Genomic DNA, 576,716 nt, shown 5'->3' on the forward strand with positions numbered 1-576,716 from the left:
GTCTGTTGGACCATGTTCACTCCACCCTGACTGAAACACAAACAAAAAGCACAGAATGACAAATGTGCAAAAATACCTTGCAATAAGACATATAACAGTAGACAGCAAGTGCTGATAAAAGGTAATAACAAACACAGGGTATTTAGTCTATACGTTTTTTTGCAAAAAAATGTATACCAAGCTGCCTCACCAACGTCAAGGTAACCCGTATTGAAGCAGTCCCTATCTAATGTATTTAATACCTGAACATATGAACTGTGTCTAAATGAGCAGGATTAAGACAGGCGCTTTCTGGTATGGGCACGTGATGCAAGACAGCTCCTTATGTGCATGTCACACAAGAGAGGGGTGGGGTCTCTCAAATCATGCATAAGCATGAAAAAAACTGGATTAAAAACACACATGTGACATGCACAATGTGAACAAGTCTGTTGGACCATGTTCACTCCACCCTGACTGAAACACAAACAAAAAGCACAGAATGACAAATGTGCAAAAATACCTTGCAATAAGACATATAACAGTAGACAGCAAGTGCTGATAAAAGGTAATAACAAACACAGGGTATTTAGTCTATACGTTTTTTTGCAAAAAAATGTATACCAAGCTGCCTCACCAACGTCAAGGTAACCCTTTTAACCTTTGTGCAATCACGTGCAATCCATACTGGGCCTAACACCGTCTGAGCCTGCCTCCTGAGACATATATTTTGAATGTGTACGCTATCCATACATGTTATCTGGGGATACGGTACCCTTTCTAACCTTTGTGCAATCACGTGCAATCCATACTGGGCCTAACACCGTCTGAGCCTGCCTCCTGAGACATATATTTTGAATGTGTACGCTATCCATACATGTTATCTGGGGATACGGTACCCTTTCTAACCTTTGTGCAATCACGTGCAATCCTTACTGGGCCTAACACCATCTGAGCCAGCCTCCTGAGACATATATTTTGAATGTGTACGCTATCCATACATGTTATCCGGGGATACGGTACCCTTTCTAACCTTTGTGCAATCACGTGCAATCCATACTGGGCCTAACACCGTCTGAGCCTGCCTCCTGAGACATATATTTTGAATGTGTACGCTATCCATACATGTTATCTGGGGATACGGTACCCTTTCTAACCTTTGTGCAATCACGTGCAATCCATACTGGGCCTAACACCGTCTGAGCCTGCCTCCTGAGACATATATTTTGAATGTGTACGCTATCCATACATGTTATCTGGGTATACGGTACCCTTTCTAACCTTTGTGCAATCACGTGTAATCCATACTGGGCGTGAGAACGTCTGGCGAGCTGTTAAGCATGCTACAGCACCTGTGGTTTGCACACGTAAGTTTTTCATTTTTTCAGGAATGACGGTTAGGCCTAATTCCGGAACTGCAGTTGACCTGCACTTACTGGGAAATCATTGTTCGCGGGTAATAATTGTAATCAGTGATCCCCATCACTAACGTTGTTCAGCGGGTTATCTGCACCTGTAAGCGACAAACGCTGGCCTTTTCAGTGTAGCGCACATGCAGCCACGGACATGTAAGGGCATGACACACCAGTTATTGGCCAATCTCATGTTCCAGAGCCTCACGTGTCCCTCTAGTAAGCCGGACTCGGACCGCGGGGCATGACGGAGTCTCGTTCGTTAACGGAATTAAGCTTGCAATGTGTGCATCTGTTCTGTAGCTGGCATGGTTGAGGTTTCCCAGGTGGAGTCGAATTTAACCGTAGGCTCCACTCCTGGTGGTGCCCTTCTGGACATTCCTTTAAGGTTCAGCTTTGCAACCATACTGCCCACATAAAACAAACACTTTGCCTTCATGAACGCTGTTTGGAGGGTCATGACTCGTGGGAATAACGCCGCCCAAACAGTTAACCTGCTAGAGAGATCGTTCGTTGCTCCCAAGCATGACATCACACTCCCTAGGAAGAAGGTAATGCCACTGTGGCGACCGTACTCCTGGGGGCGACACAAGTGCACTGATGCCCAGCCACTGCTCGATGAATCTGCTGGTACATTGACCCAGACCACTACATTCCCCTCGCACGCTACACGGCCTGAATCTGACCCTGATGAAACTCAGGTTACCCTTCCCATATACAGTTCCATCTTACACGGTGACAAAGAGGAAGCTGCAGATGAAAGTGCAGGTTCGGCCCACCCGCCATCAGACACACCACCGTACTATCAGAGGCCCTGTGCCAGTGCCGTCGCCAACGAGTGTGCCCCCCCTGCTTGCTCAGGATCACAGCACTTGCAAGGTTGAAATACTGTGCAGTGAGATGGAAGATGGGGACGACGAGGAGTCCAGACTAGCACAGGGATTCCCTAGCGAGGAGACTTATTTCATTGTTTTCAATGTTGGGACAGCAATTTTTGGGGAGCACTATACTCTGGAGAATGATAGATGGGGCCCACCATACACTGGAACATTCCAAAGGTGGACATCAGACACTGGAGCAGCATTTACAGGGCCCATTATACACTAGAGCATTAGAAATGGGGCCCATTATGTTTGGAGCATTATTTGGGCCCATAAGACAGTGGAGCTTCATCCATGGGGACCAACATATACTGTAGCATTATGTGGAGCTCATCATATACTGTTTCAAACATTATATGGGACCAATGATTCTGTAAGGAGAAATAGATGGGCCTTGTCATGAGATGTAAAAAGTGAAGTATTTTTCATTGTACTATACCGCTATTTCTCTGCCGTATCGGAGCATGATGAGTTGTGGTATGTGTTAAAGGGGCGCTCTTTCGCCCAGGGCACATGAAAACCTGCAGCCAGCCCTCCCCCCACAACTTTAGCCAAATAACCCCCATTTTTCAGTGCGTAACTTGTATTATGAAGTTAATTAAGGTTGACAAGCTTAAGTAAGAAGAATTGATGCTTTTGGCATTCAAATGAGCACTGTAGGTGTGTTTCCTGTCCTCCTCTCACTGCCGACTTTTATTCCCCATTGACTTACATTGGGTTTCGTGTTTCGGGACGACCCCGACTTTTCCCTATAATCGGACGATCTTGCTCGACCCGACTTTTGGAAAAGTCGGGTTTCACGAAACGAAACTCGACCCTAAAAAACCAAAAGTCGCTCAACTCTAATAATCACGCAATTCTTGCATATTTTTTCCTATAGTTCTGAAACCCAAGTGGGAGAGGCTCACAGGCCGGTTTTCTAAATGTATAATACTATGGCCCCATTTCATCATTGTGTTTACATCAGATTTCTGGCGTAAAATACCTTGAAGTTGGGTAAAATTTTACACTAGTTTCAAACAGCTCCGCAAAAATAGACGGAGCTGGAGAGTAGCCAAGATGAGGGGCGGCTATGCCCGCGCGACAAATTGAATAAAAGAGGAGGTGTTCCTTACTCCAGAAATGTTACTCTAGTCTCATGGAGATGAATTAGGAGTGTTTTATTCCTGAATGCCCATCATTTAGACTGGTGTACAAAATGCCGGTCGTAACGAACTGGGGCTTGTGTATTATAAACTTTAATATTTTTACCTTTGCAATGGACCCTGAAAATAAGATTGTTCTCACTTTTGGGTACAATTTTTTTTCTTACTAAAATGCATGTAATTGAGGCTAAAAATCATATTTGCAATTGGATATCATTAAAAAAATTTGGGGCAAAAAATACATCATTTTTTCAATAAGATTGCATTAAATATGTTGCTCCATTTAGCTTTTATAGCCTCTTTGTTTCTCTGCACATTTAATTTTGATGTTGTCTGTGGTCATAAATCAGCTGAGAGGAACTCAGAAAAAGACAGACAAGAGTTTCCAGTTAACTCATTCTGCAGCCAGCCATAGGAAATGCAACAGAGAAAGAAACTATAGAAGGCAAATGATGCAAAATGTTTAATGAATCCCAAATAAAATAGTGCTTTTTAGCCAAAAATACATACATTTAGGAAAAACAAATCCCTAGTGGACAACCCTTTAATAACATATATTCTGAGAAAGGTTTAATAGTGAATGTCAGGAATAGTAATCTACAGTAGTTCCATAAAACGCTAATAAAAATAATAAAGATTTATTCATTGGGCCTTCAATGCCATAGCCTTCTAGTGACTGTAAAAGAAGAACCCTGAAGAGGAGGATGGCATACTGGGAAAAGTTTCTTATACTGGTTTATTTGAAGCTTATCATTAAATTTACTGCTATATTCTACAGAACTCCATAAAGTCAGAGGCATCAGCGCTTAGTCTGGCTTCAGTGACTTTAGTGTACCGTCTGATGGCTCCTGAGGGACCATGGCCTAATGTAAAGTGAAAATAAGTAGCTCTTAGTATTCCCATCTGCATCAGTCGCCATGTGTCTTGTCATTGTAAAGTTGGATTTTGTACATCTACTACATCTACTTACATGCCTTATACTGGAGCTATATTTATGGAGATTGGTTTCTATTTTAGGACCCTAAACATTGAGCTAAAGCTAAGGAGATGATAACACAAGGGCTCATTGTCCTAAAACGTAATAGAAGAGTTGGCATAAAAATATCTGACGCATTTCAAGTCTGGCTGATTTTATGCTTGGAATTTGCTTTGCTGGACTGAAAAACCTTTATCATCACTTCGAACAAAGCTGCTTGATACCTCACAAGCCTTAGCTGTGCACAATGGAGTGGATGCCTAGGAACCAGATTGAACAATATATATTGAATGGGCTGAGGTGTATCTGGAAAGGTGGAGATGATGGCATAACACTCCTTTGAAGACCCCTATTGTTTTAATCGTACGCAAAATGTATTCTATGACATGTTTCACCCTCCTGGAGGCTGTAGTTCCTGTTAAGCCAGGGGTGACAGAGTTAACTGTAGGGTCGGGTCCATAGTTGGGGAGAAGTCATAGGGACCTATATATTACTTCCTGAGAGTGAGTTGGTTGTTAATGAGCGAGAGACATGAAAAAACACTCTCAGAATATGTTTATCATCACTAGGTTTGTGTTTTTCAGCCAAGACAAGGAAAGGGAGCAAGTCTCAGCAAGAATTCTACAGTGTCGGTAGTTCCTCATAACAGGCAAGTCTTGGGCACTTAAGTACTGGAAAGACTAATGGACTCAGGGATGTTATCCAGCTTCATGGGATCAGCCATGATGGAAGGCTCTGGCACTTGAGTAAGGTGGTAGCTAGCGAGAGCTCCCCTACACTGTTTCGTCGAAGCGCAGCTAGGGGTGCAGTGGTCCAAGAGAAACACATTGACCCATGTGACCCTGTACCAATTAGTTACCCACTCTGTCCTGATGTTCATCTGTAATCTTCACAACAAGTATTGTGCCGCCGTCCATGACCACGAAGAATGTATAAGCCCCCTTTTAGAGTAATTAGCATGGGGGACACACGGGATCGCGGCAACCTATACACCATCCTTTCTCTCCCGTTTTTTGAGGCATTCATTTGAAAAGAGTACTGTTTAGTAAACTTAACTTTGTTGCTACTTTTTATCCCCCTATAATTTATCTTAGGTTAATGTGTTGGTATGGGCTGTTCCCACCCTTCCAGCAAGTAGAGCTAATGGTACTCACTTTCCGGATTCTTATTTAGCCAATCAGCTGATCGGGCAGTTTTGGACAACAGACATTTCATTGGCAGAAGGTGTTTAAGTAGAAATCAGAAGATGATATAAGCCTGAGAGTCCTGGCAGAGGTGTCAGTGCCAGCCAGTGAAGCAAATGGAAGAATATCCCACGCCCACCCTGCCTTGGATATTTTGGTAGTCACAGTGTTTTTTAGTTGGGTGGTCACCCAGCTGTGAGCTGGGCGGACATCAACTGAATTATAAGTTTGTCTCGTTTTTAGATATATGTGATTTTATTAGTTTTATGATAAGTTATTTGAGCGATTAATTATTAGGTAACCCATTAATAAACACCCCGGCCTTTATTCACCAAAAGAGAGTCTGTAGTCTTTATTGGGTTATTATTGGGTCGTATTTGTATTGGGTGTCCTGTGGTGTCCACTATCTCATGTGCCTCTGTATTGTGCAGAAGAAAAAACAAGCGTATTTCCTGCTACCCTCTGTACATAAGTTTTATTGTCATTAAGAAGGATTCTATCTTTATCACCTTGTCTGGTTTTCCCATCGTGGGTTTAAAGGGGTTTGGCGCTGCACAAACTGTGGCAGAGCTGAACCTAAAGGTGTCCAGAGCAGTAATACAACTACACACACCCAGTCACAACCCCGTTTCCATGTAGCATGTAGAGTGGAAGATGAGTACCTCTCCCACAGCTCCTGCCCCGTGCCACGTTACATATCCACAAACTTTCTTAGGCCACATGCACACATTCAGTATTTGGTCAGTATTTTTACCTCAGTATGTGTAAGGCCTGTTTCACACATCAGTTTTTGTGTTCAGTCAAAATCCGCTAAAATGGCAGATAGCGGATCCGTTCCTGAACAGACCACAACGTTTGTCACCGGACCGTTATTTTAACGGATCCGGGAAAGGAAGAATTTTAAAGGAACCGCTGCCTGGGGAAGGGGGAGAGAGAGAGAGAGAGAGAAATTTTCCAGCCGCCAGAACAGAGTTTAGGGTTAAATTTTTTTCTTTGATTTTTCAAAACACATGGCCTGCCAAGAAACAGAGAGTACAACCTGCACTATTTGCTGGCTAAAGCCACTACTAATCAGAACAAATGCAACAAAAAACATATGTGACGTTTTACCAACATTGGAGCTGATCAGGAAAACGTCGAATGAGGTCAGACATGGAATTGGAAAAGGTTAATACACTGGAAATGGCATACCAAATGCCTACTAAATGTTAGAGTTAATGAACATATCAGAAACATGAAGAAAAAATTCTTGGGTCACCCTTTATCCAAACATTTTGTGGAACATCATGCAGGCTCAGTGCACGATATGACAGACAGCGGTATAGAAATTGTCCAACAACCCTGGCGAAAAGGGAACTATATTAAATTAAAGTCCCGAGCTGAAAGCTGGACACTTTGATCCCGATGGGGTTGAATCGTGAAGTTGAACTGTTCGATTTTTACTAACCCTCAGTAGCCTAATATCAAGCAGGCTATTTAAGTCCCTCCACTACTAGCAGGACCATCCCTGAGGAAGGAAACCGGAGTATCTGAAACACATTGGAAGGAAAATCGGTCCTCTGCACACTTTGTACCAGTTAGAGTCATGCGGACATCACGTGTTCCTGACGTCACACAGGTCCTGCACTGACCGCTTGCAGCAAGAGCGCAGGACCTGATCAGCGTGACCGAACCCCCATTGACTGCTGTAGCAGGCGCTCGAAGCAGCTGTCACCGGCCGGGACAGCACTCCTACTAATCAGTCTATCTAGACTGTTACATCTTTTTCAAGTACTTCACCATTGCTCTACTAAGCCCATCACTGGGACACCATACCAGCCGCAGGAAAGGTACCTACCCCCCTTTTTTGCTTCGTATTTTCCACTCTCTCTGGAAATGACTACTACTAACACCTGTGCCATTTAGTACGGCAATTTCTGACAATGCCTGCACTAGTGCACCTTGTATGAGGATTCCCTATAACGACTGCAAATAAAGCTGTGACATTTATGGGACATTAACCGGAACTAACATCTAAATTTGGCATCTGGATGATTACTAACATTTGGACAACTTACAGTACGTCTCTTCTGTCTTTTTCCCAATTTAATGTGGGCTATAGATTGCATGTACTTGATTTATCTATGACCTGTGGTGTTGACACATTTGGCTACAGGTTTAATACAACGGCTTTGGTATTAAGATTTGTAGCAGACTTTGTATACAGCTAAGGGCACATTTTATCCCGTAAGGACAAGATCCGTAAGCGCAAATATATTTCACTATTTGATTACTTTTAAGTGACAAGTGTGTGGTTATTGTCTTATTTGCTGCTAGACCCTTGTTTATACCAGCGACACTGAATTATTATTATTTATTATTATAGCGACATTTATTCCATGGCGCTTTACATGTAAAACAGACTATTCTCTAAATGGCGAGAATTGCCCATCTAGCCAATCGCTGTCAGAGACAGATCAAGCATTTCAAAGTGTGCTGAGATGGGATCAGTTGGACTGTGTTGCATAATGGCTGCAGAATGGTATTGAAATAAGTTACGTGCCAGTTCAGACTATACTGGCCTCCATTTAACACTGTCAATGCAGCTTACGGGAACTTGTGAACCAACATAACATGGCTAAGAGACAATATTCCCTGTGACAAGTATTTGTCTCCCATTTTTAGGAAAATAAATCTTGGAAATTAACATCATGTGCAATAAACTTAGAATAGGCTCCATAGCAAAACAAGGAATAAACCCTTCATACGAGGTGACGGGTCACAGAAATCCTTCGCTATTCCTTTATTGCAAACAAATTCATTTCATGGACCATTATTGAGTTTGCAGACGTATTTCTAGCCAACGATAATGACTTGAATATTTTATCATTGAGGTGATAATGAGATTTCAGGTACACAACTGAATTTAGGCTGATGGCGCTGCATGTGGCAAGGCTCTAATTTCACTAGGAAATGGTCGGCAAAGAACTTAGATTCCCATGAAATGTTAATCATCGTCAACTTAATAGGAATTGAAAAAAGTTGTAAAATTGCTGATGTTGGTAGACAACTCTATAAATCGTATTCCATAACCAGTGTTGCAAACACATACTGTTCTGGTGCAATAAACGGGAAATTGCTAATTTTATACATCACTTTTTGAACCCTACACCTTTGTCCATCTCTATGGTCCATACAGTTAGATTATACCACCACTGGATAACTTACTGATCATGTGGTGGTCAAGTACCATAACCACTAAAGACAATAGAAAAAACAAACTTGATGCGTTACTTAATACCAGTGATTGATCTCTGCACTTGCTGAAAATTTGAACTCATTTGCCTTGTAAAATTATGCCAAAGTGGCCACTACTATGTGTTTCCCTTCCTTCTAACTTTGCCTGTTGTCAAGGGTAATCCATCTTTAGTAGCAGAGAAGCTGGGACGGATTACAGGAAATAGAGGAGAGCCTTCATCTCTCTGCTCCTGCTCTTCTGCCATGGGCTTCCAGCTTAGGGCAGGAAAGTGAGACAAGTGATCTGCCTAGCATGCTGATAAAGAGGACATCTCCTCACTCAAAACCAGTAGATGGGAAGTAAGAGCATGAGAATTGGAACAGTTTCCGCACATTTTACACCAAATACAGTTTTAACTTGTGCGCCATGACAGCAAGACCATGTTTTTGTGTAAAAGGACAGGTAAGCCTTAAGGATCCACCAATCTGAGCCTGAAAAATGCTTCCACCATATTTATATAAGCTGTTATGGTAGTGAGATATTAGATGAAGGAATATTACCCTCCATCATAACCAAGCGGCTACTACACATTTAAACAAATAATACATGGTTATCTATGGGCAACACCAATTTTTCAAAACTATATAAAAAAAATTAATTCTGAATTGCTCAGTTTACTTTTTTTGTCAGCAGGTTTTGCCATGTAGTCTGAGGGCAGCATGAGGTAGGGGCTGAGACACCAAATTCATTGATGTGTCACTTATTAGGCTGTGTACTGTTGCTTCAATACAATGAATGTTTTATGGGCAGGAGATTATCTCTCATACCCATGTGAGACCTAGTCCAACTCTGTCCCCTGCACTGATAAGCAGCTTACTGTCAATATACAATGTACACAGAAAGCTGCTAATAACGTGTATGGGTAGGGTCAGCTTTCTGAGCTCTCCTTCCTGCTACATCTAAAAACTCTGACTGTATCGCAACTGATGCACCCAGTAAACTAAGTGATACATCGCTGGAATCGGGGTCTCTTTTCCTACATTTTGCCGCTGTTAGATGAGGTAGCAAAAACCTGGTGACAGATTCCCTTTAAGTCTCATCTAGTGCCAATTCCCAGATTGTAGCAGGATACTGATATTGGCTGATATTATACCACCTATGTAAAACGGAGGTTTAGACAAAGCCGTACACGTCAGTTCCTTATAGAAAAAAAGAAGGCAACGAATATACAGAAACACAAAGAATGAAGAGGACAGGCATTTGCTGGTTTTAAAAGAGAGAGGAACAGTGAAAAATACCAAAGAGGAGAATTCTAGAGGTATCTGAAATATGTGAAGCTTAATGGCTTCTAAAGTGCATAGAAACTCATATGTCGGACACACACGGCATAGAAATGATCATTCCAGTTCTACTCTGTCCTTTTAATTACCAGGCAGGTTTCTCTACATTATTAGATTAGGTATTGGACTGTGAGCGTTCATTCACTGTGACTTTGTCCAACTTTCACTTTCACGTCGTAAATCACATTTGTGAACCCAATCCGCTTAATAACTGAGACTTTGTTTTCATGTTGCTTGAGGTGTGAGAGTTGTTTATTATCTGTCACCTCGATCCTTACAGTTCCCGAGACATACTTCTAGCTTGCCAGCCTGTCATCCCATCTCAACAGTGGGGTTGACTTATCCAAGGTCATTCAGTGCTTGGTTCGTGCCGTCTCGTCCTAAAGAAAAAAAACCTACGGTTGTACTTCACTTGAATAAGGCTTCAAAGGATTTTGTTAAAATGTAGCACTGCAAATATGTGATATAAACGGGCATGTAATGAGTAAGGCAGCCACAATTAAAGCCAAGGAGCCTCGTGATCTGCTGGAAGCATTAGAAGAATTCCTTTGTTTGGGTGGTATCCTGGTGGCACTTGGGTTTACATTTACAGGACCTTTCATCGTTCGGTTCACCATGCCGGTTTTGTCTATCCGTCTTTTTGTCTCTGAAAAAAAAAATGATATTGAAAAGAAATAAGTCACTATTCTTAATGAGACCCCCATAGTGCAAAAAAAATAATAGAAACTGATTGTAAAAAATTCAGATCAAGGGGTTAACAAATGATTTTAACAGTAAGCAAGCATGGACTGTCAAAATGGGAAATGGCTGAAAATCCAGTATAGAAGTTCATATAATGAAGATGGAGGTATACAGCTACTATAGGGAAGCTGTCATGTTAAAGGGGTACACCCATCTCCAAGATCCTATCCCAATATCAAGTAGGTGTAATAATAATATTAGCAAATACCTCCAAATAGAAATTTAGTGTAGTTCTTCTGATTCCCGATGTCTCTCTCCTTATGTGCAGACATTGCAGGACCTTAGGTATCCATGGTTATATCCACTAGCAACTAACTGTCACTATATTTGTGGTTGTAACCATGGATACCCAAGGTCCTGCAATGCCTGCTATACTACATTTCTAATTGGAGGTATTTGTTAATATTATTTTATAACACATACTACATATTGGGATAGGATTTGGAGACGGGAATAGCCCTTAAAAACGCTATTAACCTGCAGATATGGGGATAATCTGCATGTTAATAGCGCTCTAAAGCAGTGCGACTGCCGCACACTGGAAGCCTGGCCGCTGGAAATTAACTTTATTCCTCCCAGCAACCTCAGGCTTTCAGTCCTAGAGACTTTCCGGCATGATTTCAGTCACTGCTCAGTACATTATGAGTAGTGGCTATAACAACGGACATCCGGCTCTATAGTGCTTCAGCGCTGAGCCAGGTGACAGTCAGTGATGGGGACGTGGTTACAGCCGCCACTCACTACGTACTGAGCAGTGACTGAAAGTAGAGCAGTGACTCTATATATGAAAGTCCATTTCCTCCTGGTTGTCGGGCTTTCAGTGTGGCAACTGCATGGAACACTATTAACCCGAAGATTAAAGGGGTTGTTCGGTCCAAATCCATAAGCCTGCAGTTACTCTGTGTGACTGCAGACTTATGAATCCCCCCAGCCATGCACTGTATGCTGCGGGAATTCGCAGTTTTCAGACCTAGGATCGGAGGGTATGTATGAGTTGTACATACTTCCGCCCAGTGGGGAGGCCTCACTCTCCATACACTTGCACTGAGCGAGGCCTGCCCCATCTAGCGATGCGGCCGGCTAGTGGGCATGGCCAATTAGAGGGTGCGGCCTAGCTCCATATAAGTGTATGGAGAGCGAGGACGTGCCCACTGGCCAGGAGTATGTATAACTCATGCATACCCTCCAGGACTGGGTCTAAAACTGACAAATCCCAGCAGCGCACAGTGACTCCAGAGACTTAGAGTGACTGCAGACTTATTGGTTTGGAATGGACAATCCCTTTAGGCCGGGGTCACACTGGTGAGGAATACGGACAAGTGAGAGGCGTTAAAAGCACACATTACACACGGACAGATTATTCTCTATGGGTTTGCTCCCAACAGCCATACATTTCTCGGGTGTATTCTACGGTCCGTGCCAATCGCAGCATGCTGCGATTGTCAGCGTACTACGCCCGTAATACGCCAATGCAAGTCTATGGGTGTGCTAAAAATACGCATTACACACGGACCACACATGTGACTTGCGAGAAATACGCACCAGGTGTCTTTTAGAAAAGCCGGCAATTCAGTGCGCTATACAGTAAACTCACACTGACAGGTTTTATAAAGAAACGAAAGAATAGATATATACACATAGAATACATATATATATATACACACATGTCATTGTGACAAACAAATATATATATATATTTATATTTCCCAGAGTTCTTCATAGCAGAATAGCCGCTAATTAAATTGCCGGCTTCTATCAAATAATTCCCCAACCCGACATGAAATGACACATGGTTTACATTCAGTAAAGCATTTCATTTCATGTTTTTTAATATGTCCCTGACTAATAATTAGATGAGGGTTTGTGTGCAAAATTTGGGAGGTGTAGTTGTTATTTTAAGGGGTTAATTTATTGTTAAAAAATGCGTGGGCTTCCCATTGCCCTATAGTGGTGGCGAGTGGGTTAATCTAACAAAGGGTTAATGTCACCATTCGATTGTAAGGTGACATTAACCCTTTGTTAGATTAACCCATTCGCCACCGCTACAAGGCAATGGGTAGCCCACACATTTTTAAACAACAAATTAACCCCTTAAAATAACAAATACAACTCCCAAATTTTGCACACAAACCCTCATCTAATTATTAGTCAGGGACATATTAAAAAACATGAAATAAAATGCCTTACTGAATGTAAACCATGTGTCATTTCATGTCGGGTTGGGGAATTATTTGATAGAAGCCGGCAATTTAATTAGCGGCTATTCTGCTATGAAGAACTCTGTGAAATATAAATATATATATGTTTGTCACAATGACATGTGTGTATATATATATACAGTATATATATATATATATATATATGCATTCTATGTGTCTATATCTATTATTTCGTTTGTTAGAAACCCTGTCATAGGGCTCCATTATATGTCCATTTTGCAAGGCAGCGAGAAAATCTCACCATACGGATTGCATACGGATGCCATACGGATTACAAACGGATGCAGACATGCGCAAAATACGCGACCACACCTTGATTACGGATGACATACGGAGCACTGTTTAGGGGCCATTCATCCGTATTACACCTGTAAACTATGGACCGTATTTTGCGTCGGTTAGTGTGACCCCGGCCTTAAAGTAATATCTGCAGGTTAATAGCTTTTTTTTTTTTTTAAATAACAGCTTCACTTTAATCTCATGAGACTGTTCTTGCTTAAAGGGGTTGCCCAAGAGTACATGTTAAGATGAAACATTTGGATGAGGTACAATATTAGAAATCTGCAAAGCGCAGAGTAACACATTTTAGAGACCACTTTAAAGTTCAAAAACTCACAAATGTCTGCTGTGATGTGTAGGTAGTTTTAATCTTATTTTATATAGAGAAAGCTTCCATAGCCAACTCTCATCTGAGAACAGAGATTTAACCCCTTCAATCCCCAGCCTGCTTTCACCTTCCTGACCAGGCCAATTTTTTTCAATTCTGACCAGTGTCAATTTATGTGGTTATAACTCTGCAAAGCATCAACGGATCCCACTAATTCTGAGAATGTTATTTCATGGCATATTATACTTCATATTAGTGGTAAATTTAGGTAGATATCATTTGCGTATATTTATGAAAATGCAATTTTCAAACTTTATATTTTAATGCTCTTAAACCAGATTGCAATAGCAAATAAAATAGAAAATACTGTAAATAACATTTACCACATGTTTACTTCACAACAGCATCATTTTTGTATGTAGAGGTATGGTTACTCTATATTTATTCATCAGGTTACATGTACAGCTCTGGCTAAAATTAAGAGACCACTTTCAAATGTTCAGTTTGTCTGATTTCTCTCTTTATAGGTATACTAGCTGAAGAGCCCGGCGTTGCCCGGGCATAGTAACCAACTGTGGTTAGTTATAACAAATTATAATGATTATATTGCGCATAAAAACATTTCACATCATATATTCAACACTACAGATTTGCAACACAAATTAACTAAACGATTACCCAAGTATTGATAGTATTTTATTTTCAACTCATTCAAGAGCCTTTTGATAAACAACATGTGTATCTGTGTATCTAACCCTACCCTGTGTGATACTTTCTGCTGAGCTGTGTATCTAATCCTATCGTGTGTTACTGACTGCTAAGCCGTGTACCTAATCCTATCATGTGTGTTACTGACTGCTCAGCCGTGTATCTAATCCTATCCTGTGTGATACTGTGTGCAGAGCTGTGTATCTAATCCTATCCTGTGTGATACTGACTGCTGAGCCGTGTATCTAATCCTATCCTGTGTGATACTGACTTCTGAGCTGTGTATCTAATCCTATCCTGTGTGATACCGTCTGCTGAGCCGTGTATCTAACCCTATCCTGTGTGATACTGACTGCTGAGCCATGTACTTAATCCTATCATGTGTGTTACTGACTGCTGAGCCATGTATCTAATCCTATTCTGTGTGATACTGTCTGCTGAGCCGTGTATCTAATACTATTTTGTGTGATACTGTGTGTTGAGCTGTGTATCTAATCCTATCCTGTGTGATACTGACTGCTGAGCTGTGTATCTAATCCTATCCTGTGTGATACTGACTGCTGAGCCATGTACTTAATTCTATCATGTGTGTTACTGACTGCTGAGCCGTGTATCTAATCCTATTCTGTGTGATACTGTCTGCTGAGCCGTGTATCTAATACTATTCTGTGTGATACTGTGTGTTGAGCTGTGTATCTAATCCTATCCTGTGTGATACTGACTGCTGAGCTGTGTATCTAATCCTATCCTGTGTGATACTGACTGCTGAGCCGTGTATCTAATCCTATCCTGTATGATACTGACTGCTGAGCTGTGTATCTAATCCTATCCTGTGATACTGACTGCTGAGCCATATGTCTAATCCTCTCCTGTGTGATACTGACTGCTGAGCTGTGTATCTAATCCTATCCTGTGTGATACTGACTGCTGAGCCGTGTATCTAATCCTATCCTGTGTGATACTGACTGCAGAGCCATGTATCTAATCCTATTCTGTGTGATACTGTCTGCTGAGCTGTGTATCTAATCCTCTCCTGTGTGATACTGACTGCTGAGCTGTGTATCTAATCCTATCCTATGTGTTACTGACTGCTCAGCCATGTATCTAATCCTATCCTGTGTGATACTGACTGCTGAGCCGTGTATCTAATCCTATCCTGTGTGATACTGACTGCTGAGCCGTGTATCTAATCCTATTCTGTGTGATACTGTCTGCTGCACTGTGTATCTAATACTATTCTGTGGGATACTGTGTGCTGAGCTGTGTATCTAATCCTATCCTGTGTGATACTGACTGCTGAGCTGTGTATCTAATCCTATCCTGTCTGATACTGACTGCTGAGCTGTGTATCTAATCCTATCCTGTGTGATACTGACACTGAGCCATGTGTCTAATCCTCTCCTGTGTGATACTGACTGCTGAGCTGTGTATTTAATCCTATCCTGTGTGATACTGACTGCTGAGCCGTGTACCTAATCCTATCCTGTGTGATACTGGGCTCCCCCTGCAGTCTGTGTCAGAGGGTGGTCTGTGTTGGCACGGTAATAAATTGTGTTATTTCCAGCTTTACAGAAGGACGATAACACCATAGAAATGATAAGAATAGGCCAAATTGTTTGGTGAATTGGAATGCGCAGGGTTAAAATTTCACCTCACAACATAGCCTATGATGCTCTCGGGGTCCAGACATGTGACTGTGCAAAATTTTGTGGCTGTAGCTGCGACGGTGCAGATGCCAATCCCGGACATACACACATACATGCACACACATACACATTGAGCTTTATATATTAGATTTTTGAGTAAAATGTAAATTGTTCTTTTAGTCTATAAATTTCTGACAACATGTCTCTGAATGTCCAAGCAAAAAATTTTGTATTTTTTTATGACAAAGAAAAATGGTCAAAATTTAAAAAAAACAAAAACAATGATTTCAGACCTCAAATAATGCTAAGAAAACAAGTTCATAATCATTTAGAAAACAGCAATACTAATGTTTTTACTCAGGAAGAGTTCAGAAATCAATATTTTGTGGAATATCCATGATTTTTAATCACCGCTTTCATGCGTCTTGGCATGCTTTCCACCAGTCTCTCACACTGCTTTTGGGTGACCTTATGCTGCTCCTGGTACAAAAATGGAAGCAGTTCTTCTTTGTTTGATGGCTTGTGACTATCCATCTTCCTCAGAGGTTTTCAATGGGGTTCAGGTCTGGAGAATGGGCTGCCCATGACAGGGTTTTAATTTTTTCCAGAGCTGTATATATCTTTTTGTTAGGAAGTTAGAAGAGTTAAAAGTTTATCATCAATTACTCATTTTTGGAACCAAAAGAGAGCACCCAGGCAGGACAGCACGGGATCACAGCTTTTTCTTTCTGTGATGTAAAACATTTCACCGTCTGTTTTTAAACAATATTTTACCTCAAAGAAAGAATCAGCTGTGATCGGTTGTGGAGTTTATTTTTATTCCAAGATTTGTTGATTAAAATATACTATTGTTCGTGGCACAACCCCGCTAAGATCACACTGAATATAGTACTGATATTCTATACAATGTAACCAGTGTAAAGGCGGCTTTATATCCCTGAAGCTCAGTTCTGTTGGAGTTAGGTACTCAGAGATTACACTATGGTGTCCAGATGAAAAATATTGACTCCAAAGGAAAAATGGAAAGAGTTTAAAGTTTGGGATTTTGGACTCTCTTCCCTCAATGAACTCAATGCTTGCATTTTTTCTGGTACTCAAACTGAAGCCCAAAATAAGTTTATAGTATCAATGGTTAGACCTCATGAGTGGAAGGATTATAAAGAGACCTGACTTATAAAAATGGTTAGAACAGAAGAGAAGTGACACTTTTTAATAGGGAGAGTGGCATCTGTCCACTTTCATACTGACCAAAGGCGGGCGGCCAGTGACCTGCCGTTTACATCTTATTCAAAATCTTCTCCATTCTCAAGAACGGACAGGATTTTTAATTCCATAGTTTACAGTTGGCAAGGTTACCAGCCACTTCTGCGGTCTATCAGAGGTGGCTGATCTCTTAGGCAAGGAGCACCGCGTTTACAAGCTCTTTGCTATATAGCTTGCCAGATAGCTGGATCCGTCAGCCTCAGACCTGCGCTCCTCCGATGCTTCTCTGCTAGCAAAATCAGTAAGTGCGCACTTCAGCCAAGGGATAATTGGCTATACTATCACTCCTGAAGACACCATGAGACAACCTCTCTAATGGTGACAGACCTCTTACTAACCCGTATAACATATACACATATACAGTTGTGGCCAAAAGTATTGACACCCCTGCAATTCTGTCAGATAATACTCAGTTTCTTCCTGAAAATGATTGCAAATACAAATTCTTTGGTATTATTATCTTCATTTAATTTGTCTTAAATGAAAAAACACAAAAGAGAATGAAGCAAAAAGCAAAACATTGATCATTTCACACAAAACTCCAAAAATGGGCCAGACAAAAGTATTGGCACCCTCAGCCTAATACTTGGTTGCACAACCTTTAGCCAAAATAACTGCGACCAACCGCTTCCGGTAACCATCAGTGAGTTTCTTACAATGCTCTGCTGGAATTTTAGACCATTCTTCTTTGGCAAACTGCTCCAGGTCCCTGATATTAGAAGGGTGTCTTCTCCAAACTGCCATTTTTAGATCTCTCCACAGGTGTTCTATGGGATTCAGGTCTGGACTCATTGCTGGCCACCTTAGAAGTCTCCAGTGCTTTCTCTCAAACCATTTTCTAGTGCTTTTTGAAGTGTGTTTTGGGTCATTGTCCTGCTGGAAGACCCATGACCTCTGAGGGAGACCCAGCTTTCTCACACTGGGCCCTACATTATGCTGCAAAATTTGTTGGTAGTCTTCTGACTTCATAATGCCATGCACACGGTCAAGCAGTCCAGTGCCAGAGGCAGCAAAACAACCCCAAAACATCAGGGAACCTCCACCATGTTTGACTGTAGGGACTGTGTTCTTTTCTTTGAATGCCTCTTTTTTTCTCCTGCAAACTCTATGTTGATGCCTTTGCCCAAAAAGCTCTACTTTTGTCTCATCTGACCAGAGAACATTCTTCCAAAACGTTTTAGGCTTTTTCAGGTAAGTTTTGGCAAACTCCAGCCTGGCTTTTTTATGTCTCGGGGTAAGAAGTGGGGTCTTCCTGGGTCTCCTACCATACAGTCCCTTTTCATTCAGACGCCGACGGATAGTACGGGTTGACACTGTTGTACCCTCGGACTGCAGGGCAGCTTGAACTTGTTTGGGTTTTAGTCGAGGTTCTTTATCCAACATCCGCACAATCTTGCATTGAAATCTCTTGTCAATTTTTCTTTTCCGTCCACATCTAGGGAGGTTAGCCACAGTGCCATGGGTTTTAAGCTTCTTGATGACACTGCGCACGGTAGACACAGGAACATTCAGGTCTTTGGAGATGGACTTGTAGCCTTGAGATTGCTCATGCTTCCTCACAATTTGGTTTCTCAAGTCCTCAGACAGTTCTTTGGTCTTCTTTCTTTTCTCCATGCTCAATGTGGTACACACAAGGACACAGGACAGAGGTTGAGTCAACTTTAATCCATGTCAACTGGCTGCAAGTGTGATTTAGTTATTGCCAACACCTGTTAGGTGCCACTGGTAAGTTACAGGTGCTGTTAATTACACAAATTAGAGAAGCATCACATGATTTTTCGAACAGTGCCAATACTTTTGTCCACCCTGTTTTTTAAGTTTGGTGTGGAATTATATCCAATTGGCTTTAGGACAATTCTTTTTGTGTTTTTTCATTTAAGACAAATTAAATGAAGATAATAATACCAAAGAATTTATGTTTGCAATCATTTTCAGGAAGAAACTGAGTATTATCTGACAGAATTGCAGGGGTGTCAATACTTTTGGCCACAACTGTATACTTGATTTGGGTCAATAACACAAATTTGACCAAGTCATTCCCGTCGCCTACTGATCATGGGTGTTTGACCACTGATGTAATACAGGAGATTACTTAAGATTTAACTCGCACTTCATGGAAAAAAAGAGACATTTCCCTCTGGGATACTGTAGGATCCCTTCTCAGCATTTAGGACATGATAATCTGACTGTGGTTAAGATGAGCCTTTATAATGAGTGTGATTGGACAATTAACTTAAAATAACTTGGCTGAGCACAATTCCCCCTGAGCGTTAGCGTAAAGCCCTCGGTGGGAATAATAATGAAGCATTACCTCCTGCCTCTTTAGACTGTGTAGATTGTGAGAGTGTTGAATGGTCTGTTAATGCATCGCACTTAAGGTAAAAACATAATGAAATGGCATATTAGTCAAATAAGTATGTATTTATTGTAGTAATGGCTCCAAAACCCCGGAGTGATTAGGATGCACACTGCATCTTGGGGATAATATTTGCATTCTGAAATCCGGGAAGAGAAATGGAAACCTTTCAGACTGCCATTAAGGCTAATTAGGAATAAATTCCAGAGAAAGCGTCAGTGCGGTGACAGACACCAGCGTGTGCCCCTCCATCACTGTCACACTCCACAGCAGATACCTTCAGAGCCTCATCTGTTGTGCTCTCACCAGTCATCTTGGTTTCACCCCCTCCCCCAAAGAATCATCAGGATCTTTTATTATATGGACCTTAGTATTAAAAGATCTGCATCCTAGCGCTAAATTTTGCTTTTCACTTATATGGTACAATTATAAATATTTGATCCTTTTGTTATGATTTTATCGACAAGTACATCAGATCTATGCAAATACAAGGTTGACCCTTATTTTTCAGGACGTCTGCCCTTCGCCCTGACAGATATCCACTTCTGGGCCGAATCCTGACTGATGGCAGCGCATAATTGTCTAATCAGTGGTTGGAGATTATCACAATTTTTGTTTGTCCTCCTTTTTGAGGATTGCCCAAAAGTTCTCATGGGATTGAGTTTGCTGGCCACAGACCCAAAATGTCAATGTTTTTTTCACCGAGCCACTTTTGCTGTAAAAAGCGTTGTTCATCACCAAATTGGTTCTGGATCATTGGGAGAAGCTTCTCTTGGAAGATGTTTAGATCTCATTCTTTATTCATGATATTGTTTTAGGCAAAATTGTGAGTGAGCTCATGTTCCTGGATGAAAAGCAATCCATTGCAGGGCTCATGGTAGCACTCACCTTTTCTTCATTCTTCCAGATGTCCCAAACAGTCTAAAGATACTTTATTCAGGGAAAATAACTTATAAGAAGTACAGGGATTGGATTGCAGACAACTAGGGTAAAGTTATTTTATTTGATGAAACCCCCCATATTTCCAGATCACAGTTTGTATTACAAAAAATAATAACCTTGCAATTTTCATACTACCACTGCAGCTCTTCTAGACTCATACTTAATGTTCTTTCGGAAAAAACACATGTACAGTACATTAGCAGCAATAGATTGAGTCAGACCCTATTTTTTGTACTGAAACTTTCAATGAGCTTCTGCAAAGGTCATTGTGTCATCAGGGGTCGAAGAGTGAACTGTGATATCACCTATTGTGAATGGTTTATCTTGTTTTTGTAGCTGTGTAGAAAGGTGTAACCTGTCATTGATGATAATGAGAACTCTGAAAAGTCTTCTATTGTAAGAAAGTTGCAAGAATTCTATATTTTTTTTAAATACAGATTGTTATAGGAAAACAACTGACAAAATATTTTAAAATGATTTAAACAATAGGTCATTTTCTGATGAAACATTCCTTTTAAGCATAATGTAAAGTGCTGCTACAGCGCAGTACAGCGCAACCTTCACCAGGGGGTGACGGTGAGGGAAGACAGGTTGCACACACACAGAGTAGTAACACAGCGCAACAGCACAGGTGTCACAGGTAATGAAAGAGTGGTCAGACTAGTCAAAGTCAGCAACTGTCAGGAGCAGAAGTACCAAAGGAGACAGCAAGTGAGTAGTCAGGGACCAGCGAGAAGTCAGGACCTACCAGGAACGTGGTATCAGAAACGTAAGACGTAAGCTGTTGCCAGGGTACAAGTGAGAGGGTCAAAAGCCAGTTGGAAAGTGTGGTATCAGAAACAGAAAAACCAGAAGCAGAGTCCAGAGATCAAGCCGAGTCATACACAAGTTCAGGTCATCAGGGGCAGAAGGAATACTAAAGGAATACAGGTCAGAGGCACTAGCTTGGAAGCTTGCAGTATAGCTGACGCTGGACCGCAGGCTGCAGAGGACTGAAATAGCCCAGCCAGCTTCAGAACGAGGCAGAGGGGATTAACCCCCGCATGACCAGTCCAAAGAGAAGACACCAGAAAACAAACTCTGGACTGGATCATGACACATGGCACTGCTCACCCTTTTAACGTGTCCCCTCCAGAGGCTTAGCTGACTCCATACGAGCTAACCCCACCCAGGCTGAGAGTATATGGAGAGCTAATTTCTACTAAAACTTTTTGCAATCCCTTTGGGGGGAATACTATTCTTCATGCAGCTAGCAGTCACCTGTGGCACACTATTAAATCTATTCCCTTGGGTGAATACATCAGAGCCAAAAGAAATTGAAGTAATGAGGGTGATATTAATATGGAGTTGGATTTGGTAGACAAAAAATTGAGAAAGCGTAATTATCCTAACTCGGGAGGAACTTGTTTTTCCCAAAATAGGGGAAAATCAACGAAATAACAGTTTGTGTACAAGTCAGTCCTCAATATAGGGAGATTAAAAATATCATAAACCGGTTTCTGCCCATTTTATATAAGGATTCACTTTTAGCGCAGATATTGTCTTCTGGTGTGAATATAATCTCAAGAAAAGCACCGTCTATTGGTAATAAGGTTTCTCCAAGTGTCTTTTATAGTTCACAAAACAATAATAATAAATAATAATAAAAAATCCTGGTTAAATCATAGGGGCTTTTTTAAATGCGGTCACAACAAATGCAGAACTTGCAATTATGCGTCTGTTACTAAAACTTTTGACACTTATAATGGTACCATAACTCATACAATGAAACAGTACATAAATTGCAATTCTACCTTTGTTGTCTACAAAATTGCATGTACTGCATGCAACTTATTTTACATTGGCTGTACCACAAGAAAGCGAAAAATTAGAATCTCTGGGCATTTACAGGGCATAAACAGTGCAGCTTCTAATCGCAATGTGTCAGCTGCGGCAAAACACTTTATTTTTCATCATAACCACAGCACACATACCTTCTGTGTTTCTGGCATAGAAAAAAATCACTGCCGCCTTGCGTGGGGGTGACGCTAGACAGCGCCTTCTAATGCGGGAGGCTTCTTGGATTTTTAATTTAAATTCTAGGTTTCCAAGTGGATTAAACAAAAGAAATGAATTGATGTTCCATTGTGAAATATAGTTTATTCTTTTTGTTTCGTTGTTTTTTATTTTTGTATGTATTTTTGCTGAATAGGACCTTTGAAATTGTCATGTGATGTAAATGAATTCACCTATTGGTTATTCAATAGCTTAAATAGTTCATTGTTGCCATCTGCAGACGGGTTGTGATAAAGATCTTATTGATCGAAATGCGTCCCTTGTTCCCTGAGCTGCATCACACGAGCATGCCGTTTGACTAATGCTTTTAATGGAAGAATAAAAATCTACGATTTTATGGGAGCAAGAGCACTTTTGTCCTTTCTTCATGAGAGTATACACTGCCTTCCCAGCTTTAAGGGCAGCCTGCAGAGAGCACTGCAAACCACCTCTCTCCTCAGCCAACCTCTCGTAGCCTCAGTCTAACAATCAGTCACAATATCAGCTCATTGTCTACTTCTGTGATAACAAGACTTTGCCTAGTAGAGTAGCCAAACAGCTCTGCTTTAGAGAATGTTCACAGCTTCCCCACAGTCCTTCCTAAAGGGGGCTTTACACATAGCAATATCGCTAAAGCGTCACCGATTTTGTGACGCAGCACCAGCGATCCTGACCGGGTCGTATCGTGGTCGGGATCGCTGGTGCATTGCTAAATGTAAAGGGGCCTTAACTTCTAGCCCACTGGCAATCTTTCCAATGGGTGATACACTCTCGGTCTCCAAGCCACCACTACCCATCACCTTCCAGATCATTACCACCTACTAAGTGGACTGGTCTCAAGCCTACTGTACTTGTTTCATCCAGTCTGGACCACCCTCTGTTGTCACCAAACCAGTTTTCCTACTTCATTCTTCTCCTAATATCTTTTCCCAGCAGCATTGTGCTGTAGTGCACTGCATCCTACCATCCTGCTGACTGCAAGAAAAAGTATTATATATGCAGAATATGGCAAGAGCAATCTACAATTATGTGAAGTAGAAACATACACTGAGCAGCCAGTCTCTCAGATACAGTAAGTGCCCGGGCTATTCAATGAAACTCGCCAATATGAACACATCCTTCGACCAGAAACAACAATGGTGGACACAACATTCACCTCCTCTTACACACATACAGTCATGGCCAAAAGTGTTGGAATCCTTAAAATCGATTGTTATACACATGTTTATTTCCTTTGTGTGTTTTAGAACTGCAAAAAAAATGAGAAAAAAAGGTAAATTGGACAATAAACCCCAAAAATGGTTCAGACAAAATTGTTGGCATCCTCAACTTAATATTTGGTTGCACGTCCTTTGGAATAAATAGCTAAATAAAAATCCTTTGGTAATCTTCACATTTCATGATGTCTTGCACACAGTCAAGGCACCCAGAGACAGCAAATCAACCCCAAAATATCTTTGACTCCCCACCATATTTGACTCTAGGTACTATGTTCTTTTTTTTGTAGGGTTCTTTCAGTTTTCGGTAAACAGTAGCATGATGTGCTTTACCAAAAAGCTCTCTCTTGGTCTCATCTGTTGACAAAACACTTTCCCAGAAGGATTTTGGCCTACTCACATACATTTTGGCAAACTGTAGTCTAGCTTTTTTAGGTCTCTGTGTCAGCAGTGGGGTCCTCCTGAGTCTCCTGCCACAGCATTTTGTTTCATTCAAATGTCGACGAATAGTTCGAACTAATACTGATGCACCCTGAGCCTGCAGCACAGCTTGAATTTCTTTGGAACTTGATTGGGGCTGCTTATCCACCATCTGGTCTATCCTGTGTTGCAACCTTTCTTCAATTTTTCTCTCCCATCTACATCCAGGTAGATTAACTAGTTGTAAAAAAATGTGGCCACCAGTGGCTTTCTCATAGAGAACACAGGTGCGCTCAGACAAACAAGTGCCCCAATGTATGGGAGAGTGATATCTGTCAGCTGAATAATCGGTTGAAGCATTGTTTAGCCGACAGCCATCTAATGTGCATGACTGGCTTTTGTGACTTTCTGACTATTAGTGGTGTGTCCAGCTTCACTTTTCTCTAGTAATACTGCACTGTGTGAACAAGAGCTAAGCAGATACATCATGTCTATCTGCAAATTTTGTAATTCATTCAGAGCGAAGGGATTGTATTTGTTCTATAAATTCTCATACTGCAGTTTCCTTAAAGGGAATCTATCACTAAGGTTTTCTGTGCCATTTTAGAGCAGCATGATGTAAGGGCAGAGACCCTGATACCAGTGATACAACATTTACTGGGCTGCTTGCTTTAGTTTTGATAAATGTGCTGCGGATCTACCAGTTAGGCCTGTTTCACACTTCAGTTTTTTTGTGTCAGTTAAAATCCGCCAAAATGGCGGAAAGCGGATCTGTTGCTAACTGATGTGAACGGATGCCACCGGACCGTTTTTTTTGGCGGATCCGATGAATGAAGAATTTTAACCGCAGCCCGGGAAGGAGAGAGAGAGAGAGGCGAGAGAGAGAGTTTTTTTCTGTCCGCCAGAAATGATTTCAGGGTTAAATTTCTGGCTGACTTCATTCCTCCGGTCATGCGCACTATAAAATGCGGATCCTGCAGCCAAAAAAACGTTGCATGGTCCGTCCAGGCATGTCGGCGGACGCAAAAATATTGACGGATCCGCAAAAAAACGGATCCAACGGATGGCCATCCGTCAAGATCCGCCGGTAATGCAAATCAATGGGGAAAAAAACGGATCCGCCAAAAAAATGGCGGATCCGTTTTTTTTGCAAAACGGCAGATTTTGACTGATGGTCAAAAACGGAAGTGTGAAACAGGCCTTATCTGAATGCTGACTGGCTGCTTTTTGTCTATGCACAGTGTACACAGAAATCTGCCAAATCACTGGTAGGGGTGGGGTTATACAAATCTCATGTATATGGAAGACTATCTGGCAGCAGGTTTACGAGTCCTTTAGTGATAATATGCTGCTGATAAAACCATGACTTTATCCAAAATACATTAAGCAGTCCAGTAAGTGACACATTGGTGGAATCTATGTCTCTGCCCCGACATCATGATGCTCTCAGATTAACCTGATGGCAGATTTCCTTTAATTAGTAAAGGGGTTTTGGACCACCTCAAACATTAAGGTGTGTGTTCTGCTCCTACTTTTGCACCCCCATGTGGGGAAGGTGACTTGACGGACAGACTTTACTGGAAGTAGGAGGGGACGGTTTGTGCACTATAGACGGAGATTTTCAATGACAGAAGGGTAACAGCTGGGAAAGATAGAAAATTGAGTGCAGTACCTAGAATTGACCACAAGATGGCAGGAGGAGTGTAGTTCAGGACTTAATATCAGCTTAGGGCTTAAGATACTGCTTAGTCATGAGGGGGGCGGGGAGATAAGAACCCAGGAGGGAAATTCCCAGTGAGAGATAGGACAGGTTAGGGTTCCAGGTTAGGCTAGTCCCGGGAGGTGCTCAGGAGAAGACTCAGGACAGAAGACTGAGACCGGTGGAAGAGTTCGACCGGGGGACTGACAGGAAAAGACAGTCAGGGGGTGGCCCTGACACGACGGACCGCAGGACAGACGAGGCCCCGGGGGGTGCCAATTGGACGACAACCTCGGGCAGGTGAAGTGCTGGAGGTAGATTGGTCTAGGACAGCCCCAGCGAAAGATCCGCAAGGGACGTCACTTCGACAGAAGGAAAGGTGAAGGTACCCGGGCCTGGAAACAGAGAACTGTAAAGGAACTGCGGTGCATGGCTATGGTCGTCAGGAGGATGGCCAATAATCCAGGATCTGTTACAACTGAAATCTGCCTCTGTCTTGTCTTTGCATTGCCTGGTGTCTGTGTCGTCTGGACGTGGTAAGCAGTGGACCACCCCCCAATCTGGCCCCTACCACACCCACAGTTACGCTTTTGTGCTTTAAACTCTCTACAAGGCTCGGACTAGCCCACAGGAGAACCCCTGTGGCAGGAGTGGCCACCTTCTTCTTATATGAGCAGTATTTGGCACAATACACTTTGTTTACTATGTACAGACAAAAGAAGCTTTTTTTATTCAACAATCAACCCATTTTATTGCTATAGATATTTGGGAACGAGGATAAAGTCATATCTACATATAGCGATGGCTCAGTGGTTAGCATTGCAGCGTTGAGGTTCTGGGTTCAAGTCCCACCACGGACAACATCTGCAAGGAGTTTGTATGTTCTCCCCATGTTTGCGTGGGATTACTCCGGGTTCTCCGGTTTCCTCTCACATACTGATTAGGAATTTAGATTGTGAGCCCCAATGGGGACAGTGATGATGATGTCTGTAAAGTGCTGTGGAATTAATATAAGTGATTAAAATAAATAGCTGAAAAGTGGGGCCCTGGTGTTAATGTTACTGGTGGGCCTTTGGCAGCCCAGCCCGACACTGCTCTCTACTAATGTGCAGTTGTGAAAAATGTTATTAGCACTTCCTCGGAAAGCGGTGTGACAACTAATATGGTCACTGTTATAGCTGTCACAGGGAGTCTTAACAAACTTTCCAAAGTTTCTGACTAGAAGGCCTGTATGTATGTAGCTTTTTTACTGCCTTTTCATGGATTTATCATTATGAACTCACATTGCTTTTTTTTTCACAGGGACGCTCCACAATATCTGGATTGACATCAGGATACCCCACGAAGTTCCAGTTATATATCCACAGCCCAGTGATTATTAATAAGCTCAATATAATGACAGAAGGAAAAGAAAATACCAGATCTACATTATTCAGTTCCTAACTTCATAAATGATGGCGGCAGATGGACTGGGCATGTAGCAAAAAAGGGTAAGGAGGGGGGACAGATTTTCAGTATTTTAGTCTTTGAAAGTGGAAGTCCACCCACGCATCCTAAAGCAAGGGGCTTAGTAGAAATAACAGAACATATTGTGTGCTGCGCTGCCCACATGCCACACACGGAGTCTGCCACAATGTAGCTCACATCTGCCCTGGAGTGACATAATCTGTTCCAAGAATACTTTCTGCTACTCTTCTGCCAGCCAAATCTTATGTCTTGGAGCCAACAAGCATCACAGTGCGTGAAAGTCCCTGGACTACTGAAGCAAACAGTGTAGCCGGACAATGAATGGAAGGGATTACATTAACTCTTAATAAGGCAAACCTATCTGGGAAAAGTAAAACATTCATGTAAATATGAAAAGGCTTGGAAATGTCTTAGAAGGTCAGTAATAATATATCATGGTGATATCTGATGAGAGAAATGCAAATCATGTCTAGCAATGCCAGAAGAGATTATGGCCACCATGCCGAAGCATCACACAATATTCCTTTTTTTTGCTTCCTATATATATATCATCATATATATATATATATATATATATATCATCCTATGCATACTATGAGTAAAATTTCAGAGTCCTGAACATGCAAATCGCAATTTTCTAAAAATAAAAAGCCTGCCACTTGATTGATACTGTTTAAGTCAAAGGCACCATGAATCTGAGCCTGGCCGACCAATTGATGTCAGGCATGTTTTTCTCTGAAACGCTCTGCGGGGGCGGATGTTTAAAAGAAAACATTGCTTTAAGAATGGACCGAGACTGTCAGGAGAGTCCTGACTAGTCAAACACGGCCCCCTTGTTCCTATCCAGGTGTGTACATAGGGAAAGACCTGTCTATCAACTAGAGTGGTTTGGAGGACAAACCAGCATGGGCTGGCGCTAGACTAGTCAGGTCTCTCCCTACAGTCCCAGTCCGTTCTTCCAACTAGGCATTCTCTGAAATGTCTGTGCATTCCAATAAAAACATCCCTGGTTACAATCCTTCAGCCAGGCTCCTATTCATGATGTCCATGGTTTGGGCAGCATGAATCAAGTGACAGGTTCTCTTTGAAGAGTCTCATTTTTGGCCTTTTTATCTTGGAGGCAATAGCTACACCTTTACCCTCTCAGATATCAGATGTTTGTGCCATCTACTTATGTCATGTTTAGTGAAAAATTCATCTCACAGTCTATGCATCATTAACGGACAGAAAGAGGTATATCGGGCAATTATCAACTTTTAGGCTGTGTTCACACACAGCGCATTTTTCTGCGTTTTTCTCACGGATTTACCAAAAAATCCACTCAAAAAATGCTTAAAAGAAGCTTCCCATTCATTTTAATGCATTTTGCGCATATTGATGCGTTTTTTTTCCGCAAAAAAAATGCTTCGCGGTAAAAAACGCAGCATGCTCATTAATTTAGCGGAAAATTCTGCATTTCTAGCTATTTTCTATGTGTCTGGGGACGCGCGGCAAAAACGCACAAAAATCGCGGCGAAAACACACGTTTCCTGGGAAGGAGTCCGGTGTTTATGCAGAAATTTTCTGCATACGTGTGCACATAGACTTATAGTTCTAGTAAGGGTTAGGCTAGAGTCACACGATATTATAAAAAAATCATTCAGCGTTGCATCCAGATAAGTGGGATGATTTTTCTTCTCAATTGTCAGGCCAAGGTCACGCGTTCAGTATTTGGTCAGTATTTTACATCAGCATCTGTAAGCCAAATCCAGGAGTGGAACAATCAGAGGAAAAGTATAATAGAAACACGTTACCATTTATGTATTTATCGCCCACTCCCGGTTTTGGCTTACAAATACTGAGGTAAAATACTGACCAAATACTGACCGTGTGAATGTGGCCTCATCCGTGTGCAGTCCGTATACAATCTATTTTTCTACTCAGAAGCTAATAATCATTTACATGACCAATTTTAGTTTCCTATGTTACAGTACTGCAATGTATCCCTAAAAACCGGATGCTCCAGATGACATCCGATTTTTTCCTCACACCCCTAGACTTGAATGGCTGTGTCTCATCCAGTTTTCAGGGGAAAATAGTAAATGCTGCAATTTTTTTGCTCACGCAGATCTAGTCAGTGAAAAAATTGCTCATCTGCACTGTTACTTTGAATTACATTGGTCCGAGTGCACTCCGTTTTTTTAACAAACGGGACTCGGACTTAAATATGGTTGTGTGCACGATTCCTTATAACTTGGTCTTCGTTCACCCAGGGCAACAATTCAGTTACTTACTCAAGCCCTATATTTTAATATTCTAGCCAATGCAGAGTGAAATGTTGGCATTCAACCCCCAAATGGCATTCCTTACCTGCCATTCTGGCTACACCCCAGGTTTTGATAAATGGGTGTGGTAAATGGGACTGCCAGAAAACACAACACTCTACGATTTCTAGCCGGCCCATAGACGTTGAAAGGAGCGAAAGTGGCGCATGCACACCTTTGCATCATTCATGGGCCTGTTCTTGGGTTCCAGAACCAAGATCTCTAGATCACTGGGATCCAAGTAGTCGGATTCCAAGAGATCTGCAAGTGATCTACTATCGCATGTATAGATGATAAATCGATTTTTTGAGAATAACCATGTCCTTTCTGCAGACATGGGGGACGAATTCAGCCTTTCTTAATGCCAGATTTCTGGTGTCAAAAAGTTGCAAAAGGCAGAGCAATGGATATTTGTAATTTTAGGCCAGGATCATCAGTTTTCCTAAAATAAATGTGTATCAAAAGAGGTCAACCACAGTGCAGCAATTTACTATAATGCACGCCAGAAAGCTATGATGCATTGTCGTTGAATTCTATGTGAGTTTATATCTGGCATAAATTGTATTTACTGGACTGTCAAAAATGGGGTTTTTAAAGTTATGTTCAAAGATTAACATAACTTTCAGGAGGTCTTCTAGCTCTGCTCAAACACCATAGGGGGAACTTATCACAGCTAGTGTTTCATATCTCAGTCTTTGACCAAAAGCCCAGTGGAGAGTAGGTGCTGGCATCTAATGGGATTAAACTATTGTGATCTGAGCTAGCCCCAATCAGAGCAGTTAGACTGAGGGGTCAGCTGTACAGCACAGCCATCACTTGAACTGTATGTAACAGGCTCAGCTCCTGACCCAGCTCCATACATGCAGTGTACACACAGCCGTTTGGGCTTCCTGAGGGCCCCAGCACTGCCACGTATTCCCCAGGTGCTGCTTCTGGTTTATCATCAGAAAATTACTAATTGTTTGCATCAGCATTTTGTGTTACATGTATTTTTTAAATCAAATTTGGCAATGCTTTTTTCCATATTACCATCTCAACTAAAAAAAGCTAAATTAGTTATTTTACAATTTTCACACCAACCACTGGGGCCTTTTTAAACAGGTCTTTTTAGGGAGACTTTTAAGAGTCGAGATTACAATGAGAGATATCACCTCTGTTCACAGCTAACAACATAGGATCCACCAATCACAATACGCGATGCCACCATGCTCCCCCACCCTTAACACCTTAGTGTCCGCCAATACGTCTTTTTAATGACCTGCGATATAAGCGACTAGCATCCACCGACGGGTGATAATCCTGTAGCTGTCGGCTGTACACTATAGCTGACAACTTGCTTCATTAGCCAAGATGAGTGTTGGGAAAATTTGCACCCTTATTACAGAGAGGCATAACTTTAGATCAGTGGGGAACGGGAGAAAAAGAGAAACCTTTCCAGAATCAGTAGAACAGCGGCAATTGGACAAGGTACTCAGTTTAAATATAAAAATCCAATGAATGGTCTTCTTAAAAGAAGTCTAGAGCAAATATTGAATAATACATATGGAACCAAAGTTTGTCAGTAGACACAGAAGGTGAAGAGTTAAATAAAAGGGAGTTTTCTGGAATTTTGTTGCTTGATCATGCAGAGGCCAACATCTCTTTATTACGCAGTGTGTCTGTCACTGCCAACCTGTAATTGCCTTTAGTTTAGCAAATATTCAGTGCACATCATCAGCTTTCCAGACCACTGTCTACATTCAGTCAGGCAGAACAGCAGCTCTATCATAGATGACAGTTATTGACAGGGGCCTTGATTGGACTCTGCACTCTGCATATTTAGAAAGAAAATACTGATCATCAAACACCCATCTCATGATAAAACCCCTCAGATCTCAGACTCGCACCAAAGCAAAATCACTCTGCTCTGACATCATGAACATTTCTTCATTTGGCAGGAAAAAGGATCCTACACATGTTCTCCACCCGAACATGTTCCAAAAGGGCTTAAACCAAGCTGATACAGAGCTGGCTTGTCCAGAACGTCATTTATGTTAGAATATATGTAATTACATGGGTGTCTATGAAGATCTTTTCAGACTACAGATGGTAACGAAAACAAACAAATGCATCCTGGACCAAATAAAGTACAAGTGTAAGGGTGACGGACTGTTCGGCTGCATTAATTCCCCAGAAACCAACAGTTGTGCTATTTGTACAGTAACATGCAGTTTAACATGTAATGTCAACAGTGATGTGCGTCTTTTACATTGTATAAGGGTAATTTACAGCATATAAAATATAAAGTGTTATTATGTGTAGTGTAGGGTAAGCACAGGGTTAGTCCTGGGATAGTATAGTACTGTTCATATAGTTAAGTGGCTTAGCAACCGCATAGGACATAAGATTGCCCCGTCACACACAGCGATCTCGCCAGCGAGATCGCTGTGTGTGACGGGGATCAGCGACCGGCCCCCCTGCCGGCTATCACTGATCGTGCTCGATCGGCCTGGGCCATTTTTCGATCGCTTGTCTCCCGCTGGCTATCGCGCATCGCTGTATGTGGCAGTGAGAGACCAGCGATCAGCGACGCTGGCCGTTGGTTTCTAATGTAAACATCGGGTATCCAGGAGCCGCGGCTCCTGGATACCCGATGTTTGCATTAGAAACCAGCGTCCAGCGTCGCTGGTCCTGATGGCTGGAGGGGCTGCCATGTGACAGCTTGCCAGCGATCAGCCTAACGATGTCCCAGCGATCCCATCATGTCGGATCGTTGGTGGGATCGCTGGGACATCGTTATGTGTAACGGGGCCTTTAGTCTATAGGATAGGATATAGTTAATGGAGAGAACTAGCCCAGCATGTGGGAACTAGTGTTAGTGAAGAGTGGGCACTTCCTGATAGGAGAGGAGATAGGGAAATACTGTGACAAGGTCAAGTTCAGAGTGAAGTGGGCTGCTAGGGCCAGCTTGTCCCAATCGTTTAAGGCAGCGATATCCCTTGTGCACATTCTTGCAACATATGGACCCTTGGGCTTGGTCCAGGTACTAGGGAGAGTGCCTGGTCTTTTAACATCTAGAGGTCAGTAGACATGGAATCTCTTGAAGGGCAGAAGGCTGGTCCCGGGTGCACTGCTGAAATAAAAAGTAAATTACTGAGGCTGACGGAGTCAGTGGGCTTAGGGATAGTTTAGGATCATAGAATCATAGAATCATAGAATCATAGAATCGTAGAGTTGGAAGGGACCTCCTGGGCCATCTGGTCCAACCCCCTGCTCAAAGCAGGATTCGCTAAATCATCCCAGTCAGATGTCTGTCCAGCCTCTGTTTGAAGACATCAATTGAAGGAGAACTCACCACTTCTCGTGGCAGCTTGTTCCACTCATTGATCACTCTAACTGTCAAAAAGTTTTTTCTAATATCTAATCTGTGTCTCCTCCCATTCAGTTTCATCCCATTGCTTCTAGTCTTTCCTTGTGCAAATGAGAATAAAGATGATCCTTCTACAATGTGACAGCCCTTGAGATATTTGTAGACAGCTATTAAGTCTCCTCTCTGTCTTCTCTTTTGCAAACTAAACAATCCCAAATCCTGCAACCTTTCCTCATAAGACAGGGTTTGCAGACCGGTCACCATTCTGATGAACAAGTGGTAGAGCTGAAGATGTGTTGTGCTAAGATACATGAAGTGCTGTGCCCTATCCCAATTGTTACATCTTGATAAAGTTGAACTTACTAGTAAACGTTTACTTGTTGCAATCAGCTTATTGTCCTCTAAATTGGTGCAGCGGCTTCTGAGGACAGAGGACCTTAGGCTGTGTGCCCATGTTGCAGAAATGCTACGGAAATGTCCGCAGCATTTCCGCAAGTCCCTGCCGCGGCTAAAACGCATGCGGAATTCACATGCGTTTTCCCACAAAACACAAGCGTTTTTAGCTTCCAGAATGCTTGCGCTTTTCCAAGCGATTTGAAGCATTGCGTGGAAAAGTGATTGACAGGTTGGTCACACTTGTGAAGCATAGCGCTTGACAAATGTGACCAACTTTTTACTATTGATGCTGCCTATGCGGTAAGGCTTCGGGGGCCATCAGAAGGTGAGTATATTCCTATTTTTTATTTTAATTCTATTTTTTACAGGAATATGGTACCCAGGGCCTGGAGGAGAGTTTCCTCTCCTCCAGACCCTGGGTACCATCCGCACATGAAGCGCTCACTTTACGCATGGTGGGCATAGCCACATGCGTAAAGTGAGCGTTTCAATGCAATCCTATGCCTGCGGAATCGCCGCGATGCCTAGTAGACCAACATCACAAAACAATCACTGACCTCAGGGAGACCAGTCAAAGAAAACACTGCGGCAGCTGGCAAAGGCGCTCAATCAGTGAAATCCTAGGTGTAATGCTCCCTGGGAAATATAAATATGCAAATAAAGTCCATGGAGCCTCATTTACAGTAAGAGTCTCAAACACGGGACTAGCCAGATCTTCCTCAAGGGAAGGTCCCTGCTGATTTTGTAAGTTTGCCCACTTGCAAAGACATGAACAGTCTATAATTTTAGGGGTAGTATCAGGATCCTGACAGTGCCGGCGTACAGCCTCTGCACTGTAGGGACCCCTGGGGACCAGGACAGCCAGAAAGTATAGGTGCACAGGACCTGAGTGATGAAGTTTAGTAAGCCGGCACGGGACCTACGGTCATGTGACTGCAAGGGGGCGGGGCTTAGCGTCCTGCTTTCAGAGAAGACAGAAAACTCAGAGTCAGGCAAAACAGAGGTAATTCACAGTATGGACAGCGAGGTACAGGAGGGATAAACAGACGGGAGGTCAGACAAAGCCAAAGGTCATACACAAGAGGGCGACGCAGTACCAAGGGGACGAGCAGAGAGAAGTCGGGTCACAAGCAGAGAGTCATACACGAGAGGTAGCGCAGTACAAGAGGGACAGGCAGAACTCGTAACAGGGACAGAACCGGATCAAAACCAAACAAGCAAGCAAGATATCAGGCACAAGGCACACGTACGCACAAGGTCAACTAACTCAGCCGAGTGCAGGAGTATAACTGACACCGGACCTAGGTCCTGTGAGCATTAAATAGCCGCCCTCTGCCAGGGAGAGGCGGAACAATTAACCCCCAGTCAGACCAGGACGGGCCAAAGCGAAACCCCATCCTGGATCATGACAGGTAGATTACTTTTAACATTGAGAGATAGAATATCAAAAATGAAATCCAGAAAATCACATTGTATAAATTATATAAGTTTATTTGCATTTTGCAGTGAGAAATAAGTATTTGATCCATCTGGCAAACAAGAATAAATACTTGGTGGCAAAAACCTTGTTGGCAAGCACAGCAGTCAGACTTTTTTGTAGTTGATGATGAGGTTTGTGCACATGTCTACAACAAAATTTGAAAACCCTGAAAAAAACACTTTACAACTTTAAAGATAAAGAAAAGACACCGCCTGAATTTTCCCAGAAGTTACAGTACTTCAGACAAAACATCACAGTAGGAGACCAGGTTGTACAGAGACCTGTTGAGGACAAAGCAATGGGAGCCACAGAAGCACCAGAGTAGGAGTTACAGAAGGGTTTTTTAAATTCAGTTTTCACTATCCATAGTGTGGATTTGCTTTGGCAATCACTGTAGTTTTTTGAGTAATTTCTGTTGAAATTTTCTACAGAAATTCTACCCTGTGTGTCAGTACCCTGAGGCTGGATTCACACACCAGTGTTTCATGGTCTGTACTCAAACTGAGAAGCATGGAATGTCCATGTGTCTCCTGGCCCAAAATCAGTGTTCACAAGTCTATTTTTTAGCAATGCACATGCCCAGAACACTAAAGCTGCTCAAATACATGGGCAGCATGGTGGATAATAAGAATAATAATAATCTTTATTTATTTTTTATTTTTATATAGCGCTAACATACTCTGCATCGCTTTACAATTTGGACACATTATCATCGCTGTCCCCAATGGGGCTCACAATCTAGATTCCCTATTAGTATGTCTTTGGAGTGAGGGAGGAAACCCACGCAAATACAGGGAGAACATACAAACTCCTTGCAGGTGTTGTCATTGGTGGGATTTGAACCCAGGACTCCAGCGCTGCAGTGCTAACCACTGAGCCACCATGCTGCACTGCAGTGCTGGGGTCCTGGATTCAAATCCCACCAATGACAACACCTGCAAAGAGTTTGTATGTTCTCCCCGTGTTTGCGTGGGTTTCCTCCCACACTCCAAAGACATACTAGTAGGGAATCTAGATTGTGAGCCCCATTGGGGACAGTGATGATGATATCCTTAAAGTGCTGTGAAATTAATGGTGCTATATAAATGAGTAAAATAAATAGAAACAGTGGCATGTAAAAGTTTGGCCACCGCTGGTCAAAATTACTGTTTATTGTGAACTGTTAAGCAAGTTGAAAATTAAATGATCTCTAAAAGGCCCAATTGTAAAGATGACACATTTCCTTTGTATTTTAGGCAAATATATATACAATATATATTCATCTTTTACATTTAAAAAATTACAAACAGGCAAATGGGTTGATGCAAAAGTATAGGCATGCTGCATGGTTAGTACTTAGTAGCACCACCTTTTGGAAGTATCACAGCCTTAAACGCTTTTTCATAGCCAGCCAAGAGTCTTTCAATTCTTGTTTGAAGGACTGTCATCAATTCTTCCTCAAAAAATTCTTCTAGTTCTGTGAGATTCCTGGGTCACCTTGCATGCACTGCTATTTTGAGGTCCATCCACAGATTTTCAATGATGTTCAGACCAGGGGACTGTGAGGGCCATTGTAAAACCTTCAGCTTGTGCCTTTTGAGGTAATCTGTTGTCAATTTTGACGTGTACTTAGGATCATTATCCATTTGTAGAAGCCATCCTTTTTTCAACTTCAGCTTTTTTACAGATGGTGTTATGTTTTCATCAAGAAATTGTTGAAATTTCATTGAATCCATTCTTCCTTCTACCTATGAAATGTTCCCCGATGCCATTGGCTGCAACTCAACCCCAAAGCATAATTGACCTACCCCTATGCTTAATGGTTGGTGAGATGTTCTTTACCTAAATGTGCCCTTTTTTCTCCACACATACCTTAATCATAGAATCATAGAATCGTAGAGTTGGAAGGGACCGCCTGGGCCATCTGGTCCAACCCCCTGCTCAAGGCAGGATTCGCTAAATCATCCCAGTCAGATGTCTGTCCAGCCTCTGTTTGAAGAATTCCATTGAAGGAGAACTCACCACTTCTCGTGGCAGCCTGTTCCACGCAATCACTCTAACTGTCAAAAAGTTTTTTCTAATATCTAATCTGTGTCTCCTCCCATTCAGTTTCATCCCATTGCTTCTAGTCTTTCCTTGTGCAAATGAGAATAAAGTTGATCCTTCTACAATGTGACAGCCCTTGAGATATTTGTAGACAGCTATTAAGTCTCCTCTCAGTCTTCTCTTTTGCAAACTAAACATTCCCAAATCCTGCAACCTTTCCTCATAAGACAGGGTTTGCAGACCGGTCACCATTCTGGTCACTCTTTTCTGAACTTGCTCCAGTTTGTTGATGTCTTTTTCAAAACTGGACACAATATTCCAGATGAGGTCTGACCAAAGAGGAGTAGAGGGAAATAATGACTTCACGTGATCTAAACTGTATGCTTCTGTTAATACATCCTAGAATTGCATTTGCCTTTTTTGCTGCTGCATCACACTGTTGACTCATATTCAGTTTGTGATCTATTAGTATACCCAAGTCTTTTTCACATGTGCTGTTGCTTAGCCCGATTCCTCCCATTCTGTATATGCTTTTTTCATTTTTATTGCCCAGATGTAGTATTTTGCATTTTTCCCTGTTAAAAACCATTCTGTTAGCTGCTGCCCACTTCTCCAATTTATTTATATCTTTTTGAATCCTCTCTCTCTCTTCTCTAGTATTAGCTATCCCTCCTAGCTTTGTGTCATCAGCAAATTTAATCAGTTTACCCTCAATTCCTTCATCTAAATCGTTGATAAAGATGTTGAACAATACAGGGCCCAGGACAGAGCCCTGTGGTACCCCACTTGAGACATTCTTCCAACTGGATGTGCAGCCATTTACGACCACTCTTTGGGTCCGGTCACTAAGCCAGCTATGAATCCACCTAACAGTTGCCTTGTCCATTCCATACTTAGTCATTTTTTCAATAAGGATTGTATGAGATACTTTGTCAAATACTTTGCTGAAGTCAAGATATTCTATATCTACAGCATTTCCTTGATCCACCCAATCAGTGATTCCGTCATAGAAGGAAATTAAGTTAGTCTGACATGACTTATTAGTTACAAACCCATGCTGACTCTGTTTAGTCACTTCATTCTTATCCAGGTACTGACATACATGTTGTTTAATAATTTGTTCAAACATCTTTCCTGGTAAAGAAGTGAGACTCACCGGCCTATAGTTGCCTGGGTCCACCTTCTTCCCCTTTTTGAAGATAAGAACATTTGCTCTTCTCCAGTCTTCTGTGACTTCTCCTGTTCTCCAAGAATTTTCAAAGATTATGGAGAGGGGTTAAAAAATTTCTTCTGCTATCTCCTTCAGTACTCTGGGGTGTAATTTATCTGGACCTGGAGACTTGAATTCATTTAGGTTAGCTAAGTGTTTCCTCACTATCTTTCTGTTTATAGATATCCTGGATTCTTCTATTCCCTTAATAGGACAGTGAAGAACAGTTGATGTTACATTTCCTTTCTGAGAGAAAACAGATGCAAAATAGGAATTTAAAAGTTCAGCCTTCTCAACATCCTGTCTTACCATTTCATCATTTTCATCCTGTAAAAATCCTATAGCATCTTTGACTTTTCTTTTACTTTTGACATATCCCCAAAATCCTTTATTATTGCTTTTCACATCTCTTGCAAGCCTCAATTCATTGTCAGCTTTAGATAATCTGATTTGTGCCCTGCAGGTTCTGCAGACAGCATTATATTCTTCTTTAGATATGCCTCCCTCTTTCCATTTTATAAACATTTTTTTCTTCCTTTTTAGCATGTGCTTAAGTTCTGTGTTCATCCATCCAGGCTTCCTTAAATGCTTCCTATTCTTCCCTCTTTTCGGAATTGTTAACATTTGTGCTTTGAGAATTTCATTTTTCAAGATTTCCCATCCTTCCTGGACATTTTTGTCTTTAAGGATATCCAGCCATTGGATCCCTCCAATTCTCTTTCTGAATCCCTTAAAATCTGCCTTTCTGAAATCTAACCTTGACGACTGAGTTTTCACAGGTCTTCCTCCTCTAGTTATCCAAAATTCTAAAATAGCATGGTCGCTACCTCCTAGGGTCCCAGCCACTTTTACCTCCTCAACCGTTTCCTCCCTGTTTATAAGGATTAGATCCAAGGTAGCAGTTCCCCTCGTTTTCTCCCCTACCTTTTGGAAGATAAAGTTGTCAGCAAGAGAGGATAAGAATTTCCTTGACCTGTTAGTTTTGCCTGAGAGAGATTCCCAACAAATGTCTGGATAGTTGAAATCTCCCATGACAACTATGTCATATTTTTTGGAGAACTTAGCCATTTGATGCATAAAGAGTTCATCCATGTCTTCAGCTTGCACAGGCGGCCTGTAGTAAATGCCTACAATGGTGTCCTTTCCATTGTTCTGTCCTTGTATTCTTACCCAAACAGTTTCCACAGAACTCCCAGTCTCTGAAGCTTCAATCTCTGTGCAGATATACGTGTTTCTAACATACAATGCGACACCTCCTCCTCATTTATCAAGTCTGTTTCTTGCAAATAAGTTGTATCCTTCTAGTCTTGTATTCCAATCATGTGTATTGTCCCACCAAGTTTCAGTGATTCCAATGACATCATATTTCTTTTCCTGTGTTAGTAGTTCCAATTCTCCTTGTTTGTTGCTCATGCTTTGTGCATTAGTATAGAAACATTTTAGTTTGTGATTGGTTTCTCTTTCTCCAATATTTTTATTAATTAGATTCTTTTGTCTTTGTTCTTCCTTTCCACTTCTAATAGCAGAGTTCTCAATAGCATTTGTCAGGTGTATGGCTTTTTCTGGTCTTTTGCTTCCCTTCCCATGTTGTTCTAGTTTAAAGCTCTCCTTACAAGTGTAGCAAGGTGACTTCCAAATACATGCTTTCCAGTCTTCGTAAGGTGCACCCCATCTCTAGCAAGTAGTCCATCGTATAAGTAATTCACTCCGTGATCCAGAAATCCAAATCGTTGCTGACGGCACCATCGACGTAGCCAGTTGTTCACCTGCAGAATCTTATTCCACCTCCTTGTTCCATGGCCATCCACTGGGAGGATGGAAGAGAAGACCACCTGCACTCCCAGTTCTTTCACTTTCTTGCCTAAGTCTTCAAAGTCTCTGCAGATGGTTTCCACCTTTTATCATTGCGGCCAAAGAGTTCTATTTAAACCTCATTAATCCACAAGAATTGTTTCCAAAACGCATCAGGCTTGTTTAGATTTTCTTGTGCATACTTCTGATGCTGAATTTATGGTGAGGAAGCAGGAGAGGTTTTCTTCTGATGACTCTTCCATGAAGGCCATATTTATGTAGGTGTCTGAACAGTAGAACAATGTACCAAATTTCCAGAGTCTGCTAAATTTTTCTGGAGGTCTTTTACTGTCAAGTGAGGGTTCTGATTTGCCTTTATAGCAATCCTATGAGCAGCTCTCACTGAAATTTTGCTTAGTCTTCCTGACTTATTCTTGACCTCCTCTTCTCCTGTTAACCTCCATTTCTTAGTTACATTTTGAACTGAGAAAAGGGCAGCTTGAAAACACTTTGCTATCTTCTTATAGCCTTTTCCAGCATTGTGGGCCTCCACCATTATCATTTTCAGAGTACTAGGTAGCTGCTTAGAAGAACCCATGGCTGAAGTTTTTGGCATAAGGTTAGAGGAGGCTGGGTTTTATAAAGTTTGCAAATTTGTATCACCTGGAATTCCAATGATAGTGAACAAGCCATAACCCTAACAGGCTAATTAAAGTCTGAAACCTTAATCAAAGTTATCTGAGCACACAAATCTCCAAGGGTGCCCACATTTTTGCATCGGCTCATTTTCATTTTTCTAATTTTTAAAAAGAAAAAAACGACAATGTATATACTTTTTGCCTAAAATACAAAATAAATGTGTCATCTTTAACTTTAGCCTTTTTAGAGACCAATTCAACTTCAACTTGCTTAAAGCCCCAGTCTCACATAGATCGCTAGCGAGATCACTGAAGCGTCACCGATTTTCTGATGCAACAGCGATATCGCTACATGTGACACGCAGCGGCGACCGGCTCCCCGCTGGATATCGCTGATCGTGCTCGAATGTCCTGGGCCATTTTTTCGTTGTCGGTGTCCCGCTGGGCAGCATGCTTCGCTGTGTTTGACCCAGACGAGCGACCTCATTGGCGACGCAGAACTCAGGGACGCAGGCTGGAATAGCTCAGAACAGCTGCTGTGTGACAAGGTACCAACGACCGCCAAGGTCGTTATACGGATGGCCGGATCGTTGCTGCGTCGCTGAAGAGATCTGCCTGTTTAGCAGCTTACTAGCGACCATTTAGCGACGCACCAGCGATCCCTACCAGGTCGTATTGTTGTCGGGATCGCTGGTGCGTCGCTAAGTGAAACGGGACCCTAACTGTTCATAACAGTAATTTTGACCATTTTTACTGGGTCCATTACAAACGGATGACAACTACACATGTGAACACAGCCTTAGGCCTCTTTCACACTTCCGTTTTTTCTTGTCAGTTAAAATCCGCCGAAATGGCGGAAAGCGGATCCGTTTGTAACTGATGCAAACGGATGCCATCGGACCGTTTTTTTGACGGATCCGTTGAATGCAGAATTTTAAAGGAACCGCAGTCCGGGAAGGAGAGAGAGAGAGAGAGAGAGGTTTTTTTTCCACCGCCAGAAAGGATTTCAGGGTTAAATCCCCGACTGACTTCCTTTCTCCGGGCATGCGCACTGTAAAATGCGGATCCTACAGCCAAAAAAAGTTGCAGGGTCCGTCCAGGCATGTCGGCGGACGCAAACATTTTGGCGGATCCGCAAAAAAAAACGGTTCCAACGGATGGCCATCCATCAAGATCCGCCGGTAATGCAATTCTATGGGGAAAAAAACGGATCCGCCAAAAAAAATGGCGGATCCGTTTTTTTCAAAAACTGGCGGATTTTGACTGATGGTCAAAAACGGAAGTGTGAAAGAGGCTTACTGAAAGGTGTCATCATTTTTTCATTAGCGTTTTAGAAAAGCTACTATAATTGCATTGTTTTCTGAGGACCAAGCGCATCTAATTCACGTGGACTTTATGTCATTTCTTACTAGCTTGTAACTGGGACAAAGTTTCATAAGTCTGAATTTTAATTCTACTTCTCTATACTGCTAATTCTGCATAATTGGCACAGCGTGGGAGCACGGACCAGATCCAAGAAATATATGAGAGCGATTATGATTTCTCTTTTTTTTCTGAACTTGTGCTAGTCACGACACATAAGGGCAGATAACCTTTTGCATACTAAAAACTTACAGGTCTGTGCCTCGTATTAATAATCTATATGTCCAAGATGCAGTCTGTGTATCTGTGCATTCAGGTCAGAGGGAAAAGCAAAACACATTGGGCAAAAATGAATGAAATTCAAGGGTTACAGGAGCAACATAAAGCAGTCTATCATGAATTTCGCTATAATGCTACCCTTTGTCTACGTATAGTACCAATTAGAATATGAGCCGTAAAACATTTGCATATCAATCCTTTGTGATCAAATATATAGAACTTATAATTTCAGTATATGAAATGATTGTGTTAAAAAACGTATTGCTTGTGGTCTATGTAGTGGGAGCTTCTCCACTGGATAGAATGAATTGTCATTGCTATTTTGAGCATTGATTCTTTTGGCTTTTAGATTGGAAGGAAACTTCCACATTTCTGAGAACCTCCAAGTTAATGTTGATTTGGCATAGATAGAACTTAGATGCCTCTATCACTTAAACCAGGGTTCCCAAATTCCAGTCCTCAAAGCCCACCAACAGGTCATGTTTTCAGGATTTCCCTTGGCTCCATGAAGCCTTCATGTGTTCTCTATGGGGAAAGTGGAGTAAGACGCTGCCAGATTCATATGTCAATGACTTATCTGTTTGCAAAACGAAAAGACTGGTTGAATAAATCCAAACTGCAGATCCTTTTCTCCCTTGATACCACCGGTCACAGGAGGGTCTGGAGGGCCCTTATGCGCATGCCCTTTATGGCGAATCCAGCTGAAATCTGCAGGTTCAGTCAACTTGGTGAACACATTACAGTTTATTAAAGGTAGAGAATTTTTTTATTCTGATAAAAAAACGCTGTTCTCCGACCCCTGAACTCGGGCTGGCAGCTGCATTTTGACGACCATCGGCTCTTTAATTTATTCCTGCACTGCGATCATGTGCAAATGCTGTTCACTACTGAACGCTACATGCAATGAAAGATTACATACTTTGTGGGCAGAGTTAGCGAGCAATGCGTTCCCATTCCCAAAAGACAGCAGCGGCGGAGTACTGACAATGCGATATGCACCCCAATGGCCACATATGGATGAAATGGTGCGCGCAAAGTGAGTAGAAAATGTCCGCTATAGCGATTTGCTCAGGTAGGCATTTGGCAGCGTTCTCACAGTGAGGGTGTGTGCACACACTGCGGATTCTGCTGCGGTTCCGCAACGGATTTGGCCGCTGCGGGTCCGCAGCAGTTTCTGCTGTGGTGTACAGTACCATTATTCCCTATGGGAATACAAAACCGCAGTGTAGATGATGTGGATCTTTCCGCGCGGTTTTTCTGCGGTTTTGAAACATGTCAATTCTTTCTGCGGAATCCGCAGCGGTTTGCCATCTCCTCCATTGTGGAGATGAAAAACCGCAGGGCAAAACCGCAGAGCAATCCGCAGGTAAAACCGCAGGTCTTTTGACCTGCAGATTTACCTGCGGATTTTACAAAATCTGCGCAGCCAAAACCGCACCCCAATCCGCAGCGTGTGCACGTAGCCTAAATCATTTCTAGCAAAACAGAAAAATGGCCTTTCAGCATAAGGCAAAACAAAATAGTCCATAAAGTGGTACAGGGCTCATGACTTCACAATATCATCAATCTAACCAGAATTAGGAGATCTCTCCAACTCTCACAGAGACCAGGTTGCAGAGATGTTTCCACCTCTACATATAGACAGTTATGAGCAGGTCAGCTGCCCTTTTAAGCCAGCTGCACCTGGTGGATTGCAGGATGGGAATGACCAGTCATTCCAGACACCTTTACCCTTTGCTACTCCACCAAGTAATATCTTTCAGCACTCAGAACTGGAGCCTTTTGCAGGTGTCACATTACTGAGGCCAGGTACCTTGGTGACACATCACTCCATCTCTGACTTTTTAGCAGACAGCATCTTTCTACATCACCTTTAATAGGGAACAGGAAGTGAAATCATTTCAGTCCATGCTCAACAGAGGAGCTTAGAGTGGAGGCTTGGAATGCACAGTGTGTTCCACAATCAGGAACCAAATGGCTGATATATTTACCTACAGTGGCCACCAGAGGCTATTCAGAAATAACTGGCCCTAAACGTATAAGGCATTGGGGTATATAAAAAAAATAGATGTCAGATGGAACTAGCAAAGCAAACTCGTTTGTTTATACCACTAGGGTTCTTGGACTACATCTAGAAAATCCACCTGGTCTCTTGCTGGATAATTTTCTTATCCCAGTCCCCATGTCTCACTGACGGAAGCCCAACCTCAATGACACAAAACAAGATAGAACCAATATCACTCCCATATTTTGAATAAACATGGCGTACTAGAGGGGTATCTTTCCTATGTCGGATGTCATCAAAATGTTCAGATATACAGACCCGGAGCTGTCGTTTTGCCTTACCCATGTAATCTAAAGTCAGTGAAATATTTTACCTCACAAAATGAATCCTCTGTGATCCCCTGTAGTAATGTCAGTATTATCTTTTGCTTCCTCCCCTGCCCAGGAGATGTAGTATGCTCCATACACGGTCAGACACAGGCAATTTTTAAAATGAACCCTTTTAATGTGACCTGCTTCCTCTGCCTGTAGACACTTCACACATCTGCCGCCGGGATCAGCTGAATGATTCACAGCGCCTGCGTGCAATTCACGCAGGTGCAGTGCGATGGTATTCCACTGGTGGTACCGTGCAAGAGGCTGCATGAGTGTATGAGTGTGAAAGTGTGAGTGTATGAGTGTGAATTGCATGAATGTGTGTGTGTGAGTGTGTGTGTGGTGCGTACCGCGCATAGAGTGTGTGAGTGTGTGTGGTGGGACGGTTTTCCGCTGGTGGTACCGCGCAATAGGTTGGTACCAGCAGCAGTTTTCATATTGAGACACGCATCACTTGGGTGTCCCAATAGGGCGGTCAGTGAACTTCCTCTGCTTGGAATTCTGGGATACGGTGACATCTGGACAAAACAGGAAATGAAAACATCACAAGGCAATTATATAAATACTAGAGGTGTGCCCGATGCTATCGCATCGGAGGGGAAGTGTGTGTGAGTACATGTGTGTGTGTGAGTACGTGTGTTTGTGTGACTACGTGTGTGTGTACGTGTGTGTGTATGAGTATGTGTGTGTCTACTTGTGTGTACGTGTGTGTGTACACGTGTGTGTGTATGTGTACATGTGTGGAGTACATGTGTGTTTGTGTACGTGTGTGTGAGTACATGTGTATGTGAGTACGTGTGTGTGTACGTGTGTGTGTGTGAGTATGTGTGTGTACGTGTGTGTACTTGTGTACATGTGTGTATACACATGTGTGTGTACGTGTGTGTGTGTGTGTGAGTACATGTGTGTGTGTGAGTACATGTGTGTGTGTCCCTTAGCTGCCTGCCCACCCACCTCCGTGCAGTCACAGCCAACAGGAAAGAGGGTGGTTTGCGGCCTGTGCTGGAGATGTGAGTATGTGTGTATATGTGAGTACGTGTGTGTGTATATGTGAGTACGTGTGTGTATGAGTACGTGTGTGTGAGTGTGCATACATGTGTGTGTTTACGTTCATGTGTGTGTGATACCCTCCTCATTACACCCCCTCATTGGCAGCGGTGGGTCCAGTGGGGGTGGTCCGGCGGCGTGGCCAGCAGTGGGATGCAGCGGTGGGTGGGGGGTCCTGGCGGCGGTGGCAGGCAGCCGGCAGGAAAGATCGTGGCTTGTGGCCTGTGCTGGAGACGGGGTGCGGCGCCACCAGAGGGCGCCCGCACCCCATCTCCTGCACAGGCCGCAAGTTGCGGTCTTTCCTGCCGGCTGTGACTGCACTAAGGTGGGTGGGCAGGCAGCCGCGGCGGGTCTGGCGGTGGTCGGTCCAGAAGCGGCGGCGGGTCCAGCAGCGGCGACGGCGGGTCCAGCAGCGGTAATGGCGGGTCCGGCGACGGGGGGGGGGGTCCAGCGGCGGCGGGTTCCGGCAGTGTCCCGCTGGTGGTTCTATGGAAGGGCCTGGTACCACCAGCGGGTGCCATATTGGAATACCCATCACTAGGGTATTCCAATATGGTGGTCAGCGTACTTCCAGTGCGGCACGGTGGATTGTGGGATTCGGGGACATCCAGATGGAAGTGGATGATGGACAATGTAAGGCAATTATATATATAGATAGAATGTATGTTACTATGTAATGCTGTAAGCTGATAATGGCAAATAACTGACTGATTTTTGCCTTGATCTGTAGACTAATCAGGGTTTCGATTAGTGGAATGCAGAGAGTTGTTTGGCAAGAAGAACTTTCCAATGAACAGTGCCAGACAACAAAGTGAAAAATACAATACGGCGCATCAACTCATCAGCTATGAATTGGCTTTCGTCATACTCATTCACGTCACCAATATGATGTAACGGTTGGCAGAAAATAGTCCAAATCAGCCTTTCCAGGTGCCCAACTTTTGTAGTGTGTGACCATTCTCAGAGCCATGAACACAGTGAAATTCCCCTTAAAGATAACAATAAAGAAAAGAAATGTAAATTTAATAGCATTTGCTATTAGTGCAATTATCTACTTAAGTAGTGGCGAAGTGCTAATTTCATGCTCATTATCAGTTATCGTGCTAACTGCTCAGCTGCCACAGTTCTCTCCTTCTGTGTAAGTACATTCACGAAGTGCTGGTGGTGAGGGGGACATAGGTAATCGTTATGGATCTGTGAGGAGCTCAGAAAGCCACATCACTCTCTGCTATGTAGGTGGACATGTTGATTGGCAGCTTCCGTGCTTGGTTTACCAAAATGAATTATTGACTTTTTCTCCAGCGTTGAGAAACTAACAAACTTATAGGTGAAAAATATTTCTCAATGGATATTTCTGAACAGAGAGTAAAGACGTTGGACTGAATGCATACCTCAAAACCAAAGATCATGGGTTAGATGTAGATAAGGATACTGTATGTTTACTCTTTGACTTGTTCTGTACACGTTTTCTAATACTGACTACTACCGTTTCATTGGTTCAAGGGTAACTACAACGATAAGTAGTCATTTAATGGTCGCGTCTACAGTATGCAATTTGATTTTATTTGATAAATTGGCAATAGGCAAATCATTTTATTTTAACATTATGCTATTTTGCCCCCGATAAATCAATCCTAAGTGCCAGGCAATAGATGTTCCCACCTTTTGCTTTATTTACTGTTCACTGCCTAGTATAATTTCTCTGCAGTAGCAGGTAAGACAAAATGGTTTACAGGAAGTGGGCATTATGTGAACTTTCATATCGATCAGTCAAGACAAGACATTTGCTAATGGCAGGGGCAATTAATTCTGGGAAGTGAAAAAAAAACATAGTTCAAGCACCAATAGTGCTGACAGAATGCTAATAAAAGGAACTACCTACTCAAGTGGATGACAATTTACAAAGGATGAGAATCAGGACATTTCCTGGACAAATTAGACTAGATTGTGCACCAAAGCAATTTTACGTGATACAGAGGATGGAGACAGCAATACTGTACTTTATTACTGGTTTATGTTAAAGTTGAATTCATTATTATTATTATTTATATAGCACCATTGATTTCATGGTGCTGTACATGAGAAGGGGTTACATACAAATTACAGATATCACTTACAGTAAACACGATAACAATCACAGACTGATGCAGAGGGGAGAGGACCCTGCCCTTTCGTTCTTACATTCTACATTAAGGTGGGAAAGGAGACAGTAGGTTGGGGGGTTGCAGCAGCTCCGGCACTGGTGGAGGTGGTAGCTCCGGTAGTGGTGAAGAGGCAGCGGGGTCATTGCAAGCTGTAAGCTTTCCTGAAGAGGTGGGTTTTCAGGTTTCGTCTGAAGGATCCGAATGTGGTTGATAGTCGGACGTGTTGGGGCAAAGAATTCCAGAGGATGGGGGATATTCGGGAGAAGTCTTGGAGGCGGTTGGTTGAGGAGCGAATAAGTGTGGAGGAGAGAAAGAGGTCTTGGGAGGACCGGAGATTACGTGATGGAAGATATCGGGAGATTTGTTTAGAGACATATGGAGTAGACAGGTTATCAATGGCCTTGTAGGTCAGTATTAGTAATTTCAACTGGGTACGCTGAGGGAATGGGAGCCAGTGAAGAGATTTGCAGAGAGGAGAAGTGGGGGAGTAGCGATCTGAGTGTCATCAGCATAAAGGTGGTACTGGAATCCATGAGACTTTATGAGTTGTCTCAGGCCAAGTATATAGATTGAAAAGAGTAGGGGTCCTAGAACAGAGCCTTGGGGGACTCCAACAGAGAGAGGGTGGGATGAGGAGGTAGTGTGGGAGTGGGAGACACTGAATGTGTGGCTGAAAAGGTATGAGGAGATCCAGGATAGGGCGAGGTCTTTGATGCCAAAGGAGGAGAGGATCTGTAGTAGGAGGCAGTGGTCAACTGTGTCGAACGCAGAGGACAGGTCTAGAAGGAGGAGTATAGAGTATTGTCCGTTAGCTTTGGTTGTAAGTAGGTTTTTAGTAATTTTGGTCAGGGCCATCTCAGTGGAGTGATTGGGGTGGAAACCAGATTGTAGATTGTCAAAGAGCAAGTTAGATGAGAAGTGGAAGGAAAGTTCAGTGTGGACGTGCTGCTCTATTTAAAGTTATTATTACTTACTTCCTCATACATTGTGCTGTTCCATCTAAGGCTATGATTGCATGCTTATATGTGTTATGTTACCTTTCTTTGTATTCAGTTTTGCATTTGGTCTGCTACCACCTGCTGTCCATTTCTGTATAACAGACGGCAGCTAATTAATTCTAGTACATGCCTCCCACTTCCAGGTCAGTGACTCCTTCTCTTCCTGCCGGTGGCCATGACTAGTTTCTTTTTCACCCGGGAGAGACACCTTTACCAGGCTGTGGAAGGCATCAGTTTTTTGACCACACACACACACAATTTTCTAAATTTGCTGAATCATCTTGCTGCATACCTTGCTGCACACATCTTGCTGTACCACCTGGGTTGTTACACCTGCATTTCTGGAGAAGTACTGCATTACCAATCATACGCTGGATGTCCAGATTTCCAATAAACAAGTCTGGACTTCACAATATCTGGTGTGTATCATCTCTCCGGACGCATGAACAGCAAAACAGCAACAATGATCCTGTCTGCTCTGCATCGAGGAAACGGAAGGTAGGAATCTCTCCCAACTGCACTCAACTACACCTCCATTCGCCTCATGTGGGGACAGAACAGTCAAAAAACTGCCTTGAAGCCCGGCAAAAATCACCCTTAGATCCTAACCCGCCTGCCCACTCACATACTGCAGCCCTGCTCTGCTAAGAAACTCTGCAGCGTCACCCCAGACCGCATTGTGCATAGAGACTGTCTGTGTATTATACAACATTGCTGCAGATTGTCGGACTGCAAAACCCCACAATTCTCTAAAAACGCATTGGGGATCTCGTCAGGACGTCTTAACTAAGCTGCACTGCGATTTCCAGCCCCCAATTCAAAAGTTCAGTTTCTTCAAGAGACAGTGCACCTTAAATCAAAATGGCCGAAAACGACCCTGCACAGTCTCCCACTGCTGAAACAGAGCAAATACTACTCGATACTGTCCATTATGAAGAGGGGGAAACAGAGCCAGCTTCAGAAACAGACCAAGACTCACGACCAAGACGCTCTGTCAAACCAACCATAAAGGTCATCGAAAACTATCACAGTACAAAGGATGAGTTTAATGACAACCTGGACGACCTATGGGAACGAGTCACCTCATGTCAAGCATCCAACGCCACAAAAATGATGCACGAGTCTACAGGACACAATAAAACGGCTAGACACGGCCCATGGAAGATACAAGAGACTGTCCGCAAGGTAAGTTGCCTTCCTAAAAGACTCTAACATTGAGAAGCCTCATCAGAATTAAGCAAAGTGGATTCCACAGAAAGAGAAAGGGACGCCGCTGTGCAAGACGCCAAAGATAAAGCAGAGCTCCGTATCACTTTCTGCAAGAAGCTGGATCTCACAGGTCAGGCTCATCCAGACACTCTGCTCGGTCATACAAATCATCTTGCTCAAGAACTTCAGCCCTCAGCGACAGAATCCTAGAGGCCCATTTAAACGCAGAGCGATCCAAACTAAGACGCTCCTACACAGACAAGAAAGTGGAAGCAGAGGCAGAAAGCAAGAAAGCAGAGGCAGAAGCCAAGAAAGCGAAAGCAGAAGCAGTGGCAGAAAGCAAGAAAGCAGAGGCAGAGGCAGAAGCCAAGAAAGCAGAAGCCGAGGCAGAAATCAAGAAAGCAGAGGTAGAGGCAAAAGCCAAGAAAGCAAAGGCAGAGGCCCAAGCAAAGATCCTTCAAACAGAAGCAGAGGCTCGGGCAAAGATTCTTCAAACAGAAATGGAGGAAAAAAAATCGCATTAGCTGAAGTAAAAATACTTGAGCAAGCTGTTGTGAGTTGATTTTTCCATTCACCATTGAGGTGTGATGAACTCCCTCCTCTAGTGAAGGAAGGTAGTGAGACTGATTACCAAACACCTGGGCAGCTAGATGATGACTGGGTGGCTGGAATTGAGGACTGGATATAAGGCTGCCGACGCCCTTCTTCCTGGCTGGTGATTTTCCTGCTGGATTCTTGGAGACCAGTCTGATTCCTGCATCTCAAAGCTAAGTTTTTCTGCTCTGCTTTGTACTCTTCAGTTTTGTTTTTGTTTTGCCTTGTTTTTTGGGAGTTCTGCCATCCCCGGCCGGGGGTGAGCTGAATTCCATTTTTGTCTCTGATCTGTTGATATTTTGCTCTGTCTTCAGAATATACCTGAGTGCTGATATAGTCTTTTGAAGCCTAGCGACTTCAGGGCCTGTTTTTCCTATCAGTCGGTTGGCTCATTTTGATAGGGCTTTTGCGGATGGCAGACAGCAGCTTTCCTATCCTGTCCTGTGTAGTTAGCTTGGGCCCCATCATTTGCTCAACCTATCTTTCTATCTGTGTTAGTGTTTTCATCTTGCTTCACCGTCATTATATGGTGGGGGCTGCCTATTGCTTTGGGGTCTGCTCTGGGGCAGTTTAGTTTTTCCCCTTTCTGTCTTTAGGCTATATAGTTCTCCGGCTGTGATCGAGGGGTCTAGGGCACCGTAGGAACCCCCCACGGCTACTGCTAGTTGTTGTGGATAGGTTCAGGGGTCTGCAATCCGATAGCTGCCAACCTCTCTGTTTTTTCTGGACTTAGCTGGTATTTTGTTTTTTCCTCCTTCGGTGACTCATCATAACAGCAAGCATTGAATCAAACCCTCGACCCGATTTGCCTACCACCACTGGAAGAAGAGGACCCAGCCGTCCGTATCAGTGATTACGTGCAAAAACAGATATCTGCAGCACACACCTTCTCCAGTGACGTTCAACCCAACAATGTGGAAACGTCCAAGTCAGCCCAACTTACGGTGCCAGTGTTACCCACAGCATCTGCAGAGACCCAAGACCAATGCCATAATGTGTCCCCTAAGGAGCAGCAATCACCACAAGACGACCACAAGACGCATTCCAGTCCATCTCCACAGTTCAAGCCGCAGTCATCGAAATCTCCAGAGGTTAAACCACAGCTTAACCCTGCAGCAACATAATTCTACCCGGGAACGATTCACCCTTCCACGCCACACAGCTTATACGCCCGAGGGGAAAGACAGGCTAACACGGTAACAAGGAGTGAAGGAGCGGACATGTCTGAGTTTGCCAGTTTTATGGTGAGCAAAGATCTAATCAGCTCTAGCGTCTCAAAGTTTGACGACTGTGCAGAGAACTACAGAGCCTGGATAGTGACCTTCAAGGCCACCATTGCTGATCTTAACCTGCAGAACAGGAGCTCGACCTCATGGTAAAATGGTTGGGTCCTGACTCCACAAACCGTATCAAGAGTCTTCGGACCGTCTACGTGGAGCAAGCTGAAGCAGGTCTCGCTGCTGCCTGGCTGAGACTCGAAAGAATCTATGGCAGCGCTGAAGCCATAGAAAAGTCCCTATTTAAGAGACTGCAGAACGTTCCAAGGATCAACCTGAAGGAAGCCCACAATCTTCTGGACTTAAGCGATCTGCTTATGGAACTGGAACTCGCAAAAGGAGACCCTCGTCTGTCTGGATTATGCTACCTGGACACTGCCCATGGGGTGAACCCAATCGTCTCAAAGCTGCCGCATAGTCTGCAAGAGAAGTGGGCAGTATGTGTTTCCAGGTACAAAAGATCACATGATCTATCTAAAGAGATCAAGTTAGCCAAACACGAGTATGCAAAGATTCTGGAGGAAAGGTTCTCATCAAAAGATACTAGATCTGCATGGAGAGGATTAAGAGAGGTCACCAATTATAAAAGCCACCCCACTATAGTGAACCCCAGCAGAAGTCTGGCAGCGGAGTTAAATGAATTCTACTGCAGATTTGAGGCAAGCTCTACACACAGTGGCTATTCATCTCTAAGCTCCTCAGTCTGTTCATATAAAGACCATTCATTGTGCAACACCCAAGTAGTGATCTCCGAGGCAGAGGTGATACGCATCCTGAAGGGACTTAAGGTCAAAAAGGCACCTGACCCTGATGGTGTATCTCCAATGTGTCTGAAAGTATGTGCTACCCAGCTTGCCCCTATACTGACAAATATATACAATGTGTCACTGAAAGAGTGCGTTGTACCTCAGTGTTGGAAAAGTTCCACAATTATCCCTGTCCCCAAGAAAGTGGGATCCTCTGAGTTGAACGACTATAGACCAGTAGCACTCACATCTGTAGCTATGAAAATCTTCGAAAGAATTATGATGTCCCACCTGATAAAATTCACGCAGAAGCTATGGGACCCGCTTCAGTTTGCCTATAAGGAGAATCGTTCGGCAAACGACACTGTCAATCTGGCACTGCAGTACATTTTGGATCATACAGATGAACTGCACTCATATGTCCGGATTCTTTTCATGGACTTTAGCTCAGCGTTCAATACCATTGATCCGAATTTACTTCATAAGAAAATGGTAGCTCTTGGAGTCCCTCTCAACTTATGCTTGTGGATTTATAACTTCCTGACAGCCAGGATACAGAGTGTAAAAGTTGGACCATTCACTTCGGACACCTTGGTCACAAACATCGGGGCACCTCAGGGGTGTGTTTTGTCCCCGTTACTGTTTTCTCTCTATACGAATGATTGCATCTCTTCAGCAGACTCAGTAAAAATCTTGAAATTTGCCAATGATATGACACTGATTGGTCTCATCAGGGGAAATGCTGAAGACTTGTATTGGAGTGAGGTGAAAAGAATTTGTGACTGGTGTAAAGCCAATAATCTTGTACTCAACACTAAAAAAACTGCTGAGATGGCTGTGGATTTTAGGAAAGATCAACATGAGATACTTCCAATCTACATCTATGACGAAGTGGTTCTTAGGGTCACAGAGACCAAATTCCTTGGTGTTATCATCTCTCATCTTAAATGGGGGAAAAACGTGGATGCTGTTATAAGAAAAGCACAACAGAGGATGTTCTTCCGGCGTCAGCTGAAAAGATATGGTTTGTCTAAGAATCTGCTGATCTTATTCTTTAATGCTGTCATCAGATCTGTGATTTGTTCCTCTCTGATAGTCTGGTATGGGGGAGCCACTGCGCATGACAAACTCCGCTTACAAAGGACTTTCAGAACAGCAGAGAGAATTATAGGTTCCCCCCTGCCTAAAATCCAGGATCTTTATGATAAGAGTATTCGATCCCACGCATTGAAAATTTCATCCGATCCCTCTCACCCGGGACACTCCTCATTCCAACTACTCCCTTCAGGACGTCGCTTCAGAGTCCCCAAATGCAGCACCAACCGCCATATGAACAGCTTCTATCCACTCTCTGTTCAACAATTAAATCGTCATGTGTAGACTATATACTGTATATGTCTTGTTAGATGTTACTTGTTGTATCTGTTGTTATATATTATGTTGCCTCTTTGCCACAAAGAATTCCTTGTATATATGTAATATGTACTTGGCGATAATAATACATTTTGATTGATTGATGATGTCACCTTTCCTCCGTTCGATCAGTTCTGCAAATGTTGACGAACAGGCCCAAATAAGGTACGACCCTAGCCTAGACTTCCTGGAGTCTAGCACTACGGCTCCAGCAACACCGTCATCAAGGTATGAAAGTGTGGCGCCCCCAGGAGTATGGTCGCCACAGTGGCATTGCCTTCCTCCAGGGAGAGTGATGTCAGGCTTGGAAGCAATGAAGGGTATCTCTAGCAGTTAAACATAACATGCAACACAGTTCCCACTCTGGGCCAGCAGAGGGAGCTCTGAACCAGAATTGAGGGAGGAGTGATCTCAGAGGGCCAGGAAAGGAAAAGGAGTTAGTGTGAGGAGGCCGAAGTGTGTAGACGTGGAGAGAGAAGCTGGGGGACTGAGCAGAGTTGAGAGCTCGTTCCCAGCTGGAGCGCATGATCTGGAGCCTGGTCTCCATGGTTGTATGGATACTAATGATCCTGCAACAGAAACCAGAGGAATAGGAAGCTGTAAATGCTCTATTCCCACCTAAGACTCGGAGGCACAACAGCAACGGGTGAGCAAAGAGAAGAGATAGAAGGCTACAGCTGTCTGCCATACGAGGTAGATCTGAGAGGGAACAAGAAGGAGGAACTTCAGTGTAACACAGTACTGGATGTACCTCAAGTAAGCGCTAGGAAGGAGACTACACAACCTATCTGCACAGAGAGATTCCTGAGTTGCTTCCAGGCTAATCAGCTCCTGTGCCATCTGTAATCTGGACCCTGGACTGCACTTACAAAGTAAAGGTAAAGAAACTACATTCCGCTGTGTCCTTGCCTTCTTTCTGCAACTTCTCCAGCCCTGCTACATCTCTGTGCCAGACACTGCACCCTCTTCCTCAACACCGATCTACACTGCCCTGGGACTACAGCCCTGCCTGTGGAGGGCTACACCATCATTGCTGCACCACACCATCTGTCCCAGAGGATCTGTCTGCAGTGTCTGCTTAACATCTTCATTGCCGAATACCACAGGTGGTGTCACGAATCACTCATAAACTTTATTCCACCACTCTACCCCTTTTTCATGGGCGCCCAGGGCCACGGACCGGGTCACTGCTGCTGTGACATTCCCCTCTGAGAGACCGGCCCGGTACCGAGTACCCCATAGCCCTGGGAGGGTGACCCATTGTGGCGTCACAAACAGGATTTACGGAGCCCAGTGTCCCCGGGTCCTGTGTGCCAGAGACTGTGTTGTGTGCTATAGACTGTTTGTGAAAGTGCCGCCATTATCCCGCTGCTTGGCACCCGCGGGAGCCCAAAGAGGCGGGCCGTTGTGGGCGGAGCCAGCCGAAGAGCGCAAAGAAGTGAAGTGCCGCGCAGGAAGAGGCCAGCGCGCGAGAGGTGGGAGGAGCAGAGGCTTGCAGCCCCGATCATCCAGCCGGCAAAGCTGCCGCCGGTAAGCCTGCTCAACCCCGGGGCCTGGCTAAAGTTAACTAGGGGGGAAGAGAATGTCGGAGGCACGCGCCGATGCAGCAGATGACGCCCCCGCCAACCCCTCAGCGCCGCAAGATGCAGGGCCCAACGCGGCTGCGGCTCCAATAACACCCACCATGGCGGTCCCCATAATGCCGCTGTCTATGCCTTACATACCGGGAGCAGCATGGCTACCACAGTATTCAGGTGAGTCACATACCCTGAGTGACTTCAAAGAGAGACTGTGCAGTTTGTTTGAAGTGCATCCTCTGTCCGAAAGCCAGAAGGTGAACATCCTTATTGGGCGGCTAACAGGTGCAGCACAGAGAGAAGTAAAAGCCTGGCAGGACACTGATAAAGAGACTGTTAAAAAGATCCTGGCTAAGCTAAAGGGGGTTTTACACTAAGCGATATCGCTAGCAATATCGCTAAAACGTCACTGGTTTTGTGACGTTATAGCGATATTGCTAGCGATATCGCTATGTGTGATACTTACCAACGACCGGCTCCCCCGCTGTCCATCGCTGATCGCGCGAGATTGTCCGGCTCCATTTCTCGTCGGGTGCTTCCTGCTGAGACTTCCTGCTGTGACGACGAGCGACGCGTGGAGGCGGGCGGGAGGACGGCAGGATCGCTGTGTGTGAATGGTAAGTATCGTGCGCTGCGTCGCTGCTTCATCGCTGTGAGATCTTTCTGTATGAAAGCTCACTAGCGATCATTTAGCGATGCACCAGCGATCCTGACCGGGTCAGATCGCTGGTCGGATCGCTGGTGCATCGCTAAATGTAAAAGGGCCTTTAGAAGCACCTTTGACACCTGTACTGCCGCTGAAATCAAGATGAAATTCTTTGGGTGTAAGCAGAAAGCGCAGGACAGTATACGGGACTATGCTCTTAATCTGCAGGAGGCGCTGCGAGCCGTCAAGCAGATTGACCCAGACAGTGTGAAAGATGGAGACGGACTGTTAAAGGAGCAATTCATTGAGGGACTCCTATCCAGTACCCACAGAGCACAGCTGCGCATCATAGCCCTACAAAACCCTGACCTAGACTTTGCTGATTTCAAAGACAGGGCTATCCGGGTGCTGCATGAACCAAATATCAGCCGTCCAGCGCCCTCTAGGCGCCCAGCGATTACATACCACCAGGAAGCAACATCTTTCCCTTCCATCCCTGTGGAGGCTGATGCACAGACTCTGGACAAAAATCCATCTGCAGAACTGCGTCTTCAGGTCCAGGAGTTGACCAAGGGTATGGCTGCACTTGCTAAAACCGTGCAGTCCCTGCAGGTATCCTCCAAGGAGAAGATCCAGCTCGCCTCCAGCCCAGAGGATGTCTCGTGACTAAAGAAGAAGAGGATCCCGCCACTTCGAGGAAGGAACAACGATCGCTATGACCAGGACGGACGTCCCATCTGTCGTCACTTCCATAAAGCAAGCCATATCGCAAGATTCTGTCATTTAAACGAGCAACCCCTGGGTCACAGGGCCAACCCCCAGGAGTAGGACCACAAGGCCCAAAGAACTGGCGAGCCAAGTATGTTGGAGGGCGACTGGTCCTCCCAGGGGTGATTGATGGTATCCCCATGAACGCTTTGCTGGACACTGACTCCCAGGTGACAACTATGCCCTATATCCTTTACAAGCGGTATTGGGCTGGTTCTGAACTTACTCGCGGCCCAAGTGATGAACTCACAGTAGTTGCCAGTAATGGTCAGTCTTTACCGCAAGTGGGATGTAAAGAAATTACTGTTAAAGTGGGTCGAGTAGAGTTAAAATCTCAAGGTCTGATAGTTGTGGATATTGAGCGACGAGAATGTAACCCAATGATGACTCTTGGTAGCAATGTGATTGAAAATTGTCTTTCCGAGGTTATTGTCTTGTTGCAACAGGTGGCTGAGACTGCTGGCTCCAGTGAACAACGAGTCCTGCAGAAGGAGATCAGAGCCCTGATGCAAAGACAGCAAGTATAACTCTCTGGCGGAGAAATTGGCAGCATCAGAGTGAATGATTCTTTCCCAATTGCAATACCCCCCAGATGTGAAACGTTGATTTGGTGTCGGACGGCCATAGGCCTCAGAGGAAAAGATTACCAGGCAATGGTAGAACCAGTGTACTCTGATAGCAGGCCCACTGTCCTGACAGCCAGAGGGGTAGTTGATGTCCGTAAAGTGAGGGTACCTGTACGCCTCTTGAATTGTGGGGAGGAGGAGGCCACAATAACCTCGGTATGCCACAGTTGCTAAGCTGCTTACTGTCAGTAACAATGCAATGCAGGCAGCAGAGCCCTTGGCCTCATCCGACCAGGTGGAGGACAATGGCTCTGTAAAGAAGCTGGAGGAATGGTGCCAGCAAGTGCAGGTGGGAACTGACTCCATCCCTTCATACCAAGAGAATGGGGTTTACCGAGTGACTCAGGAGTATGAGCGGGTATTCAGTAAACACCCTCTAGATTTTGGGAAGGCAAAAGAGGTTCAACACCATATCCCCACTGGAGGCCATCCACTCATAAAAGAAAGGTACCGGCCTATACCCCCAACACAATACCAGTGTGCCAAAGGTATGTTGCGGGAAATGAAGGAGGCTGGGGTGATCAGAGACAGTTGTAGCCCGTGGGCAGCCCCAATAGTCTTTGTGAAAAAGAAGGATGGTACCTTGAGAATGTGTGTTGATTACAGAAAAATTAACAGCATTACACATAAAGATGCCTACCCATTCCCCAGAATTGAAGAGTCATTAGCTGCACTTAAAACTGCTAACTATTTTTCCACCTTGGATCTCACTAGTGGGTACTGGCAGGTTCCCGTGGCAGAGGCAGACAAGGAGAAAACAGCGTTTACCACCCCAATGGGTGTCTGTGAGTTCAACTACATGCCATTCGGGCTCTGCACCGCTCCAGGGACATTCCAACGGCTAATGGAATGCTGTCTTGGGCACAAGAACTTTGAGACAGTCCTTTTGTACCTTGATGATGTCATTGTTTTCTCCAAGACTTATGAAGACCATCTGAAGCACCTGACTGAGGTGTTTGAAGCCTTGTCCAACTTTGGCCTGAAGGTGAAGCCATCCAAATGCCACCTCCTGAAGCCCAAGGTTCAGTACCTCGGTCATGTAGTGAGTGCAGAAGGTGTAGCACCGGATCCTGACAAAGTCACAGTCATCCGGGACTGGCAGAAGCCCAGCAACCTCCATGAAGTACGTCAATTCCTCGGGCTAGTAGGCTACTACTGAAGGTTCATCAAAGGCTTCACTGAGATAGCCACTTCTATGCAAAGTCTTCTGGTGGGTCAGCCCAAGAAGGCCAGAAAGCAGAGTCCTACATTAGAATGGAATGAGGAGCTGGAGAGGTCCTTCACTCGACTGAAGATGGCTCTCACAGGAGATGAAGTTCTGGCCTACCCAGATTATGACCAACCCTGTGTGTTGTATACTGATGCCAGCAACGTGGGACTTGGAGCAGTACTGTCACAGGTACAGAATGGAAAAGAAAGAGCGATCTCCTACGCCAGTAGGAAGCTCCGTCCCACTGAAAGGAACCCTGACAACTACAGTTCCTTCAAGCTGGTGTTCCTCGCCATAGTCTGGGCTGTGACTGAACGATTCAAGCATTACCTAGCTTCAGCCAAGTTTACCATCTTCACGGACAACAACCCGTTGACTCACTTGGAAACTGCCAAGATAGGTGCACTGGAGCAGCGATGGATGGCTCGGCTGTCTAACTATGAATTCTCCATCAAGTACCGAGCAGGGCACAAGAATGTCAATGCTGATGCGCTGTCCAGAATGCCCAATCTGCCAGATGCAGGAGAAGACCCTGAGGCACTTGAAGAAATAGAGTTACCTGCCTTCCACCGGCCAATTGCGGCCCAACGTGCCGAAGGAGTGAGAAACAGACGGTCTGTCTTGAAAGAAGCCACCCTAAACCCATTACCTCGTCATGACTGGGCAGAAATGCAGAATAGCGACCCCGCAGTCCGCCTGGTGAAGGAGCTACTGTCACAAGCTGACTCACGCCCAGAGTCAGATGCTCCTGAAGAAACCCAGCAGTTGTGGAAGGAAAGAGGCCAGCTGTTCATCTATGAAGGAAAGCTGTGTCGGAGGAGTATCAATGCCCGCACTCATGAGTTGGTTTGGCAAGTGGTAGTCCCAAAGAGGGAAGCATCAGTGGTCTTGGAAGCATACCACAATGGAGCTGGACACTTCGGATGGAAGAAGTTGGAGGCCTTGCTCCGAGAGAGATTCTACTGGGCTGGTATGAGGAAAGCCATTGAAAATTGGTGCCGGGAGTATGGACAATGTAACCTGCGCAGAAAGGACCGTAACAGCCAGCAAGCTCCTTTGCAGCCAATAATAACCAAACAACCACTTGAGTTGGTCACCCTGGACCATGTGAAGCTGGTCCCAAGCCGTTCGGGCTACATTTATGCTCTTACCATCGTTGACCACTACTCGAGATTCCTGGTAGTCGTGCCTGTCAAGGATCAAACAGCCAGAACAGCAGCCAGAGCATTCCAACAGCACTTTTGTAAACCACACGGATATCAAGAGCGAGTGCTTACAGATCAAGGTCCAGCCTTTGAGGCGGAAGTGTTCCAGGAATTCTGTAACTTGTACGGTTGCAAGAAGATCAGGACAACACCGTACCATCCACAGACCAATGGCATGTGTGAAAAGATGAACCAGGTGGTGATCGACCTACTGAAGACCTTGCCTTTGGAAGAGAGGAATCTGAGGCCAGAAAAGTTGCCGGATCTGGTAGACCTCTACAACCACATTCCCGTGAATTCCACCAACTGTACTCCAGCCTACCTAATGAGAGCGAGGCCTGGTCAGCTGCCTATTGATTTGGATATGGGAGTCCTGACACCTTTCCCCAACTGGTAGTACAAGAAGAAGTGACTCAAGAGAACTCTGAAAATCAGGAAGTTCAGGTAGCAGATGCCACACCAGCAGTGGAGCCAGAGAATCCTCGCCTTGCCAATGGTGAATCTGTCATACCCAAGGCGAGTCTAAGAGTCCGTAGATGGCTACTACCCAGTTTACCCACACCAGAGCTATGTAGGTCTGTCCGTAATACCCAAGGTATTCCACCCCTCAGATATCGTGTATAAATCCGTTAATGTAAATGTTAAATTGTATGTATATATGTAACGTTTAAGTTTTGTGCCTACAGAGGCTCTGTAAGAAATCCCCTTGTTGAATTTTCCAGTTTGTTTTGATGGACATTTGGGCCACAGGACTAGGTGTGGTCAAAAACTTCTTTTGTACATAGTTCATCATTTGCCCAGGAATGGACCATGGACATTGACGCATGGACTAATTGTCACAGGACTATTTTTGGAGCTTTTGGTTTTTGTATTTTTCATTTTTTTCTCCAAATCTTGTACATTTATAAGTGTTAATATGTTCATATTTTTTTGCAACACAGTTCCCACTCCGGGCCAGCAGAGGGAGATCTGAACCAGAATTGGGGGCGGAGTGCTCTCTGAGGGCCAGGAAAGGAAAAGGAGTTAGTGTGAGGAGGCCGAAGTGTGTAGACGTGGAGAGAGAAGCTGGGGGACTGAGCAGAGTTGAGAGCTCGTTCCCAGCTGGAGCGCATGATCTGGAGCCTGGTCTCCACGGTTGTATGGATACTAATGGTCCTGCAACAGAAACCAGAGGAATAGGAAGCTGTAAATGCTCTATTCCCACCTAAGACTCGGAGGCACAACAGCAACGGGTGAGCAAAGAGAAGAGATAGAAGGCTACAGCTGTCTGCCATATGAGGTAGATCTGAGAGGGAACAAGAAGGAGGAACTTCAGTGTAACACAGTACTGGATCTACCTCAAGTAAGCGCTAGGAAGGAGACTACACAACCTATCTGCATAGAGACATTCCTGAGTTGCTTCCAGGCTAATCAGCTCCTGTGCCATCTGTAATCTGGACCCTGGACTGCACTTACAAAGTAAAGGTAAAGAAACTACATTCCGCTGTGTCCTTGCCTTCTTTCTGCAACTTCTCCAGCACTGCTACATCTCTGTGCCAGACACTGCACCCTCTTCCCCATCACCGATCTACACTGCCCTGGGACTACAGCCTTGCCTATGGAGGGCTACACCATCATTGCTGCACCACACCATCTGTCCCAGAGGATCTGTCTGCAGCGTCGGCTTAACATCTTCATTGCCGAATACCACAGGTGGCGTCACGAATCACTCATAAACTTTATTCCACCACTCTACCCCTTTTTCATGGGCGCCCAGGGCCACAGACCGGGTCACCGCTGCTGTGACATTCCTCTCTGAGAGACCGGTCCGGTACCGAGTACCCCACAGCCCTGAGAGGGCGACCCAAAAGCGTCTCGCATAGACTCAAGGACTTGAGGAGCAGTATAAGTGTCAGAAATACTAACCTGCCACCATCTGCAGTAACTACCGATACACAGTACACTATTCCATCGAGAGATAAGTCTTTCAATCGTGAGTGTCCCATTCACAAAAAAACGCACTCACTGAATAAATGTAGAGGCTTCAGGTCCAAAACCATGCAGGAGCGCAAGAAAATCCTCAGCGAACTTGGGGTATGTTTCAAGTGCTGCGCCTCATTAGAACACATGGCCAAGGACTGTAAATCTGCCATTAAGTGTGAAGAGTGTCATAGTGACAAACACCCTTCAGCTTTGCATCCAACCTCAGCCACCATTTATCCAGCAGTCTAGTCCGGCTACAAGCCACAGAATAACGCCAATTCTACCACGGCTGTCTCCTGCTCATGCTCAGAAGTATGTGGGGAGAGCCAAAGTGATAAATGCTGTGCCAGGATATGCCTAATCAGAGTTTATCCAGAAGGGCAACCAGAGAAGGCAGTAAAAATGTATGCCATCACTGACGATCAGAGCAATCGATCCCTAGCTGGACCTAAGTTCTTTGAAGCCTTTGGAATCAAGGGACCAGCAATGCCCTATACTCTGAATACTTGCTCAGGCCGCATAGAGACCAGCGGCAGGAGGGCACAAGGTTTCATTGCTTCTCCTGTCAATGGAGGCAAAGAAATACCCCTACCTACGTTAATCGAATGCGATCAAATACCCAGCCAAAGGAATGAGATTCCTACTCCAGAAACTGCATTCCACCAACCACACCTAAGGCACCTAGTCAGTGTTATCCCACCTATGGACACAGATGCTGAAATCCTACTTCTGCTCGGCAGAGACAATTTAAGGATACATAAGGTCCGCCAACAGTGTAATGGTCCCGACTATGCCCCCTACGCACAGAGACTCGACTTGGGGTGGGTAATCATAGGAAATGTGTGCTTGGACTGAACAAGAGACGATTCCTTTAAGACCTATGTACGCAGAGACGGACGAGCTACTTTCTGCAAACCATGCCCTCATCACTATGAGGTGAAAGAGAAGCCTCCAGATCCCGTACAGCTGCCTGATGTCATTCCTTCTCCCTATGCAAACGACTTGGGAAGATCAGTGTTCCATACAACTAAGGATGACAACAAAGTAGCCCCGTCAATGGAAGACAAGGAATTTGGCAGGATAATGGACAATGAGTTCCTTAAGGACGATACCAATCACTGGGTTTTTCCCGTACCCTTCCGAGCTACCAGGGTAAGACTCCCGAACAATCGTGAACAAGCCTTGTCCAGATTCAACTCTCTCCAGCGCACACTTAGCAACCAACCGGAGATGAAAGAACACATTGTCACCTTCATGAGCAAGATATTCCGGAATAACCATGCGGAGCCAGCGCCTCTCTTAAAGGAAAACGAGGAGTGCTGGTACTTACCCTCATTCGAAGTATATCACCTACATAAACCTAAGCAAATTAGAGTTGTCTTTGATTCAAGCACCAAACATCAAGGCGTATCTCTCAACGATGTCCTCCTCACGGGTCCTAATCTTACAAACAACCTAGTAGGAGTGTTGATGAGGTTCTGGAAAGAGCCCATTGCCATAACGTCCGACATTGAACAGATGTTCCACTGTTTCATAGTCAGAGAGGACCATAGGAATTTCCTCAGGTTCTTAGGGTACAAGGACAATGACCCCAGCAAAGAGATGGTGGAGTATCGCATGAGGGTGCACATATTCGGGAACAGCCCTTCCCCCGCAGTGGCAACCTATGGCCTGCGGAGAACCGCACAAGAAGGAGAGACCGAATATGGAACAGATGCCAGAGACTTTGTAGAGAAAGCCTTCTATGTAGATGATGGGCTAAAATCTCTACCCACAGAAGAAGCGGCTATCGATCTACTCAAGAGGACCCAAGGTATGCTGTACCAAGCTAAGCTTAGATTGCACAAAATTCCTTCAAACAGCCAGGCTGTCATGAGAGCCTTTGATTCAAGTGACCACGCACCAGGATTCGAGGACATAGACCTGGGACCAGACTGTGCGCCTGTGCAGAGAAGCTTAGGCTTGAGGTGGAACCTGTCAGTCGACACCTTCAGTTTCCAAATAAACTGTGCAGACAAACCATTCAGTAAACGTGGTGTCCTGTCAGTGGTGAATAGCTTATACGGCCCACTGGGGTTCGTAGCACCAATTACCATACAAGGTAAATCCCTTCTGAGACAGCTTTCCGAAACCATCAAGGACTGGGATGCCCCACTCCTTCCTGAGAAGGAACCAAAATGGGAAACCTGGAAGCAGTCTTTGTGTGCCTTGGATGAGATCCGCATACCAAGATGCTATGCCAGAACCTCACTTGCTGCTAGCACTAGGAAGGAACTCCATGTGTTCTCGGATGCATCCACGGAGGCCATTGCAGCAGTTGCCTACTTGAAGGTGACGAGTACCAACAATCAAGATCACGTTGGATTCGTCTTCAGCAAGGCTAAGTTGGCTCCCAAGCCTGATCACACTATTCCCAGGCTTGAACTCTGTGCAACCGTGCTTGCAGTAGAACTCGCAGACTTTATACAGCACGAGCTGAACACCAACATAGATGACGTGCAATACTACAGTGACAGTAAGGTTGTCTTAGGTTACATCTACAACCAAACAAGGTGCTTCTACGTGTACGTCAGTAACCGCATCGAGAGAATGAGAGAATAAGGAGGTCTTCCAAGCCTGAACAATGGCACTATATCCCATCTGAACTTAATCCAGCTGACCATGCCACGAGACCTATGTCTATAAGGTCCTTTGCTAACTCTTCTTGGCTTTCAGGTCCTAAAATTCTGTTGGAACAGAAGGAAAGCGAATGTGTCCAGGAAGTATTCAGAATCCAGGATCCAGATGGCGAACCAGAAGTCTGCTCCGAGATCAGTGCTTTGGCGACGAACACTGAACCAACCTCCAGCCTCAGTTGCCAGCGCTTCAAATACTTCTTCAATGGGATGAAACTTTTTAAGACTGTAGCAAGGTTAGTCCACATTGCGAGATCTTATCTCAGCTCACGTGGAGACAAAGACTGTCATGGTTGGCACGTTTGCCATAAATCACTACCATTTGAGAACGTTCCGGTAGGATGAACCACGAACAGAACACTGCCCTTCTTCTTCATCCATTGGATTACCATTGGTTCGGAGACAGTTTGGCCTAGTGCGGCTTCTCCGATCCAAAGATGGGTACCATTGGATTGTCTCAGGAACTGACTGTCATCTACCTCGTTTTGAAGTTGTTATTATTGCATGCATATTTGTGTTTCCTTTCTAGGTTATTGAACTTTACTTAATCAAAAAACATTAATATAGTGAAATCCCTTATGGAATTTCAGACAGGGAGTGTGCTGTTCCATCTAAGGTTATGATTGTATGCTTATATAATTGTGTTATGTTACCTTTCTTTGTATTCAGTTTTGCATTTGGTCTGCTGCCACCTGCTGTCCTTTTCTGTATAGCAGACGGCAGCTAATTAATTCTAGTACATGCCTCCCACTTCCAGGTCAGTGACTCCTTCTCTTCCTGCCGGTGGCCATTACTAGTTTCTTTTTCACCCGGGAGAGACACCCTTACCAGGCTGTGGAAGGCATCAGTTTTTTGACCACACACACACACAATTTTTTAAATTTGCTGAATCATCTTGCTGCATACCTTGCTGCACACATCTTGCTGTACCACCTGGGTTGTTACACCTGCATTTCTGGAGAAGTACTGCACTACCAATCATACGCTGTATGCCCAGATTTCCAATAAACAAGTCTGGACTTCACAATATCTGGTGTGTATCATCTCTCCGGACGCATGAACAGCAAAATAGCAACAATGGTCCTGTCTGCTCTGCATCGAGGAAAAGGAAGGTAGGAATCTCTCCCAGCCCCACTCAACTACACCTCCATTCGCCTCATGTGGGGACAGTACATACATATGCTACGTTTCCACATGCCTTTGAACTCTGCCATTGGTGCCATTTTGGAGTTCAGCCTTTGAAGTTACTGTCTTTTTTTCACCTTATTACTAACCTTACTTGTCTGGTGTGCAGGCAGTGTTTGTCTCCTGACACTGTGTTTGGTCGTGATGAAGCCCTAAGGAATACCACATGCAGGATGCCACAATGAATTGTTGGATGTAACCATAAAAGAGGCAGTTTGGCATCACTGACTGTGGCGTCATTGTTGTGGGAGGACACTATTGTTCACGCATTGATCTCATTGAGGTCACCACAGTTCATTGCCCTGGCTCACAGAGAACTGCCTGAGGGAACGCAGTCTCAGTGACCTGCAGTACCCTCAATGATGTCACCCCTAGTCACTGATGTTGCACTCGCAGCATCTCATTCTCCCATGGTTTTCAGCTGGGACGTTGTGGGACAGTATTGCTAATCATCACTTCGGACAGGTGAGGGATTTGGTTGTTTTTCATTGGCTTCAATGTAATGGGTGTAATGTGAGTATTATTGTTGTTTATTATTTTCTGTCTTTTACTGGTCACACAGGCTGAATAGCATCCAGCATACCCTCTCTGTCTGGATATAACACACATGAGGCCTTCTTCCTCCACACACAGGCCATGTGTCAAACAACGGACTCCATCTTAACATTCTTATTACACCCAGAGGTGGAGTATGTGGACAGCCAAACCCGGCCATCTATTAGAGTGCCCATAAAAAATGGCTCAGATGTACCAAACAATCCTCTTAGTGAAATGTGCACTAGAGCAATACTCCAGGATTACATCACATATGACAGCCATCTCTGTGATACATACTTCCCATCAACTATATCTGTTGGTTGCTGCCTTACATACCTCCCCCTCTGCCTAAAGCTTGGCACCGTCTACTACTAGACAGAGGATTCTCTAGAGGGCTACCATGTAGCTTCTCGGCTTTATGTTCCACATGGAAGCTGAAATCCTGTAGGGCTAGAAACCAGCAGGTGACCCTAGCATTTTCCCCTTTTTCTCCCTCATCCACCAGAGTGGGGCATTGATACTAATTAAAATTTTCACCCTAACAGAGATAGTACCGTAATGTGTCCACTGCCCACTTTATGACCAAGAATTCCTTTTCTACAATGGAATAATTCTTTTCACATGCGGATAGCTTTCTACTCAGGTGGAGAACAGGGTGCTCTTCTCTGTGTATCTCATGAGAAAGAGCTGCTCTTAAACCGACATCTGAGAAGTTTGTCCCTCATGAAGTTGTGGGCAACCAGGTTGCTTACACAGAGCCAGTTTTAGTTCTTGAAAGTCCGTCTCCGGCAGCACAGTCCACTTGGCCATAGCTGATTTCGTCCCCTTAAGGAGATCAGTCAGGAGTGCGGCCATCATGGCAAAGTTTCCTGTAGTATCCCACAATTTCTAGAAAGACTGAGGCTGGGTTCACACGTAGCGGAACTCCCGCGGAAGTTACCTCGAGAATTCCAGAATTCCATTTCGCGGGAAAATCACATTTTAAATTCCAGCGATTTTCCCGCAGAAAAACTACCGATTTGCAAGCATAATTAGCTTGCAGAATGCTAGCGTTTTCCAAGCGATCTGTAGCATCGCTTGGAGAACTGATTGACAGGTTGGTCACACTCGTCAAACATAGTGTTTGGCGCGTGTGATCAACTTTTTACTATTGAGGCTGCCTATGCAGCCTCAATAGTAAAACGATCTAAAGTTAAAAATAAAAAATCGGGTTATATTCCCCTTCCGACGTCCCGCGCAGCGTCCCCAGGCTTCCGCGATGCTCTGGTAGGTCCTGTTTCCAGTGATGCATTGCGATAATGACCTTTGATGACGTCACGGTCTCGCGAGACCGCTACAGTATCGCGGTACAGCGACGTCAGCAAAGGTCATTATCGCAATGCATCACTGGGAACGGGACCTGCCGTATGTATCGGTGAAGCCTGGGGACGCTGTGCGGGACATCAGAAGGTGAATATAACCCGATTTTTTATTTTAATTCTATTTTTTACAGGGATATGGTACCCACAGCACGGAGGACAGTCTCCTCTCCTCCGGACCGTGGGTACCATCCGCAAATGTTCAGCTTACTTTTCGCATGGTGGGCACTACCACATGTGGAAAGTAAGCAGAACAATGCATTCCTATGTGGGCGGAATCCCAGCGATTCCGCAAAATAATGAGCATGCTGCGGATTTTTCCACGATGCGATTTCACCGCGGGAAAATCCGCAGCATTAACATAGCATGGCGGAATCCCATAGGAATGTATGGGATGCTGTTTTTTGTGTTTTCGCGGCAAAATCACGCATTAAAAAACGCCGTGAAAAAAACGCGACGTGTGAACTCAGCCTAACTTGCTTTTTTGAGCGTGCTCTCGGCAAGTTTTGGATTGTGTCCACGTTGCTGATTTAGGGTTTAATCTCGCCTCCACCTTCTACATATTCCAGATATTTGGCCTCTTCTTTCCTCATGGCACTTTTTTTTTATTTATTGATGACCCCACCTTCCTAAGAGCACCAAACACCACCTGGATGTTTTTCAAATGACTTTCACAATCCTGGCTGAATATTACAATACTGTCCTGATATGCAATGTCATAATTCTCATGGGGCACGAGGATCCGATCCATAGCTCTCAGGAATGTGGCCGGGGCTCCCTGCAATCCAAATGGCATCCAGACATATTGGAAGCATCTATTGGGCGTAAAAAAAGATGTCTTCTGCTTGGCTTCCTGTGACATGGGGATTTGCCAATATTACATCAATAAATCAAAGGTGGCTATGTACATTGCTGGCCCAAGTCTATTGATCTGCTCATCAACAAGCGGCATTGGATATGTGTTGAACTTGGAGACTTCATTTAACTTCCTATAATCATTGCAGAATCTCCACTCGCCATTGGGTTTTGGAACCAGGACAATTGGACTAGTTCATCCGCTCTTTGATTTCTCACAAAACATACGACTTTCTTTCTTGGAGATCTGCTCACGTTGGGCCTCGGGAATTCGATAGGGCTTCAAGTTCATCCTCACAAGAGGTTCCATCAGAACATTTGTACACCCGGCAATTCTGAGAATAGGTAAATGTTCTGCAACAGCAATTCCTGACAATTCTTTTTTTGGGCCGTCGACAGCATCTCCGTTATTGTGACACCTTTAACCTCGACTTCTAGCTTGACCAGCAAACATGGAATTTCAATGGGCTCTCTATCTTGCCACGGCTTGATGAGATTGACATGGTACACCAGGCATGACTTAAGTCTTCCTGGTTGATGAATCTTGTATTTCACTTCACCAAGCTTTTACACCACCTCATAAGGCCCTTGTGTGGCGCCCCTGAGGGTTCAGTCGCCACAGAGGTACTGCACCTCCTCCTGAGGTGTGGTACCCCACCATTCAGGTAAGGTGGAGACACCTGACCACACTCCAACACCTGCATCCCACACAACATAGTAGTGTAGCAGAGCACCCTTGGTGGCTCCCTGCTTGGAACACGAAGCGTGCTGGGAGGCGGGTGGAGTTTAGTTTTGCACTCAAAAGAGCGGGAAGAGTGTAGGAATTAGTCAGTTTTTCACAGGAGTCTGACAGAGTCAGAGGAAGAAAGAAGATCCCCTGAGTGGGATGGATGAAGGAAGTGCTGCAGCCGACCTCAGTGACCTGGGTCCGCTGGCACAGGAAAGGAACTTTGATAGAAAGCCTGACTCTCCATAAGAAGGAAAGGATTAGTACGGAACGTGAGGAGTAGAAGAGAACTAAGGATTAGGGTTAGAGGAGAACCCTTCCAAAGTTCTAACCGCAAGGCCGGGGTCCGGCCCCGAGGTTGTATGGATACTAATGGTCCTGCAGCAGACACCGGAGGAATAGAAGTTGTCACCACTTTATTCCCACACCAGACTTGGGGGCACAACAGCATCTACTGTATAGTGAGCCGGGACTAGGTAGTAAGGAGTCCCCGAAGCAGGCTACAGCTGTCTGCCGTACAAGTAGAGTTCATAGGAACATCTGACAGGAGGAACTCCAGTGTAACTCAGTACTGTGAGTACTTCACTAAAGGCGCTAAGAGGGAGACGTTCAGAAAAGGCACATAAGTTGGCGGAGTGTTGGAAAGGAGTACTTCATCTTGCCTGGAAGTTGGCTGAGTTCCTGACCCCGAGGACACGGCACGGATGCGGGCTCTTGTGCCACAACAGACTGTGATAAAAGCTTTGGAACTACATGCCCTGGTGTCCTCCACTAATTCCTGCGTCAACCTGCCCGGCACTGCTACCTCCCCTGCGCTCGACACTACACCATCTACGTGTCACTTCACCTACTCTGCCCTGGGACTACAGCCCTGCCTGTGGAGGGCTATAACATCATTGCTGCACCACACCATCTGTCCCAGAGGATCTGCCTGCAGCGTCGGCTTAACATCTTCATTGCCGAACACCACAGGTGGCGTCACAACTCATTCACTCTAATCATCAAAAGCACACTGAACTATCCCCCCCTTTAACAATGGGCGCCCAGGGCCACGGGCCGGGTACCAGCTGCCGTGACATCTCCCATTGAAGCTCATCGGGCCCGGTACCGAGTACCCCACGGCCCTGGGAGGGCGACCCACTTGCTACTTGGCCAACAGCTTACTCTCTACGGTGGCAATTAGTATGAGGACTCGGTCCCCGGGGTTGGACTTCCTCACTCTGACAGGTTGTAGACCCTAGCTTTAGCTTCTTGTGCCTGGAGGAGATGTCATTTTACGATGGGCATCACTTTCGCAATCCTATCCTTCATCTGATCGACATGCTCAATGATGCCCTGGTGGGGCATGACTTTGACTTCCCAGGTTTCCTTCGCTATATCAAAGGGACCCTGCAGATGTAATCCATACACAAGTTCAAATGGAGAGATCCCAGTAGAGGCCTGTGGAACCTTTCGGATAGAGAACAACAGATACGGTAGGATACGGTCCCAGTCTCTACCATTCTTTTCTATGGCCTTCCCAAGCATATTCTTCAATGTTTTATTGAATCTTTCCACAAGACCGTCTGTCTGGGGATGGTATACTGATGTCTTCAGTTGTGTAATTTGAAGGGTTTTACACAGTTCCCTCATCATCTTACTCATAAACAGTGTTCCTTGGTCAGTCAGGATCTCTTGGTAATCCTGTCCGGGAAAAAATATGGATGAACTCGCATGCTATACTTTGTGCTGAGGAGTTTCTTAGGGGAACTGCTTCAGGTTAGTGAGTAGCATAGTCCAGGATGACCAATATATATTGATGCCCAAGAGCAGATTTAACCTGGCGACCGACCAAGTCTTTGGTAATTCTCTATGATAACGATCAATTCTATGATGGGTAATGGCATGAGTGGACTTCGAAAATGAGAGGTGGGGGTGGTTAGCTGGCACGTAGGACAGGACCTTCTTTAAAATTTCCTGGTAACATCTGGACCAATAGAACCCTATGCCATTTCTGACGGTTACATTGCTGAATGCTTTTCTTAAAGATAGCTCAGGAATGTCAGCCTCAGGGAACACTATGTCCTCATGCCACACAAGGGAAACCTGTCAGACTCTGGGTGTGGCTATACTTCCTTAGGGTCGACTCACTTCTTATCCGAACAACCAAGCCTTGCCCCCTTCGCCCACATGTCCCAAAACAAAGTCCCGGCCTATGATAATACGATGCAATAATTCCTAGACGACCGCAACCTTGTGGGACTGAGCACCTTGGGTTGTTTCAATGTTCACTCTGGCCACTGGATAATCTTCAGCATCCCCATGAATGCAAAGGATGCCAAATTTATTCACAGGGATCAGCTGGAGTGGAAGTGTGGCCCTCACAATGGTCACCAAACTCCCTGAGTCTAGCAGTTCAGTTACTTGCCAACCATTTCCCTTTACAGGACAAGCTTGTGACCCATTGCTGAGTGGACAGTTCACACTGCAGGCCGGATACGCATAGTATGAACTATATAAGGCGTGACATTTCCAGCATACATTATCGCCAACAGAAACCTTCTGCATTACCTACCCTGCCCCTTTAGAAGCCACACTCCTTTTGGGCATTCGCCCCTTTTTGGGACCCCTGGTATGCATTTGCAGATCTGCACCATCGATTGATGTGATACCTTGAGTGCTAGGGAGCTCACGCCTTCTAAACTGAAAGGGGCCGTGGATACTGTTAATCCATCCTGGTTAGGAACTGTTCAAGATGATGGAGCAAGTGGAACAAACTGATTTCTCCTTCTGAAAAATAATTTACTTATATTTTTAAACATAAGAATTTATTGAACAATTGAAAATTATTTTTTAATTCAATTCCCTCAAAATAAACAACAAATTTGATAAGGGCAGTGGTTATGGTGTTGCTGGAATAACTTCAGTCTAGGGCATTATCAAGAAATAGCTGCCTTTGGAAGCATTCAGATTTTAAAAATAAAACTCCTTTTCCTACCATTTATAGAGAAAATTACCGATAAATTTTAGTCTTCTTCTAGGTCACAATGTAGAAAATCCAGACAGGAGAAAAGTGCGAATCTTACACCTCATTAGGCTGATAATACTGAGTCACATGATCATAAGAGATGGATATTGATCCAAGGTCACCAGGAGCCTCACTCCTCAGGGCTCCTTCCATTTCTCCTTGGGAACTCAAGTCTTGAAATAAAATTAGCTGCGTTAACAAACACTTATGAGCACATCCACATGTCTCATGCCGGACACATCCAGACACGTGACTGCACTCATGCGTGGGCTTAGCTCTTTTGCTACAATTCTCCTGGAAAGAGCTTCTATTATAAGTTTATTAAACTATACTGTATACTGTAGCAGCCCAAGTGGTTCCATTCCATAATGTTATTCTAAAAAAAATCTCTTCATATACAGCGTAATTATATATTGTATCTATTTTTTTTATTATTGATGGATCATATAAAGAAATGCTTAACAAAAGAGTATGATATGTGCATACAAAGTGAGACTTGTGCATTAATATTTGGCTCCTATAGTTTGCTATACCACAAGAATTGAGTAAGAACTGGGAATTTCACAAGAGTTGACAGTTTTAGTCCCCAGGTCCGTCCGTTATGAAGATCTGGAATTTCCCTTTGCAGAATGGAGACCCTGTCTTTTTTGATATTTGCTGTAGGGTATGCATGCACCTATTGCATAAAGAGAAATTAATTTTCAATGTTTATTTTTTTTTTCTTTTTTTGTTGGCATTGTGTTTATTATAGTGACATTTTTATTATGATTTTAGCACTGTGCTGGTTATAATGATGTGATAGTTTTTTGCTAACATTTATTCACAGTTAGGCCTCCTTCACTTACCTGTAAATAAACACGTCCGTGTAAAAATGGCACCGGTGTCACCAATGTTTTGGATCGGTGTGTCATCAGTGTATGGTCCATGTGTCTATTTTTACCATCAGTGTCATCAGTGTACGTCCAGGTGTCCGTTTTTACCATCAGTGTCATCAGTGTATTTCACGGATGGATAAATACATTACAAATCTTCTCCTATACTTTGTGATATTAAACCAGACATCACATGGATTTAGGGTTGGACTGGCCCACCAGAGAACCGAAGAATCCTCCGGTGGGCCCTGGTTTCTCCTTAAGGAGAGTTCATAGTGCTAACCTTGTAGCTGCTATGGGGCTCTTCAGTGGGGGGGGAAGGTGGGCCCTCAGAATCAAATTCTACGGTGGGCCCAATGTTCTTGAGTCTGACACTGCATAGATTGTACACTGATGCCATTCATGCTGCCGGTAAAAAATAGGCATGTCTCCGTGAGTTTTACATGGACATATTGTGAAAAAAACAGACTTGAATAGCACCATAGATTATAATGGGTACTTGTTGTATCCATAAAAAAAAGGAATTCAACATGTACGCACAACATGGACATCCAAATGAGCCCTCATTGCTATTTTGACTAGGATTCGCTCATATCTGCATAAAAATTGGACGAGTGCAATCCGATAAACAATCGTATTGCACTACACTAGGACCAATGTTATTTAATGAAGCAGTGCAGGTCAGCGTATTTTTTTTCAGCTGTATTCAGCATATTCGGGATGAGAAAAAAAATGCAGCAAGCTGCGATTTCCTCTGAAATTGGACAGTATGAGGAAAAAAATAGCATGCTATACGGCCCATCAGTACACAGACCATCAGAGTGGGATCTGATTTTTACGGATATGTTACAATTCTGTAGCATGGTAAACTGTAAATGGTCCTGTAAATGATCAATAGATACTACTTTAAAAACAGATTGTATACAGATAGCACACGGATGACAAGTGTGAAAAAATTATCCCACTCTCCTGGATGAGAATGGGACCAGTTATTGATACGCTAGTGTGAGCATACCCTTAGGTACATCGCGTAGCACTCATCCCAGTGTTATACTATGGAGCAGTGCACATCTGCGATTGGCAGCTAGACTCGGCTCACTCGCACCCATATAAGTCTATGGGTGCGTGTGAAACATCGCACTGCACTCGGATGTCATCCCAGTGTACTACGATATACGCTAAGATACTTAATGGAGGAGATAGAGATAATATTATCTCCGTCTCCTTTGCACCGAATCGGAGCACAGGGAACGGACACTCGGCTACCGGTCACAGCAGACCTGGAGCCGAGTGCTACTGGCACATCGCAATCCAATGCTCTGGACCTGGGTCAATAGCAGGAGAGGCAGAACAAACATGCACCCATAGGATCTAGAGACAAGCAACTGGAAACCAACCATTGGGCAAGGAGTCAGGGGAAGAGCTGCTTAATAAACCTGCTGCTCCCGCTGCTGCCTAGTGATAGGCTGGGGAAGACAAATCCTGAAGGAAACAGCAGGGTTAAATTCCTGTAGGATCGGGCTGCACCCTCTAAAGCCAGGAGGAGATTCTCTAGGAGCAAAGCAGGCAGTGAGCACAAGGTAGCTCAGGAAAATGGTCTGACACTGGGAAGCAGAGTACAGCAGGGAGTATGGCAGCACTGAGAAGGCATGCGAAACGCCGGCACTACACGCGGATGCCATATGTTTGCTGTCCATGTTTTTCACAGACCTATGGCCTTGTATTGGCACTTTTTATCCATACTGTCAGAAAGAAATTACATGTCTCCATGAGTTTTTTGCGGACACATGGTCTGAGAAAAAACACAGACATGCAAACAGCCCCATAGACTATGTTGTACCTATGAAAATCACGAATAGAACACATATGTGAAATGCGAACGTCTGAATGACGCCTAAGATAGTGTGGTCAGTGTGAATACACCGTGGCACTATTTTACCTGTTGTGAAAAAATAGTGTATGATTATTTTCATGTTGGCTTAAAATCCATTGTTACTGGCACCATATTGTCTTACATGAACAGGTGATGTTCTGCTGACAACATGTTATTCTATACGCACGGAATTCTGTAAGTAAATGGCTGCAGATTGGTTGTTTGATGGCTTTAAGTGGCCCGTCTAATGGGGTCATGACTAATACAAATGTATGCTGTACTGTTTGGCCAATACAGAAGAGCTGACTGCTTCAAATTTTCTGGCTTTGCTAAATTTACTCAGGAATCTGCTTTGGCGGTGTGGGAAATGGTGCTGGATAGGGTTTTTTTTGCATTTTGTGAAATGAATCTCAAAGTGTTCGAATTTGCATGGAACCACAAATTTCAGGAAAGTCGATCAAACTTGATCCTCTATGGATCAATCCACTCATCTCTAGCTAATAGCATCTAACAAGAATATAGTGAAAGTGCACTCTGTCGTGCGTCATTTCCGGGTGTCTACGCCTACTGGAGGTGGACACTCAGACGTAGTGGACAGATCTTCAGTAGTATGAATAACGACAGTGGTATTCATTAGCACTTTCCATAGATACGTTATTCCTGTCTGATACACTAATGCTATGTTACATTATGTTAATGTCATGTTATATCTGGGGCTCACGTGATCCTTTTGTATATAACATTCCACAATTGCATAATGTAACATGAAAAAAATGACTATAACATAATGAATGATGTCCCGTAGGAGGTGGGCTGGGGCAACGATGCACAATTGGCTCATTTTCTGTGGATGCCCTTGGATTTTGAGTGCCAAATGCATCCTATAAAGAAATGGTCCTTGAACAGCTGGTTGTGAGTTTTGCTTAACAACAGCAATCGGATGGCTGCGAGAGATGATGACAGCAGCTAATGAAAGTGACACCAGCCTGAGGACCTCCTCCTTGTCGAGAGGCATGCTGCTAAAGTGCTCAGAGAGCTTCTTTGCAGAGCCGGCTAATGAACGTTATCTTATTAAGCTCTCATCTATCACTGTAACGTTATCGATTCAGTGCCTGAGCTATTTATTGTTTCCACACCTGCAGTGATGGGACATGATTTTAATCCAGTCTTTGCTTCATAGAACTTCTCTCATCAAGGCTCCATCAGCTGCCTCACGCTGCGTTTCCTTAAAGAGCATTTCCTAAGCTCAAAAACATAATCTGTAAATAGAAGTCCTTGAGTTGTCCTCTTCTGTCGTGTTCTTCACAATTATGTTGGGCCATTACTTAGTTACATAACTTTCTGGAGACTCTGAATGACAACCTGTAGAGCTGCCATTACTGCTCACATGTAGGTTGTCAGTCAGCTTTTCTGCTATATAGAATGGCCAATATATATAGAGGCAGATACAGACTTTATTTTGTTACAGCTTTGCCAAAAATGGCTAAACGGAATGTAAGCATTTCCGCCCTTAAATACCATTTTGATGGAAAATAGGCTCAAAATTAGGTTTTGGATACTATATGTTCTGCATAGTTAGAGCTTTGCTCTTCTGATACAGAGTTCAAAATTCCCTGATCAGACATTGGGACCGATTCAGCAAAGCTTTTACGTCACAAAACCAGCATAAAACACTTTAAAAAGTCACAACATTTTTATGCAACGTGAATTTGCACAAAAAGGTTTCCACTTTTGGAGTTTCCACACCAGTTTGATGCAGCTCCGCTAAAATGGGTGGTAGATGGGGAAGAGCTGGCACAGGACATGGGTATGCCCACCCATCAAAATTCAACTAAAGTTCCAGCATTTTCTTTGAGCCAGAAATGCTACTCTAGTTCCTGACATTTCTGGGGAAGAGATGAAAATATGCACCAAATTCATTAAGTGGTGTGCACCTCTTAATACATTTGGCGCTTCATACTCCATAGAATGCTGTAGATAAGCCCTGAAAGGCAGTGGCCGTGTCTTATAACAGCCAAAACAGTTGACAGGTTCACTTTAAGACTGACAATCCCAAAGAAAGAAATGTGCCAGGACCAAAGATATATAAAAGTACATATAGAAATTTTATTACGGTAAATATCAAATACCCACAAAAAGATAAAAAAATTCCAAAAAATTACAGGCACATAAAAGGAAACCCGGCAGGCGAAAATGTCCATTAAAATTGTGGGTACCCTAATATTCAACAGATGCAGTGTTATTAGGTGACACAAATATTAAATATGGAGAAAATCTCCAAAAGAAATAATTTAAAGGTCACCATCTAAAAGCATCAAGAAAGTAGAATCCACAATAATACAAATAGCAAGAAGGTCTGTCACATTACTGAGTACATATTATAAATATAAATTATTTGAAAGGGTATGAAAATCCCTATACAAAAAGTAACAGGGTACATCAGATATATGATATCAATATGATGGAGGTACTCACCTCCTTCCCCTCCCTTCACAATGACCTCTGCCTAAATCAGGACATAAAGAACCAAACAAACCACTGGGCATGGATCAAAAAGGATTGGTAATGGGAAAATGGTGATAGAATAAAATACCTTTATTGAAAAGTGAGTGGCAAAAGTTGGCACTGTTTGTGCCCGCACAATTACAATAAGATTAAAAAGACAATTTAAAAAACTGTACAAAATAGAATTAATACAGAAGAAAGCGGAACTGCAGGAAAAATGATGGCAATCAGATTTTCAAGCGCTTAATAGGTGAAAATGCAAAGTAATACTATTGAAAGAGAAGGTATGCCTATATATGACAAAGTATGCAATGATTAGAGTTGAGCGACTTTTGGTTTTTTAGGGTCGCGTTTCGTTTCGTGAAACCCGACTTTTCCAAAAGTCGGGTCGAGCAAGATCGTCCGATTATAGGGAAAAGTCGGGGTCGTCCCGAAACACGAAACCCAATGTAAGTCAATGGGGAATAAAAGTCGGCAGTGAGAGGAGGACAGGAAACACACCTACAGTGCCCATTTGAATGCCAAAAGCATCAATTCTTCTTTCTTAAGCTTGTCAACCTTAATTAACTTCATAATACAAGTTACGCACTGAAATATGGGGGTTATTTGGCTACAAACTGTGGGGGGGGAGGGCTGGCTCCAGGTTTTCATGTGCCCTGGGCGAAAGAGCGCCCCTTTAACACATACCACAACTCATCATGCTCCGATACGGCAGAGAAATAGCGGTATAGTACAATGAAAAATACCTCACTTTTTACATCTCATGACGAGGCCCATCTATTTCTCCATACAGAATCATTGGTCCCATATAATGTTTGAAACAGTATATGATGAGCTCCACATAATGCTACAGTATATGTTGGTCCCCATGGATGAAGCTCCACTGTCTTATGGGCCCAAATAATGCTCCAAACATAATGGGCCCCATTTCTAATGCTCTAGTGTATAATGGGTCCTGTAAATGCTGCTCCAGTGTCTGATGTCCACCTTTGGAATGTTCCAGTGTATGGTGGGCCCCATCTATCATTCTCCAGAGTATAGTGCTCCCCAAAAATTGCTGTCCCAACATTGAAAACAATCAAATAAGTCTCCTCGCTAGGGAATCCCTGTACTTGTCTGGACAGGTGCTGTAGCTTGCTTAACAGCTCGCCAGCCGTTCTCACGCCCAGTATGGATTACACGTGATTGCACAAAGGTGAGAAAGGGTACCGTATCCCCAGATAACATGTATGGATAGCGTACACATTCAAAATATATGTCTCAGGAGGCAGGCTTAGACGGTGTTAGGCCCAGTATGGATTGCACGTGATTGCACAAAGGTTAGAAAGGGTACCGTATCCCCGGATAACATGTATGGATAGCGTACACATTCAAAATATATGTCTATACATCATGAGGCAGGCTCAGACGGTGTTAGGCACAGTATGGATTGCACGTGATTGCACAAAGGTTAGAAAGGGTACCGTATCCCTGGATAACATGTATGGATAGCGTAAACATTCAAAATATATGTCTATACAGCATGAGGCAGGCTCAGACGGTGTTAGGCCCAGTATGGATTGCACGTGATTGCACAAAGGTTAGAAAGGGTACCGTATCCCTGGATAACATGTATGGATAGCGTACACATTCAAAATATATGTCTCAGGAGGCAGGCTCAGACGGTGTTAGGCCCAGTATGGATTGCACGTGATTGCACAAAGGTTAGAAAGGGTACCGTATCCCTGGATAACATGTATGGATAGCGTACACATTCAAAATATATGTCTCAGGAGGCAGGCTCAGACGGTGTCAGGCACAGTATGGATTTGATGGCCCAGATTACACAGCGGAGGAGCAGGGAGAGGTAAAGATTGCAAATGCTGGGGCCCTGCCCAAGCAAGGGGGGCCCACTCGTGGGCGTCGGTACTGGCACTGGGCCCCTCATAGTACAGCGGTGTGTCTGACGGCGGGTGTGCACCACCACCCTCAGAGACACTTGATTGCACTATGAGGGACCCTGTGCCAGTGCCCGCGCCCAAGAGTCGGCCTACCCACCTGTCCAGGGCAACGGCACTCGCACGGTGTCGTGCGGTAGGTGGTGACCCCGGCCATGGGGGGGGAGGCAGCACAGTTAGGGAGTTTTAGAAAGTGGCATATGTTGATGTTGGACATTCAGCTGATGCAAAAGGCGAAATAGGTGAAGTACCAGGAAGAGGTGGACCAAAGCAAGCCATTTTTCTGTCACCCTATGTGTCATCAGGGGAAGGTGGGACAAAATCCTTGGAAACCCATGCGTGGTTCATTTTAATGAAGGTTAGATCATCCACATTTTGGGTTGACAGACAGGTCCTTTTTTCTGTCAGGATTGATCCAGCTGCACTGAAGACTCTTTCCGATAGCACACTTGCAGCTGGGCAAGCGAGCTCCTGTAAGGCATATTGGGCCAATTCAGGCCAGGTGTCCAGTTTAGCGGCCCAATAGTCAAAGGGGAATGACCTGTGTGGGAGAACATCGATATGGGAGGAAAAGTAGTTTGTTACCATAGTTGACAACTGCTGTCTCCTGTCACTTTCCATCGATGCAGTATTACCAGTTGTGTGAGCGGTATTTGAAAAATCAGTCCACAACATTGTCATGAAACCCCTGTCTCCAACGCCACTTCTGCTGTGTGCACCACGAACACCTCTGCCAAGCTGCCCCCGGCCCGTACGGCTCGTGTGAGAACCATCACCGCTGCTGTGTGCTGGGAATGCCTCAAGCAACCGATTTACCAGAGTTGCTTGTTTATTAGCCAATATTAGGTCAAGGTTCTCCTGTGGCATGATGTTTTGTAATTTGCCTTTATAGCGTGGATCCAGGATGCTGGCCAACCAGTAGTCGTCATCGTTCATCATTCTGGCAATGCGGGGGTCCCTTTTTAGGATCCGCAAGGCATAATCTGACATGTGGGCCAATGTTCCCGGTGTCAATGATGCACTGCGAGTGCTGGTTGGAGGAGCACTTTCTGGCAAATCCACATCCCTCCAGTCACGCACAAACCCTGTACCAGACCTTGCCACGCCAACATTTTCACTTGCCCCACGAGATGCATCCTCCTCCCCTAAGTAATCATCCCCATCATCCTCCTCCTCCTCCTCTTCTTCCTCCACCTCGTCCAGGAGAGGTCCCTGAGCAGACAATGGCTGAATGTCATCAAGGATTCCCTCCTCCTCTTCCTCCTCATCAACATTGGCTGCAGACGCCTGCTCCTTAAGGTGCGTCAAAGTTTGCATGAGCAGACGCATAAGTGGGATGCTCATGCTTAGGATGGCGTCGTCTGCGCTTACCAGCCGTGTGCATTCCTCAAAACACTGAAGGACTTTACAAAGGTCTTTCAGCTTCGACCACTGCACACCTGTCAACTCCATGTCTGCTCTCAAAGTGCCTGGCCGTGTATCCTCCCACAAATGCATTATGGCCTGCCTCTGCTCGCACAGCCGCTCCACCATGTGCAGGGTGGAGTTCCACCTTGTTGCAATGTCGATAATGAGGCGGTGGTTGGGAAGGTGGAACAATCGCTGCAGCTTCTGCATACGAACGGAGTGTACAGGCGACCGGCGGATGTGCGCGCACAGTCTTCGCACCTTCTGGAGCAGGGCTGTTAACTCCGGATAATTTTTGAGGAAGCACTGCACCACCAGGTTCAAGGTGTGAGCCAAGCAAGGTATGTGGCTGAGTTTTGAAAGGGCTATGGCTGCCACAAAATTACGGCCGTTATCACTAACTACCTTGCCTGCCTCAAGATGTACACTGCCCAGCCATGACTCAGTTTGTCGCTTCAAGTACTCGGCCAGCACCTCGGCGGTGTGTCTGTCGCCCAAACACATCATCTGCAACACAGCCTGCTGACGCTTTCCACTAGCTGCTCGATAGGGGGACACATCGTGTGCAACAGTGGCAGCTGCAGATGGAGTGCTCGTACGACTGCGCTCTGTGGACGAGCTTTCGCTTGTGGAGGAGGTGGAGGAGGAGGAGGGTCGAACGCCTACAGCCAACTGTTTCCTATACCGTGGGCTAGGCAGCACTGTCCCACCACCGCTGTCCCCTGTGGACCCTGCATCCACCACATTAACCCAGTGCGCAGTGATGGACACGTAACGGCCCTGGCCATGCCGACTGGACCATGCATCAGTTGTGAGGTGCACCTTTCCGCTCACTGACTGCTTGAGTGCATGGACAATGCGGTCTTTCACATGATGGTGGAGGGCTGGGATGGCTTTGCGAGAGAAGAAGTGGCGACTGGGTAGGTCATAGCGTGGTACTGCATAGGCCATGAGTTCGCGGAAAGCTGTGCTTTCCACCAACCGAAAGGGCATCATCTCAAATGAGATTAGTTTGGCAATGTGGGCGTTCAAACCCAGTGTACGCGGATGAGAGACTGAGTACTTTCTTGACCTACTCATAGTGTCTGGGAGGGTGAGCTGGACTTGAGAGCTGCATATGGTGGAAGTAGCGGTGGACAGGGCGGACTGAGAGAGGGTTGATGATGGTGATGGAGTTGGTGTTCTTTCTGATGGCCTAGAATCAGTAATTCGTTGATATAACAGTGGGATTCCCTGACTGCTGTGGTCTTGCAACGACACATCAACATTTGCTGCTGTGCTAACCGGTGGGCTTACAGTGGGGGAAACAATGTAGCGTTGCTGACTACCTTCGTTGTGATCAGTTGCACATGTGGCACTTGAGGTTTGGTGTTGTGTCCACGCTTGCAAGTGCATGCTGGTTAAATGTCTAAGCATGCAACTGGTATTCAAATTTTTCAGATTTTTCCCTTGGCTAAAGGTCTTTGCGCACTTCTTACAGATAACCTTGGCCTGATCATGAGGATTTTGTTCAAAAAAGTGCCACACTGCACTCTTCCTACTTTGGCAGACATTTTGCGGCCTAGCACGCTGTGATCTTTTGACCCTCTGGACAAGCTGTCGAGCAACTCTTTTGATGTTTGGAACCTGTCTTTGGAGTGCTCCGGGCCTGCCAGATAACAGCTGTTGCGATGTCGATGTCTGCTGTGGATGCTCCTCATCTGAGCTATTGGAAGCAGCACCCTCTTCCCCCAATGGATGCCAATCTGGGTCAACAACTGGGTCATCCATCACCTCCTCTTCTATGTCATGTGCACCTTCCTCTGTGTCACCGTGTATGGTGGTATAGTGTGCGGGAAGGGGCACCTGAGTCTCATCAGGGTCAGAATCTGGCTCTGTACACTGCAAGGACAATGTAGTGCTCTGAGTGAATGTACCAGCAGAATCATCCATCAGCGGCTGTGCATCAGTGCACTCCATGTCAGATTCATCTTGGCCTGGGTAATTCACCATTTGACTTGATAATCCAGGCATGGTATGTGAAAACAGCTCCATGGAGTAATCAGTAGTATGGCCTGCGTCATCCTTCAATCTTGGTTGGGGTGAAGGACACAAGGAAAGGTGTGGTTCATGAACATGAGCCTCCAATGACGACTGGAGGCTGAGTCAGCAATGTAAGACAAAACTTTTTCCTGATGCTCTGGCCTTAAAAGCGGTTTGCCAACTCCTAGAAAACTAAGCGTTCGAGGCCTTATGTAGCCAGACGATGACGCAGGGTCAGCACCTCCTGCATTCGGTCCTATTTTGCTCTTGCCACTACCATCAGATCCACCACCAACACCATCATTACCAGCTGCCAACCCCCGCCCAATTCCACGGCCTCTTCCACCAGCCTTCCTCATTTTTGGTAGAAATGTAGACAAAATCCAACAAACTATATAGTAATGTAAAACAAGGTACAAGGTGTCTATAGGGCAGGGGAGATTTTGAATTTCTGCACACACTTGTGGACAGTGGACACTTTTGGATTGTGTGAGGCCCACTGATATCTGAGCGCTATGTGACAGGCTCGATGGCACTGCTGTGACAAAAGTGACTAGAGGATAAGGGAGATTTTGAATATCTGCACACACTTTTGGACACTGGACACTTTTGGATTGTGTGAGGCCCACTGATATCTGAGCGCTATGTGACAGGCTCGATGGCACTGCTGTGACAAAAGTCACTAGAGGATAAGGGAGATTTTGAATATCTGCACACACTTTTGGACACTGGACACTTTTGGATTGTGTGAGGCCCACTGATATCTGAGCGCTATGTGACAGGCTCGATGGCACAGCTGTGACAAAAGTGACTAGAGGATAAGGGAGATTTTGAATTTCTGCACACACTTGTGGACAGTGGACACTTTTGGATTGTGTGAGGCCCACTGGTATCTGAGCGCTATGTGACAGGCTCGATGGCACTGCTGTGACAAAAGTGACTAGAGGATAAGGGAGATTTTGAATATCTGCACACACTTTTGGACACTGGACACTTTTGGATTGTGTGAGGCCCACTGATATCTGAGCGCTATGTGACAGGCTCGATGGCACTGCTGTGACAAAAGGGACTAGAGGATAAGGGAGATTTTGAATATCTGCACACACTTTTGGACACTGGACACTTTTGGATTGTGTGAGGCCCACTGATATCTGAGCGCTATGTGACAGGCTCGATGGCACTGCTGTGACAAAAGTGACTAGAGGATAAGGGAGATTTTGAATATCTGCACACACTTTTGGACACTGGACACTTTTGGATTGTGTGAGGCCCACTGATATCTGAGCGCTATGTGACAGGCTCGATGGCACTGCTGTGACAAAAGTGACTAGAGGATAAGGGAGATTTTGAATATCTGCACACACTTTTGGACACTGGACACTTTTGGATTGTGTGAGGCCCACTGATATCTGAGCGCTATGTGACAGGCTCGATGGCACTGCTGTGACAAAAGTGACTAGAGGATAAGGGAGATTTTGAATATCTGCACACACTTTTGGACACTGGACACTTTTGGATTGTGTGAGGCCCACTGATATCTGAGCGCTATGTGACAGGCTCGATGGCACTGCTGTGACAAAAGTGACTAGAGGATAAGGGAGATTTTGAATATCTGCACACACTTTTGGACACTGGACACTTTTGGATTGTGTGAGGCCCACTGATATCTGAGCGCTATGTGACAGGCTCGATGGCACAGCTGTGACAAAAGTGACTAGAGGATAAGGGAGATTTTGAATTTCTGCACACACTTGTGGACAGTGGACACTTTTGGATTGTGTGAGGCCCACTGATATCTGAGCGCTATGTGACAGGCTCGATGGCACTGCTGTGACAAAAGTGACTAGAGGATAAGGGAGATTTTGAATATCTGCACACACTTTTGGACACTGGACACTTTTGGATTGTGTGAGGCCCACTGATATCTGAGCGCTATGTGACAGGCTCGATGGCACTGCTGTGACAAAAGTGACTAGAGGATAAGGGAGATTTTGAATATCTGCACACACTTTTGGACACTGGACACTTTTGGATTGTGTGAGGCCCACTGATATCTGAGCGTATGTGACAGGCTCAATGGCACAGCTGTGACAAAAGTGACTAGAGGATAAGGGAGATTTTGAATTTCTGCACACACTTGTGGACAGTGGACACTTTTGGATTGTGTGAGGCCCACTGATATCTGAGCGCTATGTGACAGGCTCGATGGCACTGCTGTGACAAAAGTGACTAGAGGATAAGGGAGATTTTGAATATCTGCACACACTTTTGGACACTGGACACTTTTGGATTGTGTGAGGCCCACTGATATCTGAGCGCTATGTGACAGGCTCGATGGCACTGCTGTGACAAAAGTGACTAGAGGATAAGGGAGATTTTGAATATCTGCACACACTTTTGGACACTGGACACTTTTGGATTGTGTGAGGCCCACTGATATCTGAGCGTATGTGACAGGCTCAATGGCACAGCTGTGACAAAAGTGACTAGAGGATAAGGGAGATTTTGAATTTCTGCACACACTTGTGGACAGTGGACACTTTTGGATTGTGTGAGGCCCACTGATATCTGCGCGCTATGTGACAGGCTCGATGGCACTGCTGTGACAAAAGTGACTAGAGGATAAGGGAGATTTTGAATATCTGCACACACTTTTGGACACTGGACACTTTTGGATTGTGTGAGGCCCACTGATATCTGAGCGCTATGTGACAGGCTTGATGGCACTGCTGTGACAAAAGTGACTAGAGGATAAGGGAGATTTTGAATATCTGCACACACTTTTGGACACTGGACACTTTTGGATTGTGTGAGGCCCACTGATATCTGAGCGCTATGTGACAGGCTCGATGGCACTGCTGTGACAAAAGTGACTAGAGGATAAGGGAGATTTTGAATCTCTGCACACACTTTTGGACACTGAACACTTTTGGATTGTGTGAGGCCCAATGAATATCTGAGCGCTATGTGACAGGCTCGATGGCACAGCTGTGACAAAAGTGACTAGAGGATAAGGGAGATTGGATTGCTTTTAAAAAAGCAGTTTGCGGAGCAGTGGGTAAACAGCAATGCCAGCCTGTCAGGAAGCCTTAGAAGGCAGCCCAACAACCAACACCACTGATACACCACTATATAGCCTCCCCTTGCACTGCACACACAGTGACTGGTGTGTTGTGCAGGCCAAATTGCTAGCAGCAGAAGCAGTTTTTTTTTCTTCTCAGCAGGACAAAAAAAAAAAATTGGGATTGCTTTTAAAAAAGCAGTTTGCGGAGCAGTGGGTAAACAGCAATGCCAGCCTGTCAGGAAGCCTTAAAAGGCAGCCCAACAACCAACACCACTGATACACCACTATATAGCCTCCCCTTGCACTGCACACACAGTGACTGGTGTGTTGTGCAGGCCAAATCGCTAGCAGCAGAAGCAGTTTTTTTGTCTTCTTCCCTGCCTAACGCTCTCCCTACAGAATCAGCAGCAACCTCTCCCTATACTAAGATCGGCAGAAGTAAGATGGCGGTCGGCATGCACGCCCTTTTATACCCCCTGTGACGCCCACCAAAGCAAGCCAATCACTTGCATGCCCTTCTGAAAGATGGTGGTGACCCGTGCCTATGTCATCACGTTGCCCACAGTGTCCGTGGATCCTGATTGGCTGAAAAAGAGCGCAAAACAAACTTTTGAAACGCGACTTTGGCGCGTAAGTCGCCGACCTCGTGGCCGACCTCATCCTAGGGTCGGGTTTCGTTTCATGAAACCCGACTTTGCCAAAAGTCGGCGACTTTTGAATTTTTTCGACCCGTTTCGCTCAACTCTAGCAATGATGCATAAATTTAGCCCATATTATAACGCTGTGAGTGAATCACCTGAATTAAATAGGAAGCAATCGTAAGGAGAGACATATGGGGCATATGCACTAGACAGTCTATATAGGTGCAAAGTAATAATATTCCCATAGAGGGTATGCCTATATGTGACAAAGTATATAAAGATGCATACATTTAATCCATAATATAACGCTGTGAGTCAATCACCTGAATTAAATAAATAAATTAATTAATAAGGAGAGGCATATGGGGCATATGCACTACATAGTTTGTATAGAGAGGGTGATATGGGTATAAATAACACCAATAGGCATGACCTGATGATGGTCACCGGTTCAAGGTGTGGCGCACACCCCAACGCGAGTTTTGGAACTTAGTCCTTCGTCACCCCCTGGCGGACCAACTACAAGGCCGCATGGAACCGATGTTGCTGGTTTGCTAGGACCAGATGGTTAAAAGGTCAATGAGAGAGAGGCCATCATTCAAAAATATACTCTTTACTGAATGGCATATTTCATAAGGGTTATATACAAGGGATAGCAAGTCTTATGGACATTTCCTTTACAGTACAAAGCATTATTCCACACGGAATCCTTCCTCTGTAGTATTCTCCAGGGCTTTCTACATCCAATGTTTCTCCCTACTTCGTTACAACCCATCTTTAACGTTACAGTCCTTATTAACAAGTCTCCTCTACTTGTTCAGCAGATCTGCATCCTATTTCTTCCAGTACTGGTGTCCTAGAACTCCGGCTCAGGACCCTTCACAAGTCCAAGTCACTTAGTCTTGTTTTGACCCGTTAGCTTCCAGCGTGACAAGCTCGGTGTCTCATGGCTAGGCGTCCTCTCCTAGGACCCGTCTCCAGAAGGTCACTCTGTCTCTTGCCTCTCATTTTGGATCACCCCAAAATGTGTCACTGTTCACCTCGGACCTCTGGGTCCGCTCACTCAGCACTCCAGGCTCTATCTATCTTCCTAAAGGTACTGTCACACTTAGCGATGTACCAGCGATCCCGACCAGCGATATGACGCGGTCAGGATCGCTGGTACATCGCTAAGTGGTCGCTAGTGAGCTGCCACATAGGCAGATCTCACTAGCGACATCGCTGGGGACGGGGATCGCTACTTACCTGTCACACCAGGCGATCCTGCGTCCTCCCGCCCGGCTCCACGCGTCGCTCGTCCTCACAGCAGGAAGCGCCACAGGAAGCTGACGACGAGAAACAGTCCTGAACGTTCTCGCGCGATCAGCGATAACCAGCGGGGGAGCCGGTCGCTGGTAAGTATCAGACACAGAGATATCGCTAGCAATATCGCTATAACGTCACTAGTTATAGCGATATTGTTAGCGATATCTCTTAGTGTGACAGGCCCTTAACAGAAAGCAGCCACTCTCCCTAAGATGCAAGAGATTACTCACACTACACCACAACAACACAATTGGTGTCCTCAGGGGTAGGAACGTAATAGCCATTGTCCACCACCCTTACATGCCTAAAAAGCTCTCGTATAAAAGTCAATAGATCGGAGTCAGGCTCTTTCTACCTAAGTCCATGTGGCTGCTTTAGAGATCAGGAAATATACGTTTAGTGTTAGACTTAGTGACCAGTCTGAAAATTTCAAGATATCTGAACTTTGTGAATATACATGGTGGTACTAAAAAATGCTACTATAATCATGATTTAGGCTGTGTGACCACGATGCGTTTTGTTAAGCGTTTCCGCAGCGTTTGTGCCAGATCAGACGCTGCAGAAATGCTTAAAAGATGTATCAAATTAATTAGCATGCGTTTTTGGCTTTTTGTGCCAATGCATGCGTTTTTAACCGCTCAGGAATCGCTTAGTGGCTAAAAACGCAGCATGCTCATTAATTCCCACATTGCTCAGCGTTTTTAGCCATCTCCAATGTTCCCAGAAATCGCGTGTCAAAAAACGCGTCAAAAACCGCACAAGAAACGCGCGGAAAAAGACGCGCGTTTTCTGGGAAAGGGGATCCTTTTCCTGAGCATTTAAAAACGCTAGCGTGGGCACATAGCTTTAAACAATAAGTCATTTTCTGAGGACACATTCCCCTTAAGATATTCAATGTTAATCTGAGTGACTGTACCTACACACTACCTTACTATTATTTTCTGTGACTTATATAGTATATAAATTTATATATATAAATTGTGTTTCTTGGAGGCATAAGCAATACTCCTTCTGATTCTGTCCCTGTGGAGTGGGAAATGAATGAAATTCTATGCTTTGTGTTGCAAATAAAAGACTTTGATTTGAAAATGTGTAAAAATCCTAACAAAGCCAAATTGTGGGCCAGAGAGCGTGACTTGACAACCATGTCAAATAGATCGGAGCTAATTTTTTTATTTTTTGGAAGAAAGCAAGGGTCCTTGGCCAAAATGAGGGGTTCTGTAGTTATGCAAAAGAACAATGGCACAGAAACAAGAGCGCCTTGTGTATAGATCCTATAAATGAATGAACAAGAGCGCAGCTCTGGAGCACACAAAGGAATCATTCACATTTCTCTCCCAGTATACACACATCCTTCACTGTGTTTGTGGACTGGACGCCCAAGCTCAGCAAACCCGCCAGCTTGCTCTCCACATTTCCTCTTTTATGGCGTAAGTATTGAAGTAAAATTTTCAAGCGTTGTATATGAAAGTCCGTGTTAGATCTTGATATTGTAAATCATTTCCTTGATCCCCAGGGCACGGAATTAAGTTCAGGCAACAACAGAAAACGTTGTGCTACGGTCACTGCATTTTCATTTTCTTATTTAAAGGAAGTGTCACAAGCCTGTTCAGCCCTGTCTTCATTTATAGTTCCGACATAAAAGGGTCTGAGACAAAATGGCAGGTTTCCTCCTTGAATAAGACACTAACATTTGTATCTCCTTGTATAGGGGGAATGCAAATCCAAAGTAGGGAACGAGACTATTACTGTACCTCCATATACCTTTGATTTTTCTAGTGGTTCTTTCAGCTGGATAACAAAAGCTGTTAAACCCGATAAATAAAATATATAGTGGTGAGCACCATTATTATACATAGGAGTGCTCAGTAGTCTGGCGCAAATACAAATGTATACCCAAAACAAGAAGAAGACACATGCAAAAAAATTTTTAAAAAATAGGGAAAATAGGCACCAAGAGAAAAATAAAGTTTGTGTGGGACAAAGAATCAATCCTGAAGAAGCTTGACCAGTGAAACCTGTGGGCAATGTTTAACTAACATTAAGTTTCTCTTTCTCTTGGAGCCTCAAATTTGGTATTCTCCATCTTACCTCTATATTCCCATGGGCCATAAACTTTGGATTGTTTATGCATTTTAAATGTATTGGTCGTATTGACATTGCATTTATTTGTCACTCTCCGATGTCCTTACTTTCCTTTACAGGATGATTTCTTACTGCTAGTAACTTATATACAGTGGGTATTTGATCCCTTGCTGATTTTGTAAGTTTGCCCACTGACAAAGACATGAACAGCCTAAAATGTTAATGGTAGGTTAATTTTAACATTGAGATAGAATATCAAAAATAAAATAAAAAAAATCACATTGTATAAATTATATACATTTATTTGCATTTTGCAGTGAGAAATAATTATTTGATCCCTTGCCAACCATTAAGAGTTCTGGCTCCTACAGACCAGTTAGACGCTCCTAATCAACTCATTACCTGCATTAAAGACAGCTGCCTTACATAGTCACCTTTATAAAAGACTCCTGTCCACAGACTCAATTAATAAGTTAGACTCTAACCTCTACAACCTGGGCAAGACCAAAGAGCTTTCTAAGGATGTCAGGGACAAGATCATAGACCCGCACAAAGCTGGATTGGACTACAAAACCATACGTAAGGTGCTGGGTGCGAAAGAGACAACTGTTGGTGCAATAGTAAGAAAATGGAAGAAATACAAAATAACTGTCAATCGACATTGATCTGGGTCACCTTACAAAATCTCACCTCGTAGGGTATCCTTGATCATGAGAAAGGTGAGAGATCAGCCTAAAACTACACGGGGGGGAACTTTTTAATGATCTCAAGGCAGTTGAGACCACAGTCACCAAGAAAACCATTGGTAATACATTACGCCATAAAGGTTTATAATCCTGAAGTGCCCTCAAGGTCCCCCTGCTCAAGGAGGCACATGTGCAGGCCCATCTGAAGTTTGCCAATGAACACCTGGATGATTCTGTGAGTGATTGGGAGAAGGTGCTTTAGTCAGATGAGACAAAAATTGAGGTCTTTGGCATTAACTCAAATTGCTGTGTTTGGAGGAAGAGAAATGCTGCCTATGACCCAAAGAACACCATCCCCACTGTCAAGCATGGAGGTGGAAACATTATGTTTTGGGGGTGTTTCTCTGCTAAGGGCACAGGACTACTTCACCACATTTATGGGAGAATGGATGGAGCCATGTACCGTAAAATCCTGAGTGACAACCTTCTTCCCTCCGCCAGGACATTAAAAATGGGTCATGGCTGTGTCTTCCAGGAAGACAATGACCCAATACATACAGCCAAGGCAACAAAAGAGTGGCTCTAAAAGAAGCACATTAAGGTCATGGAGTGGCCTAGCCGGTCTCCAGACCGTAATCCCATAGAAAACTTATGGAGGGAGTTGAAGCTCTGAGTTGCCAAATGACAGCCTCAAAATCTTACTGATTTAGAGATGGTCTGCTAAGAGGATTGGACCAAAATTCCTCCTGACATGTGCGCAAACTTCATCATCAACTACAAAAAACATCTGACTGCTGTGATTGCCAACAATGGTTTTGCCACCAAGTATTAATAGTGATGAGCGAGAATACTCGTTACTCGAGATTTCCCGAGCATGCACGGGTGATCTCTGACTATTGGATGTGCTCGGAGATTTAATTTCTGTCGCCGTAGCTGCATGATTTGCGGCTACTAGCCAGCCTGAATACATGTGGGGATTGCCTGTTTGTTAGGAAATCCCCACGTGTATTAAGGCTGTCTTGATTTTCTTATTTTTTTTTTTCATCTTTGCACTATAGAATATGAAAATTTGCCTAATACCATGAAATTTTAATGTTTAAATATTTATTTAACTTTAATATAAATCAACCCATAATCACATCATGTGCTGTATCTGTGAACTCTGACATTGTCTGTCAGGTGATCCCATTGGCGCCGTTTTTTGAAATTTTGTATATATACATAAGCAGTGGAGTAACTACAAAGTTAAGGGCCCCGATGTGAACTTTCAAATGGGCCCCCCCATGCCAAAATGCAAGCACATCTCCGCTCCATACACCTCGTACACACATGGCTCCGCTCCGTACACCTCGTACACACACGGCGCCGCTCCGTACACCTCGTACACACACGGCGCCCCTCCGTACACCTCATATACACACACGGCTCCGCTCCGTACACCTCATACACACACACGGCTCCGCTCCGTCCAAAATTGTACACAAACAGCTCTGCTACATCAACACTGTAAACCCCTCCTAACTCCACACATAAACTTTACCTCATCCAGCACCATGACAACCAGCACAGCAGAGTCCATACACTGAGGCCCCTGATCATGTGACCCCTGAATCCTCCCCTCCTGTGACCTTATCACAGGTCCTGTGCATACATTAGAGAAAACAGCCTAGCGACGTCATGAATGTTCAATTGTGGAGGAGAGGAGGAGGTCTTGGGAGGACCAGATATTACATGGTGGGAGACATCGGAAATTTGACACTTGACACATGCACAAAAACTGTTAACATCTTTTGTTAGCACTTGCTACTTACAGTTACATATATTTTACAACATTATTTTTTGTGCATGTGTCATGTGTTCTGAATCTATTGATTTCTTGCTTATGCAAGCTTTGGGAGATCCCTGCCTCTCTCTTTTGGGACATGCATAAAAAGCCATTTTGCCCAGCGAGCCCATACCGGGCAGCACCTTTCTGAACCCTGCTCATGAAGGTATTATTCACATGTTCAGGTTTTTAAATATATTAGATAGGACTGCTCCGAGAAGGGTATGCCTTGACGCGGCGGAGTGGCTTAGCGTACTTTTTTTTGCAAAAAAACGTATCAACAAAATACCCTGGTTTTGTTAGCATCTTTTACTAGCACTTGCTACTTACAGTTACATATATTTTACAACAGAGTATTTATACACGTTTGTCATACTGTGTTTTGTTTCTGTGTCTTAGTTCTTGGGTGGTGTGAACAGGGTCTTATTGACCCGTTCAGTTTTTGTGCATGTGTCATGTGTTCTGAATCTATTGATTTCTTGCTTATGCAAGCTTTGGGAGATCCCCGCCTCTCTCTTTTGGGACATGCATAAAAAGCTATTTTGCCCAGCGAGCCCATACCGGGCAGGACCTTTCTGAACCCTGCTCATGAAGGTATTATTCACATGTTCAGGTTTTTAAATATATTAGATAGGACTGCTCCGAGAAGGGTATGCCTTGACGCGGCGGAGTGGCTTAGCGTACATTTTTTTGCAAAAAAACGTATCAACAAAATACCCTGGTTTTGTTAACATCTTTTACTAGCACTTGCTACTTACAGTTACATATATTTTACAACAGAGTATTTATGCACGTTTGTCATACTGTGTTCTGTTTCTGTGTCTTACCTTACAAATGCTGGAGAGACTGTGTGAGCCACAGCATGCAATAGAGCTTTTTATAGACAGTTATCTGTCATTGCTATGAGGAGCAGTATTGCACCTACACATTTATTGAGTATTATCACCTGGTTCAGAGAAAGATTTGTACATATCTATCCATTGTACTTAAGTAGAAATAATTAATAATAATAATAATAATAATCTTTATTCATGTTTCCTGAGTGCCATTGGGTGATTGCTATTCCTATTATAATTGGACAAATTGAAATGGGTACTGTCCAGTCTCTGCAAGACTTGTGCTGTAAGTACATCTTACTGCGTAGTATCATAGATTTAATGTTTTTAGTGTTGCTGCTGTGCTTCCTTTTTCTATGTTATGCAGTCATTGTAGCTTGCACCTATTCACACTTAGGAGGTGCTGGTCAGGTTTTCCTCTATATTTTACTATTAGGGGTGTGACTGCCTCCTACCTGATTCTGCACTCCTCCCATTTACCTGCAGGTGATTTTAATCAGTTCTACTTACCCATTTAAATTGTAGGCTCATGGCCTGGGAGAGACATGTCTGTCTTTTAACTATAGGCTCATAACCCAAGAGCCGCAAGTACAGTAGGATAGAACCCATCAGAGGGAGGTCACCTTGCCGTGGCTGATGGGCATACATAAATTGGCCAATTTAGGACCTAAGAACCTTCATTATTTTGTAAGTACATCTACTGAGTAGTAACATAGTTTAGATTTAATGTTTTCAGTGTTTGCATATATCTTGGCTCATACAGAGTGCTGCTGTTTTTCTTTTTTACATATAATGCAGCCAATGCAGTTTGCACATATTCACACTTAGGAGGTGACAGTCAGGATTTCCTTTATATAGTGTTATTAGTCTTGCAGAGGTTAAATCATACAAGTCCTCAAACTATTTGATAAGGGACGTAATATATCCCTAACTGCCCACTGGATAAATGTAGTGGTGGCTGGGCCTGAGGCAGAAAACACTTTTGGTGAATGTCTTACCCACTACCAAGGACTGCTGGAAGTTTCTCTGTCCATGTTGCCTCCTCTTCCTCCATCGCCTCCTCATCAGGTCAAGGTACCACCTGCATGACCATCTTCAGCACAGTACTCCCACAGGCGTTGGTTAGGGGGGTGGGGGTGAGTGTGAACACAGTGGCTTTTTGGCAGGGTGTCCAGTCAGAATCTCTCCCTTAGTTCAGCTGTGTCCTATCCCTACACTAATGGGAGCAGAATGGTAGTGGCACTCATGATTTGGCCTTAATACAGGCTGGGTCACGTGCTGTGCCAACCAATCACAGCCACCCCAATACTTGGCATGGCTGTGATGGCTCCTGAAGTTCCCACAATCTAAAAGCTTGCTGATTGTCTGCACTGCAGCCTTTCAGCAAGCCTTATTAGACTGGCAAACCCGAACAGGAAACCGGAAGTACAGTAAAAAGTCAGTGTCCGGGGTTCAGCAGGTATCTGGTACGGACCCTGAACTTTACCATTCAGGATGGTTCATCCCTAGTTGTCTGGTGTTATGTGTTTCTAGTAAAGAGATTCATTTTTACGTATTACTCTGGATGTGCCTTTTTATACTGGTGCGCCTTTTTCTTGTTTTGGATACATGATGTTACATGCAATGACGTATAAGGGTATGTGCACGCATTTAGTATTTCAGCAGAAAAATCAGCTGCAAATCTACTGAAAATATCTGAAGTATAAAATACATACATTTTTGATGAATTTTTTTTATGTGTTTTCCCCATTCTTTAGAATAGATGAAAAACACTGTAAAAATACTGATAGAATTGACATGCTGCGGATTTGAATCTTCTTCAAATCTGCAAGGAAAAAATAAGCAATGTGTGCATGAGACTTTAGGAATCTCATTAGCTTTGTTGGCTGTGGAATATCCTCCAGTTTTTGTGACAAATCTGCACAGAAAAAAAAGGGACAAAAACCCAGAAAATACTCAAGGTGTGCACATACCTTCATGAAAGTATTGTCCCCTAGAAGTCATTCTCTACTTACAGAGCCATCATGGCCATACACTAAGGATTTGTGGCCTTGTAATGAAGAGCCTTACTCCCCCTGAGCACTGCTGAATACACTCTGTGCTTTTGGACGTGAGCCCACAATATGAAATATTTTTGCAAGATCAGTGCTGTGTGTGAAGGGGGCTGGCTGATCGGCTGCAATCCATTACTAAGCCAGTCCTGTTCTCTGTAACAGCCTATTCATACAAAGAACGAGTCTGGCTTAGTAGCTATTAATATGAGCAGTGAGCCTGCCCCATTCACACACAACACTGTGGATGTGTCGACACAGAACATTTTTTCCTACGTTGGACCTTAGCCAAAAGTGGAGAATACCACCACTGATATCTTTAGATGAGGGCACTTTGCTAATTCAAACCTAATGGAAAATGCAGAATTTTTCTAATACATATAAAGATAATTGCTTTTCGAGCTGGACAACCCCTATTACAAAAATACTAGGATGTAATAATTAGCAAATTGACCTTGTTATAATCACTGATTTTCTGTGTAAGGAGAATAGATATGTCATTGTAACATGACAATGTAACAGCCATGCTTCATACCTGGGTCAAAGTTGTCGCCAGATGCTTGACACCCATCCTCATCATCACAGTCACCACTCGCATCCTCGCCTTCTGACCTGCCATATCCTCCGCTGCCCTCTGTAATGCGCCAACGCTCTGGCTTGATCCTTTTTTCACTGCCCATCTAAAAACACAAAAGTAAAGGCATCATTTGTGGGAACATTTTATAGATTATAGGACATCTAAAAAGGGTCTGTCAGCACAAAATGACTGCTCAAACCAAAGAAAGCACCTTGTAGAGCACATAGCCCTAACACAAATCAGATTAAACTCGTTGCTTCATTGGCCAGAAATCGTTCTTCATTCAGATATGATAATGAGGTGTGTGGTGCACCCTTGGTGCGGGGCAGTATTTCAGTGCACCTTCCCACCTACTTGTTTTCCATCTATCTCCAACCTCTTCTTCCTTGATTGACTGCCCTTTCTTTACAGGATTCAGATGAGGGTCTAAATAGATAGAAAGCAAGAAAGTGGGAAGGTGCACTGAACTGCAGGACCAAGGTGTAATGAGAACAGCTGATCACCTTTAAATAAAGCATAATTTCTTGAAAACACAGCAACAGATTTGACACTAAAAGTATGATTTTTATTACAGCTATGTCTTCTACAAGGTGCTGTGCTTGGTTTGGACAGTCATGTTGTGCTGAAAGACTCCTTTTAAAAGGTAGCAATACTATCTAACTTTTCTGATAAATATACAGCAGAGGAATCAATTTCTGATGAGAGGTAAAAGACTTCTTAGAGAGCTCTGCACATTGTTTCTGTCTCCCTCTGCCTGGTTCCTCTCCCTGCTCCTCACTCCTTCTCCTCCTCTCCATAGAGTATATTGGGATATGTCACAATACACCTGCAGTCCCTCTTGTCAGGGCAAAACAGATTGAGCTGCTTTTCTGCAGTGGATAACAAGTTCAGGAGGCAGAAGGGGGAGGAAGAAATAGCTGATAAGTAGAGAAGGAGGCTGATTTCTCAGATAAGATTTCTTACAAAGATTCTTTGCTATGGATATTTGCAGTTTGTTGAAAGTATAATATGGTAAATTTTAAAGAAATCATTTGGTCCAGAGACAACATTTTATGTGTTATGGAACATATGTAGTAATATTACCTAGTGTCATACTTTTGTGCCCCTCTAATCTATGTCTTGGCTGCAGCACTTCTCAGACTCGCCAATGACACTGTACTCAGGGACACTCCGGCTTTGCGTGCTGCGTGGTCTGCCGCTATGGACGGTACGCCACAGATTTGAAGGATGCTGCATTTTCTTCTTCTGACAACCAATTTGTTTCCTCACGTAAATAGCAATAAAAGAATGTCTGCTGGTATGAATACATTTGGAACCGTCCCTATTTCTAAGAGCCTGTGTTATCACAGTGGAATAGTCGCTCTCCAGTAAAGCCTCCATTGCACACTTCATTTGCTGACCACAGTTTCTGGTCCCTGTCCAGAAACTAAGAATATAAATCAAGAGCGGGCTGAACATTTTACAAATGCTCTTTTTTAATGGATATGGATGTTCCCTGGATAGAGCGGGTTTCAGATGGCCATAATTTGGCTGCATTTTACTATCTGAATTATGGCTACAACATGTCGGTGTCTCATGGTCCTACATAACACAGCTAGACTTGCAGCTTGGATTAACCCCCTCCTGTAAGAAATATATCTTGTTTTTATTTAATTTTTGTATTATGCCTCCCCTTACTCCAAGAGCCACACCTTTTCCATCCACGCAGCAATGTGAAGGCTTGTTTCTTTTATAGAAGGAGATGTAGTTTTAAATGAGGGCATTTACCTACTTTACAACATAAAGTACTAAAAAAAACAAACAGAAAATAATTCAGCTTTTTTTTTCTTTGCAATGTTCAATATGTGGTAAAAATGACCAGGCTATATAATTCTTCAAGTCAATACATTGCAGCAATACCAAACTTTTGTACCCTCTTTTTATTTTTGTATAGTTTTCTTGTTTAAAAAAAATTAGAACTTTGCAAAAATACATTTGGTGTGTAAAAAAAAACTTTTTTTTTATTTTTCTTTTACATCAATGGAGCTACAGTATATGAGGAATTGCTTTTTGTTATGGTGTACTTTGCATTGGTATTATTTTAACGCACATTACGTGCAACATTTTTACACTTTTTTTGTTTGAAGGAGGTGAGGTCACTGGAAGAGGGCAATTCTGTTTTTTTTTTTTTTTTTTTTTTTTTTACTCACGTCCTTTTCCTTTGGGTTAAATCATTTTAGATTTTGATTAATCTGACTTTGACTTTCTGTTTGTAAAATCAAACAGGATTAATGAATAAAATGAATCTATTGCAATCATGATAGAAATGGAAGCAGGGGGACCCCATTGGTTTTTATGGGGGCGTCTGGGTTTCATTATGTGTTAGTTTTACGATGGAAAAAATAAGGTTCTGTATGATGCTCTTTCCAAATACGTGAACTTAGCGGGACCCACATGCACCCATTAATGGGGTCCTTCCATTTGTAGCAGCTATGCAATGAATCCCTCCTGAACATTAATTCCAATTGAATCTAACAATGGAACAGACAACTGGTAGGCCTGTGTGCAGGTGTAACACAACCAGGGCAGAGGTCAGACGGGCGCATTTTACTGTCCTTGTACAAATCGCTATCTCCAGATCGACTGCAGCTGTCCTCTCCTGGACTCCACAGCTTCATAGGCGTATAGGAAGCTGCCGAGATTGGGTCATGAGATCTGCGGATGGTCCGAGCATCATGGTCTGTACTAAGACACTGTAAGGTCCTAGACACCAGGACATAGTTTCATAGGCATATAGGAGGCTGCCGAGATCGGGTCATTAGATCTGCGGATGGTCCGGGCATCATGGTCTGTACTAGGACACTGTAAGGTCCTGGACACCTGGACATAGCATCATAGGCATACAGGAGGCTGCCGAGAACGAGTCAGGAGATCTGAGGTTGGTCCGGGCATCATGGTCTGTACTAAGACACTGTAAGGTCCTGGACACCAGGACATAGTTTCAAAGGCATATAGGAGGCTGCTGAGATCGGGTCATTAGACACTGTAAGGTCCTGGACACCTGGACATAGCATCATAGGCATACAGGAGGCTGCCGAGAACGAGTCAGGAGATCTGAGGTTGGTCCGGGCATCATGGTCTGTACTAAGACACTGTAAGGTCCTGGACACCAGGACATAGTTTCAAAGGCATATAGGAGGCTGCTGAGATCGGGTCATTAGATCTGCGGATGGTCCGGGCATCATGGTCTGTACTAGGACACTGTAAGGTCCTGGACACCTGGACATAGCTTCACAGGCATATAGGAGGCCGAGAACGAGTCAGGAGATCTGAGGTTGGTCTGGGCATCATGGTCTGTACTTGGGCACTATAAGGTCCTGGACATTTTCCACTTTTCTGCTTCCACTCCCCTTACCCCCTTGTTCTAAGAGTCGGAACTTTTTGATTTTTCTGTCACCTTTGCCATATGAGGGGTTCATTTTGTGGGGCGATTTCCTGTTTTGAACGACACCGTTCACATTACCATACAATGTACTGAAAAACAGGAGGAATCAGTGAAATAATATTGCAATTCCACTATTATTTTTTGTGATGAGTTTTTATGGTGTTCAGTCTATGGTAATAATGACCTGACAATCTGATTCTCCAGGTCAGTATGATTATAGCGATAGAACAGGAGTTGTTTTTTTTTGTTTAGTTTTTAATTTAGTGGCTAAAAAAATTAAGAACCATACAAAAAAATATTTAGGTTGCCTTTTTCCGAGACCTGTAACTATTTGTTGCTATATATTTGACCACGTTAAAGGGATAGTCCCATCTCCAAGAGCCTATGCTAATATGTAGTAGATGTAATAATAATATTGGCAAACACCGTCAGTAAAAAAAATATAGTATAGATCTTCTGATTTGCGATGTTGCTTACCCCATGCAGGACATTTCAGTAATTTAGGTATCCATGGTTACAACCACTAACAACTATCACTATATTATAATATATCATTATATTGTAGCCATGGATACGTAAGCTAATGCCATGCCCTCAACATGGGGTAGGCGACGTAGTGAATCAAAAGAACTATACTACATTTCTAATTGGAGGTATTTGCTAATATTATTATTACACCTACTACATATTGGGTTCTCCTTACATACTTCCCTCTGGCCACCTCTTCCCTTTCTTCCTTGTTCACCATGCAGTCACTCTGCACAAACAGGGAAACCTCTACCATGACTTGTGTCAAAGAGTAGGACTAGGGACCGGTGAGGAGATGCTTCACAGCTAATCACTGACAGACACCGCGAAGGACTGTGTTAGTGTCATGGTTTGGACAGTGTTTTTGCCCTGCACTCACAGGGTTAAGTGTATGTGGCCTCTTTCTGGATCTGGGAGGGGTATTTATACTCACTCTTTACCAGGGTTCTCTGTCAGCTATACTGTTGTTCTGATTGTGTGTCTGACCCCCCTGGTGTGCGTGTGCACTGCATTGCTTGTTTGCTTCCCGTGTATGACCCGGTCTGTTCCCTCACTCTGTACTCCGTCTCTCGTTTTGGTATTATTGTCTTTTCCGGTTCTGACCTCCTGGCTTGGCTATCCTTACTCCGTTACAGTTTGTCCCTATTGTACCGTCTATTGCCCGTTCTGGTTTTCTGATCTATTGCTACGTCCTGACTATCCATTCTGCCTAACCCTTTGGTACTGTCATGCTATCTTGTGCTTTGACCCTGGCTTGATCTGGTTTCTGTCTCTGTCTATGCCCCTTGGTAACATTGTCCTGTAGTTACCTTTCTAGGACTTTTCCTCAGCTCCTAGCTCTCTGGAGTTTAGACCACGCCCTCAGCAGTCACATGCTTCAGGTCCTGTGAGCCTGGAGCAAGCATCGTCATCACTGCTGCCCCATTCCACAGGTATCTTTGTGCACAGTTTTGTACTCAGGACTCGCGTACTGGCTCAGTGAGCAGGTGCAGTGCAGTGTCCCTGACATTATAGCTGACCTAAACATTTAAACGAGGTTTGCACTTTTTTTTCTTGAATCATGGATCCGCTGCATGCTCTCTCTGAGCAAGTGAATAGCCTCACTCAAATGATGCAAAACCTGTCTGTGGAACAGCAAACCCTGGCTCAGTTGCAACAACAGGTTCAGAGGGATGTTGCTGATGCCATGCAGGGTTCTTTTCCTTCTGGGGCCCGGGGTGAGGGTTCCACAGATGTTTCCTTAACTTCCCCTGAATCACCTGTTAAATTGCCTGACTTTTTCTCTGGGGATAAAAAAACATTTAAGGTTTTTAAGGAGGGGTGCAAACTCTTCTTCTCCATAAGGCCACGCTCCTCTGGGGATGAGAGTCAGAGGGTTGGGGTCATTATGTCTTTGTTAAGGGGTTCCCCTCAGGCTTGGGCTTTTTCCCTTCCCCCTACCTACCCTGAGAGAATGTCGGTGAATGCATTATTCGAGGCACTCGGGCACATCTACGATGAACCCAATCGTGTGAGGCTAGCTGAGGATATGGTGATGAGTGTGTGCCAGGGGATACACTCGGCCGAGTGGTTCTGCTCTGAGTTCAGACGCTGGGCAGCGGAGATCTCCTGGGATGATGATGCCCTCCGGGGTTTATTCTGTAGAGGCCTGTCCGAACATTTAAAAGATGCCCTGGTCCTTCATCCTCCACCGGATTCTTTGGAGGACACTATGATTCAGGCTGTCCGCATGGACCGTAGGCTGCGGGCGAGAGGGGTCATGCTGCAGGAGACCCCTTTATTCTCCAACCTGAGAGACTCTGCATCTAGTCCCGAGCCCATGGAGGTTGGTGCCACGTCCTTGAAGGAAAAAGAGAAGAGATGCTGTAGAAACAACCAACTGTGCTTTTACTGTGGATCCTCTGGATATTGGAGAAGGAACTGTCCTTCTTGCCCTTCTTCAGTGAAGCCGTCAGGAAAACGACTGAGTCTGGGTAACAATCGAGGAGGTTGCCCAGACTCCCAGGTACATTTTTTCTCGCTTACTAAAATTCTGCTTGCGGTGGAACTAGAACTTGCAGGCGGTCCGGTTGTGACTACCGCCTTTGACTGTGGTTCTTCTATTAATCTCATCGATGCCAAAGTTGTGACTTTTCATAAGATAGGGACAGTCAGGTTAAAAGATCCTGTTAAAATTGTGGCAACTGATTCTTCTCCTATCACCCTGGAGGGAATTTGTTTCATGACTGATACCTTTTCTCTGAAAGTGGGTTCCACACATGTGGCAAAATTAAGGTGTTTTATTCTAAATAATCTGCCAGCTGGACTGGTACTGGGTATGCCTTGGCTTCAACGCCACAATCCTACTATTGACTGGGCCACGGGGGAGGTCATTCAGTGGGGTTGTATGGCTAACGGTCTATGTTGTAACTTGACAACTCTTGTCACCCCAGTAAAATCTGTGTCAGTGTCGTCTGTCGGTCTGGAAGGTATTCCGGAGTACCTGAAAGATTCTGAAGACGTATTTTCTGAAAGTGAGGCTGAGGCGCTACCACCACATAGACCCTTTGATTGTGCCATTAATCTAGTCCCTGGAGCCAAGTTACCCAAGACTCGCCTGTTCAATTTGTCCGGGCCCGAACGTCTAGCCATGAAGGAGTACATTACCGAGAGTCTCCGCAAAGGGCATATTAGGCCTTCTGTTTCACCTGTGGCGGCGGGCTTCTTTTTTGTTAAGAAAAAAGATGGTGGTTTGCGGCTGTGCCTCGACTTTCGGGAATTAAACAAAATTACTATGAAAAATACATACCCTCTCCCCCTTATTCCTGATCTATGTAACCAACTCACCGGGGCCAAGTGGTTCTCTAAACTGGATTTATGTGGTGCATATAACCTTATAAGAGTCCGGGAAGGGGACAAATGGAAAACAGCATTCCTGACGACTGAAGGGCTGTTCGAAAACTTGGTTATGCCCTTTGGTATCACCAACGCTCCTGCTGTTTTTCAGAATTTTATTAATGTAATTTTGTCTGATTTGATTGGTCGTTTTGTGGTTACCTATTTGGATGAGATTTTGGTGTACTCGGTGGACAGTCAATCTCACTTGCACCATTTGCGGATGGTTCTCATGAGACTGAGGGAGAATAATTTGTATGCCAAGTTGGAAAAATGTTCATTTTTCATGCAAGAATTATCCTTTCTGGGTTTGATTGTGTCAGGGGAGGGGTTCCGCATGGATCCTAAGAAGGCCCAGGCTGTTACGGATTGGGTGCAGCCTCATGAGTTGAAAGGGTTGCAGCGATTTTTGGGCTTTGCCAACTTCTATAGGAAATTTATTAAGGGCTTCTCGCAGGTGGTAAAGCCTCTAACGAACCTCACTCTCAAGGGAGCTGATGTAAAAAATTGGTCTGTAGCTGCAAAAAATTCTTTCATGACATTAAAAAAATGCTTTTCTTCAGCCCCTGTATTGGTACAACCTGACCCGTCAAGACCTTTTGTCATGGAGGTTGACACCTCGGAAGTAGTGGTGGGGGCAGTATTGTTTCAGGGCCCTCCTACCCTTACTAATCTGAGACCTTGCGCCTTCTTCTATAAAAAATTTTCCTCTGCCGAGAGAAATTACGATGTCGGCAATAGAGAGTTATTGGCGGTAAAGTTGGCTTTTGAAGAATGGAGGCATTTCCTGGAGGGGGCCGTTCATCCCTTTACAGTCATCACTGATCACAAAAATTTGGCTTATATCGAGTCTGCCAAGAGATTGACCCTCAGACAGGCTAGGTGGACGCTTTTTTTTTTTCTCGTTTTCAGTTTACCATCACATTCCGCCTGGGATCTAAAAACATCAAGGCTGATGCCTTATCCCAAAGCTTTGATTCGGTGTCCCCTGCAGAACCTCCCTCCTCCATTCTTCAGCCAGGAGTAGTGGTGGCCGAAATCTCATCTGAGTTACAGAGAGGGATTTTGGAAGCCCAGGCTCGGGCTCCGGGTGGTAAACCCCCTGATAAATTGTTTGTACCGGAACGTTTTCGTCTCGGACTTATGCAGGAATTTCACGATTCTATGTTGAGTGCTCATCCTGGGATTGCAGCTACCCAGGGGGCAATTGCGAGGGGTTTCTGGTGGCCCTCTATGGTAACAGATATTAAAAAGTTTGTGACTGCATGTGGGGTGTGCACTCATTCTAAAAGTTCTCAGGTCCGGCCGGCCAGGGAGTTGGTGCCTTTGCCAATTCCAGATAGACCATGGACACATTTGTCCATGGATTTTATCACAAATCTTCCTCCTTCCAGGGGCAACTCGGTGATATGGGTGGTGGTGGATAGGTTTTCAAAACAAGCCCACTTTGTACTTCTCCCTGCGTTACCATCTGCTGAAACCCTGGCCCGTTTATTTATTCAGCATATAATTCGGTTGCATGGAGTGCCTATGAATGTGGTGTCAGAGGGGTACAGTTTGTGGCCAGGTTCTGGAGGGCTTTTTGCAAAAAGCTGGGGATTTTGTTGTCCTTCTCCTCTGCCTATCACCCAGAGTCAAATGGACAGACTGGTTCATGCGCTCAATCATTGGAGCAGATTCTGAGATGCTTGGCCTCTTCCAGGCAGGAGGACTGGTGTGAGGTATTGCCCATGGCAGAGTTTGCGTTCAACGGTCGTGTGAGCCAATCCACTGGGAAATCTCCCTTTCAGATCAAATATGGGTTTAACCCACATTTTGGAGAGTTTTCCCACATGGATTCAGGTTGTTCTGGTGCTGAGGATACGACACAATGTCTTAGAATTCTTTGGAGGGAGGTTCAGAGGAATATTTCCAAGGCCCAGGAAAACTATTAGCGGTTTGCTGACAGGAGGAGGGGGCCAGGTCTAGTATTTACAGTAGGGGAGAAGGTGTCGCTATCCACCCACAATATCAAGCTTAAGATACCATCTATAAAGCTGGGCCCCAAGTTTATTGGCCCATACAATGTTGTGGAGGTTGTTAACCCAGTAGCCTACCGACTGCAGCTGCCCACCTCCTTTAAAATTTCTGATGTCTTCCACAGGTCCCTATTAAAGCCTGTGGGGACTGTGAGAGAGGATTCCTCATCCAATGCTCCGCCAGTGCTGGTAGAGGGGCAGCTGGAGTATGAAGTAGGGCGCGTTGTTGACTCCCGGTGGGTGCGCCGGAGACTCCAGTATCTGATACACTGGAAGGGGTACTGTTGTGAACTCATTTTCTGGTTTACCTCTGGCTTCTGGTGAGGGTGGTGGAGATGGCTGTGTTGACAGAGGAGTCATGAGTTCTCCATCCAGGCTCCCTCTGGTGGTGACAGCAGGTAATGAAGCTGATCTAAATTGCAGAGACCTGCCACCTGAGGAGGACTGTGAGTGGACATCAGGAGTCTCTGACTGGATTTAAGATAGCCGACTCCCTAATTTTGTGCTGGTGATTTTCTCCTGCCCTGAGGTTCTGGTTTCCAGTTCTGTTCCTGCCTTCTCAAGCTAAGTGTGCTCTGCTATTTTTCACATGAGATTTGATCTGGTTTACTCAGTTTTTGTGGTCAGTCAGCCCTGCTGGGGCTGTGCTGAATTTCCATTCTTATGTCTCTGTTTATGCCAGTTTGCTTTTTGTCCCTGATCAGATTGGTCTCTTTTTGCTCTGTCTTCAGAATATACCAGAGTGCTGATATAGGGAATTGAAGTCTAGCGCCTTCAGGGTTTTTGTTATCAGAAAGTGTTGGACATTTTTTGGCAGGGTTTTGTGCGTGATTGCAGACGGCATCTTTCCTTTCCTGTCCTTTCTAGTTAGTATGGGCCCCATCGTTTGCTCAGCTTATTTTTCTGTCTGTGCTTTTGTTTTCATCTTGTCTCACCGTCAATACATGTTTGGGGGCTGTCTTTTGCTTTAGGGTCTGCTCTGGGGCAGTTTATATTTCCCCTTTTCTTGCTTTAGGCTTATTTATTTCTCTGGCTGTGACGAGGCGTCTAGGATCATCGTAGGTACGCTCCACGGCTACTGCTAGTTGTGTGGATAGGATCAGGGGTCTGCAATCCGCTTAGTTACCAACCTCTCTAGTTTTCTGGGGCTTAGCTTGTTTTTGTTTTTCCTCCTCGGTGACTCATTCATAACAGGGTACTCTCTGGAGGATCGGTCATCGGTTCCGGCCACTTCGGTGCATGCCGATCGTCTTGTGCGGGCTTTCCACGCCAGATACCCAGACAAGCCTGGGGGTCCAGTGGCCACCCGTTAAGAGGGGGGTACTTTCATGGTTTGGACAGTGTTCTTGCCCTGCACTCACAGGGTTAAGTGTAAGTGGCCTCTTTCTGGATCTGGGAGGGGTATTTATACTCACTCTTTACCAGGGTTCTCTGTCAGCTATGCTGTTGTTTTGATTGTGTGTCTGACCCCCCTGGTGTGCGTGTGCACTGCATTGCTTGTTTGCTTCCCGTGTATGACCCGGTCTGTCCCCTCACACTGTACTCCGTCTCTCATTTTGGTATTATTGTCTTTTCCAGTTCTGACCTCCTGGCTTGGCTATCGTTACTCCATTACAGTTTGTCCCTATTGTACCGTCTATTGCCCGTTCTGGTTTTCTGATCTATTGCTACGTCCTGACTATCCATTCTGCCTAACCCTTTGGTACTGTCATGCTATCTTGTGCTTTGACCCTGGCTTGATCTGGTTTCTGTCTCTGTCTATGCCCCTTGGTAACATTGTCCTGTAGTTACCTTTCTAGGACTTTTCCTCAGCTCCTAGCTCTCTGGAGTTTAGACCACGCCCTCAGCAGTCACATGCTTCAGGTCCTGTGAGCCTGGAGCATGCATCGTCATCACTGCTGCCCCATTCCACAGGTATCTTTGTGCACAGTCTTGTACTCAGGACACGCGTACTGGCTCAGTGAGCAGGTGCAGTGCGGTGTTCCTGACAGTTAGGTTCCTCCCGCATGTGTGCGTGGCTGTACACACAAATAACGTTTATTAAAAAAAATAGAACCAGAGATTCAAGAGATTTGGGGCAGTGCACTTCTCAGTGCCTAGTGACACCCCCTGGTTGTGGCAATACCAAATCTGCTTTTTTTTTTAAAAAATTACTTTTTTCTATTTTTGAAAACTTTTAGCTACGTTTTCCATATATTTTGCTTCCTAGAGGCTTTGAACCCGCAATCATTTGCTCACTTGTACTAGTAACCTATTGGCACTGCGTGATTGTGAAGCTGGGGAAGGGGAAGTGATTGGCACCTGAATGGACGCCACACCAAATAACCACATAAATGCCACTGTCAGAAATTGAGAAAGTTATTCCCATCTCGGCCATGAAAGGCTGTGATAGGAATAATCCTTTAGATTTGACTTAATTGAACTGTGAAGGCCAATGTGTTGTGGATTTAAACTAAATTCCACACTATCTATCTATCCATCCATCTATTATCCATCCATCTATCCCATATATGGAAATACATTGAGAAATCTCCTTTACTGTTACTCCTACCCACTTACTATAGTATACTTGAAGCTGATGTTTGTACCAATTCATTACACTGGTCGTTATTTGCAGAAAAAAAAAAAATCATCATGTCTTGAATAGAATTTTCACATAAAATAAATTTCTTTATGAATATTGTTGCTAAATAAGATACTAAAAATGATATGTACATCTGGGAAAAGCTGAATAAAAACATAAATTTCTCCAAAATGTAATGGTAATTAAAGGTTTTAGCCATAGTGGATAGACACTTATGCAAATAAAAAAACCGTAGTAGAATTTGTACCAGCTGCCGCTCGGATATACATTAGAAGATTTTATGATTTCAGTATTGTTTACATCGGTGTCATCGAGTTTCCTTAGTATTTTACTTAAATCGAATTGAGCTCCACGTTATACGAGGTGACATCATTAGATATTGCAGTGATTATCCGGCCTTCATATACAGGCCTGAAAACATGGAAACCTTTTTGAACACTGTGACATAAGTGGAGCTGCTGGGTCCTAGGAGCGTCAGTGAAGCGGTGACAATAAAGGAGCTTTGTTATTACAAGTTTTGTAGTGAGATAGTGTTAAAGAATATCGGAGTCAGGGAATGCCTTTTTTTACTATGTCACATTTCTTAGAAGACGATAAACTGCATTCACACCATGTTATGAAATCACCTAACACAGAGAGGATTAGATACATATCTGCTGTTTCCATATTCTAGGTCTGGTGACTTATAATGAACCTAGAACAGAATGACCATTAAATGTGCATCTCATAGCTGTGTGCAGTAGATTTCCCATTATCCAAGTAGCATTGTGATCAACACAAAGTAAAATTAGGCAGAGGTTAGATCGCTCAGCAGCAGGGAGGAAGCCGTTTGTTCATGCCACAGTGCATTATGCTTGAACAATACCCAATGCTACTTCTGTCCTTTACTCACAACTCGTCCTACACAGGGGAAGCAGAAGACGACCACAGCCACCACCCATTACAACAATCATCCCCACGATAGTAGAAAATATAGCATCTTGTGTGATGCTCATAGGAATAACTCTGTATCACTGTATTGGAAAAAGTTAGACTTGTTGCAAGTGAAAAGGGACCCAAAAATTAAGGGTTCGCCTCTATCTCTAGTAGGATTTTGTGGCTGATTTGGATGTGGAAGGAAGAACATCCTCATGAGTGTATGACATTAGTTGTCTTTCAACGGCATGAAAGGGGTGTACAACCTCCCATTTATGCCATATTGACTCCACAAGCCATGTCTGTTTGGTAATGGTGGGCACTGCTCGAATCACTGGGGAAGATTTACTAAAGAAAATGGGACGGAATCATGGTGCACATTCCGTATTTGGTTACATTTTTTGTCTCTTCCTTGACAAATGCCCATACGCCAACCAAAAAATCTTGTAAAGCTTTACAAAAAGGGAATAACAATGGTTAAAATTTTTCAAGATGTATATAACAATTTTATATGTTTTGGTGCATCTAGTCTAATTCTAAGCTCAGTCTAAACTTAAGATAGTGGAAATATTACGGGATTATATTTATCTGAGACAGCTCCACATGCCTGCCTCTGCAGGAAATAGCTGCCTAAGGGAAATATGCTCAAATGCACTATTATTGGTGATGAGCGAGCATGCTTGTGTGCTAATAAAGTATCTTCGATGTGCTTGAATGCTATGTTCGAGTCCCCGCGGTTGCATGTCTCACGGCTGTTTGACAGCAGTGACATAAGCAAGGATTGCTTAACAAACAGGCAATCTCTCAAGTGTTGCGGCTGTCAAACAGCCGTGAGAAATGCAACCGTGGGGACTCGAACATAGTATTCGAGCACATCGAAGATACTTTATTAGCACACGAGCATGCTCGGATAACGCCAAAATACTCGGAGGACACCCGAGCATGCTCGGGAAAGCCCGAGCAATGAGTATACTCGCTCATCACTAGTAGGCATCTCTCTTTGTTGTGGTAGCTAAGTTAAGTGTATATTAGTTTTGTTATTATTTTGTGTCCGTACCGGTTGAATCATGCATGTATGTCTGCAGTATAATGGTGAGATAGGTGGAATAGTCTAAGGTGGTTTGAAGAACCATATAAAACCCTAAACTGAAATGAAAAATCATAAAATAAATGGAGCTTTCCAGGTGAGAAGATGAGTGAGCCTGGTAAATCAGAAGATGTTGTGTCATTATACAGGACTCGCTATTGAACCCGTTCTACACTCAGGTGTTGAGCATTTTTCCAGTGTCTTCAATAAAATGGCACCAGAGATCACGTTATGCGCACACGCTGACTCCAGTGCCATTTATTGAAGTAATGTGCTACAACATCAACATAGCAGTGTGCACACGCCGGTCATAGGCATAACGGTGACGGCCGGCATGTGCGCGCTGCTATGTTGTTGTAGTAGAATTCTTCAACAAAATGGCGCCGGAGTCAATGTGTGAGCGCACCGCGCTATCCGGCGCCATTTTTGTGAAGACACTGCATTTGTGAATTCACATATAGTGTCTTCAATAAAATGGTGCCAGAGTCAGCCAATTTTTTGAGGACCCTGAATATGCGATACGCCGTTTTATTGAAGTAATGTACTACAATGTTAACATAGCAAAGCGCTTGCGCTGGCCATAGGGATAATGGCGACGGATGGCACATGCACGCTACTATGTTGACGATGGAATACAGTTCTTCAATAAAATCATGCTGGGGTCAATGCATGCACACTTCACGATATCCTGCGCCATTTTGTTGAAGACATTGTGTCTGCAAATTCGCACTCATTCAATAATTATGGCTTCAGACAGAAGGACGCATCCACCATTATATAGAACATATCATGGTTTCTTCTGATGAAGTTGTAAAGATTTGAAACGTGTTGACATTAAACTGCCTAGACTTGGATCTGCATCCCTCATTCCTTCTCCACGGCAGCGCAGATTAACCCATTGCTTACAGTTTTGTTTCTTCCAATTTTTCATTGTGGGTCTGCAGCAGCCTTTATCAGTGGTTGTGTGCACACAACCCCACCAGGTGAGAACCACTCTGCATGTTCTTTTATTACTGTTTAACCCAGATAAGACCCTATTTGCGCTTCTTTATCCTTTCCAGCAATAGTCTCTTCATTACCATAAAATAAATGGAGCTTTCTATGTGAGAAGATGAAGGGGCTTGGTAAATCAGTTGATGTTGAGTCATTATAAAGGAAAACCCACAGTGTCAGTCCTTCCTGAGAGAGGAATGAGCATATGTGTGCTGAGAATCTATCTTCGCCCTTTAGGCATAAAACTGCTAAACATGCGAATCCATGGAGATACATGATGGTTAATGTCCTTGAGTAGAGTCTACAATTGCAGGAGCAGGGTAGGCCGGGCTGCGGAGCTACATTGGAGAATCGTCCATGAGTTTCCTGCAGTGCTGAAGTGTCTCACAGCTCAACTGATTAATGAAATTGTTAATGCCGAACTCCTGATTCATCTCCTACATGCCTCTGAAGGAAGGAACCTTGGCCCCTTCTCACATGGTTGATGTTGCATCCTATTAAACCTCTCGCCCTTCATGCTTTACTGTGGATATTATTTTTGCCTGGAGTAAAAGGCCTAAAAAATATATTAATCCAAAAGGTCACATCTTTTAATAGATATAATCTGGTTACCATATGACTGTAGCTTGAAGGTTGTTCTCAAGTACAGTAAAAGCATTTTTTTGCGCCATCTCAGTCCACCAGCCCTTGAAGGGCACCATAGCGGCAAGCCATGTTTGTCCACGTGTTCTATAACCTGTAACCTTCCCTAGATTGCCAGCCAACACAAGGCCAAGTCAGCCGCTCATCGCCAACACAACAATTACCTTTTCATCTGCAGGAGGAAGTACTGTTGACTCGCTTCAATGAATGTTAATTTCACTAGCGAGCTCTTGGAATAATTATTTGTATCTCAACACCCAGTTACCAAGGATCATTTCACCTCAAGATCAACTGCCTGCGATTTAACAAAGTGACAGCTCTACACCAACACAGATGAACAAAAGGAGCTGAGAAGATAAGTTGTGGCATCTAGAAAGAAAATGCATAGAAATCCCGGACCTTGTCGTCAATCCGCTCTTTCTCTCTTTGTGGCAGTGTTTATGGCAAAACAAGGCTGTCAGATCTTGCTCCCTGCTTAGATCTGTCTGGCTGCTTTTTGGCCTGTAAAACTGCTGAGGCTGAACTGGAGATTGCTGCCCTTGATATATTACTCCTGCAATACCGTTTGTTAATTTAATTGCTCAATTACTATGCATTTTGCAGTTTAAAGGCAACTGATCCATACAAATTAAACACAGAGTATATTTTTGATGGCAATTCTAAAGTTCGTTATAGTGAATTTGTAAGTTAATTATGTATCAGCTACTAAGATACTTAGTTCAGAATACTAAACCATTCTATTTCATGGAAAACTCCAGTATACAACTGCCCTGCAGGATCCCAGTGCTGGGAGGATGTAAAAAAAATTGCAGAATAAGACTGGGATCACACTACCGTGTGTGATGCGAGACACTCGCCCGAGTCTCTCGCATCAACACACGGCGCTGCCGCCAGCACTCAGGAGCGGAGCTGCGGATGCATAGAAATACATGCAGCCCCAGCTCCGGTCCTGAGTGACGGCGGCAGCACTGGGTGTTGATGCGAGAGACTCGTGCGAGTTTCTCGCATCACACACGGTAGTGTGATCCCGGCCTCAGGCTATTTTCCCAATTCATTTCTGCTTTCTTTGCTTTCCCAGTCAAGAGAAGTTCTGAAAACGGAAGCGTATCGAAACTGATGAGTAAAATGAGGCAAATGGAGTTCAAAGTATACAACTTTGGGCAGCATGGTGGCTCAGTGGTTAGCATTGTTGCTTCGCAGAACTAGATTCAAATCCCACTAAGGACACCATCTTGAAAGAACTTTGTATGTTCTCTCGGTGTTTGTGAGTTTTCTCCGGTTTCCTCCCAAACACCAAAGGGAATATAGGTTGTGAGCTCCAGTGAAGACAGCAATGATGATATCTGTAAAGCACTGATGAATATGATGGTGATGTGTAGATAGGCATAATAATACAACTATGGACTTTTGTTTGACTTTTTTTTTGTGGTGTCCATCTTTTATGCCGGACTTAGTAGCATAGTCTGTATTTTAAATTGTCTGCCATTAAAAGGAACTGTCAGGTCCCCCATGCCCTCCAACCCAGCAGCATTCGCCTACGTAGGACTAAATTCCCTGCCTAATCAGCCCTGTAAAACGCTATTTAGTTAAATAAATGTTTTAAAAAAGCATTTTTAATGTATTCTTTTCCTATGCTATTGAGGGCTTTGACTAATCGATGGGGAGTTAGATTTCCCAGACATCTTTCCATGTCATCATGCCCCTGTACGTGTGATAACATAATTTGCACAAGTCGGAGTCATCGCCAGCCCATGCAAATCTCGCGCATGCACCCCACTCATTTCGGCAACATTACTACACCTATGTTGCCGGGTGTATGCTTCCTGGCTTCAGAGGCACTCTGCTCATGACTCAAAGCCATCTTCTGAACTTCTGGTCATGCACAGTGCGAGACTGAAGCTGGGTGCTACTAGGTATTAAAGGGAATCTGTCACCCCTTTTTTGAGATATCATATAATGATATCATTCAATTGTGTGTCACATAAGGATTCTCTTAGTACTTTTGCTTCCCCCTTACCCCGCACCTTTCATGCATAAATACCTTTTTTATATCGGTTCAGATGTATGTAAACTGCCGCTGTCGGTCCGCTGGGCGGGGCTTATTCACCTGCTCCCCCCTCCCTGTCTTGCTCTACGCATTTCTTCTTGTGTAGAACAAGACAGGGAGGGGGGAGCAGTTGAATAAGCCCCGCCCAGCAGACCGGATCATGGCAGTTTACATACATCTGAACCGATATAAAAAAGGTATTTCTGCATGAAAGGTGCGGGGTCAGGGGGAAGCAAAAGTACTAAGAGAATCCTTATGTGACACACGAATGAATGCTATCATTATATGATATCTCAAAAAAGGGGTGACAGATTCCCTTTAAAGAGAAAACAGAAAAGGATAGTGCCAGCTCATCGTTGAAGTTTATAGGAGTCCAGCGTGCACGGAATCGCGAACTCGATCACTCATATATAGCAATTGCAGGAAAAAGAAGAAATGTTCCAGCTTCTGGTAACATTTTCAGAGTAATCTTTATTCCATCAAAAAACAATTTAAAAAAATATAGTGGACCGGAAATATATGGACAGGAAAGCAAGCGACGGGTATCGAACACGGTTGTTCTTTATCAAGCTTGCATAAGATAAATATAAAGATTACTCTGAAAATGTTACCAGAAGCTGGAACATTTCTTCTTTTTCCTGCAATTGCTACTAGGTATTAACCATTACCAATAAATCTCTTATAAGCAATATTAAACAAAGCTAGAGAGCAAATAGAGTTTTCCAAGCAAAGTACAATTTATTAATACAATATATAACAGAGCATAAATGCTAATGCAGGTTGCAGCTAAGAACAATAATGCAATTATACCTCAAATAGCATGTTACAGCCATTAATAAAATAGGTGAATATTACCCATAAATATCACAACTTTATTACAATAAAGTGTTGAATAAGTCAGCAGCTCCAAAATTTGTTAATCAAAGTGCATTACCTAATGTAGGTGTTACCCCCAAATAAATAAACAAAATGAGGGGCTGTTATTGAGCTTTTCAGTGCTATATACTAATGAGCTTGTGGGGAAGGTGACTTGATGGACAGACATGACTGGTAGTAGGAGGGGACGGTTCGTGCACCAGAGACGAAGATTGACAGGATAAAAGGGTGACAGCTGGGAAAGGTGGATAGGAGAGTGCAGTACCTAGAAATGACCACAAGAAGGCAGGGGGGAGTAGCTTAGGACTTAACATCAGCTTAGGGCTTGAGAAACGCTTAGTCATGGGGGCGGGGAGATAGGAACCCTGGAGGGGAATTCCTGGTGAGAGAGGGGATAAATAGGACAGGGTAGGGTTCCAGGCAGGATAGTCCCGGGAGGAGCTCAGCAGAGGAAGACTCAGGACAGAAGATGGAGAACGGTGAAGAGCTCGACCAGGGGACTGACAGGAGAAGACAGTCAGGGGGGTGGCCCTGACACGACGTACCGCAGGACAGACGAGGCCCTGGGAGTACCGACTGGACGACGACCTCGGGCAGGTGAAGCGCTGACGGTAGATTGGTCTAGGACAGCCCCAGCGAAAGATCCACGAGGGACGTCATCACGACTAAAGGGCAGGTGAAAGGTACCCGGGCCTGGAAACGGAGAGCTGTAAAGGAACTGCGGTGCATGGCTAAGGTCGTCAGGAGGACGGCCAATAAACTCGGATCTGTTACAACTGACTTCTGCCTCCGTCTCGTCTTTGCCACGTCCGGTCGAGGTAAGCAGTGGACCACCCCCCAATCTGGCCCCCTACCACAAGCTTAATAAGCATTTTGCATATAAAGTGCGCAGTAAGTGCAGTACAAAGACATGCTGTAACAAGACTGCATGTTTTAAGGTGCTAATGAAGTAACAGTGTTAAGAGAATTTGTAACACTTACGTAGATTTTAGAGTAGTGCTGCCCAGCCTGCTGGGGAAGGCTGGGCAGTGCTACTCTAAAATCTACGTAAGTGTTACAAATTCTCTTAACACTGTTACTTCATTAGCACCTTAAAACATGCAGTCTTGTTACAGCATGTCTTTGTACTGCACTTACTGTGCACTTTATATGCAAAATGCTTATTAAGCTCATTAGTATATAGCATTGAAAAAGCTCAACAGCAGCCCCTCATTTTGTTTATTTATTTGGGGTAACACCTACATTAGGTAATGCACCTTGATTAACAAATTTTGGAGCTGCTGACTTATTCAACACTTTATTGTAATAAAGTTGTGATATTTATGGGTAATATTCACCTATTTTATTAATGGCTGTAACATGCTATTTGAGGTATAATTGCATTATTGTTCTTACCTGCAACCTGCATTAGCATTTATGCTCTGTTATATATTGTATTAATAAATTGTTCTTTGCTTGGAAAACTCTATTTGATCTCTAGTTTTGTTTAATATTGCTTATAAGTGATTTATTGGTATTGGTTCATATTTGGAGTTGAGCTCATTATTTATATGTCCTGGTGTATGGGGAATTTTTGATATTAGGTATTAACCATGGAGGGAGCTCAAACTTTTGTGTTGGCCCATCTTTTTTTGTTATTTTTACAGTAGAAGATGGATATACAGTACATAGATTTTTTGGCCTAAAATACAAAGAAAATTAGTCATCTCTAACTTTAGGCCTTTTATAGATCATTTCATCGTCAATTTTCTTAACTGTTCACAATGACAGTAATTTTTTTTACCAGGGGTACCCAAACTTTTAAATGCTACTGTAACTGCTGCACCCAGTATACTAAGTGATACATCACTAGAGTCAGAGTCTCTGTCTCTACTTCATGCTGCCGCTAGATTACATAGCAAAAAACTGCTGACAGATTCCCTTCAACATGATAAATAGTTAAAATTGGCAAAGTTTGGTGTTACAAGAATTTAGCAATTACCTGTCATTGAAAATCTCCGTCATTCTAGGCAAGAATTGTAGATCTTACAAGAGCTGCTCAGAAGTTCCCCGCTACAGCTCATTATGACCGCATTTTCTCCATGCCATTTCCATCGTGTGTGGCTGCCTTGCTGATGACCTAAAGTTGCCTCAGCATTACTGCGACTTTACTTGGATGCTAACTTTACACAAAGTTTTGAGAATCAGAACTGGTGATTATAACAAAAATCTAAGCAATGAAATAAGGATCTGGTGAGTTTTCAGGATCAGATAGATTTATTTTAAACAAATTGTAATGAATTCTATGGATATCTACCTAGATACCCCTACATCATGCAAATTTTTTTTTTTGCCTTTTTTAAATCAAGGAATTACTCTACAAGTTCATTTACAATAACTAAGACTTAGAGGCCAAATAACCAAGACTGGAATAGTGCACATACGCGCTGCGCCAGTCTTGATGGAATAGAACAAGCGCATGCAACTAAATTCTGCTCTCCTACTAAGTGGCATTCACCTCACTGAACTATGCCAGAAATGCTACTCCGGTACTAGAATAGCATAACTGGAATAAAAAATGCCGCAATTTTTTTAAAATCAGATGTTCCGTTGCACCCTGGCTCCTCCCAAGCTTTGGTGATTTTGCCGCAGATGATCCACAGTGGAGTAAAAATGCCAAAAGTTGCAGATTTTTTTTGAGTAACTCCCCAACGCCCCCCAAAAATGGTGACTTTTCAAAGCTTCTATGCCACTTTTCTGGCGTAAAAGCTTTGATGAATCAGTGCCAATGTTTAGTAACAGATATATTTTGAATTTCTGCACTCGTAAGATTCCTGGAAAGTGTCTTCTGATTAACCTCAGAGAATGATTTTGCAATCTCATAATTTTAACCAGAAGACTATACCTCATCCTGTTCTCCAGAAGTGAGGAATTTCCTCTGTTTGACCCAAACGCCACGTACACTGACCAATAATAAGAATGGGTCAAGGGCCAAAAGGATGGTGAAATGAGGTCTGCAACAATGGCAGATTCATAGAATACGGCATAATCTGAATGTAGAGAACCAACATATCTGTTTATTATGACAAAGACAAACAATAGACATGAAATAAAGCATTTCACACCATATTAACAGAGAGAGTGATTAATTCGCCAGATGTTATAATAAACAATAGGTTAGTGCTGATCCAGCAACATCTGCTCAAAAAAGAGACCCCAGACGGTTTGGTCTCGCCAGGGGACGGAGGCGCACCTGTTTTGCTAAAGGAACCTTATTGGTAATCTTCATTTTACATTTTCTAAATTAATACACATTAGACTCTGAACTGAGAGTACATATATTACAATTGTGCTCCCTCCATATTATTTTTTAGAACAAAGTGCAGACGGAAACCTCTATTCTTCGATTCCGGTATATACCGTAGCGCTAAAGAACATTTTTCCCTAAAAGAAAAAGCCCCCCAAAACTGGTAAATCCAGACAAAGATATCCAGATTATATATACTCTGTTGTCTAAATGTGAAAACCACTACTGGAAGGGTTTTCTTGGTAACAAAAAAAAAAAAAAAATTAGTCTGTCCTTACAATGACATCGCAAAACCCATTGTACTTTTATTTTACCTGTTCAGCTCCCCTTCAGCCGTACTTGAGGTCTGTTATTGTTTGCATTCTGAACTTCCAGCCATCTATCGTTTTGCCTCGAGACCAGGGTTCACCAACTCCAGTCCTCAAGGCCCACCAACAGATCATGTTTTCAGGATTTCCTTTGTATTGCACAGGTGATGCCAGTGTTTCTTCCTTGCCTACTGTGTCTACGTGCTGCCGGACAACTCTGTGCAATGGACTTCATTGGACCCACTGAGCTGTTAGATCACCTTACAAATTAATTATTTTCTCAAGTGGAAAAGTCTAGCTGTGGTTTCCTCAATTAAAGAACTCACTGCACACTTTTAATCATTGAATATAAGCATGTGGCTGCGAATAAGTAGTTAAATGAGTGAATGGACATATTTCTTCTTCTTTAATAAGGATCGGTTCCCAGCTCAACAGATGTTAGAGAACTAACAGTGATAAATATTGTTACTGGTGTACAACAGGATTAGTCATTAGGTCCTTGTCAGGAGGAGTCACCAATACTCCTCTCTGTTATTTCACAAACATTCTCTGTCCTGTTTTCCTTATAGTGTCCCTAAGTAAATTACTGTGACAGAGTTTTCTCATGTTAGATCTCTCACAGACTGAGTAATTCTTGTGAGAACAACATCTTGTTTAACAGCTGAAATTTGCTAGAGGAAATATGTTTTTACAAAAATGTGTCATCCACAAAAACACCACACTACAAGAAGGTCATCAAAGGCAAAACAATAATATAACTGTTAGCCAGCTAAGAAGCTATTCAATCTGCGCAATCATTTATGAATTTTTATTAAAGAGGATCTGTCACCACACTTCACTATACAAACTCAGTACCGTACATTATTTAAAAAAACATATTTTATACTTGATGAGGTTGGTTTACTTACTTTGAAAATCCATGTCAGAATGGTTATCTAATCCTGAAAAATCAGAATTAATAAAATTCTAATTTTAAAATGAGGCAAGGAAAATTCCAAGAAGGATTATACAACTATTTTGACATGGATTTTCCAATATACAGTAACTACACTAATCTCATCAGGTGTAATAATGTTTGCAGTTTATATTGTAAAATCTACTGACAGAGCTATTTTAATAATAATTTTGGATAAGCGGTATAAATGGTAAAATATCTCTAATGTCGCATTCACCCATCCATCTATCATGGTCCAACAGCCTAATATACAGTTGTGTTAAAAAGCATTTGCCCCCTTCCTGATTTCCTATTCTTTTGCATGCTCGTCACACTTAAATGTTCCAGATCACCAAACAAATTTAAATATTAAACAAAGATCACACAAGTAAACACAAAATGTAGTTTTTAAATATAGGCCTTTATTATTAAGGGAAAAATAAATCCAAACCTACAGGCCCCTGTGTGAAAAAGTGATTGCCCGCACTCTTAAAACATAAATTAACTGTGGTTTATCACATTTCTGGGAAGCTGAGTTCAAATTCCCCAGCCAGGCTTAGGCCTGATTACTGTCACACTTGTTTTCAATCAAGAAATCACTTAAATAGGACCTGCCTGACAAAGTGAAGTAGACCAAAGGGTCTTCAAAAGCCTGACATCATGCCACCATCCAAAGAAATTCTGGAACAAATGAGAAACAAAGTAATTGAGATCTATCAGACTGGAAAATGTTATTACACCATTTCTAAAGCTTTGGGATTTCAGAAAACCACAGTGAGAGCCATTATCTACAAATGGCGAAAACATGGAACAGTGGTGAACCTTCCCAAGAGTGGCCAGCTGACCAAAATTACCCCAAAGAGCGCAGCGACAATTCATCCAAGAGCTCACAAAAGACCCCACAACAACATCCAAAGAACTGCAGGCCTCACTTGCCTCAGTTAAGTACAGTGTTCATGATTCCACCAAAGTTCCAAGACTGAGGTAGAAGTAACACAGCATTTCAGAAAAGGAACATGATACTAACAGTAACGTGGTGGTAGTGTGATGGTCTGGGGCTGTTTTGCTGCTTCAGGACTTGGAAGACTTGTTGTGGTAAATGGAACCATGATTTCTTCTGTCTACCAAAATATCCTGAAGAAGAATATCCGGAAATCTGTTTGTAACCTCAATCTGAAGCGCACTTGGGTTATGCAGCAGGAGAGTGATCCAAAACAAACCAGCAAGTCCACCTCTGAATGGTCAAAGTCCTGACCTTAATCCAATTGAAATGCTGTGGCATGACCTTTTAAAAAGGTGGTTCATGCTTAGAAACTCTCCAATGTGGCTGAATTACATCAATTGTGCAAAGATGAGTGGGCTAAAATCCCTCCAGAGTATTGTAAAAGATTCTTTGCCAGTTATTGCAAACACTTGATTGTAGTTGTTGCTGCTAACGGTGGCAATCACTTTTTCACACAGGGCCCTGTAGGTTTGGATTTCTTTTTCCCTTAATAACAAAGGCCTTCATTTAAGAACTTAATTTTATGTTTACTTGTATTATCTTTGTCTAATATTTACAATTGTTTAGTGATCTGAAATATTTAAGTGTGACAAACATGCAAAAGAATAGGAAATCAGGAGGGGGCAAACACTTTTTCACACCACTGTATGCTAGCTCGTGAATTACAGTCCACACTCGAACCGATGGCACATCGTTGTCTGTTTATAAGTATCAGGAGTATGTTTCATTGTTCACCCTGGAGTCTCAAGTTTAGAGGTAGCATTGCTTAACTTAGCTCTAGGCTAAGGACAGTTTCACGTACAGTACATGTGTAGCACTGTGTATTGCAGCAGTTTAAACATTTTTGTTAGCTAAAACTCCATGGACAATGTTTGCTGTGAGTCCGTAACAAATTATATAAATGACTACATACACAACACACTACATAAAACTACTCTATTATGCCCAGCTAAAATACAAACACACTTGGAAAAGAGGACAAATAGGCAAAAGTTGCAGACTTTACCTCATTGTATTCAGTAGCTAACATGGTTAGTACTATTGGATAGATCTAATACAACACATCAAAATAGCATCAACTAAATGAAAAAATCATAGTACGGTATACCCTGAAGATCCTTAGACAATGAAAAAAAATATCTTCTTGTTTATATTCTTAAATGAAGCCTGTATAAACCCTTTAAAGAGCCATGCCACATGGCTTAGAATATACAGCCCAACCAGCATTGTCTCTAAATGGAAAAGACCTCCAATTGCAGACAGTTGTTTGGGGGCTCTTACCACTCATCAGTACAAGGTAGGAGATTAGTCAGCTGGGTGAAAGACCTTTGATAGAAGTTCCAGGTGGTAAAGTTTCTTATAAAGGAGAGCGTGAAAATGGCATAAGGAAACAGGTCATGTGATGGCCCTGAAGTCTCCCTACTCCATTTGACATTAGTCTTAAAGTGGACCTGTCATTTGCTAAACATAGAGAGTTAAATACTTTGTACAAGTCCCTGAACTCCCCTGATTCTGCCACTCTTTTATGCTCTATGCTGCGTTGCTCCATTGCAGAGATATTTACATTTGTTGCTTTGGGAGTGCAGTATGGGAAATCTCTGCTTTGTCATCCAACTGGGTGTTTCTTCAGAGTCTTCTCTGGGGGAGTACCCTTTCATCTCTCCCACCCACCTTCCCAGACACTGCCAATCACAACTTGGCAGCTGATCCAATATTCTCAGATGCTGCCCAACTGTGATTGGCATTGCCTGAGAGGGGGGATGAAACTGCTCACCAACAGAGATTTCACATAATCTGCTCCAAAGTAACAAATGTAAATATCTCTGCAATGGAGTGACACAGCACACAACGGATAAGGGCTTAGGGATTTTTCCAAGGTATTTAACACAATTTTTCTGATCAAGAGACAGGTTCTCTTTATTGGTCAAATTTACCCCTGGGATCTTCCTTGAAGCCTGAAACAGGTGCCTGTTTGAGTTTGATGGTTCCTGTGACTTGGTAACTCAATATCTTGAATTTCTGCCTTCAATGACACATATACTGACAAGCAGGTGACTTCTATGGCTATGAAGTGTATGTGATGGATTTGTAGGGCACACGCAGAGTATGTGTAAAATATACCCTGTCTTAGAAAGTCCTATCATGCACATCCATGTGCAGTAAAGAATCAATTCTTCTGTTTCTTAGAAAAGATGGCAGTGCAGACATTTTTTATCATAATTTGATCGCTATGTCTTGTCTGGGCTCGCTAATGACCCGATACGTGTAATATAAATGATTTATGATTGCCCTATAAATAGAGCTTTTTGATTCAAGATAGATATTTATAATGCTAATGGCAATCTCCATTTTAGACAAATCCTTGTAATGTTCATGTCCTGCCTCTGATCACGTTAATGCAAGTCCAGTTTTTATTGTGCTTATGAATAGCTTGACTCTAGACCACCCAAACCAAAGTATCAAAATGCTGCTAACATGGTTTCCAGAAATAGTAGCCATGGTGGCATGTAGACGATTAGTACCCAAACTTAATATCCATTATCATATTCACTTTCAGCGACTATCAGATGGTGACACAAGATAGGAACAGGGTTTGGCAGCAGCACCAATGGCAGCCATAACTAATTATGCTACAGATGGTGACTGGGGTTGTGCAGCCATATGAGGTGTGTGTCTCACCAGAAAACAGGGTATGATATCCCTTCATGAGTGTCACAGAGACAGTTCATAAGCTCAAGTCAACTTTAAAGTTTTACATAAGAGGAAAATGGGCATAATGGTTCCAGCTTCACTGAGGCGCAGAAGCTTTGTGGTTCTCATGGAACAACTGGTCGTGGATCTCAGGAAAACTATGGAGAATGTATGAAAGCACTGTGGAATTAATGGCACTATATAAGTGAGAAAAATAAATAAATGTACCCTCCATATCCTTCAAAGTGTGAGTAGACTCCGTTCTCTCCCTGACTGGCCTAAAGACTCCACTTCCAGCCTGCACAGCATGCTCTCCATAAGCTGACATACATTTTCTATGCCTCTTATGTAGTAGGACTCGCAGGAAATTGCCAGAAACTCTTGGAATAGTATATTGGGCCCAAACGCCAACCCCTTTATAGGCTGTTGTGGACAAGTCCCGCACCTTGACACTCACCTACGCTCCTGGGAAAGGGACAACAGGTCCTTTGCCAGTTGAGTCCCCAGTGACATGGTGTCAGGGCTAATTTTCGAAGGCCCCCATGTCACCAGTTTAACAGGAGACCATGAACTATGTCAACTAAGGTGAACTTAGCTCAGCGTAACAAAACTCAATGCCTACAACATTCTTTCAAGAGAACCTGTCAGCACAAGTCTGTAGTGTAAGGGAAAATCATGGTTGTACTGTTTCTGTAATACTGACTACATTGATAGCTATGGTGAAGAAATCCACTTTGTTATTCTTTATTAATTGACATTTGAAGTTTTCTGATAATTAGATTTCAGTGCACAGAGGCCGGACAGTGCTCTTCATTATCTGTGATCCTCTGGCCCCTCTGCCTACCTCCGATCTGTAAATGACCTGCCTCCTCTGTCTGATATCTCCGAACTGACCTGTCTTCAAAAACCGTAGGCAGGTGGAGGAGCCGGGCGATCCCATACCGGAAGGAGAAGACCCTGTGCGCACTCCAGCCTCTTTGCACCGAAGCCTAACTAGCAAAAATGTCAAATGTTGATTACAGAAGAACAATAAAGGGATTTCTTCACCGAAGGTATCAATGTAATCAGATCTACAGCGCCATTAGGCCACATTCACACGTTCAGTATTTGGTCAGTATTTTACCTCAGTATTTGTAAGCCAAAACCAGGAGTGGGACAATCAGAGGAAAAGTATAATAGAGACACGTCACCACTTCTGTATTTATCACCCTCTCCTGGTCTTGGCTTACACATACTGAGGTAAAATACTGACCAAATACTGAAGGTGTGAACGTGGCCTTACAGCTAGGTCTTTACTGTACATTACAAAACTATGCTGACAGGTTCACTTTACTATCACAACACAAAACAAAAAATGCGTATGAGATAGTACTGGCAACATTATATGACCGCAGAAGGAAAATGTGCACAAAACAGAACAAAACCATTCGGTTTGCAATTTTCTTGAAATGGGCCACCACAGGTACAACCATTTTTATATACAGTTGTGGCCAAAAGTATTGACACCCCTGTAATTCTGTCAGAAAAATACTCAGTTTCTTCTTGAAAATGATTGCAATCACAAATTCTTTGGTATTATTATCTTCATTTAATTTGTCTTAAATGAAAAAACACAAAAGAAAATGAAGTAAAAAGCAAAACATTGATCATTTCACACAAAACTCCAAAAATGGGCCAGACAAAAGTATTGGCACCCTCATCCTAATACTTGGTTGCACAACCTTTAGCCAAAATAACTGCGACCAACCGCTTCCGGTAGCCATCAATGAGTTTCTTACAATGCTCTGCTGGAATTTTAGACCATTCTTCTTTGGCAAACTGCTCCAGGTCCCTGATATTAGAAGGGTGCCTTCTCCAAACTGCCATTTTTAGATCTGTCCACAGGTGTTCTATGGGATTCAGGTCTGGACTCATTGCTGGCCACCTTAGAAGTCTCCAGTGCTTTCTCTCAAACCATTTTCTAGTGCTTTTTGAAGTGTGTTTTGGGTCATTGTCCTGCTGGAAGACCCATGACCTCTGAGGGAGACCCAGCTTTCTCACACTGGGCCCTACATTATGCTGCAAAATTTGTTGGTAGTCTTCAGACTTCATAATGCCATGCACACGGTCAAGCAGTCCAGTGCCAGAGGCAGCAAAGCAACCCCAAAAAATCAGGGAACCTCAGCCATGTTTGACTGTAGGGACCATGTTTATTTCTTTGAATGCCCAAAAACCTCTACTTTTGTCTCATCTGACCAGAGAACATTCTTCCAAAACATTTTAGGCTTTTTCAGGTAAGTTTTGGCAAACTCCAGCCTGGCTTTATGTCTCGGGGAAAGAAGTGGGGTCTTCCTGGGTCTCCTACCATACAGTCCCTTTTCATTCAGACGCCGACGGATAGTACGGGTTGACACTGTTGTACCCTCGGACTGCAGGGCAGCTTGAACTTCTTTGGATGTTAGTCGAGGTTCTTTATCCAAAATCCGCACAATCTTGCGTTGAAATCTCTTGTCAATTTTTCTTTTCCGTCCACATCTAGGGAGGTTAGCCACAGTGCCATGGGCTTTAAACTTCTTGATGACACTGCGCACGGTAGACACAGGAACGTTCAGGTCTTTGGAGATGGACTTGTAGCCTTGAGATTGCTCATGCTTCCTCACAATTTGGTTTCTCAAGTCCTCAGACAGTTCTTTGGTCTTCTTTCTTTTCTCCATGCTCAATGTGGTACACACAAGGACACAGGACAGAGGTTGAGTCAACTTTAATCCATGTCAAATGGCTGCAAGTGTGATTTAGTTATTGCCAACACCTGTTAGGTGCCACAGGTAAGTTACAGGTGCTGTTAATTACACAAATTAGAGAAGCATCACATGATTTTTCGAACAGTGCCAATACTTTTGTCCACCCTCTTTTTTATGTTTGGTGTGGAATTATATCCAATTTGGCTTTAGGACAATTCTTTTTGTGTTTTTTCATTTAAGACAAATTAAATGAAGATAATAATACCAAAGAATTTGTGTTTGCAATAATTTTCAGGAAGAAACTGAGTATTACCTGACAAAATTGCAGGGGTGTCAATACTTTTGGCCACAACTGTAGGTTTTATGACTTTATTTACTGTTTAGAAATCTTGTTTGACATTTAAAAGGAGATTTTTCTTCCAAGGCTCCTTATGTTTTCTATACTGAGCTTAGAGCTATTACAGCCTTGAGCTGAAGACCAGATTACTACGAGAGAGACTGGTTTCCAGGGAAATGACTCATACTGTACAGTATATATCACCGTAGGTGCCATTTTCAGACGTATATATTTGACTTCTTTTGTTTTTCATTGGAATTCCATTTCTGCTGATATCGTAGCATCTGTCAGATGCGTTCTCCTCTGCGGGCGTCTAATGGGAATAATTTGCAATTTTTTGCCTTGGTTTAGATTCTGGTCAGTTTCATCAGGACGGATTACTGCTGCGGCTGACAGTGCTTTACGTCATAGGAAATATCTTCTGAGAATGGGTCTGGTAGAAACTTGCCATGAGCGTGTTCATCGATGACCCACAGACAGAAATGCTTCGGTTCCTGACTCAAAGCTCTTCCCAAGGAAAAAAAAAGTTCGTATTAATATTTAATATAAAGTAATATAAATCCTGCGTAATATAATGGATTGTGCTTGTAAGTTAGCTGAATGGAGGGCATACTGACCAGGAGATGCCGAACTGCGATGAGATTGATGTGCAGATGTATTACTGAGCATCAGAACACATAGCGTACCGATGTGGGATGATAATAGGTTTTCTATCCGATGAGAGGCTGACAGTGCTCTGAATAATTTGTGGGAATGTGGAGAATATGAATCAGAACTCAAGTATTTTTGGGACAAAGCAGAACTTATACAAAGTCATCATCACATCAGAGCGTGTTGTCCCCCAGTCATTTTTATCAGATTGATGGAAGTGTCTTGATGTAAAAGAAGAGAGCTCTCACTACAAAGGACACAGCAGCCATGGCTCACAATCACAGCCTTTTGATCCTAAATTTCAACAGCAATGATATTGTACAACAGGGTCTACAGGGTTATTTCCTCCATAAAAGATTATGGGATAGTGCTCAGATATGGCACAACGTTCTGACTGATGGATGACCGATTTCTGGACCTTTGTCAATCAGAAGGTAGAAAGGACCTAGACAATATCTGGTAGTCAATGAGGTCGCGATGCGAAGTAACACCATAAAGGCTCGTGCAGACGCCTGTATTATCGGTTTGAATACAAACCTACAAAATACGAGATCACTTGGAATGGGGCCGTGCATATGTCTGATGTTGTCTTCAGACCGAGCCGGTTAGAGGAAAAAAAAAAAAATCACATCATGCCCAGGTTTGATCCGATAGTCGGATCGCATTCAGTCATGAGTCAGAGTCCATGGAAAAACATCGGACTGCAATCAGATGACATCTGACTGCAGTTTGATTTCCACAGACTGACAGAATAGAGAAGATGGAGACATTTTTTTCTCCATCTTCTCCTCATCTGAGAGAATCGATAACACTATGATCAAACTCTGATCAGAGTGTGATTTACATAATCGACCCAATTCTTTCGGATAAGAGAATATACGCTTGTGTGTCCATAGCCTAAAGGAGCTACATCAGTACAGATAGCTAGCCATACTTATCAAATAGCAGTCAGCTGAAGGCTCTCTCTCCTGATGCCCCATGGACCTGAAATTTTGGCTCTGCTTAGCTTGCATGTGTTGGATATGGCGAGAGGGGAGTATGTCACAGCCAAACACCTCTTAAGAATTTGAAATTCCGAATTTTTGTCTCCCCAACATCATCTGTTGGTGAAGAGTCATTCATTATGATATTTGAACGATATGGGGACCTTGATATCCATATGGTCGTGAGTCTTGACAATCAAACCTCCAATGATCAGTAAGTAACCATATTCTGTGCAGGCTCCCTCTACCCTTTACAGGAAGGATAGGATCGGTGTTGGTTGGACTTCTGTTTGCACAAGCTCTTTGTAGATGTAGGTGCCTCTAACTAGAATTGACTAAAGAAGTGATAATAATAGTGCAGAAAGTGTACAAGTATGATTTAATTCTCTACAGTACTGTTTGGCACCCAGTTTAAACTACTATGTGAGCAAAAATATCCAGAAAAATTGAATATACCATACTGACTTCCATTATACAAACAGAGAGTCCAAAGTATGACCTTCAGAATAAGGCTGGGTGCACACGCTGCGGATTCTGCTGCACATCCGCAGCGGATTTGGCCGCTGCGGATCCGCAGCAGTTTCTGCTGCAGTGTACAGTATCATAATATCCTATGGATATTAAAAACCGCTGTGCAGATTTTTCCACGCGGATTTGCTGCGTTTTCTAAACCGCAGAAAGAATTGACATGTCAATTCTTTCTGCGGATTCCGCTGCGGTTTACCATCTCCTCCATTGTAGAGATGATAAACCGCAGGGCAAAACCGCAGGTCTTTTGACCTGCAGATTTACCTGCGGATTTTTCAAAATCTGCGCGGCCAAATCCGCAGAGCATTCCGCAGCGTGTGCACGTACCCCAAGTCTGACAGCAGTTTATCTGCGGATTATTCTGCGGTTTGGCCCTGCGGTTTCACCATCTCCACAATGGAGGAGATAGGAATCCGCAGAAAGAATTGACATGTCAATTCTTTCTGCGGTTTAGAAACCACAGATAATCCGCGTGGAAAATTCTGCAGCGTCTGCACTGCGGTTTCCATTTCCCACAGGGAATAATGGTACTGTACACCGCAGCAAAAACTGCTGCGGATCCGCAGCGGCTAAATCCGCTGCAGATCCACAGTAGAATCCGTAGCGTGTGCACACACCCTTACATTCCAGTGTCAGTTGAATTCCAATCAGAGTGCACCTCATTCTACTTAATGTGCTTCTGATTAGGTGATCACCTGAACCAAATCTTATTTAACGAAGGAAAGTATAAAAAACCCTGCTGCAGTGTTCATAATCCTCTTGCAATTGGACAAGCTGGATGGCAAAACAAGTGCTAGTAATATCCCAAAAGTAATGGGAATGAAAAAATAACTTGTAACCATGCCAAAGGAGTTGAAAAGAAATCTTGAATGAGGAAACAAAGGGCTCAATTCTGGCTTTACTAGCAGAAGGATACAGTCAGTGTCATGTTACCTCCATTCTTAAAATTTCTAAGACGGCAGTCCACTACAACAAGGTCAAGCAACAAACATTGGGGACAACAAAGTTACAGACCGGCAGAGGGCGAAAATGACTCTCCACTGACCGGAATGACCATCATCTTATTCGAATGTCACTCAGCAACTGCAGGATGACATCAAGTGACCTACAAAAGGAATGGCAAATGGCCGCTGGGGTGAAGTGCACAGCAAGAACAGTTCATAACAGGCTCCTAGAGGCAGGGCTTAAGTCATGTAAAGCTAGAAAAAAGCCTTTCATCAATAAGAAGCAAAGGAGAGTCAGGCTGATGTTTGCCAAAGACCATAAAGATTGGACCATAGAGGAATGGAGTAAGGTAATTGTGGCGCCCATGAGGCTCAGTCGCCACAGAGGTACTGCACCTCCTCCTGAGGTGTGGTGCCCCACCATCCAGGTAAGGCTGGTTTCACATTAGCGCTTTTTAAGCGCACGCACGGCCGGGGGTAGCTCCGCCCCCGAGCCGGCTCTCTGCCCGGCGTGCCCGCCCTTTGCTTGTAGCGCCGCCTCCTAGCGGACAGCGGCGCCTGCGATCGGCGCACCCTATCTTTAGCATAGGGTGCGCAGATCGTGCGCAGGCCGTGCGCTAGTTGCGCTTTGACCTGCGCTGCGCACTTTTGACGGTGCGCCGTGCGCGCCAAAATCCGAAAAGTTCGATTTTGGCGCGCACGGCGCACCGTCAAAAGTGCGCAGCGCAGGTCAAAGCGCAACTAGCGCACGGCCTGCACACGATCTGCGCACCCTATGCTAAAGATAGGGTGCGCCGATCGCAGGCGCCGCTGTCCGCTAGGAGGCGGCGCTACAAGCAAGGGGCGGGCACGCCGGGCAGAGAGCCAGCTCAGGGGCGGAGCTACCCCCGGCCGTGCGTGCGCTTAAAAAGCGCTAATGTGAAACCAGCCTTAGTTGGAGGCTCCTGACCATGCTCCAACACCTGCATCCCACACAACACAGTAGTTCAGCAAAGCCACATTGCGGCTTCCTGCTTGGAGTGTAGCAGAGCACCTTTGGTGGCTCCCTGCTTGGAACACGAAACGTGCTGGGAGGCGGGTGGAGTTAGAATACATAAGAGAGCGGGAAGGGTTAGGATTAGAGGTCAGTCTGTGAGAGGAAGTCACTCAGAGAGGAGTGAGGAAAGAAGATCCCTGGGAGAGGGATGGAGGAAGGAGGTGCTGCAGCAGACTTCAGTGACCTGGGTCTGCTGGCACGGGAAAGGAAAGAAGGAGAAAGACATTGAACTGAAACCTGATCTTCCATAAGAAGGAGAGATTAGTACGGAACAAAGGAGAGAAAGGGAACAGAGGATGTGGGTTAGGAGAGAACCCTGCCTAGAAGTTCTAAATGCAAGGCCGGGGCCCGGTCCCCGAGGTTGTATGGATTCTAATGGTCCTGCAGCAGACACCGGTGGAGTAGTGGGCTGTAAATGCACTACTCCCATCTAAGACTTGGGGGTACAACAGCAACTTGGATAATGAGCCGGGGCTCAGGAGTAAGGAGTCCCCGAAGCAGGCTACAGCTGTCTGCCGTACAAGTAGAGTTCTTGGGAATATCTGTCAGGAGGCACTCCAGTGTACTCAGTACTGGGAGTACTTCACACTTAAAGGCGCTATAAGAGGAGACATTCAGAAAGGTACATGTTGGCGGAGCATTGGAAGGGAGCATTCCATCTGACCTGGAGGTTGGTTGAGCCTCTGACCTGGAGGATACAGTACGGAGGCGGGCACCTGTGTGTACTGCAGACTGTGAGTAAAGCTTTGGAACTACAGGCCCTGGTGTCCTCCATTGATTCTTGCACCTACACACCCAGCACTGCTACATTTGGGTACCAGCTACTACTCCGCTCGTGCCTCTCCTCTACCCCTACATCTACACTGCCCTGGGGCTACAGCTTCACCTGTGGGAAGCTTCACCATCTTGGCTGCCACACACCACCAGCCCCAGAAGATCTGCACGCAACGTCGGCTTTACACCTAACTTGCCGAACCCCACAGGTGGCGTCACGAACTATTCATCAATTCTATTTCATTGTTCTTTCACCCCCCTTTTGCTATGGAGCCCCAGGGCCACGGACCGGGTCACAGCTTCCGTGACAACTCCCATTGAGATCAACGGGCCCGGTGCCGAGTACCCCACAGCCCTGGCCGGGCGCTCCATAATATTCTCTGATGAGTCCAATTTTCATCTTTGCCCAACACCTGGTCATCTAATGGTTAGACGGAGACCTGGAGAGGCGTACAAGCCACAGTGTCTTGCATCCACTGTGAAATTTGGTGGAGGCTCGGTGATGATCTGGGGATGCTTCAGCAAGGCTGGAATTGGGCAGGTTAACCTTTGCGAAGGATGTATGAATCAAGCCGCATACAAGGTTCTCCTGGAAAAACAGTTGATTCCTTCTGCTCAGGCAATGTTCCCCAACTCTGAGGACTGGTATTTCCAGCAGGACAATGCGCCATGCCACACAGCTAGGTCAATCAATGTCACATCAAATCCCTGTCATGGCCAGCCCAATCTCCAGACCTAAACCCCATTGAAAACCTCTGGAATGTAATCAAGAGGAAAATTAATAGTCACAAGCCATCAAACAAAGAAGAACTGCTTACATTTTGTACCAGGACTGGCATAAGGTCACCAAAAAGCAGTGTGAAAGACTGGTGGAAAGCATGCCAAGACGCATGAAAGCTGTGATTAACAATCATGGTTATTCCACAAAATATTGATTTCTGAACTCTTCCTGAGTTAAAACATTAGTATTGCTGTTTCTAAATGATTATGAACTTGTTTTATTAGCATTATTTGAAGTCTGCAAGCACTGCATTTTTTTGTTAGTTTGACGATTTCTCATTTTCTGAAAATAAATTCAAAATTTATTGCTTGGAAATGCAAAGACATGTTGTCAGAAGTTTATAGAATAAAAGAGCAATTTATATTTTACTCAAAAGTATAATTTGTGGTCTCTTAATTTTTGTAGGAGCTGTATGTATATTATATACAGTGTATATTATACACACAGTGCTTCTTTCGCAGCAGTGTATTCCCTCTTCCTCGCAGGCGTTACTCACTGGTGGGTTTCTTCATTGTGTCTTGTTATATTCATGTATTGGAGGTCGTCAGGGTCAGGACACTGTAAGCAATGAGGCAAGTCAAGGAATGGCATCAGCATCCCCGCTGTATGAGTGGCAGATGAGCTCGCACCATGTCCACTGAATTGTTTGCTTCTTCATATCCCCTCAATCAATGCGCACAGCAGTGAGCAGATTATTTTTATCTTGCATGTAAATACATTGTCTGGCTTGGCAAATTATATCTCCGGCATAGAAAGAAAATGGATATTCACAAAAGCTGCTGTTCCTAATCATATGTAGATCTCTGTCCCAGCAGCTTGCGATCTATTAGTTTCAAAAAGATGACATGTCACAACTAATCTGTCTGCGCAATATGGAGCTTGACTCGTTCCATGCATAAGAAGGCGTAATCACATTGAATCCGCAATGAAATTATGAAGCCTTTTACAGCTGCCACTACCTTGTTACAATGTAACCTATTTACAAGAAATGATTCTTATTTCTTAGGATGATGTCGGACAGGGGTGTGCAAGGTAACAGCTTAGAGACAATCAGACATCACTAGTGAATGCATTTACCGCTCGCATCTGGCCATTCTAATCCATGCCAGGTTAGAATATATTGTTTAGAGACGATTTGATGTAAGTATCGTATGTCTCTATCATGTTCAGCCATTTTTCATTAAGGTTTAGCGTCTTAGGGGTTTGCATATCTATGAGTCTATGGAGTGGATCTCCTAGATCTTTGCAGAGCGAGGTGCTATCAATCAAGTTTGCTATTTACTTCATGGAGGATTACGCTGGCGTTAGGTTATTTGAGATATAGGGTTTTTGATGTCATCGCCATCCTGAATGGGTCTAGTATTCTGGATATTGTGACTAATCCATTGGAGCAGCTCTCCGGGAGCATTTCTGCTATCTACTACCTAAATCATATCTGTTCTGGTCAGTATAGTTGGAAAATGGACCAAACAGAGACAGCGTCGGCCCTCTTTACAGAAATGTTCGAGAGAGCTTCTGCTCTCCAAAAGTCAATGGGTAAAACGTGAACTACTCAATGTCAATCACTTAATCCTCTTTCTGGATACCTCCATAACTATAAAGCCATAGGAATAATAATAGCTCCCTTGCCTTCAAGACCATTGTCCAAAATCTGCTCTAAAAAGATTAACTCTAACCTTACTGTAAGGGCCCCGTCACACATAGCGACGCACCAGCGATCCCGACAACGATATGACCTTGTCAGGATCAATGGTGAGTCGCTACATGATCTCTGGTGAGCTGCCAAACAGGCAGATCTCAGCAGCGATCAGCACCAGCGACAGGAGGGTAACAAGCGACGCACGTCGCTTAGTTACCCACTGTGTACCTTAGTTACCAGCGCGCTGATGCAGGGAGCTGGTAACCAAGGTACACATCAGGTTTCTAAGCAGCGCGCGGCACTTAGAAACCCGATGTGTACCTTGGTTACCAGCTCCCTGCACCAGCGCGCTGGTAACTAAGGTACACATCGGGTTTCTAAGTGCTGCGCGCCGCTTAGAAGCGCAACGTTTACCTTAGTTACCAGCGCGCTGATCGCTGGTCTCCCGCCTGCCACACACAGCGATGCGTGCTGGCCAGCAGGAGACCAGCGATCCAAAAAATGTCCTGGCCATTCCAGGATGATCAGCGATAACCGGCAGGGGGGCCGGTCGCTGAGAAGTGTCACACACAGCGATCTCGCTGGTGAGATCGCTGTTGCGTCACAAAACTTGACGGGGGCTTAACATTTTTTGGATAAGCATGTAGTGGCTATGCCCTGCAGACATTGTAATTTCATCACCATCCTAAGGCTCTGTTTACATTGGCATATGTAATTTCATTGTGTTGTTCTATCACATGCTAGGTGCAGACGGACGTGTATTCTGTCACTTGAGAAAATCTGGTCAGTAATACAATCATACTCTATGATCACACTCTGATCAAACTCTGATTAGTGTGGTCCCATTCTCTCAGATGGGGAGAAAAAATATCTCCATCTTCTCCATTCTGCCAGTCCGTGGAAATCTGACTGCACTCCAATGCCATCCCAGTGCAGTCCGATGATTTCCACAGACTCATTAACTTGCACGGCCGAGAGCGATCTGCAAATCACATCAAACTCAGGCATGAAGCATGTTTTAAATCAGACCGGATCTAACATGTGCACGACCCCATAGACTAACAATGGTCCCAGTGCAATAATATGTTCTGTCGGATTGTACTTGGACAGAAAATACGGTGGTGTGCACGAGCACACAGGATAATTGACTTATCACATGATGGACACCTAAAACAAATTACAAACTTCATTGACTATTATGGAGGACAATCGGGTTTCTGCCATGATATCCATCATTTCACTGTAAAAATAGTGCCGTGTGTCATAATATTCTATATAGTCTGAGAATCCCAGCACAATTATGCAAATGCAAAACTTGTATGAGGCTTGAATGTGTTAACCGTAATAATTTTGGTGGTGGATATGCAGATAATATTCCAATGTTTCAAACAAAACAGTTTTTAACCCCTTAGTGACACAACCAATTTGGTACTTAATGACCAGGCCAATTTTTACAATTCTGATCACTGTCACTTTATGAGGTTATAGCTCTGGAACGCTTCAATGTATTCCAGTGATTCTGAGATTTTTTTTCCTGACATATTGTACTTCATGTAAGTGGTAACATTTATTTTTTTATTTAAGAAAAAATGGAAATTTGGCAAAAATTTTGAAAATTTTGCAATTTTCAAAATTTTAATTTTTGTACCCTTAAATCAGAGAGTGGTGTCACACAAAATATCCAAACGTGACACCATTCTAAAAACTGCACCCCTCAAGGTGCTCAAAGCTGCATTCAAAATTTATTAACCCTTAAGGTGCTTCACAAGAACTAAAGCAATATGGAAGGAAAAAATGAACATTTTACTTTTCTCACAAAAAATTTACTTTGGAACCAATTTTTTATATTTTCACAAGGGTATCGGAAGAAATTGCACAACGAATTTTGTGGCCTATTTCTCCTGAGTACGCCAATACCCCGTATGTGGGGGAAAGCCACTGTTTGGGCGCATGGCAGGGTTCAGAAGGGAGGGAGCACAGTTTGACTTATTGAACACAAAATTGGCTGGAATCAATGGTGGCCCCATGTCGCATTTGGAGACCCCCTGATGTACCTAAACATTGGAACCCCCTTATTTCTAACTCCAACCATATCCTTAATGCAACCTTAACCATAACCCTAACCACAAACCTAACACTAACACACCGCTAACCCTAATCCCAACCATAACCACAACCCTACACTCACTTTAGCCCTACCCTCACTTTAGCCCTACCCTAACTTTAGACCAACCCTAAACCTAGCCTCAATCCTAACCGTAGCCCAACCCTAACCCTAGCTCAACCCTAGCCCGAACCCAACCCTAACTTTAATCAAATAAATAAGGCAGCACTCTGTAGCACCATAGCTTACAAACATGAAATATGAAAGCTGAACTGCATAACTGCTTTAGAAATATGAAAAATTGAGAATGCTTAGCGCATAAATTGGTCAATTCATGTGTACTTGGAAACCATGCTAAGGCGATTCTCGTTTTCCAGGACCTAACGATTCTCGTCCTGGAAAATGAGAATCGCCTTAGCGTGGCTTCCAGGTACTGTGAGGCAGTGACCCCTGTTACAGCTAGGGGGCACTGTGTGTTCTCCCTAGGATGCGCACTGAGGTGTATTGTGGCTATGAGGATGCATTGCGGTCACAGGCGTAGCTGGGATTGCAATGGGGAAGCAGTGACCGATGTCACAGGTAGGGGTCGCTGTGTAGTCTCCCCAGGATATTCACGGAGGTGTATGAAGGTCATAGGTGTGCATGGCAGTCATGGGCGTAGCTGTGACTGCAATGCAGACTGATAATAAAAGTGTTAGTCTTGTACATGTTAGTGTCCAAGACAGAGGTACGGAAAGCCTGCTCTGGATGTTGTGTTTGAAGCAGACTGCAGGATAGTAGTTTGTGCAGTCTGTTCCATTCCGGACCCACGGGTTTCTGTGATAAAAGCCCTGCAGGAAAGGGTTAGTCAGATCTGAGGAGGTCTGAGGGAGTCTCAGGTGTGTCAGGGCCAGAGTGAGTTGGTGCTTGTTGCTGTGCAGAGCAGTTGGTGTGCAGAGCATAGGACAGAGCGGAGGCAATAGGCTTGGCACTGACAGCGAAAACAGTGATGCAAGTCGTCCACGGTAACTGGTCTCGGATGTGGACAGTCCTGTGCCCGGAGGTGAACCGGAGGTGGATGTTCTATGCCCGAAAGAGGACTGGCGTGTAACGATTGCAAAATAGGTGGAAATGGTGCCCGGCTGCGATCCGGAGGATATCCTGGATTGTGTACAGCTGTGAGTAGAGACTGTGATACAAGCGGTGCAGAACAACCACGGGAACTAGTCAGAAAAGGACTAACGTGTGTAGTGACTGCAATCTAAAGGATGCCGTGTACTATGAAGTGCTATGAACTGGTGTGAACTGAACTCTGATAATATGCACTGACGTCATGTGCAATTGTGTGAATTTGGACTTTAATGTGTGAAGACAACACATTAAAAAGACTTTTGTGTTTTGAATTTTGTGGGTCACTGCCTCTTCACTGCGTACGGTGCTACCTCTGCTTTACAGTACACATGAATTGGCCAACTTATGCGCTAAGCAGTCTCAATTTTTCATATTTCTAATGCAGTTATGCAGTTCAACTTTCACTTTTAATGTTTGCAAGCTATGGCTCTACAGAGTGCTGCCTTATTTATTTGATTATATATGAGTTTGTGACCCTAGGTAAGAATCTGTTTACACCTAGCCTATGTTTGGATGTGACTGTCAGTTTTTTGAAATTTAATTTTCAACCCTAACTTTAGTCCAACTCGTTTAGCCCAACTCTAACCCTAATGGAAAAATGGCAATAAATACTTTTTTAATTTTATTATTTTTACCTAACTAAGGCTGGTTTCACAGTTGCGTTTTTTTGCGCTGTATTTTAGCGCTAAAAAACGCATGCGTTTTTGTTCCCTATATTTTGCATAGGATGCGCTTATGTGCGCATACACATGCGTTTGTATGCGTTTTTACGCAAATGCGTTTTTTTGTGGTGTGCGCTCGGGCGCACAAAATGCATCCTGTTGCATTTTTTGGGTGTCCGACTTGCCTCAAAAAAATGCATGCGCGCAATGCGTTTTTTTTCAGCAAGACACCCATTATAAGTCTATGGGCGCACATATGTGCGCATTGGCATGCTCATGCATGCGTTTTTTTGCACATGCGTTTTTTTGTTGACCATTGGTTAGACAATGGAAATTAGGGGTTTGGTTTAGTTAGGGTTAGTTAAGGGGGTTTAGGGTTAGGGTTTGGGTTAGTATGGTTTGGTTAAGGGTTTAGAGTTAGGGTTTGGGTTAGGGTTAGTAGGGTTTTGTTAAGGGTTAGGGTTAGTATGGTTTGGTTAAGGGTTAGGGTATGGTTTGGTTAAGGGTTAGGGTTAGGGTATGGTTTGGTTAGGGGTAGTAAAGTCATGGTTTGGGTTAGTGTGAGGGGCCAACTAATGTTGGAAAAAACGCAAACACGGTAAAAACGCACTAAAAACGCATACAAACGCATAAAAACGCTGCGTTTTTTTCATGCATGCTCATAAAAATGCTTGAAAAAAACGCAGCATTTGTATGCATTTTTTCCATGCGTTTTTTTGCGGGAAAAACGCGCTGCAAAACAAAGGAAGTGTGAAAGTAGCCTTAGGGGTGATAAAGGGGGTTTGATTTACTATTTTTTTTATCTTGATCACTGTGGTAGGGTCTATTACAGTGATTAAAATGAACCAATAGGAAAAATTTTCTATTGTCGTCGGGTGCCAGCTGGCAGAGCTCTGTGGGCGCACTGCACATATGCCCGCCATTTTTCCTGGAAGAAGACACCGGCAGCCCAGGGGACTTCACGGGGGGTTGCAGGGACAACGGAGGCACCGGGAGGGGGGATTGGGGGAACCCATTTCTCTCTCCTCTGATGTGCGATCACATCAAAGGTGAGAGAAATTAAATGGCAAATCATACTTTTTTTTTTTTATAATAACTATACACATCTTCAAGTGATGTAATGAGGCCAGATGATATATTGCAATTTATAATGATTAAAAAATCAAATCTTTATTGTAGTTAGGACATTATAAAAGAACAAAAATGTTTAAAATTTCAAGCTATGTTACATGAGGCGGCATGCGTGAGTGGAAATAAATGATCAAGAATGACTGTATTGGTATGCACAGTTATAACTTTAATGTTGATTATGGTTGAAAATTCAAACAAGGGGATTATAAATTGCAATCAAGATATGGGGCCGGCAGATCTCGGGAAGAAGCTCATTAGCAAAACGGCACTGTCAGGGTAGGGGCACGCAGCAGTCAGGAATCATGCACATGCCACTTTGTAAGCACTACTCTTGAACTCGGACCAGATCTCATTTGTCCATTTACTTGATGCTCAGTTTGTACTATGTGTTACGCAGGGATTTGCACTAGTCACTTTCAAGTATCCAACTCTGCACATTTATTGAGATGTCTACAATGGCAATATAGCGATCTACATTGTTAGAGTTGCACTATGCACTTTATTTTTACTTATTATATTGTGGATCTGATTATAAGCCATATCTTTGTATATTAAGATAGCACATATTCATCACATATCTTGCCATATCTTGAGTGCAATTTATAATCCCCTTCTTTGAATTTTCCACCATAATCAACATTGGATTTATAACTGTACATACCAATACAGTCATTCTTGATGATTTATTTCCACGCCCGCATGCCTCCTCATGTTCCATAGCTTGAAATTTTAAACATTTTTGTTCTTTTATAATGTCCTAACTACAATAAAGATTTGATTTTTAATCATTATAAATTGCAATATATCGTCTGACCTCATTACATCACCTGAGGATGTGTATAGTTATTATAAAAAAAGTAGGATTTCCCATTTAATTTCTCTCTCTCTGAGGATGTGCATAGTTATGTTAAAGAGTAGACATTTTTTGCCATGATAATTTTGTGAGCCTGTGTTAAATATACACACTCTGTTTCATTTTTCTGCGCTTGGTGCTGCGCCAAAAGGGCGCAAGTGCCGGCAAAATCATACCAGCGCACGGCCAGCATACCCAATGCTAAATATAGGGTACGCTGATCGCATGCAGCGTCATGCGATCATAGGAGGAGCTGACCGGAGGAAGAGCGGCCGGGGCTTAGCGGCGGCCCTGCGCCTCAGTACTCTAGTGTGAAAGTAGCCTAATAGATGCGCCTTTTCTGGGTGTTAGCGTGGATGGTCTGGAGCCGGAATCTCCAGGAGTGGACCCTCTGGGCCATGGCACCGAGGGGCCCTGGGTGAGCTGCCAGTTGGAACCGACCCTATACAGGGACCGTTAGGCCCAGGGGTTCGAGTACCACGGTAGCCGGTACCGAGAGGGGTGGCTCAAGATGGACTGGAGTAGGAGTGTGGGACTGAGTGTAGATGGCAGAACAGAGTGGAACACAGGAGACAGGAGTGGAGTAAGACTGTAGACTGGAACGTGGAGGGACTGACGTGTAGATGACAGGACAGAGCTGGAACACAGGAGACAGGAATGGAGTAAGACAGTAGACTGGAACGTGGAGGGATGGCTGGAGCAGGAACACAGGAGACAGGATTAGAGGAGGACGGAAGGACTGGAGCAGGATGGAACTTGATCACCGGGAGGCAGGACTGGAGTAGGACGGAAGGACTGGAGCAGGATGGAACTGGAACACCGGAAGCAGGACTGGAGTAGGACGGAACAGGAACACCGGAGACAGGACTGGAGTAGGACGGCAGGACTGGAGCAGGATGGAACAGGAACACCGGAGACAGGACTGGAGTAGGACGGCAGGACTGGAGCAGGATGGAACAGGAACACCGGAGGCAGGACTGGAGTGGGACGGCAGGACTGCGAGGCTGCTGCAGGGAGAACACGAGAATGGGATTGTGAGACTGCAAAGAGCACACGAAGAAGCGGGGCCCAGTGTGCTAGGAAACACAACAATCAGGCGCCTCCCTCAGGGGGAAGCGGCCTGATATGCCCGTCTGGTCTGCCATTGGTCAGGGGGTGCTTCCGGGTCAGGGCACAGCCGGAGCACAAGAGGCAGAAGGGAGGTGTGGCCGCAGCCTATGGCGTATGCGCATTGCATGCAAAGACGCTGTCGGCCGCGCGCCTGTCAGAGGTGACCGCCGTGGCTGTCGGGCGGCGAGGGGCTGCGGCGTGGGAGCGATGGCCAAGTGAGTATGCAGAGACGGCGTGGGAACGAAGGCCGGGTGAGTATGTCGGAACGGCGTGACACTGGGCAGCTGGGGGCTGCTGTTTTTAGGCTGTGGGGGACCAAAATCAATGGCCCCTTACCAGCCTGAGAATATCAGCCCTCAGCTGTCAGCTTTAGTCAGGTTGATTGTCAAAAATAGGGGGGACCCCATGCCGGTTTTTTAAATTATTTATTATTGTGTGCATTAATTTTTTTTCTTCATTAGCGGCCTGTGTGCAATTCATGCATCAGTAATTCAGCACTTTAGCTTATGATATTTGCACAGGGTGATTTATATATAGGCACATTGCACTTTTTCTTCTATTCTATAGTATATTTGGATATTAATAGGTAGGGTGTACTTTTTCTGGTTTATTTCTGTGGCAACTTTGAATTTTTTTTTCTTTATATTTTAGAGATACCCTAAGTCAGTTTATACTGCTATATGAGCACACTGTGTACTCTAAATTTATGTCCTAAATGAACTGTTTTTCTAATTAGCACTTGATGTGTAATTAGCATTTAGCACTTTATTTGTCTATTGTTTACACAGTCTGGTCCATTTATTAGCATATTGCACTTTCTTTAAAATGATGGCTAGTTTAGGTTTAAGGTTTTATGTGAGCTGACTTATTTGGTTCTTTTTCTGTCCACAATATTATATTGTTCAGGATAAGCACTGTTCCTGTTTATATTGGTGTCCAGCAGTGTTGTATTAATTTTTGATGGAATAATAAAATTAGAATCATAGAATCGTAGAGTTGGAAGGGACCTCCTGGGCCATCTGGCCAACCCCCTGCTCAAAGCAGGATTCGCTAAATCATCCCAGACAGATGTCTGTCCAGCCTCTGTTTGAAGACTTCCATTGAAGGAGTACTCACCACCTCTCGTGGCAGCCTGTTCCACTCATTGATCACTCTAACTGTCAAAAAGTTTTTTCTAATATCTAATCTGTGTCTCCTCCCATTCAGTTTCATCCCATTGCTTCTAGTCTTTCCTTGTGCAAATGAGAATAAAGATGATCCTTCTGCAATGTGACAGCCCTTGAGATATTTGTAGACAGTTATTAAGTCTCCTCTCAGTCTTCTCTTTTGCAGGCTAAACATTCCCAAATCCTGCAACCTTTCCTCGTAAGACAGGGTTTGCAGACCGGTCACCATTCTGGTTTTCTGAACTTGCTCCAGTTTGTTGATGTCTTTTTTAAAATGTGGCACCCAAAACTGGACACAGTATTCCAGATGAGGTCTGACCAAAGAGGAGTAGCGGGCAATAATGACTTCACGTGATCTAGACTGTATGCTTCTTTTAATACATCCTAGAATTGCATTTGCCTTTTTGCTGCCGCATCACACTGTTGACTCATATTCAGTCTGTGATCTATTAGTATACCCAAGTCTTTTTCACATGTGCTGTTGCTTAGCCCTATTCCTCCCATTCTGTATATGCTTTTTTCATTTTTATTGCCCAGATGTAGTACTTTGTATTTTTCCCTGTTAAAAACCATTCTGTTAGTTGCCGCCCACTGCTCCAGTTTATTTATATCTTTTTGAATCTTCTCTCTCTAGTATTAGATATCCCTCCTAGCTTTGTGTCATCAGCAAATTTAATTAGTTTACCCTCAATTCCTTCATCTAAATCATTGATAAAGATGTTGAACAATACAGGGCCCTGGACAGAGCCCTGTGGTACCCCACTTGAGACATTCTTGCAACTGGATGTGCAGCCATTTACGACCACTCTTTGGGTCCGATCACTAAGCCAGTTATGAATCCACCTAACAGTTGCCTTGTCCATTAGTCATTTTTTCAATAAGGATTGTGTGAGATACTTTGTCAAATGCTTTGCTGAAGTCAAGATATACTATATCTACAGCATTTATGTGACGACTCCTGGAGTGGATCCTCTGGGTCGTGACACCAACCCTCCCAGGGCGAGCTGACCTAGTGAAGACCACCCCCTATACAGGGAGTGTCAGGGGCAAGCCCCAGGGGGTGAGGCACCACGACTGCTGGCACCAGGCGGCCGGCTCACAGGAGACACGAGTGGGTGAGTGTGTCTGCAGGAACGTGTAAAGTGTGGACACGGGAACACGTGGTATACAGAGACTTCGTTCGTCCGGGTGTGAGTGAAGCAGGATGCATGCAAGAAGCACTTCAGAGCACTGAGTCAGGCAGCAGGTGTGCCAGGAGGTGTAACAGAGTACAGGAGCAGGGTGTGTGCCAGAGGGCACAACTGAGCATAAGACAGAGCGCAGGATTGGTATGTGTGCCAGGAGGCACAACAGAGTAAGAGACTGAGTACAGGATCAGAGCATGTGCCAGGAGGCACAACTGAGTATGAGACAAAGCACAGGGTCCGAGTGTGTGCCCGGAGGCACAACTGAGTATAAGACAGAGCACGGAATCAGAGTGTGTGCCAGGAGGCACAACAGAGGATGAGACAGAGTACAGGGTAAGAGCGTGTGCCAGGAGGAACAACCGAGTATGAGACAGAGTACAGTGTCAGAGCATGTGCCAGGAGGCACAACCGAGTACGAGACAGAACACAGGGTCAGAGCGTGTGCCAGGAGGCACAACCAAGTACAAAGCAGAGTGCAGATTCAGAGCGTGTGCCAAGAGGCACAACAGAGTGCAAGGCAGGGGACCTGAATACAGCGCACAGCCAGGCAGGGACACGGCAGACCAAGCCAGGAAGCACAACAATAATCAGGCACCTCCCCTAGGGGGAGGTCGTCTGATATAGCACATGACCACTACAGGTTCCGGGTCAGGTCCTCCATTACCATAGAGAGGACCGTGCCCTATACAGCACTGACAGGAGCGCGCAAGCGCAAACGTGACATGTAGGAGACCCGGGGATGAGAGCTGCGCGTGCGCACCCGACGGACCCCCGGAGTGACCGTAGCTCCGGAAGAGATGACGTCGGGACCGAGGTCCCACCCCAGGTGAGCACGGCGTGACAATTTACCTGATCCACTCAATCAGTGATTCTGTCATAGAAGGAAATTAAGTTGGTCTGACATGACTTATTAGTTACAAACCCATGCTGACTCTCTGTTTAATCACTTTTTTCTTATCCAGGTACTGACATACATGTTGTTTAATAATTTGTTCAAAGATCTTCCCTGGTAAAGAAGTCAGACTCACCGGCCTATGGTTGCCTGGGTCCACCTTCTTCCCATTTTTGAAGATAGGAACAACATTTGCTCTTCTCCAGTCTTCTGGGACTTCTGTTCTCCACGAATTTTCAAAGATTATGGAGAGCGGTTCAAAAATTTCTTCTGCTATCTCCTTCAATACTCTGGGGTGTAATTCTTCTGGACATGGAGACTTGAATTCATTTAGGTTAGCTAAGTGTTTCCTCACTATATTTCTGTTTATAGTTATCCTGGATTCTTCTATTCCCTTAATAGGACAATGAAGAATAGTTGATGTTACATTTCCTTTCTGAGAGAAAACAGATGCAAACTAGGAATTTAAAAGTTTGTTCTTCTCAACATCCTGTCTTACCATTACATCATTTTCATCCTGTAAAAATCCTATAGCATATTTGACTTTTCTTTTACTTTTGACATATCCCCCAAATCCTTTCTTATTGCTTTTGACGTAAAATTGATTTTATGGACTCTGTGGTGGTGGTTCATATACTTCCTCTCGTTGTGCTGTAGTTCAATTGTATTGTGAGTTTTTGTCCTTGAAAAATTATTTTGGGACTTTTTTTGTGTTTCTTTGCAATTACCCTGTATAGTGAACACTTGGAGACAGCCGACAACTTCCAGTCACAGATTGGCTAGTTGAGCTGTCAATCAACACACTGACAACTCAGCATGCCCCTGAACCAGATTGGATGGCCGAGCTGTCGGTAACTGCATACCATGTAAATCAACAGCCGCGGAGACACCATCACATGTTTCTCAACGCAAGCAATGACTAGCCAGATCTTTCACCGGGAAGGAACAACCACGGGAAGGGCAGTCTCCAATGAAGGAAACCACCTATGCCAAAACATGGTATCCATCCACAGACAGCTGTTTCGGGGTATTGCCCCTCATCAGTGTGGAGTAGGAAACTGGCTAGTAGGAGCAATGCCTAGTAAAAGACTGCGAAAATGAGGATGAGTGACCTCATGGAGATCAACATCCGACACTGCGGAGACACCATCACATGTTTCTCAACGCAGTGATTCTAGAGCAATGCCCCCATCCCTTATGGGAAATATGCAAAAACATGGAAATCAACAGCCGCGGAGACACCATCACATGTTTCTCAACGCAAGCAATGACTAGCCAGGTCTTTCACCGGGAAGGAACAACCACGGGAAGGGCAGTCTCCAATGAAGGAAACCACCTATGCCAAAACATGGTATCCATCCACATTTTCGCAGTCTTTTACTAGGCATTGCTCCTACTAGCCAGTTTCCTACTCCACACTGATGAGGGGCAATACCCCGAAACAGCTGTCTGTGGATGGATACCATGTTTTGGCATAGGTGGTTTCCTTCATTGGAGACTGCCCTTCCCGTGGTTGTTCCTTCCCGGTGAAAGACCTGGCTAGTCATTGCTTGCGTTGAGAAACATGTGATGGTGTCTCCGCGGCTGTTGATTTACATGTTTTTGCATATTTCCCATAAGGGATGGGGGCATTGCTCTAGAATCACTGCGTTGAGAAACATGTGATGGTGTCTCCGCAGTGTCGGATGTTGATCTCCATGAGGTCACTCATCCTCATTTTCGCAGTCTTTTACTAGGCATTGCTCCTACTAGCCAGTTTCCTACTCCACACTGATGAGGGGCAATACCCCAAAACAGCTGTCTGTGGATGGATAGCATGTTTTGGCATAGGTGGTTTCCTTCACTGGAGACTGCCCTTCCCGTGGTTGTTCCTTCCCGGTGAAAGACCTGGCTCGTCATTGCTTGCGTTGAGAAACATGTGATGGTGTCTCCGCGGCTGTTGATTTACATGTTTTTGCATATTTCCCATAAGGGATGGGGGCATTGCTCTAGAATCACTGCGTTGAGAAACATGTGATGGTGTCTCCGCAGTGTCGGATGTTGATCTCCATGAGGTCACTCATCCTCATTTTCGCAGTCTTTTACTAGGCATTGCTCCTACTAGCCAGTTTCCTACTCCACACTGATGAGGGGCAATACCCCGAAACAGCTGTCTGTGGATGGATACCATGTTTTGGCATAGGTGGTTTCCTTCATTGGAGACTGCCCTTCCCGTGGTTGTTCCTTCCCGGTGAAAGACCTGGCTAGTCATTGCTTGCGTTGAGAAACATGTGATGGTGTCTCCGCGGCTGTTGATTTACATGTTTTTGCATATTTCCCATAAGGGATGGGGGCATTGCTCTAGAATCACTGCGTTGAGAAACATGTGATGGTGTCTCCGCAGTGTCGGATGTTGATCTCCATGAGGTCACTCATCCTCATTTTCGCAGTCTTTTACTAGGCATTGCTCCTACTAGCCAGTTTCCTACTCCACACTGATGAGGGGCAATACCCCAAAACAGCTGTCTGTGGATGGATACCATGTTTTGGCATAGGTGGTTTCCTTCACTGGAGACTGCCCTTCCCGTGGTTGTTCCTTCCCGGTGAAAGACCTGGCTCGTCATTGCTTGCGTTGAGAAACATGTGATGGTGTCTCCGCGGCTGTTGATTTACATGTTTTGGCATATTTCCCATAAGGGATGGGGGCATTGCTCTAGAATCACTGCGTTGAGAAACATGTGATGGTGTCTCCGCAGTGTCGGATGTTGATCTCCATGAGGCCACTCATCCTCATTTTCGCAGTCTTTTACTAGGCATTGCTCCTACTAGCCAGTTTCCTACTCCACACTGATGAGGGGCAATACCCCGAAACAGCTGTCTGAGGATGGATACCATGTTTTGGCATAGGTGGTTTCCTTCATTGGAGACTGCCCTTCCCGTGGTTGTTCCTTCCCAGTGAAAGACCTGGCTAGTCATTGCTTGCGTTGAGAAACATGTGATGGTGTCTCCGCGGCTGTTGATTTACATGTTTTTGCATATTTCCCATAAGGGATGGGGGCATTGCTCTAGAATCACTGCGTTGAGAAACATGTGATGGTGTCTCCGCAGTGTCGGATGTTGATCTCCATGAGGTCACTCATCCTCATTTTCTCGGTAACTGCATACCAAACACTCTGAAGGGTGGAACCATGACACACACCTTATTCCCTGGACAATAACAAGGTGGATCTAGGAGTCTTTTGTCCGCATGCCTTTTCACACATTCATCCGACTGTTCTAGAGTGGCTTTGGTGTCCTCCCATATCTTCGAGAAATCATTTTTGAGAGCATTAGCTGCTGGTACGCTAGCAGCGTCCAACACCGGAAGAGGGATTCCTGGCTATTGCCCAAAGACAATAAAAAATGGACAGCTTGCAGAAGGCTCACTTATGTGATTGTTATAGAAGAACTCTGCCCATGGTAAGAGCTTGACCAAATTGTCATGATATGCGTTTGTAAAGTGCCAGAGGAAGTTGGCAAGAACCTTATTGACTCTCTCCCTGTCCATTGGATTGAGAGTTGTATGCAGAAGGAAGAGAAGTCCTGCATCATATCCAGAAGTTTACTCAAAGCTCACCAGAATTTGGATGTGAATTCGTCACCTCAGGAGGACACGATGTAAAGAGGAAAGCCGTGAAGGCGGAAGATGTGCTGGATAAATTTCTCGGCAAGCTCCGTAGCAGATGGGAGACCCGACAATGGGGTAAAATGAACCATTTTCGCAAAATGATCCACCACTACCCAAATGATGGAGCAGCTGGAGGACACAGAAAGGTCCGAAATAAAAGTCCATAGCGATGTGCTGCAAAGGCACCGAGGGAACAGGAAGTTTTGGGAGTCGCTCAAACTGGAGTTGCCTGGGAGTTTTGTTGCGGGCAAAGGAAGGACAGGCGAAAACAAATTTCATGATATCCTTATATATGGTAGGCCACCAATAGTGACGTAAGATGAGCTGCAACGTCTTTCTCCATCCAGGATGACCGGCCACCTTGCAGGAGTGCTCCATTAGCTGGATTTGCATTTAATCCAATTCAGACAACGTCTTTCCTGGAGGAATTTGTAACAAGTTTACTGGAGCCACATTAACTATCTTGGACGGTTCTATGATAAGTTAGGGTTACTCCTCACAGTTGGTGGGTAAGAAGGAGTGAGAAAGTGAGTCTACTTTGATGTTCTTGTTAGCTGGCTGAAAATGCAGAACAAAGTCAAAACGGGCAAAAATTAGAGACCGCCTGGTGCGGGTTCAGTCATTGAATGCAGATAGGCCAGGGTCTTATGGTTCTTTTAAACAATAAAAAGATGGACTGCTCCCTCTAGAAGTTACCCCTACTCTTCTAGAGCCATCTTAAATGCAAGCAACTTTTGGTCACCAATTGAGTAGTTGCACTCTGGAACAGAGAAGGCCTTGGAGAAAAATATTCAGGTAATCATTTGGCCAGAGGGAGACTTTTGAGTGAGAACTGCTGCTGGCCCAGAAGATGAAGCATCTACCTCCAGAAACAATTGTTTGTTCAGTTCAGGTTGATCTAATACTGGAGCAGAGGAAAAGGCCAGTTTCAGAGAGAAAACCGTTCTCTGCCTCTGAAGCACATACACTTGGATCGGTACCTTACGAATCATAGCAGAGATAAGAGCAGTCTGGGATGAGAAATGAGGAATGAATTGTCGGTAGTAATTGGGAATCTTAGGAATCACTGGTTAGCTTTAACACCAGCAGGGCGTGGTCACTTGATAATGCAAGACACTTTTTCCAGATTCATCTCCAAGCCCGTGTCCAGAATGATATAACCTAGGAAATGCAGGGAAGATTATTCAAAAACACTTTTCAAATTTAGCCACAGGTGAGTCTCTCTAAGTCGCTGCAGAACTTGGCAAATGTTCCGCCTATGAAAGGGCAGATCTGGAGAGAAGACAATGATATCGTCCAGATAAACCACAACACAAGTATAGAGGAGGTCTAGGATGATGTTGTTCACAAATTCTTGGAAGACAGCTGGGGCAATGCTGAACCCAAACAGCATAACTCAGGACTCATAATGACCGTCTCAGATGTTGAAAGCCGTCTTCCATTCATCTTCTTGGAAAATTTGGATTAGATTGTATGCTCCTCTCTAATCCCGCTTGGTAAAAATCCTGGCACCTCTGAGGTGATTGTACAACTCTGGGATCAACGGCAATATTTGTTCTTAACCGTGATGAGATTGAAACGCCTATAATCTATGCAATACCAAAGATCAAACCCTGGCACACTCCAAAAAAGTGAAGAGAGAACTAGAATGGATTGGCAGTATCCATGCCCAACTGCTGTTCAGTTAATTTTCATGTGGCTGCCTGAAAAAACAAAGTGCCGCACCCATTCTGCAAATCTATACAGGTCACAGCAGTCAGACCCACAACGATAACTTGTTTTCACCAAACAACCCCTTTTAGTTACTCAATCACCTTACATAGCTATCAGCTAACAGTTAATCCTTAAAATGCTCCAACACATACAGTTGTGGCCAAAAGTATTGACACCCCTGCAATTTTGTCAGATAATACTCAGTCTCTTCCTGAAAATTATTGCAAGCACAAATTCTTTGTTATTATTATCTTCATTTAATTTGTCTTAAATGAAAAAACACAAAAAGAATTGTACTAAAGCCAAATTGGATATAATTCCACACCAAACATAAAAAAGAGAGTGGACAAAAGTATTGGCACTGTTCGAAAAATCATGTGATGCTTCTCTAATTTGTGTAATTAACAGCACCTGTAACTTACCTGTGGCACCTAACAGGTGTTGGCAATAACTAAATCACACTTGCAGCCATTTGACATGGATTAAAGTTGACTCAACCTCTGTCCTGTGTCCTTGTGTGTACCACATTGAGCATGGAGAAAAGAAAGAAGACCAAAGAACTGTCTGAGGACTTGAGAAACCAAATTGTGAGGAAGCATGAGCAATCTCAAGGCTACAAGTCCATCTCCAAAGACCTGAATGTTCCTGTGTCTACCGTGAGCAGTGTCATCAAGAAGTTTAAAGCCCATGGCACTGTGGCTAACCTCCCTAGATGTTGACGGAAAAGAAAAATTGACAAGAGATTTCAATGCAAGATTGTGCGGATGTTGGATAAAGAACCTAAGTTCAAGCTGCCCTGCAGTCCGAGGGTATAACAGTGTCAACCCGTACTATCCGTCGGTGTCTGAATGAAAAGGGACTGTATGGTAGGAGACCCAGGAAGACCCCACTTCTTACCCCGAGACATAAAAAAGCCAGGCTGGAGTTTGCCAAAACTTACCTGAAAAAGCCTAAAACATTTTGGAAGGATGTTCTCTGGTCAGATGAGACAAAAGTAGAGCTTTTTGGGCAAAGGCATCAACATAGAGTTTACAGGAGAAAAAAGAGGCATTCAAAGAAAAGAACACGGTCCCTACAGTCAAACATGGCGGAGGTTCCCTGATGTTTTGGGGTTGCTTTGCTGCCTCTGGCACTGGACTGCTTGACCGTGTGCATGGCATTATGAAGTCTGACGACTACCAACAAATTTTGCAGCATAATGTAGGGCCCAGTGTGAGAAAGCTGGGTCTCCCTCAGAGGTCATGGGTCTTCCAGCAGGACAATGACCCAAAACACACTTCAAAAAGCACTAGAAAACAGTTTGAGAGAAAGCACTGGTGACTTCTAAGGTGGCCAGCAATGAGTCCAGACCTGAATCCCATAGAACACCTGTGGAGAGATCTAAAAATGGCAGTTTGGAGAAGGCACCCTTCTAATATCAGGGACCTGGAGCAGTTTGCCAAAGAAGAATGGTCTAAAATTCCAGCAGAGCATTGTAAGAAACTCATTGATGGTTACCAGAAGCGGTTGGTCGCAGTTATTTTGGCTAAAGGTTGTGCAACCAAGTATTAGGCTGAGGGTGCCAATACTTTTGTCTGGCCCATTTTTGGAGTTTTGTGTGAAATGATCAATGTTTTGCTTTTTGCTTCATTCTCTTTTGTGTTTTTTCATTTAAAACAAATTAGATGAAGATAATAATACCAAAGTATTTGTGATTGCAATCATTTTCAGGAAGAAACTGAGTATTATATGACAAAATTGCAGGGGTGTCAATACTTTTGGCCACAACTGTATCAATGCTTTACTCTGATAGCATGCATGTGTTTTCAATTGAGAATAGTCCTTGCCAGACACCTCTGGTTGATGCTGTGTTCTTCCATGGCAAAAAAAAGGACTGGGCATGCTAAAATGCAACATGCCTGATCCTTTTCTCCATTGTTGTGGGTGACCCTGGAAATTGGTGGGTTTGTCCAACTTACATCTCATATATATAGTCATCATCGGTTCCCTTCTGTCTAGTCTCAAGTTTGAAAAGCATGTAAATCAGGAACAACACTATCTGGAAATCTTGGGTAATGTTTTATCTGCCTAAACAGATTAATACTACATCCAGCATATATGTATATAGTGGAATAACTAAGCAGAATTAACTTGGCCATATACATATTCCACAGACAATCTAATGCAATACTTCTAGGGGTTCCTGACCGACCATCTGCTAAGGGATCAGGCAATTTGACTTTCAACATACCCAACCCTGTGTTCTCACAGGAGACTTCTGCCACATATGTCTTTCAGCGGCTTATCATGCTCACTGTAGAACCAACAAAAAGACCACTGAGAATGGCAGAGAAGAAACGAGCAAGAGTCAATGGTAAAAAAATATATATATGGTATGTAATCAATAGTATATAAAATAATACTATAAAACAGTAATTTACAAATGACCTTTATTAAATAATGGTACTAAAACACAAAATGACAGTATAATATAATAAAATAATATAAAAAAAAGGCCCATAACCTCAGATGGATACACTTAGGACTCCATGAGTATAAAAAGAATCAACTTAATATCAAAATATTGAAATCATGGAGACCCATCCAATAAATGAATATATAGGCTTGATAAATACAAACAGGTAGATAGCCAAAAAAATCCCCAAGGGGTACTAATAAAGTGCAATAGTGCTAAAAGAATTGTATATATCCACAATAAGCACAATACTGTGTGCATCAAATAGTACCAAGATAAAAACCAATGTAGCTGAAGTGAACACCACACAAGGTGAAACAGTGCAATAATAGGGGCAAATATAACTGTAAGCCGTCTATAGGAAGCGATGTGTCAGCAAGAACGCGCCCCGACGCATGTTTCGGATTAAGTCTCCTTCGTCAGGGGCGTGTTCTTGCTGGCACACTGCTTTCTATAGACGGCTTACAGGTATTTTTGCCCCATTATTGCACTGTCTTCACCTTGTGTGGTGTTCACTTCAGCTACATTGGTTTTTATCTTGGTACTGTTTGATGCACACAGTATTGTGCTTATTGTGGATATATACAATTCTTTTTGCACTATTGCAGTTTATTAGTACCCCTTGGGGATTTTTTTGTTATTAGTTTTTTGGCTATCTACCTGTTTGTATTTATCAAGCCTATTTATTCATTTATTGGATGGGTCTCCATGATTTCAATATTTTAATATTAAGTTGATGTTTTATACTCATGGAGTCCTAAGTATATCCATCTGCGGTTATGGGCTTTTTTTTATATTATTTTATTATATTATGCACTGTCATTTTGTGCCATTATTTAATAAAGGTCATTTGTAAACTACTGTTTTATAGTATTATTTTATATACTATTGACTACATATATGTTTTTTTACCATTGACTCCTGCTCGTTTCTTCGCCGACATTCTCAGTGGTCTTTTTGTTATTATCCGGATGGTATGCCATCTATTTTTCAAGTGGGGGTGTAGCAATTCATGATAAATTTAGTGATATATATATATATATATATATATATATTAATATTATAATTGAAGGTATTATGCCCTCTTGCTTAATTGACTGTAGAACCGAGCCAAGAGTGAAGCTTGAATGTTGATGCTGAAGTTGTAAGGAATAGCATTGATTGACATATCTCATGTGTATGGCGTAATTTAACATTCATGAGTGTGGAAAACCTGTGTGAGCTGTACTCTCAGTCATGTTGCTCACGACTTAGCTTTCCAGGAAAAAGAAATAGAGATGGATTAACAGAATTTATAACAAATTTCTAGAAGAAGACTACTGACATGCTTTGAAGTTTTTTTTCCACAGAATAAGCAATAAATGTCTGATTACCGGAGTGCTCACCTCTGGGACCCCTATAAATCAATAAAATATACTCTGGGACGCCTATTCCTCCTCATTGTATAACTCGGTGTAAAGACCTATGAATGTAGCAATGATCGAGCCCTACTTCACTATACAAAGTGTGGGTGATATACTGAGAGAGAGTACACAATATGACTGTTTTCATCAAACCTTCAAAATTAAATGGAGTGGCAGGGCATATACTTGACCTCCTTGTCACTACTGTTGAGCAGTGTGACTGGACAGGGGACTTGGAACCCATGATCGAATGACTGGTGGGGGTCCCAGAAGTGGAGCTTCCTGTTATCAGAGGTATATCACCAATACTGCAGATCATGCCCGGACTGGCCCACAGAAGAATCCTCCGGTAGGCCCCTGTGAAGTAATACTAAGTAATGAGCAGTGCTATTACACTTGATTCACAATTTGTAGTAAAAGGTATAATCTAATCATTTATTAAACAAGCTAGATAAATTGATATTACATAAGAGCAAAAGGAAATTTGTGTGCTAGAGTCAGGCTATTTTTGCATGTAGCTGAACAGGAGGGCCCCAAGAATCAATGTTACTGGTGGGCCTTTGTCAGCCCAGTCCAACACTGCCGCAGATAGTTGATAATTGATATATGTCTATTGTGGGGGAAAAAAATCCCTTTCTTTGTGTTACAAATGGGCTTGTGCACTAGACTAGAGAGCACCTGCGTCTTTCTGTTCTGCACTTAGGCCACAAACTAGCTGTAATGACTCCACCGAACAAGCAATGTATCACAATATTCTGTAGAGACACCTTAAACATGAATATATATGCAAATTCTGCAGCCTTCTTAACCCTGAATACAGGGTGAGGTGTGTAATAATGCAGCTTCCTTGCCAGAGATCTCTTTCTGGCGCTGCAATCTGATTTTCAAGGCAGCTGTTATGTACATGAAACAAACACTGAGGCGGCCAGAAATGATTGAAAATCAGTCATGCATGAGGCACCAACAATACGACCCAACAAGTAGAAACGAAGATTTTCTGTCCATTATTAGAATAAAATTCATGTAATTCCAAAACACCCTTTCACCGAAGAGCAAAGAGTGAGAGGAATCTGGAACATGTCTGTGCCCATCCCTGACTGCCCGAGAGCAGATGGGATCTCTGCACGTCTGTGAAAATACAGCTTATGACTTCCAGCATAACCTGACGTGAGAATCCACCGGCCAAATGTCCCACCGCTAATGATACAATTAGACACAATTACAGAGGGCCGTAATCTCAAACTACATTACAGTTCCAGCTGTAAGGATTCACCTATGGTGGGCACTGTGCCCTGAAGGCAAGCGCAGGTGCAACTTACATCCAAGGGTGGGGCATGACTAATAGACAAATCAGGAATGTGAGGACACAAGATGCCTTCGGGTATTTTACACTGAAGATCCTAAAAAGTCATGAATCAGCAAGTGTATTTATCAAAGTATCACATCCACAAATGGATAAAGCTACAAAAGTCCCATGGCAGCTACCTCAACATCATCATGGCTACATCTATGGTTCTGTGTGTCGCCCCCCAGCTAATACAGTTTTATTTTTTAATACTCTAACGAAGAACGGTCCAACAAGTTCACTGTGCTAAAAAAGTTGTGTGTTCAACCATGTGGGAAAAATGTATCCAGCCTGGATGCCTTTATTAATACCTATATTATTACAGGTGATGGGTAGTGGATTCTGTGATGGGACGATGATCCAGGGAACTAGTATTCCGATTGCCGTATGTGGAATTTGGAAGGAATTCTTCCCCTAATATGGAACAATTAGCATCTGCCTCATGGTATTTTTGCCTTCCTCTAGATCAACATGTTAGGTTATAGATCGAAAGCAATGGATTTAGGTCCACTTTTGTCCTTAAAAAACATGAAAACTAAATAAAACTATGAAAAAAGTAAAGGGAAATTCAACCAAAAATTGTTTTCTGACCTGTCACATAGACATTCAAAAACGTAAGATAATTGAGACCTTATTGATTTCCCAAAGAAACAGGTCTGGGGTGCTTTGAGAGTCACCACAAACAATTGGGCCCAGACTTTTATTCCAGTTTATTCATGGTTCCTGAACTACAAAAAGTCTCTTTGCATTCTCAACTAAAATACAAGTTTAATCCAGTCGGTAAATAATTATGAGTTTTATGTTTTTGATTGGCACTAACGTAATTTGTTGAGAACCAACATATAATGTGAGCACCATGCATGTGTTCTTACTGGGGAGAGGTGGTTACGTCAATGTCAAACATCTCTGTTGGTGACATATCTCCACTGAGATCAAAAGAATAAAGCATGTTGAAATCCATCTGCCAAATCATTCGTTACCTTAACTTCTATCAATGAGGATAAATTCTTAGACCCTCATACACATTACATGGTGGGAGGCTGTAGCCAACATTAAATGGGTTGTTCACTATTTGTACAAGCCCTTCTCAATCTCTATGTATCCCTCTTGCAAAATAACGCTTATACTCAATTCCATTGCTGCTGTTCTCTCACTTCCTCTGGATTTATGTGATTCACACAAAGGTGGGGAAGTGAAGCAGCCACGAATTAGCCGTAGGGGTTGTGTGACATAATAATGTCATGTAATCCCAAGGGAGAGCCAGTGATACCACTGCTCATAGTTGGTACTGGAGCAGAGTATAAGTGTTGTTTTTTTACAAGGGAGAAACATAGGGATAAAGAAGAGGTTGTTCGAGTAGTGGACAACCACTTTAATCTAATGTGTATGCTCAACTTAAGCCCCAACTCTTAAGGTACTGTCACACTTAGCGATGCACCAGTGATCCCGGCCAGCGATATGACGCGGTCAGGATCGCTGGTGCATCGCTAAGTGGTCGCTAGTGAGCTGCCACACAGGCAGATCTCACCAGCGACATCGCAGGGGTCGGGGGTCGCTACTTACCTGTCAGACGAGGCGATCCTGATGTCCTCCCGCCCGCGTCGCTCGTCTCCACAGCAGGAAGCCCCAGCAGGAAGCTGACGACGAGAAACGGTCCAGGACGTTCTCGCGAAATCAGCGATAGCCAGCGGGGAAGTGGTCGGAGGTAAGTATCAGACATAGCGATATCGCTAGCGATATCGCTATAACGTCACAAAAACCAGTGACGTTATAGCGATATTGCTAGCGATATCGCTTAGTGTGACAGGCCCTTTAGGCTCAATCATAGACAGGCAGGTTTGACTTTTAAATTGACCATACACATGCAATAGTTGACAGCTGTATGACTCCGATCTCCCCTGACTCCCTCATACACATGAATATTCTGCTCAGCCAAACAATCATATGTTTCAATGGAGAGAGAGTGCTTATCTCAAGGCGGACAAAAGTGATGGGTGTTTAAATTCAATCTACCCAATGTTTCTCTCCATTCTTTTTCTCCCTCTATACCCTCTGTTGATTCCCTATACATATCAGCTTTTTGGTTAATTACGCCACTATCAGCAGGTTTGGACAACTTAAAGGGGTATTCCCATCTCCAAGATTCTATCCTAATATTATAGTAGGTGTAATAATAATAATAATAATAATATTAGCAAATACCTTCAATTTGAAATGTAGCAGAGTTTTTCTGATTCACTATGTCTCTTTCTTTCTCATGTGCAGGCACTGCAGGACCATAGCTATCCACTACATACTATACTACATTTCTAATTGGAGGTATTTGCGATTATTATTATTATTATTAATTTTACACCTACTACATTTTGGGATAGGATCTTGGAGATGGGAATACCCTTTTAAATCTAATGCATATGATGGCCTATACACAAAATCCATTTAAAATAGGATAACAAGAAGCTGTATCTGAAGAGACTGCAAGAGTAAGAATGCTCCATAGAGAATATATCATATTATAGCAGTGAGCATGTAGAAATAATTAAAATTTTAATCATCGCTCCTTGCTGAATGAAGTCAGGTGCGGACTTATTCCTACTAGTCTGGTTGTACCCAGAGCAGCTGACCTGGCCCTGGTGAGGGCTAACATAGTGGTCAGTATCAGTTATTTAAATAGCAGTGATGCTCAGGCTCTGGGATCAATTACCATGGTGTGTGACGATCCTCAGCAGTGATCGGTGCTGGGTTCTGTCTGGGAGCAGGTATACAGGGAACAAATCCTTCCTGCCTCTAAATATAGCATCCAGATAGTTCTCCTAACCATTCTCTTCATTAGGGTAGGATGCTCATAACTATTGAGGCCGTGCTTTTAACTTGATAGACTGCGTCTGCTATGAATATAACTTGGCAGTGAGTATCACCGTCTAATGTAGGAAAATATTTAGGCTACAATCCCTAGCTATTAAATGGAATTAAAAATTCTAAAGAATAATTGATGGACAGTAATTAAAAAAATGAAGCTTAACAGAAAAAAGCTACACATTGATAGATGGTGGGTGAATAGATGAGGAGGCTTGGTGGCTGCATCGCCATCATTTAACTTGCAAACCTCACTTTGGGGGAGGCTGGTGCATGTGAGTGCTGATTACACAATTCCAGGATCTTATATTGATGGGCTATCAGGGTGTGGTTGAGGAAGGACCCACCCCCAAGGACACACAGAAAGAGGGAGCAGCTTTGATTTACTGCAATATCAGCATAGATCTGCCTTGTCTGATGCAGCAACTCGATTCACTCGTTCCAAAGGCAGTATAAAAGGCCCAAAAAAATACCCTTTAAATCACATTAAATATGAGGTTTATGTTGTGGTACGCAATAGCTGCAGGCTTATGTTGGAGGGTGATTGTGTACAGGCCACCAGATGGCTTTCTGATAATTGTTAGAGAGTGTAAATACTATACTGTGTACAAGTTCTTTGCTGCAATCCTCCACATTGGTGATAATGTAGTTAAAGAAGCACTCCCATTCAGTTTGAATTCATCAAATGTGTGTGCATGTGCCCAGCGGTGTCCAGCTCTGTTGTGCTCCACTTCTCACATAAGTCACTACGATTACAAACTAGCAGGCTCACTCTATGATCTATGAATGAGCCAGAAATCTCTATTATAATGAAAACCTATGGGGCATCATTCTGAAGCTGTAAAACTCACTCCTGGATCACGAAAAGCAGTGTTACTCAGAGGGTCTGCAGAGCGGTGACGTCACTCAGAAGCAGAAAGCAACACCGGAGAAAGCAGCGGTAGATGAGTATATTAACATATTACTGCACTGAAAAAAATCGATCTGCACTGCCTCAACTGATATGGGTCAGTGTGCTATCTGATAAAAAAATCGTACAGCACTCATTTGTGGGCATGAGCCCTTAATGAATCACAAAGTAGTGGGAGTTCTAATGTAATTGTTGCTGTATGTCCCAAGTAATACAGTTCATTCTCCCACAATGTGTGACTGCTGATGATTCTGCTAAAGCAGAGTTGGTTTTGTAAGAAGGAATATGACATATACATTTTTCGGAGAAAAGGGGTCAGTGCATTCTAGCAAGTTTTAATTTTTCTAGAGTTTTTATTTTTCCAAATAAGCCTGGTGCTAGTAAATAATAATAATAATAATAATAATAATCTTTATTTATATAGCGCCAACATATTTCGCAGCGCTTTACAGTTTAACAGTTTCAAAACACAAGACATAAGTCACAACGTTAACAATACAACAAATTAAAGCAAAATAAGACGCCCCTGCTCGTGAGAGCTTACAATCTACAATGAGGTGGGGGAGATAGAGTACAGGTGTGTTTTTACAGTGATGGTCCAGCCATCTTGAGGGAGTGAGGGATGGATGGAGATAGTGAATGGGCTACACATATACTCTTATACATAGAATGACTTTGATTAGTGAACGTGATAGGCCGCTCTGAACAAATGTGCCTGAAACTATGCAAATTGTGGATAGTCCTAGTTTCTTGGGGTAGAACATTCCAGAGGATTGGTGCAGAGCGGGAAAAGTCTTGGAGTCGGGAGTAGGAGGTACGGATTAGTGCAGAGGTTAGTCGAATGTCGTTTGCAGAGCGCAGCGGTCGGTTAGACCGTGGATAACTGCCGTTTACTTTGATGCTTAGCTTCTGTGATGCTTTGCTTATGGTATGCTTGCGTGCTGTACCCCACACTGCGTGCTTCCCCTTAGGAACTACTACATATATAGGCCACACTACAGGGTCAGGAGAGAGGGATTGTGGGAGCTGATTGGGGATAATTTGGCAGCTGGGGCCAGCACACCAGGGGGTGGTTAGATGATCAAAGGCCCAGACCAGGCTGCATCTATATGCTATAGCACCTTCCACCTGATAAGATCTAGAGAGGCCCCAGTCATGGATACAAAGCAGTAAGAATTAAATACAGTGCAACATATGAATTATACCAAATTAATGCCATTGTATGCCAATGTTAGCGACCTAAGCAGGGAATTAAGTGGTCACATAGCCCTGACAACTTAATAAAATACCCTACTGATGGGTTCTGAAACAAAATAAGTCAATATTGGTTCTGTAAAAGTATATTAGGCTATGACTGATGAAAACATATAAAAAAACTTGAAGTGTGTGGAAGTAAAACAAGGAACCACTGGGCGCTGCTTGAAAAGAAGATGGCTTATAATGTAGAGGTATAATCACTATGCGTTTCAGCACTGAACAGGTGCCTTCATCAGGCCACAGCCTGATGAATAGCGTAACCATATCTCTACATATGAGCCATCATCTTTTCCAGCATAGCCCAGTGGTTCCTTTTCTTCTACACTCTACTGCAGTTCTCACAGTTGCCATCCTGCATAGCCGGCATAAAGAGGAGCAGCAGCTGGTCCACTCTACAAGTTTTCGGCCAAAGTTGTGCCGGTTTTAATAACATCTCGCCAAGGAGAGCAGTTCTGCTTACTCTCAGAGTTACTTTAGCGACCCCAAATCCCTAAAACCACGAAGCAACACTTTTTTGTTCTTTAGATTTAGATATCAAAAGTCTGTCCCTTTTAGCATTTGATAAGTTTATGAATGAATAACTTAAAAAAACTATACAGGTATTGGAGGAAATTTATCAAGTTGTTTACCTGCTGTTTTTTTAATGTAAAAAATGTCATTGCACGCCATTTTTACCGCTGTTGGAACTTTTGACAAGTGGGTGGGAAAGTGGGCATGGTTAGCTATGCAAAAAAGCTGCAAGACTGATTTACAAATTGTTGCAAATCTCTCTGTAGAAAGGGGGTGGCATTATAAAAGTGGATAAACAGCTATAGACAGAAGTGAACGAAAGATGCAACAAACATAATAAACATCGTGAGATGATGGAAATAACAGCAATGCAGCCACATGCAGAAATGACTTACAACTGTCTAAAAGAAAAATGGCTGTCATTGCCCATCGCAACAACCTCGGCACAGTTTTCCTATTTTAAACAGTTTTGATAGAATGAAAGCTGCAGTTTGTGTTTTTTGACAGTTTTGATAAATCTGCCTCATATATTATGTTAACAAGCACAATGCATGGATTTATCACTGTCGACATCTCGAAAGAAAAACATGTCATGTATATTAGCAAATTCTGCTCATCGGTGACTAGTTTTATCTTTTGCACCTTTGTGCGGTAACCTAACAGTTTTTTCCATGCCTTCATTTCTTTTGTCACATCTAGAGGCATTTAAGGTCTGCTTTCTTCATTATTATATTCATGGGTTACACTGACATGGAAAAGCAATTTGTAAAATACAGTTAATTCTCCACATTCGAAAGATTCAGTAAGCCTGACTGAGCTATAATATATAGGTCACCGTGACTCAGGGAAAAGAAAAGCTTTAGTTTACAGCCTGTCCTGACATTAGATGAATCCTACAAACAAGGTATGAAAGCAGAGGATAAAGCCCCAATGTGCCAAATTTCCGAAATGTCTTGACAGGTTCACAATTATTTTCCTCTCATATTTGGCCCATCAGGCTTCTGTTGTCATAGCCTGTAGGGAAATAGGGACTCCTCGCTAAAACCACACCAAGATTAGTGCAATAAAGAGTATGAATTGGGATTAAATGTTTCTTTTTTTTCAAGTTTGACCAGCAAAATCCTCAATATTTATGATGAAATTCAGTCACAAGGACACAAAAGCAAGTGGGATGTTGTGTAGGGGCATTATACTATGTTGGGAGATATCACAATCTGTAGTGGGGGAACTGTGGCGGCGGCATACTTTGTTGGGAGATCATGGAGGCATCATAATGTATGGGGGCATCATATTCTATGGGAGTACTGTGGGGTTATCATTTTATGGATGTGTGTGTGGGGGGCTGTTTGCGCTTCATTCTGTGGGGGAGAGACAATAAAGGCATTATATTGGGTGTTGGGGCAATGTGGGGCCATTATACTGTGTGGGGGCATTATGCTATGTAGCAGGCTATGGCGGCATCTTCTTGTGTGTTTGGTGGTAATGTGGGAGCATTATAATGTGTGTGTGATACTGTAGTGACATCATACTGCTTGTGGGGGGCACTGGGGGAATGTAAATGGACTTCATGAGTGGGCACACATAAAGAACTAGCCGAGGGTAGGGAAATGGCTTTGCGTAAAATAAAAATTGCAGAAGCAATCCTTCTTTAATAGCTTTCAAAGATGGGTATGTTAATGTCAGCGCATGATGTAGAGGTTGTCTTTTGTACTCTGGTCCTTAATGCAAAATCACCTCACGGACCATGCATCATACTAGTGTCTTCTTTTGTGACAGAAAGGACATTGCCCCTCCTCTGACACCAGAGCCTGGGTTTCACTGTTAAGAGTCAGTGATAAGCGGTCATAAAGGAGCGCTTAGGAAGCAACCCAGGAGCAGACAAGGATGTCAGGTCTCCACTGCAGCTCCAGCCGAAAACCTCTAATGGAGGATAGGAGCAATAAGAAAATGGAAAACGGTCTTAGGAGCGCAGGAAAGAGACTCAGACAAGAGATGGGTTTCAACCACAACGCGTTTCGATGGAGGATCCGTCTTCATCAAGTGGAAACTTCCACCTGATGAAGGATCCGCCGTTGAAACGCGTTGTGGTGAACCCCATCTCTTGTCTGAGTCTCTTTCCTGCACGCCTAAGACCGTTTTCCATTTTCTCATGGGTTTCACTGTTATCACTGTACTCTGTATAGCAGGGGCGGGGAACCTTTTTTCTGCCGACTAGCGACTATAACCACACCCCAGTACTGACTGATAGCCAGCTCAGCATTAGAGCTGGCTGTTAGTCAGTATCAGGGGCGCAGGTACAGCTGCCGTTCACTATGTGACTGAAGCCACGTTGGCCCACACCTATGACTGAAAGCATGAAGCTGCAGGGAGGAACAGTTCAGTACCGCGGGGCACTCAGTGCGGACACCAGGCAGCTTCAGAATGCTATTAAGGCCTGTTTCACACTTCAGTTTTTTTGTGTCAGTTAAAATCCGCCAAAATGGCGGAAAGCGGATCCGTTGCTAACTGATGTGAACGGATGCCACCGGACCGTCTTTTTGACGGATCCGATGAATGAAGAATTTTAAAGGAACCGCAGCCCGGGAAGGAGAGAGAGAGAGAGAGATTTTTTTTTGTCCACCAGAAATTATTTTAGGGATAAGTTTCCGGCTGACTTCATTCCTCCGGGCATGCGCACTATAAAATGCGGATCCTACAGCAAAAAAAAGTTGCATTGTCCGTCCAGGCATGTCGGCGGACGCAAAAAAATTGACGGATCCGCAAAAAAACGGATCCAACGGATGGCCATCCGTCAAGATCCGCCGGTAATGCAAATCAATGGGGAAAAAAACGGATCCGCCAAAAAAGATGGCGGATCCGTTTTTTTTGCAAAACGGCGGATTTTGACTGATGGTCAAAAACGGAAGTGTGAAACAGGCCTAACCTGCAGATTAACCCCATATCTGCAGGTTACTAGCATTTTTTTACATGACAAGTTCCCTTTGATGCTTCAGCATACTAAACATTTGAACATTTTATGCTTCCCACTTCATAGGAACAGTCCAAGGAAGGCATTTATGTTTATGCTGGGCATGGTTGGGAGATGCATAGTTGTAGGAGTTAGTTGTGGAAGAACATGACCGGATGCACAGTCTGGACCTCAACCTCACCAAATCTCTTTGGGAGAATGTAGAACAGAGATTGTGAGGTCGGTCTTCTCCTCCAACATCACTATCTGATCTCTCAAATGCTCTTCTGGATAAATGGACAAAAATTCCCACAAACACCTCCAAAATCTTAGCTAACATATTAACTCAAAAGACCTTATACACAAAGGGCACGCTTCACATCACATAACAAATAGAGACTCTGGATTGGGATCCAGAGTCAAGAATTGTATACAAGAGATGATTTAAGTCAGTTCTTTAATAATTATTAAATAATAAAATTAAAGATAAAAAATACAAGGTGCCTCATGTGAAATAGTGAACACAGCAACCTATATAGACAACAGGTTCAGAAGACTATAGTAGATGCGATACATACATTTATATTACTTTTCATGTGAAGTTGCATGTATAATTTACATATTTTTATCATATGCTTTGGATAAGTGTAGGGACATATACATGCAGCTAGTTTAAGAAAGTGCTTAGTGCTGTAAACATTTGCATGATTTTTGTAAATGAATAGAGTATGCAGTGTCCCCACAAATATTCAAAACCAGTAGCTACTGTAAGAAGACACGCGCGTCGGGGTGAGGGACACAGCCAGCATCCACATCTCCCTTGACCTTCATGTAGGTAATCTTCCTGGATCATACTTTTAATTATTCATTTAACACTGGACTCCTCTACTGAGCATATGTTACATCCAATAGACATATATCTTTAAGCACTATGCATTTTGTGATTAAATTGCACTTCCATGTAAGATACCATATCAGATGTTATATGATTAATTACTCTGTTATTGATATTTAACCCTCTAGGCCTAGGCATACTTTAATATAGTTACAACACGGTAGTTACTGATTTTGAATATCTGTGGGAGCACTACATAGGTTATTGATTTACAGAAAATATATGAATGTTTATTGCACTAAGCACTTTCTTAAACTTGCTGCATATATATGTTACCACACTTATTCAAAGCTTATGAGAAAAATATGTAAATTATACATGCAACTTTACATGAAAAGATATATAAAATTTATGCACTGTATCTACTATACTCTTTTGAACCTGTATTCTATATAAGTTGCTGTTGTCATGTATACCTGTCCTGTGTGACACGACCCGCAGGTCGGTAACTGAAACAACAAGACTGTCACGTGTACCTGTCCTGTGTGACACGACCCGCAGGTCGGTAACTGAAACAAGACAAAAGGGGAACACCGGGTAAACAGTTACAACGGTGGGCCCTACAATAGGGAATGGGGACGTGGAGACCTCCTGCACTCCCCTGAGGCAGTGTCCCTGAACACTCCTAATGTTTCCTATACAGGCTCTTCACCTGTCGCCGACCAGTATACCTGAATCCCTCACTAGCCCTACACCTATCCCTTACTAGGAAACTGGATAGTGCGGACACTGGTCCTACCGCTGCACTAATACACACGAAGGAAAATACATCAAACGGGGGAAAACAATAAAACACTTATCTTCCTCTGCTGCAGTCACCAGGCAGCAGAGTTCATCACCGGATTAGCTTTCAGCAGTGGCTCGACACCTAAAAGCCAGCTGCTACCTTCACCATCTTCAGCAGTGGCTCGACACCTAAGAACCAGCTGCTACCTTCACCATCTTTCTCTGCTGCAAACACCGGGCAGCAGAGTTCAGCACCAGATCAGCTTTCAACAGTGGCTAAACACCTCAGAGCCAGCTGCTAACTTCACCGTGGTTGGAATCCACCAAGGACCTGCTATAACCAACACCTGCTGATACACCAGGTGACCTTATATAGCAAAGGAGGAGTGGTCACCATCAGCTGAGAAACCAAAGACATGTAATAACCCCTGTGACCACCGAGAGCAAAAGGTAAAGCAAAGAAAACTATCAGACATGTAATAACACCTGTGGCCACCGGGGGCAAAAACCCATATTAAGGCCCCAAAGGCCTGAAAGGAAAAAAAAAGGTTTAAATGAGGGAATCCAGAATCTGACACAGATCCAAGAATTGGACTGACAGCTGTGTTCACTATTTGACATGAGGCACCTTGTATTTTTTATCTTTAATTTTTTAATATTTAATAATTAATAAATAATTGCTTTTATCATCTCCTGTATACACTTCTTGACTCTGGATCTCAATCCAGAGTCTGTATTTGTCACCGCCAAAATCTTGTATAGAGCCTTCCTGGTGGAATGGAAGTTGTTATAGGTGTAAAGGCAACGACTCCATATTAATGCCTATGGATAAAGAAAGGGAGGTCATACAAGCTCCTGTAGGTGGAATGTGTGGGTAGCAGAATACTTTTGTACTTATAGTGTATTAAACAAAGTTTAATTCGCTTTATCAAAACATTCAAGGAAGAAAAATAGATAAATATTCTTGTACAAAAAAAAAAAATTTGTACCAGGTGTGATAAAACACTCCAGGATCGGCTTTACTGGGGTCAAAGGTCACGTGCATTCAGCATGAAACTCAGGCACAGAGCTGGGATTCGGGTGAAACTGACCCTGGGTCAGGTTTATTAACGGTGAAAGCAATGCAAAAAAGGAAATAAAACATAAAACAAATCCTTGCCTGTCCGGCACTAACTAAACAATGGACAACCTAACTACCAACTGGCGGGCTTCTCCCGTCCAGCCAAACCACAGTTGCAGTGGGCTCTGCTTCCACTCACGTATGTCTCTCACACAGACAAGCTCTCTGTGTTCCCAGGCTGAGACACTCACACAACCACCTGGCATCCTTTTATATCCACCTCCCATTATTCATTAGCAAGCAGGTACGATACTGACCAGACTAGGCCACATAGGAAAGGAATCTGGGCGAGATATACCTGCCCTCATCCACTATTCCCACATGATTCTCACATATCCCCCCCTCTGCTCAGACCACTCCGGTCAAGCAATGACACCCGCCAAACAGTGCACTCGGGACAGGGCATCTGCATTTCCCATCTGTACCCCTGGGTGGTGCTCCACCGTAAAAGTGTAGGCCTGCAGGGCAAGGAACCACCGGGTCACCCGGCTATTCCGTTCCTTGTTCAAGTGCATCCACTTGAGAGGGGCATGGTCAGTAATCAGCCTGAACTTTCTGCCCACCAGGTAATATTTGAGGGCCTCTAGAGCCCACTTAATGGCGAGGCACTCTTTTTCTACGACTGCATACCTTTGCTCTTGTTTATTCAGCTTCCTGCTGAGATAGAGGACTGGGTGTTCCACTCCGTCCCTCACTTGTGAGAGTACGGCCCCGATACCGGTATCAGAGGCATCCGTTTGTACCACAAACTCGCTGCGGAAGTCCGGAGTCACCAGTACGGGCTGAGAGCAAAGTGCCCGTTTTAGGCTATGGAAGGCTTCTTCAGCCGCTAAACTCCATTTAATCATGACGGAGTCTTTTCCTTTTGTAAGATCCGTCAGGGGGGTAGCGATGGCTGCAAAATTGGGTATGAACCGGCGATAATAGCCGGCGATCCCCAGAAAGGCTTGCACCTGCTTCTTGTTGACAGGTTGCGGCCAGTCCTGAACCGCCTGAATCTTATCAAGCTGGGGTTTAACAACACCCCTCCCAATTACATACCCCAAATACCGGGCTTCTTCCAGCCCGATATGACATTTCTTGGGGTTCGCGGTTAGACCTGCCTCCAACAGGTCGTCAATCACAGCTTGTACTTTCTGGAGATGAGTCTCCCAGTCCAAGCTGTAAATGACAATGTCATCCAAATAGGCCGAAGCGTACTGCCTATGTGGCCTCAGGACTCGATCCATCAGTCTCTGGAAGGTCGCCGGTGCTCCGTGCAGTCCAAACGGCATATACACATACTGAAATAGACCTTCTGGGGTAGCAAATGCCGTCTTTTCTCTGGCAGCCTCCGCCAGAGGGATCTGCCAATACCCCTTTGTTAGGTCTAGGGTCGTAATATACTGGGCTTTTCCTAACCGATCTATTAACTCGTCGACCCGGGGCATAGGGTAGGCATCAAATTTTGAGACCGCATTGTTTCCTGAAGTCATTGCAGAACCGGATAGTGCCGTCCGGTTTAGGACTTAGCACAATCGGGCTGGACCAAGCACTGTGCGATTCCTCAATGACACCTAACTCTAACATTGCCTTCACTTCTCGGGAAACGGCTTCACGGCGCGCTTCCGGGATTCGGTAGGGCTTTACGTGAACTGTGACACCAGGTTCTGTTACAATGTCATGTTTCATTAGCGTAGTCTGCCCTGGTTTTTCTGAGAAAAACTTTTGGTTGTGAAGTAGAAACTGCCTGACCTCAGTCTTTTGCCGCTCCGAGAGAGTCTCTGCAACCCGTACCTCCGGTACGGTATGCGAGCAGACGGGACGGGCCAGCTCCGCAGACAAGGCAGACCGATCTTTCCAGGGTTTTATCAGATTTACATGATAAATCTGTTCAGGTTTCCCTTTACCTGCCTGGTATACTTTGTAGTTTACTTCACCAACTCTTTCCTTAATCTCAAAGGGGCCCTGCCACTTAGCCAGGAACTTGCTGTCCACCGTGGGGACCAGGATCAACACCCTATCTCCGGGTGCAAACGTACGGATCTTGGCGCCCCTATCATAGATTCTTTTTTGGGCTCCTTGAGCCTGTATCATGTGTTCTTTGACTATAGGCATAACAGCCGCAATACAGTCCTGCATTTGTGTGACGTGATCTATCACCGTTTTAAACGGTGTGACCTGACCCTCCCAGGTTTCTTTTGCAACATCTAACAGTCCGCGAGGACGTCGGGCGTACAATAACTCGAACGGCGAGAATCCCGTGGAAGACTGGGGTACTTCCCTGATGGCAAAAAGCAAATACGGAAGTAAATAGTCCCAGTTCTTCCCATCCTTGTCTATCACCTTTCTCAGCATCTGCTTCAGAGTTTTATTGAACCGTTCAACCAACCCGTCTGTTTGAGGGTGATACACGGATGTGCGTAACGGTTCGATTTGTAACAATCAGCAGAGCTCCTTCATTACCCTGGATATAAAGGGGGTCCCCTGGTCGGTGAGTATCTGTTTTGGTATACCGACCCGACTAAACACATGCACCATTTCCTTGGCAATCGTCTTGGTGGCCGTGTTACGCAAAGGGATGGCCTCAGGGTAACGAGTGGCATAATCCAAGATGACCAGGATATGTTGGTGTCCACGTGCAGACCGAGGAAGGGGCCCAACTAAATCCATCCCAATCCTCTCAAATGGGACTTCAATAATAGGTAGGGGTACAAAGGGCTACAGAACCGGGGCTTAGGTGCAGAGGCTTGGCAGTCAGGACAAGACTCACAATATACACGAATATCGTGATGCATGCCTGGCCAAACAAAACAGTGTAATATCCTTTCGGTGGTTTTCTGGACTCCCAGGTGACCTCCCATCACATGTCCGTGGGCCAGTTCCAGCACCTGCCGCCGGTAGGGTTTTGGCACGACTAATAGTTGCACCGTATCTTCCCCCTTTTTCTCTATCTGATAGAGTAAATCATTCTCCAGAACCATGTAAGGATATGCCAGCCTAGAGCCAGGTTCTACGGGTACCCCATTTATCACTTTTACATTTGTCCTAGCCTGAGAAAGGGTAGGATCCTTTATTTGCTCGCTTTGGAAGTCATCTTTCTGAACTTCTAAATCCGGCAAACGGGGAGGTGGATGGCTGTCGGCCTCCTCCTCTTCCCTGGTCTCCTCCGTATCACCAGCCATGACTGAAAACGGGAACTGCAGGTCATTTCCCGCAGACTCTTCCCCCGAGTCTTTCGGGGAGACCTCTTCCAGGGGTTCGGGACCCACACGCGCCCTGGGAGAAGAATCATGTACCCGATTACCCGAGGGCATCAACTGATTCTCCCACAATTGCCAGAAGTGGGGAAAATCCCGGCCCAGGATAACATCATGCAATAACGCCGGGACGAGTCCCACTTTGTTGCACAGACCCATAGGAAGTAGTAATGCATATGACCGTGGTGAGGTACGAACAGGTGTCACCATGCACACACGTTACAGAAAATTTGTCTGTTGGTCCAGTCGGGGCTGACACCAGACTGGCCTTCACCAGAGTCACCACACTTCCCGAGTCTAACAATGCCACCACATTTTTGCCATCAACAGTTAAATCACACAGGTGTTTTTCCACATCCTTTTGACCAGCATTCACACTCACTACCCGTGCAACCATAGACATGCGGTTTTTAGAGTCTGTGACGTCGCACTGCATGGGTTGAGTAGTGACCGGACAGTTCGCAGCAATATGTCCCATCTCTTGGCAGCGGAAACACCTAACGGGCCCCTTGCTTAGACCATAGTTCGTTACTCTCGGCCTCGCAGTGCGGGCAGTCCCGTTTTCCTCCCCCACTGTCTTAGGGATTTTTCCATCTCCCCTACTCCCTGGAACAGTCTTACCGGTTCCACGTGGAGATGATGAAGAACGAGGTGGGGTAGCGTCGTCTCGGAGTCCTTCTGCCACGGAGTAACGTTCAACCAGATCCACCAGTTGATCTGCCGTCGTAGGATTTCCATGGCTTACCGACTTCCTCAGGGCTGGCGGTAGAGCTCTCAGGTACTTGTCCATGACGACTCTCTGGATTATCTCTGGCGCTGTCAACACCTCGGGTTGTAGCCACTTCTTCATCACGTGGATCAGGTCGAACATCTGTGACCGCGGTGGTTTATCCGGCTGATAAGTCCATTGATGCACTCTCTGTGCACGGACAGCGGTCGTCACTCCCAGCCGGGCCAAGATCTCGGCTTTCAATTTGTCAAAGTCCTGCGCAGCTTCAGGTTCCAAGTCATAATACGCCTTTTGGGCCTCACCGGAAAGAAACGGGGCAATCAGGCCGGCCCATTGTGCCTTCGGCCATTTTTCTCGCACCGCCGTCCGTTCAAACGTGGTCAGGTATGCCTCGACGTCATCTTCGGTCGTCATCTTCTGCCAGTACCGACTCACGTGAATCACTCTCGACTCTGCTTCCAGGTTAACATCAGGTAAGCTTGCCAGGCGCTGCGCCACCTGCTGGAGAAGCGAACGATCGGTAGCTGTCATGTCCACCAACTCCTTCAGCTGGGCGATCATCACCCGATTAGCTTCTTGCTGGACGGCGGTGGACTGTACCAGCGCTTTCACCACATCCTCCATGCTCATGCTTGCAACGTGATGCCCGCGTTCTCCACCACCAATGTGATAAAACACTCCAGGATCAGCTTTGCTGGGGTCAAAGGTCACGTGCGTTCAGCATGAAACTCAGGCGCAGAGCTGGGATTCGGGTGAAACTGACCCTGGGTCAGGTTTATTAACGGTGAAAGCAATGCAAAAAAGGAAATAAAACATAAAACAAATCCTTGCCTGTCCGGCACTAACTAAACAATGGACAACCTAACTACCAACTGGCGGGCTTCTCCCGTCCAGCCAAACCACAGTTGCAGTGGGCACTGCTTCCACTCACGTATGTCTCTCACACAGACAAGCTCTCTGTGTTCCCAGGCTGAGACACTCACACAACCACCTGGCATCCTTTTATATCCACCTCCCATTATTCATTAGCAAGCAGGTGCGATACTGACCAGACTAGGCCACATAGGAAAGGAATCTGGGCGAGATATACCTGCCCTCATCCACTATTCCCACATGATTCTCACACAGGTTTAATAGTTTATTCTGGTATGTAACCTCACGTGCACCCTGCAGCGTGAACAAAGAGGAGACATTGATGAAAACGAAGAATGGAGAACAAAAGAAGAACAGAACTGCCCTTGAGCACATACCTACATGATATGATATACCCTCTTGAATATATCCTATATTGCACCTACACCGAAAAAAACCCTCTTTTCCGAAAAGATATGAAATAAGTGCCGCTATCAGAGCTATTCAAAATCTACAACCATTTTTATATATTAGAGAACTGCCTACACAGCGACTGCCTAATGTACTTCACTTATCACAATTTCTTTTATTACCGAGGTCTGTTGAGAGGCTGCTGGGTAGTGGCAAAATATTTAATTTTCCCACACCTTTTCTATTATTGGATTTCGTCTGCCCTTGAAGGGTTAAATTCTAATTCTCGATATATATGAGATAATTGCCATTTATAGATTTTCTTAATTTAAGAGTTAGGGGTTGATCTATGGATTACAAAGAGATATCCAATCTAAAATTACATCCATATGGAAAAAATAGAACGAACAGTGCATGTGCAGCATAACCGTAGGGGCAGGAACAGAATGGTTGACTGATGGAATGCAGGAAGACTTTACAGGCGGCAATGTAATGGGACAGGCAGAGCTGAGACACTGCCACACATGCTGAGCTATAAAGAGAAGCTCAATAAAATACCGTAAGTTATGAGGAGGGTCTAGAAATGTATACGGAGGGGAATACAGGGCGCGCGGATCAATGGGACAGGTATGGGGAGCAGACGTTTCATGTCTACCTAAAGATCCCAGCACTAATGAAGTGAAAGCAGAGAACTGTCACTTTAAATATAGGGATAGAGAAAGTAAAGTAGGTGTTGTGGAGAACATATAGGCGTTAAATATGAATAGGATCCATTATACCGCCTGCACTTAAGACTTAGTCGCAACTCAGATTTCTTGCATCCGGGGCAAAAATTTAGCACATACCACTGGCAAAAATGTAATGACTTGTTGGTGTCGCCCCTGACACATAGCACCTGGTGCCCATGCTTCCCTGCGCCTAGACAAATACTTAAGTATAAAAGAATGGAAGAATATGATATGATGCGATCAGAAACATTATACATAACATATATTATTTATTTTTGATTAATTTGCATATTAAAGCATCTAACCCCAAACCAAAGAAGCCCTCCAGTGCATCTGTAAATACTGTTAGCCAATGGGAGCAGAGTGGACACAGGCATTGAAGGAGTTAATAGACCTGAATAAGAGGGAGATTGGAGACGTCTCCATAAATGAGGGCTTATTGGATTTTCTGTATTGACTCTGGGTTTCTGAATGATTTAGATCTGAAGTCTCAGCTATTGCATGAATGTTAATGGTTGGGTCAGATGTGTATACACTGGACGTATGCTTTTTTCAGAGATAACAGTTCTCTTTTAATATTTTTAATTGCTTTACATATTTCACCCAAAGATTCTAATTGCTCCATGAGGCTCTTCTCACACTCTGTGATGTACGCTTAGTGTGCATGCCGGGAATAGCTCTACATATACTGAGCGTAGCCGTAGGACTCTAGGAGATCAACATAGGCCAAAAGAGAGCTCTGTATTGATATATGCTGGTATACCACAGAGAAAAAGTAAGAACTAGCATTGCAGACTATTGTACAGAAAGGTATACAGTAAAATAATATATACCGCACAATAGGGTAGACAAAACATTGGTACAACCTGTGCGGCTGCCCATTTCTACCTCCAAAGCAGGTGCAATTTTGCATTTTTAGGAGCTTTTGGGCTGCAAAGGTGTCATGTCGGACGCTGTTCACACCACAGCGTCCGGCAGGCAGAGGTAGTTCCACCTCCGTCCACTATAGCCTCAGTGGCGCCGGCTTGATCTTCAGGCTCTCGGGGGTTAATCTTGCTGGAGACCAGGTTGGATGTTTAGTCACGCCCACGGTCTTTAAATAGTCATGCTGGCCTATGGGCGTCGCCGATTATAGCTTGTGTTTCATACCAAGTGGTTCCGGTCTGGAGTGGAGGTGTTGAAGAGATTCGTATCTGGTGGCGTATGATCCGTCGTTATCCTTTCTCCTTCCCATATTTGTGTTTAGTTGTGCCCTGTTCACATTACTGTATATTCCTGTGTGCGTGCGGCGCAGTGCAGTTTAAGTTCTCCCTGTCTGTCATAATTTGTGTGGGGGCTTTGGTGGTGTGTCTCCTCACTGGGTGGAGGGTGGAGGGTTAAGTGCAGGGCTGAGCAGGAGATAAGGAAAGGTTGGGGGCTCAGGCATTTGCACCATCAGCAAAAACCCTGGGTTGAGGGTCAGACAGGGTTTCCCCTAGTTAAAGGGACATCACAGGGGCCCCGGGTATTTCAGCCTTAGTTGAACTAAGCCCCGCGTGACATTATAATCGGCCAACATTTTTCAGGAGTCCATGGATCCATTAGATTCCATAACCCGCCAGTTGGCGGCGCTGTCCTTACAGGTCTCCGAGTTGAAAGGGGCAGTTCAGCAGCAGGGCCTGGTAGTAGCGAAGGTCCAAACGGCATCTGCAGGTATCAGTGCAGAGCCGAAGTTTCCGCTGCCAGAACGATTTTCAGGGGATCGCAGCAAATTTGTCGTATTTCGGGAGGCCTGCAAGTTATACTTCCGCATGCGCCCTATCTCCTCAGGTAATGAGGCCCAGCGGGTAGGGCTGGTGTTGTCATTACTGAGTGGTGACCCCCAAGCATGGGCATTTTCCTTACCAGCTGACTCTGCTACATTTCATTCTGTCGATAATGTTTTTTTCTGCCCTCGGGCTCATTTACGATGATCCTGACCGACTGGCTCTAGCGGAATCTAAAATCCGCTCCCTCCGCCAGGGGGAGCGCTTGGCAGAGGACTATTGTTCGGAATTTCGCCGTTGGGCCGTAGACACACAGTGGAATGACCCAGCACTGCGGAGCCAGTTTATTCATGGGGTATCAGGGAAGGTTAAACAAGCCCTCCTGATGTATGAGACTCCGGCATCGTTGGAGTCTGCCATGAGTTTGGTGATACGTATTGATCGCCGTTTTCGTCAGGGGGCACAGGAGACGCTACCTCTGGGGGAAAGCAGAGGTGCAAGTGGTTGAAGTGGATGAGTCCCCTAAACCTATGCAGATTGCTGGCGTGGCACAGGTTAAGCGTCGCTCTCCGGGATTCCGGAAGCCCGGAGCATGTTTCTACTGTGGTAAAAGAGGTCATTATGTTAACGTTTGCCCGGTACTACCTAAGAGGGTCACACCGGCGGAAAACTGTTAAGCTCAGAGGGTATGGAGGAGACCCAACTGAGCGTATGCATATCCTCCATGATGGTATCTCAATGTATGCTCCCTGCCAAGGTTATTATCGCGGGCAGAGAGCTACCAATATCAGTGTTTGTGGATAGCGGTTCCGCCACCAATCTCATAGATGAGGAGTTTGCACACACCGCTGGGTTTAAGATCGAAAGACTTCCTCACCCCATACAGGTGGTTACCATTAATGCTGTTCCCCTCCCTCAAGGGGAGATTACGGAGTTTGTGGCAGAGGTGAAACTCCACATTGGGGTCCTACATTTTGAGTCGGTTACATATAGGGTCCTCCGTAATCTTCCAGCACAAATGGTCCTGGGTTTTCCATGGTTGTCCAGGCACAACCCGGTAATTGATTGGAAAACTCAGGACATAGTACAATGGAGTGGTTTCTGCCAAGACAATTGCTTGGCCACATGTGTGTCCGCTGTGACGCCCAGCCTGCCGGAGGCTTTGCAGGATTTCGCGGATGTTTTCTCTGAGAAGGGTTGCTCAGAACTGCCTCCACATAGAGCCTATGACTGTGCGATTAGGTTAAAACCCGGGGCCAAATTACCTAAGGCCAGGATGTTTAATATTTCTGGTCCTGAGAGACAAGCTCTGAAAGACTACATCGCGGAGAGTCTGAGCAAAGGACACATCCGGCCTTCGTCCTCGCCTGTAGCCGCGGGGTTTTTCTTCATTAAGAAGAAAGATGGGGGGTTACGCCCGTGTCTGGATTTCCGAGAGTTAAACCAGATTACTATCCATGATCCCTACCCAATGCCGTTGATCCCGGATTTGTTCAACCAGGTAGCGGGGGCGAAATGGTTTTCCAAGCTGGACCTCAGGGGGGCGTATAACCTCATAAGGGTCCGTCAGGGGGATGAGTGGAAGACGGCGTTTAACACTCCTGAGGGTCAATTTGAGAGTCTGGTTATGCCGTTTGGGTTGACCACCGCGCCTGCCGTTTTCCAACATTTTATTAATGATGTATTTGCTCATGTCCTGGGGAGATTTGTGATTGTATACCTGGATGATATCCTCATTTATTCTAGCGATCGGGACACTCATTTGGAGCATGTCAGGCAGGTGTTACAGTTGCTCCGGGAGAACCAGCTCTATGCTAAGCTGGAAAAATGTTTATTTTTTGTCCAGGAGTTGCCCTTTTTGGGATATATTGTGTCCGCAGCCGGGTTTAAAATGGACACCGCTAAGGTGCAAGCGGTGCTGCAATGGGAGAGGCCGGAGAGTCTGAAAGCACTCCAGCGGTTCCTTGGGTTTGTGAATTATTATAGGAAATTTATAAAACACTTTTCGACTATCGCCAAATCGCTCACGGACATGACAAAAAAAGGGGCCGATCTGACGAGCTGGCCTGAGGTGGCTATACGTGCATTTGAGCGTCTGAAGAATAGTTTTGCTTCAGCCCCCATTCTGGTGCAACCAGACGTGTCTAAACCTTTTGTGGTGGAGGTTGATGCGTCGGAGGTGGGAGTGGGGGCAGTACTGTCTCAAGGCTCGTCCTTGAGCGAGATGCATCCATGCGCCTACTTCTCCAAGAAGCTGTCGCCGGCCGAATGGAATTATGATATCGGCAACAGGGAGTTGTTGGCCATCAAATTGGCTTTTGAGGAATGGCGACACTTCTTGGAGGGGGCGGCTCACCAGGTCACAGTCATCACCGACCATAAGAATCTGCTCTATCTGGAGTCGGCCAAGCGTCTGTCTCCTAGGCAGGCCCGCTGGGCATTGTTTTTTACTCGTTTCAAGTTTCTTGTGACTTACCGTCCCGGGGCTAAAAACACCAAGGCGGATGCTTTGTCTAGGTGTTTTCCGGGGGGAGAACCTCGGGAAGAGCCGGTACCCATCCTCCAGGAAGGGGTAGTGGTCTCGGCTCTCACGACTGAGGTAGAGGCGGAGATTGCCGAGGCCCAAGAGGAGGTACCGCCAGGACTTCCCGCCAACAAATCAATGTACCCCTTCATCTTCGGCTTAAGGTGTTGAAGGAACACCACGACTCGGTACTGGCTGGTCATCCAGGGGTGAAGGGCACCTTAGAGTTGGTATCGCGTCGTTTCTGGTGGCCCAAAATCCGGCAGGACGTGGTCTCATACGTGGCAGCTTGCATCACGTGCGCTAGGGCTGTCACCCCGAACCCGTCCTGCTGGCACGCTACAGCCTCTGGGGGTACCCAATAGGCCATGGACAGAAATCTCCATGGATTTCATCACTGACTTGCCAGCCTCGGCGGGGAACACGGTTATCCTGGTGGTGGTTTACCGTTTTTCAAAGATGGCGCATTTTGTGGCGTTGTCTTCATTGCCCAATGCAAAGACGTTGGCTCAGGTATTTGTGCAGGAGGTGGTCAGACTCCACGGAGTTCTGTCGGACATAGTATCCGATAGGGGTACGCAATTTGTGGCGAGGTTTTGGAAAGCTTTTTGCTCACGTTTGGGGATCAAGTTGTCACATTCATCGGCGTTTCATCCACAGTCTAATGGACAAACTGAGCGCATGAACCAAAATCTAGAACAGTATTTACGATGCTTTGTGTCCGACAACCAGGAGGAGTGGTCTACTTTCCTTCCTCTGGCCGAATTCGCGTTAAATAATCACCGCCAAGCGTCATCGGGAGAGTCTCCATTCTTTTGTGTGTACGGTCAACATCCTCAGTTTTGTACCTTACGTCAGGGTGACTTGGGGGGTGTCCCGGAGGAGGATCAGCTAGGAGCCCAATTGTCATCGGTCTGGAGGAGGGTGAAACAGCGTTTGTTGAGCATGAGTGCTAGGTACAAACGGGTGGCTGACAGTAGACGCGTGCCAGGTCCGGACCTGTGTGTGGGTGAATGGGTGTGGTTAGCTACGAAGAACATAAAACTAAAAATTCCATCTTTAAAACTGGGTCCAAGGTTTATTGGGCCTTTTAGGATTTCTGCCATCATTAACCCAGTGGCTTATCGATTGGAACTTCCTGCGGTGTACAAGATACACAATGTGTTTCACAGGGCTTTATTGAAAAAGGTGGTAGGCTCTGTGGACACGACGCCGATGCCACCTCCAGTCATGGTGGATGGCGATTTAGAGTTTGAGGTCGCCAAGGTAGTGGAGTCTCGAGTAGTACGCCGTACTCTTCAGTATTTAGTGCACTGGCGGGGGTATGGTCCGGAGGAGAGGTCTTGGGTTCCAGCCTCAGACATACATGCGAATCGGCTGGTCAGTTCCTTTCACCATCGTCATCCGGACAAGCCGGGTCCTATGAGTCTTGAGGGTCCGGGGGTCCCTCGTAGAAGACGGGGTAATGTCATGTCGGACGCTGTTCACACCACAGCGTCCGGCAGGCAGAGGTAGTTCCACCTCCGTCCACTATAGCCTCAGTGGCGCCGGCTTGATCTTCAGGCTCTCGGGGGTTAATCTTGCTGGAGACCAGGTTGGATGTTTAGTCACGCCCACGGTCTTTAAAGAGTCATGCTGGCCTATGGGCGTCGCCGATTATAGCTTGTGTTTCATACCAAGTGGTTCCGGTCTGGAGTGGAGGTGTTGAAGAGAGAGAGATTCGTATCTGGTGGCGTATGATCCGTCGTTATCCTTTCTCCTTCCCATATTTGTGTTTAGTTGTGCCCTGTTCACATTACTGTATATTCCTGTGTGCGTGCGGCGCAGTGCAGTTTAAGTTCTCCCTGTCTGTCATAATTTGTGTGGGGGCTTTGGTGGTGTGTCTCCTCACTGGGTGGAGGGTTAAGTGCAGGGCTGAGCAGGAGATAAGGAAAGGTTGGAGGCTCAGGCATTTGCACCATCAGCAAAACCCTGGGTTGAGGGTCAGACAGGGTTTCCCCTAGTTAAAGGGACATCACAGGGGCCCCGAGTATTTCAGCCTTAGTTGAACTAAGCCCCGCGTGACAAAAGGGCCCATATATTGTTCTTGTCCAGAGGCCCTTTTCTTTTTGTGTCCGCCAGTGCCCCAAAATATATTTTTTTTTACATTTGGCAACACACCCTAGGGGCAAAGTATCCCACTATATGCTTATAAAATGGGATATGTTGGAGATTTCTGTTAGAGGTATACTGTACGTCTTTTTCTGACATGAATATATAAATAAACTGAAGCAACTAACATGATGTAAACAGAGCCTAACATGTGTCTTAAAAGTGTTGTCCATCTTTAAGCCACAAGTCTGCAGTCACTCTAAAGAGAGCTACTCTATGTGACTGCAGATTTGTGAATCCTCACGTTGCTCGAATTTCTCCGATGGCGGCGCTGGGAACACCATACAGTAGCTCTCGGTGAAAAACTCATTTAGTTTTGTTGGTTCAAACATTTTCCTTTATTGGACGGTGAGCCATCAAACATGTGAAATCTTCCGCCAATCCGCTATTACTTCAGTATGGTATAAGGGAAGTACCTACATTTTCCGCTTGCACAAGGCCTTTCAATATTTTAGACAGGTATGGGAAAAATGCAGTCAGATAATTGTTCATCATGCAATACTGTCAGGGATTTGCCTGATTGGTTCCAAATTTATCCTGCAGCAGGACAACGACCTCGACCATACAGTCAGTCATTAATGACTAGCTTCAGAGTAAAGAAGAACAAGGTGTCATGGAAGTGATGATATGGACCCCAAAGAGCCCCGATCTTCACATCATTGAGTCTGTCTGGGATTACATGAAGCAACTGAAGGATTTGAGCAAGGTACATCCACCCACAGAATATCTGTAGTTAGTTCTCCAAGATGTTTGGAACAACCTCTCTGCTGCATTCCTTCAAAAACTGTGCATACCTAGAAGAAGTGATGCTTTGAAGCTGTTTGGCTGGCAGAGGGCAGTCACACCGAATACTGATTTGATTTAGATTTCTCTTTTGTTCATTCACTTTGCATTTTGTTAATTGGTAAAAAATAAACTATTAATATTTCTATTTTTGAAAGCGTTCTTACTTTGCCACATTTTATCCAGACCTGCCTAAATCTTTCGCACAGTACTGTCGCTTTCCCAAGCTATTCATAAACCAAGATCAAAGAGCTTGTGGATCTTTTTTGGAAAATAAGAAACTGCTGCTGTGGGAGGGACGGCCCCCGTCGAGTGCCCGAGCCGAAACCAAGGGAGCCGTCATCTAGGTTCCGGGGGAAACTATTGCCGGGGTACAGAGTTCGGGGACGGACCGTTGTGACAGACAGATGGGCTGGGGGAGGGGCCAGTATAAAGGGGGCGGGGAATTCCCGGGACGGTGAGTCAGCAGACCGGGACAGAGGCAGCAGGAGGCCGTGGGAGCGACTGAAAGCTAGAGCGACTTACAAGTTCCAGGGAAGACGCTCACTGAGGATTCCAGAGGGACGGCGCCAAGACGATCATCCGAGACTTGCTGCCCCGTTCCAACCCGCGGCCACTGCGGCCCCAGTTCAACCCGCTGCCGCCTCACCTCAGCCCATGACTGCGGCCTAGCCGTGGTTGCCTACCTCCAGCCCGCGGCTGCGGCCTGTTCCTCGCTACCCGCAGCCGCCCTGCTCTCACAAGTGGCCGCGGCAAGTACAGTGCCGTCGGCGGCCACCACTGTCCCGCTCTGGTCCGCAGCAGGGGCTGAAACTCTGCTTGCCGCGGATCCCCCGCCGCAGCCGTTAGCTGCGCAGGTGGCCTGCCCTTCGCCACCCCACATCGCTGCCGCTTGCCCCAGTCCGAGGGCTGCGGCCCATCTGTCCAAGGACTCCGCCGGGGCCTGTGGGGCTCCTGTGTCATCAGAGCGCTGGAGCGTGCGAAGACTTCGTCAACGCCTCAGCAACTGGGCCCAGCGACTGCTACGCCGAAAGACCACCATCCCGAACGGCGAGGGACGTCTGGACGGCTAAGTTGACTATATAATTAAGGACCCGTAGTCGGCCATACTGCAGCCCTATAGTGACTGGCTATTGCCGGATGTAGCCGTGTTCTACCCCGTTTGTGTTTGATTGTATAGAGCCCCTGGCTGACACAAGGCTGTGGGACGGATCTCCCCAGTAAACAGCATACGTGCATATGTTGCCTCATCCACTGTCCTCTATAAGCATACTACAACAGGCAGTGGGATGGACCACCCCAATTAAGAGCACATGAATCTTCACAATAGGTTTATTACCTATTGCTACGTATTTGGTACAGTACGTAGCTAAAGAAGGTCAAAATTTGACCGAAACGTTTTTTACATACTACAATAAATATTCTTCTGAATATCCTAAAGTTGAGTGCTAGGTTTATAACTTATAACTACTTGGTTTGGGAACCTAACCTTTAGCACCATTACTTAAGTTGTGCTCACGGTGTTTTTCCCTTCTACCTATGCAAACACATAGGGTGAGACTTGTAAGTCAAGGTGAATTGGGCAGAGAGAAGCTCCTGAGGACCTGACTGGGACTAATCATCCAAGACGCATAACTTCTGTCCAGTTTTTCTAAGTATGTTTCAACTTAAATTATAAATGTCTGCAGTAAAGAAGCCAATGCCTGATTCATGCAGCCCGTTGTTCAGACAGCATGAATCAGATGAAAGGTTCTCTTTAAAGGAAAGTTTCACTTTTAAGCTGCTTGCACAAATGCTTTGTAACTTGCCTGAACCCTGTACAGAAACACAGGTGTACAAACTGCAGCTGCCGGAACCTGGATGAGTATGAAATAATAAAATGTCATGTGTGTTTATTTGTGAGGCTTATTATTACGGTATTGTTACTGTACTCACACTGTCTATTTTCAGCCAAAACGATCCCTCGTGTATATACCATCCCCTCCCCTACCTCACCCGCCCCGAAAAGGAATGAAGCACGGGTGGATTAACACTGTCTCTACACACTTGAAATTACTAAAATGATAAACTGAATCTTCAGATGGAAAATGAAAGAGCTTCCAGGAAATCACTAACTGGCTCGCAATGTTTTGTTAAACTATTATGTTAAAAACAATAGAATGGATTCCAGTAAATAGAAAAACTGTTAAAAAATGGCACAAATAAATCATAAAGCACTGTACAACTGGTAAATATAAAACTATCTTATAATAAGTCAATACTGTTGCAGATTTTAGCTGTCAGCATAACCTTCAGCACACAGATATTGTGGGAGAATCAACTGTTTCACTGGCCACATATGGTAACCATTATCATCAGAACATGGAGAATTAAAGGAGAGACGTACAGGTGGTTTACCTCTGTTCTGTCTTGTTGAATGTCTTGGTTATGTACAGTATTCTGTATCCGGGTTCCATCGTATCTACTTACTTGTTTGTAGTTCTATCCATATTGCTATTATTCAGTTTACCTGACATGTTTACTGGACTAGAGACAAAACTTGAGACAGAACTGACACCAGACTTTAGGGCATGTGCACATGTTGCAAATTTGGTGCGTTTTTGCCATGCAGATTTTCTAGAAATCCTGAAAGAATCCTGATGCCAACAAAGTCAGATACTGGCTGCAAACACGTGCATTTTTGCAGCTGCGTTTTTCTGCCAAGAGCTGCATTTTACCTGCTAAATGGTGCAGAAATTTTACTCAGCCTGTGCACATATCCTTTAGCTGAATAACAGAGAAGAAAAATGGTTGTACAGGACTATACAAAAACTGAGAGTGGAATTGCTTTTAAATATACAGATACAAGGTCAAACAAGATGGAAACTGGAGCATGTTTCAGATGCCACAAATAAGGAGATTCCAAGAAAAATAACACAGTTTGGAAAGAAGAACAACAGAGATAATTTCCAACATGGAATCTGACAAAGGATCTTATAGTATTCACTTGTCCAAATACTGTAAAATATGAATTACGGTAAACCGTTATGCCCCCAAAAACAAGCTACTTATTGATCGCTGGGAGTCTGACAGCTGGAACCTCCAGTGATCCTGAGGCCACAGCTCTTTAACCTTGAGACTGGAGCTCTTTAGCTTTGTCTTGAATGGTGTGGAGGAGCACATGCTCAATCTGTTTTCCATTCAGTGTCTATGGAACTGCAGGAAAGTTATCAGTCCCATAGACAGTGAATGAAGGCTAATAATGTGCACCTCTATTTCAATCAGGATGAGGTTGCAGGGCCCAGATTCCGGTTTACAGAGGCCCGATTTCGGGATCAGAGCATGCGCCCAGCGGACAGACACCCAGCAATCAGCATTTTATGCCCTATCCGATATATAAGGAATAATTTTTTTTTTTTGCGAATAACCCTTTAAATTCCAGCCTACAGTGGCATCACTTCCAAAAGGGAAACAGTCACGGATCTTGGGAAGTAATTTTGCAACACTCATAAGGTGAAGCCAGTAAATGGATAAAGGCTGTAGAAGCGGACATGAAACCTGCAACACATCCAACCAAGAAGAATTCCACTGTGACTCTGTCAGCAGACTGCAGGGTGTAGTATACATGTACGTTGACTCATTATTACTATATGACCAGTATGTATTGGCATAAAACTGGGGACACCAGTAATGTTTATTTGTGTTATACTTCCACAAGTAAGCCCTTATTTTCAAGTATCTGTTTTGTCAGCAAAAAAGACCATTTTTCCACTTTGCAATAGTCAGTTTTTTTTATCTGCCTTCCAATTATCATTTTTTTTAACATCTCTGTGTTAATAAAAAATGGATTTAGCCCAAGGCTACATGCACACGTTGAGTATTTACATCAGTATGTATAAGCCAAAACCAAGAGTGGGTGATAAATACAGAAGTGGTGACGTGTTTCTATTATACTTTTCCTCTGATTGTTCCACTCCTGGTTTTGGCTTACAAATACTGAGGTAAAATACTGACCAAATACTGAACGCGTGAATGTGGCATAAGAAGTGGTTTTCTCAAGTGTCTCTGAACAAATGGCCGATGAAAAAGAGAAAGCATACAGACGGCATTTGTGTGCTCTCTGTCATTTTTGCAGACCAACTCACTTGACTGGGGTGAGTTCTGTCTCCATCTTGGGTGGAGGGTGAGGGAATTTATTAATTCTACTAGCTGAAGAGCCCGGCGCTGCCCGGGCATAGTAACTAACTACGGTTAGTTATAACAAATTATAATGATTATATCTATATATATATATATATATATATATATATATATATATATATATAAAGCTGAGTGTAGAACCCAGCACACTCCGCATAGCCAGATTCACTATAATGTCCCACATCATCCCGTCAGCCAGAGCCACTGGACTACTACCCCTAATATTCCACATCATCCCGTCAGCCAGAGCCACCGGACAACTACCCCTAATGTCCCACATCATCCCATCAGCCAGAGCTACCGGACAACTACCCCTAATATCCCACATCATCCCATCAGCCAGAGCTACCGGACTACTATCCCTAATATCCCACATCATCCCATCAAAGCCACCCGACTACTACCCCTAATATCCCACATCATCCCGTCACAGCCGCCGGACTACTACCACTAATATTCCACATCATCCTGTCAGTCAACGGACTACTAACACTAATATCCCACATCATCCCATCAGCCAGAGCTACCGGACTACAACCACTAATATCCCACATCATCCTGTCAGCCAGAGCCACCGGACTACTACCCCTAATATCCCACATTGTCCTGTCAGCCAGAGCCACCGGACTACTACCCCTAATATCCCACATCATCCCGTCGGCGCCATCGGACTACTTCCCCTAATATCCCACATCATCCCGTCAGCCAGAGCCATCAGACTACTGCCGCTAATATCCCACATCATCCCATCAGCCAGAACCACTGGACTACTACCCCTAATATCCCACATCATCCCGTCAGCCTAAGGTCAGAACCAGAGCGCTGAGTGGAACGGTCCTAACTTACATACCGGGGATCCCTTTAAGAGAGGCCTGGCATCAGAACCAGAGCATCGAGTGGATTTTCCCTGACTTCCATACCAATGATCCCTTTAATAGAATACTGGGGTATGAATCAGAGCGCTGAGGGATTTACCCTAACTTCCATACCAGAGATCCCTTTAAGAGAAGCCTGGGGTCAGTACCAAAGCGCAGTTTGGATTTGCCCTCACTTCCATACCGGGGATCCCTTTAAGAGGGGCCTGGGGTCATAATCAGAGCACAGAGTGGAATTGCCCTAACTTCCATATCAATGATCCCTTTAAGAGAGACTGTGGTCAGTACCAGAGCATTTGAAGGCAATTGCCTTGACTTCCATATGGGGATCCCTTTAAGAGAGGCCTGGGGTCAGAACCAAAGCTCTGGATGGATTTGCCCTGACTTCCATATCAATGATCCCTTTAATAGAAGCCTGGGGTCTGAATGAGAGCGCTGAGGGATTTGCCCTAACTTCCGTACCGAGGATCCCTTTAAGAGGGGCCTGGGGTCAGAAACACAGAGCTGAGTGGTACGGTCCTAACTTCCATACTGGGGATCCCTTTAAGAGAGCCTGGGGTCAGAACCAGAACGCTGAATGGAATTGCCCTGACTTCCATACCGGGGATCCCATTCATTAAGAGAAGCCTGGGGTCAAAACCAAAGCACTGGATGGATTTGCCCTGACTTCCATACCAATGATCCTTTTAATAGAAGCCTGGGGTCAGTACTGGAGCGCTGAAGGATTTACTCTAACTTCCATACCGGAGATCTCTTTAAGAGGGAAGATGTGCCTATGGGATGGAGGACGTGTGATGGGTATATGGGCACGGGAGGGGGGGATTAATTTCTGTCATGTGCTCTCTGCTCCTTTCTGGGGGCAGACAATGGCTGGGAGCTTATGTTCCCGGGGATGCTAGATTTCTCCCACCCGGTCAGTGTCTGCTGAGGTGTCGTGGAGTGGGAAAACTTGCTCATAGCAACCAATCACAGCTCAGCTTCTTTTAAACAGCTCTGGTGAAAAGAAAGATGCTTAGTGATTGGTTGCAAGGAAAACTGTTGCTCATAGCAACCAATCACAGCTCAGCTCCTTTTAAACAGCTCTGATAATTATGCAAATTGTCTCTTCAGAGAGGAAGAGGACTAGAACTCTAGTGCCACCTATTGGAAGTAGCAATCCTAAAAGTCAATGTCGACCCTTTAATGAGCCTTGTTACATGACTTAGGATAAAAGCCAAGCCAGAATCTCAATTTGCAGACACTGTGTTTTGGGGTACTGCACCTTGTCAGTGCAAAGTGTGAGATCTGGTTTGGCTGTGAGAGAGCTGTCTGACCGATATCAAACAGCTCTGGTGAAATGAAAGATGCCTTGTGATTGGTTGGTAATACACCCATACACACACACATACATTCATATATATATAGATGAGTTGATATGGCAGCAATGTGAGTAAACAGATTATTACTTGGGATTGGTGATAGCATCAACAGTACAGCAGAAACTGTAAATTAGTCCTTAGGGTCAACAGGGACTGGGTATGACGACAATGGGTTATCTAACATAGTTAGCAAGGCCGAAAAAAGACATTTGCCCATCCAGTTCAGCCTATATTGTGTCAGAATAAATCCCCAGATCTACATCCTTCTAAAGAACCTAATCACTGTAAGATACAATATTGCTACGCTCCATGATGACATCCAGGCCTCTTTTAAACCCCTGGACTGAGTTCCCCATCACCGCCTCCTTAGGCAAGGAATTCCAGATTCTTACTGCCCTAACAGAAAGGAATCCTCTTCTATGTTGGTGGAAAAACCTTCTCTCCTCCAGACGCAGAGAATGCCCCCTTGTGACCGTCACCTTCCTTGGTATAAACAGATCCTCGGAGAGATATTTGTATTGTCCCCTTATATGCTTATACATGGTTATTAGATCGCCCCTCAGTCGTCTTTTTTCTAAACTAAATTATCCTAATTTTGCTAATCTCTGGGTATCTGATATTTCACATTATGCCACTGGGTAAACAGTTACTCATAATAGCAGTAATGGACATGTTATTTAAAGGGGTTTTAAGCTTTACTTTTTCATTGAGGACATGATATTGTAGCACTTACTATTATATAAGGATTACAGGTTCTCCTCCTGCTTTTGTTAGTTCAGCCCTTATTACAGCCCACACAGCTCTTCTGTCTACAAAATGCCTGCTGGTGGAGGAACGTGTGCAGTGTCGGACTGAGGTGCCAAGGACCCACCAGTAACCAACTCCAGGGCCCCCCTTTACAGCTACATGTAAATGTAACATTATCCTCATTCTCAAAATTTATATAATAATGAACTGGGTAGTGTTGTGAACTCATTTTCTGGTCTGCCTCTGGTTTCTGGTGAGGGAGCTGGTTGTGCTGACAGAAGAGTTGTGAGTTCTCTTTCCGGGCTCCCTCTGGTGGTGGCAGGAAGTATTGAAGCTGATCTAATTAACAGAGACCTGCCACCTGATAATGAGGAAGAGGATTGGACATCTGGAGTCTCAGACTGGATTTAAGACAGCTGACTCCCTATTCACATGCTGGTGATTTTTTCCTGCCTCCTGAGGTCTTAGTTTCCAGCTCAGTTCCAGCCTTCTCAAGCTAAGTTGTCTTTGCTAATGTTCACATTTGATTTGGTTTGGTTTATTCAGTTTTTTGTGTGATCAGCCAGCTCCGGCTGGGGCTGTGCTGAATTTCCACTTTTATGTCACTGTATGTGCCAGTTTGCGTTTTGTCCCTTATTAGATTGGCCTCTTTTTGCTCTGTTCTCAGAACATGCCAGAGTGCTGATATAGTGGGAGAAGTCTAGTGACTTCAGGGTATTTTTTCCTATCAGAAGTGTTGGCCATTTTTGCAGGGTTTTTTGGCGTGATTGCAGACAGTATCTTTCCTTTCCTGTCCTTTCTAGCTAGTGTGGGCTCCATTGTTTGCTCAGCCTATTTTCCAACCTGTGTTTGTGTTTTCATCTTGTCTCTCCGTCAATACATGTGTGGGGGCTGTCTATTCTTTTGGGGTCTGCTCTGGGGCAGTTTTAGATTTCCCCTTTTCTTGCTTTAGGCTTATTTAGTCCTCCAGCTGTGACGAGGCGTCTAGAATCATCGTAGGTACGCTGCATGCTGTTAGTTGTGTGGTTAGGATCAGGGGTCTGCAATCCGCGTAGTTACCAACCTCTCTGGTTTTCTGTGACTTGGCTTGGTATTGTTTTCCTCCTCGGTGACCCATTCATACAGGGTAGACTGTTAATGAATAAGATGTTGCCTTTGTCTGTACATAGTGATTCAAGTATATAGTGCCAAGTAATGCTCATATTAGAGGCTGGTGGCCCACCGGAGGATTCTCCTGTTCTTCTATGGACCAGTCCGAGCCTAAACGTGTGACCAGACCTGTCCTGTCCATCATCCTCTTCTAACTGAAAAAAAAAAAATCTCATAGGACAATTTCTTAAATTGGAGGAGGCGGATGGACATAAGCAACCATTCTGTGTGCACTGTGTGAGGAAGGCTTTACTAATAAATTCAGGAGGAGAACCTGTAGCACTTATATATTAGTAAGTGCCACTAAATCATGTCCTCAACATACAGCTCTGGCAAAAATTAAGAGACCACTGGAAAATTTTCAGTTGGTCTGATTTTTCTCTTTATAGGAATATTTTGAGTAAAATGTAAATTGCTCTTTTATTCTATAAACTACTGACATGTCTTCGAATTTTCAAGCACTACATTTTTTATTTATTTTCAGAAAATGAGAACTTTCCTTCATTAAATAAGATTTGGTTCAGGTGATCACATAATCAGAAGCACAGTAAGTAGAATGAGGTGTACTCTGGTTGGAATTCAACTGACACTGGAATGGAATGACTGTCAGACATGTAGAGAAGCTATTTTTATAAAACTGTGCAGCGGTCTCTTAATTTTTGCCAGAGCTGTATCTGTTAAAATAAAGAGAAAATGGAAAACCCTTTCAATGGTTCCTGATCCTCATTGGATAACTAGACTGGACAATGCATCACAGAGTCACCAGGGCCTGGTCACAGGATCACTGGGGTCATACATGTCTATACACGTCCATTTTTACTTTTTTATTTACACTTAAAGGAGTTGTATCAAGTCTCAAAGTTATCCCCTAACCAGAGCCTGGCTATCTCCTATCGCACAGACTGAAAGCAGCCGAGGAGCGAATGTTTGCCCTCAATTCAGACATGGCTATTCAGAGATCTCTTCTTGGGATTGTTTGGAGTGAGCAGATCACAAAAGATTAGTAAATTATCCCCATCAAAACTTGGTACAACCACTTTAAATGATACATTATCCAAAGCATTGGCAACACTCGGGCATCAGTATTTCACACTATGGCATAAAGCTGTAATTTTCAATATGAGAGCTTTAAAATGCATTAAATGTAATAACTTTCACTGCTACATAAATAAGAAAAATTCCTAATCCCATGGAAGTAAATTCATGAGAACATTAACACTCTGTGAATCTAGACACACACTACGTGATGACACAGAGGTACTATTGCTCATTGTCGAAATGAAAAAATCCACATCCGGACTAGTTATGCCTCCTGAATACAGTATACATACGATATACTGTCTCCAGTTCTCCACCACGCACAGATTCACAATGCAACTCTGCTCTTACCTCTATAAAGGTGAAAGTAGGTAATGTGCAACACAAAGGATGATAATGAAAGGTGGGTCACAAGTTCCTGTTATCATTTCAACATTCTTACAGCAAAGGGTGGGGTGTATAGACTTCAGCCAGTATAGTTTTACTAAAGCTTTATCGAGGTTACAGTGTATATTACTACATGATAAAAGGGGATGTGTACAACAGGTCCTTTGGGAGTAAGAACACAGCTTGTGTGCCCTAAAAGAAAAACGCCTGATAACAATGGATTTCTTTTCAGTGTGAGTGCACTAGAGTGGCTAATATGATACAAATTGTAAAATTGTGATAAGAATAAACATTCCAGCCTGATCTTAATGCATACTGACATTGTAATCTGTGATGCATGGTGACTTCACATGAGCAATGCAAAAATCACATGTATTAAATTTAGGCTAAGGCCAGCATTCCTCCATTAAAGAAGGCCACCATAGTGGCATGGTGAGTAGTGATAAGTCTGAACTCGTTTCTCAGCAAAGAGGCAATGGGAGGCAAGTACAGGACACACCAGGTTTGGTAATTGTGCTGTACATGACAAATGTATTGTGACTTTACAGTCCAAAGTGAAGGATTTCTTTAAGGTATGTGGCAGAGTGGGACAGGTTACAGCGTAACATTACTTTTCTACAAGCCAATACTGTCAACCGCAACACACAGTAGTATAAATGTTTTAATCTTCCAAGAAATTCAATTTGCAGTGAAGTTATTAAATGTTCCTTAAAACAGAGGATGTAAAACAAACACCAAAAACATAAGACTCACCTCACCGCTTAACTGTCCCGTTGTACTCACAGCCGGTCCTTCTTTTCTCTTTCTCTTGTCATGCGCATCCTCTTCTGCCTTCTTCACTCAAGGATTCAGCTTCCAGCTTGACTAGGTTTGTCACGTCACTATGCACCTCAGACTTGGGGAAACAGGCATTATAAAATCATGATATTACAATACCTGACACGAGGGCAAGTGGCGCCGTGACATCAAAGGCATAGTCTAGATTGAAGCCATGACCTGGGGTAAAGAAGTCAAAGTGGAAGCGCATGATGGGGTAGGGAAAAGAAGCGAAGGGCAGTGTGACGACACAGCATTTTATCTTAATTAACCAGTCATCTAGTTTCAGTAAGCCAGGAGTCATTGACTGCTATCTGTATATTGACTTTTGAATTTATGGGTTTCTTTCTGGTTGCTCAGAAAAACACAGTCTCTTTTTCGTATAAGTATGTAATATTGACTTGTAAGTTGACATATGATGTACAGTCATGGCCAAAAGTATTGACACCCCTGCAATTCTGTCAGATAATATTCAGTTTCTTCCTGAAAATGATTGCAAACACAAATTCTTTGGTATTATTATCTTCATTTAATTTGTCTTAAATGAAAAAACACAAAAGAGAATGAAGCAAAAAGCAAAACATTGATCATTTCACACAAAACTCCAAAAATGGGCCGGACAAAAGTATTGGCACCCTCAGCCTAATACTTGATTGCACAACCTTTAGCCAAAATAACTGCGACCAACCGCTTCCGGTAACCATCAATGAGTTTCTTACAATGCTCTGCTGGAATTTTAGACCATTCTTCTATGGCAAACTACTCCAGGTCCCTGATATTTGAAGGGTGCCTTCTCCAAACTGCCATTTTTAGATCTCTCCACAGGTGTTCTATGGGATTCAGGTCTGGACTCATTGCTGGCCACCTTAGAAGACTCCAGTGCTTTCTCTCAAACTATTTTCTAGTGCTTTTTGAAGTGTGTTTTGGGTCATTGTCCTGCTGGAAGACCCATAACCTCTGAGGGAGACCCAGCTTTCTCACACTGGGCCCTACATTATGCTGCAAAATTTGTTGGTAGTCTTCAGACTTCATAATGCCATGCACAAGGTCAAGCAGTCCAGTGCCAGAGGCAGCAAAGCAACCCCAAAACATCAGGGAACCTCCACCATGTTTGACTGTAGGGACCGTGTACTTTTCTTTGAATGCTTCTTTTTTCTCCTGTAAACTCTATGTTGATGCTTTTGCCCTAAAAGCTCTACTTTTGTCTCATCTGACCAGAGAACATTCTTCCAAAATGTTTTAGGCTTTTTCAGGTAAGTTTTGGCAAACTCCAGCCTGGCTTTTTTATGTCTCGGGGTAAGAAGTGGAGTCTTCCTGGGTCTCCTACCATACAGTCCCTTTTCATTCAGATGCCGACGGATAGTACGGGTTGACACCGTTGTACCCTCGGACTGCAGGGCAGCTTGAACTTGTTTGGATGTTAGTGGAGGTTCTTTATCCAACATCCGCACAATCTTGCGTTGAAATCTCTTGTCAATTTTTCTTTTCCGTCCACATCTAGGGAGGTTAGCCACAGTGCCATGGGCTTTAAACGTCTTGATGACACTGCGCACGGTAGACACAGGAACATTCAGGTCTTTGGAGATGGACTTGTAGCCTTGAGATTGATCATGCTTCCTCACAATTTGGTTTCTCAAGTCCTCAGACAGTTCTTTGGTCTTCTTTCTTTTCTCCATGCTCAATGTGGTACACACAAGGACACAGGACAGAGGTTGAGTCAACTTTAATCCATGTTAACTGGCTGCAAGTGTGATTTAGTTATTGCCAACACCTGTTAGGTGCCACAGGTAAGTTATAGGTGCTGTTAATTACACAAATTAGAGAAGCATCACATGATTTTTCGAACAGTGCCAATACTTTTGTCCTCCCTCTTTTTTATGTTTGGTATGGAATTATATCCAATTTGGCTTTAGGACAATTCTTTTTGTGTTTTTTCATTTAAGACAAATTAAATGAAGATAATAATACCAAAGAATTTTTGTTTGCAATCATTTTCAGGAAGAAACTGAGTATTATCTGACAGAATTGCAGGGGTGTCAATACTTTTGGCCATGACTGTAACATATTGTGCTGTTTTCCTGGATGACTAGACCCCCAGGATAACTGAACAATGATGTTTGCTGATATGTTGATTACACATTGTCCAGGTCAGCTAGCTTGTTGACTTGCAAAACAGAGGAGGAAAAAATATGCAAATAGATTAAATAATTGAACAATGTGAGTTGATCTTGTCATCATTCTCCCCCTTTACCTGTGGCTTGAAGTACAGTTGTTAACTATAAAAAGAGGATGATACATGCACCTCTGTAAGATACACAGAAATACATCTAGACAGCCAAGAGATCCAAAGAACCAGTGATTCATTACAATACAGCAGCCAAGACATCATAGCTCCATCACGAGGCACCCAGATTTGACATTTGGCTGAAAGAATACAGATCTGCACTGAACATGGCTGAACCATAGATATGTTTGGGGTAGTTGTGATTTGGACCCACCGGTCACTTGAGCTCCATGGATACGTTTGTGAAAGCCAGGAATGGGACCCACAGGTCACCCGGCTCCATGGAGCCATTCGGAGAAGCCAGGTTGTGACCTTCCGGTCAACTGGCCTTGTACCACAATGGACTGTCATCTTCCTAAGCCTGTCATTACCTCCTTTCTGTGTGCATGGGATAGTCGGCCCTGGAAGCTCTGCTCTTATCCCGGCAAGTCAGAGGAAGGGTAAGACTCTGAAATTTTGCACCATCTTGGGTATTTTGCTGGGGCTGTTCTATGTGTTATTTGCCTGTCTTGTGGTTCAATAAAGTATTGCCACACTGTTTTACCCTCACCCTGTGTTGTCTGAGTAGTATTACACCTACGGGAGAAAGAAGAACCGGGTGGGACAGGTGATGTGAGTACTATAATCTTTTTTACCATTGGCTTGGCCTTCTAAGGTTTGCAAAGAGAGAACTGTAAAAAATTCATACTTTGGAGAATACAAATTTTTATAAAGCTTAAGGAGAATTCTATTCCACTCACATAAATTCATTAATCTCCATGCAGTAGTGTAACTTTCCTCTGAATTTCATAGCTTGAAATGAATTACATATTTTTTGTAGATACTGTTGTATTTAGTTATTCATCCAACTTGCACATATAAAATATCAACCATAGGGTCCATATAGAAACATTAGCCACAATGCCTAGTGACTAGGCATAATCAATTACTGCTCTATAAAATTCAGTATGGTTTGAAAAAGAAATTACACTGGCTTTCTGCATCTAAATTGTACAAAATTAAAAAATGGTTGTGTCCTTGTCAGGAACGTGGCTTGTGGAACCACTGTGCCACGGACCACGGAAAGTCTGGAGGGGCGTGACTAATCGATCACCTGACTATTCACTAGAGCCTCTGATGATGACTCTAGACTTGGCTCCCGATGAACACCAGGTACCACTCCAGGGCAGACCAACGGTCGCGCAGCAGCTGGACCCGAAGAACAGACTGGCAGCTGGCAGAGCTTATATCCAGAGTGCAGCAGACAGAGTAGGTAACGAAGACAGAGTTTGTGTCAGAGTGCAGCTAGCAGGATTTGCTTCAGAGTGCTGCATGCAAAATTTGCTTCAGAGTGCAGCAAGCGGGATTTGCTTCAGAGTGCAGTAAGTGGGATTTGCACTTAGAGTACCACAGGCAGAATTCATACTTGGAGTACTGCAGGCAGGATTTGTACTTGTATATGACCTTACAGAACATAGATAGAAACAGGAAGGTTGCTCAGGCACCTCCCCAGTGAAGAGGGATGCCTCAAAACCATTGGCTGGGGAGGAAATAGCAAGTGCACGCGCTGGCCCTTTAAGAGGGTGGGAGCACGCGCGTGCCCTTAGAACATGGCCAGAGGTCTGGCTGGAAGTGCTGCTGGGAGCATGCGGAGCATGATGGGGAGAGGAACCAACCACAGAGCGGGTGAGTAAACTGACATGCCGGGAAGCCGGCGTTTATGCTACCAGTCCTCTTTTGGAAAGCCTTACTTCTGAAACCCCCGGACTTTTCAGTTGTTCAATGTTGAGGGAGACCTCACATTTCCACGATTTTAGTACACATTGCTCAAGGTGTCTAATCTGCCATCTACACCAAACCAGTATCCGATATGCAATCCCTCACCAACTACCAACAACTCTCATTTTGATGCTTTCTTGGTTGTACTGCCTAATCATGTCTAGACATACAAGAAATGGCATACAATGGTCTGTGGTCTGCCATTATTGTCTGACAAGACCACAAAATAGTGATCAATGAGAATTAAGTATTGGCGCTGCGGGGGATCGGTGAAGGTAAAAATAGCTTTTTCACATTCTTTAGATCAGTCTTAACCTTTGATAAATAATTTGATAAATAATTTTCACATGGTGTACAACCACTTTAAGCTTGCAGATCATCCAGCCACAAACTTCAGTAGCAGGAAAAGCCAAAGAAACTGACACAACAGGAATTGTAATTGTACAAGTGCAATTTTCTACTGTATTAATGAAGATTGGAATCACTTCAAACATGTTGCCTGATGTGCCTGTGAGGGAGGTACTGGGAGGTAGTCGTGGCTGATAGCATTTGTGTTAATGCGCCCTACCCTCCCGTCACATACAAATACTGGCCATAACACTGCATACCTGTGGCTTTTTCCCCAGCACTGTCAGGGTCCTCTCTCTGTTTCTGTAGGTCTTCACGGTCTGGTTTTATACAAAATGAGCCACAGTCCAATTCAACTTTCAAACTGGTAACTTTACTGATTCTGGTACACAGAATATTCGCATTCTTTCTAGCATCAACATCAGCCTGCACAATGTGCAACTCCTTAAATTTCCCTGTACTAAGCTCGCTTCCGGGACGGACGGCACCTTTCGATCCAACAGCGTCCTTACTGTTCAGCCTTACTTCGTTAGGGGACTCCCTCAGCCATTTCACCCCAGTTCTGAGGGCATCAGCCCATGCAATAAGCTGTCACATATTGAGAGACCTGCCCGTACTTCTTAGTCTTCGCCGGCAACTGCAGTCCCACTTATACTGCACCGCTAGCACTGTTGCTGTTGCTCCCTCTGGTGAAATCCTGTCCACGAACACTATATAGCTGGGCTTTTTCCTTTGGCAACGTTACATAACACGGTGTTGCCAGGGGCTAGTTAGCCCAAGTTAGCTGCATGGGCGCCCTGGCCCAAACTGACTTCTATAAGGAAGTCCTACTACCTTATCCACCGTGCCCCTCCTATGGTTAACTATCTACATGCTGGTTTCCTTATTCCTACTACTATACTATGCTTATTGTCCCCCATCTATTGGCCAGACAGGAACACTGCACTTTCCCTATATTATTACAGTATATACAGTTCAGTAGCAGAAAAATACTTTACATAAATATACAGTATTAAAATATACAATGTCAATATCATTATAAAACATCGGGACGGACCAAGAAAGGGGTTAAAGGCAGATATCACACTGCAACCCCTTACATGCCCATTTGCAGTTGAAGATGGCATGGTTACGTTAGGAGCACCAATCAAGCATTGCAATAAAAAAACGATGGAGTGATGCTTGAATACAATTAGAAAATAACATAAAATGTAAAAAAATTCTAAATTAGTGAGAATGATCTTTTTCAACAGTACAAACACAAAGAACAACCTGTTCTTGAGGACAAATTACTGTTAGTTGTAAATCAGTTCAATCGCATCCTCAGCACCCGTCCATCTGTGTCACTTCAAAGGAAACCCAGTTAGCAAAGTTTAAGATGCAAGTGAACAATTAATGAACACATTTCCCAGTGTAACTCAATCCAGTTCAGCTTATGAACATCTGCAGTAAAACCTGCCGTAAGGATCTTCCATTCTCATTGTAGGACAGGAACATGCTTTATAAATGGAATGAGTTCAATGTCAGGATTCAGTACAGATGTTCCTATGCACCAACAGAGCAGAGTGCTATTAAATACAGCCAGCTGAATCAATAGAGGATCTGTGCAGGAATAAAAATCTTGGAAATTCATATAAATTGGATACCTACCAGCAAAGTGAAAACCAACAAGGAAACTTACTGCTTCACTGAAGGCTTTGATGTTTCAGAAGATACTTATATAAATTATGATCAAACGACCTGTGCTATTTAGAGTGTTAATAAGGAAAACACCAAGGAATTAATCATTGATCAGTGTTCTGAATCAGTGTTCCCAGGGAATAAAGGGAATTAAGGAACATGTGTAAAGGGTCCTCAGGCTGGCAGTCACCACAATCACTAGCAAAGCAGTAAGTAAACTGATGTGACCAGTATGCTTATCAAAGTAGAATATGATCGGTTCCAACTCATATCTTTGACCACTGGGTGAAGGTGTTAGTATTTGGATGGGTTCACAAGAGCGTATTTCAAGGTCCGTATATGGACCAAAATGCACGGACTGACCTTGGGTCTCCCAACCCGAAATTACAGTCTAACGTGTCTGTGAGGTTGTAAATTCTGGACAGGAGACCTGTGATCAGTCAACGCATTTCAGTCAATATACAGCCTTAGGAGGATATTAAAGAGCTTGTTCTGTTCAACTAAATTATACTTAAAGCACCACTCCACCATTTTGTTTGTTTTTTTATTGTAGTTCTGGAGTGGTGCTACCAATCTAAGTTCACTGCAACTAGTCTCATAGTTACCAGCTCCTGCCTTCATCTTTTATCTTTACCGCTCGGTTACTGGCCCATTTCAATAGCTAAGTGAGCCTACTATGGTGTCCCAGCCAATATATATATATATATATATATATATATATATGTATGTATATTGTGAGAAATCAGTAGGCTACGTCCTGGATGGCAGGTATATGTCACCATGGCAGCTGGAAACGGTAATATAAAGTCTGTAAAAACCAGTGACATTGGGTTACTGAGAGGGTTTTTATTTGACTGGATTTTGGTCGGGATTTAGGAGCAACCAAAAGAGCCTGGGTGGGTAAGGTCATTTCCATACTCGAGACCAGGTCTTACATGCATAATAACAGGCAGCTAGGTTAGCTCAGCACAGTGTGTTGTGTTGAAGCTGGGGAAAGACTGTTCATGGTGGATAGCCTTTGCTACAGACTGAGAAATGCAGATAATACCAAGTAGGTGAGCCCGTTTTGTATTTACTTTGCCTTTCCAAGAGAAAGGACTTTTGTGTTATCCATTTTTGCTGAAGGAAGGACCATTTGTTATTCATTTGTGCTGAAGAAAGGCTGCTTTCAGTTTGGAGCTGTAACTTTTAAGAAGGACAAGAAACTTTTTTCTGTTTTGAGATAAACACCCTGTTCCTGTGCATATCCAAGTGGCTACCAGAGAGCTGAAGCCCCTACAATAAATATAGTGCATAGACAGAGAAGGAGACTGGCTTAGCTACTGAAATGAGTACTATACCAGCCTCCTCCACACACCACGCTCATCACTGGTCATGTGCTGACCTAGAAATTGCTCTCCTTTGTCAAACATAGGGCAGGAGATGGAGTTGCCAATCCTTGGACTTGCTGGGGATAGGTGAAGATCAGGAAACCTTTTATAATAAAACGCCCCTTAAAAGGGGGTTATCTATCATTTTAAAATGGGTGACTTATGCTTAGATTAAGCAATTAATATTTGAATGGATGTACTCAGCACCACCACAGATCATTTTATTCAAGGGACCATGGCGCTCACTCATGCGCCTAAGTCTCACCAATGCTGACAGTACATTGGTATTTTATACAGTACATTGTTATTTTAGCGGTGGTGTAAAGTGTTAGATCACTGACCCATCCAAGTGAATGGGAACCAGGAAGGTAATGTTCATTTTTTTTTTGCTGCCCGGATCAATTGGTTGTACAGTATGTTGCACAGACGCACCAAGAGATTCAGAATAAGGAAGCCCATAAAAAAATAGAATGTCCCAATATATTGTACCTTTTATGTCAATATTCTTGTGACTGATTTGCATTCCCAGCAATTGGTAAATCCACTGTAGACAGTATTAGAAACAACGTTGCTGCAATATTGGGATTTCCTTAAAGGGAACCTGTCAACCCCCAGGGTGTTTTTCAGTTAGCACTAAGGCTGCATTCTGTGAAGGTGGCTCTTCTTCTTCTGACCCCTAGTAACGCCGAAATATCGACTTTTATAACTAGCTCCTCATACCTGTAATGTGTCCCATAGGTATGGTGTGTCCACCTGTATCAGCCGCCTACCATCTGTCCATCATGCCTGTCCTGTGTCTGGACACCGCCCACCATCATGACGCCCCTGTGCGTTGCTGCCTCCTCCTGTTTTGAATGCCGGCGCCTGCACTGTGACAAGAGTTCACTGCGCATGCCCGAAAACCGACATCAGGCTATTGCGCCTGCGTGTTGCGGAGGCCTCAGCCCAGCAGTGTGAATACATCATAACACACTGCGGGGCGGGATCTGGGGCCTCCACAACACGCAGGCGCAATAGCCTGATGTCGGTTTTAGGGCAGCGCGCACTGCGGATGCCCGAGAACTCTTGTCACAGCGCAGGCGCTGGCATTCAAAACAGGAGGATGCAGCGATGCACAGGGGCATCATGATGGACGGATGGTGGGCGGCGCTGAGACACAGGACAGGCATGATGGACAGATGGTAGGCGGCTGATACAGGGGGACACACCATACCTATGGGACACATTACAGGTATGAGGAGCTATTTATAAAAGTCGATATTTCAGCGTTACTAGGGGTCAGAAAAAGAAGAGCCACCTTCACAGAATGCAGCCTTAGTGCTGCTGAAGGTGGCTCTTTAACTGAAAAACACCCTGGGTGACAGGTTCCCTTTAACAAGTGAAGCCTATGTTAGTAAATGATATGTATAACCCGTGAAACCACTGGATCACTGCACCTAACATTGTACAATGTAATGATGTCAGGAAGAGGTCATGAAAAGCAGCAGATTTCGAATACTTCACACTTTTTTATTCCAACGATCGCCTCCCACATTACTATTAGCCTGGTAATAAATATTTATGGGCAGACTTGTTATATTTCTTATTCTGAGGATGAAAGGAGAACGACTATGAACACTGCAGTTTGGGTACCATAATCTGCTGATGGAGGGTTTCTTGTCGCGCTTCTGCAATGGATCTCTCTGTAGTGGTGTAACCTTTTAAACGCTTTCCATCTAAATAACTAGATAACATGGAGCGCATAATAATGAATTTTGCAGCTGGTACAAATAATTAGCTATTTTCTTCAGCATATAATACTGATTTTGTAGTTTGACATAAATCAAACCTCCGATAGGACAAGAAAGCCTCCAACACTGTAATAGTGATATATATATATATATATATATATACTATGCTTCCTAGTCTATTATCGTGAGACTGTCATAATGACCCGGTAGGAACCGCAAGGGTGAAAAGTGAAGACATTTAACAACTGCCTTTTCATCACAGATTGGATTCTTGGATTTTGAGAAATAGGCGAAGTTTAAGGACACGTGATAGATTTGTAGTTAGCTGTACCTGATGGGTTGTGAAGTATGGAAGATGTGACAATGGTGGAAAGATAGGAGAGGATAGAAGTCTAAATACTATGTCATGCTAGATATTTTTCAGTGTGGCTGGATTATGGTAACATTACAGATGATAATTGTTGATGGTCGGTGACTACAAGAAATAGTCATCAGTTTACACTTATATAAACCTGTCTATCTAAAGGTAAATGACTGCCGTGTGTCACCGGTAACCTCTATCCTTCCTGCGAAGATGAGAATACATCCTAGTTATATTCTGCATTCAAGGCAGAACTACCAATTGCTGCCCATTGGGAATTATCCTCAGAAAAGGATCATTTTTCTCCTTGTCTATTATGCAACTAGGTTAAAGCCTCTAGGTTAACGTCAAGGCTTCCTGTGTTAACCCTTTCACGTCAGAGCCTGTTTTTACTTTCTTGACCAGGCCAATTTTTTCAATTCTGACCACTGTCACTTTATGAGGTTATAGCTCTAGAATGCTTCAACAGATCCCACTGATTCTGAGATTGTTTTTTTTGGGACATATCGTACTTCATGATAGTGGTAGAATTTGTCCAATATGACTTGCATTTATTTCTGAAAATATCGGAAATTTGGAGAAAATTTAGCAATTTTCAAACTTTTAAAGTTTTATGCCCTTAAACTAGAGAGTTATGCCACACAAAAAAGTTAATAAATAACATTTACCACATGTCTACTTTACATTAGATTTATATTGTTTTTATATGTTCAGTTGCTGTCTCATACTAAAAAACGCTTTTTTTTCCCAAAAACAAGTTTTTGCATCATCATATTTTGATAGCTTTAATTTTTACATATTTCTGACTCATGTGAGGGCTTGTTTTTTAGAGGGACGATTTGACATTGGTACCATTATCGGGCACATGAAATTTTTTAATCGCTTTTTATTCAGATTATTTGGGGGACAGAATGAACAAAAAATATCATTTCAGGCATTGTTTTTGATGTTTTTTATTGCAGTTCCTTGTGCGGTAAAATTGATAAGGCAGATTTATTCTTCGGGTCAGTACGATCACAGCGATACCTCATTTATATCTTTATGTTTTGCCGCTTTTACACAATACAAACTATTTTATAGAAAAAAACAATTGCTTTTTCATCGCTTTATTCAGGCAGCTATTACTTTTATTTTTCCACTGATGGAGCTGTATGGCAGTTTGTTTTTTGCGGAACAAGATGACGTTTTCATCGGTACCATTTTTATTTCCATTTGACTTTTTGGTCCACTTTTTATTTGGCAATATGATAAAAAAGCAAAGTTTTTTTTCTGTTCTTTTTTTACGGTATGCACAAAAGGAGTTAACTAGTGTGACAGTTTTATAGGTCAGGTTGTTGCGAACACAGCAATACCAAATATGTGTACTTTTCTTGTTTTTAGAGAAACATACATATTTGTTAGTTTAATATTTTCTTCTTTTATTTATTTTATGATTTCTTTTTAATAGTTTTACTTTTTTAATTTTTTTTTAAACTTTTTTACTTAGTCCCTGTATGGGACTTACATTTTTATTTTTCTGATTACTGGTCTCATAGATTAGTATACACATGTATTGTATTGCATAAGACTTGTCAGTTTAACACTGGCAGATCATCTGTTTGACTCTGCTGCTGGCTGAATATCAGGCCACCTTAGCTGGCAGACTCGGAGGTCATCATGTGACCTCCAGCTGCCATGACAACTCTCGAATGCTCCGTGATGTGATCACATCTAATCACAGAGGGCGTCGGAGAGGTGAGTGAAGGAGCACTCGCCCTCTCGCTATCTTCTAAATGCTGCGATTGCGGCATCAAGAAGACAGCAAAGGGTAATATCATTGGGACCTGTCATACGTCAGAGCTAGTGCTCTGAAACGGATTCACAGCGCTTGCAGGACCTTGGGGGTCCAGCGCCCTGCAAGACCGCCGACCGTAGAGAGACGTCGTCGCTGCACAAGGCCCTGCAAGTGCTGACATTTATTTACAGTGGGCGGTTGGGAAGCGGTTAATAGATTTGTCTCATCTTTGAATCTTTTCAAGTTTATTTTGAGTATTTAACCCCTTCACCCCCAAGGGTGGTTTGCACGTTCATGACCGGGCCAATTTTTACAATTCTGACCACTGTACCTTTATGAGGTCATAACTCTGGAACTCTTCCATGGATCCCGGTGATTCTGACATTGTTTTCTCGTGACATATTTTACTTCATGTTAGTAGTAAAATTTCATTCAAATAACTTGTGTTTATTTGTGAGAAAAACTGAAATTTGGCGAAAATTTTGAAAATTTCTTAATTTTCCAACTTTGATTTTTTTTGCCCTTAAATCACAGAGATACGGCACACAAAAAACTTGTTACCTAACATTTCACACATGTTTACTTTACATCAGCACAATTTTGGAACCAAAATTTTTTTTTGTTAGGAAGTTATAAGGGTTAAAAGTTGACCAGCGATTTCTCATTTTTACAACACCATTTTATTTTTAGGACCACATCACATTTGAAGCCACTTTGAGGGGTCTATATGATAGAAAATACCCAAAAGTGACACCATTCTAAAAACTGCACCCCTTAAGGTGCTCAAAACCACATTCAAGAAGTTTATTAACCCTTTAGGTGCGTCACAGGAATTTTTTTGAATATTTAAAAAAAAAATGAACATCTAACTTTTTTTCATAAAAAAAATACTTCAGGTTCAATTTTTTTTATTTTACCAAGGGTAACAGGAGAAATTGAACTGCAAAAGTTATTGTGCAATTTGTCCTGAGTACGCAGATACCTGATATGTGGGGGGGAAAGACTGTTTCGGCGCATGGCAGAGCTCAGAATGGAAGGAGCGCCGTTTGACTTTTTCAATGCAAAATTGGCTGGAATTCAGATTGGACGCTATGTCACGTTTGGAGAGTCCCTGATGTACCTAAACAGTGGAAACCCCCTACAAGTGACCCCATTTTGGAAACTAGACCCCCCAAGGAATTTATCTAGATATGTGGTGAGAACTTTGAACCCACAAGGGCTTTACAGAAGTTTATAACGTACAGCAGTACAATTAAAAAATCATATTTTTTCCACAAAAATGACCTTTTCACCCCAATTTTTATTTTCCCAAGGGTAACAGGACCCTAAAAGTTATTGTGCAATTTGTCCTGAGTACACTGATACCCCACATGTGGGGGTAAACCACTATTTGGGCGCATGGCAGAGCTCGGAAGGGAAGCAGCGCCATTTGACGTTTTTGGCTGGAATTGAGATCGGACACCATGCCGCGTTTGGAAAACCCCTGATGTACCAAAACAGTGGAACCCCCCCACAAATGACACCATTTTGGAAACTAGACCCCCTAAGGAACTTATCTAGATGTGTGGTGAGCACTTTGACCCCCCCAGTGCTTCACAGAAGTTTACAACGCCCGGGCGTGAAAATAAAAAATTCGTATTTTTTCCACAAACATGATCTTTTAGTCACCATTTTTTTATTTTCCCAAGGGTACCAGGAGAAATTGGACCCCAAAAGTTGTTGTCCAATTTGTCCTGAGTATGCTGATACCCCATATGTGGGAGAAAACTACTGTATGGGCACACGTCGGGGCTCGGAAGGGAAGTAGTGACGTTTTGGAATGCAGACTTTGATGGAATGGTCTGCGGGTGTCATGTTGCCTTTGGAGAGCCCCTAATGTACCTAAACAGTGGAAACCCCCCACAAATGACACCATTTTGTAAACTAGACCCCCCAAGGAACTTATCTAGATGTGTGGTGAGCACTTTGAACCCCCCAGTGCTTCACAGAAGTTTACAACGCCCGGGCGTGAAAATAAAAAATTCGTATTTTTTCCACAAACATGATCTTTTAGTCACCATTTTTTTATTTTCCCAAGGGTAACAGGAGAAATTGAACCCCAAAAGTTGTTGTCCAATTTGTCCTGAGTACGCTGACACCCCATATGTGGGATAAAACTACTGTATGGACACACGTCAGGGCTCGGAAGGGAAGTAGTGACGTTTTGGAATGCAGACTTTGATGGAATGGTCTGCGGATGTCATGTTGCCTTTGGAGAGCCCCTAATGTACCTAAACAGTGGAAACCCCCACAAGTGACCCCATTTTGGAAACGAGACCCCCTAAGGAACTTATCTAGATGTGTGGTGAGCGCTTTGAACCCCCAAGGGCTTCACAGAAGTTTATAATGCCAGGGCATGAAAATAAAAAAATCGTATTTTTTTCCACAAACATGATCTTTTAGTCACCATTTTTTTATTTTCCCAAGGGTACCAGGAGAAATTGGACCCCAAAAGTTGTTGTCCAATTTGTCCTGAGTACGCTGATACCCCACATGTGGGGGTAAACCACTATTTGGGCGCATGGCAGAGCTCGGAAGGGAAGCAGCGCCATTTGACGTTTTTGGCTGGAATTGAGATCGGACACCATGTCGCGTTTGGAAAACTCCTGATGTACCAAAACAGTGGAACCCCCCCACAAATGACACCATTTTGGAAACTAGACCCCCTAAGGAACTTATCTAGATGTGTGGTGAGCACTTTGAACCCCCCAGTGCTTCACAGAAGTTTACAACGCCCGGGCGTGAAAATAAAAAATTCGTATTTTTTCCACAAACATGATCTTTTAGTCACCATTTTTTTATTTTCCCAAGGGTACCAGGAGAAATTGGACCCCAAAAGTTGTTGTCCAATTTGACCTGAGTATGCTGATACCCCATATGTTGGAGAAAACTACTGTATGGGCACACGTCGGGGCTCGGAAGGGAAGTAGTGACGTTTTGGAATGCAGACTTTGATGGAATGGTCTGCGGATGTCATGTTGCCTTTGGAGAGCCCCTAATGTACCTAAACAGTGGAAACCCCCACAAATGACACCATTTTGTAAACGAGACCCCCTAAGGAACTTATCTAGATGTGTGGTGAGCGCTTTGAACCCCCAAGGGCTTCACAGAAGTATATAATGCCCGGGCATGAAAATAAAAAAATCGTATTTTTTTCCACAAACATGATCAATTAGTCCCCAATTTTTTCATTTTCCCAAGGGTAACAGGAGAAATTGGACCCCCAAAAGTTGTTGTCCAATCTGTCCTGAGTACGCTGACACCCCATATGTGGGAGAAAACTACTGTATGGACACACGTCGGGGCTCGGAAGGGAAGCAGTGACGTTTTGGAATGCAGACTTTGATGGAATGGTCTGCGGGTGTCATGTGCGTTTGGAGAGCCCCTGATGTACCTAAACTATTGAAACTCCCCACAAGTGACCCCATTTTGGACACTAGACCCCCCACGGAACTTATCAAGATGTGTGGTGAGCACTTTGAACCCCCAAGTGCTACACAGAAGTTTATAACACTCGGACGTGAAAATAAAAAAATCATTTTTTTCCACAAAAATGATATTTTTGCCCCCAATTTTTTATTTTCCTAAGGGTAACAGGAGAAATTGGACCCCAAAAATTGTTTTGCAATTTGTCCTGAGTAGGCTGATACCCTACATGTGGGGGTAAAACACTGTTTGGGCGCATAGCAGAGCTTGGAAGGGAAGGAGCACCATTTGACTTTTTCAACTCAGAATTGGCTGGAATTGAGATCAGACGCCATGTTGCATTTGGAGAGCCCCTGATGTGCCCAAACAGTGGAAACACCCAATTCTAACTCCAACCCGAACCCCAACACGCCCCTAACCCTAACCCTAGCCCTAACCCTAGCCCTAACCCTAACCCTAGCCCTAGCCCTAGCCCTAACCCTACCCTAACCCTAGCCCTAACCCTACCCCAACACACCCCTAGCCCTAACCCTAACCCTAATGGAAAAATGGAAATAAATACATTTTTTTTATTTTATTATTTTTCCCTAACTAAGGGGGTGATAACGGGGGGTTTGATTTACTATTTATGGCGGTTTTTATGTTTGGCGGCTGTCGCACGCTAAAAGACGCTTTTTATTGTAAAAATAGTTTTTGCATCACCACATATTGAGAGCTATAATTTTTCCGCATTTTGACCTACCGAGACATGTGAGGTCTTATTTTTTGCGGGACGAGTTGACGTTTTTATTGGTACCATTTTCGGGCACGTGGAATTTTTTGATCGCTTTTTATTCCGATTTTTGGGACGCAGAATGAACAAAAACCAGCGTTTCATGAATTTCTTTTGGGGGGGTGCGTTTACACCGTTCCGCGTGCGGTAAAATTGATAAAGAGGTTTTATTCTTCACAGCAGTACGGTTACAGCGATACCTCATTTAGGTCTTTTTTTATGTTTTTGTCGGTTTTATGCAATGAAAACTATTTTATATAAAAAATAATTATTTTTGCATCGCTTTATTCAGCGAGCTATAACTTTTTTATTTTTTCGCTGATGATGCTGTGTGGTGCTCGTTTTTTGCGGGACAAGATGACGTTTTCAGCGGTACCATGGATATTTATATGCGTCTTTTTGATCGCGCGTTATTACACTTTTTGTTTGGCGGTATGATAATAAATCATTATTTTTTGCTTCATTTTTTATTTTTATTTTTTAAGGGGTTCGCTAAAGGGGTTAACTAATGGGACAGTTTTATAGGGCGGGTCGTTACGGACGCGGCGATACCTAATATGTGTACTTTTATTGTTTTTTTTTTTTATTATTTCAAAAAAATGGATTTATTGGGGGAATATTTTTTTTTTTTTCTAATATATTTGGCGATTTTTTTTAAATTATTTTTACACTTTTTTTTATTTTTTTTTTTACTTTATTAAATAGTCCCAGGTGGGACATCACTGTCCTGTGACAGATCGCTGATCACAGATCACTGTGACTGATCAGCGATCTGACACAGGCACTGCAGAAGGCTTCCTCATGCCTGCGCTTTGCAGGCACTGAGGAAGCCAGCTTCCTCAGGCCCCCGAAGGCCCCCGTCGCCATCTTGGATTCGGGGGCCTGGAGGAAAGGAGCCCCCCGCAGCAGCGCTGCACATTGCGCTGCCGTGGGGGGCTCAGGGAAGCACGGAGGGAGCCCCCTCCCTGCCGATGCTTCCCTTTAACCCCCGGTACACCGCGATCGTGTTTGATCGCGGTGTGCAAGGGGTTAACGTGTCGGGGGCGGTCCGTGACCGCCCCTGACACAATGTGCCGGGTGTCAGCTGTGATAATCAGCTGACACCCGGCCGCGATCAGCGGCGCTCACCACGTGGGCGCCGCTGATCGCGGTAGACGTACTATCCCGTCCACGGTCATACGGGCCCGGGTACCGTGGACGGGATAGTACGTCGGATGTCAGGAAGGGGTTAAAGAAAAATATCAAAGAACAAAATAGGACTGTTTTGACAAAAAATTGTCCAAAAGCTTTGTCTTTGTTAAAAGAAAATGTGTCTTCCCTTTTGTATATTGGTGAATCCAAAAATACATACAGTCATGTCTGAAAGTGTTGGCACACTTGAAATTGTTCCAGAAAATGAAGTATTTCTCCCAAAAAATTATTGCAATAACACGTTTTGTTATACATAGGTCTATTTCCTTTGTGTGTACTGGAACACCAAAAAAATGAAGAAAAAAGGCAAACTGGACATCATTTCACACAAAACTTCAAAAAAGGGCTGGACAAAATTGTTGGCACATTGCCAAAATTGAGGGCAAACAACTTTGTTTCAAGCATGTGATGCTTGTTCAAACTCCCCTCTGGCAAGTAACCTAAAACAAGAAAAAAGGGGAGAAGTTGATTGTCTTGGCATTATGTGTCTGTATTAGCCACAAAAAGCATAGCGAACAGAAAAAGGAAAAGAGAACTGACTGAGGATTTGAGAAACAAAATTCTCAAGGCTATAATTCCATCTCCAGATATGGATGTTCCTTTGTCCACGGTGCACAACATAATCAATTTGAATGAGACCCAGGAGGACACAAAAAGCTAGACTGCAGTTTGCCAATTATATATGAGAAATTCAAAACCCTTCTGAGAAAAGCAACTTGTGGACAGATGACATCATTCTACTGTTTACTGAAAACGGAATAAGACTTACAAAGAATAGAACACAGTACCTACAATCAAATTCTGTGGAGGCTGGAGGGTTTTTTCTTGCTGCATCTGGCACTATCTGTGTACAAGGCATCATGAAATATGAAGATTACCAAAAGATTTTGGGTTGCAATGTAGTGCCTAGTGTCAGAAAGTTGGGTTTGTGTCCTAGGTCATGGGTCTTCCAGCAAGACAATGACCCCAAACATACTTCAAGAAGCACCCTGAAATGGATGGAAACACAACGCTGGAGAGTTCAAACCTGGCCAGCAATGAGTCTGGATCTAAATCCCTTTGCACACCTGTGAAGAGATCTTAAAATTGCTGTTGGAGGATGGCACCTTCAAATATGTGAGACCTGGAGCAGTTTTCAAAGGAAGAGTGGTCCAAAATTCTAGTTGAGAGGTGTAAGAAACTTGTTGGTGGTTATAGGGAGTGATTAATTGCAGTTATTTATTCCATAGGGTGTGCAACCAAATATTAAGTTGAGGGTGCAAACAATTTTGTTTGGCCCTTTTTTAGAGTTTGGTGTGAAATTATGTCCAATTTCCCCTTTTTTATTTTTTTTGTGTTGTTCCAATACACACAAAGGAATTAGAAATGTGTATAACAAATAATGTGTAATTGCATTAATTTTTCTTCATTCTCTGGAACAATTTGAAGAGTGCCAACACTTTCGGCCATGACTGTACCAGCTTGCTTACCTTCCTGGATCCCTCTGTCGCTTACCAGGCCCTTGCGATGGAATGAAGTCACATGAGGTCAGTGACTAATAAGCGACAGGGGTGCCCAAGTTGCTGTGCAGAGGATTGCTGGCACAGAAGTGAACACAGTGCCGATATAGCTGCGATGGAGGACTGAACTGGATGCCGGACCAGGGCAGTTTTAATTTTTGTGTTCATTTTTAACACACACCAAAACAACAGGAGGAATAAAATGTCAGTATAGACAATAACTGATACAACATTCCAGGTCTGATCTAAAAGTGAAAGCCAAAAACAGCTTCCCATACCTGTATGAAGAGTCGCATCTTATTGATTACTTGGTTGACGATGACATTGGACCCTCGGACTTTAACTTCAGGATTGTTTACTTGATCTTTTAAATCACTGGAAACGACGAGGTTCGTGTAACTATGGAAGACAAAGAAACAGATAACCAACTGTGATCTGAAAGTGCTGAGGAGTCCAGTGTAAAAGTGCTGTCAAACTAGAATTGATTTATTTGCTTGTTCATGTGCTCATAAAATCATATTTTTCATTTGCATTGCATACAGTATATACGCACCATGTAATCCTGACAAATGACCTAGCTTCAATGAAACAGAGCATATAATAATAATAATAATAATGATGATAAAGAAGGTAGGCGCATTATAAAATCCATCCTCCACTTTTTTACTGTCCGGAGCGATCATAGCAATGCATAACTAGAAGCGAAAAACTAAAGACCACAACCTCTAATCCCCTTCTCATATTGGCACTGAAGGCATAATAGCAATCTGAAATATAATCCTTAAAGGGTTCTCAAATTAAACTCATATATTAAATCCCTAAAACGATACTTTATTGTTTAAAAACCACGAATGTGGTACACACCAGAAAAAATGTGACAGAAAATGAAAAAAAGTGTTCAAACATAGCCCACACTAGGGTAACCCCTATGAGTCCCTAATTGTTTACTGAGCTGTACCCTGCCTGGCTGCGGAGGTTGGCACCCTAAGGGGGGAACGTTGTAGCGCCCCCGCTCACGATGGCTATCCCTGGGGGCCCTGACAAACCCTACAGCCACTAGTGGTCCCTTCTACCCGATATAAGGGAACCCCTAGTTCTAGACAGAGATCAAGCCTACTCTATAGAGGACCCTGTGTCCCAAGATAAGAGGTTAAAAACAATTTAGAACACACATGGCATGAGGTGGCATGTTAAAGTCCCACAAAAAAATTATATAGACAACTTCAAGGCAACCCAGTGGGATAACTCAGTTCAGATCATGCCTAAATCTTATACACAAGATAAGGAGAGGCATCTTCTACTCAATTGAAAGCCATAGCCCAAAAAAAATGGCTAAAAAATGAAATGCCATCAATAGTCTCCCACTGATGGAAATATATGGGGAACGCAGAGCAGCTCTGCGGAGCCCTCCTAGTCCAGAGAATTTGGTGCACACTATTGGAGAAGTGGCCATAAATTAATAGTCATTATCCAATACACAGTAGATACTGGGAGCTATAGAAAAAGCAGGATGTTTTTGTTAGTTGCTAAGCTTTTTTCAGGATAGGATCAAGATATCAAACATGATGAGGTTGATCTAATTTCTGTCATTGTTGGAGGTGTCAGAGCTGCCATGTGCCAGTAGATCCAGTAGACACATGACAACTCTGTGGCATCCTGGTTATGTAGGTGGATAAGAGACTTCTAGATCATCAGGGCCCGCACAGTATTCTTGTGATATGTGGTTTAATTTGTTTTCTTTACACCTTGAGACCTCATTCACACGTACGTGAAAAAATGGTACTGGTGTCCATCAGTGTTTTGCATCAGCATTTCATAAGTGTATGGTCTGAGTGTCTGTTTTTACCATCAGTGTTCTTAACCCCTTTCCTACATTAGACGTGCTATTCCGTCCATGTGACCTGGGACCTAAGTCCCAAGGACGGAATAGTACGTCTAATGCGATTAGCTGTGCTCTCGGGGGGAGCGCAGCTGATCGCGGACGGGTATCAGCTGATTATCACAGCTGACACCCGGCACAATGTGTCAGGGGCCGTCACGGACCGCCCCCGACACGTTAACCCCTGGCACACCGCGATCAAACATGATCGCGGTGTAGCGGGGGTTAAAGGAAGCATCGTCAGGGAGGGGGCTCCCTCCGTGCTTCCCTGCGACCCCCACAGCAGCGCGATGTGCAGCGCCGCTGCGGGGGTTGCCTTCCCTGCAGGTCCCCGGATCCAATATGGCGACGGGGGCCTTCGGGGGCCTGCAGGGAGCTCGCTTACTCACTGCCCGCAAAGCGCCGGCATGAGGAAGCCTGCAGCAGTGCCTGTGACAGATCTCTGATCTGCCACAGCGATCTGTGTTGTGACAGATCAGCGATCTGTCACAGGACAGTGATGTCCCCCATGGGACATTATAATAAAGTAGAAAAAAAAAAAAAGTGTAAAAATAATTTTAAAAAAATCGCTAAATAGATAAAAAAAAACATTCCCTAATAAATTCATTTTTTGAAAATAAAAAAACAAAAAACAATAAAAGTACACATATTTGGTATCGCCGCATCCGTAATGACCCACCTTATAAAACTGTTCCATTAGTTAACCTCTTTAGCGAATCCCTTAAAAAATAAAAATAAAAAACGAAGCAAAAAATAATGATTTATTATCATACTGCCGAACAAAAAGTGCAATAACGCACGATCAAAAAGACGCATATAAATATCCATGGTACCGCTGAAAACGTCATCTTATCCCGCAAAAAACGAGCTGTCACACAGCGTCATCAGCGAAAAAATACAAAAGTTATAGCTCACAGAATAAAGCGATGTAAAAATAATTTTTTATATAAAATTGTTTTCATTGCATAAAAGCGCCAAAACATAAAAAAAGACATAAATGAGGTATCGATGTAACCGTACTGACCCAAAGAATAAAAGTGCTTTATCAATTTTACCGCACGCGGAATGGTGTAAACGCACTCCCCAAAAGAAATTCATGAAACGCTGGTTTTTGTTCACTCTGCGTCCCAAAAATCGGAATAAAAAGTGATCAAAAAATGTCACGTGCCCAAAAATGGTAACAATAAAAACGTCAACTAGTCCCGCAAAAAATAAGACCTCACATGACTCCGTGGGTCAAAATATGGAAACATTATAGCTCTCAAAATGTGGTGATGCAAAAACTATTTTTACAATAAAAAGCGTCTTTTAGCGTATGACAACTGCCAAAAATAAAAACCTGCCATAAATAGTAAATCAAACCCCCTTTTATCACCCCCTTAGTTAGGGAAAAATAATAAAATAAAAAAAAAATTATTTATTTCCATTTTCCCATTAGGGCTAGGGATAGGACTAGGGTCAGAGCTAGGGTTAGGGCTAGGGCTAGGGTTAGAGTTGGAGTTAGAATTGGGGGGGTTTCCACTGTATTGGCACATCAGGGGCTTTCCAAACGCGACATGGCGTTCAATCTCAATTCCAGCCAAAAAAGTTAAATGGCGCTGCTTCCCTTCCGAGCTCTGCCATGTGCCCAAATAGTGGTTTACCCCCATATATGGGGTATCAGCGTACTCAGGACAAATTGCACAATAACTTTTGGGGTCCTGTTACTCTTGGGAAAATAAAAATTGGGGGTGAAAAGATCATTTTTGTGGAAAAATATGATTTTTTTAATTATACAGCTGTACGTTATAAACTTATGTGAAGCCCTTGGGTGTTCAAAGTGCTCACCATATGTCTAGATAAGTTCCTTGGGGGGGTCTAGTTTCCAAAATGGGGTCACTTGTAGAGGGTTTCCACTGTTTAGGTACATCAGGGGCTCTCCAAACGTGGCACGGCAGTGAAAAAGTCAAACGGCGCTCCTTCCCTTCCGAGCTCTGCCATGCGCCCAAACAGTGGTTCCCCCCAAATATCAGGTATTGGCGTACTCAGGACAAATTGCACAATAACTTTTCCAGTCCAATTTCTCCTGACACCCTTGGTAAAATAAAAAAATTGAACCTGAAGTAATTTTTTTTGTGAAAAAAAGTTAAATGTTCATTTTTTTTAAACTTTCAAATTCCTGTGAAGCACCTGAAAGGTTAATAATCTTCTTGAATGTGGTTTTGAGCACCTTGAGGGGTGCAGTTTTTAGAATGGTGTCACTTTTGGGTATTTTCTATCATATAGACCCCTCAAAGTGATTTCAAATGTGATGTGGTCCGTAAAAATAAAATGGTGTTGCAAAAATGAGAAATCGCTGGTCAGCTTTTAACCCTTATAACTTCCTAACAAAAAAAAATTTTGGTTCCCAAATTGTGCTGATGTAAAGTAAACATGTGGGAAATGTTATTTATTAAGTTTTTTGAGTGCCATATCTCTGTGATTTAAGAGCATAAAAATTCAAAGTTGAAAAACTGCGAAATTTTCAAATTTTTCGTCAAATTTCCATTTTTTTCACAAATAAACGCAAGTTATCTGAACGAAATTTTACCACTAACATGAAGTACAATATGTCACGAGAAAACAATGTCAGAATCACCGGGATCCATGAAAGCGTTCCAGTGTTATTACCTCATAAAGGGACAGTGGTCAGAATTGTAAAAATTGGTCTGGGAATTAACATGCAAACCACCCTTGGGAGTAAAGGGGTTAATTAATGGATAAATAAATTACAAATCTTCACCTTTCCTTTGCAATCTTAAACATGGAAAACATACGGATGCCATCCATATGCTGCACGTGTTTTTCACGGACCCATAGATTTGCACGGACTCACGATCCATGAATAAAAAACACTGACATGTGAGTAGGACCATAGAGTATAATGGCTACAAGCTGTATCTGTGAAAAAAACGTACGTGCAACAAGGAAATTTGAATGATGACTAATGAGTACTAATATAGGTTCACCAGGGACTATCAATAATTATCAGGCACTACATACTCTTTCTCATTTGCCTTGCTGAGAATAGCCAAAACAAGACACTGGTCGACAGCACGTAACAGTAAGTAGGTGTTATCCAAGCATGCTCGTGTGCTAACTGAGTGACTTTGGGGTGCTCGAAAAATATGTTCGAGTCACCGCAGCTGCTTGGCTTGTAGCAGTGATTGCCTATCAAACAGTATGTGTTGCAGCTGTCTAACGACCAAAATATCAGCTAATACCTCACATTTTTTATGTGTTTTTTTGCACTTTTTATTCAGAGTGCAGTTAGGCCCATTTGGTCTTGTGAACTGCGGTGTCTGTTCACATGGCATGCATTTTGATAGCGCTGGGCAGCCCGCTTGATCTCACAGAAGGGTGTCACTACTAGGCTGTTAAGCTGGAAGCTGTGCATTGCCACAGTGTGAACAGTGTCGCATACAAGTTTTTTATTGTGCATTTGTAGTAATGGCCCGGATTGGGGGGTGGTCCACTGCTTACAGTGCACAGACAACACAGACAACAGATGGAGGCAGATCTTGCGTGTAACAGGTCCGAGTTTATTGGCCGTCCTCCTGAGGACCGTAGCCATACACCACAGTTCCTTTACAGCTACGTGTATCCAGGCCCGGGTACCTTCACCTTCCTTCTGCCGTAGTGACGTTCCTCGTGGATCTTTCGCTGGGGCTGTCCTAGACCTATCTACCACCAGCGCTTCACCTGTCCGAGGTCGTCGTCCAATCGGTACCCCCGGGGCCTCGTCTGTCCTGCGGTTCTTTGCATCAGGGGCCACCCTGACTGTCTCTTCCTATCAGTCCCCTGGTCGAGCTCTCCACCGTTGTCAGTTCTCCGTACTGGTCCTTCTCCTCCTGAGCTCCTCCCAGGATTAGAACACTCTGGAACCCACTCCTGTTCTATTTATCCCCTTCCTCAGGAATTTCCCTCCTGGGTTCCTATCTCCCCGCCCCCCATGACTAAGCGTTTTCTAAAGCCCTAAGCTGCTGTCAAGTCCTGAACTACACTCCCCCCTGCCATCTTGTGGTCAAACTTAGGTATTGCACTCCTTTTCCATCTTCCCCAGCTGTTTCTCTTCTGTCACTGCCAATATCCATCTATAGTGCACAAACCTTCCCTTCTTCCTCCAGTCAAGCCCGTCCGTCAAGTCACCTTCCCCACACTCCTCTTCCTTTGTCTATTGTTGTCCCCGACAATCGTACTCCCTACTTACGTCATCCTGAAACTTGTCCACTGTCTGCTGTCGGACCGGTTGTTGAGCCAAACCCGCCACACGCGGGGGACCGAACCAAAGTGGGAGCACCATGCTCCGAGCAGCCTACTGCTACTTGCTGGCGCGCACACCACGTGACAACTCCTCTCAGGTTGGCGAGGTCCACCCAGACTACTCTACAGCGGTACCTCCCACTACTCTTCCCTTCTGTTACCTTCAACTGTCCAGAACGCCATGACCGAGGCCTTTCGCCTACCAGGTCATCGTTAGCGCCCGCCTATCCTATTGGGGTGTCCGTGGTGTCGGGGACCTGACTGACGGACCACTGTCTGGTTCACTCTCTTCCGTCTCTTTGTCCCTCAAGTTAGAAAGTCATGGTCAGCGTTTTTTATCATACCCTGTACCCGGGACCTGTTACATATTTTTATACATACTACACATTGAATCAACTTGTTAGCATACCGTTACCTCTACTTTAATAACAGTATGGGCTACTCAACAGTAGTAACCCCTTTTTCTTTTTTTTTCCTTTTTTCTTTTTTCCTTTCAACACATTTTAAAACAGAACAGGAATACTCCCTCTTCCTTTAACATTAGCACTTTCTCCCCCTGCATCCCCGCTAGGTCAGGAGAAAACAATAAACAAAAAACATAAAAACATTTTCCTTCACTGGAACACGAAACTGCCCTCTAGGCCTGCACAACGGTGCATCGAAATCCCGGTAGTCCGGGCCATCTCCTGATAGCCGGTATTATGCCGATAGTAGGGGGCTCCACAGCCGCGGAGCTCCCGGGATGCTGGGAGTGTCTTTGGGGGTCCCTTTTTTTACGGGGGCTCGTGGCCTTCGGGTTCGACGATCACAGCTACCACATAATAGCCGCGGGGACAGTACTCTTTATAGTATGACACCAAGACCCCCTCCCACAAAGCCCGGCCGTGACGGATGGAATTCACGTTAAGATATACCTTTTGGCCGGTTGCGAGGTCTCGAATAAACCTGTATCCCTTCTCCAGGTTGGTATACACGAGCCGCCTGGTGGATCGGGAAGCCGCCATGCCAGACTCTCCTTTTTCGTGGAGTAGGCTCTAGATCCCCCGCTCTCGGGCCTTCTTCTTCTCTATGACCTCCACAACCCATACGGAGGGTCCGATGTAGGCCGCGGAGTGCGGTGGGCGGGACGCGGCCGGGGTCGAGAGCGGTGCAGGGGCGGCCACAGATTCCGGCCGCCCAGCAGCCGCTGGGGCTGGGCGATGGGCAGGAGCAGCCACGGGTCCCGGTGGGTAGGTCGCAGAGCCCAACAAGCAGGCCGCAGCCGACTCTGGGAGTGAAGTAGATGCGGCCGCGGGGTAGGCAGCAACCAGAGTCGCAGACGGGGCCGGAGTGACGGAAGGCTTTGGTGGATAGGCCGCCGCCTCAAGGTGGAACGTGGCAGGGACGGCCACAGGTGGGTTCCGCACCGGTGACAAAGGACGTGACACCGCCGGGCGAGGTGGCTCGGGGACGCGGGCAGAGGAGTCGCTCGGCCTGGCGGCGGCTGCAAAGCCCTCAGCAGCCGGGCTCACTGGGAAGCAGGAGGCAGCGCGGGAAGGCCGCGTGGAGGGGGCCAGTTGCGGAGCCACCGGCTGGGCCGGGGGACCTCTCACCTTCCCCGGCGCCGCGGCCTCCGGTAGGCCACCCCGCAGCTCCTCCTGCAACCTCCGATCTTCACCCCGCCGTCCGGCAGGGCTGGCCTCCAGGCTCATTGGTCCCACGGGGAGGCTCCCAGGTGATGTCTTCAGCGGCTGCTCCAGCAGGGCTCGCAGTCGCTCCTCTTCTCCAACCGATGTCTGGGGTGCTGTCAGTGGCTCCCAGGGGCAAGTCTCCCGACGAGGTACGACCTCTTGACGCCACCGCCATTCCAGGCATCCAAGACCGTGGCAGCTGCAACGCCGCATCCTGTCCGGTGTACAGCAGTCGAATGGCACCAAACAGCCGCAGCCGGTCTTCCCACCTGGGCCACTCCCGCTCTTGGGTGGGGCGTGGGGCGGTGGTCGGCTTCTCCACCCGTCTTCCTGGGTCCAGCATGAGGGGGCAGATTTGATGTAACCCCAGATTGTCCTGTACAGCTGCAAACGCCTGTGCCTCTTCCTGACGCTGGAATATCACAACCATTTTGTCCGGCTTTTTTACCGCCCAGGATCTTCTGACGACAGCCAATGATTCGGAACAAAGTCTCACATTTGTAATCCACAGGTGAGCAATTCAAGTCCTTTTAGGTACTTCTGCCGCAGGCCTGCCGCTGAAGTTGTAGTATTAGCGGCGGCGATCCTGCCGACTACGCCAAATGTAGTAATGGCCCAGATTGGGGGGTGGTCCACTGCTTACCGCGCACAGACGACACAGACAACAGACGGAGGCAGATTTTGCTTGTAACAGGTCCGAGTTTATTGGCCGTCCTCCTGACGACCGTAGCCATACACCGCAGTTCCTTTACAGCTCTCTGTATCCAGGCCCGGGTACCTTCACCTTCATTCTGCCATAGTGACGTTCCTCGCGGATCTTTCGCTGGGGCTGTACTAGACCTATGTACCGCCAGCACTTCACCTGTCTGAGGTCGCCGTCCAATCGGTACCCCCGGGGCCTCGTCTGTCCTGCGGTTCTTTGTGTCAGGGGCCACCCCCGACTGTCTCTTCCTATCAGTCCCCTGGTCAAGCTCTCCTCTGTTGTCAGTTCTCCGTACTGGTCCTTCTCCTCCTGAGCTCCTCCCGGGACTAGAACACTCTGGAACCCACTCCTGTTCTATTTATCCCCTTCCTCAGGAAATTCCCTCCTGGGTTCCTATCTCCCCGCCCCCCATGACTAAGCGTTTTTTAAAGCCCTAAGCTGCTGTCAAGTCCTGAACTACGCTCCCCCCTGTCATCTTGTGGTCAAACTTAGGTATTGCACTCCTTTTCCATCTTCCCCAGCTGTTTCCCTTCTGTCACTTCCAATATCCGTCTATAGTGCACAAACCGTCCCTTCTTTCTCCAGTCAAGTCCGTCCGTCCGTCAAGTCACCTTTCCCACACATTAATATACCAAGCAACCGCCCCCTCCATGTATTGGTAGGCTGTGAGCGGTTGTTTCATCGGTATTCTTGCACCTGTGTTGCCATCTTAATTATAAGAGTCCGCTGCATTCTGAGGTCTGGACGGGTAAACCTCTCTGCTTTTTTTGCTGTTTTCTTGTATTATTGGAGGATTTTTAAGTCCTCTTTTTGTGCTATTTCAGAGCTGTCTAACAGCAGCAAAACATGCAGCCGCGGGGACTCAAACATACAGTGGGTACGGAAAGTATTCAGACCCCTTTAAATTTTTCACTCTTTGTTTCATTGCAACCATTTGGTAAATTCAAAAAAGTTCATTTTTTTCTCATTAATGTACACTCTGCACCCCAGCTTGACTGAAAAAAAACCCAGAAATGTAGAAATTTTTACAAATTTATTAAAAAAGAAAAACTGAAATATCACATGGTCATAAGTATTGAGACCCTGTTTTTTCAGCCAAGATGGGGTGCAGAGTGTACATTAATGAGAAAAAAATGAACTTTTCTGAATTTACCAAATGGCTGCAATGAAGCAAATAGTGAAAAATGTAAAGGGGTCTGAATACTTTCCGTACCCACTGTATTTTTCAAGCACGCCAAAGTAACTCGGTTAGCACACAAGCATGCACCCTATCCGAGCACGTTCGGTCATCACTAATTATAACGTTCTATTAACAATAGTGGCAAAATCTATAAGATCAAGGGCATTAGGAAGGAGTACTCTGTAAATCAGTGTCTGTGCTGATTGTGGATGAAAAGACCACCCTCATCATTGTACTATGGAAGTATAATAGGCAACTTAAGAAAAAACAGTAAAACAAAGAAAACCAATAACCAATGGCCTATTCTGTAGGCAAACAAAAAGGTAGAAGGAGGTCGTAGCACACGGGCAGCTCATCTGTTTTCTTCACTCTGTGTAGCTTATATTGTTCTAGTGGTAATAGTATAATGACAGAGGCCACGCAAACTGGCTACTCATAATTGATGGGAGGTCATGTGGAGGTAAGCACAAATAGAAGAATTGGCCATTTTGCTGGTGTCTGACCTTATAGTCAGGAAGATACAGTCTGCACACATCATCAGCAGATGTAATTACACAAGGATTCCCGTCATGTACGCACACATGTGTATAGTGCTGCTGCGTAGATGGAGGCTTTTGCAGTCTTCGGTCTTGAAGAAAATGATGTGACATTTATGTTTCAGCCTTGGAGGTAGATCGTTTGCTTTGTCTACGGTGGCTGCTCTTTGTGCTGTATCTATAAAGGACTAATATATATATTTCGAGTTTATTACTGAGAATCCCACGCCGAGCGACAGCCATTCACCTGTTCTCTTGATCTGTAGCGGATATCATTGTATGTACTGTAATGTGCATAGAGTTCAACCATGGCCACGTAGAGAACGAGGCAGATTAGAAATTTACTCTCCCTACCTCCATGTTAATGTAAAGGAAACTAATAGGATTTATTTAAATTAAAGTTTTACTTCTTAGCAGGGAAGGAAAGAGAATTTGTATATTTATATTGGAGTTAAAAAGTAATAAAAAAATTGGACACTTAAGAAAGTTACGCTGCACTAAGGGTATGTGCACACGGCATCTTTTAGATTTTTTCCTGATACGTCTTTCTTTCTAAATCGTCTCCAATGCCCTTTGCATCTTCGCCGCCACTGTTTTCTTTGTTTTTTAAATGTATGAATTCATAATGAGCGTCTTCCAAGCAGAAGCCGCCAGAAACATGGTCAGGTCACTTCTTTTAACCTCTTCGAGACTTTCGAAATCTGAAGCGGTTAATAGAAATTTCAAAGACTGATCATTTCCACAGCAATTCATTTTGACGCTGCTGTGCATATGTTCATTCTTTCTACGTTTTTTTTAGACATCGACTGCAGAAACCCTAATGGTTCAGGTCACATTGTAAGTTTCTGATCGAAAGGGAAAATGTTTTCAGGCCATTGAAGTCAAAAGTGTGACCACTTAAGAAGAGTATGGACGGTTCTTAAAAAATGATGGCGATCTCACGGAAAGAACCTAAAAAACAATGTATAGAGAAATAAACAATATAAATGAAAATGATGTTTTATTAGCGACGCACTCCTGCTGTGTCCTATCATTGTTAGATGGTAAGGTGCACACAAAGATGAGACTCCTGGCCGGTTCCAAGTGAGAAAATCAAAGTAAATTGTTTGTAGTACTCCAGCACCATAAAAAAATAAGTTAGAAATTAAAAAATGGATTTTAATCAATTAAAAACATTATACGTAGTGTGCACCTATATAATAGCATCGCATGTCAAACCTAGTTTAGGTCCCTAATAATAGCAGGCTTGAAATGTGTTGGAAAATCTGACATGCAATTGTTCCGGAATCCATTGTTGAAATTCTCCAGCTTGTTACGCATATGGCATAGTCCCATTAAATGAGGGTAATCCACAAGCTGCTACCCAAATGCAATGTTCAGGCCGAAACTGCACTTAATCGGTTTTAATAAGTAACATGTAACTTGAACTTGTTATTGATGCTGCTCTGGAAGAAAGGCATGCATGGATAGTAGCACACCTTTCCCATTTAACACAAGCATTTTGTAATTGCTTTTCATGATGATATTTGACCTGAATCTTCTGCACCGAATGCGGTGTGAAAGATCGCTATGTGAACAGTCTCCTACACAAAGTCTTCTTTCCAAAAGATAGATGATTATATAGTAGTTAGCAGTAAATCAGAAGATTCCAGTAAGTCCACCAGACTTACATAAGAACCACCAGAAGATTCCAGTAGGTCCACTAGAACCACCAGAAGATTCGAATAAGTACACTAGGCTTACACCATAACCACCCAAAGATTCCTGTAAGTCCACAAGACTTACACCATAACCACCCGAAGATTCCAGTAGGACTACCAGACTTTCATTAAAACCACACAAAGATTCCAGTAAGGCCAGCTGACTTAACAACACCAAAACCACCCAAAGATTGCAATAAGTACACCAGACTTCCACCAGAACCACGTAAAGATTCAAGTAAATCAAATTGGATTTTTCTCTTCAGTATTATAATATGTATTATAGATATGACAGCCATTCCTGGAACCTCCGAACCTTCACATGCCATACTATGAGTGTGAGACATTGCTTATGCAAGGTATTAGTCTCTTTCCTCATGTCCTGAGTTCATGTCTACATCCTATGTCTGCAGATTCTACGACGTACTAATCATTTCTCATACTCCACATCTGTGAAAAAGTCAATGTCAGCTGAGTGTTCAGACAAGGTGGGGCATGCTTTTCTACCTAGAAAAAATATAATTCTCCAGATATTCAGAAGACCTTCATAAACCACAGACACGTAGGTTTTTTATCACTTTATTCGGCGTACACAACAGGAAAGTGCTCAGCCCATACACTGAATGTACCGATAGGGTCTCTTTCATGCTGAACAGGTAAGAGTTGGCCTTTCTATTGGCTTTTTTCCCCTACTGTATAGGAAAGTGTTACCTACTGCACTTTCCATTTTAAAGTATAATGCAGGGTTTATTTATTTTTTTTATAATGGGAGCCTACTGTTAATGTATGCCACTTCATGTTAGTACAGGGTGGGCCATTTTTATGGATATACCTGAATAAAATGGGAGTGGTTGGTGATATCTACTTCCTGTTTGTGGCGTATTATTATATGGGAGGGGGAAACTTTTCAAGACGGGTGGTGACCATGGCGGCCATTTTGAAGTCTGCCATTTTGGATCCAACTTTATTTTTTCCAATGGGATGCGGGTCATGTGACACATCAAACTTATTGAGAATTTCACATAAAAAATGGTGTGCTTGGTTTTAACATCACTTTATTCTTTCATGAGTTATTTACAAGTTTATGACCATTTAGAAAATGTGTTCAAAGTGCTGTCCATTGTGTTGGATTGTCAATGCAACCCTCTTCTCCAAATCTTTACACACTGATAGCAACACCGCAGAAGAAATGCTAGCACAGGCTTCCAGTATCCATTGTTTCAGATGCTGCACATCTCGTATCTTCACAGCATAGACAGTTGCCTTCAGATGACCCCAAAAATAAAAGTCTAAGGGGGTCAGATCAGGAGACCTTGGTGGCCATTCAACTGGCCCAGAACAACCAATCCACTTTCCAGGAAACTGTTCATGTAGGAATGCTCTGACCTGACACCCATAATTGATGGTATGGTGTGGTATATGGGGTATAAAAATAGTGGGGCCATTCTCCATCAATGGAAACCGCAATGCCACTGGATATCTGAAATTTCTACATGATGATGTGTTGCCCTCTTTATGCCCTAAAGATGGCACCTTTCCTGAGTTTTTCCAGCAAGATGGTGCACCATCACATTATGGGTGTCAGGTCCGAGCATTCCTACAAGGAGTATGACCCCTGTTGTGAGTTCATTTTCCCCTTCGTCACTGAGGTCTGGTGAACTCCCTATTCTGGTAAAGGAAGGTAATGAGCCTGATTATCAGGCACCTGTGCCTAATGAGGATGACTGGCTGAGTGGAGTCATGGACTGGATATAAGGCTGCCGACGCCCTTCTGCCCTGCGGGTGATTTCTCTGTGGACTTCTAGGACACCAGTCTGATTCCTGCTCCTCTAAAGCTAAGTTTTCTGCTTTGCCTGTTCGCATTTGTGTTTTGTTTTCCTTGCTTTTCTGGATTCTGCCATTCCCTGCTGGGGTGAGCTGAATCTCCTTTTGCCGGTTGCTCTGTCTTCAGAATATTCCTGAGTACTGACATAGCTTTTTTGAAGCCTAGCGTCTTCAGGGCCTTTTTCACTGTCAGTCTGTTGGCTCTTATTTTCATAGGGTTTTTCACGGATTGCAGGCAGCAGCCTTCCTGTCCTTTCCTATCTAGTTAGCTTGGGCCCCGTCTTTGCTCAGTCTATCTTTCTGTCTGTGTTAGTGTTTTCATCATGCTTCACCGTCATTATATGTTGGGGGCTGCCTATTGCTTTGGGGTCTGCTCTGGGGCAGTTTAGATTTCCCCTTTCTTTCTTTAGGCCTATTTAATTCTCCGGCTGTGATCGAGGGGTCTAGGGCATCGTAGGAACCCCCCACGGCTACTGTTAGTTGTTGTGGATAGGATCAGGGGTCTGCAATCCGATAGCTGCCAACCTCTCTGGTTTTCTGGACTTAGCTAGCATTTCTGTTTTTGCCTCCTACGGTGACTCAATCATAACAGAATCACCCGCCATACCGCAGATCCTAGGGTACTCAATAGCAGGAAAGAATTGTGTTTAAAAAAAAAAAAAATAAGAGTGTGTATATTCTTTCCTCTATATCTCTGAGGCCGTAGGGGGAATTTTTTTTTCTCTCAATGGAGATAAAGCAATTGTCTGATCGTGTGGAGCAGCTCGCTGCGGAAGTGCGGGGAATTTCCGCCTACCTTGCTCGTTCGCATGCTGTTGAATCAAAGATCCCTACACCTGATGTATTTTTTGGGGATCGATCTAAATTTTTGAGTTTCAAAAATAATTGTAAATTATTTTTTGCCTTGAAGCCTAACTCGTCAGGGAGCTCCGCGCAGCAGGTTAAAATTGTCATCTCTTTGCTGCGTGGCGATCCCCAGGATTGGGCGTTTTCTTTGAAACCAGATGATCCTATTCTGACTAATGTGAACGCATTCTTTCAAGCTTTGGGGTTGTTGTATGACGAACCTAATGCTATTGATCAGGCTGAAAAGACCCTGTTGGCATTGAACCAGGGTCGAGATTCTGCAGAGTTGTACTGTCAAAAGTTCCAAAAGTGGGCGGTCCTTACTACCTGGAATGATAATGCCTTGGCTGCTCTCTTTCGGAAGGGTTTGTCAGAAGCCGTAAAAGATACTATGGTGGGATTTCCTGTTCCCTCTGGTCTGGACGATTCTATGTCATTAGCCATTCAGGTTGATCAGCGTCTACGTGAACGCAGGATTGCACGAGAGGTGTTGCCACCGGTTGAACAGACGTCTGAACCTATGCAATGTGATAGAGTTTTGTCTAAGGCGCAACGTCAGGAGTTCAGAAGGCGTAATAAGCTGTGTTTTTTCTGTGGAGATGCCTCGCATATTATTTCTGTTTGTCCTAAACGAGAGAAACGCTTTGCACACACGTTTTCTGTTGGTGGTGTTCAACCTAAGTTCTTCTGGCTATTACTCTGATCTGTTCCCTGTCCACATTTTCCGCCAAGGCTTTTGTGGATTCGGGAGCAGCGCTAAACCTAATGGACTTGGATTTTGCTAAACGTTGTGGATTTCCAATGACACCTCTGCAGACGCCTATCCCTTTGAGGGGGATTGATGCTACTCTTTTGGCTAAAAATAAACCCCAGTTTTGGACCCAGGTGGTCATGCGGGTCGCCCCAGACCATCAAGAAAATTGCAGATTTTTGGTGTTGCATGGTCTGCATGATGCCGTTGTTCTGGGGTTTCCCTGGTTGCAAATTCATAATCCAGTTTTGGATTGGAAATCTGTGTCTGTGGTCAGTTGGGGTTGTCGGTGTGCCTTTAGTGAGGCTCCGGTTTTTTTCACCTCTCCTCAGTCGCATGATGTTCCTGACTATTTGGCAGACTTTTATGATGTATTTAGTGAGAATGAGTCTGCGTCCTTGCCTCCTCATAGGAGTTATGACTGTGCAATTGAACTAAGCCCGGGGTGTAAATTTTCCAAGGGTCGGCTCTTCAATTTATCTGTACCCGAGCACGAGGCTATGCGGTCCTATATTAAGGAGGCGTTGGAGAAGGGTCATATTAGACCATCCTCTTCACCCTTAGGTGCCGTTTTTTTTTTGTGGCCAAAAAGGATGGTTCTTTAAGGCCTTGTATTGATTATCGTGCCCTCAATAAAATTACTATTAAATATCAGTATCCGTTACCCCTGATTTCGGTTCTATTCTCTAGAGTTAGAGGTGCTTGCTGGTTTACCAAGCTTGACCTCAGGGGGGCGTATAATCTTATCCGCATTAAGCAGGGGGATGAATGGAAGACGGCGTTTAATACTCCGGAGGGACATTTTGAGTACCTGGTGATGCCTTTTGGGCTCACTAATGCTCCTTCTGTCTTCCAGTGCTTCATGAACGATATTTTCCGAGACTTTGTCGATAAATTTTTGATTATCTATCTGGATGATATTTTGATCTTCTCCAAGGATTGGGATTCTCATGTGGAACATATTCGGACTGTGTTCCGGATCTTGAGGGAGAATTCCCTGTATGTCAAAGGATCGAAATGCCTTTTTGGAGTACAGAGGAGTACAGAGGATTTCATTTTTGGGATTTATTTTGTCTCCGTCAACTATTGAAATGGACCCGGCCAAGGTACAGGCCATTTATGATTGGGTTCAGCCCACTTCTTTGAAGGCCCTCCAGAAGTTTTTGGGTTTTGCTAATTTTTATCGGAAATTTATAGCAAAATTTTCTAGTATTGCCAAGCCATTGACTGATCTGACTAAGAAGGGTGCTGATGTGTTGAATTGGTCTCCGGAGGCTGTTGCTTCCTTTCAGGGGCTGAAGCGAAGATTTACCTCCGCCCCGGTTTTGCGGCAACCTGATGTCTCTCTCCCGTTCCAGGTAGAGGTGGATGCTTCTGAGATTGGTGCAGGAGCTATTTTGTCCCAAAAGGATCCTGTAACATCTAAAATGAATCCCTGTGCTTTCTTTTCCCGAAAGTTCTCTCCATCTGAACGTAACTATGATGTGGGGAATCGGGAACTGTTGGCCATGAAATGGGCATTTGAGGAGTGGAGACATTGGTTGGAGGGAGCTAAACATCAAGTTGTGGTCCTCACTGACCACAACAATTTGATTTACCTAGAGTCGGCTAAACGCTTGCACCCTAGACAGGCTAGGTGGGCCTTGTTTTTTACACGTTTTGATTTTGTGGTCTCTTTTCTTCCTAGAACTAAGAATGTCAAGGCAGACGCTCTCTCTAGGAGTTTCTTTGCTGATTCTCCTGTGGTGACCAAGCCTGCTACCAAGCCTGCTACCATCTTAGGCGAAGGGGTAGCTCTTTCTGCCATCTCGCCCGATTTGAGACTTGCTCTGCAAGAGTTCCAGGAGGACAAACCTGAGCGTTGTCCCAGTGGAAAGTTGTATGTTCCTGACCAGTGGAAGAAGAGAGTGATGTCTGAAGTTCATTGCTCTGCATTGGCTGGTCATCCAGGTATTTTTGGTACTAGAGATCTGGTGAGTCGCTCTTTTTGGTGGCCCACCTTGTCTCATGATGTCAGGAATTTTGTGCAGTCCTGTGGGACTTGCTCCCGGTCTAAATCTTGTTCTCGCGCTAGTGGGTTGTTGATGCCTTTGCCGGTCCCCAGGAGGCCATGGACCCATATTTCAATGGATTTCATCTCTGATATGCCGGTCTCTCAAAGAATGACTGTTATTTGGGTGATTTGTGATAGGTTCTCTAAGATGGTTCATCTTGTACCACTCCCTAAGTTGCCATCTTCCTCTGAGTTGGTGCCCCTGTTTTTGCAACAGGTGGTTCGCTTACACGGGATTCCTAAGAACATTGTATCTGACAGAGGAGTTCAGTTTGTGTCTATATTTTGGAGGACCTTCTGTTCCAAGCCAGGAATTCAGTTGTCCTTCTCCTCTGCTTTTCACCCTCAGACCAATGGGCAGACAGAGAGAACAAACCAGACCTTGGAGTCGTATTTGAGATGTTTTATTTCCGCTGATCAGGATGATTGGGTTTCATTTTTGCCCTTGGCCGAATTTGCTTTAAATAATAGAGCTAGTTCTGCCACTTTGATGTCACCTTTTTTTTGTAACTTTGGGTTTCATCCTCGATTTTCTTCAGGGCAGGTGGAGCCTTCTGCCTGACCAGGTGTTGACACTGTGGTGGAGAGAATGCACCAGATCTGGGACCAAGTGGTGGATAAGTTGTCTCTCTCCCAGGAAAAGGCCCAGCGGTTTTCCAATCGACATAGGACCATTGGTCCCCAGTTTAAGATTGGTGATATGGTGTGGTTATCATCAAAAAATATTGCTATGAAGGTGGCTTCTCCTAAGTTTAAGCCTAGATTTATTGGACCTTACAAGATTTTGGAGATTATTAATCCGGTCTCTTTTCGTTTGGCTCTTCCTGTCACATTTAAAATCCATAATGTGTTCCATAAGTCCTTGTTGAAGAGGTTTGTTGAACCAGTTGTTCCTGAGGTGGCACCTCCAGACCCTGTATTGGTTGAAGGTAACATGGAATATGAGTTAGAGAAAATACTGGATTCCCGTCTGGCTAGACGGAGACTCCAGTATTTGGTTAAGTGGAAGGGTTATGGTCAGGAGGATAATTCCTGGGTCTCTGCCTCTGATATTCATGCCAAAAGATTGGTGCGTGCCTTTCATCGGGCTCACCCTGATCGCCCTGGTGGCGTGGTTGAGGGTTCGTGACCCCTCCTCAAGGGGGAGGTACTGTTGCGAGTTCATTTTCCCCTTCGTCAATGAGGTCTGGTAAACTCCCTATTCTGGTAAAGAAAGGTAATGAGCCTGATTATCAGGCACCTGAGCCTAATGAGGATGACTGGCTGAGTGGAGTCACGGACTGGATATAAAGCTGCCGACGCCCTTCTGCCCTGCGGGTGATTTCTCTGTGGACTTCTAGGACACCAGTCTGATTCCTGCTCCTCTAAAGCTAAGTTTTCTGCTTTGCCTGTTCGCATTTGTGTTTTGTTTTTGTTTTCCTTGCTTTTCTGGATTCTGCCATTCCCTGCTGGGGTGAGCTGAATCTCCTTTTGCCGGTTGCTCTGTCTTCAGAATATTCCTGAGTACTGACATAGCTTTTTTGAAGCCTAGCGTCTTCAGGGCCTTTTTCACTGTCAGTCTGTTGGCTCTTATTTTCATAGGGTTTTTCACGGATTGCAGGCAGCAGCCTTCCTGTCCTTTCCTATCTAGTTAGCTTGGGCCCCGTCTTTGCTCAGTCTATCTTTCTGTCTGTGTTAGTGTTTTCATCTTGCTTCACCGTCATTATATGTTGGGGGCTGCCTATTGCTTTGGGGTCTGCTCTGGGGCAGCTTAGATTTCCCCTTTCTTTCTTTAGGCCTATTTAATTCTCTGGCTGTGATCGAGGGGTCTAGGGCATCGTAGGAACCCCCCACGGCTACTGTTAGTTGTTGTGGATAGGATCAGGGGTCTGCAATCCGATAGCTGCCAACCTCTCTGGTTTTCTGGACTTAGCTAGCATTTCTGTTTTTGCCTCCTACGGTGACTGAATCATAACAGACCCCCTTAGACTAGCATTTCTTGATACACTTGTAAATAACTCATGAAAGAATAAAGTTACATTAAAACCAAGCACTCCATTGTTTTTATTGTGAAATTCTCAATAAGTTTGATGTTTCACCCTCTTCCCATAGAAAAAAATAGTTGGATCCAAAATGGCAGACTTCAAAATGGCTGCCATGGTCACCACCCAACTTGAAAAGTTTCTCCCCTCCCATATACTAATGTGCCACAAACAGGAAGTTGCTATCACCAACCATCCATTCCCATTTTATTTAGGTGTATCCATACAAATGGCCCACCTTATATATTGGCGTGCCTTGTATTAGAGGCATATATTGGAAAAGAGTCCTGATATAGAACTACGATGGAAATCATAAATGAGGCGTGAAGAAAGCCTTGCTGACATACTATTAATTCTAGTTACTCTGCAACACTCTTCAGCCAGGGAAGGACCTATAACTATTCATCCTCATCTTCCTTGTTCATGAATAAAATGCAGCAAGGGTGTTGTACTCGTGGTCATTAACAGGGTTGTCACATCTTCTATCTTCAGTAGCGCATCACTCCCCTGGCTCGTGGCTTTCTGCCTGCGCTCGTGAACATTGACGGTATAGGCCAGAGACATGTCTGAACCGCTGGACCACAAATGCACTCGGTTAGGAGCATCAGAGCTCCTAACCGAGGCAGCTTTAACTCTGCAGCATCGGAGGCAGTGAGGCTGGACGGATCCATCCATATATAGCAGAAATCATGCACGTGCTCTTTCCCTAGGAATCTGGCCTGGTTTTTACAAGCGCTTTACAATTTTACCCTTTTAAAAAGATGTGAGAGCCCCGTCTCATGGTTTTCATTAGCATGATACCTGTAACTCAGAAAAAGCTGAATTGAACATTGAAAGATGTCACATAAGAGATTTTTGTCCCAAAACATTTTTTATCTTCAAGTTAATGTTTTTTTAGACCATGAAAGGAATCCTGCGCTCTAAAAACATAGGACCTATAGCTCTATTCATCCTCAGCTAAAATAGGCTAATTGGCTTCATAAGGAATTGGTTCTGTGTGTATATAAAGCTGAATTCACACATCCATGTGAGTGTCACCATCAAAGTCAAATCATTTTTCTTAGGTAACATCCTAGGTGCATTAGTTTTTTTTCCCCATTGAACCAGGTAGACTGTCTACACTTTTTCTATCCATTGACTCTTACTGTATCAGCTTACCTCTTTGTGACCTCAAAACATATTTTTAGTGATCTGAGATAGAAGAGAATAGCATCCCTTCATGGGTGAAAATGACACCCTGCTGCATCAGTGTCGGCACCAACCATTGCTGTTTAACCCCTTAGATGCTGCCGTTATTAGTGACAACAGCAACCAAATGGTTAGCAGAGTTTGTGGGCTCTCTCTGTAAACCCATCAGCACCCTGTGATCGTGATTGATGGTGTCCATAGCAATCTAAGGCCAAAAAATGGCTTTAGAGTCTTCCAGCTAGAATGGCTTGTTAGTATCACATTGGTGGTAAAAATATTTTTTTTCGTTCTTGTCATTGCCCTTTGCCTTAATTCCGGAAAAGTACCTCAAGGGTTAATAAACTACCTGACAGCAATTCAAAATATATTGAGGGGCGTGGTTTTTAAAATGGCCTCACTTTTGGTATTTTTACTATATATATATATATATATATATATATATATATATATATATACACACACACAGTATATTTGTATATGTACACTGTATATACAATGACCTATAAGTCACATCAAAACTGAACAGGTTTCTCCTCCCTTACCCTTTTCTCATCCCCCTCCCCCTTTCCTGTCCCCTCCTTCCCCCCCTCCTATTAATATCCAGTTGTGAAACACTTTTGTAATTACTGTATGGTTTTAAAATTTGTCAATAAAACTATTGGAAAAGAAAACTGAATAGGTCATTATTTATTAAACCTATTAAAATAAGTTTTGTAAGTTTCTTTTTACACATGTTGTTGATTTAAGGATTTAAGGTAGACAGATGGGAAATGTTATTTATTATCTATTTTGTGTGATATGACTATCTGGATTAAAGGTATAAACATACAAAGTTTGAAAAATGTTAATTTTCCGAAAATGTTGTCATATATCTCCCATTTTTATAAATGAATGCAAAACATATCGTCCAAAATTTACCACTAAAGTAAAATACAATTTGTCCCAAAAAAAACAATCTCAAAATCACAGGGATATCTTGAAACATTCCAGAGTAATTGAAACATAAAGTGACACATGTCAGATTTGAAAAATTTGGCCTGGTCAGTATGTGGATGAAACTTGATGGAACTCTGAAGTACAAAATCTGTCTCCCTAGATTCATCCGTGTTTCACGGATCCTCATAGACTTTAATGGCCAAGTCTGATGCGCAATAATGAGAACAATAGGGAATGCATCTAGACTCACGAACCGGAAACAAGGACCCGTTTTTAAAACTGATGTGTTTATGGATCAATGAAACTCTATGGGTCCGTGTGCGGTCTGAGAAAAAAAATGGACAACGCTAGGATGTGTCACACGAATATGAATGTAGCCTAAGGGCGCTGTCAGATGGCCGTATAACATGGACGACAATCGCATCATGGTGCATAGACTGGCCTGCGGCTCTCCTAAAATGACCGTGACAGCTGCATAGAAATACATGCTATCACACTTAGGTCAGGAGAGCTGTTGGCCAGTCCGAGCATTACAGTGCAATTGTCGTCGGTGTTATTCAGCTGTCTGAGTGCGCCCTAAGGGAAATCATTTGACACTGTGTAGGCGAATAAACAGTACATATTCATTGACCTCATTCATTCTATATTTGTAAAGGTTTAGGATTTACCATCAGAACTTGGGATGAGGTGTCCAGGTTTGCTCTAAGGCTTCTTTCACACATTCGGCTTTGTGTCTCCGGCGCCGTGCGGCGAAAAGCCGTAGGGGCGGATCCGGGATGTGCCGGAGATACCGGATGCCTGTGCAGATACGGTGGCGCCCACATTTAAAAGAGCAGCGCGAGACTCACAGTCTTCGCGCATGCGCTGTGAGAAAAACCGGTCCGGCGCTGTCAAAAAACGTTGCAGCGAACGTTTTTTGCAGACGCCGGACGGCTACTTCTTGCCATATCCGGCAAAAACCGGATGTGCCGCATACCCATCCGGCACGGTGCGACGACAATACAACTCTATGGTACAAAACCGGATCCGAATTTCGCCGCATCGTGCCGGATTCAAAAAGCCAGATGCGTGAAAGTAGCCTAATTCTGCTCCTGCACCGAAATAATTACTAAATCTGGATCCAGCCATCTGATTAATTCCGCTTACTGGGTGTAATCAATGAATTTTACTAGAACAGCTTTGAAGTCATTCTTGGTATAAAATCAGAGGAGGAACTTGAGGCTCCAGGGCCTAAAGGTAAAATTTGTAACAGAGCCACGGATCTACCATGGATCATTTACAATACTGCACAGGCTGCTGCTGCCTCTTTTTACAACACCTACTACATATGTAGAAAATGCATCTACGACCCCCTAGCCCTATTATTGTGCTTATACCAAATTTCCTTCAGAGTTTACTATCTGCAGTTTCCATCTCTAGCCAAACACTTCACTCGGTTAGTACAACGTCAGTTGTAGCTTACGGCTCAGTGAGAACGCCAGCGGTACAGTATCCAGTGGTCACATCATTTAGGCAACCTTGTGGGAGCATTCATCATCCATGCACTAATTGTTAGAGGCAGGTCGTTCCGTCATTAAGACATGAGCTGCAAGAACTGGATCCCCTGCTCCTCTAGCCCTGCCAGACGTTGCTTCTGTACAATGTCTATGTTTCAAGAGCATATTTATTGATTGCAGAGAGGCAGTTTCTTAATGTGCACTAATTCACCTCAATCAGCTGATCTGTTTCTGCTGAACGCAGCACTCATCCAAAATAGCAACACATTTAGAGTCTGTCTGTATCATGTGAACCCACAGGAGTCGATGTTTGCCTTTAGCCACCAGACCACCACAAAAGGCAGGGCCTGGGATTGAGGGAAAAACACCATTCTAGGGCACCTTCACAAATTGTATATTTGCTACAGATTTCCTTTACAGATTTGCGTGTGTGAAATCCACAGCGTAGTACAGTACCAGATAAATGGGTGAGATTTCAGAATCTCTTAACTACAGGTGGTGGAATATTTCTGACCAAAATTTGGTTTCATCACAAATGTAACTCTTTGCAATGGAAAGGTTGAAATTTATGGCAAAACCCTTTAGCTATATTCCTTTGATGAAAATTTGGTTGAGTTTTGAGTTTTTTAAGCTGCATATTTTTGAAAAAATGCAAATAGCTTATTCTAATTAATGGGTGCAGAAAATCCGCAAAAAAAAACCTCTCACATAGCGAAATTGCCAGTGAGATCGCTAATGCGTCACCGATTTTGTGACGCAACAGCAATCTCGCCTGCGATCTCGCTAAATGTGACAAATAGCGGTAACCAGCCCCCCCCCCGCTGGATATCGCTGATTGTGCTCGAATGTCCTGGGTCATTTTTTCATCGTTGGCGTCCCGCTGGCCACCATGCATCGCTGTGTTTGACACCGACGAGCGACCTCGTTGGCGACGCAGAACTCAGGGACGCAGGCTGGAATCGTTACAATATCTGATGTGAGGCAACGCACCAACGATCCTTACCAGGTCGCATCGCTGTCGGGATCGCTCGTGCGTCGTTGAAGAGATCTGTCTGTTTGACATCTTACTAGCGATCATTTAGCGGCACACCAGCGATCCCTACCAGGTCTTATAGTTGTCGGGATCGCTGGTGCGTCGCTATGCGAAACGGGACCCTTACTCCATATCACAAATACCCATGGCACATTATTAAATACATTGTTATCAATAATAGCTTCTGGACATGATAGCTAGTGTCCTTCAAAAAGAATGCATCATCAGAAAATGACCTATTGTGTAAAAGGTTTGATAATCAGGAACAAGTATTCCTACCTCGTTTCCCAATTATCAGCCCATCTTAAAGCCCCCGTTACACACTGCGATATCACTAGCAATATCGCTGTAAAGTCACCGATTTTGTGACGTTGCAGCGATATTGCTAGCGACATCGCTGTGTCTGATACTTACCTCTGACCCGCTCCCCCGCTGGTTATCGCTGATCGCGCGAGAAGCTGCTGGACCATTCCTCGTCGTCCACTTCCTGCGGCGCTTCCTGCTGTGACGACGAGCGACGCGTGGAGCCGGGCGGGAGGACGCAGGATCGCCGCGTCTGACAGGTAAGTAGCGATCCCCGTCCCCTGCGATGTCGCTGTTGAGATCTGCCTGAGTGGCAGCTCACTAGCGACCACCTAGCGATTCACCAGCGATCCTGACTGCGTCATATCACTGGTCGGGATCGCTGGTGAGTCGCTAGGTGTAACGGTACCCTAAGGAAACGAAAGACTGATTAAACTGGAGAGCCCCTGTGAAAGAACAATAGATGGGTCCTTCTCAGCTCAATAGTTCATCATAATGCACCCCTTTATGGCCTCCCTTACCTCTCTGGCCTCTGTGCAATTGAACAAGTTGCACCAATGGTATGTTCGCTCCATTGGATACAGTAGTATAACATATCCAGTCATCTCAGAGGGATAGCACATGTCTGGTCATCAATCAATTTGTCATGTATGCTATCAGCCAAGTAACGCCTTCTGCACATTGTAAATCCGTGTGTAATTAGTCTATACATCAGAACATGAAGTCCACCTGGATATAGGAAACATCGACTACAAGAAGTATCGCGGACCTGTCTTCACTTTTTGTCATACATTTTATGATGACTCAGTGAAGTGTTAAAGCCACAGATGTCGCATAGCACCTATTTTGAAATGTGAGTAGGAATGTGGACGTCATTAGCTATGCAAATAGACTACAAGGCAGATTTATAAATTGCAACTTTTTAAAAAGTCACCAAAAAGTTAACATTCTCCTTCCAGGAAAAGGTGGATTAAAAACACGATAAACATCTCTAGATAGAAGTCTTAAGGTACTGTCACACTTAGCGATGTACCAGCGATCCCGACCAGCAATATGACGCGGTCAGGATCGCTGGTACATCGCTAAGAGGTCACTAGTGAGCTGCCACACAGGCAGATCTCACCAGCGACATCGCTGGGGATGGGGGTCGCTACTTACCTGTCACACTAGGCGATCCTGCGTCCTCCCGCCCGGCTCCACGCTCGTTGTTCGTCTCTCCACAGGAAGCGCTGCAGGAAGCTGACGACGAGAAACAGTCCTGGACGTTCTCGCGCGATCAGCGATAAGCAGCGGGGGAGCGGGTCGTAGGTAAGTATCAGACACAGCGATATTGCTAGCGATATCGCATAGTGTGACAGGCCCTTTATACATAAAAAAGGGTCAAAAGTTTGTGCTTGAAAGAATGTCGAAGGAGTCTTGAGTAAAAATGAGAGTCCTCCAGCCGTGTTCCAAATAATATGGTAAACTTTATTCCAACAAATTTAAAAGGTAGACATCTTCAAATATATCCAAATGTATAAGTTGTTTTTCTTTGAGTTTCAGACTGCAACTCAATCCTCATCCACAAATAAGGACTGAGTTGAAGTCTGAAATGAGTAGGAAAAGAACTTACGAGTATATGGATATACTTGAAGATGTCTATCTTTTAAATTTGTTAGAATAAAGCATACTATTTAATTTACAACATGGCTGGAGGACGCTAATATTTTGAGGACTCTCATTCTCCATGACGAGAATTTGTAGTAGCCTCAACAAGGGTGAGCTGGTTTTCCTATTTCATTGGTCCAGTGAAAATGACCCTGATGTTGCGTTATGAAAGGTGGCATTTGAACTGATTACATGGGTCAGGCTGGATTATATACAATACACTGGATACTGGCCTCCCCTCCAGCACTCTGGCACCACTCCAGTCTATCCTACACTCTGCTGCCCGACTAATCCATCTGTCTCCCCGCTATTCCCCTGCCTCCCCCCTATGCGAGGCCCTTCACTGGCTTCCTATTGTCCAGAGGCTCCAGTTCAAAACCCTAACCATGACATACAAAGCCATCCACAACCTGTCTCCTCAATACATCTGTAACATGGTCTCCCGGTACCTACCCGCACACAACCTTCGATCCTCTCAAGATCTCCTTCTCTACTCCCCCCTCATCTCTTCTTCCCATAACCGCGTACAAGACTTCTCCCGTGCTTCCCCCATACTCTGGAAATCTCTGCCGCAACACATCAGACTCTCACCAACAATGGAAACCTTCCAGAAGAACCTGAAGACCCACCTGTTCCGACAAGCCTACAGCCTGCAATGATCCTCGGTCTACTGAACCACCGCACAACCAGCTCTACCCTCTCCTAGTGTATCCTCACCCATCCCTGTAGACTATGAGCCCTCGTGGGCAGGGTCCTCTCTCCTTCTGTACTTGTGTGTCCCTTGTCTTGCACATGTTTATTGTACTTGTCTATATTTCCTCTTTTCCCTGTAAAGCGCCATGGAATAAATGGCGCTATATAAATGTATAATAATAATAAAAATAATAATAAATACATGGGCCCTGTCATTGTACCATAGTCGGTTTGCAAGGTGACGTATGTGCAAATGATAAATGTCACGACCCACAAGTGTCGGTCCATGTAATAGAGAGTCACCCCCCCAGCCTGAACACATGGACCATACTGTAAACAGGCTTACATTAGCAGTCCTTGCCCTGTATCCGGTGGGGGCATGCTTGTCTTTGTTCCACTCTGCAGGGGGCATCTCCAATACACAAACCTTTACAGAGACTGCAGACAGGGTTTGGGTTTCTGGAATGTTCTTAGTCCTTGGACCTATGTTTAACGGGGTGGGTGTTGGGATCAGCCCCTTTGTTGGGCAGAAGTACTAAGAGTGGTAGGACAATAAACCACATAACCACATGGTCAGTTAGTTGATGCTGTGTGCTTTGAAGGACAGGGATCTACAGCTGTGACTGGATCCTTGTACCATGTATGGAGATTGGAGATTATTTTGCCACATGGAATTGTGATGTCTCACCACCCTACTGTATTTGAGGACTGAATCTAAAGACTGTTGTTGTGTGGTGGCCTGCGAAGGGTTGGGATCTTATGCTTAGGCGAGATCCCAGTGACCTTGTGTATTGTTAGAAGCGGCCATGTGGGACTGTGTTGTGTCCCTCATCTGCTGGACTATTTCTATATTTAACTAGCGTCGGATTGCCGGGTGGCGCCCACGGATCTGCTCTCTTTGTGTGGACTCATTGTGGACTAATTATGGATGCTGCAGAATTACTTTCATTTGTGTTGTCCCAGTTCCCTGTTACAATAAATCTTGTTGGATTGTTTATTGGCCTAGTGTCTCTTCCTGCTCTGTTGCGTACCCCGTCACAATCCAGCGGATGGCACAACAAACACCAACAACGGGATGGAAAAAGGGAGAGAAAGGCCCTAAAAGTAGAGAGCGAGTGACGGGGCACCTCCTAACACGGCTTGTGCCTATCCCTAAGCTCCCGATTCCCTATGCGGGTCCTTCCCCCCGCCACAGTCACGCGCCTAGTCCCTAGCTGTCCCCTCACTATACCCTGGCTAGTGCACTGGCCGGCAAGGACGATAGCATCACCACTGCAGATGGTATAAACACAGGGGGTAGTGACAAGCACGAGACAGACAAGGAAAGAGAACAAGAAATTTAGCTCCAGACATCAGAGAACTCTACAGAAGCAACAGATAAACCGCTGGCACCAGAGAGCTCCAAACTCCTAGGCTGGACTTCATGGAATAACTCCTATTGCCAACAGTCAACTGATCTGTCATGTGGCTATTTAAGGAATGGTGGGAGTGGTCACCACCCACATCAGCTGTCCTAGCAACTATGCACCTTCCAGCAAGAAAACTGACATTAACCCTTGCTGGCATTAAATAAAAAAATTATGTTTAAATTAAAGCAGAGCTAGAGCTGTCACAAATCCAAAAATGAATCTTGACAATAGTATTGAGGCGCTACATTGAGCTACATTAAGGAATGTTTGTAGACACTATTTATGGAGGGTAAATTGGCTTCAAGAACAGGTTAAGGCATGCACCCAAGTAATGCATTCATCTGTGACCAGTGAGAAACTTCCAGCAGATGCGGGATGGAGACAGGATCCAAACTGACAAGAAGCAGTGGCCCTGCAGTGTTGTGTTACGCCTGTTTCACACATCAGTTTTTGAGGTCAGTTAAAATCCGCCAAAATGGCGGAAAAAGGATCCGCGGGCGACGAAACACCAATGGGAGCCACTGGTCCGTTGGTGCGCTGGGATCCGCCGTTAAAGGAACCGCGCCTGGGGAAAAAAAAAACCTCATACCGGCGATGTAGCGGTATCTGGGAGCCGAAAGAAGAGAGCGGGCATCTGCATGTTGAGCGGGCATGGTAATGTCGCAGGAGCAGTGAGGTCGCGGGCACGGAGATCTCGCAGGAGCAGTGAGGTCGCGGGCACGGAGATGTCGCGGGAGCAGTGAGGTCGCGGGCACGGAGATGTGGGCACGGAGATGTCACGGGAGCAGGGATGGTGATGTCGGGCACGGAGATGTCGCGGGAGCGGGGATGGTGATGTCGGGCACGGAGATGTCGCGGGAGCGGGGAAAGCACGGAGATGTCGCGGGAGCGGTGATGTCGGGCACGGAGATGTCGCGGGAGCGGTGAGGAGAGAGAGAGAAAGAGATTTTATCGGCTCCCGGAAGGGTTAATGGTGAAATTAGCGGACCGTCAACGAAAAAAAACATTGCATGGTCTGTTTCATCTGCCCGGGAGCCGCTAAAATCTTGGCAGATCCGTACAAAAACGGGTGTGACGGACAACCATCAGTCAAGATCCACCAATAATGTAAGTCTATGGGTGAAAAAAACGGATCCGCCCCTTTTTTGGCCGATCCGTTTTTTTTAAAAAATGGCGGATCTTGACTGATGGTAAAAAACTGATGTGTGAAACAGGCCTTAGTGGGTCGCTTTCACCCAAGAGCCAAGATATAACCAGGCAGATAGAGATTTAATCCTAAGGCACCTGACATTAGTGGACCGTGTTGGGTAGTAAGATGATGCTGTCTTGTAAGCCCTACAGACCCAGTGCAGGTGGACACAGCTATCCCATGTCATTCATGACTGACGCTGCTACTGAAATGTAGCCAGGTAATAAGAACCAAGTTTACTTTTGTCAGGCTGTGTTGACTGTTGCGGAGCCTTTACTTCAGTAGTTGTTTTTGCAATAAAAAGTCTGTAGCTTCTCTTGAGCATGACCACTAAGCTTTGCACCTAGTAATGAGCCATGACCACTAAGATTAGCGCCTCCTCATGAGAAAGTAAAGGCTTTGTTAAGGTATAGAATTTTCTGTATTTGTGTCACTTTTACGCAAAACAAGACAACCTCACACCAGTCCCCCACCACTGCACAAACTTGATCCATATCTACAAGTATTACTGATGAGACTAGCTGTCCAGAAGATGTCATCTGAGTGTGGTCAAAATTTTTCACGGACTCAGACTTGCAGAGCCGATATTGATCTGACCCTGGGATTAAAATCATAGGTAGCAATGCTATTCATGAAAACCACAGATAGCACTTGTACGTGAAAAACGGGAATCTTAATGAGCCCTAAAGGTTTGTTCATACTGTGTTTTTGTTTAAAAACTTTTTTTTCTTGAAAAAAGACACTTCAGGAAACTCCACCAAAAAGGAGAGTTTCCTGGAGAATCTACTGCTTACTTTTTACTTTTTTGGCACTTTTTTTTTTAACATTTTTTGAGCTAAAGAAATGAAGAAAACACTAGCTTTTTGCATTAAAAATGCTAAAATAAACCCCCTTCACAATAAAACACCCGGGTATCTTCTGGGAGTCCTTTTAACCATCCCACTGACTTGTAATATTGAGTGTGGAGTACGTACATGTCACTTCTTTTAAACGCTGGGCATTTGCTGAATGTCTCAAAGACTGAACATATTGCACTTTTGTTTAAACATACAAAAAAAACATGCTTTTTTAGTGTTTTTCTTCTGCCTATTTTCACAACAAAGGGATTTTATGAATAATAAAAATTCAAAATCCACTTCACAACTCCCTTAGTAAAAGAAAAACTTGAAAGCGTCAAAATGGGAACATTTTCTGCTCATTTTTGAACACCTCAAAAAACTGGGTGTGAACATGGCCTCACAGTTACATATAGTTCGGAATCAGAATACTAAACACCCGATACATGGCCCGATCAAGCTCTTTACGGCAACCCACGTGCGCAGTAATTACACTGCAGCTCAGATTGCCTTATTGTGCGATCTCCTTTGTGTGCAGCAAGATGTGACTATGGGCTTCTGTGGATGAAGTATAGACACATAGTAGATGTGTGGCCTGTATATGGAGGCAGAATAATGATAGGAGCTGTTCCCCAGTCCGCTGTTTCTACATTTCTGCTAGAAAAGAAATTGCCATTTACCTAGGAAGTTAGTTTGTCTTTGTAAAATTGTGATGTGAGTGCCCTCTGCTGGAAATATGAAAAATCCACAGCAAGTGAAAACCCTGGGACTCCAGGCCCTGAAGAAGGGTGTGGTAGGGAAGAGATTGATGAATCTGTCGAATTACATGCAGAGCTTTCTCTGGGTAAAATAAATAAACCCAAATGTTTTTTTCTGAAGTAACCGGTGACATTGTAAATGAAAACACATTCAGCTATCCCAAAAATCTGTGACCTCAGGTAGGGTCTATCAAAAGCATCTCTGTGTATGGTAACATGTGATGCTGCTCACTTATATCGGTGATGCACCCATGAATAAGAAGTTATCAGCAGATAAGTCCCTTGAAAGCATTAATTGATAGTGCCAAAATGCCAATGGCTACATGTAAACCAATCAGCTGTTTAACCGTTTAGTGACAGAGCCAATTTGCTACTTCATGACCAAGCCAATTTTTACAATTCTGCCCACTGTCACTTTAGGAGGTTATAGCTCTAAAACGTTTCAACGTGTCCCACTGAGGCCGGGGTCACACTTGCGTTAAAACATCACATAGCACTTGGACCACTGTTAATCTATGGGGCAGCTCCCATCACCGTTTTTCTTCTACGGGCGAGAGAAATCACAGCATGCTGCAATTGGCCCCGAGACTCGGCCGAATCTCGGCTCACTCGCAACCATATAAGTCTATGGGTGCGGTTATTATCTGAGTGATGTGTGATATACGCTGACCCCGGCAATGGAGGAGATAGAGAAATTCATTTCTCCGCCTCCTCTGCAGCTGTGCTCCGATCCTCTTTGTGCGAGATGCTCAAAGCACAGTAGCATGACACTCAGCTCCCACTCGTATCAGATGCCATACGCTAGTGTGACCCCGGCCTGATTCTGAGAATGATTTTTCATGACATATTGTACTTCATGTTAGTGGTAAAATTTCTTCAATATAAATTGTGTTTTTATTTATTTAAAAAAACAGAAATTTGGCAAAAATGTTGAAAATTTTGCAATATTCAAAGTTTGAATTTTTGGACCCTTAAATCAGAGAGTCATATCGCACAAAATAGTTAATAAATAACATTTCCCATACGTCAACTTTACATCAGCATAAGTTTGGAAACTTATTTTTCTTTTGTTAGAATGTTAGAAGGGTTAAAAGCTGACCAGCAATTTCTCATTTTTCCAACAAAATTTAGAAAATCATTTTTTGAAGTGAGTTTGGGGGGTCAATATAACAGAAAATACCCAAAAGTGGCACCATTCTAAAAACTGCACCCTCAAGGTGCACAAAACACATTCAAGAAGTTTATTAACCCTTCAGATGCTTCACGAGAACTAAAGCAATGTGGAAGGAAAAAATTTATTTTGGAACCAATTTTTTTATTTTCACAAGGGTATCATGAGAAAATGGATCACAAAATTTGTTGTGCAATTTCTCCTGAGTACGCCAATACCCTGTATGTTGGGAAAGCCACTCTTTAGGCGCATGGCAAGGCTCAGAAGGGAGGCAGCACCGTTTGACTTTTTGAATGCAAAATTGGCTGGAATCAATGGTGACTAGTGTTGAGCATTCCGATACCGCAAGTATCGGGTATCGGCCGATATTAGCTGTATCGGAATTCCGATACTTAGTTCCGATACTTTTTTCATATCGAATACCGGAATCGGAAGTTCTCATAATGCTAGGAGCCCGCTCGATTTGATTCAGCCAATGGGGATCCTCAGAAGTGTGGGCATATCCTGTTAGGCATGTAGGCATGTTAACTACTGGCATGGCTGTGATTGGCTGCTGAAATGATGTCATGATGCACTATAAAAAGCGCTGCAGCCGCCATTTCTGGTCACTCTGCTGTGAATTCAGTTAGGGACAGGCTGCTGTTGAAGACTGTGAGGGACAGTTAGAAATAGCGATTCCACAAAACATATAGTGCTTAACCCAGGCTACATAAACCACCACTGTAGCTTGCTTTTCCCTAGCAGCGCTGTTTTCACAGCTGTCTGCAAGGGCTGTGTGAGTGCAGACCCACGCTGTGTAGTGTGTCCTGCAGGCACGTCTGCTTGTAGGACGGCCAGCGTGTGTCTCTGCCTCATACACATTTTTCTTTTATTGCTGCTTTTTTTTTCTCCTGTATAGTGTGCTTCCATACGTATCCATATACGTTGGTTGCAAACACTAAAGGAGTGACAGCGGAGCCTTTCAGCAGCCTTTCAGTGCTATAGCCCATTTCTCTGCACTGTTTTTGGCTGTCTGATAGGTCTCTCTGTGTGTGAGTGCAGCTCACGTTGCAGTGTGTTCTACAGCCACCGCTAGCTGTAGTCCACTCAGCGTGCGTCACTGCCTCATACATAGTCCTTTTTTTGCAGCTAATTTAGCCAGATTTTTGCTCCTATATTAGTGTGCTTCCAACCGCATCCATTGTCATTGGTTGGTTGCAAACACTATATAGGATTAGATAGAGGAGCCTTTTTGCTGGCTTGTGCCCTTCAGGGCCAGCCAGGCTAGTATCACCCTATTTTTTGGAGCCTCATCAATTGCATTGTAGGTTAGCTTCCTGCATTGTAATCGCTCCAAAAAGTTTGTGATACTATAGCTTTCAAACTTTGGTCACATCCTTTCCTTTCCCCCCACCCAAAAAAAAGGAAATAAAGTTCACCAAACACTCCACTTTACAGTTGTCTAGGCCACATTAGATCATATTAAAGTGTAGTACACACACTCTTAGCCAAATTAGTGTTTCTTATACTGGTTAGCAGGTGTTCAGGAATAAGAACACTAAGCCACCCCTTTTTTACTTTTCTGCCTATCTTTATCAGTCTACCAAGATGAAGAAGGCAGGGAGTAAGGCACGTAGTTGTGGCCGTGGAGTTTCAGCAGGGAGAGGACGGGGGGATTCAGCAGGGAGAGGACGTGGGGATTCGGTATCTGCTGTGGCCACCAGTGACCCGGCATCCCCCACTTTTACCAGGCAACAGTCCTTCATGCGCAGCTTTGTAGGACCTCGCCGTACCCCACTGCTGCGTGACGAACAAATTGAAGCAGTTGTCGGATGGATGGCAGCTAGCGCATCCACTTCAATGACTTCCGCATCCTCCCAAGGCCAGAGCACTGAAGAGCAACCATCTGTCTCTTCACCACCTGCCAAATTGCCCAGGCAGTCTGAGAGCCCTGGACAGGAGCCATCTCAATCTTTACTTCTGTTCTCAGAATCTGTTGGCTTGGAAAGAGGTGGCCAGCCAAGCAGCATTCTAGAGCGTGAAGAAGAGGGAGTATGCAGTGATGCGCAACTGCTTTGTCCCTCTGAATCTGAAGAGGCGGGTGGGCCAGTGCCTATGGTCAGCACACCTCAGTATGCATCAGATGATGATGAGACTCAGTTGCCAATTTCTGGTGCGTACGGTGCTGGCGAGACAACCCAGGACCAGCCGGTGCTTGAAGAGGGGAGTGGAGATGATGAGGTCCTTGACCCATCATGGCGTCAGCCACAGGAAGGTGGTGGGAGCAGCTCTGAGGAAGAGATTCCCCGAACGGCCAAAAGAGGAGGGAGAGGGCGGGGGCAGACTTGGTTGCCTGTAGCCTCCACTTTGGCACCCGTGAGGAGCAATCCTCTTCCAAAACACAAAACGGGCGCTCCCAGGACTTGCAGTGCGTGGTCTTTTTTTGACACAGTTGCAGATGACATTTGCTTTGTCAAATGCAAGCTGTGTCATCAGAAAGTGAAACGAGGCAAAAATGTGACCAACCTCAATACCACAAATATGTGGAAACATGTGCGTACCAAGCACGAGGTGGAGTTACACAGACACACTGAAGATGTAGGCCAACCTTCAGCAGCACCTACCACCTCTTCAGCTCGTGTTGGGGCCTCTTCCTCCAGCTCACACACAGCTGGTTCGGCTTCCTCACTGGAACGCCATGGAAGAACCACTGCCACTGTTGTCCAGAGACCCAGTGAAATTCCACCCACTGAACCACGTTCGCAGTCATCAGCACACTCCCAGGCCACTCACCAGCAATCGGTAGCACAGGCATGGGAGAAAAAGCGGCCATACTCGGCAAACCATCCCCGAGCACTGGCTCTGAATGCCGGCATTGCCAAACTACTGGCCCTTGAGATGCTGTCATTCAGGCTGGTGGAGACTGACACCTTCCGGAACTTTATGTCATTGGCAGTTCCACAATACAATGTGTCCAGCCGCTTTTATTTCAGCAGGCAAGCTGTCCCTGCCCTGCAAAAGCATGTGGAGGGAAAAATTAAAAATGCGCTACTAAATGCCGTGAGTAGCAAGGTCCACCTGACCACCGATGCGTGGACCAGTAGCCATGGACAGGGACGATACCTTTCCCTCACTGCCCATTGGGTCAATGTTGTGGAGCCGGGTACAGATCTGGAGAGTGGCTCTGTACGTATTCTGCCAACTCCAAGGATTGCAGGAATGCAGTCTGTACATATTGAGTCCTCCTCCTACTCTAGTTCCTCGGAATCAGCACTGCGTGAGCCTGTTAGGCCAGATATGAGCACAGGTGTGGCCAAACGTCAACAGGCCGTCCTTAAATTAATTTCTTTGGGGAATCGGAGCCACACAGCACAGGAGCTCTGGAATGCCATCAAGCAGGAGAGCGATGTGTGGTTTGTGCCAGCGAATCTCCAGCCAGGTTTGGTAGTGAGTGACAATGGCCGAAATCTAGTGGCAGCTCTGGGCCTAGGCAACCTCACTCACATACCATGTCTGGCACACGTGCTCAATTTGGTCGTGCAGAGCTTTCTGAGGGACTATCCGGATCTTGATGCACTGCTGCACAAGGTTCGTCTAGAGTGTGCTCACTTGCGGCGTTCCAGCATGGCAAGATCGCGCATTGCATCTCTGCAACGCCGATTCCGCCTGCCAGAACATCGCATCATATGTGACCTCCCCACCAGGTGGAATTCAACGTTACATATGTTGGAGCGGTTGTGTGAGCAGCAGGCAGCAGTAATGGAGTACCAGCTAAATCAGGCGCAAACAAGTCGCACTGTGCGCCGGACACACTTCACCACCACTGAGTGGGCCACTATGAGGGACATCTGCCAAGTTTTGCGTGCCTTCGATGACTTCACTCGGATGGCCAGTGCAGATGATGCACTAATCAGCATGACTGTCCCCCTCATCTGTCTGCTTCAAAAAACCTTACAAGCACTAAGTGAGGAGGTTTTTGAAGAGGTCGAGGATGAGCAGTCAGAAATGCCATCTGCTTCTGGCAAGTCTGCGCAACGTGCTTCCACACAAAGGCCCAGGCAGGGGACACTTAGTGAGGAGGATGACGAGGAGTCAATGGAGGAGGAGGAACACATCTCTCCAGAGGAGGGAGGTACACAAGGCTCTAGTAGTCAGTGTGTACAGCGAGGGTGGGGTGATGCTGAGCAGGCAGAGATGCTGCCTCAAGCTGGGGACAGCGTTTCCGGTCCAGTTGACAGTCTGCAGCACATGGTTGATTTCATGCTGCAGTGCTTGTTAAATGACCGCCGCATCGCCAACATTCTCCACACGGCTGATTATTGGGTGTACACCCTCCTAGATCCTCGCTAAAGGGACAACTTACAAAGCCTCATACCACAGTTGAACCGGGAGCGAAAAATGCGGGAGTACCAAGAAACACTTGTGCAGGCCATCATGTTCTCCATTCCCCCCACAAGTGTTGCTGGTAGTGCTTTTCAAAGCAGCCATGTGGGTAGAGGCAGTGGAGGAAGCTCTGCACAAAGAGGTAGCAGAGGCAGTGCCGCAGGACAAGGCAAGGCCAGTATGGCCCAAATGTGGAAAAGTTTTGTGGGACCGCCACAAATGGCTACACCATCACAGACGGCTCCAGTCAGCAGGAGGCAACGTTTCCGTCAGATGGTGACAGACTACTTGTCGTGCCCTGTTAGTGTTCTCCCAGACGGCTCTTCCCCGTTCAAGTATTGGGTCTCTAAGCTGGATACATGGCCAGAGCTTAGCCAGTATGCATTGGAGGTGCTGGCTTGCCCTGCTGCCAGTGTATTATCGGAACGTGTCTTTAGTGCTGCAGGTGGTGTGGTAACAGACCGTCGCACGCGACTATCCGCCGATAATGTTGACCGGCTTACTTTTGTGAAAATGAACAAGGCCTGGATCTCACCTGAATTTGCCAGTCCTCTTCCAGAATAAATAATTGGCTGGCAACAGGATCCAGGTCTCCTGTTGTGTTCATGTTTCTATGACCTGAACTTTATTTCCTGGGCTACAGCAACGCCCGTTGTTGCTCAGAAGTGCTGTCCGCACAGACAAAACACTCGCTCATGTGTAAGTGGGGTTCGGTAACGTCAGCTGATCCCCTGCTGTGTGTACGGCAAACTCTCCTGCTGCCTACAACTTCTGACTACCTCTGATTTAATATGTTCTCTGATTTGCCCTCTGTCTCCACTCTGTTTTGAGTATTTCCTCCGGCCTACAACACTGCCTGTTTCTGCTCTCAAGTGCCATCTGCACAATCCACACTTGTTCCTGTGGTACCTGGGTCCTGTAACATCTGCTCATCTCCAGAGTTGAGCACGGCAATGTCTCCTGCTTTGTCTACATTCCCACTACTTGTAGTGGAAATGTGGACAGAGCAGGAGACATTGCCTGACTCACCTCTAGGGAGAAGCTGCTGTTACAGAACCCCAGTAACACAGGAACAAGTGTGGGTTGTGCAGACGGCATTTCAGAGCAGCAACTGGCGTGGTTGGAAGCCAGAGGAAATACTCGAAACAGAGTGAAGACAGAGGCCTAATTGGAGTACGTTGACAGAATATAATGCTGTCTGCAGAACCTGCAGGGCACAAATCAGATTATCTAAAGCTGAAAATGAATTGAGGCTTGCAAGAGATGTCAAAAGCAATAATAAAGGATTTTGGGGATATGTCAAAAGTAAAAGAAAAGTCAAAGATGCTATAGGATTTTTACAGGATGAAAATGATGAAATGGTAAGACAGGATGTTGAGAAGGCTGAACTTTTAAATTCGTATTTTGCATCTGTTTTCTCTCAGAAAGGAAATGTAACATCAACTGTTATTCACTGTCCTATTAAGGGAATAGAAGAATCCAGGATATCTATAAACAGAAAGATAGTGAGGAAACACTTAGCTAACCTAAATGAATTCAAGTCTCCAGGTCCAAATGAATTACACCCCAGAGTACTGAAGGAGATAGCAGAAGAAATTTTTGAACCCCTCTCCATAATCTTTGAAAATTCTTGGAGAACAGGAGAAGTGCCAGAAGACTGGAGAAGAGCAAATGTTGTTCCTATCTTCAAAAAGGGGAAGAAGGTGGACCCAGGAAACTATAGGCCGGTGAGTCTGACTTCTATACCAGGAAAGATCTTTGAACAAATTATTAAACAACATGTATGTCAATACCTGGATAAGAATGAAGTGATTATACAGAGTCAGCATGGGTTTGTAACTAATAAGTCATGTCAGACTAATTTAATTTCCTTCTATGAAGGTATTACTGATTGGGTGGATCAAGGAAATGCTGTAGATATAGTATATCTTGACTTCAGCAAAGCATTTGACAAAGTCTCTCATACAATCCTTATTGAAAAAATGACTAAGTATGGAATGGACAAGGCAACTGTTAGGTGGATTCATAACTGGCTTAGTGATCGGACCCAAAGAGTGGTCGTAAATGGCTGCACATCCAGTTGGAAGAATGTCTCAAGTGGGGTACCACAGGGCTCTGTCCTGGGCCCTGTATTATTCAACATCTTTATCAATGATTTAGATGAAGGAATTGAGGGTAAACTGATTAAATTTGCTGATGACACAAAGCTAGGAGGGATAGCTAATACTAGAGAAGAGAGAGAGAGGATTCAAAAAGATTTAAATAAACTGGAGAAGTGGGCAGCAACTAACAGAATGGTTTTTAACAGGGAGAAATGCAAAGTACTACATCTGGGCAATAAAAATGAAAAAAGCATATATAGAATGGGAGGAATAGGGCTAAGTGACAGCACATGTGAAAAAAACTTGGGTATACTAATAGATCACAGACTGAATATGAGTCAACAGTGTGATGCAGCAGCAAAAAAGGCAAATGCAATTCTAGGATGTATTAACAGAAGCATACAGTCTAGATCACGTGAAGTCATTATTTCCCTCTACTCCTCTTTGGTCAGACCTCATCTGGAATATTGTGTCCAGTTTTGGGCACCACATTTTAAAAAAGACATCAACAAACTGGAGCAAGTTCAGAAAAGAGCGACCAGAATGGTGACCGGTCTGCAAACCCTGTCTTATGAGGAAAGGTTGCAGGATTTGGGAATGTTTAGTTTGCAAAAGAGAAGACTGAGAGGAGACTTAATAGCTGTCTACAAATATCTAAAGGGCTGTCACATTGTAGAAGGATCAACTTTATTCTCATTTGCACAAGGAAAGACTAGAAGCAATGGGATGAAACTGAATGGGAGGAGACACAGATTAGATATTAGAAAAAACTTTTTGACAGTTAGAGTGATCAATGAGTGGAACAGGCTGACACGAGAAGTAGTGAGTTCTCCTTCATTGGAAGTCTTCAAACAGGGGCTGGACAGACATCTGACTGGGATGATTTAGCGAATCCTGCTTTGAGCAGGGGGTTGGACCAGATGGCCCGGGAGGTCCCTTCCAACTCTACGATTCTATGATTCTATGACAGTTAGTAGTAGTCTAGAAACAATCGCAAACTGCCACCAAGTAGGCCTCGGCCTACTACCTGATTTTCCCTGGGCTCCGACACCGCCAGTTGATGCTCAGAAGTGCTGTCCGCACAGACAAAACACTCGCTCATGTGTAAGTGGGGTTCGGTAACGTCAGCTGATCCCCTGCTGTGTGTATGGCAAAGTGTCCTGCTCCCTCCACAGTCAAACAACCTCAGATTTACACCTGGCTCCAAGTAGGCCTCGGCCTACTACTTCATTTTCCCTGGGCTACAGCAACGCCTGTTGTTGCTCAGAAGTGCTGTCCGCACAGACAAAACACTCGCTCATGTGTAAGTGGGGTTCGGTAACGTCAGCTGATCCCCTGCTGTGTGTTAGGCAAACTCTCCTGCTGCCTACAACTTCTGACTACCTCTGATTTAATATGTTCTCTGATTTGCCCTCTGTCTCCACTCTGTTTTGAGTATTTCCTCCGGCCTACAACACCGCCTGTTTCTGCTCTCAAGTGCCGTCTGCACAATCCACACTTGTTCCTGTGGTACCTGGGTCCTGTAACATCTGCTCATCTATAGAGTTGAGCACGGCAATGTCTCCTGCTTTGTCTACATTCCCACTACTTGTAGTGGAAATGTGGACAGAGCAGGAGACATTGCCTGACTCACCTCTAGGGAGAAGCTGCTGTTACAGAACCCAGGTAACACAGGAACAAGTGTGGGTTGTGCAGACGGCATTTCAGAGCAGCAACTGGCGTGGTTGGAAGCCAGCGGAAATACTCAAAACAGAGTGAAGACAGAGGCCTAATTGGAGTACGTTGACAGTTAGTAGTAGTCTAGAAACAATCGCAAACTGCCACCAAGTAGGCCTCGGCCTACTACCTGATTTTCCCTGGGCTCCGACACCGCCAGTTGGTGCTCAGAAGTGCTGTCCACACAGAAAAACACACTCGTTCATGTGAAAGTGGGGTTCGGTAACGTCAGCTGATCCCCTGCTGTGTGTATGGCAAAGTGTCCTGCTCCCTCCACAGTCAAACAACCTCAGATTTACACCTGGCTCCAAGTAGGCCTCGGCCTACTACCTCATTTTCCCTGGCTCCGACAACGCCAGTTGGTGCTCGGAAGTGCTGTCCACACAGAAAAACACACTCGTTCATGTGAAAGTGGGGTTCGGTAACGTCAGCTGATCCCCTGCTGTGTGGCGGGCAAACTGCTGCTGCCTCCAAATTTTAGCTACTTCAGATTTAAACATTTTCTGATTTGGCCTCTGTCTCCACTCTGTCTCTAGTATTTCCCCTGACCTCCAACACCGCCAGTTCCTGCTCACAGTTGCCGTCCACGCATTCCACACGTGTTCCTGTGTTACTGGGGTTCTGTTACGTCAGCAGATCCCCCAATGTGTGTCCGCCACTGTCTCCTGCGCTGTCCACCTTCCCACTGCAAGCGGTGGGAATGTGGACAGAGCAGGAGACAGTGGCAGACACACATCAGGGGATCTGCTGACATTACAGAATCCCAGTAACACAGGAACACGTGTGGATTGGGCAGACGGCTACTGTACGCATAAACTGGCGGTGTTGGTGGTCACGTGAAATCCTGGAAACAGAGTGGAGACAGATGCCTAATTGGAGCACGTTGACAGCCTGTTGTAGCCTACAAACAATCTAACACTGCCACCAAGTAGGCCTCGGCCTGCACCCTGGTTCTCCCTGGGCTCCAACAACGCTAGTTAGTGCTCGGAAGTGCTGTCCACACAGAAAAAGACACTTGTTCATGTGAAAGTGGGGGTCAGTAATGTCAGCTGATCCCCTGCTGTGTGGAGGGCAAACTGCTGCTGCCTCCAAATTCATACAACGTCTTATCTTAAACTGCCTCCAAGTAGGCCTCAGCCTACAAAATGACTATCCCTGGGCTCCAACATCGTCAGTTGTTGCTCGGAAGTGCCGTCCACACAGAAAAACACACTCGTTCATGTGAAAGTGGGGTTCGGTAACGTCGGCTGATCCCCTGCTGTGTGGAGGGCAAAGTGTCCTGCTCCCTCCAAAGTCAAAATACCTCAGCTTTACACCTGGCTCCTAGTAGGCCTCGGCCTGCACCATGATTGTCCCTGGGCTCCAACACCGCCAGTTGGTGCTCGGAAGTGCTGTCCACACAGAAAAACACACTCGTTCATGTGAAAGTGGGGTTCGGTAACGTCAGCTGATCCCCTGCTGTGTGGAGGGCAAACTGCTGCTGCCTCCAAATTGTAACTACTTCAGATTTAAACATTCTCTGATTTGGCCTCTGTCTCCACTCTGTCTCTAGTATTTCCCCTGACCTCCAACACCGCCAGTTCCTGCTCACAGTTGCCGTCCACGCATTCCACACGTGTTCCTGTGTAACTGGGGTTCTGTAACATCAGCAGATCCCCCAATATGTGTCCGCCACTGTCTCCTGCGCTGTCCACCTTCCCACTGCAAGCGGTGGGAATGTGGACAGATCAGGAGACAGTGGCAGACACACATCAGGGGATCTGCTGACATTACAGAATCCCAGTAAGGCTGGTTTCACATTTGCGTTAAAACAACGCTGCGCCCTGCGTCGTTAAGCCCCGCCCCGAGCCGGCTCCCTGCCCGCCCCATCCGGGATCACCGCCTACTTTCGCATTTGCACGCATGCGATCGGCGTACCCTATCTTTAGCATAGGGTGCGCAGATCATGCGCTGCCAGTGTGAAAGTAGCGTGCCGCGCACTTTTGACGGTGCGCCGTGCACGCCGAAATTCAACATGCTGCATTTCGGCGCGCACGGCGCACCGTCAAAAGTGCGCAGCACGCTACTTTCACACTGGCAGCGCATGATCTGCGCACCCTATGCTAAAGATAGGGTGCGCCGATCGCATGCGTGCAAATGCGAAAGTAGGCGGTGATCCCGGATGGGGCGGGCAGGGAGCCGGCTCGGGGCGGGGCTTAACGACGCAGGGCGCAGCGTTGTTTTAACGCAAATGTGAAACCAGCCTAACACAGCAACACGTGTGGATTGGGCAGACGGCTGCTGTACGCATAAACTGGCGGTGTTGGTGGTCACGTGAAATCCTGGAAACAGAGTGGAGACAGATGCCTAATTGGAGCACGTTGACAGTCTGTTGTAGCCTACAAACAATCTAAAACTACCACCAAGTAGGCCTCGGCCTACACCATGATTGTCCCTGGGCTCAAACAACGCCAGTTGGTGCTCGGCAGTGTCTTTGGCACGGGGACTCCCTGTTGCCCAGCCTGGTTCCAGCACGCCTGCTGTTTCCGGGTAGTGTCAAGGTCACTATGCCACCAATCCGTTGTCCTGTCGTCTTGTGGCCGGGTTAGCCGACTCTACGGTGCCTGCAGTTTAGGTGACTCCTATGTGGGCTGCGGGAACTGGCACTGAAGGCTGGATCCGTAGTGCCAATGGGACATGGACCCCCTGTAGGACTGTGGGTTTCGGTAACTGCGGCCGGCTTGCGGCCTGGCTACTTTGCTTTCAATGGGTACCTTCTGCTACCCACCCGGGTTCCAGCACTGTCTGCTGGTTCTCGCCAGAGCCTTTGGCCTAGGTGCCTCCATCTCGGTATCCGAGGTCCAGCACCGTCAGCTGGTCCTTGGTAGTGCTTTCTAGCACAGGTACCTCCTGCCTAGTAACCGTGGTCCAGCACTGTCAGCTGTTCCTCGGTAGTGCCATTGGCTCTTGTAGCTTTTGCTACCCATCTGGGTTCCAGCACCGTCACCTGGTTCTCGGCAGTGTCTTTGGCACGGGGACTCCCTGTTGCCCAGCCTGGTTCCAGCACGCCTGCTGTTTCCGGGTAATGTCAAGGTCACTATGCCACCAATCCGTTGTCCTGTCGTCTTGCGGCCGGGTTAGCCGACTCTACGGTGCCTGCAGTTTAGGTGACTCCTATGTGGGCTGCGGGAACTGGCACTGAAGGCTGGATCCGTAGTGCCAATGGGACATGGACCCCCTGTAGGACTGTGGGTTTCGGTAACTGCGGCCGGCAGTTTGCTTTCAATGGGTACCTTCTGCTACCCACCCAGGTTCCAGCACTGTCTGCTGGTTCTCGCCAGAGCCTTTGGCCTAGGTGCCTTCATCTCGGTATCCGAAGTCCAGCACCGTCAGCTGGTCCTTGGTAGTGCTTTTTAGCACAGGTACCTTCTGCTTAGTAACCGTGGTCCAGCACCGTCAGTTGGTCCTCGGTAGTGCCATTGGCTCTTGTTCCTTCTGCTACCCATCCGGGTGCCAGCACTGTCTGCTAGTTCTCGCCACAGCCTTTGGCCTAGGTGCCTCCATCTCGGTATCCGAGGTCCAGCACCGTCAGCTGGTCCTTGGTAGTGCTTTTTAGCACAGGTACCTTCTGCTTAGTAACCGTGGTCCAGCACCGTCAGTTGGTCCTCGGTAGTGCCATTGGCTCTTGTTCCTTCTGCTACCCATCCGGGTGCCAGCACTGTCTGCTGGTTCTCGCCACAGCCTTTGGCCTAGGTGCCTCCATCTCGGTATCCGAGGTCCAGCACCGTCAGCTGGTCCTTGGTAGTGCTTTTTAGCACAGGTACCTTCTGCTTAGTAACCGTGGTCCAGCACTGTCAGTTGGTCCTCGGTAGTGCCATTGGCTCTTGTTCCTTCTGCTACCCATCCGGGTGCCAGCACTGTCTGCTGGTTCTCGCCACAGCCTTTGGCCTAGGTGCCTCCATCTCGGTATCCGAGGTCCAGCACCGTCAGCTGGTCCTTGGTAGTGCTTTTTAGCACAGGTACCTTCTGCTTAGTAACCGTGGTCCAGCACCGTCAGTTGGTCCTCGGTAGTGCCATTGGCTCTTGTTCCTTCTGCTACCCATCCGGGTGCCAGCACTGTCTGCTGGTTCTCGCCAGTTTCTCAGCCTTCTTGTACCTTCTGCTACATTTCCAAGATCAAGCTTTTTGAAATTGTCTTTGGTAATCCTTATTGATCTCCATGACGATGACCCTGATGATGACGACCCTGAAGACCACACCAAAGAAGACCAGAAATATGACCCTAAATAATAAGACCAAGAGGACAAAGAACATGAAGACAACCACCAAGATACAGAACAAAAGACAGAAGAACAAGAAGCAGAAGAAGCAAAAGCAGAAGAACAGAAAGCAGAAGAACATTAAGCATAAGACAAAAAATCAGCATAGAAGAAATCAAAATTATAAGCAGAAGAAGACTAAGCAGTAAATGGGGGTGAGTCCGTTCCTCCTCGTGGTGCCCCTGGAAAATGCCTGCTGCTGCAGGCCAAACTGAACGCGGACAAATCCTGTTGTAAATCTTTTGTGACAGGCAGAACGTAAGGTGTAATCTTATAACTTTTATAGATAAGTACTACAGGAATGCCTGTTACCATAAGAAAATGAAGAAAAAGAATAGGAAGAAGATGAAGAAATAGCATATGAAAATTAATAATAGCTTAATAAGAAGAATATGAAGAATGGAAAAAAAAAATTAATGGAAGAAGGTGAAGAAGAAGAAGATGAATAAGGTGAAGAAAAAGTTGATGAAAAAAATGCTACTGCTGCGGATCATGAAGGAGAAAGTGTGGGAGAAGTACAAAAGAAGGTGAAGAGCATGGAAGTTGCGAAACATACATATCTGACTAAATATAAAAAAGTTAACATAGTCAATATCTTTTTAACTCCGAACGTCTTGAAAAAAAAAAATTGAAATTAATGCTATGCCATGTGATTTGAATAAACCACTATGCTTTTAATGTCTCCTCCACCTCCCACAATACATTCTACATGATTCTTATTTGTTTTCAATTATGTAGAATTAGCCAACAAGGAAATAAAGGCCTTTTTTTAATTCCGATACCGGAAGTCCCATTGACTTGAATGGGACTTCCGGTATCGGAATCGGCGATACCCGATATTTTTTCCGTATCGGGCGATACCATCCGATACGATATTTTTGGGTATCGAACGGTATCGCTCAACACTAATGGTGACACTACTGTATGTCGTGTTTGAAGACCCCTTGGTGTACCTAAACAGTGGAATCCCCCAATTCTAACTCTAACCCTAACACACCGTAACTAGAGTTGAGTGATACCGTCCGATACTTCAAAATATCGGATCGGAATGGATCGGCCGATCTTTAAAAAAAGTATCGGTATCGCCGATGCCGATACCGGAAGTCCCATTCAAGTCTATGAGACTTCCGGTATCGGAATTGGAAAAACCCTTTCCTGCATTTGTACAGCCTCTCGGGGGTCTGTACGGGCCTTCCGGGGGTCTCTGCCGGCCTGCCGGGGGGCTGTGCCGGCCTGCCGGTGGGCTGTGCGGACTGCCCGGGGTCTGTACCGGCCTGCCGGGGGGCTGTGCCGGCCTGCCGGTGGGCTGTGCGGACTACCCGGGGTCTGTACCGGCCTGCCGGTGGTCTGTGCAGGCTCTGGGGGGGGCTGTGCCGGCCTGCCAGGGGGCTGTGCCGGCCTGCCGGGGGGCTGTGCACCCTGTGGGGGTCAGTACCGGCCTGCGGGGGGGCTGTGCTGATGTCCGGGGGTCTGTGCAGGCATCGTCCGATAGGACTACAAGTCCCATCGGGCAATACCTGCTACCATGACAGTGATTGACACATTAGCCAATGATGGGACAGTAGTAGTCCCATCATCCGGCTAATGTGTTAAATGTAAAAAAAAAAAAAAAATACTACATACATACATACTACATGCATGCTACATACATACTACATGCTACATACATAGTACATATATACTACATGCATGCTACATACATACTACATATATGCTACATGCATGCTACATACATACTACATGCATGCTACATACATACTACATGCTACATATATACTACATGCATGCTACATACATGCTACATGCTACATACATACTACATACTACATATATACTACATGCATGCTACATACATACTACATACATACTACATATATGCATCATACATACTACATATATGTATCATACAAACTACATGCTACATACATACTACATACATACTACATATATACTACATGCATGCTACATACATACTACATGCTACATACATACTACATACATACTATATACATACTACATGCATGCTACATACATACTGCATGCATGCTACATACATACATGCTACATACATACTACATACATACTACATGCATGCTACATGCATGCTACATACATACATACATGCTACATACATACTACATACATACTACATGCATGCTACATACATACTACATATATACTACATACATGCTACATACTATATACATACTACATACATACTACATGCATGCTACATACATACTAAATATATACTACATGCATGCTACATACTACATACATACTACATACATACTACATATATACTACATGCATGCTACATACATACTACATACATACTACATACATGCTACATACATACTACATGCTACATATATACTACATACATACTACATACATACTACATATATACTACATGCATGCTACATACATACTACATGCATGCTACATACATACTACATGCTACATACATACTACATACATACTACATGCATGCTACATACTACATGCTACATACATACTACATAAATACTACATATATACTACATGCATGCTACATACATACTACATGCTACATACATACTACATACATACTACATGCATGCTACATACATACTACATGCTACATACATACTACATACATGCTACATACTACATACATACTACATGCATGCTACATACAATACATTCATACAATACATACATAGACATACAGTACATATAACATAGAGTAACATACTTACCAATACTTGTCACATTGTTCCCCGAAGCCATTGTCTTTTACGGAATAAATATTAACATAACAAACCACAAAAATACTCACCCATGATCCGAAGCAGTCCACGAGTGTGTCCCACGACGATCTTGGGTAGAGAACTGCAGCATCAGCTGATGCTGCCGCTCTCTACGGGCTGCAGGAATCCAATGACGGAAGGTAGGTATCCTTCCGCACTGTATTCCTCCGCCACTTAAAAAAAAAAAGTCCCTAGTCTCACTTTATGGTAAAAGCTGTGTGGAAAATTCCCACACAGCTTTTACCATAAAGTGAGACTAGGGACTTTTTTTTTTAAGTGGCGGAGGAATACAGTGCGGAAGGATACCTACCTTCCGTCATTGGATTCCTGCAGCCCGTAGAGAGCGGCAGCATCAGCTGATGCTGCAGTTCTCTACCCAAGATCGTCGTGGGACACACTCGTGGACTGCTTCGGATCATGGGTGAGTATTTTTGTGGTTTGTTATGTTAATATTTATTCCGTAAAAGACAATGGCTTCGGGGAACAATGTGACAAGTATTGGTAAGTAGTTACTCTATGTTATATGTACTGTATGTCTATGTATGTATTGTATGAATGTATTGTATGTAGCATGCATGTAGTATGTATGTAGTATGTATGTAGCATGTATGTAGCATGTATGTAGCATGTAGTATGTATGTAGCATGCATGTAGTATGTATTTAGTATGTATGTAGCATGTAGTATGTATGTAGCATGCATGTAGTATATATGTAGTATATATGTGGTATGTACGTAGCATGTAGTATGTATGTAGCATGCATGTAGTATGTATGTAGTATGTATGTAGCATGTAGTATGTATGTAGCATGCATGTAGTATATATGTAGTATGTATGTAGCATGCATGTAGTATATATGTAGTATGTATGTAGCATGTAGTATGTATGTGGCATGCATGTAGTATGTATGTAGTATGTATGTAGCATGTATGTAGCATGTATGTAGCATGTAGTATGTATGTAGCATGCATGTAGTATGTATGTAATATGTATGTAGCATGTAGTATGTATGTAGCATGCATGTAGTATATATGTAGTATATATGTGGTATGTATGTAGCATGTAGTATGTATGTAGCATGCATGTAGTATGTATGTAGTATGTATGTAGCATGTAGTATGTATGTAGCATGCATGTAGTATATATGTAGTATGTATGTAGCATGCATGTAGTATATATGTAGTATGTATGTAGTATGTATGTAGCATGTAGTATGTATGTGGCATGCATGTAGTATGTAGCATGCATGTAGTATGTATGTAGTATGTATGTAGCATTTAGTATGTATGTAGCATGCATGTAGTATATATGTAGTATGTATGTAGCATGCATGTAGTATATATGTAGTATGTATGTAGCATGTAGTATGTATGTGGCATGCATGTAGCATGTAGTATGTAGCATGCACGTAGTATGTATGTAGTATGTATGTAGCATGTATGTAGCATGTAGTATGTATGTAGCATGCATGTAGTATGTATGTAGTATGTATGTAGCATGTAGTATGTATGTAGCATGCATGTAGTATATATGTAGTATATATGTGGTATGTATGTAGCATGTAGTATGTATGTAGCATGCATGTAGTATGTATGTAGTATGTATGTAGCATGTAGTATGTATGTAGCATGCATGTAGTATATATGTAGTATGTATGTAGCATGCATGTAGTATATATGTAGTATGTATGTAGTATGTATGTAGCATGTAGTATGTATGTGGCATGCATGTAGTATGTATGTAGTATGTATGTAGCATGTATGTAGCATGTATGTAGCATGTAGTATGTATGTAGCATGCATGTAGTATGTATGTAATATGTATGTAGCATGTAGTATGTATGTAGCATGCATGTAGTATATATGTAGTATATATGTGGTATGTATGTAGCATGTAGTATGTATGTAGCATGCATGTAGTATGTATGTAGTATGTATGTAGCATGTAGTATGTATGTAGCATGCATGTAGTATATATGTAGTATGTATGTAGCATGCATGTAGTATATATGTAGTATGTATGTAGTATGTATGTAGCATGTAGTATGTATGTGGCATGCATGTAGTATGTAGCATGCATGTAGTATGTATGTAGTATGTATGTAGCATTTAGTATGTATGTAGCATGCATGTAGTATATATGTAGTATGTATGTAGCATGCATGTAGTATATATGTAGTATGTATGTAGCATGTAGTATGTATGTGGCATGCATGTAGCATGTAGTATGTATGTAGTATGTATGTAGCATGTATGTAGCATGTATGTAGCATGTATGTAGCATGCATGTAGTATGTATGTAGTATGTATGTAGCATGTAGTATGTATGTAGCATGCATGTAGTATATATGTGGTATGTATGTAGCATGTAGTATGTATGTAGCATGCATGTAGTATGTATGTAGTATGTATGTAGCATGTAGTATGTATGTAGCATGCATGTAGTATATATGTAGTATGTATGTAGCATGCATGTAGTATATATGTAGTATGTATGTAGTATGTATGTAGCATGTAGTATGTATGTGGCATGCATGTAGCATGTAGTATGTAGCATGCATGTAGTATGTATGTAGTATGTATGTAGCATGTAGTATGTATGTAGCATGCATGTAGTATATATGTAGTATGTATGTAGCATGCATGTAGTATATATGTAGTATGTATGTAGCATGTAGTATGTGTGTGGCATGCATGTAGCATGTAGTATGCAGCATGCATGTAGTATGTATGTAGTATGTATGTAGCATGTAGTATGTATGTAGCATGTATGTAGCATGTAGTATGTATGTAGCATGCATGTAGCATGTAGTATGTATGTAGCATGCATGTAGTATATATGTGGTATGTATGTAGCATGTAGTATGTATGTAGCATGCATGTAGCATGTAGTATGTATGTAGCATGCATGTAGTATATATGTGGTATGTATGTGGCATGCATGTAGCATGTAGTATGTATGTAGCATGCATGTAGTATGTATGTAGTATGTATGTAGCATGTAGTATGTATGTAGCATGCATGTAGTATATATGTAGTATGTATGTAGCATGTAGTATGTATGTAGCATGCATGTAGCATGTAGTATGTATGTAGCATGCATGTAGTATATATGTGGTATGTATGTAGCATGCATGTAGCATGTAGTATGTATGTAGCATGCATGTAGTATATATGTGGTATGTATGTAGTATTTTTTTTTTTTTTAACATTTAACACATTAGCCGGATGATGGGACTACTACTGTCCCATCATTGGCTAATGTGTCAATCACTGTCATGGTAGCAGGCATCGCCCGATGGGACTTGTAGTCCCATCGGACGATGCCTGCACAGACCCCCGGACATCAGCACAGCCCCCCGGCAGGCCGGTACAGACCCCCACAGGGTGCACAGCCCCCCGGCAGGCCGGCACAGCCCCCCGGCAGGCCGGTACAGACCCCCACAGGGTGCACAGACCACCGGCAGGCCGGCACAGCCCCCCGGCTGGCCGGTACAGACCCCGGGCAGTCCACACAGCCCCCCGGCAGGCCGGCAGAGACTCCCGGAAGGCCCGAAATGACGGCGCATCATGATGAGCACACACCGCGCATCATGATGACGTCTTTCGGCTGTCAATCAACTTTGAACTTCCGATTCCGATGCCCGTGCCCGATATTGAAAAAATATCGGATGTCGGTATCGGAATTCCGATACAGCAAGTATCGGCCGATACCCGATACTTGCGGTATCGGAATGCTCAACTCTAACCGTAACCCTAATCCCAACCTTAACCATAACCCTAACCACAAACCTAACCCTAACACACCGTAACCCTAATCCCAACCTTAACCGTAATCCCAAACATAATTACAACCCAAGCCCAACCCTATCTTTAGCCCAACAATAACTTTAGCTTAACCATAACTTTAGCTTAACCCTAACTCTAGCCCCAACCCAAACTTTAGCCCAACCTTAACTTTAGCCCAACCCTAACCCTAGCCCCAACCCTAACCCTAGCCCAAACCTAACCCTAACTTTATCTGTAGCCCAATCCTAACTTTAGCCCAACTCTAACCCTAATGGAAAAATGGAAATAAATGCATTTTTTTATTTTATGATTTGATTTTTTTTATTGCTTTAGCTTGAATGGGGCAAAAGGGGGGTGATTTGAACTTTTATATTACTTTAATTTTTTTTAATATGTTTAAAAACTTTTTTCACTTTTTACTTGCTTCAATAAGGAGACTTATTGACTGTGATCATCTGATCGCTTGTGCTACACATAACAGGGCTTTGACCCAGCTATATGTAGCTAAAATGCTCATTGGCTATGAGCGCCAACTGGTGGGTAGCACTCATAGCAGATCACCTATGACAACAACAGGGGTATCCTGCAGACCCCAGCTTGTCTTGCCAAACTGCAGTCATGTGACACGGATGCCGATGAGCGCGTGCATGTCAAATGCTGCTATCAGAGAATGACAGCGACATTTAACTTGTTAACATATGCAGGTGAATTGCAATTCCACCCATGGATGTTAGGGGCACATCTCACCTGATGAAATCAGCTGTTATGTGCAGGAAAAGAAGTGGGCTCAACGCCCACATCAAAGAGGGACACCCAACATGCACCGTACATATACGGTGCATGTTGTGAAGGGGGTTAAAAAGGCAGTTCATGCTTGTAAACCCTCCAATGAGGCTGAATTACAATTCTGCAAAGATGAGTGGGCCAAAATCCCTCCAGAGCGTTGTAAAAGATTCATTGTCAGTCATCACAAATGCTTGATTGGCAGTTGTTGCTGCTAAGGGTGGCCCAACCAGTTATTAGGTTTAGGGGCAATTACTTTTTCACACAGGTTACTGTAGGTTTGGATTTCTTTTTCCCTTAATAATAAACACCTTCATTTATAAACTGCATTTTGCAATTACATGTGTTATCTTTGTCTAATATTGAAATTTGTTTGATGACCTGAAACATTTAAGTGTGACAAACATGTAAAAGAATAGGATATCACTTTTTCACACAATTGTACTTGCTCTAAGCTATCAGCATGATAGTTACAGGTGGGCGCATTTGGCGAGGTGTATTTTCTAAGCTGTAGGTCAGGATGAGCAGCATGGAAGCTGGACTTTTTGAATAATCAAGAACCAAGTATTATTCTGGATATCTTTGTATATTGGGGGGGCAGTACTATGCTTCATTAGTGTACTGTATATGATAATTTTATATTATTATTGTTAATACTGAGAGACTGAACTTCATAATCGCTTCCATTATATTGTATATTTAGTTATAGCCTCCTTTAATTATTTCGGTTCCCAGGGATGCATTTGCGCGAATGACCTCTGATGATATAGAGGTCTCAGTCTTGCTGTCAGCGCCGCGTGCACCGCTAAGGACTCCGGGGGCTGACAGAGGGTAAGTATATCCCTATTTTTTATTTTAATTCTAGTTTTTACAGGAATCTGATACCCAGGGCATGGAGAAGAGTCTCCCCTCCTCCAGACACTGGGAACCATCTGCACATGAAGCGCTCACTTTACGCATGGTGGGCATAGCTACATGCTTAAAGTGAACGTTTCAATGCAATCCTATGGTGACGGAATCGCCGCGATTCCGCAGAAATAATGGACATGTTGCGGATTTTACCGCTATGCGATTCCGCAGCTGTAAAATCCGCTCAGAAGGCGGTGAGCCTTGGATGTGCTCGGTGCTTGGGGGCTGTGAGCCTGGGATGTGCTCGGTGCTCGGGGTCGGTGAGCCCGGGATGTGCTCAGGGGGCGGTGAGCTTGGGATGTGCTCAGTGCTCGGGCCTGGTATTTCTCTGCTCTGGTATTTGACTAATGAAGGAGAGAGCAGTCGGGATACCGGGATGGATGATGCGGGATATTAGGGGTTCCATTTCTGTACTCATTTCCGTAAGTCTTGGCTCCCTTTCTTCTTTCTGTAAGTCTTGCTCATTGATGCGTAATACAGCTTTTCTCTTAGAGAAAGCAGATTTCAACCTTGTGGGAGTGTACTATCATTTAGCTAGAAATTTTAAAGAAGGACTAATTTAGAGTGGCATTAGTTGTAGCTGTATAAATAAGTTTAAAGCAAACCAGGCATTGTCAGGTTGGCACTGTTACACCGATTAAAATGATACCTGGGTTGGAGAAAACGGTTTTATGCTTTTTTTTTTTTTTTTAAATCTGTTTGAATTTTTAAGTTAGTGAGATGTTTCATGCCAGACAAAGTGATTCTGGGCTCCCCCTGCAGTCTGTGTCAGAGGTTGGTCTGTGTCGGCACGATAATACTTACCACAACTGTCTACAAAGAAAACTGTTGCTCATAGCAACCAATCACAGCTCAGCTTTCATCTTTTAACCAGCCCTGGTGAAATGAAAGATGATTAGTGATTGGTTATGTATATATACTAGCTGAAGAGCTCGGCGCTGCCCGGGCATAGTAACTAACTGTGGTTAGTTATAGCAAATTATAATTATCCTCCATCCCATAGTCCCGTGCCCATATACCCATCATACATATCCACGATCCCATAGGCCCGTGCCCATATACCCATCATACATATCCTCCATCCCATAGTCGAGTGCCCATATACCCATCACACATCCTCCATCCCATAGTCCCATGCCCATATACCCATCACACATCCTCCATCCCATAGTCCCATGCCCATATATCCATCATACATATTCGCCATCCCATAGTCGAGTGCCCATATACCCATCACACATCCTTCATCTCATAGTCCCATGCCCATATACCCATCATACGTATCCTCCATCCCATAGTCCCGTGCCCATATACCCATCATACATATCCGCCATCCCATAGTCTCGTGCCCATATACCCATCATACATATCCTCCATCCCATAGTCCAGTGCCCATATACCCATCACACATCCTCCATCCCATAGTCAACCATTATGACATCATAATGAGCGGCGGGGCTTGCAACCTGATGACATCAGCGTCGCCATGGCAACCATTATGACATCATAATGAGGGGCGAGGCTTGATACACACACACTTTTTCCCCATTATGTAGATAGGGGAAAAATTGTTTGGTGAATTAGAACGCGCGGGGCTAAAATTTTGCCTCACAACATAGCCTAGGACGCTCTCGGGGTCCAGACGTGTGACCGTGCCAAATTTTGTGGCTGTAGCTGCAACAGTGCGAATGCCAGTCCCGGACATACACACACACATACATACACACATACATACGTACACACACTTGAGCTTTATATAATAGATAGATATATACATACACACATATTAGATTAGATATTAATTATATATATATATGTATATATATATATACATATATATATATATATATATATTAGAAATTTACTATACGGGCTTTGCGTGTGGAGTGAGTGTGGCTATGAGCAGCTGGCGGGGCTATGTGGAGTGGGCGTGGCTCGATACATACACACACACACGCTAGAGATGATTATTATCAGATCATGATACTGCATTATGCAGTTGATGCAATTCTGACCATGAGAAATTGGCCCATTTTTTTGCACCTTATAAGGATGGTTTCACATTTGCGTTTTTTAGCGCTGGAAAAAAACGCATATGTGCGCATGCGTTTTTTCCCCTATATTTAACATGGGTGCGCATACCTGTGCGCTTGTAAGCGCATGTATGCGATTTTCATGCGCTGCGTTTTTTGGGGGTGTGCGTTTGTATTTTCCAGACGCAGCATGTTGCATTTTTTGGCCCTGCAAAAAAGCGCATGCGCACATATGCGCACGTTTTGCGCTAAAAATGGCCATTATAGCCTATGGATGCGCATATGTGCGCACTGGCATGCTCATGTATGCGTTTTTTTGCATATGCGTTTTTTTTTTTTAACCATGGAATTTAGGGGTTTGGGTTAGAGTTAGGGTTAGTTAAGGGGGTTTAGGGTTAGGGTTAGGGTCAGGGTTAGGGTTGGGGTTTGGGTCAGGGTTAGGGTTAAGTATGGTTTGGTTAAGGGTTAGGGTCAGGGTTAGGGTCAGGATTAGGGTTAAGTATGGTTTTGTTAAGGGTTAGGGTCAGGGTTAGGGTTAGGGTTAGGGTTAGGGTTGGGGTCAGGGTTAGGGTTAGGGTCAGGGTTAGGGTTAAGTATGGTTTTGTTAAGGGTTAGGGTCAGGGTTAGGGTCAGGATTAGGGTTAAGTATGGTTTTGTTAAGGGTTAGGGTCAGGGTTAGGGTTAGGGTTAAGGTCAGGGTTAGGGTCAGGGTCAGGGTTAGGGTTAAGTATGGTTTTGTTAAGGATTAGGGTCAGGGTTAGGGTCAGGATTAGGGTTAAGTATGGTTTTGTTAAGGGTTAGGGTCAGGGTTAGGGTTAGGGTCAGGGTTAGGGTCAGGATTAGGGTTAAGTATGGTTTGGTTAAGGGTTAGGGTCAGGGTTAGGGTCAGGGTTAAGTATGGTTTTGTTAAGGGTTAGGGTCAGGGTTAGGGTTAGGGTTAGGGTCAGGGTTAGGGTTAGGGTCAGGGTTAGGGTTAGGGTTAGGGTCAGGGTTAGGGTTAGGGTTAGTTAGGGTTTAGGGTTTGGGTTAGGGTTAAGTATGATTTGGTTAAGGGTTAGGGTCAGGGTTAGGGTTAGGGTTAGGGTCAGGGTTAGGGTTAGGGTCAGGGTTAGGGTTAGTAAAGTCATGGTTTGGGTAGTGTGAGGGGCCACCTAAAAATGTTGGAAAAAAATGCAAACGCGGTAAAAACGCACTAAAAACGCATACAAACGCATAAAAACGCTGCGTTTTTTTCATGCATGCTCATAAAAATGCTTGAAAAAAACGCAGCAGTTGTATGCTTATGTATGCGTTTTTTCAATGCGTTTTTTTGCGGGAAAAACGCGCTGCAAAAAAAAGCAAGTGTGAAACTAGCCTTAGATGTGTTTCAGGTTTTTGTACTTACATGTTATAGTTTTTATGGATTGTACATTAATAAAATTTGTTAGATTTTAGGTGTACGCATCAATATTGTATATTGGAGCATGCTGTGGACATATATAGGCTGTGCACCCATTTTCTACAAGTTAAACATATGGCAGCAGCGGCTCAGCATTTGGATATCAGCAGGATGAGGAGTTTGTGCAGGTTGGAGATAGATGTGGACAGTGCTGGAAATGTGGGGATTCAGATGTGTCTTTGTTCTAATCTCTGCAGCAAAGTCTGGTGGGAAGAAGTTGTCATGCCGGTCTGGGTCAGATGGAAAAATGAATGACTCCACCAGAAAAATTATCAGTTGTAAGTCACTATCTGTAACAGTACTGTAATCTATTACATGTTCTGCAGGACTGGCATCTACCAATATGGTCACCATATTGCGGTAATATCAGTGTTTGTGTCTGCATAGAGATTTTTTTAGTACCAGCGTGATCATCTGCTGAGGTTCTCCTACATCCACTATTAGGGTGCACCATCATAGTTATAATCAGGGTTACATGGTTAGGGGCCCACTCAAAAGTCCTCCCTCCCTCCCACCCTCCCGAACCAGAAACCTAGCTTTCTCTCTGTATATAGTAATTATATATTGCATCTACATTGGTTCTGTCATGATTTATATAGCGACCCAATGGGGGGATGTCAGTCGGTGGACGGCACGACACACAACGGATGGTAAAGGGGTTGAGGAAGGCCCTACTGATCGGGAAATGAGGAATGGTCACCTCCGACTCAAACCTGAGCTTGACCCTGCACTCACCTAAAGCCTTAAGTGGATCCTTCCCCCTACCTCAGTCAGGAACCTCGTCCCTCGCTATAACCTCACGCTGCCCATGCTAGTGCACTGGCCAGCAAGGGAGCTAGAATCACCACTGCAAATAGTACAACACAGGGGACAGTGACAAACACTAGACTGACGGGGTAATAACACAACTTAGCTTTACAACATCCTCTGCTGCAAAGCACCACACAGCAGAATAAAGGCACCAGAATCACAAACTCACAAAACCAGCTCATACACCACAGCAATCAACGAGCTCTTTACTCCAGACTTGGTCACTGTAGATTGCTCTATCACCGGCAGTCGGCTGATGCATCAGGTGACTATTTAAAGGATGGTGGGAGTGGCCACTACCCACATCAGCTGACCCAGCAACTCTTTAATTGTAACAGATTGCCTGCAAGGGAAACTGACATTAACCCCTTCTGGTCCTGAAAGGAAAAAATGCTATATTTAAAACATAGTGGAACCAGAGCTGCCACAAATCCAAAAATGGATCATGACAGATTCTTACTCATATTAAAAGTTTGAGAAGAGATTAGGTAACCACCCCCAGAAGAAGCTTTAATGTCAAACATCAGTAGGGTGAAGGGGACCTATAATTTCTAGGCTTTTTCTGGTGTCTGTGTCCTCTTTACTTGTGCCATGTCGGAGTTGCATTCTTAAGATGTTGATGATCTCTTACTTAGGAGATATTACTGCTATGACTTTTACTTCACTAGTGATTATGTTGTACTACAATTCATAGCTGTTACTTATTCACAGACCATTAAGCTTCTTCCTTCTTTTTTGAGTGTTATACCATTTATGTTTAATTTATGCCCTGGATTTATCAACCTTGTAGAAAGTATTTTTTTTGTCTTGTCTTTCTGTTTTTGCCAGTAGATTTTGAGCCAAATGAATCCAAATGACTGATGAATTTGGCTCAAGCAATGCCATAGAGTAGACTGTAAATGACAAACTCAGACTTGCAGGTCAAATCTGGCCCAAAGTGTAATTAAATTAGACCTGTGAGAGAATACCAAATGTCTACTAGAGCTGGCCTACCGGTAGACAGCGCATGCAAATACTCCGGCATGCTCCCTGTTTACTACAAGGCCCCTAATAGCACAACCCATAGTAATGCGATCCCCAGCTATGGCGCACTTTCTGACCGGCATTCACATGGGCCAGAAGTTCTCTTATCTTCACTCTACATCAGCATGTGGGCCGCCCTCCCAGGGCCGTGGGGTACTCAGTACCGGGCCGGTGTCAGTGGGACGCGTCACAGCAGCGGTGACCCGGACCGTGGCCCTGGGCGCCCAAGTAATAGTAAGATGTGAATGGTGGAATGTAGTTAGATGAATAGTTCGTGACGCACCTGTGGTGTTCGGCAAGGGAGGTGTTAAGCCGGCACTGCATGCAGATCCGCTGGGACTGATGGTGTGGTGCAGCAATGATGTTATAGCCCTCCACAGGCTGGGCTGTTGTCCCAGGGCAGTGTAGATGTGGAGACTCTTAGATGGTGCAGTGTTCGGCGCAGGGGATGTAGCAGTGCCAGGCGGATGGACGCAGGAAAGAATGGAGGACACCAGGTCATGTAGATCCAAAGCTTTACTCACAGTCTGTAGTGCCCGCTTCTGTGCCGTGTCCTATGGGTCAGGGACTCAGTCAACCTCCAAGCAAGATGGAATGCTCCCTTCCACACTCCGCCAACTTATGTGCCTTTTCTGAACGTCTCCTCTATAGCGCTTTTAAGTGTGAAGATCTCCTAGAACTGAGCTACTGTTCCCAAGAACTCTACTTGCACGGCAGACAGCTGTAGCCTGCTTCGGGGACTCTCTACTCCTGAGTCCCGACTCTCTATCCGTGTTGCTGATGTGCCCTCAAGTCTTAGATGGGAGTAGTGCATTTACAGCCCACTACTCCACCGGTGTCTGCTGCAGAACCATTAGTGTCCATACAACCTCGGGGACCGGGCCCCGACCTTGGGCGTAGAACTTCTAGGCAGGGTTCTTCCTCTAACCCACGTCCTCTGTGTTCCCTTTGACTCCTACGTTCCGTACTTGACTTTTCCTCCTATGGAAGCTCAGGCTTCAGTTCAATGTCTTTCTCCTTCTTTCCTTTCCCGTGCCAGCTGGCTCAGATCACTGAGGCAGCTGCAGCACTCCTTCCTCCATCCCTCTTCCAGGGATCCCCACTCCTCTCCGAGTGGCTTCCTCTCTCAAACTCTCCGTCTGACTGCCCGACTGACTGACCTGTAATCCTAAACCATCCCGCTCTTTTATGTATTCTCAACTCCACCCACCTCCCAGCACGTCTAGTGTTCCAAGCAGGGAACCACCAAAGGTGCTCTGCTTCTCTCTAAGCAAGGAGCCGCAATGTGGTTTTGCTGAACTACTCTATTGTGTGGGGTGCGAGTGTTGGAGCATGGTCAGGAGCCTCCAACTTACCTGGATGGTGGGGCACCACACCTTAGGAGAAGGTGTAGTACCTCTGTGGTGACTGAGCCTCAGGGGCGCCACATATGCACTCCTTTAATACTCTCCTATACATCTCAGCGCACATAGCGCCTACAACCCTCTGTCTCCTTTCCAAGCAGGGCACAGGTTTGTGCTGTCATGCCATGATTTCATACAGTTTTAAATAACCACAAATAGAGATGAATGACCTGGGAAGGGTATGCACTCTAATCCAAAGCTAGAATTGCCCCCTCTCTAGCAGGTCAGCAAAACTTTGTTTTTATTGTACTACATTATTAGTTATTTTTGGGGTCAATGAAGCCTACTGACAATCCTAATTTGCCATATATAGATTAGATTAATTCATTACTCCATAAAATAACTATTGTAATATAGTAAAATACAAGCTCAATTTTATTAACCTGCTAGAGAGGGGTCATTTCTAATGGGGCTTTGCACCCATCCCACTCAGTCTGCTTCTTGCAGCACTGTTGCATCTGAATATGGCGTTTCTTACGCCTGAGGCTATGTGCCCACTCCCCGCCGCGGGTAAAACGCATGCTTGACAAGTGTGACCAACTTTTTACTATTGATGCTGCCTATGCAGCATCAATAGTAAAAGATAGAATGTTAAAAATAATTAAAAAAATAAATAAAAAATAGGGATATACTTACCCTTTGTCGGCCCCGGAGTCCTTCCTGCCCTCATTGGCGCTGGCGGCAACTTCCGCTCCCAGGGATGCATTTGCGCGAATGATCTCTGATGATGTAGAGGTCTCAGTCTCGCTGTGAGCGCCGCGTGCACCGCTGAGGACTTCGGGGGCCGACAGAGGGTAAGTAAATCCCTATTTTTTATTTTAATTCTAGTTTTTACAGGAATCTGATACCCAGGGCATGGAGGAGAGTCTCCCCTCCTCCAGACCCTGGGAACCATCTGCACATGAAGCGCTCACTTTACGCATGGTGGGCATAGCTACATGCCTAAAGTGAGCGTTTCAATGCAATCCTATGGCGGCGGAATCGTCGCGATTCCGCAGAAATAATGGACATGTTGCGGATTTTACCGCTATGCGATTCCGCAGCTGTAAAATCCGCAGCATGGGCACAGCAACTGCGGAATCCCATAGGATTGCATGGGAATGCATTTTTTAAGTGTTTCCGCAGCTGAAAAACATGGCGGAAAGGCTTAAAAAATGCAACGTGGGACACAGCCTTAGGGGGGAAGGGCCAGTCTCTGCAGGAATTTAACCCTGCTGTGTCCTGCAACAATTAGGTTCCCCGGCCTCTCCCATACTAGCAGGGCATTTATTAGGCATCTCCTCCTACCACTCCTCGCCCGAACGTTGGTTCTTATCCTTGTAGCAACTGTTTAAGCATTCTTCCATATTCTGCTTCCCATTACTGACCCGGCTTGTTTACCCATCCTGTCTCACCTATCTGCTACTGGCATTGGCTACAAGTACTGAACCTGTGCTGCCTGCCCTGACCTCAGACCATCTGAGTACACCTCTGTCTCACCCCTTTGTACATCATACCAGTACCTCCGGCCCTCCAATCAGCTTCTGCAGATCGGGGGACTGCCCTGGAGTATTACTTGCTAACAACCGGCGGAAAAGCCTACACTCACCATCAGAGGCTCTAGTGAATACCCGGTAGTCACACCAGCATTACACCAGTAATTGATACATAGCTTTTAGATGGGATAGCAAAATCCTGTTGATAGATTCCCTTTAATATTTGCTTGATTCAGATTCAATGTTTAAGCAAAACTTAAGTTTATTTCCATATGAATAGCTTAATCGTTATATTAGATGATATGGAAAAAGTTCCTCAATTGTAGACATTTTTTCAATAAATATCAAGGTTAGCCCATGACTTTGTCCCAAGTTTTTAATTTTGGCCCTTTGTGTATTTGAGTTTTATATCCTTGTTATAAACCTTCTAAGCTCCAGCAGTCCAGGTGTGATTACAACCTTTGCACCCACTATAGTTATGCCCCTTCATGTATCCATATATATAATTGCCTTAAATTGTCCATCATCCACTTCCGTCTGGATGTCCCTGAATCCCACAATCCACCGTGCCGACCGGAAGTACGCCGACCGCCATATTGAAATACCAAAGTGATGGGTATTTCAATATGGCACCCGCTGGTGCTACCAGGCCTTTCCACAGACCCCATCACCACTGTCACACCCACCCGGCTGCCGCTGCTGGACCCGCCGCCGCCGGACCGGACCCGCCGCTGCCAGCCCACCCACCTCCGTCACAGAATATGGGGCATATTCTATGGAGCAGCATATGGGGGCATAATGTATGGAGCAGCACATGGGGGCATATTCTATGGAGCAGCATATGGGGGCATAATCTATCGAGCAGCATGTGGGGGCATATTCTATGGGGCAGCATATGGAGCAGTATATGGGGGCATATTCTATGGAGCAGCAAATGGGGGCATATTCTATGGAGCAGCATATGGGGGCATATTCTGTGGGGCAGCATATGGGGGCATATTCTATGGGGTAGCGTATGGGGGCATATTCTGTGGGGCAGCATATGGGGGCATAGTCTATGGGGCAGCATATGGGGGCATAATCTATGGAGCAGCATATGGGGGCATATTCTATGGGGCACTTTATGGGGGCATAATCTATGGAGCATTTTATGGGGGCATAATCTATGGAGCATCTTATGGGGGCATAATCTATGGAGCATCTTATGGGGCCATAACCTTTATGGAGCATTATATGGGGCATATTATTCTATGGAGCATCTAATGGGGCCATTATTAACCTTTGTGCAGCATTATATGGGGTGTATTTTGTATGGAGCATTATATGGGGCTCCTGATTCAATATGGATATTCAAAAACATTTACCCTACTGATGTCTCAATTAATTTTACTTTTATTGGTATCTATTTTTATTTTTGAAATTTACCAGTAGCTGCTGCATTTTCCACCCTAGGCTTATACGCGAGTCAATAAGTTTTCCCAGTTTTTTGTGGCAAAATTTGGGGGGTCTGCTTATACACGGGTCGGCTTATACACGAGTATATACATTACATTCTAAAAAATCCAGAATCCCTAATATTTGAGCAGACCACGTCAAATTAATGACATAAAATGCAAGAGTACTTTTATGGGAACTGTTTTCATGTCTCATTCTGTGCTGTATTCATGAACTGCACTCAGGACATATTTTATGCACAAGATACCTTTCTTATTATGCTGACACAACATGATAATAAATTACACCGCCATACAACAGGGGTCTTATGTTTTTTCCGCTGCACACAAAAGAGTGATAGAATTGTCCTCTAATGCAGAGGAATTCTCCTGAACATTTTTTTTTACTCCAAATAAGTGAACATCCTCCCACAATTATCCTTCATCGTTCCCCAGTGTGCTCCTCGGTCATGATTGCCCTTTTTCTCAAGCTTTTGCATTTAAATGACTGTTGCTTCAATTTGCACAACAATGCAGCCGAGATGGGAAACAAGCCCTGGATGAACAGTTAGTAGGCCAAGAATCTGGCCTCCATGGTAACCACAGGAGCACAACGTTGTGTTGTAAGGGACAGTGATGTGGTTCATGAGCATGTTAATGGGATCCCCATGAAAAATCAAACAATACACCGCTATTCAACAACTCAATTCAGTACAGCAATGCAGTAACCTTAGCGCTAAATAAGCCAGGCCTTGATGACATATTATAGCGGTTTTATCTCACATATAACTACACTGCCGGCTTTTCTGTCTCATCTTATACAACCATCCAGGAATTTTGTAATCTGATGATCTAGTCTATAAAGTTACATTATGTTCTGTGAGGCAGTCACCGGAGTCATATGTGAGGGTCGCTTTGTGTCCCCCAGGATGCGCTCAGAAGCGTATTAGATCCTTTTTGGGCGGATCCGTTTTTTTCCCCCATTGATTTGCATTAGTGGCGGATTTTGACTGATAGTCGTCTGTTGGGTCCGTTATTTGACGGATCCGTGAGAAATTTAGCGGCTCCCGGGCGGACACTGCAACGTTTTTTTTGGTTGACGGTCCGCTATTTTTAACTGTGCATGCCCGAAAAGTGAAAGCCGGGAGCAGTTTTAACCCTGAAATGCCATCCCAGGAGCCGCAAAAATTCTCTCTCTCTCTCCTTTTTTCTGGCGACTGGTTCCTTTAAAATGCAACCTTCGCCGTATCCGTCTAAACAACGGTCCGGTGCCACACGTTGCTGTCAATCTGCCGATGAATCCGTTTTTCGCCATTTTTGCGGATTACAACTGATCTGGAAAACGGATGTGTGAAACAGTCCTAACATAGTTATTAAGGTTGAAGGAAGACTTTAAGTCCATCTAGTTCAACCCATATCTTATCCTAACTTGCCCTAACATGTTGATCCAGAGGAAGGCAAAACACCCCCATGTGGCAAACAGTAAGCTTCACATTGGGGAAAAAAATTCCTTCCCGACTCCACATACGGCAATCAGACTAGCTCCCTGGATCAACGGAATTGTAAAGAAACTAGTGTATATAACCTGTAATATTATGCTTTTCAAGAAAGGCATCCAGTCCCTTCTTAAATTTTAGTATCACTCATTACAACCTTATATGGCAGAGAGTTCCATAGTCTCACTGCACTTACAGTAAAGAATCCGCGTCTGTGAGTATGCTTAAACCTTCTTTCCTCCAGAGGAGACATGCAGGCGCGAGGACTCGAAATGCCGCTACTAGGAGAAAATGAACTTATTCCCCCCCAGAAGCCGCTGACTTCTAGTAATGAAGGTATGCACAGAGCAACTACTGTCACCACTCTTGGCACCACTCACTATACTGTGAGTGGCAGCTGTGAGCACACACCAGTACTATGATTGACGGCACAATGATTAAGATGGCAGGGCAGCAATTTAATACTGTTTTCCTTTAGATTAATCCTATATCTGCAGGTAAATAGTTTTTTCTAAGGTGATAGGTTCCTTTTGATGTAAATGCAAGTACTGTATGTGTAAATCTGCATGGATTGGCAGGTGTTGATTTTTGGACATACATTATATGTCCAAAAATTAATCAAACATGCCTTTTAATGATTTAATTCAGGTTTTTCATGCAATCCTATCACCACAAGTGTATAAAATCCAGCACCTAGCCATGCAGTCTTCCTTAACTAACAATTGGAAAGAATGGCTCATCTCTAAGAATTCACTGAATTAATAGGATGCCACTCTTGTAACAAGTTAGTTCATGAAATTTCTAGAGAAAGCCAAGGCGAAAACTGAGTTGGAGTCTTGGAGTCCTCATTTGCGTGGTTCTTTCTTTTATGGTATATTTCTCTTTTGATGTATGCAGTGTATCTATTCACTAACATTTATTACACTACTTGTTCTTATTAATATAACATACACGTGTCTGCCATTTCTTACATAATTTTTATAGCGAACACGACGCCATTATTTTTAGGATTCCCTTTTTATAATATATTTGGCGGTAACTTTATTTGCACTTTGCTCCCCACTATTTTAATATATACTTTTATCTTTTTGTATCAAATAAAATGATACATTTTATGATATATTTTCCTATTTGGTTATTCACTCCTTTCCTCTATGTTTGGTATGTTATTGTACTTAATGTGAGTACCTACCTCAATTTAGGACATTATTTATATTGTGTAGAACTATGGACATTTGAGGAACATCTTTTCTGTTCTAGTGTGACTGTGTCCTAGTACACAAAGCAAGGTCTATAAAGGAATGGTTGGGTGGGTTTGGTGTGGCCGAACTTGACAGGCACATACATAATAGTAAGTGCAATGTGTAGGTATCTCAGTACTTTTGTAGAAATGGAGTATTTTCCACATTCTCTGATAACAACATTACCAGGGGGTGGATCATGATTTATACTGTTAAAGGGGTTTTCCACTACTAGGACAACCCCTTCTTGATCTAAATGTTTGGCGCCAATGAAATAAAAAAGCTAATACTCACCTCCTGTTCCGGGGCTGTTTCAGTGGTGGCGGCACTTGTGTTCCCAGGGCTCTTGTGTGATTGTTATAACATGTGAGCCTAGCGCCCTACTCAGCGCTGGCGTCACTGTCCTTGCCTTCGGATACATCGAACATCAAGAGGAAATGAGAGAGCAGCGGCAGCCCTGACATCTTCCTGATGTTTGATTTGTTTCAAGGCAAGGACAGTGACGTCAGTGCTGATTGGGCGCCAGGCTCACGTGTCATAACAACCGCACAAGAGCCCCGGTAATGCTGGTGCCGACACTGCTGGAATGGCGCCTGCCAAGGAGGGGAGTATAAGCTTTTCTATTTTGTCGGGGCCAAGCATGGAGTAGGACAACAGGTTGTCCAAGTAGTGGACAACTTCTTTAAAGCACTTTCTCTATAGTCACTCAATGGCCACTCTTAGTGCCTTTGATTTATGTGTCCCCTTTACCCAAGGGGCCATTTGTTGGTGAGTTCATTGTCTGGCACTAGTGCACGTAATGATGTCACAAAGGGATTGACCTCATCATGTTGATCACATCACTAAATGGAAGAGGTCACAGAGGAAATGTAGCCATAATCGATAATAGCGGTGTTGTTGTCTAACATACCACTTATAGACTTCATGCCTCTATTGGCCATCACCCTCCCGTCTTAGTATTTTATCATTGACTTTCATTGTAGTTATGGTTTCCAATGTAAATATATAATTGCACTAACATTAACATTGCGACACAACTTAGTATGTCCATAAATATCAATTAAGAACATCCAACTCCATGAATAAATTCCTCCTCCATGAAATTTCAATACAGGTTTTCATTTCTTTCCTACTTTGTTACTCATTCAAATCCTGATGTATAAAATTAAGAATTTGCATGAAACATTCCTGACTCCGCACATCATGTCTCCGAGCTGTGGAGAAGGTAACACAAACAACCTTTTGGGGCAGGAATTCTTGACCTTGTGGTTGCAGTTAAACATGACAGCAAATTGTGACATCTGATAACCACACAGCTATGCTGACATCAGGGCTGCTGGTATATTTTCAAAGATGAGCCAGGTTACAGTGATAAATGTATGATGTAACACAGACCGGTGTCATGAAGACTGGGATCTAATCATACGCCGCTAAGGACCGGGAGGACTCCGGGGGCCGACAGAGGGCAAGTACATCCCTATTTTTTATTTTAATTCTATTTTTTACAGGAATATGGTACCAAGGGCATTGAGGAGAGTCTCCCCTCCTCCAGACCCTGGGAACCATCCGCACATGAAACACTCACTTTTCGCATGGTGGGCATAGCCACATGTGTAAAGTGAGCGTTTTAATGCAATCCTATGGCGGCAGAATCACCGCAATTCCGCAAAATTAATGGACATGCTGCGGATTTTACAGCGATGCGATTCCGCAGCGGTAAAATCCGCAGCATGGGCACAGCAATTGCGGATTCCCATAAGATTGCATGGGAATGCGTTTTGTTAGCATTTTTTAAGCGTTTCCGCAGCGGCAAAAACACGGCGGAAACGCTTAAAAAACGCAACGTGGGCACACAGCCTAAGGCCGGTGTCACAATACAGAGAAATAAGGACAAGTGCTATGTGAGAAAAAATCGTATAGCACTCGGATCAATGATAATCTATGGGGCAGCTCCCATCATACGTTTTTTTCTCGCCAGTATTATACATGCGGGTGAAATCGCAGCAAGCGATTCCTTTGTATCCCCGGTCATAATGCACCCACACACACAAATGATACACCATTTGAAAGGTAAACTTGACCCCTTCAGCAAGAAAACAGCCAAACAAGCCATACATTCACGATTTGATCACAAAATACAGTTTAAACATTAATTTTCATAAACCTGCAATAAGGAAAAATGACCTGCAGGTGGCACCACAGTACCCCAAAGCACACTACCAACACATATGTAAATATGCACTGCTTTTTCGCTGATCACTTTGCCACACACACACACACACACACACACACACACACACACACACACACACACACACACACACACACACACACACACACTATACACCATTTGAAAGGTAAACTTGCCCCCTTCAGCAAGAAAACAGCCAAACAAGCCACACATTCATGATCTGATCACAAAATACAGTTTAAACATTAATTTTCATAAACCTGCAATAAGGAAAAATGACCTGCAGGTGGCACCACAGTACCCCAAAGCACACTACCAACACATATGTAAATATGCACTGCTTTTTTGCTGATCACTTTGCCACACACACACACACACACACACACACACACACACACACACACACACACACACACACTATACACCATTTGAAAGGTAAACCCCTTCAGCAAGAAAACAGGCAAACAAACCACACATTCACGATTTTATCACTAAATACAATTTAAACATTCTGTTTCATAAACCTGCAGAAAGACACAATGACCTGCAGGTGGCACCTCAACCGGAAAACATTTTTTGGCCTCTACTTATCAAACCAATTTATTGTATTACCGATCTACATGTATAAATACCTGTCTGTATTCATCAGCTCATGAAATACATTTACATTTGACCAGCTTGCTTTTTCTGAAACTGCCTGCGCCCCCGACGACCAATGTGCGAAAATGTCACACGGGCCAAGCTAGTATATATATTTATATTTTATAGAGATATAGATAGTAGAATAGGTGATAATTCAATTGTCGGCATCTGTAAAATCATTACAGAACCCGACAGGATATGAGACATGGTTTACATACAGTAAACCATTTCATATCCGTTAGATTTATATATGTCCCTCACTAATAATGTTAGTAGTGACTGTGTGTAAAATTTTGGAGATGTAGGTATTAAAGGATTAATTCACAGAAAAAACTGGCGTGGGCTCCCGTGCAATTTTCTCCACCAGAGAGGTAAAGCAGGTGACTGAGGGCAGAAATTTATAGCCTAGAGAGGGTTTTTGTTTTTGGCCCCCCCTGGCTTAAAAAAAATCTGCCCCCAGCCACCCCAGAAAAGGCACATCTGTAAGATGCCCCTATTCCGGCACTTACCCTCTCTCTTCCCATTGCCCTGTAGTGGGTGGCATATGGGGTAATAAGGGGTTAATGTCACCCTTGCTATTGTAAGGTGACATTAAGCCTGGTTAATAATGGAGAGGTATCAATAAGACACCTATCCATTATTAATCCACTAGCCTGAAAGGGTTAAAAAAACACACTGACATTAAGAATAAACACTTTTAATTAAATAAATACACATTTTTGTCATCTTTATTTAACTCCCAATCCAATGGAAGCCATCATTCTCCTGTAAAAAATGCAAAAAAAAAAGCAACAATATCTCATACGGTATCCGCCGTACTGTCAAGTCCCACGCCGCAATCCATCTCAAGGGGTTAAGTAGTTTATAACCAGGAGCAGTGCTAATGCTACCGCCCCAGCTGTAAACCACTGTTTACATGCTGAAATGCGAGAAAATCGCATCCTCACTTTGCACACGGATGACATACGGATCACTGTTCAGGGAACATTCCTGCGATTCTCGTCCATGTAAAACGGATGGTATTTTTACACATTGTGTGTGACTCCAGCCTAAAAGAGGTATTCACACACGTAGGGACCCAACAGTTTTTGAGACCACCTTGACGTTGGTTGATGAGCAGGCATGATTTGGCCAAATTATGTGCAAAGCGTCTCATTTTTCCTAGTATTCAGAAGCCATATTGCTATTCATATTTCATATATTTCACATTGACATGCTTTAGCACGATAGAGTGCAACCTTTTTTATAAAAAAGAAAAACCTGACAATGGGCCATTATTTGTCTGCACAACATGGCTGTAGAGAAGAATGGAAAATACATTGATGTTTTTGAATTTTTGTGTTGGCGAAACCTTTCCAAAATGCAGTGGAAGCCATCCATTACGGCTGGTCCATATAATCAGGGCAATTGTTACCACCCACCTTTCGTGTCTACCTTTTTCCTCATAGACTGTAAGCTTGCGAGCAGGGCCCTCATTCCTCTTGGTATCTGTTATGATCTATGTGATTATTGTTATGCTGTAATGTCTATTGTCTGTACAAGTCCCCTCTGAAATGTAAAGTGCTGCGGAATATGTCGGCGCTATAGAAATAAAATGTATTATTATTATTATTAACTGAGGCTGCAGCTACACGGCGGCTTTTGTTGTGATACAAGGACTACAGGAGATACAGGCTGCAAAACAATTCTACATGCTGCTCCTACATGGCAGCATAAGGGGAGGTGCAGACGAGTGTGTTTTTAGTCCGATTGTTATATCTGACAAAACATCATATCCCACTTGGACCAATGTTAGTCTATGGGGCTATGCACATGTCAGATTTTTTCCTCGGACTGCATCAGTCAATGAGTCTGTGTAAACCATTGGACTGCACTCGGATGACATCTGAGTGCAGTTTGATTTCCACGGACTGACAGAATGGAGAAGATGGAGACATTTTTTCTCGATCCTCTCATCCAAGAGAATCACATCACACTATGCTGACACTCTCATCAGAGTTTGATCAGAGTGTGATTTGTACACTCGACACGATTCTCTTGGAAGAGAGAATTCACACTCGATTGCACCTGTCATCACGGAAGTGAATCAATCTCATTGCGACTGTCAAGATACTGTGATAAGCAAGTCACAAACAGCTGGAACCAGATGGATCGGGATGGTACCTTGTGGATTGCAATAATGCACCCCCATTAACTTGCATTTTGCTGCGATGTAGTAGCGGCATACATCGGTCTTTCACTGTGTGGCAAAAGTCTTTGTGTAGTCCCAGCCTAAAACAAATACACAAATTCTCAACCTAATCTCTTAACTGCTTACTTTATGCAAGAATAAACAGACTGAATACTGTATATCTTCTGCAACTTGTAAAAGGTATTTCTACTTGGACATCCTAAGAGAAAATAGGAACATGATAATTAAAAACAATGGACACTGACTTACAGGCAGAGCCGGCTCCAGGTTTTCGTGGGCCCTGGGCAAAAAGAGTCTCAGTGGGCCCCTTTAACACATACCACGATTCGTGATGTACAGATACAGCAGAGAAATATAGGTATAGTACAATGCCAAAGATTTCACTTCTTACATTACATGAGTGATATCTATTGTAAATTCTACAATAGCTCAGAAACCAGACAGTATAGGCCATACAGTATTATGGGCATCACATAGCGCTCTGTACAGAATAACGAGCCCCATATATTGCTCCATACATAATAATGGGCAACACATAGTGCTTGATACAGTATAATGAGCCCCATATATTGATCCATACAGTATATAATAGGCCCCATATATATTGCTCCATACAGTATATAATAGGCCCCATATATATTGCTACATACAGTATAATGAGCTCCATATAATGTTCCAAACAGTACAATCAGTCCCATATAATGCTCCATGCAGGGCCATATTTGCCATTAGGCACTGGAGGGTCCGTGCCTAGGGCAGGGGCTTAGCGGTGGGGCGGCACCTGAGCAAGTGTCAATAAGTTTTCCCAGTTTTTTGTGGCAAAATTAATGGGTTCGGCTTATACACGAGTATACGGTAATCCTCCAATGTCTCCTGGACATGGTATGGGGAGAGTTTATAGCTCAGTTAGTACAGACACCATACTTCTTGCTGTTAACCAGTTAGTGTTTTTTTGTCCACCACATTGCAGTGTCAAAAGAGGAAGACAGCGAGACAGGCAGCAACATTGCATCAGAGAGCTCTTGACCTCGAAACAGAAGATCCTCAGATCCTGGTATTGTGACATAATATTATTAAGAATAATATTTGTTCATTGATATTGTGCTATTAACTCAACAGTGCTTTACATACATCATCAACACTGTCCCTATTAGTAGGTCTTTAGAGTGTGATAGGAAACCTACACAAACATGGGGAGAACATATAAACTCTTTGCAGATGTTATCCTTGTTGGGATTTGAACCCCAGACCCCAGTGCTACAAAGCTGTTGCGCTAACTACTGAGCCACCATATACAGTGCTAAGCACTAAGCCACCATATACAATGCTAACCATAGAGCTACCGTGTACAGTGATGTTAACCACTGAGCCATCATGCTTCCATACTAGCTAGGCAAGAATATTTTTTGCTGGCAGATTGTGTATTAGCTCTTTCTATGCACATCATATGCACTAAACATCTGTTTTTATTGATTTATTTGAGAATTTAATATTGATATCCTATCCTTATAATAGGCCATCAATATTGACACCAGCACTGATCAGTTGACTGAAGGAGTTGTAGCGCTTCATGGAATAATGACTGCTATTTTACCATGCTTATACACTATGTTCCAATGGTTATTTGTTGATTTTGCAGCATTATATTAAGGCTGGAAACACGGACCGAGAGGTATGCGCGATACTCGCATGAGTGTCGCATAACTCACCTGGGACAGCTGCAGGCTCTCTGGACGTGTGTCAGCTGCATAGAAACTCATACAGCTGACATGCTCCCTCCTGCCACTGTCCCAGGTGAGTCATGTAAGACTCGTACAAGTATCTCGCATGCATCTCATACCTTGTGTCTCCAGTCTAAGAGGCCACATTTACTGAATTCAAATGCAGTTGGGTCGCCCTCCCAGGGCTGTGGAGTACTCGGTACCGGGCCGGTGTCAAGGGGATGTGTCATAGCGGCGGTGACCCGGTCCGTGGCCCTGGGCGCCCAAATCAAGGGTGGTTTGTGGTTAATGTAATAGTTTGTGACGCCACCTGTGGTGTTTGGCAAGTAAGATGTTAAGCCAACGCTGCGTGCAGATCCACTGGGACTGATGGGGTGATGCAGCAAAGATGGTGTAGCTCCCCACAGGTGGAGCTGTAGTCCCAGGTCAGTGTAGGTGCAATGGCTGAGGAGAGGCACAGAATGGTGCGGATGCTGATACCCAGATGTAGCAGTGCTGATGCGAGAATGAATGGAGGACACCAGAGCTTGCAGTTTCAAAGCTTTACTCACAGTTCGTAGTGCACATAGGTGCCTGCTTCACTACCGTGTCCTCCGGGGCAGAGGCCCAGCCAACCTCCAAGCGAGATAGGACTCTCCCTGCCAACACTCCACCAACATGTGCCTTTCTGAACGACTCCGCCAATGCACCTTTAATGGTGAAGCACTCCAGTACTTAGTTACCCTGGAATACCTCCTGTCCAGATGTTCCTAGAACTCTCACTTGTATGACAGACAGCAGTAGCCTGCTCGGGGATGCTCCTGGATCCCGGCTCTCTATCAGTTTGCTGTTGTGTCCCAAGTCTTGGATGGGAGTAGTGCATTTCAGCCAACTACTCCACCGATGTCTGCTGCAGAACCATAAGTGTCCATACAACCTCGGGGACCGGGCCCCGGCTTTGCGCTGAGAACCTATAGGCAGGGTTCCTATCCAACCCACTCCTCCTCTCTGTTCTCTCTCCTTCTTTGTTCCGTACTTGTCTTTCTCTCTCTTATGGAAATGCAGGTTACAGTTCTCCGTCTCTCTCCTTCTCCTTCCTTTCCCGTGGCAGCTGGCTCAGATCACTGAGGTAGCTGCAGCACTCCTTCTTCTATTCCTTTCCTCGGGAGATCTCCACTAAGACCAGTCCTCAGCCTCTCCTGACTGACTGTCTTTCCTCCGGCTGACCTCCCGGCAGGCTGACCTCCTGTCAGCCTGCTCTCTCCTCTCCAGACATACTCACTGACTGAACTGCACTGAACTGAACTCTAGATCCTATCTTTCCCCTTCTTTTAGGCTGTGTTCACACAGCGTTTTTTTTAGCGGTTTTAACCACGGTTTTCGCTATAAAACCGCTAAAAATAAGCTTCCCAGTTATTTCTATGCATTTTGCACTTTTTGTGCACATTGATGCGTTTTTTACCACAAAAAAAACGCATCGCTGTAAAAACCGCAGCATGCTAATTAATTTTGCGGATTTTTCCGCGGTTTTGGCTTCTTCCATGCGGTTTGAAACCGCTGCGGAAAAAAACGCATCAAAACCGCACAAAAACCGCCGCGGAAAAATAGGTGCAGTTTCTGGGAAGGGATTCAGGTTTTTGAGCAGAAATTTTTTGCAACGTGTGCACTTAGCCTTATACTAACTCCACCCACCTCCCAGCACATCTCGTGTTACGAAGCATGGATCCACGAAAAGTGCTCTGCTACCCACTAAGCATTGAGCTGCAATCTGGTCCTCTGCTGAACTATCCTGTGTGTGGGATGTAGGTGTTGGAGTGTGGCAAGGAGTTCCCACCTTACCTGGATGGTGGGGCACTACACCTTAGGAGAAGGTGTAGTACCTCTGTGGCGACTGAGCCTCAGGGGCGCCACAATTTTTCAATCAAAAACATCTTAGGGTGCTTTCACACTGCTACATTTCTGATCCGTGTCTATTCTTTTTTTATTCGTTTTGTCACTGATCCATTTGTGTAATTTTTTTTCATGCACCCAGAATTGGAGACTGCTCTGGTTTTGGGATGCCTTGAAAAACGTCGACACAAATGGACAGACGTGGATACGTAGCTTTCAGAGTCAAATAACATGGATGTCTATGGATCTGTACAGATCCGTGAAAACAACAGATCTGTGAAAAAGATCCATTTTGCTGTACTGAGCATGCTCAGAAGCAAGGTACAGCTCCTCCCAGCCCTATCTCTGGTCACTGATGACGGATCCGTTAAATGTGAAAGTAGCCTATGCAGTGTCTGCATTAGCAATTAAAAGGGGATATAGTGGGAGACAAATCAATTGTAAACTTGGTACATACACCACCCCAGACTATATTATAGCAAAAAAAGGACAGTCATAAACCTAATCTGACACAAAACGAAAACACATGACCATAGTCCAATCAATAAAATTGTATATATTTTATTAGATAATACAATAAAAACAAGGTCAATTCAAAAAGAGGCAAAGCATCAAGTATACATAATCATCTGGTTAGAAATTGAGGGGTCAGCTAACCATAATCTTGAAAGGAGGTTACATATATGTGTAGGATCCCATACATCAAAAAATTATTAAAAATAATTAGCTTTTGTGACCACTAAAAATTAGTGTACAGAATCATGATATGCTCATGAAACAATAGTGTTGCATAAAAAATAATAATATATATATTAGTGTCGTGAAAAAAAAAGTGTGTTACCACAACAACATAATAAAAACAAAAATAATAATAATAATGATGATAAAGTGCAATATGTGTACAACCAAAGGAGACGATAGATATAATAAATAAAAAATAATAAATAATAAATAAAGTGCAAAGTGCAGTGATGTCCAGCAGGGGTTGCTACATATAGATAAAATTATGATCTTGTGACCATGACCATATACCCCTTATCAAGTGAGAGCATAAAGAGGCGTAGTTAGGAGATAAGGCTACCACCGTAAATGATAAAACAATCAGGAAACAACAAGGTTGCTGCCAACAACCCAACTATACTATTGAATAATTATACCTGTGGATTGTAAATGCTCCTACACGCCAGAGGTAGCTGCCCTTCCCCAACGCGCGTTTCGGCCAATTGCCTTCGTCAGACGCGAAACGCGCGTTGGGGAAGGGCAGCTACCTCTGGCGTGTAGGAGCATTTACAATCCACAGGTATAATTATTCAATAGTATAGTTGGGTTGTTGGCAGCAACCTTGTTGTTTCCTGATTGTTTTATCATTTACGGTGGTAGCCTTATCTCCTAACTACGCCTCTTTATGCTCTCACTTGATAAGGGGTATATGGTCATGGTCACAAGATCATAATTTTATCTATATGTAGCAACCCCTGCTGGACATCACTGCACTTTGCACTTTATTTATTATTTTTTATTTATTATATCTACTCCTTTGGTTGTACACATATTGCACTTTATCATCATTATTATTATTTTTTTTGTTTTTATTGTTATGTTGTTGTGGTAACACACTTTTTTTTTCACGACACTAATATATATATTATTATTTTTTATGCAACACTATTGTTTCATGAGCATATCATGATTCTGTACACTAATTTTTAGTGGTCACAAAAGCTAATTATTTTTAATAATTTTTTGATGTATGGGATCCTACACATATATGTAACCTCCTTTCAAGATTATGGTTAGCTGACCCCTCAATTTCTAACCAGATGATTATGTATACTTGATGCTTTGCCTCTTTTTGAATTGACCTTGTTTTTATTGTATTATCTAATAAAATATATACAATTTTATTGATTGGACTATGGTCATGTGTTTTCGTTTTGTGTCAGTGTCTGCATTAGTCATACTCACCAGTGGAGGGGAGGCAGAACGAAAAGTGCCTAGGGCAGCACAAACCCTAAATACGGTCCTGGCTCCATACAATATAATGGGCTCCATATATTGCTCCATACATAATGGATCCTATGTAATGTTCCATACAGTATATGATGGGCTCCATATAATGCTCCAGTATATGATGGGCCTCATATATTGCTACATATATAATGGGCCTAGTATAATAATAATGCTCCATACAGTAATAATAATAATAATAATCTTTATTTATATAGCGCCAACATATTCCGCAGCGCTTTACAGTTGAACAGTTTCAAACACAACAGTCATAAGTAACAACGTTAACAATACAATAATTAAAGCGAAATAAGACGACCCTGCTCGTGGAGCTTACAATCTACAATGAGGTGGGGGGGATACAAAGCACAGGTTTGTATTTACAATGATGTATTTACAATGACGGTCCAGCCATCTTCAGGGGGTGGGGGTTAGATGGAGATAGTGAATGGGCTACACACACACAAACATGACTTTGATTACTGAATGTGATAGGCCGCTCTGAACAAATGTGTTTTGAGCGAGCGCCTAAAACTATGCAAATTGTGGATGGTCCTAATATTTTGGGGTAGAGCATTCCAGAGGATTGGCGCAGCACGGGAGAAGTCTTGGAGTCGGGAGTGGGAGGTACGGATTAGGGCAGAGGTTAGTCGAAAGTCATTTGCAGAGCGCAGCGGTCGGTTAGGCCGATAGACAGAAATGAGGGAGGAGATGTAAGGGGGTGCCGCACTGTGGAGAGCTTTGTGGGTGAGAACAAGTACTTTGAATTGTACCCTGTAATGAATTGGCAGCCAGTGTAATGACTGGCGAAGAGCGGACGCGTCTGAGAAACGATTAGCCAGATGGACAACCCTGGCTGCTGCATTAAGGATAGACTGGAGAGGGGAGAGTCGAGTGAGAGGGAGGCCAATTAATAGAGCATTACAGTAGTCTAGGCGGGAGTGGATCAGGGCGACAGTGAGAGTTTTTGTTGTTTCCATGGTGAGAAAAGGGCGGATTCTAGAGATGTTCTTTAGGTGTAAGCGGCATGAGCGGGCAAGAGATTGTATATGGGAGGTGAAGGAGAGATCGGAGTCGAACATAACACCCAGACAGCGCACCTGCTGTCGGGGTGTTATTATGGTGCCACCCACAGAGAGGGAAATGTCAGATTTAGGGAGGTTAGTAGATGGTGGGAGCAGAAGAAGTTCAGTTTTGGAGAGGTTGAGTTTCAGATAGAGAGCAGACATGATGTTGGAGACTGCAGACAGACAGTCAGTGGCGTTCTGTAGTACAGCGGAGGTAAGGTCAGGGGATGATGTGTACAGTTGTGTGTCATCAGCATAAAGATGGTACTGAAAGCCAAATCTGCTGATGGTCTGTCCAATTGGGGCTGTATAGAGAGAGAAGAGAAGGGGGCCAAGGACTGAGCCCTGAGGTACCCCAACAGTGAGAGGAAGAGGAGATGAAGTGGAGCCAGAAAACAGAACACTGAAGGAGCGGTCGGAAAGATAGGAGGAGAACCAGGAAAGAGCAGTGTCCTTAATGCCTAGTGACTGGAGCCTAGAGAGTAGGAGAGGATGGTCAACAGTGTCGAAAGCTGCAGAAAGGTCGAGAAGAATGAGCAGAGAATGGTCACCATTACGTTTTGCTGTCAGAAGGTCATTGGTCACTTTGATGAGTGCAGTTTCTGTCGAATGTAGGGGGCGGAAACCGGACTGTGAAGGGTCTAGGAGGGAGTGAGTGGAGAGGTAACGGGTAAGGCGTGAGTATATCAGGCGCTCCAAGAGTTTAGAGATGAAGGGGAGATTGGAGACTGGTCTGTAGTTGTTTGTGCAGGATGGGTCAAGGGTGGATGGGGTACAGTGGGTGGATGGGGTATGGAAGGGTGGTACAGTATAGGATGGGACCCCATAGAGTATAATGAGACCCATATATTGCTCCATACTGTCATGCCGCTCTCACCCGGGGCCGGGACTCTGCGCCCGATGTCACCACTTCTGGTGCCGTGGCTGCTCCGGGGATCCCGTCAGGTGCGCACGCACACCTCTCGCACTTGATCCTATGGCTGCACGGCGTTGCTAACCGTGCATGCGCTCTCCTCTCTGCCCTGACTGCAGCCACGCCATCTCTATGGTCCTGGAGGACCTGACCCGGAAGTCCTAGCGCTCATGCCCTATATCAGGCTGCCTCCTCCTATGGGAGGTGCCTGATTATTGTTGTGCTTCCTTGCTAGGCCTGCTTAGTCCCTGTTTGGCCATGCTCTGTATTCAGGTCCCCTGCCCTATGCTCTGCCGTGCTTCTTAGCACACGCTCTGCTCCTACGCTCTGTCGTGCTTCTTAGCACACGCTCTGCTCCGACACTGTGCTCTGTCATGCTTCTTATCACACGCTCTGCTCCTGCACTGTGCTCTGTTGTGCTTCTTGGCACACGCTCTGCTCCTGCCCTGTGCTCTGTCGTGCTTCTTAGCACACCCTCTGCTTTGCTCTGCACCCAGGCGTGCTTCCCAGCTCACGCTCTGCCTAGCCTTGTACTCAGGCGTGCTTCCCTGCACGCGCTCTGCTTTGCCCCGTACCCAGGCGTGCTTGTTAGAGCACGCCATACGCGCTCCCATACCCAACATGCTTCCATGTACACGCCTTGCACTATCCAGTACCCAGCGTGCCCCCGTGTACAGGCCCTGTACTGTCCTGAACCCTGCGTACCCCTGTGCACATGCCCTACATGATCATATACCCAGCATGCCTCTGTGCCCATGCTTTGTACACTCTGGTATCCTGCGTGTCCCCTCCTGCACCTTGCTAGACACGTGCTCTTGCGTCTTCTGTGAGCCGGCCACCTGGTTCCAGCAGTCGTGGTACTTTACCCCCCTGGGTCTGCCCCTGACACTCCCTGTATAGGGGGTGATCCTCAATAGGTCAGCTCGCCCTGGGTGGGTTGGTATCATGACCCAGAGTGTCCACTCCAGGAGTCGTCACACACACAGTATAATGAGTCTCATATAATACTTAATACAGTATATGATGGGCCCATATAATGCTCCATACAGAATATTTCTCATATAATGCTCCATATATAATGGGCCCTATATGATGCTCCATATATAATGGGCCCCATGTGATGTTCCATATACTGTATAATGGGCCCCATATATGATGCTACAGTGTATGATGAGCCCCATATAATGCTTCATGTATAATGGGGCCCATATATGATGCTCCAGTGTATGGTGGGCCCATATAATACTCCATATAAAATGGGCTCCATATATGATGCTCCAGTGTATGATGGGCCAGTGTATGATGATCCAGTGTATAATGGGCCCCATATATGATGCTACAGTGTATGATGAGCCCCATATAATGCTTCATGTATAATGGGCTCCATATATGATGCTCCATTGTATGATGGGTCCATATAATCCTCCATATAAAATGGGCCCCATATATGATGCTCCAGTGTATTATGGGCCAGTGTATGATGCTCCAGTGTATAATGGGCCCCATATATGATGTTACAGTGTATGATGGGCCCCATATGTGATGCTCCAATGTACTGTATAATGGGCCCCATATATGATGCTCCAGTAATGGGCCCCATATATGATGCTCCAGTGTATAATGCTCCCCATATATTACTCCAAACATAAAAAAATGAAATACTCACCTCTCCTCGCTGGCCGCTGCTCTGCTCTGGACTCCTCATTGTCTTCTGGTTCTCTACACCGGTTCTCTACACTGTGACTGCTCAGGCAGAGGGTGCACAGACGTCACCTCATCTCGCCTTCTGACGTGAACTTCACAGTCAGGAGACGCGGAAAATGCCACAGCGCAGGAATGGGGAGAGGTAAGTATTGCAAGTGTCGGGGCCCTGAGCAAGCGGGGGGGAATCACTCGTGGGCGTCGGAGCTGGCTTCGGGCCCCTATAGCGTGCCTGCATCCCCAATGGTGAGTGGACCCCCCGCATGCAAAGGGCCCTGGCACTTGCCTGGGTGAGCCAGCACTGATTACAGGTCAACCACCAATAGGATACACTGGAAATACCGTACTTGTTTTCTGGATGGGAGGATTACCAGAAAGGAGTATTCCCATAGACAACATTGATCAACTGTCCCCAGGTTATACAATAAATGAGCCAATCCCAAAAACATGAGGCCCAGAGTCACCTGTGCGAATGGAGTAGTAGTGAGTATTGAGACTGTGCTACTGTACATCTATGGCGAGGGTGAATACTTCTATAACTTAGCAGGGGCAGGTCAGTTACAAGTGTACAGAAGCCTTGGCACTCCAGATGCTTCTATAGGACCTGGCGATCACATGAAAAATGGGTTTCTGCCAGCAAAGCAAAGTTGCTGAGTTCCAGCAGACCCAAATCAGCTCTACTGTAGGGAAGTGAACTCACCTATGGACCTGTCTGAAGAGGAACAGTAATTGTAAAATGTGCAGTAAATATCTTTGAAGTGAATTTGTATATACATGTGGGGAGACAGCTAGAAATAGTGAAAGATGGTGAAGTACTGGGTTTTGGCCACTAGGAGGAGACAAAGAACAGCAGGAAAAGGAGACGTTGCAGTACTAAGGTTTGGCCACCAGAGGGAGACAGGAGAAGGCAGGGAAAGGACTTAACAGCAGCTAATGCTAAAGAAACCGCAAAGTCATGGTGGGCGGAGTTACGGGGGCTAGAGAGAGGAATTCCCAGGGAGGGGAATAAAAAAGGAGAGAGCGAGCCCCAGGGAAGCCAGTCCAGGAAGAAGAGTTCAGTGGAGGGGGAGACTGAAGGAGGAAGAGACTGAAAGAGGAGGAGCTCCGAAAGGGACTGGAAGGAGAGACAGTCAGGGGGTGGCCCTGACAGGAGAGCTGCAGGATAGAGGAAGCCCGGGGGTACCAGACGGATGGACTCGGACTGGCGAAGTGCTGTGGTGGTAGGCCTAGGGCAGTCACAGCGATAGAACCGCAAGGGACATTAATTCAAAAGGGAGAAAAGGTGCAAGGTACCCGGGCCTGTGTGTATGAAAGCTGTTGTGTTGCTGTGGTCCTTGGGAGGACGGCCAATAAAGAGGACCTGTTAAACATACATCGGTTTTTGTCTTTTTGTCTTCAGTCTGTCCGCGGCCGAAAGGGACCATCCCCCCCAGTCAGCGCATGTACCTACACTACCACCAGTGACTTGTGTCAGTCCAGGAGGCTATTTCCCCTGTAACTCAGGCTCCTACTGGTGCCCCACTAATAGAGGGGAAAATGGTAAATAAAGGAAAAAAGATGATCTCTTGGGGGACAAATTATGTCTAAAAATATACATAAACAAAACAGCTGATAAAAATTAAGAAAATAATAAAAAATAAAAAGTCTCCATCACAAAACAAAAATCTGAATTGTTAACATAAAATATGTTGTCCTACATACATGTAGCACAGAACCTAGGTATCTACAGGACCGTAATAACTTTCAGAATTAAAGAAGTTTTTTCATGTGAAACATGAATAGTGAAAAAAATAAAACAAAGCCTGATAAAGCCACTCCTGTGAAAAAAAAGTTAGGACAGATTAAAGAGGAGAGGCAAAAACACAAAAAATGGCCGGTCATGAAGGCCCCTTCTGGCCTGGTCACTAAAGGGAATCTGTCACCAGGTTTTTGGTACCTAATCTGAGAACAGTACAAATGTAGAGACAGCGACACCGATGCCAGCAATGTGTCATTTACTGGGCTGCTTGCTGGAGATATCATAAAATCACTTCAGTATTTGGTCAGTATTTTACATCAGTATTTTTAAGTCAAAATCAGGAGCAGAACAATCAGAGGAAAAGTATGATAGAAACACGTCACCACTGATAAAATACTGAAAGTGTCGATGTGGCCTAAGGGTTAAAGGCTCTCTTCTGTGTACAAAGCTTGGAAACTGGAAAATTATCCAAAGCAGATGGAATCGAATAGGTCATACTAAAATCAGTATAATGAACCACAGAAGACTATACTCAAAAACATTTTTTTAATTACAGTGTGACACAAGTGCACAGCATGGCAGTTTAGAGGCCTTTTTTCAAGCTATTTTGAACATTTCCTCTGGAGCCTTGGACTATTTTCTCTAAGAAATCAGACAGTCAACAGGCGTTCAAAGCGAGAGATGCCTCCTCCCTCCACTGCTCTCACTGTGCAGTGACCTGCTTGTCTGTAGACTGTGAAACATAATCTGGTGTCAGCAAGCCAATGTATTTGGTCCATCAGGAATGGATCAGACAGAGAAGAGTCTTTACCATAATTTATGGCCTATAAGGTTACAAGCTTTTCCTCTTCCGTGGAGTATAAAATGAACATCACTGCTGATTGATGCTGCCCGAGCTACAGCGCTACGGGCAGCATGGATCAAAGTCTGGCCAAGTAATTTCGGGTACGTGCATTTTATTGTGAAACGCGACAGCATTTCACAGAAGGCATTCAAAGTTAAGAACCATCCAGGGACCATGTTTTTCAGTTGACTAGTCCCCTGTGACTTTTCTCCAATCCATCCCCCTTCACTGATAGTTCACTCCCTACTAGAGATGAGCGGATGAGGTAAAATTCAAATTCACCTGTTCGTGTAGAGTTCTCAGGGAAATTCAATTCACATAGACGCTATTCTCCGCAAATTTAATGTCCTTTACTAGGCTTCTACTTATTCTTTAAAGGGAATCTGTCACCAGGATTTTGCTACCTCATCTGAGAGCAGCATAATGTAAGAAAAGAGACCCTGATTCCAATGATGTATCACTTAGCTTACTGCGTGAAGCAGTTGTGACACACAGTGTTTTGATGTGGGACGTGAGAAGAAAACCCTGTCTCGATAATGAAACATCAGTGCTATGTGCATATACAATCTATTTGTGCTGCATGTGTCGAGGCTGTATATCCAATATGCTTCGAGGTCCTGAAAATGCTTTCTGATGTCTCCAACCCTTGAGGTTACTGATAATCTATCTATCCCGAACACTTGGAACGAAGAAGTCTCATGAAGGTGCTGTTGAACAAAATGCCTGGATGCATGAGAGATTGCATGGTTAGTCTCAGAGGTGTTATAAATATCAGTCAAGTGCTCGGAGATACATTTTTTAGCATTCGCGAAGTACAACCAACATACAATTAGTCGCATGTAGAACATTTGATGATATATACCACATTGTCACTATCACAGTTTATATACTATTTGATGTCATGTCGCTGTGCCCCATCTGAATTTAAATATTTTTTTGTTACACGTGCATGGCGACACATCCTACAGCTATTAGCACCACATTTATAAAATCCTTTACAATTAGGCCAGTTATGACAGTGGACAGCAGATCTAGATGAATGGGACGATAGTATATTTCACAGAGTTTTAGCTCTCTTTACCACAACTACACAATCAGGACTAAGGATTTTTGAAAGAATGATGTCCATGTAATAAAGGTGAATATTTTACTACAATATTTTTAATTTCACTGAACTTGGGACTTAACTCAAGGCAAAGAACTGGTTTATTGTCCCAACATCTATCATTAGGTGGTGTACATTTGATTAGCTCTAAACCATTTTTTATCTTGGGCAATATTTCTAGCCCTATTAAGAGCCCAGGTTGGATATTCCCTCCTTCTTAATGTTTTTTCCTCAATCCAACAGTTCCCCCTCAAGTTTATTAGTATCACTGCAATTGCGCCTATTGCAGGTGAACTCACTAACCAGACCAGTTTTGGTAGTGTGTCTCGGATGGCCGCTGGATGCATGCAAAATTGTATTTCCAAATAAAGGTTTGGAGAAGGTCACAATGTCACAGTTGATACCCTCCAACCTAAGATCCAAAAAAGAAATACATGACTGCTGAAAATTATAAATAAAGGACAAACCATATGGGTAGCTGTTAACATATGCAACGAATTGAGGTATGACAGATATATCGCCCCTCCAGATGAAGAGGAGGTCGTCAATATATCTACTATATAAAAAAAAGATTCACTAAAAATGGATTAGAGTAAATATACAACCAATTCAATTCCCAATACGATATCACCAGATTGGCAAGAGACGGCAAATATTTAGATTCCATGGAAACGCCCTTGCATTGGAGGAAGAAATCCTGCTCATATGCAAAAAAGTTATGAGTCATTAGAACATGTACAACATGTAAAATGTATGAATGGAAATCATATGAATAACTACAATATTGGGACAAGTGAAATCTCAGAGCTTCAATGGCAACCTCATATGGTATACATGTATACAACATGACATCATCACTGACCCAGGTGTATTCAGAACACCAAGATAAATGGGACAGTTGACATAATACAATCCTAGAATCCAAGCCAATACCAAAGACTATGTGTCTCATTGGGGGAGGGTTGGTAATTTTATGTATTTTTTGAAGACTGTGTAGTAGGGGCAATGTAGGATCTTCTACAAGTAATCATTTTGCTTTTCAGTTATAACCCCCAATGTAAAATCCTCATTAATGTTGACATGGTTCTCCTTAGAGTACACAAATAGAGGATTTTGAGGACAACTTTCTATAAGTGGCTTCATCAGACATGTTTAACAGCTATGAATTCGAAACATCAAAATCCATCACAACCATCAAGCTCTCCTTGTCTTACATTATGATGATAATGTCATCCATATTTTTTAATTCTTTTAGTGCTGCAACTTCCTTAGGAGAAAAATTGACAGACATGTCTATGGGTTGAAGCGATGGACGCAAGGAAGTCTCTTAAGTCTTGTTGAACGACCTCTTGGAATCAGACCATGGATTCTGCTCTAGACTGAAAGGGATAAAAATATGGATTGCACGTATTAAACGTTTGAGCCTGGTTGATGGTAGACATGGTGTGAGACTTCTCTGTATGTACTTCTTGCAAACTCAAAAGTGACATTTGCTCCAGAAAGTTATATGAGCAGTATTCATTTTCATAATTCAAAGTAGAATCATTATTTGTGCATTTGGGTTCCTCTGAAAAAAAAAAAAGTCTTTTCACAGTTAAATTTCTTATAAATGTGTTGCTGTCCATGAGAGCCAAAGAAAGTGAAGTTATTTTCTAATACAAAATTAAGCCCATATGCAAGAACATGAATCTGTGCAGATAGATGTAAGGGTATGCTTGGAAAGATTCAAAACATTGGATGATTGCTGTTCGTTTAACATATCTTCTTTCGGCAGGTGGACATCCCTTGAGCATTTGTTGTGCTTGCATCAGTCATGTTTTTTATGTTTTTGAACTTTTTATTTTGCTTTGCGATAATAGGAGAAATCCTGACAAGAATTGGTGGAATCAAGTTTGCTAGTACTGCTGTCTTACGTTTCTGGATCCAAGGAACTGAAACTTACATGTAATTTTGGGGAAGATCTCTCACTCATAACAGTTTATTTAAGATGGATTTAGGCGTTCTCGGGAGAGTCTCCCACCTACCCCATTCATAGACTTGTTTCATTTTGTAATCATTAATGTCTCACTGAAACTTATTCCTCTTCCTAATGGTAATAATAACCTCCAGCTTTGAAACAACTATTTGTATCCGCTGCAGGGCTGTCTCATATTCTGAAGCATCGACTTGTGCTTTCAACACAGCTTTAGTGGAATCAATCTCATTGTGGATTTTTGTCCGTTTTGATTCCTCCTCCTCAATAATCATTTTCATTAAATTAATTGAGCAATTGAATAGAATCTGATTCCATTTATCAATAAAAATAGGGGAATAAATCGTGGTTGGTATCTTCTTAAGACGAAGACCCTTCGGTATCATGCCTTTGCCAATATAACTCTTGAGGGTCATGCAATCCTATCATATTTTAGCTTCTGAAAGCATTAGTTTCTCCAATTTGTTAAATTCCACAGAAAGAGTGTCAGTGAAGCAACAAGATTTTTTATCACAATCAACAGCTCACTGTGTAGATTATTAGCATCACTGCAATTGCGCTTAGTGTGGGTGAACTCACCAACCGAAACCTCTTGGGTAGTGTGCCTTGCGTGGATGCATGCAAAATTGTATTGCCAGATAAAGGTTTAGAGAAGGTTGAAGTCACAATGTCATAGTTGATACCCTCAAATCTAACATCCAAAAAAGAAATGCATGACTGGTGAAAATTAAACGTAAAGGACAAACCATATGGGTTGATGTCAACATATGCAACAAATTCAGGTATGGCAGATATACACTACCGCTCAAACGTTTAGGGTAACCCAGACAATTTTGTGTTTTCCATGAAAATTCATACTTTTATTAATCAAATGAGTTGCCAAATGAATTTAAAATCTAGTGCAGACATTGACAAGGTTCGAAAAAAAAGATTTTTATTTGAAATAATAATTTTCTCCTTCAAACTTTGCTTTCGTCATATAAAGCTCCCTTTGCAGCAATTATAGCATTGCAGACCTGTGGCATTCTATCAGTTAATTTGCTGAGGTAATCTTGAGAAATTTCATGGGGTTGAGATCTGGTGACTGCGCTGGCCACTCCATTACAGATAGAATACCAGCTGCCTGCTTCTTCCCTAAATAGTTCTTGCATAATTTGGAGGTGTGCTTTGGGTCATTGTCCTGTTGTAGGATTAAATTGGCTCCATTAAAGCGCTGTCCACAGGGTATGGCATGGTGTTGCAAAATGGAATGATAGCCTTCCTTATTCAAAATCCCTTTTATCTTGTACAAATCTCCCACTTTACCAGCACCAAAGCAACTCCAGACCATCATATTACCTCCACCATGCTTGACAGATGGCATCAGGCACTCTTCCAGCATCTTTTCAGTTGTTCTGCGTCTCACAAATGTTCTTCTGTGTGATCCAAACACCTCAAACTTGGATTCTTCTGTCTAGAACACTTTTTTCCTATCTTCCTCTGTCCAATGTCTGTGTTCTTTTGCCCATATTAATCTTTTCCTTTTATTAGCCAGTCTCAGATATGGCTTTTTCTTGGCCACTCTGCCCTGAAGGCCAGCATCCTGGAGTCGCCTCTTCACTGTAGATGTAGACACTGGCGTTTTGCGTGTACTATTTAATGAAGCTGCCAGTTGGGGACCTGTGAGGCATCGATTTCTCAAACTACAGACTCTAATGTACTTGTCTTGTTGCTCAGTTGTGCAGCGGGACCTCCCACTTCTCTTTCTACTATGGTTAGAGCCTGTTTATACTCTCCTCTGAAGGGAGTAGTACACACCCTTGTAGGAAATCTTCAGTTTCTTGGCAATTTCTCGCATGGAATAGCCTTAATTTCTAAGAGCAAGAATAGACCGTCGAGTTTCACATGAAAGTTCTTTATTTCTGGCCATTTTGAGAACCAACAAATGTAATGCTCCAGATTCTCAACTAGCTCAAAGGAAAGTCAGGGTTATAGCTTTTCTAATCAGCCAAACTGTTTTCAGCTGTGCTAACATACTTGCACAAGGGTTTTCAAGGGTATTCTAACCATTCATTAGCCTTCTTACACAGTTATCAAACACAAAGTACCATAAGAACACTGGAGTGATGGTTGTTGGAAAATGGACTCTATAAACCTATGAAGATATTGCATTACAAACCAGACGTTTGCAGCTAGAATAGTCATTTACCACTTTAACAATGTATAGAGTGTATTTCTGAATGATTTAATGTTAGCTTTATTGGAAAAAACTGTGCTTTTCTTTCAAAAATAAGGAAATTTCTAAGTGACCCTAAACTTTTGAGCGGTAGTGTATCTCCCCTCCAAATGAAGAGGAGGTTGTCGATATATCTGCCATACCAAAAAAGAGACAATAAAAATGGATAAGAGGAAACATACAACCAATTCAATTCCCAATACGACATCACTAGGTTGGCAAGAGACGGCGAATATTTAGCTCCCATGGAAACGCACTTGCATTGGAGGAAGAAAGCATTTGGACTTTTAAACCATGCACACCCAAACACTTTTTCACTTTGACAATTTTTCTACATTACTTTTTATTTTGTGAATTTCTGGCTCAGTGCCAGCGTGTAATTTGCTAGCAATATGGCTGACTCTGTGGGAGACCGGGATCGCAAAGCTGTACAAGTTTTCTCCATTGACTTAGATTTTAGTTCCTTCACGGACATTGTTTCTATGGAAATTAACAAACTGGAGAAACTTCTGATTTCACAAACTAAAATATGGTGGGATCACCCCTCTACAGGTATATTGACAAATACATGATACTGAGGGGTCTTCGCCTTGAGAAGATACCAACCACGATTTATTCCCCTATTTTTGTTGATAAATAGAATCAGAATCAATTGATTTAATGAAGTTGATTATTGAGGAGGAGGAATCAAAACTAACAAAAATCCGTAATGAGATGAGATTGATTCCACCAAAGCTGTGTTGAAAACACAAGTCAATGATTCAGAATATGAGACAGCCCTGCAGTGGATACAAACAGTTGTTTCAAAGCTGGAGGTTATTATTACCATTAGGAAGAGGAAAAAGTTCCAGCGAGACAATAATGATTACAAAATGAAACAAGTCTATGAATTGGGTAGGTGAAAGAAACAAACTCATGAGAATGCATAACTCCATCTTAAAACAAACTGTTATGTGTGAGAGACCTTCCCCAAAATTACTTGGAAATTTCACTTCCTCAGATCCAGAAACGTCAGACAGCAATAATAACGAATTTGAATCCACCAATTCTTGCAAGAAATTTTCCCTTTATCGTAAAGCAAAAAAGTTCAAAAAATATAAAAACCATGGCGGGTGCAAGCACAACAAACGCTCCACAAGAATATGTTTTAAACCAGCAGTAATCATCCAATGCTTTGAATCTGTCCAAGCATACCCTTACATCTGCACAGATTCATGTTCTTGCATGTGGGCTTAATTTTGTACCAGAAAATAACTTTAATCTCTTTGGCACCCTTATGTACATCAATAAATTTATTAGAAATTTAACTGTGAAAATACTTTTTTTTATTTCAGAGGAACCCATATGCACAAATTATGATTCTACTTTCCATTATGAAAATGAATACTATTCATATAACTTTCTGGTGCAAATGTCACTTTTGAATTTGCAAGACCTACAAACAGATGAGCCTCACACAATGTCTACCATCAACCAGGCTCAAACATTAAAAAAAAAAAAAGTTGTTGTTCCAGCGTCTGGTAAAATATTTCTTTCCTTATTTTACGTCCATTAGAAGTTTACAAAAATTACAAAGGTTGCATAGACTGGGCAAGGGAGCAAGACGCATTTCGAACGCTCACTTGCGTTCTTTATCACAGGTTCAGGCTTAAAATGAAAGAACTATTTTACCAGATGCTGGAACAACAACTTTTTTTTTCTTTGAGCACATTATCTGGTATGGATCCACCTGGTTCCGTGCAAGTTGGACTTCAAGTACTAGGTGAGCTGGCTTTCTCTTTACTATATACTATATGTCAAACATTTAAAACACGCAATCCATATATTTATCCCATTCAGTCTAGAGCAGTACACATAGCCCGATTCCAAGAGCTTGTTCAACGAGAATTAAGCGACTTAAATATGTCCACTGCTCCAACCCACAGACACATCAATTTTTCTCCTAAGGAATTTGCTGTACTAAATGAACTAAAAAATATGGATGACATTATCATCAAAATGTCAGACAAGTGGGGCTTGGTGGTTGTGATGGATTTTGATGTTTATAATTCACAAATTTTAAACAAGGAGACCCATTTCATCATTAATGAGTATTGATGAGCAAACCCCTGGATGTTCAATTCTGGCGGGTTTGGCCGAACATCTAAAAATAGTTTGGTTAGCATTACAAAACAGTATCCGAACTTAAACACAAACCCGGACCCTATTCAGATGAATGGGGGGCCCGAACACCCGATGTTTGCCACGCAGTCATATGTTGACAGTCAGCAAACACGGGTTCTGATTGGCGGTAAGATCATTACCTCCGTTCAGAGAGCTGCGGTTCTCACGCTGTCAGATGACATGAGCCAGCAGCTGTGACCGGCAGTAAAAAGGTTACTGCCAGTCACAGGCGTTGGCTGATGAGTGAGTACTACTCCATCATACACCTGCTGCTGATAACAGCGAGAGCAGGCGCCGCTGTTAGGTGTATTCATCAGCCGACACATGTGCTATCAATAAATAAAAAATTTTTAAAAATGAAATGGGGTCTCTTCTTATTTTGATAAGCAGTGCAGGCAAAATCAACCGCTGCGGGCTGCAACCCTCAGCTGTGAGCATTATCATGGCTGGTTATCAAGAACAGAGGGGTCCCATGCCATTTTTTAAAAATTAGTAAAAATAATTTACAAAAACAGTGTGAGGTCCCACACATTTTTGACAACCAGCCAAGCTAAAGCAGACAGCTGGGGGCTGGTATTTTCAAACTGGAAGGTGCAATGGATATTGCCCCCAGCCTAAAAATAGCAGCCTGTAGAAAGTTCTCACGAAGCGAGCAGTACCATGAGGTCGCTGGGGTTCATCAGCTATGAACTCATGTGACTTTTCTCACGGGAGTTCAGCAGTACACACTGCAGGAGCGTAATTATGCTCCAGTCTCAGTGTTAGCCAGCTGGCATGTATAGCGGTCGCATCACTGATGTGACTTTTATCCAAATCTTCATAGGACTGCTATGGGTTATCTTCACGTCAGACAGGTGAGATATTTGTTTATTATTTTTCTTCTTTTACAAAGGACATGGGCATCAGTAGATAAGGCGTAAAGGTGAGTATTATGGTTGTTTATTATTTTCTGTCTTTCACAGGTGATATGGGTGTTACAGAACCCCCCCCAGCACACCGAATAGGAGATGTATGCCCTTAATGCAGCAACCGACCGGCTGCGACCCCCTGGGCAGAAGCAAACAAGATATCCACTTCTGATCTCCCCCCACCTTTGTAAATCCCACGGCTAGTGTAATGTATGTGTCACGCCACCTCCGCATACTCACCCAGCCTCCGCTACCACGCCGCAGCCGCCCGACAGCCACGGCGGTCCCTTCTGACAGGCTCATGGCCGACGGGGTCTCTGCATGCAATGCGCATGCGCCATAGGCCGCGGGCGTGCCTTCCTCCTGTTACTCGTGCTCCGGCAATGCCCTGACCTGGAAGCACCTATGGACCAATGGCAGATCTGACAGGGCTATATTAGGCCGTTCCTCCCTGAGGGAGGCGCCTGATCGTTGTGTTTGCTAGCACACTGGGCCCTGCTTCCTCGTGTGCTCTTTGCAGTTTCGCAGTCCTGTCTTCGTGATTCCTGCAGTAGCCTCGTGGTCCTGCCTTCCGTGGTCCCTGCAGTAGCTCCGCAGTCTGGTGCTCCGTGGGTCCAGCTATCCACACTCCAGTCCTTCAGTCCTACTCCAATCCTGCCTCCGATGTTCCTGCTCCATCCTGCTATCCACACTCCAGCCCTTCAGTCTGTTACACCGCTCCGCCATACTCACCCAGCCTCCGCTCCCACACCGCAGCCTCTCTCCACCCGACGGCCGCGGCGGTCACCTGAGACGGGATCATGACCGATGCCCTCCCTGCATGCTACGCGCTTGCGCCACAGGCCGCGGCCGCGCCTCCTTCCTGCTTCTTATGCTCTGGCTGTGCCCTGACCCGGAAGCACCTTTGGACCAATGGCTGAACAGATGGGGCCATATCAGGCCGCTTCCCCCTGAGGGAGGCACCTGATCATTGTGTTTCCTAGCACTCTGGCCTCGCTTCATCGTGTGCTCTCAGCTCCTGCAGTTCCGTTCTCGGCTCCTCTCTGCAGCAGCCTCTCAGTCCTGCTACCCGTGTTCCTTGTTCTCTTCCGCAGTTCTGCCTCCTGTGTTCCTGTCATCCTGCTCCAGTCCTGTCTCCAGTGTTCCTGCCGTCCTACTCCAGTCCTGTCTCCAGTGTTCCTGCCGTCCTACTCCAGTCCTGCCTTCAGCGTTCCTGCTGTCCTACTCTAGTCCTGTCTCCAGTGTTCCTGCCATCCTACTCCAGTCCTCCCTTCAGCTTTCCTGCCGTCCTACTCCAGTCCTGCCTTCAGCGTTCCTGCAGTCCTACTCCAGTCCTGTCTCCAGTGTTCCTGCCGTCCTACTCCAGTCCAGTCTCCAGTGTTCCTGCCGTCCTACCCCAGTCCAGTCTCCAGTGTTCCTGCCGTCCTACCCCAGTCCAGTCTCCAGTGTTCCTGCCGTCCTACTCCAGTCCAGTCTCCAGTGTTCCAGCCGTCCTACTCCAGTCCTGTCTCCAGTGTTCCTGCCGTCCTACTCCAGTCCTGTCTCCAGTGTTCCTGCCGTCCTACTCCAGTCCTGTCTCCAGTGTTCCTACTCCTGTCATTCCTTCTTGTTCCAGTCTTCTGTCTCACTTCTTTCGGGCCTCCTGGTTCCAGTCTTGTTCTGTCATTCTTTACTCCAGTCTCACAGTCTTACTCCGGTCCATCCTGAGCCGCCCCTCTTGGTACCAGCTATCATGGTACTCGAACCCCTGGGCCTGCTCTTAACGGTCCCTGTATAGGGGTCGGTTCCACCTCGCAACTCGCCCGGGGCCCCTCGGTGCCACGGTCCAGAGGGTCCACTCCCGGGGTTTCCTGTTCCAGACCACCAACGCTAACAGTACGATCAGGCCATGGACTCCGCCGGTACTATGGCTGCTACCCAGAAAGAGTTGCTATTCCTACGGGAGAATCAGGGTCGCATTATGTCAGTCATGAAGTCGATGGACACCCGTTTGTCGGCCTTACAGGTGGCCGATCCTGGAAATGCCACTCAGCTGGCCAGTCTCCAACAGGAGCTGGGTCAGCAGCAAGATACTCAAGACCACATTTTGTCTTACATGGCCTCCTTTGACAGTCGCTTGTCGGCCCTCCAGGCTGCCACTGCAGTGCCGACTCCTCCTCCCACGTCTACCGCTCTCCCAAGCTCTGTAGGGGGTTCTTAAATCAGTGTAGCCTCCACTTTGAATGGCTGCCGCAGCAATATCCCTCGGATCGGGCCAAAGTGGCCTTCATCATGTCCCATCTGGAGGGAGAGGCCCTGTCTTTGGTAAACCTGCTCTGGGAACGTGACGACCCGGTCGTCTCAAGTCTCCCAGTTTTCCTGGATAGGTTTCATAAGATTTTGGATGAGCCGGGTCGGTTAGCCTCACTCACTGAGTCACTCTTTAACTTACCCCAGGGCTCTCTCATGGTCGGACAGTACGCTATTCGCTTTCGCACTATCTCCTCCGAGCTCGGCTGGAATAACGCGGCTTTGGTGGGGGCATTCTGGCGCGGTCTTTCTAGTAGAATAAAGGATGAACTCGCAGGTTGAGATACCCCGTCCACCTTAGAGGACCTTACCTCGCTGGCTACCCGCATTGACCTGCGCTTCCTGGAGCGCGCTCGGGAGTCAGCAAGAGACAGGCGGTTCACCAGGTCAGTTTCTCCTTTCAACCGATATGCCAGCTCCCGTTCGGCCGGTTCCTCTTCCCTCTCTTCGGGTGAGTCCATGCAGATAGACTGTCTCAGGTTGGCCGAGTTGCGTCAGAGAGAGAGACGGGCACAAGGTCTGTGCCTCTATTGCGGTGATTCGTCACACTATGTCCGCACCTGTCCTAAGAGACAGGGAAACGACTCCACCTAGGTCAGGTAAGAGAGGCCTCCCTAGGTGATGATGATTCCTCTCAACACCTTACGATTTCTGTGCTTTTGGTTTCAGGAGGGAGGCGTGGTTCCAAGGTGGCCTACGTGGATTCGGGCTCAGCGGGTAACTTCATTCGGCCGGAAGAAGTGGACAAATACCAAATTCCTGTAGTCACTCTATCTAACCCAATTCAGATTGCCACCGTGGATGGCAAACCGCTACAGGTGACCATCACCTTGGTCACTGAAGAGGTGGAGTTTCAAGTCGGAGCCTTACATCGAGAGAAGATAGCCTTTTACGTTTTGCCTAAGCTCTCTCACGCCATTATACTTGGTCTCCCATGGTTAAGGACTCATTAGCCTGTTCACGACTGGTCTTCTGGGGAGATACTCCTCTGGGGGCACCCGTGCCAAGCTCGCTGTCTGACTCCTGTCTATCTGGCGGTCGCTCCTCGGTCTCCTCCAGACCTTCCTCCAGCCTACAGCTCTTTCGCCGATGTGAGTGATAAGAAGGCGGCAGAAGTCCTTCCTCCTCACTGGCCGTTCGACTGCCAAATTGAGCTTGTTCCCGGTTCAACCCCTCCCAGGGGCAGAATTTACCCTCTGTCTCCCGCAGAGACTACCGCCATGTCTGATTATGTCCGAGAGAACCTCACCAAAGGCTTTATACGGAAGTCCTCCTCGCCCGCGGGAGCCGGGTTCTTCTTCGTCCAAAAGGACGGAACTCTATGGTCGTGCATTGACTATAGGGGCTTGAATGAAATTACCTTCAAGAACAGGTACCCTCTTCCACTCATTCCGGAGTTGTTTGACCGTCTCAGAGGGGCTCGGGTCTTTTCCAAGCTGGACCTCAGAGGAGCCAATAATCTGGTCCGTATCCATGCAGGTGACGAGTGGAAGACCACTTTCAACACTCGAGACGGCCATTACGAGTACCTGGTCATGCCCTTTGGTCTCTGCAATGCTCCTGTGGTGTTTCAGGAGTTCGTCAATGAGATCTTCCGGGATCTCTTGTACTCCTGTGTGGTCGTGTACTTAGACGACATCCTCGTCTTCGCGGTCACCTGAGACGGGCTCACGACGGATGCCCTCCCTGCATGCTATGCGCATGCGCCATAGGCCGCGCCTCCTTCCTGCTTCTTATGCTCCGGCTGTGCCCTGACCCGGAAGCACCTTTGGACCAATGACTGACCAGACGGGGCCATGTCAGGCCGCTTCCCCCTGAGGGAGGCGCCTGATAGTTGTGTTTCCTAGCACTCTGGCCTCACTTCATCTTGTGCTCTCTGCTCCTGCAGTTCCGTTCTCGGCTGCTCTCTGCAGAAGCCTCTCAGTCCTGCTACCCGTGTTCCTTGTTCTCTTCCACAGTTCTGCCTCCTGTGTTCCTGTCGTCCTGCTCCAGTCCTGTCTCCAGTGTTCCTGCCGTCCTACTCCAGTCCTGCCTTCAGCATTCCTGCCGTCCTACTCCAGTCCTGTCTCCAGTGTTCTTGCCATCCTACTCCAGTCCTGTCTCCAGTGTTCCTGCCGTCCTACCCCAGTCCAGTCTCCAGTGTTGCTGCCATCCTATTCCAGTCCTGTCTCCAGTGTTCCTGCCGTCCTACTCCAGTCCTGTCTCCAGTGTTCCTACTCCTGTCATTCCTTCTCGTTCCAGTCTTCTGTCTCACTTCTTTCCGGCCTCCTGGTTCCAGTCTTGTTCTGTCATTCTTTACTCCAGTCTCACAGTCTTACTCCGGTCCATCCTGAGCCGCCCCTCTCGGTACCGGCTACCGTGGTACTCGAACCCGTGGGCCCGCTCCTAACGGTCCCTGTAAAGGGGTCGGTTCCACCTGGCAGCTCGCCCGGGGCCCCTCGGTGCCACGGTCCAGAGGGTTCACTCCCGGGGTTTCCTGCTCCAGACCACCCACGCTAACACAGTCCTACTCCAGTCCTGCCTCCGGTGTTCCTGCTCCATCCTGCTATCCACACTCCAGACCTTCAGTCCTACTCCAGTCCTGCCTCCGGTGTTCCTGCTCCATCCTGCTATCCACACTCCAGCTCGTCAGTCCTACTCCAGTCCAGCCTCCGGTGTTCCTGCTCCATCCTACTATCCACAGTCCAGTCCTTCAGTCCTACTCCAGTCCTGCCTCCGGTGTTCCTGTTCCATCCTGCTATCCACACTCCAGTCCTACAGTCCTATTCCAGTCCTGCCTCCCGTGTTCCTGCTCCGACCTGTTGTCTATGCTCCAGTCCTGCCGTCCTACTCCGGTCCAGTCTCCAGTGATCCCGCTCAGCTGTCTACGCTTCAGTCCTGCACTCCTACTCCAGTCCATCCTGAGCCGCCCCTCTCGGTACCGGCTATCGTGGTACCCGAACCCCTGGGCCTGCTCCTAACGATCCCTGTATAGGGGTCGGCTCCACCTTGCAGCTCGCCCGGGGCCCCTCGGTGCCACGGTCCAGAGGGTCCACTCCTGGAGTTTTGTCTCCTGACCAGCCGTGGTAACAGTATGTCTGGCTATGGGGATACGTGTAGGGCTGGGGTGTCTTACCTGGGCCTCCTCTGAGTGTGATTCCGCCTCCGCAGCTCGAGCTTGTCTCCGGGTGGTCACAGGATACGTCTCAGCCAGAGGGGCAACCGAGAATGCAGACAACATGGGACCGAAGTCATTTCCCAGCAAGACGTCTGCAGGAAAATCCTCCATCAGGCCGACCTCAACAAGGCCAACCCCGACTCCCCAGTTCAGGTGAATCCTAGGAGTGGTTAGTTGATGTACGGCTCCCCCTGCTACACGGACGGCCACTGTCCGGTCCGTCTTCTCTTGGTCCCAGACGAAATGAGGCTTCACAAGGGTCAAAGTTGCTCCGGAATCTCTAATCTGCCAGGATAGTTTCGCCCTGGTAGTAGCGTACAGCGGCCCGGCTGACGGTAGTCGTTCCCGCCTTTGGCCACTGGGTACGCTGAGTCCGGTTGGGACATTGTCTTTGCAGGTGGCCCAGCTGATGGCAGGTGTGGCATCGCACCCCAGGGGGACTCTGGTAAGCCGGGGTTTTAGCTGGTCCCCCGACAATCTTCTGTGGTTTAGGGTCCTCCAGACCCATGGGAGGGCCCCTAGTGACAGTCTTTGATCGTGACAACTGAGACCTCCTGGCATCATGATGTTCATCGGCCAGACGAGCGGCCTTCCCAAGAGTCATTGGCCATCTGTCCCGAAGCCATTCTTGTGTCTCGGGGTTTAGTCCAGTAAAGAATTGCTCCAACAAGAAGAGCTGGAGGACGTCCTCTTTAGTGGTTGCTTGGCTCCCTTGTACCCACTGTAGCAGTGACCGCTGTAGTTTACAGGCCCATTCAGTGTGGGTATCTGTTACCTGTTTTATAAGTCCGCGGAACTTTTGGCGGTATGCCTCTGGTGTCAGCGCAAACCGGGCCAAGATCACTTCTTTGACCTGCTCATAGTCCATACAGTTCTCATCAGGTACCGTGCGATAAGCGTCCGCTGCCCGGCCTGTCAGCTTGCTGGCCAGAACCTTAACCCAATCCTCAGTCTTCACTTGATGAAGGGCACACTGCCGCTCAAAGTCCTGCAGAAAGCCATCAATGTCTTCCTCTGCCTCCCCCAACTGTCGGAAGGCATTATACTGGATTTTTTTGTGGCTTACTGCTGACGGTACCTGGGCGGAGGCCAGAGCTCCCCCTGCTCACTGACTCTCCTTTCTCCACTCTGCCATCTCCATCTTGGCTAGCTCTACTTTGGTCCGCTTTGCCATCTCCATCTTGGCTAGCTCTATCCTGGTCCGCTCTGCCATCTTTTCCTTCAGATCAGTACGCACATCAGCCATCACCTTTCGTACGATCTCTACTGCAGGGTTTGGGCCATAGAACGCCAGTCTGTTCTTTACCTCCCTCTGGAATTCAGTCTCTTCCACGTTCACATTGGGGGGCGCTGCACTGTCGTGTTCCATGATGGCTGCTATCAAAGCCGCTTTTGTTTTGTTGCTGGCGATTAATCCTCGAGCTTCCTCCAGGTCTTTTAATGTATTCCTCTTTAACTTCTGGTAGTTGTTTTCCATTCAGTCCTTTACTCCTATAGACGGGGTATCATATCCCACTGCTGCCACCAGTGTAACAGGGTTTTCTGGGCTGTAATACCTCTTACATTACCACCCCGTTTCTCAGGAGGTTCACTCTGCTTTTTTCCATCCTTTTTGTCCTCTAAATTTTCAGCAGTCATGCATTTCTTTTTTGGATCTTAGATTGGAAGGTATTAACTGTGACAATGTAACTTTAACCTTCTGAAAACTTTTATCTGTTATCTACAATTTTGCATGCATTCAGCAGCCGCTCAAGTCATACTATTAAAGCGGTTATGGTAGGTGCATTAAGCGCAATAATAATCTTGAGGATGAGCTGTTGGATTGAGATAAAAAAAAAAATTAAGAAAGAGGGGATATCCAAGCTGGGCTCTTAATAGGGCTAGAAATATTGCCCAAGATAAAAATAATTTTGATCTAATCAAATGTACACCACCTAATGGTAGATCTTGGGACAATAAACCAGTTCTTTCCCTCCAGTTAAGTCCACATTTCAGTGAAATTAAAATATTGTAGTAAAATAGTCACCTTTATTACATGGACATCATTCTTTCAAATATCCTTAGTTTGGATTGCGTAGCTGTGGCAAAGAGCTAAAACTTTGTGAAATATACCATCCCATTCATCTAGATCTGTTGCACTCTGTCATACTTGGTTTAATTGTAAAGGATTTTATAAATGTGGTGCTAATAGCTGTAGGATGTGTGCATGTGTAACAAAATATTATTTAAATTCAGATGGGTCGCAACGGCATGAAAACATATAATATATTAACTGTGATAGTGACAATATAGTATATATCATCAAATGCTCTACATATGACAAATTGTATATTGGCAGTTCTTCGCGGAAACTAAAAAAAGTATCTCCGAGCACTTGACTGATATTTATAACACCTCTGACACTAACCGTGTAATCTCTCATGCACCCAGGTAATTTTTTCAAAGGCACCATCGCGAGACTTCTTTCCATGTGTTCAGGATAGAGAGAATATCAGTAACCTCAAGGGATGGAGACATCAGATAGCATCTTCGGGACCTCGAAGAATATTGGATATGCAAAAAATACTGATATTTAATTATTGAGCCTGTTCCCATTGTTCGATTACTTCCTCATGTGCTTATGTTTGTTCTTATACTGAAAAAAGAGAATTGACAGCACCTCCATTGATCTAATGCCGCTAGGAAAAAAACATACATACTGAACATGAAGTTCTTAGTCTAAAAGCCCTGTCACACACAGCGATATCGCTGATTTTGTGATGCCACAGCGATCTCGCCAGTACCCACTCACAGCAATGATAATGTCCTGGTGATAAAATCTTCAGTGTAAGTCAACAACATCACACAGCCTGATAAGTGACACATCCTTGAATTATGCGTTTTAACCCCTACCTCATGCTGTTGTAAGGGAGTGACAGGGACGATCATATGCCTCTCCCTCTGAAGATAACATCTGTGAATTGTATTGTCTGAGTAATGTGGTTTTATTGTGCTGTGGTGTAGTGACCATTGTGTCCGCTAGGGGGCGCTGTGTGGGGGTCCAGGAAACGCGTATAAGCATTTCCAGTGTCCTGATAGGAGTAGGATGCTGAATGATCGTAATGTATCTCAAGGTGGGATGAAGACTTGTGTATGTGTTGATCAGCAGTGATACTGCTGAGGTTCTGTGTCAATATCTTAGAGAAGTCTTCAGGCAGCTGGAGAGACGGGCGGAACCAGCTACCTACAAATCCCCCCAGGGGTGTGTCTGAAAACGCTGGTAGTAAAAGACTATGTATGTGTGAAGGACCTGTGATGAGGTCATAGCCATGTGACCAGGTGGGCATGGCTACGGACCATATAAGGTGGTCAGGGTAGGTCACATGGAGTGAATGCTTGAACCTGGTTGGTCCGTATGGAAGGTCTCGTCAGACCGACTGCTGAGTGCACGTGGGGACGCTATCATGGCTGCATGTGCCTGAGATTTCCCAGGGGAAAAAATGAACGTCTGCACTGAGAAGCAGCTATGAGAAGGTAACCCTGACAGGGGATATAACTGTGAGGCTCAAGAGCCTGTGTGATGGACATTGCACAACCTGTATGACTACAGGGATAACAGAGTGAATCTCTGTCATGGACGCTATGCTGTTTATATGAACTTTATGTTGCTGGTCATGGTTTATGATGCCTGAATAAACCGCATGGACTGTTATTGTTTTATGGAAAACCCGTGCCAGATCTGATTATTTGGCTGCCAAGCGAGTGTCTCCAACCTTGAATGACAGCGCTACCTTACAGTGCATAGAATCTTATAGGCAATGAGGTGTGCAGTTAATCTATTGTAATGTGATAAATGTATAATGCTCCTTATGTATAACATATAGGGAAAAATAGGGGTTAAGTATAAGACATAGGTATAGCTAAAGCATCAGATATATGTTACATATGGGAAAGATGCAGTTGTGGGCATATTAGATACAGGAAGTAGGAAGTAAAATGAACAGGACTGAAACTGTTAAATGTTTGGGGACAGCCCCAATATGGGAGGAAATGGGGTTAGTTAATAAGGAGCACTTCCTGATTAGTGAGAATGAGAGATTAGATTGAGAAGTGAGCTAGCAGCAGTTCAAGGTCAGATGGCTGGAGGGCACGAAGGGCATGGGCTGTTTAGCAGCATGAGAAAGTCAGCCACCAACTTCAGTGGACATTCCTGGAAAAATGATATCTGGGGTGAAGAAATCCGTTTAGTCATTCTTGTGTAGTCAGGACGCCCTAAAGCACAGTCTCTCTCTATGCTGAGGACCATGTTTGTGTTTCGTGGTGGCCTGTGGGCAGGTCACTCCTTGTTTTCTCTCGTCTAGAGGAGGAAGATAAGACTAGGCCTACAGTCCCGCCCCGTAGCATGGGCATATCGTTAAAGTGAATCTGTCACCCCTTCTTTGGCCTATAAGCTGCGGCCACCGCCATCAGGGGCTTATCTACAGCATTCTGTAATGCTGTAGATAAGCCCCCGATGTAACCTGAAAGATAAGAAAAACAATTTAGATTATACTCACCGGGGGGGCAGAGAAAGTACTGCAGTGCGCAGGCACCGGGAGAGGTCAGAGGGGTCCGGCGCCTGCGCACTGCAGCACTTTACTCTGCCCTCAACAGGGCAGAGAAAGTACGCCTGCGCAGGAGCCGCAGCAGAAGTAAGCAGAAGTAAGAAGGAGGTTGTCATCTCTAGAAGATGGGAGGCGCCGGACCGCGACAGAATGCTGTAGATAAGCCCCTGATGGCGGTGGCCGCAGCTTATAGGCCGAAAATGGGGTGACAGATTCCCTTTAACTGATAACTTCTAACACTGATTACACAAGAACAAGATTTCTGCACCCCAGGTATCATTTTAATCAGTTTAATACTGCCAACCTCACAGTGTCTGTAGTTTACTTAGCAAAGTCCTGCTGAGAGGTTCAAGTAAACTTCTCTTTTATAAAACTAACTAGATGGTGGCCCGATTCTAATGCATCGGGTATTCTAGAATATGTATGTAGTTTATTTATGAAGTTTTAATAATAATGCAATTAAGCCCCCCCCCCAATCCTGATATGCATGGTCCTCTCTCCCCTAAATCCTGGTAAGCATGGTCCCCTCACCCTCCAGTCCTGGAATGCATGGTCCTCTCACCCCCCAATCCTGGTATGCATGGTCCCTTCACCCTCCAATCCTGGTGTGCATGGTCCTCTCACCACTCTTTCCTGGTAAGCATAGTCCCCTCACCCCCCTTTCCTTTTATGCATGGTCCCCCTCACCCCCTTTTCCTGGTATGCATGGTCCCGTCAACCCCCTTTCGTGGTATACATGGTCCCCTCACCTCCCTTTCCTGGTAAGCATGGTCCCCTCACCCCCCTTTCCTGGTATACATGTACCCCTCACCCCCCCTTTCCTGGTATGCATGGTCACCCTTAACCCCCTTTCCTGGTATGCATGGTCCCCCTCCCCCTCCCCCCCATTGCTGGTATGCATGGTCCCCCCCATTGCTGGTATGCATGGTTCCCCTCACCACTCTTTCCTTGTTAGCATAGCCCCCTCCCCCCCATTGCTGGTATGCATGGTCCCCTCTCCCCCCCATTGCTGGTATGCATGGACCCCCTCACCCCCCTTTGCTGGTATGTATGGTCACCCTCACTCACAATACTTTTTTGTGGACAAACACATACCATAAATTACTCCCAGCCGTTACCCCACTGGCTCGGGAGCACCAAAAACCCATCGGGGTTGCACTGTCCACTTAATCCCTGGGGATCCGACCAACCACTGCCGGAAGTCCCCCCCAAATCACCAGACCCAAACCACGGATAATAACATTGAGGAATCCATATTACCACAGATCCCCCAAAACCAATTTAGCACCAACTTCAAGGACCCCCTCCCTCCAAACGCCAACCGGCCACCATGACCCGTGACATTGAATAACATACCCCCCGGACACCAATCATGCACAAAAATTAGGGCGGGCGGGCGGGACAATCCCTCGTGGCTCCAGAGCGGGAACTAAAGGTAACCGCCCCTTAAGCCTCCTAATATACCCCCCCTTTATCCACCTCCTCCACCCCCTGGGATCATTAACCCCTTCCCTCCAACCCACTGTCATGAAGGGCCTCCACTTAGCCGCTGTGGGGGGGAGGGGTTGTGCGGCTCGCTCCGGCCCCTGTCTTTATGAACACCAAGTGCCATCTCCTACCCAGTAATAGGGATGTCTGTATTCACTGAAGACAGATTTTACTTATGAATTGAGAATTTTGAGAACGAAAGATCAGTCCAGGAGGAGAAAAAAGCAGATTTAGTTGATAAGATATATTACAACTTCGCTTAAGCCCCCGTTACACACTGCGATATCGCTAGCAATATCGCTGTAAAGTCACCGATTTTGTGACGTTGCAGCGATATTGCTAGCGATATCGCTGCATGTGATACTTACCTCCGACCCGCTCCCCCGCTGGTTATCGCTGATCGCGCGAGAAGCTCCTGGATCATTCCTCGTCGGTCACTTCCTGCGGCGCTTCCTGCTGTGACGACGAGCGACGCGTGGAGCCGGACGGGAGGACGCAGGATCGCCGCGTCTGACAGGTAAGTAGCGATCCCTGTCCCCAGCGATGTCGCTGGTGAGATCTGCCTATTTGGCAGCTCACTAGCGACCACCTAGCGATGCACCAGCGATCCTGACCGCGTCATATCGCTAGTCGGGATCGCTGGTGCATCGCTAGGTGTAATGGTACCCTTACTTTCATGTGTACTAATGATTTATGAAAAAAAAGACAACGGTTACTCTTTAAGTCTTTCGAAACACGCTCAGCGTCTGCACAGCTTACAGCCATGTGTTAGCAGGCATTACTTTGGATTGCAAATAAAATCTAACAGAGGACGTCTGCCTGCTTATAAGAACCTCCTAACTATAAAAGTAAAGCCTTTCTTTGTTCTCTTTGTTCTCACATGTGGTCTAGAGCATTCCTCACAGAATTAATTATATAAGCAGCTTTGATAAAAACATGGCACAGGGAAGGTGGAAGTTCTTGGACTTCAATCAGTATTTAATAGTCTAAATTAAGGAAGGAATTCAGCATTATATATTATACCGTCCATGAGTCCTTAAAAAAGCCAATACAACACTCAGTATAATGCTATGGCCACACTATTACTATTAGTATTTGGTCAGTATTTTACCTCAGTATTTGTTAGCCAAAACCAGGAGTGGGTGATAAATACAGAAGTGGTGACAGGTTTCTATTATACTTTTCCTCTGATGGTTCCACTCCTCGTTTTGGCTTACAGATACTGAGGTAAAATACTGAACAAATACTGAGGCTATGTGCACACGGTGCGGATTCTGCTGCGGATCCGCAGCGTTTCAGGCTCTGCGGGTCCGCAGCAGATTTAGGTGCGTTGTACAGTACCATTGTTTTCAATGGTAAAACAAAAAACGCTGTGCACATGCTGCGGATTTTTCCGCGCGGATTTGCTGCGGGTTCAAGTCCGCAGCATGTCAATTCTTTGTGCGGATTCCACTGCGGTTTCACACCCTCTCCATGGTAGATGTGTGAAACCGCAGGGCTAAGGCTACAGTTGTGGCCAAAGTATTGACACTCCTGCAATTTTGTTTGGTATTACTATCTTCATTTAATTTGTCTTAAATGAAAAAAAACACAAAAAGAATTGTCCTAAAGCCAAATTGGATATAATTCCACACCAAACATAAAAAAGAGGGTGGACAAAAGTATTGGCACTGTTCGAAAAATCATGTGATGCTTCTCTAATTTGTGTAATTAACAGCACCTGTAACTTACCTGTGGCACCTAACAGGTGTTGGCAATAACTAAATCACACTTGCAGCCAGTTGACATGGATTAAAGTTGACTCAACCTCTGTCCTGTGTCCTTGTGTGTACCACATTGAGCATGGAGAAAAGAAAGAAGACCAAAGAACTGTCTGTGGACTTGAGAAACCAAATTGTGAGGAAGCATGAGCAATCCCAAGGCTACAAGTCCATCTCCAAAGACCTGAATGTTCCTGTGTCTACCGTGCGCAGTGTCATCAAGAAGTTTAAAGCCCATGGCACTTTGGCTAACATCCCTAGATGTGGACGGAAAAGAAAAATTGACAAGAGATTTCAATGCAAGATTGTGCGGATGTTGGATAAAGAACCTCGACTAACATCTAAACAAGTTCAAGCTGCCCTGCAGTCCGAGGGTACAACAGTGTCAACCCGTACTATCCGTCGGCGTCTGAATGAAAAGGGACTGTATGGTAGGAGACCCAGGAAGACCCCACTTCTTACCCCGAGACATAAAAAAGCCAGGCTGGAGTTTGCCAAAACTTACCTGAAAAAGCCTAAAATGTTTTGGAAGAATGTTCTCTGGTCAGATGAGACAAAAGTAGAGCTTTTTGGGCAAAGGCATCAACATAGAGTTTACAGGAGAAAAAAAGAGGCATTCAAAGAAAAAAACACGGTCCCTACAGTCAAACATGGTGGAGGTTCCCTGATGTTTTAGGGTTGCTTTGCTGCCTCTGGCACTGGACTGCTTGACCGTGTGCATGGCATTATGAAGTCAGAAGACTACCAACAAATTTTGCAGCATAATGTAGGGCCCAGTGTGAGAAAGCTGGGTCTCCCTCAGAGGTCATGGGTCTTCCAGCAGGACAATGACCCAAAACACACTTCAAAAAGCACTAGAAAATGGTTTGAGAGAAAGCACTGGAGACTTCTAAGGTGGCCAGCAATGAGTCCAGACCTGAATCCCATAGAACACCTGTGGAGAGATCTAAAAAATGGCAGTTTGGAGAAGGCACCCTTCTAATATCAGGGACCTGGAGCAGTTCGCCAAAGATGAATGGTCTAAAATTCCAGCAGAGCATTGTAAGAAACTCATTGATGGTTACCGGAAGCGGTTGGTCGCAGTTATTTTGGCTAAAGGTTGTGCAACCAAGTATTAGGCTGAGGGTGCCAATACTTTTGTCTGGCCCATTTTTTTGTGTGACATGATCAATGTTTTGCTTCATTCTCTTTTGTGTTTTTTCATTTAAGACAAATTAAATGAAGATAATAATACCAAAGAATTTGGGATTTCAATCATTTTCAGGAAGAAACTGAGTATTATCTGACAAAATTGCAGGGGTGTCAATACTTTTGGCCACAACTGTATGTGCATACGTACTTTTGAGAGCTGCGGGTTTGTCCCCGCAGATTTGTAAAAAACCGCAGGTAAATCCGCAGGTCAAAAGTCCTGCGGTTTACCTGCGGTTTAGCCCTGCGGTTTCACACCTCATAATGGATAAGGTGTGAAACAGTAGCGGATTCCTCACAAAGAATTGACATGCTGCGGATTGTAACCCGCAGCAAATCCGCGCGGAAAAATCCGCAGCATGTGCACAGCGTTTTTTGTTTTACCATTGAAAACAACGGTACTGTACAACGCAGCAGAATCCGCAGCGTGTGCACATAGTCTAAACCGCAGGCTATTCCTCAGGTAAACAGCAGGTCTTTTGACCTGAGATTTTACCTGCGGATTTTTACAAATCCGAGCGGAAAAATTCGCAGGACCAAAATCTACGTGTGCACATAGCCTTATAGTGTGACTGTGGCCATATGCCGGGGTCAGGTGAGCATATGAAAAATCAAAATGTCACTCAAATACAATCTGTGTCTGTTTTTTATATCTGTATGGCTTTCGATTTAATACATCAACATTTTAAAATGTACATGAACGAAAACAGTTTCCTATGTTAATAATGGCAATGTATCTGTAAAAAGCAGAAACAATACAGATGAGCCGTAAGGGATCTGATTTTTTTAGCACACCTGTAGACTTGAATGGACCAGTCTCCTCTGAGTTTCAGAAAAGAACAGTGCATGCTGAAATATTTTTTCCCACGGGTACTCAGTCATCTGAACAGTGGTATTGAATCGGTCAGTGTGCTGTAAAATTCTTACTCGGACAGTATGCATAAGTATTATGTGCTTGTCTGAATGAGCGCTAAACAATGGAGAGATGAACCTAGAGTAGCTGTATGTGATCTGAAATTTTACCCAGAAGGGCGTCACTCTTTTCCATAGACAGTGACTTTGACCATGACACAGGTTGCATGACTAAAGAAACCACTGGAGCATTAAGCGGAGGAGGACATGACTTTGGGAGGGGTGGACCTTTAACTCCTGCAGCTTTGTTTGTATAGCGGTGTAGATTTTAAGCAAGAGTGATGTTGCTTTAAAAGGATGGAGAACACGGTGAGGAGGATGGGGCTTATATGGAGAGGTAACTCTGTCACTCTCCCTCTTTCTTTCACCAGATGAACTGGAGGAAACGTCTGCAGTGTCAGGGAGAATAACACTGGTTACAGATGATAGTACCACACTCACCTCAGACATCATGCATTAGTGTAGTATCAGCTCCTACAATATGCATGGAATCAATATTACCTCAGAAATTCATGCAGCCGCCATGTCCTCTTATGTGTCTGCTACAGCTTACCTCACACACTGCAGAGGCAGCTCCTGTGTGACCTCCCTGCAGACATAGCTGATATACTACTCCACATTCACCTCAGACATCGTGTACTAGTATAGTATCAGCTCCTGCAACATGCATTGAATCAATATTACCTCAGAAATTCATGCAGCCGCCATGTCCCCTCATGTGTCTGCTACAGCTTACTTACCTCACATACTGCAGAGGCAGTTCCTGTGTGACCTCCCTGCAGACATGGCTGATATACTACTCCACATTCACCTCAGACATCGTGTACAAGTGTAGTATCAGCTCCTACAACATGCATTGAATAAATATTACCTCAGAAATTCATGTAGCTGACATGTCCCCTCATGTGTCTGCTACATCTTACCTCACACACTGCAAAGACCACTCCTGTGTGACTTCCCTGCAGACATGGCTGATATATCACACATTACTGCTGTATTATACAGAATCTTCATGAGTTCTGGGTGCTGCTGACTATAATATGGGGTACAAGGGCTGTGAGCAGATATCTGCCATCACTGTGTAATACTGGGAGGACAGAGCATGGACACATACAGAATCTGCCATTACCATGGTATCAATGGTGGAGCTCGGCAGTTACATGTACTAGACACTGGTGAGAGAGGAACAGTCGGGGGATGGTATATGTATGATGATGTGAGGCTGCACTTCATATCAGTGCAGTGTATCTGACCCTGCTGTGATGATTATTCCTCTTCCCATTTATGGAGTCTGGTAACCTGTATAGCCCCGTCTCATATAGCGAGATTGCTGTTGCGTCACCGATTTTGTGATGCAACAGCAATCTCGCCTGCGATCTCGCTACATGTGACACATAGTGGCGATTGGGCCCCTGCTGCGATGTCACTGATCGTGCTCGAATGTCCTGGGCCATTTTTTGATCGCTGGTGTCCTGCTAGCCAGCATGCATCGCTGTATTTGACAGGGACAACGACGAACGACCTCAATACTACAGGTCTGAGAGACAGGGTCCCAACGACCGTCATATCGTTCAGTATCGTTGCTGCGTCGCTGTTGATATCTGACTGTTTGACATCTCACCAGCGACCCCGTAGCGATGCACCAGCGATCCCTACATGGTCGCATCGTTGTTGGGATCGCTGGTGCATCGACAAGTGTGACGGTACCCTATGCGACCTCATCTCTGCTACATACTGATGATGCTGTGTGTACAGATCTATAATATAACCGTTGTAGTGTCATGCTGTCTGAAGCATTTATAAACTGCACAAGCGCGATGCGCCTGCGCAGTCTGGCTCCAGACAGAATGAGGCATCCAGCGGTAGAGAAGTGTGTATGGCGCCGGAGATAACGGTACCGTACACACTGCATACCGCGATTTCCGGCGCCATACTTGTATACTTACCTGACCAGGAGGAGCGTTGCCGCGGCGCTTCTATTCGGACGGAGAACGGGGCCGGAGTGTGCGTGAGTATCGTGCATGCGCATAGCGATATCCGGCGCCATTTTACTGAAGACACGTTTGCAGTGTGTCTTCAGCAATATGGCGCCGGACCATGCAGTATGGGCATGCGCGTACTCTGGCGCCGCACTCCTCCCCCGGCCTCCAGCAGAATGTCACAGTGCTGGAACACAGGGAAGAAAGGTGAGTATAATTTTTTTTTGTATGTGTGCTGTTTAATAGGGGAGAGGGGGACCATGCATACCAGAAAAGGGGGGTGAGGGGACCATGCATACCAGGAAAGGGGGGCGAGGGGATCATGCATACCAGGATTAGGGGGTGAGCGGATCATGCATACCAGGATTAGGGGGTGAGGGGACCATGCATACCATGAAAGAGGGGTGTGGGGACCATGCAAACCAGGATAGGGGGGTTCGGGGACTATGCATACCAGGATATTGGGTGAGAGGACCATACATACCAGGATAGGGGGGTGAGAGGACCATGCATACCAGGATAGGGGGGTGAAAGGACCATGCATACCAGGATAGGGGGGTGAGAGGACCATGTATACCAGGATAGGGGGGTGAGGGGACCATGCATACCAGGGCAGGGTGGGTGAGAGGACCAGGCATACCAGGACAGGGTTGGTGAGAGGACCATGTATACCAGGAAAGGGGGGTGAGAGGACCATGCATATCAGGAAAGGGGGGTGAGGGGACCATGCATACCATGAAAGGGGGGGTGAGGGGACCATGCATACCCAGAAGGGGGGGTGAGAAGACCATGCATACCAGGAAAGGGGGAGTGAGAGGACCATGCATACCAGGAAAGGTGGGGTGAGCGGACCATGCATATCTGGAAAGGGGGGATGAGAGGACCATGCATACCAGGATAGGTAGGTGAGGGGACCATGCATACCAGGATAGGGGGGTTTGGGGACCATGCATACCAGGATAGGGGGTGAGAGGACCATGCATACCAGGATAGGGAGGATGAGAGGACCATGCATACCAGGAAAGGGGGGGTGAGGGGACCATGCATACCCAGAAAGGGGGGGTAAAGGACCATGCATACCAGGATTTGGGGGGTGACGGGACCATGTATACAGAGACCCTGCATTCCAGGTTTGGGGGGCGAGGGGACCAAGCAGACCAGGATAAGGGGTGAGGGGGCCATGCATACCAGGAAAGGGGGGCAAGGGGACCATGCATACCAGGAAAGGGGGGGTGAGGGGGCCATACATACCAGGAAAGGGGGGCAAGGGGACCATGCATACCAGGAAAGGGGGGGTAAGGGGACCATGCATAATAGGAAAGGGGCAGTGAGGGGACCATGCATACCAGGAAAGGGGGGTGAGAGGACCATGTATACCAGGATAGGGGGGTGAGGGGACCATGCATACCAGGACAGGGTGGATGAGAGGACCAGGCATACCAGGACAGGGTGGGTGAGAGGACCAGGCATACCAGGATAGGGGGGTGAGAGGACCATGTATACCATGATAAGGGGGTGAGAGAACCATGCATACCACGATAGGGGGGGTGAGAGGACCATACATACCAGGAAAGGGGGGGCGAGAGGACCATGCATACCAGGAAAGGGGGGGTGAGAGGACCATGCATACCAGGATAGGGGGGTTCGGGGACCATGCATACCAGGATAGGGGGGTTCGGGGACCATGCATACCAGGATAGGGGGGTGAGAGAACCATGCACACCAGGATAGGGGGGTTCGAGGACCATGCATACCAGGATAGGGTGGTGAGGGGACCATGCATACCAGGATGGGGGGTGAGAGAACCATGCATACCAGGAAAGGGGGGTGAGAGGACCATGCATACCAGGAAAGGGGGGTGAGAGGACCATACATACCAGGAAAGGGGCAGAGAGGGGACCATGCATACCAGGAAAGGGGGGGTGAGAGGACCATGCATACCAGGATAGGGAAGTGAGGGGGACCATGCATACTAGGATTGGGGGGTGAGGGGGACATGCATACCAGGATTGGGAGATGAGGGGTACCATACATTCCAGGATTGGGGGGTGAGGGGACCATGCATACCAGGATTGGGGGGCGAGGGGACCATACATTCCAGGATTGGGGGGTGAGGGGACCATGCATACCAGGATTGGGGGGTGAGGGGACCATGCATACCAGGATTGGGGGGCGAGGGGACCATGCATACCAGGATTGGGGGGTGAGGGGACCATGCATACCAGGATTGGGGGGCGAGGGGACCATGCATACCAGGATTGGGGGGCGAGGGGACCATGCATACCAGGATTTGGGGTCGAGGGGACCATGCATTCCAGGATAGGGGGTGAGGGGACCATGCATACCGGGGTTCGGGGACAATGTATACCAGGATAGGTAGGTGAGGGGACCGTGCATACCAGGATAGGGAGGTTCGGGAACCATGAATACCAGGATAGGGGGGTGAGAGGACCATGCATATCAGGATAGGGGGGTGCGGGGACCATGCATTCCAGGATAAGGAGTTTGGGGACCATGCATACCAGGATAGGGGGGTTTGGGGACCATGCATACCAGGATAAGGGGGTGAGAGGACCATACATACCAGGATAAGGGGGGTGAGAGGACCATGCATACCAGGATAGGGGGGTGAGAGGACCATGTATACCAGGATAGGGGGGTGAGGGGACCATGCATACCAGGAAAGAGGGGTGAGAGGACCATGCATACCAGGATAGGGTGGTGAGGGGACCATGCATACCAGGATGGGGAGGTGAGAGGACCATGCATACCAGGAAAGGGGGGTGAGAGGACCATGCATACCAGGAAAGGGGGGGGTGAGAGGACCATGCATACCAGGAAAGGGGGGTGAGGGGACCATGCATACCAGGATTGGGGGGCGAAGGGACCATGCATACCCAGATTGGGGGGGTGAGGGGACCATGCATACCAGGATATGGGAGTGAGGGGACCATGCATACCAGGATAGGGGGGTGAGGGGGACCATGCATACCAGGATTGGAGGGTGAGGGGACCATGCATACCACTATTGGGGGGGTGAGCGGACCATGCATACCAGGATAGGAGGGGGCAGCACATACCAGGATAGGAGACCATGTACCAATAAAAATGCTCGCCACCCGGGCGTAGAATGGGTTCATAGCTAGTCCAGTATATCCAGGTTATGCTCCTCACTATATGTGTGGTATCTGTGTACAGTCTCCATCCCAGCTATACACTTAACCAGTACCGCAGGATCTGTATACATTATATAACTCCTCCTAATTATATATGTGGCCTTTGTATGTGACCCCCATCTCTGCTATATACGGATCATACTGTATATACAGAGTCTGTGTATACAGGTTATTTTCCTCACTGTACATATAATCTGTACATGACTTCTAGCTCAGTGCTTTATTTCTGTAGCCATGGCATCCTTTAGTCCTCTTATGTCACATCCTGTCCTGCCTGATACACGTGGTCAAAATTGTTGGCACCCCTTGTTGAATGACAGAAAAACTCACAATGGTGACAGAAATAACTTGAATGTGACAAAAGTAATAATACATCAAAAATCTATGAAAATGAAGAAATGAAAGTCAGACATTGCTTTTCAACCATGCTTCCACAGAATTTTTTTTAAAAATAAAACTGATGAAATAGGCCTGGACAGAAACGATGGTACCACTGAAAATAATGTGACCAAAGGGACATGTTAAATTATGTTAATTAATTGGTTGTGGGGGTAAAGAGTTTTCAAAATTAGTGTGGAGGGGTAACCATCTCAGGTATGGCCCCCTGGTATGGAGGGGTAACCATCTTGGGTATGGACCCCTGGTGTGGAGGGGTAACCATCTCGGGTATGGCCCCCTGGTATGGAGGGGTGACCATCACAGTATGCCCCCATGGGCTCCAGAAGCATTTACATCTTATAAGACCCTGTTAAGGTAAAGTCCCTGGGGTCATGACAATCTTATTTTGCATGCCTACAAAATAAATTAGCTCCTCCGAGCTTGAAACAGCGGTTGGAGCGGAGAAGAAAAAGAGGTAGGCATGCTTTTCAATAAAATCTTTAGCTTCAAGGACCCTCTCTTTTTTCATGTGAATTGAGAAGGCTGAGGTACGGATTTTGACTGTTTATATTGACCAACTCCTGTTTCTTTCAAGGTTGTTGTCTGGAAAATGCAGTAATCTAGTGCATTAAACTGAAGAGCAATGTAACGAATCTGGGTGCCTTTGAGTCGGTGGGAGTGACTAAGGGTAAAGTAATCAAGTGCATTAACACAAAGGGCAATATGCCTGTCCCCGATGCCCTTGAGCCAGTGGGAGCGGCTAAGGGTAGAGTAATGAAGTGCATTAAGGCTGATTTCACATTAGCGTATCTGTGCGCAGCGTATGATCCGCATAGATCTGCATGCGTCACGCGTACATATATTTAACATTGTGTACACAGGAACATGCGTTTGCATCAATTCGTTTGCGGATGCGTATGCATGTGTCGTTGCGCGGTGTGCTGCGGTGTCCGGCGAACGCAACATGTTGCATTTTTTGAGGCGTCAATTATGCGCAGTCATGCGCATGCGGATGAGTGCGACAAAACAACGAATTACTGTCCATGGGAATGCATTGGTACGCCAAGGACATGCGCACGCATGCGTTCGATACACCTGCGTACTTCAGAATGAGCAGGTCCAAGAAGTGTTAAATTAAACATTGTTTTTATTTTTGTTAATAAAAATTCTTTTTTTTTCACAATCTCTGTCTCCTTGTGTTTTCTTTATCTTTTTAGTTAAACGTGTGTATTGTTGAGTGAAGTAATAACGGATGTTACAGTCAAGGTGTTTAGTATTAAAGTTACAGTGAAGGTGTTAGTATTAAAGTCAGCACTCAGCAGACATTACAGGTACATTTTACTTATTAGCGGCTTAAACCATTTTGTCTTGCTATGCTACACATCCAATATCCGAAACAAAGTAGGCAGCAAATGTATCCCTCATTTGGACAACTTCCACTGAGGTCCTCAGAGGGTGATTTTAGTAATCATGCAATGTGGTAGTAACAGGTTCCTCAAGTTCTAAGTGGTGTCGAACTTTCACCAAGATGTAATTGTGCAGAACAACACACGCTTTCACAACCTCATCACTTCACTTGTCTCAATTTTTAGATTGATGGCTGTTCCCAAAATGCGCCATTTAGATACCAGCAATCCAAAGGCACACTTCATGTTCTTGTCAGTTGGTAGTTGAAAATCCTTTTGGTGTGAATCAAGTCCCGACTTGAGTACGGTTTTATGAGGTTGGTACACATTTGAGACGCCTCATCCCCAACCACAACAAACGGTCCTTCAGTGTTCGGAAGAGGTCGTGGCTGTGGAAAATTGAAATTATTCCCGTACAAACGTTGTCCCATGTCAGAGTTTTTGAATGTCTGAGTCATTTCCTCGTCCAAATGAGCCAACATCTGCAATCGCCATGAGAACAATCGAAAAGCATTTTTTGCAACTGAAATACTCGGATCCACTTCCAGCAGATTTCATAATCCGAATGTGTTTGCTGTCCACAGCCCCCAAACAGTTTGGAAAATTATTTGCAGCATTTTCCAGCCAGAGTTCAGTTGTGGGTTGGGGGAGGAATTCGTCATGCAGAACGTCACATAAAGAATGGCAGGTGTCTCCAACAATCACAGAAAGCGTGGACACTCCAATCCGGAATTGAAAATGTAGAGATGATAAGGTCTTTCCGGTAGCGAGGAATCTGCCGAACAGAAAATGGGAGAAAAAAATCAGTATCTTTTAAAACAATCATATTAATGACAGGTGTTTCTTTTTCAAAATTGCGTACCTCAGGGTCACCAACAGATGTTCCTCAGCAGGAATTGCTCGACGTAGCTGTGTGTCCTGCCTGGTGATGGATGCTCAGACACATAGCAGCAAATCATCGAAGCTCTGTTCCAACATTCTTGTGTACTTGAAAAACTTCTCAGGGTTTTCACGAGGCTCTGTGTACAATGAGTGGTAGGCTCTATGGCTCTCTCGGACTTCTAAGACGGGGTGTTGCCAATAGCGATGATGACGTCTTCTCCGTCTTTCTCTTCTTCTTTCTTCTTCACAAGCCACAGCAAAGGCAACAGCCAATTTCAATGACAAATCAAGATTAATAATTAAGCTCTACATGCTAAGATCCGTCTTGCAGCTGGATACAGCAGCAAAAGACGAGGATTTTATCTGTGCAGAGTGTCTATATATAGAAATCCCATAAAACACTCATATTGGGTGTCTGGTGTCAAGGAAACTCTACTGGAAAAGCATTGGAAATATCGAATGCATGCGCATAAACAACGCAAACGCATGCAAAAACGCATACAAAGGAATGCACACGCAGTGTTTTTTTGGCGTCAGATGATGAGGATAAAAACGCTGCATAAACATGCGTTTGCATGCGTTTTCTGCACACAGAAACGCTAATGTGAACCTAGTCTTACTGTCACGTGACCCGTCCTGTGTGACACGGCCCGCAGGCCGGTAACTAAAACAACAAGACAAGGGGAAGGAAAAACAGTTACAACGGTGGGCCCTGCGATAGGGGAAGGAGACGCGGAGACCTCCTGCACTCCCCTGAGTCAGTGTTCCTAACGCTCCTAACGTTCCCTATGCCGGTTCCGCACCGGGCGCCGCTCAGGAACCTGTCGCCCAACACACCCTACACCTATCCCTTGCTAGGGAGCTGGGTGGTGCAGGCACTGGCCCCACCACTGTACTAATACACACTAAGGAAAAACACAAACAGGGAAACACCACTTAGCTTTACTCTGTTGCACTTGCTCCTGGCAACAGAGTCCACCACCAGAATGCAGCTCTCCTGAATCGCTTCCACCAAGCTCTGTCAGAGATACAAGGAAATCCCCTTTGACTCCGTCCACACCAGGGCTAAGACAGTGCTGCAAGGAACGCTCTCCAGCTCCATCCTCCACCAAGGATGGTTGAAGTGAAGACTATCACCAACACTGATTGCAACACCTGTGACTCTTTTATAGCAGCCAGAGCAATCACACCTGCATTATAATCATGTGCACTTCACTAAAGAAATAAGAGTGCAATGACGCTCACCACCGGGGGAAAACTTAGAACAAAAAACACCACAGTGCAATAATCCTAATGGCCACCGGGGGCAAAAACCAAACCCAAGCACAGCTTAAGAAAAAAAAAAGGTTACCTGTGCTTTTTATCAGTCCTGATCCAGCATGGATCATGACACTTACACAAAGTTCAATATGTATCTTCCTGGTGCCCTTTGAGCCAGTTGGAGCAGCTAAAGGTAAAGTAATCATGTGCATTAACATGAAGGGCAATATGCCAATTCCCGGTGCCTTTGACCCAGTTGGAGCGGTTAACAGTAAATTTCATCAAGTGTCTAAAAAACAATTAACAATAGCATGGCAGGGTTATAAATAATGCCTTCGTACTTTTTCTGCTATAGGTTTATTTCAATTACTATGTCCAAATATTATGAAAGTTATTTAATGGTCGGTTATAATGTTGATGTTATATTACATAGTAACATAGTTATTAAGGTTGTAGGGAGACCTTAAGTCCATCTAGTTCAACCCATATCCTGTCCTAACCTGCCCTAACATGTTGATCCAGAGGAAGGCAAAAAAAACCCATGTAGCAAACAGTAAGCTTCACATTGGGGAAAAAAAATTTCTTCCCGACTCCACATACGGCAATCAGACTAGCTCCCTGGATCAACGCAATATTAAGGAAACTAGTGTATATACCCTGTAATATTATACTTTTCAAGAAAGGCATCCAGTCCCTTCTTAAATTTTAGTAGGGAATCACTCATTACAACATCATATGGCAGAGAGTTCCATAGTCTCACTGAGAGGACCATGCATACCAGGAAAGGGGGGGGTGAGAGGACCATGCATACCAGGAAAGGGGGGTGAGGGGACCATGCATACCAGGATTGGGGGGCGAAGGGACCATGCATACCCAGATTGGGGGGGTGAGGGGACCATGCATACCAGGATATGGGAGTGAGGGGACCATGCATACCAGGATAGGGGGGTGAGGGGGACCATGCATACCAGGATTGGAGGGTGAGGGGACCATGCATACCACTATTGGGGGGGTGAGCGGACCATGCATACCAGGATAGGAGGGGGCAGCACATACCAGGATAGGAGACCATGTACCAATAAAAATGCTCGCCACCCGGGCGTAGAATGGGTTCATAGCTAGTCCAGTATATCCAGGTTATGCTCCTCACTATATGTGTGGTATCTGTGTACAGTCTCCATCCCAGCTATACACTTAACCAGTACCGCAGGATCTGTATACATTATATAACTCCTCCTAATTATATATGTGGCCTTTGTATGTGACCCCCATCTCTGCTATATACGGATCATACTGTATATACAGAGTCTGTGTATACAGGTTATTTTCCTCACTGTACATATAATCTGTACATGACTTCTAGCTCAGTGCTTTATTTCTGTAGCCATGGCATCCTTTAGTCCTCTTATGTCACATCCTGTCCTGCCTGATACACGTGGTCAAAATTGTTGGCACCCCTTGTTGAATGACAGAAAAACTCACAATGGTGACAGAAATAACTTGAATGTGACAAAAGTAATAATACATCAAAAATCTATGAAAATGAAGAAATGAAAGTCAGACATTGCTTTTCAACCATGCTTCCACAGAATTTTTTTTAAAAATAAAACTGATGAAATAGGCCTGGACAGAAACGATGGTACCACTGAAAATAATGTGACCAAAGGGACATGTTAAATTATGTTAATTAATTGGTTGTGGGGGTAAAGAGTTTTCAAAATTAGTGTGGAGGGGTAACCATCTCAGGTATGGCCCCCTGGTATGGAGGGGTAACCATCTTGGGTATGGACCCCTGGTGTGGAGGGGTAACCATCTCGGGTATGGCCCCCTGGTATGGAGGGGTGACCATCACAGTATGCCCCCATGGGCTCCAGAAGCATTTACATCTTATAAGACCCTGTTAAGGTAAAGTCCCTGGGGTCATGACAATCTTATTTTGCATGCCTACAAAATAAATTAGCTCCTCCGAGCTTGAAACAGCGGTTGGAGCGGAGAAGAAAAAGAGGTAGGCATGCTTTTCAATAAAATCTTTAGCTTCAAGGACCCTCTCTTTTTTCATGTGAATTGAGAAGGCTGAGGTACGGATTTTGACTGTTTATATTGACCAACTCCTGTTTCTTTCAAGGTTGTTGTCTGGAAAATGCAGTAATCTAGTGCATTAAACTGAAGAGCAATGTAACGAATCTGGGTGCCTTTGAGTCGGTGGGAGTGACTAAGGGTAAAGTAATCAAGTGCATTAACACAAAGGGCAATATGCCTGTCCCCGATGCCCTTGAGCCAGTGGGAGCGGCTAAGGGTAGAGTAATGAAGTGCATTAAGGCTGATTTCACATTAGCGTATCTGTGCGCAGCGTATGATCCGCATAGATCTGCATGCGTCACGCGTACATATATTTAACATTGTGTACACAGGAACATGCGTTTGCATCAATTCGTTTGCGGATGCGTATGCATGTGTCGTTGCGCGGTGTGCTGCGGTGTCCGGCGAACGCAACATGTTGCATTTTTTGAGGCGTCAATTATGCGCAGTCATGCGCGTGCGGATGAGTGCGACAAAACAACGAATTACTGTCCATGGGAATGCATTGGTACGCCAAGGACATGCGCACGCATGCGTTCGATACACCTGCGTACTTCAGAATGAGCAGGTCCAAGAAGTGTTAAATTAAACATTGTTTTTATTTTTGTTAATAAAAATTCTTTTTTTTTCACAATCTCTGTCTCCTTGTGTTTTCTTTATCTTTTTAGTTAAACGTGTGTATTGTTGAGTGAAGTAATAACGGATGTTACAGTCAAGGTGTTTAGTATTAAAGTTACAGTGAAGGTGTTAGTATTAAAGTCAGCACTCAGCAGACATTACAGGTACATTTTACTTATTAGCGGCTTAAACCATTTTGTCTTGCTATGCTACACATCCAATATCCGAAACAAAGTAGGCAGCAAATGTATCCCTCATTTGGACAACTTCCACTGAGGTCCTCAGAGGGTGATTTTAGTAATCATGCAATGTGGTAGTAACAGGTTCCTCAAGTTCTAAGTGGTGTCGAACTTTCACCAAGATGTAATTGTGCAGAACAACACACGCTTTCACAACCTCATCACTTCACTTGTCTCAATTTTTAGATTGATGGCTGTTCCCAAAATGCGCCATTTAGATACCAGCAATCCAAAGGCACACTTCATGTTCTTGTCAGTTGGTAGTTGAAAATCCTTTTGGTGTGAATCAAGTCCCGACTTGAGTACGGTTTTATGAGGTTGGTACACATTTGAGACGCCTCATCCCCAACCACAACAAACGGTCCTTCAGTGTTCGGAAGAGGTCGTGGCTGTGGAAAATTGAAATTATTCCCATACAAACGTTGTCCCATGTCAGAGTTTTTGAATGTCTGTGAGTCATTTCCTCGTCCAAATGAGCCAACATCTGCAATCGCCATGAGAACAATCGAAAAGCATTTTTTGCAATTGAAATACTCGGATCCACTTCCAGCAGATTTCATAATCCGAATGTGTTTGCTGTCCACAGCCCCCAAACAGTTTGGAAAATTATTTGCAGCATTTTCCAGCCAGAGTTCAGTTGTGGGTTGGGGGAGGAATTCGTCATGCAGAACGTCACATAAAGAATGGCAGGTGTCTCCAACAATCACAGAAAGCGTGGACACTCCAATCCGGAATTGAAAATGTAGAGATGATAAGGTCTTTCCGGTAGCGAGGAATCTGCCGAACAGAAAATGGGAGAAAAAAATCAGTATCTTTTAAAACAATCATATTAATGACAGGTGTTTCTTTTTCAAAATTGCGTACCTCAGGGTCACCAACAGATGTTCCTCAGCAGGAATTGCTCGACGTAGCTGTGTGTCCTGCCTGGTGATGGATGCTCAGACACATAGCAGCAAATCATCGAAGCTCTGTTCCAACATTCTTGTGTACTTGAAAAACTTCTCAGGGTTTTCACGAGGCTCTGTGTACAATGAGTGGTAGGCTCTATGGCTCTCTCGGACTTCTAAGACGGGGTGTTGCCAATAGCGATGATGACGTCTTCTCCGTCTTTCTCTTCTTCTTTCTTCTTCACAAGCCACAGCAAAGGCAACAGCCAATTTCAATGACAAATCAAGATTAATAATTAAGCTCTACATGCTAAGATCCGTCTTGCAGCTGGATACAGCAGCAAAAGACGAGGATTTTATCTGTGCAGAGTGTCTATATATAGAAATCCCATAAAACACTCATATTGGGTGTCTGGTGTCAAGGAAACTCTACTGGAAAAGCATTGGAAATATCGAATGCATGCGCATAAACAACGCAAACGCATGCAAAAACGCATACAAAGGAATGCACACGCAGTGTTTTTTTGGCGTCAGATGATGAGGATAAAAACGCTGCATAAACATGCGTTTGCATGCGTTTTCTGCACACAGAAACGCTAATGTGAACCTAGTTTTACTGTCACGTGACCCGTCCTGTGTGACACGGCCCGCAGGCCGGTAACTAAAACAACAAGACAAGGGGAAGGAAAAACAGTTACAACGGTGGGCCCTGCGATAGGGGAAGGAGACGCGGAGACCTCCTGCACTCCCCTGAGTCAGTGTTCCTAACGCTCCTAACGTTCCCTATGCCGGTTCCGCACCGGGCGCCGCTCAGGAACCTGTCGCCCAACACACCCTACACCTATCCCTTGCTAGGGAGCTGGGTGGTGCAGGCACTGGCCCCACCACTGTACTAATACACACTAAGGAAAAACACAAACAGGGAAACACCACTTAGCTTTACTCTGTTGCACTTGCTCCTGGCAACAGAGTCCACCACCAGAATGCAGCTCTCCTGAATCGCTTCCACCAAGCTCTGTCAGAGATACAAGGAAATCCCCTTTGACTCCGTCCACACCAGGGCTAAGACAGTGCTGCAAGGAACGCTCTCCAGCTCCATCCTCCACCAAGGATGGTTGAAGTGAAGACTATCACCAACACTGATTGCAACACCTGTGACTCTTTTATAGCAGCCAGAGCAATCACACCTGCATTATAATCATGTGCACTTCACTAAAGAAATAAGAGTGCAATGACGCTCACCACCGGGGGAAAACTTAGAACAAAAAACACCACAGTGCAATAATCCTAATGGCCACCGGGGGCAAAAACCAAACCCAAGCACAGCTTAAGAAAAAAAAAAGGTTACCTGTGCTTTTTATCAGTCCTGATCCAGCATGGATCATGACACTTACACAAAGTTCAATATGTATCTTCCTGGTGCCCTTTGAGCCAGTTGGAGCGGCTAAAGGTAAAGTAATCATGTGCATTAACATGAAGGGCAATATGCCAATTCCCGGTGCCTTTGACCCAGTTGGAGCGGTTAACAGTAAATTTCATCAAGTGTCTAAAAAACAATTAACAATAGCATGGCAGGGTTATAAATAATGCCTTCGTACTTTTTCTGCTATAGGTTTATTTCAATTACTATGTCCAAATATTATGAAAGTTATTTAATGGTCGGTTATAATGTTGATGTTATATTACATAGTAACATAGTTATTAAGGTTGTAGGGAGACCTTAAGTCCATCTAGTTCAACCCATATCCTGTCCTAACCTGCCCTAACATGTTGATCCAGAGGAAGGCAAAAAAAACCCATGTAGCAAACAGTAAGCTTCACATTGGGGAAAAAAAATTTCTTCCCGACTCCACATACGGCAATCAGACTAGCTCCCTGGATCAACGCAATATTAAGGAAACTAGTGTATATACCCTGTAATATTATACTTTTCAAGAAAGGCATCCAGTCCCTTCTTAAATTTTAGTAGGGAATCACTCATTACAACATCATATGGCAGAGAGTTCCATAGTCTCACTGCTCTTACAGTAAAGAATCCGTGTCTGTGAGTATGCTTAAACCTTCTTTCCTCCAGACGTAGAGGATGCCCCCTTGTCCCCGTCACAGGTCTAAGAGTAAAAAGATCATTAGAAAGGTCTTTGTACTGTCCCCGCATATATTTATACATTGTAATAAGATCACCCCTAAGCCTTCGATTCTCCAAACTAAATGACCCCAAGTGTAATAACCTGTCTTGGTATTGCAGACCCCCTAGTTCCCTAATAACCTTGGTCGCTCTTCTCTGCACCCGCTCCAGTTCAGCTATGTCTTTCTTATACACCGGAGACCAGAACTGTACACAGTATTCTAAGTGTGGTCGCACTAGTGACTTACAGTATATAGAGGTAAAATTATGTTCTCCTCATGAGCATCTATGCTTCTTTTAATTGTGTATGGCTTTTAAGTACCCCCTATTTATAATATCTTTTTTAATATATACTCATCACTTTTCGGGTAGTAGTAAGTGGGTTTTAGAAATTATTACTGCACAGCACTACTACTGTACATAATGGTGGTTAATAGAACAAAAAACTGTGAATTGGTGAATTATTAGAGCTGGCAACATTGAATGCAGTATAATAGGTTTTGAGGCATGGCAGATGTCATTATACAGGTATTCAGACTGTGGCTACCACCTTTATTATGGTTTTCTTTTCACATTCCTCATTACAGGATGTTTAGCGATTGTTATTTCGCAAGACAAGTCTTTTGTGACTTACTAGACTTAGTAACAGAAAAGGAGAGTGAGCAAGATAGAATAAGATTTAACGGTAGATTGCCTTCACAGGCTACCCCCAAATTTTCTATGTTTCCAGTGATTCAATTTTTTTTTTTAAAAAAACCAGCAGGGACATTAAAAACCTGAAATTGGACCAACATTGTCAAAGCAATTTTAGCAGGGATGAGACAGTGGCCTTAAGTGGATTGAGGAACAACGATCTCTTCGAGATCAAGTAAGCAGATAAGGGCAGTAATATCGTCCTCTTGCCCAAGGCCATGTATTGTCTGGAGGCTAAACGACAACTCAATAATGTCCACCATTATCAACTCTTACCCTCGGACCCTACTACAATCTTTAAGGGACAATTGGATAAATTGCTTCTGAGAGCTCATTCATGTGGCATCATCAACAAAAAAGAATTAGAGTTTTTGACTACTAGTCATCCTGTAGTCCCAACTCTATATATGTTACCTAAAGTACATAAGTCTCTAACTACTCCCCCAGGTAGGCCAATTATTTCTGGCTTAGGGGACTTTATGAAAAACCTTGTTCTTATCTGGACTATTTTTTACAGCCCATGGTCCAAGTTTTGGAGTCATATGTTCGAGATTCGTCACATCTGATACTTCTATTGAAGATACTGGAGATACCTGACAATGCCATTTTGGTCACCCTTGATGTGGAGGCACTGTATACAAACATCGATCACAAACTAGGTATGGGGGCAATTTCCTATTTTTTAGAACGTCAATCTACAGGAGATAGATGTCATGATGCTTTTATTCTAGAATTATTAAGATTTGTTTTGGAGAAAAATTATTTTGTTTTCGATAGGGCCTATTACAAACAGGTCTCTGGGACCGCCATGGGGGCTAAATGTGCACCCTCCTATGCAAACCTCTTTATGGGGTGGTGGGAGGAGAGAGACACATGTACAGAAGAAGGTTAATTTCTCCAAGTTTGTGATCAATTGGCATCGATACATCGATGATATCGCTATAATTTGGTCTGGTACTTCAGAACAATTAAAGAGCTTTATTGAAGATTTGAATAAAAATTGTTGGAATATCAGACTAAAGGCCCTTTTACATTTAGCGATGCACCAGCGATCCGACCAGCGATCCGACCCTGTCAGGATCGCTGGTGCATCGCTAAATGATCGCTAGTGAGCTTTCATACAGAAAGATCTCACAGCGATGCAGCAGCGATGCAGCAGCGACGCAGCGCACGATACTCACCTTTCACACACAGCGATGAAGACGTCCTCCCGCCCGCCTCCACGCGTCGCTCGTCGTCACAGCAGGAAGTCTCAGCAGGAAGCGCCCAACGAGAAATGGAGCCGGGCATTCTCGCGCGATCAGCGATGGACAGCGGGGAGCCGGTCGTTGGTAAGTATCACACATAGCGATGTCGCTAGCAATATCGCTATAACGTCACAAAACCAGTGACGTTTTAGCGATATTGCTAGCGATATCGCTTAGTGTAAAACCCCCTTAACATCTTCCATCTCTTCCAGCTCAGTTGGATTGCCTGTTTAACCCTGACCTAGGTTAACTGTTCCCTCACTATGCATATATGCCATTTCTGTTCTCTAGGCTCAATGAGCATTATACATGGTGCTTATTAGGTTTTATATTTATGTAGATCATTCTTTTGAGAACAGAGGCTGCATCTTTCCCTCAGTTATCCATACATGGTATTATGCTAGCAGCATGTTTATGTGATATTTTTTCTTATGCAATATTAATTATAAGCGGCCAGTGGTCATAGCGTTATTATATTATTATTATTATACACTGAATATGGCATTTTGACCTTTGCTGGAGTTTTCATGTATTACCCTTGGAGGGTTTTTAAATGTTTTTAATTGTGTGGTGTTTTCTGGCTTTTGTTAACAATAAAAATTATAAATTCCTTGAATTCATTTGCATCCTGTGTGGTGATCCTTCTTTTATGCATGGCCTCTTCTTTTTGTATACTAGTTCCTCATATTTCATGCATAAGTGATCCCCAGTGATTATATATTGTATCTAGTATTATCTGGATGGTGCCCACTTCATTCTGTTCTATTTGCATCGTTATTTCGCTTTAGTTACCATATTATCAATCACAATTTGGTAGAGTTGCATTGTTAAAATTAATCTGTTGTAGCTCTGGGCTTTTGTTACTTGTCTTTCCATAGAATGGAGGACTGGGTGATGGCTTTATTTGGCATGGTTGATGGCGGTCGAGTCCATTTAAGCTGTCAAATGGCCTTGTTGGTGTCAGTTTAGGAGTCAGGTGGAAGTTGCAGGCAAGTTAAGGTGGACTCATTTTAACTAATAGAGGAAGTAAAACCTCATGTTGGTGAACAGGCTCGGCTTCGGTGGCCAGCCACAAGGATGTTGTAGTGGTAACGTCAATCAGGGGCGGGCACGGTGGTTAAGTACAGGAGTGAGGATAATAAGGGCATTGGTGCCCTGAAAGTTTACTGGCTCTGCTTGAATGGCCCCCAGTGCGTGCCGCCCCTTTATGGCTGTCTGGCCTGGTTCTGTATGTCAGACAGCTGGGGTATCACAGTACTCGTGAATCCCAATGTACCAGCACTTCAACTGACTGCTACGGTGATTATTTTAATCCTGTGATTTAAATAAAGCTGTGGCCATTTTGACAACCAAAATAGTGTGTTTTGTGTATTTATTCTAGTGTCTGGGTTTACTGCAGTTATGGTTGTTTTAAGATGGAGTGGGGATCCGTCCCATATCCAAACGTCATGATTGCGCTGTTGAAAGTTAGCGTTGTACAGCTGCGACATCACAAAATAATGGGGACATATTACAGCCCCTCAGGTACTGTGACAAGCAAGTCCCAAAAAGTTGGAACCAGTTTGATTTTTTTGAGACTATCTTGTTGCAGTCGTGGTTTGCAATATGACCGCATTCACATGCAATGTAGATGCTGGACAGAGCGAAGTTTGCTCATATGACTTGAGTGCAGTCTGATTTATGCAGACTCACACAATGGAAAAGATAGAAAAATTTTCTTCTCCATCTTCTCCTTACCTTTGATAAGATTCTCTCCTCTAAAAGAATCGGATCGATTATGGTAATGACACTCCGATAAAACTCTGATCAGAGTGCCCGCTTAGTGTCAGCTGAGTCTCAGAGAAGAGAATCTTATCACAGGTGAGGAGAAAGTGAAGAACAAAATGTTTCTATCTTTTCCATTGTGTGAGACTGCGGAAAGCTTACTGCACTCGGATGTTATCCGATTGCAGTCTGATGCTTTCAATGCACCCATAGACTTGAATGGGTGGGTGGTATCCGATTTGCACAGCCACTCGCAGCATGCTGTGATTTTTTTTTCTCATGCCGAATTGGTATGAGAAAAAAAAACACTGATCACCACTACCCCATTGAATAACAATGGTCTGAGTACTATCCAATAAAACATCCAATAGCACTTGTCCAATGTATATGCTCTTGCAGTTGGTCTTGGATAGGACTGAGCTGTAATACCATAATCATAGACTGGGAACAAATGATTTGAATCCCCCAGATCTTTCCACTTTTAGAACAGAGGGATTTTTAATCTAGAATTTACGAAAGGAGCGTGCATTCCAATATGCTCTACTCTAAAGCTGACCGGTTGGCTAGGTTTGGCCATCTTCAGTGCCGCTAAGCTCCTCCGTTGCTGCAGAGGCAAAGTTAGCTCTGCTAGCAGTGTCAGAGAGCACTGAATTGGGGTCAATGATTTTCACTGGTCTGAACTGTCAATCATGCAGAAGAGCACCAACCAAACCACCCCTCTTCTTCCCCACAAGCGCAGAGACTCCTACAGGAGAAATTGAGAAAACCCTTTTAACTCCTAAGAGCTTTTTACAATATATTTGGAATGGAGACTCCAGTACATGGAGCTTGGCGTGTTCTCATGCTACCGATATGCTCCAGATTTTCATTCCATTCAGATTTTCAGGGCAGAAAACCTGTCGTGAGTTACAGCAGCAAGTAAAGTGCAGAAAATTTTACCAAATGGCCGCAAAAAACCTTCTCGGATCACCGCTTTTCCCTGTTATAACAAATAGCAGGGAAAAAATGGCGATCCGCAAATACGGGGTACCGCAAAAACATTTTTTCACGGCCGCAAATTTGGCCCTCATGGCCATATGGAGCACGGCCCTCCTAATTTTTGCGGCCCCATTTTGCAGCCCCATAGAAATGCATTGGAGCCGCAAAAACGGCCAGCAAAAGCACGGCAAGTGTAAAACAAGCCTTAGAATAGGAAACCAAACCAGAAACTCCATTTGCTGACGCATCTTTTGCAGTTTTTGCCCTTCATACGTGCAAAGCAGGAAAACCGGCTGGCTGGGAAGTCTGCATGGCCTATACGTCTCACTATGCGAACTTGGTGTTCTCCACAAAGAAAAACTTTAACCCTAAGGCTGGAGTCACACCAGTGTATAGCATCCGATGTAATATGCTAATGACCCCCGGCTCCAGCTCTGCTGCAAGCGGGTGCCGAGTGTCCGTGCTCTGTGGTCCGATCCTCTCGCAGGATAGGAGCACAGCTGCAGAAGAGACGGAGAAAGTAATTTCTTCATTTCATCTCCTCTGCTGCCGGCGTATGTCGCAATGCACTCGGGTGATATCCGAGTGCAGTGCAATGTTTCATTTGCTCCCATAGATTTGTATGGGTGTGAGTGAGCCGCGTCATGCTGCCAATTGCACCATGCTGCGATTGTTCTTTCATGCCGAATCGGCATGAGAAAATAATGGCAGATCTGAGCTGCCCCACAGTATAACACTGGGTAGGGTGATATGTGATGTTTTATCGCAGAGCACTTGGCCGGGTTAAACAGCAGTGTGACTCCAGCCTTAGAATTTATACTGTAGGTCATTTGTAAATTTGTTCCAAATTTCCCCATTGAGTTCAATACAGAAGCTTAAACTGGCAACAAACCCCATTTTTTGCCACCTGCTGCTCATTCTCGTCAAGAGGGTAGCGCAATACAGGGGAGAACTCATAGACTGCCACTCAGTACTAATCATGTGGAATGTCAGAGTTGAGTGAGTTTGCAGCAAAAGACTCACTAGTCCTCCTGCAGTGCCACTCTCTAGACTGGAAGGAGCAGCATTCAGTTGTTTGCAAAGTCTTTTTTCTTATTCATACAAAAGCTATAGTCACACATCCGTTTTTCTCTTCCGCATGTGTGGTCAGTTCGAGGCCACTGGAGCAGAACCTGGTGAACTTCCTCCTACCTGCTGGTATCACTGGAACCTATTCTGATTAGTAGCCTGGTTTGAATTCATGCATGTGTAATGCCACAACGATGCTATCACGTGAGGCCTACAAATGAGAAGAGGTTCAGGGATGTTGTCAGGTAGGAGGAGGTTTGCAGGGCGGTGGTCTGATGGCCACAGACTAAGGACATCCCCACTAGACCAGAATCCTGCCAAGTCTTTTCTTGCCTTACCTTTCCACCACATCTTCTCCATTCCAGCATGTAGAACCATCTCTTACTGCCTGGTCCCCATCACACAATCGCTCTGCCAATGTGGAATAAAATGTCCTGGAAGGCTTCATATATTTGATAAATTCACTGAAACAAAAAAAGACTGATCAAAGGGCGCAGCCATAAGTCAATGCACATATGGTCAGAAGGACACATCGCACGCCGCAGATCTGTAATCACACGCCGCAGATCTGTAATGTGCCAGCATCATGATAGTCTACTCAGCAGTGTGCACTTTTTCTATTTTGCACACTTTGCATTTTGTCATGTCCTATTTTTTGCTGTTGTAATAAAATTGGATCTGAGAAAGTAAATAAATGTGAAAGCAGAAAAAAAATGGAAAAGGGAACAGCGGTCAGAAAAAGAAAATGAGTTAAGAAAACGCTAAGGTTTCAAGCACACAGACACTCAACAATCCTGCTTTCTGTACTATGGACCTCAAATCTGTACCTTATTATAGAGATCATAGATCATATGGAGCACTGAATTTGATAGACAAAACCTTCGATTTATCATTTGTGTTATCTCAGACGAGTCACTTGTGCAAAAAAATGTAGTTTAATACCTTATTTAGTTCCTTTGATTCTGCAGCTTTTTTCCATTTTGCGCTGCAACGTTCCATTGCAGAGATATCCACAGTTTTGCTTTTGTCGCCCAGTATGTGAAATCTCTACTTGTACTGCAACTGGCCTTTTCTACAGTCTTCCCTGGGGGTGTTCACCTTTGCCCCTTCTTCCCAAGCAATGTCTATCACAGCTTGGCAGCTGATATAACAGTTTAGGAGGTAGGGGTGAAAGCACACATCCCCAGAGAAGACTATGAAGAAACACCCAGTTGTACTACAAGCTGAGATTTCACATACTGCGCTTCAAAAGAAATAAATATGAATATCACTGTAATGCAGTGACTCAGGGCAAAACATAAAGAAGCGGCAGAATCATTTAAGCTAAGGGACGTTTACAAGATGTTTTATTGTGCAAGTGACAGGTCACATTTGAGTAATTTCTTTTTTGTCTTGCGGTATTTGTTTACATCTTTTGTGACAAATTCTTTGAAATAATGTAGGTGGTTCATTAATTTTTTGCACAAAGTAAAAAATAATCTTGATTTTAGTCTTGAACTTTTTCAGTATTTTTTAGCACAAAAATTCACACATTTCGCAAAATGGTACAAAAATCACACCAAAAATATCAGGCATTTATAAAATCACACTGGGAGACACTGGGATAAATTTGCAAACATAACAAGAAGCAGACATAAAATAAAAAGCATAAAAAACAGCTGCAAATACAATAATGAATAAGGCCCAAAATATCTACTAAATGTGCATTACATTGGTAACATATGAAATAGTATGGCTCCTTACATTTCGAATCTCACATTACGGCTCCATACAACTCTGGGGTCATACAAGTGTATAATACAGTCAAGTACACAAATTGTTTATGGTAACTGTCCTATCTACAGCAGGGAAATATTCCTTAGGGTATGTTTCCACGGGCCGGATTACATCCGGATTAGCTGCGGACTGAACGCTGCGTACAGCTGCAGTGTTCAATCCGCAGCATCCAGATGTTATAGCATAGTGGAGGGGATTTTATGAAATCCCGTCTCCACTATGCGTGCGAACATGCATCCGGCGACCCTGCGTTTCTGGACATGCGGCGCGTCTTTTTAGACCGCAGCATGTCTGTTTACCTTGTAGCGATGCTCCGTCTCCGCAAGGTAAATAACACAGTCCTATGTATACGGTGTGGCGATTCCGGATGTGTTCAAAGAACACATCCGGAATCACCGCGCGTACAGAAGGGGGCCGCGCTTTGGGCGGAGTGGAGTTTCCGCTCCGTCCAAAGCGCAGACAATACGGCCCGTGGAGATGTACCCTTAGAACTTATTACTTAGCAATCATCTTTACATACTGTATAGCAACATGTTAGGTTACAGGCTGAACTCAATGGACTTATACCTTCAGCCTGAAAAACTATCAAACTGTATCAGTGCAGGTACATTTATAGTGTCAATGACATCATCCCTTTACTTGTCATATGATAGGAGGCCATAGAAGCCTACAGTTGCTGAAATATACACTCCTTAACACCAAGAAGCAAAAATTATGCTACAATCGTAATCACCCGATCAATAGACATGTTACTAATGTGCAAATTATGAAAAATGGAAACAAGTTTATCTAGTGTTAAGTATGTGTAGCACATGCAGAAATCCACGCACATACCCATCTTGGCTGCTATCAGTAAGGTTATTAATGATTGTCTGAGGAACATTCTGCCATGCAGAATACGCTTGGACAAATCATCAAGATCCGCTTCTGGCAGCTCCCGTTGCAATTGCCGACTAATGACATTCTAGATGTCCTTGATGGGAGACAAGTAGAGATAAGTGGCTCTTTTGAAATTCAAATTTGCTGATTTACCAAATTTTCTCAAACTGAGATTTACACTACATAAATTTGGGCAAATATCAATTCTGGATTTGCTAACCATAAAAGCTTATACTCTACAGGAGAGAGAAAGAGAGAACCCTGCTTACCATAATAGTTTACACTCTACAAGGAAGAGAGAGAGAAAGAACCCCACTGACCATAATAGCTTACATTCTATAGGAAAGAGAGAGAAAGAGAGAGAGGACACTCCTGACCATAAGAGCTTACACTCTACAGGAGAGAGCGAGGACCCCTCTGACCGTAAGAGTGTCATGATCCTGTTGGATGATGACAGTTAAAAGCACATGTAACCTTTTTTTTCCTAAGCTGTGTGCTTAAGTTTGGTTTTGCCCCCGGTGGCCATTAGGATTATTACACAGTGGTGTCTTTTGTTCTAGTTTGCCCCCGGTGGTGGTTAGCGTTATTACACGGAATCACTAACAGGTGTGATTCCTTTGGCTTAACTATAAAGATGTGTCATGTGCTCTCACTGGTGTTGGTGACAGTGGTCATTTCCAACCATCCTTGGTGGAGGAAGGAGCTAGAGAGAGTTCCTTGCAGCACAGTCAGAGCCCTGGTGTGGAAGGAGTCAGAGGGGATTTCCTTGCAGCTCTGACAGAGCTTGGTGGCAGCTATTCAGGAGGAAAGCTGCATTCTGGTGGTGGACTCTGTTGCTGGGAGCAAAAGCAACAGAGCAAAGCTAAGTGGTGTTTCCCTGTTTGTGCATTTCCTTTATGTGTGTTTCAGTGCAGTGGTGGGATTAGTCTCTGCACCAGCCATTTCACTAGAAAGGGGTAGGTGCAGGGCGAGCTAGGGTTTAAAGGTATCCAGATCGGCGCCCGGTGCGGAACCGGCCTAGGGACCGGTAGGAGTGTAGAGACACTGACTCAGGGGAGTGCAGGAGGTCTCCACGTCCCCGTTCCCTATTGCAGGGCCCACCATTGTAATTGTTTCCCTGGTATTTCCCCTTATTATTTAAATTCGCCCTGCTGGAGGCGGTGTATCCGGTTTCACGTGTATTTCTGAAATTCGCCTGCTGGAGGCGGTGTATCCGGCTGCACGTCTTAATATTTAAATTCGCCCTACTGGAGGCGGTGTATCCAGGGTTGCGTGTGTCATATAAATTCGCCCTGCGGAAGGCGGTGTGTCCAGTCACACGTTGATCGTTACAAAGAGCTTACACTCTACAGGAGAGAGAGATGACCCCACTGACCATACGAGCTTATACTCTACAGGAGAAAGAGGACGCCACTGACCATAAGCGCTTACACTCTACAGGAGAGAGAGCAAGGACCCCTTTGACCATAAGAGCTTACACTCTACAGGACAGAAAGAGGACCCTGCTGACCATAAGAGCTTACACTCTACAGGAGAGAGAGAGAGGATGCCTCTGACCATAAGAGCTTACACTCTACAGGAGAGAGCGAGGACCCCTCTGACCATAAGAGCTTACACTCTACAGGAGAGAGAGAGGACCCCAATGACCATACGAGTTTACACTCTACAGGACAGAAAGAGGACCCTGCTGATCATAAGAGCTTACACTCTACAGGAGAGAGAGAGGACCCCAATGACCATACGAGTTTACACTCTACAGGACAGAAAGAGGACCCTGCTGATCATAAGAGCTTACACTCTGTAGGAGAGAGAGGACCCCTCTGACCATAAGAGCTTATATTCTACATGAGAGACATACCTAGTGACTCCGGAGATGGAAAATTACTCCGCTTTACAAACCGTGCTCCACTGACCACCACGGTACAAGGTATGCTCCACTAGAAATCATAGCTGCAGAGCATTATGGAGAGGCTCACGTGACAATGCAAAATGACATTAGTCTGCTCTCTGATGCTTCAGCAGTGTGGGAAATGAATAGTTTTTATTTTGTAAGCTGAGTCTTAAAATGTTTGAATTCACATGAAATTGTGACCTTTATGAAATTCAACTTGCACTCGATCCTCTGTGGATCAATCCACTGATCTCTATAGACAACCCTGGAGTCGCTGCAGGCCATGGTAGCATGTTTAGGCCATCCAGGCTGCTCACAGAGGCATGAGCAATATGCATCAATTCTTCATCATTTGCACATCATTAACATGTCTATGGATGCTGTGTTTCCCATAACTCCATGTCTTTTTCTTCTTGGTGTACACGGTTACTGGCCATCGGTTCAGGTGATGCCAGCAAAAAATCCCACCATACATTGACCAGTCTGCAAATCTAACAGTTCTCATTAGTTATTCCAGCAGAGGGCAGCACTGGGCCAAAGATTTCAAGACCTGCATTACATTGCTCTATCTGACATACAGTGAGCCAGCGCTGTGTAACTTTCTGTATTACAAAAGGTGCACATTTTTGCTCAAATATTTTGCAACGTTTTTTTTTAAGCTACAAAGAGCCCCTTTCTATGTAAACTCCCAACAAACGTCGACATATATTTTTTTTTTTTTGAGGGGGGGTATCTCTCATCAGTCTGAGACCAAGCCGTAAATGCCCTGATTTAAGGCACCAAAACATTGGTGAGTGCGGAGCGGATATAAGCAATCCACCACTGTGATACACACAGCGTACTCAATAACTCTCAGAACCAACATGACAGCGCTATTAAATGCCTGGAGAATTGAATATACGGGTAGAGTGCACACATTATATTTAGTAAAAACATGGATATCTCGTAATAAGACCTCCAATCCCAGTTTTCAAGGTGTCATTTCATTCAGCTTCCTATGACCTACATGCCCTTATAGACGGTTTAGGAGGGTTGATCCTACTGACAGATTCCCTTTAAACCATGACGAAACATTCACTCATCTATAAGGAATCATACTGGATGTGGCCAATTAAAGTTTTTTTCACCGAAAAAAAATGTGACCCCCAAATGATTGTACACATATAATAACAAAGTCATCAAGCTCTCACCCTCCCCAGGTCCAGCGCTGACTCTCCACCGCTGCTTCGGTCTCTGTGCAGTGGCTGCAGCTCTGGCGCCACAGCTACAGTGCACATCACCTCTGTAGCCAATCACTAAGCGCAGTGACTCTGCATTAGCTGCTGAGCTCAGTGATTGGACATGTGCACTGAAGTCTGCGACATCACTGCTGCAGCCGATCAACAAAAGCTGGAGCAGCACCAGAGAGCCCAATGTTGGAAACAGGAAGGAAAAGCGAGTAGAATTGTAAGGGTATCTACAGAATAGCACTTAAAATAAAAGCCCCCCATGTCTGCCGGTGACTTCCTGGCCTCCTGTGGTGACTTTTTTCATGTGAAATGAAAAAAGAAGAAATATGCAGCACTCACCAATATAGCTGAAAACTGTGAGTCTTTATTTCACATGAATTCCATCAATAGATATGTGGACATGCAGGATGTTAGAGGAATGCTAGGGGAGGAAGGTGCCGGACAACGGCCTTTTCACGATTACTCGCTTCTACGGGTCCACGTAGGAACGCTACAGCCTTAGATTGTTAACATTGCATTTGTACTGTAGATTCAAGGGGAAACTGTCACATCAGATAACGCTCTCAACCGGCAGATCTGGAGTTAGTCTTCAGGTTAATAGTGTTAGAAAGGTGCCCGGCCACCATAGTACAGAAAGTGGGGAGAAAATGAACTATATTCCACCCGCTGGCTTTCAGTCATACAGGCGTGCTGGCACAGGTACAATTCCTGCTTAATATACTGAAAGCGGCGCCTGTAAGTACGCCCAGTCACTATGACTGACAGCCGGGTCTACACTGATGCATTGCTGGGCTGGTAGTCCGTCAAAGTGCCCTCCTGTGATTACAGCCGCCACTGACAGTATAGCGACCAGTGACTGTAGCCGCACCGGCACACATTTTTCCCCTGATTTGATACTTTCAGTACAGCAACCAGACACCTTTCGAACGCTATTAACCAATCTGCAGATTAACCCTACATCTACAGGTTAGCCAACGTGAAAGGTGCCCTTTAAGCCACCCCCATTCATGTCTAATGGGAATATCAGAAATAAAAACCAATATGCAAGTGAAACTGACATGGAGTGGGGTTGAAAAATTTGCAAGTCAATTTCCGATCTGAAAATAAAAGCAGCGTGTGCTTGAGGTTTGACAACTTTGCTCCATTTTGCTAATATTGTATTCCGCTGATCCAAAAATGTATACTGCTTATACAAAAATAGAAATTCCTTAAAATATCAAGCTCTGTCCTTTTGCCATTGCAGAAAATGTATGCACTTCACAGCACCCGGCACCAGGGAACAGCGCGAACAGTACCACTGATTCCCAGGCGCCGGTACGTGTCACATTGATGACACACGTATATCATTTGTATGTTATCTGTGTGCATGTGTGCTGGACGTTTTGCGGCCCTTGCTGCTGTTAAAAACGGACATGTCTGCGTGTTATGCCCATAGACACATGGTCCGTGGAAGCACACTGATATGTACACAGACCCATTCACTTGAGTGGGTCTATGTGTGCAAGTGTCTCCGGTATGTGTGTAAACTTTCAGTAAGTTTTTGTTATGGAAACTGAGAGCTGCATGATTTTTGGACAGAGAGCCTGATTGCAGTGATGGGTCACTTAGGTTATGTTCACACTGCATTTTTGATGTGTTTTTTTCCTCAAGCAAAACCTACTCTCTTGGCAGTAAAGAAGCAACCTTAAGAAAAAAACAGGTTTTACTGAGTGTTTGCCACATTTTTTGCTGAGTTTTTGCTACATTTTTGGTGCATTTTTTACTGCGTTTTTGTCAGGGTACATTTATCTCTTCTGCATGCTGATAAAGTTTAGTGCTTAAAAAATAATCTGATTCAACTTCATCAGGTTTTGGCACCAAAAACGCAGCAAAACCTGATATCTGCATTTTTGCAGCATTTTGCAGTGGGTTTTTTTGCACCACCGATTGTGAAAATCACTGCAAAACCCCTTTTGCTCATACTGTGAAATGCAGCTGAAAATTGCATAAAAAATCTGCCAAAACGCAACATGTGAATATAGCCTTTCTGTGCTGCAGGGTGCCGGTTAGATAGAATCCTTTTTTTCTCTTCTGTAAATGTAGCAGTGCTCAAAAGGCTGAGCTGTGTATATCCTCATCCACACCCCTGATTGGCAGCTTACTGACAATATACAGTGGACACAGGAAGCTGCCAATCAGTAGTAGGGGGTGAGGTTACACATTAGGGGGTGGGGATATACATTAGCCTGACTGGTCTGCGTGTGAGATGTAGTCCTCTAATGATAATCTCCTGTTGAACACTGCTTATATTGAAACTACAGCACACAACCTAGTAAGTGACACATCCCTGGAATCAGGGTGTCTGCTCCTACGTTCTGCTGTTCTCAGATCTAATAGCAGAAAGCCTCTAACAGATTCTCTTTAAGGGAAAGTTGCCAGTGTAATTGTAAAATCGATATTCTAATCGTAAGGTGCCGCATATTCTAATTAGTTTAACTAGTCGGATGGCGATATCATTCCCAGCCGATGTCACGCCCACAGAGGCACGGTGCTGGTGTCTGTAGTGCTTCTCTAAATTGATCTGCCTATGGGCACTGTCCTGGCATCACACTGGACAGACCTGAAGTCTGATCAACAAAGTGCTGCAGCAGCGCAGCACAGAGAGAAGCGCTCGGTGGCTCAGACGTGGGGTGTGCACAGTGTTACCCCAGTGCAGTGCCCATAGGCAGGAGAGCACTGTGTATTCACACTCAGGTTTCCTCCTGGGATCTAGACCCAGGGGAATATATTCTTTGTACAGAACAGACTCTTGCTTAATTAATAGCAAGGGAGAAATAATACACTGGATGATGGAGTTTCTAGTGGTTTTCCCTGCTGTGCAGTGCCTGAAGACAACTCACATCACTATACCCTGCTCTCCCTGCGATCAGCGCTAGCAGGGGATTGTGTTGATAGCTGTACTGTTAACAGTGACAGCAGATGGCAGCTGTTGGGGCTACTACTCCCATCAGCCTACACCTACTGCCGCTATAAATAGCGAGAGCAGGCGACGGCTGAAGGGAGTTTTCATCAACTGCCGCCTGCGCTGTAAATAAATAAAAATAATAATATGGAGTTCCCCTGTATTTTTTATAACCAGCCAGGCAAAACTGACAGCTGTGGGCTGCAACCCGCATTAAAAAATATAGCGTGGGGACGCCTCTATTCTTGATAACCAACCTTGCTAAAGCTGGCAGCTGAGGGTTGCAGCTCGCAGCTGTCAGTTTTGCCTGGCTGGTTATCAAATATACAGGGGAACCCCACATTATTATTTTTATTTATTTATAGCGCGGGCAGCGGCTGATGAATACTCTCATAAGCCGCCACCTGCTCTCACTGTTATGAGTTGAATAAAACTCTCAACATACTCAGCTACTAGCACTGATCGCAACGTGAGCAGAGATGAATGATAAGAGTTGTCTTCAGCACCCGGCGCTGTAAACTGTACTGCTGATTCCCAGACGCCGGTCCTTGTGATACGGATGCGGCATAGGGGAGGCACATGGTTACATGCGTACACACGGACATGGATATCGCCGGTACTGGTTTGTCCAGTACCGGAAATATCAGGATGTGTGAAAGAGCCCTTACACAGTGAACGCAGCACTGTAATTAGTTCACAGGAGACCTCTAAAGGCAAGGATTATCACACCCTATTTTAAATAGGCACTGGGGGAACATACTGCACATGACATGACATCAGCACCTGCAATTTTGTCTACAAAGCTTGAATAGGAGTACATCACTGGAGTGAACAGAAAGGACACATACAAGCCAGGAAGAAGAGGCACATTCAAAGGTGCATAGCTAAAAGCTTGTTGGCTCTGGCATAAAAGTTGATCCTAGTTGATTGCACCTGTTTCCATTTAGCTATACTTCATAGACATACTGTATCATGGTCCCTACAATACTCTGGGCCCTAATCTACCTCCATGTGGCTCAGATTTTATATGGGGGTATAGAGAATTCTTAACTAAATATAACTGAGTATAAAGAAAAGATAATGGCTGCTCCATTAAAAGCCATATTAAGGTATGCTAAGGAAAAATTTCCAAACCTCGGACCTAACTCCAAAACTAATTCACATCCCTGATCAGAATGCAAAATTAATTCACACACATTTCCAAAAATAAATGGGCAACAGTGAGGGCTGTTGAGTCACAGTCATGGAGTCGGAGTCGGTATAAAATGGACGGTCTCAGACTCGTTAAATTTATAATAAATTGGGTTCAGTAATTCAATGCAGGATGTGCTCTAATTTTTTTTCATAGGAATTTGGTAAAGTTATGAAATGTCCTATAAATGTCTGTTCTATTCCTAATCTAAGGATCTCGGCTTTTAGCTGAGATGAATCTGTGCTGCACTTTATGTACATGCTCAGTAGTGAGGCAGTGCTGTGGGGTCGGAGTCGTGGAGCCGAGAGTCAGGGAAAATGAGGAGTAGGAGGAGTTGGTGTTGGAGGCTTGGCTACCGACTCCACAGCCCTTTGTGACCCCCTAATCCTATGCCTAGTTCTTTCAAATTATGTTTTTATTCATTTATTTTAATATTTAAATGGTGATTTCCACATTGGATTGGAGACAAGTTTTTTTTTTTTACTTGAATGTATGTATTTGAGGCTAAAATTTATTTTTGCTATTGGGCTCCATTAAAAATGTTTCACCGTTCGGCTTTTACAGGCTTTTTATATTCTTGCTCATTCAAATTTGATATGGTCTGTGATCATAAATCAACTGAGACAAGCTCAGAAAAAAGTCAAGCGAACTATGTAGTATAGGAGACAGCAGGTATTCTGCGCTGCTGGTGTGGAATCAATAAGAGAACAAAATTAGGTGAGGATATTGACAGTGAGGTTTAATCTTAGCAAGTTTCAAAGCAAGACAACTTCTTCTTCAGGAGATTTCATGAGCTTGCTCATCTTCTCTCCAAATCACACCTCACCACATGTGCACTTGACCCCATCCCATCCCACCTCCTCCCCAACCTCGCCACCACTCTTATCCCATCTCTAACCCACCTCTTCAACCTATCATTAACTTCCGGTAACTTCCCTTCTGCTTTCAAACATGCTACAATCACGCCTATCCTCAAAAAGCCAACCCTTGACCCAACCGCTATGTCAAGCTATCGCTGCTCCCATTCGCTTCCAAACTCCTGGAGCAGCACGTCCTCCCATCTCTCATCTAACCTGCTCTTTGACAATCTACAATCTGGTTTCTGCCCCCATCACTCCACTGAGACAGCCCTGACCAAAATTACTAACGACCTACTTACAGCCAAAGCAAACGGACAATACTCTATATTCCTCCTTCTAGACATGTCCTCTGCCTTCGACACAGTTGACCACTGCCTCCTACTACAGATCCTCTCTTCCTTTCGCATCAAAGACCTTCCCCTATCCTGGATCTCCTCATACCTCTCCAACCGCACATTCAGCATCTCCCACACTACCTCCTCATCCCACCCTCTCTCTGTTGGAGTCCCCCAAGGCTATGTTCTAGGACCCCTGCTCTTCTCAATCTATACACTTGGCCTGGGGCAACTCATAAAGTCCCATGGATTTCAGTACCACCTTTATGCCGATGATTGTGCAAATTAATTGGGACAAAGCATTTTTTTAAGTAAAATCGTAAGTTGTTTACCAGTCAATGATTCAAAACAGTTTTAACTGCTTTGAACAGGCACTCACACCTGTTAATTTGCACAGCACTGTACCTCTCTGGCCCAGACATCACCTCTATTCTCTCCAAAATCCCAGAGTGTCTATCAGCCATATCCTCCTTCTCCTCCCGCTTCCTCAAACTCCTCCGGAGGTCTGCTGCCTCGGAGTAACCCTAGACTCTGCACTGTCCTTCAAACCACAAATCCACGCTCTCTCCACCTCCTGCCGCCTCCAGCTCAAAAATATTTCCAGAATCCGTCCCTTCCTTAACCCTCACTCTACTAAAATGCTTGTGCATGTCCTCATCATCTCCCGTCTCAACTACTGCAGCATCCTTTTCTGTGGCCTCCCTGCTAACACCCTCGCACCTATCCAGTCCATCTTTAACTCTGCAGCCCGACTAAATCATATCTCTCCTCGCTACTCCTCCGCTTCTCCCCTCTGCAAATCTCTTCACTGGCTCCCACTCCCTCAGCATATCCACTTCAAATTACTAATACTGACGTACAAGGCCGTCTATAACCTGTCTCCTCCATATATCTCTGAACTAATCTCCCGATATCTCCCTCACGTAATCTCCGATCCTCCCAAGACCTCCTTCTCTCCTCCACACTTATTCACTCCTCACCCAACCGCCTCCAAGACTTCTCCCGAATAGCCCCCACCCTCTGGAATTCTTTGCCCCAAAACGTCCGGCTATCAACCACACTCGGATCCTTCAGAGGGAACCTGAAAACCCATCTCTTCAGGAAAACCTACAGCCTGCAATGATCCCTGCTGCCCCCTCACCACTACTGGAGCTACCGCCTCACCATCACTGGAGCTGCTGCAACCCCCCAACCTACTGTCTCCTTCCCCACTATCCTGTAGAATGTAAGCCCGAAAAGGCAGGGTCCTCTCCCCCTCTATATCAATCTGTGATTGTTAGTTTGTTTACTGTAAGTGATATCTGTAATTTATATGTAACCCGATCTCATGTACAGCACCATGGAATCAATGGCGCTATATAAATAAATATTAATAATAATAATAATAATCTTTGTGGCTCTCCTGAAGAATTTGTAATACTTCCAAACGCGTTGAGATTAAACGGCATTGCCGGTATCTTTGCCCGATTCCAACTTCTTATTGATTCCAAGTATTAAGGTATACATCAAAAAAGAGTTTTTGCCACAAAGAACACCCCAGTAAGAAATCAGAAGCCTTTTGAAGGGAGAAAAAGAAGTGTTGAGGCGAAGAAGAAAAGGAGAGTGGTGGTCGTGGTGTATTCTCTAATGAGAGGAAGGGAGCCGCTACCTGCCGACCGGACATTACCTCGCGAGAAGTGTGCTCTTTTCCAGGTGCCAAATCAAAGATGTGTCTGATAGGGTAACAAGACTGACTCTTCAGTATTACAGACAACTACGCATGCCTGCTAATATACAGTACGTAGGAACAAATTAAATGGCAAAAAAGGACTTGGAAACTATATGCAGAGACTTTGAAGACCTAGGCTGGAAAGTCAAGAACCTGGGAGCACAGGTCTTCTTCTCATCCATCCTCCCAGTGGATGGACATGGACCAAAGAGATTGAGCAGGATTCTACAGGTGAACAACTGGCTACGTTGATGAACAACTGGCCACTCATCAGGAGAGCTTTAAACTAGAGGTAGGAAATGGTTGAGGAAGTAAAGATGCCTGATAATTTAGGAGGCAGTGATCATGCTATCTTCAAATTTTGTATTACAAGAGGAGGAAGACCAGCGAGGACCCAGACTTTAACAATGGACTTCAGAAAGGCAGATTTTAATGGACTCCAAAAGGGGGTAGTAAAGAAAGGTCCAATGGCTGGATGTTCTAAGGTACAGAAATGACCAAGAAGGATTGGAGATTTTGCTAAATGAAACTCTCACTGCACAATTGGTAAAAATCTTGAAAAGAAGAAAGAATTGGAAGCATTTAAAGAGACCAGAGTGGAAGAACATAGAACTTAATCACTTGTTAAAAAGGAAAAAAATAAACGTATTTTAAATGGAAAAAGGGGGGCATATCTAAAGAAGAATATTTTGCTGTTTGCAGGGAATGCAAGGCAAGAAATAGAAGATCTAAAGCCAGTAATGAATTGAGGCTTGCAAGGGAGACTAAAAGCAGTAAAAAGGATTTTGGGGTAATGTCAAAAGCAAAAGAAAAGTCAAAGATTCGATAAGATTTTTACAGGTTTAAAAGGGTGAAGTGGTGAAAAATATGTTGAGAAGGCCGAACTTTTAAATTCGTATTTTGCATCGGTGTTCTCTAAGAAAACAACTGTAACATCAACTGATTTTCACAGTGCCATCAAAGGAATAAAAGAATTTGCACTACCTATAAACAGAGAGATGATGAGTGAAAACTTAGCTAATTTTAATGAATTTAAATCTCCTGGTCAAGATAAATTACATCCTAGGGTGCTGAAAGAGTTTGTAGAGGAAATTGCAGAACCATTAGCCAGAATCTTTCAAAACTCCTAGAGAACAGGAGAAGTCCCAGAAGATTGGAGAATGGCAAATGTTTACCCTATCTTCAAAAAAGCAAAGAGGGCAGAGCCAGGAAATTACAGGCCAGTAAACCATACTTCTATACCAGGAAAGATCTTTGGACAAATTATTAAACAGCATGTATGTAAGTACTTCTATGATGGAATCACTGACTGGGTGTATCAGGGAAATGTGGTAGATAAAGTACATCTCAACTTCAGCAAAGCATTTAATAAAGTATCTCATACTATTTTTATTAAAAAAAATGACTAAGTATGTTATTGGCAAGGCTACGGTTAGGTGGATTCATAACTGTCTCAGTGATCGTACTCAAAAAGTGGTAACAAATGGTTGCACATCCAAATGGAAGTGTGTTTCAAGTGGGGTACCACAAGGCTCTGTATTGGCCTCAGTGTTGTTCAACATTTTTATAAATGATCTAGATAAGGAAACTGAAGGTAACTGATTAAATTTGCAGACGATGCAAAGCTAGGAGGGATAGTTAACACTAGAGAAGATAGAGAAAGGATTCCCAAGGATCTAGATAAGCTTGAACAATGGGCAATGTCTAATAGAATGGTATTTAACAGGGAGAAATGCAAGAAAAACTAAAATTACATATACAGAATGGGAGGAATAGAACTAAGCAACAGCACGTGTGAAAAAGTCATGGGTATACAAATAGATCACAGCCTTCACATGAGTCAACAACGTGATGCAGCAACAAAAAAGGCCAACACAGTTTTAGGATATATTAAGATAAGCATAGAGTCTAGATCACGTCAAGATATTATCACCCTTTACTCCTATTTGATCAGGCCACATCTGGAATACTGCGTCCAGACATTGAAAAACTGGAGCCAAGTTCAGAGAAGAGCTACCAGGATGGTGGAGCAGACTGCAAAGTATGTCCTACAACGAACGGTTAAAGGATCTGGGAATGTTTAGCTTTCGATAAAGAAGGTTAAGAGGAGATTTAATAGCTGTCTACAATTATCTGTAGGGATGTAAACAGTGTAGAGGGATCATCATTATTCTCATTTGGCACATGGAAACACAAGAAACAATGAAACTGAAAGGAAGAAGATACAGATTAGATATTAGAAAAAAAACTTTTTTGACAGTGAGGGTGATCAATGAGTGGAACAAGGCGCCATGAGAGGTAGGGAGATCTCCTTCAATAAGTATTCAAATAGGGGCTGGACAGATATTTGTCTGAGATGTTTTAGTGAATCCTGCATTGAGCAGGGGATTGGATACGATGACCCTTGAGCACCCTTCCAAATCTAACATTCTGTGATTCTATGACTCTGACACCCGCTATCTCCTTTCCAACATTACTATGTTGTATTTTCCAACCAGAGGGGTTGCAGCAGCTGAAAACTTATTTAATACCTTATCATAGTTGTGTCTCACACAACTCTACCAGGTGAGCGGAGCTGCCATCTGATCACCACATTATTTTGGATAACACCCTATTGCACTCTTTTTCTTCCCTAGTTATTTTCCTAAATAAAAAATTAAAAACTCCCCAGCAGACCATCATAGCTGGCTGACTAATGGATTCACAGATACGGTAACTCATTTTGCAGCCATAGAAATACAGTGCATCGCACAGGTTATAGAATACAAATTATGCAAAATTTTTATACCAATTCCAAAAATGATTTTTAGCCCCAATTACAAAAAAAATTGTCTCCCAAGGTGGACAAACCATCTTAGTTGGTAGGAGGATACCTATTAAGGTGTGGTCTCCAACCTCCATCTCTCCAGCTGTTATGAAAGTAAAACTTTCAGCATGCCCGGACAGACTACAGCTGCGTTTAACATGGCCCGTATTCGATAACAGGGTGGGACACGCAATGTGGTACTAAGGAAGTCCAAAGAACAATGCTTCCTTCACCAAGATGAATGAACTGCCGACCTACGGTATATAAATGTCACTAATTATTTTAGTGTTGGCACACTGGCAGACGCACTCATACAAATTGACCACTGTAAGATCTGCGGTATAATTTGCATTACTGTAACCTGAAACTATTCATACTAATTCTCAGTCAGCTTTGGAGGAAAATATGTACCTGCCTACCAAAGATGAATGCATTTTACATGTTAATTCCACACAGCTGGATCAGCCGGGCCCTAAACGGAGACAAGCAGCCGCCAAACATAATGTTATTGTCCAGCAGGAAGCTGAGGAGCACAAACATTCCAAGAGGAGCAACCGGCCGAGCCAAAGGAAAGGTGGGAAGATGGAAAGCAAGCAGCTAACCCATGGGGAATATCTTACCGACAGATCCTTTTCAAACTGCGTGGCCTGTCATTCTTCGGAGCTTTCAGAGGCAGTGAACTGCAGAGTTCAAGGTGGAAGAAAGAGCACCACCCGGGAGAAGGGAAGCAGTGTATCATGCAAAGATCAGGAGAAACAAAGAAAAGGTTAATCAAATGAAAGGGTATTTTATCTCATCCTACATGCATTGGTATAAGCATTGGAGGCGGAAAAAAAGAAAGGTCGGAGATCGTGCACAGCAGAATCAGAAGATCAGGAAAGTCATTCGTGAGGGTGTTCAAGAAAGTGGTGTACAACAAAATGAACATGACTGATCTTATAGAGGACCTGTCTCTTGTTACAAAAAAATCGTGTTAAATGTGTAAAATCTAGAGTTGAGCGAATTTGCTTGGATCAGCATCAAATATTGATTTTGCAATATTCGGCGAACACAGCCCAACTTCAGTTGAGTCAATGGGAGTAGAAATTACCGAATATGTTCGGAACCGATCATCAAACATACATACAGTCATATGTAAAAGTTTGGGCACCCCTATTAATGTTAACCTTTTTTCTTTTTAACAATTTTGGTTTTTGCAACAGCTATTTCAGTTTCATATATCTAATAACTGATGGACTCAGTTATATTTCCGGATTCAAATGAGGTTTATTGTACTAACAGAAAATGTGCAATCTGCATTTTAACAAAATTTGACCAGTGCAAAAGTATGGGCACCCTTATCATTTTCTTGATTTGAACACTCCTAACTACTTTTTACTGACTTCCTGAAGCACTAAATTGGTTTTGTAACCTCATTGAGCTTTGAACTTCATAGCCAGGTGTATCAAATCATGAGAAAAGGTATTTAAGGTGGCCACTTGCAAGTAGTTCTCCTATTTGATTCTCCTATGAAGAGTGGCATCATGGGCTCCTCAAAACAACTCTCAAATGATATGAAAACAAAGATTATTCAACATAGCTTTTCAGGGGAAGGATACAAAAAGTTGTCTCAGAGATTTAACCTGTCAGTTTCCACTGTGCGGAACATAGTAAGGAAATGGAAGAACACAGGTACAGTTCTTGTTAAGCCCAGAAGTGGCAGGCCAAGAAAAATATCAGAAAGGCAGAGAAGAAGAATGGTGAGAACAGTCAAGGACAATCCACAGACCACCTCCAAAGACCTGCAGCATCATCTTGCTGCAGATGGTGTCACTGTGCATCGGTCAACAATACAGCGCACTTTGCACAAGGAGAAGCTGTATGGGAGAGTGATGCGAAAGAAGCCGTTTCTGCAAGCACGCCACAAACAGAGTCGCCTGAGGTATGCAAAAGCAAATGTGGACAAGCCAGTTACATTTTGGAAGAAGGTCCTGTGGACTGATGAAATAAAGATTGAGTTGTTTGGTCATACAAAAAGGCGTTATGCATGGAGGCTAAAAAGCACAGTATTCCAAGAAAAACACTTGCTACCCACAGTAAAATTTGGTGGAGGTTCCATCATGCTTTGGGGCTGTGTGGCCAATGCCGGCACCGGGGAGCTTGTTAAAGTTGAGGGTCGCATGGATTCAACTCAGTATCAGCAGATTCTTGACAATAATGTGCAAGAATCAGTGACGAAGTTGAATTTACGCAGGGGATGGATATTTCACCAAGACAATGATCCAAAACACTGCTCCAAATCTACTCAGGCATTCATGCAGAGGAACAATTACAATGTTCTGGAATGGCCATCCCAGTCCCCAGACCTGAATATCATTAAACATCTGTGGGATGATTTGAAGCGGGCTGTCCATGCTCGGCGACCATCAAACTTAACTGAACTGGAATTGTTTTGTAAGCAGGAATGGTCACATACGTTCATCCAGGATCCGGAAACTCATTAATAGCTACAGGAAGCAACTAGAGGCTGTTATTTTTGCAAAAGGAGGATCTGCAAAATATTAATGTCACTTGAGGTGCCCATACTTTTGCACCGGTCAAATTTTGTTAAAATGCAGATTGCACATTTTCTGTTAGTACAATAAACCTCATTTGAATCCAGAAATATAACTGAGTCCATCAGTTATTAGATATATGAAACTGAAATAGCTGTTGCAAAAACCAAAATTGTTATAAAGAAAAAAGGTTAACATTAATAGGGGTGCCCAAACTTTTACATATGACTGTATGAAAAGGGTAGTAATATGGCACGAATATGACAAATTCAGATTTGGCGACCGAATCCGAACAAATTCGCTCAGCTCTAGTAAAATCCCAAAGGTCTGCTGATTCTAATGCTTAAGTCAATCCATTGCAGAGATATTTAAATTTGTTGCATTTGGAGCACAGTATGTGCAATCTCTGCTTGTAGTCCAACTGGGCATTTCTTCAGTCTCCGGGTGGGTTGCGTTTTCAATCATCCCTCCAAAATGCTGCCAATCATGTCTATGCAGTGTCTGAGACTACTAGATAAGCTGTTGCGCTGTGTTTGGAAAGAGGGCTGAAAGCGCACACCCCCAGAGAAAACTGAAGAAATTATTAATTGGACTGCAAGCAGAGATTTCACATACCGTGCTCCAAAATAAACAAATATGAATATCTCTGCAATGGAGTGACGCAGCACAAAATGAAAAAAAGCAACCGAATCTGGGAAGCCCAGGAATTTGAAGGGTATGTACACATGTTCAGTATTTGCAAAAGAAATATCTGCTGAATTTTTTTTTCAAATACTGATGCGTTGATAAAAAAACGCAGCATAAGCCATGCACATTTTTTGTTTGCGTTTTGATGTGTTTTTCGTCATTCAATAGAATAGGTGAAAAACGCTGCAAAAGCGCTGAAAGCATTGACATGCTGCAGACTTGAAATGGCTTAAAATCTGCAAGGAAAAAATAAGTATGGTAATGTGTGCATGAGACTTCAGGAATCTTATTCACTTTGTTGGCTGTAGGAAGTTCTTCAGTTTTTATAACAAATTCTATCAAGTGAAAGGTCATATTTAAGACGCAGTTCTAGAAGGATAAGAGACACAATGGCCTTTGTGTTAGGACGACCTCCACAATACCTTCTCAAATGTCCCAGAGAATGGAACTTTGCGACCGGAGGTATTTCTGCCACTTCTTTCGCGGTCTTCACATCAGACAGTCGTTTGAGAGGATTTTCTTGCAGTTCACCACACACCTTTTCTACCTAGATGGGAATACACAGGATATAATGAAATATTGCAGGAGAAGGCGACGACTGAAGATTTTATCATTTAACAACTAGACATGATGTACATTTAATGCGAAGTATGTCTGTAAATATTCATGCAAATCATATATTTGCACCATTTACCATCTCTGGTGAATTCTTTTCAGTTTTGAAGCCATGTCTCTTGCAAACTCAATATTTTTACACAGCATTTATGGCTGTTTAATGATCTCAGATATCTAACATACTTTTTCGGATACATTATTATTATTAAAAAAAAAAATCTTGCAATTCTCACATTGACCACTGGGGCTATTCTTGACTCGGGCGTCCAGTTCTTTCCAGGAATTCATCATACATTAGAAGCAATAGACTGATTCAGACCCTATGTTTTTTATTGAAGCATCTAATGAGATATAGAGGTGTTAACCTTTGTTGAAATCCTGCCTGCGATCATACTGAGACTCCTGAAAAGTTATCAGTAAAGCACAGGAAGTCTAAAATAGCCCCAGTGGTCACTGTGAAAATTGCAAGATTATAAACTTTTAATAAAAATTGTTATATAAAAAATAACATCACCAAAAATAAAAAAAAATCCTAATTTAAACAATAGGTCCTTTACTGAGGATACATTCCCTTAAAGGCTCTGGTCACATCTACATTGTTTCTTTTACTATCAGCTGTTGCACAATGGACAATAGCAATGCCTGATGAACTCTTTTAAGGGGGAAATAAGTATTTGATCCTTTGCTGATTTTGTAAGTTTGCCCACTGACAAAGACATGAACTGTCTATAATTTTAAGGGTAGGTTAATTTTAATATTGAGAGATAGAATATCAAAAATAAAATCCAGAAAATCACATTGTATAAATTATATAAATTTATTTGCATTTTGCAGTGAGAAAGCCACAGTAGGCCAAACGTGCGCTGGAGCTGGAGGTACACTGAGCCATTGATCACGGTATTTATGATCCTATTATACTCTTTATGCACTTTGCTTCAGATTTTAGGTTTGTTCACTATTTGCACTTTATATTTATTACTTTATGGATTCTGTATGATCACTGAACTTAATTATGGCCCATGTGTTTATTATGTAATTATCTCCATATTATGGTACTGTATTATGTCCATTTTCCTGGTTGTTCTTTTATCTACTTTTTGTAACTAATAAAACTATTTTAAGTCTTTATAACTTTGGACTCTTTTGGTTTATTCACTGTTTTTTGAGAAGGTTATGTCTATGACTAGTGAATATCCATATACAGTATGCTGTATGAATAATAAGTGAGTTGATCTCACTAAGTTGTTGGCCTACAAAGAAGTAATGTGTTTCAGGTGTGCATTAAAATACATCCACAGGTGTATCTCTAACTCAGATGTTGTCAAAATAACTATCAGAAGCTTCCAAACACATGACATCATCATATGGGCAGTACAGAATTGTTTAAAGGCATAGTATTCTTAGTGTATGTAAACTTAATTTTGCAGTAAGTAATAAAAATACCTTAAAACATTCTCTCTCTCTGGTTATTCTGGCATTTGGCAAATATTAATAATTATGGTAATCCTAATTTACCTAAAACAGGAAAGGTTTATTCTGATTTCATGTCAGATATTGAGAAAAACAAGCATATGTGTCTTTTTATAAAGTGTATGTAAACTACCTTAACTTGATGATGTTGTTCTTCTGATTTGTCATTTTGCCAGGAAACATAACACTGCATGTAGTGCTATTTGTCCCATTGATAGCGACAGAATGTGAACATGGCCTCGGCCTTTGTTCTTTTTCATGCCTGCTGTGCTGCATTTTCAAAACCCCATATCTCTTCAGGGCAGTCACAGATAGATTAAAGATGTGCTCTTCAGACTGGGAATTTTATCAAGGCTTTTACATTAAAATCCAGAAGTGTTCTCTGTTTAAAGGGAACCTGACATGTGAAAAATACTATTAACCTGAAGATATGGGATTAATCTGCAGGTTGATAGTGTTTTCAAGCTGTCCAGTGCGCTGAGAAAGAGCCCTGCTGCCGGGAGAAAATTAACTTTTTTCCTCCTGGCAGCCTCAGACTTTTAGTTCTAGAGGCGCAGCATCAGTTATCACTCAGTACATAGAAAGATGCAGCTGTAATAGTATCAGCATCCCATCAAAAATACATGCTCCAGCGTCTCCTGTGATGTCTAAGCGCCAACCTCAGTGTATTCTGTGTGATGTATATGCTCCAGTCCCAGCCCCAGTGTCTCCTGTATGATGTATATGCTGCAGCCCCAGTGTCTCCTATGTGATGTATATGCTGCAGCCCCAGTGTCTCCTATGTGATATACTGTATATACCGCAGTCTCAGTGTCTCCAATGTGATGTACACAGAAGACCTCCCACTGCTTGAGTTCTACAAACGTAATGTGAGCAGTGATGAATTTCCCACTGTGAGGAGACATGTAGTGTAGTCTACATCTGTGTTTAAAACTTACGGTTGCACATATTATCATCATTACCATATAACATCATACACCGCACCAAAGAAGCTCTGGCCATCACATTATGGGTGAGTTAATTAAATGTTTGACCAAATATAGCAGGATAAAATTCAAGTTGATAATTTTTCATGGCCCTTGAATGACGTTATAAATATCTTAACGGGCCATGGCAGAAAAAAGGTTCTCCACCCCTGCTCTAAGTAAATATATGCAATATGGTAGAGTAAAGCAATTTTAGAAAAGCGTAAAAATTAGATCTGGTATAGAATTATCTGATTTTCAAAGTTAAGGATTTCTGTTTCTGACATAACAGCACAGTGTAAAGAGAATTTTTCAATCCAAACTGACAGTATAAACTAAGCACATAGTCAGAAGTAGACACAGACAGAAGCACTCTGTGAAAAAACAATAAAAAATAATAATAAAAATAATAGTACTATTATATAAGTCCTTTGCAGTCTAATAGCTGATCATAATGCACCATTCCACCTGCTCTGGAGGTAGATGTGGCCCCTTCACCTCTTGGGCCTCTGTCCCGCACAGGTTTTACCAATGGTATGTCTGCACCTTCAGATACCCTTGTAGGGTATGTGATGCAGTGACCACTGTGTTCGCTAGGGGGCGCTGTGTGGGTGTCCCAGGACAGGCATACAGGCATGTACATTGTGGTAATGGAAATAGGATGAATGGAGAAAGGATGTATCACAAGGTGGGTGGCCTTGTGATGGAAGCTGGAATCGCTATTAATCAGCAGATATACTGCTGAGGTTTCTGTTACAGTGTGTCAGGGAAGAGCTTCCAGGTGGCTGGGGAGAAGGGTGGGACCAGTCACCTACAAACCCACCCAGGGGCGTATGTCTAAAGTAAAGTCTATGTGTGTGGTTGTGAATCTGAAAGACCTGCAATGAGGTCATAGCCATGTGATGCTGTGGGCGTGGCTACAGACCATATAAGGTAACCAGGGTAGGCCACATGAGGGAATGCCTGGATCTGATTCGTCCATGTGGAAGGTCCCGGAAGGCCGACGTGCTAGGAGGTGTGCTACCTTCCTGATGCGCACATGTGGATGCCGCTGACCGTGTGTTGCCTGTGTAATAGCCTGTGAGTGCTGGCCAGTCCCCAGGAGGAAAGGGACGTCAGGACTGAGAAGCAGCTATGAGGTAACCCCAGACAGGGGGGGGAATTATCTGAGAGACTGTAAAGCCTGATGGCTGGATAAAGCACAGCCTGTGTGAACACAGGGCTAAGGGAGCGGAGCTCCACTATGAACCATCGTTTTTGTCTGCTGTTAAGACTGTTATCGTTTTCCTCATGCTGCACAATAAACGGAATGGACTGTTTTATATGAAAAGCCTGTGCCGGACCTGGTTTATCTGCAGCCAAGTGAGTGTTCCCCAATACCCCCAGTGAGCGCTACCTTACAGGTATTAAAATCACAACTTTAGTGATCTAATCACTGCATCCAATCTGCAAACTGAAGTATAATCAAATATGTTAATTGGGCTGCTTGGTATGGCCAAGAGACTCAGTGCACCTTTCTGCACACTGGTTTTGCATGTCCTTCCTTCAATGGTCATTGATAGTGTTGGCTTTTCTTGAGCGAGCACTTTCTGCGGAGAAACTCAGAAATTCCAATGCTGTCTATCACCGGTGTGGGAGGTGGGACATGCAAAAGCAGTGGGCAGAACAGTACATTGGGCCTTTTAGACACATGAAGATGAAGCCTAATTAGCAAATTTGATGCCACTGCAGCAATAAGAAAGCTAAAGGAGTGAATTTTAAAGGGGCCATATTCCCTACAACAGTATATGCTTAGATGATGCTGTGAGTATGGAATAGCAAACTCCCTTTAAAGGGAACCTGACACCAGTACCAGTTTTGGCCGCTATAAGATGTGGCCACTGCCTTTTAGGGCTTATCTACAGCATTATATACTGTAAGCTCCTGTAGATAAGCTCCTGATCCGACCTGCAAGAGAAGAAAAATAAGTTTTACTATACTCAACCTGGGGGGCGGTCCGGTCCGATAGGTGTCGCAGGTCCAGCGCCTCCCATCTTCTTTTAACGACGCCATCCTGCTTGCTCCATGGTTCCATGGCATCGCACTCCTGTGCAGGCGTACTTATCTGCCCTGTTGAGGGCAGAGCAAATTCCTGCAGTGCACAGGCGCTGGGCCTCTCTGACCTTTCCCGACACCTGCACACTGCAGTACTTTGCTCTGCCCTCAACAGGGCAAAGAAGTATGCAAGCGCAGGAGCGCGATGCCAGGGAGGCATGAAGTAAGCATGAGGGCGGCGTCACAAGAAGATGGGGGGCGCCAGACCCGGACCTGCGACACCTATCGGACCAAACCACACTAGCCCGTCCCCTGGGTGAGTATAATAACACTTATATTTCTTATCTTTCAGGTCAGATCGGGGGCTTATCTATAGCATTATATAATGCTGTAGAAAAGCCATAAAAGGCAGTGGCCGTATCTTATATAGGCCAAAACAGCTGACAGGTTCACTTTAAAGTTTATTTTTTCGAAATGAATGTAGCACATATCTACAGTTCTTATGGTTTTCTTTTTCAAAATTATGGGAACCACAGTCATGAGTCCCCAAAGTAACATCAAAGTAGCACCTGCAAAAACCTCAGAAATCAGATCCCTGACTGAAATGTAAAGCAACAAAATATTCCCTAAAATCAGACTGTAAAATTCTACTAGTTATATCATCAACATAGAATATAAGTAAAGCATCACCTCACATTATTGAGGACAACCATCCTGTACAGTGTTTTTTTCAGAAACAGGACTGAAAGTGATATAAACTGAACCCATAAATACAAAATAGAAATCATGAGGTAGAAACCTAACAGAGAAATAAGAGGAGCTCCTAGCCTAATGTAAACTCTCTAACGTTTGCCCAACTTTTAATAATACTTATGTCTTTGTCAGAGGTAGAGATTAGCCTTTGGGCCCCTTCAGAGACCAATGCTGATTGCGACAGCTACATCATGTGTAGGAGGAGAGGCCTCCGTCGAGTACCCGGGCCGGAACCGAGGGGACCGTCTTCTAGGTTCCTGGGGTATCTGTTTTCAGGGAGCAGAGCTAGGGGATGGACCGCTGAGACTGACAGGGCAGTTGGGGGAGGAGTTGAGATAAGAGGGGCGGAGAGGGTCAGACTGAGTGAGTCAGCAGGACGAGAAAGAAGGAGGTGGAGACTTGATGAGGGCCAGAGAGCGAGAGCCAGGAGCAGCTTCCAGGGAGGAGGACAGCGACAGGAGGGAGACTCTCGGTGGATCGCAGGGAGATGGCGCCGAGCTTACCGACAAAAGAAGACTGCTGCCTCACTCCAGCTCTCGGCTGCGGCCTACTCGCAGCCATCCGTGGCCGACGCAGCCTCACTCCAACTCGCGGCTGCGGCCTCCTCGCTGCCGCCCGCAGCCACTGCCACTTCACTCCCAACCACGGCGGGGACTTTCCTTTGCCGCCTGCAGCTGCCACCGCCCCGCTCCAGTTCGTGGTAGGGACTGTGGATCCTCCAGTGCGGCCGCAGACTGCGCCTGTGACCTATCAACCACCACTTATCACCGCCGCTGCCAGTCCCTGTCAGGGAGTTGCAACCTCCACTCCCAGTCGGTATCCCGCTGCCTCCACTGGGGGACATCCCGCCAAAGAACTCTCTGTGGGCCTGTTGTGCCCCTGCTTCACCCGGGTGTCGGAACGCCTGAAGACTACGCCAGATCTTCAGCGGCTGGGCCCAGTGGCTGCGACGCCGACACACCGTGGAACAAGACGCCGAGTGACGTCAGGACGGATAAGTGATACATAGTGACTAAGGACCCGTAGTCGGCCATTTTGCGGCCCTATAGTGACCGAGCTTTGCCAGATTAGTCGTGTTCTTCCAATCCTTGTTTATGTGTATTGGCTCCCTGCGAGGACAACTACTGTTATTCTGTTGGTTGCTTAAAATAGCCCTAACGGCATTTATCTATAAAAGTTAACGTTAAAGTTATATCTGTCTCGCGTCTCGTCACTGCATCCTGCGTACCTGCTATTACCACACATGCACCACCCTCTGATTACTAGAAATGCTAGATTAGATTATTCAAAGGGGTTGTGTCAATTTTAGAAGTTATTCCCTACCCTCAGAATAGAGGATAACATCTCACTCGCAGGAAGGATGTGTGAATGCACGTCTGCTTCATTCATTCTAAATGGGAACATAGGAGACAGCCAAACGTAGCGTTTGGATATCTTGGGTGCTCTCATTGATAATGAATGGTGTGGAGTTGTGCATGCCCCACTCTCGGGATCACTGGGGGGGCCCAGCGATTGGTCCAAGGATAGATGATAACTTGCAAACGTGACTCAACTCCTTTTATTCCTCACCATTTACAAGATTACCACTTGAACTTACCACTTAGGTTCAGAGGCTGTAAGTGACCTGTCCTGGTGCTTTTCACAAAGCTGAGCGATCGTTAGGACGGGTTTTTACCTTACGAATGTAAATAGCACATGATTCCTTTTGTCGTCTTCAAGAAGAGATCTTAAAGAATGGTGAGGACTACAGACATATTTTTTTGTAAAACCTCAAAAACACCACATGCAAAAATGCATGTATTTTGCACAACACACTGGCTTTTACTGTAGAAATATCTGCTACAAATACTCAACTTCTGCACGTACCCTTATTTGTCTTTTTCTGGATTCCGATATTCTGATTTATGACCACATCAAAGTTTAGCTGAATTTTGATGTGGTCATAAATCAGCAAAAAGGAGGTCAGAAAAAAACAGTCAAAGGCGAAATGCAGATGACGCTTTATAGACATCGATGCAGATGTCTAGTTTTCCCTGGTGAAGCCTCTCAAGGAAACGCCGGCAGTCATTTTCCTGAGGCTGTTTTGCCATCGTTTTTATAGCTCCGCCGCCCACATCTCTTACTCAACGCTGTTAGAGATCTGTTTGAAAGCTGCCCGAAGAATGAACATGTCACTTCTTTTAACTGCCTCATAAGTCGGAACACGAGCTCTGCTATGTCATTTCTGTGCTTTATGATCACCGGCTTTCCCATTAAGAATTAATGGGGTGACAGTGCAAGGAATCGTTCACATACAAAAGGTGTTTAAGAGGCATGGTTATCGGGATCAGTGGGAACCCCACCGGTCAGGAGGATGGATTATAAAATTTATAGTTTACTGTTCACTGTCTAGGTAATTTACCACCTCTGCAATCTATGAGCTGTGACTTTTTCCTGTAGACCTTGCAAGCGCTGCTTTGAAGTTGGCCAGATCACGGAGTTGGTCAGCTTTAATACCCCTGCACTCCACTGATGCTTCAAAGGCAAAAATGACACCTGCTTGTAATATGGTAGATAACATAATTTGGGGCAATGGCTCAGCCATGTTGCTGGTTTGAACTGTCTATCATCAGGGGCATACAGCTCGCCAGCAAGCAGGAAGCCGGGAGGCAGAGCAGCACTGCGCTCCTAAACATAGAAGATGTGACAACTTCTTTAAGGCAACAAAGGGATTCAGCACGGATTGTCTAAGGAAAACCTAAAAGTGTAAAAAAAAGTCATATAGTAGAAACTAGGAGCAAAAAAAGTACAAATAAGATTTTATCTGAGAATAATAATTATGCAAATGAAGGATATGCTAACCTGATAAGATTGTGGGACTGATAAGGCTGTTGCGCCAACATTTTGTGACTTTTGTTGTTTTTACAAATTTCAAAAAACTGACCGTCACATCCAAGCATAAACATAGTGTGAACGAGTGCTTAACCTAGAGTCACCAACTCATATACATTCAAACAAGAAATGCATGTTATGGCGCTCCATGTGTGCTTCCTTTTTGTTGTTTTTACGTCAGTTTCTTTCAGCTCCGCCAAAATAGTTGGAGCTGGGACAGGATGACACAGGTCATATAATTCATGATGAGTTATACTGTAAATCCTACAAAAGACATGGAGTTCAAGTCCACAATATATAAAACAGATTTTTTTTTTATGCTTTTGTACACAATAAAGTGTAACAAAAATAGTATTTAGACAAAGACAAAAAGCAGAAAAAGGCTCAGGCGTGAAGGACATTCACACTTCAACAATGTAAACAAGGTATTGTCCAAAGATACCTGAGCTCACATACAAAGCATACTACCAACAGGGGCTACCAGCTTCCTGCAGTGTGGAGGCATGCAAAAAGTGAACTAAAGCGCAGGTAAAGTCACATGCAGGCAACGTTATGGGTAGGCTGACCGACATCTGTATATTGCTCTGCATGTGACTTTACCTGCGCTCTACTTCACTTTTTTGCATGCCTCCACACTGCAGGAAGCTAGTACCACCTGCTGGTAGTATGTTTTGTATGTGAGCTCAGGATTGAATTAATTACCTTTTAGTGGTATCTTTGGACAATTATACTGCACACTACAGGCACTGAATGCACTTTATTCCTGTACAGTGTAGGATACCCACTGACCTCTGCTTAGGCTTATCGATCCCTCGCCTTGTTTACATTGCTGATGTGTGAATGTCCTTCACACCAGAGCCTTTTTCTGCTTTTTAACTTTGTCTAAATACTATTTTTGTTATTTTTTATACTTTTGTACTCAATAAAATGTATCTGTTTTATACATTGTGGACTTGAACTCTGTCTTTTGTAGGATTTATGCTATTGGGAGTGTCCTTTTCTATTTCTTACTAGTCTTTCAAGATGGCATAGGACCAGTTTTGTTAATTAGTTACTATGTTTCAGTGGATTTTTTTTAATTCATGACGAGCTGTTGCGTTCCCTATGACAGAAATCTCACTTCAATCCCTGGCTATAGTAAGATTTCATAAATCGCACACGCCACTTCTAAGACGCTCTAGACTCATGAAGAGACCTGCACCTCTTAATGAATTGGCTGCCTCTGACTCCACTCCACCATTGCTGGCCTTGATTAATTGGAGCCACAGTTCCCGATTCATTAAGATCGGCGTTATTCAAACCAGCCTTAAAGGGAATCTGTCACCCATATTTAGTGATATCATGTAAAGATATCACTAAATAGTGCATCCCATAAGGATTCTATGAGGGCTTTTGACTCCCCCCAACCCCGCACCTTTGAGGCATAAATACATTTTTCAGCTTGGTGGGGATGCATGCAAATTGCCGCGGTCCGGTCTGATGGGCGTGGCTTACTAGTTTTCTCCCCCCCACCTCCTTCACATGCAGGACACACTCCAGGGGCATAGACCACGCTGGAAAATACCGGCGCTTGCGCAGTAGCGATTATATGCTTCACCCACAGTTGGGCAAAGCATACTGCACAGGCGCCAGGGGCCTTTACATTGCGCAAGCGCAGAAACAAACAGCGTCTGTGGTATTCGCAGATGAAGATTACGTGAAGTAAGCCGAGGGGGGGGGAGACTAGTAAGCCACACCCATCGGACCGGACCGCAGCAATTTGCATGCATCCCCACCAAGCTGAAAAAGGTATTTATGCCTCAAAGGTGCGCGGTCGGGGGGAGTCAAAAGCTCTCATAGAATCCTTATGGGGCGCACTATTTAGTGATATCTTTACATGATATCACTAAATATGAGTGACAGATTCCCTTTTTAATGAGGGGGCGAGGCGGGGTGGGGTGAGAGGCATCCAATTCATTACGAGATGATTGCCTTAAGAGCGGTGTGGCGTTACTTAAGTACGATTTATGGCTAAGGTAGGCCACAACTCTTCATGAATTAGAGTGGGTGGGTATTGCCTTCTGTCTGCCCTCGCCCGCTAATGCCCATTTTAGCAGAGCTGGCCAACACTAACATACTGTTAAAAGGAGGCTAAATTATTACACAACCTCGAGTTGAGCAAAAATGTGACTTTTCAAAGTATTTATAATAGATTTCTGGCATAAACACTTTAATAAATTGCAACCACAGTCCCCAGCCAGTTTATAAAAGTTTATCTTCATGTAGTGTTTCAGAGTAAAACCACGTTCACATGTTGAGTATTTCGTCAGTTTTTTACCTCAGTGTTTATAATAATAATTTTTATATAGCGCTAACATATTCTGCAGCGCTTTACAGTTTGCATACATTACCATTTTTAAACCAAAACCAGGAGTGGAACAATCAGAGGAAAAGTATAATAGAAACGCATCACCACTTCTGTATTTATCACCCTCTCCTGGTCTTGGCTTACAAATACTGAGGTAAAAAACTGACCTAATACTGACCGTGTGCATGTGGCCTAAATCATACACCACGGCTGCAATAACCAATCAGTGTCTGATATCTGTTGAATGTGGCTAAGATTAAGGCAGCATGAATCTCAGATTCCATATATGTGGAATGAGGTAATTTTAATAAAATGCACCATTTTATGGGATGGATAGAATAGTGCCAAAATAATAAAAATATCAATTATGGAGCTACCAGAATTAGGCATTTTCCTTACTAGTTTTCCTCCAATGTGTGTGATCCATTCCAATCAGCAGGAAACCAATAAATTCCGCACAGAATATGTAAGTGTATCAGAAGCGCAAAGCGTATCACGCCATCTGTTCATTGACAACATCAGTACATTCAATCTCCTGCCACACTGATAAAGTTATCGGTGGACCAGTAATCTCGGAGACATCTATCTGCTGTAGACCAAAAATTACATAAAAATAATAATAATCCAACACCAGGACACTGTCCAAGATGAACAGATTGTGCTAAAGTATTATCACTTTAGTAAATACAGATACGTGCCCATATCGGTACCTTAAGGGCTGAGGGTGTCCAGCTTCCCTCTCAGACGCCAGCAATCCTAGCAAGCAGAATAATAAAGCAATTCAGCATTGAAGCCAGCAGATGTTTCAAGGTTTGGGAAATGAGTCAAGTATTGGCACCAACAGACCAGCTCAGCCTTTAGGCCGGAGTCACACTAACCTGCGCAAAATACAGTCAGTATTTTACATGCGTAATACGGATGACAGACCCCTAAACAGTGCTCCGTATGTCATCCGTAATCAAGGTGTGGTCGCGTATTTTGCGCATGTCAGCATCCGTATGTAATCCGTATGGCATCCGTATGGTGAGATTTTCTCGCAGGCTTGCAAAATGGACATATAATGGAGCCCTATGACAGTTTTAATAAAGAAAAGAAAGAATAGATATAGACACATAGAATGCATATATATAAATTTATATATATATATATATATATATATATATGTATTCTATGTGTCTATATCTATTCTTTCGTTTCTTTATTAAACCTGTCAGTGTGAGTTTACTGTATAGCGCACTGAATTGCCGGCTTTTCTAAAAGACACCGGGTGCGTATTTCTCGCAAGTCACATGTGTGTTCCGTGTGTAATCCGTATTTTTTGCGCACCCATAGACTTGCATTGGCGTATTACGGGCGTAGTACGCTGACAATCGCAGCATGCTGCGAGTGTCACGGAGCGGAGGATACGGAGGAGAAATATACGGCTGGTGCGAGGGACCCCATAATCATTGGTCCGTGTCTAATGCGTGCTTTTTTCGCCTCTCACGCACCCGTATTCCTCGCCAGTGTGACTCCGGCCATAGAGAAGCTTTCACGGTTGCTGAGGTCAGCTTGAATCGTCAATGGTCTATGGGAGATGTATTTGTTCTACCAGACAGAGTGTGACGAGTGCCACAGAGACATTTCTATACAAAGAATGAAGACCTCTCATAAATGCAAATATTATTCTACCCTTTATACCCTGGTTTTACGAAGCTGCCAACAAATGAAACTGGTAAACTAGTCGACATCCTCCAAATACAAAATTACTAATAGGGAGAATATCAGGAATATTATTAATTTTTCATGAAATGCTGAACTGACCCTAAGGCTGTGGGCCCACGTAGCGATTTTTAAGCGTTTTTGCCGCGATTTTCGGCGCGAAAACGCTTAAAAATCGTGTACAGAACGCCCCCCATGCATTCCTATGGCATTCCGCACATGCTGTGCTAATGCTGCGCTTTTTTCCGTGGCGGAATCGCATCGCGGAAAAAAATCGCAGCATGCTCATTCTTTTGTGCGGAATCGCAAAGAATTGCCGCGATTCCGCACCCATAGGAATGCATGAGAATCGCTTACTTCCCGCATGTGGCTATGCCCATCATGCGGGAAGTTAAGCGTCTCATGTGCGGTTGGTACCCACGGTGTGGAGGAGAGGAGACTGTCCTCCAGGCCCTGGGTACCATAGCCCTGTAAAAAAAAAGAATAAAAAATAAAAAATCGGGGTATATTTACCTTCCGGTGTCCCGCACTGCATTCCCGGCCTAGCGTTCCCAGTAATGCCTTGCGGCAAGGTCCTGTGATGACGTAGTCTCGTGTGACTCTAGTGGTCTCGTGAGATCGCTATAGCAACGCGAGACTACGTCATCACAGGTCTCGCAAGGCATTACTGGGAACGCTGAGGCCCGGGAATGCAGTGCGGGACGCCGGAAGGTAAATATACCCCGATTTTTTTTATTTTTTTTAGTATTTTAACATTCTATCTTTTACTATTGATGCCGCATAGGCAGCCTCAATAGTAAAAACCTGGTCACACTTGTCAAACACTATGTTTGACGAGTGTGACCAACCTGTCAATCACTTTCCAAGCGATGCTTCAAATCGCTTGGAAAGTGCTTGAATATCGCACGCGAAAATCGCGGCAAAATCGCGATCATAATCGCGGTAAAATCGCGGTGAAATTGCGCGGAAAAAACCGCGCGATTTCTGGGAAGGAGTCCGGTTTTTAGTGAGCGTTTTAAAACGCTACGTGGGCCCACAGCCTAAATGTCTTCTAAATAGACACAAAGTACAAAAAAACAGTGAATAACATCACAACCTCAAGCTATAGGAAACCTACTGAATAAGAAGGATCTGGTATTAAAAAAATATGCTACATTAATATATTTTTTATACTCTTTGATAAAACAGTGTTCATTTTAGGAGTTTTGTTTAAAGGCATTGTCCGTGACTTTTAGATTGATGGATGATCCTTTGGATAGGTCATCAATATCTGATTACTGGGGTGAGAAACCCAGCACACCTGTTCCCAGTGCCAGTAATGGACATGTATTTTCAATTGTGGAGCTGAAAGGCACAGCTCCATCAACTGTATGGTGGCCACGACCATGTACAGCACACCCGGTCCATTTGAACTAATGGGGGATGGATGTCCAGTACCCCGGCCCTTATTCCATTGCCGGGGCTATGCAGTATTGCTCAGTGACTAAGCACAGCCCGCCACCGGCGGCACCGAGAACAACTGATCACCAAAGGTGCAGGTGTCGCATCCCCACGAATAAGATATCCTAAGGATAGGTCCTCAATGTAAAGGTCCCGAACAAAACTATAAAGGGGTTTTCCCAAGAACAAAGTTAATTTTAAAGTTGATTTTAATCAATTAATCTTGGAATAATAATTTCCACAATTGGATGTGTTGAAAAAAATGTTTCTGTGCTGAGATAATCTTATAAATGTGCCCCTGCTGTGTACTGTGTAATGGCTGTGCCTGACCATACAAGGACATGGTCTGATCATACCACAGCTCATGAGGGGGAAGCAAAAGAGTGGATACAGACATTACAGCAGGGTTTCCCAACTCCAGTCCTCAAGGCACACCAACAGATCATGTTTTCAGGATTTCCTTTGTATTGCACAGGTGAAGCAATTATCACCTGAGCAATACTAAGGAAATCCTGAAAACATGATCTGTTGGTGTGCCTTGAGGACTGGAGTTGGGAAACCCTGCATTACAGCATGGGATCACAATTGAAATTTTTTGTGAGATAAAGCATTTCCCTGCCAGTTTTTAAAAAATATTTGATCTCAAAGAAACAATTACACTGTGTTACCAAGGTTTTGTCCCTAGGACAATTTTGAGTGTTCCTGATAAATTTTTTCATGCTGATTTCAGAAATGACTTCAGCTTTTTCCTATCACGTAAGGTTTTTGAGAAATGATATGAAACATTATAATATTCTGTTATAATTCTAAAAACTCATATATGAACTTTTTCTGAAACAGTATATTCTGAATTTTCCACTGAAATACCATAAATCGCTGACCTACATATATGCAAGCACTTATTATGGTATGCGAATTCCGAGCAGGCGCAGTGAATAATTTGGCTGACCGTGTATGGAGCATACCACATCTCCTGGGCAGGGGAGGAATCAAAAGACAATACTGACATACATAGAGCATGGCTGAATGGATCACGACCTTCAATGCTGTTCGCTGTCCCAATGATATGGAGAGAGCAGAGAAGATCATGTAACAGATTGCTATGTCTGCCTTACAAATGTAACAGGATATTCAGCAAAGAACAAGAAATCAATAGAATATCCTAATCTTCCTTCAGCCATAAGACCAGTGCCACACGATGAAAGTCTTCGTGTTCCAAAGCCGCCCAAAGTATGGACAATGGAGGACGACAAAGATGAACTAACAATGTCAGTGGAAAATGAAACTGCTGCAGACCCAGACTTTGAGCCTTCTACATCTAATCCACATCTGTTCAGTCAAGCTGATCTGAGTGACTTGTTCAGAGATTTGAAATTGTCCAAGAGGCAGGCAGGATTATTGGGATCAAGGCTACAAGAACAGAATCTCTTATTACCAGGAACAAGAGTTTCTGTTTTCACAGTCATCTAGAAAACCATAATCAATTTTTCAACCATGTCGACAGTTTAACCTTTTGCAACGACGTCTTGGGGTTGTTTGGTGCTCTTGGATGCGAACATGACCCGAAGGAATGGTGACTGTTCATTGACTCGTCAGTTTTAAGTCTGAAGGATGTTTTACTACACAACGGAAATACCTATCCTTCTATACCAATTGAACATGCCATACACATGAAAGAAACGTATGAGAATATGGAGTTACTATTGACTCACATTAATAGAAATTATAACTGGAACATATGTGGTGATCTAAAAGTTATTGCACTACTTCTTGTACTGCAGCTTGGATATACCAAGTTGTTATGAGTTCATTTTCTCCTTCACCTCTGATGTCTGATGAACTCCCTCTGCTGGTGAAAGGAGGTAGTGAAATTGATCTGGATGGGAAGAACCTGTCATCTGAACAGGTGGAGTGTGATTGGACATCCGGAATTTCTGAGTTGATATAAGGCAGCCGACGCCCTGCAGAGTTGCTGGTGATCCTTTCTGCTCTGACCTCTGGCATCCAGTTTAGTTCCTGTCTACTAAAAGCTAAGTTTTTGCTCTGCTATTTTTCCATGAGATTTTGTCTGTTTACTTAGTGTTTGTGTTCAGCCTGCCCTGGTTGGGTCGGGCTGAACTCCATTTTTGTCTCTGATCAGTTGATCTCTTTGCTCTGTCTTCAGAATATACCTGAGTGCTGATATAGTGATTTTGAAGTCTAGTGACTTCAGGGCCTTTTCTATCAGACTTGTTGGACATTATTTTTGGCAGGGTTTTTTGCGTGATTGCAGCCAGCATCTTTTCTGTCCTTTCCTATCTAGTTAGTTGGGCCCCATCATTTGCTCAGCCTGTCTTTCTGTCTGTGTTTGTGTTTTCATCTGTTTTTCACCGACAATACATGTTGGGGGCTGTCTATTGCTTTGGGGTCTGCTCTGGGGCAGTTTAGATTTCCCCTTTCTTTCTTTAGGCTTATTTAGCTCTCCGGCTGTGACGAGGGGTCTAGGGCACCGTAGGAACCCCCCACGGCTACTCTTAGTTGTGGTGAATAGGATCAGGGGTCTGCAATCCGCTAGCTACCAACCTCTCCGGTTTTCTGGACTTAGCTTGTGTTTTTGTTTTTTCCTCCTCCAGTGACTCATTCATAACACCAAGTATTGTTGTTTTATTTGTGAGTGGGACAGTCGTGCACAAGAAATACACTATTTCAGAAAGGACTGGCCACTCCGAGAAAACCTGGTTGCTGTACAGAAGAATGTTAATCATAATCCTCTCGTTGATCCAGCAAAGATATTTCTCCCTCCTTTGCATATTAAACTTGGAATTATGAAGAATTTTGTCAAAGCAATGAATAAAGAATCGGAAGCCTTTTCTTACTTGCGACAGAAATTTCCAAGAATAAGTGATGCAAAGATTCAAGAAGGTATTTTTATTGGCCCACAGATCAGAGATATAATGAATGACAGTAGCTTTGATGGTCTTTTGCAAGGTGCTGAAAAAGTGGCAAGTAGAGCCTTTAAAGAGGTGGCCTTCAACTTCCTTGGCACCATCAGAGCTCCGAACTTTGAACAACTCGTGGACAACATGCTCACAGAATATCATTATAGGAAATGCATTATGTCACTAAAAATGCATTTTCTACATTCTCACTTGGACTTTTATCCAGCCAATCTTGGTGCCGTTAGCGATGAACACGGTGAAAGATTTCACCAAGAAACTGCGCTGATGGAGAAAAGGTACCAGAAAAAGTGGAATTACGTCAATGCTGGCTGACTATTGCTGGAATCTTATTCGAGAAGCATCTGACACGGATTATAAACGAAAGTCGTCTGCAAAACACTTTTGAACAATTGCTTTTGCTACTGACATCGATGCACATGTATGTAGTGTCTCGGACGTCATAATGTAGACTATAAACTGCTGTTTTTTAACCCCTTACTGCCAGCTGATGGAATAGTACGTCAGCTGGCAGTATCCCCCCGCTTTAAGGTGGGCTCCGGGGGTGAGCCCACATCAAAGCCACGACATGTCAGCTGTTTTTAACAACAAACTTGTGCCCGCAATAGGCGCGAGCATAATCGCGATCTGCCCGCGCCTATTAAGTAGTTAAATGTCGCTGTCAAACTCTGACAGCGCGCATTTAAATGCACTTCCGGACGCCAGTCTGGAAATACGCACAGCGATGACCCCGTCACGTGATCGGAGGTCATCGCTGCGTTGCCATCACAACCAGAGGTCTCCTTGAGACCTCTATGGTTGTTGATGGCAGACTGCTATGAGCGCCACCCTGTGGTCAGCGCCCATAGGAAGACTGTAATTCTGCTGCATAGAGGTGATCTGAGCATCACCTCTATGTGGCAGAGGCGAACACGCTATGGCAGCTTCTAGCCTCCTATGGAGGCTATTCAAGCATGCCAAAAGTAAAAAAAAATGTTTACAAATATAAAAAAGATTAAAAAAAATAAAAGTTCAAATCACCCCCCTTTCGCCCCAATCAAAATAAAACAATAAAAAAATCCTACACTTACTTGGCATCTATCAATATAAAAAAGAATTAACCTGATCGCTAAACGGCGTACCGATAAAAAAAATCCAAACGCCAGTTTTACGTTCTTTTGGTCGCCACCACATTGCATTAAAATCCAATAACGGGCAATCAAAAGAACGTATCTGCACAAAAGTGGTATCATTAAAAATGTCAGCTCGGCACGCAAAAAATAAGCCCACATCCAACCCGAGATCACGAAAAATGGAGACGCTATGGGTCTCGGAAAATTGCGCTAATTTTTTTTTTTTAAGCAAACTTTGGAATTTTTTTTCACCACTTAGATAAAAGAGAACCTAGACATGTTTGGTGTCTATGAACTCATAATGACCTGGAGAATCATAATGACAGGTCATTTTTAGAATTTAGTGAACCTAGCAAAAAAGCCAAACAAAAAACAAGTGTGGGATTACACTTTTTTTGCAATTTCACCGCACTTGGAATTTTTTTCCCATTTTCGAGTACATGACATGGTGAAACCAATGGTGCCACTCAAAAGTACAACTCGTCCCACAAAAAATAAGCCCTCTCACGGCCATATTCACAGAAAAATAAAAAAGTTATGGCTCTGGAAAGAAGGGTAGCGAAAGATGAAAACAAAAAATCGAAAAAAGCTCCGGTCATGAAGGTATTAAAAACCTTACGTGACACAGACTTTTGGAGCACATATTCGTGTTCAGTATATCAAAATCTATAAGATACAATAACATTTTATCAGGGGACAAGAACTTCCCTGAAATTTGTTGCGCAGTGTTATATGTGATCCCCATGCTGTCCTGTCTGTATTCTCTTTTGCTTCCTCCCCTGCCCAGGAGCTGTGGTATGATCAGACCATGTCACTGCATGGTCAGACACGGCCATTACAAGGTATACAGCAGGGGCACATTTATAAATAACATTATCTCAACACAGGAACATTTTATTTAAACCCATCTGTAAGAGCCGCAATTGCCAACATCGCCAAAGTTGGCAGCTAAACACCTAAGTGCTGCCATCAATAGCGACAGCTGTAGCTGAGCTGTTTGACAGAGGTACTCCTACAATGGCACCAATAAAAAATAAAACTAATACTATAAAAAGACAAACCCTCATAAAGCTACATCAGTGAGAAAAATGCAAAAGCTTTGGCTCTCAGCGACATAAAAATTCTTCTATTCCTTAAAATATATTTTAAGTCTACAAAAATAAAACAAACAAAAACAAAAAAAGAAAACAACTATACAGATTTGATATCACTGTATCCATACCAAGCTGTAGAATAAGGTTAACTTGATATTTGTCGTAAGAAAAAAATACATAAAAAATACATAGAACACTGGTGAAATTGCTGAAATTGTTTTAACTCGCTGTACCCCCCCCCCCCAAAAAAAAAAAAAAATTAATAAGCTCCAATCAGTAAACTGCATTTACCCCAAAATGTTGACATTAAAAAGTACAGCTTGTCAAACAAAAAAATCATATACAACAAAACATAAACAAAATAGTTATGGCTGTTTCAATGCAAAGATAAGAAAAAAATGGAAAAAGTAACTTGGTATGCACCTATCAAAAAGTTCTGGTGGTTAAGTGGTTAATGGCCCATAGAAGACAAACATTTTATATGATATATTATTTGTATAGTAAGAAAATATAACCCTGTGGCAACCTCTGCTTGTTCCTTCCTGTAAGCTTTTTACATACTAATAATGGTAATTAGATTGTAAATTATAGTAGGAGGCAGATAATGATCTGATCCGTTGTATCTAATTATTTCTATCACTTACACATCGGGATTTACTAGTGAAAATAAGCATGTAACATCCAGCCTAAGGCGTCATGTTCGAGCCATAGCCGTTGTACAGAGATGCCCCAGACTCCATGTGCTGCAGGACTGAACTTTATAATATAGAACAATATTTTTCTATTGAATTTGAACAGGGAAAAATCTCTGAATGTCTCCATTTTACATCAACAACAGAGATGTAGTAAATGCACTTACAGTGACTTGCGAAAGTATTAACGTCTCCCTTGGTTTTTACCTATTTAGCTACAGTACAATCTGGAGAGCCTGTGTGTTGGGCTCTCTGTGCATGTGTTGTGACTGTCATACAGCCGTGACTCGTGCAGCTGCAGCAGCGAACAGCTGATCAGCAGGTGGGATCCCGGTATCTGGGTTCCCGCTGCAGCTTATTCGGTAAGCGCTATAGCTCATCTCTAGTAAACACCATCCCCACAGTGAAACATGGTGGTGGCAGCATCATGCTGTGGAGATGTTTTATTCAGCAGCAGGAACAGGGAAAATGGTCTGAGTTGAGGGGAAGACACATGTGCAAAATGCAGGGATATTCATCAACAAAATCTGCTTCAGTCTGTCAGTGATTTGGATAATGTCCTATATGCGCTTTCTGTTCTTTTTTACCCTTTCTCTATAATATATTTTTAAAAGCTTACAGACATATAGATATCAATGATAAATGAGGCACTACATGATCAAAAAAATAACCAAAAAAACAAGGGTCCCCACCATGAAAGGCAAAACATCACTATCATTAAGTATGCATTACAGCACTAAACCTCCAAAACTGTCACTAAAAATAAGTAGCCAACGTAGTTCAGAAAAATATAGGGACACATGAGGCACAGCAGGTAGGCAGGTGTAGGAAAAAGGGACAATAAATATCTTGAGTATTCTCTAATAGTCCATAAGTTTCAAATCCTGCCTAAAAGATGCTAGATGGTATTTTCCCCGTGTGCCATCCAGTGTCTATCTTGTATCCTTATGGCTTGAACCTTTCATGATCTCGGAGCCACTTGATGATCCCAATACCATAAAGTGGGGATAGGGCTGGTTTTAGACAAAGTGGTGCCCTGGTCAAAAGTTTAAAGTGGGGCCCCAAAAGCAAACATATTGCACCATCACACAGTACCATTTTGGTTATATTTACATGCGCTCAGTTCAGACTGTTAAGCGAGCGTGTCCAACAATATTGAGGTCATTCGAAACTTGTTTTCCGACTTCTTTTCACTGGCTGACTAAGAATGATGGGCACAGAACAAACATTAGTATATCAGTCTGTCTCCAAACAGTGTCATGTTATCAGCAGCATATGTGCAGTTTTCACCAGGCGATGTGCTGCTTAGAATAATGATTTCTGTTCCAGCATAAAGAATCCAATCACTCAATGACTAGTCAGCATTTTGCTCATAAAGTATGATGCACACCATAATCCTCCATATAGTATAATGCACACCACATAGTCCTCCATATAATATAATACACTCCAAATAGTCCTCCATATAGTATAATGCATTGGATAGTCCTCACTTTAGTATAATGCAACAATTAATCTTCCATATAGTATAATGCACCTCACAGTCCTCCAAAAAGTATAATGCACTCCCCATAGTCTTCCATATTGTCACAGTCCAATTCTTGGATCTGTGTCAGATTCGGGATTCCCTCATTTAAACCTTTTTTTTCCATTCAGGCCTGGGAGCTTAATATGGGTTTTTGCCCCCAGTGGCCATAGGTGTTATTGCATGTCTGTTGGTTTCCCTGCTGATGTGACCACTCCCTTGGCTATATAAGGTCACATGGTGCACTAGCAGTTGTTGGTTACAGCAGGTCCTTTTTGGATTCCAACCATGGTGAAAGGAGCAGCTGGCTCTGAGGTTTCGAGCCACTGTTGAAACCGGTGCTGAACTCTGCCTGCCAGGTGTCTGCAGCAGAGAAAGATGGTGAAGGTAGCAGCTGGCTCTGAGGTGTTGAGCCACTGCTGAAAGTTAATCCGGTGATGAACTCTGCTACCTGGTGACTGCAGCAGAGAAAGATGGTGAAAGTAGCAGCTGGCTCTGAGGTGTCGAGCCACTGCTGAAAGCTGATCTGGTGCTGCACTTTGCTGCCTGGTGACTGCAGCAGAGAAAAATAAGTTTTGGTGTTTTCCCCTTTTTCCTTCGTGTGTATTAGTGCAGTGGTGGGAGCGGTGTTCCCATGATCCAGTTCCCTAGCAAGGGATAGGTGCAGGGATAGTGAGGGATTCAGGTATCCTGCTAGGGAACGTTAGGAGTGTTCAGGGACACTGCCTCAGGGGAGTGCAGGAGGTCTCCACGTCCCCATTCCCTATTGCAGGGCCCACCGTTGTAACTATTTCCCCGGTGTTCCCCTTTTGTCTTGTTGATTCAGTTACCGACCTTCGGGTCGTGTCTCACAGGACAGGCATACGTGACACTGTCTTGTTGTTTCAGTTACTGAACTGTGGGTTGTGTCACACAGGACAGGTACACGTGACAGTTTATGACCAACCATACATTTTCTCTGGTGAGCCATGGGCCAAGTACAGACCTGTGATCAATTGCTTCTGGTCCTCACTGAGGAGAGTGAGGAGCTGCATGGTGTGTTGGAGCAGCAGCAGTAGTTATCAGGGTCTGGGGCCTCCCCTCTGGCTCAACCAGAACCCCAATTTGCAGCTTTAGCGAATATGCCCCCTGTAGTCCCTGCTGGTGAGCGGGACTTGCTCATATACACGGACGCACCCAGGCAGGTGGGAGGACTTGGTGTCCCCGAGGTGCTGCCTGATGTTCCCCCAAGGTGAGGGGGCGCATCCCTGCAGTGAGCAGACTGATTATTTGGTCCGTGGGGCTCACGCCGAAACCTCTACACTATCGAAGAAGCCACCCCCTCCTGGTCATGTGGAGGAAGACGACCAGGGAGTGTATATTTCCTCCATATCCCTGTCCCCTTCTCCAGTAGTGGCAGCAGGGGTGCTGCCAGGGAGTAGGGGCAAGTAGCAATCCTCACCACAAGTTGCCCCTCAGAGTCGGAGTCCTCTTAGGAGGGGGGTAGAGAGGAGTGGTTACCTCTGAGCCTTGTGGGGGTGTGAGTGTTGCGACATAGAGGGATGCATTTGTTGTTGGTTCTGTTAGGAGTTCACCGTCTAGCGGCAAGAGAGTGAATGACAATAAACGTGCAGGTCCGGACCTGGGTGTGTATGTGTTTGCATGGGTGCCTGCTATTCTCGCGCCAACGAGTTATCAACTGGAGTTATCCTTTGTTATACCCAGGCCTAGCTCATTCCCCAGGTCAGTGCTCTGGAGATTTGTGGTACCTCCGGAGTATACGTCGTCACCACCATCTGCCCTCTCTTGCCATGAACCGGAGTGTCAGATGATTGCTAAAGTGAACTATGGTGGAATAAGGTGTCCTCGCTGTCGGTGGTCTGGTGAGGTACAGTGTTGAGGGAGGGGTACTGTCACAGTCCAATTCTTGGATCTGTGACAGATTCGGGATTACCTCAATTAAACCTTTTTTTTCCTTTCAGGCCTGGGAGCTTATTATGGGTTTTTGCCCCCGGTGGCCATAGGTGTTATTGTATGTCTGTTGGTTTCCCTGCTGATGTGACCACTCCCTTAGCTATGTAAGGTCACATGGTGTATCAGCAGGTGTTGGTTATAGCAGGTCCTTTTTGGATTCCAACCACGGTGAAGTTAGCAGCTGGCTCTGAGGTGTTGAGCCACTGCTGAAACCTGGTGAAGTTAGCAGCGGGCTCTGAGGTTTCGAGCCACTGCTGAAACTGGTGCTGAACTCTGCCTGTCCGGTGTCTGCAGCAGAGAAAGATGGTGAAGGTAGCAGCAGGCTCTGAGGTGTCGAGCCACTGCTGAAAGTTAATCCGGTGATGAACTCTGCTGCCTGGTGACTGCAGCAGAGAAAGATGGTGAAAGTAGCAGCTGGCTCTGAGGTGTCGAGCCACTGCTGAAAGCTGATCTGGTGCTGCACTTTGCTGCCTGGTGACTGCAGCAGAGAAAGATAAGTTTTGGTGTTTTTCCCTTTTTCCTTCGTGGGTATTAGTGCAGCGGTGGGAGCAGTGTTCCCACTATCAAGTTCCCTAGCAAGAGATAGGTGCAGGGATAGTGAGGGATTCAAGTATCCTGCTCAGCGACAGGTGACGAGCCTGTATAGGGAATGTTAGGAGTGTTCAGGGACACTGCCTCAGGGGAGTGCAGGAGGTCTCCCCGTTCCCTATTGCAGGGCCCACCGTTGTAACTGTTTCCCCGGTGTTCCCCTTTTGTCTTGCTGATTCAGTTACCGACCTTTGGGTCGTGTCTCACAGGACAGCTATACGTGACATTGTCTTGTTGTTTCAGTTACCGACCTGCGGGTCATGTCACACAGGACAGGTACACGTGACACATATAGTATAATACACTCCCCATAGTAATCATTATATTATATTGGCTCCTATAGTCCTCCATATTGTATAATGCACCTCCGTAGTCCTCCACATAGTACAATGCACTCCATGCAGTATAATGCATTTCCCATAGTCCTCCATACAGTATAATGCATTCTGCATAGTCCTTCATACATTATAATGCGGTCCCTTATAGTATAATGCACTTGCAACAGTCCTCGATAGAGTATAATGCAGTGCCCATATAACACACAGAGTATAACACAGCCCACATATAGTACACAAAGTATAACCCACTCCTCATAGAGTAAAATGCAGCCCCCATGAAGTAAAATGCAGCACATAAAGTATAATGCAGCCCATAGAGTATAATGCAGCCCCATATAGTATAATGCAGCCTCAAATAGTATAAGGCAGCCCCATAGAGTATAATACAGCTCCCATAGTGTATAATGCGGCCTCATACAGTGTAACACAGTCCCATAGAGTTTAATGCAGCCCCCATAGAGTATAATGCAGCCTTATAGAATATAATGCAGCCCCTTTAGAGTATAATTCAGCTCCCATTGAGTATAATGCAACCCCCATAGAGTATAATGTAGCCTCATAGAGTATAAATGCAGCCCCCATAGAATATAATTCAGCCTTAAGTAGTATAATGCAGTCCCATATTCCTCCAGTATAATGGCCACCATGTACTCACTGATTTAAAAATAAATAAATACAATATCCACCTTTCCTTGTTCTCCCCTGCTGATCCGATCTCTGCATCTACTCAGCAGCGCCAATGCTCGGCACAGAGTGGTGCACGATGAAGTGACATCACCGCACCCGCTGCATCAGAAGTAGAGGGGGAATGATGGGAGGAGGGTCACCTGACACTCTCTACTCCACATTGATTTCAACTGTATCAGCATCTGTGGTGGCTAGGGGCCCCTAGGGAAGTGGGTCCCCTAGGCAAATGCCTAGTTTTCCTGCCCCTAACGCCGACCCTGAGTGGGGAACTCCTAGAGGTGGCTACATGAACATGGTCAGCAGACGTGTGCCATTTCCTCATTGCTGAGGTACTGCTTTTTTGGTGGTCGCATTTATTCCATGTTGAAGGGTATGTGACTATATCACTGAGGCTGTATTTTTTCACTTGTGCTTTTACAGTTTTTTAATTAATATCTGTGTGGTTTATCATGTAGCTGTGCACATATTGCCTATTAATTGTCTATTAAGTTATAGTGACCTCTTAGGATCAACATGGAATGTGGCACCATTAAAAAATTCCTAGGGTGCCAACCTCCGCAGTTTAGGCAAAGCACTATAGCAATTTAGGGATAAATAAGGATTAATTAGATGCTTAATTATCCCCTTTCCCTTTATCTAAATACCTGTTGTGCCCCATTTAACTCTATTTATTTTTCTTACCTATTTATCTTGTCTTGCGTATTTTCAACAATAGAATGTCATTACATGCGGTAAATTCGCATGCACCTAATTAGAATGCTATATTCCTGATTGTGGGAACATAGCTTAAATCTTTCTTATCTACTTATCTTGTCTTTAATGACAATTTTTAATGCATACTTAAAAAAGTGATGTTTTACCATCATTAGTTTTTTATTTTTATAATGTTAGAAATATTCATAAAGGAGGTGAAAACTACAGTATATAAAACAATACAGGGTACATTTTATTTCAGATAACTTTTAAAATAAACATTTGTGTGTGTACATGTGGAATAGTCCAATATCTGGTCATGATATGTCTTGTATTCTGTATTTTTCTCCAGTTTTCAGCTCTAATTTTCAGTTCTCGCTGAGGTAGTGGGTGCAGACTAGCTGCTATGATAACCCAAAAACAGAGGGATTTCTGATTTTCTTTCTCTCTGTAGCACTAGGACAAAAACAGCAGAGGCTAAGAGGACAGTATACAGCAGTACTCAGCTGTGTGGTTGTGAATCCAGCACTGCAATTAGGTCAGTATGCTTGAAGCTTCCCATCACTCATTGTGTTGAGTGCTTCTCACTCCTCCTCTTACTTTCTACATAGAATATAATAGGAGGTGTACCCTGATACCTCACTGTGCTGGCAGTCCATCTTGCCTTTATCAAAACCGATTTTAGTTATTATTGAGTCAATATGAGCTCAGTAGTCATGGGGGCAGGAAAAAGTACCTTATAAGTGGAAAAAAGCAGCGCTCTCTGATAAATTATATTGCAAAATTTCTAATATTTGCTTCTACTACTTATTTTATGCAATGTTTGTTGAAATGACATAGACCATTTAATGAAATCAATGATGCTGTCACATATGCACTGAATTGCTGCAGACTTACCATCCTGGACAAGTAGAGGCCTTGTGACTCAGCGTAATGAATCGACTGGTTAACCACATCCCGAATTCCTAATAGAGATTGCTCCAGGTCATGAGATCCAGACATTTGATCTGCAAGGTGCTCCAGCAAATTAATGAATTCTCTCCAGGGGCCATCTAGACTTGTTAGGCTGGCCAAACATCCTCTCATAACATTGAGACAGTAGCCAACACAGGGTCTGATAAGAGTCAATCCCTGGCAGTGAGGACAATACTGCATTCTCACCAATGACCGTGTGCACTCCCGGGTCAAGCCTGCATGCTGAGTACTGTTAATAACTTGTTCGGCCATGCCTAATGCTTGTTTCATCATTCGGCTGGCCCACAAAGATTTAGACAAATGTTCAAGCATTTCGTTTGAATAGTTGCCAAAAGGGTTAATATCCTGTCTTGTCAAGCGTAGACAGTCCAAGTACTCCCCTGACAAAGACACTACCCCGGGGTTAATAAGATGGTTGTAGACGGAGGGGAAAAGGGCATCCCAAAACCGAGAAAACGCATCTTCCAATGGCATGTCAGCTCCCATGATATTAAGTGAGAGGTCAGTAAATAGCTCCTTTACTGACTCGTGTACATCCTGGGCCATTGAGCGGTACTTGCTATCAAACAGTGAAAGTGTGTTGTTTGTAGCCACGTCAATCAAATGAGTGAACGTCTCTGGAAGAGAAAATCAGAAACAGCAGTTATTAAATGGAACAATATGTAGACAAGTATAAACTATTTATTATATTAGATTCCCATACATATACTGCCATTACACTGCACATTATAATGAATGAACAATAGAAAATAAGCAAGAATTCAAGATTCAAAGACCTGTAGACACCAGATTTAAAAAAAACAAACAAAACAACACTTTAGCTATTATTGAGATTAAAGCGAACCTGTCACCTGTCAGGTTTGGCTGATATAAGATACGGCCACCGCCTTTCAGGGCTTATCTACAGCATCCTGAAACAGCCATATCACTAGTTTACAGAGAGTCCAGTATTTCAGCTGATGTTATTTGTGGGTTTTTCTTTGCACCCCGAACAATTTTCCTGGCATTTGTCACAGGTCACAGGTGAGGATGTTACCTTTAGTAGCCATTCAAACCCATTTGTGTCAATGTCTGTGCATGTTATCAGGCCAAAATCACCAGGGTATGTAAACTTTTGGTCATTTGGATGTTTTGGGGAGTCATTATGATTTAAAAAGAGAAAACACAGTAGTTTGACAATAAATGGCTTCACCAACCACTAACCATGAGTGGAGAAAAAGTTTTGGTGTTATCATTCATATTCTCTGAAAAAAGGCCAAGAAAACAAAAATTCTCCCGGGGTATGTGAACTTTTGAGAACAACTGTACACTAACATATCTGTCCCAGGCCTCCTGGGGGAGAGAGAGGGGACTGCTGGAGCACAGTAAGGTTGGAGACTTGGGCCTCTCTACCTTTAAGAGTACCCCGAGACAGGGATAGTTAGGGTCCCAGTTCCTGGAACAGTTTGAGGCCTCCATTCCTTACTAAAGACCATCACAGCATAACAGGAGTAACCTGAGGTAGGTATCACCCTCTTTCATGTCCCATATACCTTAACTGCACGTATGGACATAAGAAAACCTCTTAAATATAAACTTTTTATTCTTCATCATCATAAGAAACTTGAAGCTTTACAACTTTATTACTTAAGAATTGGCATTCACATAGATTTAATGAATTCATAAACCTTTCCAAAGACAAGTCAATGTTGGCAGCTTGACTTCCAAAATTCCATCTGCCTGACCACAGTGGAACTTCCCACTAATAATGGAGTCACTTGGTCCAAGTTCCAGGCAAGTCTCTAAGTTTCTCTTCCAAAAACAAAAAAGAAAGTAGAGTCTCCAGCCTATACTGTTTTATTGAAATGAGCAAGAGAATAACGTCTACATTTATGTCTTCACCCTCTAAATCGATGAGGTAAGACAATGGGCTATATTGGTTTGTCAGACAGATTCCATGTCTGCTAACCTTAGAAAACCATCTACAAAATATGCATCAGATGTTTTAACAAGTCACAAATTCAGACATGAATGATTAAATAAAGGCCCGAAGAGAGGTATTACAAATAACAACGGCTGGCAGCGCTTTCTCCCCTAAGAGCACTTAGAGGATCCCGGCAGAAGATCCTTTACGTTCATTGCTAAACGGAGGCTACAGATGTTTGGATTTACCACTCTTATAGGATGTGCTGGCTCTTAGCCCTAAAACATCTATGATCCTTTGGAAGTTGTCACATAATGTCAATCCTTACAGCATTAAATCATTTTCTTGTTATACAGTCTGGCATTTCTAATCCTCATGTTACAATTTCATCCTGAAATGCTGGGTTCTGGTGGAGGATGATCTATGAACAGGATGCAATAGAATATACCTGTTTGATTGTCAAGATTTTCGATAATGCATTGTTGCACCATTATTACACCCTAAATAAGTTAAAAGCTGGTAGATGTGTGGAAAATTAATATGTGATAAATACTAGGACACTGGGCCCACCACATAGATCTTCACACATTACCAGATTGCATGCTTGCCAACTTTTGTAGTTGGTGCTCTGGTAGATACTGTTTAGGTGTGCTGCCTAAATGTTTTGTCATTAGCCAGACACATTTTGACATGTTCTTCACACCTGTATCCCATCCCCTCCAAGCCTTTTTTCACTCCCCCAAAAATGTGACTGGACGATAAATGTGTAACTCAGATTCACACTCAAGAAATCTTCTGTAAGCACATTTGCCAAGTACCAAGAAGATTTTCAATCTCATTCAGAAGTCTAGGCAATCTTCTCTTTTCAGGGTAGCCTTCTAGATGTTCTGAGAGAGATGGCAAATAGTGATGAGTGAACATGCTCAGTATCTGTGCACGTTATGGCAAGTATACTAGTATCAAAAGACCAGGTCCCCCATTTCTCCACACCAACAAAACTGCAATAGGGAAGAGTCTGTATAGACCCCAATCCATACAACTATGGAAGTTATGACTACAAACAGGAATATTTAGTAATAGTCTTCAACATGCATTACAATAATGTGGTTGTTACCAGGACCAGTGATTTCTAGCATTATGTTAGGTATAGGGGGTGCATAACCCAAAGATTTCTTCTTAATCGCACCTACTTGATGAAACACATAGCCATTTATTTTGAAGTCAATAATTGACCTTTGGTATCAAAAAGACCTAAACACATAGACATCTAGAAGCAGTGTCGGACTGAGGTGCCAAGGGCCCACCAGTAACATTGACTTTGGGGGCCCACTTTTCACCTGCATACAAATATTACACTACCCTCATTCACAAATTTAGCTATATCTCTATATAATAATAAACTGGGTAGTTTGGTTACTGAATTATGAGATGCTGCCTTATCCTGTACAGAGTAAATCATGTGAATTGTGCCAAGTACTGACCATAGAGTGGGGTTGCGGGCCCATGTCTGCACAGGCGGCCACCAGGGGAAATCCCCTGTTCCCCTATGGGCCAGTCCGAGCCTGTCTAGAAGGAATGTCAATATTTCCCCATTTCCAGACAAGGTCACACAGAGTAAAGAACAGACCCTATTACTCTGTGTAAAGACTACTGTTGCTGACCTCAGAAATAGTTAACATTCATTTCATAGTCAACATTCTGTTTGAGAACCATGGTATTTCAATTAGGCGTAATCTAATGAAACAGCTGCCATTGTCAAAAACTCCATAGTGCCATAAATTATTAAGCAGCACAGAGGGGACATTTCGCGACAAAATTTAGAGCTCTGAAAGACCAATGAGTGAATTCATTTTTTATAAAATATGTTTGTTTTATTTGACTATTAAACCCTGATCCTGGAACTTAGTCAGAAAATGGTAGTGAAGAGAGAATCGATTTTATGAAATTTGCAGGTCCTGGTGAATTTGAACAATTTGCTATTGATTTGTGTGAGTCAACGAAAAGCTGTTGCAAAAGATTGCAACAGCCACAGCCATCACATCACATGTTATAGCACAGCCAATCAGGAGAGACTAGACTATAGTCTATATAAAAGACTATGCAGGGAATGCAGCAGCCGTTTTAGGAAGGTTTTGGGATAGTTAAAGTATGTCAGAGCTCAACGTTCAGCAATAGATGTAAGAGAAAGCACTAAAGCACTGTACAAATATTCCATACAGTAAAATGTGGTGCAACATGCAGCAGTGAATAAGATAAGGGTAGTAGTCTGTGAATAATGCAGAGTTAATTGACAAAGGGAGAGAGAAATAGGAGAGATGACAGCAGTAGCAGTGACACCATGCTCAGTGTGATTGATCAGGGTTATGGTGTAGCTGGTATAGGTCCTCCTGCACTTCAATTACAATTACACTTTTTTCTTCATAATTCATATTGCACTAGAAAGCAGCAACAAGGTAAAACAATATTTTTACAGGAAAAATAATGAAATCAGAGTCATTCAGAGTTGGTGTGCTTGCTTGTCAGAAGCAACTGTACTGAGATTTTGCATTTCTTGTGCAATCCTTTTTTTGATGGGCAGAATAATTGTTTTTTTCTTTAATACAAAACAAAATTCTCCAAAATCTAGACATTTACCTGTGACCCTCTACCTGATATTGGGTGTGGATCACCCCCAGGGGCAAGTGTGGGATTTCACTTACTTGGTACCGGGCCGATGTCTCAAAGGGATGTGTCACGGTGGCGGTGACCCGGTCCGTGGCCCCAGGGCGTCCATGTAAAATAGGTGGAATGAAGATGAATAAAGTTTATAAGTAGATGATTCATGACGCCACCTGTGGTACTCGGCAATGAAGGTGTTAAGCCGACGCTGCAGTGCAGATCCTCTGGGACAGATGGTGTGGTGCAGCAAAGATGTAGTAGCTCTCCACAGGTAGAGCTGTAGTCCCAGGGCAGTAGTAATAGATGTTGAGGTAGATGGTGTAGTGTTAGGCACAGAGATGTAGCAGTGCTGAGTAGGTTGGCGCAGGAGAAAGGCAATGACACAGCTGAGTGCAGTTCCAATTCTTCTACTCACGTTTCTGGCACAGAAAAGTGCCCGCTTCAGGGCCACAGTCTCCGGATCAGGGACACAGCCAACTCCCAGGTAGATGGAATTAACCCTTCCAGCACTCCCTCTCGTGTGCCTTTCCTTAACGTCTCCTTTCTAGCACTAATCTGAAGTACTTGCGGTGCTGAGCTCCACACAAGTTCCTCCTTGCTGATTTTACTTATAACTCCACTCATATGACAGGTGGCTGTAGCCTGCTTTGGGGACTCCGTCAATAAAGTCCCGGCTCACACACGTTGCCACTGTGTCTTCGAGTCTTAGGTGGGAATAAAGTGGTCACAACTTCTATTCCTCTGGTTTCTGCTGCAGGATCATTAGTATCACACACAGCCTTGGATACCGGCGCCCGGCCTTGGCGCATTAAACTTAGGAAAGGGCTCTGCACTAGCCCTAGTACCCAGTCTCTCTCCTCCTTACGCTCCGTTCTTATCTATCTTCCATCTGAACAACTGACTCTTCCTTTCCTTCTCTTTCCTTGCCATCAGCTCCAGCTCACAGGAGACTGCTGTAAGTACGTACTCACTCCGTCCCCGCTCCGTCCTCAACAGGGGATTCTCACTGACGAGAGATCCTCTACGCTTCCCCTTGCGGGGAACTTCTGCCTTCCTCCCCCTCTAAGGAGATTCTCCCGCCTTTCCCTCCAAGGGGATTCTGACCTAACTTCCTGTCAGCTTTCCCCTCTAGTGTTTATCAGCTCCACCCAGCACCCTTCATGAACCAAAGCAGCTACCATAAAGGGTGTTCTTCTGTTCTAAGGTGTCTGTGCTGGATGTAGGTGCTGGAATCTGGTCAGGTGTTACCATCTTACCTGGGGAGTGGGATATTACACCTCAGAAGGAGGTGCAGTACCTCTGTGGCGACTGAACCCTCAGGGGTGCCACAGGTGCATATCCCAGCAATATATTTTATGCACATTTGTCAAATTTTACATCCATACCCACCATACTAATACAGCTCCCTGCTGCAGGTGCTGACTGTTTGGTCATGTAACTAACAAGCTTTTCTTAAGCCATTTAATAATAATAATTTTACTGGGTAGCAAATAGGAAGCCAGAAGATAGGGTGGATCATTGCAAAGGCGTACAGAACATAAGATCATTGCACTGTTGATGTAGAGGACCTTATTGATTAGGCACAGGAAAATATAGAAAAGATCCTTATGAAGTCTGTGACAGCTGAGAATCAAGAGAGACAGTCTCTTTAAGAAGTGATATTCCGTGCACACACGCATGTGGAAGGCAAAAGCGAAGGACCAAGGAGAGAATGGTGGCAAACATAGGCTACATGCATGAGCAAACCAGAGTAAAGCAAGATGCTGGGCAATACGACCTTGTACCCAAGGTCTGGAAGAGGAACATTATGTTGGTCACAAAAGCCACAAGGTTGGGACTGAAATACCGCACTCTAACCTTACAGTCATGAGCTAGGAGGTTTCGAATAAACGCAGCTATTGATTCTGTTCATATGAGAAGTTCTACACTTCACGGGACACAGAAAACCTTAATCTGAATTATTACTTGATCATACAATGTGATTATTGTCAGTCCGAAAAGCTTCATCTGTTATTGCAATCTATGGGGGCCTCAATGACTAACATAAGCTGCCAGCTAGGATAATTATATCCTCTGTATTGTTCTGAATCCTTCTACTATTCAACATTCACTTCATGCCATCGATATATCTCCAGCCATGTGTGACAGCTTTCTCTTTGCTCATAATTTAAAGATGATGGGCTCAAGTATGTTTTCCATTCTCCGACAGGTCAACCATTTGATAATACTCAAGATTCATTTGCGCACAGTTCTGTATACGAAACAACAAGATCAAGTTATAGCAATTGCCAACTCAGAAGGGGTCCGCAATACCCAAGTCTAATTATTTCTCTCCAGGACTGTAAGACTGATATGAGATTGTATCATAAAACTGTACCTCACCTCATCACGGGTATTCAAAAATAATTTGGTTATTACTGGCTCAATCTCAGAACAGGTGGTGACCAACCAAAGCGAAATATCCCCCTGGGGTGCAGTTTACTAATATTACATCAAATGGATAAAAAAGATGGAATCTGCAGAGACCGTGCAATGTGATAGCAAAAAGCCCATTTCAGTAAAAATACCATACATGAGCAAAGGAAAACTAAATACCGCACTTATCTCACGGAGACAAATCCATAGAAACTGATGGAATGTTTTCCTTTGATAAATATGATTGTATGGATTTTCAGTGACTATTACCATTTCTAATTTAAATAAACATCTCGCCCCTCTATGAAGAAATTGAGGATTTTATTATAACAAGCTTTTTTCGATAGATGACAATTTACAACATTGATTTTCCTGCTTAGAAAATATCTGAAGGAAAATAGGCTACTGTATTTCTAAAGAGCTCAGATCGATCCACAAGATGTTAGTTTGTACACTGAAAGCGATAAGTCAATATAATATGCTGCTAAAACTTAAGGGGTTATCCAACACCTCTAATTCATGCATCAGAGAGTGAGCGGCGCTGCTGTCATGGTGTCCGACAGCCTCTTGCTAGGTTTCGTGAGTCACCATGCATGTGTCCTATTCTAATTATTATGATAAGTGAAAAAGAGAGTCTGTTGTTCACAAAGGATCTGCGTTATCTCTGTTTCCATATTTACTCTGCTTTCCTTATGACAAGCAAAATATATAGCAGTCATCGATCAAAGAGTTTTATGTTTAGCATTTCTATTGATGGGAAAGTGCACTTTCCCCACAAAAATTTGTACAAAAATTAATAGCTGCCGGCAGGTGCCACTAGAGGGAGCACACTTATTATTGAGGTCTACGTCTGACAGTACACAGTGAGCTCTTAAACTCCCCTTAGCGGTGAGCATGTTATGTTGCGATCACAGTTTTTCACGGAATAGCGGTGACCACAAAAAAAAGAACAATTTCCCATTTAATTTCTCTCTCCTCTGATGTAATCTAGCACATCATGGGAGAGAGCAATGGGGTCCCCCCGGTACCTCTGGTGTCTTTGAACCCTCCTGCATCCTACAGTGATGTACCCCGTCCGTTGGTGTCTTCTTCTGGGAAGAAAATGGCGGGCGCATGCACAGCGCGCCCGACAAGATCTGCAGGCCAGCACCCGGCAACAATAGGAAATTTTTCCTATTGGTTCATTTTGATCACTGTGATGGACCTTATCACAGTGATCAAAATAAAAAAAATAGTAAATCAACCCCCTCTTTATCAGCCCCTTAGTTAAGGAAAAATAAAATAAAAAAAGGTTTTTATTTCCATTTTTCCATCAGGGTTAGAGTTGGGGCTATTGTTAGAGTTGGGGTTAGAGCTAGGGTTGGGGTTATAGCTAGGGATAGGGTTGGGCTGGGGTAAGGGTTGGGCTGGGGTAAGGGTTGGGGCTAGGGTTAGGGTTGGGGCTAGGGTTAGGGGAGAGGCTAGGGGTAGGGTTGTGTTGGAGTTAGGGTTGTGGTATTAGGTTTAGGGCGGTGGTGTTGGGTTTAGGGTTGTGTTGGGGTTAGGGTTATGGTTAGGGTTGGGATTAGGGTTAGGGGTGTGTTGGGGTTAGAGCTGTGTTAGGGATGGAGTTAGAATTGGGGGGGGTTTCCACTGTTTAGGTACATCAGAGGGTTTTCAAATGCGACATGGCGCCCGACATTGATTCCAGCCAATTTTGTGTTCAAAAAGTCAAATGGTGCTCCCTCCCTTCTGAACCCTGCCATGCCCCCAAACAGTGTCTTTCCCCCACATACGGGGTATCAGTGTACTCAGGAGAAATTGCACTATGTGGTTCATTTTCTCCTGATACTCTTGTGAAAATAAAAAAGTTTGGATGCAAAGTAAATTTTTTGTGAAAAAAGTAAAATGTTCATTTTTTTCCTTCCACATTGCTTTAGTTCTCGTGAAGCACCTGAAGGGTTAAGAAAATGTGGTTTTGCGCACAGGGGTGCAGTTTTTAGAATGGTGTCACTTTTGGATATTTTCTGTCATATTGACCCCCCAAACTCGCTTCAAATGTGAGCTGGTCCCTAAAAAAATGGTTTTGTAAATTTTGTTGGAAAAATGAGAAATCGTTGGTCAACTTTAAACCCTTATAATGCCCTAACAAAAAGAATTATGTTACCAAAATTGTGCTGATGTAAAGTAGTCATGTGGGAAATGTTATTTATTTATAAATTTCCTAAAGATTAATACAACTACAGTGATAGCAGTGTAAAAGTGTTTGATTGGACAAAATTCTAATTGTAATTAATTCAAAATTGTTAGAACTCCCCCAATAAGTTCTTATACTTACCTCTCCTCAGCAAACCACGTATCTGTCCATGTGCTGCTTCTCCAAGCTTGGTCCGGGTCCCCCAATCGGATCCTCTTCAGTTTTCTTCGCTCTGTAGGTTTTCAGTGAGCACTACCACTAACCAGGCCCCACTCAGTCACATAATGGGTGAATCACAACAGTGTCATGTCTCATGTCTCACATGGCTGCACAGGGCACGACGCATGCTGTTAATGTCAATGTCAATCATCGTGCCCCTGATGGCCATCTAGTCAGCGATGTTGCCCACTTAAAGACTAAGATGGAGGAAACTAAAAAGTAGCTGATCGAAGGATTCAACAGGAAGCAGTGGTTGAGGAACAAATTTGGGAAGTGCTGAGCAGATGTGATTTAAAGAGTTATTTTTTAACCCTTCCTGACAGTTTTGATTGGCACCAAATTTATTCAATGCAAATTGCATGTTCTTTCCATCCCAAATTGGGATATTTGCTCTTTTCTATACCCCTTCATTTAAGAAACAGGGTCCATAACCCTCATTTGAATGGAATGACAGTCACGCATCTCTATGGGACTAATGAAGATAGCGTTTCTCTGTCAACCTTATTGATAGTGAACAGAGCACAAACCCCCATTCTTCAACAGTACACGTCCTATTAGTGGAACCGTAGCGATCAGACAGCTATTACATTTAAGAATAGTGTCAAAGATAACAGCCGTGGGGGCATGCAGAACCACCGCTGTCACCAGTTTATCACAGATGACACCACAGAGATCACAGATCCCACCGCTGTCATTACACATTGTCAACGAACGCAACTCCGCTGCCTCCAATCGTTTATGCAGGTTGATTGGACACCCATTAGAAGTAGCGTATGGCTTCAGGGGTGTGGTTTACAGAGCAAGAGGAACAGAGCTATTACATTTTATATGTTTATTCCAGAAAGATATGCAGTGTTATAAAAATATACAAAAATAATACAATATGGGTACAAAACAATACGGTATATACAATTACATAAAATATAAAGTAATAATGAAAGAAAATGACTAAACTTGATATCACGGAAATGGCTCAGAGCTTAGTGAAGGGAAGTACTCCGATTAGGAAAATGGAACACTCTTACAGTGAACTACCGTATGTCTTCCTGAATGAACAAACACAGTGACCCAAATTTTCATTTTTATTAGCTCAATGCTACAACTACATACCCCCCTGATGAGCTCACATGGGGGATGATTGTGGTATGTGTTAGGTCCTTCAGAATGGCATGAGATCCCCAACTTACAGGCTATCTTCGCCATTGGAGGTCCCAGGCAACAGATATTATCGTCATGTTTCATATCGCGATTTTTTTCTTTACATTAAGGTGAAACATGACCAAAATTACATCATGCATATGTCCGTTATTAAGTTGAAGGGGTTAGAATGACCTTACAGTGATGTGACTGAATGCATTGTGTCTGTCCCTTTGCTACGACACCGAAAATACAGTGGGGAAAAAAGTATTTAGTCAGCAAACAATTGTGCAAGTTCTCCCACTTAAAAAAATGAGAGAGGCCTGTAATTGACATCATAGGTAGACCACAACTATGAGAGTCAAAATAAGAAAACAAATCCAGAAAATCACCTTGTCTGATTTGGCAAGATTTATTTTTAAATTATGGTGGAAAATAAGTATTTGGTCACCTAAACACATGCAAGATTTCTGGCTCTCACAGATCTGTAACTTCTTCTTTAAGAGGCTCCTCTGTCCTCCACTCATTACCTGTAGTAATGGCACCTGTTTGAACTTGTTATCAGTATAAAAGACACCTGTCCACAAACTCAAAAAGTCACACTCCACTATGGTGAAGACCAAAGAGCTGTTGATGGACACCAGAAACAAAATTGTAGCCCTGCACCAGGCTGGGAAGACTGAATCTGCAATAGGCAAGCAGCTTGGTGTGATGAAATCAACTGTGGGAGCAATAATTAGAAAATGGAAGACATACAAGACTACTGATAATCTCTCTCGATCTTGGGATCCACGCAAGATCTCACACCATGGGGTCAAAATTATCACAAGAACGGTGAGCAACAATCCCAGAACCACACGGGGGGATCTAGTGAATGACCTACATAGAGCTGGGACCACAGCAACAAAGGCTACCATCAGTAACACACTACGCCGCCAGGATCCTGCAGTGCCAGACATGTCCCCTTACTTAAGCCAGTACATGTCCGGGCCCGTCTGAAGTTTGCTAGAGAGCATTTGGATTATCCAGAAGAGTACTGGGAGAATGTTATATGGTCTGATGAAACCAAAGTAGAACTGTTTGGTAGAAACAAAACTCGTCGTGTTTGGAGGAGACAGAATGCTGAGTTGCATCCAAAGAATACCATACCTACTGTGAAGTATGGGGGTGACAACATCATGCTTTGGGGCTGTTTCTCTGTAAAGGGACCAGGATGACTGATCCGTGTACGTGAAAGCATGAATGGGGCCATGTATCATGAGATTTTGAGTGCAAACCTCCTTCCATCAGCAAGGGCATGAAAGATGAAACATGGATGGGTCTTTCAGCATGATAATGATCCCAAGCACACCGCCAGGGCAACAAAGGAGTGGCTTCGTAAGAAGCATATGATGGACCAGGGGTGGCCTAGCCAGTCTCCAGATCTCAACCCCATAGAAAACCTTTGGAGGGATTTGTAAATCCGTGTTGCCCTGCGACAGGCCCAAAACATCACTGCTCTAGAGGAGATCTGCATGGAGGAATGGGCCAACATACCACCAACAGTGTGTGACAACCTTGTGAAGACTTACAGAAAACGTGTGACCTCTGTCATTGCCAACAAAGGATATATAACAAAATATTGAGATAAACTTTTGTTAATGACCAAATACATATTTCCCACCATAATTTGAAAAATAAATCTTGCCAAATCAAGAACAAAATTAATAAAGGGGATGGGGGAACTACAATGCCCAGAAAGATTAGGATTATTTAGTCTAGAAAAAAGACGACTGAGGGGCGATCTAATAACTATGTATAAGTAAATAAGGGGACAATACAAATATCTCTCCAAGGATCTGTTTATACCAAGGAAGGTGACGGTCACAAGGGGGGATTCTCTGCGTCTGGACGAGAGAAGGTTTTTCCACCAACATAGAAGAGGATTCTTTACTGTTAGGGCAGTGAGAATCTGGAATTCCTTGCCTGAGGAGGTGGTGATAGCATACTCAGTCGAGTGGTTCAAGAGAGGCCTGGATGTCTTCCTGGAGCGTAACAATATTGTATCTTACAGTTATTAGGTTCTTTAGAAGGACGTAGATCTGGGGATTTATTCTGACGGAATATAGGCTGAACTGGATGAACAAATGTCTTTTTTTGGCCTTGCTAACTATGTTACTATGTTAAATCAGACCAGGTGAATTTCTGGATTTGTTTTCTCATTTTGACTCTCATAGTTGTGGTCTACCAATGATGTCAATTACAGATCTCTCTCATCTTTAGAAGTGTGAGAACTTGCACAATTGGTGACTGACTGAATACTTTTTACCCCACTGTATATCTCCCATAAGTACTGGATTGATGCAAACTCCAATATATATATATATAGAGTGCCTTGCGAAAGTATTCGGCCCCCTGGAACTTTTCAACCTTTTCCCAAATACCATGATTCAAACATAAAGATACCAAATGCAAACTTTTGGTGAAGAATCAACAAGTGGGACACAATTGTGAAGTTGAACGAAATTTATTGGTTATTTAAAATTTTTGTGGAAATTCAAAAACTGAAAAGTGGGGCGTGCAATATTATTCGGCCCCTTTACTTTCAGTGCAGCAAACTCACTCCAGAAGTTCATTGTGGATCTCTGAATGATCCAATGTTGTCCTAAATGACCAATGGTGATAAATAGAATCCAACTGTGTGTAATCAAGTCTCCACATAAATGCACCTGCTCTGTGATAGTCTCAGGGTTCTGTTTGAAGCACAGAGAGCATCATGGAGACCAAGAAACACAACAGGCAGGTCCATGATACTGTTGAGGAGAAGTTTAAAGCCGGATTTGGATGCAAAATGATTTCCAAAACTTTAAACATCCCAAGGAGCACTGTGCAAGCAATCGTATTGAAATGGAAGGAGTATCATACCACTGCAAATCTATCAAGACCCGTACGTCCCTCTAAACATTCATCTCAAACAAGGAGAAGACTGATCAGAGATGCAGCCAAGAGGCCCATGATCACTCTGGATGAACTGCAGAGCTCTACAGCTAAGGACCATTCTTGAAGAAAACCTGTTGGAATCTGCAAAAGACCTGAGACTGGGATGGAGAGTTGTCTTCCAACAAGACAATGATCCCAAACTTAAAGCAAAGGTCTGGACTCATTGCTGGCCACCTTAGAAGTCTCCAGTGCTTTCTCTCAAACCATTTTCTAGTGCTTTTTGAAGTGGGTTTTGGGTCATTGTCCTGCTGGAAGACCCATGACCTCTGAGGGAGACCCAGCTTTCTCACACTGGGCCCTACATTATGCTGCAAAATTTGTTGGTAGTCTTCAGACTTCATAATGCCATGCATACGGTCAAGCAGTCCAGTGCCAGAGGCAGCAAAGCAACCTCAAAACATCAGGGAGCCTCCGCCATGTTTGACTGTAGGGACCGTGTTCTTTTCTTTGAATGCCTCTTTTTTTCTCCTGTAAACTCTATGTTGATGCCTTTGACCAAAAAGGTCTACTTTTGTCTCATCTGACCAGAGAACATTCTTCCAAAACGTTTTAGGCTTTTTCAGGTAAGTTTTGGCAAACTCCAGCCTGGCTTTTTTATGTCTCGGGGTAAGAAGTGGGGTCTTCCTGGGTCTCCTACCATACAGTCCCTTTTCATTCAGACGCCGACAGATAGTACGGGCTGACACTGTTGTACCCTCGGACTGCAGGGCAGCTTGAACTTGTTTGGATGTTAGTCGAGGTTCTTTATCCAACATCCGCACAATCTTGCGTTGAAATCTCTTGTCAATTTTTCTTTTCCGTCCACATCTAGGGAAGTTAGCCACAGTGCCATGGGCTTTAAACTTCTTGATGACACTGCGCATGGTAGACACAGGAACATTCAGGTCTTTGGAAATGGACTTGTAGCCTTGAGATTGCTCATGTTTCCTCACAATTTGGTTTCTCAAGTCCTCAGACAGTTCTTTGGTCTTCTTTCTTTACTCCATGCTCAATGTGGTACACACAAGGACACAGGACAGAGGTTGAGTCAACTTTATGTCAACCGGCTGCAAGTGTGATTTAGTTATTGCCAACACCTGTTAGGTGCCACAGGTAAATTACAGGTGCTGTTAATTACACAAATTAGAGAAGCATCACATGACTTTTCGAACAGTGCCAATACTTTTATCCACCCTCTTTTTTTATGTTTGGTGTGGAATTATATCCAATTTGGCTTTAGGACAATTCTTTTTGTGTTTTTTCATTTAAGACAAATTAAATGAAGATAATAATACCAAAGAATTTGTGTTTGCAATCATTTTCAGGAAGAAACTGAGTATTATCTGACAGAATTGCAGGGGTGTCAATACTTTTGGCCACAACTGTACCCATTACACATCCTCCATCCCATAGTCAACCATTATGACATCATAATGAGCGGTGGGGCTTGCAACCTATGATGTCATCAGCGTCGCCATGGCAACCATTATGACATCATAATGAGGGGCGGGGCTTGACACACACACTCTTTTTCCCCATTATGTAGATAGGGGCAAAATTGCTTGGTGAATTGGAACACGCGGAGTTAAAATTTCGCCTCACAACATAGCTTCGGACGCTCTCGGGGTCCAGACATGTGACTGTGCCAAATTTTGTGGCTGTAGCTGCGACGGTGCGGATGCCTATCCTGGACATACACACATACTGTACATACACACACTTGAGTAGATACACATATATATATACACCCGAGACAGAGTGTCTAACTACATTTGGCCAGTTTTTCTGAAGGAGTTAGGTTTTCCACTTCTCTGCCTCTTGAATATACAGATCTCAGACCTTGTGTCTTATTCTAAAATAATTTATTTGCTGTAATTACCTGGTCACTACAGGAGGCCCCTACTTGAATGGAGATGAAAGTGTTATCTCTCATTTTCCTTGCTTTAATTAGTCCTTCTATTGCTAGGTCTAATTAATTCCATATGTTCAATGTGAAGGCGTACTTCAATAGAGGTTAAGTGTCAGCTCTTCTCTCTTATGTGGTGATGTCTTTATGGATTTTAAATTGTTCTTTATGACAAATAGGATTTCAAATTTAAGAGAAAAAAAGCATGTGTAATTTCAAATATTAGAAATTTAGTTTCATTACTTAGTACAAAACATAAAAACACCCGATTTCTGCTGAGTCAGTCACATCCGCTTACCGGCACAATATGGCCGCCCCGCAGACATTGCTGCGTATTACGTTTGATTAACTATTTAAAGGAAACACTAATTGTTACCTGTTACAATAATTAGCCTATTTCGGGAACATGTAGGAATGGCTGAGCTGGTCTGTTCTCAGTGTCTTGGCCTTATTCCCTTCAACATCTTGTAATGATTATGGATCTTGAAACCTCACCCCTGCAACAATGAGCTCTTCAGAGGGCTGTCAGCAGTTTCTCACTTACACAGGGAAATTCTTGGCAGGTCTATCATAAAAAGCTACCCACTGGATGAAATTAGAAACTGCCTACATGTTTCTACAACCAAAACTTCGATTACTCTCGGGGATGCAACATCTGCTCGTACAGACACAGGATAGTCCCAAGCAAGCAAGGTAAGGCAAAGGTGGCCAACCATCAATTAAGAGCTTGCTTTTCAAGGTTTCCAAAGCCTGTGCTGATGATGACACCACTGAGATACACTGATTACATTATCCTTGTCTCCAGAAATTCTTTTTTATTCTTTGTCAGATATGTTCAGTCTTGATAATTGTTTGAATTCTTCAGCCAAGAGCCAGCCTTCCAAGGTCTGGATCTCAAGCAAAAAATATTACATACATAACTGGGGGGCTACTGATTTTTCGCAGTGTGGAAGACATTGGCCAGCTTCATGGTACATATTTTGGTTTAAAATGTGTTCTGCTGTAGATAATTCCACTGTATTACAGAGGATTCCCACTATAAGCTGTTCTCAGGTTTTTCTGCTGCTAGTACCCTTTGTAATCTATTGGTGCCACAAGTGCAAAATATCTTGTATCTCCACCACTGGGGAAATGAGGTATTATACAGGTCCCATCTGTCACGCCGCTCTCACCTGGGGGCAGGACCCCTTGCCCAGCATCAAAACTTTCAGCGCCGCAGCTGCTCCGGGGTTCCCGTCGGGTGCGCATGCTCACCTCTCGTACTTGCGCTCTTCTCGGTTCTAACTGCAGCCTTGTCCTCTCTATGGTCCTGGAGGACCTGACCCAGAAGTCCCTGTGCTCCTGCCCTATATCAGGTGACCTCTTCCTATGGGAGGTGTCTGATTATTGTTGTGCTTCCTGTCTTGGTCTGCTTGGTCCTTGCTTGGCTGTGCGCTATAATCAGGTCCTCTGCCTTGTGCTCTGTATTCCTGATCTCTGCCTTGTGCTCCGTTCCTGTACTCTGCCTTGCCATGCTTCCCAGCACATGCTCTGTGCATACACTCTGTTCTGTGTTCTACCGTGCTTCATTGCACACTTTCTGCCTCTGCTTTGTCTAAACTTGCACTCTGGTGTGCTCTCTGCGCATGCTTTGTCTAACTCTGTACTCAGGTGTGCTCCTTTGCACATGCCCTGCTTTGCTCGCACCCGGGTGTGCTTGTCTGTGCACGCCATACGTGCTCTCGTGTACCCGCCTTGCACAATCCTGCATCTAGCGCACTCCCGTGTACACGCCTTGTATTGTCCTGTACTCTCCATGCTCCCGTACACTCATCCTGTATTGTCCTATACCCTGCGTGTCCCTGTGTCCATGCTTTGCACACTCTTGTACTCTGCAGATTCCCTGTTGCTAGACACGCTCACTCGTGTCTCCTGTGAGCCGGCCACATGGTGCCAGCAGTCGTGGTACCTTACCCCCTTGGGCTTGCCCCTGACACTCCCTGTTTAGGGGGTGGTCCTCACTACCCTGGAAGGGTTGGCGTTATGACCCAGAGGGTCTACTCCAGGAGTTGTCACAGTATAATCAGGCCATGGACCCCGCTGGAACCATGGCCTCTGCCCAAAAAGAACTGGTGTTCCTACGGGAGAGTCAAACTAGGATCACGTCCTTTTTGAAATCCATGGAGTCCCGTTTATTGGCCTTACAGTCCTCTGACCCTGGGAATGCTTCCTAGTTAGCCAGTCTCCAACAAGAGCTCACTCAGCAATGTGACACCCAGGCCCATATCCTTAACCATATGGCGTCGGTAGATAACCGTTGTCATGATCCATGCGGGATCATGTCAGATAAGAGCACTAGTAACCTTTTTTTTCTCTCTCTCTAAGCTTTGTGCTTAGAGATAGTTTTGCCCCCGGTGGCCAGTATGGTCATTGCACTGGTGTTTTTAGAGATAGATTTGCCCCCCGGTGGTGGTTAGTGTAATTGCACGGGAATCACTAACAGGTGTGTTTTCTCAATAAAGGTGTGTCAGTTGTGCTCACTGACTCTGGTGATATTGTTGGGCTTTTCCAACCATCCTGCGTGAAGGAAGGAGCTGAGGAGAGTCCTGGAGTGGCAGCTATGGTGTCAGCGAGGAGTTCGTGTAAAGCATGGTGGAGTGGCAGCTATGATGTCAGCGATGAGTTCGTGTAAAGCATGGTGGAGTGGCAGCTATGGTGTCAGTGAAGAATTCTTGCAAAGCTTGGTGGAGTGGCAGCTATGGTGTAGAGCTGCACTCAGTTGCTGGACTCTGTTGCTGGAAGCTGCACTCAGGTGCTGGACTCCGTTGCTGGAAGCTGCCCTCAGGTGCTGGACTCCGCTGCTGGACAGTTGCACTCAGGTGCTGGACACTGTTGCTGGACAGCTGCACTCAGGTGCTGGACACTGTTGCTCCAAGACGGCACTCGGGTGCTGGACGCTGTTGCTGTAAAGCTGCACCGAGGTGTTGGACACGGTGGAAGATGCGCTCAGGTGTTGCACTCTGTTGCCGGGAGCAAGTGCATCAGAGCAAAGCTAAGTGTTTCCCTGTTTGTCACTTTTCCTCATGTTGGTGTTAGTACAGCGGTGGGGCCAGTGCCTGCACCACCCAGCTCCCTAGTAAGGAATAGGTGTAGGGTGTGCTAGGGTGACAGGTATCCTGATCGGCGACAGGTGAGGAGCCTGTATAGGGAACATTTGGAGTGTTAGGGACACTGACTCAGGGGAGTGCAGGAGGTCTCCACATCCCCCGTTCCCTATCGCAGGGCCCACCATTGTAAATATTTCCCTATCCCCTGTGCCTTGTTGTATTAGTTACCGGCCTGAGGGCCGTGTCACACTGGACAATTACACGTGCCGTGTCCTTTTGTATTAGTTACCGGCCTGCTGAGCGTGTCACACAGGACGGGGCACGTGACAACCGTCTCCTTTCTCCTCCGCTTCTGCCCAAGCCTCGGCCCCGCACCCGTTGCCCCGTTTATGCAAACCACCCCGATATAGTGGTGACCCCAAGTTTTGTCGGGGATTTTTGAACCAATGTCGGTTACATTTTGAGCTTTTGGCGCAGGACTATCCCACCGATCGCGCTAAAATAGCTTTTATAGTTTCCCACTTAGAGGGGGAGGTGTTAGCATGGGTGAATCCCCTCTGGAAGCATAATGATCCACTCAGCTCTCCACCTTTTTGGACATCTTCCGTAAGGTGTTCGATGACCCGTCGAACCTCCATCCGGGTACCTCCATCAGGGTACTCTATTGGTAGGACAATATGCCATCCGTTTTCGCACCTTGTCCTCCGAACTCGGTTGGAACAATGAGGCCCTCGTAGGGGACTTCTGGCATGGCCTGTCCAGTCAGATTAAAGATGAACTGACAGGTCCGGATACCCCTACCTCCTTAGAGGATCTGATCTCTCTTGCGACTCTTGCGACACACATTGATATGCGCTTCCAAGAGCGTACCCGTGAGGCAGCTAGAGAGAGAAGATCTCCTCGTCTCTCTCCGTGTACTTGCAATCCTCCCCACTCACGACCCATGCCTTCTTCTGCGGGCCCAGCCTTTGAGCCTATGCTGGTGGACCGTTTCAAGATGGCCGAACGGCGTCGCAAGGAGAGGCTTGCACAAGAACTCTGTTTTTACTGTGGGAGTCCTTCCCATCTCCTTTGTTCCTGTTCCGAGAAGCCGGGAAACTTCTCCGCCTAGGAGTGATAGGAAAGGTCTCCCTGTTTTGTTGAATTTGGACTCTAAGCTTATATATTGTAGACTCAGGCGCGGCAGGGAACTTTATTAGACTCGAGGCGGTTAAAAAATACCAAATTCCTGTCAGATCCCTGAAGACTCCTCGGATGATTGCTTCGGTCGATGGTAAACTCTTGCAGGAGTCCGTTACCCATATCACCGAAGAAATCGAGATGCAGATTGGAGCCCTGCACCGAGAGAAGATCTCCTTCCATGTTTTATCATCTATGTCTGACGGGCTTCTTCTTGGTCTCCATTGGTTACGGACTCATGCGTCAACCCTGGACTGGCGGTCGGACGATATACTCCACTGGGGACCATCCTGTCAGAAGAAGTGCCTGCTATCCATCCATCCGATGAATTCTGCCTGTCTGTCCTCGGCACCTGCAGGTCTGTCATCGGCTTACTGGTCTTTCGCAGATGTCTTCGACAAAAAGGAGGCCGAGACTCTGCCTCCTCATTTGCCATACGACTGTCTGATTGACCTTGTTCCTGGCTCTACCCCACCCAGGGGTAGACTATACCTGCTATCTCCTGCCGAAACCCAAGCTATGTCGGAGTATATCCAAGAGAATTTTGCCAGAGGTTTCATTCGTAAGTCCTCCTCACCCGCAGGAGCGGCGTTCTTCTTTATCAAAAAGAAGGATGGCTCCCTTCATCCCTGCATAGACTACCAAGGGTTGAACGACATCATGGTCAAGAACAAGTACCCACTGCCACTGATCCCGGAGCTCTTTGTCCGGCTAAGAGGAGCACAAATTTTCACTAAGTTGGATCTTCGTGGGGCCTACAACTTGATCCGTATTCGTTCCGGTGACGAGTGGAAGACCGCCTTTAACACCCGAGATGGTCACTACGAGTACTTAGTCATGCCCTCTGCAACGCTCCAGCGGTATTCCAGGAGTTCGTGAACGACATCTTCCGGAATATGCTGTACTCCTGCGTGGTAGTCTACGTGGACAATATCCTCGTTTTTTCTCCAGATCTGTCTGCCCACAGAAAGAAAGTACTTCTGCGTTTGAGGAAGAACTGCCTTTACGCCAGGCTCGAGAAATGTGTCTTTCAACAGACGTCCTTGCCATTCTTGGGGTACATTATCTCGGACTCTGGTCTACGCATGGATCTGGCGAAAGTGTCTGCCGTTCTTGATTGGCCACGGCCCCATGGGGTGAAGGCAATCCAACGCTTCTTTAGCTTTGCGAACTACTATCGGCAGTTTGTTCCCCATTTCTCTTCATTGGTTCGCCCTATCTCATCCCTCATCCGCAAAAGAGCTAACCCTAATGCTTGGCCCCCTGAGGCAGAAGACGCTTTCCAGTCCTTGAAGCAAGCCTTTGCCTCTGCTACAGCACTTCATCGTCCTGAGGTTAGTAAACCTTTCACTCTCGAGGTGGATGCATCCTCTACCAGGGCCGGCACAGTCCTTTTGCAGAAGTCTTCTTCTGGATGCCAAGTCAGCTGCGGCTTCTTTTCTAAAGTATTCGCCCTGTGAGGCAGTGACCGGTGTCATATGTGAGGGTCGCTATGTGTACCCCAGGATGTGCTCTGAAATGTATTAGATCCGCTGGAGTGCCTTGTGATCACAGCAATGTGCCTGTGACTCGCAGGGCAGAATAAAAGTAAGTTCAAACCTGGTCAAGCTATTTGGAAAAGGAGTTTGTTTAGGAAAACCTGGTATGGGCTTTTATTTTTAACACGGACTGCAGGAAGGTAGTGGGGTCCGGTCCGTTTCCTCCAGCCCAGGTCTTATGAGTAGCCTATGGCCACAGGTTGAAAAATGAAAAAAAAACGTTACAGGGAGGAGTTAGTTAGTCAGTGTTGCTCTGGTGAGGAAACAGAGCAGGTGATCTGCAGAGCACGCCCTGTGTGAGTTAACACAGGGCCAGCACAGCCAAAGGTACTGGCAACCTTCCCTGCATACCCGGCAGTACGTCGCTCACAGCAACTGCCCTTGACTGGCGATTTGTTTACCCCGCTGCGATCCGGAAGATACAGTGTGCTGTGCACTGAGTGAGTTTTGTTGAACATTAGAAAACCTTTTTGTTTTGAACTTGCTTGGGTCACTGCGTCATAACTGCACAGCGTGGACACCGCTGCTTTACATATGGTTGGAGAATGCGGGCAGTGTGAATTGAGGCATACCCAAAGCGTGCTGCATGTCATATATTAGGCATGCAAAGCTGCAGCTTAAGTCGACTGATAAGATGGAGGAAATACTGAGACAGTTGGCCGCCTCGCAAGTGCGACAGCAGAAGCTGGAAGAGGAACAGCAGAAGGAACAGCAGCAAACCAACAATTTAATTCTGCAGCAGATTGCGGCTCTGCAAGAGGCAGGATCCCCAGCCACCACATATCAATCGGAAGCCCAGTACAAGGTCCATTCTGCGCTGAGGAAAATGGCACCTGAGGATGACATGGAGGATTTTCTCACCATTTTTGAACGCACTGCCGAGCGGGAGAACTTGCCGGTGGCTCAGTGGGCTGAGGTGGTCTATAACTTCTTGACGGGAGATGCACTATGGGAAGCTGAAAGGTGAGATCCTTGCTCGACTGGGGGTTAATACATATGTGCAGGCTCAACAGGTGTTCCAGTGGTCCTTTTCTGAGACTCGCCCGGCTCGGTCTCAAGCTTATGAGTCAGTGTTGCTCTGGTGAGGAAACAGAGCAGGTGATCTGCAGAGCACGCCCTGTGTGAGTTAACACAGGGCCAGCGGAGCCAAAGGTACTGGCAACCCTCCCTACATACCCGGCAGTACGCCGCTCACGGCAACTGCCCTGGACTGGCGTTTTGTTAGACATTAAAAACCTTTTTTGTTTTGAACTTGCTTGGGTCACTGCCTCATAACTACACAGTGTGGACACCACTGCTTTACAGCCCCTACTGAGCAAAATTACTCCATTGGTGACAAAGAGCTATTGGCCATTAAGTTGGCCACCCACAAAGCTCTCCACAGTGCGGCACCCCCTTACATCTCTTCTCTCATTTCTGTCTATCGGCCTAGCCGATCTCTGCGCTCTGCAAACGACTTTCGACTAACCTCTGCACTAATCCGTACCTCCCACTCCCGACTCCAAGACTTCTCCCGTGCTGCTCCTATCCTCTGGAATGCTCTACCCCAAGAAATCAGGACTATCCACAATTTGCATAGTTTTAGGCGCTCCCTCAAAACACACCTGTTCAGAGCGGCCTATCACATTCACTAATCAAAGTCATTCTCTGTATAAGTGTGCGTGTGTAGCCCATTCACTATCTCCATCCATCCTTCACTCCCGCAAGATGGCTGGACCTTCATTGTAAATACACCATTGTAAATACACACCTGAACTCTGTATCTCCCTCACTTCATTGTAGATTGTAAGCTCTCACGAGCAGGGTCGTCTTATTTCGTCTTATTTTGCTTTAATTATTGTATTGTTAGCGTTGTTACTTATGACTTGTGTTTTGAAACTGTTAAACTGTAAAGCGCTGCGGAATATGTTGGCGCTATATAAATAAAGATTATTATTATTATTATTATTAATGGAGATACTTACTGGAAGATGCCGTACATCCGTTCAAGATCTTCACGGATCTTAAGAACCTGGCGTACATCCAGTCTGCACAACGACTCAATCCCCGGCAAGCCAGATGGTCTTTGTTCTTCACCCGCTTTGACTTTGAACTCCATTTTTGACCTGGCGATAAAAACGTTAAAGCGGATGCATTATCAAGATCTTTCCAGTCGACTGATACTGAAGAGGAACCTTCTCATATCATCGATCCATCCAAGATAATTACCATGGCTCCTGTCAAGTTGACTACATTACCTCCGGGAAGAACCTTCATGGCTGAGAACAACCGAAAACGAGTGTTAAGCTGGGGACATTCATCCCGAATTGCCGGCCACATTGGTGTCAAAAAGACTCTTTCCTTGACTTCCCACTACTATTGGTGGCCAGCTCTTTCCAAAGATGTCAAAGACTTTGTGGCTTCCTGTCCTTCCTGCGCCCAGAACAAGGTACCCAGACAACCGCCCTCCGGTCTCCTGCTCCTGCTTTCAGTGCCTTCGGCTCCATGGCAGCACATAGCCATGGATTTTATTACCGATTTGCCTAGTTCCTCCAGTTGTACTGTGATCCGGGTGGTTGTAGACCGTTTCTCAAAGATGGCTTATTTCATTCCTCTTCCCGGTCTACCTCCTGCTCCCGAGTTGGCAAAGATTTTCATCTCCCACATCTTCAGCATTTACGGCTTCCCTCTGCACATCATGTCAGACAGAGGGGTTCAATTCACCTCTCGATTCTGGAGAGCTCTTTGTGGACTCATGAAGGTGACACTGGACTTTTCTTCCGCCTATCACCCCCAAAACAATGGGCAGGTGGAACATACCAACCAAATCATTACATCTTATCTCCGGCACTTTTCAAATGTTCATCAGAACGAATGGGTCAGTTTACTTCCTTGGGCTGAGTTCGCCTACAATAACCTCTCCAGTGAATCGTCCACCAAGTCTCCATTCTTCATCGTCTTCAGACAGCATCCCAGTGTGCCTCTACCAGTACTTCCTGTCTCGGGTGTGCCTGCGGCCGACTCTCTGCATGGCAGGAGACCAAAACCGCTCTTGAGAAAGCACAAGTCAGGATGAAATTACATGCTGACAAGAGGCGCCTGGACTTTCCTCCTTATGTCCCTGGTGACAAGGTTTCCTCAAGATACATTCGCCTTAAGGTACCTTCTTACAAACTGGGTCTCCGTTACATTGGTCCTTTTGAGGTCCTCAGGCGTATTAATGATGTAGCGTAGAAGCTGAAGCTACCAGCCTCGCTCCGTATTCCCAATTCCTTTCATGTGTCCCTCCTCAAACCCGTGGTTCTCAATCGGTTCCATCATTCTCCAGGCCACACACCCCAGCCTGTGGCATGGGAGATGAAATTGAGGTGAATTACATTTTGGTCATGAAGAAGGTAAGAGGGAAAACCCTTTTCTTAATTAATTGGAAAAATTTTGGCCCTGAAGAATGGTCATGGGAACCCAGGGAAAATATCCATGCTCCTCAGATTTTGTCAAAGCTTCTTTCCAGCCTTAGAAAGAAGTGGCATAAAGGGGGGGGCACTGTCATGCCACTCTCACCTGGGGCGGGACCCCACGCCCGGCATCACCACTTCCGGCACCGCGGCCGCTCCGGGGTTCCCGTCGGGTGCGCACGCGCACCTCTCGTACTTAGTTCCATGGCTGCACAACGTTGCTAGTGCGCATGTGCGCTCTTCTCGGTTCTAGCTGCAGCCTTGCACTCTCTATGGTCCTGGAGGACCTGACCCGGAAGTCCATGTGCTCCTGCCCTATATCAGGCGACCTCTTCCTATTTGAGGTGCCTGATTATTGTTGTGCTTCCTGGCTTGGTCTGCTTGGTGTTTGCCTGGCTGTGCGCTGTATTCGGGTCCTCTGCCTTGTGCTCTGTTCCTGTACTCTGCCTTGTGCTCTGTTCCTGAACTCTGTCTTGTGCTCCGTTCCTGTACTCTGCCTTGCCGTGCTTCCCAGCACATGCTCTGTGCATACACTCTGCTCTGTGTTCTATCGTGCTTCATTGCACACGCTCTGCCTCTGCTCTGTGCTCTGTCTAAACTTGCACTCTGACGTGCTCTCTGTGCACGCTCTGTCTAACTCTGTACTCAGGCGTGCTCCTTTGCACGCGCCCTGCTTTGCTCACACCTGGGGGTGCTTGTCTGTGCACGCCATACGTGCTCTCGTATACCCGCCTTGCACTATCCTGCATCTAGCGCACTCCCGTACACTCGTCCTGTATTGTCCTATACCCTGCGTGTCCCAGTGTCCACGCTTTGCACACTCTTGTACTCTGCACATTCCCTGTTGCTAGACACACTCACTCGTGTCTCCTGTGAGACGGCCACCTGGTGCCAGCAGTCGTGGTGCCTTACCCCCTTGGGCTTCCCCCTGACACTCCCTGTATAGGGGGTGGTCCTCACTAGGTCAGCTCGCCCTTGGAGGGTTGGTGCCATGAGCCAGGGGGTCCACTCCAGGAGTTGTCACAGAATCTCACACACAGATCTGCCTGTGTACAGTTTGGAAGTCTTGTGTCCTTCAGTGTGAAAGCCAACTTGCATCTTCTCTGCTCTCCATCTAATAGATGTGGATCTTAAATGGAATACTTTAAGGCTATACACACCATCATACAGAATTTTTGACAATAGTGCTCCCTAAAGTTAGGTAACTTTCTAAATATGCTTAACTAAAAATTTTTGTCTCTACTTTGCTGCTGTAGATTTTATGAATTTTAATTAGCTGAGTGTTTAAGAACATATATTAATTCTTCAGGGCAGCTCCCTCTCTTCGTTCAGCATTAGAGAAAGCAGGAGGGAGAAATAAGGAATTGTACATAGATCTCAAGAGTAGAAAGCAGAAATCTTGTACAGTCTCGGGGAGGGCAAGGAAAACAGGCTAGAGATAAAGAGAAAAGCACATGATAATGACATTTATTTCACTTACTTATGTAGCGCCATCATATTAACGCTTTACAGACATTATCATAAATACAATATTGGGAGGAGTTGATAAGCTACATTACTCATATCTAGCCTTTATTACTGGGAGAGAAAGTCCCATAAGAGAATACAAACTTATTTTTCTTTAATTAATTAAAGGTAACCACTATCACATGTAAAATCATTTTTTTCATGTTAAAGTTGTCTACAGGCTATCCAGACAGATAGTGGTCAGAAATTCCTAATGTTTTCCTTATGCATCAATTGTCCAATTCATCGTCTACTGACAATAAAGAAAATATAAAAATCTACCACAGATGCATTATAAGATCCAAGTATGCTTCATGCTCTATTGTTTGGGATGATTTCAGAAATGTCAAGATCATCTGTTAGGAATAATCTGAATTCCATAGATATGAATGGAATCCATCCATGGGCATTTTACTTTTCAACTATTAATTCCAAATGCTTATAAGAAAATAGCATAAAAGACAAATACTATAATGAAAGATCCAGTAACAACATCCAAAATGTTTCTTTTCCCCATTCGTTCATTATTTTATTTGTGGTTTACTTGTATATTTTAGATTTTACTTGTGCTGAGTGTAAAAGGCTCCATGAAGCTAGTCCACAAAAGTGACAATAAATTAAATTGTAAAGAGTTATTAAGGAGGATGATGCATTTCATTACACATGTGGTAATCATTTACTAAAAATGTGAGAATGTGTATGTAAAAAGTATGTACTCTGCGTGACAGCCCCTGCCATGACTTTATCTGTCTCACGTGACCACGTCACCCTCAGGACACCCTCTGTAAGTGCCAGGAAAAAAGGCGGCCAGCAGCATCAGAGTGAGGAGTGTCGTGGGAGCAGACGAGGACCAAGCAGGCTCATGCAGACGGCCATAGTTTCGGTCCAAGTGCGGTCCGTCAAAACATTGGATCCCACTCGGACCAATGTTATTCTTTCAACGTTCTTTTTATTGAGAAATTTGCAAACAACAAACATATGCAAATTGCCTCTTCAGAGAAAAAGAGGACTTGAACTCTATAGCGCCACCTGTTGGTAGTAGTGATCCTACAAGTCACAATCAACCCTTTAACGAGTCTTGTAATATGACTTAGGATAAAAGCCAAATCAGAATCTCAATTTGCAGACACGGTGTTTCGACCTATTGGCTCTCGTCAGTGCAAAGTATGAGATCTGATTTGGCTAGGTGAGAGGCTCTGGACTGAAGTCTAGGGGGTAAGGTTTCTCCTTGTGGAGAATGACATGCCAGCTCTGGCTTGTCAAGGTAAGGAGGCTTATTCACCGTGCAATGCTCCTCTGGGAAAATAATATGCAAATTGCCTCAGAGTCTAGAGCCTCTCACCTAGCCAAATCAGTTTTCATACTTTGCACTGACGAGAGCCAATAGCTCGAAACACCGTGTCTGCAAATTGAGATTCTGATTTGGCTTTTATCCTAAGTCATATTACAAGACTCGTTAAAGGGTTGATTGTGACTTGTAGGATCGCTACTACCAACAGGTGGCGCTATAGAGTTCAAGTCCTCTTTTTCTCTGAAGAGGCAATTTGCATATTATTTTCCCAGAGGAGCATTGCACGGCGAATAAGCCTCCTTACCTTGACAAGCCAGAGCTGGTATGTCACTCTCCACAAGGAGAAACCTTACCCCTTAGACCCAAATAACAAACAGTGATCGAGAACTCAATCAAATCAGTACTAAAAACAGTAGTACAAATATTCAAAAAATAGAGCAGAAGTTCGTTTGTGTGTCAGATTCTCAAACACTGCAAACAAAGGAATAATAGACAGTTTCAGATTTCAATTTTTGTTGACGAGAAGACAAGAGACTAGGAAAGGGAAGGCAGGGTGGGGGACCAATGTTATTCAATGAGACAGTGGACATGTCCGAGTTTTTCCCTTGGGCTGAGGAAAAAATTGCAGCATGTACAATTTACCTATGATAATTGGAAAAGCTGATGTCACATGTCCACCAAGACCTGTTCCTACGACGTCTTCATCTGTCGCCAAGCACTGTAGTATTCATTCTGCGGGCGGCACTGGTGATACAAGAGATGTTGGAACCAGAAGCTTAGGATGGAGCAGGCTCCATCCAGCTATTTAGAATAGGGTGTCTGGGACCTCGGTGCTGTCCAGTCTGACAGTATCGGTGTGTGTGCTGTCCAGCTGGAGTTATCAGGTCCATGCTCCAGCCAACTGGAGAGCACCACACCCTACTTAAGCTTCCAGCTATAATCTTGTGCTCCACTGGTTCAGTCCTGCCTGTTTAGCTTTTTGTTGTATTATTGTTCATTGTTTTGACCAATTCTTGTGTTTCTGACTATTTTTATGTATTCTGATGTACTTTACCTGCCCTCTTGGTTCTGCCTCATCTGCCTGACCATTCCTGCCAGCCTGCACCACCAAACAGCAGCTTATTCAGTGGCCCCAGCACAGGGGCCCTGGTTTAAGCCCAGGTCTCTTTACAGGGGTTAAAGGGTGAAGACCAGGGCAACCCCTGGGATCTGGTAAGTAGAGTGGCCTACACTAAGCCTGTCCATGGTAGTCATTTTAGAGTTGCCAGACATCCACTAACAGAACATCATTACACCTGAGTCGCAATTAAAACTCCTAGCTGTATACATTATGTCTGTGTATGAGGATGTGGGAAAGTGATCAGAGATTGGACAGGTTTCCAGATTATTAAAAGATCCGAGCCTCTGAACATTTATCAGAATCTGAGATTGAGGAGAACATAACATAAAGGAAGCTCATGTAAGCATTTTACAGGTGTCTGAAAACCTCTTGCCCTTCTCCCTTCATAGAAATAACACACATATTAGATGAGGGAGTGAGAGTAATAACTTCCAACTGAACATCCTCACATAACTGTTCAGCACATTGATAAATGAATGTTATTTCTGTTGAGGAAAGTGAAGCAAGCAGCTGTCAGACACCTGGGAAAAGCAGTAAGCGACCAAAATAGACCAGAAGTGGCCCAAAGGCAAATCCTAGCAAAATCTATGGTATTTCTAGTTATGGCCAAGATTTTCAGGGAAGGGTCCAACCTCCACCAAGTGCAGCGTCCCTACCATTATCCATGGCACAATTCCATACTAGCGGCTGTACCTGAGACTGAGTTTTAATACAAAGACTACAGATGCCATACGTATAGTATAGTCAATAAAGGAGATACAGCAAGAGCTGAAGGCCATACTAACCACAGATCAGTGGGAGTGCACTAGGATAGGCAATCAATTTTAAAGAAACAGAAAGCCACGGAATTTAAGTCAAAGATCAATTTCCTGCTTGATAAAAAACAAACCAGATAGGCCTGCTCTATATTAACACAAAAAATGAGAGGGGTTTTGAAGGAAATGAGTAAAACTACGGCTGACATTCTACCTGTACTAATTTACTGACTCCATGGGAGAGGATGCCAGAATGGCGGGTAAAGGAGTTAGTATGAGAACCAGCAGACAAATAAGGCCACCTCTACTGAAGGTGAAGTCTCATTAAACAGTTTATCTTATCCCAATCTGACAGCTAGTGAGGAGCTCTCCCATCGGGGTCTTGGAGAGGGGTCTTTACCCCATACACCTTAGAAAGTTGCCAGCTAGCCTGATAGTTTAAAATGGGGGGAGAGGAGAAAGCTGCTGTTAATCCCCTCTGCCACGTAAAGAATTAGTGATGTGTCGGTCGCGAACGATCCTACACAAAGAGCCGGCTCCCTGCTGCGAATGATGGGAGCCGGCACTCCAGTGAGAGCCACTAAAATCCTTGACTGGCTCTCACTGGGTGTAAAATCCCGGCATTCGGCAGGCGTAACTTCGCCCGCCCGAACAAAACTCCGCCCACTCAGCAATGTAATTGGGTCTTAGAAAGTGGGCGGAGTTTATGCAGCAGGTGGGCAGAGTTATGGACGTCTGAGCACGTATGGCCTGTTTCACACTTCCGTTTGTCACCATCAGTCAAAATCCGCCGTTTTGCAAAAAAACCCAGATCCGCCATTTAGCTTGGCGGTTCCGTTTTTTTCCCCATTGAGTTGCATTACCGGCGGATCTTGACGGATGGCCATCCGTTTTTTTGCGGATCCGCCAAATTTTTGCCGTCCGCTGAGCGGATACGCATTTTCCCTTTTTAACCCTGAATCTTTTCTGCCTGCTGGAAGAAAATTCTCTCTCTCTCTCCCTCTCTGGTTTTTATGAGTCTGAATTGTACGAATAGACAGGGTTTTTCTGTCCTGAAATTTGCCATTATAGAATACATAGCCTAGTATATGGCAATCATTATCTGCTATTTCCAAAATACATTTTGCTTTGCACCAGAAAATGTGATCGTTTGACAGCTGCATATTAATTATATTTCCTCTATAATTGTCAGTCTTTCCCAGATTAACATAAGTTTCAAAAATAGCATTTTGAGACATAACTGAAATAAAAATAAAGCCTGATCCTCAATATGGAAGCATTCCAGCTATGTGTGACTTATTAGGCTGTGTGAAGTTGTTTCAATGCAATGAGTATTTTATCAGCTGGAGATGAACACTTCAGGATTACAGCTCATGTGCCTCCTGGTCCAACTCCACCCCCAGCACTGATTAGCAGCTCACTGTCAATATACAATATACACAGAAAGCTGTCATGTGGGCAGGGATAGATTTCTGAGCTCTGCTACTGTTAGGAACGGCGGAATGCACTAAATAAAAATAAATATTAAAGTGCGTTCGCCGCTCGGGGTCCACCGTGCAGTAGGTGTTACACCGCTGCTAGGTAATGGCAGATGCACAATATGGCGGTATATCGCACACGGGTTGAACGTCACCCGGTGTGCACTGGGCGTACTCTATTAGCTTCACAGAGACGCCTTAAACATAAACATAAGTACTGAGCCTGTTGGACTCACAGGTCTCAGAGAAGTCCACGCACGGTATATGGTCACAGGAGCTAAGCCCAAGGCAGAGGTACAGAGTCCGTCTAGACCTACCGTGCGTGCGGCGTCGCTATCGCGGATGCCCACAGGTGCTGCAGACTGCAGCGTGGCGACTGACACAGCCGCTATGTGACAGTGCCCAGGAGGGGCGCACTGTTGGACGCTAGTTAGGTGATGATATGCACTGTGGTCTGTAGCGTGTCACTGACTGTCGGTGACTCTATGACTAAGTCCCTATCCACACACGTAATATCAGAGGGAGGGGAGTCTTACTGAGTAATTCGCAGGTTCATGCTTTCGTCATCATTCACACAGTAGCAACTAGAGACTATACTAGCGCATGGCCGAATGGTCATGTGCGCTTTTTATAGCCGGGACCTTCCGGAAGCTTCCAGATCTCCGAGATGGACCAATGAGATCTTGAGCAGGACCTGAGCACATGACTCTCGATCTCAAATGTGCGATCGTCTCGTGAGCATGCCCAGTAGGAGAACAGAGGGACTTAGTCTCTGGAGCGGTCTGCTGCAAAGCAATCTCCTCTGCGGTAGATAGACAGCAGGAGACCGCAGAATGTAAGGCTCTGGATTCCTGCAGAGCAGATGCAGAAATCTGACGCTAACAGCTACATCTAAAATCTCTGATTGTGTCACGACTTCTGCACCCAATAAAAAAAGCGAAACATAGTTGGAATCAGGGTCTCTTTTCCTACATTTTGCTGCTCTCAAATGAGGTAGCATAAACCTGTAAAAAGATTCCATTTAAAGAAATTGTACCACCAGAAGCGGCACATGTATAAAACTTATTACCCCCAAATATAAATCAGTTTAAATACATCAACAAAAGTGTAAAAAAGTTAACATTCTTTATATGTCCTATATCTTGAATTGAAATGATTAGAATTGGGTCGGAACTTCCTGGATAGTTTGATTTTATGCTTGGTCAGTGGCTATTTAACAATATATGCAGTTAAAAGCAACTCTCGCTAGATTTGGCTTTGACGAGAAGTTTCTATCAACAGTCTTCGCCTTGTAATCGGGTCCTAGTGCCAGGATTTATGCAAACAATTTCCTCTCCGACCCGTTCGACATTACCAATGGCACGAGACAGGGGTGCCCCCTGTCCCCCCTTCTATTTGTGCTTGCCATAGAGCCCCTAGCCAAAAAAATAAGAATAAACAATGATATTAAAGGCTTTGAACTGCCATCACGAAATTTTAAAATTGGATTATTCGCAGATGATCTATTCCTCACACTACTGGATCCTGCAAACTCCATTAAAGCCCTTTCAGTTGAACTAGAAAAATTCTCTAGAGCATCCTATTTTAAGATAAACCCAAACAAATCAAAATTTATAACTCTAAACATGAAACAATCTGAAATTAACAAAATAAAGGCCCAAACCCAGTTCATTTGGGAGGAGAAGGAGATTGTCTATCTAAGGATTAGAATAGCAGGATCAATCCAAGCCACAGTTAGGGCCAATTTAGACAGCATTATAAAGACTATTACAGGTAATCTATTCTTTTTGGCTCAGCTAGAAACTTCCATTTTTGGGAAGATTCTGGCAGTCAAAACTTTTATCCTTCCCAAAATTTCATACATATTTAGGACTTTGCCAGTTAGCTTTCCGCGCCAAACCATTGATAAAGCTCAAGAGCTCATCCGACTATTTATTTGGAAAGGTAAAAAAGCAAGAATATCTGCAGACTTGATGTACAAAAATAAAAAACATGGGGGCGCAGGACTGCCCAACATATACGCTTATTATCAGGCCTCACTCATTAAACAGAGCTGGCACTGGTTTACTGAAAACATGACACATCCAGCTTGGTATGGCCTGGAGAGAGATGCTAGTGATAGAGGTTCATTGCAAAAGCTTTTCTTTAACTTCCTTCTGCAAAAGCACAATGCGAACTCATCTCATCCTATATTCCGGCCGATAATCTCAACCTGGAGGGATCTCATTAAGCCGACTAAAAATATCAAAAAAGCAGAGCAAATCTTAAAGTTGCCTCTTTCTTCATTGGCACTGATGGATGATCTCCCGATACCGGAGGTTTGGGGGAAATCTGGAATTAAAAGGGTGGGGGATGTTTTTAGTGGAGTGGAGTTCCTGAAATTCGGTGAGATCAGGGTTAAATATAATTTACCGTCATCTGAGCTAGTCTTTTACACCATGTTGAAAGACAGAATTTGGAAATTCATAAAAGGGAAGACTTTGAATTATGAAATGCTAACTTCACTGTTGTGCAACCTTAAAAATAAAAACCTCTGGAGTCTGCGTAATTTGTATAGATCTGTCGTCAAAGACCTAACGAGCCACAAAAACATATACATGAAGAGATGGGAGTCCGATTTTGGTGCTGATATCCGTCTCGAGAACTGGAACGATGCCATCAAAAACACTTACAATTCCAACATATCAATGGGTCTTCATGAGAGTTATTTCAAATTGTTAAATAGATGGTACTATACCCAGACAAGGTTATCGTATTTTAACACAGAGCTATCTTCCTTGTGCTGGAGAGATTGTGGACATCAAGGGAACCTCTACCATATTTTCTGGGGTTGTTCAAAAATCAAAAACCTCTGGCTTCAAGTCACACAGCACATTAACCTCATTGCTAAGGACTTCACAATTACACCCGAAAGTGCACTTCTTTCATTAGACATGGAACAATTTGATGATTCGGTAAGACACATTATCATACACATCCTCTTAGTGACCAAGACCATGTTAGCACAAAGGTGGAAGAAAGCAGAGGTTCCCAAGTTTTCAGACATACTTGACAAGATAGGCCAACACAGCGATTTAGAACTCAGATTTGCGATTAACAACAATCACATTCACAAATACTCAAAAAAATGGAAGACCTGGAACAACAAATTTCATATCAAATAGACTTAACAAGAGGCACTATATTTTGAATTTAAAACTGGGCACTTTAGTACTGGGATGCTGTATCTCCTTCCAAGAATGTTACCCCATAATAAGGATTGTCGATTTTTTTTTTTCTTTTATGTTGTTATTCGATATATGTTACTCTATGCCTATTTGTGGGTTTTCTAGTTTTTAAATTTTTTTTCCGTACCTGTACAAGGTTGTTTATTCCCCACTCCCTTCCCTCCCTTCCTACCTTCCTTTCCCTACCCTGTTTATTTCTAAAAAAACAATAAAATTATTTGAAAACAATATATGTGGTTAATATTGAGAAAATTGATGACAGATTTGTTTTTAATGAATGGGTCATTTTTTTAATCATGATCTTTATTTTAAAAAAAATTAGTAAGTTTACAATTTTTACACTGGCCACTGGGACTTTTCTAGATTCATACTTCCTGTCTTTTCAGGAACAGTTTTCAGCAGGCTCACATCAATCTCAGTAGGCTATGTCGCAGCTGACCCTGCTCATGCTGCCTTCACAATTACTTTTAACATGCTTATTAGATGATTTAACCCCTTTCCGATGTTGGGCGTAATGGTACACCCACGTCGGAATCCCTCCCTTTGATGTGGGCTCCGACGCTGACAGCTGATATGTATAGCTGACATGTGCCTCTAACAGCCACAGGTGAATCGCGATCCACCCGCGGCTGTTAACTAGTAAAATGCCGCTGTCAATCTCTGACAGCAGCATAACTCGCGCTTCCCTATAAGCGCGCCAGAAGTCCCGCCCATCGGTTACCCCGTCACATGATTGCAGGTCACCAATGGGTGGACATGACAACTCTATGACCTCTATGGTTGTCATAGCCAGATTGTTATGAGTGCCACTCAGTGGTAGGTGCTCATAACAAGTGAGTATTTGTGCTACACACAGGCGATCTGATCATCGCCTGTATGTAGCAGAGGAGATCAGACAACTGCAGCTTCTAGTCTCCCATGGAGACTACAGAAGCATGCAAAACTTAGGAAAAAAAATATTTAAAAAATTGAAAAAAATATAAAAGTTCAAATCACCCATTTCACCCCATTCAAAATAAAGCAATAAAAAAATCAGATATACACATATTTGGTAACAGAATTGCCCATTCTATCAATTTTAAAAAATAATTAACCCGGCCGCGAAACGGTGTAACGAGAAAAAAAAGATCAAAACATCAGAATTATGTTTTTTTGGTAACCGCTACATTGCAATAAAATGCAATAACGGGCGATCAAAAGCACGTATCTACACCAAAATGGTATCAATAAAAATGTCAGTTCGGCGCGCAAAAAAATAAACCCTCACCCAACCCCAGATCACAAAAAATGGAGATGCCACAGGTAAAATGGCGCTATTATTTTTTGTTTTACCAAAGTTTGGATTTTGATTTTACCACTTAGATAAAAAAAACCTAGACATGTTTGTTGTCTATGAACTCCTAATGACCTGGAGAATTATAAAGGCAGGTAATTTTTGTATTTAGTGAACATGGTAAAAAAAAACAAAAACAAAAAACAACTGTGGAAATGCGCTTTTTTTTGCAATTTCACCGCACTTGAATTTTTTTTTATTGTTTTCCAGTACGCGATATGTTAAACCCAATGGTGTCATTCAAAAGTACAACTCGTCCCGCAAAAAACAAGCCCTTATGTGGCCATATTGACCAAAAAATAAAAAAGTTATGGCTCTGGGAAAAAGGGGAGCAAAAGACGAAAACGCAAAAGCAAAAATACCTCTGGTCTTAAGGGGTTAAAGGGAACCTGTCACCAGAAAAAACACTATTAACCTGCAGATATGGGTTTAATCTGCAGGTTAATAGCGTTACTACCCTGCTCGGTGCCTGCACTTAGCCGAATGCTGTGGGGAGAAAATTATTTCATTCCCAGTGGCAGTGTTCTGGTTTCATTTACAGGGGCAGTGCTGGTGCAGGTTCAGTCACCGCTCTTAGTATAGAGAGCAGCGGCTGTAACCGCGCCCCCGGCCCTGACTGACACTCTCTCTGCATTGGGTTTCAGCTGTCAGTCAGTGCGGTGGTGGAGTTACAGCCGTTGCTCTCTATACTCAGAGCGGTGACTGAACTTGCGCCGCACCAGTGACTGAAAGCGGAACACTGCCGGGGGAATAAAGTTCATTTTCTCCCTGCAGCATTAGGCTACATGCAGGTGCTGAGCAGGTTAGTAACGTTATTAACCTGCAGATTAACCCCATATCTGCAGGTTAATAGTATTTTTCTGGTGACAGTTTCTATTTAAGACAAATGAGTTACTCTATTGCTGCTAATGTACTGGTGGACTTCCTGAATGAACTGGGAATTAGAGTCTAAATAGACGATGTGAAAATTACAATAATTCTATTTCTTATGTTAAAGATTGTGTCTTGGAAAAGAAAAACACTGCCAAAATATGTTAAAAAAATACATTTAAAACACAAAAATATGATTTAAACAATTTGCAATTTTGTGATGACCCATTCCTTTTAAAACAGATACAGTGATACAATAAAACTATACATGCACAATACTTCGCATATAAAATAAAACAAACATATGAGCAATTAATCAAGTGTTAAATATCATGGGTAAATTCTTCAGAATGATAAGTTATTGGGAGCGATTCTCTCACCTTGGATTGCAGACGTATGTGCGAGAATCATGAATTTGAGCTCAAAGGTCAAGGCTTCAATGTTATGAGCCAGCGTTCTCCTCACCAACGTCTGGTAACTGTCCTCCATCTTCCTGGTGCAACATGTTGGGGCCTTTGGTTCACAGATCTGGAGGTCGGATTCTGTCAAATACATCAAGGACAAAAGAAACCAGAATCACAAATAATTCTGCGAGTCATTCTAAAAGCCACAAAGATCGTCACCATGACAAGACCATATCTTACGGGGCAAAATATTTCCTACTGTATGTGTTCTGGGTGCAAAACACTCAAAAATCACCTTCATCTTTTTCCTAAGTAAATCCATTAAAATAACATTTTTTGTAAAGACATTTAGAACAATAACTTGTTGAGCAATATGCAATTTCTGAAGCCTTGTGAAGTCTTCAGTCTTCATGTAGTCACAAGATAAAACCATGTGATCCCCATCATGGTAGTCCCACTTAGGCTTCAGTAAACATACAGCCAACTATACTGGACCATGGACATGGCAAAGCCATGAGCACAGACCATTTATAGCAGGACACAAGTTCCTATAGGCACATATTACAGACATCATGTACATCCGCAAGGCACGGTGCTCTACAATACTTCTGTAGTATCACAGTTCTTGAAAAATGCCAACAATTTTTATTCTCACAGATTGAGAATTTTACAAGCTGGAAGTACTTGGAGATCTAGCACGGACCCATAGTACAGCATAGAGCAGAAAGACAACAGTGTAAGGTGAAGCTCACGAAGATTGGTACAATGTACTGATTGTACAAGTTGTGGCAGGTTAAATGGTGAATCAATCACACAATAAAATAACACATCCCCGTCCCAATTTTTCTATCCGCCCATTGACCCTGATCAGGACATTTTAAGCATAAGTGGGTTGCCCGCCAGGGCCGTGGGGTACTCGGTACCGGTATTTCAGAGGGAAGTGTCACGGTAGCGGTGACCCGGTCTGTGGCCCTGGGCATCCATGTAAAAGGGGTAGAGTGATGGGGATAAAGTCATTAAGATGATTCATGACGCCACCTGTGGTTTCTGGTCAGTTTGACCAGCGCGGCAGGGTTGCTTCTCTGGGACAGATGGTGTGGTGCAGCAATGATGTTGTAGCCCTCCACAGGTAGGGCTGTAGTCCCTGGGCAGAGTAGATGGGGTTGGCAAATGAGGAGATAGTGAGAAGTAGGTGGTACAGTGTTAGGCACAGAGATGTAGGAGTGCTGAGTGGGTTGGTGCAAGAAGAGGGAAATGAGACAGGTGAATGCAGTTCCAGTTCTTTTACTCACGTTCTTGGCACAGACAGGTGCCCACTTCAATGCTGAAGTCTCCAGATCAGGGGCTCAGCCAACTCCCAGGCAGATGGAATTAACCTTTCCAGCTCTCCCCTTCGTATGCCTGTTCTGAACGTCTCCACACTAGCGCTTATACTAAGGTACTTGTAGTTGTGTGCTAAACCCAAGTTCCTCCTTCTTGATGTTACTCAGAGCTCTACTTGTACGGCATACAGCTGTAGCCTGCTTCGGGGACTCCTTGCTATCATGTCCCGGCTCACTCACGTTGCTGTTGTGCCCCCAAGTCTTGGGTGGGAATAAAGTGGTGACAACTTCTATTCCTCCGGTGTCTGCTGCAGGACCATCAGTATCCATACAACCTCGGGGACCAGACCCCGGCCATGCTCTTAGAACTTGAGGAAGGGCTCCGCTCCGACCCTAGTCTTTAGTTCTCTTCTTCCCCTTACGTTCCGCACTAATCTTTCTTCCTTCTGGAGAATCAGGCTTTCTATTTCTCTTTCCCGTGCCAGCAGCTTCAGGTCACTGAAGTCTGCTGCAGCACCTCCTTCATCCCTCTCTCGGGATCTTCTCTCACAGACTGACCTTTTCCTAATATTCTTCCGCTCTCTTGTGCAGTCTAAGCTCCATGCACCTTCCAGCACTCTTCGTGTTCCAAGCAGGGAGCCACCAAGGTTGCTCTGCTGCACTACTGGTGTGCGTGTGGGATGTGAGTGTTGGAGTGTGGTCAGGTGTCTCCACCTTACCTGGATAGTGGGGTACCACACCTCAGGAGGAGGTGCAGTACCTCTGTGGTGACTGAGCTCCTCAGGGGCGCCACATAAGAAAGAGCACTCCAGCCCTAAATGACCTCGCCAGTCCAAGTATTAAACAATTGGCCATTCATTTAAACATAACACAACAGGTTTTCTGCAGAGAAAATGTCTGGCCCGATGTGGCTCCCACTGGCAAAAATAGTTGATCACCGGAGCTTAGGCTCCATTCACATTTGCATTGGAGGTTTAGTTTGGAGTCTTTGTTGCAGGTTCTACCATATTTGAAGGTAAAGAGTGCAGCAAACTGTGCTACTGCTTCCAGTAGAGTAACAAGTACCACGATGGAAACTGATAGACCAGAAAATAAACTGATAGACCAGAAAATACCAAAGCAGATATGTGAACATAGCTTTCAAGACACCAAACCTGCTGCAATAACAACCCACTCTCCCACTCTCTTTGAGTGACAGACCTCTCCCTGTGTGCATATAGTGGGAGAGATCTGTAAAGCACTGGTAGCGGAAGGGGAGATGCCGCCGGGGGGCCCCTTTTCGACTACATCTCCCGTGCAGCTTGGTAGCCGATGGCTTTTAACATCTTTTTGACATACGACGTAGGTCAGAATCGGGTGTATGAAGCAGGCTCACACAGTGAGCCCACCCCATACTCAACGGGTGATCGCTGTGTAGCTAACAATCGCGGGTGGATTGTTAAGCTGTTAAATGCCACTGTCAATCTCTGACAGCATTTAACTAGCGCTGACGGGCGCAAGTGTCTTTACTTCTGCCTATTGATACACCCTTGACGCGATCACGGGTTCGCTGATGGGTTATCATGACAGCCGGGGAGCCTGTGATTTCTGCTATATACAGCGATGCTGAGGCATCACTACATATAGCACAAGTGATCGGATGATCACCTCTTCAAGACCCCTGAGGGGGCTAACAAATGAAAAGATGTTTTAGAAAATCTGGGGAAAAAAAGTTCAAATCACCACCCTTTTTTCAAGTGAAATTAAAGATACTAAAAAAAATTAAAAAAACATATTTGGTATCGCCAAGTTCAAAAAAGTCTGATCTATCAAAATATTAAAACAATTTGCCAGATCATTAGACACCATAAACAAAAAAAAATTGAAGAACACCAAAAGTACGTGTTTTTTTGTCACCACAATTCCAGAAAAAAAGTGATAAGATACGATCAAAAAGTCACATCTATCTCAAAATGGTATTAATAAAAACATCCTATCGCCATGCAAAAAAAAAAAGTTATCATATAGCTCCGTTGGACGAAAAATAAAATGTTACGGATCTCAGAAAATGATCTCAGACACAACTCCAACATTTTTTTTTGCAAACTTTAGGGTTTTTTTTTCACCACTAAAATAATTAAAAAAAAACGGACATTTTGGCATTGTCGTAATCATAGTGATGAGGAGAATCATATGGCATGGTCAATGCTAGCACAAAATGTACACCATAAAAATAATTCCCAAAATATAGTGTCAGAATTTTTTTTTAACACTATTTCACCGCACTTGGAATTTTTTTTCCATGTTCGAGTAGAAATGTCCGTGTTGAAATGGTGTCATTCAAAAGTACAACTCATCCCGCAAAAACAAAACACCCTCATATGTCTATGCGGACAGAAAAATAGAAGAGTAATGGCTCTGGGAAGAAGGGGAGGAAAAAATGCGTTTTTTTCTGAAATGCTGCAGCATTTCATAGCTAACATTCACGACTGAAATCATACAGTCAGTGTCAGATACATGCTGCCCATGTGTCAGCTGTGACATTCCCTTTATAATACTGAGCTCTGTATAACCCCGTCCACACCACTGATTGGCAGCTCTCTGTGTATACTGTGCTTAGGCAGAAAGCAGCAAATCAGTGGTGGGGGTGGTTTTATACAAAGCTCATTAATGCAGAGAATGACATGGTAGCAGGTTTACTAGTTCTCTATTGATAATCTCCTGGTGATAAAATAGATATATTATAAAAAACTATAGATAGTTTATAAAAACTACACTAAGCAGCCCAGTAAGTGAAACATCACTGGAATCAGCACATTCGCCTATATATTATGCCTCTCTCAGTTTAGGTGGCAAAAACCTAGTAACAGATTCCCTTTAAGTAATTTGGGACATGTAGACTATGAGCCCTCGCGGGCAGGGTCCTCTCTCCTCCTGCACCAGTCAGTGACTCGTTTTGTTCAAGATTATTTTAGATGTTTTTTATATATATATATATATATCCGTTTTCACATGTAAAGTGCCATGAAACAAATGGCGATATAATTATAAACGTTTTTAAGATTTTTATATTCCGATTTATCAAGAATTGTCTGACCTCTTTTGAGGTACATACTGAATGACCTAGTATTTTCACTATTTGATGGGGGGAAAAAAAAGAAAAATAGGCAATTTACAACACAGCTGAAAACAGCTGCAAATACTAAAAGGCATGACATCATTATAAGATAATAAATGACCAATAATATGGGCCAATTTTTGCTGTGAACATACATAGTCATTGAAGTTGAGAAACAATTCTAACTATTCTAATGGAAAGTTGGCTAGAGGACTTTGTATAAGAAATTCTTGTCATTGTGAAAGACCACAGCACATGATATACTTTAGATAACTATTTTCGCCTTCCCATCCCAAAAGGGGGATTATTCTGGCTATGTATAGAGCAATCAGTCTAGAAATGGATTTGTTAAATATAGGATTGTGTGCGGAATGTACAGTACTTGGTAGGGTTATTCTGTGCCGTGGATTCCTAGTCCTGACCCACAGGCCTGAGTTCGTGTCTTCTATACCTTTCATTTAGAAGGTAGTTTTGATTTTGAGCCATTATTTGACTATATAATCACTACTGTACCATGATCATTACATTTTGGGAGATGAGATCAAGAAACAGTATTGTTCTCATGCAGAAATGTAGATTTCCATATCCATATCATTATCAGTAATACTGATTAACCCTCATCTCGGAAACATTCTCAGAAGGTTAATGTCTGGGACCAACTTGTGTTTATTTTCAGACTGGAGCCAGAAAAGTGACACCGGAGCGACAGCGTCTGTGACATGCAGGACACATGGAAGATCAAGAGCTGTGTCCTCCAGTGACTGACAAAACTAAATGATTCTGACACGATTCAACAGAAGCACACAGAAAAATAGTGAAAAACATCAAATATATTACGTGATTTAGGCTGGAGCTACACGATGACTTTGGCCACAAAACTCATCATTTGGCCAAAGATCACACTATGCCATTACACCACGATAAAAGCCACTGTGGTTGTATTATGGCCAAGTAAGTTGCCACAACTATGATATGCTAGATGTAAAAAGTTCACCAGATTCCATGTGACTCGTGTGTTGCACATTACGACCTACTGGTCGAAACACAACCACTCGACTTTCAAAATAATGTGATGTAGCATCAATATAGGGTTATCTTTAGCCAGATGATGTGTCACAAAGTCACTGCAGCCTAGCCTCATGGCCAGCACCACCGTCACCTATCCTGTAAGGCTTAAAGGGATCCTGTCACCAGGCTTGGTTGATACAAGTTGCGGCCACCACCTTTCGGGGCTGATATACAGCATTCTATAATGCTGTATATCTGCCCCCAACCCAACCTAGAAGAACTGAAAAATAACTTTTATTATACTCACCTATGGGGCTGTACGGTCCGAGGGGTGTTGTTCTCCTTGGTCCATGTCTCCCAACTTCTTATGATCGACGTCCTCCTGCTTGGTTCCTGTGGATGACGAGTCCCTGCATCATCCACACAGTCTCCCTGGAATTATGCTCCTGCGCATGCGTACTTCTCTGCCCTGTTGAGGGCAGAGCAAAGTCCTGCAGTGAGCCAAGAAGGAGGACGGCGATCTTAAGAAGATGGGAGGTGCCGGACCAAGAAAAGCAACACCCCTTGGACCGGACTGCCCCGCAGGTGAGTATAATAAGTTATTTTTCTTCTCTTACAGGTCGGGGGCTTATATATAGCATTATAGAATGAATGCAGTATATCAGCCCTTAAGGCCATGTACCCACGTATGCAGAAAAAAATGGACTTCTTCCCAGGAAAAACGCGTGTTTTCGCACATTTCTTGCGCTTTTTTTATGCGTTTTTTACAGGAGCATACACCTGCTCATAGTTAGAAATGCGGATTTTTCCGCGAAATTAATGAGCATGCTGCGTTTTTTACCGCGATGCGATTTTTTTCGCGGTAAAAAGCGCATCAATGTGCACAAAAAGTGCAGAATTCATTAAAATTAATGGGATGCTTCTTGTAAGCGTTTTTAAAGCGTTTTTGCAGGTAAAAACATGTAAAAAACGTGAAAAAACGCATACGTGGGTACACAGCCTAAAGTTGGTGGCCGTAACTCATGTCGGCCAAACATGGTGACAGGTTCCCTTAAAGAAGCATCAGTAGTTCCTAGAACATAGTCTTGTGTACTAAACATGATCTTCAACTTGTGGCTCTCCATCTGTAGGAAAATTAGAATATTCAACAGCATTTGGTGTTTGTCAGGGCATGCTGGGAGTTGTGGTTTTGCAATAGCTCGAGAGATGTACAGTAGGTTAGAAATCACTGATTTACACATTCCCTGGAAGAGTAAATGCAAGGAGAGAATACCATGGTTGTGAGAGCGCTGCCAAATCATCGGGTGACCAGAGGTAGCATCAGCTTAAAAAGGGTGGTCTCCCGTTGATTGGCAACGCTCTCACAACCAGGGTATTGTCTCCTTGCTCTGTTGTCTTGATTCCTGGCTACTGTCCTGGATCACGTGGAACCAACATCAGCCCTCGGGAGGTTGATTATTTTACCTGCAATAGTGTTGTTCCTGCCGCACAACACCTCAGGGTGGGCACACTGCCACTCACCTTCTTATCCATTTGCTGGAGGTAACTGTGCTTAGGAAGCGCTCTCCTTTCTTTCTAAATACTAGAACTGTAAATGGTATTTAGTCACTGACTCTCTATCAACTCCAAAAGTATAAATCTGTTCAAAACTGATTGCACAAATAAAATAGATTGGCAAACAAAAGACAAATAAAATAGATTGGCAAACAAAAGAATTGCAAACACCACATTAAAGGGATCTCAGGAGATCAACAAAAATAAATAAAAGTAAGAATGTGATTATTCCTAAACACCTTTGCTTATTAAATTACACATGTATTATATAAAGAGCAAACCACTATATTATATTGAAATTACTTCCATCTTGTTACATAGACAGAAATGCTTCCTACAATACTGAGTTGCATGTGAGCATATGCATTAGGAATATCTGCTGCTGTAACCTGGAGGTAAAGAGGGTGGACAGCAGAGCCAGTGAACTATTGCCTCAGCACATAAAGGTGTGGCCTGCCTTTCTTATGAGCTGAGCATCATATTGATGTGGTCTCCCATGGCTGTGTGTCCAGTCTCCACTAGTTGGGCCTAATCCTTCTCAGTCCTTACCCATATGCGTGGCACTTGACAAACGGTAAGATTTTTAATATGAGAATTGGGACTGTCCCAATTATGGTTGCCTTCACGAGGCAGGACGTCTTTCACACTTTTTTGATCAAAACACATGTTAACTAAATATCGTATATTATATTCATGCACTATGCTATTTATTTACTGCAGGGTATTTAATCATTATGTTTCTGACTTTGGTTTTTAAACGTGATATCCACAGTATTAGATTAGAAAGACAGGGTGGTCAGGAGTATGAGCGGCCTCTTCTTACCCGAGCCCCACTTATATCTCCAGTAATAGATCAGAATGACAGAGTGGACAGGAATATGAGTGGCCTCTTCTTACCTGAGCCCCACTTTTATCTCCAGTAATAGATAAGAAAGAAAGGGTGGACAGGAGTGTGAGCAGTCTCTTCTTTCCTCAGCACCCCTGGTATCTCCAGTATTAGATAAGATACAAAGGGTGGACAGCAGTGGGAGCAACCTCTTTATACCTCAGCCCCACTGATCCAGTAATAGATCAGATGGGCAGGGTGGACAGCATTATGAGCAGCCTTTTCTTACCTTAGCAACTCTGGAATCTCCAGTATTAGATGAGATAGACAGCAGTGTGAGCAGCCTCTTCTTACCTCAGTACCCATGGTATCTCCAGCATTTGATCAGATAGATGGGGTAGACAGTAGTGTGAGCAGCCTTTTTTACCTTTTCAACCCTGGTATTGCCAGTATTAGATCAGATAGACAGCAGTGTGAACAGCCTCTTCTTACCTCAGTACCCCTGGTATCGCCAGTATTATATTAGATAGATGGGGTGGACAGCAGTGTGAGCAGCCTCATCTTACCTCAGTGCCCCTGCTATCTCCAGCATTAGATCAGATAGATGGGGTGGACAGCAGTGTGAGCAGCCTCTTCTTCTCTCAGTACCCCTGGTATCTCCAGTATTAAATGAGATGGATTGGGCATACAGCAGTGTGAGCAGCCTCTTCTTACATCAATACCCCTGGTATCTCTAGTATTGGATCATATAGACAAGGTGGACAACAGTGTGAGCAGCCTCTTCTTACCTCAGCACTCCTGGTATCTCCAGTATGAGATCAGATACATTGGGTGGATAGCAGTGTGAGCAGCCTCTTCTTACCTCCATACCCCTAATATCTCCAGTATTAGATCAGATAGACGGGGTGGACAGCAGTTTGAGCAGCCTCTTCTTACCTCAGGAAGTCTGATATCTCCAGTATTAGTTCAGATAGACGGGGTGGACAACAGTGTGATTGGTATCTTCTCATCTCTACACTTCTTGAATTTCCTGTATTACATTAAAATCTCCACTGGGATCACATCTTCCTACACATAAAGGGAATGGTTGGCGTTTCCTACTGCATATGTTCCCATGCACCTGTCCTATTAACATTGTAGGACAAGTTTTATGTCTGTATAACAAGGCGACAGCCATTTTTTTTTACAACTCCGATTACTTCCTGCCACAACACTATATTTACTTGCTAATTAAAGTTATTTAAAAAAAATAGCTATTCACAGGGCAATAATGAAGAGCCGCCTAAAGATGCACAGGTATGGTATACTGTTGCTTTTTTATTTCATTTCTCTTACAAGAGAACGAGGGCGTCGGTGGCATAGACGATGCAGTAAGTATGGTTTAATTAAGATCTATTAAAAGAGTCGGTGTCTTTATTTCAATTAAAATACTTTATTCTGGCTGTGTCTTTATTTACCCTGTAACTATAGGATAAGTCATAGTTAGCAAGGCCGAAAAAAGACATTTGTCCATCCAGTTCAGCCTATATTCCGTCAGAAAAAATCCCCAGATCTATGTCCTTCCAAAGAAAGTAATGGAGAGGTGTCTTATAGACGCTTCTCCATTACTAAGTTGTGGGCTTGATGTCACCAGAAAATAGAAAGGTGGCATCAACCCCACAAATATTACCCCACTTGCCACTGCTACAGGGCAAGTGGGAAGAGCTGGGTAAAGTGCCACAATTGGCGCATCTTTGGATGTGGACTGCTATTTTTAGGCTGGTGAGGGCCAAAATCCATGGGTCCCACCAGCTTGAGGATACCAGGCCTCAGCTGTCTGCTTTTTCCTTGGCTGGTTAACAAAAATTGGTGGATCCCACGCTCTTTTTTTGGAGAGGATCCCACTATTTTTGCTAACCATCCAAGGTAAGCAGACTGCTGCGGCCTGGTACTATCAGGCTGGTAAGGTTCATGGACATTGGATCCTTACCAGCCTGAAATACCAGTCCCAGTAGTCTGCTTCACTTTGGCTGAAAATAAATATATGGGGACCCCACGCTATTTTTTTTATTATTATTTATTAAAATGGAGGGGACCTGTCTCTGTGCTTTCCTCCACTTCCTGTGTCGTGTACTTCTAGCTGTGTCACAAGATTCACCATTATGTAAATTAGTACACGTATAGTAAGCTGCGTTCCCGCATTTAATACGCATGTGACTAGGAAGATAATGCGGTTTTACCGCATATATGGATAGTGAATGGGTTGTACAGTGCGGATGTACGCAACATCCAACCCGCAGCGTTTACTGACTGACTGCAAACAGGAAATCACTTTTTTTCCTTCCCAGAAGCCAACTTTCAATTAGCTTTATTTCAAGTGACAAAAAAAATGCATGGAAGACAAAATAGAAAGTAAGCCAGCTCACCAGCCACCTGCGCAGATCCTTGGAACCCCGTGCAGACAAACGTGGAAATGAACAAGGCAAAGGAAGAATTGGTTCCAGCTGCGTATAAAATCCTTTTCTTCTTTATTGGAAAAACATATTAAAATGCACAAATAGCTTATGTGCTCTCCACAGGTGCCGTAACAGACAGAGGCTACGCGTTTCGACCTAGTCGGTCTTTATCCAAGCCATACTAGTACATATACAGCTTATCTCTATATAGAAAATTATAACCAATCACAACACAATAGTATATCACATGACAGATAAGCAGGTCCTATACAAAATTTAAAAGCATTAACCATGATATTTATGGTACAAACCAAACAGAAAAATAAACAGAAAAAAAATAAATTAAAAAATGAATGAATAAAAAAAGAAAAAACATGGTAAATTAACAGTAATGTAGCATTAAATCATTTCTTTTGTTGAGACCACCAGAGATTCTAGTATTTAAGCGGTAGATCCAATAAGCTTCTCGGGTAAGGAGACGCCGTCTGGCATCCCCTCCCTGAAAAATGCATGCAATGAAAAAAAACATCAAAAACACATGTAAAAAACGCATCAAAAACACAGGTGACCTGCCAATGACCTCAGATGCAGACTTGGTGCAGATTTCACCTGCATCAAATCCTAAGCAAATACTGAGCCATACCTGATCGTGTGCACATACCCTAAGAGGAGGCCTGGCTTTGTGCACTAGTTTTTGTGGCTCATTCTTGCTGGTGTTTAATGATGTAGCTGATAAAAATGGCCTTGGCCCAGTCTTAAGGCCCCGTCACACATAGCGATCTCGCTAGCGAGATCGCTGCTGAGTCACAAGTTTTGTGACACAACAGCGATCTCACCAGCGAGATCGCTGTGTGTGACAGCGATCAGCGACCGGCCCCCCTGCCGGTATCGCTGATCGCTCTGGGAAACCTCTGGACTTTTCTTTGGTCGCTGGTCTCCCACTGGCCATTGGATACCCAATGTGTACGTTAGTTACCAGCTCCCTGCACCAGCGCGCTGGTAACTAACGAACACAGCGACGCCGCGCGCTCGGCATCGCTGTGCTGATCGCTGGTGAAGCTGGCTGTCTGACAGCTCACCAGCGATCATGTAGTGATTCACCAGCGATCCTGACACGTTGATATCGTTGTTGGGATCGCTGGTGAGTCGCTATGTGTGACGGGGCCCTTAGGATAAATGAGGTAAGTCGAGGAGGATGGCGTGTGTTCAGATTTTTGCTTGTGAAAATTCTATTTATATAATACAGAATATATTTACACATATTAATATAATAATCCAAGGGTAAAAATAACATTTACATAGCCTCCATACAGCCGTAATAATAGGCAGGTGGACGTGATGAACTGTAGTTTCTGGCACTGCTCCTATTCCTAATCTTTGTTTGATATTGACTCTAGATAAGCAGAAAAAGCCCTGTATTAGGGACGTATTGTCATCTTGGAGTTCTAATTACAAACTATTCATTCAATACTCCTCTATGTACAGAATGGACTAATGCAAATATTTGACATCAAAATGGACTGCGACTATGAAAAGCACTTGTGGACTGGAGGGTGGTAGGACCTACACATGGCACGTCACCGTGTCACAAAGCTTGTGTCAAGCACTGCGGGGCAAAAGTGTGCCCTCTTTACCAGAGGCACCATACAGTTGGACATTGTTTACATGTGGTCTATAATTTGGACACAAAGGGTCCCCACGAGCCCCATTTAGGCTTCCATGTTTTGAGGACACAAATGGTTTTTGATGAGTTTTTGTGACGGAGTCAGCTATCGCTGAGTCGTTTTCTTTAGAGTGGACCCTCTGGGTTATGGCACCCACCCACCTAGGGCGAGCTGACCTTGTGAGGAACCATCCCCTATACAGGGAGTGTCAGGGGCAAGACCAAGGGGGTGAGCCACCACGACTGCTGGAACCAGACGGCCGGCTCAGGTAGACACTAAGTACGAGTGTCTGATGACAAAGGACGTGCAGGAAACAAGACAAGACAAGATGTGAATTCAAGGTATCTTCATTAAGGCAAACTCGGGGTAACATCAGGTGCAAGACGTGATAACAGAGAAAACACAGCAAGGTGCGTGCGTGGCACGCCAAGGGCCATGGCATGGTACGTGCTAGATGGCACGCCTAGGTAGAAGTAAGGCTCGGTGGCATCGGACTCCGGAGAGCTGGCAACGATTGACAGGATCAGAGCATCAAGCTGCGGACATCAGCTCCGGACATCAGGCCGCAGTTGGCAGGCTTACGATCTCTGGCAGCGATCAACAGGTTCCAGGCATCCGGCAGGCAAAGCAGGGTTCAGGCAAGGAGGCACGACAGAGCTCCAGACATGGTGCGTGTTAGGGAACACACCAAGGTCCAAGGCAGGGTTCCAGGCAGGGTGCGTGCTAGGGGCACACCAGGGTCCAGGGCAAGGTGCAAGGCAAGGTGCATGTGTAGGGGACACGCCAGGTTCAAAGTTCAATGTGCAAAACACGGTGCGTGTGTAGGGGACACGCCAGGGTGCAAAGTACAAGATATGGCGCATGTGTAGGGACACCAGGGGCGTATCTAGGGGGGGGCAACTGGGGCAGTTGCCCCGGGAGCCGCCGGCAGGGGGCGCAGTCCGGGCCGCCTAATGCAGCGGTCCGCAGTGTCCTCCCTGGCGGCTGCATTCTGCCGCCCCCCCGGCCTGAGAGTCGGCAGTTCTCTCTGTCAGCTGTCAAGCTGACAGCTGGCGCAGAGAAGGTGCGCGTGCCGGCTCCCAGGGAACAATTGTACTGGCGTCTGTATAGACGCCAGTACAATTGCAGCTCTGACCGCTGGGCCAGAGCGACGTCAGCAGCGTGATATGTCATGTGATCACGCTGCTGACGTCACTCCCCGGCGCCCAGAGTGAACGCTCAGCGCTGATGGTAAGTGTGCTCCAATGTGGAGCTGAAGAAACCACCGAAGATGGGGGGTGTTAATGTGTGGCGATGGGGTTAATGCGTGGGGGGGTTAATGAGTGGAGATGAGGTTAATGTGTGGGGGGTTAATGAGTGGGGGGGTTACTGTGTGGGGGGTTAAAGAGTGGGGATGGGGGTTACTGTGTGGGGAGTAGAGTGGGGATGGGGTTAATGTGTGGGGGGTTAATGAGTGGGGATGGGGGTTAATGTGTGGGGGGTTAATGAGTGGGGATGGGTTTTAATGTGTGGGGGGTTAATGAGTGGGGATGGGGGTTATTGAGTGGGGGATGGGGGTTAATGTGTGGGTGGTTAATGAGTGGGGATGGAATTAATGTCTGGGGGGTTAATGAGTGGGGATGGGGGTTAATGTGTGGGGGATTTGGAGTGGGGGGTACATAATGTGTTGGGGATTTGGGAGTATGGACGGGGGGTTAATGAGTGGGGATGGAATTTGGGGTTAATGTGTGGGGGATTTGGAGTGGGGGGTACATAATGTGTGTGGGGGATTTGGGAGTGGGGATGGGGGTTATTTAATGTGTGTGAGGGATTTGGAGTGTGGATGGGGGGTTATTTAATGTGTGTGAGGGATTTGGAGTGGGGATGGGGGGATTTAATGTGTGTGGGGAGATTTGAGGACACAGAGTATGTATGAGGAAACAGTATGGGGGTTGGGTGCAGACAGTATGGGGAGCGAACGGGTTAATGTATGTGGACACAGTATAGGGAGTCAGGGGTATGTGTGAGCAGACAGTATAGAGAGTGAGGGGGTAAATATATGAGACAGTATGGTGAACAGAGAGATGTTAGAGGAGACAGTATGAGGAGGGAGGGGAGTAGTGTGAGGCCACAGTATATTGCAGATATTTGTATTTAGGGGCATTATAATGACACTTCTATCTTTAAGGGCATCGTGTGGAGATTTGCTGCAGAAGACCGGAGAAGATGGAAGTCTGCAGACAAGATGTGGGTGAGAAAACTCATCATGGGGTTTGGACAAGAAGAAGAAAAGGCGAACGACTCCAGAGACGACGTCATCTATAAGGTACCTGGATGTAAATATTATTTGTGCTACTGACTTATTCTCATGTTTTTATTTGTTAGGAACATTAAAGGGGTTGTCCAGGTTTGTACGGAGTCTGCAGTCATTTTATGTGACTGCAGACGTCTGAATTCTCACAGTGCGCACTGAACACTGTTAGGATTCTCTCATGCTGGTAATTTACATACATGCGGTCACATGCTGACTAGACATGTGTGGCCTCACTCAATGAAAATGAACGGAGCGAGGCCGGGCACGTCTAGTCGGAGTGTGGCCAGAAGTAAATAAATCACATACTTGTGCTGACATGACTGTACATTGGCAAGGGAGAATCCTAAATGTGTGCAGTGCATTTGTTGTGAGAATTCAGAAGCTGCAATGTCAGGATTCAGCTCTGCAGGTTCCAGTAGTCATCACACGGACACTTCACTCATACGCGATTTTCATACTTGACAACGAGCTTCTTTTCCTGCTTACAGTTTTTTACTGAACATTGAGAGCATTAGGGAGAGCGGCTCGTGGGTACATGGCTAAGAGTGCAAGTCGCATATGTACTTGGTGGGGGGGGGCGCCGAACCAAATTCTTGCCCTGGGTGCCAGGAAGCCTAGATACGCCTCTGAGGGACACGCCTGGGTTCAAGGTCCAAGGCAAGGTCCTACGCGTGCCGAGGGACATGACAGGGTCAGGGTACAAGGCATAGTCCTGCACGTGCAGAGGAGCACGCCAGGGTCGGGTTCAAGTCAGGGGCCTGCGCGTGCTAGGAGACACACCAGGGTTCAGGCTAAGGCAAGGGCCTGTGCATGCTAGGAGGCACGCCAGGGTTCAGGCTAAGACCTGTGCGTGCAAGAGGGCACGACAGGGTACAAGCTAGGGCCTGTGCGTGCAAGAGGGTACGACAGGGTATAGGCTAGGGCCTGTGCGTGCTAGAGGGCACGACAGGGTACATGGCAAGACCTGCACATATTTTTACAGAAGCACGGGGTGGTATGCCAAGGAGCAGGCTATGGCCTGCGCGTGCTAAGAGGGCACACAATGCACAGTGCAGAGACAGCGTGGGTGCAAGGAAGCACAGAGAGCACGGCTGAGGCACTGGCTAGCTGGTCGGGCTGAGGCACGGACAGACGGGCAAGACTGAGGCGAACCCGGCAGGGGCATAACAGGCGACACAGCTGTCACTGGCCGACGAGCACGGCTGAGGCACAAACAGGCGGGCACAGCTAGGACGGGCACGGCTGAGGCACAAACAGGAGGCTAGGGAAGGCCAGGCGCATGCAAAGGGCACACGAAGAAACAAGGCAAGGCAAGAAACAAGGCAAGGCTAGGCAAAGTACAGAACAAGGAGCGGAACGTAGGCAGAAGCACAGAGCCGGGTCAGAGAGAATATAGGGCTAGCAGCGGTACGTAGGCCGAAGCCCAGGGCCGGGTCAAGGGAGAATCTTGAGACTAGACATAGAATGTGCTGGAGAGCACCATAGGGCAGAGTAAGAAAAACCAGGCAAAGACAGGGAACATGGAAGGACTACAAGGCTCAGAATAGCAAAAGGCCTGACATTGCGAAACAGGCAAGGTAGAGAACATAGGAAGTACTACAAGGCAAAGCATAGCAAGGACAAGACATGGCGAAAACAGGCAAAGGCAGAGAACATAGAAAGTACTACAAGGCACAGAATAGCAGAGACAAAATATGGCACAAAAGACAACACAAGACATGGCACGAGACAAAAGGCAGAATACAAGCACAGAGCGTGTGCAGAGACGCACAACAGGGCAGAGTGCAGGGGCACAGAATACAGGGAGCGACCCAGCAGTCCAAGCAGCCATGCTGGGAAGCAACACGATACTCAGGCCCTGACCATAGGAAGGGGCGGTCTGATATAGGGCATTAGCACCTTCACTTCCGTTTCAGAACCAGGAGAGGACTTCCGGTTCAATCCTCCATAATCATAGAGAGGCTAGCTAGATCAGATTCTGCTGGACCATAGAGAGGGTCACTTGATCAGGGCCTCCAGGACCATAGAGAGGATTGCTGGATCAGATATTGCTGGACATAGAAAGTGTCACATGATCAGGGACTCCAGAACCATAGGTAGGATTGCTGGATCTGATTCTGCTGGACCATAGTGACGATCACAGCAGGTAGAGCAGAGACGGGAGGTCACCCAGCAACGGCGTGCCGCCATGAGGTAAAGCACACATGCGCACTGGCAATGACGGGCAGCCATGAGATGAGGCGCACGTGCACACTGCTCCAGGCATCTTGCAGCACAACAGTCACGAGGTGCATGTGCACACTGCTCCAGGGATCTTGCAGCATAAGACATAACGGGCATGATAGTTCAGTGCCCGTGCACACTGCTCCAGGGATCATGCGGCATAACAGACACAGCGGGCATGACAGTTTTGTTATAACTTTATTGAATTTTTACTCGATTGTATTGACTTCAAAAATTAGCTTTTAGATTATAATTATTGTGTTTTTTTCCTTCAACTGATTTTCGATTTTCAATGAATTTTTCAGCTGATATTAAAAGGGGCATGGCTAAATTCATGACCCCTACAATGAATGAAGACATTGGGGGTACACAATCTTCTTTCCATTCACACAAGTCAATATGATCACTGAATGTCCCATTGCTTTGACCACCATGATCAAAACATAATCCCCTACTCAATGTAGAATAGAATAGAATAGAATCATAGAGTTGGAAGGGACCTCCTGGGCCATCTGGTCCAACCCCCTGCTCAAAGCAGGATTCGCTAAATCATCCCAGTCAGATGTCTGTCCAACCTCTGTTTGAAGACTGCCATTGAAGGAGAACTCACCACTTCTCGTGGCAGCCTGTTCCACTCATTGATCACTCTAACTGTCAAAAAGTTTTTTCTAATATCTAATCTGTGTCTCCTCCCATTCAGTTTCATCCCATTGCTTCTAGTCTTTCCTTGTGCAAATGAGAATAAAGTTGATCCTTCTACAATGTGACAGCCCTTTAGATATTTGTAGACAGCTATTAAGTCTCCTCTCAGTCTTCTCTTTTGCAAACTAAACATTCCCAAATCCTGCAACCTTTCCTCATAAGACAGGGTTTGCAGACCGGTCACCATTCTGGTCGCTCTAGCTAATAAGGTTTGAGCTATTTTAGTTATTTTAATATCTAAGAAGAGGAGATGGAAAGCCAAAGGTTTATTGCAGTAATATAATATGTTGTAATATAAAGCTCCCCCAAAATAAAAATACTAGTCAGTTAATATAATATTTTAACTTGACTAATTACAGTTCATGTACTTTGATGTCTTACGGCCTGGTCGACTGGATTCAAGCTGTTCATTTCCTGGCCTGCCGCCAAGCAATGATGGGGCAGAGCGATCACAAATATGCTCATTCTTTCTACAGGTACAGTACATGTACATGACATTAAGCTGCTGATAAAAGATTGTTTTTAATGCAAGCGTACAAATCCAATCACCCAGTGGATGAGCATTTTGTTTGTTTGTCTGGTGGGATTTCCTGCATGTTTACACCAGCAGTTAATTGTGAACGTTCCTATGGACGCTCATTCGCCAATTATCAGCTTGTGTAAAAGGGGCATTACACAATCAGTACACTTACACATAAGTGAAAGCAACAATTGTACCAGCTTTAATGGCCCATTACATAAGCTGATACGGCCATTAAATAACCATGGTTTGACTATATGCAAGACTATTGGTGTTGCATAGAGCCGACAAATGTTATACATGCAGACTATCATATCATTAGCCTATCCCCATGTTACACGGTACAATGTGCTGCCTATAACAAAGATTTTTACACCTACTTAAAAATCATCGCACCCGACGAACAAGTGTTTAGCTCATTTATCAGGTGATTGTTGTCTACTTAGGCCATTCCCCAGATTATTGGCTGGCATAAATGGATCTTAAAGGCCCATTTAGACGAGGCATCTGCTGTTAAACAACTGACAAACAGCTATTTATAAGACCATCAGAGGTCGTTTGCTGGAATGTTTAGGCCCACCAGAATTTTACATGCACAGAAAGATCGTTAGCACGTTCCATGCACATAGAGTGTCATGTTATTGACAGCATATCATCTGATTATTGCCGATAACGATTATTTTAAAGCTGTCATGAATAATCCAATAACTTATTGCTTACATGTTGAGTGTTTGCCGGTATGTTACAACAGAATCACTGCACTTACACATAAGTGAAAGCAACACTTTGTGCAACCTTTGCAAGCAAAAGTGTGAGGGTCTCCCAGTGTTTGTTTATGTACATTCTCAGCACTACGCCTACAGCTCCACATGCGAGCAGCCTTTAGTGTAAAAGCCAAAATAAACAATTGTTCCCATTTGTATTCTCTGATGAAAAAAACACAAGGCAAGTAAAGGACACATAACACTAGTACTAAGTCACATTTCTAAAGTCTGCACCATGTTTACTGTCTCGTAAACCCGCAGCTGTATCATCACTGCCATTTCCTTGGCTCGCTTCTATTTGCTTGGGATGGTTTTGGCAATGACTAAACACAATAACTAGGCTCTGAGAACATTTGTAAAATATGACTATAGAGTTTTGCTTTTATACTAATTCTGATGCTGAGCGACAGTAGCATATGACTTCAATTAGGCAACATTTTCAATGTACTACCCCCTTCTAAAATATCTATGGCCAAGGTGACTATCTGTCAATAGTTTTTGAAGAAGCACTCCAATCAAAGTTTGCATCCTCTTTATATATTGAAATCATCATATTATATGGTACTGTATACTTACAATTGCTCATTTCTGCCCAGTTAATTCTTCTATTTTCCATTAGGTTTATGACATTACATGATTTAACAAAAACTAGCTGAATTCTTCTAAACTCTATGTAGAAAAAAAAGGGAAATGTTATGATCCCAGTGCAGGTTTTGACCTGCACGTCAGGGGTTAATGTCTGGAGCCCAGTGCAGGCTTTGACCTGCACACCTGGGGTTAATGATTGTGGCCTCTCTTTGGTTCAGGGAGAGCTTCTTAAACCCCTGGGAAACTCCAATCCCCGTCAGTTATTCTTTTGCCTTTGGCCGAGTGTGGTGACCCTTGTGTGCCTGTGCCTGTTTGTTGTTATAACTTGTTTATATGGTTCTGACCCAGTTCTGTTCCCCGTTGTGAGTTTGCCTGTTGATTCTGTACTGCACTACCCTCTCTGTGTATGACTCACTGCCTGTGATCTGACTACTCTCTGCTCGCCCCTCTTGTACTTTGCAGCTATCTCCGTGTATGACTCATTGGCTACGTCCTGACTATCCTCCCTGTCTATGCCCCTTGGTAACTTTGTCCCACAGTTACCCTGCTAGGAGTTTTCTTGCAGCTCTTAGCTTTCTGGAGTTTAGGCCACGCCCCCAGCAGTCACGTGCTTCAGGTCCTACTGCTCTAAAGTACACAACTTCTCGGCTGCTGCCGCTCCACAGGTAGCGCTGAGCACAGTTCGCTTTACTCAGGACACGCGCGCTGGCTCAGTGAGCAAGTTCAGTGCGGTGTTCCTGACAGGAAATTTACCTGCATGAGTCATCATTAGAAGTGCAAAGTCCAGCTCCACCTCCTCTCCAACTCCAAAACCAGCTGCTCCACTCCTCTCCCCGCCAGTGGCTTTGCAGTAATGGTGAACTGTAGTTCTAATGATTACTCATGCAGGGAAGAGAGACTTCTTGCTTCTACATAGAGCTAAGACGGATTCAGCTAGTCAGTTTTTAATCATGTACTGTCATAGACCTAATGAAAAAAAGAAGAATTAACTCGGTAGAAGGGAAAAATGAGCAATTGTAAGTACACAGTGCTATATGATATATGATGACTGCAATATAATGAGAGCATAAAAAACTTTTATGGAGTGCTTTTTTAAGTTTGGTATAACAATCAAAGAATGTTGAAGGCAAGCTAACCATTATAATTGTGGGTACAGTAGATACAATTGTAAGCACAAGGCCCATGCTATATAGCAACCCCAGTTTCACCATCCTTCTTGACACTAAGGTGCACAATGTCTCTAATCAAATGAAGACACTACACAAAGCATAGCATGACACATATGCCCCTATCAAATCGATTGCAAACTCTAAAGTGAATTTAGATGTGTATTTCACCTTCAGTAATTTCGCTTCATTTCCGTGACAAATTTACATCAAACTCCCTATCCAAGACATGGAGAATTTGCAGCAGATTTGTCTGGGGTGTAAATTTTAAGCTCGTGTTAAACAACAATTATGGTTTTAGGAGATCCAGAGCCAGAAAAGTTCACCCTTGTGCACTCAAAGTGCTAAGGCCTCTTTCACACATCCGGTTTTTGTCATCCGGCACGATGCGGCGAAATTTTTAATAACCGGATCCAGCACCGGATCCGGTTTTGTCCCATAAGCTTTCATGGGCGCCGCATCGTGCCGGATGGTTATGCGTCGTGTCCGGTTGTTGCCGGACACGGCATAAATTAGCCTTCCGGCATCTGCAAAAAACGTTCCCTGCAAAGTTTTTTGTCAGCGCCGGACCGGCTTTTTCCACAGCTCATGCCCGGACTCTGTGAATGTCAACCCCACAAGTGCCCGGCGAGAGAGAGATCTCTCTCTGTCACCCGGACACTTGTGAGAGATCTCTCTCGCTGGGCACTTGTGGGGTTAACACTCACAGTGTCTGGGTGAGAGAGAGAGATCTCTCTGTGGGGTTAACCCCACAAGTGCCCAGCAAGAGAGAGAGATTCTCTTGCCTGGACACTAATGTTAACCCCCCATGTCTCTCTCTCTCCACCCCCCCCTCTCCTCCCCTCCCCTCCCCTATCCTCTCCTCCCCTCACCTCCCTTTCAGCAGCTGTCTCATTGGCTGCCTCTGTCCTGCGGCTCCTTTAATAATGTCGGAGCCGTATCGTCTCGCCGCACACACATCCGGTGTCACGGCTGCAGGCCGGATGCGGTGGCCCGGCTTTTCGCCGCACGCCGCCGGACCCCACACACCGGATGTGTGAAAGTAGCCTAAGTAGAGACAAGTAGAAACAAAAGCCGTAATTCCAATAAACAAAATTTTAGCAGCAACCAGACTTCTTATTCACAGTCCCTGTTTGGCAAATATGAACTGAAAACGTTAAAACAGTAAAATAACTAAAAAGTATAAACAGAGTTATTGAAAATTCCAGAATATTCGGTGTGTGACTGTATATGTAGAGGCCAAACAAAACGTTGTCACCAGCTACACCACGGATAAGCACATATCACGCAGCTTATAACATTGTTTTCCACCTCTGTAAACCATTCTACGTGACGTCTTTATATTGTACCTACACCCTGCTGAGTCAGACCCCCTAGTGAATACAAGTCACTTTTAAGGGTTGCCAAATACATTTATATCCAAAGCCATTCATAGAACAGAAAAACTAAAACCTTTTCCATAATTGTTAAGGAATAAAATGGAAAAATACTGATATCTGTTCGGAATAAAAAGGAAAGACACATCACCTCTTATGCAGAGTAAGGACAGCCATTGTGGGCTTAATGGGAATAAATTACGAAGGTAGATACTCTAGTAATGGGAGTCATGTGAAGCTGCCACATTGTAAAAACATTGCTGGAATGATCCAATAGTTGGTGGAATGATCCAATAGTTGGTGGAATTATCCAATAGTTGGTGGAATGATCCAATAATTGGTGGAATGACAAAATAGTTGGCGGAATTATCCAATAGTTGGCGAAATTATCCAATAGTTGGCGGAATGATCCAATAGTTGGCGGAATTATACAATAGTTGGTGGAATGATCCAATAATTGGTGAAATGATCCAATAATTGGTGGAATTATACAATAGTTGGTGGAATGATCCAATAATTGGTGGAATGATCCAATAGTTGGCAGAATTATCCAATAATTGGTGGAATGATCCAATAGTTGGTGGAATCATAAAATAGTTGGTGGAATTATCCAATAGTTGGTGGAATGATCCAATAATTGGTGGAATGACAAAATAGTTGGCGGAATTATCCAATAGTTGGCGGAATTATCCAATAGTTGGCGGAATGATCCAATAGTTGGCGGAATTATACAATAGTTGGAGGAATTATACAATAGTTGGTGAAATGATCCAATAGTTGGTGGAATGATCCAGTAATTGGTGGAATTATACAATGGTTGGTAGAATGATCCAATAATTGGTGGAATGATCCAATAGTTGGTGGAATGATCCAATAATTGGTGGAATTATACAATAGTTGGTGAAATGATCCAATAATTGGTGGAATAATCCAATAGGTGGCAGAATTATCCAATAATTGGTGGAATGATCCAATAGTTGGCAGAATTATCCAATAATTGGTGGAATGATCCAATAGTTGGTGGATATGTGAGAAATGACCTTGATCCCTTGTAAATAGTAATCAGGTATTTACAGTGGGGCAAAAAAGTATTTAGTCAGTCAGCAATAGTGCAAGTTCCACCACTTAAAAAGATGAGAGGCGTCTGTAATTTACATCATAGGTAGACCTCAACTATGGGAGACAAACTGAGAAAAAAAAATCCAGAAAATCACATTGTCTGGTTTTTTTTCATTTTATTTGCATATTATGGTGGAAAATAAGTATTTGGTCAGAAACAAAATTTCATCTCAATACTTTGTGATATATCCTTTGTTGGCAATGACAGAGGTCAAACGTTTTCTGTAAGTCTTCACAAGGTTGCCACACACTGTTGTTGGTATGTTGGCCCATTCCTCCATGCAGATCTCCTCCAGAGCAGTGATGTTTTTGGCTTTTCGCTTGGCAACACGGACTTTCAACTCCCTCCAAAGGTTTTCTATAGGGTTGAGATCTGGAGACTGGCTAGGCCACTCCAGGACCTTGAAATGCTTCTTACGAAGCCACTCCTTCGTTGCCCTGGTGGTGTGCTTTGGATCATTGTCATGTTGAAAGACCCAGCCACGTTTCATCTTCAATGCCCTTGCTGATGGAAGGAGGTTTGCACTCAAAATCTCACGATACATGGCCCCATTCATTCTTTCATGTACCCGGATCAGTCGTCCTGGCCCCTTTGCAGAGAAACAGCCCCAAAGCATGATGTTTCCACCACCATGCTTTACAGTAGGTATGGTGTTTGATGGATGCAACTCAGTATTCTTTTTCCTCCAAACACGACAAGTTGTGTTTCTACCAAACAGTTCCAGTTTGGTTTCATCAGACCATAGGACATTCTCCCAAAACTCCTCTGGATCATCCAAATGCTCTCTAGCAAACTTCAGATGGGCCCGGACATGTACAGGCTTAAGCAGTGGGACACGTCTGGCACTGCAGGATCTGAGTCCATGGTGGCGTAGTGTGTTACTTATGGTAGGCCTTGTTACATTGGTCCCAGCTCTCTGCAGTTCATTCACTAGGTCCCCCCGCGTGGTTCTGGGATTTTTGCTCACCGTTCTTGTGATCATTCTGACCCCACGGGGTGGGATTTTGCGTGGAGCACCAGATCGAGGGAGATTATCAGTGGTCTTGTATGTCTTCCATTTTCTAATTATTGCTCCCACAGTTGATTTCTTCACTCAAAGCTGGTTGGCTATTGCAGATTCAGTCTTCCCAGCCTGGTGCAGGGCTACAATTTTGTTTCTGGTGTCCTTTGACAGCTCTTTGGTCTTCACCATAGTGGAGTTTGGAGTCAGACTGTTCGAGGGTGTGCACAGGTGTCTTTTTATACTGATAACAAGTTTAAACAGGTGTCATTACTACAGGTAATGAGTGGAGGAAAGAGGAGACTCTTAAAGAAGAAGTTACAGGTCTGTGAGAGCCAGAAATCTTGATTGCTTGTTTCTGACCAAATACTTATTTTCCACCATAATATGCAAATAAAATGAAAAGAAACAGACAATGTGATTTTCTGGATTTTTTTTTTCTCAGTTTGTCTCCCATAGTTGAGGTCTACCTATGATGTAAATTACAGACGCCTCTCATCTTTTTAAGTGGTGGAACTTGCACTATTGCTGACTGACTAAATACTTTTTTGCCCCACTGTATGTGAGGTCTTCACATGGAGGGCTCAAGTGGCAACTTTTGCTGTTTTGTGTTTTCCCTCAAAATGTCATAGTATATAGTAACAGATAATGATATGGGATGGTAAGGGTTCATCCACGTTGGACAAACTCTTTGCTTGAAAGTTTTTCATTCTTCTAAAAATCTTACCACAGGCAGTCTCAATAGTGGATCCACAATGATCAACAGAAAGTTGTGGAGGAACCAGACAAGTTTTAGATTTACCCGCAGCACCACCAAAGGGGTCAATGAGATTCCTGTGTAATGGAAATGCTAGGTCCACCAAAGTAAGAGCCTTGTTTTGTAGCTGCTCTACTCTCTGGTAAATGTATAATAGACTGAACTGGAGAACTCCTCTTTAACTCAGAGTTCTTTAAAAGAGTATCTTACCTTTAAGCACCTTTCTTCAAGCTCTTTTCATATGGTCAGTTTAACCTAATTGGGGTCAGTCTCAGCTCTGTTTGACTTTATTATAGATTTTAATATATACCCTTAGTATGTAGCGATGGAGTGCTTCATTAACCCATTGATGAACCTGTCTCATAAACCAGCCATTGGACACTAGCTCCATACAATAGAGTGATCACACTCATAGGCTACACCTCACGATCCCCTAAAGATTCCCAGAGCCATGACAGATCGCGGCAGTCTACAGTAACATCTCAAGCCCGATTTGGCTGCGCAGTTGCTCAATAAAACAGCATTCACATTACAGTAACAGGTTATTCTGCAGGGACATTTGGCAATTTTTTTTTCCTGATTCACATGAAAAGTGCCAGGAACTATCTCCGTATGGAGATACAGTAGCAGCTAGATGACCTAACATAGGAGCCCCGATCATGGCTTCATAAAATATAAATCCATAAAACATCTATGTGTATGAAGCCTGAGGCCATTCAGACATTCCGGTTGTCTGTTATGTTTTGAGAACAGACAAATGGAATTGACGTCCAAAACAGCTCTGATGAATAATAACACAAGCGGAAGAGGCACCCCACTGGTTATTATTTGCTTTGCCTGGGTTCTTTTATGTGTAAGTTTTCATAAAGCAAAAAAAAGTTCTGTAGGTGTGAGCAGGTTGCGAGATGCAGTGACTGACAGGAGGCAAAGCAAGGGTTAACAAGTTTAATAACAGGGGAAAACTCACCGCAGGGAGGTAAAGGGTTAAACAGTGAAATAAACAGTATGAATGGCAAAGAATATTGTGAGGTGAAGAACAGCGGTTCAGATATTCAGTTGTACACTTATCGTGTCAGAAGTCTCTCCAACTGTAGATGCTCCTTGAAAGTCAGTAGCGCCGACAACATAGCAAAAAACTGCTGACAGATTCCCTCTAAAGACAATAACAATAAGTACAATATTTAAAACATATACAGAGAGAGACAAAAGCAAAAGACCTCATGAAGATGATGAAACTGGTAAGATTGTGTCAATATCCACAGTGAAACAAGTACTGTATCAACATGGACTGAAATGCCATTCTGCCAGGAAGAAGCTATTACTCCAAAAGAAACATAAAAAAGCCAGATTACTGTTTGCAAATGCACACAGGAACAAAGACCTTAATTTTTGGAGACATGTCCCAAAATTGAACTTTTTTTGCATAATGACCATCGTTACATTTGAAGGAAAAAAGGAGAAGCTTGGAAGCCTAAGGGCACCATCCCAACTGTGAAACATGGGGGAAGCAGCATCATGTTGTTGGGTTGTTTTGCTGCAGGGGAGACTGGTGCACTTCACAAAATAGATGGCATTATGAGAAGAGGAGATTATGTGGCAATACTGACGGAACATCTCAAGACATCGACCAGGAAGTTAAAGCTTGGCTGGAAATGGGTCTTCCAAATGGACAATGACTTGAAGCATACTGCCAAAATGGTAAAAAAGTGGCTTAAGAATAACAAACTCAATGTTTTGGAGTGGCCATCACAAAGCCCTGATGTCAATCCTATTGAAAATTTATGGGCAAAGCTGAAAAGGCCGGTGCGAGCAAGGCGACCTACAAACCTGGATCAGTTACACCAGTTTTGTCAGGAGGAATGGGCCCAATGAGAAGCTTGTGGAAGGAGATCCCAAATGTTTCACCCAAGTTATTCATTTTAAGGACCATGGTACCAAATTCTAATGAAATGTATGCAAAATTTTGACTTTGCAGTAAGTAATAAAAATGCCTTAAAACATTCTCTCTCTCTCATTATTATGGCATTTGGCAAATATTAATAATTATGGTAATCCTATCTTACCTAAAACGGGAAAGATTTTTTCTGATTTCATGTCAGATATTGAGAAAACATGTATATGTGTCTTTTTATATAGTGTATGTACGGTAAACTTCTAGTTTCAACTGTATATGTCAGACATTACTCAAATTAATGACGGTTACATGGTGCAAATTCTCCCTTGCAACAGGATCCATGAATCTTCCTCTACTTTCTACAAGGCTGCCATATAAGAATGCGCACCCAAGCAGCAAATTGTTTCAAGAAACAAACTACCTTGTTGGCAGAAATAGGATAAGCACAATTTTACTCCTAATTGCATAATTCCTTTGCAACTGATAAAGAATTGTCCACATTGAACCAGAATTGACTAACAGCAGCTATGAAGGATAAGTGCCGACTAATGGAATTCTGGCAAAGTTTATTATAGTAGAAAAAAATTAGTTTGTCCTCAATGAGACTTTATAGGTGACAGATTTTTTTTTATAGGTGACATGGAAAAAACTATCATCAGTTAGTTGTTCAAGATAACAATATCCCAGAGTAAGTTGTCGCATTTCAGATGTTGACAGTTTTATATCAGTAATTGGCAAATTGGGCCAATCTTTCCATTCTTTATAGACAAGTCTCTCACATACTATTCTTATAAATGATCTTACTACATACAGTATATTGACACAGTAATTTCTATTAGGTTGTTTTACTATTTTCATTTACGTTAAGTTCCCACAATGAGTTTTTGGTAAGATTTTGTCGCTGCATATTTTTGCTATGCAAGAAATGCAAAGTCTTCCAGTTCTAGTACCCTAATTTACATAATAGGTGCAGAAACATCAAAAACCTGTTGAGGAGAGCATTAAGATCAAATACTTAATTAACCTCAAGACATAAGAGATTGAGAGGAACTACCCAAAAAGTGTATTATCTCACCTTACATGAGCTTCTTCAGATCAAAGTGTGACACTGAAGTTGCCTGCCATTTCCTGTTTTCACCACACAACATGTGCTCATGGATCTGGAATTTCCTGTTTCACACACATCATGTGGACCATGAGCTGGTATACAAGATGACGCCTACCCTGATGACCTCATGGATCCGAGCATGACGATGCCTACTCTGATGACCTCATGGACCAACCCAGCCTAATGACCTCATGGATCCGCCCACGGACTAGCTCACTGCCCAACCCACTAACCAATGGATTACATCCGAACACTCCCATTTTAGAGTTAACCGAGCCCCCTTACAGGGGATATATGAGGCTATGTTTGAATCAATAAAGTCTCTCTCTCTCTCGGAGCTGTGCCATAGATTGATCAAACATTGATCATACGACTGTGTCTGATGTGATTCTTTTAGTGCGCACTGATCAATATCCATTGGGCCAGCAGCGGGCAACTAGTGAACATTTCTTATTGTTCAACCTATCAAACGCATCATGGGAACATAGTCCAACAGTAGAGGTAAATATTTCAATTTATTGATTTCCTAAATTCTAGGTGATATACAGGATAAGATGATACTAAGGTTTCATCCAAATCGCAGTGATATTTGTCATTTACCAAATAATGGGGTGAGATTCATCAGTGTTTAGTCACTTTTTTCTTTTACCATCAGTTTGTCATCATGGAAATAAAATTGATGGAGGTTTCTCAGGCTTCTCCTATCAAACATGAAAAAAGTCAGCACTAGGATGCAATCACGTTTTTCATGGAACCAAAAACATGTGTGGACTTGATCCGTGGACATGTGAACAGTCCTACAGACTATGATGGGTACATGCTCTACCTATGAAAACTCATATGTGAAAAACGGATGACTGAACAAGCCCAAAATACCAATGGATAAAATGGATGAAAATTGGATCCATCATGCTGATGAAAAATGATCCAGTTTTCCTTGTATGCAAAAAAAAAAAAAGAACACCTGAATCAGGCCTAACACTGATTAAGCTTGGTCTAACACATAATAGTCTTAATGCTCTGAGGTTGGTGAGTTAAAGGGTTGTTCTCAATGTGTTATCAGGGGCACTTCTGTCCACTGCTTCCCGTCTTCCTGCTTGGCATGCTGGGCAATGAGCTACTGAATGATTGATAGGTCGGATAGTGGCATGGTTGCAATGCCGATTTGAAATGTGCACTTTCCGATGCTAAAAGTACAGGCAACTTTGCCCTTGCAGCATGAGAGTTGCTCAGGGGCACTGAGTCAGCAATCTGACCAGCTTCAGAAAAGCACTTTCAGGCTCCAGAGCAAAGAACTTGTAAGCACTGCGCTCCTTGCCACAACTGATGAACTGAAGACGAAGAGCCATAAAAACTAAAATGAAAAATCCCTCCGTACTTGAAAGTCAATATGATTTTCCTTAATAAGTAGGAAAATGCGAAGTTGCTTGTATTTCTCTCTTTGTAATCTCATTTATGAAGTTCGGAGGACCAGTTTAACTTAGGGATGATTCACATTTCAGTATTGTCGTCTTGTTAACGAAGTAACTTATTAATTGGCATATACAGTATAATACTGTTAATTTAGATCATAAGGCCTGTGATTGTCCTGGAATTGTGATTGCAATGCCACCATGATATAAATGATTACAGGAAGAGAATAGACACAAACAAAACATAAAAGGTCACACAGTGATGTCTAGAGACACCACTACTCATATCATCAAACTGTATCAGCTAAAGGGGTTTCCTACTTTAAGAAAGATGAACCCCACTTTTATATATGTAATATAACATACGGAGCAGGTTCTCACCCTCCCCAGGTCCAATACTGGTGATCCACGGCTTCTCTGATCTCTGTGTTACACACAAAACACTGGAGCAGCCGTGGAGAGCCATAACTGGCCTCTGGGAGGGGGAGTACCTGCTCTGCTTGTTATTATCCTGTTTATCTAAAAGCGTTTTGAGATTTACTTTTCTTCAAGTGAAAAACCCCTTTTAACACTTCTGCTGTCCACTCAAGACCATCCCTTTACATAAGCCTGCAGCTGTTGTATAGTCAAACAGTATGAACTGCATAGTAATGACATGTTAGGAAAGCTGTAGTGATGTCACTATGAGTCGGCTGTGGCCAGTACATAGCTGACGTCACAAAAGATGCCACGTCACCACATATGGAGGAACAACAGAAAAGGTGGCAGACATAAGACCAGTGTAAAGATGAGAATTTGTAGTGAAATTGATGTAGTATTTACATTGTACAGGTTAAAACGAGCACTGTCAAGAAGCAAAAGAAGGCGCCCAATATGCAAATGACGAAACATAACGGTGCACCAAACTCGTGACCACACCAAGGGTGCACCAAAGCCTCCTCATATGCATATGAATTAAAAATTATTTTCTCAGGCACTGTATTAGTAGTAGGTACAGTAGTAGTATGGTGATTATAGGGGATAAGTCCCATATAACACTATATAGCCCCTTCAAGATGTGTTTGGGGATGATTGACTTCCTTTAACGCTGAAAACAAAAAAAAAATCTGCATGCCAGAATTTTTTTTTTTTCGGTTGCGACACTTCATCCCTTCCCAAAAAAATACAATAAAAAGCGAATAAAACTTTGTACCTTAAAATGGTATGAATAAGGCACACGATGTGTTTTTGATTAGTTTTCGCAGCGTTTTTTTTACCCGCGGAAATGCACCAAAAATGCAATGGAATAATAAAGGAAGGTAATACAATGACAATCCTGAAGTGTTGTGCACATGATTCGTAAATTTCCGTCCATATTTGCAGTGTTTTATTTTCTGCAGCATGTCAATTCTTTTTGTGTTTCTGCAGCGTTTTTGGCTCGCTGACTTCAACTGAGTCAGTCAAACCTGCATCAAAAATGCAGGTGTAAAAAGGTTTGCGGATTTGCTGTAGATTTACTGCCAAAAACGCTGCAGAATTGTCAAAGGAAATGATGTCAGAAGAAGGAAGATTGTGTGGGAGGAGAATATGTGCGTGTCTGTCTGTGTCTGCAGGTGTCTGTGTGTGTCAGTCTGTGTCTATGTCTGTGTCACGCCGTGCCGACATACTCACCCAGCCTCCACTCCCACGCCGTCTCTGTATACTCACCCGGCCATCACTCCCACGCCGCAGCCCCTCGCCGCCTGACAGCCATGGCGGTCACCTCTGACAGGCCGACGGCGTCTCTGCATGCAATGCGCATGCGCCATAGGCCGCGGCCGTGCCTCCCTTCTGCTTCTTGTGCTCCGCCTATGCCCTGACCCGAAAGCACCCCCTGACCAATGGCAGACCAGACAGGGGCATATCAGGCCGCTTCCCCCTGAAGGAGGCGCCTGATCGTTGTGTTTCCTAGCACACTGGGCCCCGCTTCTTCGTGTGCTCTCTGCAGTCTCACAGTCCCGTTCTCGTGTGCTCCCTGCAGCAGCCTCGCAGTCCTGCTATCCGTGTCTCCTGCTGTACTTTGTCCCACTCCAGTCCTGCCTCCGGTGTTCCTGCTCTATCCAGCTCCAGTCCCTCCGTCCTAACCGTCCCTGTATAGGGGTCGGTTCCATCTGGCAGCTCGCCCAGGGCCCCTCGGTGCCACGGCCCAGAGGGTCCACTCCTGGAGATTCTGGCTCCAGACCAGCCACACTAACAGTCTGTCTGCGAAATCTGCGTCTTTCTGTGTGTGTGTACCCATGCTCCGAACAGCCCATAGTGATTGAACTTAGGCTTCGTCTGATGGGAATACTACTCCCATCCGGCTACGTCTTTTGTCACATATACAGAGACCACAAGACCCGATGATGGGAGAATAGTCTCATCATCCGGCGCCTAAGTTCAATTGTAAAAAAAATCAAAACATTTACATAATCACATACATTTTCACATGCAATATACCGTACATACTCACCGAACACTTAATCCCCGACGCCCGCGTCTCCTGCAAGCAATCAAAAATAATAAACCATCATATACTCCCAGTCTGCCGTAGTCGATGACGTACTATTGCGTCATCGGTAAGTATCCCCTGCTTTAAGGTGGGCTCCGGCCAGAGCTGTAAATGACTTTATTCTGGCTGTGTGTTTATTTACCATATAACTATAGGACTAGTAATGGATAGGTGTCTTATAGACGTCTCTCCATTACTAACCTGTGGGCTTGATGTCACCTGACAATACAAAGGTGACAAATGCAACAAAAATGCATAAAAAAGTGCAGATTTTCCACTGCGTTTTCACATACCTAAAAGTTCAGCTCAGTGTGCAAAAAGCAAGACAGAACTACAGACAGAAAAATAAATGAGCTACGCGTTTCAGGGAATGACCTCAGAAAATTTTAAAACTGTTTTTCATCACTACAAAAAAAAAGGACAAATTTGGTATCTCACCATAAGCATACTGATCTGAAGAATCACGTTGTCAGGCAATATTTACCACACAATGTACGGCGTAGAAACAAAGGTAAAAAAAACAATGGCAGAACTGCGTTAATTTCACGTCCTGTTTCTTCCTGTTTTTCAGTAAATGATATGATAAAATGAATAGTGTCTTTATAATGTACAGCTCACCACGGATGACTTTATAGGTACTCATCTGAACCCGGCTAAAATCTGCTTCATGTGAATTTACTCTAAAAAGTCGAAAAATAATTCTTTTCGTTTTCTGTTTCTAGAGGAGCCCCTATAGGGCAATGTCAATCATATTAATTATAAACCTGCTTATCCAGAAAGAAATATAACCAAGAAAGGGGTAAAGGCTCCGGTACAAAACTATATAGCAGCATCGTGACACATTCGGCTCGTCTACTTTTTTGCGCTATGTTACATCAGAGACGTCCCATTTTCTGGAATATATAATCCTCCATTACCGCTGTGTACAGATACTTGTGCTGCAACCACTATATAATCTCATGATCATGACATAAACGGCTCAGAATAAATCCCCCTTAATCCTATTACTGGAGGTAACCACATGGGATTATGGCACTGGCAGGGAACCATCTGAAGCGCCCCACCACATGCACATGGGCTCGGTGACAAGTACGAACCATCATTGTCTCACATCACAGCTGACACATTTGCAGACATATATGTATATATCAGCCGGGAACCTATACTGTATATGGGGGTGTTGACAATACAATGTTGTAATAATGTTACGGATCTGACACATATGTATAAATATTGATGTAGTGGAGCTGATTTATAGTCCATTAAGCAGATGATTATATTCTGTCCCAATTTTTCTTGGCTAATGTCGCCTGATTACGTCCTACAAATTTCTCCAGTGCGACGGTACCTATAGAGCTGAACGACATGAGGGGCGCAAGGCGGCTTTATATAGAAAGCAATGAGGCGATGATGTATGGGAATAATTTCTACTCACCCTCAATTGGTACCTCAGGCACCAGCCGACCTCTCCCGACCTGCTGAAGCTGGAACGCTGCGCGCACCTCATGACAACTTGGGGGGCGCTCGGATGGCATCGATGGCACCAAACTGAGAAGCAGGAGGAGGGGCACAGGCGACATGGGCATCTCACCAAGCAGAGGGGTACACACCGTGTGCACCAGCCCCTAGTTACCTGTAAACCACATCTATCTGCCAATGTTCTAGCGACCAATGCCTACACACCTACAGCAGGCAATGCCACATGCCCTCATCACACCACGCACAACATTTTGCCAGGACACAATATGACAGCTGGCTGACAGGTGGCAGGCCTGGCCTGTCTGTGCTGTAGATGGCACCTTGGTAGGAGATGTGTATAGTCCAGTCTTCTATTTATTTGGCTGCCAGCTTCATTCTGTGCGTATGTGGAGCCTCAGCCTGCAGGACAGCTCCCTCCCTCCCTCACTTCTGTACTTCTGTCTCACTTCATGCCTCCCTCCAGCATGCTGATCCACAGCCCCTCCCTAACTCCTCACTCCTCATCCCCCAGTCACTCCTGACCATTTAACTCCCCACTTCCCAAGCAGCCCTCTCCGCTGTCACCCATCCTCAGATTTCTGAGTATGGCTTGGCTCACTGTCCACAGCTTGCTGAGGCAGACATACAATGCATATGTCATTCCGCTTGTTGCAGCCAACCCTACACAACGAGCCCCGAATCGGTGACACCAGCGGGGTCAACAAATCAACTGAAAGCCACAACTGTAGGAGCCGCATTCAGTGCAGTAATGACATGCTCCTTATAACGCAGGAGCAATGACTGCCAGAAGCAGTGTGAAAGACTGGTGGAAAGCATGCCAAGACGCATGAAAGCTGGGATTAAAAATCATGGTTATTCCACAAAATATTTATTTCTGAACTCTTCCTGAGTTAAAACATTAGTATTGTTGTTTTTAAATGATTATGAACTTGTTTTCTTAGCATTATTTGAGGTCTGAAAGCAGTTTTTTTTATTTTGACTATTTTTATTTGTCAGTAAAAAAAATACTAAATTTATTGCTTGTAAATTCTAAGACGTTATCAGAAGTTTATAGACTAAAAGAACAATTTACATTTTACGCAAAAATATACCTATAATGAGAAAAATCAGACAAACTGAACATTTGTAATGGGACAGGTACAGAGGGGGAGACCCTGTCCTCACAGGATTATATCTACAGGGCAATGGGACAGGTACAGAAGGGGAGACCCTGCCCTCACAGGATTATATCTACAGGGTAATGGGACTGGTACAGAGGGGAGACCCTGCCCTCACAGGATTATATCTACAGGGTAATGGGACTGGTACAGAAGGGGAGACCCTGCCCTCACAGGATTATATCTACAGGGCAATGGGACAGGTACAGAAGGGGAGACCCTGCCCTCACAGGATTATATCTACAGGGCAATGGGACAGGTACAGAAGGGGAGACCCTGTCCTCACAGGATTATATCTACAGGGCAATGGGACAGGTACAGAAGGGGAGACCCTGCCCTCACAGGATTACATCTACAGGGTATTGGGACAGGTACAGAAGGGGAGACCCTGCCCTCACAGGATTATATCTACAGGGTAATGGGACAGGTACAGAGGGGAGACCCTGCCCTCACAGGATTATATCTACAGGGCAATGGGACAGGTACAGAAGGGGAGACCCTGCCCTCACAGGATTATATCTACAGGGCAATGGGACAGGTACAGAAGGGGAGACCCTGCCCTCACAGGTTTATATCTTCAGGGTAATGGGACAGGTACAGAAGGGGAGACCCTGCCCTCACAGGATTATATCTACCGGGTAATGGGACAGGTACAGAAGTGGAGACCCTGCCCTCACAGGATTATATCTACAGGGTAATGGGACAGGTACAGAGGGGAGACCCTGCCCTCACAAGATTATATCTACAGGGCAATGGGACAGGTACAGAAGGGGAGACCCTGCCCTCACAGGATTATATCTACAGGGCAATGGGACAGGTACAGAAGTGGAGACCCTGCCCTCACAGGATTATATCTACAGGGTAATGGGACAGGTACAGAGGGGAGACCCTGCCCTCACAGGATTATATCTACAGGGCAATGGGACAGGTACAGAAGGGGAGACCCTGCCCTCACAGGATTATATCTACAGGGCAATGGGACAGGTACAGAAGTGGAGACCCTGCCCTCACAGGATTATATCTACAGGGTAATGGGACAGGTACAGAGGGGAGACCCTGCCCTCACAGGATTATATCTACAGGGCAATGGGACAGGTACAGAAGGGGAGACCCTGCCCTCACAGGATTATATCTACAGGGCAATGGGACAGGTACAGAAGTGGAGACCCTGCCCTCACAGGATTATATCTACAGGGTAATGGGACAGGTACAGAGGGGAGACCCTGCCCTCACAGGATTATATCTACAGGGCAATGGGACAGGTACAGAAGGGGAGACCCTGCCCTCACAGGATTATATCTACAGGGCAATGGGACAGGTACAGAAGGGGAGACCCTGCCCTCACAGGATTATATCTACAGGGTAATGGGACAGGTACAGAAGGGGAGACCCTGCCCTCACAGGATTATATCTACAGGGCAATGGGACAGGTACAGAAGGGGAGACCCTGCCCTCACAGGATTATATCTACAGGGTAATGGGACTGGTACAGAGGGGAGACCCTGCCCTCACAGGATTATATCTACAGGGCAATGGGACAGGTACAGAAGGGGAGACCCTGCCCTCACAGGATTATATCTACAGGGTAATGGGACAGGTACAGAAGGGGAGACCCTGCCCTCACAGGATTATATCTACCGGGTAATGGGACAGGTACAGAAGGGGAGACCCTGACCTCACAGGATTATATCTACAGGGTAATGGGACAGGTACATACAGAAGGGGAGACCCTGCCCTCACAGGATTATATCTACAGGGTAATGGGACAGGTACAGAAAGGGAGACCCTGCCCTCACAGGATTATATCTACAGGGCAATGGGACAGGTACAGAAGGGGAGACCCTGCCCTCACAGGATTATATCTACAGGGTAATGGGACTGGTACAGAGGGGAGACCCTGCCCTCACAGGATTATATCTACAGGGTAATGGGACTGGTACAGAAGGGGAGACCCTGCCCTCACAGGATTATATCTACCGGGTAATGGGACAGGTACAGAAGGGGAGACCCTGACCTCACAGGATTATATCTACAGGGTAATGGGACAGGTACATACAGAAGGGGAGACCCTGCCCTCACAGGATTATATCTACAGGGTAATGGGACAGGTACAGAAGGGGAGACCCTGCCCTCACAGGATTATATCTACAGGGTAATGGGACAGGTACAGAAGTGGAGACCCTGACCTCACAGGATTATATCTACAGGGTAATGGGACAGGTACAGAAGGGGAGACCCTGCCCTCACAGGATTATATCTACAGGGTAATGGGACAGGTATAGAAGGGGAGACCCTGCCCTCACAGGATTATATCTATAAGGTAATGGGACAGGTACAGAAGGGGAGACCCTGCCCTCACAGGGTTACATCTACAGGGTAATGGGACAAGTACAGAAGGGGAGACCCTGCCCTCACAGGATTACATCTACAGGGTAATGGGACAGGTACACAGAGAGAGACCCTGCCCTCACAGGGTTATATATACAGGGTAATTGTGGCGCCCCTGAGGCTCAGTCGCCACAGAGGTACTGCACCTCCTCCTGAGGTGTGGTTCCCCACCATCCAGGTAAGTTGGAGGCTCCTGACCACGCTCCAACACCTGCATCCCACACAACACGGTAGTTCAGCAAAGCCACATTGCGGCTCCCTGGTTGGAGTGTAGCAGAGCACCTTTGGTGGCTCCCTGATTGGAACACGAAACTTGTTGGGAGGCGGGTGGAGTTAGAATACATAAAAGAGCGGGAAGGTTTAGGATTTCAGTCAGTAGGTCAGTCAGTCAGCAGAGAGTCACTCAGAGAGGAGGAAAGAAGATCCCTGAGAGAGGGATGAAGGAAGGAGGTGCTGCAGCAGACCTCAGTGACCTGGGTCTGCTGGCACGGGAAAGGAAAGAAGGAGAAAGACATTGAACCGAAACCTGATCTTCCATAAGAAGGAGAGACTAGTACGGAACGAAGGAGTAAAAGGGAACAGAGGATGTGGGTTAGGAGAGAACCCTGCCTAGAAGTTCTAAGCGCAAGGCCGGGGCCCGGTCCACGAGGTTGTATGGACACTAATGATTCTACAGCAGACATCGGTGGAATAGTGGGCTGTATATGCACTACTCCCATCTAAGACTTGGGGGCACAACAGCAACATTGATAGTGAGCCGGGACTCAGGGGAAAGGAGTCCCCGAAGCAGGCTACAGCTGTCTGCCGTACAAGTGGAATTCTTGGGAACATCTGTCAGGAGGCACTCCAGTGTAACTCAGCACTAGGAGTACTTCACACTTAAAGGCGCTTTAAGAGGAGACGTTCAGAAAGGCACATGTTGGCGGAGTGTTGGAAGGGAGCATTCCATCTGGCTTGGAGGTTGACTGAGTCCCTGACCCGGAGGACACGGCACAGAGGCAGGCACCTGTATGTGTACTACAGACTGTGAGTAAAGCTTTGGAACTACAAGACCTGGTGTCCTCCATTCACTCTTGCGCCAACGTACCCAGCACTGCTACATCTGGGTACCAGCTTCTACACCGCTTGTGCCTCTCCTCTACCCCGACATCTACACTGCCCTGGGGCTACAGCTCCACCTGTGGGGAGCTTCACCATCTTGGCTGCAACACTCCACCAGCCCCAGAGGATCTGCATGCAGCGTCGGCTCAACATCTTATTTTCTGAGCACCACAGGTGGACGCACAAACTATTCCATTAACTACATTCCACCATTCAATCTCCCCTAATACTTGGGCGCCTGTTATGAGCTCATTTTCTGCTCCACCAGTTGAGAGTTCTCCTTCCGTTCTCCCTCTGGTGGTGACAGGAGGTAGTGAGGTTGGTTTAAGTGGTAGTGATCTGCCACCTGATGAGGAGGATAACGATTGGATCTCTGGAGTATCAGACAGGATATAAGACAGCCGACGCCCTATCCTGGGGCTGGTGATTCAGTGTGCTTCTCAGGTCTTGGACTTCAGCTCTCTTCCAGTCTTCTCAAGTTAAGTTTGTTTTTTGCTAATATTAACACTTGCGCTTGTTGGTCAATTCAGTTTCTTGTGTGGTCAGCCTGCCCCTGCTGGGGCTATGCTGAACTTCCATTCCTATTTATCTGTATTTGCCAATTTGCCTTTTTGTCCCTTATTAGATTGGCCTCTTTTTGCTCTGTTTCAGAATATTTCAGAGTGCTGATATAGTGGGAGAAGTCTAGTGACTTCAGGGTTAATTTTGCTATCAGACGTGTTGGACATTATTTTGGTAGGGTTTTTTGGCAGACTGCAGACAGTGGCTTTCCTTTACTGTCCTTTCTAGTTAGTCGGGCCCCATCGTTTGCTCAGCCTATTTTCCTGCCTTTGTTTGTGTTTTCATCTTGTATCACTGTCAATACATGTGGAGGGCTGTCTTTCCTTTGGGGTCTGCTCGGGGGCAGTTAGTTTTCCTCTTTTCCTGCTTTAGGCTTATGTAGCTCTCCGGTTGTGACGAGGCGTCTAGGACCATCGTAGGAATGCTCCACGACTGCTGCTAGTTGTGTGGTTAAGATCAGGAATCTGCAATCTGCATAGTTACCAACATCTCTGGTTTTCTGAGACTTAGCTTGTTGTTTTTTTTCCTCCTTGGTGACCCATTCATAACAGAATCACCAGCCATACCGCAGATTCTAGGGTACTCAAAAACAGGAAGGAATTGTAGAAAAAAAAAAAAGTGTCAGATTTTTATTTTTTATATGTATATTTTTTCCTCTTTTTCTCTGAGGCCGTAGGAGGATTTTATTTTTTCTTAATTGAGATTACGCAACTGTCTGATCGTGTGGAGAACTTGCTGCTGAAGTACAGGGAATTTCTGCCTACCTTATTCAGTCACATGCTGCTGAACCCAAGATTCCTACTCCAGAAGGGTTTTCTGGGGATCGGTCTAAATTTCTGAATTTTAAGAATAATTGTAAATTATTTCTTGCTTTGAGGCCTAACTCATCGGGGAGCTCTGTGCAGCAGGTTAAAATTTTCATCTCCTTGCTGCACGGCGATCCCCAGGATTGGGCTTTTTCTCTGACACCTGAAAATCCTATTCTGACTAATGTGGAGAGTTGTACTGTCAAAAATTCCGAAAGTAGGCGGTCCTTACTACATGGAATGATAGTGCATTGGCAGCTCTCTTTCGGAAAGGTTTGTCAGAGACCGTAAAAGATGTTATGGTGGGATTTCCTGTTCCTTCTGGTCTGGATGGCTCTATGTCATTGGCCATTCAAGTTGATCGGCGTTTACGTGAACGTAGGACTACACGAGAGGCACTGCCACCTTTTGAACAAATGTCTGTACCTTTGCAATGTAATGGGGTTTTGTCTAGGGCGCAACGTCGGGAGTTTAGAAGGCGTAATAAGCTGTGTTTTTTCTGTGGAGACGCCTCTCATACTATTTCTGTCTGCCCTAAACGAGAGAAACATTTTGCACACACATTTGCTGTGGGCAGTATACAACCTAAGTTCCTTTTGGCAATTACACTGATCTGCTCCTTGTCCACATTTTCCACTAAGGCTTTTGTGGATTCAGGAGCAGCTCTGAATCTGATGGATTTGGACTTTGCTAAATGTTGTGGTTTGTCCATGACGCCTCTGCAGACGTCTATTCCTTTGAGGGGTATTGATGCCACTCCTTTGGCGGAGAATAAGCCTCAGTTTTGGACCCAGGTGATAATGCGAGTTGCCCCAGACCACCAAGAAAATTGTAAATTTTTGGTGCTGCATAATTTGCACGATACTATTGTACTGGGGTTCCTCTGGTTGCAAACTCATAACCCAGTTTTGGATTGGAAATCTGTGTCTGTGGTGAGTTGGGGTTGTCAGTGTGTTCTTAGGGACGCTCCTGTTTTCTCCACCTCTCCTCAGTCTCATGATATTCCTGATTATCTGGCTGATTTCTCTGATGTATTTAGTGAGAGCAAGTCTGCGTCTTTGCCTCCTCATAGGAGTTATGACTATGCAATTGAGTTGATGCCTGGGTGTAAATCTCCCAAGGGTCGGCTTTTCAACTTATCTGTACCCGAACATGATGCTATGCGATCCTATATTAAGGAGTCGTTGGAGAAGGGTCATATTAGACCATCCTCGTCACCTTTAGGCGCTGTTTTTTTTTTTGTTGCCAAGAAAGATGGTTCATTAAGACCGTGTATTGATTATCGTTCCCTTAACAAGATGACGGTTAAATATCAGTACCCGTTACCTCTGATGTCTCATTTATTCTCCAGAGTTAAGAGTGCCTGCTGGTTTACTAAGCTTGACCTCAGGGGGGCGTATAATCTTATTCGCATCAAGCACGGGGATGAATGGAAGACAGCGTTTAATACTACGGAGGGACATTTTGAGTTCCTGGTGATGCCTTTTGGGCTCTCTAATGCCCCTTCTGTCTTCCAGTCCTTTATGAATGATGTTTTCCGAGACTTTGTGGATAAGTTTTTGATCATCTATCTGGATGATATTTTGATCTTTTCCAGTGATTGGGATTCCCATGTGGAACATGTCCGGACTGTGTTCCGGATTTTGAGGGAGAATTCCCTGTTTGTTAAGGGATTGAAGTGCCTCTTTGGTGTACAGAGGATTTCGTTTTTGGGATTTATCTTGTCTCCATCGACTATTGAAATGGACCCCGCCAAGGTACAGGCCATTTATGATTGGGTTCAGCCTACTTCTTTGAAGGCTCTCCAGAAGTTTTTGGGTTTTTCTAATTTCTATTGAAAATTTATAGGTAATTTTTCTAGTATTGTCAAACCACTGACTGATCTGACCAAGAAGGGAGCTGATGTGCTGAATTGGTCTCCTGAGGTTGTCTCAGCATTTCAGGAGCTTAAGCGGAGATTTACTTCAGCTCCAGTTTTACGGCAACCTGATGTCTCACTTCCATTTCAAGTGGAGGTAGACGCTTCTGAGATAGGTGCAGGAGCTGTTTTGTTCCAAAAAGACCCTGTGACTTCTAAGATGAATCCCTGTGCCTTCTTTTCTCGAAAGTTTTCCCCATCTGAACACAACTATGACGTGGGGAATCGGGAATTGTTGGCTATGAAATGGGCATTTGAGGAGTGGAGACATTGGTTGGAGGGAGCTAGACATCAATTTGTGGTCCTCACCGATCACAAGAATCTGATTTATCTGGAGTCGGCCAAACGCTTGAATCCTAGACAGGCTAGATGGGCCTTGTTTTTCACGCGTTTTAATTTTGTGGTCTCTTTTCTTCCAGGCACTAAGAATGTTAAGGCAGACGCCCTTTCTAGGAGTTTCTTTGCTGATTCTCTTAATGTGACCGAGCCTACTACTATCCTAGGTGAGGGGGTAGTTCTTTCTGCCATTTCGCCTGATTTGAGATGCGCCCTGGATGAATTTCAGGAGGATAAACCTGAGCGTTGCCCTATGCGAAGATTGTATGTTCCTGACCAATGGAGAAAGAGAGTGATGTCTGAAGTCCCTTGCTCCGCATTGGCTGGTCATCCGGGTATTTTTGGTACCAGAGATTTGGTGAATCGGTCGTTTTGGTGGCCTGCCTTATCTTGTGATGTCAGGAATTTTGTACAGTCCTGTGGGACTTGTTCTCGGTCTAAACCCTGTTCTCGTTCTAGTGGGTTGCTGATGCCCCTGCCGGTGCCCAAGAGGCCATGGACCCATATCTCAATGGATTTTATTTCTGATCTTTCTGTCTCTCAGAGAATGACTGTTATCTGGGTGATTTGTGATAGATTTTCGAAGATGGTCCATCTTGTACCGCTCCCAAAGTTGCCGTCTTCCGTTGAGTTGGTACCCTTGTTTTTACAACAGGTGGTTCGGTTACATGAGATTCCTGAGAACATTGTGTCCGATAGAGGGGTCCAGTTTGTTTCCACATTCTGGAAAGCCTTTTGTTCCAATCTGGGAATTCAGTTATCCTTCTCCTCCGCGTTTCATCCCCAGACCAATGGGCAGACTGAGAGAACAAACCAGACCCTGGAGTCTTATTTAAGATGTTTTATATCTGCTGATCAAGATGATTGGGTCTCATTTTTGCCCTTGGCCGAATTTGCGCTGAACAATAGAGCTAGTTCTGCCACTTTGATGTCACCCTTTTTCTGTAATTTTGGGTTTCATCCTCAATTCTCTTCAGGGCAAGTGGAATCTTCGTCCTGCCCAGGTGTGGACACTGTGGTTGTGAGAATGCAGCAGATATAGGACCAAGTGGTGGATAAGTTGTCACTCTCTCAGGAAAAGGCCCAGCGTTTTTCCAACCGGCATAGGACCATTGGTCCCCGGTTTAAAGTGGGTGATATGGTTTGGTTGTCGTCTAAGAATATTCCTATGAAGGTTGCATCTCCAAAATTTAAGCCCAGATTTATTGGACCTTATAAGATTTTGGAGATTCTTAATCCTGTCTCTTTTCGATTGGCTCTTCCAGTTACGTTCAAAATCCATAACTTATTTCACAAGTCACTGTTGAAGAGTGGCGGCACCTCCTGACCCTGTATTGGTTAAAGGCAATGTGGAATATGAGGTAGAGAAAATATTGGATTCTCGTTTGGTTAGACGGAGACTCCAGTATTTGGTCAAATGGAAGGGTTAGGCCAGGAGGATAATTCTTGGGTCTCTGCCTCTGATATTCATGCCAATAAATTGGTTTGTGCTTTTCACCGGGCCCATCCTGATCGGCCTGGTGGCATGGATGAGGGTTCGGTGACCCCTCCTCAAGGGGGGGTACTGTTATGAGCTCATTTCTGCTCCACCAGTTGAGAGTTCTCCTTCCGTTCTCCCTCTGGTGGTGACAGGAGGTAGTGAGGTTTTGTTTAAGTGGTAGTGATCTGCCACCTGATGAGGAGGATAACAATTGGATCTCTGGAGTATCAGACTGGATATAAGACAGCCGACGCCCTATCCTGGTGCTGGTGATTCAGTCTGCTTCTCAGGTCTTGGACTTCAGCTCTCTTCCAGTCTTCTCAAGTTAAGTTTGTTTTTTGCTTATGTTCACACTTGCGCTTGTTGGTCAATTCAGTTTCTTGTATGGTCAGCTTGCCCCTGCTGGGGCTCTGCTGAACTTCCACTCCTATTTATCTGTATTTGCCAATTTGCCTTTTTGTCCCTTATTAGATTGGCCTCTTTTTGCTCTGTTTCAGAATATTTCAGAGTGCTGATATAGTGAGAGAAGTCTAGTGACTTCAGGGTTAATTTTGCAATCAGACGTGTTGGACATTATTTTGGTAGGGTTTTTTGGCAGATTGCAGACAGTGGCTTTCCTTTCCTGTCCTTTCTAGTTAGTCGGGCCCCATCGTTTGCTCAGCCTATTTTCCTGCCTTTGTTTGTGTTTTCATCTTGTTTCACCGTCAATACATGTGGGGGGCTGTCTTTCCTTTGGGGTCTGCTCTGGGGCAGTTAGCTTTCCTCTTTTCCTGCTTTAGGCTTATGTAGCTCTCCGGTTGTGATGAGGCGTCTAGGACCATGGTAGGAATGCTCCACGACTGCTGCTAGTTGTGTGGTTATGATTAGGGATCTGCAATCTGCATAGTTACCAACCTCTCTGGTTTTCTGAGACTTAGCTTGTTGTTTTTTTTCCTCCTCGGTGACCCATTCATAACAGGCGCCCAGGGCCACGGACCGCGTCACCGCTGCTGTGACTCATCCCGCTGACACCGGCCCGGTAGCGAGTACCCCACGGACCTGGGAGGGCGACCCATAATAGGACAGGTACAGTGGGAGAGACCCTGCCCTCACATTGTTACATCTACAGGGTAATGGGACAGGTACAGAGGGAGAGACCCTGCCCTCACAGGGTTATATCTACAGGGTAATGGGACAGGTACAGAAGGGGAGACCCTGCCCTCACAGGGTTACATATACAGGGTAATGGGATAGGTACAGAGAGGGAGACCCTGCCCTCACAGGATTACATCTACAGGGTAATGGGACAGGTACACAGAGAGAGACCCTGCCCTCAAAGGGTTATATCTACAGGGTAATGGGACAGGTACAGTGGGAGAGACCCTGCCCTCACAGGGTTACATCTACAGGGTAATGGGACAAGCACAGAGGGAGAGACCCTGCCCTCACAGGATTACATCTACAGGGTAATGGGGCGGGTACAGAAGGGTTGACCCTGCCCTCACAGGATTATATCTACAGGGTAATGGGACAGTTACAGTAGGGGAGACCCTGCCCTCACAGGGTTATATCTACAGGGTAATGGGGCTGGTACAGAAGGGGAGACCCTGCCCTTACAGGATTACATCTACAGGGTAATGTAACAGGTACAGAGGTGGAGACCCTGCCCTCACAGGATTACATCTACAGGGTAATGGGGCAGGTACAGAAGGGGAGACCCTGCCCTCACAGGGTTACATCTACAGGGTAATGGGGCAGGTACAGAAGGGGAGACCCTGCCCTCACAGGATTACATCTACAGGGTAATGGGACAGGTATAGAAGGGCAGACCCTGCCCTCACAGGGTTATATCTACAGGGTAATGGGGCAGGTACAGAAGGGGAGACCCTGCCCTCACAGGATTACATCTACAGGGTAATGTAACAGGTACAGAGGGGGAAACCCTGCCCTCACAGGATTATATCTACAGGGTAATGGGACAGGTACAGAAGGGGAGACCCTGCCCTCACAGGATTACATCTACAGGGTAATGGGATAGGTATAGAGAGGGAGACCCTGCCCTCACAGGATTACATCTACAGGGTAATGGGATAGGTACAGAGAGGGAGACCCTGCTCCCACAGGATTACATCTGCAAGGTAATGGACCAGGTACAGAGGGGGAGACCCTGCCCTCACAGGATTATATCTACAGGGTAATGTGACAGGTACAGAAGGAGAGACCCTGCCCTCACAGGATATATCTACAGGGTAATATGACAGGTACAGAAGGAGAGACCCTGCCCTCACAGCATATATCTACAGGGTAATGGGACAGGTACAGAAGGGGAGACCCTGCCCTCACTGGATTACAGCTACAGGTTAATGGGACAGGTACAGAGGGGGAGAACCTGCCCTCACAGGGTTACATCTACAGGGTAATGGGACATGTACAAAGAGGGAGACCCTGCCCTCACATGGTTATATCTACAGGGTAATGGGACAGGTACAGAGGGGGAGACCCTGCCCTCACAGGATTACATCTACAGGGTATTGGGACAGGTACAGAGGGGGAGACCCTGCCCTCACAGGATTATATCTACAGGGCAATGGGACAGGTACAGAAGGGGAGACCCTGCCCTCACAGGATTATATCTACAGGGTAATGGGACAGGTACAGAGAGGGAGACCCTTCCCTCACAGGGTTATATCTACAGGGTAATGGGACAGGTATAGAAGGGGAGACCCTGCCCTCACAGGATTACATCTACAGGGTAATGTAACAGGTACAGAGGGGGAAACCCTGCCCTCACAGGATTATATCTACAGGGTAATGGGACAGGTACAGAAGGGGAGACCCTGCCCTCACAGGATTACATCTACAGGGTAATGGGATAGGTACAGAGAGGGAGACCCTGCTCTCACAGGATTACATCTGCAAGGTAATGGACCAGGTACAGAGGGGGAGACCCTGCCCTCACAGGATTATATCTACAGGGTAATGTGACAGGTACAGAAGGAGAGACCCTGCCCTCACAGGATTATATCTACAGGGTAATGTGACAGGTACAGAAGGGGAGACCCTGACCTCACAGGGTTACATATACAGGGTAATGGGATAGGTACAGAAGGGGAGACCCTGCCCTCACAGGATATATCTACAGGGTAATGTGACAGGTACAGAAGGAGAGACCCTGCCCTCACAGGATTATATCTACAGGGTAATGGGACAGGTACAGAAGGGGAGACCCTGCCCTCACTGGATTACAGCTACAGGTTAATGGGACAGGTACAGAGGGGGAGAACCTGCCCTCACAGGGTTACATCTACAGGGTAATGGGACAGGTACAAAGAGGGAGACCCTGCCCTCACATGGTTATATCTACAGGGTATTGGGACAGGTACAAAGAGGGAGACCCTGCCCTCACAGGATTACATCTACAGGGTATTGGGACAGGTACAGAGGGGGAGACCCTGCCCTCACAGGATTATATCTACAGGGTAATGGGACAGGTACAGAGAGGGAGACCCTGCCCTCACAGGATTATATCTACAGGGTAATGGGACAGGTACAGAGAGGGAGACCCTGCCCTCACAGGATTATATCTACAGGGTAATGGGACAGGTACAGAGAGGGAGACCCTGCCTTCAAAGGATTATATCTACAGGGTAATGGGACAGGTACAGAGAGGGAGACCCTGCCTTCAAAGGATTATATCTACAGGGTAATGGGACAGGTACAGAGAGGGAGACCCTGCCCTCACATGGTTATATCTACAGGGTAATGGGACAGGTACAGAGGGGGAGACCCTGCCCTCACAGGATTACATCTACAGGGTATTGGGACAGGTACAGAGGGGGAGACCCTGCCCTCACAGGATTATATCTACAGGGCAATGGGACAGGTACAGAAGGGGAGACCCTGCCCTCACAGGATTATATCTACAGGGTAATGGGACAGGTACAGAGAGGGAGACCCTTCCCTCACAGGGTTATATCTACAGGGTAATGGGACAGGTATAGAAGGGGAGACCCTGCCCTCACAGGATTACATCTACAGGGTAATGTAACAGGTACAGAGGGGGAAACCCTGCCCTCACAGGATTATATCTACAGGGTAATGGGACAGGTACAGAAGGGGAGACCCTGCCCTCACAGGATTACATCTACAGGGTAATGGGATAGGTACAGAGAGGGAGACCCTGCTCCCACAGGATTACATCTGCAAGGTAATGGACCAGGTACAGAGGGGGAGACCCTGACCTCACAGGATTATATCTACAGGGTAATGTGACAGGTACAGAAGGAGAGACCCTGCCCTCACAGGATTATATCTACAGGGTAATGTGACAGGTACAGAAGGGGAGACCCTGACCTCACAGGGTTACATATACAGGGTAATGGGATAGGTACAGAAGGGGAGACCCTGCCCTCACAGGATATATCTACAGGGTAATGTGACAGGTACAGAAGGAGAGACCCTGCCCTCACAGGATTATATCTACAGGGTAATGGGACAGGTACAGAAGGGGAGACCCTGCCCTCACTGGATTACAGCTACAGGTTAATGGGACAGGTACAGAGGGGGAGAACCTGCCCTCACAGGGTTACATCTACAGGGTAATGGGACAGGTACAAAGAGGGAGACCCTGCCCTCACATGGTTATATCTACAGGGTATTGGGACAGGTACAAAGAGGGAGACCCTGCCCTCACAGGATTACATCTACAGGGTATTGGGACAGGTACAGAGGGGGAGACCCTGCCCTCACAGGATTATATCTACAGGGTAATGGGACAGGTACAGAGAGGGAGACCCTGCCCTCACAGGATTATATCTACAGGGTAATGGGACAGGTACAGAGAGGGAGACCCTGCCCTCACAGGATTATATCTACAGGGTAATGGGACAGGTACAGAGAGGGAGACCCTGCCTTCAAAGGATTATATCTACAGGGTAATGGGACAGGTACAGAGAGGGAGACCCTGCCCTCACAGGATTATATCTACAGGGTAATGGGACAGGTACAGAGAGGGAGACCCTGTGCTCACAGGGTTACACCTACAGGGTTATGGGGTAGCAGTCAGTAGGTTGGGGATTTTCCAAGCTCCAATGGTTGTCAGGTTGCAGAGGGCTTGTAAGCTTTCCAATATATACTCCTTAGGGTTCGTGTACACGACAGTATCTTCATTCCCGGTCCAATCATCAGATCGCACTCAGACCAATGTTATTTTATGAGGCAGTGCACATCTCTGATTTTTTCCTCGGACAGATCCGGTCCTGAGAAAAAAATCACAGCTTGCCAAAGTTTGTTCCGATATTCGGACTGCACTCGGGTATGCAAATTAGTGTGTCCGTGGAAACCATCAGACTGCACTTGGATGACATCTTATTGCAATTTCCATACATTGACAAAGGGGAAGATGGAGACATTTAATCAAATGTAAAGAGTGTGATTTGCTTAATTGAGCCAATTCTCTTGGTTGAGAGGAAATATGGTTGTGTGACTCTTGCATTACAATGATAAATAACAACATATTATTTCTGTTTCTCAGTCATGAAGATTAATTTACATCACCATAATTGAAGGAAACATGAAGAATTACTTGCACAAATCCAAGGTGCACACTCTAAGGGCTCATACCCACATGTGAGAAAAAAAATGTCCGTAATCTGGACCGAAAAAAAGGACGAGTGACATGCGAGTGTCATGCGAATACAATGCGATTTTTACACCTATCATCAGATTTACATCTGAGTGCAGTGCGATTGCAATCCGATTGCAATGAGACTTTAACATAAGCTTTTACATATAGCAGTTCTCTATGCCATTTACACATCGTTTTCAATATATATATATATATACATACACACACACATTATATATATATATATATATATATATATATATATATATATAGTAAGGTAGCGCTGTCATTCGGGTGGGGGATACTCGCTTGGCAGCCAATAAATCATATCCGGCACAGGTTTTCCATAAAAACAATCACAGTCCATGCGGTTTATTTAGGCATCATAAACCAAGACCAGCAACATAAAGTTCATATTAACAGCATAGCGTCCATGACAGAGCTTCCCTCTGTTATCCCTGTGGTCACACAGGTTATGCCATACGCAGGGTCTCTTAGCCTCACAGTTATATCCCCTCTCCGGGTTTACCTCATGGCCGCTTCACCACGCTGCAGGTGTCCATTTCCTCTAGGGAACTATCAGGCACGGGCAGCCATTAAACACAGCATTCACTTGCTGTCAGGAAGACAGCCCCATCTCTCTCAGAGGGGACCTTCCAAAACGGACCATCCGGGTCCCTGCATTCACTCCATGTGACCTACCCTGGCCACCTTATATGGTCCGTAGCCACGCCCACCGGGTCACATGGCTATGACCTCATCACAGGTCCTTCAACCTCTCATACACACTTTATAATAGTGTTCTTAAAAACACCCCCTTGGTAGGTTTGTAGGTAACTGGTTCCGCCCGTCTCACCAGTTAGCTAGAGACTTCCCAAACACATTGAAACAGCACCTCAGCAGTATCACTGCTGATCAACACACACACAAGTCTCCATTCCAAGGCCACCCACCTTGAGATACATAACAGTCATTCAGTATTCTGCCACTCATCCTCTCCTGGGACATCCACACAGCGCCCCCTAGCAGACACAGTGGTCACTACACCACAATACATATATGAAAAAGGCACAGCAGCACCCTGTGATTGCCAAGACATATGATGTCAATGGAAATAATGGAAGGGTTTAGACAGGACCCGTCAGAGAAGTGTCACCTTGCCGCAGTTGACGGGCACACATGAATTGGCCAAATTATGTGCTTAGAACCTTCGCTTTTGTAAGTACAGCTTGCTGAGGGACAGAGCGTTTGGAAGTTGTTATTTCCATTGACATCATATGTCTTGGCATTCACAGGGTGCTGCAGTGCCTTTTTCATATATGTTTTGCAGTCACTGCAGCTTGCACCTATTGACACTTAGGAGGTGCTTGTCAGGTTTATATATATATATATATATATATATATATATACACAGAGAGAGAGAGAAAGAATACAGCAGCACATGTACATAAATCTAGGCCATGTGAAAACACAGAAAAACATTAAAGCCATTCAATTTAGATATTAATCCTCAAAAATATTTTTTTTCAAAAAATTTTTTTTACTTACAGTGAGATGAAAGATTGCGCCCATACAACATATACTTGAAAAGTAAAGAAAAAAAGCAGGCACATGTCAATATGATGCGATATAGCCAATTTTGTCTGTGTTTTAGTGGTTTTAATTGGTTTTATGCATGTGCACTTCGTGTTGTCTAAATAAAGCTCTTTTTCACGGATTCAATAGGAGTGTGCACCGTTTATTGTGACTGTTTTTTTCTTCACTTTTCAAGTATATACCGCATCCCCCGCGATATACCCCAGATCCCATGTCTCCTCCTGTGATGTATATACTGCAGCCCCTGTGTCCAATTCTGTGACGTATATACAGCAGCCCCAGTGTCTCCTCCTGTGAGGTATATGCCCCAGCCCTGGTGTCTTCGCCTGTGATGTACATACCATAGCCCCTTGTTTCCTCCTGTGATATATATACTGCAGCCAATGTGTCTTCTCCAACCACAGCCCCCATGGTTACTTCTGTGATGTACTTTTCTCAACCCATGTGTCTCCTGTGATTTATATACTCCAGCCCCATGATATGCCCCAGATCCTGTGATGTATATACAATAGCCTCCATGTCTCCTCCTGTGATGTATATACCAGAGTCATCATGCTTCTTCCAATGATGTATATACCACAGCCCCAAGGCTACTTCTGTGATGTATTTCCCTACCCCCTGTGTATCTTCCTGTGATGAATATAAAGCAGTCCCCATGTCTCCTCCTGTGAGGTATATACACCAGCCTCCATGTCTCCTCTAGTGATGTATGTAGTGCAGAACCATGTCTCCTGTGATGTATATACCACAGTCCCATGTCTCCTGTGATGTATTTACTGCAGTTCCATGCCTACTGTGATGTATATATTGCATCCCCACTGCATCCTATGTGATGTATATAGTCCAGCCCGGTGTCTCTTATGTGACATATATACAAGCATCTCAGAGTCTCCTATTCGATGTATACACAGCAGTCTGAGTGTCTCCTATCTGTTGTATATAATGCAGTCTTGATGTCTCCTATGTGATGTATACGACAGTCTTGTAATCTCCAATGTGTTGTATACAGCAGCCTCAGTTTCTCCTATATAATGTGTATAGAGCAGTTTCAGTGTCTCCAATGTGATATGTAAACAGCAGTCTCTGGGCCTCCTATGTGATGTGTACACAGCAGTCTTGGGGTCTCCTATGTGAAGTGTACCTAACAGTCTGTGCTGCCTATGTGATATGTGTACAGCAGTTTTGTGACGCCCATATGATGTATATTCGGCGATCTTGGTGTTTCCTATCTGATGTGTATACAGCAGTCTCAGTGTCTCTTATATGATGTGGACTCCATCCATGCCAGGGTAGAGTGTTTCTCACTGTGGTAGACTTGGCATTAACCTGAGTCACATTTCTCTTGCTTACAGTATATATCAGCAATCTATTCTACAGCTCTGTACAGCAACTAATCAAAGGGGACAGGGATGCACAATCTTAACTCTGTATCTCAGAAACAGAAAAAAGACCTTCAACTACTTGAGTTCTGTAAATGTAAAGTGAGCAGTGATGAATTTCCCACTGTGAGGAGACCTGCAGTGTAATATACATCTGTATTTGATATAACCTACTGCTCTGAGTTCTTCACAGAACTTATCATCGCAAAGAATCGCCTGTGCCTACGCAAATCTGGAAAAGCAGTTACGAGTAGCAACATTATCCATACCACCTAAGATCACAGGCACACCAAAGAGAATCAGCTCCAGCCATCACATTAGGGGTGAGTTAATTAACTGACCAAATATAACAGGGTTATTTTCAAGTTGATAATTTTGTTTTGCTCCCATAGGATGGTATAAATAAATAAATGGCCCTTAGCAGAAAAAAGTTTCCCCACCCCTGCTACAAATAATGAGTGATCAGCAGGCAAGGCCGGCGTTAGTACATGACACAGCCGGGCAAGTGCTAGGGCCCTGAGCAGGTGGGGGGCCCACTCGCCGTAGGGGGCACCGGCATGCTATGAGAACCCGGTGCCAGCGCCTGCGAGTGGGCCCCCCCCCCGCTGCTTGGTCAGGGCTCCGGTACTTGTAGTACTTATCTCTCCCTTTTCCTGTGCTGTGGCGTCTTCCGCGTCTTCTGACTCTAACGTTTCAGGTCAGAGGGTGCGATTACATCACATCTGTGTGCCATCTGCCTGAACAGTCAGTGCAGCAAGCCCGAAGATGGAGACACTGAGGAATCCAGAGCAGAACAGCAGTCAGCGAGGAGAGGTGAGTATTTTATTTTTTTATGTTTCAAGCAATATATGGGTCTCATCATAAACTGGAGCATTATATCGGGCCCATTATATATCAAGCATCATATGGGGCTCATTATATATGGATCATTTCATGGGCCCATTATATATGGAGCATCACATGGGGCCCGTTATATATGGAGCATCACATGGGACCCACTATATATGGAGCATCATATGGGGCCCATCATATACTGGAGCATCATATGGAGCCCATCATATACTGGAGCATCATATGGGGCCTATCATATACTGGGGCATTATATGGGGCCCGTTTTATATGGAGCAATATATGGGACCCATTCTGTATGGAGAATTATATGGGGTCGATTCTATATAAAGCATTATATTGGGCCTATCATATACTGGAGTATTATATGGGGCCCATTATATATGGAGCAATATATGGGGCCTATTATATACTGGAGCATTATATGGGGCCCATCATATACTGTATGGAGCATTACATGAGGCCCATTTTGTATGGAGCATTATTTGTGGCCCATTATGTATGGAGCAACATATGCTGTCCATTATACTGTATGGAGCATTATATGGGGTCCGTTATTCTGTATAAAGCTTTATATGGGGTTCATTATACTGTATGGAGCAATATATGGGGCGCAATATACTTTATGGAGCAATATATGGGGCTCCTTATTCTATATGGAGTGCTATGTGGTGCCCATAATACTGTATGGTGTAGTATACTGTCCGGTTTCTGAGCCATTGTAGAATGTACAATAGATATCACTCATGTAATGTAAGAAGTAAATGAAATGTTTGGCATTGTACTATACCTATATTTCTCTGCTGTATCTGTGCATCATGAATCTTGGTATGTGTTAAAGGGGCCAACTGAGACTCTTTCGCCCGGGGACCATGAAAACTGGGAGCTGGCCCTGTCAGCAGGGTTCCTATCATTTATGCAGGATCAGCATATGAATATCATTGAGGGAGTCCATAACTCTGCACTTTCCTCTACTAGCCAGGGCAGAGTGTTTCTCACTGTGGTAGACTTGGCATTAGCCTGAATCACATTTTCTTTGCTTACAGTATATATCCGCAATCTATTCTGCAGCACAGTACAGTGACTCTGATCAATGGAGACAGAGACACACAATCTTATCTCTTTATCTCAGACACAAGAAAAAGGTCAATCTTAAAGAAAGCTAATTAACCTGTCAGTATGTTTCTACAGAGTGTGGGAGGAAACGGAGAATATTGGAAAACATTCTGACTTCATGCATACAGTATGTTGCCCTTTGTGAGCTGATTACTATAAAGGCCCCTTTACATTTAGCGATGCACCAGCGATCCCGACCACGATACGACCTGGTCAGGATCGCTGGTGCATCGCTAAATGGTCGCTAGTGAGCTGCCACACAGGCAGTTCTCACCAGCGATGTAGCAATGCTCGGCGGTCGTACTTACCTTTCAGATGAAGCGATGACCGCCGTCTTCCGCCCGTGTCCATAGCTCGCTCGTCGGCGCCAACAGGAAGCCGACGAAGAGAAATGGACGTGGACGATCTTGCGCGATCAACGATAGGCAGCGGGGGAGCCGGTCGGAGGTAAGTATCACATGTAGCGATATTGCTGCTGCGTCACAAAGTCGGTGACGCGCTAGCGATATCGCTATGTGTAAAGCCCCCTTAATGCAAGAGGCAAATTTAGATTGTGTTCACATGTCCCGTGATGATCGATCCATTAAAGCGGATCCTGCAGCAATCCATTGGAAAAAAGTTGCGCAGTCAACTTTAGCCCGTTTTTAAAAACTGGTCTCTGCTGAATCCGTTTTTTTTTAACATTGAAGGCTACAGAAAACGGATCCATTAATTAGCCATCAATTGTCTTCCATTTCTAACGGATCTAGCAAGCAAAAAATGGATGCATTAGAAAAGGGAGTACAACGGATGGCTAATCTAAGTTTACCGTATTTGTAAATCAAGACATAAGTACACTGCAATCATGGCTACTACTGGGCACATACACTGAAGAGGCAAACACCCAACAATGGTCACAGTCTAGACCAAGGGCCCCTAACCAGTGGAGCCATGGGTCCATGTTTTGTGGCTTGTGGCAACCTGCCAGCTTGGTGCATTAGCACCAGGTTTAGCAAAAAATTATGAAGAAAATATTTTCAGATGGTGTGTTTTGTGAGCAGCCCTGCACAGAAGAGCAGATCTGAACGTGTGTACACTGGTGGGGAAGGGAAAATACTGCCAGATAGCACGAGTGCTTGAAGCTAGGTACGATAGTGTGGTCAGTGTGCTTCATGCAAGGATACTGAATGGGGCTAAAGTGGGAACCCTTGGATATAAGTATACTGAGTATAAGGGGGCAGAAGGTTTCAGTGTCATTTCTTTGGGGAAGCAATGGCTTTCATATTTTAACTGTGGGGCTCTTGGTGTCACTATGGTGTAATTGGGAGGAGTCTCATACAATGTGTCTCGTGACCATCTCTCAGAGCTGAATGTTGCTCGCGACCATCTGTCAGAACTGAATGTGGCTTACAACCCTCTCTCAGAGCTGAATGTGGCTCGTGACCATCTTTCAGAACTTAATGTGGCTCTCAACCATCTATCAGAGCTAAATGTGGCTTGCAACCCTCTCTCAGAGCTGAATGTGGCTCGTGACCATCTTTCAGAACTTAATGTGGCTCTCAACCCTCTATCAGAGCTAAATGTGGCTCGCAACACTCTATCAGAGCTGAATGTGGTTGCAGCCATCTCTCAGAACTGAATGAGGCTCACAATCCTCTATCAGAGCTGAATGTGGCTCGTAACCATCTCTCAGAGATGAATGCGGCTCACAACCCTCTATCAGAGCTGAAGGTGGCTTGCAGCCATCTCTCAGAACTTAATGAGGCACAACCCTCTATCAGAGCTGAATGTGGCTCGCAACCATCTCTCAGTGATTAATATTTCTCACAACCATCTTTCAGAGCTGAATGTAGCTTGCAACCATCTCTCAGTGATGAATGCGGCTTGCAACCCTCTATCAGAACTGAATGTGGCTTGCAACCATCTCTCAGATGAATATTTCTCGCAACTATCTCTCAGAGCTGATTGTGGCTTGCAACCATCTCTCAGATGAATATTTCTCGCAACTATCTCTCAGAGCTGATTGTGGCTTGCAACCATCTCTCAGATGAATATTTCTCGCAACTATCTCTCAGAGGTGAATGTGGCTCGCAACTCTCTATCAGAGCTGAATGTGGCTGGCAACCATCTCTCAGAGATGAATGTGGCTTGCAACCCTCTATCAGAGCTGAATGTGGCTCACAACCATGTCTCAGAGCTGAATATGGATCTCAAGTGAAGAAAGGTTGGGACCACTGGTCTAGACAGAAGCGCAGGCATCATTCCATCAAAGAAAACCATTGTAAAAAGTATATATCGTAATGTAGATGTTGTTAGTGGGGGCTCTCTGTATCACAAAGCGCAGTCTGTAGAGGTTTGCTATACAGTTGACACACGATATGTTGACATATAGCGGCCAGATGAAGTACAAAATAGCAAATGTTTGGCCTCTATTTGGTATTTGATAAACAACGGGCTGTAACAAAGTATGTATCTTGGAAAGTTCTTGACGTACAGTATATGTCTGGCCACGTACATGCAGTTCCTCTTAGCCCAAGGCATAAACATTAATGGCAAGTGTACTCTAAATGGGAATAAATTCCTGCTGGATCTTTAAGACCCATTATTGTTTCAGGGACTGGATCCACTATACAATCACCCACTCTGGTGGACCAGTCATGCCTTAAAGAAGAACCTGTCAGCACATTTGTAGATATGAAAGTAGTAATATATTGGTATAGGCGCTTGTCCCGCTATAAATATGACACATTCTTTGTGGAGATCTAATGTGTCAGTCAGGAGAAGGCAACAATATAAGTCACATGTAAATCAGGCTGGAAATGCCCTAGAAAGAAGCAGTTCAAGTGCATCGACACTTGCCAGTGCACTTCCAGACTGATTTGCATATGCTATTCTAGATTTCTCATGACTTGATCTCTACAAAGGTGTCATTAATACAGGGAAAAAAGTACTTAAAATTATAAAACTAATTCATATGTAAAAGTGTGCTGATCTGTTTCCTTTAAAATGCAGTGGTGACTAAAAGTTTTGCATTTTTTTAAAGTGCGATTACTTCTGTCTGGTTGTTGTGATACCATTTTCCTGGTGATGAATTGAAAGTGCATCAAGTTGTCATCATGCAAGACCGTAATTTTAACCAAAATGCTTTAGAATATAGGTATGGTCATTTAATGAAAGAAAACTCACAGTCAGAAGTTTTGCACATACTATTTATTGATCACACCATAGTGAGTAATTAATTGTGTACAATGCCATAAACTTAGTATTTTGTAGCATAACCTCTTGCTTTAATTACTGCACCACACTGACAGGGCAATGAAGCCACTAGGGTATTCAAGACATCCTGAAGAATCTTGCTCTATTCCATTTGCAAATCTGCAAATAATTCATCTTTATTGCTATGGGTACCGGCTCCAAATAGTCACCCTAACTCATCCCTAGGAGGATCTATAGGGTGTAAATCAGGTAATTGGCTTGGCCGTTGAAACAAGCGAACATTTTTCTTTGATAACCAATTTTTCGACTAAATTGGTTGTGTGCTTATGCTCATTGTCTTGCTGGAATTTCCAGCCCCTGCTTACTTTGGTTTTACCATGTGGCAGCATTACATTTTCCGGTATATCCTTGTACATGGTAGCATTCATAATTCCATCAATTCTATGCAGAGGGCCTAGGGCAGATGCAGAAAAGCAGCCCCAAACCCTGACATTGCCACTACCATGTTTCACTTTAAGTGTTTGGAACCTTACATCATTACGTTTTCCAATTGGGCGGTATATATAGTGCTTGCCATCACAACCAGATTGAACTTGCATTCATCCAACAACAGCAACTTAGACCAATCTGTCTCTTTCTATTGGCTGTATTCTTTGGAAAACTCAAGTTGGACCATCCAGTTCTTTGCAGAGATGAAAGGCTTCTTGACTGGAACTCGAGCATTTAACCCTACTGCTCTTAGCTGTTGCACCATAGTTTGGCGACTAATTTTGACCCCATTTTATTTGTTCATTTTGAAATCTGTACAGCACTTTTGTGGACATCAGATACTGACTTTTTCTTAATAATGAAATCAAGTTTGGAGGAAGTTTTCCATGTTCGTCCACTTTTTATTATTATTATTATTTATTTATAAAGCACCATTGGTTCCATGGTGCTGTACATGAGAAGGGGTTACATACAAATTATAGATATTACTTACAGTAAACAAGCTAACAATCACAGACTGATATAGAAGGGAGAGAGGACCCTGCCCTTTTGGGCTTACATGCTACAGGATGGTGGGGAAGGAGACAGTAGGTTGGGGGGTTGCAGCAGCTCCAGTGATGGTGAGGCGGTGGCTCCAGTAGTGGTGACAAGGCCGCGGGGATCATTGCATTCTGTAGGCTTTCCTGAAGAAGTGGGTTTTCAGGTTCCGTCTGAAGGATCCGAGTGTGGCTGATAGCCAGATGTGTTGGGGCAGGGAATTCCAGAGGATGGGGGATATTCGGGTGAAGTCTTGGAGGCGGTTGGGTGAGGAGCGAATAAGTGCGGAGGAGAGAAGGAGGTCTTGGGAGGCCCGGAGATTACGTGAGGGAAGGTATCGGGAGATTAGTTCAGAGATGTATGGAGGAGACAGGTTGTAGATGGCCTTGTAGGTCAGTATTAGTAATTTGAATTGGATACGCTCAGGGAATGGGAGCCAGTGAAGAGATTTGCAGAGGGGAGAAGCAGAGGAGTAGCGAGGAGAGAGATGAATTAGTCGGGCAGCTGAGTTGAGGATGGACTGGATAGGTGCAAGGGTATTAGCAGGGAGGCCACAGAAAAGGATGTTGCAATAGTCGAGGCGGGAGATGATGAGGGCATGCACAAGTAGTTTAGTAGATTGAGGGTTCTAGGTTTGTCAGCTGTTCCATAACCTTCTATTTAAGGAATGCTGTTGGAGAGATCAGCGCAAATAGGTTCTTATCCAATGCAAATAGAATTGATGTCATCAAATTCTACTCACAGAGCTATTGATAAAGCATATAAAGTTAACCGCTGCAGCAGATCCACGGGTCAGCAAGTGACCATGCTGTAGATGAATGAACGTGTTAATGTGGATATAATCAGCACTGCTGAATAATTGTAGGTCCAGACGTATATCATATAAGAATGGTGGTTTATTCAACGCGTTTCAAAATCTAAGCGACTTCTTCATCAGGAAATACCACACAAATACAGTCAGAACAAGGATACTGTCTTATATATACAGGTACATCTCACAAAATTAGAATTTAATCAAAAAGTTAATTTATTTCAGTTCTTCAATACAAAAAGTGAAGCTCATATATTATATAGAGTCATTACACACAGAGTGATCTATTTCAAGCATTTATTTCTGTTAATGTTGATGATTATGGCTTACAGCCAATGAAAACCCAAAAGTCATTATCTCAGTAAATTAGAATACTTTACAACACCAGCTTGAAAAAATGATTTTAAAATCTGAAATGTTGGCCTACTGAAATGTATGTTGTGTAAATGCAATCAATACTTGGTCGTGGCTCCTTATGCATCAATTACTGCATCAATGCGGAGTGGCATGGAGGCGATCAGCCTGTGGCACTGCTGAGGTGTTATGGAAGCCCAGGTTGCTTTGATAGCATCCTTCAGCTCGTCTGCTTTGTGGGGTCTGGTGTCTCTCATCTTCCTCTTGATACAGTAGTACTCCATAGATTATCTATGGGGTTAAGGTCAGGCGAGTTTGCTGGCTAATCAAGCATAGAGATACTGGTGTTTTTAAACGAGGTATTGGTACTTTTGGCAGTGTGGACAGGTGCCAAGTCCAGCAGGAGAAAAATTTCCATCTCCAAAAAGCTTGTCGGCAGAGGGAAGTATGAAGTGTCGACAAGGAGCCAAAGGAGCCCCAAACAAGTATTGAGTGCATTTACTGAACATACATTTCAGTAGGCCAACATTTTGGATTTTAAAATCTTTTTTTCAAGCTGGTGTTATAAAGTATTCTAATTTACTGAGATAATGACTTTTGGGATTCCATTGGCTGTAAGCCATAATCATCAGCATTAACAGAAATAAACACGTGAAATACATCACTCTGTTTGTAATGACTCTATCGAATATATAAGGTTAACTTGCTGTATTGAAGAACTGAAATAAATTAACTTTGTGATCATATTCTAATTTTGTGGAATGCACCTGTGTACTTAATTTCAAATAACGGCACCAATGGGATCATCTGACAAACAGACAATGTCAGAGTTCACAGATACAGCACATGACGTGTTTATGAGTTGATGTATATTTTAGTAAAACAAATCTTTAAAGGGAACCTGTCAGCCCCCCCCCTCCAGGGCGTTTTTAACTCTGCAAGGAGTTTGTATGTTCTCCCCGTGTTTGCGTGGGTTTCCTCCGGGTACTCTGGTTTCCTCCCACATTCTAAAGACATACTAATAGGGAATTTAGATTGTGAGCCCCATCGGGGACAGTGATGATAATGCGTGTGCAAGCTGTAAAGCGCTGCGGAATATGTTAGCGCTATATAAAAATAAAGATTATTATTATTATTATTATTATTATTATTATTAAAAGAGCCACCTTCAGCAGCACTAAGGCTGCATTCTGTGAAGGTGGCTCTTCTGTTTCTGACCCCTAGTAATGCAGAAATATTGACTTTTATAAATAGATCCTCATACCTGTAATGCATCCCATAGGTATGGTGTGTCCCCCTGTATCAGGTGCCTCTCAGCCGTCCATCATGCCCCTGTTGTGTCTGGGTGCCACCTCCCAGCCATCCATCATGCCCCTGTGCGTCGCCACCTCCTCCTGTGTAGTATGCCGGCGCCTACGCTGTGACAACAGTTCTCTGGCAGAGCGCAATTGACTCTTCTTATGAATCTGTACAGGTGTAGGGGAAGTGGACTGACGTATGGACCTGTCTGCAGTGCGACGGTAAAGGTTTAATGTGCTTTAGGTTGACTGTTGTATTGAAAGAAGGGAGACAGCTGGAGATGAGAGGTGGGTGTAGTACTGCAGTTTGGCCACAAGATGGGAGTAGAGAGTTGTGAACAAAGGACTGAACATCAGCTTAGGACTATGAAACCGCACAGTCATGGGGTGCGGGGTTACAAGAACTCTAGGGGGAATTCCCAAGGAGGGGGATAAAAGGAGGCTGGAGAGTTCTAGAAGCGGTCAGTCCAGGGAGAGGAGCTGAGGAGTAGAGAAGACACAGTGAAGAAGCTTAAGTGGGGACTGACAGCTGAGACAGTCAAGGGGGTGGCCCTGACAGGAGAAGCCGCAGATGGAGAGACAAGAGAAGCTGCAGACGGAGAGACCCTGAGGGTACCACAAGACGGACGGACACGGGCAGGCGAAGCACTGTAGTGGTAGGCCTAGGGCAGCTGCAGTGAAAGAGCCGCGAGGGTCGTCATACAGAAGTGAGGAGGAAGCGAAGCCTGTGTGCGGAGAGTGTCTAGCCGCTGCTGTATGTTGCTGCGGGTCGTCGAGAGGACGGCCAATAAAGAGGACCTGTTGGACACACTTCAGTCTCCGTCTCAGTCTGTTTGCGGCGGTAAGAGGACCACCCCCCTTTCGGCTCTCCTACCTACACATTAGCCACAATGTCTGATGAAAATCACCAAGCGAAGAAAGAGAATATAACCACCATATATTTAAGAATAATTGATGAAAAATATATATTTTAATAAACTTAAAGGTTAAAAAATGGTTAAAAATTAAAAATGTCAATAAATTATATGCTTTTTATGTAAGAATATATATATATATATATATATATGTTATTAAACTAAATTAAACCAGTATTAAAAACTAAATAAAAAATGATTATTAGCAATAACTGGTGATTAGCTTGGTGATTTTCATCAGACATTGTGGCTCGTGTACAGATTCACAAGAAGAGTCACTTTTTGATGAAAAAAATTTTGAAGCGAGTTTGTATCTTTGAAGTCTTGATTTTCTGTTTTTCTTTTTCTTTTTTCATCTTTGCACTATGGAATATGAAAATTTGGTTAACACCATGAAATTTTAATGTTTCAAGATTTATTTTACTCAAATATACATCAACTCAAACACATCATGTCCTGTATCTGTGAACAGGTTTCAGGTGATCTCATTGGCGCTGTTATTTGAAATTCTGTATATATATATATATATATATATATATATATACACACACAGTTATGGCCAAAAGTATTGACACCCCTGCAATTCTGTCAGATAATACTCAGTTTCTTCCTGAAAATGATTGCAAACACAAATTCTTTGTTATTATTATCTTCATTTAATTTGTCTTAAATGAAAAAACACAAAAAGAATTGTCCTAAAGCCAAATTGGATATAATTCCACACCAAACATAAAAAAGAGGGTGGACAAAAGTATTGGCACTGTTCGAAAAATCATGTGATGCTTCTCTAATTTGTGTAATTAACAGCACCTGTAACTTACCTGTGGCACCTAACAGGTGTTGGCAATAACTAAATCACACTTGCAGCCAGTTGACATGGATTAAAGTTGACTCAACCTCTGTCCTGTGTCCTTGTGTGTACGACATTGAGCATGGAGAAAAGAAAGAAGACCAAAGAACTGTCTGAGGACTTGAGAAACCAAATTGCGAGGAAGCATGAGCAATCTCAAGGCTACAAGTCCATCTCCAAACACCTGAATGTTCCTGTGTCTGCTGTGCGCAGTGTCATCAAGAAGTTTAAAGCCCAAGGCACTGTGGCTAACCTCCCTAGATGTGGACGGAAAAGAAAAATTGACAAGCGATTTCAACGCAAGATTGTGCGGATGTTAAATAAAGAACCTCGACTAACATCCAAACAAGTTCAAGCTGCCCTGCAGTCCGAGGGTACAATAGTGTCAGCCCGTACTATCCGTCGGCGTCTGAATGAATAGGGACTGTATGGTAGGAGACCCAGAAAGACCCCACTTCTTACCCGAGACATAAAAAAGTCAGGCTGGAGTTTGCCAAAACTTACCTGAAAAAGCCTAAAACGTTTTGTAAGAATGTTCTCTGGTCAGATGAGACAAAAGTAGAGCTTTTTGGGCAAAGGCATCAACATAGAGTTTACAGGAGAAAAAAAGAGGCATTCAAAGAAAAAAACACGGTCCCTACAGTCAAACATGGCAGAGGTTCCCTGATGTTTTGGGGTTGCTTTGCTGCCTCTGGCACGGGACTGCTTGACCGTGTGCATGGCATTATGAAGTCTGAAGACTACCAACAAATTTTGCAGCATAATGTAGGGCCCACTGTGAGAAAGCTGGGTCTCCCTCAGAGGTCATGGGTCTTCCAGCAGGACAATGACCCTAAAAAGCACTAGAAAATGGTTTGAGAGAAAGCACTGGAGACTTCTAAGGTGGCCAGCAATGAGTCCAGACCTGAATCCCATAGAACACCTGTGGAGAGATCTAAAAATGGCAGTTTGGAGAAGGCACCATTCAAATATCAGGGACCTGGAGCAGTTTGCCAAAGAAGAATGGTCTAAAATTCCAGCAGAGCATTGTAAGAAACTCATTGATGGTTACCGGAAGCGGTTGGTCGCAGTTATTTTGGCTAAAGGTTGTGCAACCAAGTGTTAGGCTGAGGGTGCCAATACTTTTGTTTGGCCCATTTTTGGAGTTTTGTGTGAAATGATCAATGTTTTGCTTTTTGCTTCATTCTCTTTTGTGTTTTTTCATTTAAGACAAATTAAATGAAGATAATAATACCAAAGAATTTGTGATTGCAATCATTTTCAGGAAGAAACTGAGTATTATCTGACAGAATTGCAGGGGTGTAAATACTTTTGGCCACAACTGTATCAGACAGTATCCTTGTTGTGACTCTGTATTTGTGTGGTATTTCCTGATGAAGAAGTCGCATAGACTGAAACAAGTTGAATAAACCACCATTCTTATGTGATATACAGTATGTCTGGACCTACAATTATTCAGCAGTGCAGATTATATCCACATTAACCCATTCATTTATAACCTTCTGTTTGCCTGACTTTACTCTCAGAATATTTAGCTTCCGGACATCTGGTTATCAATTTGGCCTTATCTTTGCCATGTTTTAACAAAAAAAAAACATACAAACAAAAAAAAAATGTTGAAAACTAACACATAAAGGGGTAAAACAATGTCAAACACAATTTTTATCCTTATAGCTGACAACCATTTGCTTCCAGTTTCCAAAACTCACCAGGAAAATGGCCTCACAACAACAAGACAGAATTAATCATACTTTAAAAAAAAAAAAAGTAAAACTTTTGGCTGTCACTGTAGGCATCACGACCTTATACAAAAATATACTGTACTTCGCACTTGAGTTTCAAATTACAGCTTCTCAGACAATGGCATATGATTGGTACAAAATCAGTCATTTTTCTTGCAATTAACTTTTGTAGGCATATACTGTGATTTTATATCCATTTTTATGCTCCAATGTGAATAGTAAAAATTGATCAGAATAATAGAAAGTTCAGTTGCTCATTTAATTTCATAATAGTGATGTAAATTCATTAAAAGCACATATTTTTTATCTTTTACTAAAGCCAATGCTAAGTAATTATGGTATTCAGACAGGGCCGGACAGGAACTAAAATTCAGCCCTGGCATTTGAAGTTACACAGGCCCACTAGTCACATGGTGACTATATAATATCTTTGTACACTTGTAGGTTACAAGAAGTGAGAGGAGATTAACACGACTATATAACATGTAGTCACAGCTGTGCCCAGGATTTCAGCTCAGTCCTATTTATTGCTTTTAGGTACAGTACTCCTCCCGAAGCTCTGTCCCCTTTTGTACGCACGGTGACAGAATTCCTGGCAGAACTGCTATCCATTGGGCAACCAGACCCCCTGGTCATAGCTGCCCCTATCATACCTCCCAACTTTTGAAGAAGGGACAAAGACTGCGGCGCGCACAGAGCGCCGCTGCAAATTTTAGGCCACGCCCGGTCACACCCAGTTTGCAACTAGTCACACCAATGTCCACGCCTAATCGCACCCATTTAGCACGGCTGATCACACTGACTGGTACTGAGGGCACAGTGGCTGGCATTATGGGCACACTGACTGGCGCTAAGGAAGAGAGAAAACAGAGAGAGAGAGAAAAAAGAAAAAAGAGTGAGAAAGAAAGGAGAGCGAGAGAGAAAGAAAGAACAGAGAAAGAAAGAAGAAAGAACAGAGAGAGAAAGAAAGAGGGGAAGAAAGAAAGAAAGAACAGAGAGACAGAGAAAGAACATAGAGAGAAAGAAGTAAAGAAAAAGAAAGAACAGAGAGAAAGAGAGGAAAGAAAAAGAAAGAGGGGAAAGAAAGAACAGAGAGAGAGAAAGAAAAAAGAAAGAAAGAACAGAGAGAGAGAAAGAAAATGAGGGAAAGACAGAACAGAGAATGAGAAAGAAAGAACAGAGAAAGAAAGAAAAAGAGAGAAAGAAATAAAGAAAGATTCTATAAAGATACTATAGAAGCCTGGCTCCCATTGTAGTGCCCACCTGAGCCTCCCGGTGCAGGACATATCAAGATCCGCTCACATGGCCGGCATCCCTGATTCCAAGGCGATCCTGCTGTCTGTGCTGTCGGAGGAGGACACGGTGGTGGATCTGAAGCATTCCTGGTTTCGTCACAATCTCCTCAAGAAATTATCTAATTTCCGGTCAGCTTCCAGCACATCACTTCCGGTGGAACGTCATGTGTGTGTTTTAAAATGCTCCTCGGGGCTCCGTCGTGTACTCCTGTGTCCGTGGGAAAAGCCCGCTTTGTACGCTTCGTACACACTTGGCTCCGCTCCGTACATCCTGTACACATATGGCTCCACTCCGTACACACACGGCTCCGCTCCGTACACCTCGTACACACGCGGCTCCGCACACCAAGTACATGCGCGGCTCCGCTCCGTACACCTCGTACACGCGGCTCTATTCCGTACACCTCATACACACACGGCTCCTCTCCATACACCTTGTACACACACGGCTCCGCTCCATACACCTCGTGCACACACGGCTCCGCTCCGCACACTTCGTACACACACGGCTCCGCTCCGTACACCTCGTACACACACGGCTCCGCTCCGTACACCTCGTACACACACGGCTCCGCTCCGTACACCTCGTACACACACGGCTCCGCTCCGTACACCTCGTACACACAGGGCTCCACTCCGTACAGCTCATACACACACAGCTCTGCTACATCTACCCTGTAAACCCCTCCTGACCCCACACATACTTACCTCATCCAGCACAATGACAACAGCACAGCAGAGTCTTGCAGATACCAAGAGGCAAGGCTGAGCGCACAGGACCTGTGATGAGGTCACAGGAGGGGCGGAGTCAGGGGTGACATGTCAGGTGTCTGGACAAAGGCTCCTGATCATGTGACCCCTGACTCCTCCCCTCCTGTGACCTCATCACAGGTCCTGTGAACAGAGAAGAGAGCAGGCAAGCGACGCTGTGAGTGGCTGCGGGGGGGAGGTCTCATGCTACGGCAAGGATGGGGTGCGTGGGAGGGATCGTGGCGGCTTATTTCCCTACAGTGCTGGAGGGTTGGAAACTATAACCGCCGTGCCCGCAGAGGGCCGGCGGCAGGAGCAACAGCCAGGCCAGTGGCCGCATCAGCTGGCAAGCGGCCAGATGATCGGGCACTGCCGCCCGCGGCCCACATGACAGCGGCCCAGCGGGAAAATGCCCGGTTGGTTATATTACCAATCCGGGTCTGTATTCAGATAAAAAAAGAAAATACAACAAAAATGGCAACCTGTCACTCGACTCAAACTATATGAAGCATGAATCAGAGCCTGGACCCATGATTAAAGGATCTTATGTCTTGCTCTGAAAATCTCTGGCATCTCAAAGAAACCATAGCTTGGAAAGCTTCTTTCTGCACCTCTTTAGTTGATTGACAGGTCTCTCCCATGTATGAGTGACCTGTAAGTTATCTCCAGTGGCGCATGGTGAAACTGACCAGCGCCCGCTCTGGACTAGTGACTAGTCATGCCTTTCCCTATAGTCCCCGGCCCTCTTTTCAAATGCTATGACAGATCACAAAAACAATGTTTGGAAAGCTTCTGTCACAGTCCAATTCTTGGATCTCTGTCAGATTCGGGATTCCCTCATTTAAACCATTTATATTCCTTTTTAGACCTTTGGGGACTTAATATGGGTTTTGCCCCCTGTGGCCATAGGTATAATTACATGTCTGTTTTGGTTTCCCTGCTGATGTGACCACTCCCTTTGCTATATAAGGTCACATGGTGTATCAGCAGGTGTTGGTTATAGCAGTTCCTTTTTGGATTCCAACCACAGTGAAGTTATCAGCGGGCTCTGAGCTGTCGAGCCACTGCTGAAATTGGTGCTGAACTCTGCCTGCCCGGTGTCTGCAGCAGAGAAAGATGGTGAAGGTAGCAGCTGGCTCTGAGGTGTCGAGCCACTGCTAAAAGGTAATCCGGTGATGAACTCTGCTGCCTGGTGACTGCAGCAGAGAAAGATGGTGAAAGTAGCAGCTGGCTCTGAGGTTTCGAGCCACTGCTGAAAGCTGATCTGGTGCTGCACTCTGCTGCCTGGTGACTGCAGCAGAGAAAGATAAGTGTTTTGGTGTTTTCCCCTTTTTCCTTCGTGTGTATTAGTGCAGTGGTGGGAGCAGTGTCCGCACTATCCAGTTCCCTAGCAAGGGATAGGTGCAGGGATAGTGAGGGATTCAGGTATCCTGCTCGGTGACAGGTGAAGAGCCTGTATAGGGAACATTAGGAGTGTTCAGGGACATTGCCTCAGGGGAGTGCATGAGGTCTCCACGTCCCCATTCCCTATTGCAGGGCCCACCGTTGTAACTGTTTCCCCGGTGTTCCCCTTTTGTCTTGTTGTTTTAGTTACCGACCTGCGGGTCGTGTCTCACAGGACAGGTACACATGATATTGTCTTATTGTTTCAGTTACCGACCTGCGGGTCGTGTCACACAGGACAGGTACACGTGACATTGTCTTGTTGTTTCAGTTACCGAACCTGCGGGTCGTGTCATACAGGACAGGTACACGTGACAGCTTCTCCCCCCACCCCTTTAGTTGATTGACATGTGTGAGAGACATGTATGTCATCTGGAGTGAAGCAGGGAGAAGTCGGCCAGGGACTACACAGGACTAGTCATGGCTCTTCCTGTAGTCCCTCTGGCATATCAGAAAAACATGGTTTGAAAAGCTTGTCCCTGCATCTCTTAAATTGATTGACAGGTCACCCTCATGTGTGTACATAGGGATAGACCTGAAAGTCATCTGGAATGGATGGGGGAAAAGTCGACCGGGGACAGTACAGGACTAGTCATGACTCTCCTTATTGTTTGTGACCGTCTTTTCATGACAGAGAAAAACATTCCTGGAGGCAGTCATGCTGTCCGATTTTGATTCATGCTGCCCGTGGTATGGATGAATCAGGTGACAGGTTCCCTTTAATTAAAATAAGTGTTAACTAAAATGCATGTTTTGTGATCGGTTGAAATCTGTGAAGTGAATGTAATCTGACTACAGTTTTAGATCCTGCGAGTAATTTTCTTAAATACAAATGATGCTAGTAGGAGTGTGCCGTTATACGAACCTCTACATCCTTATTTTACATAAGTGGAAAAATCTATATTTGCCTTCAAGGAGATAGTCAGCACACAAGTCACAACTGACTACAGTACAGGAACGCCAGAAATTCAGTAGATCTAACACTGCGCCGGCTCCATTATGGAAGCAAGCATCTGAACTATGTCTACGGAGCAATCATCACCACTTGTCAGACAGAGTGTGGTCTGTCAATTTAAACCATAGGTTAGCAATGTGGTACCTGTATATTTATAACTATGAGCAGAGCATAGGATAAGGTATTTAAAATACATTAACAGATGTTTTAAAGTCATATTGCTCAAGGCGTATCTTTCTTTTCACACAAATCCTGTACGAAAACATGGCCTTGCTGCTCTCATGCCTCAAAAATTAAAATTCCATTTAGTGCACATACCAGTCTAACATAACCAGGAGCAGTGCCGATTCACATGCCCTGTAATTTACTGTCCACTTTTTTCATCGGGAGGTTCCTATTTATCAGCATCCTGCTAGCACTCTAAGAACTGGAACTCCCCTTCACTCACATCCCATCATGCATTGTGTCTGTCTTTGATGACTGTCCTGACACAAACTTAAGGCTTTCCTCTCTGGTATGCCTATATACAATTTCTAAGGGTAACAATTTTCCTTGTGGAGAGTGACATGCCAGGCATGGCATGCTAGTGTGAAGAGACTTATCAGATATGTAATACTCCTCTAATAAATGAAATATGTAAACCTGGTATGTCTCTCTCCACATGGAGAAATGTTAGCCCTTAGACCCTAGTTAGCGCCTCTCACACAGTCAAATCAGATTGCATGCTTTGCACTGAGGACTGGCAACATCCTGAAACACCATGTCTGCAAATTGAGTCATATGGCAAGGCTCGTTATAGGGTTAGGATTGCTATTTCCAATTGGTGGCAAAAGAGTTCTGGTCTTCCTTCTCTCTGAAGAGGCAATTTGCATATACTGTATACAATTTGACATTCTAGAAAGACAAGCAGAGAGACAAGCATCCTCTCACACTCCCTGTAATCCATCTTGGCGTCTCTGCTGCTGGAAATTGATTATATTTGACTGTGGCCCTCACTTAGGATTGATATTTTGGAAGTAAATCAACATAATTTAAAAATAAACTGATTTATAGATGGTCTATTTATCATGTTAAATCAAATTAAATCATCACATTAACTACCAAAGAGATGAGATTTGTCTATAAAGACCACGACCAAGACTCCACCGAGATAAGGAAATTTCTTGGTGTCCCAGTACTGGTATCTCTGAAAATTTGCTGTAGTCTGTTGCGGAATTAAGCAGCAAATGATCAACTTGCCTGCAGTGCCACGACATAGAAATTAAAAAATTCCATTTAACGTCTGTCCATATAGCATACGGACGTACTGGTCAAGAAGCTCCTGAGATCCACTCTCATCTTTAGCTAAGGGTGCTTTCACACTGCGTTTTGCCACCCATTCGTTGGTCCCGTCAGGGCTTACGTCTAAACCCTCCACAAAACTGGATTCGGAACCAACGAACAAGTGCCAAAATGAAGTGTGAAAGCACCCTAATAAATCAGGGTCTTAAACAGGAGATGCGCCAATCTCTTATGGTATATACATTGCTCCAAGAGTAGACCATTTTAAGTAAAATATCCATTTATTTTTTTAACAAGAATTTCTTTATCTTTGCAAAAATTCAAATAATTCTAACATTATGTAATCAAAAAAGTAATACCCCCTTAATTATGAAGCCTTAGAATGTATTGTGAAATTTCTTAGTAATAGTGATACATTTTAGCTGTGCATTACACTATATTAATTTTCATTTAATTTAAAAACTTATACACTTAGAAGATACTGTTGCATACAGAACAATTAAAAGCTAACGTACGCTCAACCAGAAATCTCATTGTTGATATTTATTTTGTAGCACTGTGCAGTATAAATAATATGGCTTTCAAATAAATGTGCAGAGAAAAAGTAAGGCTTAACACATTGCTCCAAGAGTAGACCATTTTAAAGGGAATCTGTCACCCCTTTTTTGAGATATCATATAATGATATCATTCAATTGTGTGTCACATAAGGATTCTCTTAGTACTTTTGCTTCCCCCTGACCCCGCACCTTTCATGCATAAATACCTTTTTTATATCGGTTCAGATGTATGTAAACTGCCGCTGTCCGGTCCGCTGGGCGGGGCTTATTCACCTGCTCCCCCCTCCCTGTCTTGCTCTACGCATTTCTTCTTGTGTAGGGCAAGCCAGGGAGGGGGGAGCCATTGAATAAGCCCCGCCCATTGGACCGGACCGTGGCAGTTTACATACATCTGAACCGATATAAAAAAGGTATTTATGCATGAAAGGTGCGGGGTCAGGGGGAAGCAAAAGTACTAAGAGAATCCCTATGTGACACACAATTGAATGATATCATTATATGATATCTCAAAAAAGGGGTGACAGATTCCCTTTAAGTAAAATATCCATTTTACTTAAAATTACTTATATATCTAATATGGGATTCCTAACCAAGATAACCACCTAAAATCTATTTAAATCATTCAAAAATGACCATAGATCAACATAAGAATTGTCACAACTCTGTTGTCGGGTGACCCGGGACTCCTTCCCTGTCCCTAACACTAGAGGGCGCCCTAGCTCTCCCTGTTCCCCAGGTTGCTACTGAAGGTGAAGATGCAGGCATCATGTACCTTGCCTTACCTCCTGAATCTGGCCTCCGTCTGTACCCTTCCTCAGCCCAGGGAAGAGGGGAGTAGTTTTGCACCGTAGAACATCAACCAGTCGAGCAAGGTAGCATGAATAGGGGAAACAGAAAATACCAGGCATACAAATATTCACTCACATATAACAGAGGAATGCATTGGGTAGTGCAGGATTGGGTAAAACCAAAGTAGGTGAAGGAAAGGCATTATCACACTTACCAAACCAAGCAACAGTCACTGATAAACCCACCAAACCCCTTCTTATATAACCACCAACTATTATCCTTCCAGCCATGCAGGATAAGCTAGCTCTAACGATGTGTGTCAGTCAGGACCTAGATTATATAGGGGATAGGAGTGACTAACCATGCTAAATTGAGAGCCCAAGCTCCCAGGCCTCCCAACATGGCCGATTAACCCCTGTATTGCCAAAAGAAATTTACACCGTGCTAAAAGAAGGTGAAGTGCTTCTGTTTAGTGCAGGAGCAATCAGACGCTGTGGTCTTCTGGCTCCTCTCTTTCTCACAAACCCCGTGACAGGAATAGATTATGTCCAGATAAAATATATTATTACTTTAGAAGATAAATTGAAAATGTGGGTCGATCCAGTGAAACCACATACTGTAAGACTAAGCTCCCATACATAGACTATCCACCATTAACAATGAAGTTCGGATGACAGTCTAATGTGTGTGGGAACCCCAGATAATTGATTGTCGGGGGGGAGTTAAGTATCCAGCATGTCGGATTTCAGACTGAAGATCCTTTTGTTCTCCTGAATGTAATCTGCCATTAGATATGTCTAGCAGTGGATCTCACTGAGAAAAAAGGAGTGCTCCTGCGTATGGGATAGTTGGGGAAGATAGCTGATGGACGATCCATTGGCCAAACCATCATTGGCCTGACAGCCAGCAAATGTGCATAGGAGTCTTAACATACAAGGATATATCCTACCAGTCTTCTTTCAAGATTAAATCAGTGACTAAGGAAGAAATCAGAATATAATGACAATATAAGACTTTCCAACCCCATAGGGACAATAATGACACTCATTTACGAGTCATAAGACGTCTCATACATATTATCAAACATCTTGAAAGTATGACTGCAATCCATTTTCCAAAGCAACTACATAGTTTTCCCCACCAATGGATTAGATACATCTTTCTACTGATTACCATTATTCTGCTTTCTACTGACCTGACCGTCTATAGTTGGACCTGTGAACAGGTCTATGATACACCACAGACAAGTATCAGAGAATTGTGATAGATCTCTAAGTGTATGATCAGAAAATAAGAAACCACATCTTAATGTTAAGATGAAACAAAGGACAAAGTGTTGTGTTAAAATGAAGAAAACGTAAGCTAAGCTTCCAAAAAAATCTGGTAAGTCACGCAGGTTATAGAGCAACCATTGTGTGGCGTTATATGCGAGCACTATGATTCGGTTGTGTAGTGGTATAACTACGGTACACTGTACATAGGAGGGTCAGAATTTGTATATTGCAAAATAATAGAATTTAATATTTTAATGGAAAAGGTTTTAAATACTTGATATTTGCTGTTGTGATGGGAGAACATATTGGCATGCTTGCTTACATTTATTCTTTTTTTCTAAACCTACGTTATGCTAACAGTTTGTCAGTGAATATAGCAATTTTTCTTAGGTCATAGGGTTACGGTTGACACTTCGGGTGGTGCGCAGTGTGGCAGGGCTAAGGGTCGTGTAATTGATGGGAGATATGTGCCTCATAAATGGCTTGTCTCTATAATGTAAGGCATAAGTAAAGCGTACCAGATATTATTATTATTGTTGTTTGAAGGACCTGTGGTGAGGTCACAGTCAGGTGACCAGTCAGCTGCTGGATTCGTGGGTGTGGCTACAGCCTTATAATGTGGCCTGCTCCTGAACCAGGTAGCTGTATGTGGGGAGGACTACACCTCCCAGCATGTGCTGAGACTCGCGGTCTGAGTCTGCAACCACGGACGTTTATGTTTTTGTTTGCATAAGCTAGAGGCTATTCTTGGTGACACGCTGTTTGATGGTTTATGACAGAAATAAACCGCATGCTCTGTTGAAGAACCTGTCTCCTGATTGTCTCCCGCTGCACCTTAGTGAGTCCAATCCCTACAATTGGTGGTACACGTGCGGGCAGCGGTCCCAGCAGAGACTTGAGACAGTTGCTGCATGTCCTGGGTGAAGTTTGCAGCGGGGCAACAAGCACTGCCGAGAATCATGGAGGACCTCATGAAACACCTGGTCCAGTCCCAGGCACTGCAGCAGGAAACCAACAAGCTGTTGTTACAGCAGATCCAGCAAAGCCAGCAGGAGCAGCGGCAGCAGTTCCAGCAGAGCCAGCAGGAACAACGGCAGCAGATGCAGCTTCTGGCAACCGCCATCCAGGAGGGCAGGACGAGCGCCCCAACCCCAGGTCGGGCTGATGCCACCGACGTCGAGAAGGCGGTAAGACGCGCATTACAAAAAATGACCCCTGAGGATGATGTTGAGGCCTTCCTGACGGTGTTTGAAAGGGTGGCTGAGAGGGAAAAACTTCAGCCAGAGCGGTGGGCGGAGGTACTGGCCCCATACCTAACGGGGGAGCCCCAGAAGGCGTACTTTGACCTGACGGTACAAGATGCCAGAGAATATCCCAAATTAAAAGCGGAAATTCTCGCCCGCTTGGGGGTAACAATGACTACCAGGGCACAGAGAGTTCATCGTTGGGCCTATCACCGGGACAAACCCCCGCGCTCCCAAATGTTTGACCTGTTGCACCTGGTCCAGAAATGGCTGCAGCCAGAGTCGGCTTCCCCTGCACAGATGGTAGAGCGAGTTGTGATGGATCGGTTTGTGCATTCTCTGCCGAGACCTCTACAGACTTGGGTTGCCCAGGGTGATCCCCAAAATGCTGATGAACTGGTTGGGCTGGTTGAGAGATACCAGGGGATGGAAGGTTCCTTGGGGAAGCAGCCCATTCCGTATTGGGGGTCCCAGCAGGGGGCGGAGTCACAAAAAGGGGTGGTGCGTCCAAGGTCAAAAGGGGCGGGGGAGGCAGTGCCCAAGGTCCCCTCGGGTGTTATTTGCTGGAAGTGTCATGGGCCAGGACATATAGCAGCCCATTGTCCCCAGACCACCGAGCAGATGGACTGCAGCATGGGACGCCGTAGTTCATACTACGCATATCCAGCTTGCAGTGTGAACTCGCTACCTAACAAGGGGCCACAAGCGTGTCCCGTGAAGGTGAACGGTCGAGCAGTAATGGCGCTTCTGGACTCCGGGAGCTTGGTGACCCTTGTGAGGGCCAGTTTTCCTCTAAACATACTCCCGGGTAAAAAGATTGGTGTTCGGTGCATACATGGCGATGCAAAAGACTACCCTATGGCTAGGGTGAAGATTGAAACGGCGCATGGCACCGAGTCGCATGAAGTTGGTGTTGTTCGAGACTTGTTGCATCCCATAATTATTGGCCGGGATTTCTGTCTGTTTTGGGATCTGTGGGGGAGGGGTTCTGAGTGTGCTAGCAAGAGCAGGGAACCAATCCAACCCACTGAGGTATCGCCACCACCAGAGGCAGACGACTTTCCTTTATGTGTCCTTGTTGGGGATGAAGAGGAAGGGTCCCCTGTACCTGACATCCCGGAGTTAGAGGTGGCCGGGGAGAATTTTGGGACTGCCCAACATAGGGACCCCACACTAAGGGAAGCCTTTAACAATGTCACCGTCATTAATGGGGTTGCACAAGAGCCAGGAGCAGACACAAGGTTTCCCCATTTTATGTTGAGTGGGGAATTGTTGTACCGGGTCACGAAAATAAGGGAGGAGGTGGCAGAGCAGTTAATAGTACCAGGCCCCTATAGACGAAAAGTGTTGGACATGGCCCATTCACACATCTTGGGGGGACACCTGGGGGTGGAAAAAACCCAGGAACGGGTTGTACAGAGGTTCTATTGGCCTGGGTGTCACCGGGAAATAGTAAACTATTGCAGGTCCTGCCCGACATGTCAGTTAACTGCCCCCACATCTCATTTTCGGAACCGTCTTGTACCACTGCCCATTATTGAGGTGCCATTTGAGAGAATTGCCATGGACTTGGTCGGTCCCTTAGTTAAATCAGCTCGGGGGCATCAGTATATATTAGTCATCCTGGACTATGCCACACGCTATCCTGAGGCCATTCCCCTGAGAAACTCCTCCACGAAGAGTATAGCCCGTGAGCTGGTCCATGTGTTTTCCCGGACGGGTTTGCCGAAGGAGATCCTGACCGACCAGGGGACACCTTTTATGAGCAAAGTGATGAGAGAATTGTGCAGAGTCTTGCAAATTTCCCAGTTGAGGACTTCAGTGTATCATCCGCAGTCAGATGGCCTTGTTGAGAGGTTTAACAAGACCCTGAAGAGCATGCTGAGAAAAGTCATAGAGGAAGATGGTAGAGACTGGGATTGTCTCTTACCGTATTTACTGTTTTCTATCCGTGAAGTTCCCCAGGCCTCCACGGGGTTCTCCCCCTTCGAGCTTCTGTACGGCCGGCATCCGCGAGGTCTCCTAGATATAGCCAAGGAAACCTGGGAAGCCGAAGTCACGCCCCACAGAAGCGTCATTGAGCATGTGGCACTGATGCAGCAGAGGGTTGCGAAGGTGATGCCCATTGTTAAAGAACATCTCCGCCAGGCACAAGAGGCTCAGGCCAGGGTCTACAACCGGTCAGCCAGAGTGAGGCAGTTCAATCCGGGAGACCGAGTTCTCGTGCTAATCCCGACGGTGGAAAGTAAGTTCTTGGCCAAGTGGCAAGGGCCATATGAGGTGGTGGAGAAGCTGGGAGACGTAAACTACAAGATCCACCAACCCGGAAGACGGAAGCCATACCAGGTTTACCATGTTAACCTTATCAAGCCGTGGCAAGATAGAGAGCCAGCGGTAACTCTGTGCTTGCTGGGCAACCTAGAAGGGGAGGTTGGAGCCGTTACCATAGCGGAGACTCTATCGAAGGCCCAGAAGCAGCAGTGCCGGGAGTTACTCCAGAAAAACCGCGACCTGTTCTCAGAGTTGCCGGGGTGCACGAAAGTGGTGGAGCACGAAATTCTGACCGAGCCACATGTGCGGGTGAACGTGAAACCATATCGTATTCCTGAGGCCCGGCGAGAGGTAATCTCCAAGGAGGTGCAGCGTATGTTGACGCTCGGGGTCATTGAGGAATCCAAGAGCGGCTGGTCGAGCCCGATTGTCCTGGTCCCAAAACCTGATGGTGAATGGAGGTTCTGCAACGATTACTGGAAGCTGAATGAGGTCTCCAAGTTCGACGCTTATCCCATGCCACGCGTTGATGAGCTCATCGAGAGACTTGGACCTGCCAGGTACATAACCACTTTGGATCTGACCAAGGGATATTGGCAGATCCCCATGGCACAGGAAGCCAAGGAGAAGACGGCATTCTCCACACCAGATGGGTGCTTCCAGTATGTCCGGATGCCGTTTGGCCTACAGGGAGCTCCAGCAACCTTCCAGAGGGCGATGGATAGAATCCTTGCACCTCATAAGCTATACGCTGCCGCATACCTGGATGATATCGTCATCTTTACCCCGGACTGGGAGACTCACCTAATAATAATAATAATCTTTATTTTTATATAGCGCTAACATATTCCGCAGCGCTTTACAGTTTTTGCACACATTTTCATCACTGTCCCCGATGGGGCTCACAATCTAAATTCCCTATCAGTATGTCTTTAGAATGTGGGAGGAAACCGGAGTGCCCGGAGGAAACCCACGCAAACACGGGGAGAACATACAAACTCCTTGCAGATGTTGCCCTTGGTGGGATTCGAACCCAGGACTCCAGCGCTGCAAGGCTGCAGCGCTAACCACTGAGCCACCGTGCTGCCCTATTTCACCTGGAAAAGGTCCAAGCAGTCTTTGACGCTCTAAGAGAGGCGGGGTTTACAATAAACCTGAAGAAGTGTGCCTTGGGGAGAGAAGAAGCCAAGTACCTCGGATATGTAGTGGGGCGTGGCGAGATCAAACCCCAAATCAATAAAGTGGAGGCAATTCAGACATGGCCGAGACCGCTGTCAAAGAAGCAAGTTAAAGCCTTCCTGGGGATTGTGGGATATTACAGGAGGTTCATCCCAAACTTTGCCACTATGGCTGCACCTCTAACTGATCTGCTTAAAGGGACAAAGTCAGTGATGGTCAGCTGGTCCGAAGAAGCAGAGTCCGCCTTCCAAGAAATGAAGGGAGCTCTTTGTAAGCAACCCGTTTTGGTGGCCCCAGACTTTAAACGTGAATTTGTCCTCCAGACAGATGCCTCAGATGTCGGGGTAGGAGCTGTCCTTTCCCAAGAGATACGTGGGGAGGAGCATCCTGTTCTCTACTTGAGTAGGAAGTTGACTTCTTGTGAGAGAAATTACTCAGTTGTAGAGGAGTGTTTGGCCATAAAATGGGCAGTGGACACATTACGGTACTACCTGGTGGGACGGAAGTTTAGGTTAATATCTGACCATGCCCCACTCAGGTGGATGAGGGAAACAAAGGGCAAGAATGCTAGGGTCACCCGCTGGTTCTTAGCCCTACAAGACTTCAGCTTCCATGTAGAGCATAGGGCCGGGAAGCTACATGGGAATGCCGATGCCCTCTCCAGAATCCCTTGCCTGGTAGGTGAAAGTGCCAAGCCCCACGGCTTTAGGCAGAGGGGGGAGGTATGTGGCAGGGCTAAGGGTCGTGTAATTGATGGGAGATATGTGCCTCATAAATGGCTTGTCTCTATAATGTAAGGCATAAGTAAAGCGTACCAGATATTATTATTATTGTTGTTTGAAGGACCTGTGGTGAGGTCACAGTCAGGTGACCAGTCAGCTGCTGGATTCGTGGGTGTGGCTACAGCCTTATAATGTGGCCTGCTCCTGAACCAGGTAGCTGTATGTGGGGAGGACTACACCTCCCAGCATGTGCTGAGACTCGCGGTCTGAGTCTGCAACCACGGACGTTTATGTTTTTGTTTGCATAAGCTAGAGGCTATTCTTGGTGACACGCTGTTTGATGGTTTATGACAGAAATAAACCGCATGCTCTGTTGAAGAACCTGTCTCCTGATTGTCTCCCGCTGCACCTTAGTGAGTCCCATCCCTACAGCAGTAAGAGGATAGATAAAACTCTAGTTGCAGTGAAGAGAATATGATTTATTGATCTGCATTAGAGATCATAGAAACATGATTCGTAGATCAGTTATTCTTTGCGAACTGAATGTTCCTTATTATGTTCTGGAGTCTCAGGGATAGGAAGTTAAAAAAAATTATTGCTCACATCACTGCAACCTGACCCTCCAACCTCCAGCCCGTCGTCCGATCCTCCACGCCTCTTCATTTCCTCTTTCACCCTGTCACATGCATTTGCTCTTTTCCCTCCAGGCTCTGGCTTCTGCCTTGAATAAGATCCGTATGTAATAATGGTGACTGGGGGGGTAGTTGTGGTGAGTTATTTAAAGGCACAGAACATAGACAGAGTCCACTGAGCAAACGATCTGTGAGCACCCTCCCCGGGCCCTTGTATATAGATAGATGGGACTAACACAGCTTTTCCCCACAGGTTACCTTCTCTTCCTCTGGTCACAGCAGTCCAGGCAATTAAGGGTCCGGGAATGCAGCTGTACTCCAACTGGGAAAAATAGCTTTTATTGAACAACCATGAAGGATGGACGAAAAGACAATTTCAACACTGGCTTCCTGCTCTCTCCCTGACACTTGCTGCGGCCGTACTCACAACGGCGGTAGCAGCTGAAGTTCGCAGTAATCCAATCGCTGGCATCTGGTCGCCTGAGACCTCTTAAGTGAAGGCCCTTCCAAAGTCCTGGGGGCCTGTGTTGTATTCCTTCAGTCCATATTAATCTTTGATCCGGGGCAACAGATCTCTCCCAAATGGGAGTCTGGCAATGCCCCTTGAGTAGCACACATTTGCCCTGGCCAACACACCCAGGCTTTCTCACTGGGAAGCAGCAGTTTCCTCTTCTCTTGAGGCTGCAAGTCCAGTCCCCTTAATTAACTAATTCTGTCCCTAACTATATACAGGCATTAAAGGTGAACAACACTATACCATGTATAGCTCATACTACAGTATTACACAAACAGTGCAATTAATACAAAAACACATACTGTACATTACACGGGGGTCACATGGAAGGAGGAGAGGGCGCAACTGAGGGGACCTGCCACCCCCTTACACATACGTTCCTGCAGCTGAGTACCGTGCTGTCACTCGGGCTATTCTTGTCACAATGTGCACAGGACGTAATGGCACACAGTGTCGACAGAGGCCTAGTTGAACCTGAGGTCAGAGTCTGGAGTAGCATTACTGGTGCAGTGCACGGACGCGCATGCCTTTAACTAGAGGCGTCAAATTCATTAAGTGCCTCTTAATGAATTTTTTGCCTTCTATTTTAGCAAGACTGGAATAAATAGACTGTGCTAGAAGGGGACTAGAAAGAGTAGTGGAGATGAGAAATGTTAAAGAGGTTGTTCCATGGCAACTTTTTACTTGTATGACCAGTTAGTCAGAGTTTATAAAGGTGAAGGCCAATTATTGATGAGATCAAGGGGCTCCAATTCCTAATTCTAGGCCTTAGATGAAAATGTGCTTTTGTTTTTCCATAGGAATAGAACGACATAGGAAACTTCTGGCTGTGCCAATTTGGCTGGTCTCCCATGTTCCCATTTTATTCACTGGAATTAGAGGTTCCAAGACCAGATCTACCCCTCCAGTGCTACTAAATATTATAAAAGATGCATTTCAAACCCCATATGTTTGTCATAATGGGGTGTCCACATTCTTATTTTTACATAATGTTTTTCACACAGGACTAAATGATTATAAGTTATATTAGTATTAACCTTTGTGAATAATGTGAATATATGAAAAATGTGAGGTATGTGAAATATTTTCCTAACAAGAGTCATTTTATACCATTGATCAAAGGCTATTAGCCACTAATGTATCCCAGGTTTCTATATGAAATACAAAAAAGTTGCACTCTATCGTGCTAAAACATGTCAATGTGAAATATATGAAATATGAATAGCGATATGGCTTCTGAATACTAGAAAAAAATGAGACGCTTTGCACATAATTTGGCCAAGTTATGTCTGCCCATCAACCAACATCATGGTGGTCTCAGAAAAAAAACTGATGGGTCCCTATCCAATATGAATACCTCTCTGAGCCTAAGGCTGGGGTCACGCTAAATGTATCGAAAATCGGTCTGAGTCTCCCTGCCAAGAGTCACACAAGTGTTCTCCATATAGTCACCCATGCCTAATGCATTTCCAATGTGATGATGCTATTTTCTCTCACCCATGTATCCGTATGACATCCGTATGACATGCGTATGGCTTTACATTTCTCACTGATTTTACCCATTGTATTTAATGGCTCAAAGGGCTGAAATGAGGAAAATGTGTGCGAATGTAAGGGATGTCTAAAGCCATGATATACGTGCCTTTTAATTCTTTGCATGCTTTGCTATTATCGTATTTATGTAGGGCAAGCGTAGTTCCCTAGTAGGCCCACTAGATGGGGATATAGCTATGCTCAGAATTTAAATGGTTAATGTAGGAGGGGCTAACTTTGGTTAAGCCAGGAAGCATCTGGCATTTCAGTCAGTTGGGCTTAGTAGCCCTGACAGGGCAGGTAGCCCCGTAAAGTTTAAGAACATGAGCCCAGCCGTTCAGGGCCTAAGGGCCACAGATGACAGTAGTGCAGAACATTTCAGTACCGAGCACTACGCTGCAGATGGTAGTGAGACAGTTGGCAGCAGTACGGCAGCACAGATCGCTCATTATGATGCAGCTTGCTACGTGGGCAGATGCCCTTTTGTCTGGGTCGAAACAGACAGGGGAACTTCCAAAGATGGTGAAGCTGGACAGGGAGGATGCTGTGATGCTGACCGGGACGAGACAACCCAGGAAAGTTCTGGAAGATGACAGTGAGAAACTAGGGAAAGTGAAGTAGGCAAATTGTGTGTTACCTGATGTGCACACTGTAACTGTACTGGACGGACTGAGAACACAAATAAGTAAAGTTCCTTGTTCAAAGTTGGAATTGGACTGTCTTCGCTTTTGCCAAAAGAGTTGGAAAAAATGCGCAACCACCTGGGGAAGGCCCTGAAGGTGAGAAGAATGGAGCGACAGGTATGGTGACAGAGAACTGTCATGTCTATGTGAGGGAAGACCAGGGCGTGCCTAAGCCGTTTACCTCAGCTACGACTATCGCCGTGGCCGACCCTTAAACATATTTGTTGCAAGCTACATTGATGGTCTGTGTGGTGTCCGAGTTTTTCTCGCACCCATAGGCTTGCATTGGAGAGTCCCGGACGATATACGCGTACAGTCGCAGCATGCTGCGATTTTACATGCTCGTCGAATATGCCTGAGAAAAAATACTGTGATGTGAACTGTCCTTTAGATTAACACTGTAGCGTCCATCCGCGGATCTGGGCTGCAGTAGGGACAGCACCCCGAGAAACCCCGAGACCCTTAACCCCTATACAGGGATCTGGAATTGTAGCAAGGCCCGGGGGGTGGCTGTCTAGAAGCAGTGCGCCAGAGCAGGATGGTCACCAATAGGGAAGAAGGCAGGGAACCAAAAACGTAGTCAGAAACCGGGCGAGCAGCGGAGGTACAGAAACGGCAGGCATTGGCAGAGTCAAGAGTCCAGGCCAAGGTCACAAAACGGGAGGGCGGTAAAGGTACAAAAATGGCAGGCAGTAGCAGAGTCGAATATCCAGGCCAAGGCCAAAAACCGGGAGAATGGCAGAGGTACAAAATTGTCAGGCAGTAGAAGGGTCAGAAATCCAGGCTGAGGTCAGAGCCAAACAATAGCAAATCACCCAGTAGCACATAGGGGAACCAAGAATATATCCGGCGGCTTGCAAGACCAGTCCCAAGGTATTTGAGGGATCAGGTCATCCCTCACAGGCTCCCGGACTGATGATGTCATCAGGACCGTCCCCAGGACCAGGCCAGATGGTGATGCACCAACCCCTCCATGACCAACAGAGGAGCGGAGCCTGCGTTCATCAGATTCCTGCGCAGGAGCCCCTTCTCTGTCGCTGCCATCACTCGGGGGCGAACCACGACACCTCCCAGTGGCTGAGGCAGGAACAGCAGACCCCGAGTCTGACGGCGATGTGACAGTCTGGCGCCTCCTAGTGGCCGAGGCTGGGACATCAGGCCCCGAGTCTGACAGTGACGTGACAGTCCGGCGCCTCCTAGTGGCCGAGGCCAGGACAGCAGGCCTCGAGTCTGACAGCGACGTGACAGCCCGGCGCCTTCTAGCGGCCGAGGCCGGTACAGCAGGCCCCGAGTCTGACGGTGACGTGACAGTACCCCCCCCTTCTAAGAGGGGCCTCCGGACTCTCAAACCCCAGTTTGTCAGGATGAAGGAGATGAAATCTCCTAATTAATGCTTTGGCATGGATGTTCCCCGCGGGGACCCAGGACCTTTCCTCTGGGCCGTAGCCCTTCCAGTGTACAAGATACTGTAAAGAGCCCCTCACAAGGCAGGAGTCAAGGATACCCTGGACTTCATACGCCAAGGTTCCCCCGACCGAAACAGGAGGAGGAGGGGACTGGACAGGGTGAATTGGGGAGCGATACAGCTTGAGGAGAGACTTTTGTAACACGTTGGGCAACTTAAATGACTGAGGAAGTTTTAAACGGAAGGCTACCGGGTTAATCACCTCTATAATTTCGTATGGGCCAATAAATCTGGGACCCAGTTTGGCAGACGGCACTTTAAGCTTGATGTTTTTGGTAGAAAGCCAAACCTTGTCGCCAACTCCCAGGTGCGGCCCCTTAGATCGCCATCTGTCTAACCTGGGCCCCTTTCAAGTTCGAGTTTACCTCAGACCAAATCGTTTTTACGCGATGTATATTTTTCTTTACCCCAGGGAGCTCCGACATCCTGGCCGAGAATGAACCAAAGCACGGATGCAGTTCATGGTTGCAGAAAAAGGGGGTAGTCTTAATGGAGTCCTGGTATCGATTATTTAGGACAAACTCAGCTAGTGGCAGATGCTCCACCCAATCAGACTGATGTTCTGACACATAACAGCGGAGGTATTGCTCCAGAGCCTGGCTGGTACGCTCGGTTTGACCATTGGTTTCGGGGTGGTAGGCAGAGGAAAAGGACAACTCAATACCAATGCGTTTGCAGAACGCCCTCCAGAATTTTGAGATGAACTGGGTACCTCTGTTGGACACAATATTCACTGGAGCACCGTGAAGACGTACAACATGCACAATGAACAGTTTACTCAAGGTTTCGGAGTTAGGTAACCCAGGCAGGGGAACAAAATGACACTGTTTGCTGAACCTGTCCACCACCACCCAGATACACGTTTTCCCATCTGAGGGCGGCAGGTCCGTAATGAAGTCCATGGAGATGTGGGTCCATGGACTCTCAGGGGTGGGCAAGGACTGGAGCCAGCCGGCAGGGCGATTATGGGGAGACTTGGCGCAGGCACAGACTTCACACGCTAAAACATAGTCTTTACAGTCCTTAACCACCGTCGGCCACCAAACGTTCCTAGTTACCAGTCTGGTGGTATTATTGAGACCAGGATGGCCTGCCAGAACAGAGTCATGCGATTCTTTAAGAACTTGTAGGCAAAACGTAGCCGGGACAAGCAATTTTTTGGGGGGTGTACTGTCAGGAGCTTGTTCTGGGGACCTACGGATCTCTTCCAGAAGGTTCAAAGACACTTCCGACACAGCGATCCCATTGGCCAATATCAGGACTGGTTCACAGTCCTCGGCTTGTGATGGGCAAAAACTGCGAGAGAGGACATCGGCCCTCACATTTTTAGTACCAGGGCGAAAGGTGATTAAAAAATCTAGAGAAGAACAAAGCCCACCTTGCCTGTCTAGGATTTAGTCTTTTAGCTGACTCCAGGTAGGTCAGGTTCTTGTGATCAGTAATTACAGTGATCTTATGTTTGGCGCCTTCGAGGAAGTGGCGCCATTCCTCAAAGGCCCATTTGATTGCCAATAACTCTCAATTACCTATATCATAGTTTTTCTCAGTGGCAGAGAATTTGCGGGAAAGAAAAGCACATGGGCGAAGCTGAGTGAGGGATGCAGTGCCTTGCGATAGCACTGCTCCCACTCCGATTTCAGAGGCATCTGCTTCTACAATAAATGGGCGGTCCAGATCAGGCTGAACCAAAACCAGGTTGGCCACAAAGCTCTCCTTTAGCGTAGAAAATGCCTGTATTGCCTCAGGGTTCCAACTGGCCACGTCTGCCCCTTTCCGGGTCAAATCTGTGAGTGGTTTGACAAAGTCTCTCATACAATCCTTATTGAAAAAATGACTAAGTATGGAATGGACAAGGCAACTGTTAGGTGGATTCATAACTGGCTTAGTAATCGGACCCAAAGAGTGGTCGTAAATGGCTGCACATCCAGTTGGAAGAATGTCTCAAGTGGGGTACCACAGGGCTCTGTCCTGGGCCCTGTATTGTTCAACATCTTTATCAACGATTTAGATGAAGGAATTGAGGGTAAACTGATTAAATTTGCTGATGACACAAAGCTAGGAGGGATAGCTAATACTAGAGAAGAGAGAGAGAGGATTCAAAAAGATTTAAATAAACTGGAGAAGTGGGCAGCAACTAACAGAATGGTTTTTAACAGGGAGAAATGCAAAGTACTACATCTGGGCAATAAAAATGAAAAAAGCATATATAGAGTGGGAGGAATAGGGCTAAGTGACAGCACATGTGAAAAAGACTTGGGTATACTAATAGATCACAGACTGAATATGAGTCAACAGTGTGATGCAGTAGCAAAAAAGGCAAATGCAATTCTAGGATGTATTAACAGAAGCATACAGTCTAGATCACGTGAAGTCATTATTTCCCTCTACTCCTCTTTGGTCAGACCTCATCTGGAATATTGTGTCCAGTTTTGGGCACCACATTTTAAAAAAGACATCAACAAACTGGAGCAAGTTCAGAAAAGAGCGACCAGAATGGTGACCGGTCTGCAAACCCTGTCTTATGAGGAAAGGTTGCAGGATTTGGGAATGTTTAGTTTGCAAAAGAGAAGACTGAGAGGAGACTTAATAGCTGTCTACAAATATCTAAAGGGCTGTCACATTGTAGAAGGATCAACTTTATTCTCATTTGCACAAGGAAAGACTAGAAGCAATGGGATGAAACTGAATGGGAGGAGACACAGATTAGATATTAGAAAAAACTTTTTGACAGTTAGAGTGATCAATGAGTGGAACAGGCTGCCACGAGAAGTGGTGAGTTCTCCTTCAATGGAAGTCTTCAAACAGAGGCTGGACAGACATCTGACTGGGATGATTTAGTGAATCCTGCTTTGAGCAGGGGGTTGGACCAGATGGCCCAGGAGGTCCCTTCCAACTCTACGATTCTATGATTCTATGATTCTGAGAAACCCCTGATGAACTTGCGGTAGTAATTAGCAAACCCTAAAAGTCGCTGAAGCGCTTTTAGCAATTTGGGTTGCACCCAAGCTTTAATAGGTTGGATCTTGGCAGGATCCATGAGGAACCCTTTGCCTGAGACCATGTACCCTAAAAACTGTACCTCCTCAGCAAAAAAACACATTTCTCCAGTTTAGCAAACAAGGAGTTTTTTCAAAGTCTCTGCAGCACAGAACAGACGTGTTGAGCGTGTGCCACAGGGTCAGCAGAGTAAATCAAAATGCCATCTAAATACACGACCACATACACCCCACAAGTGTCTCTGAAAATATCATTAACGAAGTTCTGAAACACGGCAGGTGCGTTACTGAGTCCGAACGGCATTACAAGGTACTCAAAGTGGCCAAGAGGTGTATTAAACGCGGTTTTCCACTCATCCCCATCTCTTATGTGGACCAGATTATATGCCCCCCGGAGGTCAAGTTTAGTAAACCAACGGGCTCCCATTAGCTGATTAAAAAGATCAGGGATGAGTGGAAGCGGATACTGGTTCTTTGTAGTGATTGCGTTTAATTCCTGGTAATCAATGCAGGGTCTGAGACCACCATCTTTCTTCTCTACAAAGAAGAACCCGGCTCCAACTGGTGAAACGGATGGTCTAATAAACCCTTTTTTTAAGCTGTCTGCTATATAGTCAGTCATGGCCTGACGCTCTGGACCGGAGATATTAAATATTCTCCCTTTTGGGAGACGGGCATCCGGAATTAGGTCTATAGGTCAATCATACTCTCTGTGAGGGGGTAGCTTCTCAGATTCTACAATAGAAAAGACATCCTCATAGTCTCTGAAAGCAAACTGTATGAGGGGGTTTATAACTTTATCTTGGTTTACTGCTAATGATATGCAGTTATCCTGACACTGCGAACTCCAGCATACTACATCACCCAGGTGCCAGTCGATGACAGGATTGTGCTGGCGAAACCACGGCATTCCCAAAATAACTGCAGAAGATAAATTATCCATCACAAAAAATGACATAAGCTCGGTATGTAATGCTCCCACAGACATAGCAATTTTGGCAGTAACAAATTTAACCCCCTCCTGAATAATAGATGTGCCATTAATAGCCGTGGTTTTAATAGGGACATTAAGTCTTAGTAGCGGTACACCAAGATTCCTAGCAACCAAAGAATCCATAAAATTTCCTTCAGATCCACAATCCACATAAGCTTTTAAACACATAGATTTGTGACCAAATGAAAGAGAGATAGGTAATAAAACTTTAGCCGCATCTGCGGGCAGTACCTGAGCCCCTGGACAACCATGGCCAGAGCTGCCCAGGGGCCGATGTCCCAGGAGTATGGATCTCTGACATTCAGCTTTCTCCCTGAAGTCTCCAGACTGCAGCATGCTTGTGCAGGAAGATGAGAGTGATCCTCCAGGCTGTGCACTGAAGCAAGTAACAGGTGTTCAGGCCAAAAATCATCTCAGGCAGGAGAAGGGGAAAAAAGTTCAGGGAGACTGCTTTTGTATATGTTGGATATATACACAAGAAGCAGTTTTTATGGCCGGATATAACGTAGCGTCCGTCCGCGGATCTGGGCTGTAGTAGGGACAGCACCCCGAGAAACCCTGAGACCCTTAACCCCTATACAGGGATCTTGAATTGTAGCAAGGCCGAGGGGGTGGCTGTCTAGAAGCAGTGCACCAGAGCAGGATGGTCGCCAATAGGGAAGAAGGCAGGGAACCAAAAACGTAGTCAGAAACTGGACGAGCATCGGAGGTACAGAAAAGGCAGGCAGTGGCAGAGTCGAGAGTCCAGGCCAAGGTCACAAAACGGGAGGGCGGTAAAGGTACAAAAACGGCAGGCAGTAGCAGAGTCGAATATCCAGGCCAAGGTCACAAACCGGGAGAATGGCAGAAGTACAAAATCGTCAGGCAGTAGAGGGTGTGACGAACAGCCCACCGCCGTTCGTCCACTTACGGGCGACACTAACGGGAGTCCCGCTGCCACCAAAACGCGACGGACAGCGGACCCTGTGTCACCACTATGTCACAGTCCCACCACTGACACGGGTGTATCAGCGGACGGAGGGGCGTGACACAATGCCGGCACACGGCTATCACAGGCGCAGTGGGGCTTATCTTAGTTATCCCAACACTGGCACCATGTGACCAAAAATATCCAGCAAGCTAATCTCGCTCTACAATTTGCCGCAGGGGGAGTTTAATTTGGATGCCCCACCACTGCTATCAATCTTCCAAGTACTGCGGGGATTTATGTATATCCCACTTTCTCAGTTCCACTTTGGAACTCGCAGCTCTCCGGCGCCCCCCTTACCCTCAGGTCAGTCAGGGAACTGCACCTAGGATAATTAGTCGCCGGACGGGCTGCCTGTTGTGAACCGGCAATTAGGCTTCTGCAGTAAGGGAATTATCAATGCTGTGGCTGAAGCCCCTTACTCAGCAATATAAGACCCTTCTAGACTGCCAGCAAGCCGTAATAGCCGTACACAACGCGCTGCCACCAGTCACGGTTACTTAATTCACAGTGTTAAATTAAGAGGGTCCGTGGCAAACCCCTTGAATTAGTAGCGATTATCTATCAAAGGCGTATAGTTCGATTCTTAGAGCATGGAGACAGATCTAAATAATTTCATTTATTTTCCGAAAGAGGACAGTGATTACAGATAAAAGTTGCTATAAAATTGAGACATAAAATATGTACAGTACAGGTATAAAATAAAAGTGGAGAAAACAAAGAGATTACACTCACAGTTCCATATTGTTCCTTAGGCAGACCATGCGGCTAAGGTGGGTGGAGGCGGAGCTGCACTTCTCCGCTCATTGGGGTCCTTCTAGCACGACGACTTGAGCTGTTCTGAGCTGGTTTGCCCAGGAAATGCCTTATAGACTGTCCTATGTGACATCACAGAGAGGTGCATTCTGGGTTGATCCCACCTCTCTTATCCAAGTTATGTTTTGGCTACAAAACTTAGATTAGCTATAACTTTATGGGAGAAGCTGGTATGGACTCATCAGTGGTATCATGTTTCCCAGCGTAATGAGCCCATCAAGAAAACATCAAACATCTATGCGATATGACCGTCCATTTGGGCGCAAATCCTATCTCATGTTCTGGACAGGGTAGAACTTCGAAACATACGCGGTCTCGAAGCTGGGACCGCTCAGGTTACAAAAATATGATTTTCATATCTCTAGGGTATTTGGTTCTTATGGTATAGTCTCTCATAGTTTTATTCGTTTCAAACAAAGAAGTTTTTCCCGCTCTGAAGAGGAGAGAAGGCAAATGGTGTGAGGAAGATGGTCTAGCTAATTAACATTCCTGCTCTTCCAGAGGAAGTGGCAGGGTTGATAAAACCTGGGGGGAAGGAATTCCTACTACTGAGAGTTTACAATGTCCTAGGATGGAGGATTTGTTAGCACATTGCAACAGAAAACATATCTTGCAGACATGGTACATCACAGAGGGGTCAGAAATCCAGGCTGAGGTCAGAGTAAAACAATAGCAAATCACACAGAGCACATAGGGGAACCAAGAATATATCCGGCGGATTGCAAAACCAGTCCCAAGATATTTGAGGGATTAGATCATCCCTCACTGGCTCCCGGACTGATGATGTCATCAGGACCGCCCCCAGGACCAGGCCAGATGGCGATGTACCAACCCTGCGTTCATCAGATGCCTGCGCAGGACCCCCTTCTCTGTCGCCGCCATCACTTGGAGGCGAACCACGGCGCCTCCCAGTGGCCGAGGCAGGAACAGCAGACCCCGAGTCTGACGGCGATGTGACAGTCCGGCGCCTCCTAGTGGCCGAGGCCGGGACATCAGGCCCCGAGTCTGACGGCAACGTGACTGTCCGTTGCCCCCTAGTGGCCGAGGCCGGGACAGCAGGCCCCGAGTCTGACAGCGATGTGACAGCCCGCTGCCTCCTAGTGGCCGAGGCCGGGACAGCAGGCCCCGAGTCTGACGGCGACGTGACAAACACTGGTCTGAGTGCTATGTGATGTTTTCTTGCATAGCACTCATCCGTATTCTACGGTAGTGTGACCCCGGCCTAAAATATGTATTCACATTGGATAGGGACCCATCATTTTTTCTGAGACCACCTTGACGTTGGTTGATGGGCAGACATAACTTGGCCAAATTGTGTGCAAAGCGTCTCATTTTTTTCAAGTATTCAGAAGCCATATTGCTATTGATATCTCAAATATTTCACATTGACATGCTTTAGCACAATAGAGTGCAACTTTTCTGTATATTATACATGGAGGTAACAGCTCCTAAGTTAGCACCTATTCACGCTAGCTTGGATGTGCCAGTCAGTTTTTTGTTATTTATTTGTATCCCAGATTTCAGATTTCTGACAGAGTACCAATTTAAACATGTTGAATATCTTTCAGCTTAAGTTTTCTGACTTTTACACACCAATTTCAGGAAAACTTGAATCATGACACCAAGTTTCTCAACACCACTATACTGGAATTGAGTTATTCTCTCTATTCTGCATATACAGATCCTTCCTAAAATGGTTAGTGAATGTATGTCTGATAATGAATTGGATTTTTGCCTTTATTTGCTGACTTGGAATCCTCAGATCCATCTGTGGTGATATGTAAACCTTGTGTTATTAATGCAGTCGTGATGAAAAGTTCCCCAGAGAAATCAAGTATTGACCTCAAATCGATAGAATAACTACGCTCTTCCACATCTCCCCAGGAGACCTCTCTTCAGACACTTAGAAGCACGGTTCTTCCAGCTGATTCTCCTCTGTCCATAAATCCATTCATCTACCATGATCTCGTCTTTGTTACTAGTCACTGAATATTTACAGAAATCCCTTATTAGTAATGGGACAACATCGATGTGCGGAAGAACTGAACAATTTCTATCTGGGCTACTGACGCACCACTCCTCTTTCATTTTGCTAAAATGCTGCAAATTTAATTTTGCAGCATTTCAAGGCCGCGTACTACAGAAAGCGCAGATGTGACACACATGTGATTCGATTAATGTAATAATACAAAGGAGTAGACCCTAAAAATCACATACACTTATCTACAGGAAAATAGAGGGGGGGCCTGTGTGCTTTTCTTGATAAATATTACAGGTAACTTATAAGCACAAGATTTTGAGATGGGACGTTGATCCAGAGAACTAATCTGATTGCCGTATGTGGATTAGGGAAGGCAAGACCCTCATTGGGGATCTTACCTTCCTCTGGATCAACATGTCAGGCTATAGGTTGAACTACATGGGATTATGTCTACCTTAAACTTTAACCTTAAATACTATGAAGATATGAAAATCAGATAAATCTGTTGTGTCCTTCTCTCTGGAACACATGCACAGGTCGTGAAAAAACAAACAATTTTTTATGTATTTCAAAGTATTTTGGTGGCTTTTTTCTATACATAATTTTCCTGCATTATTTTTCCTATAAGGAAGTCTATGGAAAATCGCGTGCAAAAAATGTCACAATGCATGCTCCGTTTGTTAAAAAAAGGGGGCAATCCCAAAAACTAAACAGATAAAAAGCAATGCACCAAAAAGCAAAAAGTCACATGTACAATTTGGGTGTTGCTTGCTAAGCTTGTATGGGACACAGCTCTGCAGTCCAGATAGGGCAGCTAGCTTGGGAAAAATATAGCGAGGCATTTAATATTCATGCCAGATTCCTGTGAAGTTTATGTAAGTGGACAAGGGTAAATGGCAGGCTCAGGTGCAACATCATCAATCAAAAAAGCACTAAGATGTACAACCAGCCTCATACATAACGGCCCCAGCTGCTACGCCGTATAAAGCATGGTTGACAGGAGCACAATGTATAAAGTTGGATTTGTGAGTGACAAAATAAAATATTAGTCACTTCCCCTTTCCACATCCTTCATTCTGATTTATCACTCAGGTCAGGGCTATTTTTTTCATGAAGATGTATATTATCTTTTTATAATTATAGTGTTACTGTTCATTAGACTACATTCACATGTCCGTATTTTCGGTCTGAGTGCCGTCCATGAAAATACTAACCTCACAAAGAGAGCACTAGGGCAAGGATATTCACTTGGGCTGTACAGATGACATTTTCTTCACACAGAGTAAATGTACACGTGAAAAAATGTCTCTTCCATATATTGGATAAAACTCACCTATTTAAATCTATAGGTGCACAAAAAAAAATTGGATCACATACAGAATATCCATACAGCATCCAATTTTTAGAGATAAATTGCAGTACTTAACAGAGGAAACTTCATTTGGACTTGAAAATTTTATTAACTGCTGATGTATAAAAATGGGGGATATAGAGATGTAAAAAATGGACTTATGGTTTGCATACGGATGACAATACAGATGAAAAATCTGTTTTTTCTGGATGACAACTGGACAATTTTTTAGACACTCATGTGAACTTATCCTAATCCTAATGTAAATCTCCAGCTTTAATAAAGATTTTGCTTCTGATTCATTAAGGCGACAATGCCAAAACTCTGTCTTAAATTACTTAGAAAAATTGCAAAATTTTACGCAAAAGGAGATGCTGAACAATGTGGCGACTTTTGGCAGTTTACATGTTAGTTTCAGTCAGCACCGCTAAAATGAGGGGAAATGGGAAGGGGCAGGGTGCGACAGGGTCGTGACACCACAGCTCTTCAGATTTGTCTAAGGTCTCACTCACACCGGCGTATATTCTCTCATGCGAAAGAATCAGACAGATTATGCTAATGACACATTGCTCACACACTGTCAGAGTCTTATCCAATTGTCACCTTTGTGTGATCCGATTCTCTCGTATTTGTCCATCTTCTGCATTGCCTCTGTAAGCATACACTGGACTGCACACAGATGACAACTGCACTGCCAGCATGTTGCAAATGTTCTCTAAGGGCCCTGTCACACATAGCGACTCACCAGCGATCCCGACAACGATATCAACGTATCAGGATCGCTGGTGAGTCACTACATGATCGCTGGTGAGCTGTCAAACAGACAGCTTCACCAGCGATCATGACCAGCGACGCCGAGCACGCGGCGTCACTGTGTACTTAGTTACCAGCGCGCTGATGCAGGGAGCTGGTAACTAAGTACACATCAGGTTTCTAAGGGATGTGCGTCACTTAGAAACCCGATGTATACCTTAGTTACCAGCTCCCTGCATCAGCGCGCTGGTAACTAAGGTACACATCGGGTTTCTAAGCACAGCGCCGTGCTTAGAAACACTGCATTTACCTTAGTTACCAGCTGATCGCTGGTCTCCCGCCTGTCACACGCAGCAATGCGTGCTGGCCAGCGGGAGACCAGCGACCAAAAAAATGTCCAGGGCTTTCCAACAGTGATGAGTGATCCCGGCAGGGGGGTCGGTCACTGATCACTGTCACACACAGCGATCTCGCTGGTAAGATCGCTGTTATGTCACAAAACTTGTGAGTCAGCAGCGATCTCGCTAGCGAGATCGCTATGTGTGACGGGGCCCTAATACCGTATCAGCATGAGAAAATAATTGCATATCTGTATTGATAGCACTCTGCCATGTTATATGTCAGTGAGAGGGAGCCCTAATTCTCACTGAAGAATTGTGGCAAGGCGCCCATGGAGGTGTGGCACCCCAGGAGTCTGGTTGCCACAGTGGCATTGCAAATGTGGTGCCCCCAGGAGTATGGTCGCGACAGTGGCATTACCTTCCTCCTAGGGAGTGTGATGTCATGCTTGGAAGCAATGAAGGATCTTTCTATCAGGTAAATCAACACACAGTATGGTTCCCAATCCAGGCCAACAGAGGGAGCTCTGAACCAAAACTGAAGGAGGATCTGCTCTCTGGGGGCCAGGAAGGGGAAGTTTAGTTAGTTCGTGTGAGGAGGGCGAAGTGTGTGTACGAGAGGAGAAAAACTGGAGGATTGAGCAGAGTTCAGGCTCACTTCTATCGTGGCGCATGGTTCTGGGGTCCGGTCCCCGAGGCTGTTTGTGAAACTGATGTTCCTGCAGCAGAAACCGGAGGAATAGGAAGCTGTAAATGCTCTGTTCCCACATAAGACTCGGAGGCACAACAGCAACGTGTGAGCCAGAAGAAGGAGGCTACAGCTGTCTGCCATATGAGGGGGTTCTAAAAGAGAGCAAGCAAGAGGAACTTCAGTGTAACTCAGTACTGCATGTACCTCAGATAAGCGCTAGAAAGGAGACTACACAACCCATCTGCATAGAGAGATTCCTGAGTTGCTTCCAGGCTGGCCAACTCCTGTTCCATCTGTAATCTGGATCCTGGACTGCACTGCAAAGCAAAGTAAAGGTAAACGAAACTGCACCCTGTTGTGTCATTGCCTTCTTCCTGCAACCCCTTCAGCACTGCTACATCTCTGTGCCTAACACTGCACCCTCTTCCTCAACACCTATCATTACTGCCCTGGGACTACAGCTCTACCTGTGGGGAGCTATTACATCTTGCTGCCTTATACCATCTGTCCCAGAGGATCTGCCTGCAGTGTCGGCTTAACCCCTTCATTGCCAAGCACCACAGGTGGCGTCGCGTATCATCCACTTATAAACTTTAATCAGCCACGTTCAACCCCTTTTACATGGACGCCCAGGGCCACGGACCGGGTCACCGCTACTGTGACACTTCCCTCTGAGATACCGGCCCGGTACTGAGTACCCCACTGCCCTGGTGGGCGATCCATTTCCCTCCCATAATAACTTGTTATGGGCTTGCGGAACACATCAAATAATATAAGATGGTATAAAGGTGCGTTTGCAGCCCGGGGTCCACTGTGCAGAGATGTTAACTGCTGCTTAGTAATGGCGGAGCACTAACTAGACACCGGCGGGATAACTTCTGACCCGGTGTTTACAGGGGCAAACTCCGTTACCTCACTGAGCCACTGGGATTAGTGCAAGAGCCTGTTTATCCTCAAAGGACTCAGCAAGAGAGCGCTAGTGTTAAGACACAGGACTCTGCCCAAAAGACACAGGGTTAGAGCCCCTCTAGTCCCACTAGTGCTCAGCACCACAGAAGCAATGCATGGAAAGAGACTAATAGAATGCTTTCCCCGGTTAGCAGTCACAGGGTGCAGCTGCACTTAGCTTATCGCACTACATATGTACAGAGCATCTCTGGAGGACGCTACTATCCAGCCTAAGCTCAGGACTGGAAAGCGCATAGGTCGCTGCTCTAACAGATGCTGCAGTACCTGCAGTAGCATAGTGCCTAAACACTCTGGCACTAGCATCTGAGAGATACAGGAAGCACTGCGGCGCTAGGCAGTGCCACAACTAGGCGCTGAGACCAGACTCTAATCCCTAACAACGTACGTATCAAAGGGAAGGGGTTTCATAATGAGTCATTTAGCGGTTCACAAACATCCATCATCACACACATCTCTACCAATTATTGTGTATACTAGCGCATGGCTGAGCAGCCATGCAAACCTTTTATAGCAGAGTCCTTCCGGGACCTTCCTGATGGTCCAATCTGAGCTGGAGAAGGACCTGAGCATGTGACCTCCGATCTCCAATGAGAGAACGTCCCACTGGCATGCTCAGTGGACTGAAAGGAGGATTTAGTCCCTGGAGTAGCTTGCAGCTGACCAGCAGGTGTTGCTATAGCTGGACCAGAGGTGGCAGCAGCAACCAAAGCCACAGTGCTGGTCTGAGCAGAGCACCGGGATCGATGAGTCTACTGAGCAGCTTCCTCTGCGGCCGGAGAGGAATGCGAGACCGCCTAAGGCAAGGCTTGGGATTCCTACTGTCCAGCAACAGGAACCAGACGCCTTACATTCTATTCCCTTCATCATTTGATTGCTTGCCCAGGGCCATGGACCGGGTCACTGCTGCCATGATATCCCCTGAAGTAACAGAACAACACCAACACGACTCAGAACCAACACGGCTCAGGAAGGAACAATGGACGATGACACATGGACTAGTCATGGACCTGGACTATTTTTGAGCTTTGTTTTTTTTGTAATTTTTATTTTTGAAATCTTGACAATAGTTATTTTTGTTCATCTGTTATTTATGTTATGTGTCATGATCCAGGTTGGATATGACAGGTTCTGAATAAGTAACCTTTTTTTTCCTTTGAGCTGGTTGCGTAGAGTTGGTTTAGCCCCCAGTGGCCATTAGGGTTATTACACAGTGGTGTCTTTTGTTCTAGTTTTCCCCTGGTGGTGGTGAACGTTATTGCACAGGAATCTCTAACAGGTGTGAGACTCTGGCTCCTAACTATAAAGGTGTGTCAGGTGTTCTCACTCACTGTTGGTGATATTGGTGTTTTCCAACTATCCTTGGTGATGGAAGGAACTTGAGAAGAGTCCCGGGCAGCCCAGTCAGAATCCTGGAGTGGCAGCTATGGTATCAGCGAGGAGTTATTGCAAAGCTTGGTGGAGTGGCAGCTATGGTGTCAACGAGGAGTTCTTGTAAAGCATGGTGGAGTGGCAGCTATGGTGTCAGCGAGGAGTTCTTGCAAAGTTTGGTGGAGTGGCAGCTATGGTGTCAGCGAGTAGTTCTTGCAAAGCTTAGTGGAGTGGCAGCTGTGGTGAAAGCTGCACTCAGATGCTGGACTCTGTTGCTGGAAGAGAGCTACATCAGATGCTGGACTCTGTTGCTGTAAAGCTGCACTCAGATGCGGGACTCTGTTGCTGGAAAGCTGCACTCAGGTGTTGGATCCGGTTGGAGGAAAAGATGCACTCAGGTGTCGGACTCTGTTGCTTGGAGCATAAGCAACAGAGCAAAGCTAAGTGGTGTTTCCCTGTTTGTCACTTTCCTCAATGTGTGTTTTAATGCAGTGGTGGGATTAGTTTCTGCACCATCCACTTCACTAGTAAGGGATTGGTTCAAGGCGATACTGATCGGTGCCTGGTGTGGAATCGGCCTAGGGATCGATAGGAGTGTAGAGACACTTGACTCAGGGGAGTGCAAGAGGTCTCCACATCCCTGTTCCCTATCACAGGGCCACCATTGTAATTGTTTTCCTGGTTTTCCCCTTTATTCTGAAATTCGCCTTCCTGGAGGTGGTGTATCCAGACATACGTGTACTACTGAAATTCGCCTGCTGGAGGTGGTGTATCCAGCTGCACATTTTATTATTTAAATTTGCCCTGCTGGAGGCGGTGTATCCAGGGTCACGCGTGTCATATAAATTCGCCCTGCTGGAGGAGGTGTGTCCAGTCACACGTGACCATGACATTATGTTTCCTCAGTCTGGGAGTACTGAATTTCACTGGGGGGAATGTGGCACCCCAGGTGTTTGGTTGCCACAGTGGCATTGCCTCCCTCACAGAGGGTAATGTCATCCCTGGAAGCAATGAGAGGATTACAGGCACCGAAGGTCTGGACAAGCGTCTGGATGCGGTCTGGTGAGTATCACTCTCTTTCTTGTCCATTTCCCCCTATTCTACTGTCGCATGGTATAGTGAGAAGTCAGGTTACAGGGGTTGTAGGCACAGTGTCAGTTTCGGGGAGTGTTGCAGCACCCCCTTTTGTTGCAATGTGTAACAGGGGTTCAGGATTCAGCACATAGTGGTTTACAGGGGATACTGGGTAATCTTAATATGGGCACTAATATGGTTCTGGATTGTGTGAGGGATATTTTGTCTAACATTAAAAACTTTTTGGAGAAGTTGAACGATGCTGATCGCCTTCCAGCTCAATTGTCGCCTTCGGTCATGCAAGGGGTAAGCACAACTAATGACATTAACAGTAGTTTGGATGTGGCATTTCAGGTGTTGGCACCTGTGTCGGTTTCTGTTCTGACCAAAACCAACAAGCATTATAAGATTCACTTGGATGATAAGACGCGAAGTGAAGTTTATGTTTGCTTCGAAGGCTCTTTAGGGGCCAAACTTAAAAAGTAGGCGAGATAAAAGATTTGGAAGGATGAGTATGTTGAAATTTTTTCAATTGTCGTTTCATCCCGCAGACTTTAACTAACAGGATGCAAGCATTTGCAATTTTGGCAAGTGTTATATGGGAATAGACACCTGAGAACTGTTCTATTTTTTGTTATTTTGATTCTATAAATAAGGCATATTGAGTTTGCTGGGGTCAAACCTGGCTGAGATATGACGAGCAGTTTCGTCAGCAAAAGGATCAAAAGGACATATGTTTGTGGTTGAGAGTAATGGCCCCATTTAGGTACAGGCTTCCTTTTCAAAGCTGGACCAGGTCCCCCAGCCAATCAGAAAGCTCGGGAGCAGGTAGCCAATCAGGACTGTCAGGGAGGCAGTTTGTGTTGACAGTTTGTTGAGAGCCAATGTAAATTTGTATACGAAAGTCAAAGATGGATCAGATGGGTATGGGTAAGCGAGTGTGTTTAGGGGCTGTTCAGGAGTCATTTATGTGCCCTGTATGGACTTTTTAATGTTTTAGGTGGTTTTGCAATAGTACAGCTGCCCGTTGCTGCGCCATGAGGATGATGCATTATAGTCAAAATATCAATTTAATTGTAAATTATTTCTTGCCTTGAAGCCTAACTCAACGGTGAGCTCTGCGCAGCAGGTTAAAATTGTCATCTCCTTGCTGCGCGGCGATCCCCATGACTGGGCGTTTTCTTTGACACCTGAAAATCCTATTCTGACTAACGTGGATGCATTTTTTCAAGCCTTGGGGTTGTTGTATGATGAACCTAATACTATTGATCAAGCTGAGAAAGCCCTATTGGCATTGAACCAGGGTCAGGATTCTGCAGAGTTATACTGTCAAAAATTCCGAAAGTGGGCGGTCCTTACTACATGGAATGATGGTGCCTTGGCAGCTCTCTTTCGCAAGGGTTTGTCAGAAACTGTAAAAGATATTATGGCGGGATTTCATGTGCCCTCTGGTCTTGACGATTCTATGTCATTAGTAGTGTTGAGCATTCCGATACCGCAAGTATCGGGTATCGGCCGATACTTGCTGTATCGGAATTCCGATACCGACTTCCGATATTTTTTCAATATAGGAATTCGGCATCGGAATCGGAAGTTCAGTTGATTGACGGCCTGACGTCATCATGATGCGCGGTGTGTGCGCATCATGATGCGCCGTCATTTCGGGCCTTCCGGGGGTCTCTGCCGGCCTGCCGGGGGGCTGTGCCGGCCTGCCGGGGGGCTGTGTGGACTGCCCGGGGTCTCTGCCGGCCTGCCGGGGGGCTGTGCTGATGTCCGGGGGTCTGTGCAAGCATCGTCCGATGGGACTACAAGTCCCATCGGGCGATGCCTGCTACCATGACAGTGATTGACACATTAGCCAATGATGGGACAGTAGTAGTCCCATCATCCGGCTAATGTGTTAAATGTTAAAAAAAAAAAAAAAAAAAAAAAATACTACATACATACTACATGCATGCTACATACATACTACATGCTACATACATACTACATATATACTACATACATACTACATACATGCTACATACATACTACATGCATGCTACATACATACTACATGCTACATACATACTACATGCATGCTACATACATACTACATATATACTACATACATACTACATACATGCTACATACATACTGCATGCTACATACATACTACATGCATGCTACATACATACTACATATATACTACATGCATGCTACATACATACTACATGCTACATACATACTACATATATACTACATACATGCTACATACATACTGCATGCTACATACATACTACATACATACTACATACATACTACATGCATGCTACATACATACTACATGCATGCTACATACATACTACATGCATGCTACATGCATGCTACATACATACTACATGCTACATACATACCACGTACATACTACATACATACTACATACTACATATATACTACATGCATGCTACATACATACTACATGCTACATACATACCACATACATACTACATACATACTACATACTACATATATACTACATGCATGCTACATACATACTACATGCTACATACATGCCACATACATACTACATACATACTACATGCTACATACATACTACATATATACTACATGCATGCTACATACATACTACATGCTACATACATACCACATACATACTACATACATGCTACATACATACTACATGCTACATACATACTACATGCTACATGCATGCTACATACATACTACATACATACTACATGCTACATACATACCACATATATACTACATACATACAATACATTCATACAATACATACATAGACATACAGTACATATAACATAGAGTAACATACTTACCAATACTTGTCACATTGTTCCCCGAAGCCATTGTCTTTCCGGAATAAATATTAACATAACAAACCACAAAAATACTCACCCACGATCCGAAGCAGTCCACGAGTGTGTCCCACGACGATCTTGGGTAGAGAACTGCAGCATCAGATGATGCTGCCGTTCTCTACGGGCTGCAGGAATCCAATGACGGAAGGTAGGTATCCTTCCGCACTGTATTCCTCCGCCACTTAAAAAAAAAAAAGTCCCTAGTCTCACTTTATGCCATTGCTGCGTGGGAATTTCCCACACAGCAATGGCATAAAGTGAGACTAGGGACTTTTTTTTTTTTAAGTGGCGGAGGAATACAGTGCGGAAGGATACCTACCTTCCGTCATTGGATTCCTGCAGCCCGTAGAGAACGGCAGCAACAGCTGATGCTGCAGTTCTCTACCCAAGATCGTCGTGGGACACACTCGTGGACTGCTTCGGATCGTGGGTGAGTATTTTTGTGGTTTGTTATGTTAATATTTATTCCGGAAAGACAATGGCTTCGGGGAACAATGTGACAAGTATTGGTAAGTATGTTACTCTATGTTATATGTACTGTATGTCTATGTATGTATTGTATGAATGTATTGTATGTATGTAGTATATATGTGGTATGTATGTAGCATGTAGTATGTATGTAGTATGTATGTAGCATGAATGTAGCATGCAATATGTATGTAGCATGCATGTAGTCTATATGTAGTATGTATGTAGCATGTAGTATGTATGTAGCATGCATGTAGTATATATGTAGTATGTATGTAGCATGTAGTATGTATGTAGCATGCATGTAGTATATATGTAGTATGTATGTAGCATGTAGTATGTATGTAGCATGCATGTAGTATGTATGTAGCATGCATGTAGTATGTATATGGTATGTATGTAGCATGTAGTATGTATGTAGCATGCATGTAGTATATATGTGTTATGTATGTGGTATGTATGTAGCATGCATGTAGCATGCATGTAGCATGCATGTAGTATGTATGTAGTATGTATGTAGTATATATGTAGTATGTATGTAGCATGTAGTATGTATGTAGTATGTATGTAGCATGCATGTAGCATGCAGTATGTATGTAGCATGCATGTAGTATATATGTAGTATGTATGTAGCATGTAGTATGTAGCATGCATGTAGTATATATGTAGTATGTAGCATGTAGTATGTATGTAGCATGCATGTAGTATATATGTGTTATGTATGTAGCATGTAGCATGCATGTAGCATGCATGTAGTATGTATGTAGTATATATGTGGTATGTATGTAGCATGCAGTATGTATGTAGCATGCATGTAGTATATATGTAGTATGTATGTTGCATGTAGTATGAATGTAGCATGTATGTAGTATGTAGTATGAATGTAGCATGTATGTAGTATGCATGTTGTATGTATGTAGCATGTAATTTTTTTTTTTTTTTTTTACATTTAACACATTAGCCGGATGATGGGACTACTACTGTCCCATCATTGGCTAATGTGTCAATCACTGTCATGGTAGCAGGCATCGCCCGATGGGACTTGTAGTCCCATCGGACGATGCCTGCACAGACCCCCGGAGCCTGCACAGCCCCCCGGCAGGCCGGCACAGCCCCCCGGCAGGCCGGCACAGCCCCCTGGCAGGCCGGCACAGCCCCCCGGAGCCTGCACAGCCCCCCGGCAGGCCGGCACAGCCCCCCGGCAGGCCGGCACAGCCCCCCGGAGCCTGCACAGACCACCGGCAGGCCGGCACAGACCACCGGAGCCTGCACAGACCCCCTGGCAGGCCGGCACAGCCCCCCGAAAGGCCCGTACAGACCCCAGAGAGGCTGTACAAGGGCAGGAAAGGGTTTTTCTTATTCCGATACCGGAAGTCCCATAGACTTGAATGGGACTTCCGGTATCGGAATCGGCGATACCGATACTTTTTTTAAAGATCGGCCGATACCATCCGATACGATACTTTGAAGTATCGGACGGTATCGCTCAACTCTAGTCATTAGCCATTCAAGTTGATCGGCGTTTACGTGAACGTAAAACTACACAAGAGGTGTTGCCAACTTTTCAACAAATGTCTGAACCTATGTAATGTGATAGAGTTTTGTCTAGGGTGCAACGTCAGGAGTATAGAAGGCGTAATAAGCTGTGTTTTTTCTGTGGAGATGCCTCTCATATTATTTTTGTCTGCCCTAAACGAGAGAAATGTTTTGCACACACATTTGCTGTGGGTGGCGTACAACCTAAGTTTCTTTTGGCAATTACTCTGATCTGCTCCTTATCCACATTTTCTGCCAAGGCTTTTGTGGATTCAGAAGCAGCTTTGAATCTGCTGGATTTGGATTTTGCTAAACGTTGTGGTTTTCCCATGATACCTCTGCGGACGCCTATTCCTTTGAGGGGTATTTATGCTACTCCTTTGGCGGAGAATAAACCTCAGTTTTGGACACAGGTGATAATGCGGGTCTCCCCAGACCACCAAGAAAATTGTAGATTTTTGGTACTGCATAATTTGCATGATACTATTGTTCTGGGTTTTTCCTGGTTGCAAATCCATAATCCAGTTTTGGATTGGAAATCTGTGTCTGTGGTGAGTTGGGGCTGTCGGTGTGCTCTTGGTGACACTCCTGTTTTCTCCACCTCTCCCCAGTCTCATGATGTTCCTGACTATTTGGCTGATTTTTACGATGTATTTAGTGAGAGTGAGTCTGCGTCCCTGCCTCCTCATAGGAGTTATGGCCTGGGTGTAAATTTCCCAAGGGTCGGCTTTTCAACTTATCTGTACCTGAACACGAGGCTATGCGATCTTATATTAAGGAGTCGTTGGAGAAGGGTCATATTAAACCATCCTCTTCACCCTTAGGTGCTGGGTTTTTTTCGTGGCTAAGAAAGATGGTTCATTAAGGCCTTGTATTGACTATCGTTCCCTTAACAAGATTACGGTTAAATATCAGTATCCGTTACCCCTGATTTCTGATTTATTCTCCAGAGTTAAAGGTGCCTGCTGGTTTACTAAGCTTGACCTCAGGGGGGAGTATAATCTTATTCGCATAAAGCATGGGGATGAATGGAAGACGGCGTTTAATACTCCGGAGGGACATTTTGAGTACCTGGTGATGCCTTTTGGGGTCACTAATGCCCCTTCTGTCTTCCAATCCTTCATGAATGATATTTTCCGGGACTTTGTGGATAAGTTTTTGATCATCTATTTGGATGATATTCTGATCTTTTCCAGCGATGGGGATTCTCATGTGGAACATGTTCGGACTGTGTTCCGGATTTTGAGGGAGAATTCCCTGTATGTTAAGGAATTGAAATGCCTTTTTGTTGTACAGAGGATTTCATTTTTGGGATTTATTTTGTCTCTGTCAACTATTGAAATGGACCCGGCCAAGGTACAGGCCATTTATGACTGGGTTCAGTCCACTTCTTTGAAGGCTCTCCAGAAGTTTTTGGGTTTTGCTAATTTTTATCGTAAATTTATAGCTAATTTTTCTGGTATTGCCAAACCACTGACTGATCTGACCAAGAAGGGCGCTGATGTGCTGAATTAGTCTCCAGAGGCTGTTTTGGCATTTCAGGAGCTGAAGCGGAGGTTCACTTCTGATCCGGTTTTACGGCAACCTGATGTCTCACTTCCATTTCAGGTAGAGGTAGATGCTTCGGAGATTGGTGCAGGAGCTGTTTTGTCCCAAAAAGATCCGGTGACTTCTAAAATGAATCCCTGTGCCTTCTTTTCCCGAAAGTTCTCCCCATCTGAACGCAATTATGATGTGGGGAATCGGGAAATGTTGGCCATGAAGTGGGCATTCGAGGAGTGGAGACATTGGTTGGAGGGAGCTAGACATCAAGTTGTGGTCCTCACTGACCACAAGAATTTGATTTACCTGGAGTCGGCCAAACGCTTGAATCCTAGACAGGCTAGGTGGGCCTTGTTTTTCACGCGTTTTGATTTTGTGGTCTCCTTTCTTCCGGGCACTAAGAATGTTAAGGCAGACGCCCTTTCTAGGAGTTTCTTTGCTGATTCTCCTATTGTGACCAAACCTACTACCATCCTAGGTGAGGGGGTAGTTCTTTCTGCCATCTCCCCCGATTTGAGACGTGCCCTGTAATAATTTCAAGAGGACAAACCTGAGCATTGTCCTATGGGAAAATTGTATGTTCCTGACCAGTGGATGAAGAGAGTGATGTCTGAAGTTCATTGCTCCGCGTTGGCTGGTCATCCAGGTATTTTTGGTACCCGAGATTTGGTGAGTCGGTCTTTTTGGTGGCCCGCCTTATCTCTTGATGTCAGGAATTTTGTGCAGTCTTGTGGGACTTGTTCCCGGTCTAAACCCTGCTCTCGTTCTAGTGGGTAGTTGATGCCCTTGCCGGTGCCCAAGAGGCCATGGACCCATATCTCAATGGATTTTATTTCTGATCTTCCTGTCTCTCAGAGAATGACTGTTATCTGGGTGATTTGTGATAGATTTTCTAAGATGGTCCATCTTGTACCACTCTCAAAGCTGCCATCTTCCTCAGAGATGGTGCCCTTGTTTTTACAACAGGTGGTTCGGTTGCATGGGATTCCTGAGAACATTGTGTCGGACAGAGGAGTCCAGTTTGTCTCCAGATTTTGGAAACCTTTTTGTTCCAAGCTGGGAATTCAGTTATCCTTCTCCTCTGCGTTTCACCCACAGACCAATGGGCAGACTGAGAGAACAAACTTTGGAGTCCTATTTGAGATGTTTTATATCTGCTGATCAGGATGATTGGGTCTCATTTTTGCCCTTGGCTGAATTCGCCCTAAATAATAGAGCTAGTTCTGCCACATTGATGTCGCCCTTTTTCTGTAACTTTGGGTTTCATCCTCGATTTTCTTCAGGGCAAGTGGAATCTTCAGCCTGCCCAGGTGTTGACACTGTGATAGAGAGAATGGAGCAGATTTGGGACCAAGTGGTGGATAAGTTGTCCCTCTCTCAAGAAAAGGCCCAGCGGTTTTCCAACCGGCATAGGACCATTGGTCTCCGGTTTAAAGTGGGTGATATGGTTTGGTTGTCCTCAAAAAATAACTCTATGAAGGTTGCGTCTCCAAAGTTCAAGCCAAGATTTACTGGACCTTATAGGATTTTGGAGATTCTTAACCCGGTTTCTTTTCGATTGGCTATTCTAGTTACGTTTAAGATCCATAACGTGTTTCATAAATCTCTGTTGAAGAGGTTTGTTGAGCCAGTGGTTCCTATGGCGGCACCTTATGACCCTGTGTTGGTGGAAGGTAATGTGGAATATGAGGTAGAGAAAATACTGGATTCTCATCTGGCTAGACGGAGACTCCAGTATTTGGTCAAGTGGAAGGGTTATGGCCAGGAGGACAATTCTTGGGTCTCTGCCTCTGACATTCATGCCGATAGATTGGTTTGTGCTTTTCACCGGGCCCATCCTGATCGGCCTGGTGGTGTGGATGAGGTTTCGGTGACCCCTCCTCAAGGGGGGGTACTGTTGTGAACTCATTTTCTGGTTTACCTCTGGCTTCTGGTGAGGGTGGTGGAGCTGGCTGTGTTGACAGAGGAGTCGTGGGTTCTCCATCCGGCTCCCTCTAGTGGTGACAGTAGGTAATGAAGCTGATCTAAATGGAAGAGACCTGCCACCTGAGGAGGAGGACTGTGAGTGGACATCAGGAGTCTCTGACTGGATTTAAGACAGCCGACTCCCTAATTTTGTGCTGGTGATTTTTTCCTGCCCTGAGGTTCTGGTTTCCAGTTCTGTTCCTGCCTTCTCAAGCTAAGTGTGCTCTGCTATTTTTTCACATGAGATTTGGTCTGGTTTACTCAGTTTTTGTGGTCAGCCAGCCCCTGCTGGGGCTGTGCTGAATTTCCATTCTTATGTCTCTGTTTATGCCAGTTTTCTTTTTGTCCCTGATCAGATTGGTCTGTTTTTGCTCTGTCTTCAGAATATACCAGAGTGCTGATATAGGGAATTGAAGTCTAGCAACTTCAGGGTTTTTGTTATCAGAAAGTTTTGGACATTTTTTGGCAGGGTTTTGTGCGTGATTGCAGACAGCATCTTTCCTTTCCTGTCCTTTCTAGTTAGTGTGGGCCCCATCGTTTGCTCAGCCTATTTTTCTATCTGTGTTTGTGTTTTCATCTTGTCTCACCGACAATACATGTTTGGGGGCTGTCTATTGCTTTGGGGTCTGCTCTGGGGCAGTTTAGATTTCCCCTTTTCTTGCTTTAGGCTTATTTAGTTCTCCTGCTGTGACGAGGCATCTAGGATCATTGTAGGTACGCTCCACGGCTACTGCTAGTTGTGTGGATAGGATCAGCTGTCTGCAATCCGCTTAGTTACCAACCTCTCTGGTTTTCTGTGGCTTAGCTTGTTTTTGTTTTTCCTCCTCGGTGACTCATTCATAACAGTCGTTACTTGCGACCCTATATTTACTAGGCATCGTACGGCACGGCTTTTGACCTCTGCCCATACCACTGGACACTGCGCTATCAGATCTTCGTGACTTCCACCACCCCGTGTGGTGGGCTCTGGCTCCGTGCGGTGTTCCCCCAGCTCTGGGTCCTCTGATTTTAATGGCCGACGGGGCAGGTTCCTCCTGCAACGAGGGCACTCTCGGGCGGAGTGTTCCAATCCTCCACAATCATAACAGGCGAGTGGTCGTGGGAACCGACTCTTGTGAGGGCCGCGATGGTTCGTGCTTTCTCTTCCCGGCCCCAGATGACTTCTTGTGGCCTCTTTCTTCGCTTCGGCCAATTCACCTTTAATACTTTGTAGCTCTTGCCTCATCTCTTGTACCCAGTGGGGTTCTTCCAGGTCGCTTACGGATGCTTCGACACTCCGAGCCATCCCCACAGGGACGTCACCTCTTGCTCCTGTTCTCGAACATGTGCCTCCTTCCCTATCTCCAAAAAGGTCAGATGCGAGTCCACTCGCACTCGCTCTCCCAGAGCCTGTTTCGTGGGGGTGTCTCTTAGCCCGGTCACTAAAAGGTCACGTAATGTTATGTCCACAGTCCCCACGTCGACCCCGTCCTTACTTTCAATGGCTACAAACAATTCCTGCAAAATATGGCATCACTGTTTCCCCCTCTTTCTGCATGCGACTAAACATCCGGGTTCTCAGTTCTCCCACACCAGTCGGGTCCCCATGGGTCTCCTCTAAGATCTGTAACACCCTGATGAAGGTATTTCGCTGCCCCGGGGGCCTCAACATTACAGAATCCTGGGCCTCCCCGTCCAATGCCATTAAGGCCACTTCTGCCTCTAGGTCAGGGGTCAGCGGATGCATCCTAAATAGCCCTCGCATTCGCTCCGTCCAGTTCCACAGCATAGTATTGCTGCTGGAGAACCTGTGTAGATTGCTCAGCATAGCCCCCAATGATAGGCTGGGCCGGGGCCCACCATTGCCCCCCTGGCCTACTACATCTATAGGGGCTATAGGGGCCTATAGGGGCTATCTTGAGCAGCCAAACAAGTTAACAGCAGTTATCCTCGCAGGGATCAACACAATAATACAATGGTAGTACAAACACGACTAACCCGGCAAAGACCGGTCACTATAGGGCCGCGGTATGGCCGACTACGGGTCTAGAATGTTAACTTGTTAACTACAACGTGCCACTTATCCTCTCTGATGTCCAGCGGAGCGATGGTTGATGATACTTCGGTGTATCAGCTGCTGGGCCTAGCCGACAAGGACTTGGCGGAGACTTTGGGCGTTCCTACGCCCCGGCAAAGTGGGGGCACAGCAGGCCCCTGAAGAGTTTCTCTGCGTCGCGCACCTCCCGGCGGAGGTGGGATGCCATTGTCCGGTGACGGATGGTGTAGGCCGCAGCCCCCAGCTGGTGTGGCGGCAGCGGACAGGCTGCACCCGTGGAGTGGAGTAGAGTGGCGGCGGCTGCTGGGAGCACGGGCAGGCGGTTGATGCCTCTCCATTGGACAGCTTGGTGCCGTCTCCCTTCTGTCAGCGGTGAGTCTCCCTTCAGTCTCTCCCGTCGCTGCTCTGCTCTCCTTGCTCTGGCTCTCTCTCTGGCTCTGGCTCTCTGGCACCCTCTAGCTTCCTTGCTCCTTCTCTCCTGCTCCGTCGACTGCCCTCTGCTGACGTCCTTAGCCCCTTTTATATTAGCTCCTCACCCGACCTTTCTAGAAGCCTCTGTGGTCCGTCCTCTAATTATGTCCCCCGGAAACAGTCCCCCTAGGAACCTTGGTGACGGCCTCCTTGGTTCCTGCCCGGACACACAGCGGGGACTCCTCCTCCTACATTGGTGCAACTGAAGCTACAGAGTGTGCTTTGAGTCCTGAGATTGTAATGTTTATAATAAAGGCCACTGTGGCAAATATGATTCATATTTTGGTGTCTGTCGTTATTATAGTTTTTTTAACGGTGGCTAATAGGTGTTGTTTTTCCATAATGGGTTTGATGGTTATAGGAACCAACTGAAAGTTGACAATAACATCGTCAAGAATATTACGTTTTAAATCTAAAGTATGTCGACGATTGGAAGCTCTGTATCAGGAAAACAAAGCCCAACCACACAAAGAAGTATTAAAGGAGTTGTCCACTTTATTTTGTGTTGGCAACATTACTTTGTGTCACCTACTAATATATATGTATTACAGTCTCTCCTCCTGTTTGTTAGTACTGTACAGTCTTCCTCACAGCCTGAACAACTCTGCTGTTTCCAAAATGGAAAGGATGGGGCCAAACCTGTACAATATCTTTCTACCATTGAGAATCAGCTTTCCCATCTGCAATGTTTTTTGGTGGAGGAGGCTCATGGACAGGTCCAGTCAGGGGTGAACCTAGCCTCTCTGCTGCCTGAGGCAAACAGCAAAATGACCCCCCCCCGCACACAAAGTAAATTTTTATATCTATATTGTAAAACTGAGTACAATAGTGGACATTTTGATTTAGATAAATAGAAAAAAAAGGTGCCCAAACACAAGGATGTCAGCGCCATCACACGCACATACAAGAACAACACAGAAGTATCCAGAACAGGGATCATTAATGGCAATAATAGGCCTGGCACAGGGCCAGACTGGGACAAAAATGCAGCCCTGCCCCACAAATCCCACCAGCCCACAAACTAGAACACTCATCAGCCCCAATCAGTGAATTTTTGCTATACTTTGTCGTCCCCTCATGACTCTCTTAAAGGGAATCTGTCACCCATATTTAGTGATATCATGTACAGATATCCCCCAATTGTACGTCCCATAAGGATTCTATTAGGGCATTTGACTCCCCCGACCCCGCACCTTTGAGGCATAAATACCTTTTTTATCTTGTTGGGGATGTATGCAAATCGCCGCGGTACGGTCCGATGGGCGTGGCTTAGTCGCCTTCTTCCCACTCTTCTCAGCTTGCTGCACGTAATCTTCATCTGTGAATATCACAGATAACGTTGGTTTCCGCGTTTGCGCATTGTAAAGCCTCCGGCGCCTGCGCAGTATGCTTTGCCCAACTGTGGGCGAAGCGTATAATCGCTATTGCGCATGCGCTGGTATTTTCCAGCGCGGTCTATGCCCCGGAAGTGTGTCCTGCATGTGAAGACTTCAGGGGCATAGACCACGCTGGAAAATACCGGCACATGTGCTGTAGCGATTATATGCTTCGCCCACAGTTGGGGAAAGCATACTGCGCAGGCGCTGGAGGCTTTACAATGTTCAAGCGCGGAAACCAACGTTATCTGTGATATTCACAGATGAAGATTACGTGCAGCAAGCCGAGGAGGGGGGAAAAGAAGGCGACTAAGCCACGCCCATCGGAATGGACTGAGGCAATTTGCATACATCCCCAACAAGATAAAAAAGGTATTTATGCCTCAAAGGTGCGGGGTCGGGGGAGTCAAAAGCCCTAATAGAATCCTTATGGGACGCACAATTGGGTGATATCTTTACATGATATCACTAAATATGGGTGACAGATTCCCTTTAAAGGAGTTATTTGAAGAGCCACATGTGAATGGCACCACAGTGCGTATGATTGACCACAGCTCCATTTACATGGTGCTCTTCAAAGCTACGTTTCCCAGGATCATGGAGGCCCAGCGGTCAGATCCACAACAAACAGAAAGTCATCCCCTATCCCAACATAATGCTCCATACAGTATTACTGCATACAGTATTATGGGCCCTATATATTACTGCACACAGTATTATGGGCCCCATATAATGCTCCATACAGTATATTGGGCCCCATATATTACTTCATACAGCATAATGGGCCCCATATATTACTTCATACAGTATAATGGTCACCATATATTACTTCATACAGCATAATGGGCCCCATATAATTCTTCTCACCATACCCCGCTGCTCTGGTCTCCTCAGTGTATTCAGATAATAATAATCTTTATTTTTATATAGCGCTAACATATTCCGCAGCGCTTTACAGTTTGCACATATTTTCATCACTGTCCTTCATGGGGCTCACAATCTAAATTCCCTATCAGTATGTCTTTGGAGTGTGGGAGGGAACCGGAGTGCCCGGAGGAAACCCACGCAAACACGGGGAGAACATACAAACTCCATGCAGATGTTCTCCTTGGTGGCTAACCACTGAGCCACCGTGCTGCCCATTCTGATCCTCCACACTGCTTGGCACAGGGACATCATTAACTTTATGTACAGTATATAATTGTCCACTTGCAGTGATAGTAATAGTGATTTGTTTGTACCCTGTTGTCTGGGGCTGGCCCACTTTATGGGGGTGCTCAGGGCATATGATTATACGCCAGTAAAAAGTATGAAAGGCTCAATGTGACCAGTGCCGCCTAGTTTCCTACCCCTCTTATTCTACCGGTACTGTGGGCACACTGACTGGTACTGAGGAAAAGAAAGAAAGAGAACAGAGAGAGAGAGAGAAAAATAGAGAGAGAAAGAAGAGAGAGAGAAAGAAAGAGGGGAAAGAAAGAAAGAACAGAGAGAGAAAGAAAGAAGAAATAAAGAAAGAACAGAGAGAGAAAGAAAGAGGGGACAGAAAAAAAGAACAGCGAGAGAGAAAAAAGAAAGTGGGGAAAGAGGAAGAAAGAGGGGAAAGAAAGAGAGAACAAAGAGAGAAAGAAAAAGAAAGAGGGGAAAGAAAGAAACAAGAGAGATAAAGAAAGAAAGGGGAAAGAAAGAAAGAACAGAGAGAAAAAGAGCGGACAGAATAAAGAGCAAAGAGAGAAAAAAAGAAAGAGGGGAAAGAAAGAACACAGAGGGACAGAGAAAGAAAGAGGGGAAAGAAAGAACAGAGAGAGAAAGAAAGAAAGTGGGGAAAGAAAGAACAGAGAGAAAGAAAGAAAGAGAAATAAAGAAAGAACACACAGAGAGCGAGAAAGAACAGAGAGAAAGAAAGAGAAAGAAAGGGGGAAAGAAAGAGAGCAGAGAAAGAACAGAGAGAAAGAAAGGAAGAACAGAGAGAAAGAAAGAACAGAGAGAGAGAAATAAAGAATACAGAGAGAAAGAAAGATTACAGAGAGAAAGAAAGAGGGGAAAGAAAGAGAAAGAATGAACAGAGCGAAAGAAAGAACAGAGAAAGAGGGGAAAGAAAGAGGGGAAGAAAGAAAGAACACAGAGATAAAGAAAAAAGAAAGAAAAAGAACAGAGAGAGAGAAAAAGAAAGAGGAGAAAGAAAGAACAGAGAGGGAGAAAGAAAGAGAGGGGAAATAAATAAAAAACAGAGAAAGAAAGAGGGGAAAGAAATAGGGGAAAGAAAGAAAGAACAGAGAAAGAGAAAGAAAGATGGGAAAGAAAGAGAACAGAGAGAGAGAACAGAGAGAGAAAGAAAGAAAGAACAGAGCAAGAGAAAGAAAGAATGAGGGGAAAGAAAGAGAACAGAGAGAGAGAGAAAGCAAGAAAGAAAGAACAGAGAGAGAAAGAAAAAGCAGAGAGAAAAAGAAAGAAAGATTATAGAGAGAAAGAAAGAGGGGAAAGAAAGAAAGAACACAGAGAGAGATAAAGGAAGAGAAGAAAGAAAGAACAGAGAGAAAGAAAGAAGAGAGAGAGAAAGAAAGAAAGATTCTATAAAGATACTATAGCAGCCCGGCTCCCACCTGAGCCTCCCGATGCAGGACATATGATCCGCTCACATGGCCGGCATCCCCGAGTCCAGGGCGATCCCGCTGTCTGAGGACATGGTGATGGATCTGAAGCATTCCCTGAAGTGCCTCCATGGTTCCGTCACAATCTCCTCCTGAAATTCCCTCATTTCCGGTCAGCTTCTAGCATGTCACTTCCAGTGGAACGTCATGTGCAAATTTTAAAGTGCTCCTCGGGGCTTCGCCGTGTACTCCTTTGTCCACGGGAAAAGTAAGCTCCTGGCCGGGGCAGAGGCGCAGACTCTCTCTCAAAATCGGGACTGTCCCGCTGGGAGGTATAGATGCTCCCCACCATACACCTTGTCCAGGTATGGCTCTGCACAGCTCATACACACACGGTTCTGCTTTTTATGCCTCGCACACACACAGCTCCACTCAGTACACACATGGCTCCAATCCGTAAACCTCGTACACATGCGACTCTGCTCTGTACACCTTTTACACACGTGGACACGCTCTGTACACCTTGTACACACATGGCTCCACTCCGTAAACATTGTACACATGCGGCTTTGCTCCATACACCTCGTACACACGCGGTTCCACTCCATACACACGTGGCTTCACTCCGTACACACATGGCTCTGCTTGGCTCCATACACTCACGGCTCTGCTCCACACACACGGCTCAGCTCCGTACACACAGGACTCCATTTTGTACGCCCCATGCACACACAGCTCCACTCTGTACAACCCTTACACACGCGGCTCTGCTCCGTACACCCCGTACACACGCGGCTCCATTCCGTACACCCCGTACACACGCGGCTCCACTCCGTACACCTCGTACACACGCGGCTCCACTCTGTACACCTCGTACACACCCGGCTCCACTCAGTACACGCATAGCTCCACTCCGTAAACCCCGTACACATGCGGCTCTGCTCTGTACACCCTTTAAGCTATGTGCCCACGTTAGCGTTTTTAAATGCTCAGAAAAACGGACTTCCCGTGCGTTTTTTGCACGATTTTTGCACAAAAAACATGCGTTTTTGATGCGTTTTTTTCCCCGCGGTTTCTGGGAATATTGGAAATGGCTAAAAACACAGACCTATGCAGAAAATAATGAGCATGCTGCGCTTTTAGCCGCTAAGCGTTTTCTGAGCGGAAAAAACGCATGCATTGGCACATTAAGCCAAAAATGCATTAAATTGAATGGAAAGCTTCTTTTAAGCGTTTCTGAAGCGTCTGATCCGGTACAAATGCTTCAAAAATGCTTAAAAAACGCAACGTGGGCACACATCCTCACACATGTGGCCATGCTCTGTACTCCTTGTACACACACGGCTCCACTCCGTAAACCTTGTACACATGCGGCTTTGCTCCATACACCTCGTACACACGTGGCTCCGCTCCATGCACACGCGGCTCCGCTCCGTACAACCTGTACACACGCTGCTCCGCTCCGTACAGATGCGGCTCCGTTCTGTACACCTCGCACGCACACGGCTCCACTCAGTACAAACATGGCTCCACTCCATAAACCTCGTACACATGCAACTCTGCTCCGTACACCTTTTACACACGTGGCCACGCTCTGTACACCTTGTACACATATGGCTCCACTCCGTAAACATTGTACACATGCGGCTTTGCTCCATACACCTCGTACACATGCGGTTCCACTACATACACACGTGGCTTCACTCCGTACACACATGGCTCTGCTTGGCTCCATACACTCACGGCTCTGCTCCACACACACACGGCTCAGCTCCGTACACATAGGACTCCGTTTTATACGCCTCATACACACACAGCTCCACTTCGTACAACCCTTACACACGCGGCTCCATTCCGTACACCCCGTACACACACGGCCCCGCGCCATACACCTCGTACACACGCGGCTCCACGCTGTACACCTCGTACACACCCGGCTCCACTCAGTACACACATAGCTCCACTCCGTAAACGTCGTACACATGCAGCTCTGCTCTGTACAACTTTTATGCTATGTGCCCACGTTAGCGTTTTTAAACGTTGAGAAAACCCTACTTCTTCCCAGAAACCGCACGTTTTATTTCCGCTCTTTTTTTGCGCGATTTTTGCACAAAAAAGTGCGTTTTTGATGCGTTTTTTTCCGCGCGGCTTCTGGAAACATTGGAAATGGCTAAAAACACAGACCTATGCAGAAAATAATGAGCATGCTGCGCTTTTATTAGCTAAGCGTTTTCTGAGCAGGAAAAAATGCATGCCTTGGCACATTAAGCCAAAAATGCATTAAATTGAATGGAAAGCTTCTTTTAAGCGTTTCTGAAGCGTCTGATCCAGCACAAACGCTTCAAAAATGCTTAAAAAAAGCAACGTGGGCACACAGCCTCACACATGTGGCCATGCTCTGTACTCCTTGTACACACACTGCTCCACTCCGTAAACCTTATACACATGCGGCTTTGCTCCATACACCTTGCATATACACGGCTCCGCTCCATACACACGCGGCTCGACTCCATACACACGCGGCTCCGCTACGTACACCCCATACACACGCTGCTCCGCTCCGTACAGACGCGGCTCCGTTCTGTACACCTCGCACACACACGGCTCCACTCAGTACACACATGGCTCCACTCCGTAAACCTCGTACACATTCAGCTCTGCTCTGTACACCTTGTACACGTGTCCATGCTCTGTACACCTTTTACACACATGGCTCCACTCAGTAAACCTTGTACACATGCGGCTTTGCTCCATACACCTCGCACACACGCGGCTCCACTCCATACACATGCGACTCCGCTCCATACACGCACGGCTCTGCTCTGCTCCATACACACACAGCTCAGCTCCGTACACTTCGTACACACAGGGCTCCGTTTTGTACGCCTCATACACACACAGCTCCACTCCGTACAACCCGTACATGCGTGGCTCCGCTCCGGACACCTCGTACACACATGGTTCTGCTCTGTACACCTCGCACACATGTGGCTCCGCTCCATAAACCTCGCACACATGCGGCTCCGCTCCGTACACCTCGCTCACACGCAGCTCCGCTTCGTACACCTCGCACACGTGCGGCTCTGCTACATCCACCCTGTAAACCCCTCCTGACCCCACACATAAACTTCACCTCATTCAGCACAATGACAACCAGCACAGCAGAGTCTTGCATACACTGAGGCCCCTGATCATGTGACCTCAACTCCTCCCCTCCTGTGACCTCATCACAGGTCCTGTGGCAGAGAATAGAAAATAGCGGCAGAGGAGAGCAGGGATGGAGATGAGCGATAGACCGAGGGCTGATGCGCACAGGACCTGTGATGACGTCACAGGAGGGGAGGAGTCAGGGGGTCACATGATCAGGGGGCCCTGACTCCTTCCCTCCTGTGACCTCAATTACAAGCCTTTGCACGCTATCAGCAGCACCAGCATGCAAGCTAAATTGTAGGTGCTGCTGGTAGCAGAGCGCATAATGCCACCCCCTGTGCATAGCAGCTGCCTGCCGCCTGAGCCACAGGCTCAAATGGCCTAATTATAGGTGCCGCCCTGGGTCCAGTCACATGCTTTTACAAGCAATTTTGAGAACAGGAGAGCCATGCAGTTTATGAGAACTTTTGTGATGAATCCACACCTCGCCACTCTGCCTCACATCACTATTACGTTTGTGGGATCCCGTGGAACGGTCTCCTCACTTGCACCAAAGTGACGTTCCACACCGCCTGTGAACACGTAAGGTCAGTTTGGCACAGTTTTACACATACACCCCTCTGTCCACACAAGCTCAGGGAGGCACGGTGAGTGAGAGGATGTGGCCCACTCAGTTGCTGATGTGGCACCCCACTTGCTCAGAACCCTGACAGGCTAAGAGGCACCTTTCACTTGCACCATTGAAACAGAACCTTATCAGCCAGGTATGACTGCCATCAGCTCATTAGATATAAACCCAGTCCGTAAATGGTATTATATCGGGCCAGAAACCAGCCCCAGTAGCATGGGAAGTTAAAAACGAGAACACAGACGTGAGGGATCATGAATTGACATAAAAGTGGAGCCCAAGATTAAATTATACACTTGACAATACACTTTATACACAATGGTTATACATACTGTATATGTAGTGAAATATGTAGAAGTATGGATGTATGACCAGCAGTAATTAACATCTGTCCCTAGACTGCAGGTCTCACAAAGGTCTCAACATATGTTATGCTGAGAAAGGCAGTCTCCTGTCTCCATTCTCCCCAGGGGGCCTTGCTGAGAACACACAAAGTGGAAACATTTCACACCTTCTGACTAGAGATGAGCGACTTTGCCTTTTTTTTTCGGGTCGAGTCGGGTTTCATGAAACCCGACTTTCTCAAAAGGCGGGTCGAACGAAATCAGCCCATTATCGTGAAAAGTCAAAGGCCGACTGAAACACGAAACCCAATACAAGTCAATGGGGAAGAAAAGTCGGCAGTTAGTGGAGGACAGGAAACACACCTACAGTGCCCATTTTAATGCCAAAAACATCAATTCTTATTACTTAAGCTTGTCAACTTTAATTTACTTTATAATAATAGTTAGACATTGAAAACTGGGGGTTATTTGGCTAAAGTTGTGGGGGGGGTAGGGCTGGCTCCAGATTTTCGTGGGCCCTGGGCCAAAGAGTGTCACTGGGCTCTTTTAACACATGCCACAATTCATGATACTCTGATACGGCAGAGAAATAGAGGTATAGTACAATGAAAAATACTTCACTTCTTACATCTCATGACTGATATCCATTTTAAATTCTCCAATAGCTCCAAAAACGGACAGTATATTACTCCATACAGTATTATGGCCACCGCATAGTGCGCTATACAGAGTAATGAGACCAATATATTTCTCCATACAGAATCATTGGTCCCATATAATGTTTGAAAACTGTTTGTATGATGAGCTCCACATAATGCTACAGTATATGATGGGCCCCATGGATGAAGCTCCACTGTCTTATGGGCCCAAATAATGCTCCATATATAATGGGCCCCATTTCTAATGCTCCAGTGCATAATGGGCCCTGTATATGCTGCTCCAGTGTCTGATGTCCACCTTTGGAATGCTCCAGTGTATGGTGGGCCTCATATATCATTCTGCAGAGTACAGTGCTCCCCAAAAATAGCTGTCCCAACATTGAAAACAATTAGATAAGTCTCCTCGCTAGGGAATTCCTGTGCTAGTCTGAACTCCTCGTCGTCCCCATCTTCCATTTCACTGCACTTGGACTGTTTAGGCAGAGGGCGTACAGACATGATGTCATCGCGCTCTCTGACCAGAATGTCACTGTCAGGAAACGCAGAAGGCGTCACGGCGGTGGAGCAGGGAGAGGTAAGTATTTTGACTTTGCAAGTGCTGTGATCCTGAGCAAGCAGGGGGGCCCACTCGTTGGCGACGGCACTGGCACAGGGCCCCTCATAGCACAGTGGTGTGTCTGACGGCGGGTGGGCCCTCCCACCGGCAGAGACACTTTTGCATACTATGAGGGGCCCTGTGCCAGTGCCGTCGCCAATGAGTATGCCCCCCCACCTGCTCAAGGAACCTGCACTTTCATCTGCACCTTCCTCTTTGTCACCGTGTAAGGTGATATAGTATGCGGGAAGGCGAACCTGAGTTTCATCAGGGTCAGATTCTGGCTGTGTAGAGTGAGAGGGGAATGTAGTGGTCTGGGTCAATGTACCAGCAGAATCATCTAGCAGTGGCTGGGCATCAGTGCACTTGTGGCGCCCCCAGGAGTATGGTCGCCACAGTGGCATTACCTTCCTCCTAGGGAGTGTGATGTCATGCTTGGGAGCAATGAATGATCTCTCTAGCAGTTAAACCAACACACAACACAGTTCCCACTCCAGGCCAGCAGGGAGTCCTCTGAACCTGACTGCTGAGGAGCTGCTCTCTGTGTTCGGGAGGAGGTAAGTTAGGGCAGTCTGTGAAGGGAAGGGGAAGTGTGTGGACATGAGAAGGGGAGCAAGAGGATGAGCAGAGTTAAGGCTCACTCCTAGCTGGTCGGGATTCCGGTCTCCGAGTTTGTAAGGACACTGACGGTCCTGCAGCAGAAACTTGAGCAAGTAGCAGCTGTAAATGCTCTGTTCCCAACTAAGGCTCGGAGGCCCCAGCAGCGACGTGTGTGAGCCAGAAGGAAAAGGCTATGGCTGCCTGCCATACGAGAAAGTTCCAAAAGAGAGTCAACAGGGGGAACTTCAGTGAACTCAGTACTGCGAGTACCTCAGATAAGCGCTAGAACGGAGGCCACACTACCTATCTGCAGAGAGAGAATTCCTAATTTGCTTCCAGGCTGACCAACTTCTTCTCCATCTGTACTCTGGGTCCTGGACGGCACTTACCAAGTACAGGTAAAGGAACTGCACGACTGTGTCTGTCATCTTTCTCCTGCGCCTGGCGCACGGCTCTGCTACATCCTGCACTGCACACCATCTACCATCTCTTTCATCTGCCCTGCGACTACGGCCCTACCTGTGCAGGGCTTCTACATCTTAGCTGCACCACAACATCTGTCCCAGAGAAGCGACACTGCAGCGCGCATCAATCTGATCAGAAACCACAGGTGGTGTCACCTATCATTCACCTATAAACTTTATTCACTCCTTTGCATGGACGCCCAGGGCCACGGAACGTGACACATCCCTCTGAGACACTGGCCCGGTACCGATTAACTCCACTGCCCTGGCTGGCCACCCACACTCCATGTCAGATTCATCTTGGACTGGGGAATTCACAATTTGACTTGATAACCCAGGCATGGTATGATAGAAAGATCTACATGGACTAATGTGAAGTGTGGCCTGCTGCATCATTCACTTTTGGTGGGGGTGAAGGACACAAGGAAAGGGGTTCTTCCTGACCAGGAGCCAGCACTTGACAACTCAGTGCTTGCATTTTTTGAAACTTCAGAAGAGGAGGGCATATTTGCTGGAGTCTGTTTCGGCAATGTAAGCCAAAACCAGTTCCTGATGCTCCGGCTTTAAAAGCGGTTAACCTACTCCCAGAAAAGGTAGCCTTCCAGGCGTTCCAGAGCCAGACCATGATGCAGGCTCAACACCTCCTGCCTTAGCTGCTATTGTGCTTTTGCCACTACCAGCAGATGCACAACCACTATCAGCACCAGCTGGCCCCCCCACGTCCACATCCGCGGCCTCTTCCATCAAACTTCAAAATGTTGCAGAAAATGAACCCAAAATAACATCAGATATACAGCTATGGCCAAAAGTATTGACACCCCTGCAATTCTGTCAGATAATACTCAGTTTCTTCCTGAAAATGATTGCAAACACAAATTCTTTGGTAGTATTATCTTCATTTAATTTGTCTTAAATGAAAAAACACAAAAGAGAATGAAGCAAAAAGCAAAACATTGATCATTTCACACAAAACTCCAAAAATGGGCCAGACAAAAGTATTGGCACCCTCAGCCTAATACTTGGTTGCACAACCTTTAGCCAAAATAACTGCAACCAACCGCTTCCGGTAACCATCAATGAGTTTCTTACAATGCTCTGCTGGAATTTTAGACCATTCTTCTTTGGCAAACTGCTCCAGGTCCCTGATATTTGAAGGGTGCCTTCTCCAAACTGCCATTTTTAGATCTCTCCACAGGTGTTCTATGGGATTCAGGTCTGGACTCATTGCTGGCCACCTTAGAAGTCTCCAGTGCTTTCTCTCAAACCATTTTCTAGTGCTTTTTGAAGTGTGTTTTGGGTCATTGCCCTGCTGGAAGACCCATGACCTCTGAGGGAGACCCATCTTTCTCACACTGGGCCCTACATTATGCTGCAAAATTTGTTGGTAGTCTTCTGACTTCATAATGCCATGCACACGGTCAAGCAGTCCAGTGCCAGAGGCAGCAAAGCAACCCCAAAACATCAGGGAACCTCCGCCATGTTTGACTGTAGGGACCGTGGTCTTTTCTTTGAATGCCTCTTTTTTTCTCCTGTAAACTCTATGTTGATGCCTTTGCCCAAAAAGCTCTACTTTTGTCTCATCTGACCAGAGAACATTCTTCCAAAACGTTTTAGGCTTTTTCAGGTAAGTTTTGGCAAACTCCAGCCTGGCTTTTTTATGTCTCGGGGTAAGAAGTGGGGTCTTCCTAGGTCTCCTACCATACAGTCCCTTTTCATTCAGACGCCGACGGATAGTACGGGTTGACACTGTTGTACCCTCAGACTGCAGGGCAGCTTGAACGTGTTTGGATGTTAGTCGAGGTTATTTATTCAACATCTGCACAATGTTGCGTTGAAATCTCTTGTCAATTTTTCTTTTCCATCCACATCTAGGGAGGTTAGCCACAGTGCCATGGGCTTTAAACTTCTTGATGACACTGCGCACGGTAGACACAGGAACATTCAGGTCTTTGGTCTTCTTTCTTTTCTCCATGCTCAATGTGGTACACACAAGGACACAGGACAGAGGTTGAGTCAACTTTAATCCATGTCAACTGGCTGCAAGTGTGATTTAGTTATTGCCAACACCTGTTAGGTGCCACAGGTAAGTTACAGGTGCTGTTAATTACACAAATTAGAGAAGCATCACATGATTTTTTGAACAGTGCCAATACTTTTGTCCACCCTCTTTTTTGTGTTTGGTGTGGAATTATATCCAATTTGGCTTTAGGACAATTCTTTTTGTGTTTTTTCATTTAATGCAAATTAAATGAAGATAATAATACCAAAGAATTTGTGTTTGCAATCATTTTCAGGAAGAAATTGAGTATTATCTGACAGAATTGCAGGGGTGTCAATACTTTTGGCCACAACTGTATGGTACTATATCAGAAGCGTACAGCTCTATACAGTCAAAGGATGATTATCAATCTCCCTATATATACACCATCAGTCACACAGAGACGCTCACAGGCTCAGTATGGATTTGACAAGAATATAAAAAGTAGAAAAAGTGTACAGTATCATCAGATAGCAGGTATGTATAGTATAGTTTAAACATTCTAAATCTCCGTAGATATTTCAGGAGGCAGACACAGACGCTCTCAGGCTCAGTATGGATTACAACACAAAAAGCCATAAAATGGTAATGGATCTGAAGAGTACAGCTGTACACACTGTAGGGGTCATTGTTGTCAATCTCAGTATTTATTTCCACAGTCAGAAAATAACGCTCACTTGGTCAGTTTGGATTAGACCAGAATATAAAAAGCAGTAAATGGGTAATGTGTCACAAGTGTAGAGCTGTATACACTAGTGTTGGGGTAATTTTTAAATGTACATCTAAATTGCAGGAGTAATCCACAGACTGTCACACGCTCAGGATGGATCACACCACAATATAACAAGAAGATCCACAAGAAATAATCACACATGTGGGACAATGTTCCAGGTGTCAATGATACACTTAGAGTGGTGGGTGGAGGAGGACTTCCTGGCAGAAAGGGTACAGTATCACCAGATACCAGGTATATATAGCATAGTTTAAACCAGTGGTCCCCAACCTTTTTTGCACCAGGGACCGGTTTCAAGCAAGACCATTCTTCCATGGCCCGGCAGGGCGGGGATGGAGGTGTGGCAGGGGCGGGGCTTTGGCCATAAGGGGGCGGGGCTATGGACACGGTTGTAGTGTAGCAGTGCATACTTATAATTAAATAACATTTATAATGTGACTCAACTCACCATAGGTTTTGAATGAGTGCTCCATCACCCCCTTCTCCCCATCATTGCCTTCACCCCATCACTCCCCTCTCCCCATCATTGCCTTCACCCCATCACTCCCCTCTCCCCATCATTGCCTTCACCCCATCACTCCCTTCTCCCCATCATTGCCTTCACCCCATCACTCCCTTCTCCCCATCATTGCCTTCACCCCATCACTCCCTTCTCCCCATCATTGCCTTCACCCCATCACTCCCCTCTCCCCATCATTGCCTTCACCCCATCACTCCCTTCTCCCCATCATTGCCTTCAGCCCATCACTCCCCTCTCCCCATCATTGCCTTCACCCCATCACTCCCTTCTCCCCATCATTGCCTTCAGCCCATCACTCCCCTCTCCCCATCATTGCCTTCACCCCATCACTCCCTTCTCCCCATCACTCCCCCCTCCCCATCATTACCTTCACCCCATCACTCCCTTCTCCCCATCATTGCCTTCATCCCATCACTCCCTTCTCCCCATCATTGTCTTCAGCCCATCACTCCCCTCTCCCCATCATTGCCTTCACCCCATCACTGCTGTCTCCCCATCATTGCCTTCACCCCATCACTCCCTTCTCCCCATCACTCCCCTCTCCCCATCATTACCTTCACCCCATCACTCCCTTCTCCCCATCATTGCCTTCACCCTATCACTCCCTTCTCCCCATCATTGTCTTCAGCCCATCACTGCCGTCTCCCCATCACTGCCGTCTCCCCATCACTGCCGTCTCCCCATCACTGCCTTCACCCCATCACTGCTGTCTCCCCATCACTGCCTTCACCCCATCACCCCCTTCTCCCCATCACTCCCTTCTCCCCATCACTCCCCTCTCCCCATCATTACCTTCACCCCATCACTCCCTTCTCCCCATCATTGTCTTCAGCCCATCACTCCCTTCTCTCCATCATTGTCTTCACCCCATCACTCCCTTCACCCCATCACTCCCCTCTCCCCATCACTGCCTTCACCCCATCTCTGCTGTCTCCCCATCATTGCCTTCACCCCATCACTCCCTTCACCCCATCACTCCCTTCTCCCCATCACTCCCCTCTCCCCATCATTACCTTCACCCCATCACTCCCTTCTCCCCATCATTACCTTCACCCCATCACTCCCTTCTCCCCATCATTGTCTTCAGCCCATCACTCCCCTCTCCCCATCATTGCCTTCACCCCATCACTCCCCTCTCCCCATCATTGCCTTCACCCCATCACTGCTGTCTCTCCATCACTCCCCTCATGGCCTTCTCCTCATGTCCCCATCTCCTCCAGGGCCAGGCTACACAAACACAGACCAACACACACATACATACACACACACATACACACACACACACACACATACATACACACACACACATACATATTATACGTACACACACACAGACACCACCTCTCTCCTCTCACCTGCCCGCCGCCCGCGCTTCCTTGCTCTGACACAGCAGCGGCCGCGCTCTCCTCTCTGTGTCAGTCAGAGACAGGAAGCGTGGGCGGCGGACAGGAAGCTGGATGGGTCCTTGCAGCTCCGCTCCTGCTATTACCTCTTGCAGGCAGCGGAGCTGCTTGGATCGCCCCCTGCCGCCGCTACACACGCCGCCCCAGCCCCCGCTACGCCACTGACCGCCCCTGGCTCCCCTTGTGTCCGCGGACCGGCAAGGGCACTGCAGCGGCCCGGTGCTGGGCCGCGGACCGGCGGTTGGGGACCCCTGGTTTAAACATTAAAAATGTACGTCTATATATTCAGGAGTAGTGTTGAGCCACCCCGCTAGTGTTCCAGTTCGTTTTGGTTCGTTGAACACGAGGCAAATTCATCGAATGTTTGTCGAACGTTCGACGAACAATGTCGAACACCATTGAAAACAATGGCAGGCAAACACAAACACATACAAACACATAGAAAATGTCACGGTCCCGGCTGCTGCGCGCTCCTCCCGGCGCGTCCCTGTGCCCCAGCGCGTCCCCGCGCCCGGCTTCCGGGTCCCTCAGCATCGGGCACCTGCGCACTGTGGGGATCCCGGCGCTCTGCCTCCTGGGAGTAATGACGCGGTGGCGCCGCCCCCAACATGGCGGCGTCCACCGGCTATTTGGGATCTGTGTTTAGTCAGGTAAGGTGCCTGACTGTCGACTTCGGTGATGCTGTCTCCTGCAGCATTCACTGTGTCTCAGGCCGTGCCTCTTGTCTGCGCCTTGCTGCGCCATCCCTGTCTTGTCTGCACCTTGCCTGCGCTCTCCCTGTCGGCTCTCGCTTTGTCTCTTCTGCCTGCCCTTGCCTCCGTTGTCTCCTGTGTCTGCCTCTGTCCGCTTGTCTCCTGCCTTGTCTCCCAGTCTGTGCCTTATCCATTGTCCCTCTCTATTGCAGACTGCCGCCTGTGCCATCCGCCGAGTATGTCTCGCAGCCCCTTCTCCGTTATTCCAGGTCCTTCTCTGCATCAGCCCTGATTCCCTGTGTATCCTCTCCAGGCGTACCCCAGTCTCCCCTTTGGTTTCGGCCGTCACGGTTCTACCCTCCGTGGGCCTGCCCCTAACACTCCCTGTATAGGGGGTGGCCACACCTGGGCCACTCGCCCTCTGGGGCTCTGGAGCCGTGACCCAGAGTGTCGACTTCCGGGTTGTTCCTCATCGCCCCTGTAACAGCAACTGTAACAGTAAAGTCAGGCCATGGACCCCGCTGGAGCCTCGGCTGCGCAAAAAGAATTAGTTTTCCTTTGGGAGAATCAGACGCGCATTATGTCCTTTATGAAAACCATGGACTCGCGTCTGTCCGCTCTCCAGTCCTCTGATCCTACAACAAGAACTAGCTCAGCAGCGTGATACTCAGACCCATATCCTTAGTTACATGGCGTCTGTGGACGCCCGATTACTTTCCCTGCAGTCGGCCGCCTCTGCCTCCTCCCCAGCTCCAGTTTCTCACCCACCTCCGCCGCTAGCCAAGCCACCTCGGTATAACGGTGATGCCAAATTATGCCGGGGTTTTTTAAACCAGTGCCTTCTCCATTTTGAACTACTGCCCCAGCAGTATCCAACAGACCGAGCCAAAGTGGCCGTCATCATCTCCCATTTGGAGGGGGACGCCTTGGCTTGGGTCAATCCCCTCTGGGAGCGTGACGACCCTGCGGTCACCCAGCTATCCGTAGTTTTGGACACTTTTCAGTGAGTTTTTGATGAACCAGGCCGTCTTGCCTCCATCACTGAGGCAATGTTCAACCTTTGCCAAGGTTCTCAGACTGTGAGCCAGTACGCCATACAGTTTAGGACCTTGTCCTCCAATTTAGGCTGGAATAACGAGGCGGTGGTGGGTGCCTTTTGGCGAGGCCTCTCGGGTCGTATTAAGGGCGAGCTGGCTGGTTGTGACACCCCCACAGCTCTGGAAGATCTGATTTCCCTGGCCACCCGGATTGATCTCCAGTTGCAGGAACGAGCCCGGGAGAGAAGGGTTCCCCGTCCTATATCTTCAGTTCGCAGACCGCCCAGTCCTCGACCGAGGACCCCCGCTCCTGCTTCTGTGCCTGAACCCATGCAGGTGGACCGCCTTAAGCTCTCGGACCAGCGTCGTAGGGAGAGAAGTCTCCAGGGCCTTTGTTTCTATTGCGGCAGCAACTCCCACCTACTCCGATCTTGTCCAGAGCGTCCGGAAAACTTCTCCGCCTAGGCCAGGTAAGAGAGGCTTCCCTAGGCATATGTGATACCTCTCAACCCCTCACTTTATCTGTCCTCTTGCATGTTGGTGGGAAGCGGGCTTCTCTAATGGCCTATGTGGACTCGGGCGCCGCCGGAAATTTTATTAGACTTGAGGAAGTTAATAAACTTTCTGTCCCTGTGAGGGTCTTGGAGAACCCCCAGGTTCTTGCGTCCGTTGATGGCCGACCACTACAGGAGGCCGTTACTCATGTTACTCTAGAGGTAGAATTTCAGATAGGGGCCCTGCACAGGGAGAAAGTTACATTTTTTGTCTTAGCAGGGATCTCCCATCCTATCCTCCTCGGTCTCCCTTGGCTGCGGCTCCATGAGCCCACGTTGGATTGGCATACTGGCAACGTCTTGCGCTGGGGGGAGTCCTGTCGGGCTCGGTGTCTGCTGTCGGTGCATCCCGTAGGTAACCCCTCTCCTTCCCCTGTTCCCGCCGGGTTGCCGTTGACTTACATTGCTTTTTTGGATGTCTTTGACAAGAGAGAAGCTGAGACTCTTCCTCCGCACCATCCCTACGACTGTCCCATCGAGCATGTTCCAGATACCACTCCTCCTCGTGGTAGAATTTATCCCCTCTCCTCGGCAGAGACTCAAGCAATGTCTGAATACATTCAAGACAACCTGGCCAGAGGATTTATTCGGAAGTCTTCGTCCCCTGCAGGAGCAGGCTTCTTTTTTGTGAAAAAGAAGGATGGGTCTCTGCGTCCGTGCATCGACTACCGTGGCTTGAATCGCATCATGATCAAGAACAAATACCCCCTCCCGCTCATCTCTGAGCTCTTTGATCGCCTGAGGGGAGCACGAGTTTTCACCAAGCTCGATTTACGAGGAGCCTACAACCTCGTTCGCATACGCTCAGGGGATGAGTGGAAGACCGCGTTCAATACGCGAGACGGACACTATGAATATGCCGTTTGGTCCCTGCAACGCCCCTGCAGTGTTCCAGGAACTCGTTAACGACATCTTTCGAGACCTCCTCTACTCTTGTGTCATGGTCTACCTGGACAATATCTTGGTCTACTCCCCCGATCTAGCCACACATCGTTGAGATGTTCGCTAAGTTCTCCAACGTCTCAGAGAAAACCACCTTTTTGCTAAGTTGGAGAAGTGCACTTTTGAGCAGACTTTGTTACCTTTTCTTGGTTACATCGTCTCGAGATTGGGGTTGGAGATGGACCCTGAGAAAGTCTCCACAGTTCTCAATTGGCCACTTCCTCTTGGTGTAAAGGCAATTCAACGTTTTTTGGGGTTTGCCAATTATTATAGGCAATTTATTCCCCACTTCTCGTCTTTGACTAAACCTATTTCCGCTCTTGTCCGCAAAGGAGTCAATCCCAACCTCTGGCCTCCTGATGCGCAAGATGCTTTTGAAGCTTTGAAATAAGAATTTGCGAAATCTCCTGTACTCCATCACCCGGATACCAACAGGCTGTTTATTCTTGAAGTCGACGCATCCTCAGTGGGAGCTGGAGCTGTTCTGATGCAAAAGTCTTCTTCCGGCCATACTTTCACCTGCGGGTTCTTTTCTAAAGCCTTCTCCACTCCTGAATGAAACTATGCAATTGGAGTTAGAGAACTGTTGGCCATAAAGTTGGCTCTTGAGGAATGGAGTCATCTGCTCGAAGAAGCCATCCATCCGTTCACCATCTTCACGGATCACAAGAATTTGGCTTACCTTCAGTCCGCTCAAAGGCTTAATCCTCGGCAGGCCAGATGGTCACTGTTCTTCGAACGTTTTGACTTCGAACTCCACTTCCGGCCCGGGGACAAGAACATCAAGGCCGATGCCCTATCACGGTCATTCTTATCAGTGGATAAGGAGGAGGGTCCTGCACATCTCATCACCCCTGCCAAAATCCTTACTGTGGCTCCACTGAACATAGTGTCCCCACCGTCCGGTAAAACCCTTGTTCGAAGTAAAGACAGACTGAAGGTTCTATGTTGGAGCCATTCGTCTAAGTTCTCTGGACATGCAGGAGTTAAAAAGACTCTCTCGTCTCCCATCATTATTGGTGGCCTTCCCTTTGCAAAGACGTCTTGGATTTCATCGCATCTTGTCCTTCCTGCGCCCGAAATAAAGTCCCTCGACATCCTCCTTCGGGTCTCTTGCATCCATTACCGGTGCCTGCCAAACCTTGGACCCATGTTGCTATTGATTTCGTCACCGATTTGCCTCCGTCTTCCAGATGTACGGTGATATTAGTGGTCGTGGATCGATTTTCCAAAATGGCCCACTTTATAGCTCTGCCTAGCCTGCCTACTGCTCCCGAGTTGGCGAAGATCTTCCTACTCCACGTTTTCCGCCTCCATGGGTTTCCTCAGCATATCGTCTCGGATCGGGGAGTTCAATTTACCTCTCGTTTTTGGCGAGCACTCTGCGGATTGTTAAAGATAACTCTGGATTTCTCCTCCGCCTATCATCCCCAGTCTAATGGTCAAGTGGAATGAGTTAACCAGGCTCTCACGTCATACCTTCGGCTTTTCACCAATGCTCACCAAAACGACTGGGTCTTTCTGCTTCCTTGGGCAGAATTCGCCTATAACAACCATCCCGGCGAGGCCTCCTCCAAGTCTCCTTTTTTTGTAGTTTTTGGCCAACACCCCAGCATTCCTCTTCCTGTTTCCCCTGCCTCGGGTGTACCGGCAGCAGACTCCTTGTCCACAGACTTTTATCTGATTTGGAGGGAGACTAAAGTTGCCCTAGAAAAAGCCAGCCTTAGAATGAAGAGGTATGCTGACAAAAAACGGTTGGACGCTCCCCCGTATACACCTGGAGAGAGGGTTTGGTTATCCTCACGGCATATCAGGTTAAAGATTCCTTCCTATAAGTTAGGTCAATGATACATTGGTCCCTTTGAGATCCTGAGTCGTATCAACGACGTGGCCTATAAGTTAAAATTGCCCCCCTCTCTGAAAGTTCCCAATACCTTTCATGCCAGCCTTTCTAGAAAACACCGGCAATTGTCTAAACGTTGTGTCTAACATCATGTCCTCACTATATCTGAAACTGAACCTGTCAAAGACTGAACTCCTTGTGTTTCCTCCCGCTACTAATGTACCTATACGCGACATTGCCATTTCCGTGTGTGGTTCTACTATTACTGCCCAGCAACATGCCCGCTGTCTTGGGGTCATACTTGACTCTGAGCTTTCCTTTGTCCCCCACATCCGATCACTGGCTCGCTCTTGTTATCTGCACCTCAAAAACATTTCTAGAATTCGACCTTTTCTTACTTTTGACTCTGCAAAAACTCTGACTGTTTCTCTTATTCATTCTCGTCTCGACTATTGTAACTCCCTTCTAATCGGTCTCCCTCTTACCAAACTCTCCTCCCTCCAATCTGTTTTGAATGCAGCTGCCAGGATCATATTCCTCGCCAATCGTTACACCGATGCCTCTACCTTGTGACAGTCATTACACTGGCTACCCATCCACTCCAGAATCCAGTACAAACTTATTACCCTCACCCACAAAGCTCTTTATTGCTCTGCACCACCCTACATCTCCTCCCTTGTTTCAGTATACTATCCTACCCGCGCCCTCCGTTCTGCTGATGACCTGAGGTTAGCATCCTCATTAATCAGAACCTCCCACTCCCGTCTTCAAGACTATACACGTGCTGCGCCAATTCTTTGGAATGCACTTCCCAGGTCAATACGATTAGTCCCCAATCCCCACAATTTTAAGCGTGCCCTGAAAACTCATTTATTCAGACTGGCCTACCGCCTCAACACATTAACCTAATCTATCTCTATGTGGCACAGCCAAAAGTTTTTTACCATAACCAGGTTCCCCGCATCATGTTCCCACATGCTTTATGCATCCATTAGCCCTCTGCATCCGTACTGTTACACACTTAACATTATGGCTGGTCCATACAATCAGGGCAACTGTTACCACTGACCTTTCGTGTCTTCCCTTTTTTCCTCATAGATTGTAAGCTTGCGAGCAGGGCCCTCATTCCTCTTGGTATCTGTTATGATCTATGTGATTATTGTTATGCTGTAATGTATATTGTCTGTACAAGTCCCCTCTGAAATGTAAAGTGCTGCGGAATTTGTCAGCGCTATAGAAATAAAATTTATTATTATTTATTATGTATCCCTCCTCAAGCCTGCAGTATTCAATCATTTTCACTCTGCGTCAGCTCAGACTTCCCAACCCTGTAGCTCAGATAACATTTTCGAGGTGCAGGACATTTTAGCCATGAAGACAGTCAGAGGAAAAACTTTATTTTTGGTTGATTGGAAGGGTTTCGGCCCGGAGGAGAGATCTTGGGAACCCCGGGAGAATATTAATGCTCCTCTTATTATGAAACAATTTCTCATCAACAGTAGGTGGGAGGGGAGTAAGAGGGGGGGTACTGTCACGGTCCGGGCTGCTGCGCGCTCCTCCCGGCGCGTCCCTGTGCCCCGGCGCGTCCCTACGCCCGGCTTCCGGGTTCCTCGGCGTCGGGCACCTGCGCACTGTGGGGATCCCGGCGCTCTGCCTCCTAGGAATGATGACGTGGTGGCGCCGCCCCCAACATGGCGGCGTCCACCGGATATTTAGGATCTGTGTTTAGTCAGGTAAGGTGCCTGACTGTCGACTTTGGTGACGCTATCTCCTGCAGCGTTCACTGTGAATCAAGCCGTGCCTCTTATCTGCCCCTTGCTGCCCCATCCCTGTCTTGTCTGCACCTTGCCTGCGCTCTCCCTGTCGGCTCTCGCTCTGTCTCTTCTGCCTGCCCTTGCCTCCGTTGTCTCCTGTGTCTGCCTCTGTCCGCTTGTCTCCTGCCTTGTCTCCCAGTCTGTGCCTTATCCATTGTCCCTCTCTATTGCAGACTCCCGCCTGTGCCATCCGCTGAGTCTGTCTCGCAGCCCCTTCTCCGTTATTCCAGGTCCTTCTCTGCATCAGCCCTGATTCTCTGTGTATCCTCTCCAGGTGTACCTCAGTCGCCCCTTTGGTTCCGGCCGTCACGGTTCTACCCTCCGTGGGCCTGCCCCTAACACTCCCTGTATAGGGGGTGGCCACACCTGGGCCGCTCGCCCTCGGGGGGGCTCTGGAGCCATGACCCAGAGGGTCCACTTTCGGGTTGTTCCTCATTGCCCCTGTAACAGCAACTGTAACAGAAAACAATTACAAAACACCTTAAAACGTGTCCCAAAGCAGACAAAATGCTCAGAATACAAAAATAACATATGGAAAACGGCAACTACATATAGAAGGTGGAGGAGTAAAAGGAGGAGGAGGAGACACAGATATAGGCATGTCATGCCCTTATGAAGTCAAGAAAGGCTGGAATAAAAATGTAAAATACAAAAAAACAGTAAAAATCTGAAATCGAAGACGATCATATACCGTCGGACTTCCCACCATAAATTAGGCCAACTGCTGATCGGGCGGCGTTAATCCCACGAACCTCCGAACAGCGTCCATGAAGGCAATGTGTTTGGTTTCCAGGGGCAGTATGTTTGCAAAGCTGAACCTTAAAGGAATGTCCAGAAGGGCACCACCAGGAGTGGAGCTTGCGGCTTAATTCGACTCCACCCGGGAAACCTCAACCATGCCAGCTACAGAAAATATTGACAGATTGCAAGCTTTGTTGATTCTGTGGGTGGTGGTGGATGTCCGTTTTTAGTTGTGGTAGCGATTTGTCAGCTTAATTCCGTTAACGAACGAGACTCCAGCAAGCCCCCGCGGTACGCGTCAAGCTTACTAGAGGGACACGCGAGGCTCTGGCACGCGAGATCGATCAATAACAGGTCTGTCATGCCCTTACATGTCCGGGGCTGCATGCGCGCTACACTGAAAAGTCCAGCGTGTGTCGCTTACAGGTGCAGATAACCCGCTGAACCCCGTTAGTGATGGGGATCTGGGAAAACAATTCTTCAACAATACTGGCACAGGGCCCTTTATAGTATGCCGGTGTGTCTGAAGGCGGGTGTGCACGCCCACCATCAGAGACACTTGATTCTACTAAAAACAGAAATGCTAGCTAAGTCCAGAAAACCAGAGCAGTTGGCAGCTATCGGATTGCAGACCCCTGATCCTATCACAACAACTAACAGTAGCCGTGGGGGGTTCCTACGATGCCCTAGACCCCTCGATCACAGCCGGAGAATTAAATAGGCCTACAGAAAGAAAGGGGAAATCTAAACTGCCCCAGAGCAGACCCCAAAGCAATAGGCAGCCCCCAACATATAATGACGGTGAAGCAAGATGAAAACACTAACACAGACAGAAAGATAGACTGAGCAAAGACGGGGCCCAAACTACCTAGATAGGAAAGGACAGGAAGGCTGCTGTCTGCAATCCGTGAAAAACCCTATGAAAATAAGAGCCAACAGACTGACAGTGAAAAAGGCCCTGAAGACGCTAGGCTTCAAAAAGCTATGTCAGTACTCAGGAATATTCTGAAGACAGAGCAACAGGAAAAGGAGATTCAGCTCACCCCATAAATGCAAACAGGCAAAGCAGAAAACTTAGCTTTAGGGAAGCAGGAATCAGACTGGTGTCCTAGAAGTCCACAGAGAAATCACCCGCAGGGCAGAAGGGCGTCGGCAGCCTTATATCCAGTCAGTGACTCCACTCAGCCAGTCATCCTCATTAGTCTCAGGTGCCTGATAATCAGGCTCATTACCTTCCTTTACCAGAATAGGGAGTTCACCAGACCTCAGTGACAAAGGGGAAAATGAACTCACAACAGTACCTCCCCCTTGAGGAGGGGTCACCGAACCCTCAACCACGCCACCAGGGCGATCAGGGTGAGCCCGATGAAAGGCACGCACCAATCTTTTGGCATGAATATCAGAGGCAGAGACCCAGGAATTATCCTCCTGACTATAACCCTTCCACTTAACCAAATACTGGAGTCTCCGTCTAGCCAGACGGGAATCCAGTATTTTCTCTACCTCATATTCCATGTTACCTTCAACCAATACAGGGTCTGGAGGTGCCACCCCAGGAACAACTGGTTCAACAAACCTCTTCAACAAGGACTTATGGAACACATTATGGATTTTAAATGTGACAGGAAGAGCCAAACGAAAAGAGACCGGATTAATAATCTCCAAAATCTTGTAAGGTCCAATAAATCTAGGCTTAAACTTAGGAGAAGCCACCTTCATAGCAATATTTTTTGATGATAACCACACCATATCACCAATCTTAAACTGGGGACCAATGGTCCTATGTCAATTGGAAAACCGCTGGGCCTTTTCCTGGGAGAGAGATAACTTATCCACCACTTGGTCCCAGATCTGGTGCATTCTCTCCACCACAGTGTCAACACCTGGGCAGGCAGAAGGCTCCACCTGCCCTGAAGAAAATCGAGGATGAAACCCAAAGTTACAAAAAAAAGGTGACATCAAAGTGGCAGAACTAGCTCTATTATTTAAAGCAAATTCGGCCAAGGGCAAAAATGAAACCCAATCATCCTGATCAGTGGAAATAAAACATCTCAAATACGACTCCAAGGTCTGGTTTGTTCTCTCTGTCTGCCCATTGGTCTGAGGGTGAAAAGCAGAGGAGAAGGACAACTGAATTCCCAGCTTGGAACAGAAAGTCCTCCAAAATCTAGACACAAACTGAACTCCTCTGTCAGATACAATGTTCTCAGGAATCCCGTGCAAGCGAACCACCTGTTGCAAAAACAGGGGCACCAACTCAGAGGAAGATGGCAACTTAGGGAGTGGTACAAGATGAACCATCTTAGAGAACCTATCACAAATCACCCAAATAACAGTCATTCTTTGAGAGACCGGCATATCAGAGATGAAATCCATTGAAATATGGGTCCATGGCCTCCTGGGGACCGACAAAGGCATCAACACCCACTAGAGCGAGAACAAGATTTAGACCGGGAGCAAGTCCCACAGGACTGCACAAAATTCCTGACATCATGAGACAAGGTGGGCCACCAAAAAGAGCGACTCACCAGATCTCTAGTACCAAAAATACCTGGATGACCAGCCAATGCAGAGCAATGAACTTCAGACATCACTCTCTTCTTCCACTGGTCAGGAACATACAACTTTCCACTGGGACAACGCTCAGGTTTGTCCTCCTGGAACTCTTGCAGAGTAAGTCTCAAATCGGGCGAGATGGCAGAAAGAACTACCCCTCCACCTAAGATGGTAGCAGGCTTGGTCACCACAGGAGAATCAGCAAAGAAACTCCTAGAGAGGGCGTCTGACTTGACATTCTTAGTTCCAGAAAGAAAAGAGACCACAAAATCAAAACGTGTAAAAAACAAGGCCCACCTAGCCTGTCTAGGGTTCAAGCGTTTAGCCGACTCTAGGTAAATCAAATTCTTGTGGTCAGTGAGGACCACAACTTGATGTTTAGCTCCCTCCAACCAATGTCTCCACTCCTCAAATGCCCATTTCATGGCCAACAGTTCCCGATTCCCCACATCATAGTTACGTTCAGATGGAGAGAACTTTCGGGAAAAGAAAGCACAGGGATTCATTTTAGATGTTACAGGATCCTTTTGGGACAAAACAGCTCCTGCACCAATCTCAGAAGCATCCACCTCTACCTGGAACGTGAGTGAGACATCAGGTTGCCGCAAAACCGGGGCGGAGGTAAATCTTCGCTTCAGCTCCTGAAAGGAAGCAACAGCCTCCGGAGACCAATTCAACACATCAGCACCCTTCTTAGTCAGGTCAGTCAATGGCTTGGAAATACTAGAAAATTTTGCTATAAATTTCCGATAAAAATTAGCAAAACCCAAAAACTTCTGGAGGGCCTTCAAAGAAGTGGGCTGAACCCAATCATAAATGGCCTGTACCTTGGCCGGGTCCATTTCAATAGTTGACGGAGACAAAATAAATCCCAAAAATGAAATCCTCTGTACTCCAAAAAGGCATTTCGATCCTTTGACATACAGGGAATTCTCCCTCAAGATCCGGAACACAGTCCGAATATGTTCCACATGAGAATCCCAATCCTTGGAGAAGATCAAAATATCATCCAGATAGATAATCAAAAATTTATCGACAAAGTCTCGGAAAATATCGTTCATGAAGCACTGGAAGACAGAAGGGGCATTAGTGAGCCCAAAAGGCATCACCAGGTACTCAAAATGTCCCTCCGGAGTATTAAACGCCGTCTTCCATTCATCCCCCTGCTTAATGCGGATAAGATTATACGCCCCCCTGAGGTCAAGCTTGGTAAACCAGCAAGCACCTCTAACTCTAGAGAATAGATCCGAAATCAGGGGTAACGGATACTGATATTTAATAGTAATTTTATTGAGGGCACGATAATCAATACAAGGCTTTAAAGAACCATCCTTTTTGGCCACAAAAAAAAAAACGGCACCTAAGGGTGAAGAGGATGGTCTAATATGACCCTTCTCCAACGCCTCATTAATATAGGACAGCATAGCCTCGTGCTCGGGTACAGATAAATTGAAGAGCCGACCCTTGGGAAATTTACACCCCGGGCTTAGTTCAATTGCACAGTCATAACTCCTATGAGGAGGCAAGGACGCAGACTCATTCTCACTAAATACATCATAAAAGTCCGCCAAATAGTCAGGAACATCATGCGACTGAGGAGAGGTGGAAAAAACCGGAGCCTCACTAAAGGCACACCGACAACCCCAACTCACCACAGACACAGACTTCCAATCCAAAACTGGATTATGAATTTGCAACCAGGGAAACCCCAGAACAACGGCATCATGCAGACCATGCAACACCAAAAAGCTGCAATTTTCTTGATGGTCTGGGGCGACCCGCATGACCACCTGGGTCCAAAACTGAGGTTTATTTTTAGCCAAAGGAGTAGCATCAATCCCCCTCAAAGGGATAGGCGTCTGCAGAGGTGTCATCGGAAATCCACAACGTTTAGCAAAATCCAAGTCCATTAGGTTTAGCGCTGCTCCCGAATCCACAAAAGCCTTGGCGGAAAATGTGGACAGGGAGCAGATCAGAGTAATTGCCAGAAGAGACTTAGGTTGAACACCACCAACAGAAAACGTGTGTGCAAAGCGTTTCTCTCGTTTAGGACAAACAGAAATAATATGCGAGGCATCTCCACAGAAAAAACACAGCTTATTACGCCTTCTGAACTCCTGACGTTGCGCCTTAGACAAAACTCTATCACATTGCATAGGTTCAGACGTCTGTTCAACCGGTGGCAACACCTCTCGTGCAATCCTGCGTTCACGTAAACGCCGATCAACCTGAATGGCTAATGACATAGAATCGTCCAGACCAGAGGGAACAGGAAATCCCACCATAGTATCTTTTATGGCTTCTGACAAACCCTTCCGAAAGAGAGCAGCCAAGGCATTATCATTCCAGGTAGTAAGGACCGCCCACTTTCGGAACTTTTGACAGTACAACTCTGCAGAATCTCGACCCTGGTTTAATGCCAACAGGGTCTTTTCAGCCTGATCAATAGCATTAGGTTCGTCATACAACAACCCCAAAGCTTGAAAGAATGCGTTCACATTAGTCAGAATAGGATCATCTGGTTTCAAAGAAAACGCCCAATCCTGGGGATCGCCACGCAGCAAAGAGATGACAATTTTAACCTGCTGCGCGGAGCTCCCTGACGAGTTAGGCTTCAAGGCAAAAAATAATTTACAATTATTTTTGAAACTCAAAAATTTAGATCGATCCCCAAAAAATACATCAGGTGTAGAGATCTTTGGTTCAACAGCATGCGAACGATCAAGGTAGGCGGAAATTCCCCGCACTTCCGCAGCGAGCTGCTCCACACGATCAGACAATTGCTTTATCTCCATTGAGAGAAAAAAAAAATTCCCCCTACGGCCTCAGAGATATAGAGGAAAGAATATACACACACTTTTTTTTTAAACACAATTCTTTCCTGCTATTGAGTACCCTAGGATCTGCGGTATGGCGGGTGATTCTGTTATGATTGAGTCACCGTAGGAGGCAAAAACAGAAATGCTAGCTAAGTCCAGAAAACCAGATCAATTGGCAGCTATCGGATTGCAGACCCCTGATCCTATCACAACAACTAACAGTAGCCGTGGGGGGTTCCTACGATGCCCTAGACCCCTCGATCACAGCCGGAGAATTAAATAGGCCTACAGAAAGAAAGGGGAAATCTAAACTGCCCCAGAGCAGACCCCAAAGCAATAGGCAGCCCCCAACATATAATGACGGTGAAGCAAGATGAAAACACTAACACAGACAGAAAGATAGACTGAGCAAAGACGGGGCCCAAACTACCTAGATAGGAAAGGACAGGAAGGCTGCTGTCTGCAATCCGTGAAAAACCCTATGAAAATAAGAGCCAACAGACTGACAGTGAAAAAGGCCCTGAAGACGCTAGGCTTCAAAAAGCTATGTCAGTACTCAGGAATATTCTGAAGACAGAGCAACAGGAAAAGGAGATTCAGCTCACCCCAGCAGGGAATGGCAGAATCCAGAAAAGCAAGGAAAACAAAAACAAAACATAAATGCAAACAGGCAAAGCAGAAAACTTAGCTTTAGGGAAGCAGGAATCAGACTGGTGTCCTAGAAGTCCACAGAGAAATCACCCACAGGGCAGAAGGGCGTCGGCAGCCTTATATCCAGTCAGTGACTCCACTCAGCCAGTCATCCTCATTAGTCTCAGGTGCCTGATAATCAGGCTCATTACCTTCCTTTACCAGAATAGGGAGTTCACCAGACCTCAGTGACGAAGGGGAAAATGAACTCACAACACCCACCCATCTGTCCAGGGCAACGGCACTCACACATGTGCGTGCGCCAGGTGGTGACCCCGGCCCTGTGGGGGGAGGCATCCCAGTTAGGGAGGTGGAAAAAATGGCATATGTTGATGTTGGACATTCAGCAGCTGCAAATGGAGTAATTGGAGAAGTCCGCAGAAGAGTAGGACAAAAGCAAGCCATTTTTCTGGCAACCTAAGTGTCAGCAGGGGAGGGTGGGACAAAATCCTTTGAAACCCATGCATGGTTCATTTTAATGAAGGTTAGATCATCAACATTTTGGGTCGACAGATGGGTCCTTTTTCTGTCAGGATTGATCCAGCAGCACTGAAGACTCGTTCAGATAACACACTAGCAGCAGGGAAAGCGAGCTCCTATAAGGCATATTGTGCCAATTCAGGCCATGTGTCAAGTTTACTGGCCCAATAGTCAAAGGGAAATGACCGGTGAGGGAGAACATCGATATGGGAGGAGAAGTAGTTTGTTACCATAGTTGACAACTGCTGTCTCCTGTCACTTTGGATCGATGCAGTATTACCAATCGTCTGAGCGGTACTTGAAAAATCAGTCCACAACATGGTCATGAAACCCCTGTGTCCAACGCCACTTCGGCTGTGTGCACCATGAACACCTCTTCCATGTTGCCCTCTACGGCTCGTTGGAAAAACATCACCGCCGCTGTGTGCTGGGAATGCCTCAAACAAACGGTTTACCAAAGTTGCTTGTTAGCCAATATTAGCTCTAGGTTCTCCTGTGGCATGATGTTTTGGAATTTGCCTTTATAGCGTGGATTCAGGATGCTGGCCAACCAGTAGTCGTCATCGTTCATCATTTTGGCAATGCGGGGGTCCCTTTTTAGGATCTGCAAGGCATAATCAGACATGTGGGCCAATGTTCCAGGTGTCAATGATGCACTATGAGTGCTGGGTGGAGGAGCACTTTCTGGCAAATCCACATCCCTCCAGTCATGCACAAATCCTGTACCTGACCTTGCCACACAAACATTTTTTCTTGCCCCCTGAGAAGCATCCTCCTCCCCAAAGTAATCATCCCCTTCATCCTCCTCCTCCTCCTCTTCCTCTTCTTCCTCCACCTCGTCCACGAGACTTCCCTGAGCAGAAAATGGCTGACTATCATCAAGGCTTCCCTCCTCCTCTTCGGCTGCAGACGCCTGCTCCTTAATGTGCGTCAAAGTTTGCATGAGCAGACGCATAAGTGGGATGCTCATGCTTATGATGGCGTCGTCTGCGCTTACCAGCCATGTGCATTCCTCAAAACACTGAAGGACTTTACAGAGGTCTTTCAGCTTTGACCACTGCACACCAGACAACTCCATGTCTGCCTGCAAACTGCCTGCCCGTGTATCCTCCCACAAATGAATTACAACCTGCCTCTGTTCGCACAGCCCCTGAACCATGTGCAGGGTGGAGTTCCACCTTGTTGCAACGTCGATAATTAGGCAGTGATTGGGAAGGTGGAGCAATCTCTGCAGCTTTTGCATACGACTGGAGTGTACGGGCGACCGGCGGATGTGCGAGCACAGTCTTCGCACCTTATGGAGCAGGGGTGTTAACTCCGGATAATTATTGAGGAAGCACTGCACCACCAGGTTCAAGGTGTGAGCCAGGCAAGGCATGTGTCTGAGTTTTAAATGGGCTATGGCTGCCACAAAATTCTGGCCGTTATCACTAACTACCTTGCCTGCCTGAAGATGTAGACTGCCCAGCCATGACTCAGTTTGATGCTGCAAGTAGTCGGCCAGTACCTCCGCGGTGTGTCTGTTGTCACCCAAACATATCATCTTCAACACAGCCTGCTGATGCTTACCACTAGCTGTTCGATAGTGGGACACCTCGTGTGCAACACTGGCAGCTGCGGATGGAGTGCTCGTGCGACTGCGCTCTGTGGACGAGCTTTCGCTTCTGGAGGAGGAGGAGGTGGAAGGTCGAACGCCTACAGCCAACTGTTTCCTATACCGTGGGCTAGGCAGCACTGTCCCACCACCGCTGTCCCCTGTGGATCCTGCATCCACCACATTAACCCAGTGCGCAGTGATGAACACGTAATGGCCCTGGCCATGCCTACTGGACCGTGCATCTATTGTGAGGTGCACCTTTCCACTCACTGATTGCTTGAGTGCATGGACAATGCGGTCTTTCACATGCACGTGGAGGGCTGGGATGGCTTTTCGTGAAAAGAAGTGCCGACTGGGTAGGTCATAGCATGGTACTGCGTAGGCCATGAGCTCGCGGAAAGTACTCATCCTCTCATCCGCGTACACTGGCTTTGAACGCCCATATTGCCAAACAAATCTCGTTAGAGATGATGCCCTACCGGTTGGTTGAAAGCAAAGCCGAGGTTTTTTCTATAATATTAAATCACAAAACTCAAGATAAAAAGCGGACGGCACCGCTGTTACCGTGTGACTTCAAATGATGTGCGGCATACAGAAGCCCAGCAGCTGGGAATCTCGGGTGCCAGACCTGGAAACAGTCAATCCTGGGAATCCATGCAAAGAGAAAAGGTCGCACTCATCGAGATGGAAGTTTCACTGATTTATTGACATATCATAAACATGTCAAGTCGGGAGAGTGACATAAGGAGTGCAAGAAAGGCTGACAACGTCCGTTTTGCGCTGCTCTAGCGCTTCACCCGTTGAAGCGCTCGAGCAGCGCGAAACGGCCGTTGTCAGCCTTTCTTGCACTCCTTATGTCACTCCCCCGACTTGACATGTTTATGATATGTCAATAAATCAGTGAAACTTCCATCTCGATGAGTGCGACCTTTTCTCTTTGCATTTTTCTATAATATGTTCTAATTTTTCCTCTGAGCACCAGACTGGAGCAGTGAGCACCCCGTCACCCCGTCACCTTCTAACCTCAATGTAACAGGCTGAAATTGGATGGTGTATGACAAGGTGGAGGGTGTCTATAGTATTGATGAGAATTTGAATCTCACTAGAGATTTGAGGACGTAGAACTATTGTCTCAGGCACAGGAGAGATTACACCTCAATGTAACAGGCTGAAATTGGATGGTGTATGACAAGGTGGAGGGTGTCTATAGCATTGGTGAGAATTTGAATCTCACTATAGATTTGAGGACGCAGAACTATTGTCTCAGGACCAGGAGAGATTACAGCTCAATGTAACAGGCTGAAATTGGATGTTGTATGACAAGGTGGAGGGTGTCTACAGGATTGGTGAGAATTTGGATCTCACTAGAGATTTGAGGACGCTAAACTACTGTCTCAGGCACAGGAGAGATTACACCTCAATGTACCTGGCTGAAATTGGATGGTGTATGACAAGGTGGAGGGTATCTATAGGATTGGTGAGAATTTGGATCTCACTAGAGATTTGAGGGCGCTGAACTATTGTCTCAGGCACAGGAGAGATTACACCTCAATGTAACAGGCTGAAATTGGATGGTGTATGACAAGGTGGAGGGTGTCTATAGGATTGGTGAGAATTTGAATCTCCCTAGAGATTTGAGGACGCAGAACTATTGTCTCAGGACCAGGAGAGATTACACCTCAATGTAACAGGCTGAAGTTGGTTGGTGTATGACAAGGCTGAGGGTGTCTATAGGATTGGTGAGAATTTGGATCTCACTATAGATTTGAGGACGCAGAACTATTGTCTCAGGCACAGGAGAGATTACACCTCAATGTAACAGACTGAAATTGGATGGTATATGACAAGGTGGAGGGTGTTGTGAGAATCATGTGGGAATAGTGGATGAGGGCAGGTATATCTCGCCCAGATTCCTTTCCTATGTGGCCTAGTCTGGTCAGTATCGCACCTGCTTACTAATGAATAATGGGAGGTGGATATAAAAGGATGCCAGGTGGTTGTGTGAGTGTCTCAGCCTGGGAACACAGAAAGCCTGTCTGTGTGAGAGACACACGTGAGTGAAAGCAGTGCCCACTGCAACTGTGGTTTGGCTGGACGGGAGAAGCCCGCCAGTTGGTAGTTAGGTTGTACTTTGTTTAGTTAGTGCCGGACAGGCAAGGATTTGTTTTATGTTTTATTTCTTTATGCATTGCTTTCACCATTAATAAACCTGACCCAGTGTCAGTTATACCCGAATCCCAGCTCTGCGCCTGAGTTTCATGCTGAACGCACGTGACCTTTGACCCCAGCAAAGGTGGTCCCGGAGTGTTTTATCACATTGTGGTGGAGAACGCGGGCATCACGTTGCAAGCATGAGCATGGAGGACGTGGTGAAAGCGCAGGTACAGTCCACCGCCGTCCAGCAAGAAGCTAATCGGGTGATGATGGCCCAGCTGAAGGAGTTGGTGGACATGACAGCTACCGATCGTTCGCTTCTCCAGCAGGTGGCGCAGCGCCTGGCAAGCCTACATGAGGTTAACCTGGAAGCCGAGTCTAGAGTGATTCACGTGAGTCGGTACTGGCAGAAGATGACGACTGAAGATGACGTCGAGGCATACCTGACCACGTTTGAACGGACGGCGGTGTGAGAAAAATGGCCGAAGGCACGATGGGCCGGCCTGATTGCCCCGTTTCTTTCCGGTAAGGCCCAAAAGGCTTATTATGACTTAGAGCCTGAAGCTGCGCAGGACTTTGACAAACTGAAAGCCGAGATCTTGGCCCGGCTGGGAGTGACGACCTCTGTGCGTGCACAGAGAGTGCATCAATGGACTTATCAGCCGGATAAACCACCGCGGTCACAGATGTTCGACCTGATCCACGTGACGAAGAAGTGGCTACAACCCGAGGTGCTGACAGCGCCAGAGATAATCCAGAGAGTCGTCATGGACAAGTACCTGAGAGCTCTACCGCCAGCCCTGAGGAAGTGGGTAAGCCATGGAAATCCTACGACGGCAGATCAACTAGTGGATCTGGTTGAACGTTACTCCGTGGCGGAAGGACTCCGAGACGACGCTACCCCACCTCGTTCTTCATCGTCTCCACGTGGAACCGGTAAGACTGTTCCAGGGAGTAGGGGAGATGGAAAAATCCCTAAGACAGTGGGGAGGAAAACGGGACTGCCCGCACTGCGAGGCCGAGAGTAACGAACTATGGTCTAAGCAAGGGGCCCGTTAGGTGTTTCCGCTGCCAAGAGATGGGACACATTGTTGCGAACTGTCCGCTCACTATTGAACCCATGCAGTGCGATGTCACAGACTCTAAAAACCGCATGTCTATGGTTGCATGGGTAGTGAGTGTGAATGCTGGTCAAAAGGAGGTGGAAAAACACTTGTGTGATTTAACTGTTGATGGAAAAAATGTGGTGGCATTGTTAGACTCGGGAAGTGTGGTGACTCTGGTGAAGGCCAGTCTGGTGTCAGCCCCGACTGGACCAGCAGACAAATTTTCTGTAACGTGTGTGCATGGAGACACCTGTTTGTACCTCACCACGGTCATATGCATTACTACTTCCTATGGGTCTGTGCAACATAAAGTGGGACTCGTCCCGGCGTTATTGCATGAGGTTATCCTGGGCCGGGATTTTCCCCACTTCTGGCAATTGTGGGAGAATCAGTTGATACCCCAGGGTAATAGTGTACATGATTCTTCTCCCAGGGCGCGTGTGGGTCCCGAACCCCTGGAAGAGGTCTCCCCGGAAGACTCGGGGGAAGAGTCTGCTGGAAATGACCTGCAGTTCCCGTTTTCAGTCATGGCGGGTGATACGGAGGAGACCAGGGTAGAGGAGGAGGCCGACAGCCGTCCACCTCCCCGTTAGCCGGATTTAGAAGTTCAGAAAGATGACGTCCAAAGCGAGAAAATAAAGGATCCTACCCTTTCTCAGGCTAGGACAAATGTAAAAGTAATAAATGGGGTACCCGTAGAACCTGGCTCTAGGCTGGCATATCCTTACATGGTTCTGGAGAATGATTTACTCTATCAGATAGAGAAAAAGGGGGAAGACACGGTGCAACTATTAGTCGTGCCAAAACCCTACCGGCGGAAGGTGCTGGACCTGGCCCACAGACATGTGATGGGAGGTCACCTCGGAGTCCAGAAAACCACCAAAAGGATATTACAGTTTTGTTTGGCCAGGCATGCATCACGATATTCGTGTATATTGCGAGTCTTGTCCTGACTGCCAAGCCTCTGCGCCTAAGCCCCGGTTCTGTAGCCCTTTGGTACCCCTACCTATTATTGAGGTCCCGTTTGAGAGGATTGGGATGGATTTAGTTGGGCCCCTTCCACGGTCTGCACGTGGACACCAACATATCCTGGTCATCTTGGATTATGCCACTCGTTACCCGGAGGCCATCCCTTTGCGTAACACGGCCACCAAGACGATTGCCAAGGAACTGGTGCATGTGTTTAGTCGGGTCGGTATACCAAAACAGATACTCACCGACCAGGGGACCCCCTTTATGTCCAGGGTAATGAAGGAGCTCTGCCGGTTGTTATAAATCGAACCGTTACGCACATCCGTGTATCACCCTCAAACAGACGGGTTGGTCGAACGGTTCAATAAAACTCTGAAGCAGATGCTGAGAAAGGCGATAGACAAGGATGGGAAGAACTGGGACTATTTACTTCCGTATATGCTTTTTGCCATCAGGGAAGTGCCCCAGTCTTCCACGGGGTTCTCGCCTTTCGAGTTGTTGTACGCCCGACGTCCTCGTGGACTGTTAGACATCGCCAAAGAATCCTGGGAGGGTCAGGTCACTACGTTTAAAACGGTGATAGATCACGTCACACAAATGCAGGACCGTATTGCGGCTGTTATGCCTATAGTCAAAGAACACATGATGCAGGCTCAAGGAGCCCAAAAAAGAATCTATGATAGGGGCGCCAAGATCCGTACGTTTTCACCCGGAGATAGGGTGTTGATCCTGGTCCCCACCGTGGACAGTAAGTTCCTGGCATAGTGGCAGGGCCCCTTTGAGATTAAGGAAAGAGTTGGTGAAGTAAACTACAAAGTATACCAGGCAGGTAAAAAAACCTGAACAGATTTATCATGCAAATCTGATAAAACCCAGGAAAGATCGGTCTGCCTTGTCAGCGGAGCTGGCCCGTCCCGTCTGCTCGCATACCGTACCGGAGGTATGGGTTGCAGAGACTCTCTCGGAGCGGCAAAAGACTGAGGTCAGGCAGTTTCTACTTCACAACCAAAAGTTTTTCTCAGAAAAACCAAGGCAGACTACGCTAATGAAACATGACATCGTAACGGAACCTGGTGTCACTGTTCACGTGAAACCCTACAGAATTCCGGAAGCGCGCCGTGAAGCCGTTTCCCGAGAAGTGAAGGCAATGTTAGAGTTAGGTGTCATTGAGGGATCGCACAGTGCTTGGTCCAGCCCGATTGTGTTAATTCCTAAACCGGACGGCACAATCCGGTTCTGCAATGACTTCAGGAAACTGCATGCGGTCTCAAAATTTGATGCCTACCCTATGCCCCGGGTCGACGAGTTAATAGAACAGTTAGGTAAAGCCCGATATATTACGACCCTAGACCTAACAAAGGGGTATTGGCAGATCCCTCTGGCGGAGGCTGCCAGAGAAAAGACGGCATTTGCTACGCCGGAAGGTCTATTTCAGTATGTGTATATGCCGTTTGGACTGCATGGAGCACCGGCGACCTTCCAGAGACTAATGGATCGAGTCCTGAGGCCACATAGGCAGTACGCTTCGGCCTATTTGGATGACATTGTCATTTACAGCTTGGACTGGGAGACTCATCTCCAGAAAGTACAAGCTGTGATTGACGACCTGTGGGAGGCAGGTCTAACCGCGAACCCCAAGAAATGTCATATCGGGCTGGAAGAAGCCCGGCATTTGGGGTATGTAATAGGGAGGGGTGTTGTTAAACCCCAGCTCGATAAGATTCAGGCGGTTCAGGACTGGCCGCAACCTGTCAACAAGAAGCAGGTGCAAGCCTTTCTGGGGATCACCGGCGATAATAGTCATACCCAAATTTGCAGCCATCGCTACCCCCCTGACGGATCTTACAAAAGGGAAAGACTCCATCATGATTAAATGGAGTTTAGCGGCTGAAGAAGCCTTCCATAGCCTAAAACGGGCACTTTGCTCTCAGCCCGTACTGGTGACTCCGGACTTCCGCAGCGAGTTTGTGGTACAAACGGATGCCTCTGATACCGGTATCGGGGCCGTACTCTCACAAGTGAGGGACGGAGTGGAACACCCAGTCCTCTATCTCAGCAGGAAGCTGAATAAACACGAGCAAAGGTATGCAGTCATAGAAAAAGAGTGCCTCGCCATTAAGTGGGCTCTAGAGGCCCTCAAATATTACCTGGTGGGCAGAAAGTTCAGGCTGATCACTGACCATGCCCCTCTCAAGTGGATGCACTTGAACAAGGAACGGAATAGCCGGGTGACCTGGTGGTTCCTTGCCCTGCAGGCCTACACTTTTACGGTGGAGCACCGCCCAGGGGTACAGATGGGGAATGCAGATGCCCTGTCCCGAGTAAACTGTTTGGCGGGTGTCATTGCTTGACCTGAGTGGTCTGAGCAGAGGGGGGGGATATGTGAGAATCATGTGGGAATAGTGGATGAGGGCAGGTATATCTCGCCCAGATTCCTTTCCTATGTGGCCTAGTCTGGTCAGTATCGCTCCTGCTTACTAATGAATAATGGGAGGTGGATATAAAAGGATGCCAGGTGGTTGTGTGAGTGTCTCAGCCTGGGAACACAGAAAGCCTGTCTGTGTGAGAGACACACGTGAGTGAAAGCAGTGCCCACTGCAACTGTGGTTTGGCTGGACGGGAGAAGCCCGCCAGTTGGTAGTTAGGTTGTACTTTGTTTAGTTAGTGCCGGACAGGCAAGGATTTGTTTTATGTTTTATTTCTTTATGCATTGCTTTCACCATTAATAAACCTGACCCAGTGTCAGTTATACCCGAATCCCAGCTCTGCGCCTGAGTTTCATGCTGAACGCACGTGACCTTTGACCCCAGCAAAGGCGGTCCCGGAGTGTTTTATCACAGTGTCTATAGGATTGGTGAGAATTTGGATCGCACTAGAGATTTGAGGATGCTGACAATGATGCTCTCAGTCCAAGTATGGATGCAGGCAGCCTAATAAGCAGGACTGCTGCACAGTGCACACACTAAAGGGTGGAAAAATGAACACTTGGTAACTGTGCAGAAAAGAGGAAGAAAAGTATTTTTTCTTTTAAAAAAGCCGTTTGCACAGCAGTGTGTAAACAGCAATGCAACTATCAGGGAGCCTTATAAGGCAGCCTAATAACCAACAGAGTTGATGCACAAAAATAGAGCCTCCCCTGTCACTGCACACGAAGTGTTGTGTTGTAAGTGGAAATCGCTGACAGCAGAAGCAGTTTTTTTGTTCTTCGTCCCTACCTAACGCTCTCCCTACAGAATCAGCAGCAGCTCTCCCCATGCTAAGATCGGCATAAGTAAGATGGCGGTTGGCATTCACGCCCTTTTTTAGCCCCTGTGACGCCTCAAGAAGCCAGCCAATCACTTGCATGCCCTTCTCAAAGATGGTGGTGACCGATGCCTATGTCATCGCGTTGCCCACAGTGTGCGTCCTCCATCATTGGCTGAAAAAGGGCGCTGGAAGCATCTTTTGAAACGCGACTTTGGCGTTCTGGTCGCCGACCTCGTGGCCGACCTCACGCTATGGTCGGGTTTTGTTTCATGAAACCCGACTTCAGCGAAAGTCGCCGACTTTTGAATATGACCCACCCGTTTCGCTCAACTCTACTTCTGACTCTTCTAAGAGAGATGCCAATTGCAGCTTGACACTATCTATCTATGAGAAAGGTTACACCAAGAGTTTTCAGAGAAAATAATGTATTCATTGGCAGAGTCGCCATGGTCCAGTCACAAACCAGCAATTAGAATATTTACATGAGAGGCTGGTCTAGAAATCAGATCTCCATGTCAAATCTATAAATTAGACCTGTACACAAAGAAAGATGTTCACAGTGAGGGGCAGCTAGGCTGATGTGTTCCAGTTCATATTTCTCCCTCCCTCAGGGATAGAATTCCAGAATGCAAAGTTCGATATTTCTGTAAGTTTTCTCCATTTTATTTTATCACTGTTTTTCATATTTGCATGTCACTTTTTATTTACATATTTTATATATCTTTTTATTGTAAGCACTGTACATTTTCTATTAAAGCTTAAAACTTTTATGAGTTGAACCTTGTATGCTCTAAAGAATTCATAGCCTTAAGGTGTGTGACCCTGGTGATTGGCAGACAATAGTAGTAATATTTCTGGGGCTCATCGCCCGTGTATTCGGTGAGTGGTGGCAGCGTGTATGAAACGGAGTGTGTGGTCTGTGTCGGGGTGGGAATTATGCTCCCACTGCAGCATAAAACAGAGGTTGAATGCTGGACTGAGTGAGAGTAGATAGATTAACCCTTGCAGGTGCAACCCTAAGTACGTGACAATATACAATAGTCAGATATGCAAATACAGGAGAAGTATAAAAGAATTAAGCAGATATGTAGTTGATACAAAAGTCAGTGAAAGCAACACCCATTTTGGTTTGTGTTGATATTATTTCAGCCCCATATCATAATATGGGGGATAATTTGATTTTATTCTGTATAAATCTTATCTTTTTTAATTTTGTTAGTCCCCTTAGAGAACTTGAACCTGCAATCGTCTGATCACTTATACTACAGCTCTGGCAAAAATTAAGAGACCACTGCACAGTTTTATAAAAATCAGCTTCTCTGCATGTCTGACAGCCATTCTATTCCAGTTTTAGTTGAATTCCAATCAGAGTACACCTCACTGTACTGAATGTACTTCTGATTAGGTGATCACCTGAACAAAATCTTATTTAACGAAAGAAAGTATAAAAAACCCTAGTGTGGTGGTGGTGTTCACAATCCTCTTGCAATAGGACAAGCTGGATGGCAAAACAAAACAAGTGCTAGTAATATCCCAAAAGTAATAGGAATGAAAAAAAGTCTTGAGTAAAGAAAAGAAGGGTTCAATTCTGGCTTTACTAACAAGAGGGATACAGTGAGCGACATGTTGCCTTCATCCTTAAAATTTCTAAGACAGCAGTCCATTACAACAAGGTCAAGCAGCAGACATTGGGGACAACGAATTACCGACCGGCAAAGGGCGAAAACAACTCTCTACTGACCGGGATGACCGTCATCTTATTCGAATGTCACTCAGCAACCACAGGATGACATCAAGTGACCTACAAAAGGAATGGCAAATGGCAGTTGGGGTGAAGTGCAAGACAAGAATAGTTTGTAACAGGCTACTAGAGGCAGGGCTCAAGTCATGTAAATCTAGAAAAAAGCCTTTCATCAATGAGAAGCAAAGAAGAGCCAAGCTGAAGTTTGCCAAAGACCATAAGGATTGGGCAATAGAGGAGTGAAGTAAGGTACTCTTCTCTGATGAGTCCAATTTTCAGCTTTGCCCAACACCTGGTCATCTAATTATTGGACGGAGACCTGGAGAGGCTTACAAGCCACAGTGTATTGCACCCACTGTGAAATTTGGTGGATGATGGGTGATAATTTGGGGATGCTTCAGCAAGGCTGGAATTGGGCAGGTTAATCTTTGCGAAGGACGTATGAATCAAGCCGCATGCAAGGTTATCCTGGAAAATCAGTTGATTCCTTCTGCTCAGGCAATGTTCCCCCAACTCTGAGGACTGGTTTTTCCAGCAGGACAATGCGCCATGCCACATAGCTAGGTCAATCAATGTGTGGATGAAGGACCACCACATCAAATCCCTGTCATGGCCAGCCCAATCTCCAGACCTGAATTCCATTGAAAACCTCTGGAATGTAATCAAGAGGAAGATGGATAGTCACAAGCAGTCTAACCCTAACCCTAAGCAAAGAACTGCTTAAATTTTTGTACCAGGAGTGGCATAAGGTCACCCAAAAGCAGTGTGAAAGACAGGTGGAAAGCAGCCAAGACGCATGAAAGCTGTGATTAAAAATCATGGTTATTCCACAAAATATTGATTTCTGAACTCTTCCTGAGATAAAACATTAGTATTGTTGTTTCTAAATAATTATGAACTTGTTTTCTTAGCATTATTTGAGGTCTGCAAGCACAGCTTTTTTTTTTGTTATTTTGACCATTTCTCATTTTCTGAAAATAAATACAAAATTTAGTGCTTGGAAATTCGAAGACATGTTGTCAGTAGCTTATAGAATAAAAGAGCAATTTACATTTTACTCAAAAATATACCTATAAAGAGAAAAATCAGACAAACTGAAAATTTTGCAGTGGTCTCTTAATTATTGCCTGCGCTGTATATACTGGAGTATATAGTTAAAATTACAGATTCATATGAAACAGTCCATGGCTGAGGTTCACATAGGAGTACCAAGATGGCAGTAAGCGGGGATTTCAGCTTGTCCCTGGCTGCCATTGAACCCATTGGTAATGCTCAATGTTTCTTCTTGGTGCACAGTACATAAAGGGAAGCTTACTCTCATATGACAGATTTTTTTTATCATGCAACTACTTTGTGTATTTTGCTCTCCTGACAATTCTGTGTAAAGGAAATGCTCTGCTGGAAGGCTAATATGATATTTTTGGATGTGCCTCCCGCCTTTTACTAGCGTGTTCTTTTCCCTAAAAATGACATTGTATTTCTAGAACTTTATTCAGTGTGCGATCATACTTTTTGTTTTACGTCCAGTAAAACAAGGATGGATTTAATTTATAAGCAAAGAAACAAAATCAACATGGGTGTTCTTCGGTATGAAAAATAAGAATGAAGCACTCAGAATGGCAATTTAAGCCTGTAGTAAAATCTCAATGTGCTTATGGCAGCTGGATCAAACTTGTAGGGTCACCAACAGTCCATTCCTTCTGTAAGCAACTTCACTTTAACTTGTTCCATTGTTACAGGAAGACATTTCCCCTAATGTGCATCCTCCCAGTCATTGCTTGTGCATTCTCACTAGATGCGTCCTGTGACTCCGCAGAACATTATCACAATTGCAATGCAATGCTTCATTGGAAAACAAGACTAAATCCTGGGATAACATTCGGAATTCCTTGCATCTCTGGGGTCTACCTCTAAATACCCATAGATGGAATGAAGCATATAAATGTAAAGCTCTACTGATAACTTTAACATCTCCAATATGGGGCTGCAGTAAGACCCTAAACAGCCCCATATGTTCTCCTGTACAGAATCACTGCAGGCCTGACCTCAGGTACATTCTCATTAACTCCATAGATACATCCCATAACAAAGCAGTAAGATCTGGCTCAGCAAACAGTCATTCACTCAAATAATTGTTCATGGTCTCAGTAACCACACATTGCTCTTTTTCCCCTTCGTCAAGTATACCCAAGCCGGGGTGTGATTGGGTCATGGAATTGTTTGTCTCGAAGACATGCCTAGTAACAGGCCCTGGAGATCGCGCTTCGAGAATGTTTCATTGTGAGCTGTTTACTTAACAAACATAAGGAACTCAACAACTCCAGACGGCGATCCAAGTCCTTTCTGCTAACATTTTGCTTGGTCCTGACGTCATCCCTTACAGACTGTATTTCAGATCGATTACACAAAAACAGTCTCCTAAAGTTGTAGTTGTGTTAAAGATTACTCCGAAGTCCTAAAGACAAGAAATCTCAGCATCTTTCTCACCTTCCAGAAGTTTAGAAAACCGAGATATAGGAGATTGTTCCCTGGGCATCCTCTCATTGACAGCATATGACATGGAGACCAGGGTTGACAATTTGACTATTTATTTTTCCTGGACAGCTTATGGAAAAATCACGGACAGACAATATACATTAGGCCGGAGTCACACTAGTGAGAAATACGGACGAGTGCTATGCGAGAAAAAATCGCATAGCACTCGGACCAATGTTAATCTATGAGGCAGCTCCCATCATCCGTTTTTTTCTCGCCCGAATTATACGTGCGGTTGAAATCGTAGCATGCTGTGATTTGCACCGTATCTACAAGTCTATGGGTGCGAGAAAAAAAAGGATAACACACGGACCACACATGTGACTTGCGAGAAATAAGCACCAGTGTCCTATAGAAAAGCCGGCAATTCAATGCGCTATACTGTAAAATCACACTGACAGGTTAAAATAGAATAGATAGAATACATGTAAACACATAGTATAGGTATATATATATGTCATTGACACATATATATATATATATTTCATAGAGATATAGATAGCAAAATAGGTGATAGTTCAATTATCCGCATCTGTGAAATCATTACCGAATCCGACAGGATATGAGACATGGTTTACATACAGTAACCTTTGCATATCCGTTAGATTCGTGTATGTCCCTCACTAATAATGTCAGTAAAATTATAGTGTTAGTCCCCTTTAAAATAGTCTGGGTGACTTTTTTCAACAGTATTTACACAAGAAAATCCCATGACGGATAACATGATCAGCGATAAAAAAAATTCTCCATTAAATGTCACCTGCTTAACCAAGCAGGAAGTACAGCGGCATCTAAAAATCACTAAAATTCACATATCCCCAGTCCCGGATGGGATAAACCCCCAAGTACTGCAGGAATTAAATACTGTTAGGGATGATCGAGTATAATCGCGAGTATTCGGTACTCGGCGAGAATGAAGTACTCGCGGTACTCGGAACATAGCGAGTATTTCACTACTCGCCTTGCAATATTCAGATCTCCCTCCCAGCATTTGCCAATCACAGTAATGCCGCAGCCTTCTTGGTTGTGGCATTACTATGATTGGCTGGCCGCCCAGAGTCATACATGAGTCATAGTCTCTATGTAAGCCCTGCCGCCGCCATTTTCTGCACATTGCATGCAGAACACAGCTAGTGTAGGGAGAGTGTGAGCAGCTGCTAGGGAGAGTTGTGTTTGTGCAAATCATCCAGAAATTTTCTGTAAAACCCAAAAGCTCTATTCAGAGCTGAAAGTATAAGGTCAGGTACTGAGGTGACAGTTTTCACAGATATTTTTGGGGTCTCATTTACCCATGCAGGGCAATTTTTTTGTGCTGTTGCAGTGCTGTGTTCACAGCGAATAGGACGCACGGTACTGCAAACTGACACACAGACAGCAACACTGTCTTGTGTGGTGACTGGGGTGCGTAATCTCGCCTTAAACCTCAGGGCAATTTTTTACTGGCAGCACCGCTGTCTTGTGTGGTGAAAAAAATCTGCCCCCAGCCACCCCAGAAAAGGTGCATCTGCAAGATGTGCCAATTCCGGCACTCACCCTCTCTCTTCCCATTGCCCTGTAGCGGGTGGCATATGGGGTAATAGGGGGTTAATATCACTTTGCTATTGTAAGGTGACATTTAGCCTGGTTAGCAATGAAGAGGTGTCAATAAGACCTATCCATTATTAATACACTAGTCTTAAAGGGTTAAAAAAACACAGACATTAAGATAAAGACTTTTAATGAAATAAACACACATTTTTCCATCTTTATTTCACTCCCAATCCAAAAGAAAGCATCATTCTCCTGCAAAAAATCCAAAATAAAAAAGCAACAATATCCCATACCTGTCCGCTGTATAGTCAAGTCCCACGCTGCAATCCATCTGAAGGGGTTAAATAGTTTACAACCGGGAGTGGTGCTAATATGACCGTCCCGGCTGTAAATCACGGAGGAAAGAAGAAAAAGCTGCCTGCGCAGCCTCCTCGCCTGACCGGAGATGAACTGAATAACGTGGGAAATTTTCTGAACATTTTCCCATGCTGTCAGTTCACCGCGGGTCAGGCGGGGAGATTGCGCAGCCTCAGTGACGTTAGCGGTAGTCAGGCTTGAGAAAGGCTCAGTGTGAGCCTAAACGTTGCCACAGCATGTGGGTTTGAAGTAAACCACATTTTGTCACTTAAATCTATTGAGTGCTGTCTTCATTTTTTCCTTTGTCTGGATTGTGGCAAGTATTGGATACTTTGTTGAGCAGGTGTGCACCCACCTATTGGTATTGTGCTATTCTTTTTTTTGAATATCTATCTATCTATCTATCTATCTATATATAGAGAGAGAGGGGATTATTTGTTTTTTAAATGATGTGTACAGTTTTTTTTACAATGTTATTTTAACATGAGTTTTTACATACAGAGAACTGCTGTATGTAAAAGCTTATGTTAAAATCGCATGGCATATGCATGTCATACAGATGTTCCGTGGAAAAATCGCATGGAAATCGCATTACACTTGCATGACACTCGTCCGTTTTTTCGGTCCAAAAATCGGACCGTGATTTTTCTCGCAAATGGGTATGAGCCCAAAATTGCATCCTCATATTGCACACGGATGACATACGGATCACTGTTCAGGAAACATTTCTGCGATTCTCGTCCGTAGAAAACAGACCGTATTTTTTTACGTTGTGTGTGACTCCAGCCTTACAGATATCTTTTAAAACCGTAATAAATCATTATGATAAGTGATACATTACTACAGCCCATTATTCTGCTAAGCAGACATCAGCTGTAAAAGGATGATAATTACTGTCACAATAATCCATATAAGTTTCTACAGCTTATAAAGAGTTTTTTTTCACAGATAGGACAAAAAAATAGTGATCAATTTTTATTGACTGTCATGGAATTTTGGGATGGATAGCAACCAAGATGGAGATGACACTTTGGCCGACATATACTTTCCATAGAGTGTCTGATATTTGGGATTATGTAAACTTCCATCTGATATTTCTAATAATTTTATTTTATTTTTCTTAAACTGTAAAGGTTTTCAACTAATAGTATATTGAAGGGATATTCTTAGGTCAGGTTATCAGTTTAAGAGTGCCATCTTCCGCTCATTTCTCCTCCAGCAAAAAAATTAATAGAAGGTTATCAAAAATTCTCTAGAGTAGTACCAATACACACTACAACAGCAACTTGCCTCATAAATCAAAACCCAAAATGCCTTAGAAAATGCAATTAATTTTTTAAAAACTGTAAAATGTAATATCTATCTATCTATATATATTTAGCGTGACAAAATTAATAAACACGGTATGTCCAGAATATACACACTGTGTGTGCGATTAATGAATACATGAACTTCGCTATTGCTATAAACTCGTTACTTAGACCACTATTAATAAATCAGGTGAGGCGCAAGGCATTGCACCTCTATGTGAGCCCTGCCACAAATCTTACTGTAGTATGAGACTGAAGTAAGATTTTTGGCATAATAACCACCTCAGCTCATCATGAATTTGACAAGAAGCGGTTGCCATACTCCACTGCACCCCTGTCCTCTCCCTGCTCTGCCCACTGGGAAAAAATATCATAAAAAAACAAAAGTCTTTACATTTTTGTGCAGCCTTGTGTCTTCCCAAAATGTCATGCCTTTTCATTACTTTTTGCAAAATTATAGTTATTATATTTTGATCAAAAATAATAAAAGCCATCCAGTCACACCAAGGTGATCTCAATCTAGTGACTCACCTCTCTATGGGCTCAGACAGGGCTCAAATGTAAAGGGAAAGTGGTACGAATGAGACTTAATTTGTAAGAAAACCTCATGAATCATAATGTGCTGATGCATACCCCTCTCTCAGGGTGCTTTCCTCTCCCGGGTTGTGAGCACTAATTTACCCATCTTTCACATAAGTGTGTTCCCATACTTCCCAACAAAAAGAGGGATAGATCATGCGGTGACGCAGCAAATTTTGACCACGCCCTTGGCTTAACCCCAATCCAGATCCATATTTAATTTCTTTCTCCCCTGGCAGGAGGAAATGTCAGAGGGGCGGTAGTAGTGAGGGATATTTAGCCGTCTCAGACTACTTGGCAGAGACCAAAATCCGGGACTGTCCACTGTATCTGTGATAGCTGAGAAAAAAGATGAGTGGAACGATTCACGGGACTCCGGTCCAGGGTGCAGGTCAGTGCTGCCTAGCGGCTGGTTGGAAGACCGTGAGTCTCTTACCTTTTGGCGTCCCCAGAGCGTGTATTGATTAGCCAGGGCTGGTGTGATGTCTTCTTTCCGTCCTGTGGATTTAATTTTCATTCTCGCATTCACAGTTGTAGCTGCCAAAATGGTCTCATCTTTATGTAGCTTCACTATATGACTTCTGTTTTTTTTGGTGTCTGTAAGGCCGTGTTCACATGTACCATAAATCCTGTTGTTTTTGTTTGTTTCTGCAGGTGTCCTCACCAAACTGCACAATAAAAAGCTTCTCTGTATTTTGCATTATTGCTTGCTGCATGTTTTAGACTTTTCCCCCCTTATTTGATGCATTTTTGGTGCAGATGTGAAGCCTTATTTTTAAAGTTTCTTTTTATAATACTGAAAATCCTTGATTCTGCATTTAAATAAGTATCTGCGGCTTTTTAAATGAGTTTATTGTTTTAGGCTCTACATAGAAGCCTCTAGAGCAGTGTTTCTCAACTACAGTCCTCAAGACCCACCAACACGTCAAGTTTTCAGGATTTCTTTACTATTGCACAGGTGATGGAATTATCACCTGTGCAAAACTAAGGATATCCTGAAAACTTGACCTGTTGGTGAGTGTTGAGGACTTGAGTTAAGAAACACTGCTCTAGAAAAAAAGAGCACTAAAACCACACAGTTTAGCAGCGTTTCTAGACACACGGTGGGCGCAGTTTTCAGGAAATCACATCCACTTTGCTTGGTCAGTTAAACATCAGAATTTCTGTGAAAAAAAAAAAGCAGCAGAAAAAACACAGCATTTTCACTACGTGTGAACATGGTTCAAATGTCTAAGAAAAATGGATGTGATCCCATGAAAACTCTTCCCTCGGTACATCTAAAGACGCTGCTGAACTCTGCAGTTCTGGTGCTTTGTTTCACCATAAGCTGATACAATAAGTAAGTGATACATTACTACAGCCCATTATTCTGCTAAGAAGACATCAGCTGTAAAAGGATGATAATTACTGTCACAATAATCCATATACGTTTCTACAGCTTAAAAAGAGTTTTTTTTCACGGATGGGACAAAAAAAAGTGATCAATTTTTATTGACTGTCATGGAATTTTGGGATGGATAGCAACCCAGATGGAGATGACACTTTGGCCGACATATACTTTCCATAGAGTGTCTGATATTTGGGATTATGTAAACTTCCATCTGATAGTTCTAATAATTTTATTTTTTTTAAACTGTAAAGGTTTTCAACTAATAGTATATTGAAGGGATATTCTTAGGTCAGGTTATCAGTCCCTTGCTGTATTAGCCTGTTGCTAGCCGCCAGTTCACACCTGAGTGCTGATATAGTGGGGGCGAGGTTGTTCAAACCTCAGTTTTTTTGTACATCAGTCATGTTGGAATTATTAGGGTTTTTGCGTGATTGCAGACAGTGCCTTTTCTGTCCTGTCCTATCTAGTCAGTGTGGGCCCCATCATTTGCTCAGTCTATTTTCTGTCTGTGTTTGTGCTTCATCTTGTCTCACCGACAATATAAGTTTGGGGGTTGTCTATTCCTTTGTGGATCTGCTCCGGGGCAGTTTAGATTTTACCTTTCTGTCTTTAGGCTTAGTTAGTCCCCGGCTGTGACGAGGCATCTAGGGCAACATAGGAATGCTCCACGGCTACGGCTAGTTGTGTTGTTAAGATCAGGGGTCTGCAATCCGCTGAGCGACCAACCTCTCTGGTGTTCTGGTGGCATAGCATATTGCGCTCTCCTCCTTGGTGACCCATTCATAATATGGCCCACATTCACGGTATGCAAGAAGAATTGATAACACCTCAGGCTCTGCAGCTGACTGTCAAACAAGGGGACCCTTGGATGGTGACTGTGGATATTGCTTTGTCACCTGACCCTCAACATTTGAAGGAAGGACGCCGTATTCTGGAACAGGTGAGAGCAGAGCTGACTGAACTTACATCACAGCAGGTACAGCAGGTGGAGGCGTCGTTGGGAATATACCAGGAGGTGTTCGCGAGACACAAGGACAATTTTGGGTGCATGACAGCAATCACACATGAAATATCGACTGGATGTTCTGCGCCTATAAGGCAGCTTTACCATCAAATTACTCCCCAAATGTACCAGGAGGTGAAAGGTACTGTATGTTGGCCCAGATGTTACAGAAGGGGGTAATTCGTGAGAGTCAAAGCCCCTGGGCTGTCCCCATTGTGCTAGTGCAGAAGAAGGACGGAACATTACGTTTGTGTAGATTACTGCCTGCATGGTACGGGATTCTTATCTGCTGCCGAGGATTGAGGAGACCCTGTGCGCCCTGGGAAATGCTAAATACTTTTCCATGTTGGACTTCGCCAGTAGCTACTGGCAAGTGCCGAAGTCCGAGCAAGATTGAGCCAAATCAACCTTCATACTTCCCATGGGGTTATTCGAGTTTGTTCGGATGCCATTCGGCCTAGCCAATGCCCCAGGTACGATTCAGCGTCTCAAGGAAAGGTGTTTGGGGGATTTGAACTTCAAGGCCACCCTGATCTATCTGGATGACATAATTGTCTTTGCTCCCTCGTTTGAAGAACATCTCCGAAGGCTGGAGCAGGTGTTGCGTCGTCTTCATCAGCTTGGACTGAAAGTGAAGCCCCAGAAGTGTCATCTGTTTTACACCTAAATTGAGTACCTGGGACATGTTGTCTCAGCAGAAGGAGTGAGACCATCTCATGAAAAGATTGCTGCAGTACAAGATTGGCCTACCCCAAAAACTGTGAAAGATGTGTGGGCTTTCCTGGGGCTCACTGGATTTTTCAGACGTTTTGTCAAAGATCTTTACCCACATCGTGAACCCGCTGCTGGAGCTGTTGAAGGGGGTACCATCTAGTGCCCTAAACAGAACTGTACAATGGGGTGAGCGACAAGAATAAGCGTTTCAGGCCCTGAAATTTGCCTTGATGGAGGCACCATTGCTGGCCTATGCAGACATTACGCAGCCGTTCATTCTACATACGGATGGAAGTTTGCATGAACTCGGAGCAGTGCTGTCCCAGATTCAGACAGGAGAAGAGAGAGTAATCGCTTATGAAAGTCGATCTCTTCATGACTCAGAAAAGAACCCAGATAACTACAGTTCTTTCAAGCTGGAGTTGTTGGCGTTGGTGTGGGATATGACAGAGAAATTTGCTGAATATCTGTCCGGTTCTGAAGTTCACATGCGCACGGATAACAATCCGTAGGCTCATCTGGAAAGAGCGAAACTTGGAGTGCTAGAGCAATGCTATGTAGCTCGTATGGCGAAGTTTCGTATTAAGATCACCTATAAGAGAGGAGCAGAGAATACCCATGCCAATGCTTTGTATCGAGTGAACTACAGGGAATCAGGCCCTAACTGTGATGAGGAACTGGAGGCTGAAGAGGCACATAGATTCCGAGACTCTGCCAGGACGGTGGCAGCCACGCTGGAGCAAGTACAGATGGCATCCCATGCGTGTCTACTAGGACAACCCCGTGAAGAGTGGGTCTGGATACACAAGGAAGATGAAGAACTGGCTCAAGACAGTGGGTGTCATTCAAACAACTGACCAGCCAGCAAGAAAGAGATGCTCTGTCCCCTGGTGATCTGTGGATGTTGCGGCAGTGGGAGAGACTGCAGCTACATGAATGAGTACTGTACCAAAAAGTTCTACTTCCATGGGAGCTGGGCGTCACCTGGCAAATGGTGATCCCTGAAGCGTTGCTGCCTCAGGTGGCTGCAGCGGCCCATGAAAAAGGAGCTCACTTCGGACTGGAAAAAACCTTCCAGTGGTTGCAACGACTAATATACCATCCTCGATTAAAAACTGTAGTGGAGGAAATCTGTCAACTATATCGGAGCTGCGAGTTGGCCAAGACACCTGAACAAAGGACCCCATACAGGTCATAGTGACGTCTGTTCCCCTGCTGTTTCCTTGGAAAAGTGATGGCGGAGTTACATCGGTTGTACCAGATCAGGAAGTCTAGGATAACACCCTATCACCCCCAAGGAAATGAGGCCTGCGAGCAGTTCAACCGTACTCTGTTTCAAATGCTGAGGACCTTGGAAGAGGATAGGAAGGTTCGGTGGCCTGAATACATGGCCGAGTTGGTATGGGTCTATAACAATCTTAACCACAGCACCACAGGTTACACGCCTTATACCCTCCTGTTTGGTCGACCAGAAAAAGAGATTACTGAGCTGGAGCTAGAGCCCGAGGAAGACTACCCACGGATGGGGGTGTCCACTTGGGTTTGAGAACATCGACATCGGTTGCAGACTTTGCATCGTCTCATACAGACTAAGTTTCAAGAAATGGAACATCCCAGGACTGCTCCTATGCATGGGACAGCTCTCCAAGCTGGGGACCGTGTCCTAGTGCAGGAAAGGCGCCTTTGAGATAAGCTGGAGTCCCGGTGGGAGAAGAACCCGTATAGGGTGAAGCGTAGGGTCCACACTAATGGGCCCATTTATGAGATTCAGCCAGAGGGAAGAGAAAATGCCCCCACTCGCATAGTCCATCGAAATATGTTATGACCCTGCTTGTCCAGAGGTCCCGACCAAGTACAGGAAACACAGGATGCTCCAAGTCTAGTTCCACCAGCTCTGGTTGAGTGTGGCAAAGAAGAATCCGATGCCGACAGTTCAGTCAAAGAAAATATGCCTTCCATTCCCTGAGGACAACCTGTTTCAGCTACTCCTGTGGACTCTACTACTCCTTCTACTCTACGGCGCTCTGAACGATCTACAGCAGGTGTACCACTGAACCGATACAATCAAGATCAGTTTGTTTGGCGGAAAATAGCTCAAGGATTGGAAGAGTGTCAGCGTGAGCTAAGAGAACTCTCGCCCATGGAATGGCAAGCTAAAAGAGCAGGGGAATGTAAGAGGAAGGATCAGATCAGGGGTATCTTTCTCATTCCGGTTCTGGAACTGCCGGGACTGTCACCAGTGTTGCAGGGGGAAGACTTCCAGAGAGGGACCGACTCTTACATGTGACTGAGGTAGGCAGGGTGGAGTTAAAAAGCACTATGCACGGGAAGAGGGCCAGAGTGCAGGTGGGAAACTGAAGCAGGCAGTCGAGTACCGTGACGGCCGTGAAGACAGAGCCTCCCATGAGCACAGGCCGACGTGACAGTTTACCTGCATACAGGTCCGCTGACAGTAGCCAACGGACTGCCTGTTCCCCGCTAGCCTCTGTGTTGGGAGGTGACTCACAAACGAGACCAGAGACTGTAACGCTCTTGCTCCGATCTAAGCTGCAGGTGACTAGGCCAGAGCCTTTCAGCCAAGATCCCGATACACCACGGAGTGATGCCTTACTCTGGCGGTTACTTGTACTGAACTAGCAGTGTTTGGAGTTCCTGGGTACAGGAGCTTCTCGCACCTTTTAGAGACTCTTCTCCTGCTCCATGGATTGGAACCTGGTCCTCTACAGACACCTCCAAGACATCACGTGCTGGTGCCACCGCTGAAGAACCGAGATGCTGCAATCAAGAAGACTACAAATAAGTTTTCCCTTTTCCTTCTGAACTATCGTACGTCCCTGTCCTACCCCGTTCAAACTCCCAGTCCCGTCCTTTGTCCTATCATACCCCTCCGTGTCCTGCCACTCCCTGCATGGGGTATACTTATTGTTAATAAAACCCTATTAACTCTTGATCTGTTTCCTGTCTGTGACAACATCCCGAGTTCATGCAGGTTCAACATGGAGCCTGAAAAAAATGCATTGAAAAAAAAATGCTGTTGCATTTTTAAGAGGAACATCAATGCTTTTCTGTAGTATTAAAAGCGCAAATTCACAACTGCATCAATAATGCATTAAATATGGGGGAACACGCATAAAAGAAATGCAGCAAACATACAATAATCAGAGGAGATTGTTATTCTGTCGACTGGTGCAGATGCCTGCAGTAAAAATCCAGCATTTAGGCTACATGTGAACACAGCCTCAGCATTGCAATTTTACTACATTTTTATGGGTTTAATTGATATTTGTTCTCTATTATGCAATTTTTTACGCCATTTACCAGTCGCGGTAAATAATCTGATCACTGTCTTGTGCGGGTCTTTACGACTACATGCACACCAAATATGTCTGTGATTTGTGATGTTTATTATTTTTTAATAAATCAAATTAAAATTGACATTATTGTAATTGTTTATATATTTATATTTTAGTCAAAGTATAGGACGAAAAAAATAAATTCTTTTAATTCTCCCTCTAGAATCCAGGCAAATAGAAATACTCTTCTCTATACAATATATCAGTACCACCTTCCTGTAGAATCAGGGCCTGCAATACAGATCAAGTACACTAAATTCTCCCCAGTATATCACCAGAGCCTGTGGCTCAGCAGCTTTAGCTCCTGCCTGTAATGGAAGGCTGTGAGTTCATGACCTGGGGAGACTCACAATAAAAAAAAACAAAAACCTCTTTTTTGTAATTGCTTTTTATTATTTTTAGTAGTTTTGTAGGAACATAAAAATCTGACTTTTTCTTCACCTCAGTATACAAGTACAAAGAAATACACTGCTGTGTACAAAGTACATTTATAATCTGCTTCTGGGTTCACTGATAGAGATTTCCAAAATATTCTATTTGCAACATTGTGGGTTGGGGCTCATAGCTAAATCTGCCTCCTAAAGAACATGGAAATATGAGTTCTGGGGAGTTTGGTCCAAGGAAGAGAAAAAGGGTGAATATTTAATTTATGCAGAGAGGTGGCCCTGCCCCCAATGGAGGAGGAGCTACAGAGCAATTAAGACATCTGTGAGTACTAGAAGCTAGGACAGATCCACTTAATCTGGGAGGGTTGGAAGCTATGGTGTTGCTATAAACCAAGCCTGGTTCCTATCTTTCCCTCACTTCATTTGAGGCCTGGCTTGGGATATGTGTAGGAGTCCCAACCATGTGTCCGGAACCAAGGGGGTCATCACTAAGGTTCCTAGGGGGACTGTTTCCAGGGGACACAATTAGGGCACGGACCGCAGAGACTTCTAGAAAGGTTGGGGAGGAGCTAATATAAAAGGGTTTGGGGACGCCAGCATCAGTCAGTTGACGGAGCAGGAGAGAAGAGGCACGGGAGCTAGAGGGCGCCAGGGAGCCAGAGTATGAGCCTTTGCAAGAGACCAGAGAGGAGAGCAGCGGCAGGCGAGACGAAAGGGAGACTCACCGTGGGCAGGAGGACGGCACCGAGCCATCCAGCAGAGGAACACCGACCATTCGCCCGCCTTCCTAGCGGCTGTCACCTTTCCACTCCAGCCCACGGATACGGCTTGTCTGCTGCCACCCGCGGCCGTTGCTGCCCCACTCCAGCCCATGGTTGCGGCCTGCCCGTTGCCGCCCGTGG

General features: G+C 44.7%; 1 protein-coding gene across 3 annotated transcripts; it reads right to left on the bottom strand.

The window, feature by feature from the left end:
- Positions 1 to 6,035: 6,035 nt before the first annotated feature.
- On the bottom strand, positions 6,036 to 448,754 carry LOC141095321 (glypican-5-like). Of its 3 annotated transcripts, XM_073581288.1 has the most exons (9): positions 448,264 to 448,753; positions 415,467 to 415,628; positions 378,820 to 379,514; positions 352,531 to 352,655; positions 349,508 to 349,567; positions 333,609 to 333,734; positions 206,941 to 207,061; positions 96,076 to 96,220; positions 6,036 to 10,780 (listed from the first exon to the last, which is right to left on the bottom strand). In XM_073581288.1, exons 1-9 carry the CDS (start codon positions 448,412 to 448,414, stop codon positions 10,572 to 10,574), a joined length of 1,794 nt encoding a protein of 597 aa, XP_073437389.1. In that variant the 5' UTR covers positions 448,415 to 448,753; the 3' UTR covers positions 6,036 to 10,571. The 3 variants fall into 3 exon arrangements, with proteins under 3 accessions (XP_073437389.1, XP_073437390.1, XP_073437391.1); XM_073581289.1 differs by lacking the exon at positions 349,508 to 349,567; XM_073581290.1 differs by lacking the exon at positions 206,941 to 207,061 and having other exon boundaries at positions 10,616 to 10,780; positions 448,264 to 448,754.
- Between the last annotated feature and the right edge of the window lie 127,962 nt (positions 448,755 to 576,716).

Source organism: Dendrobates tinctorius, unplaced genomic scaffold (assembly GCF_039654945.1).
Source record: "Dendrobates tinctorius isolate UK_male_01 unplaced genomic scaffold, ASM3965494v1 ptg000069l, whole genome shotgun sequence".
NCBI lineage: Eukaryota > Metazoa > Chordata > Amphibia > Anura > Dendrobatidae > Dendrobates > Dendrobates tinctorius.

Coding starts and splice junctions, on each gene's coding strand:
- LOC141095321 (XM_073581288.1), bottom strand. CDS start 448,414: ATGCCCATGTCGCCTGTGCCCCTCCTCCTGCTTCTCAGTTTGGTGCCA. Junction 333,735..349,507: donor AGTTTGAAAAGGATCTGTCG/GTAAGATATTCC, acceptor TTTTTGTTTCAG/TGAATTTATCAAATATATGA. Junction 207,062..333,608: donor GGAGAAGATGTGGTGGAAAG/GTAAGGCAAGAA, acceptor TGTCTTCCATAG/TTACACGAACCTCGTCGTTT.